General features: G+C 40.0%; 5 protein-coding genes and 1 pseudogene across 6 annotated transcripts; 1 reads left to right on the forward strand and 5 right to left on the reverse strand.

Annotated features, from left to right (window-relative positions):
- Positions 1-471: 471 nt before the first annotated feature.
- Positions 472-16,522, reverse strand: C17H8orf89 (chromosome 17 C8orf89 homolog). Its single transcript, XM_065895715.1, has 4 exons — positions 16,396-16,522; positions 14,664-14,817; positions 10,908-10,963; positions 472-611 (listed from the first exon to the last, which is right to left on the reverse strand). Exons 1-4 carry the CDS (start codon positions 16,520-16,522, stop codon positions 472-474), a joined length of 477 nt encoding a protein of 158 aa, XP_065751787.1.
- Positions 16,523-40,588: 24,066 nt separating this feature from the next.
- On the reverse strand, positions 40,589-43,733 carry RPL7 (ribosomal protein L7). The gene is made up of 7 exons (XM_065895220.1): positions 43,707-43,733; positions 42,806-42,914; positions 42,364-42,530; positions 41,669-41,806; positions 41,467-41,576; positions 40,926-41,135; positions 40,589-40,632 (listed from the first exon to the last, which is right to left on the reverse strand). The coding sequence occupies exons 1-6, from the start codon at positions 43,718-43,720 to the stop codon at positions 40,927-40,929; spliced, it is 747 nt and encodes a 248-aa protein (XP_065751292.1). The 5' UTR covers positions 43,721-43,733; the 3' UTR covers positions 40,589-40,632; position 40,926.
- A 1,603-nt stretch (positions 43,734-45,336) lies between these two features.
- RDH10 (retinol dehydrogenase 10) lies at positions 45,337-72,498 on the forward strand. Its single transcript, XM_065895508.1, has 6 exons — positions 45,337-45,736; positions 47,390-47,625; positions 67,655-67,753; positions 68,966-69,111; positions 70,863-70,994; positions 71,101-72,498. The coding sequence occupies exons 1-6, from the start codon at positions 45,448-45,450 to the stop codon at positions 71,222-71,224; spliced, it is 1,026 nt and encodes a 341-aa protein (XP_065751580.1). The 5' UTR covers positions 45,337-45,447; the 3' UTR covers positions 71,225-72,498.
- Positions 72,499-155,597: 83,099 nt separating this feature from the next.
- STAU2 (staufen double-stranded RNA binding protein 2) lies at positions 155,598-464,910 on the reverse strand. Of its 2 annotated transcripts, XM_065895762.1 has the most exons (13): positions 464,795-464,910; positions 456,158-456,223; positions 422,042-422,201; positions 413,516-413,651; positions 353,289-353,448; positions 351,933-352,040; positions 349,676-349,888; positions 341,881-342,018; positions 333,262-333,393; positions 319,201-319,261; positions 288,600-288,907; positions 157,837-157,925; positions 155,598-156,700 (listed from the first exon to the last, which is right to left on the reverse strand). In XM_065895762.1, exons 2-13 carry the CDS (start codon positions 456,173-456,175, stop codon positions 156,607-156,609), a joined length of 1,617 nt encoding a protein of 538 aa, XP_065751834.1. In that variant the 5' UTR covers positions 456,176-456,223; positions 464,795-464,910; the 3' UTR covers positions 155,598-156,606. The 2 variants fall into 2 exon arrangements, with proteins under 2 accessions (XP_065751834.1, XP_065751833.1); XM_065895761.1 differs by lacking the exons at positions 456,158-456,223; positions 464,795-464,910 and adding an exon at positions 432,604-432,717 and having other exon boundaries at positions 156,607-156,700.
- LOC136137394 (U6 spliceosomal RNA) lies at positions 442,920-443,012 on the reverse strand (annotated as a pseudogene).
- A 42,169-nt stretch (positions 464,911-507,079) lies between the features above and the next one.
- On the reverse strand, positions 507,080-538,747 carry UBE2W (ubiquitin conjugating enzyme E2 W). The gene is made up of 5 exons (XM_065895258.1): positions 538,662-538,747; positions 530,770-530,872; positions 521,076-521,231; positions 517,791-517,866; positions 507,080-508,536 (listed from the first exon to the last, which is right to left on the reverse strand). Exons 1-5 carry the CDS (start codon positions 538,700-538,702, stop codon positions 508,523-508,525), a joined length of 390 nt encoding a protein of 129 aa, XP_065751330.1. The 5' UTR covers positions 538,703-538,747; the 3' UTR covers positions 507,080-508,522.
- Positions 538,748-576,716: the final 37,969 nt, after the last annotated feature.

Here is a 576,716-nt window from a genome sequence, read left to right on the forward strand (position 1 = left end):
CAAAACTAATATTTTCATTTTCATCTGCTTGAATACTTATCTCACAACTGCTTTCAAGCTCGAGCAGGGAAAAGAGGGGGTTCTCATGGGGAGCCTTCTAACCCTAACAGTGAGGACTCATTCTTGAATCTTCTGCAGCTCCTAGCAAACGTCATTGTACAGATACTCAAAAAACATTTATCAAATTGAATCAAAAGATATAACCAATGTGCATAAAATTCATAGAATATGATTTTTCTTAGGCTTATGTCCCCATACATAAACTGTATAAATAATAACTTAAATGTCTGTAAGATTAACAAAATACAACATATGCCGTATGTAACAGAAAATATTTGTTTCCTATTTACATTTCCATTGTATGTAAATCATTGCACATCATATCATATATCGAAAAAAGGAAAAGAAAGGAAAAAGACAAACCTTAGAAGTCAGTGAAGAAAGCATCACACGAAAGTATAATCAGCGGTCTCAAAGCTCTTGTTTCTTGCTCTTTTTAAATTTTCTGGTTGTTTCTTGACGAATGGTATCATACTCCAAAATGGCCATTTTAGAAAGTCTCTGTAAGTACTGAGATGGCGCTCCAGTGAGAGGATCGCTGAAGCCAGAACCTGTAAAGAAAAAAACCTAAAACTGTTATTACAGTTAAATTAAGCACACATGAATGATATTCTCTAAAAGAGCATACACCAAATATCTGTTCCTCAAATCACCATTAAACACCACTAGCTCTTCATATAACACATTCTCTGAAGTAGAAATGAAAGCTACTTAACTTTCTAAAGTGACTGGGATGGCAAGTCCTCTCAAAAAATATTTAACTAAAAAATGCTTAATGTTTATATTTAATGATAAAAAACTAACTCTGAGTCTGTCATGTGCTTCTTAAAACATGGGATGGCTGTGGAATTTATTCCAAAATAAAAGGCATGATCTCCATAAATGACTCGTTTCATACCTTACATGCTTATCAAGTTACTGTCTCCAAACAAAACGATTTCTCATAAACGTTGAGGCGAAAGAGTAAAATTACAAAGTAAAAGAAGTCACTCACTAACTGAAACAGCGTTAATCAAGCTTCTGTTTTGAAGGATAGTAATAACAATAATAACAGATAACAAGTATTGAATGATCTCTCTATTCAAGTATTTTTCATCTATACATCCACACAACAGTACTATGAAGTAGGTAACTAGTACTATCTTGGATCAGAGATTTAAAAAAGAGTTTAGACATTGTTAGAGGCAGGATTTAAACCCAGATGCATCAATTCGGAGTTCCCATGTAATCACAAATATTGCCCTAAATATGTAATATGTATAAATACTTTTATTTAGAAGCGTACAAGGCTTTGAAAATAATACACTGATCCATATTGCTTTAAAATACTATTGTTTAACTTCAGTTTCAAGTGCCAAAAATAAAAATTGACCTCAATTCTCCAATGTGGTTGGTATTTTTGTTTGTTTTGTTTTATTTGGGTGTGTAATGAGGGTGGGAATTTCAGACAGAGAGTAGAAGGGAAGAATCGATCAGGATTCCAGTTCTTAGCAGTAAGATGGACTTGACACTTAGACTTTCTGGCTACAAAATAACTAGATTCTGAGCATTAAGCAAACCTCAAAAAACTTTAAAGAATTGGTATCATACAGACCAATACAATTAAGTTGGAAGTTGTTAATAATAAGTCTTAAAATTCTCAAATATTTAGAAATGTATACACACATTTTAAATTATTCATCCATCAAAAAAAGAAATTGTAATAAACATTAAAAATACTTGTAACTAAATGATAAAGAAAATATTACAAAACTTGTGTGATGCAACAAAAGTTGAACATAGAGGGGTTTATACCCTAAAATTCCTGTGTTAGAAAAGAAGACTGAAAATTAGTAAGCTAGGTATAAGATATACGTTAGGAAAAGAATAACCCAAAGAACATGGAAGACAATACAGGAAAGAGGAGAAATCAATGAAGTAGAAAACAAACTTACAATTAGAAAGATTTTTTAAAAAGATAAGAGTTCTTCACTGAAAAGACTGTTAATAAAGGAAAACTTCCAGTTAGATTAATTTAAAAAAAGACAAAAGGCCCAAATAAATAATATGAGGAGAAGTATAGGTAGAGCAAAGACTAAACTTTATGCCAATAAATTTGAAAACTTAGACAAAATGTAAAATATTCTAGAAGATATAACTTACCAAAATTGATGGAAGGAGAATTAGAATGCCTTAAGAGTCCTAAAATTAAAATAACTGAATTAACATTAAAAGATTCCTCCAAAGAAAACAAATGATCCAAATGATTTTACAAATGAACTCTATCAGACTTTCAAGGGAGAGATCATTCCAATTTTAGGTCATATCCTTCAGAGAATAGGAAAAGCAGAATACTCCCCAGTTCATTCCATGAGGCCATTACAGTCTTGACACTGAATCCAGATAAGGAGAGGACAGAAAGGAAAATTAGTGGTAAGCTCACTCATAAACATAGATTTTAAAACCCAATAAAATATGAGCATATTAAATATGGCAGTACACAAAAAAAGATAATACATCATGCCTTCAATGGGGGTATCCAAGGAATGTAAGAGTGGCTTAACATTACAAAATCTACAAAAGTTATTGTCCACATTAGAAAATTAAACAGGGGACTTTCCTGGTGGTCCAGTGGCTAAGACTCCGCGCTCCCAATGCAGGGGGACTGGATTCGATCCCTGGTCAGGGAACTACAGCCCACATGCTGCAGCTAAGAGTTCGCATGCCACAACTAAAAAGATCCCGCATGCTGCAACTAAGACCCTGCACAGCCAAATAAATATTTTTAAAAATATGAGAAATTTATTTTAAAAAATTAAACAGGGCTTCCCTGGTGGCGCAGTGGTTGAGAGTCCGCCTGCCGATGCAGGGGACACGGGTTCGTGCCCCGGTCCGGGAAGATCCCACATGCCGCGGAGCGGCTGGGCCCATGAGCCATGGCTGCTGAGCCTGTGCCTCCGGAGCCTGAGCTCCATAACGGGAGAGGCCACAACAGTGAGAGGCCCGCGTACCGCAAAAAAAAAAAAAAAAAAACAAAACAAAAATTAAACAGAAAATCACATTCAGAAAAATGTTTGATAAAATTAAACTTTCATTTATATTTAAAAAAAACAAAAAAAACAAAAAACAAAACTCTCAGCAAATTAAAGTCAAAGGGAACTTCTTTACCTTGATAAAGGATATCTACCCAAAACATACATCAAACATCATTCTTTATGAGCAGACATTAAAAGCATTTCCTTTAAAATCAGAAACAAGTCAAAGATGCCGACTTTTCATTTCTCTTCACTATTGTATTGGTGGTTCTAGCCAGCTTAGAAAAATCAGAAAAATAAAGGCATAGGATTTGGAAAGAAAGAATAACACTGACATTATTCACATATGATTATGATAATCTATGTAGAGAACTCAAAAATTTATATATATCATATATAATATGTATGTATACACAGTATAAAATGTATAATATATATCAAGAAATAATAAGGGACTTTAGCAATGTGGATCAAATTGCAAAAATTAACTATATTTCCAAATATCTGCAATAGAATGTTAGAAATTTTAATTATAAAAGAATTATGGGGCTTCCCTGGTGGCGCAGTGGTTGAGAGTCCGCCTGCCGATGCAGGGGACGCGGGTTCGTGCCCCGGTCTGGGAGGATCCCACATGCCGCGGAGCGACTGGGCCCGTGAGCCATGGCCGCTGAGCCTGCGCGTCCGGAGCCTGCGCTCCGCAAAGGGAGAGGCCACAACAGTGAGAGGCCTGCGTACCGCAAAAAAAAAAAATTATGGCAGACTACTAATGATCTTTTCGAAACTTTTTACTCCTTCTTCCAAAACAGGATTTTACTGAGCGCAAGATCATCCAGGTAGAGATTACATTTCTCAGCTTGCTTCAGAGCTAAGTAGAGCTTTGTTAATAAGTATGAACCAATAAGATATGAGCAAATGTGCAAGTTTGTGGTCATCTTTAAATTATAATCCTCTTACCCTAGATTTCTGGGCTTTTTTGTTTTTGTTGGGATGTTTTTGATAACTGCTTCAATCTCCTCATTAGCTATAGGTCTGTTCAGTTTTTTATTTGTTCATGGTTTAATCTTGGTAGGTTGTATATTTCTATACATTTATCCATTTTTTTCTAGGTTACCCAATTTGTTGACATATAATTGTTCACAGTAGCCTCTTATAATCCTTTTTATTTCTGTGATTAGTTATAATGTCTCCTCTTTCATTCCCAATTTTAGCTATCTGAGTCTTCTCTGCTTTTTTTCTTAGTCTAACCAAGGAATTGTCAACTTTGCTGATCTTTTCTAAAAACTAAATCTTCTTTCTGTTGATTTGTTTTCTGTTCTCTATTTCATTTATCTCTTCTCTAATCTTATTATTTCCTTCCTTCTTGTAAGTTTGGGCTTAGTTTATTCTTCTTTCTAGTTCCTTGAGGTATAAGTTTATGTTGTTCATTCAAAATCTTTTTCCTTTTTTTATGTGTTTACCATAAATTTCCCTCTTAGCACTGCTTTTGCTGTAATCTATAGGTATGTTATATTTCTGTTTTCATTTGTCCCCAGATATTTTCTAAATGCCCTTGTGATTTCTTCTTTGACCCATTAATTGTTTAAGAGTATACTGTTTACTGTAGGAGTTTAAAAAAAGATAATCTGTATCAAATTAGGAAAGTTCCCTTCTCAGTTTGCTAAAAATATTTTTAATCATGAATATAGAATTTCATTAAAATATCTTTTGCAATTATTAAAGTGAACATATGAGATTTCTCCTTTATTCTATTAATAAGATGAATGACACCGATTGCTTTTCTAACGTTAAATCAATCTCGCATGTCTTAGGTAAATCTGATATGATTGTGTTGCATTATCCTTCTTATATATCGCTGAATTTGAATTGGTAGTGTCTTGTTTAGAATTTTTACTTCTATTTTATAGGAAAAATTGGTCTATAATTTTACTTTCTTATAATGTCAAAGGTAGGTTTTAGAATCAAGGTTAGAGATCTCATAAAATGGGTCTTTAAGTGTTCCCTCTTTTCCTATTTTCTGGAATAATTTACGTAACATTGTTTTTTTTTTAATGTTGGAAGAATTCACCAGTGTCAATTCTGTGTCAATTCTAAGTTGTGTTTTCTCTTTTCTTATATAATATTGGTAATTTCTCTCTCTCTCTGTCTCTTTCTCTCTGTCTCTCTCTCATCAGACTTGCTACACATTTATCAATTTTATTCACATTTTCAAAAAACTAACTTTTGGCTCTGTTGATTTTCTCTACTGAATATTTGTTTTCTACTTCATTGATTTCTGCTCTTTATTATTTGTTCCTTTTATTTTCTACATTTTAATTTGCATTTCCCTGATGACAAGTGATGTTATGCATCTTTTCCTGTATCTACTACCATTTGTATGTCTTCTTTGGAAAAATGTCTACTTAGGTCCTTTGCCCACTTTTAAATTGGGTTATTTGGTTTTTTGCTGTTGAGTTGTAGGAGTTCCTTATATATTTTGGATATTAACTCCTTATAAAATACATGGTTTGCAAATATTTTCTCCCATTCCATATGCTGCCTTTTCATTTTGTTAATTGTTTCCTTTTGCTGTGCAAAAGCCTGTAGGTTTGATATACCCGACTTGTTTATTTTGCTTTTGTTGCCCATGCCCTATCATCTGTTAAATCTAATCTATTTTTGTATTTTTCAGCTCAATAATTTCTATTTATTTTTTATAGATTCTAATTCTCTGATATAATTTTTCATCATTTTCTCTATTATCTTGAATATATTAAATATAGTTTTTTAAATCCCTGTCAAATAATGTCTATTTGGATCTTTTGTAGGTCTGCTGATATTGTCTATTTCTTCTCTTGGTTTTTGTCATTCTTTTATGCCTGATAAGTTGTACTTTTTAAAATTTATTTATTTATTTACTTATTTATGGCTGCATTGGGTCTTCATTGCTGCATGTGGGCTTTCTCTAGTTGTGGCGAGTGGTGGCTGCTCTTCGTTGCGGTGTGTAGCCTTCTCATTTCAGTGGCTTCTCCTGTTGTGGAGCACAGGCTCTAGGTGCGCAGGCTTCAGTAATTGTGGCATGCAGGCTCAATATTTGTGGTACACGGGCTTAGTGGTTTTGCAGCATGTGGGATCTTCCCAGACCAGGGCTCAAACCCGTGTCTCCCACATTGGCAGATGGATTTTTAACCACCGCGCCACCAGGGAAGTCCAAGGTATATTTCTTTTAATGTCTGGTAAGTTTTGATTGAATGCTTGAGACTGTGTACACAAACCTGTAAGGCTCTGGTTTATCTTACAGTTTTCCAAAGAAAATTTAATTTTCTTCTGGTAGGCATATCACTTTAATCCAGTCAAAACTGGTTTTAACACAATAAATAGAAAGTGTAAAAGGATGAGCTAAAGATGAAATAAATAGCATGCCAAATGTCAAAAAAAATGGGGTTTTAGGCTTTTTTAAAAGCTAGTCTATTGTATGCCGTTATTACAGCGTGTAGCTCTTCAACAGTTTCAACTGAAAGCTTGTCTTTGCCAAGGGCTTTCCATCTTGGCAAGCCTTAAACTCCCTTCAACTCCCACCTCTGTCTCCCCGGCAAATGCTAAGTTACTGAAATCTCTGCTCAGTCCTTTAGCCTCCAAGAAGCTATTTTCTGCTTCATGTCCTAAAATATTACCCAGCATACATGTCACTTAGAAACAGGCAAACACCTGTTGGGGAATTTGCTCACAGATATTCGGGCTCAGTTCTCTGCAGTTATTCCTTCAGAATCTCAGCCTTCTGAGTTGGAAATGATTGCTCTTGACAACTTAAAACATTGTTTTTTAAATACTTTTATTACTTTATATTTTTAAAAAAATGTTTTTACTGTATATTAATATATATGTAATATATTACTTTTATAGTTATTTTATATATCATAAAATATATTTAAATTATTATTTTTATTTATTTATTTATTTTTTGCAGTACGCGGGTCTCTCTCTGTTGTGGCCTCTCCCGCTGCGGAGCACAGGCTCCGGACGCACAGGCTCAGCGGCCATGGCTCATGGGCCCAGCCGCTCTGCGGCATGTGGGATCCTCCTGGACCGGAGCACGAACCCGCATCCCCTGCATCGGCAGGCGGACTCTCAACCACTGCACCACCAGGAAAGCCCTAAATTATTTTTTATGATTAGCTCTTATGCGAATTCTTGGTAGTAAAGTTGGTCTGATATAAGTTATTCCATCATAATCAGAGATGGAAGTTCTCTGGGCCATTTTTTTGAAAGGTGTGACCACATGATCCTTTCAAAATTTAAGTCAGATCACATTAAAATCATTCTTCTGTTAAAATCATGTAATGGCTCCTCATTTCAATCAAAGTTAAATATAAAGTCCCTTTCAGGGCCCCACAAGGTCAGATACTCCATTACCTCTCTTACCTCATCTTCCACCCTCTGAGATTAGCCATACTTGACTCCTGATGTTTTTTTCCCCAACAGGTCAGGTACCATCCCACCTTGGGACCTTTGCTGGCCCCAAGAGAATAACATTTTCCCAGAGTTTAACTCTCTCACCTCTTTCAAATCTTTGCCCAAATATTACTGCCAACCACCCTATTTAAAATTGTAAATCATCCTTCTCTCCCCAGATCTCCTGATCTACCTTACCCTGTTCTATTTTTTGTTGTTGTTTCTACTGCACTTCCACCTTTTAAAATACTATGTATTGGGCTTCCCTGGTGGCACAGTGTTTAAGGATCCGCCTGCCAATGCAGGGGACATGGGTTCGGTCCCTGGTCCGGGAAGATCCCACATGCCGTGGAGCAACTAAGCCCATGTGCCACAATTACTGAGCCTGCGCTCTAGAGCCCGCGAGCCACAACTACTGAGCCTGCATGCTGCAACTACTGAAGCCCATGCACCTAGAGCCCGTGCTCCTCAACAAGAGAAGCCACTGCAATGAGAAGCCCGTGCACTGCAACGAAGAGTAGCTCCCCACTCATCGCAAGTGGAGAAAGCCTGCGCACAGGAACAAAGACCCAACACAGCCAGAAATAATAAAAATAAAATAAAATAAAAAATTTTAAAATAAGTTAAAAAAATACTATGTATTTTAATATACTGTGTGATGGATTTGTTTATTATATTTAATGTTTGTTGGCTGTATTCTCTCACTAGAATGTAAGCTCCACAAGGGCAGGGATCTTTGTTTTGTTGAGAGACGTACTCTAAGCCTAAGAACTAGAACAATGAATGGCACAGAGTAGATGCTAAATTCATGTTTGGTGAATGAATGAATGAACTGCCTTCTTATATGACTCTGAAGGAAAAGCAACAAGTATTGATATTTACTGAAGACTCCATATGTTGTAGGATTGGTACAGGCACTACAGAGATACAAAGGTGAATAAGACATAGTACCCAGCCCAGAAGAACCATAAAGTTGGCCTACTGGAAAATAGGCAGGCAAATATTCATTTGGGCCAAGATACAAAACAAATGTCTTTTGTTCTAATTAACATTTATATTTTTATTTCATGTTACCTGTTGATTACAGAAGTTGTTTATAGCTGATGGAAATTCAGATAAGGGAAATATCCAAGAAGTTTATGAACTTCCACAGGCTAAACTTACAAAGCTGCTAACAAATCAATCTGACTGCCACTGACAATCTCAATATAAGTCTTGCTTAGTAATTTTCATTTTTGTTGTTTGTTTGGAGGTGCTCTATTAACTCCATTACTCCATAAGTGCAAAATCATGGAAGTGATAAATGCACTATAAGAAGACAACTATGATTATGACAAAAATTAAAAATAAGTAAGGTTTAAAACATGTTATGCTGGTAAGGAAATAACTGTTGTGCACAGGTGAAGGATGAAACACTTGATAGTCTGAAGGACAAGTAACAGGTAACATATAATGTTGAAGATGTAATGCTTAAAACAGTGGTTCTCAGTTGAGGGTGATTTTGCCACCCCAAAGAAATTGGGCAATATCTGGAGACATTTTTGGTTACCACACCTTGGGAGGTCCTAGTGGCATCTAGTGAGTAAAGGTCATGGATGCTGTTAAACATCCTACAATGCACAGGACAGACCCCCACAGCAGAATTATCCAGTCCAAAATGTTAATACTGTCACTGTTGAAAAATCCTATTTAGATAATAATCAACAGAAGGCAAGAAAATATAATGACAAAATGAAAAATGTTTGACTGTACAGCTCAAGAATCTTCACCACTGACTTTGGGTAAAATCACTTCAGGAAATGGCTAAGAATTTATTGGAGAACATAAATGCTAGACATATGCACTGTGTCATATGCCATAAATGGTTCCTTTAGTATGTTGCCCCATGAATCTGTAACACGTGAAGCAAGGAGTGAGGCAGTAAGTGTAGATACCAGAGCTGCCAGGAAATTCTCCAAAATCTTGTAGGCATCATTAAAAGTGTAACTAACTGACTCAACAGTGTCTGTTTTTGAAAAACAAAATTCTGATTAAATGTATCAGAAAGGTGGAAGTGAGAATGTCTGATTTTAAAGCTTCAAAGGACAAACTCATACTCCAAATAGGTGGAAATGCTCCTTGGTGCTGTCTTAGTCACCATGGAGTAGTTTTATGTAACCTAAACTGTTGGCATATAGATAGGTTTTTGTAGTTGGATGTTATAGGTACACAGGTTCATGAAAAAATTAATTAGAAGATAAGGCTAGAAAGGAAAGTTAGGGGAAGAGAGTAAAGAGTTCAAGGCCAAGCTAAGGAGTTCATACTTTAGTCTGTAGGTAACAAGTTGGTTTTTTTTTTGTTTTTGTTTTTGTTTTTTGCAGTACGCGGGCCTCTCACTGTCGTGGCCTCTCCCGTCACGGAGCACAGGCTCCAGATGCACAGGCTCAGCGGCCATGGCTCACGGGCCCAGCCGCTCTGTGGCACGTGGGATCTTCCCGGACCGGGGCAAGAACCCGTATCCCCTGCATCGGCAGGCGGACCCTCAACCACTGCGCCACCAGGGAAACCCAACAAGTTGTTTTTGAAGAAGGGAGTGATGTGATTAGAGGCCAAGTTTTAGGCTTTTGTTGCAGTGTTAAAGGACTTCCAAGGTCAGAAACTCTAAAGCAAGACCATTTTGCAGGTTATGCAACGGTCCACATGAGAGATGATGAGGGCCTATCCCAGGGTCCTGAGAGGTATGCCTGTTAGCATAACTGATGCCATCTTGGGTCCACACAGTTTCTCCTGTCTTCCCACTGACCTTACCCGGGACTGTACTGTGCAATCACTTCTCTGTTGTTAAGGGCTTTGTAGTTAATAGATATTGCTTAATAATCATTAGGACCAGGTGACCTCTATGCCCTGTTAGCCTCCAAACAATGCTGAAGACCTCCCTGACATATTCCTGGCGTCCATGAGAGTAGTTACCCATTCATAAATCTTGACTTAGGAATACACTTCCTGTTTTCAAGCACACACTCCCCATGCCCTAGGTTAACTATAAAGTTGTCCCAGTGGCCCCTCGGCAGTGTGGAATGTGACTACACATGTTTCCAGATGGTTGTCCGCTCAATCCCATCCTGTGAGTAAGTTACCATATAATAAGCTGATCCATTGATTATATGGAGCTGCTTGCCTCGGTTTTTGGTCTCAAGATGCCTTCTCAGTTCGGTAGGCACTTTTTGTTCCCTCCATCCTCCAACATGAGATAATAATGGTATGTATATATTGAACACAACATCCACTAAGTTTATAAACAAAGCTTAAAAGAAACATTAACAAAACAAAGACAATTAAGTCAATGGAAAGAAAGGAAGTTTTAAAAAGATAAGTATGGAATAGTTAATAAGACATGTGGTAGGAGAAAAAGATGATCCAGCCTACCTTTTGATTTCTCCTGAAGTGGTGCCACAGTACATGTTGGCTTAGTCTTCTTTAACCTAAAATTATATATTATCATAAATTCACTCTTACATAAATCCAGGGTACATTAATTTTTTAAAATACAGTAAGAGATAAGAAGCTTGCTTTCAGTGAAATTCACTTGTTGAAGGACATCATATGAAAATTAAATCAACGTTAAAGAAAGGAAACTCCTTCTATCAAGGAAACTCCATCTATCACAAATAATCCAATCAGAAGCAGATATGAACCAACTCAGTATCTCGATTTTTGTTAATAAATTTTACCAGTGGATGAGTGTTAGGTCTGACTTTTCCCACCTTTATCTTATCACTAATCATGATTCAGGAAATGCTAGAGGAAGGGACTCAAGATTAGATGAACAGGGTATCTAGATATGCCAGATACCAATTATCAGTTATTTGTGCCCTTTTTACCTATTGATTACCACAATCTGAGTTTTGTCATAATTAACTTTTGTTCCTATTGGAATAGATCTAGATAATGAGTAGGTTATTAGAGGAAATATGTCACGATTGAATCTGCTGTGGGCGAGATAACCCATAAGAATTCCAAATTTCTTGTAACTTCATTAAACTTTAGAAGTCAGCTATAACTTTTTTTTTTGTTCTCTATTCAATCAAAACATATTAGTTCTCAATCCATGTGATACAGTTTAATGAAGTCAGCTTACACGGCTGCTTGGAGGTATCCTAGCAACTTATTACCACGGCAACATCACACTTCCTAGTTGTCAAATATGGGTACAGTCAAGATGAGCCGACCTAGTATTCACACTGAGGTTTGGAACTCAAGACCAGCCTTAATGATTGTTATGTGATAAGGTTTTAGTGGTCCCTACGGACACTCCTCAGATTCTCTTCCACCTACTGACTGATAACTGAAATTCTATGATTCATCTCCTTAGCGTGAAGGGCTTTATGTCCTTCGAAAAACATAGAACATCCATTTTTTTAAAACAGTGTCCAATATCAGAACAAATATCTTTGTGTATTGGCTGCATGGAACTTTTAAACATAACACTGGTGAGTTGAGAGGTCATATTGCTTCCGTTTCATAATATTAATTTAAGGTAATTAAACTCACAAATCATCGTTTCAGGTCTGCTAGCCTGCCAGCTAGAGGCAGTTTGTCATACCGCAGGATAGCTGTAATTTTTAAATGCACTTCACCTCTAAGACTATTTTCAGTTATATTACCAAAGTATGCCTTGAGATTCACTGAAAAATTTTATCACTTAAGAAATTTTAAAACACATTAAACTTTTATCAAAGTTTTTAAATTACATATCCACATATGGAGATTTTTTTTAAAAAGGATATGGGGTTATATACAAGATAGACAAAAATTAGTACTTCCCTGCTTTGCCAAGACTGTTCTTTCACAAGGCGTTGTTCAATATGCAGAGAATAAAATACTTGTAGGCAACCCAACATGTTCTCAGTAGAATGGCTAAAATAAAGACACAGGGAAAAGAACCAACATTTACGTTCGCCAAGCAGTTCATAAGCAGTGTGACACTTAGCCACCACTCTTCCACTTTGTGTCTGAAGAACACTTGTCATAACACGAATATAATATAGTCACATTATTCTTCATTAAATTAAGTAAATTCACGCTCAAGTCAACATAAAATATTAAGGGATCATTTCACAAACAGCCAAATTGCAAACGAAAAAAATAATGAACTGAAATCGGATGAAAAAGGAAGCAAATTGAAGACTTAAAATCTAGAGGCCCAATGGGTTAATTGTTGGTGCTTTCTGGGTTTCCAGTTTCTTTAAGATGATCATATGCATTGAAAGACTGGTCTGTACTGAGACAAGTCCATGGCCATAGGCAGCCCTACATACGTTTGCCCAGAGGTCAAGAGTGAGCTGAGTGTCAGGGATACAGGTGTCTTGGTAACAGTGGAAACTCACTGCCCTTAAGTAGGTTTCATATTCATGTTTCCAATGGTGTCTCTTCTTTCTACATCCCTGCCATCCCTCCTCTTTAACTGCTACCATCTACTCCACTAGCAACTCACAATCTCTCTTCTACCATCTCTGATTCTGCCTTATTTCACCATAACCTCACTTCAGAAAGAGTAATTTTGCTTTTTATATTTTTATAGCTTGACAATCTGTCCTCGAATGATATTAAAAATGATGGGGGGGGGGGATTCCCTGGTGGCGCAGTGGTTGAGAGTCCGCCTGCCGATTCAGGGGACACGAGTTCGTGCCCCGGTCCGGGAAGATCCCACATGCCGCGGAGCGGCTGGGCCTGTGAGCCATGGCTGCTGGGCCTGCGCGTCCAGAGCCTGTGCTCCGCAACAGGAGAGACCACAACAATGAGAGGCCCGCGTACCGCCAAAAAAAAAAAAAAAAAAAAAAAATGATGGGAAAAGCTTTATGTATGTTATTGTTCATTATGGTGTTATCTGCAAAATCAAAAAAATGTCAAAGCAACTTGAAAGTCCAACAATAGGGAAATTAAATAAAATTAAATAAACTATGGCTCTAACAATGAAATATAATGTGGCCAGTAAAGACTGTTTGAAGATTATGTCATAACATGAAAAAAATGCATGCGTGTAATATTAAGTAAAAAAGGGCAGAATAAAAAATTGTAAGTACACTAAAATCACAACTCCAATAAAAATCCAAAATGAAGGAGGGTAGAAGAGAACCTCCAACAATAAAAATGGGTATGTTAGGATGGATAAATTATCAAATAATTATTTTTATTTTTTCCCCAAATTTTCTACAAAGTTCTTATTTATTTTCATAATTTAGATATAAACTATCCACAACTTTTCATTTTCAGTATATTCTAATTCTTTATTTATATTACCAAAATTTGTTTCCAGAGTAATTAACAAGACCAATAATACTAGTGGAAAACTCAAGAAATATATTCTGAAATTCCAATATGTGTGTGCTGTGTATAACTAGATGACTTCAAAGCACACTATGGCAGGAGATAATATGAAAATATACATCCTCCCCTAAAGAGAGCTACAACTCAGACTGCTGTAAATGCTTCATCTTTTTTTAGGCTGGCAAAATGAATTAGTACTAGGCATTCAATAAATACTTGATGAATAAATAAATAAATCAAAGCAGAAACCAAATAGGATATGAGACTGTCTTACTAACTTACAGGTCCCTTTGGAGAAAGAAGTTTTCTTTTAATGCTATGTCAGGCAATCTGATTTATAGTAGGAAAGGTGTTTTATCATAATGTGTTTAAATGCCAGTATTCAAAGTCAGTGGGACTTTTCTGGCTGACAAATTCATTTCATCTGATAGCAATGCAAGGTCTTCATTAGGCTGACATCTCATTCAGGATCTCCCCTCACACCACTTCAGTCAAACTAGAAATGAAACACAAGGTTCTCTATTCAGGGTACAGAAACCTGTTAATATTGCAGAGTTCATTTATTTATATTGCTAAAAATTCCAATATTCTCATGAGCAATCTATGCTAAAGCAATAACGATTTTTTTAGGTAAGTCCTTAAATTCCTTCTGGCAATGTCACTTGAAAACAGAAAAAAGTACCTACTGGTCAAACTGAATAAAATCGCTAATTGAGATATTTTTAAATTAAATCCTTTATGCAAAAAATAGTAGGCAAGGAAGAATTAGATTCACTAGCCAGAAAAACCTCTACATTCAGCAGTGTTACTATAAATAAATATTCAACGAAAGAGAATCGAAAAGAAATGACCTACCTGACAGGAGGCATCTCGGTATCAGCATGCAGGAGTCTTTTATGAACCTCTAGTGGAGTGGAACTTACACTTTTTTGGCAATTTTGCAATCCTGGTAAATGTGGCATTTTGACACATTCTTTGAATTCTTCTAGACCAAATGCTGTAGTGTATTCTAATTAAAGATAGTATAATAACCATCTGTATTACTTCTTAATTAAATGTATATAATTTTTTTACTATCTACTAAAATGTATAATAAATATACCAAATAAATTTGGTATAATAAATATACCAAATCAGTCATTAAGAAAATAAAATTAAGCTACTGTAATTGAGCTAGCATCTTTCCCAAGAGAATACCTTTCAATTCCGAGGATAGGGACTTAATCAGCAAGAGCTGATTAAGGGGGTAAGAACCATTAGAAGAAGGAAGGAGGGCAGCTTCACAGATCTCCCATAGTCCTCACTGTTCTTCATTATTTTATTTAATCAGAATTCCCAGAACATTAGATACATTCACATTGAAAGATAGATTAAAAGCACTTTCAAGAATCTTGTAATATCTGCTACTTTAAATCCTTTCACCTTCCTGCTTTTGTGTAGAAATCAAGAGGTACAAATACATGATTATCGGAGCTAGCAGTGAGAGAGAAAAGAATTCCATTTCAGGCATTGATTTTAACTTTCACTCTGCAAAATCCCACAACAAATCTATAAACAGCAACATCTGAAGCATCAGGAGGGCTTCTTCTACTGACCTCAGGTATCACTGGTATAAGACGTTGTTCAAATTATTCTTTTTTAAAAAAAAACTTCAAAATGAAGACAGTAAATGGAAAAAGATTAAGTGATTAAAGGTTTGGATGATTTTTAAACATAGAGAATTGTTTTCGAAGCTTTCTCTACTAAGTAAATCTAGCATAGCAATAGAAATAGTATTTAATGGGACTAGAGTAATATTAAATGCTCAAAATGCTATTTTTCAACCTTTGATTATTCTTTTTTGGAAAAAATAGTTTCTCTTGATCAAAATCATGTAGAGTTTCTTTTCAGTAATTAGATTTGGAGGTAGGAGAACAGATAAACTGGTGTATTTTTAATAGGAATCTAGTAAAAATGTCAAAAAAATACAGTAACACACTCAAAACCAGGAGTGATTAAATAGCTGGGGAGTTTGAATTTTGCTGTTTTCAAGAATTCTATCTCCATTAATAAAGCCAAAGGCAAAATTCAGTATAAACAAGAAATACAATTATAATTTGAAATTAAGGGGGAAAGTTATTACACTCGTATACAAGTCAAAAGTTCTGAAATTAGTCTTTATTGAGCAACTATAAGATATAATATACTTTCCACATAGCTCACTCAAAAAATAAAGTTTGCGTTAGAATTATTAATACAAAAAGGTGCTGTTAAAGATTTGGGTTTCTTAAAATATAAATACCAACTTGAGGTATTTTAAAACAAACATGACTTACAAAAAGAAGTATGATCCAACAGAGGTAGCACTACACTGATATCAAGAGTAGTTCTTTAGAATTTGTTTTTTATCATGAGTTATAGAATTACCTTAAGTAAATTATTCCTAATCTGCTTCCATTTTTCTTTTCCATAAGCCTACGGTATTATCCTTCTTACCTAAATGTTACAAAAATTATTTAATGTCTCTTGACTGATTAAAAAAGTACATGTAAATTCAAGGTACTACTTCTATATTTTTGTAAGTAAAATAAGAATAAAATGAAGTTACCTTTCCTCATCTTTTGTGTTTCTAAAACTGCTTTCCTCCAACTCCTCTCAAAAAGAAAACAACTGTCAAGGGAATTTCTGGTGACATTAGAAGGTTCAAATTTGATTTCAGGAGGCAGCATTGGCATTTTTTCTTCTTTTTTCAACAGTGCTGATGAAAGTAAGATGCTGCACCAGATTCAGGATACAAAATACAGAAAAACAAATTGTTTTCCATCATACAAATTAAATACTAACATAGATTTAAATGAAAAGTTTACTTATAACATGTAAATACATATTCTTGGGATTTTAAAGCAAGAGGCCTTTAAGAACATAGCTAAAATAAGTTGTAAGACTTTTTTCTTTTAAATATTTTATATTTTAATGAATTCTTTCAAATTTGAGGTTACAGATATTTGGCAATATAAAAACATCTAAGGTTCAACAGCAAATTATCATGTGCATGACAATGTAATGCTTAGGATTCTCTCAAAAATATTACCATTATGCACCATGACCAAGTGAGATTTATCTCTGGGATGCAAGGATGGTTCAACATACAAAAATTAGTTAATATGATATACCACATTACAGAATGAAAGATTAAAAAATCACATGCTCATCTCAATAGATGCAGAAAAAGCTTTTGGTAAAATTCAACACACTTTCATAATAAAAACTTTCAACAAACTAGGAACTGAGAGAAATTATCTCAACATAAAAAAGGCTACATATGAAAAGCCCATAGCTAACATAATCAAAGGTAAAAATTGAAAGCATTCCTCTAAGATCAGGAGCCAGGCAAGGATGCCCACTCTCACAACTTCCATTCAACATAGTATTGGCAGTCCTAGCCAGAGCAATTAGAAAGAAAAGGCATCTAGATTGGAAAGAAAAAAGTAAAACTGTCACTGTTTTCAAATGGCATAATCTTATATATATCGAAAACTCTAGACTCCACACAAAAAATGTTAGAATAATAAAGGAATTCAGGAAAGCTGAGGGATACAAAATTAACAAACAAAAGTCACTTGCATTTCTATACACTAACAACAAACTATCTGAAAAGGATATTAGGAAAACAATCCGATTTATAATAGCATCGAAAAGAGTAAACTACTTAGGAATAAGCTTAACTAAGGGAGTAAAAGATTTGTATGCTGAAAAACTATAAAACATTGATAAAAGAAATTAAAGAAGACGCATACAAATGGAAAGACATCCCATGCTCATGGATTGGAAAACTTAATATTGTCAAAATATCCACATTACCCAAAATGATCTACAGAGATTCAATGCAATCCTTATCAAAATGCCAATGTAGGGCTTCCCTGGTGGCACAGTGGTTGAGAGTCCGCCTGCCGATGCAGGGGACATGGGTTCGTGCCCCGGTCCAGGAAGATCCCACATGCCGCGGAGTGGCTGGGCCCGTGAGCCATGGGCGCTGAGCCTGCGCGTCTGGAGCCTGTACTCCGCAACGGGAGAGGCCACAACAGTGAGAAGCCCCAACAGTGAGAGGCCCGCGTACAGCAAAAAAAAAAAAAAAAGAAAAAAAAAGAAAAATGCCAACGTAAAAGAATTAAAAATTTTACTAAAAACAATTAAAACATTCATATGGAATGTAAATCAATGAATTTAGAACATTCCCTCACACCCACCATACACAAAAATAAACTCAAAATGGCTTAAAGACTTAAATATAAGACATGACACCATAAAACTCCTAGAAGAGAACATTGGTAAAACATTCTCTGATATAAATTGTAGGAGTGTTTTCTTAGATCAGTCTCCCAAGGCAATAGAAATAAAAGCAAAAGTAAACAAATGGGACCTAATCAAACTTATAAACTTTTGCACAGCAAGGGAAACCATAAACAAAACAAAAAGACAACCTACAGATTGGGAGAAAATATTTGCAAATGATGCAACCGACAAGGCTTAATTTCCAAAATACACAAACAGCTCAACATCAAAAAAACAAACAATCTGATTAAAAACTGGGCAGAAGACCTAAGTAGACATTTCTCCAAAGAAGACATACAGATGGCCAACAGGCACACGAAAAGATGCTCAACATCCCTAATTATTAGAGAAATGCAAATCAAAACTACAATGAGGTATCACCTCACACCAGTCAGAATGGCCATTGTAAAACAAGTCTACAAATAATAAATGCTGGAGAGGGTATGGAGAAAAGGGAACCCTCCTACACACTGTTGGTGGGAATGTAAATTGGTGCGGTCACTATGGAAAACAGTATGGAGGCTCCTTAAAAAACTAAAAATAGAGGTACCATGTGATCCAGCAATCCCACTCCTGGGCATATATCCAGAGAAAACTCTAATTAGAAAAGATACAGGCACTGCAATGTTCATAGCAGCACTATATACAATAGCCAAGACATGGAAGCAACCTAAATGTCCATTGACAGATGAATGGATAAAGAAAATGTGGTAAATATATATACAATGGAATATTACTCAGCCATAAAAAAGAATGAAATAATGCCATTTGCAGCAACATGTATGGACCTAGAGATTATCATACTAAGTGAAGTAAGTCAGACAAAGACAAATATTATACCATATCACATATGTGGAATCTAAAAAAAAGTACAGATGAACTCATTTACAAAACAGAAACAGACTCACAGACATAAAAAACAAACATATGGTTACCAAAGGGGAAGAGGGGGGAGGGATAAATTGGGAGTATGGGATTAACAGATGCCCACTACCATATATAAAATAGATAAACAACAAAGATTTACTGTATAGCACAGGGAACTATGTTCAATATCTTGTAATAAACTATAATGGAAATGAATTGAAAAAAAAAGAATACAGATATATACATTTACATGTATAACTAAGTCACTCTGCTGTACACCTGAAACTAATGCAGTATTGTAAATCAACTATACCTCAATTTAAATAAATAAATAAATAAAAATTAATATGGATCCCAAAGGACCCCAGATAACCAAAATAATCTTGAAAAAGATGAAAGTTGGAGGCATCAAACTTTTTGATTTCAAAATATGTCACAAAGCTAAAATAATTAAAACAATATAATACTGGCATAAGGACAGACATATAGGTCAATGGAACAGAATAGACTCCAGAAATAAATCCATACATATACAGTAAACAGATTTTTGACGAGAGTGCCAAGAATACACAATAGGGGAAGGATAGTCCCTTTAACAAATGGTGTTGGAAAAACTGGATATCCACATGCAAAAGAATGAAGTTGAACCCTTATCTTACACCATACAAAAAAATCAACTCAAAATGAATTAAAGACATAAACCTAGGACCTGAAAGTGTAGAACTCCTTTAGAAAACACAGGGATTAAAGAAGGTGTGGCCAAGATGGTGAAGTAAGAAGATCCTGAGCTCAACCCCTCCCACTGACACACCAAAATCACAACTATTTACAGAGCAACTATGGATGAGAAAGACCAGAAGATTAGCAAAAAAAGATCTACAACTAAAGATATAAAGAAGGAACCACAAGGCAGGTAGGAGGGGCAGAGATGTGGTACAGTTGAGACCACATAACACCAGGTGGGCGACCCACAAATAGGAGGATAATTACAGTTTGCAGAGGTTCTCCCCAGGGAGTGAGGAATCTGAGCCCCACATTGGGATCCTCAGTGTGGAGGTCCTACACCAGGAAGATGAGCTCCCAGAATGTTTGGCTTTGAAGGCCAGTAGGGCTTAAGTTCAGGAGAACCAGAGGGCTGTGGGAAATAGAGACACCACTCTTAAAAATCTACACAAAATCTCACACATCCAGGACCCAGGGCAGAAGCAGTAATTTGAAAAGAGCCTGGGTCAGACACACCTACTTATCTTGGAGAACCTTCTAGAGAGGCAGGAGTCCCCTGGAGCTCACCCTGGGGACATAACTGATGGGAGCCATTCAGGGACTCTCGTTCTACCAAAAGGACAGTGGTGCTGGCAAGTGCCCTTTTGGAGTCCTTCCTCTAGTTCATTAGCGCTGGGAACCAGCCCTGCCCATCAGCCTTTTGACATCACTACTGGGACGCCTCAGGCCAAGCAACTGGCCAGGCAGGGAGGCAACCTCACCCATCAGCAGGCTGGCTGCCTTAAGAACCCCTGAGCCCACAGCTGCCCCAGGACCTGGCTGCACACAGCAGTGTACCAGCATTAGCCCTGGGACCAGCCTCACCCACCAGTGGGCAGGCAACAGCCCCAGGACCCCAGGGCCCTGGTCCAACCCACCAGCGGGCCAACACACCAACCCTGGGACACGCAAGGTCCTACAGCCAGAGACCCCAGGATCCAGCTCTGCCCACCAGTGGGCCAGAACTAGGCCTAGGACCCAGACTCACCCACCAGTGGGTGGGCACGAGCCCCAGGATCCTGTGGGCCCCAGCCTGGCCCACCAATAATTCTAAAATGTATATGGAAGCACAAAAGGTCCAAAATAGCCAAAACAATCTTGAGAAAGAAGAACAAAGCTGGAGGTATCATGCTCTGACTTCAGATTATACTACAAAGCTACAGTAATCAAAGAAGTACGGTACTGGCACAAAAACAGACATATAGCTCAATGGACCAGAACAGAGAGGCCAGAAATGAGCCCACACTTATATGGGCAATATGCTATAAACATGTAGGTGAAAAGCCCAGAAGGCTGCTATTTTTTTTTTTTTTTTTTTTTTGCGGTACGTGGGCCTCTCACTGCTGTGCCCTCTCCCGTTGCGGAGCACAGGCTCCGGACACACAGGCTCTGCGGCCATGGCTCACAGGGCCAGCCGCTCCATGGCACGTGGGATCTTCCTGGACTGGGGCACGAACCCATGTCGCCTGCATCGGCCGGCAGACTCTCAACCACTGCATCACCAGGGAAGTCCCAGAAGGCTGCTTTTTAAAAAGACGATTCTTACCTCTTCACATATCTCTATTCGCCTGGAGAACAGAAGGGGGAGCAGAAGAGCTAAAACCTTTCAGCCAGCTCTTGCCTCAGTTAGTATCACTATAGAGTGGACAAGCAGCCTTCTGGGCTTTTCGGCTACATGTTAATAGCATCCTGTCATTCTCTTCACAGCACTTATCATAGTTTATAATAATGTATTTATATGTTATTATTTATTGTCTGTCTCTGACACAGGTATTTGAATAAAACTCCAAACTCTATTTTGCCAGCTCTTTCGTTTTGCAAACAGAATCCCCTAGGATCTGTTCCCGACCTACCTTTGCAATCTTGTCACTAGACAGTTCCCCCTCTCCCATACTCTAATTCAGGGGTCAGCAAACTGTCCCCAGGTCAAATCCAGCCTGCTACCTGTTTTAGTAAGTACCTTCGCATTGGAACACAGAAACAAATGTCCATTTGTACATATTTTCTATAGCTTCCTTTGGCCTACAAGAGCAGAGTTAAGTAGTTGCAAATGAGACTCTATGGCCCACAGAGTCTAAAATACTTACTGTACATATTTTACTAAAGTTTGCCAGCCCCGGCTCTAATTCATTCAACAAGCATCTACTGAGTACTTAGTAGGTGTTATGCTAGATGAAATTTCTGAACTTTAAAATATATATGTTACAGGAATTCTACTTTCTTTTTCAATGGATCATACCTTGAGGTTCATGCATCCTAGTTTAGAGGCCACAGCTATAAACAGTGGGAGCTGGTGAAGGACTAGACCTAAGATTTTAAAATATTGCTTTAACTTTGGCAATATTAGAAGACAGATGGGAATGAGAAGGCCAATTAGGAAACTATTACAATTGTTTAGGTGAATGGTAGTGAGGGCCCAAACCAAGGAAAAAGCAGACTGAGACACAAGCTGGATAGAGTTTAATGTGGTAGCATCTAGAGGACCTGGGAACTGTATATGACTGGCACCATTCACGATGTTAAGAGTTAGGGATGAGGAACCAGCTTGAATGAGAAGCGAAATTCAGCTGTGGATAAAATGAGCTCAAGGTACATGTGGTCCAGAGGTGGGAGTGGGTTTAGCCAAGAGATACAGATTTAGTAGTCATCAGCATAGTTAAAGTTCTGAGAACAGATAAGGCTGTCTAGGGCTAGTGGAGGGTATAAGTGAAAAGTTAAGAGTAAGAGCAAGTCCAAGGGCACCAATATTTGAGGGACAGGCAAAGAATAGGTTGACCACAAAGGAGACGGAAAAGGAATGGTTAAAGAGACAGAAGAACCAAGATGGGGTGCCGATAAAAATCAAAGGCAAAGAGAGTTTTAAGAAAAAGGAAGCAGTGAGCAATTTCATTAGAGAATGACAATGTCTAAAGAGCTATATTTAAACATGAGAGACTCTTGAGCATGGGTATAGTATTTTGAGGATGAAGACAATTAAAAAAGAGACACTGAAAACACAGAAGTTGAAAATAATTGATTAAGCATTTTCCTGGGGGAGATGAAAGAGTAAGGACCAAGAACATCTGCTTTTTAAAATCCAAGATAAAAAATAAAATGTCGGGCTTCCCTGGTGGCGCAGTGGTTGAGAGTCCGCCTGCCGATGCAGGGGACACGGGTTCATGCCCCGGTCCGGGAGGATCCCACATGCCGCGGAGCTGCTGGGTCCAGGAGCCATGGCCGCTGGGCCTGCGCATCCAGAGCCTGTGCTCCGCAGAGGGAGATACCACGGTGGTGAGAGGCCCGCGTACCGCAAAAAAAAAAAAAAAAAAGAGGGAGGGGATATGGAGACATATGTGTGCATATGGCTGATTCGCTTTGTTGTACAACAGAAACTAACACGGTATGGTGAAGTAATTATACTCCAATAAAGATCTATAAAAAAAAATAAAATGTCATCATTAAACAATAGCAGACAGAATAAGGAAACAGAACCAAGAAAACAATAAATATATATTACTTTGTTAGGGCTACAATAACAAAGTACCACAGGGTGGCTTAAAAAACCAGAAATTTATTGTCTTATATTTCTGGAGGCTAGAAGTTCAAAATCAAGGCATCGACAGGGTTGTTTCCTTCTAAGGGCTGTGAGTGAAGGATCTGTTCCAGGCCTCTCTCCTTCATTTGCAGATGACTCCCTTCCCCCTGTGTCTTCACACTGTCTTCCCTCTGTACATATTTCTGTGTCCAAATTTCCCCTATTTATAAGGACACTGGTCATACTATATTAGGGCCCACTCTAATGACTTCATATTAATTTGATTACCTCTGTAAAGACCCTATCTCCAAATAAGGTTACATTCCAAGGTTGGGGTTAGGGCTTCAACATATGAATTTGGGGGGCGGGGGCAGAGGGGTACAATTTAACACATAACACATCACAGCCAATATAAAATATGTGTTAGAGACAATTAAGAAAAAAAACGCTACTTAAACAAGCAGACATAGGGAATTCCCTGGCAGTGCAGTGGTTAGGATGTAGTACTTTCACTGCCAGGGCCCGAGTTCAATCCCTGGTTGGGGAACTAAGATCCTGCAAGCCACGTGGCACAGCCAAAAAAAAAACAAAAAAAAACAAGCAGACATAAGAATGTATTCACTCCTACCAAACCAATTTCTAAAGAAAAAAAAAGAAAGGATAATATAGCTATAATTGGGACCTTCACAATTCTACAGTACAATAATGGCTACTGATATTCATAGCAACGTGAAGGAAAGATTCTTAGAGGTCTTTATCGATGAGAAGGCTAAGTTCAGTAATATTTTAGTGTTACATGCATTTACTATACATGAATCCTTTAAAAATTGGAAATCCATGGTAGCTCCTGTATTATTATATTTTTTCTTAACAGCTTCATTGTGATATAAATCACATACCATACAATTCACCCATTTAAAGTGTACAATTCAGTGGTTTTTAGTATATTCACAGATGTGTACAACCATCACAATTTTATTTTATATTTTTGTTTTTTTTAACATCTTTATTGGAGTATAATTGCTTTACAATGTTGTATTAGTTTCTGCTGTATAACAAAGTGAGTCACCTATACATATACATATATCCCCATATCCCCTCCCTCTTGCATCTCCCTCCCACCCTCCCTATCCCACCCCTCTATAGCTTCTGTATTATTTAGCATCAAATGACAGAAAATCCAAAACAAGTGGCTTAAACAAGAAGATTTTCCCTTAAATAATAGCCTAGACAGACCCCCCTCTCCCCCCACAGGGATGGCGCCAAGGTATCAGGGACCCAGGCTCCTTTTATCTTATGGCTCCACCACCCTGAACATACAGTATCTACCTTCAGAGTTCAAGATGGCTGTTTGAATAAATGAAAATTCATATCAGTGCTGATGGGAACAAGTATTATCGTGTGGAACAAAAAGATACAGATCTAACATCAATATGATAAGTTAAAAACCCCAAAGTCCACAAATATATTAAATGTTTATAATGATACTTTAAGAAAACAACAACACCTCACTCATCATCTTCAGAGGGCACTAAAGAATCAACTTGATTTGAAACCCGGGTCATATAAGAGAAGAATCAAGCATTTATCCACATGAATGATGATAGGGAAGTTTCTCTTCACAGAGTATCCCAGCTACTAAATGAAGAAATGATAGCATTACAGTGTTATAGTCTTGCAAACCTTAATTAATTAACGGATCTTGGCAATTGTGATGGTTAATTTTATGTGCCAACTTGGTTAGGCTCTAGAACCCAGCTATTGAATTAAACACTAATCTAGGTGTTGCTATGAAGGTATTTTGTAGATGTGGGGAACACCTACAGCCAGTTGATTTTAAGTAAAGGAGATTACCCTCAAAAACCTAGGTGGACCTTGTCTAACCAGTTGAAGGCTTTAAAACAAAACTGAGTTTTCCCTGAGGAAGGAAATTCTACCTCAAAACTGCAATATTAATTCCTGGCTGAGAGTTTCCAGCCAGTCTGCCCCTATAATCCCATAAGCCAGTTCCTTGAAATTCCTCTCTCTCTCTGTCTATATATATATATAGACATATATATATATATATATATATATATATATATATATATATATATACACACACACACACACACACACGTATGTGTGTGTGTGTATATTTCCGGACAGATACAGCAATGTTTATCAAAGGCAGTTCTTGCCAAAACAAACAAACATGACACGGACCAAGATTTTAGATCTAACTATCAATTTAGAAAAAAATATAGAGCACAAAGGAACATATTAAATGGCATCACAGGGATGCAATCAGCAATAACAGTTTGTGGAGTTTCGACTTGTGATGAATAATCTTGTTCTTTCAACCAATAAATTGTTATAAATAAATAGAGAGATGGGAGGGATAATATATAGATTAACAGAGACGAGACATAGCAAACAGTTGCAATATATGGACTTCATCTGGATAAACTGTTAAAAAAAAAAAGATACTTTATGAGACCATCATGGAAATCTGAGCACTGACTGGATCTTTGGTAACATTAAGGGATTACAATTAATGTTTTAAGGTGTAAGAGTGGGTTTTGTTTTGAAAATAGTGGTTTGCGTTTTTAAAAGAATTCTTATCTTTAGAAAGACGTACTGAAATATTTATGGATAAAAGGATAAAATGTTTGCGATTTGCTTCAATACAATGGGTGTGAGAGGGCGACGGTGGTGGTGAGAGTAGAGATGAAAGAAGGTCAGCCATGAGCTGCTAACTGTCACAGCTCAGGGGCTGGGACACTGGATTTTATTATCCACCACCTTCTACCTTTGGATACGCTGGGCACTCTCCACGGTTAAAAAAATACCAAACTGAGCTCCAGCTTACAGAGAGAAGGAAGGGAAGAGAGAGAGGCATTCTCTCTCTTTAAAGTCACTTCTTGGAAGTCATACACGCAATTCTGCTTACATCCCATTGGTCAGAACGTAGTCACGTGGCCACAGCGAGGTGTACAAGGAAGTGATAAAATATCCATTCTGGGCATCATGTACCCAGCTGAAAAATCAGGGCTCCTTTTACTAGAAAGACGAGGCAACAGGCGCTGTGAGAAAACTTTAGCAGTCCTGCCACACTGGCTAAGGCAAAATATCTATTTAAACATGTGAACGTGTCCTTCCATGTGTGATAACATAATACAGGACCTATTTAATAATTGGTCCAGCAGAATTTGAGCAAATGGTATCAGAGTATGACAGATTTTGGGTCATTATGTCACAACTCTTTAAAAACAGACAATAAGTCGTTGCTCTCCTAAAATATAAAACCAAGATGAAAACTTATCAGTTAACTATAGGTCAAATACTACTACAATAACCCACATTGTAACCATAGTCTCTGTTATAATAGAGAATTTTTCCAAGCCCAGTAGAAAAATTTGAATAATCGATACAGTAGAATCTATATTGATGGTAAGTAGTGGCAAAGCCACAACATCCCCCTCCATTAATGTGGGCCACAGACTCTTCCAGGGACCCTGTCACATGATAAATTCAGCCATCCATCAGACCTTTCCGAGCACTTAATATGTGTAAGTAGATTTAAAGAATGATCTACTAAGCGTTCCTCTGGACTCTGCCCACATGTACTACTGGCTCTTTCAATGATGCAACATCAACAACCCAGCTCATTAAGGACCACATGATACAACCACTTAATACAGCACCTGGAACGGAGCAAGCATCAAAAAGCTTTAGCTTTTACTGGACTATTCTTTTAAGATCAGCACTACTCAGCATTTTAAACATACTGCTTTTTTTAAAAATTAAAAATGTATTATATTTTATTTATTGATTGATTGGCCACACCACACAACACGCAGGATCTTAGCTCCCCAATCAGAGATCGAACCCATGCCCTGTGCTTTGGAAGCTCAGAGTCTTAACGACTGGACTGCCAGGGAAGTCCCTTAAGCATATTGCTTTTAAAAGCAGAATCCTTAGCCAAAATGTTTTTTGTTTTGTTTTGTTTTATTTTGTTTTGCGGTACGCGGGCCTCTCACTCTTGTGGCCTCTCCCGTTGCGGAGCACAGGCTCCAGACGCGCAGGCTCAGCAGCCATGGCTCACGGGCCCAGCCGCTCCGCGGAATGCGGGATCCTCCCGGACCGGACCGGGGCACGAACCCGTGTCCCCTGCATCAGCAGGCGGACTCTCAACCACTGCGCCACCAGGGAAGCCCACAAAATGTTTTAAATGTAATAAAAGGTGGCTTCAACAGAAATCTGGTTAGATCTATCTTTTAGTTTTGAAAGTACTAAGAAGGTAAGAGGTACCTGTTAACAGAGACTGAACACACTGAAGTAACACTAGCATGTTAATGAAAAGTTGCTGAGGTTAATATAGGAACTTTCATTAAGAACCTATAGTATCAAGAAAATCTTTAATTTCATAGTGACGGAGAATAAAATTGTTCAGTGAAATGAAAAACAACTATTTAAAACCTCTGTTTTTAAAAACAGCCTGGGTTGGGAATTCCCTGGCAGTCCAGTGGTTAGGACTCTGCGCTCTCACTGCCTGAGGGCCCGGGGAAGATCGCACAAGGCACGGAGTACAGCCTAAGTAAATAAACAAACAGAGAGAGAAAAAAATAAAAACAGCCTCGGTCATTGCAGTAAAAATTCATTCTTATAGAAGAATTCCTGGAATTAGAATTGTCCATACTCCCACATCCACAAGCCAAAATCTAAAGATGAGGAAGGAGATAAGTGAAAGTCATTGGAAATTTAGTAGGGTAAGCATAGGTTTTCAGTCAGGTCTATACATCTGTATAAAAAGAATATCTTACTGCTGTCTGAACTGCAATTCTTACTTGAAAATTAAGGACTGGTTCAACAGAAATCACTGATTTACAGACCAGTAAGAGACCTAATCTTCTAATTTTTGAATTAAACAACTGAGGTTTGGGAGAGTTAAATGCTTTTCCAAATGTGCATATAGCAAGGAACAAAAAAAATAACTATTAATTTTATCAAATTCTTGCTTTTTTTTTTTTTAGGAGGGAGGAGAGATGGACAAGGGAAAACAATTTAAAAAGTATTAAGATTAAGCTCTAGCAAAATTAAAAATAAGAAGCATGCAAAATACTAGGGAAAGTAACTGCTAAAACTGTATGCAAACTTCTTATCTGGACACAAGTATTTCCCATTTCCCAAAATTCATAAGCAGTTAATTAGCCCATTTGTGTTTAAATATTCAACTCACCGGAAGAGTTACTTAAGCATTCTCTAAGTTAAGAACACACTAGCCTGTGATTTAAGAAGTGAAGAAATAGGGACTTCCCTGGGAGTGCAGTGGTTAAGAATCCGCCTGCCAATGCAGGAGACATGGGTTCGATCCCTGGTCTGGGAAGATCCCACATGCCGCAGAGCAACTAAGCCCATGCACCACAACTACTGAGCCTGCGCTCTAGAGCCCGCGAGCCACAACTACTGAAGCCCGCGCGCCTAGAGCCCGTGCTCCACAACAAGAGAAGCCACTGCAATGAGAAGCCCGCGCACCACAATGAAGACTAGCCCCTGCTCGCCACAACTAGAGAACGCCCGTGCGCAGCAACGAAGACCCAAAGCAGCCCAATTAAAAAAAAAAAAAAAAAATGAAGAAATAAAGAAGCAATAGCTTCTACAATATATCCACACCCACCTATACACCCTAAAGCCCTCTGCTCCTTCCCCATGCCTGTCACCCAATCCTGGATGGAAAAAACCCACTTATTTTCTTGTTAACCTTTCTGTGCCTCAGTCTCCCTACCTAGGGAATAATCATCTGCCTTACAGAGTTTCTGTGAAGTTTAAAGGGAATTTAAGAAAAGCACCTAGCTAAATGCCCAGTCCACTGCTCTAATTCTCAAAGAAGAATCTTCAGTTCAGGCCACAGTAAGGTATTTTTATACATAGAAATGAACGACAGCTGCTATTATTATCATAGTCATCATGACTGTTATTGTTATAGGACAAGAGTCAACTAATACCTGGGGTCCAGGAGGTACTGGTTGACTCAGTGCTGCTTCTTTCCCTGTCAGGGTAAATATGCAGCCCTAGATGTCTCCTGTTCTTACTCATACTGTCCCATTCTTGCCTTACGGTTTCCATTCCTTCCTCTCTTTGAATAATATAAAATTTTTTTCCAAGATGTCTATTATTTTTAGTTTTCCCATTTGCTGCATTCACCAAATCTCCTTCCTTGTGGTTCCATTTCCTTATATGATTTGTAATCTTTGACTGCGAGCTCATCTTTAGAGAGATTGCTATCTACAGGAGTCCAGTGTTCCCTGAGTTGTGGAAACTGTGCTATACATCTCTCTGTATGCTTCCCATTGGTCTCTGCCTGGCCCTGGGTTTCAGAGGTGTCAGGCCAGTTAATATGCCAATTTCTTAGACTGTGGTCCCTGAGTTATATAGTAATGTGAATTTAGACCTCAGACTTGAGCTGGTGCAGGGTATGATGCTCTAATGTCTAGCAGCTGACTCTTTCCTACCATAGTTCAAGTGGATGGCAAGCTTCCTTACAGCCTCCCCAGGCCAATGAGGGGTATTTTTCTAGTTATCATCTCTGTGTCAAGGTACTTGTGGCAGGTTGTATTTTCCAAAGAAGGATGCACTAATACATATCATCTCTGCAAGTTCTTCCTTCAATGTGACATTGACACTCCTCCATCAGGAGGTGAGAGGTCTGTGTTCCTTTCTCTGAAACTAACTTCCTTAGTCAATGAAATGCAGTAGAATTGACACTGTGATGTTCAAGGCTAGGTCATAAAAGATGATACGATTTCCACTAGCTAGCTGTCTCAGGACACTCACCTTTGAAACCCGGCCACCATTTTGTGAGGAAGCTAAGTGATAGGAAGGGGCCACCGTAGAAAGGTTCCATCTGACATCCACAGCTAAGGTCTCAGTCCACAGCCAGGATCAGCCACCAGACATAGGAGTGAGCGAGCCTGCAGGTGATTCCAGCCCCGAGCCTTCAAATCTTCCATCTGAGGCCCCAGACATGGTGAAACAGAGCCAAGCTGTCCCTGCCGTTCACTGTCCAAATTCCTGCGCTGTCCCACAGAATCCATGAGCACAATAAAGGGTTGTTTTGCACCACTAAGTTTTGGAGAAGTTTGTGATGCATCCATGGTAACTGGAACAGTACTCCTTTGTGACTCCCAGCTCTCAGCAGATGCTCAACGCTGCCTTCCTGTGTGAGCATTCCCTCATTTCTGCCACCTGGGGGTTTCCTCCTGTTGGTTCCTAGCTCAGCCGCATGGCCATAAATGATCTTACTATACTTTACCCCGCATTTGAAATATATGGAAGCAGTATGGGGTTTCTTCACGTTGCCTTCCTCTGCCACACTGACCAGGAGTTCCCAGAATAGCTTTTCAAACGATGACATAAAGAACTGAAGAATTTAATTTCTCTTGTATGTAAAGATACTTAAAAATCAATAGGAAAGTGGACCCCAAGACAGTGTGTTTATTAAAGAACAGATAACCCATTACAGAAAAAAATGGTCAATAAAAGTTTGCCCTCACTAATACTCAAAAAAAAGCAAAATAATACAATGAGCTACAACTTTTGCCCTGAAAATAGTAAAAAAAATTTTCTCTACTACTAGACAGTGTAAGATGGTGTTCAAGGAAACAGCTACTCTCATAAGGTTTCAGTGGAAGTATTAGTATATTTCCAGAGAGCAATCTAGCAATACATATGTCCTTATAATTTTATATACTTTTGACTCGGCAATTTCACTTCCAGGAGTTTATCCTAAAGGAACAATCAATGATACATCCAAATATTTACCTTCAAGGATGTCAAATCCTACATTTTTTATAATAGAAAAGCAAAAAGGCTGAAAATAGCCCAACATCAAAGAGCAGATGGTAAGATTATTTTTAGCTTTGATTAAACCAAAATAATCATCAAGTGAACATAAAGAAAGGCAAGTTGTAGATTCATTGAGAAAGCTAGTTATTTATATATTTGCAATGCCAGTCATTGTGCTAGGAGGTGAAATACAAAAATGATTAGGATGCAAAAGCGTACAGTCTACTGGGGGAACAAAGTAACCAAACAATTACACTTCACTATGATACCGATTGATGATAAATCTGTGTTTAGATTTTGTGGGACAACAGGGCCTTTGCTGACCTAACCAGACTGGGGAAGAAGGAGAGTTTTGCTGTTGTTTATGGGCAAGGCTTGTTCAAGCCAAGTCCCACGGGTTTTGATAAGTAGACATGGACTGTGGCAGAGAAGACTGGATGCCCAAAATTCTGGTTCCTCCGGAGAATACAGTTGTTCCTAGAAAGTGGTTACCTCCTTGTGGTTGGAATGGGAGTGAAGGCAACGTGTGATACTTTGTGCAAGAAACTTCAGAAGCAGGTCTGCTTTTTTTTTTTTTTTTTCTTTTTTTGAGGTCACGCAGCTTGTGGGATTTTAGTTCCCCGACCAGGGACTGAACCCAGGCCCTACAACAGTGAGAGTCAGGATGCTAACCACTGGACCGCCAGGAAATTCCCCCAGGCCTGCTTTCTCCATACTTCCTCCTTCCCATCCTGCTGGACGCAGTTAGCCGATAGTGAAGCTAATGAATGGCAGAGCCTGGGTCCTACTATCAATGGGAAGAAAGCTGCCTGCCGACCAGGAACACCTGCCTTGGAACTGTTATGTGAGCAAGAACTAAAGTTCTGTATCCTAAATCACGAAAATGTTGGGGACTGTTTGTCGTTATAGCTATCAATACCCTAATACATGCAATTTTTTATTCCCAAGGGTGAATATATTAGCTCACTTACTCAAATATATTCACTAAGCATATACTATCTGCAAGTCTATGTGCCATGTTCATGACAAATACAAAGGCGAACTAGAGATTCTGCCTTCAAGATTTTCCAGTCCAAAAGGAAGAACTGTAGCTACTCATACAACTATAGTATAAGGCAAAGTGTCACATTACAGCCTTAGGGGAGCTAGATGGACAGATATACAGTATCTCACATCTGAGGAATTCAAAGGAGGGAGATATAACTTTCACAAGGGGGTTCAAAAAAGACTCAGAAGAAACTAGAAAATGACATTTAGATAGAAATGTGGGTAGAGACCCTGCTGGAAAAGGTAAAGCTGTGAAAGTTGCCCTGGAGAGTGGAGGAGGGGTTCAGCACTGAGGCAGGACCACAGACACATTTGAACGCCGGCCAAAGTGGCTTGTACTTTCTTTTTTAGCAATGAGAAGGCATGAGGGTTTTCGAACAGAGGTGTGGCATATTCACAGTCATGCTTTAGGAAGATTAAGATGGCAGAGACTGGAGCCAGGTTAAGAGACTACATATAATAGTTCAGAGTGCTTAAATTAGAGTAGTAGAGAGAATTTGACAACACTGACAATTGATTGAATATTGGAGGTTCAGGAAAGGAAAAAAAGAGTCAAAGAGGACTGAGGCTGTGAACTAGGGTGACCAAAAGAATTATGGAACCATGAATTAAATTCAGAGAAAGTGCGAGTCTGGGGGTGGAGGGCAACAAGCAGCTCAGTTTTAGATAAAATTAGTCTAGGACATTCAGGTGGAGATATATAACCTGGATCTAAGCTATAGGAATATTGAAGACGATAGGTTTGGTTGGGAGATGAAGCTTTTAAGAGATCAATTTACTGGTGAGTATTAAGGCCAGAGATTGGATAAAGTTGGCAAAGGAGATTTTCCAGGGAGAAGAAAACCAGATTCCCTTAAAATATATGCAAGCCAGGAAGATAAAGAAAAGGCAGAAAAGTAACTGGAAAGGCAAATGATCCTGAGGAACCAGAATCGTAGGAAGAACCGGACCATGTCCAATTCTACAGGAGTTAGTAGAGAAAGGAACCACATATTAATAATACTGTAACACCAAACGCGTGATCTCATTTAATCCTCAAACAACCCAATGAAACACAATGCCCAGTCAATTACTGACCAGGAATTCAGATCCGACAAAGAACATAAGCATTGCAATTAAATGAACCAGGATTCTAATCTTGGCTCTGCACTTCAATAGCTGCATAACCATGGGGTCATGAAGAAAATAATAGTGCCTCTGACTCTCATAGGGTTAGTGAGGATTAAATTTTAAAATGCATGCAGGATTTTGTGGCTTTGAAAATTACCACAAAAATTAAAAATGCTACTTTTGAAGTTAAAAAAATAAAATAAATAAATAAAATGCATGCAGGGGCTTCCCTGGTGGTGCAGTGGTTAAGAATCCGCCTGCCAATGCAGGGGACACAGGTTCGAGCCCTGGTCCAGGAAGATCCCACATGCCGCGGAGCAACTAAGCCCGTGCACCACAACTACTGAGCCTGCGCTCTAGAGCCCGCGAGCCGCAACTACCGAGCCCGCGAGCCACAACTACTGAAGCCCACGCGCCTGGAGCCTGTGCTCCACAACAAGAGAAGCCACCATTATGAGAAGTCCGCGCACCGCAACGAAGAGTAGCCCCTGCTCGCGGCAACTAGAGAAAGCCTGTGCGCAGCAACAAAGACACAACACAGCCAAAAATAAATAAATTAAATAAATTTATAAAAGAAAAATAAAAGTAAAATGCATGCAAAATGTTCAGCACAGTGCTAGGCATGTAATAAACACTCAATTAGTGGGAGATATTGATTTGTTTTCTAGATGATAATAAACACAGGTTTTTTTCACCACAGCCTGTTGATGGACATGTTAATCAGTAAAGACTTTTTGGAAGGCAAGATCCCACCAAAAGTTTTTAACGTACATACATCTGACCCAGCAATTCTGCTTCAAGGAATTCACTTTATAGAACTGTTCCCATGTGTAAGAATGTTCACTGTTGCATTGTTTGTAATAAGGAAACATTGGAACCGATCTTCAGGAGAAATGGTTACATAAATTATGATACATCTATACCATATAATCATACATCTATGTGACACATCTATGAAATATTCAATGAAGACCTAAGTAAACTGCTGTGAAAGGTATTCTCCACATCTTAAGTAAAAAAAGCAATTTCTCAAAAGAATCCATATATTCCACTGATGACCAAAAACAAATGAAAAGAGAATAAATACTAAATTAAGTGTAAGAAGTGTTAGAAAGTAAAGAAAGGACTAGAAACTAAAGAGGGCTTTCACCTCTTAAGTCTATATACTCCTGCACCCGAGCCGCCCGAAGCCTCCCCGTCAGGTCCTCAGCCCCGGCCTCCCCGCCAGCCCCCCTCCAAGAGCACCACAAGGATCCTTGGGGCGACCCGTGTGCGTTACTAGGATAGATGCCCTTCTTGGGAGGGGGCCGAGCCAGCTGACCTCAGGGACTCACCTCCCTTCCAGGCCTGACCCGGCCACCCCTCCCCCCCGCCCCCGTCCCCTCCACCCCCGGCACGCCCCTGGCCGGGGTTCCCCGGGACCGGTCGCACTCACTGTCCCCGCAGCTCCGCCGTGGAGGGGAGGGGCTTCTTCTCCGGCCTGGCCCGCAGTGGCGGCGCCCAGGTCTGGGGCGGGGACACCGGGCAGCGCGGGAGCCATTGGCGGCCCGGAGCTGAGCCGAACCACCGGCCCAGACCTGCAGAGCCGCTGGGCTGACTGCGGCGGCGGGGCGGGGCGGGGCGGGCGGCCGCGCTCGCTCGGGCACCGCTCTAGGGACGATCACACTCGGCGGCCTGCAGCCCGACGACGCGCTCGGGAGCGCGGCGCACCCCCGCCCCGCCCGGCGAGAGGCTGCTGCGGCCGCCACCCCGCCAGCCCGATGCGCGCCCGTTGCTAGGCGCCCGGAGCTTCCGGGATGCCTTCCGGGCGGTCACCGGGCGCCGTCCCGCAGGACTCTGGGCGGCAAGTCAGGTTGCCGCGCCAGGATGGTGCCTGGGCGTTGGGGAGACCGCTAGGACTCACTGGACTACTGTAGGGGGCCGCCGCAGTCGGAGTCACGGCTGCAGGGGGTGGGGTGGCAGGAGGCTGCGGAAATGAGCCTCAGTCGTGACACCAGGTCAGTGCGGCACGAAAGTGGCGCCACTCACTGTAGACAGGGTGGGTAGTGGGCAGTAGGACAAGGTTGGTGAGGTTCAGTTCTCTGGGTTGCATTTTTAAGATTCAAACTAACCAGGCTCTCCAGAGTAGTGCTGAGAGTGGACCAGCAGTACCTGACTAGAGCAATCTTCGGCAAGTGACGTAGCCTTCCCGAGTTCCCTCATCGTGCGCTCCCGGATTCCGCGTTCTACGCCTCCACTGTCGAGGTTCTTTGGTGAAAGCCTCGGCGCACGTATCCTCCCTAGCTGGGAAGCCTAGCGACCTAAGACAGTGGCTTAGCCTATGTATATATACTCTTGCCAAGTTGTTCCAAACCCTGTCTTCATTTCTTGACCCCTCCACTAGGGCTGCAAACTTAGTCCTGGTAAGATGGTTTCGGCTCCCACAGAACTCCTGAAACTGCTCTCAGCACACCACTTTTGTTTTCGTTAAGTTTGATACTAACCTTTCCTAGCTCCTCTGGTTAAGAAAACCAACTCACATTAGGCCTGGAACCTAACCATTTAGTTGTGTGACCCTGGAAGATGGGAAAGTTAGCCCCTCGTCTAAAAAATGGGGACAGTGGTATACTTCCCTAATAGAATAGGCTGCACGTTAAAAATCACATGGTTCCTTAAAAAACTACAAATAGAACTACCATATGACCCAGCCATCCCACTACTGGGTATATACCCTGAGAAAACCATAATTCAAAAATAGTCATGTACCAAAGTGTTCATTGCAGCTCTATTTACAATAGCCCGGAGATGGAAACAACCTAAGTGTCCATCATCGGATGAATGGATAAAGAAGATGTGCCACATATATACAATGGAATATTACTCAGCCATAAAAAGAAACGAAATTGAGCTATTTGTAATGAGGTGGATAGACCTAGAGTCTGTCATACAGAGTGAAGTAAGTCAGAAAGAGAGAGACAAATACCGTATGCTAACACATATATATGGAATTTAAGGAAAAAAATGTCATGAAGAACCTAGGCGTACAACAGGAATAAAGACACAGACCTACTCGAGAATGGACTTGAGGATATGGGGAGGGGGAAGGGTGAACTGTGACAAAGCGAGAGAGAGGCATGGACATATATACCCTAACAAACGTAAGGTAGATAGCTAGTGGGAAGCAGCCGCATAGCACAGGGAGATCAGCTCGGTGCTTTGTGACTGCCTGGAGGGGTGGGATAGGGAGGGTGGGAGGGAGGGAGACGCAAGCAGGAAGAGATATGGGAACATATGTATATATATAACTGATTCATTTTGTTGTGAAGCAGAAATTAACACACCATTGTAAAGCAATTATACTCCAATAAAGATGTTAAAAAAAAAATCACATGGAGACTTTAAAGGGAAAAAGCCTGGGCCCATCCCCAAACCAATGAAGAATTCAGTTCTGGAGTTGCACTCACGGTGGAGAACCACCCACCCAGGATAAGGTGGATTAAGTGTACACTAGCCCTCAATATATGACCAAATGTTTATTAAATGGGTCTGTTTTGAGTTTGCTGTCCCCTCCTCTTGGCTACCACACCCCTCACTGACACCTACCCAACTCTCTGCCCTGGCTCATGCTGTTCTACCAACAGGTGCCCAAATTCGACCTCCTCTGTGAAACTTCCTAATCCTCACAGCAGGAACCATCTCCTGTATTCCTCTAACATATTTTCACATACTATTACCCCTACACGATAAAACTCATTTTCCCAAGTCCTCCTGAGTAAAACAATATCTATCTAATCTCCATAAGCTTCCACTCCTCCTCTCACCATTCCCCACCCAAATACCCAAGGACTAAAATGTGCTAACACTGGAGATGCAAAATTTTAAATGGCTATTGTCCATAAAAGGCTTGATTCACTCAATCAAAAAAGCAAAGGACCTGCAATGCACTAGGCATTGTTCTCTAACTGCTGGAATAGAGGAGGCTAAGACTCAAACCTGATACTCAAATCTTGAGTGGCTGGGAAAAGTAACAGATAACAAGTAAATGGAAAATTGATTTCTGATAGTAAAAGATACTATAAAAAAAACAAAAAACAAGGTTACATGAAGAGATGTCAGAGATCTTTATCCAGAATGAAAAAGCCAAGTACACAGACCTCCTCAGGGCTGAGTGTTCCAGACACAAGATTTCAAGTGCCAAGACCGTACATTAGAAGCTTTTCATTTTTGAGGAACAAGAAAAAATATAGCTGGGAGCCATAAATTAAAGATCAAAGAATGGCCCTCTCAAATATCTCCCTGCCCTAATTTCTAGAACCTGTGAATATGCTACCTTATGTAGACTTTGCAGATGTACTTATATTCAGTATTAAGGAATTTGAGATGGGGAATTATCCTGGATTATCTGGGTGGCCCAACATAATCACGAAAGTCCATAAAAGAGGGAGGCAGGAGGATCAGAGCCAGAGATGATGGAAGGATGGAAACAGAGGTTACACTTTGAAGATGGAGAAGAGGCCACAAGCCAAGAATTGTAAGCAGCTTCTAGAAACTGGAAACTGCAAGGAAACGGATTCTCCCCTAGAGGCTCTGGAAGGCAGGAAGGCCTGCTGACACCTTGATTTAGCCCAGTGAAACTGATTTCGAACTTCTGACCTTCAAAGCTGTTAAGACAAGAAACTTGTGTTTTAAGTCACCTAAGTTTGTGGTAATTTGTGACAGCAGTGATAGAAAACAAATACTTAGTGCCTACTATAAGTTATGTCAGGTACTGGTTGGGATGAAAAAGAGCCCACCTTAAAAAGTTAACTGCTGAAGAGAAGGGAGCACTTGAATGAGAGGCACGTGTATGTTTTGGCTAGTTTGATACCAAATCTGTAAAGGAAAACAGTGGGAACAGAAAGTTGTCAATCTCCCCCTGCAGGTGGTCCCCAATGACACTTCAAGAATCTGTCCCATCCCAGACATCCTTGTGTAGCACTTACATTTGTGTTAAGTCTATCTTGCCCATTAACACAAGAAAGCAGAGGCTATTTTCCTTTGTACACCCCTGCTAAGTGCTCAAGTTACACAGCAGACAGCATTTACTTAGCACTTTGGGCCAGGCACTGCCCTAAGCATTTTCCATGACCTGACATATTTAGTCTTCACTAAAATCCTATGAAATTAGGTACTATTATTTCCCCCATTTTGCTGGTAAGGAACCAGAGATGAAGTAATTTAATGGCTCAAACTATTAAGTGGAAGCTGGATATGAATTCATGCAGTTTGGCTCCAGAGCCAGCATTCTTAATCCACTTTACCACAAAGGAAACTTCAAAGGTAAGCAAGACCAGGAAACACCGGGAACAGACAACTAAACTAGGGGAGCTAGGGGAAGACCTAATAAAGCTGGAACTTTGAAGGGTACAAAAAGGCAATGTACTTATGTGAAGTGAATCTTTGTATAAGTAGAACCTGGGTGGCCCAGACTTTCATCAGAGGTTGGTTAGCCTTCTAGTGGATGTGGATGATCTCTTGTAGAAAGTGACACCACTTTCAGGGGAGATTTTTAAGTAAAATAAGATATTAAGGTGCATTTCAACAGGTTCTAACAGTTCACAAAATATTCTCATGTTCAGTTTTAATCCTTACAATCCTGTGAAGGCAAATGATTATCCCAATTTACTCCCTAGCAATCTGACAGCTGTAACTGTCACCTGACAGCATGTTTTTGTTTATTCCCATTGCTTTAGTTATCTACCATATTCCCAGATGTCCACCCCACTTCCAAACTTTCTCATACATCTCCCTATCCTCTGGTCCTCTAGCCGCATTCGGAAACTATGTGGACAGTGAATTTCCAGGACTGAAAACGTGTGTCTGCAGAGGACATGTACAGCCCAAACACTGTTTCTTTGCCCTCCATATACCTACAGATCTTCCTATCCCCCTCACCAGCTTCACCAGTATTTGCTATTTTGGGTAATGATGTGTCAACATCCATGGACTGCAAAAAATGTGCCACTCAATGTTGAGAGTGGGGGAGACGGGCTGTTTAGGGGCAGGAGGGTATAATGGAACTCCGTACTTTCCACTCAGCTTTGCTGTGAACCTAAAACTGCTCTTAAAAAGTTAACTCTTTTGAAAAAAACATTATTAAATACCACCATCTGATATAGAGAATGCCATTTCTATTACTATTCCAAATCCTACATGCCTAGGTAGTTAGCAATATGCCACCTGGACAACTTTATTACAGTAATTACATGTTTTCTTCTGAGCCACTCCTACCGTTCAGAATACTGGTTGTGCAGACTCGTGGGCTATACTGTGTAGTTACCTACCAAAGCAGTAAAACAAAATAGGTAATTTCAAAACTTAAAGACTTTTAGGCTCCACCAAGAGATTAATGTATGATCTTGTTATACATTGATCCAACTGTTTACCAAGATATTAAATTTCTTGCAAAACACTATAGACATGTATACATGTAACATTGGTTTTATAAACTAATAACCTTGATTTCCCTCCAGGATTCACTGACCCTAAACTCACTAATCCAAATAGCTTCCAACACCCAAGAATTTAAATGTATCTGTCTAGCAACTTTCAAATACTAAAAAGTGATGATTCTGGTGCAAGAAAATCAAAAGAATAGGGCATCTATTTCACACGGCATCATACCCTTGGCACGATCAGTGAGAATCATAAACCTTTTTACTTTTATTTTATGTACTTCCCGTTACACTACACTTAAAACTTTCAGGTTTGCTAGCCTAGGTGAGATGATACATAAAAATATACTGGGAATGTTATTTATAAGAGCCTTTCTATTTCAAGTTTTTGCTCACTAGTATTCTCATGAGTTCTTTAGGTGCTCCAAATAAATTGCATCCATGGGCACATTTCATTTCTTCCTTCTTGATATACACAATATGTAGTGGAATTATTAGGAACTCACGTAAGTATGGGTAGAAGATGCAAAGCAAAAACATAAAAGTGAAATACAAAAAGAAAATGACACGTTTACTCACTACTTTACAGGCAAGCCAAAGCCTGAGAAAATGGAATTTCAGCAACGGATTTTTATTTGTAAACTGAACCTTTAGTCATGCACAAAGGCCTGTGAAATGGGCTTTCTTAGAATAGACCCATTTTGGCCAACTCAAAAGTGAAAAATCAGGACTTCATACAGGAAAATCTTCAATAAACCCCAGGAATGTTTTTCACAAGATACAAACTGGACCCTAAGTTTTACACACAACAGGCTGTTGATCTGACTTAACTGTGTCACACCAAGATTTGCCACAATAGTTAGGGGACGGCTGAGAAAAGATAACAAAAAGTCACCAAGACAACAATACATTTCAATTTGAGCAGTCACTGTTTATTAACTGACCGGATTACAAAAATAATCATGGTAGATACCTGAAAGGAAGGGAAAAAACCCATTAAACACCTTAATAACTAAGAATTAACATAAACCAGGAAGTTATAAGAAACACCAATTCAGTTTCCACTATTAAGTAAGAAGAAAAAAAGGCTTTTTCTTCTCTCCATAAATGTCCTCAAAAGGAGAAACCAAACCAACTGCGATCATATATGATGGTTGATCCCCCCCACCCCACTAAATACTGCTTAGAACTCAAACCAAACCCTTACCAGAATAGTCATTTTTCCTCCAGTATTAAGTAAACTTCTTTCAAGATGTAGCTGCTCACCTTAGTTCATCCTTCTTATAAGTCTGTTGATCTGGTCTTCCCTGTTGCCAGCATCTCCACCTTCTACAAAATGGGTAGTCTTTTTCTTCATTCCACCTCGTGGAGAAGACAATTTGAAGGGCCACAGGAAGTTGTTTGCTTCTTTGAAACGTTTTCCAACAGTATAGATCTCATGAATCAGATCCTCCATGCAGATAATACCGTATTTGCCTGAACATAAATCATCAAGATGATTTAAAGTTACTAAAACTGTTTGAGACTATTAAATTTTTAAGGCATTAAGACAGGCTGTGACATAAAGAATTAGAAGTAAATCAAGAGTAAAGTAACAAAGAAGGAAATACATGACTTTATTTACAAAGATACAGCTCAAGCCAACAAAATCATACCTTCCATTTTTCATAAATATTGTAGGGAATAAAGGAAGATGCATAATAGTGAGAAAAATCAGGCCACAAGATGCCAAAAAATATCATTTTGTCTGATACAATAGCTTTTATAATTAATAATAATAATTTTTCCCCAAAGAGGCAGAACCTACCAAGAGATCGAGCAATCAACACGTTATCCGTCAGGGCAATTCGCTTCTTGTTGATTTTGCCATAACCACGCTTGTAGATCAATTCATTTACTGACTTCAGGTTTGGGTACCTAAATATGGAAATACAGATATAAATGACCCAATAAGACTATCACTGTCAAAACACCTGCCAGTTTACCAAACAGAAATCAAAGACACCTACCCCCATGCAATGTATGGTTCCACAATTCTCAGCATGTTAATTGAAGCCTTGTTGAGCTTCACAAAGGTGCCATTGAAAATCTGACGGAGGCGAAGAAGCTGCAACACCTTTCGAACCTTTGGGCTCACACCATTGATACTGCAATGAAAAAATACAAAATATTCATCAGAATTTTTACTAGTAAAAGACGAGAATTTATCAGAATTTATCAGAATTTTTACTAGTAAAAGACGAGAAACTAACTGTTACAATTTTGGGCAACACGTGTCACACCTAAATAAGAATCCTCTCATGTTACAAAGACCACTTTTCCCTTTAGTTAGTATATTCTATTACCTCTGCCAGCTTGCCTCCCCTGCAAGTACACTGTCTTTTGACACATACCTTTCACGTTTACAACTTTCCCTAACACTCTTATTACTTCTAGTTTTGCATACATCTTTGTCACAGCACTTACGAGGCTCCAATTTAACTGCTTTTGAAGTTAATCTCCAGGACACTGAACTCAAGCGCTCAATTCGAGAATGGATAGATGCTTTGGGCACAGGGCTTACAATCACTGAATTACTCTCCTCACCATCCAAATATTTTCATTCCAATGTTTCACAGCCAAGGTCCCCACAAGTACTGTGAAATTTTACTGGGATTGTGTAGCTTTCCCTCGAACACCAGAATGCAGTAAAAACTGAACTTACCCTCTGATCCTGATGACAAATGCCAACTTGGGTTCCGCGGGTACGTAGAAGTTGCCAGCTTTCCTGGCCATCCTAGCCATTCGAATCTCAGTTCTGTACATCTGCCGGTACTCCTTGTGGTAGTGCTTAGCTTTTTCATAGATGAGCTTCCTCCTTGCCTTTCGAAGCTGAAAACCAACATCAGTTGTTCATCTGCTTTTTAGCTCCCAGACACAACGAGCAGTATCAGTTCTTTCCAAGAAAACCCTTCCCTTGAAGCTTTCTCACCACAATGAGAGTTAACATCGCAAGACGGAGATAACTAACTTCATTTGGAAAGGTCGTTCTAAGCTAACCACGCTCACTGGTACAGCAGCTGAAGTAAACAAGCCTCGTTAAAAACATTCACCTCATTTTCAATCGTGGGGCCTTTTAACTTGGTGCCTCAAAAAAGTTTACTTACCATCTTCTGGGCAAATTTCTTTCTCAGGCGCTTGATCTTAAGCTCTGCGAAATTCTTTCGCTTCTTCTTAAGGGTTTCTGGCACAGCAGGAACCTTCTTTTTCTTCTCCCTAACATTAGCAGACAAAGCGTTAATTCAGAAAGCTCACAGCACTGCCAGCACTCCCATTCTGTACTGAGCGCTCTCTCATAACACTACTGTCACCACTGACTTCAAACGCACCTTTCTTTAACCGCTGTAGCGTGCTACGGTGTAAGATGCAGATTTTAGGAAATTCCTATGCCAGTAATATTTACCTTTAACACGGACCACTTTCTTTAAACGAGTCACAAAAATAACAAATTCACATTTAATCTACCATCACTCCCGGGGTCCCACGACAACAAAAATGCCGAGAGCAAACCGTGCGGAGTAAAAGGCTGCCGCAAGACACTGATCCCTAGACTATTAGTGAGTGTGAGTCTAAGAGGACTTAAGAGTCTCAAGGAGAAAAAAAAAAAAAAAAAAAACCTCAAACAAACCCCCAACGACAACCCTGGTTCAAGCCTCAAGCTCCATATGCTGTAAGCAGACACCTGATGGCAGGGACGCTTCGGACAAATGCCAGCTAAGGAAAAAGAACCCCATTCAGAGATTCTGAGCCTCCTTCAAAAGACGAGAGACTGGACAACCTGTCGGCTCCGCACATATTCAGCTCTCACACCTCGTTCCCGGTAACTCCAAAACCTCCGCCCCAAGGCCTCCTGAAGCCCATTTCAGCCTAAGACCAGCAGGAGTGTCACACAAACACACAGGTAAGTCGACAAACAGACAGGTTACAGATGGAACGAGAAAGAGTGAGACAAAAGCCTCTGGTTTCGGGGATGGAGGAGGATTCTCGAGAGGACGAGGAGAAACTTACTCAGCGCCTTCCATGGTTCCAGCCGGGAAAGAGGAAGTTCGCGCATGCGCGCTGTCCCACTTAAAGACGGCGAGCGTGAAGCCCCAAGACTCATAGGTGTCCCAGGATAAGCCAGAAAAAAAAAACTCAGAACTGAGAACTCGTATTGCAGAAGCAGAATTAAGAACTGCCTGATTCAGCCTCTTACGATCAAGTTTCAAGTAAAATCTGTATGGGAAAAATTAATGCATTGGTTAGACTCTTTAACCAATATGATGAGAGCAAAGAGTGCCGATACCTTGACTACTCGGGGTCCTAATCCCTGGGCTGCGTTGACAGGATACGGCTCGAATTCTACCCAGTAATATATGCAAATGACGCGCGACCGGGGCGCGAACTACAAATCCCGGCATGCATCACTTTCACGGCCCGCCTGGCGGGAGGGCAACGCTTGACCGGGTCGGTAGGGAAGCACGGCGGTGGTGATTCCAGCCGGGGAAATTGAGAGCCTTTGAGCCTACGTTCCAAAGCCTACGATTCGAAGTTGCCGGCTTTTGACCGCCTTCTCGGCTCCTTGCCAACCCCAGTAGAAGACCGGCACGCCCGTTGCCGCGCTGCCGAGGTCCTTCTCTTCGTTCCTCCAGCCTGCAGGGCTGTCTTCCGCAGCGCCTGATCGCAGGCGGGGCCACCCAGAGCCCGCTGGTTAACGAAAGTAACGAGACGGGGACAAGCGAGGAGCGGACGGCCAAAGGAAGATGGCCGGGGCACTGCCGACTGTCCGGTCTGGCAGGCGGAGGCCGGGACACCCCACGGCAGGGGGCGTGAACCGCGAAGGGAGGTGCGAGGAGGGCTGGAGGCTGCGGCCACGGCCATGTGAGAGGGGCTGCCCCGCCGCGGTTCGGCGGACGGCGAGCGGGCGGCGAGCGGGCGGGGGGCTGGGCCGGGGGCGGGGTGCGCCCGGGGGCGGGGAGGGCCGAGCCGAGGGAGGGCCGATGCCGCCGCCGGCTCTTCCCGGTCGCGGGTTATATAGCGCGGAGTGTGGAGCCTTCTCAGAGGCGGTCGGGAGCGCTCCGAGTTGCAAGCGGCGCTGCGGTTCGGAGCCCGGTTCCCGAGTGACAGCCGCGGGGAGTGCAGGGCAGGGGGACACGAGACCGCGGAGGCAGCTGCAAGACGTCGGGGAGCGCTCTCCTGCACCGAGCGAGTCACCCCTTCCTGGCGTTCCCGCTGCCCCGCACCCCACTCTTCCACCCTCTCGCAACTTGGATCAAGTTGACAACTCCCGCGGCGGCCGGCCGGCCCGTGCCGTCTCCGCTGCGCGCCCCTCCCCCGGAGTGAGAGGGAGCCGCCGCGCCGGCTCCGGGGACGCTCGGGCGGCGGCGGCGGCGGCGGCGGCTTGGCCATGAGAGCAGCGCGCGCCGCCTAACTCGCGGCTGTCACCGCCGCTGCAGCGGGACCGGCCTGCGGCGCGGGCGCTCCGGGACAGGCGGGCGGCAGCCGGCAGGAGGCGTCGAGCCGGGCGGCTGCCGCGGCGGGCACAGCCCGGGGCCACCGCGCCGAGCCCGGGCGGGAGTGGCCCCGCGCAAGCGGGGAGCGGCGCTGCGCACTCCATCCCGGCGGGCACCTCGGGGGCGGGCGCGGGGCGCAGCCTTCTGGTCCCAGCAGCTCTGACAAGCGCCCCCGGGCATCTCGGGGGCTGCGGGGCGCGGGGTGGGCGCGGACGCGGGCGCGGGCGCTGGGCTCGTGCGGGGCCCCGGACGTCGCGATGAACATCGTGGTGGAGTTCTTCGTGGTCACTTTTAAAGTGCTCTGGGCGTTCGTGCTGGCCGCGGCGCGCTGGCTGGTGCGGCCCAAGGAAAAGAGCGTGGCTGGCCAGGTGTGCCTCATTACGGGCGCCGGCAGCGGCCTGGGCCGCCTCTTCGCGCTCGAGTTCGCCCGGCGCCGGGCCCTGCTGGTGCTCTGGGACATCAACACTCAGAGCAACGAGGAGACGGCGGGCATGGTGCGCCACATCTACCGCGACCTGGAGGCGGCGGACGCCGCGGCGCTGCAAGGTAACTGGGACCTGCACCCGAGCATTGTTGGGTCAAGCCTCTTCCCACCCCCGCGCCCTACCCTGGAGGGCCCCGAAACCCCACTGTCACGGTCAACCCTGCTCTCGAGGAAGAGAACCCCTCACCCCCACCCCAGCCCGATCCTCTGCGAGTAGAATTTGTCCCCTAATAAAGGAACACGATCACCTCTGTATTAGAAGGGAGAAAGTGCGCCAAAGCCTTGTCTTAACGGAGGTCCTGTCCCTTGGAGCACGACTGTGGGGTTTCCCAAGCCCTCGGAGGCTAAGGAAGGCGAGGGAACTTGTTACCACCGGTTTGAATCCTAAAGAAATGTCTCCGTCTCGTTTGCGAACGGGAAACTAGTGTCTTTGGGAAGTTGTTCTCAGACTCTACTGATGCATGTGTATATGTTACTGCGGTCTGAACCGCTGAGACTAGGGCAGCATTGATGATTTCACTATAACTTTAGCCACGGGAAAATAATTAACATTGTTTCACCAGAGACAAGTCAGTACTTTAGTTACATACTCAGCCTGATTGAAAGGTAACCTTCTCTCTTAAGGGAAAACGCTTGAAGGATTCAAGCCCTATTGTAAAATTCATTCCATGTTTTTGATAACCTTAGGAAATCTGCATTTCTGGATATTTATTAACTAACCTGAATCTGAGATTTTTTTTTTTTTTTAAAGCCAAAGCGGAGACCGTAACTGACCATAAGTTTGGGTCTGGGAGATTTGGTAATGGCTCTTGCTTTTTTGACAATTTTTTCGTTTCCAGGGAAAACACTGAACTATATCTGGAAGATTAACTTGGGCACCACCCCTCCCCCATATTGATCATTTGTCACCAAAATTATTGGCACTTGCCTTTTAGGTCAGAAAATCGAAAGTCAAAACTAGTATGTTTTCACCATTGGTAAGAGGGTAGCAAATAGAGATTTTTGTGCTCCCTGCCCAAACCTAAAAGGGAACAGTCGTTGTTTTCCAGGGAAGGTTTTTTTGGTTTTTAAATTGAGTTCTTATATGGTAAAATTGCATATTTACCTGTAAACTTGGTTTATATAAGAATGCTTCTTTGGGGAGTTCAGCTACTCCAGTTAGACCAAACCAGTGTGAGTCCCACTTTTTTATCAGAAACTTGGTTGATTTCTTGGCTTTGGATGAATTCAGATCATTAATTACAATTTTGATTTGTGAACCTTGAGATGAGTTTCCATTTTGAGGGTGCACATACTAAAGAGTAAGAGCTGTTTCTGGCCACTGTTCCCCCAAAAAGAGGAGTGTGTAGTGCATGTGTTTGGGAGGAGGGGGTGTTACTCTCTGGGCTGAGATCAGTTCATTCCAGGTGTCTTTAGCTCCGGGAAGCCGATCCCATGAGGTCTGACTTGTATTGGGCTTGTCACAATTACATGATTTTCCCCTAAGCAGAGTTATCCAGTAAATTGCTGTAATTCCCAAAGACTTTTGGGGGAGGAAGGCAGCTGTAAGCTCCGTCATTGGCAAGGCTTACGGTGTTAGAAATTTGAAGCTCACTGTAGTGATTTTTGTTTTGTGTGATCTTTGTCCTGCTGATGGCCACGTGACTCATGTTTTGCACCCCCCCCATCCCTTCTCTGTTCCATTTTTTTTTCTTCATCTGGACTTCTGAGGACAGCTGGGAATGGTGAGGAAGAAATTCTGCCCCACTGTAACCTGCAGGTTTTTACCTACACCTGTGATGTGGGAAAGAGAGAGAATGTCTACCTGACAGCGGAGAGGGTCCGCAAGGAGGTTGGCGAGGTCTCAGTCCTGGTCAATAATGCTGGCGTGGTCTCTGGGCATCACCTTCTGGAATGTCCTGATGAGCTCATTGAGAGAACCATGATGGTCAATTGCCACGCACACTTCTGGGTAAATATAAACATGCTTGTTTTTATTACCGGGCCCTACTCAGCAGGAAGGCTGGGAGGGAGGGAGACTTCGGGACCAGCCTGAAAGCCACCTGCACTCTTTCACCACAAAGCTTACTTCCACTTCACTCCTCCCCCGGTGAATTACAATGTATGCCGGTTACTATTAAATCGTTGTTTTCTTTTTTTTTCCCCCTCCAATTCAGTATTTCTGGAGAGAGTAGAGGACTGAACATTTTGAACTAGTTTGGAAGATTGCCATAAAAATAACAAGAGGGAGCATAAAACCCTGGGTTTGTTTATTTTACTTTCTGTTGAGTTTGTAAAACTTTGGTTGTTCTTATGAATTCCTAAAGTCAGAGTTTAGGCTTCCAAATTACTGCTCAGCCACATTTTAGAAAGTGCCAGAGATTCTGAGACCAGCATTTGTGGTCCCATGGGAGTGGTCAGGCCACCCTGGCAGTTGCTTTACCATCCACTGACTGTCCCCAGGGTCTGTGACATTGTCCTGTTGGGGTATATCTCAGCACTTTCTCAGCTTAGAGGATGCGTCTCTTCGGAGAACAGAAGTCACCCTGATAGGACCACAGAGTCCCTATGTAGAGGGCAGGGGTGTTGTGAGACCTGGCAAACCGGGGACATGCACCATGTCGGCTTCTAATCATCAGAGCTGTTACATCATCTAAATAGATGAGAGGGGAGGGCCTTCTGCTCTGGGGGCAAAACTAACCCCAGTTTTGCAACTAAATTTATCTTCAGTAATGGTAGGTGTGAAATTCTCCCCTATAACTGTACACTCTTGACCCACTTTCTGCTTTTCTTCCCCCATAGTATTTCCCCTTTTCTTTTGTAGGCAGGTAGGATCCAATAAAGAAAGGGTAAGGAAATAGGTTTGTTGTTTTTCTTTTTTTTTCTCTCCCATAGGCGGCTTAGCCTTCTAACAGAACACAACAAAGAACTGTTTCTCCTAAATAGGTCACATTAAACCTCATTAATTTTTTAGCAACTGTTTTAAAAACTTAATCTAGCTATAGAAGTACTTATTCAAATGTTGCTCCTTGAACATTAAACCATTTCTCTGCCCCTGGAAGAAGCTTATTTTAATGTTGTATTTTTAAACGTGAGCTTTATTTAATTCATTTCCAAAGCTCTAGAAATGAACATTTAAATGACATGAGCTAACTCATATCTATGTTTTAAACGCATAGGAGGTTACCAAATACAGTTTGGAGGGCTTTGAGTGTGCGTGTGTGTGTGTGCACCGGGGGTGGGGAACTGAATATAAGTCCTTGCTGCCGTGGGGTCCGCAGGAACAGGCGGCAAGTGACAAAGGAGTGGATCAGGTGAGTAAAAGCCAGCACAACAGGATAAACTTGGCAATACAGTGTATCAAGAATCTTGTGTGTTTAAAATTCTGAGTAAAACAAACAGCCACCACTTGAAATAAAAGATGCACATAAATTGCAAGTAGACTGTAGTTTTCATATTTAAAGCCTGGTAAGGATGAGGCTGCCAGAGAAACTCCAGCTGATTTCCGTCAGGTTGTCATGCTTAAACAGATATCCAGCCGTCGGTCAGCTAGTTATGAACCACCAACACCAGGATTGTTTTTTTCCAATAACCTTTGACTGAGATGACGTATGGTTTCCAAAATACGAACTTTTACCTACACAAAATACTCTGAAGTTTAACCATCTTGCCTACCTTCTCTGCATGAATATTTTGCTGAATTGTACAATTTCAAACATAACAAGATTTTTTTTTTTAATTTATTTTTGGCTGCGTTAGGTCTTCGTTGCCGCGAGCGGGCTTTCTCTAGTTGCGGCGAGCGGCGGGCTACCCTCTTTGTTGCGGTGCGCGGGCTTCTTATCGTGGTTGCTTCTCTTGTTGCGGAGCGCGGGCTCTAGGTGCGTGGGCTTCAGTAGTTGTGGCACGTGGGCTCAGTAGTTGTGGCTCGTGGGCTCTAGAGTGCAAGCTCAGTAGTTGTGGCACACGGGCCTAGTTGCTCCTCAGCATGTGGGATCTTCCTGGACCAGGGATCAAACCTGTGTCCCCTGCATTGGCAGGTGGATTCTTAACCACTGTGCCACCAGGGAAGTCCCAAACATAACGAGATTTTTAAAGAAACTCCATACAAACTCCATACAATTGCTCTTACAAGCAGTTAGGTACTTGTAAGAGAAAAGAAGCTTCTTTTTGCTAGACATCCTATAAAAAGAGAGCTTATTAGAGTGTCTTAAGCATAGAAAATCCATTGCTTTCGCTTTGAAAATGCACATCAGTTGATATACTTCTAAGTAGAAAATTAAATCAAATTTCCAACGAAAAAAACGACTGTGGACCTGAATCTCTGTACCAAGGAGGAACATACCACCTTCTCAGAGTCCTTACTTTGCTTAGAGATGTTGCTTAACGTCTCTTAACATCAATTTAGGGAGTTCTTGGAAGCTTTGACAGTAATGACGTCACTTCATATTAAAATATGGGAGGCTCCTGAATTCTCCAGCTGTTTTTCCCCTAAGCATCTAAACTTAAGAATTTATTTTCTAAATTGAGTCAAAAAATTCATTTTAGAGTTGGAATTCCTGGCTTCTTGCCAAGACTTACAGACCTTTGAAGAAGAGCTCTAGCAACCAAAATTTAAAAGAAGACTTACTATAATTTTATAGTGATTTATTTTGTGTGTTTTGAGGGGCGAGGTTTAAGTGGTACAAGTTAGCACCTGGATTCAGCTTCCCTTCCAGTAGTCCCCTTAGGTGAAAATGTTCGTGGTAACTGTTCCCAGATGTATTGGCGTGTGCTTTTTCCCTTCCAGAAAAAATAACCAGCATGTCTTTTTACTGCATCTGGGTGGGGAAAAGAAGTTGCCCCATACATTTTAAAGAGTGGATCAGCTGAGCAAAGACTTGTTCGTCATTTGAACAGATCATCTTTAACCAGCCTTTTAAGTAGCAGTTGGTGTCTGTGTTCATAACATAATAAAGAGCGTGTTGATCCTGACCCAGAGGTAAAGTCATAGGCGATGAACTAGAAACCATGCGGACGTTCACTGAAGAGCTATGGGGGCTCCTCCTTTGAACCATGCCTCGTGCCACTCCCCCAGCCTGGAAGGCCCACTTCTCCGCTACGCATATCTTTTGAGGCCTGGCTCAAGTTCTTCATATAACCTCCATCCCCACTCCAGCCCTTTCCTGGCATTTTTGCTTATCAGAGCCGCAGGGATCCTTAGAGACCATCTTGTGCAACCCGTTGTTTTCTGACGAAGCTGCCGTTAAATGACTTGCCTCTTCTTTCCCTTGATCCCTCGCAGTGTTTGTTGTCTCCCCCATCCTTTGTGCATAGTATGTGCTCTTTGGTGTAACTTTTGATTCGTTGTGCCGTGAGATCCCCAAGTAGATGGCAAGCTGTCTGTAGGCAGTTTGTTATGGCCAACTGTTTGTTTTCCCCTGCCAGGAACAAAACTCTACTCCTAGTCACTCAGTAAATGTTTGATAGTATAGGCTAAGCTTCTGCTTAAACATTTAGAAGGTAACCGATTCAGAGAATGCTCCCATGGGTCTGGCTTCTGAAGTTTCAAAGGGTAAGCCTTATGTTGCATAAGATTGACGGGATCTCAAAGTGAGGCTGTCTCACATTCGTTACTGTGTCTTGTCTCCTTTTGTTTTCCTCCACAACTTTTCCATTCTCCCTGCCCTACCTGTAAGCTTGTTTTTTACGATAGTACATTGACTCCGCTCATTGGTGCGAGGCTAGCGACTTTGAGAAGGCTGGTGCTGATAGACCAATTTGAATCAGCTCAATTTGACTCTATGGCAGCCATTCATATTTGCCAGTGGCCGAGCCTCAAGGAGAGGACTCCTGCTGCAGTTCTTTCCTTGCTTCTTAACCTCAAACCTATTTGCATACACATTAGAAGCTTTTGCAGTACTCGGCATTATTCTGCACAGCCCCCCAGTCTGCTGTGATACTTTATCATCCAGTGTTCTCCTATCACCAGCAGCTCTCCTAGGAACCTTCTCTTGGTCAGCAGTCAAGAAGCGACAGATTTGAGGTAGGTTCTAATCAGCGTAATCTGTTGTGCAACATTCACAGTTAGGACAAGAACGTGAGAACGTGTACAATATAGTGCACTTGAATTTTGGCATAAGCCACAGAAACAGTCCACTCAGGTTCTCTCTGTATCTGGGTGAGATGCAAAAGCTTGAAAATACCTCTCTAGTATCCTTTGAAATCTGGAGAGTTGGCCTCCATATAGCAACTGCAAACACATGTTTCCCCCAAAACATTAAGTATTGCTTCATTTGTTATTTTTTAAGAGGAATCTTAAAAAAAAATCATTGCTTGCCATTTTTAAAAGACAAAGTTTATCTGTAGATCCTTTTTGACCAAAGAGCTGCACTTGACATTTATACGAGAGCAGCAAATTGATCCCCGATTAACCAAAAGGGGGAAGCAAAAGCATTTAACTCCAGGCCTTTTATGTTCTGAAGAAGTTTTGCATGGTAAAGGACTAAATCTGTCAAATCGCTAGTCGGTAATTTACTTCTATTGATATGATAGTCAGACAAGATAATTGGTAGTTAATTAATAGACCACTTAACTTAAAAGGTTTCACAGTTTTAAAATACTAATTACTGAATTAGGCATTTATCTATATCCAAGTGTCTAAAGTCTATTTAGTTAAAATCCATCCAGGAAAAGTAAAAGCCCACCAGCTAGATCTGAGTAATGTAGCACTTAAAGACATTAGTACTATGGTTGTACCTAATATCTCATGAATGGTCCCTAATCATTAACGTTTAAGTTCTTATGTGATTTACTGGTTTTTAATCTCAAATACTATATTCCTCTGTTCTCTGGTTAGAGAAATCTAGTTGTGGTCAAGGCTTCTTAGATTTAGAATTTAAAAAAAAAAAATTTCTATTCTTTTTTTTTTTTTTTTTTTTTGTGGTACGCGGGCCTCTCACTGTTGTGGCCTCTCCCGTTGCGGAGCACAGGCTCTGGACGCACAGGCTCAGCTGCCATGGCTCACGGGCCCAGCTGCTCTGCGGCATGTGGGATCTTCCCGGACCGGGGCACGAACCCGTGTCCCCTGCATCACAGGCGGACTCTCAACCACTGCGCCACCAGGGAAGCCCAACATTTCTATTCTTATAAAATTATTTGACTGATGCTTCCCCCTCCGAAGCATAATATTAAGAATTCTATAGAGTATTGTTTTCCCTACTAAAAACTTGAAATTCTTGGTGTATTTTCAAGTCTGTACTAGAGCTGGCTTTTGTTATTAAATGAATTCACATGCATAAAAATCAAATGTTTGAGCTTCAGAAATAAACTTTTTATGTCTTGAACCAAACTGTAAATTGACGTAGGGTCAGCATACTTTATCTTATTAATTCTCACAGTCACAGTTAAAAACTGAGTAAAACATCTCTTTAGATAGCAACTGCGTGGATACTTGGAGCTCTGTACCTATCAGGGTCATCTCACAGCCTCCTTTCCTAACGTAAAATAAGATCACATGCTCACTGAGCTTTAAGTTTCTATATTTGATATATTACATGCTGGACCCAAATCTAGGGCTACTAGAAATAAACATCTATGACATGATAAACTGTCACTTTACATAACTGGTGTGAGCAGGGAACCATCCTATAAAAATCTTCCCAACACCTTTGATAAATGTTGTAATCTGTGTCTGGTTATCTGAGTTGGTTAGAAAATATTGCTAAGTAACCAGTGTCATATGAAAAAATAGCAGGGGCTTGCTTAATGGCCAAATCTAATGTGTGACGTGACCTTTCTACAGAACGTGAGCCTGTTGACCATCTCTTTGGAACGCTGGTGCTCTAGCTTCCACGATAAGCCCCCTTTCTCCTGCTTCTCTTCCTGTCTTCCCAATCCTCTTAGCCTCCCTACCTCCGAGATACAATGGCTGTTTAGTACGGCATGCGCAGACCTCTTCTCATTGTGCACCCCTAGTTGAGTAATCTGTTTACTTCGGTGGCTTCAACTGTGATTTTAAGAGTTCCCAAGTTCATACAACTGTCTCAGCTCTCCAACCCAGGGTGATCTAAGCAGATTTGAGTTTGTTATATGCCTGCTTAAAGATGATGCTGACTAGAACCTACCCCAAGCCCTGTGTGACCATATTGTTCACAGCGTGAAGTCCAGGCTTGTGAGCATGGCAGCTTAGGCCTTCCAACGCTGCTTTCCACCTGCCTTCCAAGCTCATCACCTATTACACCCCCTGGTAGACTGTAAACACCAGCCGGGCTGGACATCACACTGGGCCTGAAGGGGCCCGGCACACGCAGCTCTTCTGCCATTTGGGTCCTGTCTTACTGGGAGACAAAAGTTGAATAGTTCAGACAAAATGTATCACTAGTCCTGAGAAAGAAAAACGAATACATTCAAAATCTTTTCATGTTGACTTCATAGTGTCTTTATATATTAAGGGGGCAGTCCTTGTAGAATAGTGTCAAGTTCCTGGTTCAGGGAATGGGCCTCTCTTGTTTGATTATGTGCTGTTTATCTTGATTCCTGGAAGCAAACTTGGTATTCTTTTCTCCTTCATTATTTCTACATCCAGGGCTTTATCCAGTATCTGCCCAGGTAGAAATTAATCTATACGGCATGTCAAAGTGGAAGCATCCGTTAACCTGCGCTAAGGCTAACACTGCTGGAACAGCTTTTTCAGAAAGACTGAGTGGAGAATGCCCGGCAGAGCCCTCAGCCACTGGATCCAATGCGTGATCGGGTCACTGCGGCCCCGAGGAGGGCTACGGACCCTATGGTTAAATGCTTAACTGCTCACATTCTCAACTTATTCTTTTTCTTTACGTTTGTTTTTACCCTAACCATTTTTCAGATTTTTCAAGATCTTTGGCAAATTCTAGTGAACTGAGTAACTTGAACATACCTAAGATGTGACAATCAGAAAACACTTTCCAAGCAGTTTAATAACCTCACTGGGAAGGTGGAATGATTTTTTTAAAGTAGGAAACCCCTTTCTATTTAAGTTTTTTTTCTTGAGTTGAGGAATATTAATAGCAGATTCATCTAAAATTTCTGTTCTAGTTCTTTCAGAAACTAAAATTAAAGCCTATTTCAATTAAGATAAGTAGGCAACTTGCCTCTGTCTAACCCCGCTGTCTGCCTGCGTGGCTGGATGCAGAGAGGACGTGTGCGATTTGCTAGCTTGTGTTGGAGCGCTCAGGGAAGGAGGCTTCTGACCTTGGCGCAGCTACAGACACTGCGCTTGGAAAAGTGCACTTGAGCCTGTGTGAAGTCCTAAATCCCCGGGATGGTTTTGGACCCCCAAGTTGTACTATGCTGAAATTCCACTAGGGGGTGTGCTGGCAGGGTGGATTTGTATCTTATTTCCTTCCGCACACAGCCAGCAATTGTCCCAAGATAAAGGACCTTTTGTCGTTGATCTCTGGAGTATGACAAACTGATAGTCCTTAAGAAATAGGGACCTATTCCCTGCCTCAACTGAATGGGTTAAACCCAATGTTTTGAGCCTGTTACTCTAGGAATCAGATTAAAATGTGTGAATCTCTCTTGGTTTAATTAGGTGATTTCTTATCTCGGAAGTTACTATCAGTAGTTAGCTATTCAAAGAACTAACCCCTTCTTATACTTCTATTAACTGAGCTAAAAACTCCTTTTAGGCGGAGATCCCTTGTAAGCATAACCAGAAAATAACTTGGAGGATGGAGTCTTTTAATTCATTCTTTGAAAATATATGGTAGACAGGTAAAGCATACAGCTGGGCCCCGTAATAGGGCCGCCTTAGAGAACCTCCCTGTATTGTGACCTAACCCTGTTCAGACACCACTGTTTAGAGTACGGGTTGTCAGCGTACGGCCTTAGGACCTAATCTCGTTTACCCTGACGCACTTGGCCAGCCGCTTCCCGTCACCTGGACCTCTGGGTTTACGCAGGCTTATACCATCACAGCACTGGCAGGCGTGCCTTCCAACAGAAGGATGCCAACATCTCTTACTTGCTCTTACCCAGCATGGCCCGTTCTTGAGTTTCTTTCTTTTTTACTTTATTTGTCAATTCCCTCAAAACTCAAGTTCACACCTGTCAGGGACCATTTTCCTAAATGCTCTGAAGCTAAAATTAAGTGAACCACAGGGAAAAAAAAAAGAATATCCTCTCATAATGATGATAAAACTTTCAACACCGCAGCAAGTGCTGCTAGAATATTTAACAAGGAAGGGCAATTACTGCTGCAACCTTGAGTGCTGTCAAATGAGCCCAACTGACAAGCCACTTACAGTGAATTCACATTCGGAAACACAACGTGACTTGGTCTGTGAAACTTTCAAAGATCGCGCAAAGATGTGTGAAAGGTGACAACGGTGTTAACATCGTGAACATTGGCGTTTGGGGGGTTTGGGGAAACCACAGTGTTTCTCATTTGCTGCTTGCACAAAAATGTGAATTTCTTGCCTTTCCTTCAAATGGCTTAGTACTGGAATTTCTGAATATTAACACGGTTCAGCTTCTTAGTGTTATTCTAAACAATGGGGCTCAAAATAACACTTCCAAATCAGTGTAACTGGGAAAATATTTGTGGTGTAACTTATGTAAGCACACAGGTATTTTGAGGACAAGTGCAACTTAGAATTCAAAGCCTGAATTTTTTTCCCACCTGCAAATTGTAATTAACATACTGCCCCCTGCTGATTTCTCAAGGATTTTTTTAAAATGGGGATAGTTCTACAATCTCTTGGGAAAGAGAAACATCAGGTGTAATAAATTATTTTTAAATAGTTCTGTACTAACTTTTAGTATTTTTGCATTTGCTGGACTCTTCTCCGTCAAGCAGTGTAACTTGTATTTTTAAGCGTTGATTTTCTGACCCCAGTAGAACTAAAGAAAAGGATTCGAGAAGTGGTGTTACTGGAAAGTGTCGGTTGTTTCCCAGCATCTCCCAGGATTCCGGAGGAAGGGGGCAGGCAGCTGAAGCGGCTGTTAGCCCTGTGTTTGTGAGGCTGCTTCTAGTGGTCGGGTCCTGGGTTTTTGCCGGAAGTGTGGTCTGACACTACGTGGAGGGCAGGGAGGCTTGCGAGCCGTACATAGTAAGAACCAGGAATTGCAGGAACTTGAAGAAACGACATAACCAAAAATAGATAGCACTTCTCACCCAAATAACCTATAAATATATGCTTAATTAGCCTTGGGTACATTTACTCTACTTTTACATAGCACTTAAATTTTACAAAGCCCTTTCATAAACACTTTTCTCTCATTTGCTCCTCATGGCAACTCTGAATTAAGTAGAGCCAATATCCCCATTTTTATGGATGAGGAAACAAACCGAGAGAGGTTATGGGACTTGCCTAAGGTCACCACTGGGGAAGGAAGAAGCTAGGACCCAGACCCTCAGCCTAGGACTTAGTTTAGAAGCTCTAAAAATACTTATCTGGGCCACATGTTCAAAGCTCCTGGTAGATTCTCCTAGGAGTCACTTATGCTTGTGCCCTGTGGTATAATGTAAGAATCCACCTTCAAATGTTGATTTTTTTTTTATTAGCACGGTTAGTTTAGCAATGACTAATTAATCCTAGCTTAATATCCCCGGAAAGTTTGCTCCATAAATTAGACAAACATGTAAAATTCTAAAGACCCAATACCACACTAGAATTTTATTACCAAAGCCCAATTCATGTGTTCTTCTGTCCCTTTTCTGTAATTTTCCATGGTCTGTGTCTGAGATGGTTACTTCATTGACGAGAGTGTGGTGTATCCTTGGTCACTCAGCTTCCTTCTCTTCCTAGTTTGCATGTCGACATTGACAGGACAGACATAAAAAGTAATGAATAAAAAGGGCTCTTCTACAAAGACTGGCTGAACAAAGTTCTATAAATACTTGGAACTGAAATGGCAATAACAGTGTGGTTTTAGTTTAGGCTTTTGTTTGTTTTAAGCTTATCTCCTGGAAAATATAAAACCTTTATTCTGTTACATAATATTCTTTTGAGAGCAGAATTCCAGGTAACTGCACGAGATTTGCTTTGGAAATGCTAATCATGGATTCTCAAAATTGGGCAGTTTTGGCCAGCTGATGGTGTCCAAACTTGTGGCCCAAGTATCTGACTTTTAAAGGGGTAACTTTTTCCTAGGTAGGGTTTTCTCACAGGCTTACCAAAGCGTGAAAACTTCAGAAAGGTAAATGTGGAAAATTTAAAAGGTAAATAAATGCTGAGGCTAAAAGGGTCTAAATTCCGTGTCCTGAAAGCTAAGCCCTCAAAGCCTCTGTGAGTAAGGGGGAAGGATTTTGAAATCTTCTAGGTCTCTTTTTGAGAGCTTGTTCTAATGGGGTCAGGGGTGTCTTAGTCCATTTGGGCAGCTCTAGCAGATTACCATGGACTGAGTGGCTTATAAACTACAGGAATTTATTGCTCACAATTCTGGAGGCTGAAAGTTGAAGGTCAAGGCTCCAGGAGATGTGGTGTCTGGTGAGGACCCACTCCCTGGTTTGTAGACAGCCGTCTTTGCTGTAACCTCATGCGGTGGAAGGGGGTGAGGGATCTCTCTGGGGTCTCTTTTATAAGGGCACTTATCCCACTCATGAGGGCTCCACCCTCCTGACCTAACAACATCACATTGGGCATTAGGTTTCAACATGAATTTTGGAGGGACACAAACATTCAAACCACAGCAGAGGGGCTTGCTAGTGCTAAAAATGGATCCAAGGCAAATATACATACAGTCAGTCTGTAAACTCCCATAGTTGCCCATACAAAGCTCCCAGGGATCTTGGCATCGATTTGAACTGGCATTTGTCTGATAAACATTACTGGGGAAAGGATGTGGGAAGTGGAGAATGGGGCCTCTCAACCCCTAATAAATACTGTGGTTCAGAGAACACAGGTAGGATAGAGGGCAGAGAAATTAGTCTGCCTTTACTTGCTGAATTTCTAGGAGAAATTGATCTGAAGCCACTTGAGGTTTACAGTAGACATGACCTGGCTCAGGCTACAACCTTAGGCTCAGCCTGTGGTCCAGAATGGCAGCAACAGCATCACCCCATCAGGCTGCATGTTAGAAAAGCAAGCTCTCAGGCCCTCTCCTCTCCCAGACCTACTGGATCAGAGTCTGCATTTGATTCAGATCCCAGGTAATCCTTGTGCACATCAAAGTTTGAGGAGAAATGGCTCTTGAGCACGTATTTCCCTTCCCACTTTCTCAATATTCTCTGCTTTTTTTTTTTATTATTATTTTATTCCCTGAGCTAATTAGCCCTTGAGGGATTTTGTAGACTAGGAAAATACTAGACCATGCACTCTAGGGTCCGCCTTGTCTAGGTGTTGTTTTTGGTTTTTTATTTGGGTTCCAGGCCATTGTTAAAGGAGGAGCCCAGGTGCTCTCTTGCTCACTATCCCCCTTGGTTGCTGTGCCCAGGATGGAGTTTCCAAAGCCATAAACATCATGGTACAGAGTCAAGGCTGTGCACTGAAGAGAGATGTTCTTCCTGCCCAGGACCAAACAGCTGTCTGGAAATAAGTTGCAGGAGGGCAGAGACCTTGCCTCTTGTGCACCCTGCTTCTCTGCTCCTAGCCCCTGCAGATTGTCAGCATTATCTCCCTTCAGTGGTATTTCTGAATTTAGTGGTAGAGCGGTGGTTTGAAGGTATTGGCGTGTAAACTACAATGGGCTTTTGAGTCCGTATTTAAGATGTGAAATTTTTTCAAGCCTAGAATGTCTTGCAAAGCTAGAAAATGTCATTACAATATGAGACTTAGAGCTTAGAAAAAATCATCGCGGGACTATATGGAACTTGATTTGCTAATGTTCACGTTCCTTCCAAAGAGTGGTTCTCATGGGGTTCTTTTCCCCTCGGGCATTTGGCCACATCTGAAGACATTTCCCCTTGTCAGAACTAGTGTGGTTATTACTGGCATCTAGTGGGTAGAGTCCAGGGATGCTGCTAAACACTGTACAACGCACAGGACAGTCCCCACAATGTAAAATTACCCAGCCATGGGGCTGAGGCTGAGATGCTCTCCTCTAGAACACTGGCTCTCAAACATGGCTGCATAGTCAAGTCACCTGGGGAGTGTCGCCTTCCCCGGCCAGATTCCCTCCCGGGTATGCCTGGGCCTCCGAAGGAGCACCTCCCCCAGATAATTCCAACGTGTAGCATAGTTTGAGAACTGATTTCTAGAAAAGGTGGCTTTTTACAATCCTTAAGTGTCTTTAAGAGGTTTGCAAAGTTTTTGTTCGTTTGTTTTGTTTTTTTAACAACGCCTAGCACAATCCAGGTATCTCGTAGACCCCCTTACACAGCAAGTTCCAAGTTACAGTGCATGCTTAAGAATAAAGTCAGTTTTCAGGGGTAACCTCTTGATTTTATGTATCTGGAGTTCAGGTAAAGATTTAATTTTCTATAAAGCCTCCACAGTAAGCACCCTGGAAAGTAGAGAAGAATTTGAACCCTTTGCACAGATGAAATACGAAGGGTGACGGAAGGGGATCACGGCGGCCTTGCTGGGCTGGGTCCTGCCACTTCAGATGGCCTAAGCAGTGGCTGAGCTCACATGCACGTGGTTATGCCTCATGGAAGTAGTTGCCAGTCACTCGAGCAGAACCGAAGCCTCTGCCCTGTGGAAGGTCTGTTTTCATTACAGTTTCGGCGATGTGATTTGAGTTTGGGGCAAAGCAGGGGGATTAATGACAACCTGTTGTTTAGCAGACTATTTGGCTGCAATTCTGTGGGCTATTTTCACTATTCTGTAAAGAGTTACTAAATCGGGTCAGGGGCTTGGGGAACACTCCTTTGATCATCTAGGACTCAGCCAGGGGGAGGGTCAGGGAAAGCAGCCTTTCAGAACCAGTGTGCAGCATTCATCGTTCCTTTTAAAACATTGAGCTTCCATGGACTCAAGTAAAAGACAGAAAAACGATGATTGTAGTTTTTTTTAACATGTAAGAGGCATGGATTCACATTGCATTATTTTAAAAGGCACAGCCATGACAACATATAAATGTTGAATGAGTAGATATTTACTGCTCACCAGTCGCTGGGAACTGCACTGATGGAGTTGATACCTTACTGAGTCATTTATGCAAGTCTTAGGCAACTCATACCTCTGTGTTACGACTTGTGTATCGAACACGTGGTAAGAAAGAACGAATTATTGGATATAAGCCGTCGTAACATTTTTGAGCTAAGAAACCTCGGAGATCTCCTTTTTGTCTCACAAATGAGTTAAGCCAAGAGAGGTCAAGTAACAAGGAAGGTTAAGTGATTGACAGTCAGGACCATGTGGTTTCTGGACTCTAAAGGCCAGTGTACTTTCCAGACAGATTGAGTTTTAAGTCCCCTCCTCTCTGGTATTTCTGCACAGGGAACTCCGAAGTGTCAGGGAGTGTTGATATCTGAGTTGCTGCCTTGGGGTAGATTCATCCCATGTTTTAACAGTGGGAAGGCAAGGTAATGAAGCATTTATTTTTGCTGAATGACTAATGGTGTCATCATCTAGGTGTTCATTTGAAAAGCCTCGCTCTTTTATTAGCTTCTTGGTTGCAGGGCAGCTGTAGGAGTATACTCGCGCACGTGCGTTAAGTATTCACTGCTGATGCCTCTAAACATTAAACCAATCCCTGTGGCCTCACAATGACAAAAAGGACAGTAGCTGTAACATTGATATGGATTTGATGTTTATGACAAATTCTTCCTTATAGCTAAAGAGAGAACATTTTGTGTCAAGCAGGTAGAGATTTTCATGAACATTTTGTTAAGTCTGAGAGTCGTTCCGGGTTTCAGTATCTTGGGGCTCTGTTGCACAATTTGTCCGGAGACCTTTCTTGTCTCTACGAACGCACCCAAATAGGAAAGAAAAAAAAAAAAAAGCCGTCATCGAATTACATGAATTTCAGAATTTGTGCTGCCAACTGCAACTAAAGTATTTAAAGTCAGTTTATTGCTAACAAATACAGATTTGGGTTACATCCTAGTTGAAGACAGTTTTGTAATGAAAAATTTCAAGTTACACTTTGTGTGGTCAAAGTGAAGTTTCTAGAGTTTGGTGCTCAGTACGTTGATTAAGCAGATACCTGTAAATCTACTGGATTAAGAATACTTAGCCATGGGTGCCTTTCCCAGATTAGCTTGGGAGTACGTCACCCTTTCTTTAATCTTTGAGCACACTAATGATTAACCCTATTAAATAGCCTTTTAAGCCCAGTTCCCTGTATTTTCAGCACCATCAATAGTTTGTACTCTTGAATCATCGTTTTCCAGGAGAAGTGACTGAATTTTCATAGAAGAGTGCCACCAGATGTCATTTTAGCCTTGTAAATAAGCAGTACGTTCCTCTGTGATTCCGACAAAGATAAGTTACTCTCACAGCAGCAGGCGGAAACAGCAAAACACCAAGGAGAGTCGCTGAACCGTTTGGAGGGGTACCATAGGAATGTCCAGTTAAACGTTCTTTGTTCAATGGAGTCTTGCTCGTATTTTTTCCAGATCATATATATTGCTGCTATTTGGAGATTCTGAAAATCCTTAAACATAAATACATCAGAAAACTGTACTGTACATGTGCTCATGGTGTTAAGCCTTTTCCCATTGTAATATGATTTTTGGTCCCCTTTAGAAATGAAAGTTTTCTGTTTCTTGGACATTCAAATGAGAGAAACACTTCGAGATGATTCTTTTAAAAAGATACCTTTTCTTGAATTGACCACAGGACAGTCATGCCAATGCACAAAAATAGAGCTTGAGGCCTTTTTCCAACTGTGAGGAATTAACTTTGCTTTTCCCTTAGTATCCATTATCCTTGAATAGCTTGCAAATATGGAAAACATTCTGAGTGTTCTACCTATACCTTTAAAATGTCGTCAGTCTTGAAATTTCAAAAGTCGGCCTTTGCCGGATACCACATTTCTTCACGTTCTCTTTTGTTTAACTTTAGGTTAATTTGTCCTGACAGTGCAGCTGTGGGCTCTGCATTGCAGTCTGTCATTAAGAGCACCAAGAATGATCTGGAGGGTTGGAACTGTTGGGAGTTAATTTGGCGTAAACCTAACATTCAAAGATTTCTCAAGATATGACATGTCATGTCTGTGTCCAGTCACACTTCTGTTTAAGAAGTTCTTGTTTATATTATAAATATGACCTTTACAGTTATCTTTCAAAGTGCCCAGTGCTTTGAAGAGGAACCCCGAGGAGCTATGGAGATATTAAACTTGTGAAGCATGTTTCATAGGAATGTCAGTGTCTGTCTGAATATCCTCTTCCTTCCTCCCTTCCTTCCTTCCTTCCTTCCTTCCTTCCTTCCTTCCTTCCTTCCTTTTTTTTCTTTGTAGTCACTTAGCAACCCTGTCAGCTTGGCAGCTTATGGTATTGGATATGGTCTTGTGATAAAATTAATCACAGGTGATCAAAGGTCTATCATCATACTTTTTAGCCAGGATCCATTACTGAAAGAGTTTTCTCTTTTGCAGATAAAATAATCCCTGGGTCCCTTCCAATTCTAAATTGTCTCACTGAACATACAAATTGGTTGCTGACTCTGAGACTCCCCCGCCCCCAGGTCAAGAGTCGACCACATTTTCCTCATGACGATCTAGATGTCCTCCCCTGTGTCTCAGACATTTGAATAAGAGGACAGAGCTCAGAGTGCGGTTCTCTTAGACTAAACATCTAGCTAACCTTGCCACCCACTGTTGGGACCAGCTAACCCTGGTGACTGATCCAATGTACTTCCTTTAGCCATCCCTTTGCCAGCTGGTAACTCCCGATCTGGATAATTCGTCCTTACAGTAAGAGAACACGACGGTCCCGGTGTCCGGCGGAGCTGCCCCTCTCGGGTTCACTGTCGGCAGCACGTGCGTGAGTTTACGCTCAAGCCGTTCGGGTGTGTGCCGCAGATTTGCTCGTTCTTCTCACGAGTCTCAGACAAAGATCACGAACCTGAGCTTGAACTGACTGGTGTCATGGCAACTAGCACTTCACCTCTTGCTGGTCCCCGTTTCATACGTGCTACAATATTTGTTCACATTAATAATTCATCACACAGCGCCAGATTTCTTTGTGCTGTCAAACGGTGTCAAGGACAGACGGTGCTGTGCTCGCTCAGATGTCACCCACCAGACTGTTGAGGGCAAGAGTAATCAGAAAAGAACACTCGTCGGGTTACTCGGGAAAGTTCCCGAGAGCGTGACGCTTTCTCACCACCCGTTTACAGCACTTTTTCTCATAACGTAAGGACTAGACTTCGTGTTGATCAAAGTTTATTTGGTAATGTGCCCCAGACACAAGGCAGGGCTTTCGTTGTGGAAAGAAGGCCCGGGCGGTAATTGCTCACCTCCACTCAGGCAGCAAAGGAAATGATTAACAGCCTCAGTGCTCAGCCACACGGATCAGGCTCCAGCCTGAGCCCTGCAAGCTCGGGTTTAAAAGGAAACCTGAGTGTCCCTGGTATGAACGCTCTTCCCCCAGGCTTGCCTTCACCCAGCATCCAGTAGGAGCTGAGTGGTGGCCACCAGCTTTGGAAGACAACCAGTCTGGGTCCCAAGGCCTCCTGGCCCTTGGATGGCTTTCCTCCCCTCCCAGTTTCCCCAGCACCTTGTCTGGTGTTTCCGACATTGCTAGTAGTTGTAATAACTATAGTAGTAGACGTGTAAGTGGTGAGCCTTTCTAAATAAAGAGCATAGGCCTTTGTCTTGGCATGTAGAAAGCACAGTGGCACGCTGGATTTTGTTTCTACAGAAGGTCCCGGATGAGGCAGGAGGCACAGATTTTATAAGAAGTGTTGACCTGCCACAGCCCTTTTTTAAAAAAAATCAACCCCTTCCTCTTAAAAGAAAGCTTCATACTAAAACAGACAGACCTGTGCCACACTTTACTAGCAGCTTAAAGTGAAGCCTATTTCCCTAAAAAATATGTTTACAACCCACAGTTGGAAAAGACTTTAGTCACATAGCTATATTTGGATTCTTTTGTTTCTCTCTTTTTTCTTATTTCCTTTAAGTGCAAAACCAGTAGCTTAAATGTCCCTCCAAACTACTTTGGTGGGGGGGTGAAGGGAGGGAAGCAGGCCCAAATCACAGAGTTTTTTTGTGTTTTTTTGTTTGTTTGTTTGTTTGTGTTTTGTTTTTTTTGTGGTATGCGGGCCTCCCGTTGTGGAGTACAGGCTCCGGATGCGCAGGCTCAGCGGCCATGGCTCACGGGCCCCGCCGCTCCGCAGCATGTGGGATCCTCCCGGACCGGGGCACGAACCCGTGTCCCCTGCATCGGCAGGCGGACTCTCAACCACTGCACCACCAGGGAAGCCCCCCAAATCACAGTTTTTAGCATATGTAGCTATAGCACCCTGCTTTTGTAAAGGATAAACTAAAACTTGTATGTTTGATGTACTGATGTGACACAGTTAGATGCTGGTGAGGATACATTCTGCTTAGAGACAGGAATGAGACCTGCTGCATGTTACCTGTCATCGCTCGGCCAGATCATAATACAAGACCTGCATGTAGTAGGTGTTCAGGAAATACTTGTTGAGTGAATAAGCTAATTCTGCCAGGTCAGGAGGGGACATGAATCCGTTTCAGAACTTTGCAAGAAATTAAACTCAAAAACAGGAGGGACTTCCCTGGAGGTCCTGTGGTTGAGACTTTGCCTTCCAATGCAGGGGGTGCGGGTTCGATCCCTGGTCCGGGAGCTAAGATCCCACGTGCCTTGCAGCCAAAAGACCAAAACATAAAACAGAAGCAATATTGTAACAAATTCAATGAAGGCTTAAAAAAATAAAATCAGAACAGTGAGGAATTTGGTAATCTTCTGTCACCTACCTTCATATGTGCTGGGGATCTGGATTAGTCATTTAACACCTGCAGGCACCAACATGGAACACGAACATGGAGAAGTCATTAGAGCCCGCCCACTGGGTGTCTGGGTTTCTAGTCAGGCCTGGCCACCGGGTAGAGTTAGCGTGGAAACAGGCTGGGAATGAGCACAGTCAGCGATTCGGATTTGTCAGGTAACCAAGTAGAAAATTGCTACTGGTATTCTGTACTGTGTGTACTTTCTTAGGATGTACTCTTGAGTCCCTCTACTTACTTAACTTAAAAATAAGACCTTCATACTAAATCTATCCCTCTCTTTCAAGACTAGAGCAAACTTTTAAAACTTAGACGTGGTCTCTGGATAATGTCAAGACTAAATTTTATATCTTTTAGCTAATTGAGGAACAATTAATTATAATCAGATATCTAAAATAAGACTTATAGGCCTGATTACTTAAGGATGTGTTTTGTAGTTTAGATTGGAATAGATAAGCTTCCTTGTGATGTTACTATATTGAAATTCTGTCCCCATATATAAGCTATAAAGCCTGAAGTTTCCGGGTGCTGTAGACTGAAAGGACAAAACAAAACAAAGCACCACAGAACATAATTATATGTTACAGTGAATGATGCTGATTATATGTTTTAAAGAAATATGGACAAAGTCAAGGTGAATAGGATAATATTAGATAAAGGCTTAATACCATAACTACCTGTGATAGAGAATTATTGAGAGACTCTGGTGACATAATTAACATAAAGCACTTTGAAAAGCATGAGAGGCCATGTAAATATGTGATGAATATTACACTTTGAATTATATAGCAGGGCATCGGGGTAGATGGTCAGAGAAGAGTTGAGATCATGGGTAAAACCTTACAGGTGAGAATAAGCGTGATACAGGTAACAGCAGTGAGGAGGCCCAGACACATGGATATAAGTGGGGACCAGGGGGTTATGTGATGATCAGGAGTCAGACTGGGGAAGACCTTGGGGTATTTCACAAAGATTCGTCTGGCAACTGAATGCATCATGGATTGGGACATGGAAAAAGTTCAAAACTAATGGAATGACTGTTTGATCTTGTACATGCAGAAGCTATCAAAACAAATAAACTATGTATGCAAAAATTCAGCGATCTCTTAGCTGAGACGTCCTCTGAGAAGGGAATGCAACTCTCCTTTAAGTCCACTGGTCAGTGTTTGGGTTTCTTTAACTTCATAAATCATGGGAAGCTGTGTTGGCAGTGGGATATAACTCAGCAGTGGACAGATTGCTCTTTGCTGCTTTCTTTTAAGAAGCAGGTTATAAAACTGTTGGGAGCCTGGTGCAGTAGTTAATGGATCATGATAAGCAATTTGAAGTAATTAAAAAAAAAAATACAACCTTGCACCTGGAAGGCATGAAAGCTAGAGAGAAAAGAGAAGTTCAGTGAATGAGAAATCGATGGCGCCTTTTGGGTCCACTGCCCTGGAGCTTCTTCCACGTGCTCTGCCCCCTGAGTGGCCAGTCACCTGCCTCCGTGGGGAAGTCAGCCCCCAGTATACCCCACAGTGGAGTGTGGTCATTCAAATGCTATAAATTATCACAGCAGAGTTGGCGTTAGGACACGTTTTTCATTAAAATGATTCTGTACTTTATCCTCCTTTTTTTACCCCTAAAATACTTTACCTCCTGTGAGCATACTTTGATAATACAGCTTGGATGCTGGAAGATGCTTCTGGAATATCTCTTCATTCATGGGTCTGTGGTAAACATTACACGAGGCTTCTATTCGTGGGTAAGCGGGAGGTCCCTCACAGACCATGAGATGCTGCACTGAAGTGTCAGAGCATGAAAGGATCTCTGACCTGGGAGTAGTTTAGATTAGCAGATAACTATCACTTGAAAGGTGATAAAGAGCCTTCTCCTAATGGCTTTCTTTTCATCTCTGGACATTGTCCCCGAAAGCTCTTGTGTTACAGTCTTGTTGGTCACGGCTTATAACAGGCCTGCCATGCCGATGATACGGGGCTGAGTGAACCAGACGCCTAAAGGATCTTCTCTTTTTGATAAATGTAAAATATTTTCAAACAGATTGGGAAATGTAACATTATGTGGGTAAAACTTTGTTTCGTGATCTTGGGTTTGTGGGGCTTCTGTTTGTTTTCTGTTGCTGTTGTTTTTTAGGTGAAACCCATAATGTCAGTTCTAAAGCTTGAATCCTCCTTTTCTTTCAGACCACTAAGGCTTTTCTTCCTACCATGCTGGAGATTAATCATGGTCATATTGTGACAGTTGCAAGTTCCCTGGGATTGTTCAGTACTGCTGGAGTTGAGGTTTGTCATTATAAAGCATGTCCTTCTTTCAGTCGGTTTATCTCGTGAAGAATACACCAAAGTCCTAGGAAGGGTACCTGCTGCCCGCATGTTCCTGAAAGGCCATGAAAGCACGCTACCTGTGTGCTGCTTGTGGAACGCTCCCCAGCAACCCACGTGGCTCTACGTCTTCTGCCATAAAGTCACTTACGCTAGTTTGACAAAGCAGCAGCAGCAGCAGAAGTGGGTGGGCCCATCCTCAGCATGGCCCCATTTTCATTAGCAGTTGTGCTTGACAATACTGGGAAGGCACAGGGTCAGGATGAAACTGGAGGGCAGTGGCAGTGCCACAGGGAACAGATAAATGAGGCCAAAGGTTGACATTCTGTTTTGGTCAACTTGCCAAAAGCGAGCTGTCTTGTGTTAGCTCATCGGATGAGATGGTTAGGGCTGATGTGAGGTGTGTGCCTCCTGAGTCTGTAAAGCTGGGCTTCATCAGACCCTGTTCTTCACCAAATTCAAGTTACAAAGCGTGTATATGTATATTGCTCTGTGTGCTGTTCGTCCCATGGGTGCCTGTAGCGGAAAACTGAAAACATCATCCCATGCAAATATGCAAAAGGATGCAGAAGAGACAGCTTCTACATTCTACATTTCAACTCCTAATTTTAAAGTTGGGTAATGGAGAAGAACTTTCTTTCTATACCGTGAGTCCTTAGGTTAAGTTCTAGTTTAACTTTACAAGGTAGAGTTATCATTTCCATTTTCACTTGGCCCTAAAAAGAAAACTGGATCATAACAGCTTATAACCCCAGCTAAACTCGCCTTTGTTCTCCTAGCATTAATTTAAACAAACTGGTTTTTCAGTCTCCTTTACTGAACAAGAGACCATTTGTAAATTTTCCAGACACTTCAAAGTGAGCCTCTCTCCATTTTTAACTCCAGCTTGTTAGCTTTCATAGAGTCCTTTGTGGTAACTTCCCCAAAGTAACCTGATACTTCGTTGATGTGGCAGAAAGTGTTCATCTGTTTCTGCGGTTACTTTGAAAATATTATTTCTGCACCAAACCACATCAGATATCTGTCTTTTAAAATGCTCTCCTTTTCTTTGCTTACCCACCTGTAACCTTTTATATCAAACATGTACCCGGAGTCACGGGACCAGGGCAGCTTGGGATTGGTCAGGGATGTGAACATGTACTGAGGATTTCTGCTCTTTCCCCTCTGCCTCAGGATTACTGCGCCAGTAAATTTGGAGTCGTGGGTTTTCATGAATCCCTGAGCCATGAGTTAAAGGCTGCGGAGAAGGATGGAATTAAAACCACGCTGGTTTGCCCTTACCTTGTAGACACTGGCATGTTCAGGGGCTGCCGAATCAGGTCAGTAGGGACCCGCCTTAATACTGACCAGAAGCGGTTCTAACAAATCCTCTTTCCATCCCGGGAGAATATGTGGAATGAGTCAGATCTCCAGCCGTAACCCGCCTCGCACTTCAGTATCTGTCATTTGGCAGCTCACTTGTAGCTTTCGTTGGTCAAGGTCTGTAAAGTTGAGGTGTGTACGATTGATAAGCAAGGACTGGTATTAGCTCACAGAAGGTAGCCTACGAGCACCAGTAGGAAACGGCTTCTCTGCACCTTCAAGTAGCAAATACTCAGGATTTGCCTTAGAAGCTACTTCTTTTTTTTTTTTTTTTTTTTGCGGTACGCGGACCTCTCACCATTGCGGCTTCTCCCGCCGCGGAGCACAGGCCCCGGACGCGCAGGCCCAGCGGCCACAGCCCACGGGCCCAGCCGCTACACGGCACGTGGGATCACCCCGGACCGGGGCACGAACCCGCGTCCCCCGCATCGGCAGGCGGACTCCCAACCACTGCGCCACCAGGGAAGCCCAGAAGCTACTTCTTTAGGAGTGATTTTCTTTCTTTAATATTAATGTTAGTACATCAATGCGACTTTGGTTTGGATACAAAACAATGTCACTGCCATAGAAGAGGGTGGTCTTTCTTCCAAAAAGACCCTTGAATGAGACACCCCAGGTTTGGGAACTTCCTTTTTGCAGAGAGTGTATGTAGCTAGATTCACTCTGACAGAATGAGAAGAAACGTTGAGATTTTCTAAACATGAAATGAAATACCACCACACTTTGGAAGGAGGAGGCACGTGGGAATAGCCATATCAAGTCACATCTGACTTGAGCTACGCGGAGTAAACAAAGCCGTGACTCATCAAGAGGACACTTGTAAAGACATGCTGACTGTGTGAGATCTTTGCTTGGACGAATTTGACAGGCAAAGGTCAGGGCCGATCTGGACACATCCTGAGTCTGGCCACGCTCTGAACAGGTGGAGGTGATTTGAGTCATTTCCATTTCAGGCTGACTCCAAGTCTGGACCAGGAACAGACTCAGCCCTGCCTCTTTCCCGCGTGTGGGCGGGGTGTGTGTTGCTTTGCTTTTTGCCTCTTAGGACACTGCTGGTCTGAGGAGCTTAGACTGTTTAGCATCCTGTTTAGCATCACAGCAGGTGTCCAGAGCTGGTGGGGGAGGACGATGAAAAGTCAAAAGAATAAATTAAGTTATTTCAGTGGGTGCCTGGATGAATTCAGCTGAAGGTAGGATGTCTCTGTACACTTCATTTCAGAGACCTCCGGAGAAAATGCCACGGCTTTCCCTCTCCAGGCACCCGGGAAAGCACACAGCTGACTTATATTTCACTCAGAAAGGTTATGTTGGTGTTTACACACCATCATTTGAACTGCACTTAAAAGTTTGGCATCTTGTTTGGGTTTAGTGTCTGTTATGCCAGACACCCTCTCCTTTTTCAATTGAAAGAGAAAAAAAAAGTAATTTGAAATACATTTCAAGGCATTTTGAAAACACGACTTTCTCACTTTACAGAAAAGCAGACCAATTCTACTTTTTTTTTTAACTTGTTTTCCAGACTATGCAAATAAAATGTGTTCATAGTAGGAAAATTTAGAAAATACAGAAAAAGCACAACGAAGTAAACAAAACGAATTCCAAATCCTGTTGCTCAGATAACGTCATCCTTCATGTTTTGATGTGTATTTCCAGTCTTCCCTATTTTGTGTTAATTCTTAATTTCGTCTTTTGAATGTGTAACTCTCAGGAAAGAAATTGAGCCTTTCCTGCCCCCTCTGAAGCCCGATTACTGCGTGAAGCAGGCTATGAAGGCCATCCTCACGGACCAGCCCATGATCTGCACCCCCCGCCTCATGTACATCGTGACTTTCATGAAGAGGTAAGTGTGAGGGGGCTCCCTCCTCGGCAGGTCTTCCCCTGTCCGCCCCGTAACGTAAGGAACACACCACGCCTCACGGTGGCTAACTGTGACTTTTCCTTTTCAGCATCCTCCCTTTCGAAGCAGTTGTGTGTATGTATCGGTTCCTAGGAGCGGACAAGTGTATGTACCCTTTTATCGCTCAGAGAAAACAAGCCACAAACAATAACGAAGCAAAAAACGGAATCTAAGGATCTTTTTTGTATGGAATATCATTTCTACCAGAAGACGATCAAGATATCTCAGTCCGACCCACATCAGCATGACTGATACTCTCTGGATTTTAAATCCGCGTTGACTTTTTTTTTTTTTTTTTTCCAAATCAACTTTTTAAAAAAATAAAGTGTAAATTAACCGACTAGAGTGCTTGGAAAATGTGATCAGCGTAAATGAGCTTAAGCTGTTGCCAATGGGGTCCTTTTCCGGCAGAACCCTAAAACCAGTTTTATCTTTTAGACAAGCGCTGTGTGATGTCTCCAGGCTACCATTATTTTTTCTGAATGAGCAGGGAGTCTCGAGACGATAACGACAGTGTGTTTCATGTGTGTGGTTTTTCTTAATTCCCATAGAGTTTATTAATTCTTGTAATTAATCTCTAGCCAATCGACACCCTTGCAACATCAAGGACTGATCGTGCTATGTTTTCTCATGTTTTCGAAGTTTCAGTTTTGCAAAGCCTGTGTGGCTCTTTCATTGTGTTTGTACGTACAGCTCTTTGAAAATGGCATTTTGAAATCTCTTATCAATTGGAAGTAGATGATGATATCTGATTGTTACAGTAAAGGTGATCAGGTCTCTTTGTTAAACTCATATAACAACTACAGTGTTGGTCGAATTTTAAAATGAGTCTCTGAGGTCTTTCCTTGAGTATCTATTCCCCTGGAGACCTATTGATCCAAAAAAAGATCATACATTTTCTACCTATGAATTTTGCTGCATATAGAAAGTGCCCTTTCCTCAGGAAGTTGCTGTGTTTCATTTCTTTGGATGGACTTTGATCTAGAATACATAGCAGCTCTGCAAAGAAACAGTTTCTAAAAACGGGAACTTCTGCATTTCAAAACGTCCCCATTTTTGTGCCAACTATGATTAGCAAGGGGGAAAAAATCTTATACTGTGGAGTACATATGGAAGGGTGTAAAGATTCTTTTGAAAGTTTTATTCACATTGTAGAACAGCAAATGACATTTTTACAGTATTTTTTTGTAAAGCAAACTATTTTGTGCCTTGAATTTGGTAAATGTGTATTAGTGAAACGTTGTAAAAGTGAACTTCTACCTCTGTATCTAAATGTATACCGTCCACTTGTAAATTACTATAAACTATTATGTGATTGCTTTTTTTTTTTTTAGAATGTCCTGTTTAAATAGTGACCAATGTTTTAGGCTATTCAAATAAGCCATCTTTTACTAATTAATTGGGAAATTTTATAAAGGACTGATTAAATTTAAAGAAAACTTACATACAAATGACTGTGTGATTATTAGTTCTCAGCGATGTTGCAGGGACATTGTGTTCTTTTTTTTCTCCATGCCATCTCACACCTCAAAGAGAAATGTTTGAACCAGATAGTGTTCAGCTTTGGTTCAGCTTTGGTTGCCCTACACTCAAATTTCCCATGTTACCATCTTCTTAGATTAGAGGCTTTATCAGGAGCTTGTTGATAGTGAAAGTGAGAGGACAGAAAGAATCCCAGTGCCTGTGTGCTGTCTGGCTGCACCACAGCTCAAATCTGCACTGTGTCCACGTACGGGATAGTGCTGGCTCACTGCTAGCGTCCCCAACACTGGTCTTAAGGAACAGCTTCATTCTGTGTTTGAATTTCTTTTTATAAATGACAACTAAACCTGAAGCCATTATAACACTCGAGGCACTGGCCGCCTCTTATTTTCCATTTTGGATTTTAAGAACAGTTGACCCTTGAACAACACGGGGGTTAGAGCCCTGACTTCCGTGTAGTCAAAAATCCACGTGTAACTTACAGTCAGCCCTCCGTATCCGTGGTTCCTCCTTAACCGCAATTCCCCATCGGCTGATTCAACCAACCTTGGATTGTCTAGTACTCCAGCATTCACTACTGAAAAAAATTCATGTACATGTGGACCTGTGCATTTCAAACCTGTGTTGTTCAAGGCCAACTGTACTTTGAAGTAACCTCATAACAATGTGGGGTGGAGACTTATTTTCAGGGGTTCTCTGGGTCTGCCCATCAGTAAACCCCTAGCACCCTCCAACCATCCTACAGAGATCCGTTCTACTTTAACAACCCACCTAACAATCTTAAGACTAAGGAAAGTCTTCTTTACATTTAATTTTATTCTCATGTGTTATAACTTAAACCTATTTCTATTCTTGTTTGTTGCTGCCCTTATAAGGTTGTCCATCTCTAAATTCAATAAACCAAATTCATTTAACTTTTTGGTAGAAGTCTTCAATTCCCGTGTCCCAGCCTTAGTTGAATTACCTCTGTGGCTCTCCCTTGAATGTTGTCCAAATTCTCTTTCCCATCTTTAGCCGTGGAGTTTGGAAGGGGACCCAGTTAATGCAAATTTAGGACTGCAGGATTCCTACGTGTTATGTAGCTTCATACCAGTCTCCTGTTCGTAGCCTAAAGCTATATTGATGATGTAGTTTTCCCCAAATGCGAACTCTCTTCTAGTCAAGACTGCACACTTGTGTTGATCATTTAAGTAATTACCAGTGTTCCTTTTCTTGCCGATTATTTATCGACACCCCCGACCCCACCTTGAGATTAATGCTGACTTTGAATATGTTCCCTTTTTCTGTCAGTTGGCCCTTTTAGGCGATGCTCAGGACCACTGGGCTCAGGGCTGACCCCCTAAAGAGGCCACTTCTGTTCCCCAGCTAGAACTGGCTCTCTCTCATCTTGGGGCCCAGGAATCAAAAGTTTTGAAGGCAGCAAAGATAAATTCCAACTATTGTTTTCCCCCTTGATCTACCAGGTCTGTTGCTTTGTCACAAAAGATTAGATTAGCTTGACAGGATTGAACTACATAAAGCCAGGCTGGTGTTTTTTTGTTTTTTTCTTTAAAGTATCCTGTTTCCTTGAAAGGCTATAGCTTTCAAATTTTTTCCCAAGTTGAAAAAAGAAAAGTCACATGTATTTTTCAAAGTTTTCTCTTCCAACTGGCAGAAATAATTCGAAATTGGTATTGACTTGAATCTTGGAAATTTGCTTTTGCCTCCAACAGAACATAAAATTAGTGAGGGTTGAGGGAGGAGGGCAGTTCCTCCTGTGTCAAATTTATTGCCTGTGTCTGATTAAAAAGAGGAGAGGACTCCCCTGGTGACGCAGTGGTTAAGAATCCGCCTGCCAATGCAGGGGACAAGGGTTCGAGCCCTGCTCCGGGAGGATCCCACACGCCGCAGAGCAACTGAGCCCGTGCGCCACAACTACTGAGCCCATGCACCGCAGCTACTGAAGACCACGAGCCTAGAGCCCGTGCTCCGCAACAAGAGAAGCCACCGCAATGAGAAGCCCGTGCACCGCAACAAAGAGTAGCCCCTGCTCACCTAAACTAGAGAAAGCCCGCACGCAGCAACAAAGACCCAATGCAGCCAAAAAATAAATAAATAAAAAATTTTAAAAAGGAGGAGACAAAGCAAGGCTGTGATGGGCCAGAAGTGGCTGGGACATGGGGCCAGGGAGAGTGGAGTCAGCCTTTGCCCACACTCAGTTTGATACACCAGGCATCTACTGGGCCCAGGGACTCAAGTAGCGTGCAAGTCACAAGTTCAAATACAAGTACCTTTCTGTGCATATACCACAGGTGAGGCCTCAGAAGTGTGATGAGGTTTCAGCAAGGTGGGGAGGCAACTGAGATAAGCCTTGAAGGTTGGTGATGAAACAGATGGAGATGAGGATGAGAGCTTGGGCATTGCAAAGAATGGATTATCAGGAAAGGCCCAGGGACTTCCCTGGTGGTCCAGTGGTTAAAACTCCATGCTTCCACTGCAGGGGGCACAGGTTCGATCCCTGGTCGGGGAACTAAGATCCCACATGCGGTGCAGTGTGGCGGGAAGAAAAAGAGGGAAGGCCCAGAGGTTGAAAAAGGACGATGATAGTCATCGTGCCTGCAACAGAACACGCGAAGGGAATGCCATGCCTCCCCGACAAAAGGCCCGTTTTGAAAAGAGCCTTCATTCCAGGAGGAGGAATGCGTGCTTCACGTGATGGAGAAGAGGGGCGCCCTGGGAGGTTTCTTAGCAGGAAAGCGACAGGAGCACAGAGTTGCGAAGTTAAGAGCACCAATCAAGCTGCCGTAAGAATTTTGAGTCGCCGCGAGCCAGAGAGCGGTCAGGAGGGAAGCTCTTGCTGCCGAGCATTGACAGCCCTGTGAGCCAGCCTGGTGGTGAGACAGGAAAAGAAGACAGTGAGAATTTAGGAGGGAGAAGAACCCTGCAAGGCCGAACAGCTGATTGCCCATGAGATCTAACTTAAGCTTGAGCGACTGAAGCCTCACTCGTCACGGGCCAGGTCGTTAAGGGTTTTGTTTTTTTTTAACTTAAAGTGTTTTAATTGAAGTATAGTTGATTTACAGTGTTGTGTTAGTTTCAGGCGTACAGCACGGTGATTCCGTTATACATACCTATATCTATTCTTTTTCGTGTTCTTTTCCATTATAGTTTATTACAAGATAGTGAATATAGGACCTAGAGATTATCATACTAAGTGAAGTAAGTCAGGCAGAGAGAGCCAGGTCGTTTCTAAGGGAGCCGCAGAACGAACAGTGACTGTAAGAAATGTTGCATTCGAGGTGATGATCAATCCCCGGCAGACGTGGGATCATTAGACCTGGCCCTCAGGAGAGAGGTGGGTGCTAGGATTCTGGACTCAAGGAAACTGGGAGCGGGGACGTGCAGAATGCGAAGGTCCAGTGCTCAAAACCTGGGGAACAGGAGGGAGCAGCTGAAGGGAAATTCATAACGGGTGACGTCTCAGCGAAGTTCGGAGGGGAACTTCCTCCTCCCGAGGAAAAACCAGACTAGAAACAATTACCTCCTCTGGCTGGGCCTAATCTCCAGTCTGAGTCACATGTAAGAGACCTCAGTCTGGCCCAAGAAAAAGAGTCTGTGTGGCCAGCCCTGGGGCAGAGGCCCAAAAGGTGAAGGGTAGTGTCAGCAGATAGCCCAAGGGGTCTATCTACCCGGGCACCCGGGTTCCTAGTAACTGAAGCCATTGTTAAAATAACCAAAGTAGAATTTCTTCCTAAGTGAAGCCTGGAGACTTCAACATTTGACAGTGTTTTTTGCTTGGCCTCAAAAGCATGACTTGCTTAAATGTTGGAGGCCATGCTTCATGAGAACCCTGGGGAAAACCAAATGCTTTTCAAGTGTCACCAGATGGATACATGTTAGCTCAGATGAACTCCTTTTGACGTGCCAGAAAGATGGGACAGAACCAGCTTCTATCAGTCTGCTCAACGAGACAGGCTCCTATCTGGTTCCCGCAAGCACTAAACTCTCAACCAAGAACTGCTCCAGGCAGATCCCCAGGTCAAGATGGACATCCAAGCACTCCCCAGCTCTCCCAGGAAATGGCAAGGCAGAGCCGTGTGGGACCACAGTCCTAGGTACTGTTTATTATGACCCTTCCTGGGCCTCACAGTTCCTACAATACGATAGCACTTAACACATTTTCCCTGCGCTCTCTTTGGGCAAGCATTGAGAATGTGCAGTCGTGAATCCTACTCGCTAGGTAATTATTTCTCATTTAACTTGCTCCGTTTCTGTAGAGTATTTCCAAGATGTCTTCCAGGAGCTTCTAACAAGCTTTTCAGCTGTCAAGTGTTGAAACCTTTCTAACCACTAGCCAAAAGCAAGAGAATTGATTAGCAAGAAAAACAAAGCATCTTCAGCCCAGACTCTAAGTTTGAGGTTTTCCTGTCCAGGTGATTTAAACCATGCTGCAGGGAGAGATGTGTGGTCATAGCAGCCATGAAAAATGCCCCCTTGCCTTGCCCACACGTCCTGGGTGGTCCACCTGGACTGCACTTGGGAGGTCTCCCCTCCCCCGCAGAGGAGGAGCCTGGCCCCTCCCTCCCAGCCCTCTGCTGTCACCCCAGCTAGCCTGGCTCTGTGCGTAGGGCGTGCGAGGTCCAGGAGGCCAATGGGCATGTTGGGATCCTGGCCCCAACACAGGCACACAGCATCCTGAAGCCATAGATTTCCCATCTGACCCCAACATTTTGGGTCAAAATGTGTCCCTCCCCTCCCGAAAAGATAATGTCCTGAAGTCCTAACCCCCAGATCCTGTAAATGTGACGGTATTTGGAAATAGGGACTTCACAGATGTAGTCATGATAAGGTCATATTGCATGGGGGGTGGGGGACCCTAAGCCCAATCACTGGAGTCCTTAAAAGAAAGATGGAAACAGGCAGGGAGTAAACCATGTGATGACAGAGGCAAAGAGGGGAGGGATGCAGCTATAAGCCAGGGAGTGTCAAGGATTGCCAGCAAGGACAGCAGCTAGGAAGAGGCCAGGAGCAGATTCTCCCTCAGAGCCTCCAAAAAGGAATCAACCCTGTTGACACCTTGATTTCTGATTTTTAGCCTCTGGAACTGTGAGAGAATACATTTATCAAAAAACTATATATAGGGCTTCCCTGGTGGCGCAGTGGTTGAGAGTCCGCCTGCCGATGCAGGGGACACGGGTTCGTGCCCCGGTCCGGGAGGACCCCACATGCCGCGGATCGGCTGGGCCCGTGAGCCATGGCCGCTGAGCCTGCGCGTCCGGAGCCTGTGCTCCGCAACGGGAGAGGCCACAGCAGTGAGAGGCCCGCGTACCACAAAAAAAACCCCCAAAAAACTCTATATAGCTTCTTTTATCTTATGATTTAATATAGAATATAAACCTCGTGATCAAAAATGCACAAAAAATCACTTTGTATATGTATTAGCTTCACCGCATTGTATATTTTTTCATTTCGTACACAAAGAAATGTACCCATCATAGGTTTATTCTTTTAACGTGAACTATATTCAAATTTACTCTGGCTCCTAAGATTAAATTTAAAAAGCGTCCAGTTTGTGATACTCTGTTAAGGCAGTCCTAGGAGAGGAACGCAGAGTCTACTGACGCACGGCCTCAGCTCAAACCCAGCTCTGCCCCTCCCTAGCCATTTATCCTCAGCCTTTTTCTTAACTTCTGGAAGTCTCAGTCTCCTCATGTATAAACTGGGAATAATGGCAGTACCTATCTCAAGAGTACTGTAAAGAATATTCAAGAGGACACACCTAAAGCACTTGGTACTGTGCCTACTGTCAATTATAAATGCTGAAGAAAAGGCATTAGGTTGAATTATGTGAACTCGCTGTGACTCAATTAGCTTTGACCTACATACAGCAAAAGGCAATTTCATAGGGTCCAGCCTAACAGTAACGATAGTGATGGTGGCGGTGGTGAGAACAGAGACCTTGTTTATAATACCGTTTGGTTTTTCCAACAACAGTTCTCACTCTCTGACCCCAACCGGGTGTCCTACAGTTCAATGTCAGTGCTGACACCATTCAGCATTAGCACAGACCCCACAGGTTAAGGGCTCAGTCTCACAGGACTGCACCCACTTCAGATGCCAGCTGCAAGTGGGGGCCCCAGACTACCCACACATCTGTCCAGCTGACTCCAAATTGGGGGGTTCCCACAATGCCGCCTCAGGTTTGCTAATCCTCTAGAACAGCTCAGAACGTGGGTAAACCCTGTACTTAAGATTACGGTTCATTATAAAGGGTACGAATCAACAGCCAAATGAAGAGATACACAGATCAAGGAGGGGACGGGGAAGGTGGCATAGGGCTTCTGCGCCCTCTCCAGACACATTACCCTCCCAGCGCCTCAATGTATGCACCCACCTGAAGACTCTCCAAATCTCATAGTTCAAGAATTTTTATGGTGGTTTGAAGAATTCCTTGGCAGTCCAGTGGTTAGGACTCTATGCTTCCACTGCATGGGGCACGGGTTCTATCCTGGTCAGGGAACTATAAGATCCCTCAGGATGCGAGGCGTGGGCAAAGGAAAAAAAAATTTTTTTTATGATGGTTTTATTATATAGGCAAGATTGACTAAATCATGGGCCACTGATGAATGAACCCAATCTCCATCCCCTCTTCCTACCCTAGAGGTTGGAAGTGGGAGGTGACAGATGGTAGTTGAAAATTCCAATCCTCTAAGCAAGGCCAGGCCCCTCCTGGAAACTATCTAACTGCCAACCTCTGTCACCTCATTAGCATAAACTCAGGTTCGGTTGAAAGGGGCTTGTTATGAACAACAAAAGACACTTCCTTCACTCTTGAAATTCCAAGGGTTTTGGGAACTCTATGCCAGGAACTGGGGGCAAAGGACAAATATACATATTATCTTTTTATTATACCACAAATTGTTTTGCAATTATTTGTACATCTGAGGACAAGAGTCCTGTTTATTCTTCTCAACCATCCTAGTCCTTGCACCTCAAATAGAGTCAAGCATACAGTTAGATGCTCAATTAATGTTGACCTGAATGACCTTTGTGCTTTTCACATATTACCTGGTGGCCGTCTCATCTGTGAAATAAAAAGGAACTTTCCCAAGTCTTCTGTGCACTAAAGGAATTTTTTTTCTGCTCTGCTTCTAAAGGCACTATAAGGACAAAGGAATTTTCTATTCACATGCCCTTGTTGACTTTATTCCAATCAACCTCACCGGTATGCAAAGCACCTACAGATGCTGCTCCACAGATGCTGGCCCTTCCAACCCCTCTGAGTATCTCACCAGTCTTGGAAAGTCAAGAGAGAAAAACAAAAGTTAGCCACATTTTGAAAAAGACAAGCATTGACACAGACACAGAGAAGTTGAATCGGACTCCTAATACACCATTTCTTCTGGCTTGAAGTGACAATGGAAAGCTTATCCTTTGAGGAAAAGAAGAAGAAGAAGAAAAAGAAAAAAAAGAATAACTAGAAGCTTCTATCGTCCAGACGCTGGCTTTCATTTTCTACTTGCTTTGCTGTGACTTCGGCAATGGCATTGTCAGATTTTCTGGGCTTTACAGCAGGATGGATGCTAAAGGATCTTTGCAACATCCCCGGGAGGGGACCTAAAGATGCTTTTCTCATGACAGCCTCTGGAGCCCAACCCGCTGCCCTCAACATTCCTGAAGCAGAGGGAGGCCCTCCAGCGCTGCGATCAGGGAAACTCGGAACCTGGCCAGGGAGTGAAGAAATGAATCCGGCTGTCACGGAAAGAACTAGATGGAGCAAAACCTGCGGCCCTGGGGGAGATTCCCTAACCACAGTTCCTCCAGCTGCTCCGACTTCCTGCTCCACCACCACCTGGACTCTGTCCCTGAAGACCTTCCCGCAGCCAGCTGAAAGCCCAGGAACCATCCCTCCTCACCTGCTCCAGATGCAACACGGCACATTCTGGAGAGGACAGACTGGCCCAATTCCCCTCTCTGGGACAGATCTTTGGGGAATGAGTTTCATTCGCACCTCTAGGTTTTAGCTCAGTGAGCCACAGAATAAAAAGTGTGTGCAATTTGGGTACTTCTGGCCTGTTCTCAATGAATAAATGTCCATTTGAAATGATTTGTCTTAGAAGAGAAGAAGTAGTATTTTATGGATGGAAGAAAAAAATCGAGTAACTTCAAAGATCAGTTAAGTGTCACCTAAAGAGGGAACAGTGAAGTTACGACGGACTAGAGAAAAATGCACACAACTGCGGATCCCCCAGGCCAGTCTACTTGGCTCCTCTGGCAGTGGAGGCTCATAGGCTGAGATAGATTCCTTAATCAGCCTTAGGGTTTCTAGTATTTTCTCATTGCATCAGACCCCTAAAATCAGATCATCTGCAGTCGAACCAGTTACAATTTGGGAGGCAGGAAGATGAAAAAGGAAAGGAGAAGAAAAAGTTTCTGTGTCCAATTTCAACAGACAGCTATTTAAAGAACACACTTCAGTCTTAGAAGAGCAGCTGTTTCAAAAGACGGAACCCTTGTGTGCTGTTGGTAGGAATGTAAAATGGTGCGGCCACTATGGAAGACATACGGTGGTCCCTCAGAAAATTAAAAATAGAATTTTCATGTAATCCAGCAATTCTACTTCTGGCTCTATATCCAAAACAATTAAAAGCAGGGTCCTAAAGAGGTATTTGTAACCCATGTTCGTAGCATCACTTATTCACGATAGCCAAAAGGTGGAGGACACCCACACGTCCACTGACAGATGAATGGATAAACAAAATGTGGTACAGACATACAATGAAATAGTATTCAGCCTTGGAAAGAAAAGAAATCCCGAGACATACTACAACAGGGATGAACCTTGAGATCGTGGTGCTAAGTGAAATCAACCAGTCACAAAAGGACAAATACTGTATGATTCCACTCAAATGAGGTACCTAGGGTAGTCAAATTCACAGCAACAGGAAAGTAGAATGGCGGTTGTCAGGGGCTGGTTGAGGGGCCAGGAGTGGGGACGGGAAATGGGGAATTATTGTTTAATGGGTACAGAGTTTCAGTTTTGCAAGACGGAAAAGTTCTAGAGATTGATTGCACAGCAATGTGAATATACTTAACCCTATTGAAGTGTAAACTTCCAACGGTCAAAATGGTAAATTGTACGTGTATTTTACTATGATTAAAAACAAAACAAACAAACCAACAAGTGAAAAAAAACACTATGATTAAAAACAAAACAAACAAACCAACAAGTGAAAAAAACACTTGAATGGCCTGGCCTTTGGGGCCACTATTGAGAAGGCAACATTCCATCCATAAGTAGCCATAGCAGATGGTCTCCTTACCTTGCCTGTGACAAGACAGGGCGAACACTCTCTCAGCGTTTCAAATCACAGGGCGAACGCTACAAGCTGATGCCACATGCTGGACACTTAGGATGCAGAGGTGACCAGGACACACATCCTCAGGGGATCGAAGGCCGGACATTCAGATGGAGTGATTTCCCTAGGAGCATTGCAAAAACTGTTGCCACGTGTACTTTCTAAATGACCAGCACTGCTGCTGGCTCTGGCTTTCTGCGGCTTCTCCAGCTCCCAGGCTGCACCCCACTCATAATGTCAAGCACGCCCACGGGAAATACAGCACCATTTCCCCGCAAGTCTCCTGAGATGCTCCTAGAAAAGCGCTCCGCTGCCAGAGACTGTTCCCAGCGCACCGTGGACACCCCTCAGTCCTGAGGGGTAGCCGCTTCTCAGCAACCCTGGGAATAGGGCTGCTGTTCACACCTCTGTGTGTTTGATCCTGGCTGGACCAGTGCTCTCCGCGAATCAGGCTTGAATCTTGGTTTCCTCTGAGTGTTCGGCAACCAGTAGGCCTTCAGGGCACATGAGCTATTGCTTTTCACACTTGTTTTCCTTCCCAAACTGAGGAAAGAGTTTACCCAGTTGGGAGCCAGCTCTCTGACTGGCCTGGGGTGGAAAGTAATGGGAGCCACAACGACTTTTCCCAAGAGTTCACCTCAGTTGGAAATGACCTGAGGCAGGACCAGAAGCCACGAGGCTAAGGCCCTGGTGGGGAGCCGACAGCCCGCGGGCAGCCTACAGAGCCAGCCATGGGCTCAGACAATCCGAGTGAGGACCCCAAGGGCAGGGGGCAGGCCACCAGTTGTCCCAGGCTCTGCAGAGTGGTCCAGGTGCTAACGTAGATGTCACCTAATAGGAAACAGGACACCTCTGGGCTCCAAGGTCTTCAGGCCGACTTTTCTCAGCCACACTCACGCACCTGAGTAATAGAGGCCACACCACAAACTGGTACAACTGCTCTGTTGCTGCATCTAGGAGACAGTTCCTGGCAGGTATCTACTGAGGTTCTGGGCCCTTAAAATCCTCAGATGAAACTTCCCATTCACATCGTTGCTGTTGTTACTCTGCCAGCTTTCTCTCGTCAATTCTTAATTGTGTATCATCTCATTCATGCATCCGCCCCACACCTGTTTTCCCCCGCCTCCATTCCCAACATTCTCCTGGATTTACCGTCTCCCTAGGGCTCTTTAAGCTTTGGCCACAGGCCATTCCTACTATTTTCCCACTTCCAACATGGGGTCCCAGGCTTACTCCTTCCACAAGGCCCCAAAATTGCTCCACCAGAAGTGCAGTCTCCCTCCCTCTGCTGAACTCTCAGAGTGCCAGGTCTGTGCTAGGGGAACTCACTGTTCGCATCTCTGCTGAAAGCAATGAAAAGGCAAGGATCTTGGGGCTTCCCTGGTGGCACAGTGGTTGAGAGCCCGCCTGCCGATGCAGGGTACACGGGTTCGTGCCCCGGTCCGGGAGGATCCCACATGCCGCAGAGCAGCTGGGCCCGTGAGCCATGGCCGCTGAGCCTGCGCGTCCGGAGCCTCTGCTCCGCAGCGGGAGAGGCCACGGCAGTGAGAGGCCCGCGTACCGCAAAAAAAAAAAGGCAGGGATCTTACCATATTCATCTTTGCATTTCTCCTCCCAAATGCCATTACCCATGTGTCGTACACAATTCGTGCTCAGAAAATGTTTATGGAAGGGCTTCCCTGGCAGTCCAGTGGTTAAGACTCCACGCTTCTACTGCAGGGGGAATGGGTTCGATCTCTGATCGGGGAAAGAAATTCCGCATGCCGCACGGCGCAACCAAAAAAAAAGTTTGGAAAGAATACATGGAACTCAATAGTAAAAAACCAAACAGCCCAATTAAAACATGAGCAAAGAACTTGAATAGACATTTCTCCAAAGAAGATCTACAGATGACCAAACAAGCACATGAGAAGATGTTCAATGTCATTAGTCATTAGAGAAACGCCAATCAAAACTGTAAGAAGATACCACTCCACATCCCCTATTATAATTATCATAATAATTAAAAAACAACAACAACAACAGAAAATGAATGTTGGCGAGGATGTGGGAAAACTGGTACACTCGTACATTGCTGGTGGGAATGTAAAATTTTGCAACTGCTGTGGAAAACAGTTTGGTAGATCCTCAAAAAGTTAAACACAGAACTACCATATGACCCATCAATTCCACTCCTAGGTATATACCACCAAGAATTAGAAATAGGTATTTAAACAAAAGCTTACACATGAATGTTCATCACAGCACTGTTCACAATAGTCACGAGGTGGAAACAATATAAATCTCGATTAACAGATGAATGTACTATACGTGTTACGACATGAATGAGCCTTGAAAACATTACGCTAAGTGAAAGAAGCCGGTCATGAAAGATGACACATTACTGTGTCATTCCATTGTATGAAATGTCCAGAACAGGCAAATCTGTAGGGACAGGAAGTAGATCGGTAGTTGCTTACAGCTGGAATGGAGATGGGGGTTGGGGAGGGATGGCTGAAACGTATGGGGTTTTTCTTTGGGGTGATAAAAATACTCTAAATGGACTGTGATGATGGTTGCGCAACTCTGTGTATAGACCCGTAACCACTGAATTGTACACTTTATTTATTTGTTTTGGCCCTGCCTCGCAGCTTTGCGCGATCTTAATTCCCCAACCAGGGATTGAACCAGGGCCATGGCAGCGAAGGTGCCAAGTCCTAACCACTGCACTGCCAGGGAATTCCTTGAATTGTACACTTTAATTTATTTTATTTTTTATTTTTTTGCGGTACGCAGGCCTCTCACTGCTGTGGCCTCTCCCGTTGCAGAGCACAGGCTCCAGACGCGCAGGCTCAGCGGCCATGGCTCACGGGCCCAGCCACTCCGCGGCATGTGGGATCCTCCCGGACCGGGGCACGAACCCATGTCCCCTGCATCGGCAGGCGGGCTTTCAACCACTGTGCCACCAGGGAAGCCCCAAGATCCCTGCCTTTTCATTGCTTTCAGCAGAGATGCGAACAGTGAGTTCCCCTAGCACAGACCTGGCACTCTGAGAGTTCAGCAGAGGGAGGGAGACTGCACTTCTGGTGGAGGAATTTTGGGGCCCTGTGGAAGGAGTAAGCCTGGGACCCCATGTTGGAAGTGGGAAAATAGTAGGAATGGCCTGTGGCCACCAGGGAAGCCCTGAATTGTACACTTTAAATGAGTGAATTGTATGGTACGTAAAATATATTTCAATGAAACTCTTTTTAAAGAATAAATAAATGTATTTAATAAAATTTTACCATTCAAGTTTTCGCATTCTTGCCTTTGAATACTCATGCCATATACTGAAGACAACATGCCATCATTTAAAATTTGCCGGGGCCCAATTTGAATTCCACAAGTCAAGAAGCTAACATTCTTGAGGGAGTTCTTGGGCCAAGTGAGGAGACCAGATGCCAGCATTAATGGCTTTTGTACATTAAGATAGAAGAGAAGTGATTGAAATTCTAATACCACTTTGTTTCTTTGTGAAAAAAAAAAGAAAAACGGCCCCACTCAGTGAGGAGGGGAGTCATAAAACCAATAGGTATAAAAAAGTGATGTTATTCACTGATTAGAATTCCATGAAAGTCTTTGCACTTCCCCAGAAAACACTGAGCGTCTAGTGTGTTTAGAATCCTGGCTTTTAGAGAGGAGAGGAAGCTACCACAAATCTGGAGGCAGTGTGTCCAGATTTGCAGTGCTTATTCCACACAGGTGACTCCAACCTGGAATTGATAACCAAACAAAACTCACTGGCTAGAGATGAAGACCTTTCCATACAGGTACCATGCCTTCAGAGCCAAGGATATCCCAGAACCTCATCTACGACTCCGGGTCAATTATGGGCAATCAGGAGAGAGAAGCTTTGCTGGAGGGGGAAGTGCAGGGGTGATAAAAAAAAAGATAGGCAGACAACAGGGTGGCTGTGGTGGATGGAACCTCCTCCAGGCGAGGCAACCACTGTATATTTATAGAATAACAAAACAAAATTCATCCTTTGGGGCTTCCCTGGTGGTGCAGTGGTCGGGAGTCTGCCTGCCAATGCAGGGGACACGGGTTCAAGCCCTGGTCTGGGAAGATCCCACATGCCGCGGAGCAACTAGGCCCGTGAGCCACAATTACTGAGCCTGCGCGTCTGGAGCCTGTGCTCCGCAACAAGAGAGGCTGCGACAGTGAGAGGCCTGCGTACCGCGATGAAGAGTGACCCCCACTCACCGCAGCTAGAGAAAGCCCTCGCACAGAAACAAAGACCCAACACAGCCAAAAATAAATAAATAAATTAAAAAAAAAACAGTTAAAAAAAAAATTCATCCTTTGTATGGTTGTTGAAGCTATTAGTTCCTTCCCACCCTTGTGTCTGTCCCCCACCTTAAAACAGCTGGGCTGTCCCTTGCTCTTGGCCACAGGAGAAGAAAACCTCACAGTCAAGGATCTGTAATCAGATCTCACTGTTAATCAGGGAAATGGGATTTAAAACCACAAAGAGATATCATTTCATGCCTAACACCACTGGCAAAAGAGAAACAAGTCTAAAGTACATTGTCCAGGATGTGGAGCAACAGGAACTCATAATTGCTGGAGAGAGTGTACAAGCTTTGACATCTCCAGAAAAATTCAAGTGGCACAGACAGCAGGACCCTGCAACCCCACCCTAGATAAAAAGTCTAGAGAAATCCTCACACTCTTGCACGAGAGGATGTGAGTAAGAGCAACCAGTGTATTACGTTTGTATAAACAGACTGAAAATGACCAAAAGGTCCATCAGGAGAAGAACGGATACATTATGATATGTTCATTCAATAGATTATCGTAAAGCAGTGAAAAAAGGAATGAACTATTGCTGTAGGCGTCAACATGTATAAGTCTCAAAATGTGTTGTTGAATACAAGAAGTACATTGCAGAAAGATGCACTATGTTATTTATTTACAGTTCAGAAATGTGTAAAACTATTTTATTTTTTTAAATAGCAGGATTATTCACATCCTACCAATTTTTAAAATATTTTCTTTATTTGGCTGCATCGGGTCTCAGTTGCGGCACACGAGGTCTCTCGTTGTGGCACGCGGGCTCCAGAGCACAGAGGCTCTGCAGCTGTGGCGCGTGGCAAAACTATTTTATGCTTAGTTATGCATGCACATAGTAAATATAAGTATAAAAGTATACACAAAATGCTAAGTACCAAACTCCAGATAGTGCTATCCTCAGGGGAGAGAAGAGGATCAGATGAGCACTGAGTATGCAAGGGCTTCAACTGTACAATGTTTTTCATATTTTTCCTATATATATACATACAGATATATGTATCTCTGAGGGAAATATGGAAAAATGCCAAACTCTAACATACTGGGTAGTAAATACGTATGCTGGTATTCTTTTTTTTTTTTTTTGGCTGCGTTGAATCTTCGTTGCTGCACGCGGGCTTTCTCTAGCTGCCGTGAGCGGGGGCTGCTCTTTGTTGTGGTGCGTGGGCTTCTCATTGTGGTGGCTTCTCTTGTTGTGGAGCACGGCCTCTAGGCACACGGGCTCAGTAGTTGTGGCGCGTGGGCTTAGTTGCTCCACAGCATGCGGGATCTTCCTGGACCAGGGCTCGAACCCGTGTCCCCTGCATTGGCAGGCGGATTCTTAACCGCTGCACCACCAGGGAAGCCCTATGTTAGTATTCTTTATATTAACTTTTATTCTTTTTTTGCATGCTTGAAATACTTCATAGTTTCCTAAAAGTCAAAAGATAAAGAAAAGAAATCCGGGAATCTCTTTCTGCATTTGTCTTCTAAAAATTTAGGAATTTAAAACATTCCTTAGAGGAAAGAAGAGATGTACACAGGGTATTTGGGATCAGGGGGTTTAAGAAGAGTTAAGTGATCCCACTCACCTTTTTTTGTTTTGGCCGTGCCATGGGGCAGGCAGGATTTTAGTTCCCCAACCTGGGGTCAAACCCTTGCCCCCTGCAGTGGAAGGTGCAGAGTCTTAACCACTGGATGGCCAGGGAAGTCCCCCACTCACCTTTACTCCATGGAAATACTCCTAGGGCTGAGGGACTCACAGGGGAAAAATGGTCAAGAGGCCATGAAAGAGAATATAGATTCTGTGGTCCATGGATAAAGAGCCTTCCGCCCCTCCCTCATGCTGAGACGTGAGGAGGTGACAAGGGCCAAGACAGCTTTGGGGGATTTGAGTTAGAAAAGACCTGTGCCCTATCCCAGGGACATGGTTGGGCAATCTGCTACCTTAGTGTGTCACAGAGACAGTACAGTAAGTGGGTTCAGAGCCCCAATATGACTTTTGTGATCCCGAGTGTGGAGCTACACAAAGCCACTAGGGAAACAGAATCCAAGTGTGTATCATTAAATAGCCATGAGAGCTGTGGTCCTACTAGACAGGAAGAATATATGGGAGTGGGGGGATTCTGAACAGAATTGGGCAATAAATAAATAAGATAAAGCAACCTTGGTGCAGAGAGTTGCAGACTCAGACCAGATGGGAGACTTGGGCTATAAATACCTTCAACGCCAGAGATTCCAAACCCCTCTACAAGGCAAGAGTTCAACTCAACCTGTCTGTGGGTCATGAGGAAAACTGGAGTCTGTGTCCACAGCAAAATCTCTGTTTGCTGTAACACCTCAGTCCGCTGAGATGGAAACTACAACTTGCTTGGTTCAACTTTACTGTTTCCTCCATGAGTAAGTGTCTTTTGACCTTGGAAAGCGTTCAAATTAAGTATTAATACTTTCCGATTAGATTTTGCAATGCTTTGTGTATATTGGGCATTTTGAGTGTTTGTAATGTTTAAGAGGAGCTGGCATTAAGGAATCTAGTATATTATCTTCATGATTGCAATTTAAAATGTATAACTGAGTAATTGTTTAGATTTGTGATTTTACTAGGTTTATAAACAATATTGGAATGTTTATGAGAACTTGAGATGCACTGGATTTTTAAGTTTAATTTATTATACTTAATAGAATTGTTTTAGTATTGGGGAATGTTCTGATTTTTAGGTATTTGAAGTGTTTATAAATAAAACCAAATATGCTACATATATAAATCTGATTTAAAATATATACGGGGATTTAATTAACAAAATGTAAAAAGCCCCTTTAAGAATGATTGTTAAAATTTACTGGATTTGTAAATAAAATAATGAGAGCTGTCAGTTGAACTTAAAAGCGTAAGGAAAATTAGGGGGTTTTCCTCTCAGAGTATTATTTAAATAAATTGAGTAGAAAATTTTTTAAAGTAACCACAAATAGTGTCTCTTCTACACACAGAGCTCCCCTCCAGGACATTACATAAGTCACTGGCCATCGCACTTTACAGAAGTGGCAGAGGGCCTGCCCAGGGACCCACATGTGGGAAGGGAGGACAGGCAGGGGCACCACTACGGGCTCATGTCTGGGGCCAGATGTTCCTCTCCCTGATCCTTGCCACTGTGTAAACAAAGAAGCTCCATGGAATCTTTTTTCCACCTTTTTATTATGAAAATTTTCAAACGTACAAAAAATTGAAAAACGTACAGTACAATGAACACCCATACACCTACCCCCTAGATTCAACAGTTGTAAACTTTGTCATACTGATTTTATTTACATCTATCATTTAGCTATCTATCTATCTTACAGAGCCATTATAAAGCAATTTGCTGATATCATGACACTTTACCTCAAAATGCTTCAGTAGAAATCTCCTAAAAGTGAGGCTGTTCTTTTATAGAACCATAATACCATATCACACCTGACAATGTGAACAGTGGTTAGGACTCCGAGATTTCACTACCAATGGTGCAGGTTCAGTCTCTGGTCGGGGAGCAAGCCAGTTAGCACAGCCAAATTAAAAAAACAAAACAGGGCTTCCCTGGTGGCGCAGTGGTTGAGAGTCCACCTGCCGATGCAGGGGACGCGGGTTCGTGCCCCGGTCCGGGAAGATCCCACATGCCGTGGAGCGACTGGGCCCGTGAGCCGTGGCTGCTGAGCCTGCGCGTCCGGAGCCTGCGCTCCGCAACGGGAGAGGCCACAACAGTGAGACGCCTGCGTACAGCAAAAAAAAAAAAACAAAAACCACAAAAAACCCCCAAGGATTTCCTAACGTCATTTAAATTCTCAGGCCATATTCAAATGTTCTCAAATGTATGTCCAACTGATTTTTTTTTCTTTTGGGTCTGATTTATTAATTCACATTATGTTTTTGAGATACATTTATGTAGTGTGATGCAGTAGTGCATTAATATATACTTAAATTGAATATTGTACAATGTATTGTACTGCTACAACATATACCATTATAATATGTATATACGTTTATATATCCATTCAACTGGTTATAAGTGTTATCTTTTCTAGTTTTTGCCTATCCAAATGATGCTTTCTTACACTACACTCCAAGCAAGAATCATGCATTGCATGTCTCTTTATATTATTTTAATCTGGAACAATCCTTCAACTTCATCATTAATTTCATGAAGGAATGTTCTTCCAGGGTCAGTTGTCTTGAAAAATGTCCCAAATTCTGAATTTGTCTCTTTTTTTTAATGACAGTATTTAATCTCTGGTTTTTCTAGACAGTATTTTCTCTATCTCTGGTTTTCCTATAAACTGGAAGTTAGGCCAAAAGGCTCATTTAGGTTCAAGTTAAATATTTTTGGCAAGAATGCTTCACAGGTGATACTGTGTACTAAATATTGTATCATATCAGGAGACTCATAATATTAGATTGTCCCACTATAACTTGGTTAAGATGGCAGTGTGCTTGGTAAGTACTGGAACACAGCAAACACAAAACAAATATTGTCCATTATTAACCCCATTTTATAGATGAGGAAACTGAGACTCCTATGTTTTCAGCAAACTTTCTTCAGGTAACCTAGCTTATGAGTGACAGAGCTAGTACTCAATCCCAGGCCCTCTGATTCCAAATGCAGTCTTCTTTCCCTTCATGATCCAATTCCCAGCTTCTTAGAGCTAAAAGGTACCTTACAAGTCATTCAGTCACTTATTAGTTCATTCGGCAAATAAGTAGTGCAAGCTTACTATGAGATGTGCAGGCCCTGTCTCAGGCACAGGGGATACGTCAGTGATAAAACAAGTCCACAGGGAGCTTGTGTTGTAGTGGTGTGAGATGGACAGTAAACATAAGCAATAAGTAAAATTATAGAAGATGTTACATGATTTGGAGGAAAATAAAGGAGCCTCAGGGGAATGGGGTGGGTCTCACTGAGAAGGTGAATTTTGAGCAAAGACTTACAGGAGATCAGAGAGTGAGCCATGTAGAAATCTTGGGGGAGAGGGCTCTAAGCAAAGGAAACAGCCAGGAGAAGGCGCTGAGGCAGAAGCAGGGAGGGCAGGTATATTTGAGGAATATGGAGAATAGACCGTCCTGTCCCCAGCCCTGAGCCTATCCAGCATAGGTGCCCCATTACAGCCGTTCAGTGCACAGATATGTAGATATATGGACATATTCCTTTGCCTCTGTAATCGTCGGTGTATGAGTCCCCATTCAAGTACCTGCAGATGCAGTTCTGTGTCCCCCTTGCCAACCTGCTCATCTCTGACCTCTACCACCAGGCCCAATCACCGTGTCATTCTCCCATAGGATGATCAAAGAGGAAAGGAAGGAAGCTCACACCATGGGACAGCAGGGCAAAGGAGATGGGCACAGCTTTGGAGGTTGAAAGGTCATAGCTTTGGGGCCAATGGCCTCTCTCTGAGGCTTCTACCCACATTAGCCCTCAGCCTCTCATAGGTCACCATTGCAGACAACGCGAGAAGAGCGGTGACTGACAGGACAAACAATCCACGAATCTAAATCAATATGTAATTTGAGGTGAGGCCTAATAGAGGAACTTGAATTTGAAGCTGTGGAAAACTTGGGTTTCCAGATTTCTGCAGCCCCACCCCTGATTCACCAAACTGGAGATGGGTGGACACAGCTGCGCATCCCGGAAGAAGTTCTGCAGCGCCGCACAGAGTAGAGTAGGGAACCACGTGTCAGTCTTGGGCCTGCCCTGGGAAGGCCAAGATGCGTCTTCACGGGTACCCAACGAGTTAAGAGCCCGGGCTGCCCTCTCTGGGTCAGTTGTTAGAAAAGTCTGAGCTCGAAGAGCTCATGAAGCTGATCAGAACCGGCGCGGTACCGTGCTGGTCACAGAACGCATTCATTCACCCACTACGCAGATGAGGACCCACAGCCAGGATTTGGACCAAAGCCCTAGAGTTCCTGCCGCTGGATGAAAGCACTATCCCGGAGTGGTCGACCTGTCCCACCGTGAGCATGAACGGCTCCAACCAAGAACCCCAGATGCACCCCTTAGCCCAGAACTGGTGATGCTGCCATGGGCAGCCCTCCCGCCCTCACACTCACACCCCGTTCGGTACCCAGCTTCCTGTCCTGGCCAGAATGTTTCCCACCATCTAAAACACTTTTTGCTCCCTGAGGCTGGAAAACAGGCTGTGTCGTGAATAGTTAAAGGAAACATTCAAAGTGACTTTCTTCTCCTCCTCAAAGTAAGAGATTCCCTGCCTAAGATTTTCAAGACCTGAAGTGAGGGCGTGAGAGAATCAGGGTAGCTGAAGGAACCGCAGATGTGGCAGAGGAAGCCATTCTTAGGAAAGGTTCCAGGTGGAGTTCCCCAGAAGGATTTTCTACAACATTGGGTTTAGGTTGGCCAAGTCTCAGGCCAAGGGGACTGAAGTTCTAGTGCAGAACAAGGCAGGATCCAGAGACGGTGTCAGGAGGCCCAAGTCGGAAGGAGAAGCAGGTTTTCCTTTCTGTCTGCAGTGCCCATGCAGCTGTGGTCTGGGGGACTAAACTGGCCTTTCACATTCTAATTCTTCCATTCTCTGTTCCTGGCCCCGTGTCTGATGATCAGAGATGCACAGTTTTAAAAGAGTTTCATCAAAGTCTTGCTTAGACACGAGAGGAGCTATTAACTGAAACCACAATCTTTTCGCTTTGAAGACAGACAAACAACAGATAAGAGAGTCTTTATGTAGTTCAAATGGAAAACGGTCCATAAAGAACTCGGAGGACCTGGCTGGGGAGCAGAGCAGAACAGACATGAGTTTGATGGGCCGTGTCCAGCTGAAGCCGAAGTACAGAATGCCGGGGATAATAATAGCAGACTCTGACTGAGTGCTGGCTTTCATATAGTAACTCATCTAATCTTCACAACAACCCCGTGAGGCAGTTACTATTATTAAGCTCAGTTACAGAAAAAACAGAGGCACAGAGACAGACATTGACTCATTCAGCCCAAGGTCATATAGGTGATGCAGAGTCAGGTTTAGAAAACCCGTAATCTGGTTTCGGAGTCTGCACCCAGCTACTCCTGTTTCTCACTTGCCCTCCCTCTAAGTCGGTGGCTGACGTCCCTGTTTAACAAAGGAGGTTGGGCTCCAATTCCTCCACCACACATGGAAGTGAAACAGGACCCAGAAAGCCAATCCCACACCCTGATGATGAAGGGAAAACCAAGGGGAAGAATCGCATTCTCCAGACGCGTTTGCCTGTGAAGTACAACCTCACGCGCGGAAATTGAGCCAAGTCCTGCCTCTGGTTCAACAACACACAGTAAAGGAAAAGATGCTCAATACCATTAATCATTAGGAAGACGCAACTCAAAACCACAGAGGGATACCACCTCATACCCGGTAGGATGGCTATCATCAAAGAGTCAGAAAATAAGAGTTGGTGAGGATGCAGAGAAATTGGAACCCTCATACATTGCCGTAAAATGGTGCAGCCGCATTGGAAGATGGTCTGGCCGTCTCTCAAAAAGTTAAATATAGGGTTACCATGTGACCTAGCAATTCCACTCCTAGATATATTCCTCAGAGAATTGAAAACAGGGATTCAAACAGATTGTTGTACACAAACGTTCATAGATAGCCAAAAGGTAGAAACAACCCAAATGTCCATCAACGGATGAAGGGCAAAAACAAAATGTGGTGTACCCTTTCAATGGAATATTATTTGGCCATAAAAAGGAGTAAAGTATATCAGCACATGCTACAATGTGGATGAACCTCAGAAACATTACGCTAAGTGAAAGAAGCCAGGTACAAAAGGTTATCTATTCTATGATTCCATTTATATGAAATCTTATCCCGAAGAGGTAAGCCCCTAGAAACAGAAAATAGATGAGTGGTTTCCTTCCAAGGTCTGGAAGGAGAGAGGTCTGGGGAGTGATTACTTAATAGACACAAGGTTTCCTTTCAGAATGATGAAAACGTTTTGAAACTATAGAGTTAAGGGCTGTACGACATTGTGAACGTACCAAATGCCCTGAAGCGCGCACGTCAAAATGGTTAACTTTATGTTGTTTGAATTTACCTCCACTTTTTTAAAAAAAGCAAAAATGAAACGTAAAGTGTAGACGAGGGGAGAGATGTAGTTTGGCACCCATTTTTCTGAAAACCTGTCTTTTGGTGAGTGTGGCTGAGTGTGAACCATGGACTCCATGATAATGATGACGTACCTCCTCTGCCCACGCGCTGCCCTAGGGCCTCACACCATTGACCGATCCACTCCTCAAAACACCCTGAAGGCGAGGTCCAGGGAACATACAGTCGGCTGTACAGGTAGAAAAAGGCAGAGCTGGGATTTGAACCCAGGCACTCTAGAGATCGTGGCCTAACCCAAATAACTCTGCTTTTCTGTAGTAATAGGGACAATGGGGAGAGGCACACGAGCCAACACTCAATGGGGTGTGCTCTTAGTAGGTGCTAAGAAGTTTGTTCCCATGGTCATTCCACAGATACTTATCGAGCACCTACTCTGTACCGGTTGCTCTTCTAGGTGACAGACCAGGTCCCTGTGCTCCGGCAGCTTACCTTTTAGGAGGGAGAGACAACACAAGAATAGATGTGAATCTTACACCAGGTAAGGGCTAATCAAGAAAAAGAAGGTAGGGGATAGGGAGTGACAGGTGGGCTGGAGGGAAACAAGTTGAGTGGGGAGATCCGGGGAGACTGCTCCGAGGAGGTGACACTGAGCAGATGTGATGAAGGGAGGGAGAAAGATTGGCAAAGACCTCGGGGAAGAAAAGCTCGGCCAAGGAAAGAGCGAGCGCACAGACTCCAAGATGAAAGCCGGCTTGAGGGGCAGCAGGAGGCCTGTGCGGCTGGGATGGAGGGATGGGCAGGAGCGGGGAGAAGAGTAGTCATCAGATTCCTGCACAGAAGTCAGAGCACAAGGGGACTCACAGAGAAATACGAAAGTTATTCTGTCTCATGAGAAGTCATATACTATCTCAATGAACTCTCACAAACAACCCTAGGAGGCACGTCCTATTATTATTATAATCATCCTTGCTTTTTTGGTTTTTTTTTGCGGTACGCGGGCCTCTCACTGTTGTGGCCTCTCCCATTGCGGAGCACAGGCTCCGGACGCGCAGGCTCAGCGGCCATGGCTCACGGGCGCAGCCGCTCCGCGGCATGTGGGATCTTCCCGGACGGGGGTATGAACCCGCGTCCCCTGCATCGGCAGGCGGACTCTCAACCACTGCGCCACCAGGGAAGCCCAATCATCCCTGTTTTATAGGGAAAGAATCTGAAGCTCAGAGTGGTTAGGTAACAAATTCAAGATTCCACAGCCACTAAGTCTGGAGCTGGGGTTTGACCCAGGTCCCGTGATCCCAGAGCCCCAAAACCTTAAATAAACGAAAATCTCACCTAACAGATCTTTTAATAACACAAGCTCAGCCTCAGGCTGAGCTAGTTCAAGCCCCCGGTAGAAGTGCACACGCTCTGCCTACAACCTGCATTTGAGGCAGAACTTGAGAGGCTAGGAGATGACCAGAGAGAAAGGATGGTATTGTTAGCCCTGAGCCCACACTATCTCAGCTCCATCCACTCCCAGCCTTGGAGCTTGGCAGGATTAAAGCCTGAATTTAGCAGTGAAGAAAAATGAGACACAGACAGGTCTTTACATTGCCACGTGTGCTAAGGGGGTCAGGTGGCAGCGCTGGAACTTGGACCCAGACAGTTTCAGACCAGAGGCAAGGAGTTTACCCACAGACCGATGTTACTTTTATCATGGGTCCCTGATGGCATTAGATCCATGAACTTCAAATGGCATTGCCTCCCCGCTCCTGGATGCCTACCCCTGAGGGAGGGCAGAGGACCATCCAGCCACCCTGCTTCTCCTCCCACACCCCTCTTCCCAGTCGCCCTACATCCTCAGAGCTTTCTTCCCTCCCCGCCTGTCATCAAATCCTACCAGGCTGCCTTGAACCTGCTCATTCCCTCTTCTCCACACCCAGTGCCCCGTGACTCTGTCACTCACAAATTGGGAATGCAAAGATGACCAGACATAACCCCACCCTCAAGGAGCTTACTGTCATGCAGGGAGAAACCGATGAGTAGACAATTCATATACGGTGACTAAGTCCATGGGAAAGGAAGGCACAGGGTCACGCCTACAAGTGTAGGGGTGCGGGGGATAAGGGTGGACATCTAGGTAACCTGAGGAAGTCAGGGAAGGCTTCCTGGAGGAGGTGATACCTGAATTCAGCCTTGCTGGACAGTAGGGACAAGAGGCACAGGCCAGCTCACGATCCCCCAAGAATCCTGTGCTCTGCACACTCTCTAACCTACAACTTTTGTTCAAACAGTCATTGGAAGAGTACGAAGAAATGTTAACAGACCTGGGTTCAAATCCCCATTCTGACACAACCCAGCAGCCTTAAGTGGGTTGTTTCATCTTGCTAAGCCCTTCTTTCCTCAGCTGTGAAATAGAATAGTACCCACTGTGTGCAGCTATTGGAAGAATTGGCAATAACATATGTCCCAACCTGGCACAGGGCCGTTATTTAATAAGTGGTTTCTCCTGATAGACTGTTTGTTCTGCCTGAAATACCTTTCCCCTCAAACCTCAATTTCTTTAAGAAATCATCTGAGATCCAAGAGTTAAAATTAGTTATTTCCTCTTCCAGACGCATTTCACTGCTCTTAGCGCACATCTCAGAGTCTGCCTTGCATTAGTGACGTATGGCGTGTCTGACTCTCCTAATAGAGGCTCAGCTCTGAGAAGTAAAGTTGTGTTTCATTCATTTTTAACCCCTCAGTACTCAGCTCAGCCCAGGCGTATCACCAGTGTTTATAAGATTGAAATATGGACCAGATCCTGTCCTGAGGGATGTCTGGGGCCATTGGGGGTGGGGTGGGCTGGGGGTCATTCTGACCATGGGTCACAGCAGGGACAGGCCAGGGGACAGGGACCCAATGTTGAATGTGCAATGAGGGGGGAAGGGGGTGGGAACCACATAGGTCAGATCCAGAAATGGCGGAAAATACAGGAAAGAGAAGGTGGGCATTAATAAAACTAGAATACTTTGAATTGCCTGACCCTATAAAATGGACATTAAAAAGCTTCACATTAAAAAAGCTTCCACAAATAGGCAATCCCCAAAAGAAGAGATTTAAAGAGACATTCATCATAGGAAAAAATGGCCAAACTCACTAGAATTAAAAAAATGAAAATTAATACAAGACACAAGAGCTCAGAGCGGTAGAGACAGAAGCTATGTGTCCCACCAGTGACCCTCTCACCCATCCCTGGCCAGATGTAAACTGATCCAACATTAAAGTGTGCATACCCTTTAATTCTATAATCTTACTTCTGCCAACTTCTCTTAAGGAAATTATCAAAAAAGAGTGTGATGGACTTCCCTCGTGGTCGAGTGGTTAAGAATCTGCCTTCCAATGCAGGGGATGTGGGTTTGATCCCTGGTGGGGGGACTAAGATCCCACACACCGCGGGGCAACTAAGCCCACGTGCTCTAGAGCCCGCGTGCCACAACTAGAGAGACTACGTGCTGGAAGGAAGATCCTGCGTGCCGCAACTAAGACCCATTGCAGCCAAATAAATAAATAAATATTTTTTTTAAATGGAGCAATGTGAAAAATAAAAAAAAAAGTGTGATAGTACATATTCAATACAAAAAGGTTTTACTACAGCATTGTCTTATAATAACAGCAAAAAAATGGCAAACAATGAAATACCCAGTGATAGGATGCTATTAAATAAATCATGGCACAATGTTATGTAACTGTTAAAAATAATGTGGCGAATCTGTATTTCTTAACATTGAAAGATTTCATGATATGGTAAAAGTTAAAAAAGCAGGTTACAAAATGATAATATCCTATTTTTGTATTTGTATACTTATATACATAGAGAGAGAGAGAGAGAGAGAATTTAAAAACTCTCCTGTGTACAGTGGTCACATATACATACTTTCTAATTTTTCTGCAATTAAATAAAATAAATTTTGCATTCTATGTGGGCTATAAGTGACCTGGCCCTCAGGTAAAGCAGGTAGCCTCCTCCTGTACGGTGAACACCTGGTGGTGTTCACTGCACCCGAGATCCCAGGTACTTGGTCCCCATCAGGACATGAGTCTAAAGCCACCAGCAGAGAAACTCTTCCCAGACCAGAGCAGGTCAGACTGTCTTGCCCATGAAAGCAGAAGGGGGAGTCTGTTGGCAGATGGACAGATTTGTGAGGACAGTGGTGGGGCTGCCCCCAGCAGCTCTGCTCTGGAATTAGGGGTTGCAAACTCACATGGGCAGTCGGACAGCCCAAGGTCCTACCCTACAAAGCAGGGGTGTGCCATCGTGGGGAAGGAAAGTGAGACCCTCTTCCCCAGGAGGTCACCAAATCAAGACCTCATTGTCACAGCCAGTCATTACAATGTCAGGTTTCTCCAAGCTCAGATAAGAGAAGTCTGATATTTGATATCAACCGATTGCCAGCCAGTGTGAGAACTTCTCCCCGCTCTAGGCACATCTCGGAGCAGAGGGGTCCCCAGGAAGCTGACTCCAGGCACCAGAATATGTTTGAAGTAAATCCTTGGGCTTGAACTTGCTCCAGGCTGCAGGAAGCTGAGACCTCTCTGGGTGAATAGAGAAGCAAACAGGATGGAGTTGAGAAGAAAAGCAGGAAGGTGGTCCCTAGAGATAGGTCCTACTTCCTCTAAGAGTCCCCCAGAACTTTTCCTTCTATTATTCATTGACATTGAACACTTCCTGCTTGGTACTATTGTCTTTTCAGGCACTTCATAGCTTATCTCCTTTATTAGATTGACTATGCCCCGAAGGAAGGGCTAGTTTCACTGGTCTTTTTATCTCCCCGCCCCCTACCTCTTCAGTACCAAGCATGGCGCCTCGTGCAATAGGAGCATTTCTTCAACACGTACTTACTGAGGTCCTACTCTGTGCCAAACGCTGCTGGAGAGTCTGTAGTGAACAGGGCAGACAGGCTTTCAAACTCATTGAATACACATTCTAGTAGATGAACACCAGACCATATACAAATAAATAAATGAGAGAATAGGACACTTAAACACTTATTTGATTTACATAATTCTAACTACATTTGTTCAGCAATTCTCAGTAACACTGAGAATAATAGAAATAACAATGACATAAGGCAAGCAATTCCACCTGCCACCGCATTCAGTGAGTCCACATCCAGAGAAAGAAGGAGATGGAAGAAGGAGACCTGTTGTCCTGTCCTGAGCATTTCACCATGCTGAATAGGACTCTGAGGTTCATGTAGTTTTTTCATAAAGCTTCACTCTTAAATAAAAACCATCTGGTGTTTAACCAAAGGAAACAGTGATCTGTTCCAACTTGGAGGGCAAACAATTCTGTTAAACTTACTGAGAGATGGTCTGTGGTTTTTCAATATGGTGTCTCCCTTGGGGGGGGACGGGGGAGGGTTTTAAGGGTTATATTGATTACATGTCATTTCCACAGTACATGTAGACTTTAGACCTAATCCCTGATGAAGTTTGACTCCCCTGCATCTATGCTATCTGCTAATTCTCCTAACTCAATAGCTGGTATCTATTAATAACTCCATACCATTTTTTATGAAGTCCTTATTATGTGTCAGTACCTATTCTAAACAATGAAACTAGAGATGAATCCAAAGAAGTCCCGCTCTCAGAGTGTGAACAATGTCTTCTATTTGCATGGTGTCTTCTATCTACAAAGTATTTTTGTAATGCTGCCCTAATGGTTTTTCTGCCCAGCATCTCTCCTCTTTTTCTAGGAATTGTACCCCCTTGCACCCATACTTTTACGAAATGCTCCTTCTCAAGCTACAACCCTGAGTTTTGAATGGGAGCTACCACTGTTTTCCAGTATCTCATCCCTTGTTCTTCAGTGGAATAGTACCCTGCACCAGCCTGGTCAAAAGTTCCAGGGTTTGTCCAAGTGGAACTAAAAGCAGAGCTGCAGGCATTTCCGGTGGGGAAGCGCTGAGAGCCGATGTGGCAGTAGCAGCTGGCCATGCTTCGGTGCCACGTGGAGAAATGGGAGCAGAAATGAGTGAGATGGGGAGGCAGCCTCCCAGCAGCATGCATTCCCGCCGCCCAGAGGCTTCCCCGGAAACATGAGATTTCCTATCGATTCTTCTTTTGCCTGAGCCAGTTCGAGTTGGCGTTCGGTCACTTACAACCAGAGCGTCTGAGATATGCGTTTTTAGATATCTTATCATTTGTTCTTCAACTTGAGGAAGGAGCTCAGAGAGGTTTTAAGTGAGCAGACACAGAGAGAGCGGCAAGAGTTTAAACCGTGCTTCGCATCCTTGACCCTTCAAAGGGGTTTCCCCGCTTCTCATGTCACCCCCCTCCCGCGTGCGTTCTGCGTACTCTGGTCTGCGTCTTTTTCACCGCGCAAAGCTGCGCTGGGCACGTCTGGGTCCCAGTCCTCCAGGGACTCAGTCCCAGCAGAGCCTCCTCCGCAGTCCTCCTGTCCACCTTTCCAGCCCGCACTTCCTCCCTCAGCTCGTGTGTGCCCCCTGCAACTCCCAAGCCCTGGTGAGTCATGCGCTCAGGCTCTGTGGGTGCGCTGCCCCACCCCTCCCAGGACCCGTCTCCCGCCTGCCCACCTCAGAGGCCTGGAACGTTCCTCCAGTCCCCAAGCAACCGGTAACGTCGCTGCCACCTGCCACCCCAGGCAGGACCACGCCTCCTTCCTTTGCGCCTTCCTCGGATCTGCCCCTAACAAGGCACTCGTCTCCTTGTTTCTCGTCCTCATCCTCTGCCTTCTAGAATCCAGGTTCATGGGGGACAGGGATAGGGATGTCATCTATCGCTAGGCCCTGGCCCAAGGCCTGGCACGTGTAGGTATTCACTCCATGTTTGCAGAGGGGACGAGCAAGGGGATGAGGACTATGGAGGTCGATGCAGATATCAAGCATTCATACTTCATTAAGAACCAGCATCAGTCTGGGGGTCGACTGACGTGATGCTCTGAAGCCAGTGAGAGCTGAACAGGCAAATCTGAAACACCTTTTCAGAGCTTCATCTTCACCGTGTATACCCAATTAATGCGGGACCATTAGTCCTTTCTGAAGCCGCCAGCATCTATTAAGCCATTTAACTTACCCTCAGGCATTTCAGGATCAGTCCCAAGGGCATTTTTTTCAGGCCTGGGCAGCCAAAGCCTAACTGACTTAAATGGTGAGCTTTCTATCACTCCCACTGGGAACCCATCCACCAAAGCAGCTTTAATGGATCTAAAGCACTGTGAAGCAGGAAATCGCCTACGGCTCAGGCTGGAATCTGCCTCAACCCTTAAAGAAATACTGGTCTGGTGCCCTTCCTAAGGGCTGGCTCTCTGAGTAACTGGAACAGGAAACCACCCTCTGTAGAGTGATTGGAACGGTCCCAGGAAAGTCCCCAGGCCTAAAGCATGTTATGTCCCTCAGCCATTCACTACAGTGCCTGAAATTCCCTCCGTTAATCACTTAACAAATATTTACTGAGCACCTACTAGGTGCCAGGCACTTGGGGATTCTGACACGAATCGTTACACGTTTGCTATTTTGAGCTAAGTGAGGACTTTATGCTGAGCTCAAAAGCACGTGTCCCTTAGAGGGTGATCTACTAAGCATTATCAGTCATTAATACCATCCTGCCAAGGAGGCTACTGGGGCAGGAGACAGCTGCATGGTGGGGTCTTAGGACAGGTAGGGATGCAAGTTGCTGGGGAACCAGAAAAGGTGTGAGCCTACAAGCTAACTCCAAGCGTAGCGAGTGACCACCGTGGTCAAGGTTAGCCCTCTCCGTGTCCCCCCCACACCTCACCTTCAGCACTCTGGAGTTGGTAGGTCAGAGAAGCAAGCAGAGTGGACATGTCAAATATACCTTGTTTATGGGATTAGCCTGTATTCCACGGCTCGGTCCCACTTTTAATTCCATCGAGAAACACCCCAGGTTTGCATTTGGAGTGTGGAAGCATGTCTAAGCTTCCTAGTTTGGGCATTCAGTTTAGCCCCTGTGAACAAAACTAATGTCAGGGTCGACTCTAAACTGCAGTCATAATTATAATACAACAATTACAGCTATCATTTATCAAGCACCTACTAGGTGGCAGCCACTTTACCAGATGCTCTATTTAACCCATTTTTCACAGTGATGTCGAGGGTGTTGCATTTTTAAGAAACCAAGTCTGAGAGGGGCTGTTTGCTCAAGGTCACACAATTGGTTGACATCTGAGGTAGGGATGCTAGCGCAGTCTCTGTGCGGCTCCAGAACCCATTTTCTTTACTGTTAGGCTACAGAAATCACGGGTAAAGTTAATTTTTAGTACCATCCTTGTCTAGACCCGGAAGGGGCAACATGAGTAATCCTAACAGAACTCAGGAAGGGGAAATGGGTTTGCCCTCTCAGACCTGATATAAAATAAAATAACAAGGGAAAGTTCCTCTAAGGAGATGGAATGGCTCAACCATGACCTGATTAAAGATATGGAGAAAGGAAGAGGGTTAGGTGGCCAGGAGGGGACTCCTACAACAGGTGAAATCAGGGGCACACATGTCTATGTTTCTGGCCCTGTTCTCTTAATACCAGAAAGGAAGTCCTGGGCAGCTCTTGGGGCAGTTTTCCCTCTGGTGGAGACAGATGTATCGGAAAGTATCCCAGCCCGATGAAACCAGCCACCGCCATCTTCTCCCACTGGGTGTTGGTTCCCCATAACATGCTGTTCAGTGGTCACGGATATCTGATCCTTGATGGTTCAGCTCGTTGTAAATGAACAAACTGAAATTGGGATTATTCATTCTATTTCATGAACTTAGGGCCTAGTACCTCCAGATATACCAAGAACAGCCCAGAATCCAGACCCTGGGGCCCACCAGTGAGGTCGGTCTGAATGCTGAGCTGGCGGGTCCCAGGCAGAGCCCCTAGCTGGGCCTCAGGCCTTCTTAGATGGTTACAGGTCCTACCAACCCTCCTTCCCACCTTAGGAATCTGGTGCCTTTGAGCTGGCCCTGGTCCAGCTGCACTCTTCACGGGAAACCCAGGAACAACCTGGTACCCACAGGGGTGGGTGTGCATCTTGCCAGACTTCTTTCCCATTTTCTTTGGACTCTGCCTTCTAAGATGTCATGCACCTTCACCTGATAAACCAATCCACATGTTACCTTTCCCCGGCATTGAAAATAAAAATAGCTTCTGAAGCATTAAAAAATCATTATCATTTTTATTATAGAAAATATATCATATATTTCTAATGTATTATTAAATATCTAATGTATTATTAGATATTAAATGTATATTAAATATTGTATACAATATTTATAAATATTTTATAAATAAATATTAGTTATAATTAAATTCTAGAACTTTTCAACATACAAAAAGCAGAGAGAAGAATATGATGAACTCCTACATCCTCATCATCTAGTTTCATAATAATCAACATTTTTGTCAATCTGGTTTCATCCATCCCCCACACGTTTTTGCTCTGAGCATTTTTAAAGGAAATACCAGAGGACGTATGATTTTACCCACAAAAACTTGGGTATGTGCCCTTAACAGATAAGCATATTTTAAAAAACATAACCATAATGCCATTATCACCTTTAACAAAATAAACAATAAACCCTTAATATGATCTGATACTCAATCCCACTATTCAAATTTCCCAGATTGTTTCAAAAATGTCTTATTATAACTAGTTATTCATACTTCTCTGAAGACAGATATAACAACCAAATTCAGCTATGAACCTTGCTTACTTTGTAGGTGTTGTCATAGATTACCTATTTTAAAATTCCCTGTCAACCTTTCACTAGATAGTTTTAGCATCCATTGATGATCATTTCTAAATCCATTATCTTATTAGGGGCTGCAAAAGTCATGATTTTCTAATTCTATTATTCCTTATTATTAGGGAGAATTTTGTCGTAAAGATGAACTTTACCGTACCAGCTCTTTGGCTACTCTGAGATACCGTTCGTGCAGGAAAGGTGGGATATTCTTATTTCTATCAGTTTTCAGAGTGTTGAGTTGGTACCCAAACAACCTCTAAGAGTGACCAATAAGGAGTCTTTTTTTTTTTTTTTAAATCATTATGAACTTTGAGTTTTCTGTATTTTCCAGCTTTCAATACATTGTAGTCATTATTCTTTTTGATGCTAAAAATGTCCCATCTTTGGCCAGTAGAACTCTCCATCTGGCTCCCGGGCCAGCTTTTGATAGCTTCCCTGCTTTCTGGCACAATCGTGGAGGCTCATCTTGGACATTTCCTGCCCTAATCAGAAATCAGCTATTTTTCCAAGGAGCTCTGGTTCCTTTCAGTGTTCCAAGCATCTTTCCAGGATTCCCCTTGGGATGATAACATACCCTAGAAGAACTGAATAAAATTGGGAATTGAAAGCACCAAGCTGAGTAAATAGGACAAAGGTTTTCTTCTTTGGGGATGGAGAAGGGTAGCATGAGGGGAGAGAGGAAGATTTCAGAGGCCATCACACAGTTCTCCCTGCCCTGCTCATCCCTTTCTCTGAATCTCTGCTCCCCATACCCTCTATTCTTAGGACTAGAACTTTCCATTGCCATTAAGTGCAGGTGAAAGGCAGTCAACTCAGAGCCCGGGGCCCCACCTGACCTCCCTTTTCAAAGAGCCCAGAGCCTCTTATTCAGTGTTGCATCACTTCCCACCCAGCCCTTCCTGAGCCAACTCCCTGATGTCTCTGGGAGAACACAGTCGGCCTCATCCCAGTGACATCAGGGAAACTCCTGTTTCCAACGGTTTCTCCTTCAGCTGCAAAAATGTGCAGCGGTAGACAGGGTGTGGGTTTTTGAAGTCTCTGCAGGAAGCAGAGTTGTTTTCTCAGCACCACCTCTGAGCGCATCTTCTGTGAGAGCTGTGGTTGCTCAGCTGATGTGGAGTCCTTGCATCCCCTCACCCGGTACCACCACGCCCACGTGGGTCAGGGAAGGCAGACCTCACACCACGAGGAGGGTGTTAAGGACGACGGAGGACCAGCACAGAGGAGCAAAATATAACAGAGGCGGGCAAGGGGGATGCCTGATACCCCTGCTGGTTTTCCTGAGTGTTCTTTGTTTCTTCCACTCGTTGCTCAAAGAGACAATAAATATCACTGCACCTAAACTTACATCAGCTTAAAAGAGTCTGAAGGTCTGCCACACTCCACCAGTATTCATGAATCTAGAATGGCCATCTCATATGGTTACCACGGTCCCCTGCTACTGCCAGCTAGAAATGTTGTTTATCGGGACTTCCCTGTTGGTCTAGTGGGTAAGATTCCAAACTCCCCATGCAGGGGGCCTGGGTTCGATCCCTGGTCAGGGAACTAGATCCTGCAGGCATGCCGCAACTAAGAATCCACATGCTGCAACGAAGATCCCACGTGCCGCAACGAAGACCCGGCGCAGCCAAAATAAATGAATAAATTTTTTTTTAATTCTAAACAAAAATTTTGTTTATCATCACAACTTCCTCACTGTGCCCCTAATCCCTGAAGTCAAGGAAAGAAGAAGTCCCGGCTTAATATCACTCAGATGCTGGCTAGGCCTGGCACACAGCTCAAAGGACCTACCGCGTGCCTGGGGCACTTTCCCATGTGTCGTGTTTGCTCCTTCCAGCAGGTCTGTGGACAGATATTGTTATCCCCATTGTACAGCTGGAGAAGTTGAGGATCCCTAGAGGTTAAGTCATTGGCCCAAGATCCCACGGTTGGCTCAGGTCAGGCCTCAATGTCCTGAGCCCCTCTGCTCCCCTCTGTTTCTGCTTTCCAAACTCGGCAGTGAACTCTTGTACTTGGGACTAGAAAACCTGTAATATTTTTCCTTTTAGGAGCAAGAAGTTGGATAATTATCGCTATTACAGTATTAAAACCACCATACCCTGGGTGATGACCACATCTGGACTTGCACTGCAGGTCACACTGGCCACCATTGGGCATGGCTACCTTCCCTCAACCAGGCACTTTGTGTTTATTATCTCATTTCATCTTTGCCCCACTTTATAAAGTGGCTTTTAATATGCCCTCTTTACATATGAAGAACTTTGTCTAATGCCACCAAGATTTGTAACTAGACGTGACTCCAAAGCTCATACCTTTTCCAATTAGCTGCCCTGCCTGTCAAAAGTAGGTCATCTCTCCATCTTTCCCAACCCTCAATTTCTAGATCTGTGGCACATAAAATGCATAAAAATGCAAATAGACACTGCAGTGCTTCGATGTCTGAATGGTATTCAGCCTCTGTTAACCTTATTATTATTTTTTTTTTTTGGCCCCCTGGCTTGGATCGAACCCAGGCCCCAGCAATGAAAGCACAGAGTCCTAACCACTGGCCCGCCAGGGAATTCCTGAGCCTTTGTTAACCTTAGAAGACACTGGAATTTGGGACCCCATCCAGCCCAGTGTTCATCAAAGTATGCCACTCTTTAGGACTCCAGAGCATTTTAGCTGATATTCAATTTTTTTAATTTTAATATACTTTATAAAAAATACAACCAGCACACCAAACCTATTATTTAAGATATTAATTCGGATGAAGCTATGTTGTAAAAAGTCATTAAAACTAGTAAGATAAGGGGAATTCCCTGGCAGGCCAGTGGTTAGGACTCCACGCGTCCACTGCAGGGGTCCCGGATTCGATCCCTGGTCGGGGAACTAAGATCCCATAAGCTACGCAGTAAGGCAAAAAAATTTTTTAAAAAATAGTAGGAACTAATGTTGCAAAGGGTTCATGGAAGTGGCAAAAATGAAGACTGTAAATGACAAGTATGAGAAACGTGTACACTTCAATGTGTGATGAGCAAACGGCTCTCCTGTCTCTGGGGATCCCCACAACTACACTGACTTTTTAGCAAGTTAATGGTAAGGACTGTAAAGCAGCATGGGGTTCGCTGGAATTGTCTATTGCTGGCTTTTATCACTAAATGAAAATGGAGCTATGGATTCTTAGTCACCGCACAGAAATAGAAAACATAAAATAAAGAACATCTTTCCCGCTTCATGTAGACGTCTCATGAGAGTTACTGAAAAACGACCTTGAAGGTTACGAGAGTTTATGGGACATAATAATCTGTCCCAAGAATAAAGAGTAAATGGAATGATGATTTTCTAGGAAGTGCTAAGTCTGGCTGTGGAAGCAGCAGCAACGAGCCCAGAGAGGTTTTTTAGCAGCACGCAAGGGCCTTGGACAACCGTGAACTCTGATTAAGAAAGCACTCATCCCTTTATCTCCGTGGGAGTCGGGGAGCGCCTTCTGTGAGGCATGAGGGTGTCCGTCATATCTGGGGATTTCGTTTGGCATTACAGAAAATGATTCAGGGGTGCCTCCATTGCCCAGAAGGAGAGGCATGAGGCGGGCCAGGGGAGACACTCTGTGGAGTCCAGATTCTCACTGACGTTCCTCAGCAGCGCTGTTCAAATGATTCATCCGCTGTCTGGCATGGCTTGGAGGACAGCTCCAAGCTGGGTTTCTAAGACTCAGTAAAAGCCATAGTAAGAAAGCACAGTCGTTCACGGAATCTCTTTTAAAAACAAGGCCGTTCTGTACGCAGAAATGTTCATCATAGCACTACGGGCAACAGCAAAAAGTTGGAAGCAACTGTGTCCATGAGTGGGAGACTGATTTAGTATATTGTGGTATGTCTGGTATGTCGTGTGATGAAATACAGTGAAACTATTTTTGAAAGATGAGAGCAGATCTATGTGAATTGACAGTGAAAGACATCCAATATGTTTAAATGGAAAAGATAAGCCACTGAACCAGTAGTAGAGGGTTATCCAATCTCCGTGCATGGGGGAGAAAATTTGCCTGAAGATGGGGTGGGCAGAGCTCCTTGATGAACTTGGTGAGAATTGGGTCCCATGATGCTGGATGCTGCCTCTTCTTTCATGATTAGCTGTTCGATGAGAGGAAGACAGACTTCTTTTTAATAGCTATCTTTTAAAATATATTTATTTATTTATTTATTTTGGCTGCGCCGGGTCGTGCAGGATCTTTTAGTTGCGACACGTGGACTATTAGTTGCGGCATGCCTGCAGGATCTAGTTCCCTGACCAGGGATCAAATCCGGGCCTCCTGCGTTGGGAGCGTGGAGTCTTACCCCCTGGACCACCAGGGAAGTCCCGGAAGAGAGACTTCTGACAATCTGAGAGGACAGATGAGCGTGTAACTGAGCTTGTTCCCAGGACCCTTTTGGGGAAAACTGAACCCTTTTCTGGAACTGGGAAGAACCGCCAGTGGGCTCCATCCATTGTCTGTGGAGGTAATCAGACTCACAGGGTCCTGAGGACCAGCCAGCCCAGGGCGACATTGAAGAGGTTGGGGCCTATTCCACCCCTGGGACAGGACCACTTCCTCTTCCCTCTTCCACAGTATTCATGGTCCCTGTCCTATACCTGAATTACCCAGGGCCCACCTCTCTTCCTCGGTCATTTCCCTAAACTCAAGGTCTTCCCCCTTTTTTTTTTTTTTTTTTGACGGTACGCGGGCCTCTCACTGTTGTGGCCTCTCCCGTTACGGAGCACAGGCTCCGGACACGCAGGTTCACTGGCCCAGCCGCTCCACGGCATGTGGGATCTTCCCGGACCGGGGCACAAACCCGTGTCCCCTGCATCGGCAGGCGGACTCTCAACCACTGCGCCACCAGGGAAGCCCTTCCCTTTATCCTTTAATCCTATCAAGTCATCCTTCAAAACCCCTGGAAGGAAATCAATAAATTCGAGGTGGATCTGCCAGGCAACACGTTTGCATATTAACTGGGATTTTCTGGGAAAAGCTCCTTACCCAAAACAAATCCACCCATTCTTTCAACATGCACTTGGTGAGCACCTTGATCTAGGCCAGGTACTGGGAGTAAAGAGTGAGCCCTGCCTTTATGGTAGGATGTCCTCCAGCCCTGCCAGGTGGAGGACATCCTGCAGGGCCGGAGTCCGACACAGGCTGGGAGAAGGGATTTCAGACAAGAGGGCAGCAAAAGATGTTTTGGGAGAAGTGAGCTTTGTCAGGGTGATCAAACAGACCAAGTAGGCACTGCCCCAGCATTTGTGGGAAACTATGAGTCAATTTAGGGATAGGAGAGCTGGCTCCAAATCTTGTGTCCATCACCTACCCCCAAATCTTGTGTCCACTTGGGTAACCTTGTGCAAATCAAGTCACTCAAACCTACAATCTCCTCATGAGTAGAATAGGGATAAAAGCAGTGCCTGCATCCTAACCCATGAGATTCTAGTCATACTAACTGAGATGTGTTGTACTTTACGCTCCACATCACAGCGTCTCAGATGAGTGTCGCTGAGGTGCTACTAGCTCTTTCAAATGGCGCAGCGTGACCTTAGGGGGCTGGGTTCACGACACAGCACGTTGACACAGTGGTCAGGGGCCAAGCAGCAGTGCCAACAGTGGTCAGATGCACAGACTCCAAGGCCAGGTGTCCTGGTCCAACTCTGTGGCCTTGGGCAGGTGACATAAATTCTCAGGACCACAGTGTTCTCATTTTAAAATGGAGACAATAATACAACTCAGTACATTGCCCTGTTGAGAGGGTTAAATTCTTGCGAAAGCAACATAGATGGTAAGCTACTTGACATCAATCTTGGTGATGGATTTTTTGGATTTGACACCAAAAGCAAAGGCAACAAAAGCAAAAATAAACAACTGGGACTATATCAGACTAAAAAGCTTCTGCACAGCAAAGGAAACCGTCAACAAAATGAAAAGGCAACCTACTGATGGGAGAAAATATTTGAAAATCATATATCTGATAAGGGGTTAATATCCAAAATATATGATGAACATATACAACTTAGTAGCAAAAAACCAAACAATCCAATTTTTAAAATGGGCAGAGGGGGCTTCCCTGGTGGCGCAGTGGTTGAGAGTCCGTCTGCCGATGCAGGGGACACGGGTTCGTGCCCCGGTCCGGGAAGATCCCACGTGCCGCGGAGCGGCTGGGCCCGTGAGCGATGGCCGCTGAGCCTGCGCATCCGGAGCCTGTGCTCCGCAACGGGAGAGGCCACAGAGAAATGCAAATCAAAACCACAATGGTATCACCTCACCCCTGTTAGAATGGCTACTATCAAAAGGTAAGAGAGAAATGTTCGTGAGAATGTGGAGACAAGGGAACCCTTGTGCGCTGTTGGTGGGAATGTAAACTGGTGCAGCCAGCATGGAAACAGTATGGAGGTTCCTCAAGAAACTAAAAATGGAACGACTATATGATCCAACAATTCCTCTTCCGGGTATTTATCCAAACAAAACCCCTAAAACACTAACTCAAAAATATATCTGCCTCACCATTTATTGCTGCTTTATTTACAATAGCCAAGATGTGGAAACAACCTAAGTGTCCATTGGTAAATGAGTGGCTAAAGAAAATTTTATATATATGTAAAGTATATACTTTGTAGATATAATATATATATTATATATATAATATATACTTTATAGATAAAAATATAAATTATATATATATATTATATATATATATGAGTATTATTCAGCCATACAAAGAAGGGAACCTTGCTATTTGTGACAAAATGAATGGACCTTGAGGGCATTACACAAAGTGAAATAAGCCAGAGAAAGACAAAATCTATATAGTCTCACTTACATGTTGAATCTAAAAAACCCCAAAACCGAATACCAAAAACAAAAAAAACCCTCCTGAATTCATAGATATAGAAACAGATCTGTAGTCGCCAGAGGCAGTGGGTAGGGGGGCATGGGTGAAATGGGTGAAGGGGGTCAAAAGGGACAGACTTCCAGTTATAAAATAAGTCAGTCCTGAGGATATAATGTACAGCATGGTGAGTATAGCTAATAATACCGTATATTTGAAAATTGCTGAGAGAGTAGATCTGAAATGAATTAAATTTCTGAAGCTGTTGAATTCTGAGGAGTGTCTTCCTGTTGATCTGGGGGATTCCAGGAACACCGGGGGCTTCAGGTGTCATTCAAGCGGCACTGACCTCACACCCCGTCATGCTCACATCCAGATGGGAGATACAGGGAGACAAGACATTGCATCATCTGTCTTCCAGCATCAGCGGTGAGGTGTGTGCTAAGTGCTGGTGGGCAGCATAGCAATAAAGCCTTTGGGATTTCAGAGGAAGGCTTGAGTTTTGAGGCCTGGAATGAGTAGGGAAGGATTCAAGGGGGGGTGGGCTCTGAGTCAGACAGGATGATGAAAAAGGCTTCGTCCTAGAGAAACTCTTTGGTACCAAAAAAGGATCCATTTTAAGACTCTTCAAATTTGGTATGAGAGGGACTAGAAAGGAAAGAAAAGGAGAATTTTAGGGATTAGTATGGCAGAGGATCTGTGGGCAAGGGTCTCTTGGACGAAGTAAAACCACAATCTGTCCACTGGCATAAGCTTCCTGGGGACCTGGAGACCTCAAGCCTCAGACCATCAATGCACCTTTAGACCAGACCTCAGTTAATTTTCTAAAAATATTTTTTCAAGGATTTCTCTGGCGGTCCAATGGTTAGGGCTTCGCGCTTCCACCGCAGGGGTACAGGTTCGATCCCTGGTCGGGGAACTAAGATCTCGCAAGCTGAGTGGCACGGCCAAAAAAAATTAATTAATTAAAATTTTAAATTTTAAAAAAAAGAGAGAGAGGAGAGGACCACGTGAAGATAAAGGCAGAGGTTGGAGTGATGCATCTATGAACCAAGGGACATCAAGGATCACCAGCAGCTCCAGAAGTTGCACAATGCAAGGTATCCTCCCCTATAGCCTTCAATGGAGCCCAGCCTGAAGATACCTAGATTTTGGACTCTGGCCTCCAGTACTCTGAGAGAATACATTTCTGTTTTCTTCAGCCACTCAGTTTGAGGTAATTTGTTACCAGCAGCCTCAAGAAACTAATGCAAAACCCTTGAATTTTCTTTATATGGCACTTAACAGAAGATGTTGATTCAAAAGGGGTTCTTCTGTTTTTATTTTTTTTATTTTTTTATTTTTTGGTTCTTCTGTTTTTAAAGGGAGCCCTCTCCCCACACTAAAAAAATTTTTTTAAGTCTTTATTGAATTTGTTACCATATTGCTTCTGTTTTATATTTTGGTTTTTTGTCTGTGAGGCATGTGGGATCTTAGCTCCCCGACCAGGGATCGAACCCACAACCCCTGCACTGGAAGGTGAAGTTTTAACCACTGGACTGCCAGGGAAGTCCCTCCGCCCACTAAAATTGACCAGGGAGCATCATTCAGAGCAGAGGAGGGAGCAGAATAGAAAGAGTCTGGCCCCAGAATTGACTCCCAAGATGTGCCCCTGGAGGAGTCAAGACATGTCTCTCCCTCATCTGTCAAATAAGGATATTATGGAGAAGAGCAAATAGATAAATCATGGGGACACATCATGTCCACATAAAGGGTTGACTGCCCCCTCTTCCATCTCTCTCACCTTCAGGTTTCCTACTAGGAAGAGCCCCCTTGTTGAAGTTGTAGATCCAATGGCTGTTCCCTTACAGAACTGGTGGAGAGAACACAGAGTGTGAGCTCTACAGTCGGACTGCCTGGGATCCCAAGTCTTACAGCTCTGTGACCTGGGCAAGTTCCTCCCCCAAGCCTCCACTCCTTATCCATACAGCAAAAATAATAACAAAAATATCTAGCCAATTGCATTGATCTTAGGTTGGACGTAAAGATTGAGGAACTTAATACATGGAAGGTGGTTGATTAGCGTAAGGCTTGGCCCATGGTCAGCTCTCAGAACATTTGCCTGCCCTCATCAGCACCATTATTCAGCTCTGATGATGATGAAGGGTCCAAGCATATGGCCCCATGGAATGAAGCCATCCGCCTCAACCTCAGGCCCCCCGGGTCCCCTTGCTTTCCCTTCTTCCCACCCGCAGAACTTGCCTGTTCTGAATGCAAATACCATCACCTGGATGAGGTAAAAGTGATAATCCAACTAACAAGAAGCTTTATTGCTGAGAAGGAGGGGAAGCCAGGAGGCAGAGGAAGACGCCCGCCTGGCACTCAGCACAGGGTTTCTCTCGCTGCAGCCAAAGTTGAGAAACACGATCAACAAATCATAAGAGGTCCAACATATTCACTGTCCTCACTAATGAAGAGGACGTTTTTCAGAGTTAATATTTTTGTTGTGAAGAATCACTTATCTGAAGTTTAGCAATACCTTCGATTACTTTTTTTTCTGTTAAATTCAAGAAAAGTTGAATGTTTAACTTAAGACACCCATGTATTAAATAATCTCATCTTTGTCAAATTTATCTGACCCCTATGGTTCTGTAAGTCTATACGCACACAAAGACGTCGGGGAAGATGTTCATCAAATGTTGACAACGGTACGTTATGATATAATTTTCCTTTGTACATTTCTGTGTTCCTTGGGCGTGTATAAAAAAATATGTATTATTTTCACAAGAAAAACAAAGTTATTTCTAAAACCTTATCTGTTGGTACCTAGAATAGGCAAATTCATAGAGAGAGAAAGTAGATTAGAGCTTACCAGGGGTTGGGGGGAGTGGGGAATGGGAAATTATTGTTTAATGGGTACAGAGTTTCTGTTTGGGTTGATGAAAAATTTCTGGAAATGGGTAGTGGTGATGGTTACACAACACTGTGAATGTGTTTAGCGCCACTGAATTGTACACTGGAAAATGGTTAAAATGGTAAATTTTATTATACAAACACACACATCTATACTATATACATACATGTATATATGTGTGTACAGATATATACATACATATACACATACATGTATATATGTGTGTGTATACATATATGTGTGTGCATAGATATACACACATATACATATATACACACAGACACTATATATATATTTAACCATTAATGAAAAAAAAAAAGCTTACCTCTTGTGTTTCCCGTCCCTCGGGCACTCTGACAGTAAATGCCTAGGCAATGGGCTGGCTTCTCCTGTTCAGTATTTGCATAAATGAACCTTAATGATTTAACCTCAGGAGGATACTAAAGTAGGGATTTGAGGATCTTAGGCAGGGCCCAAGGGCGAAAAACCTGCTAAATAACTTTGAATGGAAGAGGAGTAGAGTTGAAGAGAACCTTCCCTGTTGCCCTTGAAAGCCCGCAGGTGCGTGGGAGGTTTCTTTTCCTTTTCCTTTGCAAAACTGACCAAGAAGTTCTGAGCTCTGAGCTGCTGTTGGATCCCTGTGCTCTGTACCTTCTCACTCATCTAAGTTTCCCATGTTGGGCCGAGTGATCCAATAACCAATTCCAAGTTTACGTCTGTGCGTCTGGCCTGGAGCCTGTCATCTTCTCAGGAAGTGTAATCCTGGACTTCGTGCTCTCTCTCTGAGGATGACAGATGGATCAGCAAATCGTGGGCTGGAGAAGGGAACTCAGGCCCCACCTCTGGCCTGTCTATTCCAAGCCCCTCAGAACCTCTGTTGTAGGTTGCTGCCATGGCAACTGCTGGGGAAAACACCTGGCCGAGAGGGAGCCTGCCAAAGCCCACTGTAGCAACAGCAAGAGACTAGGAAGAGGGTATTTCCAGGACAGTCAGTGAGCAATTAGAGATGAGGGGCCAGAAGTGAGCCAGCCAACCTGAACAATCTGGAAGTGTTTGACCCAGAGTTTAAACCACAGAGGCTACAAATATAACTTTTTTAAAAATCAATATAATTGCTTCTGTAAGTGCTAAATACCGAAGGATTCTTTGTAAGTTCCTTTCGCAGTCTCTGTTTTGGGGCATGATGACCAATAAGAAGGCTGGCTTCCATTCCTGGCCCTTCATGGGGTTTATAATTATGGCAGATCCGCAGAGAGCTCACAAACACCCCGGCGGGCCAGGCGGACACCAGCTGTGCGCACACAGACCTTGAAGACAGAGATGCCTGCAGACAGTAAAACACGTTCTCATATTAGCGTCTTGCTAGGAGCACTGCTCCCCTACACTGTTAAGGTAAGTCACAGGAGGCAAAGTGGCTTCCCTGTGTGTGTTTCTCCTCTCCACTCCCCCTCCCCCCGCCCTTTTTTTTTAAAAACACCGAGTTTTAAATTTCAGGTTCTGTGATCTAACTTCCCATTTCCCACTCACAAACAAATGACATCTGGCCACTCTCAACAATAAACTTGGAAAGATGAGACATTTCCTGTTAGTTCTCCTTGTAACCCCTGCTTAAACTTTCAAATTCCTGAAAGAATTGCCTGAAAAATAAATGGATCATTAAAAAGTGCGGAAAAGGTGGGGAGTTGGGATGGCAGAACCTGTCACATGGGCCCTTTGACAGTTAACGCTGATAAGCTCTCACCAGTACTTCAGCCTTTTTTTTTTTTAACCATGTCACGGCACCAAAAGATCAAAACAGATTTTTGTTATTCTCCACAACCGCGCTGTGGAAATAGCAATTGGAAAAACCTTCCACCAGGCTGCTGAATCCCCCATCATGACTAAGTGCCCAATTCCTTTCAGCGGTGGCAGAAAATATTATTTTAAAGTACTCATCTGTTTTTTAGCACCCTGCTTATCTAGCCATTCCTGACAAATGGCATATGGCCTCACAACCTCAACAGTTACGCAACGCTCTTCACTCCTTTCAGATCTGCATTTCCAAACCTGAGCTTTATTGTCTCATCTTCAACCGGCAGTAGGACATCAGGGCATTTCTTCTTGGAGGCCCGCCTTTATCTCATAATCAGCATGACTAAGACTGCTTACTCCTTACCAGCTTCCCAAAGCCAGCTCCTTTTTGCACACTTCCCGTTTCTCTCGATGATTCTAACTTTTTCCAAGACGCAGGCTTAAGCTGTGACATCACTAAGGAGGACCTGGGCTCTTCCCCACCTAAGCCCATGGAGACTGTTCCATCCTATCACATCACATATGCCCCCTCTTCCCATTTCTACAACCACCAACCTTCTCTGTGCTTGACAAGTCCACTGATTTCCTAATAGGTATTCTCTGCCACTTCCTGTCCCCACCCACCGAGGAAGCACCCGTGGCGAGTCCTTCTAACCCATCAATTTAATCCGACATTTTCCTGCTCACGATTTCTCCGTGCCCTCTCAACACTTACACAGCTTGGGGGCTTCCTGGGGGTGCCACTGGGTGGTCACACCGCACCCCACGTGGGCTCAAGAGGGCACTGCACTTGGTTCAATACTCTGTTGCACCGTCTTGGAACTTACAAGGGACCCTGAATTTTCATTTTGCACTAGGCCCTGCAAATGAGGTAACCGGTCTTGCTTCTGCTTTAAGTCCAGACTCCTTAGCTTGGCATTAAGAACTCTCACAATTTGGCTGGCCCCTCCCTCTAGCCTAATGATTAGATCTTGACCTCAACCTTCCACTGCAGCCATCACACTGATGGTCTATTGTAACTGGAACACGCCATGCTCATTCCTGATTCGACTTCTTTGTTCATCCAGTTCCTCTCCCCAGCCATACCTCCTCTCCATAATCTCTCCCCCCTTCTCACACTTTTCTTTTTGGCTGCACCACGGGGCTTGTGGGATCTTAGCTCCCCGACAAGGGATCGAAACTCAGCAGTGAAAGCGCAGAGTCCTAACCACCGGACGGCCAGGGAATTCCCTCTCGCTCACTTCAGTACTACTTATATTTCAATATTCCCGTCCTCCATAATCTCACCCTACACTCTACTCCTCTGACAATAATGATCAGCCTCATTTGGCTCTTACACAGTTATTTTTCTTATTTTCTCCTTTTACCCCCCAAGCCTTGTCCTCCCAGCTAGTAAATACTGGGTTCTGGGAGTATGTCTTCTGTGTCAGTGTGGTCCCTACCATGCCTTGTAGGGTGCATGGCTGATAACCAATGGATGAGCTATTTCTCTCGTCTCTAGTGAGGGTGTTAGAATGTCTCCACTTTATAGATGAGTAACATACACAAAGTGGGTTAAAATGTACTCAAACAACTTGTAGAAAATATTCATTGAGCACCTCTATACATTAGTTCAATAAATATTTATTGAATGCCTACTTTGTGCCAGGCACTGTTCTTCTCTAAGCTATTAGAGAGGCAGCAGATTGGGTGGTTGCCAGCTATTTGGGTGTCCCCTACAGCCCCAGGGATGTTCTGTGGCTGGGTCCACAGAGGCAGGTGGTCCCCATTCAGTGCTGCCCTCGGGCTCATGGACAACATCCTTCAACTCCTGGGTGAGGCTGTCACAGCCATGTCTGCTCTGGGATCTTGGTACCCAGTTCCTCCTGGGCTCAGTCAGATCTCTGGTCTCATCTATCTCAGGTTCCTCAAGCATACCTGAAGTTTGTGCTGTCAGCTCTCTACTTGGGATGTGGCTTATAGGAATGCTGGGGGAGAAAGGGTGGGGTGCCCATCCTTCCCCCCTATCCTTACTTCTCCACTTTTTCTCCACTAACTCAGGAAATCTAGTTCATAAGGCATTTGTCCAAATCAATGGTTTCTGCCCCACATTCCCTCAAAAATCCCCAAGTCCCATCTTTCCAATCGTACCTTCCCTGAGGCAATGAATGCATCTCTGTGGTGGTCTGTCTCGGGGTGGAGCAAAGGTTATGGGGTAGAAAGAAATATTGGGGAGCAAATAAGTTAATCTTTTAAAATTATGTAACACCTCACACTCCTCCATTTAACAGATATTAATGGAGCATCCCTTCCACATGACAGGCCCTGCACCAATCACATAAACAGAAAATAGCAACAGCCCCTGCCCCTGGTGCTCATAACATACTGCTTTTTCCAATCTAGAGGGAAGGAATTACAGATCTTCCAGCACTAAGGAAACTCTTAGTCAGCTCTTCTGAAAACTGCTGTCCCAAAAGGAAATGACTTCTTAGACACAGAGCAGGAGGGGCTATTAGACTTTTTCTTTTTTCTTTGAATTTTATTTTATTCACTTTTTTTATACAGCAGGTTCTTATTACTCATCCATTTTATACAATCAGTGTATACATGTCAATCCCAATCGCCTAATTCATCACACCACTTCCCCCACCCTTTCCCCCCTTGGTGTCCATACGTTTGTTCTCTACATCTGTGTCTCAATTTGTGCCCTGCAAACCGGTTCATCTGTACCATTTTTCTAGGTTCCACATATATGCGTTAATATACGATATTTGATTTTCTCTTTCTGACTTACTTCACTCCGTATGACAATCTCTAGATCCATCTAGACTTTTTCTTATAAATACAGATAAAAAGAACAGACAGCTCCTGGTGGGAACAAAAGCGCTGTGTGGGACACACACACACACACTGATATATGTTAAATAAAATACTGCGATTTCTTTGAGCAGTGACATTCCTCTTCCTAAAATCGCCTCCGTCAGAGTTCATTACGCTTCCAGCTTTGGAAAGGAATGTGGGCAATTTTTCTTCCCTTAGGTCCTTTCTGGAAGTAAAGGGATGGAGGCCAGGGTGTTCCTGGTGGCCTCGCACAGGCAGGTGTGCTTGGGATCCTAGGTTTCCCATCGTGTGGTGACTGGCTGTGAACTCTGAGAGGAAGAGAAGGTTGAGCCAGAAAGGAGAGAGGGGCCAAGCCTGCAGCGCTGGGGTGTTCGGCTGGGAAGCTGCTTTTGTGGTGAATGGAAACGGTGCCTCATTCCCTCCTCAGATGGTGCTAAGGAAAACGCTGCTCCGAAACATCCTCACAGGGAAGTGGAGGCGATGTCCCACAACCACAGGAGGCCAGCTACGTTCTGAGAAGAGCGGAAAAGAGAATTGTGAAACTCCCTGATGACCCAATCCAGAAGAGTGGGATTTGCTTCTCGAATGCCACAGAATTGCTTCCGGAAAATACTCATTTTTAATTCAGATGTATTCGTGATCACAAAGGAAAGGCATGCTGATTTCTTGTTCTCCGGCAAAGTGTTTCTCACGGTGGGATTTTTTTAAAAAGATAAATAGGTCATTTATTAAGCCACTCATAGGAAACAAAATTTTTTTCATGCTTCTTTGAAAAAGATTGCATTTTTTTCTCAAGAAGTTCTTACCGAACCAAAATCAGAACCCAGCCACAGAGGAAGGCAAAGGCATTTTTACCTTCCTCGGTGTTCGTTGAGTCCACGCGGGGAGGGCCCTGGGCATCGCTTGGTGCTGAGGATGAACGCAGGTAAGACAGAGGCTGGGTCCTCAAGGAACTCGCAGCCCACAGCGGGGGAGAGAGAGGAATGCTCAGATGGAGAGTGAGGAAGGAAAGAAAGAAGCGTGTGAAGAAGAGATGGCTAAATTCCTGGAATAGCTCACATAATTCGATCGATCAAACTCTGCAATGGCTCCCTTTTTTTTTTTTTTTTTTTTTTTTTGCGGTACTCAGGTTTCTCACTGTTGTGGCCTCTCCCGTCGCGGAGCACAGCCTCCGGACGCGCAGGCTCAGCGGCCATGGCTCACGGGCCCAGCCGTTCCGCGGCATGTGGGATCTTCCCGGACTGGGGCACGAACCACTGCGCCCCAACAGCTCCCATTTTGTCGTGAGTTAAAGCCAAGTTTCGACGCCATCTGCCCTGGTCCCTTGCTCTCTGGCTTCATCTCCTCTCTCACTGTTCCTCCCCAGACTCGCCAGCCTAGGGGCTTTCAACTTGCTGTTCTCTCTGCCCGAAACGCTCTCTCCAGAGGTCTGCCCAGGGTGGCTTCCTCCTTCAGGCCTTAACTCAGCTATCACCTCTGTGAGGCTCTCCCCCCACCCTGCATCACAGACTTCCCAAAGGCAAATGGTGAACCCTCGGGGACCCATGGGCCCCACTTTGAGAACTGCTGCATTCAGACTCCACGAGAGGCTCATTAATACCCAGCTTCCCAGCCCGTCCCCCGAGAGATGCTGTTTTAGTGGCTCCAGAGAAAAGCCTGGAACTCTGCATTTTATAAAGCAGCTCAAGGGACTCTAGTGATGTGGTGCAAGGTCACCCTTTGCAAAAATAATGGGAAGCCATTGAAAAGTTTCAAATTGGGAGTGACAAGATTAGATCAGGTCTACAGGGAGGCCTGGGGGGCGGGCACAGTTCTAATCTTTAAGAGATCACGGGGGTCCAAGTCGAGGGTCAGCTAACCACATCCCGTGGGTGAAATCTGGCCCTCCACCTGTATGTGTAAATAAGGCTTTATCGGAACACAACTATATCCATTCTTTTACTTAATTGCCTATGGTTGCTTTTGTGCTAGAACGGCAGGGTTGAGTAGCTGTGACAGAGACTATAAGGTTGGCAAAGCAAAAAATATTGATGATCTGGGCCTTTTCAGAAAAAGTTTGCCAATCCCTGATCTAAAGCAAGGGTTGGAAGGCAGAGAGAAAAAGTGACCAATATTTGGAGACAAGACCAGATGAATAGATGGGGTGAGGTTATAGCAGGGAAGAGCCAATTTTGACTCCATGTTGGATCTGCTTCTTTGACTTTAGCCTTTGCTGTTCATTGCTTTCATTATTATAATCATACATAATGGCTTGCCTCAGGGAACCCTACCCACCTGTGGATGGCTGCAAGAAAGAAGAAATTAACACATCCCCTCCCCACTGGCTGGCTATTCCAGGAGATGTTTTGCAAGACTGATGGCCCTTTTTACTTTACTTCCTCCCTGCCTCTCCCTCACTATGTTGCCTTTTTACTCTACTTCCCTTCTGATTCTATAAAAAAAACTGGCATCCAGACCCCGATAAGATGGTATTTTGGGGACCCTAGTACGCCATCTTCTCGGGCTGCGGGCTTTCCGAATAAAGTCACCTTCCTTGCCTCAGCACCTCGTCTCCCGATTTATTGGCCTGTCACGTGGGGAGCAGAGTGAGCTTGGACTTGGTAACAAGGTGGGAGTGGGGAGGGAGAAGCTGAGTTCCAAGGGTGAGCCCCGGGTCTCAAGCTCAGCCCACTGGGTGAAAGTGGTACCACCAGATAGCATTTATGTTGCTGGAAGAAACCCAGAGTTTTCATGACGATGGTAACTATATGTTTTGGAACACACATTTTCCAGGTGTAACATACAGTTTCATTAAGATTTTCTGTAGTTCATCCCTATCAGGTTGGTATTTGCCTCTCAGAAGTAAGACTAACAGTTTTATCAGAGGACTAATCTAAAGTGCGTTACCTCATTTATCCTCATCACCCAATGAAAAGGTAGTTATTTCCATTTAACAGATTAGAAAAAACGAGGCTTACAGGTTAAATAATGTGCCCAAGGACAGATCTGTCAGATTCCAGAGTTTTTAACTTTGTCCTTTGCAAAACTGAAGATGTACTTCGTACATTGTATGGTTTGCAAAAGTGGTTTTTAAAAGACCACTTCCGATGACAGGTAATAGAGGATTCTGTTGTCTGTGCTTTTCTGCCCAGAGCTTGTCTTATCCTTTGCTTCCTGCTTCTAAGTCAGTTTCTGATCCATAACAAACATTACACTTAATCCCATCTTTGGTAACAGAATATTTTTACTAGCAGTTGTGGAGACTGGCCAAGGCTTCTGATAGGCTAAATAAATTACATCCATTGACAATTTGCTCACACTGATAGATACCTTCAGACCTGGAATAGGTGATCCGGGGTGAGATCCATGGTGCCTCCTATAGCCTGAGGGAAGAGGCTGTGTGTCCCCAAACTGACGATGGGCCCACTGACTTTTAGCACAAACTCTACTTTTGTCACATTAAAGCTAAGTTCATTTCACAGCCAAGAGAAAGGAAAGTGAAGCCTTTACTCACTCTATTTTACCCCCTCAGGTTAAGAGCCCAGCAAAGCTGCTACCACACAGTCCAAAAAGAAGAGAACTGAGTTTATTCACCACTTTACTTCAAGAAAAACAATACAGTAATCTCTTGCTAACCTGGGATTACTTTCCTACAAAAGACTGAGAGTGAAGAGGAAGGAGGGGGTAGCAACAGGAAAAACAGTAAAATGATATTAGTTCTACTCTGTGCTTCCAATGTAGGGGACACAGGTTCGGTCCCTGGCTGGGGAACTAAGATCCCACATGCTGTGCGGCCAAAAAAAAAAAAAAAAAGGAACTCGGAGGAAAAGGAGGCAAGGAAATTATTCTAACAAAGAGTGGATTGTTTCAGGGAAGGTCACTTTCCTTTGAGGGAGGGTAGGGGTCTATCAGGCAGATTACCTCACTACTGCTGACCAGGTAATTCCAGATTGACTGGTTAAAGATCACATTCCTGGGAGAGGCTGAAACTGAAAATAGGTTGGGAGAGGCTGAAACTGAAAATAGGTTAGATATAACATTAAGTCTTGGTTTGCTCATGTGGGGCTTAGCACGAGTGACTCCATTTTGGGCCCGTTGTTTCTTTTTTAAACAATTTCCCCTTTTGATCAAACTCTCAGCTTAACTGAGAGATATGACCAAAATTTAAGGCGTGAGTGCTACAACCAGCTACCACTCAGAAGTTCTCAGTGTTTGTTGAACTTGGAATTCACAGGTAATGACTTTTGATTCACATTTTTTAAGTCGGTCATTCTCGTCATTCCCTTTCTTATGTTCCAGTCTTAGGGAGAGCATTTGCTTGGTGGTCAGTGACTGCAAACATGCATGTAGAGCTTTTGAGAGAACACAGTGCACCAGGGAGACTATTACAATTATTATAAGTCTGGAGTGCACTTCAGGGCCACGGCCCCTGAGACCCAAACAAATCAAAATCAAGTTAGTCAAGGAAAGACCCTGGTGAAGGAACCACTTTCTGAAGCCAGTTTTCTCAAATAATCAAGAACTTGATGACAATCTTTGTTTTCTAGGCAGATTACTGTAGAAGATAAAGAAAAACCTCTTACAATCTCTTATCAAGAGCTGACCAACAGTCTAAGAAAATTTTGTCCTTTTAACAGAGAGAAAACCAAAATTTAATTTTGCACCAGCTTACTTTTGATATAAAAACTCTGTTTTTGGGCTTCCCTGGTGGCACAGTGGTTAAGAATCTGCCTGCTAGTGCAGGGGACATGGGTTCGAGCCCTCGTCCGGGAAGGTGCCGCAGAGCAGCTAAGCCCGTGTGCCACAACTGCTGAGCCCATGTGCTACAACTGCTGAAGCCCGCATGCCTAGAGCCCACGCTCTGCAACAAGAGAAGCCACCACAATGAGAAGCCTGTGCACTGCAAAGAAGAGTAGCCCCTGCTCACCGCAACTAGAGAAAGCCCGCGCACAGCAATGAATACCCAACACAGCCAAAAATAAATAAATTTTTCAAAAAACTCTTTTTTTCTCTCAAATAAAGTCATTTTAACCTTAGCCAGCTTGGTCACACATAAAATTCCTTTCCAAAAATTCTTTTTCCACATACTTTCTACAACTTTATTCTTTACATTCAGGTTTTATCCTGTTTTACTTCTCTCTCATTCTGAAATAACCAGCCTCAGTTTAGAACAAAATTACCTTCTTTTCCCTCAACAAATTGCATCTCTATTCCACATACCATGTTTTACCAAAAATACTTTCTATTTCCTTGCATACAGATATGTTTCCCCTATTATTTCTAGTAGTTTTAATCACATATACAGTTGACCCTTGAACAATGTGGGGATTGGTGTGCTAAAGCCCCCTGCCCCAATGCAGTAGAAAATCCATGTATAACTTTTAAGATGGACCTTTGTATCCACAGTTCCATATCCTCAGATTCAACCAACTGTGGATAGTGTAGTACTATAGTACACATTTATTGAAAAAATATATAAGTAGACCTACATAGTTCAAAGCCATGTTGCTTAAGAGCTAACTGCACTAGAATTTTTAAATGCTCAAAAACCTTAATTTTTAGTGAAAGAAGTAAACAATTATGAACTGCCTTTTACATTACTACAACTGAATTCTGAATATTTTCCCAGATCACATGAACCTGAAAAGTATTTGAGTTAGTTTCTATTATATTTTTGAGAATTTTAGGAATACTTAATTCATACAAGCATTTCATTTTCTTTAAACCAATTAAATGGAGCTCTTTTACAAATGAATTTTGGTACTTCCATCTAGAGGGAGAAAAGTACCACACATCCACAACATGTATATATGTACATATGTAAACAGAGATCTTACAGCTTCTGTTCTAAGATTTTTTTTTTTGTGGTATGCGGGCCTCTCACTGTTGTGGCCTCTCCCGTTGCGGAGCACAGGCTCTGGACGCGCCGGCCCAGCGGCCATGGCCCGCGGGACCCTCCTGGACCGGGGCACGAACCCGCGTCCCCCGCATTGGCAGGCGGACCCCCACCCACTATGCCATCAGGGAAGCCCTGTGCTAAGATTTTAGCTATAAATCAGGTACAATGATACAAAAGTCACTATTTATAAAATAAGTTGTGTTCAAATTGTGTTTTTAGCAGATGAAATAAGATTCCCTGCTCAGGCAAAGCTTTTGCTAATATTTGTGGAGAAGACAGAGATTGTTCATTTGCCTAAATCTCAAATAATATTTCCCCCTTTTGTTTTCCTTCTGCTAAGAGTTACCTACCTGAAGTTTTCATTTCAAAGAGGTGACCTAGATAAGAGTTCCTGGAGAAGACCAGGTAGAATATTTATATCTCAAAAGCACAGAGAAAGAACAAAAGTTCCCCCAAGAAGGACTTTTTGTTCCCTAAGGCCAGAGTTTTTACAATATCTACAAACCTTTTGTGATGAACAGGTGAGGTTAATTGTTTAAAAGGGTAGGTGGAATTGTTTTGAGAGCTGCATTTCTGGTCTTGCAAAGATTTGTAGGATAAAGATAGTTGCTTCTAATTCTTCCAAGAATTGGGTTGTAGCCTAAATGATAACAAGGGGCTGAACTGCTCATCCAACTACATTATTCTTAATTTGCTTCTTTAAGTCAGGGAGAAGATTTCCAACTAAGGGGGAAAAATCAAAAGAATTAGAGCTTTATCTTTGGAATGTTTTTCTTTCCCTCTGGGTACATTTAATTTAGGGGAGAAAGCCTAAAAAAAATTCCTATCAGGCATTTTCAAAAATCCTTTAAATATCTTGTGACAACCCTATGGACTCAAGAGGTATCCCCAAAGAGGGTGCAAAAGATATTTTATTTTTCTCTCTTTACCGGGTACTACACGCAGAGATTTGGGAGAGCCAACTTTGGTAAGAATTCCCACCCTTAGCTGACTTCTACCAGTTTTCCCAGGACCCCCCTCTGTAGGCTTTGGCATCTACCAGAATTTGGCAATGTTTTCCATTAGTTTTCATTTTAGTTTCCCTTGGCTGTTTAAGGGAATAATGTCGCAGTTTACTAGAAAATCCCTCAGAGATTCATCAACTCACAGAGGGGGCCATATGGGAGGCCCCTCCCATAGGGTAAATATGGGGGCGCCTCCAAAGTCCTCTCAAAGTGCTCAGCTCTGGTCATGGGTTCACTCAAACCAGTGGCCACGCATCCTGTTTTCTGCCTTTTTATGAATTCACTTATCTCAGGAGATTATCCATTTACAAAATATTTTGAGGATCCTTCCTGAGTTTAGGAAATTCTTTAACTATGGTCCTTTGTTCAGCCTTTGACCAAAGAGTAAAAGGTACCTGAAGAGGATAGCTTGTATCCTCCAGCGGTCTTATTTTAAAAAGGTAACTGTTTGATAATATCTTCAGAGTAGAAAGGCAATTCAGACAGAGACTTACTAGAATGAGTGCTCAAATAAAGGAGGTTAGAGGACAGCAGTAGGAGTTATGTCAGTCTTATAGTCTTTGGTTTTAGGTACCTCTTACATCTTTAATTTTTCATTAGCTTTTGCAATAAATCTTTCAATGAAGCTATTTTGGAGTTTTGAAGTCTTTTGGAGTCTTCTGCATGCCAATTAAAATAGGTATCCTTTTCAGTTCGTTTAATTTGGGAACCCTCGCTTTCAAGTGAACTTGTTAAATGAGCCATTCTGTTTAATTGGAACATTCCCCATAATGGCCATTGTAGTTCTAGGTTGTCTTAGTAAAATTTTGACATTTGTTAGATACTTACAGCTACCAGGACCACAGTTCTTAGGTGTAAAATAAGCAAAAGGTGGCATGCTCAACTCTTTGGAATTTAAGGAAAATATTTTTTAATCAATCAATCAATTAATTAGCTAAGCCTTTGAGTCTCTTGGGGCCAAACTAATTCTTTTTTTTTTTTTTTTTTTGCGGTACGCGGGCCTCTCACTGTTGTGGCCTCTCCCGTTGCGGAGCACAGGCTCCGGACCGCAGGCTCAGCGGCCATGGCTCACGGGCCCAGCCGCTTCATGGCATGTGGGATCTTCCTGGACTGGGGCACGAACCCGTGTCCCCTGCATCGGCAGGCGGACTCTCAACCACTGCGCCACCAGGGAAGCCCCAAACTAATTCTTAAGGGGGATTTGTCACTGAGTTGGAGACTGTGTGGTGTTTTACAGTGTACCTTGTTGCATGGAAATTTTCTTAAGGTTGACAGGCGATCTCATGTCAATCTAACCTATTTCATGACCAGCTTATTCCAACACGGCTGTCTTAGACTTACATGGTGAGCACTCTAACAGCTTTCACATGCTAGATCTATGCCCACCAATTTTGCAGCTTTTTGGCTTCCGAGATTTCCATTAGCAATAGCCTTTCCTCACGTGTACATTAATAGAAACCAACAGTAACTGAAGAAAGAGGACTGTGGACACCAGCATTAAACAAAGAGATATCACTGTGGAGTGGCCAGTAGAAGGTCTTGTGCACACCACCAGCAATTTCCAACATGGAATTGGGGATTGGGGAAAGAATTAAACCAGCAGACTCCAAAGAATGGGGATGGCAGACTGAATCCAAACAAATGGGGAACTGCAGGTGCCACCAGCTGTTCCCAGTGTGGAATCTGGGACAGAAGCAAGGGCTGGGGTTTCCTATAACGTGGGAAATTATGGACTGAAGTACCAGCCGTTCCCAGCGTGGAACTTGGGACTGAACCAGCAGACCTTAACAAATGGAGCTGCAGACCTACACCAAGAGCTACGACGGCGGTTCTGGGTGGAACCGTTTGCCCGCTCAAGCTGTCCTGCCCTGGCCTGGAAAGAGAATGAGATCAGGAGGTAGATGTGGAAACAGTGGAGCTCAGAATTGAGAGGAAGTAAACCCACAGTCCTCAGAAATGGCAAGAAACACAGAGAACTCAAAGTGTCCTTGGGTACAAATGCCTGGGTTTCTCCTTGTCCTATCACCCTGCTAGGTGACAAAAACATGAAAAATTTCACTACCTCAAAACAAAGGATTCTCCACAACAAAAGACATCATTAACAACGTTAAAATATTAGCAACACAGTGAGAAATTTGCAACATATGTAGCAAGCAAAGGATTAGTAAAAAGAATATAAAGAATGCTTATGAATCAATAAGAAAAAACAAATAAATTAATTTAAAAATGGTTAAAGAATATAAAGTTTTTAAAAGAGAAAATACAAATGGCCAATAAACATATAAGGAGTTAGTCGCTTTAGAATGCAGGGAAACATAAATTAAAACAATGAGGCCCTAGTTCACACCTATGGGATTGGCAATATTTAAGTTTGATAATATCAGTGCTGGTAAAGATGTAGGGAAAGGGAAACCTCAGAGGGCTTTATTAGATTCGTGGGTTCGTATCACCTTAGGGGCAACTATTTAACATATCTATTACAATATTGCAACTCAGATTTCCTACTCCATGACCAACTGTTAGACGTCAAGGTAGCTTCTCTGGAGAAACACCTGTACCTCAGTATAAGGGGGCACCTGCAATACCATCAATGCAGCATTGCTTGTAAATGTGAAAGTTATAGATATGTATCACATGGGGAAATGCCTAAATAGAACAATGCATGGTACCTTCAGAGAAATGAATCACATCTATATGGATCAATAGAGATAACCCTCAAAACATATTGCTAAGTGATAAAAGCCATGCTCACATTATATGTACAGTATGATAGCAATTTGTATAAAAACACCCACATGAAATAATACTATCTATTTTCTGGGTGTGCGTATAAATGTATGTAAGGTGTTAAAAGTGATCTGGATGGGGCTTCCCTGGTGGCGCAGTGGTTGAGGGTCCGCCTGCCGATGCAGGGGATGCGCGTTCGTGCCCCGGTCCGGGAAGATCCCACGTGCCGCGGAGCGGCTGGGCCCGTGAGCCATGGCCGCTGAGCCTGCGCGTCCGGAGCCTGTGCTCCGCAACGGGAGAGGCCACAACAGTGAGAGGGCCGCGTATCGCAAAAAAAAAAAAAAGTGATCTGGATATATATCCACCAATTCATAACCGTGGTTTCTTCTGGAAAGAGGAGAAGGTGGTGAGATTGGGGAAAGGTGGCTGAGGACGATGTTAGCTGTCTGCAGTTCCCATTCTGCTCCCAATGCTGATCAGTGAGTGTGCTCCCCAACATCAAATAATTAATTCAATTCAATTCGGACACTAGGTACATGGAGATAGTGTCAGATCCCACAGGTTAAGTGTGCAGTCCTACAAAACTGCCACCCCCAGCTTCAGAGGCCAATGGCAAGTCCAGGTCCTTCCCGGTGCTTCTGACAATTGGGATCAGAGGTTCCAACAACCCCCCTCCTTGGGTTCAATTAATTTGCTAGAGCGGCTCACAGAACTCAGGCAAATATTTACTTACGATATCTCCAGTTTATTATTAAAGGATATAACTCAGGATCAACCAGCCGGAAGAGATGTACAGGGCAGGGTATGTGGGGAGAGACACAGAGATTCTGTGCTGAGCGTACCACTCTCCCCAAATCTCCACATGTTCACAGCTTGGAAGCTCTCTGAACCCTGTCCTTTTGGGGTTTTATGGAGGCTTCATTACAGACAGACACATGATTGATTAAATCATTGCCTAATGGTGATTGCACTCAGTCTTTAGACCTCTCCCTTCCCCAAAGGTCAAGGGTGGGACTTAAAGTTCCAACCCTCTAATCACATGCTCGGTTCCCCTGGGAAGCAGCCCCCATCCTTAGGTTACCTAACGGCTTTCCAAAAGTCACCTTATTAATGTAACAGACACCTTTATCACTCTCATCACTTAGTATATTCCAAGGGTTTTAGGAGCTCTGTGCCGGAACCAAAGATGAAGACCAAATATATATCTTTTATTATAAACTACAATATCACAGCAGTGCTCTGAGTTTTTGGAAGAATGTGTTCATCTATCTCTTGTGTAACTGAAACAAGTTTTTAAATGATTTTTATTTTAGAAAATAAACTGTTCTCCAAACGTATGGGCACCAAGGGGGGAAGGCGGCGGGGGCAGGGTGGTGGTGGGATGAACTGGGAGATTGGGATTGACGTATATACACTAATATGTATAAAATAGATAACTAGTAAGAACCTGCTGTGTAAAAAATAAATTAAATAAAACTCAAAATTCAAAAAAGAAAAGAAAAGAAACTGTTTTCCAAGAGTTAGGTACAGAAATTGACAGTAAGCCATCAGAAAATTTTATAGCAATTTGACATTGCCCCAACATCCAAGCTCATGATCAGTGGGCACATCTCAGTAAAGAGAATGTAGGCCGGTTATCGATCTCGGTGAAAGTTTCCTCCAACCGTTGGCAGAAGAGGAAGGCAGAATGATTCCACGTGAGAAAGATTTAAGATTTTCTGGTGTGAGGTGGAGGGGACCACCTATGAAGGAATAGGAGTGGCCTCTAGAAGCTGAGGGCAGGTCCTGACAGACCTCCAGCAAGAAAACGGGAACTTCAGTCTTACAACCACAGGAGCTGAATTCTGCCAATAACCTGAATGAGCTGCGAAGCAACTTTCTTCCTGAGCCTCAAGATAAGTCAAGCCAACATTTGGAGTTCACCATGAGTGCTATTTGAAAAACAGCAACAACAACAACTTGGATCTAATGCCAGGGTCAAGGATGTATTTTCCTGGGATTGGTCTTCTGTCTATATATTGGAAAGGTGGTACCCACTGCTCTGTTTTTCTTTTGTTTAGGGCTGTGGTTCTTAGCTAGGGGCAGGGAGTGGAGTGCTTTCTTCCCAGGGGACAGTGTAAATGTTTGCAGGGGAAAAAAAATCTACAGGCATTTGAGATTGTCACAATGACTAGGAGTCTCTCTTGCCACTTACTGTGAGCATTGAAGATGCTAAACACTAAACATCCTATAATGCAAGTCCCCATGAACATGCAGCAGCTCCATGCACTGTCCTGCCAGATGAGAAATATCGGCCTTAACAGGACCAAACTGAACCTCATATATGTAAAAAGGTCTAAGATACACTTTTTTTAATCTATAAATTTAAAATTAGTTGGTGAAAGATTATTACACATTTCCATTTCCATGAAGGCTGCTTTTCTGTGCAGATAGGACCTCGTCACCATCTAATAAGGCTCACTGATGGCTGAGCCAAGAATACATATCACAGGGCTTCCCTGGTGGCACAGTGGTTCAGAGTCCGCCTGCCGATGCAGGGGACACGGGTTCGTGACCCGGTCCGGGAAGATCCCCCATGCCGCGGAGCGGCTGTGCCCGTGAGCCATGGCCGCTGAGCCTGCGCATCCGGAGCCTGTGCTCCGCAACGGGAGAGGCCACAGCAGTGAGGGGCCCGCGTACCGCAAAAAAAAATAAAGAAAGAAAGAATACGTATCACCCAAAATCAACAGGTAGGAAGAGGGTAGGAGGAGGAGGCCAATATCACACCCAAATTGCAGTCTTGTTGATTTCTAAGTCTGTGCAAATTTATGAGGAAGGCCACAGGCAGGGCATAAAACAATGGGCTTGCTGCTTCTGGTGTAATAGATTCGATGCTGAATACATGTTATTGGGAATGGAAACTGGAGTCTGGAGAAGGCACCACGAATGACATCCTGGGGTGCAGGGCAGTGTGTGTTGGCAGCTTAAACTCGGCCCCGCAATAACTCAGCCTTCACAGGCAGTTGGGCCAGAGAGATTTATGGACCCCAAGGAACGCGTGCGACCAAGGCTGCTCAAAGGAGGCCATACATTGTGAGATTCTGACTGTCAAATAACATGTTGGGGTTTCTTCAGTGGTCCCAAGACTTAGAGATTACATCTTTAACACATCAATAACTTAGCCTCTGGTTAGCAGGGTTCACTGGGGCATGACTAATAAGCGGATGAAAGTGTCTTTGTGGGGATTAACTTTAATGAAAAGAAAAGGAATAGTTATTTGGGGAGTTTGAAATCTTCCATAAATCAAAGCGAACACTGACAAAGCAGGTTCATAAGGTAAGAATGAAGCCATTGTGGGGAAAATTAAGGAACAGCTACTTTTTATATAAATCACAGATCAGGGCTACATTGGTTGAGGATTCCATGGGAACAGGACCGTTTAACTTCTTCAGGTGTAAAGGAGTGATATTTGGGGGAAGCTCCACTCTCCTTAAGGGAAACCAGATGTCCTGTGTCATTAACCCTTTTCCACCGACTTGCAAAACAGTCTGGCAATGGGCTCATTGAATCTTTGAGCGAGTGATCTCCACTTATTCCAAATCCAGCTTCCAAGGAACATCCTGAACCCATCCCTTACCTAAGGGCCCTGTAATTCAGAGTCTATCCTGGAAACCATGGGAATGACTCCATGTAGGCCACCAATCACTTAAGAAAGATGACTCTGTCCCACTGAGGGCTTAGGCAGTAGATTTATAAGAATAAGCTGGACTCCACTGTAATCAAGTGATTAACGTTTACTCCTCTAGTAATAGGTAAAACTGGCCCATACCTCCTGACACAATGCACTGAGAAGGATGCTGCATCACCAATGTTCATTCCTGCCAAACACGTGTAACCTGAGTCTAATCAGGAGGAAACTACCAGATAAACCAAGGTTGAGGGAAATTCTACTAAACGACCAGCCAGTTCTCTTTAAAAAAAAAAAAAAAAAAATCAATTTTGTAAAAGACAAAGAAATTCTGAGCAACCATTCCAGAATAAAGAAGATTAAAGAGATATGACAACTAAACCAATGTGTCATCTTGGACCAGACTCTCCTCAAGACAAAAGTCACCATTAACAACATAAGGATATTTGTGAAATGTGCATATGACCCATGTCTTAGTAATAGTACTGAGCCAATGTTAACTTTCCTGATTTTCATAATTAAATAGTAGTTATATAAGAGACTATCCTAGTTTCTGAGGGATACATGTAGAAATATTTTGATGTTAAAGTTCAAGATGTCTGCAACTTATTCTCAAAGGGTTCAGAAAAAATTACACATGTTATATATATAGATATCTATATCTTTATCTATATCTATCTACAACTATATCTATATTTATCTCTCTATCTATCTATCTATCTATAGAGAGAGAGAGAGAGGGAGAGAAATAGAGACAGAGACAGAGAGAGGAAGAGAGAAATGTAGCAAAACATTAACAATTGGTGAACCTAGATGAAAAGTACATAGGAGTCTATTGTATTCTTACAATTTTTGTGGAGGTTTAAACTTTTTTCAAAAGAAAAAAAAATAAATGAATCAGACACATTTTAAGAATAGTAAATGCAGGGAGAAATTCACATAATCTTTAAAAATTTTTTCTAGCTGAATTCTGGTTGGTGGAGTCAGTGACAGTCTATTGGAATATGTGTGGTATGAAAGAAATGGTTAATAGTGTCAGTTAGGAATGCTTTTGACTTTAAGTTTCATAAACCCAACTTATACAAATATGAATCTTTTTCTCACATCAGTTATTCTGGAACTGGTGAGGAGATTCCCAGGCTCCTATCCTTTCACTCTGCATTTTAAGTGTATTGGCTTTGTGTCTCATTGATACAAGATGGCTGCAGCACTTCCAGCCATCATGTCTTCTTTCCAGAAGGAAAGAAGGTGGAAGAAGAAAGAAGAGGTTGCATCTGTTTAGAAGAGCAAAAGTTTTTCCAGAAGCTTCCAGAGGGCAGTTATAGGTAAATATACTCAGAACATGTCTGTTCTCTAGTTATCCCTTCTCTTGACCATGAAATTATATATTACCAAATTTTAGAGAAAGAGTGGTAAGTAGGAGCCTGAAGAATGGGTTCAGTCCTGGTTCTGCTTTTCATTCTATATGTGACTTTAAGCAAGTCGGTCAATCTTTCTGGACCTCCATTTCCTCATTTTTAAAATGAGAGCTTTAAACTTGTTTATCTCAGGTTCTCTTCCAACAATAATAATCTATGATTGTATATTTCCTAGTGTTTAAGGGTGCTTTTGGCTGAAGTGCACACAACTCTGACTCAAAGTGGCTTAAATAATTAGGAAATTTACTATCTCACAGAAGAAGTTTGGGTAGACCTGGATTCAGGTTATTTGATTTAACGGCTTGATAGCACCACCAATTAGCATCACAGGCTCTTTCCATCTCTCTGCTCTGCCCCTGCTCGACTGGCTTCATCTTTGCGCTGTTGATGCAGCTCTTTCAGGTGGTGTATCCAGACAAGACCATGTGCATTAGAAGAAGAAATAGTATCTAGTCCCACAGTTTTCTCACAGCAGAGATGAAACTTACACAGCAGCCTCCTAGAATTCCTCTTATGTTTCACTAGACAGAATTGGCTTGTGTGTGGGTCCTGAGCCATCACTGAAAGAATAGAATTACATAGTTGGTTTAGACTAACAGGCTTAGGCTAATTACTTGGGGTCAAACAGATTTTAGGTAGTCAACCATAATGTGTGTGTATTAGTCAGTGTTCTCCAGAGAAACAGAACCAATAGGAAATTAGATAATAGATGATAGATAGATAGATAGATAGGTAGATAGATAGATTAGATTTATTACAAGAATTGGCTCACATGGTCAGGATGCTGAGACAGCCCACAATCTGGTGTCTGTAAAGCCAGTGGTATAATTCAGTCCGAGTCCAAAGCCCTGAGAACCAGGAACTGCAATGTCCAAGGGCAGGGAATTCGCCCTTCCTTTCCCTTCTTGTGGACTGGATGAGGACCACCCACACTGGCGAGGGCAACCTCTACACAGTCTACTGACTCACACGTGACATCTCGCCCAGGAACACCTTCACAGACACATCCAGAAATAATGCTGTACCAGTTATCTGGGCATCCCTTAGCCCTGTCAAGTTGACACATAAAATTAACCACCACAGTGTTATTTACCTATAATGGGGAACTATTTTGGAAACTAATTTTTCTTCCAGATGCCACAGGAGGGTTCATACACATCAAAGGTTCACATATATTTGTTCATCCCCCTAAATCAACATTGGCCACTTTCACTTTAACCAGTGAAATATCTCCTTAACTGACTGCTCTAAGAAACAGTCCAAAATAAAGTACCCACAAGGGCCTGGAGGGGAGTGAATGTCTCTAGAGTTTGCTCATTTTAAGTATATGTCAATTCATTCACGTACATATATTCATTGAACAGATATTTACTGAACACCCATTATATTCCAGGCACTGATGAAAAGCTATAGTCTCCGCTCTTAGAGAACTTGTACCTTGGTGGTGAAACAGACACCTTAACAAATTATTAATGGTGAGAGTCAGCAGGAAAGAATACCTAAAGACTTGGGTGACATTGCAAAGGAACACTGAAACTACCTCAGATACCTGAGATTCCCATGATACTAATTATGCTATAAAATATAAGCAAGATGTTCGTGTGTATGTGTGTGTGTGTTGTGTGAGGCTACAAAAGGTGGCCTCCTTTCGTTTCTTTTATCTGAGATATTTTTTAAAAACCCTATGTGTGGGCTTCCCTGGTGGCGCAGTGGTTGAGAGTCCAGCTGCCGATGCAGGGGACACGGGTTCATGCCCCGGTCCGGGAAGATCCCACGTGTCGTGGAGCGGCTGGGCCCGTGAGCCATGGCTGCTGAGCCTGTGCGTCCAGAGCCTGTGCTCCTCAACGGGAGAGACCACAACAGTGAGAGGCTTGCGTACTGCAAAAAAACAAAACAAAACAAAAAAACAACCCTATGTGTATTCACACTTCACAGAAGACTACGCCTTTCAAATAAAAAGTTGTGTTGGTTTCAGCTCTGACACTTTCTTCTCTAAGAATTATCAGAACACAGAAACTTATTTTTGACTATGCCTGTAGATTTTCTCCATCCAATTCCACTGGCCACTCTTAATAGTTAAAAGGGAGAGATTCTTTAGGCTCGGTTATTAATGAGCTAACCTAATATTACATGCCAGACACTAAGTGTTAACAGATATTGCTCATTTATTCCTCTCAGCAACTTTATGATATAGAGTGAGGAAACGGAGCCATAAAGGATGAAATAACTTACTCAAGGCCACAGAGCCAGTAAATGATAGAGATGGGATTCAAAAATGTTGACCTGGCTTCAGAGTCCATGATCACAGCTGCTCAGCTGTGCTGCCTCTCACAGTGACCTCTAGCATTAGAAAATGGACCTCAAGACAGAACTGGTTTCAGTCACACACTCTGTTGCTCACTTAATTCCTTCCTACAACATCTTGCGTCAAGTAGGTATGAAGGCAAAATTCAGGTTATTTATAAAACATTGTGAGTCAACAAAGAGATCACAGGGAAGTAAAAATTAGAGCTGAAGCAAACTGGAAAAACATACCATAGCAAAATTTTGATTTCAGCTAAAGCATGCTGAGAGGGTAATTTATAGCTTTGAGCACTTATATTGAAAAGGAAAAAAAAAACCTAGAGTCAGTCATTTAATTTTCCCTCCCAAAAAGCTAGAAAAAAATTTATACCGAAAGTAACTACAATGTAGGAAATAATTAAGGTCAGAATAGAAATGAACGAATAGAAAAGAGAAACATCATAGAAGAAATCAAGGAAACCAAAAGTTAGTTTTTCAAAAAGATCCACAAATTTGATGTCTTTAATTAAACTGACGAAGGGGAAAAAAAGACAGAGAAGGCACAAAATACCAAAATCAGAAATGAAATTGGTATCATACCTAAAGACCCTACAGAAATTAAAAGTTTTTTAAGGGAATATTATAAACAACTTTGTACAAGCAAATCAGACAATTTAGACAAAGTAGTCAAACTCCTGAATGACATAAATTACTAAAACAGATTCAAGAAGAAATTTTCAAAATCTTAACAGAATTATAAAAGGAAATTATAAAAATTGAAATTATAATTTCAATTATAAAGAAATTGAATCAGCAATTAAAATCCTCCCACAAAGTAAAGCTCATTGCCGAAATGGCTTTTATTAGTAAGCTTTAATAAACATTTAATAAAGAAATAATATCAATTCTACACAAATCCTTCAGAAAATATAGACGGAGGAAACAATTACTAACTAATTAATTGAGGGCAGTATTAACCTAATACCAAAGCCAGATAAAGACATCACAAGAAAAAAAGAGCTATAGACCAATATCCCTTATGAATAGGTGTAAAAATATTTGGCATAATATTAGATAACTGAATCCAGGAACATATTAAAAGAATTATGCACCATGAGCAAGTAAGATTTATCCCAGGAATACAAGATTTGTTTAACATCCTAAAGTCAAATAATCAATACAATAATAATAATAGAAGGGATAAAACCACATGAACATTTCAACAGATGCAGAAAGAGCATTTGACAAAATCCAATGCCCATTTATGATGAAAATGCTCAAGAAACTAAATATAGAAAGTAATATCCTCAAGCCAATAAAGGGCATCAACAAAAACTACAGCTAACTTTATATTTAGTGACAAAAATTGAATGTCTTCCTCCTAAAATTGGGAATAGTACAAGAATGTCTGCTCTCACCATTTCTATTCAACCAAAAATTCTAGCCAGTGCAATAAGACATGACAAATAAAAGAATACAGACTGGAAAGGAAGAGATAAAACTCTCTTTCTTTGCAGACAGTCATATAAAATGCAAAGGTCTTAAAGTAGACAAAGTAAATTTGAAAATTTCAAAAGCTTGCCATGAAGCTTAATTTTTAAAATTATCATATGAAAGCTACAGTAATGAAGGCTATGTGGTACTGGCATAAGGATGGACATGTAGGTCAATGGCATAAAAAAGAAAGTCTGTAAATAAACCCTTACATTTATGGTCAATTGATTTTCCAAAGGTGTCAAAACAATTCAGTGGGAGAAAGGTTAGGCTTTCCAAGAATTGGTGCTGGGACAATTGAATATCTAAGTGAAAAAGATGAATTTAGACCCTTACATCATACACTAAATTTAACTCAAAGTAGATGATAGATCTAAACGTAAGAGCTAAATCTATAGAACTTCCAGTAGAGAACATATGACCCTGGGTTTGGAAAACATTTCCTAAAAGTGACACCAAAAATATGATCAAGACGTTATAAAAAATAAAATAAAAATAAATAACATGAAAGGAAAATATTGATAAATTAGGCTAAATCCAGAATATATAAAGAAATCTTAAAATTCAACAATAAGAAACAACTCGAGTGTCCAAAAGTGAAAGAATGGGTAAACAAAATGTGATATATAAAGTGAATTATTCTTCAGCCTTAAAAAGGAAGGAAATTCTGACACATGTCACAACATGAATAACCTTGAAAACATCATGGTAAGTGAAATAAGCCACTCACAAAAGGACAAGTATTGTATGATTCCACAAATAGTGTAAGATTCTAGAGTAGTCAAATTCATAGAGACGGAAAGTAGACTGGTGGTTTCCAGGTTCTGGGGAGAAGGTGATTGAGGAGTTGGTGTTTAATGGTTACAGAACTTCAGCTGGGGAAGATGGAAAAATTTTGGAGATGAATGATGGTGATGGTTACACAACAATGTGGATATACTAATGACAGAACTGTATAGTTAAAATGGTAAATTTTATGTTATATATATTTTACCACAATTTTTAAACTGAAGAAAAAAAACCCTCAATAATAAGAGAACAAACAACCCAATTTAAAAATGGTCAAAGCATTAACAAAGATAATCACAGAAGAGAAATGACTAATAGGAACAGGAAAAGATGCTGAATTTGATCAGCCTTTATGGAAATGCAAATTAAAACCACAGTGAGATACCAATACACACTTACTATAATGGCTATAATTCAAAAGATTAACAAAACCAAGTGTTGGTACGTATGTGGAGAAACTGGAATTTTCACACATTGCTAATGGAAATATAGAATTATATAGTCAAACTTTGGAAAAAATTTTGACAATTTTTAAAAATTTAAATATATACTTATTCTATAACCCAGCAATTTCACTACTAGATATCTACCCAAGAAAAAACGTGTCCACATGAACTTGTGTAAGCAACAACATTCATAATAGCCCCAAACTAAAAACAATCCAAATGTTCATAAACAGGTGAATGGATAAACAATATGTGGTGTATCCATATAATAAAATAATAATTAGTAATAAAGCCAAATGGACTACTGATATATGGAATGTCAAGTAGGAATACCAGCTATCACTCCCAAGTGAGGATTCCCACCACATGCAGGACAAGGAAGAGCGTGATAACGCCAATCACCAGAAGTAGGAGCACACAGACCTCGCCCACTGCATCACCTATGGGTTCAGAGTTGCCAAGGGGGACTCAACACGCAAGGCACTGATTGAAACAACTCTTTACTCACAGAAAGGAGAAAAGATGCAGCGAGGTCAGCATCTCTAGTGTGTGACAGTGTCCCACGGCCAGCAGGTCCCTCCCGATAACTGACACAGGGCAATAGACTGCATATGACCCCTCATGCTGCAGGTGGAGACCTGCTTCTCTTCCCATGGTGGGTAAGTGTGGGTGAGTGGACAGATATACTAGTGGGGCTGGCCGGCTGCCATATGATGCACACGCTTGCAGCACGAGGAAGTTCACTACATACTCAGAACAGAGGAAGATCCCTCCTAATAAGGAAGAAGAATCTGGGGCCAGGCAACAGCTGGGTAGCTGGCCTCCATATAAGGAAGTGTTCTAGGCACACTGATTGCACAATCTGGGGGAAGGGTGACCGGTTGCATGATGGCTGCTTCCCTAACATGCAACAACCTGGACGGTCTTCAAACACATTATAGTAGGTAAGAGAAGCCAGACAAAAAAGACTACGTATTACATTTATGTGAAATTTCTAGAAACAGCAAATCTATGGAGATGCAAAGCAGATCAGTGGTTGCCTGGGACTGGGAGTGGGAGCACAGGTTGGCTAAAAGAGTCATGAAGGAACTTTTCGGGGTGATGGAAGTGTTCTAAGACTCGGTTGTGATGATGATCGCAGTACTACATAGATTTATATACATCAAAATGTATACTTACAATGGATGAATTTAATGGCATGTAAAATATTCCTCAATAAAACTGTTAAGAAATGAAAGAGGGCTTCCCTGGTGGCGCAGTGGTTGAGAGTCTGCCTGCCGATGCAGGGGACGCGGGTTCGTGCCCCGGTCCGGGAAGATCCCACATGCCGCGGAGCGGCTGGGCCCGTGAGTAATGGCCGCTGAGCCTGCGCGTCCGGAGCCTGCGCTCCGCAACGGGAGAGGCCACGACAGTGAGAGGCCCGCGTACCGCAAAAAAACCCCCAAAAAACGCTGACTTGCAGAGTAGTTCTAAGCCCTAAGTGCATCCATGGTAGGAAACATTAAAAAAAAAAAAAAAAAAAAAAGATCCAGATATCAGACTCTCTGGGAGGGGGACCCAGACGTCAGTATTTTTAAAAGCTTCCCAGGTGATTCCAATGTACAGCCAAGCTTAAGAGCATTAACCAGGGACAGTGGGAGGAATATTTGGGTCTTTTTCTTTTTAGTTTATTGATTCTATGTCATTTACAACTTTAAAAACTCAGATCAAATATAGATACATTATAGACTAGAATGAAAAATCTATATGAATTTTCAAAGACATTTTCCATTTGCAATGAACTGCTTACTGCTTTAGCTTACATCCTGCTACCAAGGGAAGCCATAATTTATGTGAAAGCATCTTGCATCTTCCAAGAAGCCAAGATTGAGCTGTATCATTCTAGGCAATCTTTGTCTAAATCCCTCGATTTGCATGTTGATGCAGCCAATGGATAGGATTTCCAGGGTAACTCCTGCTGCAACCAACTGAATTTACTTTCTCCAGAATGCACCCGTATCTATTTTTTTCCTCCACCAACCAACCCACCATCATGTCTCCCCTACCACCGGCAATGGCTTCCTAATGAGACCTCTGGCCATATTCCCTGCATTCCTTACCAATAACAAGATTGGTTTTATGAAATGTAAGTCTGATTGTGTATCCCTCTGGCCCCAAACCTTCAATGGTTACAATTGCACCCAGAATAAAATTTAAACTCTTTACTTGGTTTACAAGCCCTGTCCACTGCTCACCTCCCCAACTTTGTCCCGCTGCCTTCTCTCCCAAACATCTTTGACAGCAGGCTTCTCTCAGCTCCTGAAAGAAACGATTCCCCATCTAAGGCCTTTTATCCACCTCAAAAATTTTCCCCAAATCTCCTCATCCTTCAGCACTTAGCTTAAAAATGTCACCCCAGACAGCCTTCCCCACCAGCTTGTCTAGGCCAGGCTCCCCAGCCCCCAACCATGCTCTATTGTACCTTCTCTTTCATCTAGGCCCTTTAGAACAGTTATCACGGTTTGTGATTACTGTTTTCTTCCTTCCTTCCTTTCCTTTCCTCCCTTCCTTCCTCCCTTTCTTTTCTTTTCTCTTTCTTTCTTTCTTTCTTTCTTTCTTTCTTTCTTTCTTTCTTTCTCTCTCTCTCTCTCTCTCTCTCTCTTTCTTTCTCTTTTTTTTTCTTTCTCTATCCCTCTAGAATCTAAGTTCCTTTAGAAAAGGGATTAAGTCATTTGTTTTCCACTGTGTTCCCAGGACCAAACACACTGGGTAGGTGCTCAGTCAATATTTATCACATCAATGTTAGTTTAGTGTTGCCATCAGCCAACTGTGACTTTTCTCTTGTCCACACAAGTGACATGATATGCATGGATTGGCGTGCCCCAGCCCATAGGGTGAGCTGTGGGACGGGAGTGAAGGAGGCCCACTGAGCTGAGGGGGCAGCTGCCACTCATTCCTGCCAACTGTCACCACACAGGCCCTTGGTTGCTGGATCTTCCAACATTTCAAGAGATGCAGACAATCCAGATCTTATGTGATTTAAATATCTTGGCAACTAAACTAAACTTAAAACAACAAAACAAAACCCAGCCCTCTGGGAGGCTAAACGAAACACATAACACATCTAACACATCGGTGGGCTGGATCCAGCCGGAGGGCTGCCAGTTTGCAACCTCTGCTGAAATCCAGCTGGATGAAATCCATGACTCTGCTCTGATCTACCAGCCCAGTCACCCTATCAAAGGGAGGAATGAGGTTAGATATGGTTTGGATTATCAGTGTTTCCTAAGAAAAGATAGTCCTTTGAACCATGAATTCGACTCTGGATTTCAAGGGCTGTTGGCCCAGGGATGGGGCGAGCCCAACAGCCTGCCATCCACTAAACATTTCTTTGTACCCAGTGAGTGCCAAGGAGGGTGCAGCCCTTGGGGCAGTGGCTGGAGCTCCCAGCCTTGAGCCAGGCTGCTCCAGCCAGCTCCTTCCTCATTCCACCCTCCCCACCCCGCCCTCTTGAAGCTCCAGCTTCACTCCTCCCTTCTGCTCCCCTCCTGGCTCCCTAGAAACCCGCTGGTCCCCAACCCCACCTCCTCCCCAGAGCCCTGTCAGAGGAGGCGTTCATCCTTCCAGCTCCCCTTCCCCAGCAGAGGCAGCGGCTAAAGGCGATGGTTTGGGTGATGACAAACCCCGGCTGTTTTGCTGCATTTTATCTTACTATGTTTGTTTCATCGCGTATCTATCCATCCAGCCCTCTCTCCATTCGTCAATACATGTTCTTTTCTGACGCATTTCAAAGTAAATTGTACACATCAGTACATTTCCCCTCTTCAACCTGCACTTTTTTTTTGGCCCTGAGGCATGGCATGTGGGATCTTAATTCCCTGACAAAGGATTGAACCCATACCCCCTGCAGTGGAAGGGTGGAGTCTCAATCACTGGACCTCCAGGGAAGTCCCAACGTGCACATTATTAATATTCAATATTTGTTAATGTTTTTTAATTTGAGATAAAAATGTACCTTCGATGAAATGCACAGATCTGAAGTATTTAGTTTGGAGCTCTGACAAATGCATATACCCAGAACATTACCATCACCCCAGAGAGTTCCCTCATTCCCCTTTCCCAGTCAATCCCCTACCCTGTCCCCCAGTACTGCCCTCATAGCTCTCATTACAGATGAGTTTCCCTGTTCCAAAACTTTATATAAATGAAGTCGTTTAGCATGGATTCTTGTGCAAGGCTTCACTCCGTATAATGCATTTGAGATTCATCCAAATGATGAATTTGTATGACCCTTCATATGTTTATCTAATTTCCTACTGAGGGGCATGTGGGCTGTTCACAGTTAGGGGTTATTAAGAATAAAGTTGCTGTGAGCATTCTTGGACAGGCATTTTGGTCTTCATTTCTCTTGGGTAAATCCTTACGTCATATGTCACTGGGTTTTGATTGGAGTTTCCATTTGATCAAATGATATCAGCAATCACATCTGAGTTTCTCCTCTGGGCCAGATCTGGCTGGATGTGTCCAGAAAGTAACAGACAGAACTTGCCTTCAGAGAGCTTGGAGTTCAGTGAGGGGGACGGGCATGCACACGTAGCCACTTAAATGACAACACGTGGGACCTGGAGCTTACCATCTGCTAAGGAGAGAATGAATAAGGCAGCCCATGCGTTTGAGCAGACAGAGGCTGGAGAATCCCAGAGGGCTTCACACAGGAGGAGGAGGACTTGAGCTGGAAAGGAGGGTGAGGAGGGAAGGGGGAGGGGCAGACATGTTAGTAAGGAGGAGGTGAGGAAAACACAGGTGCAGGACGGAAGATGAAGAGAGGACAAGTTGGCCTGGCCTAGACGGGTCTGGAGAGGCTGCAGAAAATCAGGCTGCAGAATGGGGCTCAGATCATTGACAATCAGGTTCCAGACCTACAGGTTTTGAAAGGTTCTCTTCCTTCTTCTTCTGGGGCTCAGTGAGTTGGGTGATCAGTAATTTTAGTCCCCAAACAAAACTCTCAAAATCCAGAGACTACTGTGGAATTTTCAAGTTCGTTAGAATTTCCGGTTGCAGAAAATTATGTTATTTCGGCGCTGTCCTAGTGATGTTCCAACTTTTTAGTTTTTCAGGTAAGTGGATAAGCTTCACAAGAACTGCACACAGCAGGAAGTCTCTCATCCTAGGATCAAGTGGTCACTGTCACTGTGCCTTAAATGCCACCCTTTGTGACTCTGGGTGCCCTGCTCTCCGCCCCGTGCTGCTGGCAGTCCTGGAGTGGGGGGAAGCAGGATTGGGGCCACAGTAGTTAAAAGAGGACACCTGGGATGCCCCTGTTCCATCCTCAGTGGCCTGGCCCACGAACGAGGCGCTTCAGATGGGCCGACAGGGCTCCCACATGACAAAGAGCCTGTGCTTCTTGCGTTTTGCATTCTTTCCTGGTAGGACATACCATCTCCTGACAAAAACAAATGTCTCCACTCCTTAGAATCTGTGTATCTTTTCCAGACTTAGTAAGGGCACTACCCTTGACGAAGCTTAGGTCTCTGACTCAGAATCCTATAAAGATGCTCAGGTGGCCTCAGGCAGGAGAAAATCTGTTGACCAGCTCTTGCAGTTCTTGCAACACGCTTGGGTTGCTAAGGCTCCAAACTGGCCTATGTGTGAGATTACAGAATAGGCTGCCCGGGGAGATGTGCCCTCCGAGAGGCGATGGAGAACCCCAGTGAGAATAACCTAGACTCTTGGCATATGATTTCATTTTCTTTAGCATTAGGAGACATCGCTTGCTGAAAGGGCTCCAGCAAGTGGAGTCCAGGGTTACAAATCTCAGACCTTGTTGTGATGGATGGTGGCGAGAACAATGGCCTGGAGTTCCTGGGGCGGCAGGACCGCCCACGGCTAGAGGGCAGCTGTTTGCAATTGCAGGGACTTCTCCGGCTCCCAGAGGATGGATGCTGGCAGAGCAGGGCACCAACTATCCCTATTTGTTTGGTGTTTCTGGTTTTAGCATGAAAAATCCCAGGTCCCGGGAGACTCCTGTCCTGGGCAAACCGAGAGGGTTAGTCACCCCGTAAATGGCAACAGTCCTATGGAGCACTTTCCTCTGAATAAAGTTTGGGTTCCTCTACAGCCTCAGAGGTATATGATGACAGCTCCCAGTGCAAACCCAGAGCCACCTCTCCGCCCAACAAGGGTGGCCAAGTGGAGGGCAGCAAACGATCCTCTTCCAGCCACGCTGGCTGTGAGAACGGGACACGGGGTCTTGGACACAGAGGAGAAGTCAGGGCCATGGGTTCAGCTGCAAAGATGGTTTCTGGATTAATTTCCACCATTTCTGATGAAGCAACAGATTTTAAACAGCTGTTTTATTTGCAAATTTCAGAGGGAGCTAAGTCTATACGGGCATTGAGATCGGCTCTCTGACCCGGGGGTTGGAGATCAGGTCACTGTCAGCTTTCAGAGGGCTTGGTTCTGGGCTGGGTTAGTAGAATTTGTCCCCTTTCCCACCCAGAGGACAGAGGGCACAGCTTCGGAGCATTGTTCTTTGTTACACCGCACAGAGTCAAAAGGAGACACCTCGGCTATGCAGGTTTTATTTCTAGAGGTTCATTCTCTTGTAAGTGTGTTCCTCTCTACTAGAGTTGAAGGATCTGAGATTCTTGCCCCAAGGAAGCCATTTTTGTCCTCCAAATACGTGAGGGCTGCCCCTCCAAAGGCGATCACGGAAGCTGTTGCTCTGTGATTGGGTTCTGCACCGTTGGTTTCTTGAGCCACTGTCTTTCTGAGATGCCATAGAAGTCTGGGGTGCCCCATTTCTCTATAGGTGTTTTGCCAAACTGTCTGAAAGAGATCTCATTAGTGTGACCACGCCACGTCAGGCTCAGTGTTCTAGGGATCCCTTCCTGTCTCTGTCTGCCCCTCACCCCCAGCCCTGACATTGCAACAATGCTCTGATGACAATATCACCGATTGTCCCTTGAGGACGTGAGGCTGAGCTCAGTGCTGGCGGCTTTCAGACAACTGTGGGCATCTGTCTTCCACCAGCCACCCTAGCCAAGACATACAATGTGTTCTTCGTTATGGGCTACACAGGGGGTCTGAATTACAAGGACATAATTCAATTTAGCAGGCTAGGGTGAAATTGCCAACCAAAAGAACAATTTATGAGATCATCCAAACCTGGATGTGAAATTAATTCCATACACGATAACTCACCACAGACCACCTTACTTAACTTTGTTTTTTCCTCCTAATAGGATTTTCCTGCTATCATTTATGTTCCAGACAATATGAAAACGATACAACCATCATGTTAGAAATTACGCTAAACCTGAAATACAAAAAGTTATAACAGTAGTGTGAGCTTTAAGCAAATTGGGCCTTTTATAAATGAATTCATTTGAGTTGACCAGTCAAAGGATGCTTTTTAATAATATTGCAACCTCGTAAGAAAAGTGAGATTTTGGCCAGCGTAGCTGAACCAGAACTTTCTGAGGCACTCTTGTTTCAAGCTCAAGCCCTGGTCCACAGGCCACACTCTCCTAGTGAACTGGTATTGACTCTGGATTCCCATGAGGCAAGAAAGAGCGGGCTTCAGCCTTGTGTCATCCTTTCCTGATCTGCCCAGCAAGCATTCAGAATCCAAAACGAGTCATTGTCGCTGTCCTTGAGGAGCTTACGGATGAGATACTGAGGAAAAGTTAATACAGACAGAGCAACAGTAAAGACCACAAGATAGCACATCATGGTGGCCTGGAGCTTAATGGCGGCCAGAGGGTTTGGAGTAGCTGCAGGGCTGAGCAGGGCTCACAGCGGACCCAGGGCTGGGAGGCTTGAATCAACGATGCTGACTGAAGCCACAAACACATAGTGATTGCGATCGTGTCGTAGCACGTAACTAAAATTAGCCTTCAATGCAAGAAAGAATGGGAACTTAGCCATCTGGGCTCACCTAGTCTTGGCATCTGACAAAAAAAAGAAATTAGTGCTGTGTTCAACCACCTGTGTGAAAATGGCTTCAGCCCCAAGTGGCTCTGCTCACTCATTTGGAGAAGGCCCCCCTCTTCTCCAGTTCACTCAACAAGGAGACAGAGGGAGTGAAAGAGAACTCCAACCCTGTTTTGATACTTATAGGGAATTGTGGGAAGGATTCTGTACAGCAGAGACGGAAGCCAAAGGGTGATTTAAGGTTTGCCTTCGCCAGTTTACTCCAGCATTTGGGTTCAGACCTATAGATAATATGAATGAAACTGTCCAGTTACCTACAGCTGCATAACAAATCATCCCCAAACAATCCTCAAAGATGGAGAGGTATAATTTCTCACAATTCTGTGGACTGACTAGACAGCTGGGTGGCACCTCTTCTCCACACGATGGTGGCAGGGGAGTGTGGTCATCTGAGGCTTTATTGGGCTGGAGCCTCCAAGATGGCCCGCTCACATGGCTGCCAGCTGTTGCTGGATGTTGAACTGGAGCTCAACTAAGGGTATTGACCAATGTGTCTATGTGTGGTTATGGCCTATTCCCTGTGGCTTGGGCTTCTCACAGCATGGTGGCTGGGTTCCAAGAGTGAGAGGCAGAAGAGTGACCCAACAGGGAAGAAGCAGGAGGCTAGACCTGCAAAGTTAGGTCTGGAACTGGCACGACATCACTTCTACCAGATTCTGTTGATTTAGCAATTACAGGGCCAGCCCGGACTCAAGGGGAGGGGAAAGAAACTCAATGGAGAGAGTGACCATTTACAGCCATTGTTAGTCCACCATCATTCAAGCTTAATGATCACATTTCCATATAAGTCAATGTGTCCCAGTCTGTGCCCGCACAAGCCCCATCCTCTCAACCTGAGTTCCCTGCACAACTCTTGCCAAGGACCCTCACACCAGGCTGACTTCCGAAGGAGTCTAAACCAGTACCCTCTTCGTGGCTCTTCTCTCGAAGTAGAAGCAGAGTTAAGACTGCAAGCCCACCAGAATGAAGGACAACTTCCTGCCAAGTGGGAAGGAGCTTCCAGCTGGGAGCACCTCGGAGGGGCAGCACCCACAGGCTGGGCACTTCATGCCCATCTATCCGCCATTACCCCATCTTCAGACGCAGCCAACACCCCGCACCAGTCACAGGTCACTGGGGAGCCCTCAGATCTGAATGACGCTCGCTCATTTGCAAGTTCCCATGGGCATGGCCCCAAGCGGGCGAGTGGGCAGAGGTACTGACAGCAGCATCCTTTCTTCCCCAAGTATGTGGACACACATTGCCAAATCGTCCTCCAGAAAGCTGGACCCATTTACAGTCCTTATGTCTAGTGCACGAGTATATCAAGTAGCTAGAAGACAAGGGACTTAGACTTGGCGTGAGGAGCTGTCTAGCCCCTCAAAAGGAGAGTCAGCCTGCCCCTCCTTGCATCCTGCTCCCGCTTCCTGAACAGGTCTGACAAAGGTCGTCCATGTGCCAGATCTTAGGGGCTCTTTTCCTGTCTTTTTCTTCCTCTCTGCGGCAGTTGGCGCCCTGGACCATCCCGTCCTCCCCTGGCCATCGTTTTCTTACCACGTCCATTCCTTCTCAGACTCCTGTATGAGCTTCTATTTCTCAGTCTGTGTCTTCAATGTTGGTGCTTCCCAAGCTTTGGCCCTTGGCCTTTTGCTCTTCTCTTACTCTACAGGATCCATCTGGAGAATCTTCTTGAGTCACATGTCACTGGTTACCACCCATGTGCTTATTGCTCACAAATCTCTTCTCTTAAACTTTGATGTCTCTCCTGATCTTTGATAGTATCTCCTCAGTTACCAACTGAAGATCCTTCTCTGGATGCCCCGCAGGCACGTCAGACTCGACAAGTCCAGAATTGAACTCATTACCAACTTGCTCTTCCCCTGTATTTCCTATCTTAGTGAATGGTACAGCCACTTACCCGGCTCCCCAAGCCAGGGCCCGGGAGCCAGCCTAGAATGGCCCCCCTCAGCCCACCCCTACATCCAGCTGGTGATTAGGCCTGTCCAACCTAAACTTTTTTTTTTTTTTTTGCGGTACGCAGGCCTCTCACTGCTATGGCCTCTCCCGTTGCGGAGCACAGGCTCCGGACGTGCAGGCTCAGCGGCCATGGCTCGCGGGCCCAGCTGCTCCACGGCATGTGGGATCCTCCCGGACCGGGACACGAACCCGTGTCCCCTGCATCAGCAGGCGGACTCTCAACCACTGTGCCACCAGGGAAGCCCCCAACCTACCTTTTTATGCTTCCTATTCTCCCTCCTCTTGCTGCTGCCCTCATTTGGACCCTCATTATCTCCACTCCATTGTAAATAACCACTTTATTACCCACTTCCTGTGCCTCTACTTCTCCTTCTCAGGATGGTATACTGAGAAACAAAGGAAAAAGACCCTGGTAGTGATGGCATATTTGTAACCAGGTAGGACAGAGGGATTAAGCTGCCTTTTCCATACTGGCCATGGGGACAGGGCTATTTACAGTTCTTTCTCTTTACCACCAAGAAACTTACCAACAGATGCCAAGACCAGCCCGGGTGTGACACCTCAGAGTCACCTCACCAGCCTTGGTTTCCTGACTTGCAACATTGTGTGTGCCTCTCTGGGTCACTGGTAGGCCTCTTCTTCCATCTTCCCCTAGTTCCCTGAGGAGTCTAGGGCAAAAAGTGCAGCATGAAGTGTGTGGGGAACATGTAATCCCTTTGTCAGAAATAATTCTCTGACCTGTGGGTCATTCTCACCAAATGAGTCCCAAGAGGCATTAGGCGCCCCAGATATTTGGCTTTGTGGAGAAGGCATCTCAAAGATGATGATCCTATTGTCTGAGTGGCCCACGGGGGCTTCCTGTAGATGCTCCCTGGCCCAGGTCTCTGGAGAACATTCAGAGTAATATTAATTTGTGTGCATGTTTTATAATTGCCTTTAAGAAACCAAAATTCCCTAATGTAAAACAAGGCTGTGACTTATTCACCTCAGCCTCTTTCTCTTCTCAGCACCTATCATATCTGGCACACAGGAATCGATCCATAATTATTGATTAATTCACAGATTGGCATTTGGTCAACAATAACTCATGTTTATCAAGTACTTGCTCTGTGCCACACACAGTTCAAAATACTTCACGTCTTAACTCGTAAAACTCATTTATTTAACCCACAGAACAGCACTGCCACCCTCACTTTATTTTTATTATTTTTATTTTTTATTTTTTTGCTGTACGTGGGCCTCTCACTGTTGTGGCCTCTCCCATTGCGGAGCACAGGCTCCGGACGCGCAGGCTCAGCGGCCATGGCTCACAGGCCCAGCTGCTCCACGGCATGTGGGATCTTCCCAGACCGGGGCACTAACCCGCATCCCCTGCACCGGCAGGCGGACTCTCAACCGCTGCGCCACCAGGGAAGCCCCACCCTCACTTTATAGCTGAAGAAAGTGAGGCTTGGAAAAGTTAAGGGAACTTAACCTAGAAATATACAGGGAGTTAGTGGAAAAGCCAGGTTGAACCTAGGCAGTCTGACTCTTGATTCCCAACTCTTAACTGTATCCAACACTGCTTTCTTGGTAAAACGTGGATCAAGATTATACACCCGTAGTTGGGAAGGTTGTTGGTGGTGGTGGAAGTTGTGGTTGTGGAGGGGATGGTGGCTCATAAAGCCTCAGTTATCACGGGGACTTACCCCAGAAAAAGTAAACATGCAAACTGTATTCCTACAGCACCTTAGTTGAAGGTTGGCTGGTCCAGGTCACCTAATCTGGAAAGCAGCAATCCAGGGTAGACGTTCTTTTCAATATCAAAACCTGGGTCACTGGCCTCTGTTTCCCCACGATGCTTCTCATAATCACCGTGGAAGCAGGAGAAACTGAAATCATTTCCTAATGAAGTGTATCTATTTGTCTTCTTGCATTTTTTTTCCTGTGCGTATGGTTGCCATTTCATCTTCCCAGTTGGACTGGAAGTGCTCTTTTCTGCGCTGGGTCTTCATTGCTGCGTGCAGGCTTTCTCTAGTTTTGGCGAGCGGGGGCTACTGTTTATTGTGGTGCGCGGGCTTCTCATTGCGGTGGCTTCCCTTGTTGCGGAGCACGGGCTCTAGGTGCGTGGGCTTCAGTAGTTGCGGCTCGTGGGCTCAGTTGTCGTGGCACATGGGCTTAGTTCCTCTGCGGCATGTGGGATCTTCCCGGATCAGGGCTCGAACCCGTGTTCCCTGAACTGGCAGGCGGATTCTTAACCACTGCGCCAGCAGGGAAGTCTGGACTGGAAGCTCTTTGAGGGTAGAGACATTACTTGAAGCTTCAGGTGGTTCCCCACAATGACTAATTCTAGGATGGAGACTCAATCCATATTGCTGATTGATGAATAGATTAGAATTTGGTTAAGGTTGGAAACTAGAAGGGAAGATATGTTTAGCCAGACGTTTCCAGGCTAGTGGTGTCTTCTCCTCCTAAGACAGAGGAAGTGGCTGTAGCGGGGATGAACGCTTGAAGAGCTGTTGTGCATTATGTTGTGGTGACTGTGGAAGCTACTCTGGTTCCAGGCCAAAGAAAAAGAGTCCTGACCTTCTCTGATATCAGAGATAACCCCATCAGCTAAATTCCCCTCGGAGTTCACATCCAAGCCTGATCTTTGCCAAAACTGGGGGCTTGATAATGATCTCAACTTGGTGAAGAAGGATCTAGTTCCCCCCGCCCCACGCGCTCTGGGAATAAGGAAACCCAAGTGGCCAAACATCTTTCTGGAAAATGATGGCCCGTGTAGATCTAGGGGCAGGTTCAAGAGGAAACAGAAGATGTGGACTGCTCATCCCTGATGCTGAGGTGAAAGCATTCACAGACTTACCTGCAGGGAACACTGAGTCTGTTCCCATCGTAGATGCCTTCTCCAGAACTTTTCACTTCCCCATTTTTCTCCAATGCCACTTGGCTTTCTCACCCACCTTACTTTTGAATCCAAATTTCTGATACTTTCTATTGTCTGCTTCCTCCCACCCACTTAAACAACCAAGTCTCCTCCCTTCTTTGAGCTCCCTTGAAAACTTAGAAGTGTTTTTCAAAAATATTTATTTATTTGGCTGCACTGGGTCTTAGTTGTGGCACACAGGATCTTTAGCTGCAGCACTCGGGCTCTTTAGTTGCGGCATGCGGGATCTAGTTCCCTGACCGGGGGTCAAACCAAGGTCCCCTGCATTGGGAGCACGGAGTCTTAACCGCTGGACCAGCTGGGAAGTCCCCGTAAGAGTAAAGTTTGAATGAAAATTAGACCAAGATGACCTCCATCTCTACTCACCTCAGTTGTAAGAATCAGAAATGCCCTGACATTTAAGATGCCCTCAGGATAACGAAAGCAGGGATGTGGCCGCTGATCTTCTGGTTCTGTAATCACTGAGGAAGGATGACGACTCTACTGCCTAATTATCTCATTATTCGTGCTGAAGGAAAGGAGGCTTTTAAAAATACACTAATTTGGGATCACTGGGAAGTTTTCTTTTTTTTTCTCCTAGGTAGTTTTGTGACTCACTCAGGGTAGCTTTGTGGTTCATCAGACCCTTGAAAGTAAAGACTGAAAGGATGAAAGAAAACTAAACAGAACAGTACAGCCTTCACAAATCTCTGACCAATCTATGACTTTTGGGAGAGTTACTTACTTAAGCTTCACTGTTTACATCGAAAGGAAGAACTAGTACATGATTATAATGCGCGTTGTCCCCTGGGAGGTAGTTGAGGCAGAGGCACCTACTGGGTTTTCTCCCCGAGCTCCCTTCTCTGATGACTACTCTGCCCTATTCCGGAGGGGCAGAGTTGGGGCAGCCATATTTGTACGAGTGGGTCAGGGGTGAAACAATCAGGTTCAAGATGAGCCAATTGGTCCAAGGTGAGCCAGTCAGGAGTTCCTTCCTACAACCTCGGGAATGAAATCCAGAGAGAGATTCAGTGCTCCTCCAGGTGGCTGTAAACTTGTGCTACCGGTAGCCACGTTCTCTGGTATGTGTACTTGAGAGGCAGGAGCTGGTGTGGACAGAGGAATGATTCACACATTCAGAGGGAGGTGGGGAATTGAGAGAGAGGGAGAAGGAAAGCTTCCTGGTTTCCCCACAGCTTTGTACTTCCTGGCTCCAGTTAATTTCTGCATTTCTGCCCTGAGCTTCTCTAAAATGCCCCTGTAGCTTTAGAACACATTTTCCATTGCTGGTTTGAATAGGTTTTTATAAGTCACAGCCAAAGAATCCTAACTGATATGAGTAGTATTTTTCCTTGCAGGTATTTGATTTTAAAAATTCACATATTAGAGGCAAAATTTGAATTCAAGCATACCACTAGTAATAGAGGAATTATCGGTAAAATAAATTTAGAGCTGTAATGCTCTTAGAGGCTGTCATTTTATAGATGTGGAAACTGAGGCCCAGGAAGGCTAACTCCCTTGCCAAGGTCACCTCTGTGTCTGACCCAGGACTTTAGACTCTTGACTCCTAGACCATGGCTCTTTCCCTCACACCCTCTAACTCTGAAATATTGAATCTACATTCATAACTTGTACACTTTAAAGAATAGACCGTCTACTTCTGCATCTTCTTATTCCTGCTGTCTTGGATGAGAAGTTGAAACTCGAAGATGTTAAATGACTTCAAAAAGACTATATATTAACAGAAGTAGAACTGGAAGTTTACTCCCAGGCAGGAGGCTCCATCCAATAGGCCAGGCTTCTCTGTCCATCCAGGTCACCAGTGATCTGCTTAGGCTGGCAAATCCACCATGGCAGGGCTTTTAGGGTCATTCACCTACTCAACAAACATTTATTGAGTACTTACCATATTAAGGTGGGCACCATTGCACACCAGGAGATACAACGAGAGGTACATTCAGTTGGTCAGCCTTGAGTGTAGGTGAGCTTCAAGACCTTCACCTGGTATATGTATATTTGGGGCTGGGGGTGGGTCCGGTCAGTAGACATGTGGGTTGTGTGGAGGTGAGATAAGATAATACTACTAGAGTTCAAGCATGGTGGCTTTTTGACAGTGTCACCAGAATACAGCATGGTGCCCAAAGCGTAGTGAGATGAGTGAGGGGAGGAATAACGACTCAGAGACACAAACAACGAGCTATAATGCAGGGGTTCTGAGTAAAACACGCTCATCTCTCATGCTCATTTCCTGGTCTGCCTTTCCCTCAAGCTAGAATGTGCATTCCTGAGAGGGAAGTAGTTTCATTTGTTTATTTATTTTCTTCATTCCCAGCATACATCAGAGTGTGCTGGGCACCCAGTCAAGGGAGCTTTTAGTTATGTTAAGAGGTTAGGACGTAAGAGGAAAGTCATCCCAACAAGGCAATTTATCAATGAGTCTCGGCAAGGTGAGCTGGAACTTGGGTGTTGTCTGCCAGAAATCAACAGCTGGGTTTGACTCAGTCTAAGAAATCTTTGCTTTGAGCCAGATATTACAATGCCCCTCCTTGTGAGACACATAGGTGTGATGGTGGAAATACAGGAACGTATCTGGGGGTGAGGATTGGAATTGAATCTTCTGGCCTGGGGAAGGGATATACATGCAAAAATGGGAAGATGGGAGGCAGGATGGTGGGTCTTCATGGGTCCAAAGTCCTCTGAAATGAGGGTTTTTTTGACTCGCTATGTTTTTGGTTAAGAAACGCCAGAGTGCCCCTGAGGTTGAAGGTACCATAATCTTATCAACAGTAATGCCATATATTATCATGAGTGCCTATCTCTGTGTCAGGTTAAGCAGTGAGATTTCAAATTTATGTCTTCAGCAGGTTTCTCTATCGTTTTGATAGATCATTCATTTGTCCACTTATTCATTTATTTGATGTATCCATTTATCAGGTACCTATATCATGGTGGGGTAGGTCGGGGGTTACTCAGAGACAAATTCACATGGGATCTTGCCATTAATGACTTCTTCGCTCCGTGTGCAAAACTGTTAGGTTTTCTACCACCCTTGCCGTAATGATAACAAGTGGCCTTTGGAAATTGAAAGGTACAGAACAAACCCTGGGCAGGTGCACTGAAAACTCAACGGCAGCAGGATTTAAACACCAATCAATTGGTCTGGACCACATTTCCAAGGTCACTGGGAGTCCCGAAAACCTCTGTATAATAAGGTAAGTTTCTCATTAATCTATTTTTATTTTATGGTACAGGAAATTGGTTGAAGCTGTCAAAAAAAAAATCACCATTGAGAACGTTTGCTGGGCAGAAGAATACTAGGGCAACTCAGAGAGGTCACCCCGGGAAAGTGGAGGAGGGTCCTTGTCACAGCCTGAAGGGTGGTGTCTCACCACTGATCTTCGGCAAGTTGTGCTGGAAAGGGCTGGTCAGAGTTCCAAAGCACAATATTATATTTCCAATTAAAATGCAAAACCCAACCTTTTTCATAAAACACACTGGCCTCAGCACTGGGAAGTGACTACAAAGCCTAGTGCTGACTGAGAAAAGCTGAAAGCAGACACTGTAATTGATAAAGGAGATAAGTCAACCTGTGTCCTTTAGAGAATAACGAGTTGCATTTTTCATCAAAAAGATCTCCTTGTGTTGAAGAAACATTCTTTCAATAAATCTACTTAATGGTTTCCCCCCAATGATATATAACATGGCAAGGGATGGCAGGCCACCCATCATTTGCATTGCTAATTCAACCCAAAGAAAACCCAAACGGTTCCCAGGAAGGGCTGCTAGCAAACTCTCTAAAGGGAAAATATCTAAAACCCTCCCCGGGCTCTTCAAGCAGGTAGATGGGTGGGATTCTGAATAAATATCCTCTCACTACACTTGAGATCCGATGCAAAGGTCCATCCCCTACCCCCACCCCCCACCCCCACCCCCGTGGCCACTCTGGTACGCTCAGCTCTGAGGGTGACTCCGTCAGATAGCTCCACAGGCCAATGCCTCAGATACTTGGGTTGTGAGAACTGATCAGCTTTGTCTGTGCCCTGAGCTCATCCCTCTCCCACGACGGCCCTGACGGCCTTGGTGTTTTGGGGACCGTGGGCCGTGAGAGGTGGTCGGCGTTTACGGCGTTTGGGAAACTGAAGATGCGTTTTAAAGATCCTGCCTGAAGTGGCGCTGCTGACCGAGGGCCGGAGCCTCAGGTGCTGAAGGCGCAGGGGGAGGAAAGGGCCTGCCCCCTTCCGAGGGGATGATTTAGGGCCCTCTGCGCGGGGTGCCGGGCAGCAGACTTATTGTTCAACCCGGCTGATCTCCGTGAACCCCAACTTTACAAATGGGCTGTTATGTCCACGAGGGCCCAGCTTTATGGAGCAAAACCTATTTCCTCCGAGGGCACCCGGCCCTGTCGATGCTGGTGGACTTCCCCCACATGGGAGTCATTTAAAAACAACCCTAGAGTGGTTTCCTTCTGTTGCTGTTTGTTTATCGTCCAGTCGCGTGTGAGTCAGCCAGATCATGATTTGTGTTGGTTTTGCTCGTGAAATCTTACGGGAACAATGAGACGACGTTGGCCAGTCAGGAACCCGGTTCCGAGTCACCCGGGAGGCGGCCCTGCGGTTTCGCAGAGACGGCCGGTGGCACGAGAACCCCGCTAGTGTCACCGCCGTGCAGGGTGACGGGGGCCGGGTGGGCAATGGCCTTTGAGATGGGTTACGCTGGGGTGATGTTTCAGAGAGGAGAACGAGGCAAGGAAAGAACAACACTGACCACACTTCACACAGACACCGACCACATTTTTACTGCATTGGCTCCACGCTGGATTCCAACATGCTGGTCCAGAGCGTGGCTGGCTACAAGCTGGCAGGACCTCTATGGCTCCTCCCGCAGCCACAGGCTTTCCCTTCCCCGCCATGAACGCTATTTCTCTTGATCCCACTCACTGCCCCAAGTGCAGAGGCAGTTATCAGAAAACACTTTGGATGCAAACAGTGAGTGGCTTACAACACACGGATGGGGTGGGTGCAATGTCCACTGTGAACGTGGAATCCACAGAAATGGCTGGAGAGGCAAGACGCCTCCTTCGTGGCTAATAGGATGATGGCATTCAAGACCCACAAGTGGTTTTTGTTTTCTTTTTGAATTCCTGGAGTCTATTGAAACTAATTGTTCCTAACATTATTTCATATTTGTAATCAAATGTCTGACCTGATTTCAACCATGTTTGTTGGCATACATCTTTGAGTGGTGTGCCTCGAAGTTATTCAGACTGATAATAGGATGAAGATTACAAATATCTGCATAAAAAGAGAAACTGTGTGACTCTATATGAAGACAACGACCGTCACATTCCACAGCACATCATTGGTTAATCTTTGAATCGTCAGGCATTATTTAAAATGAGAGAGAATATAAGTGAACACAAGCGCCACGACAAAACAATCATAACAACAGAACCAAACCCAATTTCTCTATTAATCATTTGAGAATTGTACCTCTGTTTCTAACACTTTTCATTAATTGTTATTTTAAGCTCCAGTAGCAGGATCAGATTTCTGCTGCCTCTGGGCAAATGAGTTATGATCTGATCTCAAGTTCCAAGGGAAATGCTCAAAGTTTTATTTTCCCCCAGTTGAATAAACAGTACTATGTCTATTATCTCTGGTGTTAGAATAGTGCTGTCTTCACATAAGACTCAAATCATGGCATTAGTCATTCATTTCCTTGAACACAGACACCCTCATGCGTGCTGACAGGTTTATAAGGATGCGGTGGCAGCCGTAGCTCTGGGAGCTGCTAGATGACCGACCTTGATTTCTTGCAGTCCTGAGCGATGGAGCCCGGGTGTGTCTGGTTATTGTCTGCTTTCTCTCCCAGATGCTGGGCTTGTCTGGAAGATTAATACATTAACAAGAGCTGAAGGTCCGGGGTCGCACATCTTCAGACATGTTTATTAGCAGATGGCACACAGGATTCAAAGGTCACCACAAAAGTGACATTTTAAAGTGAAACAACAATATTTATGTTCAGATAGTCTACTGATGAGATCATGTGGAAATGGTTTTGATTAAATTAGCTTATAAATGGTTGCCAATCTATAGACAACTTAAAATGCCACGTCTGTTTACCAAATGTTTTTTTCTCACGCTCTCACCTTTTAAATATTAATGACCAAATGCTGTGTTTTTTTTTGGGGGGGTTAAGATTATTTAACTGAAGGATTAGTATATTTGGTTTTGACTTCCTAGGTTATCCAATTTTTTTCATTCTAAAGATGTTATCTCCTGTGTGAGTTCTGAAATCTCACCTGCAATTATTTCTGCTTTGAAAGAATTTGGATTTCACTGTTGTAAATACAATGGCTTGCAATTTCTCTTTGGGTCGCTGGAGAGACTTTAAGTTCAATCTCTCAGATCAAACCTTATGTTCAATATCATAAAAGAGGTATGAGCTGGATTTCAGAAATTATTAAATCTGCCTTTTGGCCTCTGTAGCCCTCGGGAGCCACACTTTTGTGACAACGTGCGCTTGTGTTTCATACAACAGTGTGAAAAACAAAATGCAGCCAAGGGGAAGGAACCCTTCTCTCAGCTTCTTCCCGCCCCCCCCCCCCCCCCCCGCCCCGCTCCGTTGTGCCTACTACCTAGCAGGAATGTGAATGAAAATATTTACCTCAGAAAATGGTTTAGTCAGAGAATGCCCAACAGTCTGAAATGAGAATTCACCTTTTGCAAGTCTTGCAAATCTCCGTGGTCAGCAAAACCCACAGAAATATTTCCATCAAAGGCATTAAAATGCAGAAATAATGATCAACCAGTAGATTAAAACTTTCACAGACATATTTACAAGAAACAAATATGACCATATAGACTGTCTCTCATTTATTTGCATTGAATTGTATTAGGAATAATTTTGTAGGGTATAGATATTATTGTCTCGAGTTTTTCACCTTATTATTATGTCTATCTTATTTTTCATACAGTTACAAAATTACAAATGTAAAAATACAACAGAAGATGTACTCACTTTTCAAGAGAACCTTTCTCAATATTCATTGCTCCTTCCATTGGATCCAGTCCTTGTTCAGAAAATTGTTTCAAGGCACTTAAAGCTGCCTAAAAACAAAAACAAACACACAGACAAGGAGATCCAGTTACTGACTTTCATGTAATAAATAGGTACGTAATGGTAAAAGAAAGCTTTGATACATAGTAAAGGCTATCATTTTCATTAGTCTAAATAAATGCTTTTCTGTATCATTTAACAAAACTACATTTAAGAGGCTGTATTATGATGGAGCAATGCATATACTATGAAGGCTTTAGTTTTGTGTGTCTGGGGGAAGAGGTGGAGGGAGGAGTCTCCATAAATCTCATGCCTTATCCATAATTTTGTAAAATCACAATGTTTTATCCGCAAATGTAGAAAACGCCTAGTAGAAGCCTGTCATTCTTTGATGATGAGTTTTGCATCATTTCTCCTCACATTACTGAAACTACACATTGTCCTCCTCCAGATGTGAGAACATCAGATTTTTTTCCAGCTTTCCAAAGTTAGCATAAATGTATCGTTCAATTTTATAGACATGTAGCCTCAAGCAAGTCACAGAATGTGAGTCCAGAAATGGACCAAATACACCCTTGCATACCGAGGGGATGGTATGATGGTATCCTGTGAGGAGAGAGAAAATTTGCGCTCCATGGGGCCCCGGGAAGGCAGGCCTGGCCGCGGCAGAGCCTCCTGTGGTGTGGATATGCCGGGGATGCGGGATGCATGCGGATCCGTGGGATGCTGAAGGGTGTTGACAGGCTGGTGGAGCCTCGCTGAATAGCTGGGAGGCACCAAAAAATGTGATGCTGATAAGATCTGCATAAGTTATTGACACTCTAGTGCGAGGTCCAAATTGTTATTTCTTTGAATAAGAATTTGGTTCTTCTTCCCCTCCCCAAACCCCACCACTTCTCAGGTCAATTAGAAGAGCTTTGTTGTGTCTGAGATAGGCGTGAGCGGCCAAAGTTGTTTGCATCTTGGAGATCCTGCTGGGTCACACTTTGGTCATCTGTATCTTCTCAACTGCCTCTGACAAACAGCTAACTCTGCCAGTTGCTCAAACTTTTATCTGCCAGGGGCCCCTTTTGGGTAGCTGAGTGCATGATCTCTTCTACATCTCTTTGCGTGAAATATATCTTTTTGGTTTTGGTTTTTCAGTTAATAGGCTTTATTTTTTTTTAGGGCAGTTTTAAGTTTGCAGAAAAAATGGAGCAGGGAGAGTTCCCATATACCCTCTCCCACTCCACCTTCTACACTGTTTCCCCTATTATTAACATCCTGCATTCCCGAGGTACGTTTGTTACAACTGATGAAATAGCGATATATTATCATTAACTGAAGTCCAGAGTCTACAACTCTTGTGTTGTACATTCTATGGATTTTGACAAACGTATAATATCACGTGTCCACCATTACAGTATCATACGGAATAATTTTATTGCCCTAAAAATCCACTGTGCTTCAGCTGTTCACCCCTCCTCCCCTTCCCCCCAAGCCCCGGCAACCCCTAGTAATTTTTTTTAAAAATCTCTATAGTTTTGTCTTTTTCGAAATTCATACAGCTGGAATCACACAGTATGTAGCACTTTCAAATTGGCTTCTTTCACTAAGCAATATGCATTTAAAGTTCCTCTATCCTCTATGTCTTTTCATCTCATCTCTTTTTCACTGCTGAATATACTCCATTGCATGGATGTACCAAGTTTCTTTATTCTTTTATACCTATTGAGGGACATCCTGGTTGCTTCCAGTTTTTGGCGATTATGAATAAAACTGCTATCAACATCTGTGTGCAGATTTTTGTGTAATATTTGTAATATTTTTCCTCTCTTCTCTCTCTGTCATTCCGTCTTTTAAATCTCAACCCCTATATTCAACCAAAAAGGAAAAATATATCCTTTCCTTTTTTTTTAGGCTCCTTCTTCCTTTCAGGTCTCTAAGCTGGTCTCCCCAGTTCAGACGTGCTAATTTGAATTCTCACTCACGCCTGCAGCCCCAGCCTGGGTGGGCAGGGGGAGGCCGTGCTTGGGCTCTCTGTTTCTTCATTACCTCTTTGAACCCGGAGTCCTGTGGGGATGTCAGCGCCCTACCCCACTACCCCTGATCTTGGTACAGGCTCCTACTATACAGCAGCTGGTGTAGGCTGTAGTGGCAGGTAAGCACTAACAGCGGTTGTGTAAGGAGCAACGTGGCCATCTCACTGGGCACTGTTATTGGTTGAATTGTGTCCACCCCCCATATCCATATGTCGAAGTCCTAAACCCCCATACTCAGAATATGGCCTTATTTGGAAATAGGGTGACTGCTGATATAATTAAGATGAGGTCATGCTAGATTAGGGTGTGGCCTGATCCATTATGACCAATGTCCTTATAAAAAGGGGAAATTCAGAAACAGAAACCCACACAGGGAGAACACCGTGTGAAGAAGATGGCGGAGATTGGAGTGACGCGACACACGCCAAGGAATGCCAAAGACTGCCAGCAAACCACCAGAAACTGGGAGAGAGGCATGGAACAGATTCCTCCCTCATAGCCCTCGGAAGGCACCAACCCTGCCAACACTTTGATCTTGGACTTCTAACTTCCAGAACTGTGAGACAATAAATTCCTGTTGAATTTATTGTTGGTGGTCCTTTGTTACGGAGGCCCTAGCAAATGAGCACGGGTACATCTTCATTCCTCTTTAAGGACAGTAGAACCTCTTTCTCCTCTCTCTGATGTTTCCTTATATTATCTTTTGATTATAAAAATCGTTTTTCATTACAGAAAAATCATAATAGGTAGGCAAGCAAAAAGAATGTGAAAATATTCACAGTCTTACCCACCACTCACAACTTGGTGTACATCTTTCCATATCCTTTTCTATCCCCTCCCCATATGTACACTCTCTAACCTGGGTCGTATCCTAACACTGTTTTAGAACCTGCTCTTGTCATGGAACGTGAGCAGTTTTCCACCTCAACAGAAACATTTCAGCAGCATCACTTTGCAGGACTGCACAGTATCTCACAGACTTTACGTGCCTTTCTGTATTTAGCCAATCCCTAGTGTTGGACATGGAGGCCACACCCACTTTTTAAGCTGTTATTAACACTGCACTAAGCTTCTTAAGGTTAAAAATCTTTGAGTACGTTCTCAATAATTTCCTTGTGATAAATTCCTAGAAACTGAATTTCTGGGCCAAAGGGTGTGCACATTTGTAAAGATCTGATATAAACTTCCCCTGCCCTCAGGGGGGTTGTACCCAGCAGGACTCCGAGGAACATCTGCTTCTCTAGGTGCTTTTGTAATCACCTCTCAGAACCGCTTTGTGGATCACTGGAGCGAACCCGTTTTGTCATTTTACAGCCCCACTTTATTTTTCATTTGTCCATCCCTACCATTTACCTCATTCCCTAGACTTGGCTTTGAGTGAAGTTTGGCTGCTTTCAAAAGTTAAATTCACCCTCAAAAGATGCAGATTTGGACAAGTTTCCGCCTAAAAGAAAGTAATTCGCAGAGATATTTGATTCTTATTAAATTCAATTAGATGACCTCTGAGGTCCTTTCAAGTCCTGAAACGCTGAGGGAGCTGGGCAGCCTTCCCGGCTGACTCTGCTGAGAATGGTCCCGTGGGTGTGCACATCCTTATGGGCTCGTCACGTGAACCTGAGCTCTGCAGTCCCGCCTTCTGTGCGTGCACGGAGGTAGGAGCCCGGCCCGCTCGCTACCAACCTGTTAAGACCAGTCCGAGGCGGACCTCTCCAGATAGCCCCGCTTCGTGGGGTGGGCGAATGAACAGACAGTTCTTTGTATGTGCAACAATTTTGAACAAATGAACAACTATTTTGTTCTGATCCGTTAATATGTGAATTATTGGTAGGAATGCTGATTTTTATCAATTTCTTCCCAAATGGATTATTATAGACGGCTATTTCAGTGCCTTCTATAATAGTCTATCCGCAATGTGGTTGGTACTGCTGAATGAGACTTTTGAGAGCTCCAGGGCTTCTTGGTCCTGTTTTATTCCCAATAAGGCCAAAACGACAACCAAGACGAAATCGTTTTTTGAAAATCACTTATAGGCTAATTGGAGCCCAGTTTCACTAGCTGCTTTGGAAATACTTGTTGCCTGAATACCAGGAACCAAATGTCTTACTTCACTGAGTCCAGGACCCAGTGACACCTGTTCGCATCCACCCAAAAAGAGATGCACATATGAGATGAAGGCGAGGTCTCAGGGAGCAGGTTGGGTGTTTCAGCTCTTGCAAAATCTCCTGGATGATTTAATCAACGTGACAGGCAGGTCCCCAAGCACTGTCAGGATGATTGTCATTTGCTCCAAGAATGTCCTACCAGCTGGAATGGCGGAGCGCTCTTTCACTCGATGCCATGAAGCATTTTCAGAATTCTTGTGTGACTGCTTCCCTCCAAAGGTATGTTTAAAAGCTTCCAAATAACATTCCCTTAACTGTCTTCAGCCTTCATTACTGTCTGATGAGATCATTCAGCCCACATCTTATCGATAACCCTGAATACAATTGCTTATAAATCTGAGAGGACTTCTTTCTACCTTATAAAAGGCGATGAAGACACTTTATCTTCTCTGTAAACAGCTGCCATTTCATGAGCATCCCTCTGCCACAGCCATGAGACCGGGTCCCTTACCTGCGTGACCTCCAGTGTTACCACAGCCCTGCAAGGTAGGTCCTTCCCATGAGGAATTCAGCAGCCTACTCGAGGTCACACGGCTAGTAAGTGGCAGAGCACAGAGAGATGTGAACCCAGCCCACATCCTTGGTCACATCACTTTATTTCCTTCGAACATATAAACTGCTCACATTCAGCCTAGGCAACTTCAGCACAACTCCTTTCAATATCATTATTTCAAAACCACTCCTATAACCTCCTCTATGCCCACTCTACTGATTATTTCCCATGATAATGAATTGAGGTAAGCTCATGAAATGATCTCCATTTGCTAGAGAAGGGCTTTATTACCTTGTGGGGAATCACACAGTTTCCAGTCTCCAGCTTTTTTGGGGTCCCTGGGTTGACTTCTGCGACCTTATCTGGCACTTCTATAACACTCGCAGTCTGGTTAAAACTAAATTGCTATAGCAATTATTTCATCACTTAGAATGACCCAAAGGCCACAATTCCTTGCCTTCCCTCTCGTCGCTCTCCGAAGAGTTCCTCTGTCACCTTCCTGTGGTGGCTGGGAGGAGGGAGAAACGAGGTGCTGTGTCTGCCTGGGATTGTGGGGTGGAGGCTATCCAGTGAGAGGAGGTGCTGGGACTGCAAACGTGAAACGGAGAGAGAAAGAGGGCTCGGCTGTGCTTTAGAGGGAGAGATAAGCCAAACGGTTCAGGAAAGTCGAGATGGGCAGGGGCTGCCAACCAGGCACTGTTCTGACAGGTACTAATACAGCCCTGGCCCCACTGCTTCCTCCCAGCTCCTCATGAGCTCCATGAGGAATCGGGCTCTCCTTCCACTCCCAACCCCACTCATCACCCACTACTTCCCCTGAAAGGACACTTTAGCGGGTAAGAAAGCCCACGGAGTGAGATGGGTTTGCTTCGCCTTCTACAGCAAAACGCCCGCAACAACAGAATAATGCAGCAACCCCCAAAATAGCCACATAACATTTAGCATGACCCCAATATCGGTCTTTTCAAAGAACAACGTACAACGGAGTAGCATTTCGAACAAAAACTAAAATGGAACAGTCCACAAAAATGTTTTACTGTGTTCGTCCAAATCTGTCCAGAAGACGGTAAACAAAATTCTTATGTTTAAACTACCTGAGCTGAATAAATTGTTACTTGCTAGAGGCCAGTTGCTTTACAAAACATTAAGAACATGTTATAAATATGTGACGTAATATTAAAGGACACTTTGGAATGAGCGAAAAATCAAATAGCCTTCATTTGGGGAGACATAGTTGAAGTCCGATTAGAAGCAAGTGCAAGTTCATACACACACACACACACACACACACACACACACACACACTGGAATATTACTCAGCCGTAAAAAAGAATGGAATAATGCCATTTGCAGCAACGTGGATGGACCTAGAGATGATCATACTAAGTGAAGTAAGTCAGAAAGAGAAAGACAAATATCATATGATATCACTTATATGTGGAATCTAAAAAAAATGATACAAATGAACTTATTTACAAAACAGAAACAGACTCACAGACACAGCAAACAAATTTACGGTTACAAAAGGAGACAGTGTGTGGTGGTGGGGGGAGATGAATTAGGAGTCTGGGATTAACATACACATACTACATAAAATAGGTAAATGACAAGGACCTACTGCATAGCCCAGGGAACTGTACTCAATAACTTATAATGGAAAAGAATCTGAAAAAGAATATATATATACATATATGTATGTATAACTGAATCACTTTGCCGTACACTTGAAACGAACATAACATTGTAAATTAACTATACTTAAATAAAACATTTTTAAAAAGAAGCAATTTCTACCTTGTCCATTACTGAGATGGTAAAGAGATAAAAGATGTTCAGCTCCTGCTGCCTGCAGGTCACCCTCTCAGCACGGACAATTTGCCGTGTGATAAATGTAAACTAACCTTGGGGAGTCGCGGGGAGGAGGTAAATCTGGGTTCCTTAATGAACAACATCCTGAATGATGCTTAAACCCAAGTTGTATAACTTCCCACACACTGTGGATTCGAGAATTTCAAAGATACACTAACATAAGTACCCAGAACCCTCCATATGGCTTTGACCATAAACAAACAGACAACTATATGATTTCATTTCCAAGGTCAGAAAATGTTTTCCTAGCAAATCAAAACAAACTCACTCAGCATCCTTTTGTATGTTACCACAGTCTACCAACTGGAATCTTAAACTTTAGCTTTATGATAATTTATATGTTCTGGGACTTTTTTTTTTTTTTTTAAGGTATATCCAGGGCAATAGATGTAGCTTTGTTTGAAAGGAGAAAAATTTTTAAAGTGTTTTAAAGAAGCGGATGACATTTCCTTTTCTTATTCTTGTCTTTTCAGCTCAACACTTGTATCCATTTGTGTGTGTGTGTTTCCCTTAGAGGAGGGCATCTGCAGAGACACATAGAAATATTTTTGTCCCCAAAAGATTTTACAACTGTTTTGGGAATAAAGCCCCACAGGTTCTAAAACAGATGTCGCTGCCATTTCGTGTATCGCTTGTTTTGTGCGTAGTTATAGCAATGCCAGAAACATGATGCCAATAAGATACTTTCCATGCCTGTTTGTTGGTCTTGGTTCACACGTGTGTGTGTGTGTGTGTGTGTCCACAGGATGGGGGTGAGCCTTTCCAGCCATTTCTGTAATTTCTAACTTTTCTCTTGTCGATCAGCAAACTGTGGAAACCAGTGCCTGTTCTTCTTGCTTCCTTCTGCAGGGCCTAAAGAGTTTGTAATGACAACACAGCAGCGTTAAGTCATTCTCTGAGAGACAACAATGGTTCATTAGCAAAATGTGAATTTTAACTCATCCCCTCATGACACGCAGTTCTTTTCGGAGTCTTTGAACAGGATGCCCAATGGATCCTTTTATTTCTTTTTTTTTCCATTTCACACTTTTCCCACCGATTTCACATCCTGAATCCCAGGAACAGACAGGCTGTTCCCATTAAAGTCAATGGTAACCATACATGTCCGAATGTGGCCTTCATTTTGAAGGAAGTGCTCAAGGTTTGTTTTGTTTTGCCTTTTCCCCCTAAAGTGCTTGTTCATATGGAACTCTTCCTGGGAGCAGGTCTAACTGCTGGATTCATTTCAGAACACACGCATTGGACATATATGCAGCTCGTTAAATCAGTCTCCTTTAATGAGAAAATGATAGGAAATGCAAACATCTTCATTTGCAGCTGAGGACTCCCCTCACTTCTCTTCCCAACAATCTTTGAGACCGACTCTCCGTGAAGTCATTCAAATATGACTGGAAAGGGCTTCCCTGGTGGCGCAGTGGTTGAGAGTCCGCCTGCCGATGCAGGGGACACGGGTTCGTGCCCCGGTCCGGGAAGATCCCACATGCCGTGCAGTGGCTGGGCCCGTGAGCCATGGCCGCTGAGCCTGCGCGTCCGGAGCCTGTGCTCCGCAGCGGGAAGGGCCGCAACGGTGAGAGGCCCGCGTACCGCAAAAAAATAAAAATAAAAATGACTGAAAAACCAGAAGGTCTTTTCTTCAGTAGGCTTGAAGTCTTATTGTCCAAAGAATGTGAATTTTAACGTTTCTAAGTTATCATTTTCTTACTTTGAATGGTCTATAACAAAATGCCAAGTCTCTCTTTATATAAAATAAAAGAAACCCCAAAGAGAACATCGTATTTCTAAATTTTATCACATTATGATAGGAGCCTCAGTCTATTCCTTTTCAGATGAATCAATGGTAGGACTTTAAAAATAAAATAAAAAGTTGATTACACTGAGCTTTAATTAAACTGCTGGCTGCCCTGCTTTCTAACAACTTCATTATAGTCCGCACTTTCATTTATGCTTACACAATCCCCTTGGTTCAGGTAATTTCCACAAAATTGGTACCTTATAAAAAAGCTCTTACTGTTGGAACAAAGGGATGTCAGTTAAGGTGATGGCTACTCACTGTGTAAAAAAAAAAAAAGAGGTGTGGGTGGTCGGGAGACTAAGGCGTGCCTTCGACGGTCTCCTAAGGCAAAGAATAGGAATTTTGGCTCCAGAATTTGGGGAATTAGTACAAAATTGGGCACTTATACTGTAGACTTAGCCATCACCTTTATTTCAGCAATCAGGCACTTACTGTTGGGTAATCCACGTAGTTGCCAGCCTTGACAATAATACAGAGTCGGATTTGAAGCAGGATTAACTGTGCTAAGGAATGTTTTCAGCGTTTAGGACAAACTTGAGTAGCGACATCCATGCTGCCATGGCTTCCTCCAATCACACTGTTTCTGTTTTACCAATAGCATTCCTTTTAAATTCGTGTGTTGTCTTTCATTTAATTATTTTTGCTTCAACAAAAACTCCCCTTGGTGACGGTGTTTACTGAAACATGGTGTTGGGCACAAAGGCGAGTGTCCGTCTCTCTCTGAACTTGGCAGGATAATCACCCACAAAGGTGTCCTACCCCCCAGAATCTGAATATGGCAGAAGTGATCTTGCAGATGGCACTGAGGCATGAACACTGAGATGGAGAGGTTATCCCGGCTGATGCACATGGGTCCAATCTAATCACATGTCTCCTTAAAACCACAGAACCTCTCCCGGCTTTAGACGTGGCCGGGAAAACATGCTCAACAAAATGCAACGTTGTTAGTTTTGAAGATGGAGGAAGTCAAGGGAGGTGTGTGGCCTCTATAAGCTGGAAAAGGCAAGGAGACCAGTTCAGCCTTAGAGCCCCCAAAAGGAACTGCCGACACCTTGATTTCAGCTCAGTGAGACTCCTGTCTGACTTCTGACCTACAGAGCTCTAAGACGACAAACACGTTTGTGTTGGGCTAAGCCACTCGGCCTGTTCATTTGTTACAGCAGCAAGAGGAAACTAATACACTCTTCCAGTCGTCTGGACAAGGAAGTGAATGGGCATGGCATCTGGAGTCTGTCGGGCCTAGATTAAAATGTCAGCTCCACTGCAGACCAGCCGGGTGTCTTTATGCAAGTGACTGTATGTCTCAGAGCCTCGTTTTCAGCATCCGTAAACTGGAAACTACAACACCTACCACGTCGAATTGTTTGAGAGGTTAATGCCTGGGCTATAGTGGTGTTTTATCAATGAAGGCCTTTAGTACACAACTTTCTCTGTTGAGCTCAACATTCAGTCATAAAATCCTTTATGCTCTCTGTCTCCATGTTAATTTATGTCCAGTTTCCTGTATATTTCTATCAACTTTTTCCAGCACATTGCTCATCTGTCTCTCTTCTAAGAGAACCCTATCATTATGCCACCCCCTTCATCAACAGCCATTAATAACTCCCAGCCCCAGAATAACATCCTATATTCTTGGCCTGGCATTCAGGGCCCTCCATCAGCTGACACCATTCTACCCCACAACCTCACTTGCTGCAGTTTCACTAGTGTGTTTTCTAGGGTGTGATTTCCCCCAAACAGCAGACCAGTCACCAGCCTCAGGAACACCTGGCAGGTGTCAGTGCTATCAACAAGCTCCCTGGCCTATTGGCCTAAAGACACACCAATATTTCAGAAGTCTTGCCCGCATGGATCTTCCGCCCTGGTCAGATTGATCTACCTCTTGTCTGGGAAGACATCGGGGCTTTCTACCTCCACGCCTTTGTTCCTGCAGGCTTTCTGACTTCTCAGCGTGGTGGATTCCCAGCCTGTGTCCCACCTATGAATTTCTGACAGCCCCGGCCATTTACCTCCCTGAACTGTGAGTCACCTTTAACGTGTTTACATCCCGTCTCCCAGGTAGTTGGTCTGTTGGGGCCATTTTCCTGTTTGAAATCGTCACAGTGTGTTTACAGAACATCTTCAAGGAATACTCTTTGATAGATTATCCTTCGGCTTCCATGTGAAGCTCACCCAGACAGGCAAGTGCTTGCAGACACGTTTCTTCTTCCTGTTTTCTCTTTATTCTCCTATTCATCTTGCCCTCCCTTGCTTTCCTCCCCCTGCAGGGCCTCCTCCAAAACTTCTCTCCATGGAGGTTCTTTCTCCTCCCCGTCTGCACCCTTCCACCCCTACCCGCAGGCTCTGCAGCCAGGGCACCATGGGATAGACCATCCCAGGAAAGCAGGGCTGGGTTGCAGCTATCCGTGTGAGAGAAGGTTCTCCTTCCCCACAACTTGCCTCCAAAGAATACAGAGGATAGTTACTGTCTTTTCCAAACGTCAATCATGGGCTGAAACCAGCGCTCAAAACTCAAGCCTTCCTGGAGTCCTGTGAGGCTACAGAGGAAGTGCCTGGGAAACCCTCCCTGGGAGGACCCCACAAAGGGGGCTTTGCCTGAGACCCTCGAGATGGGGACATCCTGAAACAGAGGACCAGAGGGGAGCCTCCTCCGCCCAAGGAGGCCTGGCTCTACGGGGCAATCGTGGCCGAATTCTGCCTCGGCAGCCCTCCCGTCTGCTGCCCCAAAGGTTCATTTGGGATTTCTTGGTCCTTTGAGATTCTCCTCCGAAGAGAATGAGGAACATTCCCGCTGAGGATGGGCACACACTGCTCTGTCTCTTCAGGAATTTCATTTGGGTTTGAGTATGTGATTGATAAAAACTTACATTATAGTTGTTTCACAATTTTTACTGCCCTTAATGTATTCTTGGATTGCCTGGTGGGGAAGGATGGGTGGGAACAGAGGATGATGGTCAAACAATATAACGTATAAAGTTCTGTTTAATTCTGAACCTTTGGTTGTACTGCAATAGAGTCGTAGGCGGTAAAGGCAGGTGGCCTGCAGACCTTGTTGATTCTCTCAATGGGTGAGGCCCACGGAAGTCTGACTTTTTCCTGGGGCATTTGGTGGCCATCCTAGTGGTCAGATTGCAGGAGGGAGGGGCCGGAATAGACCTTCACCTCCATCCCAAATGCCTCCTTAGCCTCCTACTGACACCTGATTAAGGTCCAAGCATGCACAAAAGTACAAAGAATAGTACACTGGACCCTCACAGGCTTATCATTCAGATCAAGAATTATCAGTATTTTACCAATCTTGTTTCATGTATCTTCATGTTTTTCCTGTAGTATTCCAAATCACGTATCAGGTAAAGATACATGCCATCATCAGATCTAACAAAATTAACAGTACATCCTTTCTATCATCTAAATACCCAGGTCATGTTAAAATTTCCCTGATGGTCCCAATAATGTCCATTAAAGTTGGTTTTCAAATCTATATCCCGATCAGTTCACGAGTTGTATTTGATCGACCTTTTAAGATCTAGGAGTCTTGTGGTAGCAGAATAATGCCTCTCATAGATGTCTGAGCCCTAATCCCAGAGACCTGTGAATGTTACCTTACCAGGGACTTTGCAGATGGGATAAACTGAGGGTCTGGAGATGCAATGATTAGTCTGGAGTCCAATCTGATCCAATCTGAGAAAGCCTTCTTCACGGAGGCGAACAGGGAGAGTAGAGCGATGCTGGCAGGGGGAGCTGCTCTTGCCAAGGGGCTGGAGCTGGGAGGGAAGGAGGGGTTGGGGACACGATCACTAAACTGAGGGTCTGGAGATGCAATGATTAGTCTGGAGTCCAATCTGATCTCAAAATTAGAGAACCCCTCCCAGCATTGGTCAGAGAGAGACATGATGACGGAAGAGGGGTCAGAGGCATGTGACGTTGTTGGCTTTGAATGTGGAGGAAGGGGCCAGGAACCAAGGAATGCAGGAAGCTTACAGAAGCTGGAAAAAGCAAGGAAACATTCTCCCCCTGAGCCTCCAGAGAGGAGCACAACCCTGCTGGCACCTGGATTTCAGCCCTGTGAGACCATGGCTGACTTCTGATGACAGAGCTGTCAGATAATAAACTTGTGTTGTTCTAAAGCACCATTCCTTTAACAGGGGGACTGAAGCCACACGGAGGTGTAAACTCTGACACCAGGTTCTTTCCCGAGAGAGACCAGGCTGGTGTTGGGCCCGAAACGGAGGCCCGAGGGCCTGCCTGAGACGTTGGGGGAAAGGGGAGGCTGGGGGCCTGAGAAGTGGGACCGGCTGAGCTGCAGGCCTAATCAGGCCAGAACCGAAGAGCTCCCCACCCCTCTCAAAAGTGGGCCTCACCCTAAGATCAAGGCACCTAAACCCTTCTAGGACCTCCCTCTGCCCTCGGGGGTCCAGGCACCTTCGCTCCTGCACTGTGCCCGCCGCCTCCTTTCTGTTCCTTGACTGTGACAAGCTCACCCCCATCTCAGGGACTCATGCTGGCCAGTCCCTCAAGCCACCCCCTCCTCAAGACCGGTTGCTTGTCAAGGCTTCAGATCTCAGGCCAGGCAGGCCTCCCTGACCGCTCCAAAAACTCACACAACTGTGTTCATTATCCTTATAACGCTTGCCACTGCCTGTGATTATTTCCTAGGGGAAGGGGTCCGGTCTGTCTGAGTCACGACTGGGTACCGTCCTTCATTCCACAAAGAGTCATTGCGAACCGGGTGCCGCACTGGGCACCAGGAAACTAAGCTCCGCGGACACACTCCCTGCCTGTTCGTGGCATGCCTCCCAGCAGGAAGGAAAGCGTGCAGACCACGCCAGGCTAGCGGATGATGCTGTAGAGACAGCACATACAACGGCAGCCTCGAGAAGGGTGCCCAGGGCTCCCCGGAGAAACCTGTGTCACAGAGAGGGCACATTTGGGGTGAGACTTAGGGTGAGAAAGCCTTCTTCACGGAGGCGAACAGGGAGAGTAGAGCGATGCTGGCAGGGGGAGCTGCTCTTGCCAAGGGGCTGGAGCTGGGAGGGAAGGAGGGGTTGGGGACACGATCAGGTTTCAAGCTGTGGTGTAGAAAAGGGAGGCGCCGCCTTCTGGGAAAGCCTGAACCAAGCCCAAGGGGCGGAAGCCACAGGCGGAGAGATTTGGTCTCAGAACAGGAAGGAACCTTGTGTCCGCGGAGCACAAGCTGGACTCTGAGGAAGGACAGGCCGGCTGTCAGGTAGGAGGCCGTGCCCGGAGCAGGTGGCTGTGAGGTCCCTCGTGTCTCAGGCTCTCTGATGCTTTGAGTCAGGACAAGGCCACGTAGGGGAAGAACACCGGCACATCTGCGGGGTGGGAAGGGTTGTTGGAGAGGTGACATGTAGAGCTGTGTCACCTGTGATGAGTGTGGTTTGCAGGGGAAAGCTGAGTCTTCCTTGATAGGGGTAAAAATTGGACCTGAGCTTCACGGTGGGTCACGTGAGAAAGTGTCTCTCCCTTGTCGTTCCTCAGCATCTCCATTTAGAAGACTGAGTCGGTAAAACCGTCCTATTACAGGGATTAACTGATGGACATGTCCTGGAGGTGTCTGCCACATACCGTCCTATGTGGTAAATGTTTTTGTTTTTTTAATATCTTACTTTTTAAAATTTATTTATTTTTGGCTGCGTTGGGTCTTCGTTGCTGCGCGCGGGCTTTCTCTAGTTGCGGCGAGCAGGGGCTACCCTTCATCATGGTGCACAGGCTTCTCATTGCGGTGGCTTCTCTTGTTGCAGAGCACGGGCTCTAGGCGCATGGGCTTCACTAGTTGTGGCATGCAGGCTCAGTAGTTGTGGCACGTGGGCTCATTAGTTGTGGCTCGCGGGCTCTAGAGTGCAGGCTCAGTAGTTGTGGCGCACGGGCTTAGTTGCTCCGTGGCATGTGGGATTTTCCCGGACCAGGGATCGAACCCATGTCCCCTGCGTTGGCAGGTGGATTCTTAACCACTGAACCACCAGGGAAGCCCCTGCAGTAAATGTTTAACAACTGACTTTCTGGGGGGAAAAAATCCCTAACTGGCACCACCTCCAGCTCCCTGCTTACTGCTCGGAGGCAGGGCAGCAACATGGTGAAGAGCCCGGCTTACCGACTGGCTCCACCACCTCTCAGCCATACGACTCTGGGGAGGTAAATATCTCAACTCTTTTTTTTTTTTTTTTAATTTTATTTATTTTTCTATTTATTTTATTTATTTATTTTTTTGGCTGTGTTGGGTCTTCGTTTCTGTGCGAGGGCTTTCTCTAGTTGCGGCGAGCGGGGGCCACTCTTCATCGCGGTGCGAGGGCCTCTCACTATCGCGGCCTCTCTTGTCGCGGAGCACAGACTCCAGACGCGCAGGCTCAGTAGTTGTGGCTCACGGTCCTAGTTGCTCCGCGGCATGTGGGATCCTCCCAGACCAGGGCTCAAACCCGTGTCCCCTGCATCGGCAGGCAGACTCTCAACCACTGCGCCACCAGGGAAGCCCAATCTCAGCTCTTAAATGGCATTCCGTGCTCATGACGCTCACTTTGTTCCAAGAACGTTCCATTGCTAACTCATTTATCTTCACAGTCACCACAAGGAGTCTTGACTCTCATCCCCAGTTTAAGAGGACAGGGGGACAGAGATGAAGTAATTTATGCAAGACCGACATGATTTGATCTTGATGGATCTGAAATCTGGACAAAGATGACCTGGCTCTGGAGCCAGATTCTTAACTACTATATCGTACCACCTCTCAACCCAGTGATAGGATGCACCACCATTCGGGCACTCAAGACACGGCTCGAGCCAGACCAAGGCGTGGAGCCCTGTGAGAGCGAGGGTCTGGGTGCAGACTCTGAGGACGTGGGGCTCCCTCTTTGATCATCCCCTTACTTCCTCTTATGCTCTCCTGAGCTGTGGTCTTTGGGGGCATGAAGGGCGGTGGGGGTGAGAATTGAGAAGGAGCAAAGCTGGCAGCAAAGGCAGCTGGACTTCGTCTGGGAAGGAGGGTGAGTGGCGACCCCGGCTGGACTCAGAGCAGGCAGGACTGACCTCACCAGGGGGACCATTTAGGCGGGGGGCCCAGATTTGGAGCTGGGTTAATTCAGGATGACTGTCAAGGCTGGAACCCAGATGGGCTGGCACCAGATACTCACTGGGCTAACCAGAACCTAAATGAAAGCACGTCAATCAGCAACTTGGTGTGTTTTCCTAATATTAAAGGGCAACATTTCCCTCGGTTTCCAGGATCTCCAGTCCGCTTACTGTTTCTCTTACATCACCAGGCACCGCTTCTCAGTCTTCTGCCGGCTTTTCCTTCGTCTTGATCCTTAGTCCATCCTTGGACCTCTTATCTTCTCTCTGGATAGTCTCCCCCTAGATGATTTCATTGAGGCCTATGGCTTAAATCCCTTATAAATGCTGATGGCCCCAAATTCCCATCTTCAGCCTACCCGTCTGCCCTACAGTTCACACACATAGCCGCCTGGCGGGTTCTCCACTTAGGGGTCTAAAAAGCATTGCAAACCTGCCCAAATCCGAACTCTTGATTATCATCGTCAGACATCACCTCTGGCAGGAAAGGGAACCCCCGTTCAACCAGTGGCTCAGGCAAAACCCCTAGGAATCAGCCTCACTTGCTTCCTTTCTCTCTCACCTCCCACATCTGACCTATTATCGAGGTCTGCCGGTTCTTCTTTGAAATGCAGCCAGAATCGAACTACTTCTTACCACCTGCTCTGCCCCAGCCTCACCCAAGCCACCATCACCTCCCAGCAAGACTCATGATGTAGCTTCCTAACCTCTCTCCCTGTGTCTGACTCTGCCCACCTAAAGCCCATCCTTCGAACATATCTGGAAAGACAGATGTGAAAGGTCAATGAGAACAGGTCACGACCCTGCTCAAAGCCCTCCAGGGGCTTCTAGTTTCTCTTAGAACGAAACCCCAATTTCTGACTTGGGCCCGAAGCCCTCCGTGACCTTCGCCATCTTCAGCTCAGTCTCATTAACCTCATTACCACGCTCTTCCAAACCACAGAGCTCCAGCCACACCAGCCCCTCTGCTCTTCCCAGGGCACCCTGAGTTCAGTGCTGTCTCTAGGACCTTCACGTGCTCCTCCCTAGACCTGGGGCTCTCCTCGCAGGTCTCCACAGGGCTCTGTCCCTCACCTCAGCCATTGCTCTCCTCAACTGTCACCCCTCGAGACCAGGGGCCCTTCAGGGGCCACACACTCCACTCCCAGCCTGGCGTTCTCGCATCTCCTCACACTGCCTAATTTTTAGTGCTTACTGGCCCTAAATTTTTATTTATCTATTTAACCATTTCCTTGTTTATTGTCCACGTCCCCATTAGAATGCAAGTTCCGTGAGGGCAGAGATTTGCCTGTTTTGTTCATTGTTAAATACTCAGCACCTAGAATAATAGGCACTCGATACTTATTAGCTGAATGACTGAACGAATGGTTAAAAACAGTGACCAAGTTCAAGAATATCTAGCCACCTCATATATACAGTATAGTTTTAATAATTTTCAGAAGCTCCCTATGGAAATTAGGGAGTAGCTCATTTCCTCCATTGATTGAAACCCAGAAGTAAGCATTCATTTGACGTTTATTCAGCTGAAGTGAGTAGCTGCTACATGTTGGTCTTTCAAATGCAGAGATTTAAGTAGCGTGATAGGTCTCCAGTGTGGGTATTCTCACACATCGTAAACTTATTTTACGCCAATTACATCATTGCAGCTTTGGAAGAAACGTTATTGGAATTAACTTTAGTTTTTTTCTAGAAAGTCTTCCTTTTTTTAAGCTAAATGTACTCATTGTAAAGTTCAAGAAGTAAATTTTATCTTCTTTTTCTAGGTACCACTGAAAGAAAAGCCCATCGCTAATATCACACTTGGTTTGGTAATTTTTAGAAACTCCATTAAAAGTAATTGTTAAAGTTTATAATTAAATAAGCATCTCAAAGGAAAAACTAGTATCCTGGTTTCCTAAAAACATCTTCATTAAGACAATATAATCAAACAAAGAGATTTACTTCGTGTTTAAATAATTATGATCACAAATGGTCCCCTTCCCCCACCTCCACACCCAAATGAGAAGTACTTTAGTATACTTTTGGGGATATGGTTTCGGTCTGCCAAATACTTAAGCACAAAATTCTCCTAAGTTGTTTCAGGAAACTGCTAGTACTCTAAGAGGGTTGACATTCTAATATATCCAAACACAGGTTTTGGTTTTTTTTTCCTAATTGTTTGGCTGCAGAAGAAGAGGTAAGGTTATAAGAATTTATGCAGTGATCAGTGATGGAATCCTAATCCATCTTAAACTGTCAGCGTGACAACTGGCAGTTCCCAATGTGTATTAAGAGATAGCGATTTTTTTTTTTTGGCCTGAGGGTACATTCCCTTTCAAAAGCAGAATATTTTTCTTCTTTTGCTTTCTAAAGATGTCATGTTAAACTCCATTCTTAATGGTTAATCTTTTAAGGAGGCAAGATGAATTGGAGAGAAAATGTGAGAGATTTATAAATTTGGGGAAAATGCAACATGAGTCATTCCAATAAGCAATTTCAAATCAAAACCTTAACTTGGGCAAGGGACATTATATCAACCAACAGCATTCTTTAGAAATGCCTGACATTCAGTTGGATAGAATTATATATTGAAATAGCTTGTAGGCATATTGGGGATGTTTTCCCTCAAGCATCTGGTAGTATCAAAGCCCAGGGGGAAGAGTAGGTCACCGTGCCAGAATTTAAAAGCTGCCTTTTAGATAAATATGTGGAAAGGATAGGAATTAAGTTATCAAAAGGCTAGAAGAATTTGCTGAAAGGGAGGAGGGTGCTAAAAGCAATAAGCTATTTGGAATTCAATAGCACGCAACTTTAGGGCCTTGTAGAGCTAGTATTGTTAGCCAAATAAGGGTAAAGTGATGGTTCAAAAGGGGAAAATTAATGAATAAGTACAAACATAAAAAGCAACAAGGCAATACCCTGATCTGTGAAAGTAAGAAGTACTTATAGAATCTCTGAGGCAATGTGGGATAAGTAGGAAATCAGGTACCTCTTCTGTGAAGCCTCCTCTATATTTGGAAAAGAATAGTGACTGGTGATTTCTGTGCCCTGTATTAGTCAAGGTAAACTAACTGCTAAACAGTCACCCCAGAGACTCAGTGGTCATGGAAAGACCAATTGGGTATTGCTGGGCAGTGGACCCTGGTCAATCAAGGTCCCACACCCCTTCCATCTTGTGACTCTGCCCTCCTCTAGGCTTGCATTATGGTCTTCTACATTCGGCCAGTGGAAGAGAAAATAAAATGGAAGATAGTACATAGGAGGATTTTATGAAAGAGAACTCAAAGCCCTCATGCTCCAGAACGTAGTGACATGACCATACCTAACTCCATGACTACAACCAACTCCAGGTTGGGTAACTAAGTCTGGCTGTAAGCCGAGGAGAAGAGGAGGCAGGTGCGGTAATTAGCCTCAATTAGTACTCACAAGTGGTACCATGTCATTGCACTCATTTGCTGAGGTATCTGCAAGCCTCTTCGTGCTAAAATGTTAAGTCCCTAGAATAGGGCAGAGTTGGCTGTTATCTGTTTTGTAGCTATAGCACCAACACTGGCATGGAATTAACACTCAACTTGTAGTCAGGGGACGTGTGCTGCCTGGTTCAAAAAGCCCAGCAGGGTGACCTGGAGATGTTAAGACTGGTTGTCTATACACAAATATTGCCAAGAAATGCCCAGATTTTTCTCCCTTCCTCAAGATGGCCTCTCTGTGAAGATATTTCCAGAGGGCAAAGGGACCACATGCCAACAGTGGGCAAGGGGCACTTACTTTGTTAATTCTCATTGTGTCTTCATGCAAGAAGCCTTCCCAGGGTCTCTACACCTCTTAGGAGGTTCTTCAGTGGGGGAGGGAGAGGTTGGGTTTCTGAATGACAAAGAATGGGGTAGAGAGCTTCTAGTGAACCCCAACCTTGGGAATAAAAACAGAAACAAAATCTTTATCAAGGGTAAACCAGACTTCCTTATCAACTGAGAATGAAGTCAGAAGTTATAGGTGAATAAGTAGGACTATAGACCTTAACCAATATCTAGAACCTTATTCTGTCTCCACTTGGTTTCATACAAAGTGGTAACAGCTCCTGTGTGACTGACAGAGTACTAGTATCTAGAATATATAAGTAAAAAACAAACAATCTAATTAGAAGATGGGCAAAGGACACGAAGAGAAGGTTCACCAAAGAGGATTTACAAACGGCAAATAAACATGTGAAAAGATGCTCAACATTACTAGCCAATAAGACTACGGTATCATTACAAACCTATTAAAACAGCTAAAACAAACAGTAGTGACCACACCAAATGATGGAGAGGGTCCAGAGAAACTGGATCTCTTATACATTTGAGATGGGACTACAAAATGGGCCAGCCACTCTGGAAGATAGTTTTCCAGTTTTATAAAAAACTAAATATAAACTTACTATACAACCCAGCAAACATATTTTGGGGTATTTGTCCCAAAGAAGTGAAAATTTACATCCACACAAAAACCTGTACACAAAGGTTCACAGCAGTTTTACCTATAATAGTCCAAAATAGGAAACAATCAAAATATCCCACAATAGATGAACTATTAAACAAACTGTGGTAATCCGTACCATGGGATAGTACTCAGCAACATACCGGAATGAACTACTGGTACACACAACAGTTTGCACGGCTCTCAAGGGCATTAGGCTGAGTGAAAAAAGCCAATCCCCAAAGGTCACATACTATATGATTCCATGTATATAACACTCTTGAAATGACAGAAGTATAGAGACGGAGAACAGATCAGTGGTTGCCAAGGGTTAGTGATGGGGGTGGGAGGAGGAGTGGGCAGAAGGTGAGACCATAAAGGGATAGCACCAGGGAGATCTTTGTGGTGATGGAAGAGCTCTGTATCTTGATTGTGGTGGTGGTTACATGAATCTACCTATGTGATAAACTGGCCATAGACCTACAATACACACATGTCACTAGCGTCGATGATATCTTGGTTTGGATATCGTATAGGTGAATAAAATAGAACCATTGGGGGAAACTGAGTAGTACCGAGTACACTGGACCTTTCTGTACTATCTTTGCAACTTCTTGTGAATCTGTACTTATTTCAGAACAAAAATTAAAGACAAAATTAGAACGGTGCTTTTTGTAAAACTAGTATTTTTAATTAAAAAATGAATAATTCTCATTGTAAAACTTTGAAAAATACTTAAATGTTAAGGAGAAGTCCCCCAGATTGTTTTACCCTTCAATTAACTCCAAGCCCACACCCTGAAGTAGCCGCTAATTAACAGTTTGGTGTGCATTTTTCCAGGTATTTTATTTGATATATCCTTATATATATATATATATATATATGTGAACTCTTTGTTTTTTCCTCAAATGGAATCACTATGCTTCTTCTTCTGCAACTTGCTTTTTCATGTAGTAATAAGACACCTTGGACATCTTTTCATGTCACCAAAAACAACCCTATCTCATTCTTCTTAATAACAGCATAGAATTCTACTGTATGGCTGTACCATAATTTATTTAATCAGCCCCTATACTAGACATTTCAATTGTTTCTGGCTCTTACAAATAATGCTGCAATGGATATTCCTTGTACGTACCTTTTGTGCAAATACATCTATAAGATAAATTTAAATTTCTGATATTGTCAAATTGCTTTCTGAAGGAGTTGTAACAAGTTATGGGTAACCTCTACTTTAAAGAGAACAGGAAGTCAGGCTGAGTGGCCAGGGTCTGGAAGGGAGGTGATCACGGGAGCTGCCCCCGGTGGCGGAGGTGGGCCTCCTGAAATAACAGATCTGCCTCCCCCTCCATTCACAGGGAAGCCACATTTATTGGAAGTTAGCATCGTTTTCAGGTTTCCTCCCTCCTCCAGGTGGCTAGGGGACACTTCATCCCTATGTAGGAATGAAGTGGGAGGGTGTAGGGCTGGTCTTCCCTCTTAAGACTCACTGTGACATTCCCTTGAGCTGGGTAGGGGACATCTAGCAGTGGGATTATCAGCCAACACCATCCCAACTTCTCGTCATCAAATTAGTTATTAAAAATTCAATTCCCTCTTTAAAGCCATTGGACATCTCAGAGAACTTTCCAGTTAACACTGGCTTCTGGATTTAGAGGAATACATTTAAGGAATTCATTTATGATGTTAAAATGTTTCATTTAATGAAGGCAACACTCATGGAATGCTATGATCATTGTACAAACCAGTGAAAACGTCATTTTTCCACGATTACTCTAAGGAAATACCCAGTTTGATCACCCACTCTCTCTAACATGAGCGTCTCCAGGCTCTTCACTGTCAGCTGACCACGTGAGCGTGGCAATATGGCTCCCGATGGCTTCACCACAATGGACCTCTCCAAGTTTAACTTCTGCTACCCCCCTTCTCCCAGTTATTTCCTTTTTTGTAGCTTCAACTTGCACGTAGTTTACCTACATGCATAATGTTCTTTCTTACCTCCCTGCCTTTCTCCTCTGCTGTCTCTGCTTAGAACAAATGGACTCCCCACCTGTCTTAACCTAGCTGACTTTTGCTCTCAGATCTAATGTAGACATCTTCCCTCCAGGAAACTGGCTAAGGGCTTTCACTGGGACCAAACATCTGTCCTGTGCAGACACCTAATACTTTCTACCTAATACTAGAATTATCTATTTGTCTGTCTACCCCGGTAGGCTAGGAGCTCCTCAGAACTACAGGCATGTCTTCTTACCTGTGTTTTTACACCCAGTACCTAGCAGAGCAGGAGCTTAACGCGTGTCTGTGCAGCTCCGCTGAATCATCCCCACAATGCACCGGGGTCTGACTTGAGGTGAGTAACTAAGGATTCCTTCTCTCTCCCCCTCAACCTGTATTTGTGTGAACACTGAGCCTGGGCTAACTTTTGGCCAAGGGCAACAGATGCGAGAAATCTGGAATCCTTGGCCGGCCTCCTCCCCTTATAGCAGAAGGGGTATTAGAATGAATATTTTTGTTGGTACAACAAGTGGTACTCAAGACAAGTGGTATGTTTAAAATGATATGGGACCACCTCCCTTGCATTACTGAAGAATAAGGATTGGCAAGTCCAGCAGCCTGATTCCTTCTCGGTAGCCCTTGAGGTCTAGAGCTCCACTGTCCCCACCTCCTTCGGGGGTGTGGTCACCTGACCCACCTGTATGGTTGGCAGGTCTTGTTGACAGGACATTGATGTATCCGCTCTGTCTGAACCTGCTGGAGCACCTGAGGCCAGGGACAGGTTTCCCTGCATTTACCAGAACAGGCTGGCTAAAAAATTTTTGCCCCTGTTAATTAAAAAACACATTGTAGTGCTTCCCTGGTGGCACAGTGGTTGAGAGTCCGCCTGCCGATGCAGGGGACGCAGGTTCGTGCCCCGGTCCAGGAGGATCTCGCATGCCGCAAAGCGGCTGGGCCCGTGGGCCATGGCCGCTGAGCCTGCGCGTCCGGAGCCTGTGCTCCGCAACGGGAGAGGCCACAGCAGCGAGAGGCCCGCGTACCGCAAAAAAAAAAATTAAAGCAATCATTAGACCAAATTCTCCAAACACACAATGTGTTTTTTGTTTTTGTTTTTGTTTTTTACCGTACGCGGGCCTCTCACTGTTGTGGCCACTCCCTTTGCGGAGCACAGGCTCTGGATGCGCAGGCTCAGCGGCCATGGCTCACGGGCCCAGCCGCTCCGCGGCATGCGGGATCCTCCCGGACCAGGGAATGAACCCGCGTCCCCTGCATCGGCAGGCGGACTCTCAACCACTGTGCCACCAGGGAAGCCCTGATAATTGAGTATTTTGATACTTGATTTCAATAGAATTTTTAAAAATCTTACGTATTTTCAGGGTTAGGATTAGCGAATATTCTTCTGTGCAAAGGTCCGCAGGTTTCACCAGATTGCCGTGGCTCAAAAGAGGTTGCAAACCCCTGCTTAACCAAGGCCGCGGATGACGTGAGCTAGAGTCCAAAGAGAGCAAACTAAATGCCCATTTTACCCTCTAATAATAGGACATTTGGGGACCAGGACTTCAGAAAACTGAAGCTGTTCCTGAGCAACTAGAAAGTTCAGGGCTTCAAAATGTAATACAGATCAAGACTAGAAAGGTGTTCCTTGATGACAACTGTTCTGAGCTCTTCCTTTTCCTTTTGCACACAAAGCACAAGTCTGAAAACGGAGAGACCGTTTGTAAAGCGCTGATCGTTGCCAGGTCACCTCTGCCTTCTGCCTTGGATGTGTTTATTTAAAAGCTACCAGTGTGCGCCAGACCAGGGGGAGGTGACAGAGTGAGGGGTTTTGCTAAAATCACACCAGTAAGTGTGTGTTCGGTCTTTGCTCCAAGCTGACTAGAAGCTTCTGTTGTTCTGTACGGAGACACCACGGGGTGTGGTGGCCTGGGGACTCTATCACCACCCCGAGAGAGGACAGCAGGCAAGGAGGTGCCGGCTCGTGCAGTTGCCCACCACCCTCTCGCTCCTCTGAAACGTCTGTGTGTGACACGTCCAAACACCGGCACACAGGGTGTGCAGACCAGGCCCAGGAGGAACCGTCTGTGAAAACGCCAAAAGGCCCAGTGGTCCATATGCTGGTGCTACATGCTGCCGGGCCAGACACGCAGCTGGCGGGCATCTTGCTGCATGCCTCTCCCTAAGCAACCGGGTAAATGGAATCCTTCAACAGGACGCTCTCCTCCCCAGCCGCTCTCTCCTAATTCCAGGCTTTCTACTTTTGAGATGTTGTCTGTGTTCATCCCACTTGAACCTACAGCCGTCAGCCCCTTTAATAGGGGTGTCTATAAAGAGCTGCCCTAAAATATGCTTTTCCAGAGCACTTAACGTCTTTCCAATTAAATCCAGATGTGAAAAGCTGAAGGAACAGTTCTCAGGACTGAACAAGATGACATCAATCTTGCAGCTGACAAGAGATCCCACTGAGCTCGGTTGGGGAAACTCACAGAGAACTTGTTTGGGGCCAGGAGAGCGGCTGGGTATAAAGACAGATGTGTACACTCGGATGCAAAAAAATATGTTAAGAGAGAGAAAACACTCTTCTAACCCAGTGCCTGCAAACAGGACTGCAGGCACGAAGCAGGTTGGTCGAACTCCCCTCCCACACTCCGCTACATCAAAGGAGGTGATTGAAAAGGCTTTGCTAGAAAAGAGACCAACCCAGCGATGCTTCCTGGTCCCCTTAATTGCTCTTCTCAGGGAGAGGAAGGTGGGCACTCCTGACAGACCTTTGCTGGAAGAGAACAAGGGATGTTTGTGCAGCTGAGTTTGGCTTTTATTTTGTTAATTATCAGGTTTTGTACACTTTCCAGAAAGTTCCTTTTAAAAATAGTATATTCTTCCTCCTCTTCTCCAGATGCTAGGAAGTACAGGTTCAACCCAAACCGTGTCTATTTCAAAGGGACACAAAACCCAGAGCTGGAGTTCAAGGAGTTTGGTGGCATGCTGCCCAAGGACTGAAGCCTTGGGTTTTCTCTTACCCTCCCGGTAATTTTGTTTTTAAAGCTTGGAACACAGATTCCCCTGGAGGATGGGCTGCTGCAGGATGCAGTGTGGAGAAGGGCAGGGCAGGCGGTGGAAACCAGCAGCCGGGTGCAGGGAATGAGCCCAGGCCAGAGTCGAGGCAGTCATGCTGACCGACAGGTGTCGGGTGAACAACCGGCTCCCCGCTGCATCCGGAAGGGTCGCTTTCTAGAGTTTCAGGAGCTCAGGACAGCAGTGTGGGCTTTTCCCCCTCAGGAGCCTCCCCAGTTATCCCCTGCTTCTCCTCTCACCCCTCTCCTGCCCCATCGTGGCAGCAGCTCAGAGGACAGAGGACAGAGGGGCAGCGACAGAGGACAGAGGGGCTGACACTTGCTCACGAGGCCCCCTGGCAGGGCTGTAAGGAACCCTCGGTCCCCTCAGCGGAGACGTCTCGTTTTTTCCTGCCATGCCTCCCACGGAAAGCCCTGACGAGAGTGCATTTCATTGACAGTTTTATGACCCTGACCATCCCCCCTGTAACCGTATCTTTAAAATGGCTCCTTGTGTTCAGGTGGGTGAGAGCAGGGCTGTGCTCTTCTTTCTACTTCCTGCTGCTAAGACGTCTCTGCCTGAAACAGTGGGACTAAAGTATTAGAAAGTGAGTTCTGGATCACAGAGCTGAGCACATAACTTTGACCACTTTTATTTTCCATCTTGAGATAAAAGCCAAAACATGTTTTTTAAATTTATGTTTTACATCTCTTCGTTGGGTATTGTTTTTCTGAGCGAAAATTCGAAGTATTGTAAAGATGTCTTCAAAGATAGACAACTTCAGCTGGAAAGAAATGAATGCAAATTACAGTGTATCCCGGTGACATGCTAATTTATAGCACCGTAAAGGTACAGTTCAAAGCTCGAATGAGCCAGAAGGAAGTTGGTGGATTGATGGTTTGCAGTAAGAAAGGTTTAGAAACAATAAAATGTAACCAGGATTTTAGCTTGAAAATGAGCTAAAGGGTCCATTTGTTCCAAGTTACTGAGTTTTTAATTTAGATCTGCTGTTAAAACCTAATGCATTTTGTATCTGTGGTTAGTAAATGACTCTAACCCGGTGTCTTTAGGAAAAACTGCAAAAGAGCAGGAATAATTCTCAAAGATAAGACTCACAGCTGCAGGTTTCCTAGCAAAAATGTAATCTCTATATCTCACTTTTAAAATGAGATTACAAAGCACAAAAGCTTAAAAAAAAAAAAAGACACACCTGTGCTTTTCGTTTTTTTAGAGGTTAGCAATTATTGTAAAAGGGAAAGCACATTTCCATACAGGCCAAATTCACCTGTAATAGCATATAAAATATTGTATATTCATGAACCATTGCTGGTAATTATTTACTCCAAACATGTGAACCTGAACAAGAATGCAAAAGCTATCATTCGACATATAAATACGTATATAAACACGTATTCCCATTTCTTTGCTCACTATTCACGTCATTTACACTCTACATCTACGCTTAAGGTGGAAATGTATTCAGAAAACATATTCTTTAGATTCCAAGAGCTGTCTGGGAAAAACTGAGAGGCACTTTGCTACCCAAATCAAGCTGATGAAAATCGGCATAGGGGCTTGTCACAGCCTGAGTGCTTTGAGGCTGGAGTAGATCAACCAGTTTGAAACTGGATAGCTCTTTTGAGAAATCAGAAGGAGAAACTTTTTTTTTTTTTCTTTTAAGAGGCAATGAATTCTTAGGATAGGTAGATTTTATTTTTCATTTTATACTAAAGAGAAATATAACCTCTGGTTTGGTAACACAAATAACATCTCTTTCTAAAAGACACAAAGCTATTGAATTAGGCATGTCTTTTTTTTTTTTTTAGGAAGGCAAATGTCCTAGGTGTGGGTCAGAGCAGCCAAGCCACTCTCCCCATTGGGGTGCCTGTCCCCTGAACAGATGACTTGCCCCAGCGACCACTCTGTTCCAGAGGACACGGCTGCGTGCCTTCACTTGGGTGCACGTCTGCATGGCCAGAAAACAAATGGGAACTTTCACTGAACGCTGTCTTCCTTTTACTCAAGACCATCTGATTCTAAGTATGTTTCTTAGAAGAAAAAAAAGACAACAACCAGAATATTAGACTATTTAAAAATGAGTTATCCTTAATAAACAAATTATCTATAAAATAGAGGTTATTAAATTTGCGAGCCGTAAAACAGGAATTCCGTTTGCCAGTCCAAATTAGCAGCTACAAGTTCTGCACTTTAGGTTGCATGTTTGTTTTTAAAAATGCCACACATTCATAAAGTTGATTTTTACTACACATGCCAAAACATTAAACAGTAACTATAACACCCACTGGACAAATTTACAATTTGCAGGACCCTAAAGAATAATATTTCGTCTTGGATTAGCTGGTTGCCTATTTCATTTGCAGATTTGAGCTAATTAAAAAAATATTAAGTGGATCTACCTTCAACCCACATACTTACTTATACCTTTTTTTTTTTAACCCATTTCGCCCCTGCCTCCCTGCCCCCGACTGCCATCACCCCCCCAACCGCCGCCCCTGCTTCTGGCAACCACCAGTCTCTTCTCTGTATCTATGAGTTTGGTTTTTTCTTTTTATTTCACACATACTGAGATCATACAGTATATATCTTTCTCTGATTTATTTCACTTAGCAAATGCCCTCAAGTTCCATCGATGTGGTCACCAATGGCAGGCTTCCTTTTTTATGGCTGAATAATATTCATATATATATATATATATATATATATATATATACACACCACATTTTCTCCATCCATTTGTCTATTAATGGACACTTAGGCTGTTTCTATGTCTTGGCTATTGTAAATCACGCTGCAACGAACATGGAAGGGCATATATGTTTTCTGTTTTTGTTTTCTTTAGATAAATACCCAGGAGTGAAATTGCTGGATCATATGAAGGTTCTATTTTTAATTTTTTGAGAAACCTCTATACTGTTTTCCACAGTGGTTGCACCAGTTTACATTCCCACCCATAGTATACAAGGATTCCCTTTTCTTCTTATAATCCTTATGCTATCTACATATGCTTCTTGATAATGGCACCATAAAAATGGATTTAAAAGACTTCTTCATGTGACTTTTGTTTACACCTGTATTGAGGGATATCATTCTAAACCCTAGCTCAGTGGTAGCAACAGAGAAGGAAAGTGAAGATTAGATGCACAGGAATGGGCCCTTGGGGCCCTTTTCCCAAGAGTACCATTTACCTATCCACTCTCTTCTTCAACATAACAAAAGTAATAACAGTCCATGGTGAAGTCTTACATTTGAATGGCGTTTGCCATTTAACCATTTTTAAAGACAGCAGGCTAAGAGTAAGAGACCAGGAAAAGACGAATGGGGACATTCTTTCAAAGGCAATTCAATATCATCTCAGCGTACTGGGCTGTAGATGTTCTAGAGCAGCGATCCCCAACCTTTTTGGCACCAGGGACCGGTTTCGTGGAAGACAATTTTTCCACGGACCGGGGCTGGGCGGGGGGGCGGGGGGCGCAGGTTGGTTCAAGCTGTACCGCGAGCAATAGGGAGGCCGGTTCAGGTGATAATGGGAGCGATGGGGAGTGGCAGATGAAGCTTAGCTCGCCTGACACTCACCTCCTGCTATGCGGCCCGGTTTCTAACAGGCCACGGACCAGTACCGGTCGGCAGCCCGGGGGTTGGGACCCCTGTTCTAGATGGATGGCCTGTAGATGTATACTGATGCCCACAGAAGATTGCTTCGATGACTTTACAATAAGGCCAGCAGTGAGACTGGCCTCTCATGTTGCGTGATGAGAGGGGAGACGTACAGGTCTGTCCTTGCTGGGGCTGGTGGGTGGGTGGCTGTGAAGAAGGCAGACTACTTTGGTGGGGAGGACTGGGTCCTCTCCAGGCTAGAAGAGGAGTGATTTGGGCAGTTCTTCCAAGTCAGCTCAGGCCTCAGGATAGGATTCAGCCTTGAGCAGAGATGGAAGTACTTAGCCTGGTCATCCTCTTCAGTGCTTGAAGCATGATACTGGAATTCTCCCATGTGCAAACCCACCAAACACATGCCTTGCTGCAGGCAGAAGGGCCACCTGAATCCCATCTCTTTGTACAGGTCAGGAAGCCCACTGCCTGCTCCGCTCCGGCTGGGGCAGGGACTCACTGCCATCTAATGGTGGGGATGTTTCCTCCAGGAATTGTTCTCAAAGGAGAGGCCACAATGATTTGGAGAACTTGAGGGCTTTGGTCTCTGGTCAAACTATTTCTCTCTCAGGCTGTGAGGCTGAGGTGGAGGGTCCAGGAACCAGGAGCCCCGGTCAGGGGTCAGAAGCCAACACGCTCCGGAGGCTCACTCCAGCCACGGCAAAGTCCGAAGTCTCCGACCAGATCTCTCTTGACCTGGGAAGGGTGTGGGAAATGTTCCCAAGGGGCTCTGGGGCGGCCACAAGTCGGGGCAGGAATGGAAGAGTGTCCTCACAGCCCCCAGAAAGAGGCCCAGCGGGTGCTCCGTGGCTTTGATTGGGCCGTTCTCTCTGCCTAGAGGGCCCTTCCTGCCTGCCTTCCCATGAAAAACCACTACTCGTTATTTAAGATTCAGCTAAACTGTCATTTCCTCCCTAAAACACTCCCCAAATTCCCCAAGAATGAGCCGTGCTGCTTTTTGTACTCCAGAATGCTTTGCCCATATACCCATTATAGAATTTTATCACACTGATGATACACAAGACTACACATCTTTGTACCCACCAGGTCATGAGCTACTGAAGGTGTTGTATTTATCTCTGTAGCCCCAACACAAAACCCAGAATATAGTACATGTTCAATAAATATGGATGGATGGATGGATGGATGGATGAGAAGCTGAGGCCTTGTGTCTGAGGGTGTCAGCCACATCAAAGGTCACTGGCTATTTTTAGAGTCTAAAAAGATGGGTTCAATGTCAAGGTCCAAGTGAAAAAGGAATCCACTTACTGGCACAAATTAATTGTGAAGATGTACTCTCTCTGGTGGGCAGGATCAGGCTTAGCAGTAAGACAAACACTCTTACAATATTCAGATCTGGGAGCAGATGCATTTCAGTCTTGTTGCCACCGAGCATTGTTGAATTAAAAGTTAAACAGGGCATGATTACTGCATGAGATTAAGCACAAAAGGACAATCTAAAATATACAGCGAGGTCTACTTAGATTCCAGTTGGTGGTGTGGAGGAATTTAAACAGGACCTGTTTAAAATAGGTGAGCCTAAATTAATCCAGGGTGAGAAAGGGAGCCTCTCGGCTTGCATTACATGGAGAAAGAATAACTGAAGTCTGTCCAGAGTTATCAATCATTCATTCAGTCAGGTATCTTCTGAATACTTCCTAAGTGCACAGCACTGTCTGTGCTTCAAGGAGGGTGTAAAGAAATAGGCAGTGTGCACATGAAAGGAAGAATTTGTCAAGTGGGAGTGAGAGGGAGCAGGTGTTCCTCAAGGCAGGAGGGGGAGGGGCCAAACAGCCGAGATATGAGGCAGGAATGAGCAGAGGGCCCAGAGCTGGAGGTCCTGGCGAGGTTCCACTCCACTCCATCTTACCAGATAATTCTTCTCTTCCTACCACTCAAATGTGGGTCACCTGGGCTGATCCAATTCTATACTTTTAGAGGCATGGACATTTTCTCTAGGACAACACTTATATTTTTCAAATATGGAAAATGTATACACAAACACATTTGGGCATCCATTCAAAAAGGGAAACAGTACGGGGACTGCTGAATTCAAATCTGAGGAGTATTAGAGAAAGTTCTTATTTTGTAGTGAATCACACACAGTGTATTGAATAACCGTTAACAGGGAAGAGCAAGCTCTGACTCCATGTTGGTTCTGTTTCTTTTACTTTAACCTTTGCTTTTCATTGCTTTTGTCACTATAATCACTAAAAGGATGCTGTCCAGGGCTGTAAGCATAGATAATGGCCTGCCTCAGGGAACCCTGCCCTTCTGCCTGAATGTTAAACTAAAGTGCCTTTGTTCAGCTGACAGGGAGACACTGTGACCCTGCCCACCTGTGAATGGCTGCAGAGAAGAAGAAATTAACATATTTGCTCCCGGAGGCTGGCCAAGCCAGGAGATTTTTGCAAGACTTATGGCCTTTTTACTTCCTCATCCCCTCCCCCTCTCTGTTCTATAAAAGAAACTAGCATTCAGACCCCACCCCCCAAATAAGATGCTATTCTGGGACGCTAGTCCGCCATCTTCTCAGATGCCCAGCCTTCCGAATAAAGTCGCTATTCCTTGCCTCAACACCTCATCTCCTGATTATTGGCCTGTTGTGTGGACCAAGCAGACCGAGCTTGGATTTGGTAACATAACCACATTTACCAACTGAAACCAAGGTCCTTTTCTTTCCCCCAAATCTCTAATACTCTGATTTGATAAATGCATCGACACTTGAATTTGCTAATGACATTCTTTTAGCCCTGACATCTTTCTTTAATTTGCATTGGGCACTCGTTGAAATGCTATGATTTTTCCTCGAGGGCGCTTTATATCCATGAATTGAGATGTTGTTCATAATTCTCTCTGGTCTTTTCTTGCTAATCCAAGGCACCGAAAGGTACAAAAATGACCGTTTCCCAGTGGAAAGAGGCGAGGACATTACAGACCTAATCAAGCGTAGAAATAAATACACAGAAAGAAACGTCAAGAACCCAAAGAGCACTTCCCTTCTGATGTCAGCATCTCAATGCCAGTCAATAACACAATAGCCTGCAGGTTGGTGTCCAAGTGCAGGCCCTTGGCGGCTGCAGGACCGACGAGCCTGCACCAGGCGACCCCACAGCCTCCGCTCTTACACATGCGGTTGGGTCTTCATCTCAAATGAACCGTTCATACTTAGGCACCCTCTCATGTTTCCATTTGTAATGTTGTCATAAAGAAATCTCATTTTAGACTTTCCAGACTAATGATTCGGTACAAAAAAGATACGCTGCCAAAATAAGAGAATGGGGGAGGGAAAGAGTTCTCGCAGACATTTGTGAATCAACAAAGCAACAGGCCGAGAGAAACTATACAGTGACTTGCATCTTCTCCCACGTCCCAGTGACTCCAAGGCTTCGTGCACAATCTATTTAATCTGGCCTTTAAATACCTCTCTTAGTTTCCTCTTTGGTGTCATATTTGTATCCGTCTGACTTTCCCTTCTACTGAGATTGTCTTATTTGAGCTGTTTTAATTTATATGATTTCCACCAGGACAGGTATGCTATATGCAAAGTACTGAATGTCAGCTTAACTTGGTTAAGAAGTTCACCTGGGCACTGACCAAGCAGAGCTGACTGCTGCCCTGGGCTGGGGCAGGGTCTTAGACACCCCGTTTTCACTGGGTGTTACTCCTTTGGTAGCTGGGTCTTGGGGAGATGAAGTGCGGAGGATCTCAGAGAGGGGCCTGGGCAGCCACGGGCTTGGTGGCAGGCACTGAGGACTTGAGGCCACAGCTATTACCAATGGGTACAGAAGTATTTTGATATTTTAACAACCAGTACGGGCATACTAACGTCCATCTGACGAATATCATCTCCATTACGATCTAGTTTAAGGGCTTCCCTGGTGGCGCAGTGGTTGGGAATCCGCCTGCCGATGCAGGGGACACGGGGTCGAGCCCTGGTCCGGGAGGATCCCACATGCCGTAGAACAGCTGGGCCCGTGTGCCACTACTGAGCCTGTGCTCTAGAGCCCGCAAGCCACAACTACTGTGCCCACGTGCCGCAACTACCGAAGCCCGCGCGCCTAGAACCCGTGCTCCCCAACAAGAGAAGCCACCGCAACGAGAAGCCCGCGCACCACAACGAAGAGTTGCCCCCACTCTCCGCAACTGGAGAAGACATGCACGCAGCTACGAAGACCCAGTGCAGCCAAAAATTAAAAAAAAAAAAAACTATTTTAAAATTTCATTCCTTAATCTGATTTTTAAATTTCCTTACCAGGAACCTCACGGGAGGAACTACTATTTAATTCAAATTCTCAGCTTTAGTTCCATAAAATAAAATTGGCCCTAGAATTGATTTGGAATTTTGGTTTTCACAATTATGGTTTTTCTGATTTGACAATTCAGCTTCATGATAATGTATCTGGATCCCATGGTTTCTATTCTAACCCCAATTCAATATTCTAAGATATTCAGGAATATTACTTTTACTCCTGCTTTCATTTTAATGCACAAATACCTTTTTACTTTATCAGTTCTTTGGACTTAATCCTGTCTAGGAAGTTCATAGAAACAACAAAGAGAGAGAAAAAAGAGCCTGCTGTTTCATTAGCAGTTGCCAGACATCCCTCCCAATACTTGTCCAGCAAAGCTCAAGGAAGAAGCTTAAAAACTGAGAACAACAACAAAAAATACCAACAAAAAAGTCGATATAGCATGTTCTTTTTTGAAAAAAAAAATCTTTACTCACTTGAATACCATCTCTGACTGTAATAAAAATGCTGGCTCTTTCTGAACCCCTTTAACAAAGATATAAGAAAGTTTCTCTTGTTACACGACCCGATTTTTATCATGTGTATTCTCAAAAGGGAAACCAGCATTTTATCCTGATGTGTTCAGAACCAAAGTGGTGTAAACCAAGCTCTGAATACAGAAAGAATAGGAGGAAGCTGAGGCTGGTCAATGGGCGGATGGCACTGGAGAAGGGCAGTAACACTTGACGTTAATTATACATCTACCCACCCAGTCCTAGGCAGGGTATTTGCCAAGAAGTTCTTACATTCCTGTGGCCAGGGAACAGGGCCACACTAAAGTTCCATGGAAAACGACAGTGCCTTATAAAACATTTTAATCATTCCAGCTCCCCGCGATGACTAAATAATCTAACAAAAATTTTCATTGAATGGAAGCCTACTTTTGTGAAAGTAATCAAATTTGGACTTGGAAGTTTTTTGTTTTTTTCTTTAAAGAGGTTTCCTTTCTTCATTTTTCTCTCATGACCAACAACTGCTGATTTAATGTTAACTTGCCAAGGTTTTTATACTACAAAGATAGATGGCAGATATAATTTACAAAACAAAAGCCAAAAATCAAAAAACAAAATCAAAGAAAGGGCGCTCTTATTTTGAGTGTATAGTCACAGAAGAGAAGCAGAGATGCTTCTCACCTAGCATGAAACAAATTAATTTCCAACAAACACAGAGAATAGGAACCATTTCAGATAGGCTTTATCATTATATTTGTACAAAAGAGGCATAATTTTCCAGGCTATCGAAATAGCTTTAGAGAATACCTTTTCCGTACCGAAATCAGAAATTCCTAAATCTGTTCTGAGAGCCCACTGCATGTCCAGGCTTTATTATAGAGGACAACTATTTTTGTTTAACTTTTTATTTTATATTGGAGTAGAGTCGATTAACAATGTTGTGATAGTTTCAGGTGTACAGCAAAGTGATTCAGTTATCTATATACATGTATCTATTCTTTTTCAAATTCTTTTCTTATACAGGTTATTACAGAATATTGAGCAGAATTCCCCGTGCTACACACTCCGTCCGGTTGGTTATCTATTTTGAATATAGCAGTGTGTACATGTCGATCCCAAACTACAGGGACAAGTGTAAACAGCTGCGAGGCACTCTAGTTTATGGAGCTGCATTTTTACCCTTCTCCTTGCCAGGAAGTGGAGGCTCCTACACGAAGTCTGTTCTCATTAAGGTGATTCCCCGCCACAGAGTCCACAAACAGGGGTCCTAGCATGTGCAGGGCTCCCACTGAAATCAAAACCCATCCCTGACTCATGCAGCTCTGTCCCCAGATATGGCTGCATCCCACACGCGCTGCTGTCCTCACACCCACGCTGTTGTCACAGCACCCGCCGGACTGTTACTAAGGGCCCTGGTATGCTGCCCAATACATGCACTGAAGAGGAATTTCAAAACATATTTCAGGAATCCTTGTCCTTGGTTCCATGTCTTCATGTGCTCAATGTGGCCACTGTCTCTGGAGGAGCGGCTGCTCTCGGGCATGGTTCCCTGTGACTCTGGAGGCCTCGTGGTCCCCAGCTCCGGTCGTGAATATACAATGGAGATCAGAGGAATGCTGCAGGAGGAATCTAGGGCAGAGTCGAACTGGCTCGTTCTCCTCCTATTAGACCATTCATACAGGTCAGCACAGCTCACTTCACCCTCGTCCTCTCCTCAATAATGGCTGCCAACCAGAGCTCCAACTCAATCCCAGTTTTGTATCCTTATCTTCTTAAGAGTCTCAGTGTCTTAGCCTGGGGTACCCGACGAGTTATGTGTCTGGCAAATACTCCCCCCACCCCACCCCCTTGGGTGTTGTGGAGTAGCTGTTGTCTGTATATTGATGCAAGCAAGAACTGGAAGAAAAGGGCATTGTTGTTGTTGTTTTGATTAAGGTGGTTTGGGGAAGGCCATCTGTTCCAACTGAGAAAAGGGGCGTGATTTGACAGACAGCACAAAAGACTAAATCAATACGTGGGTCTCTTAATTCTTGTTAAACGTGTAGGCTAAATTCCTATAGGGGATGAGAAGTTTTGAACAAGTTTCAACATATGTGATGATATTTAGCTTGGGAACTCCTTTCCAACCTTTCCTAGAAATTGACATGAGTAAACCAACAGAGGGAAAGGTTGGCTAAATGGTAATTACAAAGGGCTTTTGAGGAAAATGCTTAAGTGAGAGGGATGGTTCCTGTCCTCTGCTAAGGCTCTGAGGACTCTTAGACCCACGGTCTTCTAGACTGGAGGTGTCCGTCTGGTGGTATTCCCGAGTTGCTTTGGAGGGCACGGCTTTGGTGACACAGAAGCATCCGTTGCTTCCAGGATGAGAGTCACAATGATTTAGTGCCAGACTCTGCACATAGCTTTGTTTTCAGATTCTTCACACCGATGCCATAAGGAGCTCTAAGATTGTCCTAGCGCACTTAGGACATGTCGGTCACATTCCACAGATTTCCAGTATGCTTCTGAGAGCAGTTCATTCCAAATGGTTTAGCTGTTCACACTAGCATCAGCTTTGCACTGGGAGTCTGAACTACGGCTCTGAGCTTTAGTTTTTGGGGTGCACCTCTTCCCCTCCCCATCTTCCCCCAACTCTTTTCCTTCTTTCATTTGAGTTCAACAAACACTGAATAACTGTGTGGCGGGTTCTTTGGTATGTAGTAGGTGATTATATGGGCTGGGAGTCAGACCAGCCTGGCCTGGAATCTGGCTGGGAGACTTTGGGGAAATTGCTTCACCTCTCTGAGTCTCAGTTTCTTCAATGAGTGTCCTCAGATGAGTTCGTGCACACAAAGTGTTTCCCGCAGTGCCTGGCACAAGGGAGATGTGCGGTATATAGTAGCTCTCACTATCACACAGATGTACGTGATGGAACACAAACAGCTCACGGGCTAGCGGAGAAGGAAAACACTCAACAGGCCATTGCAATACTTCTGGGAAGTGCTGGTTTTCAAGGAGTAATAACGTATCCCAGCCTTAGTTAGTAATTCGGTGGAAGGTGAGGCTCAAGGGAGGAATACAAGAATTGAGACCTGAGCTATATCTTATTGGATAAGTAGGGGAATGTCCCAGCCTCTCTCTTTGGTTTGAAAGAAAATCAGAAACCATGTGGAAGCCTAACTAATTTGGTATACATGGGGTGCCATTGGAGGTGACACACGATTTCTTCTGCGTATTTGCAAATGCGTCTATATGCGAAGGACAAGGATGCCGCTTACATCGTGTCATCCTGGTGGCAGCCCAAGAAGTCAACAGATAGCGTAAGGATGGCAGCCCGTGGGAGGAGGATGGAGACTGTGTAGGAGGGGGAAAATGAGGTGGAGAGAAGCAGAGGTCAGGCAGGGACCCAGCCACAGGCTTTCACCCATCTGTGGAATGTAGGGGAACTCTTAAACTTGGAGCCTGCAGGGATGGAACTGGCCCAGTCCCCTGGGACTTCAGGCTTGGGTCCCTGCCTGGCTGCGGTGCCACACCTAGAGTTCCAGCTCTATTGTTCCCAGCAGCTCTACTCCCAGCCTTCTCCTTGGCCAATCCAACCTCCCTGCTTCTTTGTCTAGTTAGATTACCTACCCCAAGCCCATCACATCACCTTCTCTGTCAATCTTTTAACCACTACCCCCCACTTATAACATTTTGTCCACATCTACTAATAACAGAACACTTTAAACCTAAAAACTATGTAAGAGATTTTCCTTATTCCTGCTGTATCCATGAACTTCAAGTGTCACCTACATTGTGATTTGCCAAAATGCGTTTTTAGTCAATTTAGTGTCTTTATGATACCTACTATGTAAAAAAACATGCACCTCATTTGAGTGCTTTTGGAATGCACACAATCAATCAGGCGATAAAGACTCTGGGATTCCAAAGTGTGTAGCCAACGATGCGGAAGGAACTTCTCTGAACATTGTTTGCATGTTAGATAATTAGCTTGAAGGCAGTCATATTAGGAGGTAATGAGAAGGTTTCTTTTTCTTCCTTCAGGTCTGCCTGTCTGCCTACTTTCTGCTTACCTACCAGCATTCACTGAGCCAAAATGGAAAAGGGGGGTATAACAGACCTGGCTTTGACTCCTGGCTGTGTGACCATGGACAAGTTAATTAGTCATTATGACACTTGCTAGAGAGTGATAAGACTAATACTGTCTAGTTTTATCTTACTTTATACCTTATCGAAGCAATATGCTGGCCTTTGAAAGTGAAAATGGCCCATAGATTTTTCTGTACGGCAAAGTACATGGGCTGGACTTGTACTGGTTCATTTGTACTCTTTCCTGACCTACTTTGAACCAGCGAGATATACAAAATAAAAATGGCTTTTATAACAACGTTGTCCAGAAAAATTGTAATCCTCATATCTATTTCTAGTGCACCAGTTCTGAAGGGTATGTATGCTTTGTGCATGAATTTCTGAGTACTTGATTGTTTTTTTTTGTTTGTTTTTTGTGGTACGTGGGCCTCTCACTGTTGCGGCCTCTCCCGTTGAGAAGCACAGGCTCCGGACGCGCAGGCTCAGCGGCCATGGCTCACAGGCCCAGCCGCTCCGTGGCATGTGGGATCTTCCCAGACCGGGGCACGAACCCGTGTCCCCTGCATTGGCAGGCGGACTCTCAACCACTGCGCCACCAGGGAAGCCCTGAGTACTTGACTGTAAAGGGTATTGCTTCATAAGAAAGACTGTAGAAAAATAAATCACCGTAATTATTATGTAAGCTGATGACATATAACAAATGTTCACAGTTCAGGTTCCTAAATCTTTCTAAGTGGTCAAGGCCTTAATCTGCTACTCTTCCCACGACTTTGCTAAAAGTTTATTTATTGATGTATAATCCACGATTCAGACCTTCCTTTTACAGAAAGCATATTCACGCAGAGGAGTGGAACTATCTACTCCATTTGTGAAGGAGACTTTCAAGAAGGTAATTTCCTTTGGTTCTGATTTATCCCATATCTGGAGTGAACCAAAGTTTGATTTCTGCAAAATGATTTCTGATCAGTGAGCAGCTGCAAGGAACATCCGCAAGCTGCAGGATGCAGAGCAAGAGAAGGAAAGGACCTTACGGCTCATGGAATTGACTTGGAGTATTTTTCATTGGAACCTTGCCAGTGAGCAGGTTTACTCATCTTGGATGTGCACAGACCAGGGAGTGGGGGCCGGTGGCTACGAAGTCAAGACATGAAGACATGAAGATGGTGCATTGGGATTCTTTCTACTGAAGGCCAGATTCATTATGAAACTTTTTTTTTTTTTTTTTTTTTTTTTTGCGGTACGCGGGCCTCTCACTGTCATGGCCTCTCCCATTGCGGAGCACAGGGTCCGGACGCACAGGCTCAGCGGCCATGGCTCACGGGCCCAGCCGCTCTGCGGCATGTGGGGTCTTCCTGGACTGGGGCACGAACCCGTGTCCCCTGCATCGGCAGGCAGACCCTCAACCACTGCGCCACCAGGGAAGCCCTATGGAACATTTTTACTCCACGAATTTTTTTGCTTTGAATAGAGAGTCGGGATTTTTGAAACAATGCTTCCCAAGTTGCCTGAAAATTCGTAACAATTTCTAGCTTTTGAATGAAACTTTTCTGGGATATGGCCTGAAACAGCAGGCCCTAGTTTTGTTTGTTTGTTTGTTTCAACACAAGAAACAGGCTGGCAGATAGACCAGGCAGAGCCCTGTTTCCAAAGGCTACTCAATCTTCTAAGCTCACGCTGAGTATAAAGTTGGTTCTCAGAGTCTCCATTTTCTCTCCGAATCCTCTCTGAATGAAGGTCCTTGCAGCTGCTCACTGTTCTTTTGGAGGGTGACACCTACTTTCTATTCTCCTTCACTTTGAATATCAATTTTCAAGCTTTCTGGGAAGCGCCATTACACTTCTATGAAGAGACTCCAACTGCCAATCTTTGAAACCAGTAACACCAGGTGCTGTGTTCAAGAAGGAAAGGAAGCAGCTCCGTAGAATGTACAATACAACATTTGTTCGCAGGGAGCATTGGATTTAAACACACACACACACACACACACACACAACTGCAGCCTAAATAACTCAATGTTTCTCTTGAAACACTCTAAGGGTTTCAGGAAATGCAAGGAAACTTTTAAAAACAGAGCATTAAAAAAATGGAAACAGAAGAATCAAAGGAAACATTAAAAAAAGGAATCCAAGTTGAACAGGGCTTGTAATAACATGCTTAAAAGAACAGAAGTTGGGAAGATAGATGAAGTTATATCATCAACCTGCAAATAAGAATAATCTCTTTCAGCATGAGAAAAGATCTACTCTTTGTAAGCAGTTTTAGAGGGGGTGGATTTGTTTCTGTGATATCATTTTAGGAAGATACAGTCAAATGAGCTCACAGCCTGTTGGAGGATACTGCTATTTTCTCAGCATAATTTATGTATGGAACCAAAGTAAATGGAAGAATAAACATCAACACGATGTTTTCTATGCTTGCCAAGAAACTATTATTTCGTCTTGAAGTTTTATACAGCCTTGCTCTTCAAAGAGCAGAGACCTGCAAAGGAGGAAATTCAGGTGGCAGAGAGCTGACCCCCAGTCCCTCCACTGGGGGGACCCGTGTGGGTCGGTGTGTGTGTCAGCCCACACGCACCGACAGCTTGGGTCTGGCCCAATTTCCTGGTCACTCGGGCAGCGTGGCCAAACAGTGCTGGGGTATCTGATTCAATGCTCAACGGTTTAAAGACATGATAAACATTTCAGATCTTTTTGGAGGCATAGTTTATGTTTTCCAGCACTTGTGATAATATCTTATTAAGTATTTGATGGCAGTCTTTTAAATCACAGTTCCTTTATGATATCCTAGAATACAGCCTAGCCTCCTTCCTTAGTTTCTACATTTAGTAGGAATGTATTTGACTGGAAAATGTGCTAGACCCATCTTCTTTGTTAGTGGAGGTATTAGGGTGACTCATTTTTTAGTTCTCTTTTAAAAAATATTTATTTACTTGGCTGCATCAGGTCTTAGTTGCAGCATGTGGGCTCTTTGTTGCAGCATGCAGGCATCTCTCTAGCTGTGGCACACAGGCTCCAGAGCACGTGGGTTCAGTAGTTGCGGCGAGTGGGCTTAGTTGCCCCATGGCATGTGGGATCTTAGTTCCCCGACCAGGGATCGAACCTGCATCCCCTGCATTGGAAGGCAGATTCTTAACCACTGGACCACCAGGCAAGTCCCTACTTTTCATTTCTTAATTATTTCTTCACACTAATTATCTCTTTTAAACCAAGCTTAGGTAGCTGTATATATGTATTAAGGGAGGTGATTAACTTCTCTTCCCGCTAATGGTTTAAAACTCTCCTTCTCCTAAACTTTCCCAGGAACGGCCACTTTAGATTTGTTGCGACTGACATTGAACGTGAATAGTTCCGTATGTCCATCATAGTCTTAGTTGTCATCCTTTAAACACATGTGTGCGTACACAGGTATATGTGTGTACACGTATTGCTTAGTTATACCACAATGGCACTTAATATCCCTTGTTCTCCGTTGCCTTTTGTGTCTTCATTGTTCTGGTTTTCTGACCCCTGAGTTTAAAGGCAGTATATGCTATGGTAGGGTTATGCCCAAATGTTTTCATCTTCACCTTTTGACCAGTTCATCAAATGCCAGGGAAGCGCTTTTGCGTTTTAGAATAGCATACCTGTAGATCTCACAAACCCGAACGGCTGTCCCTAAATTGCATTGCTTTAATGAGAAACACCATGGGGTAATCCCATAGCTGTTTTTCATGAATTTACTCCATCATCTTTACTATTTGTATGTTCTTTTCATTTTTAATGTGGCCAAAAGATGTGAGTCCTTCTTTCTTTACACTGTAGCTCTGGGGGTTAAAAAAATAATAATTTTGCCAGCTATTATTTCCCCAGTCTTTGTAATAAAATTCCTGTAGAGGAGAGGTGAAAGGGCTTGAGCAACACCTTCCAGCCTCTGGCTTGTTAGAGAGGATGAAGGATTTCTAAGCAGGCTGAAAGAAATAATCCAGGAAGGAAGCCAGGAAGAAAAGGGGGTCGAGGGAAACCTAAGCCAGTGTCAAGAGGCTGGTAAGTAGAAGAATGTGGCACAGAAGAGCAAAACGAGAGATGCGACTCGGAGAAACCTCACCATCCAGCCTCGAAGGCCGGTTTCAAAGGCTTCTTCTCTGGGGAGCCACCTCTGCCCCCCTCACCCTCACACTCTCTCACCACTGGTGTCCCGGGACATGGTATCTGCATCTCCCTCACAGTCCCTGACAATGTCTACTTTGAATTATAGGTATTTGTGTGATTTCCTGTAAGCCCTCCATTCGTTCAATACAATAAACAATGACTGAGCTCCACCTCCCTTGATACCAGGTGCTTTGCTAGATGCCGGGGGTACAAAGATAACTGGGACATCATCCCTGCCCTCAACAGGCTAACGGTGGCCCAGTCCTTGTCTACAATACCAGGCCTGTTCCCTGCTGAGACCCATCATCTTGTTTCTGTGTCATTTCTCTGTCAGTGCAGTCTCTCTGGCCTGAAATGTCCGTTTCTCCTTTTCCTTTGTCAAGGCTCAGGCATAAACTCCTCAGGAAGGTTCTTCTGAACTGCCAGACCGGGTTCCCATATCATATGCACACTTTTCTTTCCCATAAATCAAGACTTTCTGTTTACAAGACTATCTCCTCCGGTGGATTCAGTGTGCCTTCTAATCTTCGATTTTTCCAAGATCAAGGACTATGCCTGGTCATAATGTCCCTCTAAGGTAAGGTGGGAAAGATATCATTTATCCCTTTTTACGGATAGGAAAACAAAGGACAGTGCTGGGGACTGACTCCCCTGCCCAGATTCATAGGTTGAAGCCTAATCCCCAACGTGATGGTATTTGGAGATAAGGCCTTTGGGAGATAATTAGGTCATGAGGTTAGAGCCCTCATGAATGGGATTAGCACCCTTACAAGAAGAAACACCAGGAGAGAGAAGATCTCTCTCTTTGCCAGGTTGAGGGCACAGCAAGAAGACGGCCACCTGCAAACCAGTAAGAGGGCCCCTCCCAGAAACAGACCATGATGGCACCCTGATCTTGGATTTCTCAGCCCCTAGAACTATGAGAAATATATTTCTGTTACTTAATCCACCTAGTCTCTGGTATTTTGTGAAAGCAGCCCAAACGAAGACAAACGGAGAGGATAAGTGACCCAGCCCCAGATTTAAATGATGGTAGGGTTGGGCAAGAAGCCACGTCTTCTGCTCTATCCACCAGACTACCAGATTTCCTATTAGAAAAAGGTGTACCTGTTTCTTCTGTGTCATCTTAGAAAGAACGTTTGGATAGAAGACTGAGTAGAAGGATTGGGAGATACAAAGATTCTGGGACAGACATGGTAGGATGCCTATTTGACAAAACAGGGAAATAAGTGAAACACTATTTTTTTTTTTTTTTTTTTTTTTTTGCGGTACGCGGGCCTCTCACTGTTGTGGCCTCTCCCGTTGCGGAGCACAGGCTCCGGACGCGCAGGCTCCGGACGCGCAGGCTCCGGACGCGCAGGCTCAGCGGCCATGGCTCACAGGCCCAGCCACTCCGCGGCATGTGGGATCTTCCCCGACAAGGGCACGAACCCGTGTCCCCTGCATCGGCAGGCGGACTCTCAACCACTGCGCCACCAGGGAAGCCCTGAAACACTATTTTCTGTAGTCTCTGAAGTAGACAGGTTCTTCTTCAGGAGAGGGCTAGTGCTGTTGCATGGATTCTATCCATGTCAATTCAAGAAAGGAAAAAATAATGTGGGTCAAAGGAAACAGGGTGAAAAGTAGATTAGCAAGTGACTACTTCTGCTAGGCAAGAACACACATGAAAAAATATCCAGACAGAGGGCACCTGGGAAGAATCAGATTAAAGCTAGAGTTAAAGCAAAGCTGCATGGAGAACCAAGCTGCAATCCAGGAAAAATGGGGAAAAGCTGAACAGATTTATGAGCGAATATCTAATGGATGTGACTTTTAAATGTGCTGATATATTTTATTTTTATGGAAGGGTGAAAAACAGGCAGCACAAAGCAGTGGAAGGGGCCTGACTGTCCCATTGTAATTCAGAAGCTCTGGTTTTAGGTCTCTCTCTTAAAGCTCACAGGCTCTGTCTCTTCCGGCAAGCAACTTAGCTTCTCTGAATCTTAGTTTCTTCTTAAGATGATATCATGCTATACTTTTATAGGGTCGTTGTAAGGATTGACTCTTCATTAAGAAGTCCAGATTTGTTTTTCAAATTACTACATTCAGGGTTGGATTAGGCTGTTAGCCAGTTTTCTCAAAAGCTTGTAAGCAGATACCCCTTTATGTCTTGATGGCAAATTTCAGTTACATGGCCACCCCCAGCTGCAAGGGAGTCTGGGAAAAGAACTACCAGTCTTGCTTTGGTGGGGTTTGTTTGTTCGTTTTTGTCTCTATAAAGAGAAGAATTTCAGGCAGAAGGGAGTTAGGGAAGGTTTTTGGATCCGTCAACCCGTGCTTCAACACCCCATGCCCAGCTGCGATAACACCTGCGTAAGTGGACAGAAGAACCGGACCATGGGACAAGCAAGCTATGCCGTGGGCTTGGGATAATGAATCTAATTAAATAGTGCATTAAAAGTAATAGAGGCAGTGCGTGGAGTAGCCCATTAAGATGAACTGCTGAAGCAGTGCCACCACGAGTTTCCAGGAATAATACGTAGGCATGCTTCCAATAAAACTGAGTAGGAGATCAGGCTGCTTTCTTTTAGAGTCTCCCTTTTTTCACTTCTCTCTCCTACCCGCCCCCAGCCCTAATGGTTTTTAGTTCTCCTAAATCAGCACTCCAGAATGCCATTTTAGGGTGGGCCCCATTTCCCAGAATTTTCTGTTTCTCTGTCTTCTCCCCAGTAACTCAACTATCTTATGTTTCATTTTTCTCAGACTCCAGTTCTTGGTTAATTGCCTCTGCAACTGAAAAAGAAAGAAAAGAATGAAGAAAGGAATGAGCGAAAGGAGGAAGGGAGGGAGGGAGGAGGTAAGGGGGGGGGAGAGAGAGAGGAAGGAGAGAAGGAAGGAAGGGAGAAATTCAAGCTAAGGTGAGGTGGGTTAGCCCTCTCTTAAAATATTTACATTTTCATAGTAGCCGTTAATGTCAGAATGCAAAGTACTGCAACAGGGAACACAGGTATGATTTGGGGCATTGTGCAATAGGATAAGACGAGTGGAAAAGAGATTTTCAGATTAGGGGACCTCGCCTTAACTTTGTCAAATAGCACATCCCCACATTGGTTAAGCCAAAGGCCAACCCCGTTAACACCATGTGGGAGCAGAGATGCAGGAAGGGAATGCAGAATGGACTTGCCTCTAATCAGTGTGTGGGGTGATAGGACAGGGTGGTGGAGTACTACAACTGGGTGGGGAAGGACAGATCTGTCCAAACATGAGAAGGAAAACTGATGTGCTAAGGAGGGATGACACTGGGTTTAAAATAAAGCTTCACAAAAAGCTACACAGTTGGGTAACACCCAATCAAAACGCTGCTGCTAATGGACTATTAACATGGAGATAAAACTGTGAATTACACATGGTAACCACGGGGGGAGGGGTGGGTATAGGGAGACAGGACTGGTGGAGGGCATAGTGAAGGTAAATGAAAGTTAGCCTCACACTAAAGCAACCCCAGGCAAAATGAAAATGTCTTTGCTTATTCTTCAGTAGAATGAATTTTTTATCCTGTGTGTTTAGCTACAAGTGTGTCCTATTAGAAAACCATCAGTAAAATAATATATACAGACAAATTAGGGAATGATTACTCACAATATAATTACTGGCTTTACCACAAGAATTCTCCTTGAGTTTTCCTTAAGTGCCATTTATAATACTACTCAAGTTACCAAAGATCTTTTTTTTTTTTTTTAATGTACAGTACAGCTTTTAAGAATTCTATTTTGTAAGGTAATTCCATGTAATAGAGAGAGAAAGGTTTTGGTCAATTGAATTCGGCATAAAAAAAGAAACATACACTGCTAATAGAGAAAGGAGATAGAAAAATGCAACCCACCTTCAGCTGTAATAAGGGGTCATTTTATATGCTGTGCCAGTAAGCTCCTGTTTCACCAAGAAGAATTCATTAAGTTAGAAAGTCAATAAAAGTGAGCTTTATTAAAAAAGAACTGATGTAATTAAAGGTACTGGTGAAAACTAGCTCAGTTACGAAGGGGAAATGACTCAGCGGCACGTTTAAGAAATGAAACAATGGACCACAGAATCTTCTCCCAGTTTAAGTTATTTCAGAAAAAAAAAAAATGGTACTCTACATAATCTGTAATAGCCAAGGTGAATGCCAGCATGATGGAGGAAGAAGTGCTTCCATAAAACTGTCATTCTTCAAATAATGGTGAATTATAGTATCGACAGTGCTCGCAGCCCAAGAAAATCTGTTCGCGGAGGTGATCAGAAAGCCCCCGCACGACTCAGGCTGGAAGCTTAAGGTGGGTAGAAGCGGTGTTCAGCTGTACCGTTCTGTACGTTACCATCTAAATGAGAATACTCAGTCTCTGGGATACGTAAAGCTACAGACTGGGGAAAATAGGCTTAATACTCTCTGAAAATCCCAGATCAAATGATGTTTCTGTGGAAACAAATGTATAGGCTAGTCAAATGAAAGAACATGTACACATTAAAGGGCGGCAGAGCGCCCGTGCAGTATGGTGTTTAAAAAGCATCATCCCATCCAAGCTTATGTGGTCTGAGTCACGTGGTTGGAATATAGGGCAAAAATCCACACGCCTCAGGACCAAGTAATGTGTACGCTGGGCATTTTTGCAGACCTCAGATACAGGGATATGCAAAGAAGCCAGAAGAACCCTGTGAGTGACTACCACCTTTTCCCCCTTGGGGCCTGCAGCTTAACGTTTTCTAGTGATCTGAACGCTGGCCTGGGAGACGGAGAAACAGCCCGAGGCCTGGATTTGCCAGTGATGCCATATGACAAGCTGCTGCCGAGTCTAACACCTTCTAATATAACACCATCCAAAGGATTAAGTGCTCACTGGCTAGAAAATACAATGAAAAGGTGACCAGAAGATGCTCCAAGCAATAGAAAGCGTAGTGCAGCATTCCACCGGCTGCCTCACCCCTATGTAGAAGGGAAAATAACAAGGGGTATTGTGAGAAGAAGAGAGAAGGGGAAGTTTGGAAATTGCCAGTTACAAAAATAATAAATAACCTATAATAAAATCAGTTGCAAACGGATGGCACTTTCCAAATTGGAATAGAACATTTTCATATGCTCTGTGATCCACACAACCTTTCTCGTCTACCCCCAGAGAGTTGCCAAGACAATCAAATGAAATATTTTCTGCAAGAATGATTTATCAACTATAAATCCTTTAAGAATTTATGGTGGCGAGTGGTCTAAATGGTTAAAAAAAACAAAACAAACCCCCAAATACCTCAGCAAGCTCGAAGAGGAGTGTCTGAAAATGGTTAGACCTTCATCATATTCCTAGAGTCTGCAGGTGTTTCTCTCTTGAAATGCCTGCCCACATACATCAGAACTGCATAGTCTGGGGCAGTAAAAGGGAGACCGTCTAATATAGCATAAATGAAAGTTGGGTGACCAGGTTTGGGGGATGGATTATTTCATGATCTAATTACTGTCAACTTACCATGATATGTAAGGGAAAAACATTAGAAAAAAGTTTTGGTGAATCTGAAACTTTAAGTTTACCCTACCTAAGCTTTTTCTACCCACAGATTGCTGCTCTGTTAACGAAAGCAAAACCAAAAACTACCACCTTCTGTCTCTAAGTATTGTAGGACTGCGTGTTCCTCAGCTTTGCTCTATTTGCCCCTCCTCATGCACAGGATGTGTGTCCCATTTACCTCCCATCTTAATGGGTGCGTCTGTTGGGGAGAGAAGAGAAAAAAAAGTAGGCTGGTTTGAGCTAAAAGTAATTCATGCCTTTTGATATATTATAAAGCTAATTTCTACCCAACCTTCCAACAGATCAATAGTCCATATGCCAGTGTGTCACAGAAGGCTACATTTAAAAATGGAGCAGTCTCCCCATTGGAAGTGGGTACGTATGTTCTCCAAAAGATATAAAAGAAGGTACGTAACAATATTCATAACAGCCAAAAACCGAAAAGGATAAACTGTGGGTAGTCCAGTCACGGGATATTAAACAGCAACGACAATGAACGACCTGCAATTACACTCAACACTATATAGAAATATAAAATTGAGTGGAAGAAATCACAAAAGAGTATCTACAGCAAGATTCCATTTATGCAAGGTACAAAAACAAGCACAATTGAATGATGTCGTTGGGACCTTTGGGGAAGGGGGTGTGACTGAAAGGGACACAGTGGGGGCTTCTGGGATGTCGGTGTGTTTCTTGATCAGGCTACTGGTTAAATAGATGTGTTCAATTTCTGAAAATACATCAAGTGTATACTTATGGACCTTTCCCCGTGGTATGTTTTACTTCAGTAAGACATTTTCAAAAAGTGAAGCAGCCTCTAAGTTGGGGGGATTCAGTTAGATTTGTTCCGACCAGTACTGTGATACCACCTGTTTCCAAACTTCCTAGCTTCCCGTGGATCAGGCAGCAACTGATAACAGAAATTTGGTTTCTGAGGCTTAAAATTGAGACACAGAATATATAAATAAGTACTTTTACTGTAAATCATGGATTCAGTAAAAGCATCTGTAAATTCAGTGGGTCATGGATTTATTTATTTATTTTTTAGTTATTTCTGAGATATACACTTTTAAAGTAATAACTAGAATTATGACTTGTAACGTTACACCAGAACATGTAAGATTTTTAGAAATTTCATGTGATGTCTGAAACATTTATATTAACATATTTCCATACAAATAAGCCAAAGAAAGTTTAGCATTAGTTGTTTTTTTGGTTTGTTTGTTTGTCTTTTTATACTGCAGGTTCTTATTAGTCATCAGTTTTATACACATCAGTCTATACATGTCAATCCCAATCGCCCAATTCGTCACACCATCATCCCCACCCCACCACGGTTTTCCCCCCTTGGTGTCCATATGTTTGTTCTCTACATCTGTGTCTCAAATTCTGCCCTGCAAACCAGTTCATCTGGACCATTTTTCTAGGTTCCACATACATGCGTTAATATACGATATTTGTTTTTCTCTTTCTGACTTACTTCACTCCGTATGACAGTCTCTGGATCCATCCACATCTCAACAAATGACTCGATTTCATTCCTTTTTATGGCTGAGTACTATTCCATTGTATATATGTACCACAACTTCTTTATCCATTCGTCTGTCGATGGGCATTTAGGTTGCTTCCATGGGTCATGGATTTAGAGATCCATGGATAGATACTCTGAATTCAGCAGATGATATTTTGGTTACATGGATTTTGTTCTACTTTTGAGATGTCTTAAAAACCTTGGAGATGCCATATCCTCTATATGACAGAAATCTAAATGGTAAATCAAAACTATCTACTGAATTTCTTTAAATTGACAAAGGGTTTTCCCATTGATATATGATCAGGGTCTCATTTAATGCTAATTTAGAATCATTGAAGATCCCTTTGCAAATGATCATGGTATGATTTTTAACACCCCCATTTTACAGATCAAGAACCCGAGACCCAGAGAGGTTAAATGATATGCCTGTGGCCAGACAGATATTCAAAAGCAGGATATGGACCAAAATTCAGGTTCCCTAACTACTAAACCAATTCACTTTCACTCTAGCTTTCTGGCTTCCATTTTATTGTTGATTCAGGGAATCATGAACAACTAAAAAGAGATGGTATGAAATGAAGTTCTAATGGGCCAACACTAAAATTTTAATTTACTGTGATATTTACACATTCTAAAGAGCAAGGCCAAGAAAGTATGTGTTCCTAAGTGATTACTGATTTTTAGAAACTGGATAATATCAGTTTAGGAACTCATATGTTACTTCTATCTTTTAAAAAAATACTAATATATTGGAAATTATGATTATTTTTACCAATGGGAGCTGTGCTGGCTCTTTTATTTTCTTGTTGAAGAACACATATTGTTGGAAGAGCACTAAATGTCCTCAGACCAGCCAGAACAGAATTTATCAGACCCTCCTCCATACATCTGAACACATATATCTGAGACAGATTTGATGTTATCTATAACTTCTTAGCTTCAGGCTACTGGTCACACAGATGTATTCAACTTTTAAAAAAACATATCAAGTGTACACTTATGCACACTTGGGCTATTTTTACCTTACAATGGCCTTTCAAGGACTATTTACCTGCTGTGGGTCATTACTATTGGTAAATAGTAATAATTACCTGAAGTTGAAACCATTTACAGTGTTCATTCCGTTTCCCAGGACGCGTATGGCTCTGACTCACTAACTGTAGAGCAAAGTAATTTCATTATTTTTTAACCGATTTACCTTCTGGCTTTGTATTATGGGTAATGTTCTGTGACTTGGCACTGTGACCCTTATTCAGATTAAAAATATAAGTTTCCTTGATCACGGCTGTGTAGCATTATAGTCTGATCCAGTACACTTCTAATAATAGGAATTGCTAGATGAAACTAGGTTAAAAGGAACCAGCGAACAAATGCATTAACGACATAAAATTCTGTGGCAGACGTTAGCATCTGAATGCATTCTCACGCTAAGGCTCTCAGATGACTGGGTATAAACTGCACTTCCCTCTCATTTCCTGAAGAAATGGTAACATCTCTCATGGCCCTTGTACCCACGATGGACCCGTTGGCCATAGGCTCAGTGGACACACAGAGACAGATGCTCACAAGTGGGTTCTAAGCACTGTAGAAATTCGAGCATAGAGAAAATATTAATTACAGACCATTCTAGTCCTAAGCAACAACTGGGGGTGGGCATGATATGAGATCAATGCATCCAACAAATACTTCTTGAGCACCTATTCTGGCAACTGGAGCTTAAATGAGATAATCCATGTGAAGGGTTTAGCACAGTGACTGGTATATGTTAAACACTTATAAATGTTATAAGTAACACTTCCTAAAAGGAGTGACATTGAAGCTGTCACAGGAAGGACGGGAAGAGTTAACCAGGCAGACGGGAAAGTTGTCAAAGACAAAAGAGGACAGCACCACTCTGGGACTGTCAGGGGTTCAGGAAAGCTGGGACACGATGTGGCAGAGGCAAGGCTTGGGGCTACAGAGATGAGCAGGTGGCAGGGTATGAAGAGCCCCATCATCCTCGTTACAGAGGTTGGTTTTTATCCTTGTGCAGTAAGAATCACAAAAAGCAGTGCTTTTCACACTGTAGGATCTCATCTATTAGTTAGCTCTGAGATCATTTTCATGGGTTTCAACCAGCATTACTTTCGCAACAAAAAGAGATCAAAACAGAATAGGACAGGACAGAATAAAAAACATAAAACTTGTTTATATATTTATGTGTGTACTGGGTCGTGATGTTAAATTTATTTCTTATTGTAAGCCACAGCCCAAAAGTTTAAAGGCCACTTCTTTGAAGTACTTAAGTGGACAAATGATACAAACAGCCTTGCACTTTGGAAAATCAATTTGGCTGCCACGTAGAAAGAACTGGAGGGGGACAGACATAAGAACAGGGAGGACAATTGCCACAGTCAGGCTACAGATGACAGTGTTCAGCAGAAGGCAGGTCTCATGAGGACGGACAGAAGTTCTGCAGACGGCTACTGGTATGCTGAGGAGGATGAGAGTGAGGTGGGAAGGTGTCAGAAATGCAGCCTGGGTTGCCCAAGTTTCTAAGGCAACAGGTTGGGCAACCGATGAGTGTTGCTGCCCTCCTCTGGGGCAAGAAACATCAGAGCCAAAGCGGTTTTGGAGGCATAAGAAAATTATTAGGTCTGGACATGCTGAGGCACAAGGTTGAAAATATGAAGGGGCTTCCCAGGTGGCACAGTGGTTGAGAATCCGCCTGCCGATGCAGGGGACACGGGTTCGAGCCCTGGTCCGGGAAGATCCCACATGCCGCGGAGCAACTGAGCCCGTGCGCCACAACTACTGAGCCTGCGCTCTAGAGCCCACAAGCCACAACTACTGAGCCCGCGTGCCACAATTACTGAAGCCTGTGCACCTAGAGCCCGTGCTCCGCGACAAGAGAGGCCACCGCAATAAGAAGCCCATACAACCGCAACGAAGAGTAGCCCCCGCTCGTTGCAACTAGAGAAAAGCCCACGAGCAGCAGCGAAGACCCAACACAGCCAAAAATAAAATAAATTAAATAAATTTTTAAAAAGAGAAAATATGAAGAACAAGCACCATTTAGATAACTTTCTCTATAGAAGAATTTCTACAAACCAATCATTATCAAGTGTCTATTGTCTGATGCTAAAAGTTAGCTCAAATGTTGGTACTAATGTGAGCAATACATGTGCGTGTGTAGGAGTGTGTGTGTATTTTTTTTTTTTTGTAGTAAGGAAATAAAGTACATAAGGGAATTGCAAGTGCCCAGACTTTAGGAACAAGTAGGAAAAAAATAAAGATACCTTCTAAAGTAAATGCAATTAAGAATCCTTATTAACAGAATAAGGTTAAAGGTTAAGGACAATGTATATGAGTATTAGCATAATACTTGACACGTAGTAGATGCTCTATAAATGTTAGTTTTTCTTTCCCTCCACTTTCTTATACCTTGTCAACAGGTCTCAAGATACAGCAATATAAACTATTTACATGAGTATATTTCAAGTCACCTGATAACTAGATTTACCAGATGATGCTATAATTCACAAAACTGATCATGTTCTTTGTTTTACAAGGGCTGCCAAGAAGTTAATGGGCAAATCCATGATGCATCTCTAGTAAATGTACAGAAACCCAATGTGTGCATTTTGTATATCTCACCCCAGTCTTATTTTTAAGGCTTTTTCTTAGTTCCTCAATTCCTCCCCTTAAACAATGTCACTGAGAAGTTTTTAAAGTCACTTTAAATCTTTTTTGAAATAAGTCAAAGCCTGTAGACGGATAGATGGACAAATAGATTAGACAGACAGATGGCTGAAATTCATGGATGGCTGCATATCTGATTATTAATCAAAGACCTATGAGCCTGAGTAGTTGAATTAGTTCACTGATTTCACTTGTTTCTTTCTTTTCCTAAAAAAATTTACACGTATACAGAAGTAGATAGAATAGTATAACGAACCCCCATGAACCCATGCCCCAGTTTCAACAACTGCCAACTCATGGCCAATCTTGTTTCATCTAAACCCCCATCCAACTTCCTAACTCCTGGATTAATTTAAAGCAAATCTCAACCACTATATCACTGCATTGGTAAATGTTTTAGTATAAATCTCCAAAAGATAAGGACTCTTTAAAAACATAACCACAGGGCTTCCCTGGTGGCGCAGTGGTTAAGAATCCACCTGCCATTGCAGGGGACACTGGTTTGATCCCTGGTCCGGGAAGATCCCAAATGCCATGGAGCAACTAAGCCCCTGCGTCATAACTACTGAGCCTGCGCTCTAGAGCCCATGAGCCACAACTACCGAAGCCCGCGCGCCTAGAGCCCGTGCTCCGCAACAAGAGAAGCCACTGCCGTAAGAAGCCTGCGCACTGCAAAGAAGAGTAGTCCCCGGGGCTTCCCTGGTGGCGCTGTGGTTGAGAGTCTGCCTGCCGATGCAGGGGACACGGGTTCGTCTCCCACATGCCGCGGCGCGGCTGGGCCGGTGAGCCATGGGCACTGGGCCTGTGCGTCCGGAGCCTGTGCTCCGCAACGGGAGAGGCCACAACAGTGAGAGGCCCGCGTATCGCAAAATAAATAAATAAAATTTAAAAAGTAAAAACATAACCATAACACCATTATCATACCTAAAAAAGGTTAACAATTCCTTAATACCAAAAAACATCAGCCAGTGTTCAAATTTCCCCCAATTGTGTCTGAATTTCTTTTTAACAGATTGAATTTTAGACACTGATTATTTCTGGATCAACTTACAAACAGTTCCTCAGTAAGTTAAATTTAGGATCAGAATGGAAACTTACCAAGGAACCTTCCTGCGTGGCCTGAGGCTGGATTCCTCCAGCTCTTCCTTAAGCTCTTTTTTCCTCTTCCTATAGTCCTCCCATCTTGCCTCATCTTCTTTATCCACAACTTGAGTTCATGAGTGCATGTGCACACACACGTACACACACAATGGGGGAAGCTTTGAAACTTGCTGTTGTGTAAAAACGAATGCGTGATATAAAAATGAAAATTGTAATACAGCAGAGAAATGGGCTAAACGAGTCCTTAAGAAAACTACTGCTAAGAATTATAAAATGTATAACTAATGACAACTATGAACGCTTTGAGCAGGATTATTTTCTAATACAGATATATTTAAACACGATCTACACGTATGTGTATGCATATATATCTACATACATATGTAGATATTTGTATATGTGTGTGGAGGCTGAAAAAGAACACTTTACTGTGCATATTTGAAATAGATTATCTTATTCCAAAGTTTCTGAAAAATTTTACATCCCTCTCAAAATGCCTTTAGGAACACAGATATATTAAAGTGAACGGCTTCAGGAAAAAAAACCCCAAAAAACACAGAGTCAATGTGCCTTTCCTTCTACTGCTCTAGTCAGCCTCCTTACTGGTTTCCCTGACCCTAATCTTTCTCCCATGTCACCAAACACACAGGTGCTGACAGAGCTAGTTTTCTAAAACACAGATCCAACATGTCACGTCTTGAACATCATCTGTTGTTAACGATCATCTACAGAATCAAGTTCAAATTTCTACAAGTGGCAATCCAGGATTATTACAATCCACCCCCAGCCTACTCTTCCAGCCTCTACCCCACTACACTTTCCCACACCAGTCCCTCTGGCTATGCGGCAATCGTTCTATGCCCTCACGTCTCCTTCAGGCCTCTGTGGTTTTGTTCATGCTGTTCCCTCTGCCCAAAATACAATATTTATTTACCCAGCATGATCTTGCAATGAGGAAATAAAGATAAGGAATAAGGCATGATCATTGCTCTCTGAGGAGCTCACAACCTGATGGGCAGCACTGATAAGTAAATACGTATCAATAGAAGTGTGATGAGTACAGATGTATTAATGTGTACTAGGTTGGGTGGTGACATAAAAGAAGGGAGGGGCTTCCCTGGTGGCGCAGTGGTTGAGAGTCCGCCTGCTGATGCAGGGGACACGGGTTCGTGCCCCGGTCCGGGAAGATCCCACATGCTGTGGAGCGGCTGGGCCCGTGAGCCATGGCCGCTGAGCCTGCGTGTCCGGAGCCTGTGCTCCGCAATGCGAGAGGCCACAACGGTGAGAGGCCCGCATACCGCAAAAAAAAAAAAAGAAGAGAGGACTTAATTGTGTTATGGATATGAGACTCTCAGTCCACATGCAGAAATAAAACATGCACAAAACACATGCAGAAAGGAGGTCCAATCTATGATTTAAGCACCTCCCAAATTAAATATGTAGAAATAATATGTGGCCATGGGATGGCTATACTCAAGAGCCCAATCTAAAAGCATTTGCAGTTTATTACAGGTAATGCTTAGGACAGATTGTAATCACAAACTCAAATATAACTGGTTTACTTTAAGAAGTCTTTGTTACCAAATAAACACAAAATCTGTGGGAACCAAACTAGAAGTGGAGGATAGCAAAGAGATGCCAAGCACTGTGACTTACACACAGAGACTGAAGCAATTCCTTCCAACAGATTACAAAGTGTACTAAAATACACACTCATATAATTCTTGTAGTTCAACGTGACACTGAGAAGTAAAGCTACCACCGTAAATTTGAGTACGCCATTCTTGCGGCTACATTCACTCTGATGTTAATTACTTAAAATATTTTTAAAAATTCTCGTTACAGGGGCTTCCTTGGTGGCACAGTGGTTAAGAATCCGCCTGCCAATGCAGGGGACACGGGTTCGAGACCTGGTCCGGGAAGATCCCACATGCCGCAGGGCAACTAAGCCCGTGCACCACAACCACTGAGCCTGTGCTCTAGAGCCCGCGGTCCACAACTACTGAAGCCCACGTGCCTAGAGCCCATGCTCCGCAACAAAAGAAGCCACTGCAATGAGAAGCCCGCACACTGCAGCAAAGAGTAGCCCCCGCTTGCCGCAACTACAGAAAGCCCGCATGCAGCAACGAAGACCCAACGCAGCCAAAACTAAAGAAAATAAAATAAAAATAAATTTTTAAAATTCTCGTTATGAAAAGTATAATACAAAGAGTGCATATATACAAATTTACTTTAAAAAAAATCAACAAACATCCATGTACCCACGTCTCAGGATAACAAACAGCACACGACTAGTATCTTGAAAAAGCCCTAAAATCTCCTTCCCCAGTTGCCTCCTACTCCCTTCCTGTGAGTGACCATTATCTTGTTTTTTGTGCTAACATTCTTTGGTTTTTCTTTATAACTTTACCATCTATATCCTACCTCCTAAACAACACTTGGGTTTAGTTTTGGAAAACCTCACAGCAGGCACAGACCTAGCGGTTTAAAGAAATTCGAGCAATATCGCTGTTACTAGATGGAAGGTCAGGAGAAGGCAGACTCAACAGGGGCCTAGCCTGGTTCAGGTTCTTTGAGGATTTGCAAGAGCGTCTACTGCAGAAGTCAGAGGGCAGCTGAGTGAGCCCTGAGAGACAGAGGTCTCACCACCTCTAGGCCAAGGTCACAGCCACAGTGCCGACCAAGAACCGGACATCTGGCAGGACTGTGTCAGGTGTAGGCTGCTATCTTCTGTATTTTTTGTGTGTGTGTGCCAAAATGCACATAACATAAAATTTACCATTTTAACCATTTTAAAGTGGACAGTACGAATTATTAGAGGAATGCAAATCAAAACTACAATGAGATACCACCTCACACTGGTCAGAATGGGCATCATCAAGAAATCTACAAACAGTAGATGCTGGAGAGGGTGTGGAGAAAAGGGAACCCTCTTGCACTGTTGGTGGGAATATAAATTGATACAGCCACTATGGAGAACGGTATGGAGGTTCCTTAAAAAACTAAAAATAGAACTACCATACAACCCAGCAATCCCACTACTGGGCATATACCCTGAGAAAACCATAATTCAAAAGGACACACGTACCCCAATGTTCATTGCAGCATTATTTACAATAGCCAGGACATGGAAGCAACCTAAGTGTCCAATTACAAACGAATGGATAAAGAAGATGTGGTACATATATACAGTGGAATATTACTCAGCCATAAAAGGAAAAAAAATTGGCTCATTTGTAGAGATGTGGATGGACCTAGAGTCTGTCATACGGAGTGAAGTAAACCAGAAGAAGAAAAATATCATATAGTAACACACATATGTGGAATCTAGAAAAATGGTACAGATGAATCTGTTTGCAGGGCAAGAATAGAGACATAGACATAGAGAATGGACATGTGGATGCAGGGGTGGAAGGGGAGGGTGGGACGAATTGGGAGATTAGGATTGACGTATGTACACTACCATGCATAAAACTGATAGCTAGCGGGAACATGCTATAAACCACAGGAAGCTCAGTTCGGTGCTCTGTGACGACCCAGATGGGTGGGATGGGGGCGGGCAGTGGGAGGGAGGTCCAAGAGGGAGGGGCTATAGGTATACATACAGCTGATTCACTTCATCGTACAGCAGAAACTAACACAATATTGTAAAGCAATTATACTCCCCCCCCCAAAAAAGGAAACCAACCAAGTAAATAAATAAATAAGTGGACAGTGCAGTGGCATTAACATTCAACTACTGTGCAACTATCACCACCATCCATCTCCAGAACTTCTTCATCTTCCCCAACTGAAACTCTGTACTCCCAACCCCTAGCAACCACCATTCTACTTTGTCTTTATGAAGACAGGTACCTCCTGTAAGTGGAATTCTACAGTATTTGTCTTTTTCTGACTGGCTTATCTCACTTAGCAAAATGTCCTCAACTGTAGCAAGTGTCAGAATTTCCTTCCTTTTTAAGATTGAATCATATCCCATTATATGTATATACCACATTCTATTTATCAGTTCATCTGTTGATGGACACGGGCTGCTTCCACATTCTGGTTATTATGAATAATGCTGTGTGGGTGTACAAATAACCCTTTGGGTCCCTGCTTTTAATTCTTTTGGGTATATACCCAGAAGGGGAATTGCTGGCTCATATAGTAATCCTATGTTTAAATTTTTGAGGAACTGCTACACTGTTTTCTACAGCAGCTGCATCATTCATTTTTACATTCTCTTCAACGGTGCACAACGGTTCTAATTCCTCCACATCCTTGCCAACACTTATTTTCTGTGTTTTTGACAGTAGCCATCCTTATGAGTAGGAAGTAGTAGTACCTTACTGCAGTTTTTTTCTTTTCCCGGTACGCGGGCCTCTCACTGCTGTGGCCTCTCCCGTTGCGGAGCACAGGCTCCAGACGTACAGGCTCAGCGGCCATGGCCCACGGGCCCAGCCGCTCCATGGCACGTGGGATCTTCCCGGACTGGGGCACGAACCCGTGTCCCCTGCATCAGCAGGCGGACTCTCAACCACTGCGCCACCTGGGAAGCCCCTTACTGCAGTTTTTACTTTCATTTCCCTAACATAAGTGATGCTGAATATCTATTCATGTGCTTATTGGCCCTTTGAATACCTTCTTTGAAGAAAAGTCTACTTAAGTCCTTGGCCCATTGAAATAGGCTGTTTGGTTTTTTGTGGTTTGTATCCTCTGATTTTTAAACTCACCATGTTCTACCTCCACCTCGCAGGAGAATATATTGGCGGAAGTGAATTAAGTGTCCTCAGACGATCAGGAAACAGGACATGGGGAGGAAGGTAGGAACTTCATTAATACATGATTAAGGGAAAAAAAAATACAGAAAAGGATCTGGGCCAGGTTCACCTGGCATAAGGTCTTCAGGTTAAAAAGACTGTACACTTCCAGTAATGATCACAACAGTCAAGGTGTCTAGCTCTTGAATCATATCGTTCCACTCCGCATTATACATGATGTATCCTGGGATCACCCTTCATGCTCCCCGTGGACATGGCCTCTGCCCTGTTTCTGTATCAGAGCTCCTGTGTCCTATCTTGTTCTTCCTCTCACTTTGAGGGGGCATATTTTCAAGGAGGTTTTTGAGAAAGGGGACACTGAGACTTTGCATGTCTGAATCTATCTTTATTTGGTTCACTCATTATTGATGGATAGTTTGAGTTGGTAGAGAATTCTAGTTGGTGACTCTTTTCCTTCAGAATTCTGAAGGAAATTAGAATTTCCTTTGTTGAAACTTTGTTTCAGTGTCCCCTTCCTGCTCTGCTTTTCGGAAACCCAAAGCCATTATGATTTCTGAGCCTTTACATGTGATCTCTAGAAGCTTGTAGCTCTTCTTGTCCTCAATGTTGTGAAGTTTCACAATGATATGCTTTAGTGGGGAGCGATTTTCACCCATTTCATCATGCACTCTGGGTTTTTTCAATATGGAAACTCTCTTCCTTCTTCTCTGTACTGTACTCTAGTTTTTGAGACTCATAATATTTGGATGTTGGACCTCTTTTGTTTTCCTACTTTTATTTTCCATCTCTTTGTCTTTTTGTTCTGCTTTTTGGAAATGTTCCTCAACTTTATTTTCTAATCCTCTTATTAGCAAACAAAAGCATATTTCTGGGAAGTAGCATCATCATATTTGTACGCCACATGGCAATAAAGAAAAGGGAACACCTTCTGAGCAAGAGTTTTAGGCCAAGTATAAAAGGAAAACAGGGCGAAATGCTAACAAGAGCAGCTGTAGCTGTAAGACCAGGTGAAGTTTTTATTAGCGCAGTGTGTGGCAAGGGCTATTGTATTTCTTTGGGTCTACTGAATAGTCAGCTTTACCCAATTGTTCTCTGCTCAGGGGACTTGTTACAAAATTTCTCCCCCTGGGAATTCCCTGGCAGTCCAGTGGTTAGGACTCAGCGCTTTCACTGTCAGAGGCCCGGGTTCAATCCCTGGTCAGGAAACTAAGATCCCACCAGCCATGTGCCCAAAACAATTTCTTCCTCAAAGACCCCACATTCCAACATAAGAACAGAAATTTCTATCAGTAGTAACATCTTGGAATGTTTTTGTCTTTCAAAGAATTTGTTCCTTTCATATAAATTATTGAATTTATTGCCATAAAGCTGTGCATAATATTTCTTTATTATCCTTTTAATGATTGTAAAATCTGCAGTAATGTTACCCCTCATCCCTGAGAGTGGAAATTTGTGTCTTTTCTCTTTTTGTCCTGACCTCTACTCTGGCCAGGGGTTTATCAATTTTATTGATCTTCAAAAACCAGGTTTTGGTTTCACTGATTTCCTTTTTTCTTTTTGTTTACCATTTCACTGAGTTCTCCTCTCATCTTTGTTATTTCATTTATTCTACTTTGGGCCTATTTGCTGTCCTTCTTTTAATCTCTGGAGGTGAAAGCTGAGGCCATTGATCTGAGACCTTTTTTTTCTAATATAGTCACTTAGTGCTATAAATTTCCCTATAATTACTGCTTTAACTATGCTGACAAATTTTAATGAGTTGTATTCTTGTTTTCATTCAATTCAAAATACGATCTAATTTCCCTTGTGATCTCTTCTTTGACCCATCCATTATTTAAAAGTGTGCTTTTTAGCTTCCAAATATAGGAAAATTTCAATATATTTTTCCTTTATTAATTTTGAATTTAATCCTATTGTAGTAGAGAACATAGTTTGTGATTTGAATCCCTTTAAATTTATTGAGGCTTGTGTTATGGCCCAGAATATGGTTTGTAGAGGTGAATGTTCCATGTGTACTTGCAAATAATGTGTATAGTGTTCAGTGGAGTGTTCTGTAAATGTCAGTTGGGTCAAGTTGGTTGATAGTATTTACGTTTTCTATACCCTTACTGATTTTCTGTCTACTTGTTCTCTCAGTTATTGAGCAAGGGGTGTTGAAGTCTCTGACTACAATTGTAGATTTGTCTATTTCTCCTTGCAGTTCTATCAGTTTTTGCTTCATAAATTTTGAAGCTCTGTTAATAAGTGCATAAGCATTTAGGATTGTGTCCTCTTGATGAACTGGTCTCCTTATTAACATGAAATGATCTTTTTTTTTTTTTAGTTGGAAAACCCATTTTATTTAACATCTTTATTGGAGTATAATTGCTTTACAATGGTGTGTTAGTTTCTGCTGTATAACAAAGTGAATCAGCTATACATATATTCCCATATCTCCTCCCTCTTGCATCTTCCTCCCACCCTCCCTATCCCACCCCTCTAGGTGGTCACAAAGCACCGAGCTGATCTCCCTGTGCTATGCAGCTGCTTCCCACTAGCTATCTATTTTACATGAAATGATCATCTTTATCTTTGGTAATAATCTTTGTTCTAAATTCTACTCATCTCATATTAATATAGCCATTTCAGCTTTCTTTTGATCTTCTTTGAATATCTTTGAGTGCAGAGAACAGACGGCCATGTATACAGAACAATCATCTCTATAAAATATCTGACAAAAGTCATAACATCAATATATTAACAAGTTCTGTGTGGTTGAAAAGATGACATTTAGAGCAGGGCAGTGTGATTCCCCAGACTGGCAGTATCAGCACCACTTGGGAACTCGATAGAAAGCAAATTCTCCGGCTCCACTCCAGACCTACTGAATCATGATTTCTGGAATAGGACCCAGAAATCCGTGTTCTAACAAGTGTACCTGGGAATTTCAAGGCTTGCCAAAGTTTGAGAGTCATTGCCTAGAGTCCGCTCTCACTTCTGATTCTAGGAATAAGTATCTGGATGAAAATACTTATTGGTGGTAGGGAGGTGAACCCAAAAAACATTTCTCAAGCTAGAAGGGTATTTCTGCAACCTTACATTTATATAATGTTGCCCCAACCAAAGGCCTGTTTTTGAATTAGTTATATAATAATACTCCTGATTAAAGTGTAATAACAGAATAAATAACTACAGAAAGAACATTTGTTTTAAATAGGATCATATTTCAGGAATATGGGGAAACATTCATTGCTTTGAGTTTTCAGCTATGATTTTTTTTTTTTTTTTTTTTGCGGTACGCAGGCCTCTCACTGTTGTGGCCTCTCCCGTTGCGGAGCACAGGCTCCGGACGCGCAGGCTCAGCGGCCATGGCTCACGGGCCCAGCCATTCTGCGGCATGTGGGATCTTCCCGGACCGGGTCACGAACCCGCGTCCCCTGCATCGGCACGCGGACTCTCAACCACTGCGCCACCAGGGAAGCCCTCAGCTATGATTTTTAAAGGTAGGAAATGCTGCTTGTGGTAACATCATAATGAATTTTCACTGCATGTGACTACCGAGTCTTGGGGATGAATCAAAGTGCAGGATGACTCAAGAATTCCCTCCTCGACACAAGAGGGAAGAGATATGGGAACATATGTATATGTATACCTGATTCACTTTGTTATAAAGCAGAAACTAACACACCACTGTAAAGCAGTTATACTCCAATAAAGATGTAAAAAAAAAAAAAATTCTCTCCTCTTCAAACAACTCTACAGGGCAGAACTTTTGTTTTCCTTAAGGTCTAGTACAGAAGGTAGGTCATTTTCTCAGTGAAGTTTCCTTACTCTGCAATTGGTCTGTGTATATATAGCCTTTTGAGTGCTATCCCACACAGGTGGGATTGTTCTTCCTTTTATATAAATGTACTTTTTTACCCGGAGAACTGCTTTTTGCTGCTGCTGCTAGTCTATACCATGTATAAAGCTCCTCTCAGGTGTAGGGCTGCACTCGGTTCTTTATACACATGATCTCATCTAATGCCCACTATCACTCTGCCAGGCAGGTACTACATTCCTCATTACTGACAGGTAGAGCGGCTGGCCTGTGCTCGTACTGCCGGGGAATCTAGGTGAGGTGGCAGATTTCTCCCTGAATCCAAATCCAAGAGAATTCCCACTGGGGCCACCACAGCTACTAGTTATAACTTCAAAACATAAAGAACAAAGGAAAAAGACTCATGATCTAAAAAAACCTCTTTTTTTTTTTTGAGTTCAAAAATGTAATACACATTTGAATGGTAAACAAGTTGGTTTATTTCAGCATACATGACATATTTCTAGGTATGAAAGGAATCCAAAGGAAAGAGAAGAAAGTCCTGGCCTTGGCACTTTGTAAACTTACCACATGCAAACACACACCCTCACGCAAACACCCTAAGCCAAAAAAGTTCTTTTACGAAACAGTAGCAGAAGTCATTTCAGTATATAACCTTTCATTTAATGTGATCTAGACTACGTATTTGCATGAAATGTACTCAGTTTTATTTTTAACAGAAGTCTTTTATTTAGGTTACAAGCTATATATACTACTTAATTTTTTCATAGAAAGATCAAGACTCGTTAACTGCGGTATAGAAATTTTATCATATAGCAATAATTGAGGACTGCAATATTTTTATGTATAGTTAATTGATTTGAACCACTCATTAAACAAAACTTAAGAACTTCATTTTCAGGATCACACAAAGAATTGGGTTCAGATTAAATGGTGCTATTTAGCCAACTGGGACGGCTTAATTGGTGGTTTTCTCGACAAAGAATGGTAAACAGAGCTCCCATATTTTTCTAATTTCCTTGTATCAGAACCAAAAATAATATTTAATATTTGCTTTGTACCTTACACAAGAAACTTTTTAAAAAGCTCCATGCACAGAGTGGTCAGTGGTCAGCGGTCAGCAGAAGAATTTAAAAGCCTAAAACAAGAAACAATTTCGGAGGATAGAGTGGTTGGTCTTCCCTTTTTGGCATCTATTCCTAGTAGCATAAAAATGGAGTTACAGAAAAAGTGTTTCAACATGCTGATAAAAGATTAAAAAGAATCACTTGGCTTGAAGGAATTTTAACAACATAACATTAAGAGGAGAGGAGGCTGTAAAATAAAACCAAGAAGCATGTCCACAAGAACTTGAAGAAATCAGGGAAAAAAAAAAAAAAAAAACCAACCCTCACAACTTGTCTAGACAATCGTGAACAATCATTGACTTGGTTTGTTATAATTTCAAATTCACTTCTCTTAAAATATGATTTATATGTGACCATTTACACAGCTCTTATCTATAATTTCAAAGGTGATCAGTTCAAACTTTAATGAATTTTCTTGATACTGAATTTTTAAACCTTTGAAATCTTATATTTCAGTAATTTACTATTAACTTAACATTTAAGCCAAGCTGTATGATCTAGAGAAAATGCAATCTCTTCTGATGATTACATTTCAGTAATTGAACATAAAAACACTTGGAACAAGAAGGACTGTATAAATGAACTGTCAGCATATATTACAACATTACAGGGTTGCTTAGGTAAGAAAATGCTCCTTGAAGAAGTTGGCACAATAAGCAGCCGCTTGGAAAAACAGAGGAAGTGAGCTATCACTGCAAAAACGAGGAGGAATTCCATTTAAGGCTCCAGGCCAGGTATGTGAAGGAGGTGTGATTGATATGCGGGACTCAGAGATTCACTGTGTGGGACATTCTGAGGCCATGCCTACATGCACCGAACGTAACGCTGTATTTGGTATCAGAGTCTGACTGAAGCGGCGTTTACAGAGTCACTGCTCTTGCTCTTTACTTTTAAATGCTAAGGGTTTTGTTTCAGCCATGCCGTCAGCAAGGGAGCAGTTTTTGCGAGGAAAAGAAAAATACAGTCATGTCCAGAGTTAGTCTCATATTAAGATGTGATTAGTGTTCACTTTTAGTGTCAACGACAATTTAAAAGGCTACATTTCATACAAAGTCAGGGATGACAATGACCATGAGCTCATCAAGTCCCCATGTTCCTATCAGTAGGTCCCTTTGGATATTACTAATAAATGGTAAGATTTTAGAAGCCAGCATAATGACATGATAGAAAAACAAATTTAAAAAATTTGATATTTATGAGTACAGGAGTATGGAAGAAGTCATTGTTTTGAAGCTGCTTCTAGAATTGCTACAGAGCATTGGAATTTAGTTCAAGTTAACGTAACTTCCTTGAAATGTTAAAAGGCAAAGGTTAGTTCCAAATCTATATTTCTAGTGTAAGTGATCATACAATGGAATAGAGGTCAGCTGGATGGATTTGAATATTTTCGGTCTTTAAAACATTCTTTCTGGAATACAAGTGAAATCTAGCACAGTAGAACCTTGTTAATGTATGACTTTTTATTACATGAACTCTGATATAGGGACGGCTAAATACTGTTTTACCAAACCCACCTATTACTTAGAGTAAAAGGATGTATGATACCTTAGTTTTTAAGGTGGACGTTAGTCCCATTTACCAACACCCAAGTTATAGAGAAAAGGTTCTGCTTTTCTGTCTCCTGCTATGCACAGAAGAGGGAAGCAGCCTGGGACCCCTAGTTCTGCTACTAGCTCATTGTGTGACCCAGTTAAGGCAGTCAGCTCTCAATGGCAATTAAAAAGGCAAAAACTACGCATGCTGGAGGTTAGTTTAAGGTTCCCTACAAAGTTTTCTCCAATAAAATAAGGTTTGACAACTGGCTCTGACAGAAGTAGAAGACATAACCTTAAGGTATTTGCTTTTTCCATACCCTGTTAATTATTTAGTAATTTTACATCATAATTGTACTTCATCCTTCTTCCAAGACCAAATTCAGATGGACACGTCCTGAATCCCATGGGCAAAAGCAGCAGCATGGCAGCCAGCACTGCCAGAACAGTCCCTGTTATGTGAATTCATGACGCCATCCTCAACACCAGCAACTGGCATTACAGGCAGTTTCTAAAATGTTGCTCTGTTTTGCTTTTTAGAGAACTACATCCCTACACTTTTAAAATAATAATTTGTTCTAAAATGATTAATCAGTTTAATATGATATATAGCCATTGACTCTCTTCTCCGCACCATTCCGTGGACTTAGGAGACGATCCTCAGCCCTCGAGGAGTTTACAATCCAATGACCAGGTGGCTCCAGGAGAGAGGTGAAAAGTGCATGGAGGTTCAGGAAGGGAGGGCTCTGAACCAGCCTAGAGAATTAAGAAACATGTTTCTGGATAACGGTGACCTCTGCAATGGGATTTCAAGAACCAATATAACTATGAAAGGAAAAGCAAGAACAAAATGAAGAGTCAGGAAAGCCCAAGGAAAATTAGGTGGTCTGGCCAAAGCCGGAGTGTCTGTGGGATAGTTGGGAGGAGAGGCTGGTAAGGAAGTTTGGGGTATACCGTTTAGGATCTTTGATTCTTCTGATAAGGAGTCCAGACAGGGAGGAAAAAAATGGAGGCCAGGCCTCTCTCCACGGACAACTAAACTGAAACTGCATCGACTAAGTACATGACACACTGTCATTCCGTTTATTGACTGTGTGCTCTCAGTGAGAACAGGAATCTTGTGTGCTGGCTCCTGAATCTCCAGGGCCTGCCCCTAACAAATACCTAAATTTTTGTTGAATAAATAAGTAAACGAACAAATAACTAAATCTATTAATTAAAGGTAAATGTGAAGTTTTAAATTTTACTATTAGTATATCTCTTCGTGCAAATAAATTTCTATGTGATTTATTTCAAGTAAATGAGCACCTGAATAATTCAATGGCGTTTTCTTTCCTTCACATTACCTCCTTTCTAGGTTACTCAAAACATTATATAAATAGAGAAAAATTAACAAATTTTATGTGCAAGGAGTTGAAGTCGTAAGCTTGTACTAGAGACTGGTTTTGCATATTATTAACTATCTATTTGTATTAAAAGCAAAATAATTATTTTACCAAACATGACCTCTAATAACAGAAAATGCTCTCTCGGTTTCTCCTGAAAAATATCTATTCTCCATATCTGCTTTTAAAAGGTTGTTTTAAGCTAGAAATCCAAGAAAATCTCTTATAATGGTCACAGAAAACCGTATCTAATATTTCAGAATTTCCCTCTCTCATTGGCCATTGACTCTTGAAATTGGTGGCACTGACAAATGTAATACGCTCTTTCCCCCCAACCTGTGGCATCGTTCAAGCAAGGAAGTATTTTAATGGAGCCACAGCTTAAGAACTCTCCTGTCCATCAAGCTGACAATGCTATCCATACGGCAGTTAGGGAAATGATGCAAAGAACTTCCTTTTGAAAGAATTCTCCAGAACTTACTTCTGGGAAGGACCTTGGGACTCAGTGCCTGCTATTAACTCTGGTGGGTGGTGGGAGTGGAGGTTGGTTGTATTGATAGAAGAGAGGAACCCTGGTGTTTCCTCCCCAAACTGAAAACCGCTGTCACTGGAAATTAATAAAGAGGTGACCAGACGACTTATGAATTTTCTGTAATAATAGAGGGGGCTCCCAAACACGGCAGTGATTATGGATGAAGAATGTACTTTTCTCTCCTTTCCCGTAAACACCCTGGAGTGCCCTTCTATTTGATAAAGAGGGTGACAGGGGATCTGATTTGTTTGTTTGTTTAATGTCCCACTCTTGCCTGTTCCTGCCGCACTCTGCAACATGAAAAAGAACACTTTTCTTGCCAACTGCACATGTAAAGCATCTTGGCGCATCTTAAGAGCTTTAAATATATCTGTACAAGGCAATATTGTGGCATTATTATCAATGTTGAACAGTGGTTTAAATAATCCTAGACCAAATTAGCTTGATTCAGATTAACAACTGATACAGCAAGAGAAAACCAACATTTGGCAACTAAGAAAGGAGAGATTAAAGTTACTTAAAAACCAGAATATAAATTTTCATTAGGTACAACCTATATATAACATAAAAATGAATTCATGCTTTATAATGAATCACAACTTATATTAACTGTGATGAAGTATTTGGGAGAATCAGTGATTCTGAAATGTAAATTTTCTTATCTAATTTGGGGAAAAAATCAGTTTACTATAAAGAAAAAACATTTTGTGTGATGCAAATATTTAATCCAGGCAAAAACAGTTTCAGTTTTGTGGCACAAAGTTTGTACTCAGTAAATTTTAAGGAATATATGGGTGAAAGAATGAAAATTTTACCATAAACACTTTTTGTCCTTTAAAAGAACAACGGGGTGATGTAAGTGTACTCTTATACAGAGTATACATTTTTAAATTACCTTTATATACAAACATAATTTAAAATTCCAAATAAAAAGATGGGACTGAAGTCAGAAAACAACATATATATTTTTTATATTTTTACTGTGCTATTGACATCATGTTTGCATCCAGTTGTGAATGTTCAAAGGTTAAAAAAATATGTACCAGTTTCCTATTTAGTAGACGGAATTCATCATAAAATAGCTTTTGATTACAAAGAATCCAGCGTTTATGTCTCTGCTAGTCCAAGGAAATAAAGTTGTAATAAAGGAAATAAAGCAGTAATAAATTCCTCCAAAGCAAAGGTAAATCGACCACTCAAGCCATATCTCTAAAAATCACCTTGAGGTTAAATTGGGAAGAAATATGAGGAAACGGGAAATTAAAGATCAGTCTTTTAAATTTGAGGTCTCCTCATTGACAATGAAAGATTCAGTTACTTAAACTGTTTTTCGCTTTTTCATTTATGAGTTGCTTTTAACAATATTTCATTCCTCAACAGAGGAAATAAGGAATGCTCTTAAAAGAGAAAAAAGCTATACCAGGCTATTAAAATCTTCGCTAAGAAAAACAAACAAATCAAGATTGATCTCTTGGGTTTCTCAGGAGTTCACCAATTCCAAATCTTCACATAAGTTTCAAAAGGGAAGAAAACGATAAAGCTTCGCTATAATACAATGCTTAGTAACTCGGGGGGGGGGGGGCGGGTTGCAGGGGTTACTAACAGTGGCAATTTGTAAAATGCATTTGACTATAATTAAAGTAAGTACAAGTTGAAATGAAAATCCAAGTTTCTATCCCCCAGTACTGAGAAGTATGGGTCAATTTTTTCTACCAATTCTTCAGAGATTTTCTAGAATAGTTTTTAAGAAAAGATTGTGCTCTTAGCAATACTTTGGCAGAAGGGATTGTGGGATGGGGAGGGTGGGAGGGAGGCTCGGGGGGAGGGGGCATGGGGATGTATGTGTGCACGTGGCTGATTCACTTTGTTGTACGACAGAGACTAACACAGTATTGTGAAGCAATTATACTCCAATAAAGATCTATTAAAAAAAATTAAAAAAGAACAGCAATGTAACTATTAAATATGTCTACAGAGCAAATGCAAGGGGGACCTCTTCTACATGTAAGCACACTGGCAAGTTGCTTCTTTTTCAGGAGGTCTTCAGTGTTAGTGACTGATAGACCAAATGAAAAAGATGAAAAATATTAATCACCTTGCTGAAAAAAGACTGGTTATTTCCCCTTGTTTTAAAATTCTCTCCTTGCTTCTTTTAAAATCCACCAAAAAGACACAGTTTGCTATAAATGTCACACAAACGGAATGGATAAATAGTTCAGTACAACCGAAGGAGGTCTTAATCTAATGTACCGTTGTTGTCTGTCAGCTAATCTCTCCTGGTTTAACAATCTGAGTTTAACTGCTTCATGATGAATGAGACAGGGTGCAAATGACCTGAGTGTTTCAGCCCATAAAACAGGCTTAGGGAAATAAAACTTGCAAATTTGATCACCAGCCTTAGATTGGCCATCACTGGCAATACAGTTAGGGTTTCAACAGAGGCGAACAGTTTTAAAGAAATTATCTAAGTGTAATATTGGGTAATGAAATGCCAATAATTTACATTTAAAGTACCATTTACCCCAAAGCAGCCTCCTATCGGCAAGATTTGCCGTTAGGTAACTGAAGTTCGGCAGCTCTGAACTGAAAGGCAGTGAGCTTGATGGTCGGAGGACCCAATGAGGCTGAGAGCTCTGTAGACTCAGTTTTCAGAAAGTTTCTCGGGAGCATTAACATGTAGCCGCATTAAGCAAAAAAGACTCCAGTTGTTAACAGCAGTAGGTCTATTGTTCTAGAAGAAATACATTTCAGGAGGTTCATTATCAAAGAAAGAGGATGGGGGAATCTTTTTTGGCATTCTGCATATAAAATCTTCTCAAAAAGACATCTGCAGTTTAAAAAAATTCCACCTACTTTTACTACTACAACCCTTGTTAATTTTCTACAGTTCTCTGCTCTGACTTAAAAGTCATTTCCTTAAGAAAACAGATGACAGACAACTTGAGTGACTGATTATATTGTGCCATCACTTTGTTTTTCTCCGAGGCCTTGGTTTAAGAGGATGGATGTTAGTGTAAATGACAGAAAGGGGAGCTTTGCATAAGATTTCACTTCTGTTCAAAGACAAGCTAATGTAACCTCACTGCGGTGCAATCGACTTGACAAATGGACACCGTGCAGCCCTCTGCCTCCCACTGAAACCCGAGAGCCTGATTTACACAATGTTCTCCCTGTAGATGGAAAAAGACTTCATGCTGCTCGGCTGTAGAATGGGTTGATCTGATAATTCTCTGCATGTCATGAAATTTGATAATATGGAAGTGAAATGCATCTCAAAGAATGAAGCAAGTTAATGAACTTATAAAACTACACTTAAGTCTTTTAAAGCCAGAATAAACAGAAAAAGGGACTTAGCTCAAACCAAAGCGAGAAAATGTAGCAGTTCTCATGCCTAACTCTGCCGTCAATGAAGGACATATGGACAGATCCCAGCTCTACAGAGCACAGTTCTATTTAAACAATTCAATATAATCTGTAGACCTTGGTGCATCTTATCTTTACCATCAGATTTTGCCAGCCCTCAGTTCTTTACCTCAAGAATTTTACATTACTTTATCCTGTTAAATTATGTCCCTGGAAACTTAATATTTTTCCTTTTCAAGTGGGAAATTTCCGAAAGAGTTTATAAATACTACCATACTTTACTACTGTGTTTTACAATGACACTACTATAATTTGCAAACTTAACAAATAGTTCATCTGGAGATTTAAACATATCCTAAAGCAGTTATGGACACACACACACACACAAATCAGGGCTTCATAAGAAATATAAACTTTTGCTTTAGAGACACAGTATAAATTCTTACTTATTCAAAGCATGAATGTTTAGATAAATTACTTTGAAAAGAAAACGCTCTGTAATAAAACTGTCTGTTGGTATTAATGCTTGCAAATAAATACCACGAATGTAAACTGCAATCAGAAGCAGTTTTAACACATGTACATGTTGAATGAGGTAGAATTTTAGTCTCCTGTTTACTTTGCTGTTGTCACAAATAAAAAAAGCACTTATGAAAACATTTCATGCTGAAGTGAATGGATTTCAACAGCTGCTGATTTGGTGACATGGAGAACCCCAGTGGAGACATCCTGCTGAATTAACGTTTTGGAAATGTTAAAAAGAAACTTCAAACAGACCTCGTTTAGCAGGCGGTCAAAGATTTTGCTCAGTGGGGATCATGTGAAGGCTAGCAGAGCAGTCACTCAGCCATGAATCAGACTTGTCAATAGTTGCCCATTTTCTCGACAGGTGATTCGAAAAGGCACACAGTCTATTTCCCCTAACATTTCTGTGTGTGCTTGCACGAAAAAAAGTTATCCTAGGCTTCAGCTCTGACATTATTTAGGAAGGCACAGCATGCACAGTTGGGGAAATTGTAGTTTAAGGGATTTAAACACATTAAAAAATTTTTTGTACTTATGTTCTTTTCTAACCCAAAATATTTAGCTAAGCTATATTTAAAATCTACTGCTTTTCAAACAAACTTTTATGCTAAGTTAGAAATCTAGAACAGATTCGATCAAAGAATTATAGAACAGCAAGGGATCTTGGAGAGAACAAAGATCAGGCCCCTAGTTTTACAGATGAGGAAACTGAGGCCTACAAAGATTTAGCAGAGATTTAAGTAATTTGTCAGAGATCACATATGTGTTTCTTGATGTCTTAGAATGTCCATCTGCTGACGTCCCAGCTCAACATTCATTATACTTACCCTTAAGAAATAAATCAGATTTAAGCTTCATTTAGCAATGTAAAAATACTTAAGGAAAGAAACTGTTAAGCTGGGCAAGATCTCATAGTTCAGTGTTTTCCTGATGTGGCATGTTTTGATTTTTTTTTTTTCTTTAAACTGGCCACAAAGAGAGTTAATGGAAAATTCCTTCCCCACATCACCAAGAAGTCGGGGTGGAGCGGGGTGGGGGGGGGGTGGTGTGTGAAAAGAGGGCCCGTACCAAGCTTTGTTTCCAACTCTCAACATTTAAGAGTTTAGTCCAAATATAGAGTACAAAAATAATAAAGCATTTCATTGTTACTGATTCAGATTGGCGTTGTAAACTGCAATACAAGCTACTATTATGTCAGAAAATTACCAGGTATCCATTAAATGAGCCCAGACTATTTTCTATTGTTCAAGGATGTTTTTGTTGTTTTTGAGAGCCGAAGTACAGAGTTCAGTGAAAGTTCTCAGAGGTGACTCCACTGTCAAGCGATGCTCACCAGCTTAGTCAATCTCACCTACTGCTCCCATCAATACACAGTCATTACCAACAAAAGCGAAAATAGAACCTGAGGCTTAGTTAACCACCTCATATTGGCAAGAGGTACCCTGTTGGAAAATACTTTCCACATAATTCAGAGACAAAAATTAGGAGGAATCATAAGTAAATGACAATCCCATAAACAGACACACACAACCAGAGGGCCCAAGTTCACTAATTCTTGTTATCAAAATTTACCTTTTAGAAGTTTAACTCCTCATATGGTAAGAGGAAACAGGTACTCTAATACTAAGGTGGATGGGAGTATAACAGACAGATTGGGTTTATATATCAAAATGAAAAACGTCCTCATCCTTTGACCCAGAATTCCCACATACAGAAATTAACCTTGAAAGGAGATAATTCAACAAGCAGGGAAAGATATATGTGCAAGGATTTTCGTAGCAGTTATTTTTTCTGGTAGTACAAAGTTGGAGATTAAGTTAAATTACAATTTTAAATTAAAAATTGGCAAGAAAATAAAGGTACATACGTACAACAGCATATATGCAGCTGTTACACGTGGGCATTCACTTAATATAAAGCTACAATAAAGCTATTAAAAATCACCATTCATTTAATATAAAGTACAGTAATATTAGCATATAGACTGACGAATTGATTCATGGAATGGAATAGAGAGCCCAGAAATAGACCCACACTTATTTGGTCACTTGATTTTCAACAAAACATCAAAGTAATCCAACTCTGTTAGGATTCCCTAACTGAACACGACATGTAAACAGACAAACCAACAAACAAAACCTTGACTTCTTCTCTCACCACACACAAAAATTAACTTTAGATCTATCTTAGACCTAAATGTAAAAGCTAAAACTATAAAGCTCTTAGATGAAACAAAGGAGAATATCTTCACAAATCAGGACCAGGCAAAGGTTTCTTAAAGCAGAGATAAATAATCATAATGTAAAACTTTAAGGAATGCGTCAAAATTAAAAACTTGTGCTCATGAAAATACACTGATAAGAAGATGAATAAGGAAGCCAAAGACTGAGGAAAAAATATTTGCAAAGCACACATGACAAAGAATTGGTATCTAGCATACCAATAAAGAACTCCTATAACTTAATAAAAAGACAAACAACCTATTTTAAAATGGGCAAAAACTTGAACAGACTCTTCACAAAGAAAAATATATGAATGACCAATTAAACACATGCAGAAGTATGCAACATCATTAGTCATCAGGGAACAACAAATTAAAACCATAATGAGATATCATTACACACCCACCATTATGGATAAAATGAAAAGGACACGCCCAATGTTGGCAAAGATGTGCAGCAACTGAACTCTGCACGCGGTTGCTGGGAGCATCTAACGGTGTCTTATATAAAATGTACGCCTGCCCTATGACCCAGCAATTCCACTGTTAGGGATTGATCCAAGAGAAATGAAAACATATCCATAAAAGACTTCTACAAGAATGTTCATAGCAGCTGTACTCAGGGTAGTTAAGAACTGGAAACAGCTCAGATGTCTATCAAAAGTAGAATGAATAAACAAACTGTGGCCTATTCCTACAATAAAATACTAAACTATTTGGCAGTAAAAAAAAAACAACAGAAAACCATGGATACACGCAACAACATGGATAAATCCCCAAAATGTTTTGCTGAGTAAAAGCAGCATTACACAAATGAGTGTACACTATATGAGTTCATTTATATAAAGTTCTGCAACAGGCAAAACTAATATATCATGGAATAATACCAGAACAACGGTTGCCTTTGATGGTGGCGAGGGCTGGGATTTACTGAAAAGGGACCTGAGGGAACTTCTTGTGGTGATGGTAATGTTTTATATCTTGATAGGGGTTTGAGTTGCACAGGCATATGGTCAGAACTTGTCAACTGGTACACTTCAGGATTTGTGCGTTTTATTGTACGTAAATTTTACCTCAAAAGGAAACAGAGGAACCATAAACAAATACTGAACTCAAGTTAATGACATGCGTGCTAAATTATTGGGGGGGGAGAGTATAGGAATGTCTGCTCCTTCGAAAGGCATCCCCCTGAAGACAGATTAATAGAGAGATGCTTAGGGCTTCCCTGGTGGCGCAGTGGTTGAGAGTCCGCCTGTGATGCAGGGGACACGGGTTCGTGCCCCGGTCCGGGAAGATCCCACATGCCGCAGAGCAGCTGGGCCCGTGAGCCATGGCAGCTGAGCCTGTGCGTCCAGAGCCTGTGCTCCGCAATGGGAGAGGCCACAACAGTGAGAGGCCCGCGTACCACAAAAAAAAAAAAAAAAAAAAAAAGAGAGAGATGCTTAAATAGAGACATACATGATGAAGCAAGTATAGCAGTCACAACTGCAAGTGATTTACAATGAGCACGTACAATTTTTCAAAATAACATTTTTCCAAACTGACATTTTACCTCTACGAATAGATACTTCTTTCATCTTTGTATACAATGAAGTCTGATGACTGAATGATTTTCAAGTCCATCTATGGCAAATGTCAAAAGAAGATATAAAATAAAGCTAGCTCAGTCTGATCAGTGGGTCTGAATGTTGAAGTTTGTCACATTTTCGAACAATATGAAAATGCAGCAGTGGTTGTATGACCTTCTATTAAAAATCTATGACCTGGCTCAGAGGAAAGACTCTTCTAAAACCATCTGTGTTATCAACAAACTGTAAGCCGCTTGCACTGCAATTAGTATCTAAAAATTATTAAGAAAAGTTAACTTAAATTTTAATGTAAAGTTTTGTTAACAAGTAACATTTAAAATTTTACAGATTACTGACTTATACGCATACAGAAGGAAAAACAACATTTTTCCAATTGTGTCGTGTCAATAAAATGGAGATAAACAAATCACAAGACACTGTAGAATGCCCAGGGTCAAGTATAATAACATTTTATTATAATCTCAAAGTTCCTTTATCATCTATTTAGAATAAAAACCTTAAGTCTGTTCCCATTTCTAAATTAATATATTCTATTGATAAAAGGAAGAGTTTTTACTCTTATTTGTTGGGTATGATTTTTTATTTGCAATTGAAACAATAAATCTACTTTAGATCACATGCTGGGATGGTTGGCTATAACCCAAAATACCCATGTAAGGAAACTGATCTGTTCAAATTAGAAGTGGACTGGTCCCTTTAGGTATTCTAAGCACTAAGTATATTACTATATATAAAATTTAATGAAATATAGAGGAATATGTTTATTCCTCTATGAAATATAGAGTAATAAATTATTGAATTGTAAATTCAATAATTTACAGATATTATATCAAGTATGTTACTTCGTATCATAAAAACCATACCACATAACAGGCCTCAGAAGGATTTCTTCATTGTGGTCGGTGATATACTTTCTGCTCTCAGTTATACAATTACTTAGCATCACATGTAAATAAAGTAAAAGTCTCTGCCATTTAATTGGAAATGAGAGGGTTTTTTTTTTTTCTTTTTTACTGGTTAATGAGTATAAGAAATGGTTAAAATTTTAAAAAGAAGTTTATTTTAAACATTTACATTTTTCTAACAACTTATTTTAAAAAACACATATCAGTTACTTTACCAAATGATTTCATTACTTATTTAGTGTCTCCTCTATTTAATGTAATATTATAGAGTCTTCCAGTTATTAAACAAAATGCCAATAAAAAGTCATGCTTTTTTTTATTACTTAATTTACCTACATTACCAACATTACCCACATTTAAAGACAGGGGCCCTTAAAATAAATCATAAACTACTAGTAGGCATAAAATAAATCATAAACTACTAGTAGGAATAACTCACAAAGCTTAATATATATAATATATATGTGTATAGTTAACATTAGTTCTTGGGTTTATCTCATGAAAAATGTGACTATAAAATAACAATGATTAAAATATATCAGAAATTATGTATTCAAATGAGCACTGTCTTATTAATATTCATCTAGGGAAACAACAATTAATGCAGTTGGAGAATTCCATTTTGGAATTGTCTTTCACAAGACTGTCTACCTCAAGTGTATGTGTTCTCGCTCTCTCTCCCCGACACAAACACACACACATACACAGGTACACACATACACACATATGAAGCTGCCTTCTTTTATGATCACACTTTCAGATAACAATAATATTACTTAGCCAACATCTCCAAATAATTTGTAGTTATTTCTAAAAATCAAAGCCACAACAAAAAGTAATAAAATTGCTACCAAAAATGTTTGGAAAATTCTGAAGACATTTCTGAAAGTGGAAACTTACATGTATCACTAAAATAAACAAACATACACTGCCTCCCAAGATGCTAAGATGACCACTTTGGAGGAGTCAACACTTACTGAGATGTATACGCTCTGGAATGTGTGTTTGTGTGTGTGTGTGTGTGTGTGTGTGTGTGTGTGTGTGTGTGTGTGTTTTAACTGCCACATCTGAAGGAAGTGTCAGAATGGAAAGAGCTGGGTCAGATATCAGAAAGCCTGGGTTTGAGTCTCAGCTCTGCCACTTATAAGCTGTGCAAGATTGGGTAAGTCCCTTCACTTCTTTGGGTTTCGAGTTCCTCATCTTTAAAATAAGAGTTTATCTAGACCAGCACAGTCCAACAGAAATATAACATGAGCTACATATGTAATTTTTATAGCCACATTTAAAAAGTAAAAAGAAACAGCTGAAATTAATTTTAATAATATATTTTTATTTAACCTGATATATCCAAAATACTATCATTTCAATATTTAATCCATTAAAAAGTCATTAATGAGATCTTATACATTTATTTTTGGTACTAGATCTTTGAAGTCCTTACGGCACACATCCCAGGTGGACGAGCCACATTTTCAATGCTCAGTAGCCACATGGGCTAATGATTAACATACTGGACAGCACAGATCTAAACGGTCGCTAACAGTTCTTTCCATTTCAAAAACCTACTATTACTTTGTTGTCAAAATTAATATATTAACAACAGAATTAGTATAAAATTCAGCACAAGCGTATGAAAACCATAGATTTCATGCTTCCATGGAGCGTCTACTTTCATCAGGAGAGGTTCATTCATTTCCTATTTTATCTGGCATTTTTTAAACTCCAGATGCTTCTTCCCAACACTGAGCGATCATTAAGAAGTAAAGAACTGGCAATTATCTTCTGGGCTCAACGCCACAGAGAGTGGGTTACTTAATCTATTAAATTGGCTTAGGTCTCTTAGTAATTGCCAAGTCCCCATTTCATACTATATGAGGTAGATTCGGCCTTAATCTGAAGCTTAGATCTTTATGTAATCATAAAAATCGCAAGACTGTTTCTCAAGTGAATAAACATCCAAAATTACTACTACAGCGATAAAGCCTATTTAATTTCTGCTTTGTTTCATTTAGTCTAAATTACTACGGCTATCAGGGTTTTATATTAGTGAACCACAGCCCAAGTGAATCAATGTTCAATAGTAGACATCATTGTTAATTCTTGGGAGCTTATTACTGGGAAAGGCCATGTGCATTAAAACAGGTAATAAGGGCTTCCCTGGTGGCGCAGTGGTTGGGAGTCCGCCTGCCGATGCAGGGGACGCGGGTTCGTGCCCCAGTCCGGGAAGATCCCACGTGCCATGGAGCGGCTGGGCCCGTGAGCCATGGCTGCTGAGCCTGCACGTCCGGAGCCTGTGCTCCGCAACGGGAGAGGCCACAACAGTGAGAGGCCCGCATACCGCAAAAACAAACAAAAACAAAGATACAGATAATAATATTCAGTTATATTTTCTTAATGATAATTGAGAAAAATGTATAAACCATTAGCTACGTAGTATCATTCGTCATTTAGTAATTTAACAGCTGGAGTAGAATCTAGTTGCACTACAGGACAACTTTTCAATTATCAATTATACCTGCAACAGACCCCTACACATTATTTCTCTCCAGGTACAACTGTACATCATCTCAATTAGCTTATGAGTTTGTTATACCAAACTTTACAACAATTATACAGATGTACTCTCTGGCATTACTATAATCTTTTGAACCTTCTCTTTCCTCCTCAAATTTATAATAGAATACTAATAGTACACTCAAGTGTTTCTGTATCATTATAAACCATTGTATAACAGAATTCTTATTTTTTAATAAGTTGCTAATAAAACATTCCACGTGCTTCGTCAAAATATAAAGGTGTTTCTGCAAATCTCTAAAATGTATTTCAGCATTATATATAGTGAAAGCTGGTGACATTAATTCACATTTATAGGTGGCAACATAACAACATATCGATCCCTTTAGTAATTAGCATAACATATATTGTGTTTGTAAATGTCCCTATAGGATAGAATCACGTCATTAAGTCAACTTTCTACATGATTTATATTATTTAAGGAGTATTCAGCAGAGCCAAACTGATACATAATATTGTCATTTCTGGAGGAAAGAAGGTAAGCGTTATTGCTAACCTGCAGTCACCTATAATTAATTTCTCCAGACAATTATCTTTCACATGTCGGAGGCCAGTGAAGAAAGGAATAAAGGCAGAATCAGGAAACTCTTAATGTTGTGTGGCCCATGCCTAGTGGACAGCCTGGCACTTTGGGGATGTGTAATGTTTGTTGTATGAATGGCCACACAGCATATACACTATACAGTATATATGTGTGTAAACACTGTGGCTTGCATTCATTCTATCTATAAAGAAACACACATACACACACAGTACATGTACTGTGTAGGCACGTTTCCTTTTTTTTATTACTAGAGAAATTTGTTGTTAAGAACGGTTAATCTGATCCTGAAGTCTGCATCTCAGCTCTCCATGTGGGTGACATCAAAACACGAGTCTTTTTCCCGCTTTCACTCATTATGCCCTCCATTCATTCATATTTACATAACTGGCATATGATAGGCATGGGGCTGATACAAAAAGACTAAGTTTACCATGAAGACAAACAGACCAATCATTATTGTTTTGTAAACGAAGGAACTGCTATTTGGGGAGATCAAGAAATTTGCCCAAGGTAACCCAACCTGTGAGTGCAAGAACCAACTGTCAAATCTCGATCTGTGCGTCTTCCAACTATCCCTAGAGCTGAAACGTACTGAGACATGGTAAACGGAACATGATGGTTAATTTTACGTGTCGGCTTGGCTACGCTCCGGTGTCCAGTTGCTTTATCACACACTAGTTTAGATGTTGCTGTGATAGTATTTTGTAGATGTAATTAATATTTATAAGCAATTGATTTTAAGTAAAGGAGATTATCCTCTATAGTGTGGGTGGGGCTCATCCAATCAGTTGAAGATCTTAACAGCAAAATCAGGTTTTCAAAGAAGGAATTCTGCCTCAACCCTATAACAGAATTTCCATCCTGCCAGCCTGCCCTACAGATTTCAGACTCAAGACTGCAACATCGACTCTGTTTCCAGCTTTCTGACCTGCACTACAGACTCTGAACTTGACAGCCCCCAAAACTGCATGAGCCGACTATTTAAAATGTCTCTCTCTCTACGTATACATACTACTGGTTCTGTTTCTCTGGAGAACCCTCATTGATACAAGGAGTCACAGCTAAATACGGAGGCTGGGAAAACATCAAAATGTGGATGATAACGCAAGTCATGGAAGCGGACAGGACACAAAAGGAACCAAGGAAGCATGGGTAAAAAAACTTGGGTACAGCAGCACTTAAGGGGCCAGTAAAAGATAAGGAGTCAAAAGGAAGAGGTAAGTCAAGGGAAAAGAGGGTTTCATGAAGGAGGGAAGCAATCCTGCGGAAAGGTCAAATAGGATGAGGGCTGAGTATAGGCCCCAGTATTTATTTGGCAATTGGTAGGACTATGGTGACCATGGCCAGGGCACTTGTAATGGTGGTTGGGATGGAAATCATACTGTATTCACTGATTGCCTACCAGTAAATAAAAGGGTGATAAAGTGCAAAGAGTCTGGCAATTGAGGAAAGGAAGAAAATAATATTAAAGCTCAAAAAGGAAGGTATAGTGGAGGGGGAAGATTGTTTTTAAATGAGGGAGATACTTGCAAGTTGATGGAAAGAAGCCACTGGAGAAGATAAAGGTAACTGTTGGGAAACCAAGTCCCAGAGGACATAGAAAATCCTAGAATATGGGCTCTAGACATCAGGGGTAGGGAATGACTCTGATCAGAAGTGCAACAGCTCTTTGTCTAAGACAAGCAGTGTATAGATAAGAGATCAGTGCTCTCATGGATTGCTCTGGAGCTGGGGCTCCATGCCTTTATTTTATTTATCCTTTTTTTTCTCAGGGAAATTCAGAGGTGAGGTTATCATTGAGAGTCTCTATTAAATTATATATGTGTCTAGTACTATAAAGGATTCAAAAAAGCATGAGGGGGCTTCCCTGGTGGCACAGTGGTTGAGAGTCCGCCTGCCGATGCAGGGGACGCGGGTTCGTGCCCCGGTCCGGGAGTATACCACATGCTGCGGAGCGGCTGGGCCCATGAGCCATGGCCGCTGAGCCTGTGCTCCGCAACGGGAGAGGCCACAGCAGTGAGAGGCCCGCATACCGCAAAAAAAAAAAAAGCATGAGACCTATTCGCTACCAATCTACTTGTCCACCTAATATGGCCTAGTATGTATTTAGTCACTAAACAGACAAAAAGTTTTAACCATTCCTAGAGTTAAATTATAACTAGTATTGGGTTACACAGTATATTGTGAGAAACCTTTAGCAAAATACACTCATTTCTGCCAGTAATTAGTAAAAGTTACTATTGGTCCTCTGCTTTTCCTCATTTGTACAAATTTTTAAATAGAAGCTAGAAAGTAAGATTTCCGATACATGGTTTAGTTACAATTCCAATGATACAGTAACTATATGATCTTAGTGTCCACAAGACCACTATTACAATATATGAGCATGATAAAATAGCACAGCACAGTTTAATTTTATTATGTTCAATTGTTTAGAAGACTACACTTGAGACTAGTGATCAATAAGTCTTCTCTTTTATTATTTTCTTAGCTGTGGATATAAAGTGATTAGACAAATAATATGTAACAATTTTTTTCCTTAAAATATAAAGGGATTTACACAGTTTTCTCACATTCTATTAAACTAGGAGATGGGTGGTTAGAGGCTAAAATCTTTAGGTTCTCCAGTGATGCATTAACTAAACCAAAAGGGCAACTTTACTCATTTCAAAATGTTTTATTGTAACAGTAATCTTCGAAGGCAAACACAAAAGATTCTACCATGCTTCGATTTTAAAACATAAATAACCAATTTAATGCATCACTAATGGTGTACAATAGATGTCTTCTTGTAGTACCAATTCAAATAAGAGACTGATGTAATCTGCCAGATACTTCAAAGTAACTAATTTGGTAATAAGAAAACACTTCTATTGTGTAAACTTTCCTACTAAAAAAAATTGCAGAAACCTTCCCAGTTGGATATTTACTAAATAGAAGTGTTGAACTCTCATTAAAATGAAAACTAGAATTAAGGAATTTACGTCTTAAAAATTTATCTTGAATAACATTAGGCTTTTAAATGGAAATATATCTCTAAACAAAGAAAATAGATATTAATGGCAAAGTATGACCTATTTTGGAATTGTATGTTTATATTCAATGTATTTAATTTCATATCTTAAAATTTTAAGTATCTATTACATTTGTTGCTATTATGTTATACACCCTATATACACATACTCCAGATGCCTTATCTATGAAATAAATATAGTAGTACATTTGACTTTTCTATAAATCTTCCCCAGCAGGAATAAGTAAAACATTTCCCAGATTCTAAACTTCTGAAGCTAAAGGCTTAGGTCAGTTTCCTGATCATATTGTATTATAATGTTTAACATATTTTTCCAGAGAAAGAACCTTAGACTTCCCTCTGTCTTTCTTCTCCCTTACCTATCATGAAATCCATAATTTCAGCCTTAATAGAAAAAAAGAAGTATGAAATTCAACAAGTATTTCCAAAGCATGTTTAATAAGATTATTGTTTGTTGACCAAGGCCATTTGTAATTTGTCTTTTGGCCCACAAATGTCAAGCAAAATATAAATGTAAATTAAGACATTTTCAATTATCAGTTGTTTCTTCTCCAGGAGCAGCTAATCCTGGGAAAGTACCTATTATTCCACAAAGGGACAAGAGAGAAGGAGTTTCCATTTCTACAGCCACTGAAAGGGGGGTGTCCAGAAGTGGCACACAGGAGATTATTCTTAGGGCTGTTTTCAATGGTATTCAAAAGACCCAAGATCTAATTACCTAATATTTTTTATGGCTAACGATAGAGGGGCAGAAGTAACACCCATGATGTTACAGTAGGACTTTACTGCATAATATTTTAGGATATTTGCTCTCAATTAAAGAAAAAAACTAAATGATTTGAACCATGTAATAACAAATTATATTATCAAGAGGGCACTCTATTATTTATTCCACAGAATTTTAGAGCTAGAAAAAAAAAGTTATTTCTTGAATTAATTTGCTAAATTATTTGTTGCTTAATATTAATTGTTGTATATGTCCTATGCCAGTGAATGAGCCACGACTGCTTTGCACGCTTGCATATTTTCATGGCTTCTTATGACCTGCTGGATGAGATCCAAATTCTTTGTCCTGGTGTCCAAGACACTTCACGGTCTGATCTCTATCTCTCATTCTAGCCCTTGTTCCCACTAGGATCTGAAGACCAATGCTACACTTTAACCAAAGTGTCCCGTCCCCTACATAAGCCCCACCCCCGCTACCCACCAGTGCCTGGGCTCATGCTAGCCCAGCTGCCAGACCAAATACCTTTTACTAAATGCCTTTTTTCTCTATCGTTTAGAGGGAAATCTGGTTCATCCTTCTCCTTCTCTAGAGAAGGTCACCTTCTGCATAAAATTTTCTTAGTCAAAATCCTTCCTGTCCCACAAGTTTCTTCAACATTTTGCTTCTATTTCTCACAGGCCAGTTATCTCTAATTTGCATCACAGGCTTTCTTCTAATCACGGTGATCAATCTTCAGGAGCAGCATCCATTTCTTATATACACCTTGAGACACATATCATCACACTGCCCTGTATGCAGCAGACATTCACTAAAGGTTTATTGAGTGAATTAACTTTTATGTAATCATAACGTTTTATTCTGGATTTATTCTTACGTGAGCAGTCACTGTAGAAACCAGCGGCAAAACCATTACTGCCTATAATCTCCTCTCAAAAGCAAATAAGAGAAATGATTAATCTCTCAATTACAAATTCAGTTGAAGGTGAGACTAGAGATCAGCCTCATTCATAAAATGAGACAGTAGAAGCCCATAACAATACTGATCCAGGGACTACGCAAGAGGCCCTGAATGATAGGTTTCCTTGTAACTATGAAAAAGATATACTGCATATCAAAGCGTGCATGGGACACATCGTTTGGCGTAAAATAGGAATGAATACATGGTACAGTGAAGTGCTTTATAATGAAGTTTTGTGGAATATATTCTTTCCTACTCTATTGAAGTGGTCAAATTTTAAAACCTCCAAATCAATGAGGCTTAAAGTAATAGCAAGGCTCATTTCCTGGGATGATACATGATTCTCTGTTCAGAGTTCTGTCATCTACATAAATTGAAAAGCCTGTAATGGAAGAATTAATAAAATAGGGTTTCCTTTCATGGAACTGACCTAAACAGTGAATCACAATTTGAAAGTTACTCATTTAAAACAACAACAAAACACCCAAGCACCTTGCCTCTGCTTCAAAAGGCAACAGTGTTTTGTTTTGTTTTCATTTTGGCACATAGAGATACTGAATAAATATTTGTTGAATGGATGAATAAATGGCTGCTTAAAAAAAAAAATCAGAGTATTAAATAAGAACACTGTGACAAGTGATGCAATGCTAATATCTGAGCGTGCACTTTAGGCGAAGAAACTAAAAATTTGTCTCTTGGCTGAGATTTGAGAAATGTCCCCCCAACTTTATACTATTTCTGGTTGTGCAGGACTACAGTTCCGGGGAAACTCCACTGCTCTCTGGTGATTCTGGCCTGAGCTTACAAACTTTACTGGGGGAGTCAGTTTCTGTTAGAATAAAACTGTTGCCTTTTCAAAGACATCTGGGGACAAAAGGACACAGGAAAACATATATAAAAAGAAAGAAAAAATACCTAAGAGAAGGGAAATCACTAGCAATGTTAATATTGAAAATAAAAGTGGACCGTTATTTGGTGACCCTAACAAAAAAAATCTTTGAATAGCATACTTTAAACATGCTCTTTTGTCTCAGGCTATCCTGAAGCATATTCCCAGTCCTGCGTAATTAATGAGCCCTCCAGAAACTTTTTATATTCATGCAACTCAAGAGAAGAAAGCAACCTACAATAATAGATATTGGTTTAAAGAGGACTTCTGAGAGCTTCCAACTAGCTACCACCAGCTACAGCAGCTTGCTTAAAACAGAGTTGATCGTTTAGCTCAGAATTCTTCAATAGTTAGTATTTCCCAAGGACTCTTGGGACAAAATTGTGAATGACCACAGTCATTTTCTCTTTAGGATTTTATGTAAATGTTTTAGTACTTTACGTGGTGTCCCAAAACATTCATAACTGTTTGCAACCCAAACTCAACACAAGGTATATCTTGACCCTTCCTTCTTCTACTTCACAGGAAACTTTAGGATTATACAGACTATGTATGTCAAATGTAGAGAGTGTTTGAATGTTCCAAAATGACGGTTTTAAGGACACATCGCTTAGGAAGAAGTGACAAAGCAGGGTGTAGGAGCCCTGCTGTTCTCTCTCCCTCCGGCAGCTTACTTTTGCCACCTAGTGGGAGGCAGTTTCACAGTTACGTCTGTGTTTTGCTCGAGGACTGTCTCCTTCCTTTAAGATCTAAGAGCAAAGGTCAGCTTCTAAATAGAATATGATCAAACACTTTTCTTTCACATTGGGGGTTTTAGATAGTTTGGGGATAACCTTAAGTAATTTCTCCAAACGGGTCTGTTCCACATCTATTGGGTTTTTTTCAAGCAGTGAGTTTTCACTACAATGATTAACCTAGAGGATTCAAGGTAAAATAAAATCTTCTTACATATATTTCTAACTCGTAACTCTTAAAAAAAAACCCTGGACTTTTCCTGGCTTCCGATGATTCTCTAGCCCTTTACCTTGTAGGACTTCACAAAGTCTATGTTTTAGCTCATTCCTGTTTTTTACACTTATGTGAAGACCAAATCTATATCTTAACCCCTAATTTCTCATTGTGGTTCTAATCTCAGATTTTCAGTTATCTACTGAATATCATCCCTGGAACTGACATTGAGCATGTCAAAAACCTAAGTCAACATCCTCCCAAAGAATCAAAGAATGGGCTTTTCTTTTGAGGCAGTGTGGCAGGCTTAATCAGAGCTAGACTGCAGTCCAGGGTTAAAAATGGCAGAGAAAAAAAATTTTTTTTATGTATCTAAGAATTAATGAAACAAGTTAAGCAAAGGGAACAATCAGAAGCCAGGCTCAGTTTACTGGGCTGGGTGGGAGGAAACACGATGATCAAGAGTTTGGGTGGAGCAATAATAATGAACAGGAAGTGAGGTCGGGAACATAGGAAATTTGAGGCAGGTCACAAAGCTGAAAACAAAGAATATTGGAAATAAGAGGCCAGAGAGTTTGGAGAAAGTGTCATAGCTCAAGTCCTCAGGCTTAGGTACATGCAAGGATTAATGGGGTGAGGACGAGCAGATTCGTGGAGTCTTGGGCCTGGAAGAGCACGGTGATACCTAGTTCGCAGTCCACCTCTGTCCAAACAGGAACCTCCCCTCCCGTGCCCCGACCCCCAATCCCCATGAGGTCTGCTGGAGACTTTCTTGAGTTCCTGACCCAAATAAATTATTGCTTATCAAAACTGCCGTGATCGGGCTTCCCTTGTGGCTCACTGGTTGGGAGTCCGCCTGCCGATGCAGGGGACACAGGTTCGTGCCCCGGTCCGGGAGGATCCCACATGCCGCGGAGCGGCTGGGCCCGTGAGCCATGGCCGCTGGGCCTGTGCATCCGGAGCCTGTGCTCCGCAACGGGAGAGGCCACAACAGTGAGAGGCCCACGTACCGCAAAAACTGCCATGATCATAAATGGCCCTATAATCCTCTCCGAGGCTTCTAAGCTTTTTTTTAACACAAAGGTAAATTGAGGTATAATTTATATACCATAAAGTTCATCTTGTGTGAGGAGTTTCAGTAAATTTAGGACGTTGTAGAAACATCACCACAGTCTAATCTTAGAACATTTTAATCACTGCAAACAATTTCCCTGTGCCCATCTGCAGTCAGCTACCATTCCCAGCCCAAGGCAACCCATGATCAGTTTTCTGTCTCTACAGATTATTTGCCTTTTTGGGAAATCTGATATAAATAGAATCATACAATATGTCATCTCTTGTGTCTGGTGTCTTTCACATGGCATGTTTTTGAGGTTTGTCTTTGCTATAGCGTGTATCAGTTCATCCCTCTTTATTGCTAAATAGTATTCCATTGTATGGCTTTATAGCACTTTGTTTATCCTTTCACCAGTGGTGGACATTCAAATTGTTCCCAGTTTGGGGCCATTATGAATACTGCTGCTATGAATATTCACATACACATCTTTGTGTAAAGATACGTTAATTTTTCTTGGGTAGATGTAGGAGTGCAATTGCTGGATCCTGGAGTAAATTTAACTTTTTACAAAACTGCCAAATTGTCTTCCTAAGTGGCTGCGCAATTTTCCATTCCCATCAGCAATCTGTGAAGGTCTCAGTTTCCCCATATCCTTGCCAACATTTGTAACTGTCTGCCTTTTTTAGTAAAATCATCTTAGTGGGTATGAAGTGGTATCTCACTGTGGTCTTACTTTGCATTCCCCCAATGGCTAATGACATTGAGTATCTTCTCAGGTGTTTGTTAGTCAGCTGTATATTTTCTTTGATGAACTGTCTATACGTATCATTTAACTTTTTTTTTGGCCATGCTGCACAGCATGTGGGATCTTACTTCCCTGACCAGGGATCGAACCCATGCCCCCTGCAGTGGAAGCGTGGAGCCCTAACTATTGGACAGCTAGGGAATTCCCATCATGTATCAATTTTAATTGAGTTGGCTTCTTATTACGTTATAAGAGCTCTTTGTATATCCTAGATACAAGTCACATTTCAGATATATAATTTGTTAATATTTTCTTCTAGTTGGTGGCTTTTCTTTTCATTTTCTTTTTTTTTTTTTTTCTTTTCATTTTCTTAACGGTGTCTTTTTAAAAATTTTTATGTTTTTGGCTGAACCACGCAGGATGTGGGATCTTAGTTCTCTGACCAGGGATCAAACCTGTACCACCCCCGCAGTGGAAGCGCGGAGTCTTAAGCACTGGACCGCCAAGGAAGTCCCCTTAATGGTGCCTTTTGAAGCACAAAAGTTTTAAGCTTTGATAAAGTCCAATTTACCAATTTCTTCTTTTATGGATTGTGCTTTTGATGCTGAATCTAAGAAGTCTTGGCCTAACCCAAGCTCATGAAAATTTCTCCTGTGAGTTTTTCAGAAGTTTTACAGTTTCAGGCTTTACATTTAAGTCTATTCAGCCATTTAAATTTTTTTTTTTTTTTTTTTGCGGTACGTGGGCCTCTCACTGTCGTGGCCTCTCCCGTTGCGGAGCACAGGCTCCGGACGCGCAGGCCCAGCGGCCATGGCTCGCGGGCCTAGCCGCTCCGCGGCATGTGGAATCCTCCTGGACCGGGGCACGAACCCGTGTCCCCTGCATTGGCAGGCAGACTCTCAACCACTGCGCCACCAGGGAAGCCCCAGCCCTTTAATTTCTGTAGACAGCTGAGGTAAGAGTCTAAATTCTTTTTTTTTTTTTATATGGATATTTAACTTTTCCAGTACCATTGGTTGAAAAGACTATCCTTTCTCCATTTAATTTCCTTGGCACTTTTGTTTAAAATTGATTGAACATAAATTATAAAGGTTCATTTCTGGACTATTCCATTTGATTCTGTTCCATTAATCTACATGTCTATCCTTATGCCACTAACTTGAATAATGTAGCTTTATCGTTAAATGTGAAACTGAGTAGTGTAAGTCTTCCAATTTTTTATTTCTGTTTCAAAAATGTTTTAGCTATTCTGGGTTCTTTGCACATCTACATAAATTTTAGGATCAGCTTGTCAACTTCTACTAAAAAAAAAAGCCTTCTGGAATTTTGTTAGTGACTGCATTGAATCTATAGGTCAATCTGGGGAATTTCCAACTTAACAATAATGTCTTCTAATCCATGAAAATTTAATGTCTCTCACATATTTAAATCTGCTCTAATTTCTTTCAGCAATGTTCTATAGTGTACAAGTCAACATCTCTTTGGTTAAAAGCTACTGTGAATAGGGCTTCCCTGGTGGCGCAGTGGTTGAGAGTCCGCCTGCCGATGCAGGGGACACAGGTTCGTGCCCCGGTACGGGAAGATCCCACATGCCGCGGAGCGGCTGGGCCCGTGAGCCATGGCCGCTGGGCCTGCGCGTCCGGAGCCTGTGCTCCGCAACGGGAGAGGCCACAGCAGCAAGAGGCCCACGTACCGCAAAAAAAAAAAAAAAAAGCTACTGTGAATAAAATAGTCAATTTTATTTTTGGAGTATTTGTTTCTAGTATGTAGAAATACAACTGACTTTTGTGTATTGATTTATATCCTGTAACTTTACTGAACTTGCTTTAAGTCCTAATAGGGCTTTTGTTTGTTTGGTTGATTGGTTGTATTTTTCTTAGGATTTTCCACACACAGGATCATGTCATCTGCAAATAAAGGTAGTTTTGTTTCTTCCTTTCCAAACCGCATGTCTTTTGTTTTTTTCTCTTTCTCTTCCCTTCTCCCCTGCTCCCCATATTGAACTGGCTGCAATCTCTACAACAATGTTGAGTAGAAGTGGTGAAATCAGGCTTTGTTCCCAAACTCAGGGAGAAAGTATTTAGTCTTTCACCATTAGGATGACATTAGCTGTAGGTTCTTCGTAGACGACCTTTATCAAGTTAAGGAAGTTCCCTCCTGTTCCTAGATTGTTCAGAGTTTTTAATCAGAAATGGGTGTCGGCTAAGCTAAATAAAAATGACTCACATCTATGAGTTCTACTCTTTAAAAAAAGAAAAGAAAAGAAAAGGGTGTTGGATTTTGTCAAATGTTTTTTCTTTGTCTACAGAGATTATCACGTGCTTTTCCTCCTTTATTAATATGATGTAAACAGCAACTGATTTTCAGATATTAAATCAACCTTGATAATGGTGTTTAATCCTTTTTATATGTTGCTTGATGTTGTCCAACAGTTTATGAGGCTCTGTTAATTTTTGTATTCTTTCTCTGTTATTCAGAGTAGATAATTTCTTTTGATCTGTCTTGAAACCATCTCTTTTGGTTCTTTCTTCTGCCATCTCAAATCTATTGTTGAATTCAATCCCTTTACTGAATTTTTCATTTCAGTAATTACTTTTAACCTGTGGAATTTCTATTTGGCCTTAAAATTTTTTTCTCTTTATTGAGAGTCTCTATTTGTTGACTCATTGTCACTATGTTTTCCTTTAATTCTTTTTTTTTTATTAATTAATTTATTTATGGCTGTGTTGGGTCTTCGTTTCTGTGGGAGGGCTTTTTCTAGTTGTGGCAAGCGGGGTCCACTCTTCATCGCCGTGCGTGGGCCTCTCACTATCGTTGCCTCTCTTCTCTGTGGAGCACAGGCTCCAGACGCGCAGGCTCAGTAATTGTGGCTCACGGGCCCAGTTGCTCCGCGGCATGCGGGATCTTCCCAGACCAGGGCTCGAACCCGTGTCCCCTGCATTCGCAGGCAGATTCTCAACCACTGCGCCACCAGGGAAGCCCCCTTTAATTCTTTAAACATGGCTTCCTTTACTTCCTTGAACGTATTTATTATACCACCTTTGGAGTCTTTGTCTGCTGAGTCCAACATCTGGGCCCACAGCTTTTTTCCAGGGAATACTGGTTACCCTTTCCTTTCTTTGTATACCTTGTAATTTTTTGTTGAAAACTAAAAATTTAGATACTATATTGTAGTTACTCTGGGTTTTAATGTTTCTCCTCAGGATTGCTGTTGTTGCTGTGGTTTTCTTGCTTATTAATCTGCCTAGATTAAATCTGTGCAATCCATTCCCCTCACAGCATGTGGCTGCTTGTGTCTCTTCTCAGTTTTTTAAAAAATTATTTTCTTTTTTAATTTTTAAACCCAGTTTCCTAGGAGTAACCCTTGTGTCTGTATAGCTTAGTGGTCAGTCAATGATTGGACAGGTGGTTGTGCTTAAATATCCTATGCCAATAAAGCTTTTACTCCCTGGCCAATGAATCTGTGTTTGGGTTGGAGACCACATTCAAAGGACAGGCAGTTCTCAAGTCTACCTTGGCTTTTACTTGCTGCTAGGCCCTCTTGTATTCCCTTTTAAACTCAGCCTGGGATGTGTAGATAGCTTGAGCCCTCTCTGTTCTCTCCTGCATGTGTATGAAGTCTTCTGGTCAGCTGTGTTGACTTTAATGAGGACCCTTATCACTATATCATTTTCTGAGTCTCCCTGATAAATTTCTGACTAGTCTGTTGGTCCAATGTTGACCCCAACCAAGACTGTAAGCTCAAGTTCACTGAGCTGCTAGCTAGCCTTTCCTGTTTGTTTGCTACTAAGATGTTTACTGTCATTCACAATGCCACTGGCATGGGTTTTTCACATTCCACTTCAAATCAAGTAAGGCCACTCCTCCAGTGAAACTGCTGTTTTCCATGGCTTTCCTTGCTCTTGCATAACTAATGTGCTGACTGAGCCTGGAGGTGGGGAATGAGATCAGCTCCAGGCAGGAACACCACAGAATTCTACCTTTCACCTGAAGTTCAGTAGTTTTTCCATCAATAAACATTTCTCAATTTTGTGAATGCCTCTGATCCTAAAATTGATGTTTTTCACAATTTTGTACAGTTTTATTGTTGCTTTTTGGAAGGAAGATTTGCCCAGCTCTCATTCTGCCATATTGGTAGTCTGCCTTTAAAGCTATTTTTAATTGCTCCGTTTCTTTCCACCATACCCAGCTGGTCACCAAGGCCTGCTGCTTCTTTCTCTGCAATGCTGTTTTCTTTGCCATTTTTAGAGTCACACCCATCAAGGTCATCAGCACCCATTCATTCCTGAATTACAATGACAGAAGCCTTCATCACAGTCAGTCCTGCATCCGGTTACTAGACTGACCTTATGGACACCAGTATAATCATATCCCTTGCTCCTGACCGAAGCATGGTTCTTTGCTGCAAAGAACATAAAACTCATACTGCTCCATCTAGATGTCAAGAATGTACTCAACTGTCTTGATCTTATGCAACAACATTTATTCCTGGAGCTTCCGGCAGGTTGAGTTTTTCTTCCCCCACATATTCCTCGCCAACTTCCATGCTCCTATTTTTTTCTCATGTTGTTTCCCCTATATGGAAAGCCCTTATAATCTTTCATTTCACAGTCCATCAACTCCTAAAAGAAGCTTAATCAGGTAAATTCTTCTGCTCTTGATTATTTCCATATGCTACAGTAGATTTCAAAATTCATATATGCATAAATGGATTTAAAAACATTTCTGACACTAAATCATGTTGCTTTGCAATCAGTCCTCAGTTGTTTCTGAATATGTTTTGTTGTTTCTCCAACTTTTTTTTCCTTTTAAATACTTTATTTTTTAGAGCAGTTTTAGATTCACAGTAAAATGCAGCAAAAAGCACAGAGAGTTCCCATATACCCTGTCTCTAACTTTTAATTACAGTCAATTTGAGGGCTTTCCTTATTTACACAATAGTAAATACTTCTTCAGCATCTAGTAGAGTAGTAGAGATACAGCTGGCGCTGAGTACATGACGGCTGAATGAATAAACTAAAATGTTCCTTGATTTCCTATGGACACTTTCAAAAATCTTTTAAGAAAAAGGATCACTTTAGAATGTCTTCCCTACCTCCCTGCCCCCTTGAAGAACTTAACTCTTTCATATAGCTCTGAAAGCAGAGATGATACGAAAAATATTTAATAATTTGTGTGGCATGGACACCAACCAAAAGAATCAGACAACAAAACTAGCTGGCCCGAGAAACAGACAACAAAACTAGCTGGCCCAAGAAATGATCCATTAGTTCCTAGATTGTGGAGAGATCCCAGATGTCCCAGACATGAGACCATGATGACAGAGGATGAAACATGGGGCAGAAACTATCTGCCAAGTGGCAGGAAAGTATTTAGACATTTTAACAACTGGTACAACCATATCGGGGGCACAGGCTGAATACCAGTTCTGCCAACAAGTAAATTATATCCAGATTTTATAATGACTGTAGACTATAATATCAATAAAATGGACCTCTTGTCAATCATGAACAGTTTCCGATTTGGAGAGCAATATGAGAAAAATGAGTGTCATGCAAGATGCAGATAAGAACAGAAGACAGTCAGAAACCAATCTCAAGGGTTGGTTAGGCAGTACAAGATCAGAGAGAACAAAAGTACTAGCAGGCCGAGACAAACAAACAGGGCAGACCCTAGGTAAGTAACCAGGAGTCAGAGTTCAAGGTAAGGTAGGTTCAGTCAGGCAGATAGTAAGGAAATAACTAGATAAAGACTGCAGCAAACAGTTGTCTGGAAGCAGAAATGTATCAGCAACAAGGAGCTGGCAGACAGACGACTCTGTCCCTGAGCTGGAGATTTTCTTACTCTGTGCTCCCTACTACGGCAAGAACCTCCGTAGAGGCAGGACCTGTCTCTGCATGTGAGGTTAGGTGAGCCAGCTATAAGGCCTGTCAGCATATCAGCCTTTTAGAGTGAGAAACGTTAAGTGTGGGTCTTGGTAGAGTGATGACACTTCTTACCAAAATGTACCAGGTTTGCTGGTAGCACATCACTGTACAGCCTATGAAGGGCAATAGAGACATTTTAAAATCACTACGTTGGCCCTTATTATTAAATTTCATACATGTTAAATATTTGGGGTTTAAAAAAATGTCTTTATATTCCTTCCATCAGAGGATGCAAAAAAGAAACCAATTCACTAAAGAGTATTTAAAAAATATGTGACCTGAAGAGGCATTAGCTGCTAACTTAGAAACAAAGAGACCAGGTCAAATAACTATTAGCAATGAAAGAATAAAATTGAAAATTCTGAAAAATAACCTGTAACTGGTTAGTCTAAAAAGTAGTTTTGGAAATGGGGAGAGGCATGACCTAATTGAAGGTATACTGCTAAGAGAGAGAAGGTTACTGTTTTTCAGTTTTAAATAGTGTAATAAATCATACACAACACTGTAATTTGAGTTTATGAGGAAGGTAATACTCTTTAGGTTATAAAAGTGACCTCCAGTGGGCAATAATGCTCTCAAATCTGTGGCCTAGGGAACTATATTCTATTGATCAACACTTTTAAAAAGTCTATATAGGCAACAGTTTTCCACTATAACTTTCACATCCATTTAGCCAATTATATACATATGGTATTTATTGGCTCAATAATGTATCTGGTTATGATCCATTAGCATGAACTGTTAACAGAAAGGTTTTTAGGATATTTCCCCAACGACCTTCAAATCAACATCAAATATCTAGACCTAGAGAATAGTAGGAATATTAAATCTTTACTTAAATAATTTGAAATTAGAATACCAAATTTAAAATTAAGGAACTACTGGGACTTCCCTGATGGCACAGTGGTTATGAATCTGCCTGCCAATGCAGGGGGCATGGGTTTGATCCCTGGTCCGGGAAGATCCCACATGCTGTGGAGCAACTAAGCCCGTGAGCCACAACTACTGAGCCCGTGAACCACAACTACTGAAGTCTGTGCACCTAAAGCCCAGGCTCTGCAACAAGAGAAGCCACCACAATGAGAACCGCATTGCGCTCACTACAACGAAGAGTAGCTCCCACTTGCTGCAACTAGAGAAAGCCTGCATGCAGCAACAAAGACCCAACACAGCCAAAAATAAATAAAATAAAATAAATTAATAATAAAAAAATTAAGGAACTACTAACATGGAGTATGTATACAGGTCTAAAACTGAACAAAACTTATAGGGAGAAAATCTAGGAAGCACTTTTGGACTCTATTTGTCTCCTATGAGATCATGAACATGAAATTATCTTCAAAGAGATAATCTGTTGTGAAACACTGAGCTACAGGTAAGGTGAGGTACAGAGCAAATAACCATGGTGAAAATCATTTTTAGTGCAGTTGGGGAAAAGTCATGTTTTTTAATACCTAAAAGTTCAACTTTTTGTTGATTAGCTGTTATTCATCACTTCAGGAAAAAAAAGCAAGAGAAGGAAAGCAATAAGGTAAATTTGTGGGTCTTGACTATAGTCCAAAATTATTTTATAGGTTAAGTTAAGCAAGTCACTTGTGTGCACAATATCACTGGATACATATAACCTTTTAGAAATGTGGTCATGCTGTACTAAGGATAAATGAAATTATGAGTCAGTTGTAAAATACGTAATATTCAATCTTCCCACTACCTTCCCCTATAACTCACTGTTGGTTCTGGAAACTGCTTATATATCTGAAATGAAAAAAGATCACTATGGAAACAACAGAATATTCCTTATTACTTAAAATAAAAATGCAGCTACGAAGCTTTTCTAAGTGGGATTTCAAAAAGGAGACAAAAGTAACCTTTGCTACCAGCAAACTTTCTTTCAATGCTCTGATAAATACTGATGAAGAAAGATAATTAATTTTTCCCTTAGAGAATAAAATTGGTTTCTACTGTAGAGTAAATAAATCCAAAATTCACAACCAAATAAATCTAACTGTGCTATAATACAGGCAATATTTCCAGAAGATTAGCTCCTTTCTGAAAGAGAATGAACTCTGAGTGACCATGTTTAGAATAACATTTGATACAAAATTCAAAAAGTGCATGCCTAATGTTTCTTCCTTCTAGTTCGGGGATTAGATCAGCAAACTTTTTCTGTAAAGGGGCAGATAGTAAATATTGTAGGTGTTGCAGGCAATACGGTTTCTGTCGTAATTACTCATTTCTGCTGTTGTAGTGAAAGTGGCCACAGACAATACCTGAACACGTGGGCATGAGTGTGTTCCAATAAAACTTTCTTTACGGATACTAAAATTTGAATTCCATATAATTTTCACATCTCATGAAATATTATTCTTCTTTAGATCTCTTTCCAACCATTTCAAAATCTAAAAGCCGTCCTTAGTTCAGGTGGTAAGCTGGATTTGGCCCATGGGCTGTGGTTTGCTGATTCCTGTCCCAGTCCATTGAGTAATAACTATCCAGTGGTGAGAAGCTGTTCCTGGTGACCTTCCCTCCTGAAACATTTTTTGAAGATATGACTGAATTTGTAACTATGTGTGGTGATGGACGTTTACTAAATTTGTGGTAACCATTTTGCAGTATATACATATATCAAATCATTATGTTGTGCGCCTAAAACGAATACAATGTTATATTTCAATTCTATCTCAATTAAAAAAAAACAGCTAAAAAACAAAAACAAATGTTACAGAAAAAGGTTTTAACAAAATTCAACAACCATCATGATAAAAACTCTCCAGAAAGTAGGAATAGAGGGAACCTATCGCAACATAATAAAGGCCATATATGACAAACCCACAGCCAACATCATTCTCAATGATGAAAAACTGAAACCCTTTCCTCTAAGATCAGGAACAAGACAAGGTTGCCCACTCTCACCACTATTACTCAACATAGTTTTGGAAGTTTTAGCCACAGCAATCAGGGAAGAAAAAGAAATAAAAGGAATCCAAGTTGGAAAAAAAGAAGTAAAACTGTCACTGTCTGCAGATGACATGATACTACACATAGAGAATCCTAAAGATGCTACCAGAAAACTACTAGAGCTAATCAATGAATTTGGTAGAGTAGCAGGATACAAAATTAATGTGCAGAAATCTCTTGCATTCCTATACATTAATGATGAAAAATCTGAAAGAGAAATTAAGGAAACACTCCCATTTACCACTGCAACAAAAAGAATAAAATACCTAGGTATAAACCTACCTAAGGAGACAAAAGACCTGTATGCAGAAAACTATAAGACACATATGAAAGAAATTAAAGACGATACAAACAGATGGAGAGATATACCATGTTCTTGGATTGGAAGAATCAACATTGTGAAAATGACTCTACTACCCAAAGCAATCTACAGATTCAATGCAATCCCTATCAAACTACCAATAGCATTTTTCACAAAACTAGAACAAAAAACTGCACAATTTGTACAGAAACGCAAAAGATCCCAAATAGCCAGAGCAATCTTGAGAAAGAAAAACGGAGCTGGAAGAATCAGGCTCCCTGACTTCAGACTATACTACAAAGCTACAGTAATCAAGACAGTATGACTGGCACAAAAACAGAAATATAGATCAATGGAACAGGATAGAAAGTCCAGAGATAAATCCACGCACATATGGTCACCTTATCTTTGATAAAGGAGGCAAGAGTATACAATGGAGAAGAGAGCCTCTTCAGTAAGTAGTGCTGGGAAAACTAGACAGCTACATGTAAAAGAATGAAATTAGAACACTCCCTAACACCATACACAAAAATAAACTCAAAATCGATTAAAGACCTAAATGTAAGGCCAGATACTATAAAACTCTTAGAGGAAAACACAGGCATAACACTCTATGACATAAATCACAGCAAGATCCTTTTTGACCCACCTCCCAGAGAAATGGAAATAAAAATAAACAAATGGGACCTAATGAAACTTAAAAGCTTTTGCACAGCAAAGGAAACCATAAATAAGACGAAAGAGACAACCCTCAGAATGGGACCAAATATTTGCAAACGAAGCAACTGACAAAGGATTAACCTCCAAAATATACAAGCAGCTCATGCAGCTCAACATCAAAAAAACAAATAACCCAATCCAAAAATGGGCAGAAGATCTAAACAGACATTTCTCCAAAGAAGACATACAGATGGCCAACAAACACATGAAAAAATGCTGAACATCACTAATCATTAGAGAAATGCAAATCAAAACTACAATGAGATATCATCTCACACTGGTCAGAATGGCCATCATCAAAAAATCTACAAACAATAAATGCTGGAGAGGGTGTGGAGAAAAGGGAACCCTCTTGCACTGCTGGTGGGAATGTAAATTGATACAGCCACTATGGAGAACAGTATGGAGGCTCCTTAAAAAACTAAAAATAGGACTACCATACGACCCAGCAATCCCACTACTGGGCATATACCCTGAGAAAACCATAATTCAAAAAGAGTCATGTACCACAATGTTCATTGCAGCTCTATTTACAGTAGCCAGAGGGCTTCCCTGGTGGCACGGTGGTTGAGAGTCTGCCTGCCGATGCAGGGGACACGGGTTTGTGCCCCGGTCTGGGAGGATCCCACATGCCGCGGAGCAGCTGGGCCTGTGGGCCATGGCTGCTGAGCCTGCGCGTCCGGAGCCTGTGCTCCACAACGAGAGAGGCCGCAGTGGTGAGAGGCCCGAGTACCGCAAAAAAAAAAAAAAAAAAAAAAAAGACAGTAGCCAGGACATGGAAGCAACCTAAGTGTCCATCAACAGATGAATGGATAAAGAAGATGTGACATATCTATACAATGGAATATTACTCAGTCATAAAAAGAAACGAAATTGAGTTATTTGTAGTAAGGTGGATGGACCTAGAGTCTGTCATACAGAATGAAGTAAATCAGAAAGAGAAAAAGAAATACCATATGCTAACACATATATATGGAATCTAAAACAAAAAACAGTTCTGATGAACCTAGGGGCAGGACAGGAATAAAGACACAGACATAGAAAATGGACTTGAGGATGTGGGGAGGGAAAAGGGTAAGCTGGGATGAAGTGAGAGAGTAACATTGACATATATACACTACCAAATGTAAAACAGATGGCTAGTGAGAAGCAGCTGCATAGCACAGGGAGATCAGCTCGGTGCTTTGTGACCACCTAGAGGGGTGGGATAGGGAGGTAAGAGGGAGGAGATATGGGGATATATGTATACGTATAGCTGATTTCCTTTGTTTTACAGCAGAAACTAACACAACATTGTAAAGCAATTATATCCCAATAAAGATGTTAAAAAAAAAAAAGGTTATTTGAACTACTGGACTAGTTAGTGAAATACAAAATGTAAAGAAAAATGATATGATTGAATTCCTTAACTATAAGATATATTTGTGTAAAATGGGAATTTTATATAATAAATGAAAAGCCAGGGGAAGAAATTTTAGTCCTATAATCATGGGATAAGTTTCAGATAGGAGAATATTTTAAAATAAAAAAATCAACAAATATGAAAGCACTTTCCCCAAACAAACATTTTGATGTACCTTTTTAGTATCTCTCTCAGCATCCTATTTCATAAAAAGTAAACAAAAATCAAGTTATGTGTTGAATTGTGGCAGCTCCAGAACTTCCTAGAAGCTGACAATGGCAGTGATTATACCCTCTCTTTCAAAACTCTATGGCCCTCAGCACTGTGGCTTGATAGTGGAGCAGATGGAACAGTGAAGTTCAAAACTTATACTGAACCTATGTAATACAAAGAATGCCACAACCCTATCGCAGGTACCTCTAGGATAATGCAGTGAGGGCTGTTGTTATGCAACGTCACTCCTAAGTGTCCCTTATATTAATAAAAAGCTGCTTTATTTGTCTTGGGAAATTGTTGCTCAAACCTATGAAGTTTGTGCCTCTTTATGTTCTGAGGGATGCAGTCCCAAATGACACTATGCAGTGAATACTGACTTGTATATTACACTGTGAAATGCTAGAAACAGGAGGCAGCTCTGGAACTTGAGAAAAGTAATTTAGGCACTGAGAAGGATGTACTCATATGCATGACAGGTTAGAAAAATTCAGTTACAAACAGATCAGTAGAGAAATGAACGGAGATATATGATGGATTCCTGACGACAGTTACGTGGATTCAGAGTATGTAAATGCTCTGAGGTCACATATGGAGGGCGTCAGGATGCTTTCACAAAAAATGTGCCTATAAAGCCACCACCAGAGAAAGCATCCTGGCCAAACATTCCATTTCTCTCACCAATTCTATCAAATGAACCCTACCAAATCCAAGTCATTCTCATTTTTCTTAGAAACTCAATTCATTTCCATCCTATAAATATGTATGGAGTTACTCCTAAGTGCCAGAGCATAGACATGGAGAATACTAAGGCAAAGAATGCACCGCTCTGGACCTCACTGAAGTCCCTGCCCAGTGGGGTAGACCAATGTGGAAACAAATAATGGGAAAACAGTTTGATAAAGGTAATGGTGGGATGATGTAAAAAGTAGGTGTGGGGAAGGCTTATTGACTGGAGTGACATGTTGGCTGCACCTGATGGATAAAACAAAGTTTCTCTTATGAGCAAGGAGAGAACGGTCCAGACAGAGGGAACAGTGCCAATAAAGACAGATGCAAGAGAGCAGGAGACGTGGTAACTCAATATGGCCAGGGTATAAAAGCATGCGTACAAGTTAGGCACAGGGTGAATAGTCAAGGATAAGACTGGAGACATAGGCAGGGACTGAGTCATAATGCCCTTGGATTTCATCCTGTCCAACACACATGTGGCTACTGACCACCTGAAATGTGGCTAGTCCAAAGTGAGATGTATAAAAGAGCACAAAATATCTCAGTAATTTAAAAAGTTGATTACAGTTTGAAATGATACTTTAGATATATTGGGCTAAATAAAATATATTATTAAGATTAAACTTAACAGTTTCTTTTTAGTTTTTAAATGGGTCTACTAGAAAATTTTAAATTACTCATGTGGTATTTTATCCCTCCTGTAGTAGTCCTTGTGGTTGATTCCTCAATAACCCTTTCACCCCAAGCATTTAAACTAATAGTGGTCTCTTTTCTCTTGCCAGTGACTGGTTTAGACATGGGCATGTCACCGACCCAATGCAGGCCTGAGCTACGAAGGAAAGATAGCTGGGGGAGTTCCAGATACACATGTCTTTGCCCCTAAAAGAAGAAAGAAGATGATCAGATCTCGTGTTTTCCTTTGGATATGGCTATGTGGCCAGTGACACAGAGAACCACTGTGGCCATCTTTCCATGACACAGAGGATAAAGCAGAGGATGGCAGAGTTAAGAAATGAAATAACCCAATTCCCTGCTGACATCACTGAGCTGCTTTATCAACCAACCTTGGAGTTCACCCTTCCTCTGAACTTCCTGTTATGTGAGATAACAAGATTCCTTATTATTTAAGCCCAAATGAGTCAGTTTTTCTGTTACTTGTAGCCAAAAGCATCTAGCTGATACACTCCATTAGACTAAAGGGTAAGGTAGTAGATGTACTATCATTTAAGACCTTCTAGCACTACAAAAGTTCTGTACATAGTCTACAATCAATCAATGTACTATTGCTATGATAGTATATACTTAGATATGAGAGAAGGCTTTTTCTCTTTTAGTTTTAAATTACTATACAACTGTAAGACATTATGACACAATTACTCAGGCAAAGAGACTTGTAATTAATCAGAAAAAGAACTTTGAGCAGAATTTAATTAATCAAAAGTAGAAGAGAATACCCATAAGATTTGTAAATTGTTACACTTAATGGTTGCTCTTTGAGAAGTCTGCCTTGGATTCTAGTCAAAGCACACAGGTTGACTGATGTTACTAATCTGGACATAAACCCTTAAAGGCAATGTAGCAGATGAAGCAAATAATCAAATGGTACAGCTTCTACCTCACAGTTACCATGAGAATTAAGCAAAATAATGTATGTCGAGCCTAGCTCAATATATATAGTAGTACACGGTAAACACATTATACATAAATCCGGTTCTTGTTCAAACTAGTAGTTACCAATGGGGAGGGGGAAGGGAGGAGAGGCAAGATGGAGGTAGGGGATAAAGAGGTACAAACTACTATGTGTAAAATAAATAAGCTACAAGGATATATCGTACACCACAGGGAGTATAGCCAATGTTTTACAAAAACTATCAATGGAGTATAACCTTTAAAAATTGTGAATCACTATGTTGTGTACCTGAAAGCTGTATAATATTGTAAGTCAACTATACCTCAATAATAAAAAAAAAAAAAAGAAAAGAAATTTGGTTGTTTCTTTTCTCTTGTAAAATTGTTGATTTTTCAAATTCTAAGTAATGTGCCAAGTATGCACTGTCAGTTACTCTATACAATAACCTCACTTTGTGATGACTAGGGTCAGATTACAGCAAATACTAATAGACATGTTATACTTCACTGGCTAGTTAGTACTTGATTAGGTGGTTGATTTATTAGTTCATTCTTTTATTTATACGAAGCAGGTGAGTTCCAGAGCTAACCTGAACAAAATAAGGTAGGGAGTAACAACGCTATTAACCAGGAATTAAGCTATAGTATTCTGACTAACCTATGCCTGCTTACCTAGTATTTGTGAAATGGTGAGATTAGGAATTCAGTCTGAATGAGATGAATAAAAAGAAAATACAGGGCTTCCCTGGTGGCGCAGTGGTTGAGGGTCCGCCTGCCGATGCAGGGGACACGGGTTCGTGCCCCGGTCCGGGAAGATCCCACATGCCGCGGAGCGGCTGGGCCCGTGAGCCATGGCCGCTGAGACTGCGCGTCCGGAGCCTGTGCTCCGCAACGGGAGAGGCCACAACAGTGAGAGGCCAGCGTACCGCAAAAAAAAAAAAAGAAAAACAAACAGAAAACAAGAAAATATAAAGACAAGGAAGGAAGTTTATGACTCTGAGGCTGTAACAGAAGGTGACTGGTGTAATTAAAAGAGACAGAGAGGGAGAGGTACTCAGTAACATTTAAGAATGATGAAGAAAAGAAAAAAAAGAGGTACTGATAGAAAGGGTATCGGGCCAGGAGAGAGTACCCATAGTATCTGCTGAGTTATACCAAGACAGGATATTCTAAAATCCTTTCTGCAGTACTACAAACAATTTTGCTTTACTAATATACACTATACAATATAAATTTAATTTCCAAATAGGATATACTGAAAAATACTCAACAAAACCCTCACTAGCTCAATCTTAACAAATAAGTGTGTCTTTTTAAATTCAATTTATGAATAAGGATGATGGCTCTTCATTGAAACCATATGATCTATAAATTTTAAATTTCACAAGATGATTGGTTCAGCAGGCTCTAAGAAGTTATTTATCTAGCTTATTACAAGGATTGTCAGTCAGTTATCTTTGGATGCTCTAGAATCTAGTGCAGGATTCCCACGTAGTTGTTCAGTTAACAAATGTGTCTAAAAAAATCAACATCTAGGGCTTCCCTGGTGGCGCAGTGGTTGGGAGTCCGCCTGCCGATGCGGGGGACACGGGTTCGTGCCCCGGTCCGGGAGGATCCTGCATGCCGCGGTGCGGCTGGGCCCGTGAGCCATGGCCGCTGGGCCTGCGCGTCCGGAGCCTGTGCTCCGCGACGGGAGAGGCCACGGCAGTGAGAGGCCCACATACCACAAAAAAAAAAAAAAAAAAAAAATCAACATCTATAAACTTAAACTACATTTATATTCTGGACAACTAAACATTCTAAACTAATGTGAATTTATAATATCACATTTACTGTGATGAATAAGGCAAACACCTGTAGAACATTCTCACCCAAACACGTGGGGACCTCCAGGCAGACACCGCCCTGAATGACTGTCCACTGCTTGGATGAGAATTCAGAGTTCCCAAACAGGAAACACTGGCCGACAGACCCTTTCCCTAAAGTCAGACAGTGGCAGGCTGAGACCAGTCTTTGGAGACGAATAATTATTCTAGGAGGTCTGAAGGCAAGCCTTAACTAGCCACTGGTATTCGAAGGAGCTCTAAACCAGGCTATTAGTTAAATATAGTGTGTTTCCCAGGTGGACCCAACACACAGCGAATACAGGAAAGGGGACGCCATCGTTCCACATTTCCTTGGGATCAATACCACATGAGTGGCTGATAAAAGAATGAGTTCGGCTTTTTGTAAAGTTAGGCTTATTGAGGTAGAATCTTCAAACAGTAAGATTTACCCCTTTTAGTGTCCAGTTCTGTGGGTTTGATAAATGCATACAGTTGTGTTTCTACCGCCACAATCAAGATACAGTACATTTCCATCATCCCCCAAAACTCTGTCCTGACACTTTAGGGTCAATCCCTCCCCATCCCCTGGCAACCACCGATCCATCTAGAGTTTTGCCTTTTCCAGAATGTCATACACATCAAACCTACCGCAGTCTTTTGAGTCTGGTTTCTTTCATCCATTACAATGTAACTGGCAACAAGGCCAGTGAGACTGGGAGGGAGTGAAAAGGAGAATGGCAGGAATTGAAATTGGAGAGGTGGAGGGGGCCAAACCACACAGGAACTTGTATGCCATAACAAAAGTTTTGGATTTATAATAGGTGTGATGAGAAGCCACTGGAAGTTTCTAAGTCGCTGGGTAACGTGACTGAATGATTGTCTTAAAAATAATTTTGGCTACTGGGTGGCAGACAGCCCATAGCGGAACAAAAATAGAAAAAGGAAGCCAGTTTAGAGACTACTGCAGTGGTCTGGATTAAAAGTGCTAGTGACTTAAACTAGAATGGTAACCCTGGAGGTGGTGACAAGTGGTCAGATCAGAGATGTAATTTAGAGGAAGAGATGCTAGGACCAGATGTGGCACGTGAAGGGGAGAGAGGAGGCGAAGATGCTTCAAGGGGGCTTGGCCCCAGCAACAAGGTAGATGGTCGTTTACCGGGATGGATAAAAGAAAAAGGAGATAAAAGATAAAAGCAAGGAAAAGCAGGTTTGGGAGGGGAGCAAGGGAGAATTAAGAGCTCCATACATTTCGACATCACCAGCATATAGATACTGAATCTCTTCCCCAACCATTTTGCATATCTATATTGACCTTGATAGAGAAATTTCACTTAATGGTCCCTGTCCTATACAGTGAGGGAATGCACTGGTAATACGTTCAGTCTCCACTTCATTGGGTTCCTAGCGCTGAACATATTTTTAATTAAGAAGCTGTAAACTCTATTCAATACTCTGTAATGACCCATATGGGAATCGAATCTGAAAAAGACTGGATATACGCATATGTATAACTGATTCACTTTGCTGTACATCTGAAACTAACACAACACTGTAAATCAACTATACTCCAATAAAAATTAATTTGAAAAAATTAAAAAATATCACAGTGAGGGAAGACTGTACTAACATACGTGGCGATGCCAACAATGTTAACCTAAAATAAACATTGGGAGCTCCAACACCAAAAAAAAAAGTAAGATAAGCTGTAAAGGTTCAAGGCTAGAGAGTTCTTCCATTTCTCACCTCCATTTTCTATACAGATAAGAACACCCTGAGTTTCATAGGAAGGATTGCCTCTACATTTTACATATCCTTTTTTTTTTCAGAATACTTATTCTCTTGTTCAACTGCAGTGGCTCAAATAATGTCTTTTAAATAACAGTAATTTTTCTTGCTTTAAAGTGCTTTCCTGTTTTCCAGTATTTACAAATTAACAGGTGAGAAAGCATTCAGTGGCCCATCTTTTCCAACTTACGAGGTCAAATTTATGCTTTTGGTATGGTGAAGGAGTAACTCTTGCTTAGACAGACCCTTCGTTTTTCTACATTTTCAACACAATGTAGAAAAGCCAGAGGATGTGGAGTAGAGGTTTACTCTGTGTCTGCTCTCCTCAGGGAGCCCAATGATCCAAGCACAAGGGAGGTGCACGGATCACACCACCACCCCCACTTTGCACCTCTGAGGCCACCAAAGTAGAGTGTTTGATATACAGGACAGTCGTTCTAGTCATGGCTCCATTCATCCATCCCTCTATCCATCCACCCATTTGACCACTATCGACACATTTCCTGGAAGTCTCTTTCTTTCATCTTAAAATTTCATGCAAATTTGTCATCTATAATGCAGTTGTATTTACTTTATATAAAAATGTCTTTATTTACTTACCATTGAGTAATTGACACTCCAGATAGATGCAGAATAAGACCATTTTGTACGGTTGTGCAGGTTGTGCACTGCACACCTTGATGGGGAGGGCATTCACACCGTAGTGACTGGATTTATCTATTATGACAATTTTCTGTTGGACAGCAGTAAAATGTTTTGAGGAAGAGGTACCTTTTTTTCTAATTTAAGTGCCATATGGGCTAACTGTAGCCCTGGACTTTGAGTGCCTTGGCATATGGTCTGGGCACATGCCTGAACAGTCTCATTATTTTACTCATGAAGAAGCCAAGTTCCAAGAGGTGAAGAGACAAGGTCCCACGGCTAGTTCCTGGCAACTCTGGGTTCGAGCCCCGTCTCCATTCCCAGTCCAGTGCTCTTTCATAACAATAAACTACCTCCACTAACAGTGAGTTGCTCTTCTCAGGTATGTGGGTTTCTGAGAATGATTTCATTGCTTTGCCTAAGGAGAGACCTTTGCAGGATGGCTGTCTCATGCCGCTCTTGCCATTTGTTTCTGCCATCCGTGGATACAGAGTTAGATACAGCAGCAGCTAGACTTCTTGCCAATTATTCAAAGGTGCTGGAGTGTAAGCTCCGTAGGAGCAGGAACCATGTCTAACATTCTTACCATGTCCTCGGCACCTGGCAAGTAGCTCATTTATAGTTTTATACAGGGAAACGTAATACTTCCTGTTAGCTAGTTTAGCCCCTGTTCCTCAGAGCCCTGCTATACCCTCTTCTGCAGCTGGAGCACACATCAGCGCAAAACCCTGAGAAGCACTGGAGAGACGTCTAAGCTGCCTCCCAGATCGACATGCTACTAACTGTTTATTACTGGTTGGGCTCATTCAACCAAGAGAAGGAAGATCCGTTATAGAATCATAAAATGGTAGCACTGGAATGAATCTTGTAGGTCAACTAACTCAACTCCCTCATGTAGCATCCTAGGAAACAGAGTCCTGAAGAGATGATAGCATCCACCCAGGTAGCTGTCTGTAGGAGCTTACATATGCTGTGGTTACTTCCTAAAACTCAGATGTTTTGACCAATTAGTTGTTCTTTCCGGAACACCACAATACCTTGCCACCAATCAAATGATGATTGGAAACCCATAATGGCAGGGACATCATGAATTAGAGAGGTATGCCCTTAAGACTGTTTTCCTGTCTGGGCTGGACAATAAACTATGTATTTGAGAAGTTACACTATTAGGCTCTTTTATTCTCTCCATGCAAGGGCACTATTCAGATAGAAAGAAAAAAAGAATCAGGCAAGACTATTGGGAGTTCTCAAATTTACTGGGAAAAGGATATGAAAGTGGGTTATGATTGTTCTGTATGTAAATTAAATGGTTAATTTAAAAAGCACAGCTGGTTAGTCATACAGTAAACTGTGTATGTCTATTAATTTTGACTCCAAACTAGAAATTCTATGACCTAGGTCACTAGTTTAGTCGAATCTGATGATTATTTTAATTGAAAATATGTATTATAAACAGGATGTATTCTCAAGCTGTTATCTAAACAATCAAAGGAATTTGTTTATTAAGAAAATATACTTTTCAGATTTTTAGCTTTATCTCAGAAACAGAACTTTAAAAGTAAAAACAACACTGGAACTTCATTTTAATAATATCCCAAGTTATAGGATGTATCATAGTGAGACTCCAGTGTTATCTACATTGTTTTGCTGACCCTTCTTTCCATATAAAATTATTAAAAATAAAAATAACACAGGGCAATTACCTCTTCCTTATAAGAGAATTCTATATTTAAATTAATAATGAACCACTAACGAGAAGTCTAAACTAATTTAAATCTCCTAAGGTATCGGTTTCCCAACACGCACACACAAAATCTTGATTTCTCAAAGGTCTAGCAAATGGCACTAGTGGCTAACGTATTAGGGAAAGCAAAGCTGTATGTGTGCACGTAGCTTCCATTCTGATGGTCTCTGATTTCTTAGCTGGGCCATAATGCAGCAAAATGGCAGTGGCATATTATACCTGGTCATGGCTGGCTTCAATGGAGCTTCCAATAGCATGGAAAGTCATCTGCACAGGGGCTAATGTCAGACAGGTCACACACTCTGTGCCACTTTGTCTATCACAGTAGTGAACCTATAACAGAACACATGCAAATCTGCTGAACACCACTTGTAAGAGGGAGCCAGATGCAACAGGTCCTTTTCAAAGGTTCTAGCTTTCAAGAAAAATTTCAAATAATTTATGTAGAACGCAATTCAAATATTTAAAACCTTATTGGGACTTGAAGATCTATGGAAAATCTATTAATTCCATTTTAAGTACTTGCGAAGTTTTAAGAGAGTTTAGGAAATGCTTTGCAGAGTGCTCTACATTAGTATAGCCGGTAGAAAAACTCACAACTAAATGCTACACCCATCTTTTTTTTTTTTTCTTTTTCCAGTACACGGGCCTCTCACTGTTGTGGCCTCTCCCGTTGCGGACGCGCAGGCTCAGTGGCCATGGCTCACGGGACCAGCCACTCCGCGGCATATGGGATCTTCCCGGACTGGGGCACGAACCCGTGTCCCCTGCATCGGCAGGCGGACTCTCAACCACTGCGCCACCAGGGAAGCCCTACACCCATCTTTTTTGTCCAACTTTTCATAATGTATAAAGGACTCGGGGTAAGCATAAGTCAAGTTCATTTGAGTCTCATGAAATTTTGTCAACCTGAATTTTCCTCATCTTTGACTCTATGTGTGTGTGATTGCCACCTGATTGGTAGTGACATTCTTCTATTCTACACTATAGTCCCTATAAAGTCACTGTTGAATACACACACACACACACACACACACACACACACACACACACCTCTCACTACCTCATGCTCTGCTTGAAATTTTGACAGTATAATCAAATTGAATAAAACTGAAATGATTTGAAATGTGCAGATGAAAATAAAGTTACTATAATATCATTTTTCTTTTAGTTACATACAACCAACCATTATTAAAACCACGTGTAAGACACTCTATCAGAGGTAGGGTATGGGGGGCGGGTGGTGGGGGAAGTATGAGTCCATCTGCCCATTGGGAAAATTTCCATCCTTCCCTTTATCTACTTTCAAAAAAGTTCTTTCAAGCAGTGTTTACTTTAATTCTAAGCTAATAAAGTAAAAATAGCGTTGCTTTTGTAATAAATTAATAAAAATACGCCTACAGATGTACATATATACATATAATATGGATCTGACAGAAAACGACGATATAAATCCTAGTCTAATGGTTTAATAATTCAACATTTTTAAACCAGTAAGGTCGTTAAGATTGGCCATCAGTATCCATGAAGGTGGGGAAACTTCCTGGAATCTATAAAAAGTAGTTTAGAGTTCAAATCAAGCCAACATACAAAGCTCTGCTTCCAAAGTACTTTAAAGATTTTGTTATAAAAATATTTCTTCCAAATTAACTTCGGGGTAAAAGATTTGACAACAGTTTGAATTCACTGTACCTCCTGAGCAAATTAAAAGGTCACGGTGTGTATGAGTTCAAGAATGTGGACCTGTTGTTCACTATGCAGCAGTGAAATATGATGGGGGAAAATGAAACTTAACACGTAACAGGTTTATGCAAAAGCCAATCAGTGGTGACACTGTAATAGATACAGTTCACAACCATTTATGGTACAGTTAAAATATTATGTCTGATATAGTGCTATCATAAAACATGCTTTTTAGAATAAAATATAATCACCCTTTGACATCAAATGAAAGTCTATATGAAAGACACGACACTCTCCTAAATATCCAAATTGACAGCGAACACACTCATACATCAGCCAACTTACTGCAGCTTTATTTTTTCTTCTAGAGAAACGAAAATTAGGAAGGACAAAAATAGCACAAGACAGTCCCAGTCAAAAAATAAATTTCAAACTTCATTTCCATCAGTGGCTTGGATACTGTGACTGAAAGAGTTGACTTTTCTCCTAATTCACTGTGAGCCTGCAATACCCTAGAGAATATTATATATCCTGCAGGCATTAAATATTACTGTACATGTAGAACTCATACATACAAGGTAAATACCAAGGTGCAAGTTTCCACACAGCTCCAAAGAAAATGTCACAGCACCCAGCAAATGTGACAGAGATTGCTAACTGTCCTCCAATATTTTTCCACAGTAATTCTTAGCTGGGCACAGAGTAAAGATACTTCCCAGGTTCCCTTGTAGCTATGCTTAGTAGCTGTGACTGAGGAGAATGTAGATGAAAATTCTGCGGTAGCTTTCTGGAAACTTTTCAGAGATTTCAGGTGTGTGCCTTTGGCTCTTCTTCACCTGTTCTGCTGCTTGGAAATGTGGACATGACCATCTTTGACCATGAGGACAAGGGCCGAAACTTAGAAATGGCAGAGTGGTGAGCTGCAGGGAGCGTGGGTCCCTGAAGAGCTTCATGGACCAGAAGCATGACACTGGCCCTAGACTGCAAGCTGATGGACCTTTATGTGAGGGAAGAATATACATCTCTGTTGTTTAAGTCGCTGGGCTTTTTCTTACTCACAGAAGAACCTGATCCCACTGAGATTTTTCCTATTGCTCCCAAACTGACACCAGGACCCACAGCCAACAACAAAAGGAGCTCTAGGGAGCTGCCGACATCTAGGGCCAGGTCTTATTCTCTCTTCCCACCTGCTTGTTAATAGTCAGCAGAACTGGTCCAACCATAAAGAATACAAAGAGGCACTAGGAAAAGGCAGGTGAGTGGGAGGGGATCATTTGGCTGTCGGCCTTATGAGGAATACGATATTTCCTGTGAGTGGGGCAGCTCTAAGGAAACAGCTGACGGAGATGAGGAGTACCTATATGAAAGGGAGACAAATTTCGTCCCCTGGCAGTAGGTTTGCTGAGAATTGAACCTATAGGTCCTCACCGAAAAGAAATCTTTTTTTTTTTTTTGCGGTACGCGGGCCTCTCACCGTTGTGGCCTCTCCCCTTGCACAGGCTCCGGACGCGCAGGCTCAGCGGCCATGGCTCACGGGCCCAGCCGCTCCGCGGCATGTGGGATCTTCCTAGACCGGGGCACAAACCCGTGTCCCCTGCATCGGCAGGCGGACTCCCAACCACTGCGCCACCAGGGAAGCCCCGAAAAGAAATCTTGACCGAGTCTGATGTATGTCCCTAGCCATTTGGAAGCAGATGAAAATATAGAGACTGAGTTTGGAGATATCTGAGAGCTTGCTGAAGGAGCCCTAGGCACACAGTATCCCTGAAAACAAAAAAGGATGAAGGAAGATGCTCACGTAGATCCCCATGGCCCTTGGAGGGAATGAAAAAGTGTCTCAGCAGAAGCCAAGGGGCTACTCAGGCCAAGCAAAGTGACACCTACCAACAGCAGGGCCAGGGGCATGCACCACTGGTAACGCCCGAAGGAAACATGGCTGCCCTTCAGGAACAGAGGGAATTGGGAGAAACTAAACACTGCGTCAAGAAAATCAGATGGAGTATAAACCTTAGAGATTGTGAATCACTATATTGTACACCTGTAACTTACATAACATTGCACAGCAACTATACTTCAATAAAGAAAAAAGAAGAAAAAAAAAGATGAACGTCATCTATGTGGAAGCCAGCAATGGATGAAACCAGGCTAAGGGTGGCACCCTCCCCTCTCCTAGTCCACCTCTCAGGCTTCCAACATCAGAGTAACTAGGTCATGAAACAGAGGTAGAGTGTGGAGGAAGCTGTCTCAGAAGCAGATCAAGCTCCTACCCCACTAACCACAAATATTCAAAGGTGCTGGCGTGAGAGGATAACCAAAAGAAATCACCGTATACCCTCCTTCCCGTACGTGTCTTGAACCAAAACAACTGGCTGGCAATGGGGGGACATGAGCTTGGAGTTTTACGGTGAACTGGACTAGATTTTGTAAAGCTAAAGGTAACTAGAAAACTATGGGATTGGCCAAAGATATAAAGAAACATGAACGGGAGAGTTGACACAGCATGGGGGAAAGTGGTGACTAGAGAAATAGTCATTCCATGTTTATCCCCTCACTGCACTGAGACTGTACCCCTCAAACAGATAAAAATATGTAAAAAATATAGAGGACACAATTTCAAATTAAACAAAAATTAATAATATATAGGTAAAAAGCCTTAAGAAAGAATCATACTTTACACAATCAATCCCTCATAAAAACAAGTTTGATATGGCTCCTCAGTTATTTATTTTCTTCTTGGACATAAAAACATTAGAGTTCATAAAATTGTGAATTTCAAAAAAAAAAAGAAATGTGTGGGGCTTCCCTGGTGGCGCACTGGTCGAGAGTCCGCCTGCCGATGCAGGGGACACGGGTTCGTGACCCGGTCCGGGAATATCCCACGTGCCGCGGAGTGGCTGGGCCCGTGAGCCATGGCCGCTGAGCCTGCACGTCCGGAGCCTGTGCTCCGCAACAGGAGAGGCCACAGCAGTGAGAGGCCCGCGTATCGCAAAAAAAAAAAAAGAAATGTGTGAATGACATTTTAGAATTCATCCTTCCAAATCGAAAAATGCTTCCTATGATTCAAAGCATCAGCAGAAGCCAGGAATCTTAGAACTCTAGGCTAAAACAATTAGGGTAATAAAACTCCATTACACTCTATAAAGCACAAATCTTCAGGATTGATGGGTGAAATGTTTCTGCTACAACAAAGCACTGTTTCTACAAACATGGCCCTAAAATTTCCAATATACAATGTCATGGGCCTTGATTTTGATGAAAGATAATTTTAGAAGATTACAAAAGTCATCTCCTATGTTGATTTTAAGATTTATTGTTTATGAATCATATCATTTTGCTATCTTTCATACTCTAAAATGTAAGCAACTAATCTTGATTTTTTACACTGTTGCAGCACTTGCTCTGGATTTAAAACACCATCAACCACAGCAAATTGACATTTCGTTTCTTTCTCATGGACTTACAAAAATTATTCCACTGAAAGATGGGTCAGAAATTTCAATATATGTAAATTAAATAATGTGGCTTCCTTTGAAATTTGAAAATCTATAATAATTCTTATTTTAAAATAAGTTCCCTAGTTTGATTTGTAATCATATAAACCCAGATGAGATGCTATAATTGAGCATTCTGATGATGATTTTGCCTGTCTAGTAGAGATTTCTTCTTCTTGAAAGGAGAGATACAAATCACTTCAACTATTCAGATAACTTACAAAATAAAGAATTCAAAGCTACTCAATTTGTGATGTTTTGTTTAAATGGCAAATCTTGACTTGATTTGAATAAATAATCCCATTCCTTAAAAAAAAAGAAAAGAAATAAAGAAAAATGCTATAAGCTTTAAAATAATTTACATGAAAAGCTATGTATGCAAACTTTTTTCATGCCCATCTGAAAACATGAGGGGGGCATTCAAATGAAAATTTAAATTTCCTTCCCCCTACCTCCCAAAAAAGTTGAATCAAATTGTTTCCTGCAGGGCTGAGAAATTCCCTGATGTTGTAGGACTACTAAATATTTTACTAATCTCATCAGGGAACTGGTTAACTGCTTGTCTGTTAGATGTTTTTAACGGCCACCCCCCGTGGGACAAAAATGAAGAGGTGTGAAAAAGATCCACGTTCAAAGAAAGCTGCTCATTAGATCATTAAGGAAAGATAAAGGCCTGTACGTTCACATGTGAGAACACAATCACTATCAAGAAAACATGCTTGATTAGCACACCTCGGGTTCACGGGTTTACTCCAAAGCAGCAGGCAGGGATCACACTGCTGCAGGTATGCATAGAAGCCCTGCAAGGAGGGGTAAAGACAGCAAGGAGCTAAAGGGCAACAGTTCGGTACCAGATCTTACGACACTCAAAACATGCTTGATTCTTGTAGAGCCTGCACACTAGCTATACAAAAGACCTAAATCTTTATTAACACGAAAATCAGCATATTCTTGGCAAAGCACTAAAACAACACTGCGTGACAAATATTACACTAGTTAAGTAGGGTAAACTGGTATTAAACATTTCTTACCTACTTTTTTAGATGACTTGAGAACATGTAAACCATCTTACTTATTTGGGTTAACTACAGGCAACAGTACAAATCTATGTTATTATCTATTTATAATTATCGAATTCATTTTAAAGTAATAAATAAAAATAAAAAAATAAAAGGAGTTTCTCCATGAAAAGCACTTAGAACAATGCCTGGCTTATGGTTAGCATTAAAATAAATATTAGTCTTATTATTAGAATAACACATCCCATGATAATACAATAAAAGATATGACATGATGTATAATTATGAAGAATAATATTACATTAGGATAATGTCTGTCACTGACTTTCCCTAAAGCTTCTTTCCCCAATCCTTTTCATAACTAAAGGCAAGTCCTTTGTAACTAAAATGTAAACATATATTTAACATGTTCAGTCATGTATTGAGTGTTTTAACTGTATGAGTAATCTGTTTTACTCTGCATGCAATATGCTTGTCACATTAATGCCTCGAAAGGGACAAGTGAATGAATGAAATCACATTATACAGACTGAGACTCAACTTGTAATTATCTTTTCTCTCTTTTGGAAATTCTATGCTCAGGAAAAGCTTTGAAAATTACATGCCTATATTTGGTGTACAAAATCTACCAGTGATGTACTGATTTATTTCTAGTATAAGTCACAGATAAAAACTAACAAATGCAACAACAGATGTGCTGTCAGGATTGTTAAGGAAGATAACTGCATTCTTTTTTTTTTTTGGCGGTACGTGGGCCTCTCACTGTTGTGGCCTCTCACATTGCGGAGCACAGGCTCCGGACGCGCAGGCTCAGCGGCCATGGTTCACGGGCCCAGCCGCTCCGCGGCATGTGGGATCTTCCCGGACCGGGGCACAAAGCCGCGTCCCCTGCATTGGCAGGCGGACTCACAACCACTGCGCCACCAGGGAAGCCCCTGCATTCTTACTTTAAGTGATGAGTTTGTACATGACACAGATCCTAAATTTTTGTTCACTGCTTTTCTGTTTCCATTGACTATGCCAGTGAAGGTCTAATGAGGCAGCTAATTAAGATGTAAATTATATATATACACACACACACAAATATAGTTATTTTAGTTTTACACTTCCCTCAAAAGAAAACACTAGGTGATTTTTAAGTCGATTACACATCTACCAGAAAAAGAGCCTCCCTCTTTTATATAGTATGTACTCATGCTTTGATATACTCACACACATCCATTTACAAGCTGCATTAAAATCTACAGGCTTGGGACTTCCTTGGTGGTCCAGTGGTTAAGAATCCACCTTCTAATGCAGGGGACATGGGTTTGATCCCTGATTGGGGAACTAAGATCCTACATGCCACGGGGCAACTAAGCCCACGCCCTGCAACTACTGAGCACACAAGCGAGTCACAACTACAGAGTCCATGTGCTCTGGAGCCGGCACACCACAACTAGAGAGAAGCCCTTGCACTGCAACGAAAGATCCCTCACGCCGCACTGAAGATCCCACGTGCCACAACTAAGACCCGACACACCCCAAACTAAAATAAATAAATAAATTTTTTTTTTTTAAAAATCATTAAAATCTACAGGCTTTGCAAATAAATAACTTTTTTTTTCCTGTTGGAATGTGTTTTTGTAACATCTTTATTGGAGTATAATTGCTTTACAATGGTGTGTTAGTTTCTGCTTTATTACAAAGTGAATCAGTTATACATATACATATATCCCCATATCTCCTCCTTCTTGTGTCTCCCCCCCAACCTCCCTACCCACCCCTCTAGGTGGTCACAAAGCACCAAGCTGATCTCCCTGTGCTATGCAGCTGCTTCCCACTAGCTATCTATTTTATATTTCGTAGTGTATATATGGCCATGCCACTCTCTAACTTCCTCCCAGCTTACCCTTCCCCCACCCCATGTCCTCAAGTCCATTCTCTAGTAGGTCTGCGTCTTTATTCCTGTCCTGCCCCTAGGTTTTTCAGAACTGTTTTTTTTTTTTTAGATTCCATATACATATGTGTTAGCATACGGTATTTGTTTTTCTCTTTCTGACTTACTTCACTCTGTATGACAGGCTTTAGGTCCATCCACCTTGCTACAAGTAACTCAATCAATTTCGTTTCTTTTTATGGCTGAGTAATATTCCATTGTAATATATGTGCCACATCTTCTTTATCTATTCATCTGTTGATGGACACTTGGGTTGCTTCCATGTCCTGGCTTTTGTAAATAGAGCTGCAGTGAACATTGTGGGGTGGTACATGACTATTTCTGAATTATGGTTTTCTCAGGGTATATGCCCAGTAGTGGGATTGCTGGGTCATACGGTAGTTCTATTTTTAGTTTTTTAAGGAACCTCCATACTGTTCTCCATAGTGGCTGTATCAATTTACATTCCCACCAACAGTGCAAGAGGGTTCCCTTTTCTCCACACCCTCTCCAGCATTTATTGTTTGTAGATTTTTTGATGATGGCCATTCTAACTGGTATGAGGTGATACCTGATTGTAGTTTTGATTTGCATTTCTCTAATGATTAGTGATGTTCAGCATTTTTCCATGTTTTTGTTGGCAATCTGTATACCTTCTTTGGAGAAATGTCTATGCAGGTCTTCTGCCTAAAGAAGTTGTTTGTTTTGATACTGAGCTGCTTGTAAATTTTGGAGATTAATCCTTTGCAGCTGCTTCATTTGCAAATATTTTCTCCCATTCTGAGGGTTGCCTTTTCATCTTGTTTTTATTTTCCTTTGCTGTGCAAAAGCTTTTAAGAGAAATAACTTTTTAACAAGGAAATCTTTTTCCAAGGTCAAAGGAAAATTACAGTTATACAGGCACTCAGTGTACCACCAAAGTCAAACATGAAAAATCTTCTCCCAAGAAGGCCAAACAATTCTACTACTTTTCATGCATTAAAATTCTGCTGTATTTACTATCACTTCAAAAAGTGGGTATCAAAGACCTTACAAATCTTTTCATTACATACTGGTTTAGTTCATAATGGCATTTAATTTTTTTTTTACAAAAATATTGGAATATATTCTTCCTACTCAGGAATTACAGCTTTTAGAAACATACTATATTTGTTTTTAAAATATAATGAAATTCATGATGAAAAGACCATTTATGACTTCTGCTTCCAAACAAGATGGAATAGATTTACTTTTCCCTATTCTTTCTGCTAAGCATAAGTAAAATCCCTTGATATATACATAAAACAAACATAAGAGGACTCAGAAAGGTACAGAGAAAGAGGAAGACCCTGTAGGGATTTCATGGCCCAAGGAACAACACAGTGGTGAATTCCTGGTTTTTCTTTTTGTCTTATTTATCCTGGACTGGGTGCTAGAATAGTTAGCACCCTGTAAATGTCAGTGGGTATAGGAAAAGAAGCCGCAAGAAAGCCTGCTCTCTCTAACCAAAGGGCCAGAAAACGAATAACGTAAGCAAGAGAGAAAATGTTTAGACAATAATGGCCCTCCTCCAGTCAAACACCACTAAAAAGTGGCACACCCCCGCATCCTCAGCCCCATCAGCAAACGTCAACTGGGGAGCCTAGACTTCCACTCTTGCCAGACTGGAATGAGGTAACCCAATCGCCTACTAAGGCGATGACACGACACAGAAGGCTGAATGAGGAGTCAAGACTTTCGTACCTGCTGTTTTCCCAGGCTTTCCAACTTTATCTGGTAATGTTGGGCACCCTACCCCTTCTCACTGGAGCGGTATCAGGGGGGCACGGTGGAGGGTCAGGACTTCCGCACCATCCATCTGTAACAAGTCCCCTTCCTCGCACCAGGCTGTCAACAGAGGCTAAGTGGGGAAAATGAACTTCTACCCATACCTGGTAATAAAAAGACAGCACTCCAATACCCAACTTGGCATACTGCCAGAGGAGGCTTACTGAAACAGAATATTTAAATAAGATACAGAGACTTATTATACCCATAATGTCCGGGATTCAACAGAAAATCATTCATTATATCAAGAACCAGAATAATCTCAACTTGAATAAGAAAAGACAATCATGAGATGCCAACACCAAGACAGCATATTTGTTAAACTTATCTGACAAGTGTTTTAAAGCAGCTATCATAAAAATGCTTCAAAAAGCAACGACAGGGGCTTCCCTGGTGGCGCAGTGGTTGAGAGTCCGCCTGCCGATGCAGGGAACACAGGTTCGTGCCCCGGTCCGGGAAGATCCCACATGCCGCGGAGTGGCTAGGCCCGTGAGCCATGGCCGCTGAGCCTGCGCGTCCGGAGCCTGTGCTCCGCAATGGGAGAGGCCACAACAGTGAGAGGCCCGCATAACGCAAAAAAAAAAAAAAAAAAAAAAAAAAAAGCAATGACACACATACCTGAAACAAATGAAAAACATGTATAATCTCACCAAAGAAACAGAGATATAAGAAGAACAAAATAGAAGTTTTAGAACCTAAAAACCAAAATTAACTCAATGGATGGGCTTAACAACAGAAGGGAGAGAACAGAGGAAAGAATCAGTGAACTTGAAGATAGAAAAATAGAAATTCCTCAATCTGGACAACAGAGAAAACAGACTGAGAAAAAATGAACAGAGCCTCAAAAACATGTGGGACCACAGCAAAAGATCTAATATTTGTGTCATCAGAGTCCCAGAAGGAGAACAGATAGTGACTGCAGCTAAAAAAGAATTTGAAGAAATAATGGCTGAAATTTTACCAAATTTGGGTAAAAGATATAATACACCTACAGCTTCAAGAAGCTGAACAAACTCCAAATGTGATAAACACAGAGAAACCCATGCCAAGACACATCATAATCAAACTTTTAAAACTTAAACTGCTATCCTGGAAGCAGTGACCTATAGAGGTAAAACAATTCGACAGTAATTTCTCAACAGAAACCATGGAGGCCAGAGGAATTGCAACAACATTTTTTAAGCACTAAAAAAACTGTCAACCCATCATTTTATATCCAGCAAATATATCCTTAAACAATGAAAGGGAATCTAAAACATTCTCGAATGGAAACTGAGAGTATGTTACCAGCATACCTACCCTAAAAGAATGGCTAAAGTAAGTTTTTGAAACAGAAGGGAAATGATAAAAGCAGGAATCTTGGAACTCCATTGGGAAGAAAGAAAGAACACAGAAAGGGGTAAAAATGTTGGTAAACACAATAGACTTTCTTTTCCTGAATTTTCTAGGTTATGTTTGATATTTGAAGCTAAAATTACAACACTGTCTGATGTAGTTCTTATATATGTAGAGGAAATATTTAAGACAATTATAAACTGAGCAAATAAGGCACTGAGAAGGGCATATCACTTCTGTGGTATTCTTACCAAAATGCACGACCTCAATCAAACAATGAGAAAATATCAGAAAAACCCAAATTCAAGAACAGTCTACGAAATAAGTGGCCAATATTATTCAAAATTGTCAAAATCATGAAAGACTAAAGAACTGTTATTGATTGGAAGAGACTTAAGAAGCATCACAACTAAATGCAGTGTGGGATCTTGGACTGGATCCTGGACCAGAAAAATGGCATTAGTAGGAAAACTGACAAAATCTGAATAAGAGCTGTAGATTGGTTAATAGTATTATGTCATCATTAATTCCCTAGTACTGACAAATTTATTTTATGGTTATATAATTGTTAACATCAAACTCTGTAGTATTTTTCTGCTTTTCTCTAAGTCTAGAATTATTTTTTAGAGGCCATTTATAGTAGAAGAGAAAACCTTTAGTGCTTCAGAATAAAGGAGACTTGAAAGAAGCCAAGAGGCTATTAGAGGAGGTAATAAACAAATTTTTCTATGCATATCAGAATTTTATACTAAAAGAATCTTCAAACACAAGAGAAGGGAATCAGTGGAGACTAAATTATCTCTTAATTAGAAAAATTAAGTCACTGAGCAATGTGGTACTTTCTATCTCTGATATGGGAAGTAAAAAGGTTGCAGAAAAAAATTTTCCAAGCATAAAAGCCTAGAAAATTATAATATCCAAAGCATCATGAAAAAGAGAAGTTAAAGGTTCCTCTTTAAGTTAGAGTTTTAGGGAGAAAAAATGTGTAATATAGGCCTATGCCTGGGAAGCCTACCAATGGGGACCAAGAAACTTGAACCGAGAAATATCAATAAATGCTACTGATCTGCAAAAGGTAAGAGGAAATAAGTTGCTGCTTAAACTGCAAATCCAAATTGGTAGCAAACACCACCTATGAGATTATTTTTTAGCTATTTCTATTTTAACCCTAGGAAAGTACTGCTATTACCAACTCAACGCCCCCCACACCCCACATTCACTTTATTATAGAAAGTTTCCACTGAAACTCTTCTAACAGGGAGCAGTAACCACCTAAAAGCCAATTCTGTTAGGTTCTTCTTTGACAGAGAAGTTATGGAAAACTAAGAGAGGCTACTATCCCAGAAGCCAAAAGAAGAGAAAGTTCAGTATGAGACAAAGTTTGGAGTCTGAGTCCATCCAGGTTAAGGGCCTCAGAAAACAAAACTCAAAGTATGCAGAGGAATGTAACAGAACCCAGTCTCTATAATGTACCATTAACAACAGTCAAGATGCAATCCAAAATTACTTGATCTAGAATAAATAGGAAAACCTGACACACAATTAAGTGAAAAGGCAATTAATTAATTAAGACGGAATCCAATATATCTGATGTTGAAATGAACATAAAAGGTGTTTAGAGAACCTATTATAACTATTTTCAAGGATGTAAAGGAAAATATGTCTAAAATAAATGAATGAATAGGTAGTATCAGCAGAGAAACAGAAACTAAAAAGAACCATATGGAAAGTCTAGAAATGAAAATACAATACCCAAAGTAAGAAAAAAAAAAATCACTGGATGAAAGAGATATAGAACTTATAGATACACAGAAATAATACAATCTGAAATTCAGAAAAAATTTTAATGAATAAAGCCTCAGGATTCTCTGAGACAGTATAAAAAATGCATGCAAATGGAGGGAGAGGAGAGAGAAAAGGTAGCAAAAAATTTATTTGAAGAAAATATGGCCAAAACTTTCCCAAATTTGCTGAAAGCAATAAATATACCAATTTAAGAAAGCAATAAATATGCAGTGAGTTCAACAGTGGCCCCCAAAAGATATGTTCAAGTCCTAATTTCTAGTACCTTTAAATGTGACCTTATTTGAAATAGGATATTTGCAGATATAATTAAGTTGGGATCATCCTGGATTTAGAGTGGGCCCTAAATCCAATGACAAGTATCCTTGCAGCTTTCCCATATTTTGAATTATTTGCTTAGGAAAGATGTCAAGATGGCCAGTTAGTAATTAAGTGATTAATTAATTAATGGGTATATTCAGTGGTATTTAAGAACAACTGGTTGTGTTCCAGTTTCTGGTAATGGAAGTATAAATTCACCAGACAAAGCCTCTCACAGATAACAATACACGATGTCGACAAAATAAAACATCTGAAGACAGTGGAATGTGATCAAAAGCAGGAAGATATCAGGGCAGAGTTTTCCCTTAAAAGACCAAAACTATATGGAGTAAGAATTGTGAGTTTATGGCTTTTTCTTGCCTGAGGGCATTCCTCGCTTCCTGTAGTTCTATTGGTAGAAAACTGCAGTCTTACCAGCTGGAGAGAGCAGTGGAAAGAGCTTAGGGGTGGCAGATGAGCTGGTCATCGAGGGAAGAAATTCTAGAAATGAGGTAGCAGTAGACGTGGTGAAACACTAAAGCTGAATATAAACTCTACACAAACCCCTGCTAACTACAAAACTTTACATGTACAGGAAAGACACTAGAAGACCTGACGTAGAAATAGGCAGGAACCAGTGAGAAGTCCGTTAAGATCTAAAAGTCTGACACTTTTTTGTTTGAGTGCAGCCCCTCAAGTGCACACAGCTCAAAAGATAGAAAGCTAAAGCTTTACTGGCCTGAAGTATCAGAGGACATGGGCTGGCAGATCAGCTGAAAATTGGGGGTTGGGAGAGGGAATGCTAGAAGCTAGGAAATGCAAAGGGTGAGCTCCAAAATCTGAGCCTAAATGTGCCCAAATAATTAGGTAGGCACAGAAAGACTGCAAAAGGAAAGGCTGCAGCTGGAAGCTGAAGAAACTAAGTGGAAATATCAGCTGAGGGATATCACCACGGTGAAGGCAAAGCTTGAAGTTTTAGTCCAGGCAACTTAACTGAGTACTAGACCAAAAACAAAAAGAAAAACAATAATCTACAAAAGAAAAGACGATCCAGAGTTGCTATAACATATGATAATATGTCCACAATGTCCATTTTTCAAACAAAAATTACAGACATGCAGAGAAATCGAAATGAAGCATATTCATAAATAAGGTGGTCAAGAGGAAACTGACTCCTAATGGGCCCAGATGTTGGGTTTAGATGACAAAGACTTCAAAGAAGCTATTATAAAGATGTTCAAATAATTTTTAAAAATGTGTTCTCAATGACTATACAGGTATGGAATCACAACAAAGAAACAGAAAAAAAAAAGAAGAAGAACCAAATAGAAACATTAGATTAAAAAAATACAATAACTGAAGTGAAAAATTTATTACATGGGCTCCACAGCAAATTGGAGAGGACAGAGAAAGTAGTCAGTAAATCTGAAAATAGATCAACGGAAGTTACACAATCCAAAGATGGAGAAAAATAAACAGAGTCTCGAATACCTGAAGGACAACATCAAGAGGACCAACATATATGTAATTAGAGTCCCAAAAGGAGAGGAAAGAGAAAAGGGCAAAAAAATCTTTTGAAAAAACTAGCCAAAATCTTTTCAAAACTAGTGAGAAACATTATCTTAATCTAAAAAGCTAAATGAATCCCAAGCAGGATTAAAAATAATCCTAGACATGGTACAGCCAAACTGGTGAAACAAAGGTGAACAGAATATCTTAATAGCAGCTAGAGTGAAACAACACATTACACATATGGTGCAGAAACAACTGGTTATCCTATGGGAAAAACAGGCTTCAAGTCTCACCCATACCATACCCCCAAAATTAAATAGATATCAGCATTAAACATAAAAGCACAAACTACAAAATGTCTAGAAAAAAATCAGAGAAAATCTCTGCAACCTTGGGGTAGTCAAAAATTCCTTAGATAGGACCAAAAAGGCACAGTTTATGGGGAAAAAAATGTAAACTTGAACTTCATCAAAACTGAAAACTTCTTTTCCACTTTTCAAAAGATGCCATTAAGATAATGAAAAGACAAGTCAGAGGCACAGGCAGGGAGATAATATCTGCAACAGAAAGGGCTTGTATCCAGAATGTATAAAGAACTCTGATGACGCAATAATTTTAAAAAATCGCAACCAGAAACTGGGAAAAAGATGTGGAAATTTCACAAAGATATATAATTGGCCAACAAGCACAAGTAAAGAAGTGCATATTATTGGTCATCAGGGAAATACAAATTAAAATACCAGTGAGATACCACTGTACCCTTCACAGAATAAGACTGATCATATCAATGTATGGAACCCTCATACAGCGCTGGTAGGAATGTAATATGATACAACACACTGAAAAAGAATCTGATAGTTTCTTGTAAGCATACTTACCATGTGACCCAGGAATTTCACTCTGAGGTATTTTTCCAAGAGAACTGGAAACATGTCTGCACAAAATCTTGTACATGAATGTTCACAAACAGCTTTACTCATAATAGCCCCAAACTGGAAACAACTCGAATGTCCATCAACAGATAAACTGATATATAATTTGTGGTGTACATCATACAATGGACTAGTACTTAGCAATACAAAGGAACAAACTACTGATATACACAACATGGACAATCTCAGAAACATTACAGCCAGTGAAAGAGGCCAGAAACAAAACTGTTCAGGCTGGATGATTCAATTTTTATGAAATTTTAGGCACAACTAATCTTTGTGACAAAAAAGATATCCTGGTTGCCCAGAGCCACAGAGAGGTGAGGAAAACAGGCTACAAAGAGGCACCGGGGAATATTTTACAGTAATAGAAATATTCCCATCTTGATTGTGGTTGTAGTTACAGGGTGGTATACATTTTTCAAAACTCATCGAACTGTATAACTAAAATGGGTGTGCTTTATTGTATGTAAATTGTACCTCAATAAGGTTGATCAAAACATTTCAAAAGCATAGTTATCTGATACAACACTAAGTCATTGCTCACACTTCTCACAAATAATCATAATTAATCTCCCAATTAATTTCCAAGTAATTGTTACCTTAGGAGACTAACCATTTGAATTTATCACATGTTCAGATGTGACTGTCTGTCCTTCCACTTCCCCCTTTCTCCTGGCCACACTCCACATCCCACCCCCAACAATCCCATCCTAATGTCAGCTTCATGAGGGCAGAACCCTTGACTGTCATTTATGCTATATCCTCAGTGCAAAAAGTGCACCTGGCCCATGGCAGGTGCTCAATATACTTTGGTTGATGCAATGAATGAATGAATCCCTCACATTGTTGGTATTCATCAGGAATCTCTTCCTAGGCCTTTACCCACTTTCCCTGGTCAATCTTTACTACTTTTTTTTTTTTTTTTTTTTTTTTTTTGCGGTACGCGAGCCTCTCGCTGCTGCGGCCTCTCCCGTTGCGGAGCACAGGCTCCGGACGCGCAGGCTCAGCGGCCATGGCTCACGGGCCCAGCCGCTCCACGGCTTGTGGGATCTTCCGGGACCGGGGCAAAAAACCGGGTCCCCTGCATCGGCAGGTGGACTCTCAACCACTGCGCCACCAGGGAAGCCCTTTACTACTTTTATGGCTTCAATTGCATCTGTACATCGATCACTCCCCAATCTCTGTGTCCTATGCTCTCTTGCTGATCACCAGACCCACTGATGAATGCCTACTGGACTGCTGCCTTTGAAAGTCCCACAGGAAACTCAAATTCGCCATGTTTAAAATGGAACTCATTAACCTCCTGTAAGTTTATTCATCACGTTCGTACTAAAAATAAAACCTTTCCTAAAACATTCGTATTACCTTCCTACTTTACTTCATTCTCAAATTCTTGAAATGAATGGTCAATTCATCCTCAAAGAGTCTCTAATTACTCTACAATGCCCCCTAAATGTAGCTTCCATCCTGACCAGGACAGTGAAAGCATCCTCACAGAAGTTAGCAGCCAAGATCATTGAATTCTCTCAACTGTACCGTGGATGCCTGTACCTCAGCCCCACTCCTCTACGACCATTAGCTTTGCTTCATTCAATCTTTGCTATTTCTCTACTGGATTCATACAAAGTCACTCTAATTGGTCTTTCTGCTACCAATCTTTTTGTCTAGTTCCTCCTCCACATGCTTACAGAATTATCTTTCTGAAATACAAAACCAATGTCACCACCCTTTAAAAAAGAAGTTGGTGGTCTCTGGCTAACAGCTAAATTCAAATTCTCAGCAGCACACGTCTTTTCAGCCTACTTGCCAACCACTTCCACTTTGAACTCTTAAGCATTTTCTAAAACATCATGCCCTTTTGTCTTTAGGAGTCAGCTGTTTCTGCCTGCAATTTCTTTTCTTCTTATTCACCTTAAAAGTCTATGTACTTCTTAAAGCTCATTCAAATGTCCCTCAGCTATGAATTCTTAATTCCTTCAGTCTGAGCTCTTCATTCCCATCCATGATTCTTGACATGGCTAATCATACCTCAAGGGATGACACTTACTATGCGGGGCAGGCATTACCTACGTTATTTCCTGCAGCATGCTACAAATATTTAATTTTTTTTAAATTAAATTTTTGTGTAATGTTCAAACACTGATCCCCGGAGACCAGACTCAATTGTGATAGCGGCCACTCTTCTGTATATTGGTTTTATTTTCCTGTCTGTCTGTCTCCAACTTGACCATAACTCTTCCTGTACCCACTGTCTGGTATGCTACCTGGCACGTGTAGGTATGTATTAAGTATCGGCCCAGAGTGAATAAACAAACGTTCCAGTTCCTGTTGTTCAGCTAAATCAATTCCAGTATTCAATGAGATGATACTATATACCCAGATTAACTTCATATCCATCCAGTTCTTCACATATATACTGAAATGACTGAAAACTATTCTTAATGCACTATTTTTCTCTTAATAAGAGTTTCTGAAGCTGTGAACTGTGTATCCTTTTCCAGCTGTACTCCTTGTTTTCTCAAATGTTCCACTACAGGATTTGATTCTGAACTTTTCTTATACTTAAAAAAATGACAATACTACAGATAAAAAACATTTTAAAAGTTTTTCAACTATCTCTTATCTCTCACAGTTATATCTGCTTTTTGATGTGACCGTGTCAAGACGCCAGAACTTTCCTGAACCTAAAATCTGTAAGGGTTTAAAATTAACTAATAATTCTCTATGTGGAAATGAGTAAACTGCATTACTAATAGGATGCTTTACTTCTGTAGTCCCTCAAATGTGTATTTACATCATAAAGTTGTATCTTTGAATAAAAACTGAAGTTCCTTCCAGCTCAAAAGAGAATTCTTAAATAACTCAGACTCAGTTGTGTACCTAGTGGAGGGCATAAATAAATTTATTAATGAAAGCTATGACTAAACCAAAACGATATCCAGAAGACCATGGACTACCATGAACACTAGTCCTACCTTCAGGGATCAGGCTTCAAACACTATACAACAGCTGGATTTAAAATCAAACGAAGATTTGTAAGCAAGAAGCAGAAATGTACCAGGCACTTCTGCTGTGTCATAAAATAAAGTAGGTAATGCCTCCTTCACTATCTGATACATAACGAGGCAGTCAATAAACGTTAGTTTCGTTTCCCTGTTTACTCATATATCTCCTAATGCCCCTGGTATGTCAGAGTAGTTTTTTTCCGTGTGCAGAAATCTTTTACACTCAGTATTCCACATACTGTTCTCTTTCTCAAGAGTTGTCCCGGGTGAGAAGAGAACAATATATCTGAAATTTTAGATGCTGTCATTCACGAAAAAAAAATCTCAGCCATAGCTGAATGCTGGAGAGAGGGAAATAGATAATTTCAACATGACTTAGAATGAACATAGGTATATAGATACCAGCCTGACATGCACTGACATGTACCTGATGGGTACTACAATAAATCTTACATTACTAAGTAAAAAATCACATCATTGCCAACCTTTTCTAGCAAAAGGAAATGAAATTCACCTTTAGATGAAAAATAATTTCCTTTTCTTCAAATTGATTGAAGAAATAATTGATTATTGGTTTTCAAATAATTCCAAATAGAATTCTCATGCTGACTTGAAATCTCTTCCGGTACAAACAGAAAAGGCTACAGTTATTTCTACTTGGGGATGACACATAACGGCAACTATTTTTTTCTGCACCTCAGTGGCTCATTTCAAAGTCACTGTGCCAGGACAGCTCTTTTGTGTTTGTATATTACTCTTTCTTTGAAATATGTGTCTTACTATGTATGTGCTGGCATATCAAGGCTCAAAATGAGTACCTTTGTCTTTCTGATTACATTCTGCAGTGATTCAGGGTGGAGTCAGTTAGTCCTGAATAGTTTATGCAGTAATGGTAGACTGTTTACTTGAAGCCTGATTGATTCTTATTTGTGTTACTGTTACTCATCACAGTATGTTTTTATATGGATCAGGATTTCTTTCTTCAAATGTAATATTTTTCTCTAAAGGGTTGGAAATTTCAGCAAAGTAAGGTGACCTATCATTTTACTGGTTTTTATGAAGTATGGTTATGTGATATGTAGTCTGCATACCCTTAAGGGCTTGGCCAAGTATATCAAGGCCTAAAGAAACCAGACAATAAGTCAGTTTGCATGAATGTAGGCTGCCCACTTGAAGAACAAACCTGAGTTTTAGGGTCCCTACAGGAAAACCAAGCCTTCAGGAGAATTCTTCCAATTTCTCCAAGGTCTTTGAAAAGCAGCAGAGGCTAAATCCAAGAGGGCTTTTTAAGAAGTGACTGTGAATCAGAGCAGAATCTCTTGACCCCATGCTAAACCCATATATGTTTTGCTCCTTGTACTCTGAGTAATTTCTCATCACTTTATACATTTGTTTAACAGTGTAGATGAAAATTTGGGCTCAGAAGTGACACGGTGAGTTATGTTTCAAGGACAAGCTAGAAACGGGGGAAAAACATATTCCTAAGTGGAAGAGTATATGTATATGCATGATTTCTTTCTCCATATTTTCCTATTAGGAATCTACAAAAGTTTACTGAAACTGGTCTTTAAAAAAAAATGGATCCCTTACTCTTTAAAAAAACAAGTTGCAAATAGCTACTCTGATTATAAATATGTGGATTACAAAAAGTGAGGTACAGGGAAATAAGAAAAAAGAGAAAGGAAAAAGGTTGATTCTCAAATTGGCCAAGCCCCACTCCCCATGTCCCAGCTCAGTGTAATCTGTACTAAGGTCGTATTGTTAAAATATGCTATGTGTCATACATGTCAAAAATAAATATTTAAAAGAAGCTCATAACCATAAAAGAAGTCTGCTATAATCATACTAAACTTCAAAAAAGGAGATATATTATTATAGTTGAAATGTATTATGTTTGAATTGTATTTGAAAAGAAAGTTTTTAGTTAAATAGATATTTCTAAGCCTTCTACTGACATTCTCATCTTGCTAAAAATGGCACCAGCATCATAAACTCACAATAATGAACAGCCCCCCTACAAAACACTCCTTGATTTTTATAAAATAAACTAATTACGGTTTAACTAAGACACCAACTAAGTGCTTCTTTGCATTCTTTATGTGAGAAAAACAAATCTAGTTTATCAAATTTTACTCTCAAGGTTTTAAAAACAACACTCTTCAGTGGATGATAGTCACAAGGAAGGGTACAGACTAAAAGATTAAAATTAAATCCATCTATCAAGGAGAATTTACTAAAAGATTAAAATTAAATCCATCTATCAAGGAGAATTTACTAAAACAACTCATTTAAATTTCCAATCTAATCATGTTCTAATGACTCATTTAAACAATGAAACGGCTTATAGTTAATTATTCAGAGAGATTTTTAATCTAATGTATGGAAAAGCATATTAAAGATGGAAAAACTCAGAATAATGTAAATTATAACACAACAAAACAGTCTTCTGCTTCAGCTCAAAAGCAGAGCATTTCAAAAATGTCTCCATAACAATCTTCTTTAAAAAGCTGAATGATTTTGAAATATTTTGGCATTGTAATTAAAGGGTATCAAGGTACGCACCAAGGAACCCTGAACACTACGGTATAACTACATTTCAAATGGAATTTTTATGAAATGCATAGAAGTTATAGAAGCATGCTAACTGGGCTGAACAAAGTCTGAGGTTCACAGAACTACTGATATAAAACTTTTTTCTGCTAAAAAATAATAAATCAATAAGAACATTCAGGCTTTAAAAGAAGATAATAAAAATGTACTCGATAAAAATTCAAAAAATAAATATTCACTTATGATAGAGATCCAAAGGCTTGCATCTAAAATGTGATTAAAAACTTTAGGTGAGCCCAAGAAAGGATAAAAGAATTACTGAGAATGTGCAAGTGTTCAGTCATATTCTGACCTATGAAGTCAGCTTTATTAATAATAACTTTAATTGTATAATAAATTATTCTGTAGATTTAAGCAAAAGGATGTGAGTTTAATACCTACGTTCCGGTGAGCAAATAAGCTTTTTGTAACTTATAATTTCAATTAAGGAAAAAAACTTAAAAGTTAAAACAACGTCGTTTTCAGTACACTAATATATTTTTTTACTTTGTAATACAATATAGCTGTCACATACAATGGCTCTGGTAGGCTTAAATCAAATGTCAGTGGGCACAGAGGGCCAGAGAAGGGTTTATATACAATATTCAATAAGCAATAATATCTATTCAGTGTACGGTAACAAAATTTTAAAAGTACGAACCTAGAAACACAGAAAAAGAATTTATTGTTTTTAAATTCCAGAAATGAAAATAACATAACAGCATGTCATCCATAACAAGCTGGCCCTATAATTTCTAAACTACAGTCCAATTAAAACATTTAAGAAATAGAAACAATCTACATGTTTTTCTACCAGGTAAATGTACCTGAGAAAGTTACCTATGAAGCAAGAGGCTTTAAAACTCTTAACCACAAAGACTCTTCTACCGTGACATTATGAGGACGTGCCGGGCACCTGACAGGGAAGGGAAGCCATTTCCCACAGTCTGTTCACCACACACTGCAGGCTGCAGCCCGTCAGCAAAACAATATTTCATCGCAACACCGAGCTCATTTGACCAAAGCAGCACAGTAACGTTTTAAAACCATGTTTATCTTCATTAGTATGTAAAAATCACCATACACAAATTTGGAAATGTTTAACGTGTCCATAAGTAAGAGTGTATTATCTCAGCATAAGCTTTAAAAAAAAAAAAAGGTCCGAGTACTCAGCCCAAATATAGGAGAAACAGATTCTACATTTTGACTAAAGTAAAGGTATTTTAAAATTATAGTTGTTGTCATTGCTAAGAATTAACAAATAAATACAAATTTAAGTAGTTCTTCTGGCAGCAAAATTACGTCTATCAGAGGAACATCTCCAACCAAAAAATCAATTCAGAGCTTGAGTGCGATTTGTGCTTTGTTTCTATCAAAATGCAAATGCAGTGTTACTTTCACACATTTCTAAATGACTAGACTTGTAAATAAACAGTGAATTCCTTTTCATCACAGTTTATTTCTAGTCACCTTATGCAGATTATAGATAGAACTAAAAATTGCTTAGTTTTTCTTTTCCAGTACTTTAACTGTGTGAATCAAGGTCCTTTTATTTTAAACAGTGATTTATTGTTATTCTTAAGGTAAACAACGAAAACAAGTTCTAAATTTTAATTTTTAAGTTAAGTGTTTAAAATTTCAGATGACAGAGCCCAAAACTGGTAACAGCTTTTTAGATTTCAGATTAATAGTCTAAGTAAAAACACTCAACGACTACCTGGCAATAGATGTGAAAGAATCAGGTTTCGGTGACGAGAAACAAAAAAAAGACATGCAAAATACCCCCTTGGTAAAACACATGATCTTCTCTCTTATATCTAAATTTGTAAAATTTTTATAAATACATGGTCATTCTACACAATACAGATCTTCTAGAAGATTTCTAAAGGAAATTACAGTTTTTGGTCTTAAGGAGTAAGACTAAGACGGAAAGGGGGGTGAATATAATGAAATCTGAGGGAGCAGTCCACTCTTTCTACACACAAGCACGCTGCTGTTCACCCAGTCAAGTGAGCGATTACAGCTCAGTACAGGATTTTCAAGGCAACTAAGAAGTCAGAACACAGGTATTTCCTCTTCCTAGAGTTAACGATTCTTTAAAAAGTTCTACTCATAAAGGATTGTTGGGTTTTTTTTCAAAAGGGAACACTGACTAAACGGGGGGTGGGGGGGAAGGTTTCCAGCCCCAAATTCATATACACAACAAGTGGACTATAAGCTAGATTTAGACTGCCCGGGGAAATAGACTTGTTGGTACCGTCTAAGGTAGGCGCTACCCTAGATGGTTCAAAACACGATCTAGTAAAACGATACATGTTTTTATGCCTCAGACAACTAGAAAGCATTACTGTTCTAATACCATGTTTAACTAACTCCTAAGATAATAGACTTCTAGGATGTTGTACCTTAGTGGTATACCTGAATCATTACTAGCCATAGAATGTCAAATTCAAAACTGCTATGAAAGTCAAATCAGCATTAGAAAAAAACCTTACTGTAAAATGAGGGAGGACTTAGTGCTAAATACTAATACCAAATGTACGAAGGCAGAATTTTTGTTTGGGGAGGAGAGTGAGGGAATAGATGCACCCAAGCAGAACACAGAACAGAGAATGAAAAATGCTTAAAAAAAAACAAATCAAAAACAAAAACAGAAGAAGAAGGAATATGGAGGAGAGCCAGGAGGCAAAAGAATTACTGGAGAGCATGAAAAATCTTTAAAATCAGGCGTGGGCACATGACTCGTTTTTCTGTCCTCTGTGTTCCTAATAATTTACAATGTAAGTGGCATAGAAGTCACGCTAGCAGGCAAGAACGAGCTTTCTGATGGACAGAGATGAAGGATTTGGGGCTAATGGACTGTTTTGTTTTCTTGTTTTTGTTTTTGCTTTTAATTCATACCTGAAAGCCTTGAATCCTTGCTAAATATTCCAGCTGTTTTGAAGGTTGTACTGGAGAACAAGGGGGAGGAGGAGAACTTCCTTTTAAACCTATGGCTTCAGCTGTAGGAGATGTTCCATTCATAAGGAGTTCCCTGGCAATTGTAGCTGAACTACTCGAGGTGGGAGATATACTGAAGAAAGAGCTTGAGGGTTGGTTCATATCTTTGGGTGACAAATAGCCTAGAGCTGTGCCAGAGATTACTTTGTGGCGGCTGGCTTCCATCTCTTGATAAACATCAGGAGACAAATGAAGAATTCCTTTTGGAGCTACAAGTAAAATAAAGGAACACTGTTATTACACGTAAAATAAGTGGAACAGAAACATGTTATAGCATTATTAACTCAAGGATTTCACTTGACACAGTGACTGAGCAGTGAGAAACGCTGTAAGCAAGCACCTTCCCCACGCTTGCAGAGGCAACGGCAGTCTCCTGTTTGGAGGCGAATAACGCATGTTTCAATATTCCTAAAATCATTAGTATAAACAAGCCACCGAAGTGACTTCAGGGGAAAGTGTACGTGGTAGGGAAGCTGTGGAGGAACACGGGTAACTGATGTGTGGAAGTGCAACATGGGATAAGATCAGGAATGTGCAGGGTCTTCACCCTGCAACTTAATATTTTATGATCTCATAAAAGAGATCCCTAACATGGATTTTGCTGCAAAATCCCTAACATATGCAGCAACTGAGACACAGTGGGTCAGTCCAAACCATCGGAGGAACAAACTCCTATATCCGACGGCCTACTGGTGTTCTCCTATGTCCCACCGTCAACTCTATCTCATGAACATGTCAAAAAGCGACAGAGCATCTTCTCCCCCAAACTGTCTCCTATCTGGCTTACCTCATCATGACACCACCATCCACCTGCTCAGCTGCCCAACCTAGACCCCTGGCAACCACCTCTGAGTCACCCCCTGGCAACCATCTCTGAGTCACCCCCTGGCAACCATCTCTGAGTCACCCACGTGCATTAGTTCAAGCCAGGCCACACACAGGTTCTAATATCAAGAGGAGTGAGCCTGGGGCTGTGTCATCAGTTGGCAGGGTTGTAAACATATAAAAACAGCACTTTCCTGTGACTACCATTTGTCTCAGAGAGGTTTCAAACCACACTTCACACTGCTTGTTCTAATATCTTTGGGTCAGATTTTAACGACTCTCAAATCATGATATTATCTTTTAAAATTACTGATAAATCACCACTTTTGGAGGATGTGCTCTGAGAGACACAACTTCATTCCCTTGGTCCTGCCTCCCCCTTTCCGACCGCCAACCTCCTGATACAGGCCCTCAGTGTTTCTGGCCAGGGTTACTGTAACAACCGCTAAAAGTTTCACCGCTGCTAGTCTCCCCAGTGTCCATTTCCCAAAATGTGTTCTATAACACAGTCCCCCAATATAAGGGTTCCATGATAAATAAATTGGGGAAATAATGAAAATTGTATCACACACAGACGTCCTTTTGGAGGATTAAAAACGCACATGAGCACAGTAAAGACTGAGAAGTCCAGAAGAACGGAAATCTATTCAACTTGGTTTAACCCAGGATTTCCCAAATTTATTTTATATCCAGGCTTTTCACATAATATTAATAATATCTAACACTCGGGGAAATGCTAAGACCAGCCACCCTCTTACTTTAAAGTCTTCACTGGCTCCCTCACTTACACGATAAAATCTAAACTTCTTAGGACGACGTATGAAGCCCTCAGTGACCTGGCCCCTCCTCACCTCTCCATCCTACCAAAATACTCATGCGGAACCCATGCTCCCATCATGCAAATATATTCACACTTCTTCCAATACTCTGGCTTGTTTGATCCCATCATATCTGTATTTCTACTGTACACACACACACACACACACACATACACCAGTTAAGCTCCGACTACTAGGTTCCAGGCACTGTGCTAACCAATACTGTCCTGACCTCAAGTCACCCTCAGTCTCTCAGGAGAGGAAAATGAAAGGCATAAATAACATAGGGTGGTAAGTGCCTCTGGAGAGGTGGGTTAGGGAGCGGTAGGAGCTCAGCAAAGGCTTCCTGGAGGTGGTACTGACGGCACATTTCAATGGATGAGGAGAACTGGGCCAGGGAGGAAGAGGGCTGAAGGCAGATGGCAGCATGAGCAAACGCGGGCACTAGCAGAGTAAGCCCAGGAAAGCAAGAAGGGGGAGGTGCGGGGGATGCCCTGGTGGCGCAGTGGTTGAGAGTCTGCCGCCAATGCAAGGGACACGGGTTCGAGCCCCCGTCTGGGAAGATCCCACATGCCGGGGAGCAACTAGGCCCGTGAGCCACGACTACTGAGCCTGCGCGTCTGGAGCCTGTGCTCCACAAGAAGCGAGGCCGCGACGGTGAGAGGCCCGCGCACCGCGATGAAGAGTGGCCCCCGCTTGCCGCACCTAGAGAAAGCCCTTGCACAGAAATGAGGACCCAACACAGCCAAAGATAAATAAATAAATAAATTTTTAAAAAAAGAAGGGGGAGGTGCGAACTGCAACGGGGGAAGGAGGAGGCAGGAAGGGGCGAAGCTCCAGGAGACTTCATCCTGACGGCATTAAACATAAAGGAGTTGCTTTTAAAAATAAATGGGACTTCCCTGGCGGTCCAGTTGCTTAGGGCTCGGTGCTTCCACCGCAGGGGCTTGGCTTCGAACCCTGGTCCGGGAACTAAGATCCCGCACGTCGCACGGCGCAGCCAAAAAAATAAGTGATTTATATAGCTTAAAATAACATATCAATCCCATTTGATGGATTTACTTTATGCCTTTGTGTTTGTTAGCTTTATATCCAGGAAAAATTGCAACAAAAAAATTTAAAAAGAAAACATATGCGTTGGAAAAAATACAGATGAATCTCACTAGCCAGAGGAAACTACTTTTACATTTGGCTTTAAAAATATACTTTTAGTCTTGTTTCCTATATACCTTTTTGTTAACTTGAAAAAATAAGTTAAAACATAAAAATACCACATGAGGGCTTCCCTGGTGGTGCAGTGGTTGGGAGTGCGCCTGCCGATGCAGGGGACGTGGGTTCGTGCCCCGGTCCGGGAAGATCCCACATGCCAGGGAGCAGCTCGGGCCCGTGCGCCATGGCCGCTCAGCCTGCGCGTCCGGAGCCTGTGCTCCGCAGCGGGAGAGGCCACAGCAGTGAGAGGCCCGTGTACCGAAAAAAAAAAAAAACAACAACAAAAAACCACATGATCCTTTTGTTGTTTACAAAACAATATACTTTCATTAATAATTTTAAGGCTTAAATTTTCATTATATGAATTGTTTCCTTAAACAATTCCGCATTGTTGGACATCTAATTTATCTCCTTTTCATGCAATTAAAACAATAGAGTGAAACATATTTTTGCAATTACATCCTTATTCACATGAAGATTGATTTCCTTCACTTAGAAGCAGAATTGCTAGTTCGAAGAATATGCATTTCAGTTTTTCTGACACTAACAAACTGCTCCAAGTCGGTACAACTCCAACAGCAGTGCCAATTTCACGCTTCCATACTAATATATGCAAGTTTCTCTTTCCTACTTTGGTACTGGACATTATTATTAAAAAATCCTTGCCACTGTTCTCTGTTAGTGCCGTTAAGTGGCAAAGATTTTTTTAATAATATCTAATACCAAAATAGGAAAAAAAGGTACTTTTAGCCCCACCACCTGACATCTGGGGAGGTGAGAGGAGCTGGAGATTGGAGTTCAATCATCAGTGGTCAGCATTTTAATCAGTCATGCCTACATAATGGAACCACCACAAAACCCCTAAATGAGGAGGTCTGGGAACCTTCTGAGTTTTGAACACATCCACATGCCGGGAGGATCGGGCTCCCCAACTCCATGGGGACAGAAGCTTCTGTGCTCTAGAGCTTTTCGAACCTCATCCTGTGTACCTCTTCATCTGGCTTTTTGTTTTAAATTCCTTTATAATAAACCAATGATAGTATCTTCCCAAGTTCTGTGAGCTATTCTAGCAAATTATCGAAGTTGAGAAGGGAGTTGTGGGAACCCCTTGAATTTATAGCCAGTTGGTTAGGAGTACCGGTGGCAACATGGGACTTGTGACTGGCCGAAGTGGGGCATCTTGTGTGGCGGAGCCCTTAATCTGCGGAGTCTGTGCTAATTCCGGGGAATGTCAGAACTGAACTGTAGGACACCCTGTTAGTGCCTGGAAAATTGGAAAATGGGTTGGTATGGGGAAAAAAATGCCTATACATTTGGTATCAGAAGTGTAGCAAAAACAGTCATATGTCAACACTGATCAAACTGTACACATGTGTACAGTTTATTATACTTCAATTTTATCTCAACAAAGTAAAAATATTTGCCAATTTGATTAAGTGCTATGTCATATTATTAATTTTTTATATTTTCACTAGCTGCACAAACACCATATGTAATTCTTAAAGAATAACTCAATGTATGACTCTAAATTCTATACTCAATTTAAGAAATCAGGAAACTAACAGCATTATCTCAGTACTGCTATTATACAGCAGTAATGGGCTTGCCAACAGCAATATTATAAAGCAACGAAAATGCTCTCCCAACACTCGAGAGGCATTACATCACAGTATAAGAACTCATGCAGAGTACAGGCTCCCTTATTCTACAGTAAAGCCTGAATCGACTTTTCTTCATGCATAAAGAAGATTCCTTTCTGCAGAGCTCAAGTGATGTAACAGCCATTGAAAGACTGTAAAGGCACTTGTGGATTTATGCAGTCAACTACCGAATGATTTTCAACATGAATATTAGTAACAGTGTTTGGATCAGTCACAATTCATTTAGGTTCTTCCTGTTGTAAATTTAAGTCACTTTTCAGTAGGGTAAAGACCGAAAAGCAGATTCAAAAAGTTCAGATATACATGTTTAAGGACTTTCAACTGTCTCCTGAAAAACGATATCCATTTATTCTTCTATTAGCAATGGGTGACTAAAACCTGATTTCCTACACGCCTGTCAAAACAGGTTTTAGTTATTCTAAATAATTACTGCCACTCTACAACATTCATTGTTATATTAATTTACATTTATTTGATTACTGCACAGATAAACTTTCTCTCACGTGACCACCTCACAGGCCCAAGCCTTTTTTCCTGTTGGCTTTGACCTCGGTTTTGCTCATGGCCTTGGAAGGTATTCCCTTGCTCAGGCTTGTTATATCTGTTATATTTACCCTCTATCTGCAGATGTCCTGAACCCGTTCTCCCATCATCTATCGTCCTCCCCGATTTTGCCTTTAATACTCCCAACTTTTTTTATTTTATTTTTTTTTTGCGGTACGCGGGCCTCTCACTGCTGTGGCCTCTCCCGTTGCGGAGCACAGGCCCCGGAAGTGCAGGCTCAGCGGCCATGGCTCACGGGCCCAGCTGCTCCGCGGCACGTGGGATCCTCCCAGACCGGGGCACGAACCCGCGTCCCCTGCATCCGCAGGCGGACTCCCAACCACCGCGCCACCAGAGAAGCCCCAATACTCCCATCTCAATACTGTCGATCTGAAACCACTGTACGTGGCTACACCGCAGATACAACACTGGCACTATTCTAGCTCTTTACACGCATTATCTCATTTAAACCCCACAACAACCATATGAAATGGATTTTTATTTCTCTATATTATAGATGAAAAAACTGAAGCACAGAGAAGTCACAAAACACAGCCAAAGTCGTATGGATGATTAGCAATGCTAGACTTTAACTCCAGGTAGTCTGTCACTAGAGCTTGGATACTTAAACATTACATTAAACGGCCCCCTGAAAGAACAAGAAGAGCACAAAATGCAATGTCCAGCCAGTTCCAAACACCTAGGTTTAATCCAGGAAGTAAACTCCAAGACTGAGGTTTACCCAGATTGGTTCCATGGTTGACCAATGTCATCATGGTTGTTCTTAGATGTTCCAGAGATTGCCTCACCAAAATCTCCCTAGATTATACAATGTTCACACAGGATTTTAAAAGCCCCAACTTGCCAGGGACTGCGACATCTTACAGATAAGGAATGCCAGGCCATGGTGCCCTTTTTACTTGTTTTCCCCATTAGGTTTACGTTTCTCTCAAATAGGTGTGTAAACCCTCCAGCACGCAAAGCCTCCTGCAGCATTTTCCTGGAGCTCCAGTTCTTACTGGAAGAGCTGAAGAGGACATTTTGAATTGAGATCTCTTAAAAGGTCTTATCATATGTATAGATAAACAAACTTAGCAGAACCTGGCCTTTTGATGTTCACTAACATCATAACTCTTCCAGAGGCTGAAGAACAGTGGTATCAGGGGTATCAGAACAACAGGGCAAGTCAACGGAGCAAGAAAGATAGTGTCACTTCACTGGTACAAGTGGTTAATATTAGTCTATAAAGAGGGATTTCTCTGCAAGTCTGTGGAATGAACACATAGCTATTGCTTAATAAAATGAACTTGTCACTTTTTTTTTTTTTTTTGCGGTACACAGGCCTCTCACTGTTGTGGCCTCTCCCGTTGTGGAGCACAGGCTCCGGACGCGCAGGCTCAGCGGCCATGGCTCACGGGCCCAGCCGCTCCGCGGCATGTGGGATCTTCCCAGACCGGGGCACGAACCCGTGTCCCCTGCATCGGCAGGCGGACTCTCAACCACTGCGCCACCAGAGACGCCCTGAACTTGTCACTTTTTATACCAAAGCTCTGAGAGAGAAATCTTACTGCTTGTTTCCATAAATTACCTTGAATTCTTGCCACAATACTGTTGGACTCCATGTTCTGTTTATAAATATTCAAATACCCAAGAGTACTCAGGTCTACTCTGTCACAGTGAGTTTTTCATAACAAAAAGTTATAATTCACACAGAGGTAAAATACTTTCGTAAATGAAAGAAAGAGCAGAAACGGTGGTGGGTCCTTCGGACTGAGATTTAACACGTGTGGGTAGACTCTGCTCCTATGTAGACACCATCAAGGATGACTCACCACATTTTAAGAAGAAAGTCAATTATTTGTATGTGTTTTGAAAGCTGATGCCTCAGAATTTTGTTCCTTCTCCAATCAGACGTTTTGTTTAGTACTACCTCAGAAGACAAGAGTCCTGCTTCCTGAATGGCATCAATTATCTTAAAACACACCCCAGGTTTTGAGGGTGTGTGCCTGCCAATTTAGAACTGGCCATCTCAAAAGTTACTTGGTTGCTACTGGCAAAATAGATTCTTAATGAGTTTTATTTTAATCTTCTCTTGTCCAAAGTTTCAAGTGGCAGTCAGGTATAAATACATTATGTGACTGGTTTTCCTGTTGTAAAAGTAAAGTCCACCTCTCCTAGCATTTGCTACTCACTGAATTTCCCTTGTGTGTCCTGATGGTGGCAAAATTTCATCATTCTAATCTGTTTAAACAACCTTAAGTTTAAAGTTTCAAAAAATTATAATTGAAAAATTCCTAAAACCTGGAAAATAAACTGCTGGTTCAAAACAGGAAATCTGAGAAAAGAATGAGCAAAAACAGCAAGATTTATCAGTTTGACAGTGATTTTAAAAAGACATTTATATGAAAACTGACAAAATCCAGGTAAGGTCTGTAGTCTAGTTCATTGTATCATACCTGTGTCAATTTCCTCGTTTCGATAATGTACTATAATTACATAAGATGTCACCACTGGGAGAAGCTGAGTGATGGGTACACACAACCTCTCTGTACCATTTTTACAACTTTAAAAAGTTTTAAAAACCCAACTACATGAAAGCATTGTTATGCTTCTCTGGGCATCTCCCAGAACAGAGGTCCTAGAACAAAGCAGTGCTGAGACCTCAAGGTAGAGAGGACCTTGAGGGCTCCAGCTTTGACCACTGATGTGCCTGATGTGCAGCCCTGGCTCCCCAGGCTCTGGCTGCTTGACCTCTCGTTCCATGAGAGTAAGAGAGAACCTGATGGGGGTGTGGGCCCCATGGCTGGGATTCTGGTTCTTTGCCAGAGAAGCTTGAGGTCATTTATTAGGTGAGAGTACATGCGACCCAAGAAAGAACCTACTGGACCACCATGGCCATCCTCATGGAGTAGAGGGTTAGACAATCCATCCTCTGCATGATCTTTAAGCTGCTAGGCTGTCTGGAACTTAGAAATCCCTCCTTCCCATGGCCCTGCTGTTGAGATGAATGAAACGTGGATGTTTTGGTGGGACCCCACTTCTCTCTTCCCACACAGCTCGTTATCGAGCTGGTCTTCCAGTGGAGGGCCTTGGGTCCCTAGTTCTGCCTGATTCTTAAGCAACTATTTAAATGGAGACAAATATTAATAATGCAAAATTTGAGGGAAACTTCTGAAAATTAAACTAAGAAAGGAAATGCTGGATAAAAGCAATACAATGAAAAAGTAAAACGAACAGGTAAATAATTTGTTAGAAGTTCCTTTTTTAAGGTCAGTTTCAGAATCACCTTGGAAGGTGAAGTCTCAACTAGCGAAAATCTGGTCACATCTTATGGTATAGATGAGATTAAACCTATCTGGATTAAAAGAAACAGCTACATTTAAAAAAAAGAGTCATTATTGAATGAATGAACAAAATGATGTACTTTAATGTACTCAAAAAGCATAACTTAAATCAGTGGTGAAAATTAACCTGGCTTGGGCTTCCCTGGTGGCGCAGTGGTTGAGAGTCCACCTGCCGATGCAGGGGACACGGGTTCGTGCCCCGGTCCGGGAAGATCCCACATGCTGTGGAGCGGCTGGGCCCGTGAGCCATGGCCGCTGAGCCTGCGCGTCCGGAGCCTGTGCTCTGCAACGGGAGAGGCCACGGCAGTGAGAGGCCCGCGTACCGCAAAAAAAAAAAAAAAAAAAAAATTAACCTGGCTCTTGCCCTTGAGTTGGATGAAAGCACTGATTTTGTTAATTTGTGTATTTTATTGGTCTTATTTTTTTTGCTCCATTGAACATGATGTATGTGAAAAGTTATTAATTTGGTGAATGCTTATGAATGAAACTACTGACAAAGAACTTTTCGGAAGATATGCAAGTCTTGTGGTGAGCACAGTGCCAAGAAGGAAAAGTGCTCAGTCCATTCCTGATGCACAGAGGTGGAACTCCAGGGCAGAGGCCTGACAGGACAGCACGATGCAGCCGCCAGCACACCTGAAAGAGCCTGTGCCTTGACGGTATCAGTTGTGCAATTCGGGGGGGCGGGAACGAAATGGTAAATGATACATTTTCTTTAATGAAACAAAAACAACAGTAACAGCAGCAAAAGTTTTTTTGAATATTCATCTTTTCGTTTTTTAAGAAAACAATTTGAAATGAACTGGGCAATGCCTTTGGAAAGCCAGTTCTATCACACAAATGTACACTAGCTTAGCCAAAGAAAGGGGCCAGTCAGAGTTTTCAAACCCACGGCTGAATTGTTATTTTTTCTTTAAAAGAGAAAAATAAAAAGTACATAATTACGAAGGGCAGCACCCTGAGTATGGTGAATAAACTCACATTCATCTTAATAGTAAAGAAGGTCTCACTTAGTTGGCTTATGTAGCAGAAATGTGTTCGAGGTTCAACATTTTCCATAAAGATACAACTGTGAATATTTCTACTGAGTAGGACAAAACTTCTGCGGTGATAAGGAAGTGTGAGAGCAGCTTGTGAAGACAATGAGTTGTGTTCAATTATTAAGTTTATTCAAACCGGGTAAAAACATTGCTGGTAAAATAAAGATCATCCTCACTAGTTATCTTTCTTCACAGGAAAAAATCCATTAGTGACTATTTCCCTAAGACCGTAAAGAAGACTAAAAAACAGATTATGTATATTGCCACGTGACACAAATGACCAATCCCTCAGCAGGAAGAAACACATACTGAAATGCCTAACACAGCAGCCCCAACAGTACCCTTCTGCTAGCGTCCTGAGCCTCTGTCACAGAGAGCTCACAAAACAGTCATAATTATAGCTAAAACGCATGCGGTCCTTACTAGATAGCAGGCTTTGCATATATTAGCTCAGTAATCCTCACAATGACCCTATGAAGCAGGGATTATGATCCCACCCCACGGTCTCAGTGAAGACCACCCAGGGAGCCTGGACTTCTACCCCAATCTGGCAGTAACGAGTGGTGTCAGAAGAGGAAGAGTGGAGAGTCAGGACTTTAATCATCACCTAGCGGTAACAAGGTTATCCCCGCTGTGGTGTCAGTGAAGGCCATGCAGGGACCAGAATTCCTACTCCATCCAGCAATAACAAGGAGTCCCCCACCCTGGGCACCAAAGGAATCAGAGTGTGGAAACTGAACTAGAATTCTAAAAAGTGATCAAGTAACCCACAGAGAGTAAGAAAAAGAAAACAGAAGAATAGAGTGAGTAAATAGGGACTTTCCTGGTGGCACAGTGGTTAAGAATCTGCCTGCCAATGCAGGAGACACAGGTTCGAGCCCTGGTCCGGGAAGATCCCACATGCTGCGGAGCAACTAAGTCTGTGTGACACGCCAAAGAGTACAGCCCCTGTCTGCCAGAACTAGAGAAAGCCCGCCCGCAGCAACGAAGACCCAATGCAGCCAAAAATAAATAAATAAATAAAAAATTTTAAAAACCCTACTTAAAAAAAAAAAGTAAATAAGATGTCAGGCTTAAGTCCTAACATATCAATTATATTAAATATAAATGATCTAAATATACCAATTAAAAGGAGATTGTCAGAGTAGATTAAAAATATGACCCAACTACATGCTGCCTAAAAGAAATTCACTTCAAATATAATTATATAGGTAAGCTGAGAGTAAAAGGATGAGGAAAAAAGACATATCTTATAAATATTAATTCAAAGAAAGCAGGACATTCTATTTCCAAATGATGACATGTGGAGATCTACGGACCCACCCCAACAAACAGCCAAAACTAAAGAATATTCATTTTAAAATATTTTTAAGTCCCTGGAAATTGAATATAAGGGCATATAACAAATAAAACATTCTCCCATGTAATAAAGAATTTGGCTGGACTTTGTCCCCACTTCCTGGGAGACAGCCTCTAAATCCTTAGAATTTCATGAGTGACAGGAGTGTCTTTGTTATTCATGGGGCACCCCTTGGACCATGTCAGAGTTTACGCCAACAAGATGACTCAGAATGGCGGATGGTTATGTCAGAAAAGCCAACTATGTGATTAGAGGGTTGGAGCTTTGAATCCCATGGTAGCAGCCCAACCTCTGAGGAGGGGGAGGAGGGTTGGAGATTGTTATCAACCTCATGGCCAATGACTCAATCAGTTATGCCTGTGAAATAAATGCCCACAAAAATTACACAACTCTGGAAACTGAGTGCTTAGCAGGCAATACTCTGTGCATATTACACATCACTGGGTAGGGAGTGACACATTCCTGACTCCATGGGAAAAGGACATCAAAAAAAGTATACCAGAAGCTTTGTGTTTGGGACCCTCCAGATCTTACCCTATGTGTCTCTTTCTTTTAGCTGGTTCTGACTTGAATCATTTTTGCTATAACAATACTGTAATCATAAGTAAAAGACTTTCCTAAGTTCTGTGAGTCATTCTAGTGAATTATCAAATCTAAAGGCTAGTGGGAAGCCTTGAATTTATAGCCAGTTGGTCAGAAGTGAGGGTGGCTTTGGAAATCCTCCCAGTAGTGGCTGTTGTCTGAAGTGAAGCAGTCTTGTAGAGGACTATGCCCTCAACCTGTGACACCTAGCCTAGCTCCTGGTTTTGCATCAGAAATCACTGCACATTTATTCAGGAAAATCTAACAAATCTCAATAAGAATAAAAGTCTTTGGCACTTGAGCCATGACCCATTCCGTCCACCACATGCAGCTACAAAGATGGGGCTCTTTTTCTCCTCAACCGCCTATAAGTAACATGGTATCTCACCAGAACGGCAGGCCACCAGAATTTCTCACTTCCCCCAGCTCCAAGCTTCAAAAGTTAAATTCCTCATGTATACAGACAAAAAGTCAGGCAATCCCTTCTTCCACCCAGCCACCACTCATACAGTGAAAGCTCCACACAGGCACAGCAGGCTGAGAACACTTGAGAACTGACTGCTCTCTCCTCAGCTTGCTCATAGGATGGAAGTTCATGTCAGAAAAGGCAAACCAAGAACACCAGAGATTACCTCCCCTGGCCAAAGCAGGGGTGTCCCTCTCAGAGAAGTGGGCCACTGTCCCCATTCCCACTCCAGAACAGGGACTCAGAGTTCTGCCCAGGGAGGAGGTAGTCCATAAGAATAGAGCTCTGAAGCATTCCCAGAGGAAGTGACTTTATTTTAAATGGAAGGTAGGGAAGTTCAAGCCTAAGGGCACTCTTGAAAACACTGGAGATTTGGGTGCTACGCAATTCACAGGAGTCCAGCAGCTTCATGAAAGCAGCAGCAAGTACCGACGTGAACCAGCTGATTTCCCAGAAGGAACCAGGGAAAGAGACAGCTAAGAAGAATGCCCAAAGGGACAGAACAAAGCTGAAATACTGGCCTCAAAAACTCTCCTGAGGGGCTTCCCTGGCGGCACAGTGGTTGAGAATCTGCCTGCCAATGCAGGGGACACGGGTTCGAGCCCCCGTCTGGGAAGATCCCACATGCCGCGGAGCAGCTAGGCCCGTGAGCCACAATTACAGAGCCTGCGCGTCTGGAGCCTGTGCTCCGCAACAAGAGAGGCCGCGATAGTGAGAGGCCCGCGCACCGCGATGAAGAGCGGCCCCCGCTTGCCGCAACTAGAGAAAGCCCTGGCACAGAAACAAAGACCCAACACAGCCATACATAAATAAATAAAGTAAGAGTCAGATCACTGGAAGACAACGGATACTTTAAAAAAAAAAAAAAAAAAAAAAAACTCTCCTGAAAAGGGACCAAATTTAATTGTATCAGAATGAGAGCAATTTATGTTCTAAGAAAACAATAGGGTTATATGCTGCAATTAGTGGAGCCTAACAGCCGAGTGTTATATCATAATAGAGGCAAAAAGCTTAACAGATCAGAAAGAGAACAAAAGAGAGCCCTACAAAGTCTGTCATTCCATGTGACCATGAGCATGCTAAAGATGCTCCCTCTGAGAGCTGACAACCAGAGGCTTCATTCCGCAAGAGAAATAAACTTCATAAAAATAGTCCATAGGAGAAATTAAGGAAACAATATTTATGAAGGACAAATTCTGAAAAATAAAAATTTGGGGTCAGAGTGAATACATTAAAAAAAATAGCCCAGCTTTTCCTCTAAAATCAGGAACAAGGCAAGAATCCCCATTTCTGACACTTTTATTCAACAAATACTGGAATTTCTAACCAGAGGAATTAGACAAGAAAAAGAAATAAAAAGCATGCAAACTGGAAAAGAAGAAGTAAAATTATCTCTATTTGTAGATTATATAATCTTATATATAGAAAACACGAAAGATTCCACACAAAAAAACCTGCTAGAACTAATAAATGAATTCAGCAAAGTAGCAATACATAAAGTCAACAGACAAAAATCAGTTGTTTTTCTATACACTAACAATAAACAATCTGAAAAGGAAATTACAAAAACAATTACATTTACAATAGCATCAAAAAGAATAAAATATTTAGGAATTTTCTTAACCAAGAAGGTAAAAACTTATAAACTGAAAATTATAAAATACTGCTGAAAGAAATTAAAGAACACACAAATAAATGAAAAGAGATCCTGTGTTCATGGATTGTGAAATGTAATATTATTAAAATGTCCATACTACCAAAACAATCTACTGATTCAATGCCATTCCTATCTAAATCCCAGTGGCATTTTTTTTACAGAAATATTTTAAAATCCTAAATTTCATATGGAACTACAAAAGACCTTGAAAAGCCAAATCAATCTTGAGAAAGAAGAAAAAAGCTGGAGGCATCACACTTACTGATTTAAAAATATATTAGAAAGCTACAGTAATCAAAACACTAGAATACTGGCATAAATACAGACACACAGACCAATGGAACAGATTAGAGAACCTAGAAATAATACACATATATGGTCAACTGATCTTCAACCATGGTGCCAAGACTACATAATGAGGAAAGAACAGTTTCTTTAACAAACGGGGAAACTGGATATCCACATGCAAAAGGATGAAATTGGATCCCTATTTTATACCATACACAAAAATCAACTCAAAATGGATTAAAGACTTAAACATAAGACCCAAAACTATAATACTCCTAGAAGAAAACACAGGGGAAAAGTTTTATAACATTGGTCTAGGCAATGATTTCTTAGATTTGATACCAAAAGCACAGGCCAAAAAATGCAAAAATAGACCAAGTGGAATGATGTCAAACTAAAATGCTTCTGCACAGAAAAGGAAACAATGAACAGTGTGAAAAGGCAATTTATGGAATGACAGAAAATACCTGCAAACCATCTATCTTATAATGAGTTAATATCCAAAATATATAAGGAACTCCTGCAATTTAATAGAAAGAAGACTAATAACCTGGTTAAAAATGTGCAAAGGAAGAACTTGAACAGACACTTCTTCAAAGAAGACATACAAATGGTCAACAGACATGAAAAGATGCCCAACATCACTGATGATTAGAGAAATGCAAATGCAAAACCACAATGAAGTATGACTTCACACCTGGTAGGATGGCCATTATTTTAACAAAAAGGAAATAAGTGTTGACAAAGGTATGGAGAAACTGGAACCCTTGTGCGCTGTTGGTGGGAATATAAAATGGTGTAGCCACTATGGATGGAGCTACCTCAAAAAATTACAAAAAGAACTACCACATGAAACAGCAATCCCGCTTGCGGGTATTTATCCGAAAGAACTTGAAAACAAGTTCTCAAAGAGATATGTGCACTCTAGTGTTCACTGCAGCATTATTCACAACAGTCGGGAAGTGGAAATAATCTAAATGCCTATCAATGGTTGAATGGATAAAGAAAGTGTGGTTGATAAACAGCATAGAATATTATTCAGTCATAAAAAAGAATGAAATCCCATCATATGCAACAGCACGAATGAACCTTGAGGAGCTGATGCTAAGTGACATAAGCCACATAGATGAGGTACATCAAGTGGTCACACTCACAGAAGCCGGAAGCAGAATGACACGGGGGAAATGGAGAGTTGCCATTCAATGAGTACCGCGTTTCAGTCATGCAAGATGAAGAAGTTCTAGAGATCTGCTGTACAACACTGTGCTCACAGTTAACGCTCCTGTACTATACACTTAAAAACTGCTAAGAGAAAATGCAACAGATGAACCGGTTTGCGCGGCAGAAACAGAGACACAGGTGTAGAGAACACATACATGGACACCAAGGGGGGAAAGTCAGGGGTGGGGGAGTGGCGGTGGTGGGATGAATTGGGAGACTGGGATTGACATATACTAATATGTATAAAATAGATAACTAATAAGAACCTGCTGTATAAAAAAATAAAATTCAAAAGTTCAAAAAACTAAATAAATAAAACAAAATTATGGATAGTAAATATCTTATATATCAACAATGAACAAGTGTAATTTAAAATTAAAAACACAATACCATTTATATTAGCACCTCCCAAAAATGTGATACTTAGGTATAAATGTAACAAAATATATACAGATCTGTATGAAGAAAACTACAGAACTCTGATGAACAAAATCAAGAATCAATAAATGAAGAGATATTCCATGTTCATGGATAAAAAGACTCAATATTGTCAAGATGTCAGTTACTCCTAAATTGACCTATAGATTCAATGCAATCCCAATCAAAATCCCAGCAAGTTATTTTATGGATATCAACAAACTGATTCTAAAGTTTATATAGAGAGGCAAAAATCCTGTAATAGCCAAGCCTGTACTGAAGGTGAACAACAAATCTGGAGGACTGATGCTACCCAACTTCAAGACTTACGACAAAGCTAGAGTAATCAAGATAATGTGGTACGGGTGAAAGAACAGACAGACAGATCAGTGGAACAGAAGAGAGAGCCCAGAAATGGACCCCCATAAACACAGTCAATTGATCTTTGACAAAGGAGCAGAGGCAATACAATGGAGCAAAAACAGTCTCTTCAACAAATGATGCTGGAAAAACTGGACATCCACATGTAAAAAAATTAATCTAGACACAGACCTTACTTACATCCTTCACAAAACTCATAGTGATATATGTAAAATGCAAAACTATAAAACTCCTAGAAGATAACATAGGACAAAATCTAGATGACCTTGGGTATGGTAATGCCTTTTCAGATATAACACCAAAGACAAGATCCATGAAAAAAATAATTGATAAGCTGGACTTCATTAAAATTAAAAACTTCTGCTCTGTAAAAGATATTATCAAGAGAATTAGAAGTCACAGACTGGGAGAAAATATGTGCAAAAGATACATTTAATAGGGGCTTCCCTGGTGGCGCAGTGGTTGAGAGTCCGCCTGCCGATGCAGGGGACACGGGTTCGTGTCCCGGTCCAGTAGGATCCCACATGCCGCACAGTGGCTGGGCCCGTGAGCCATGGCCGCTGGGCCTGCGCGTCCGGAGCCTGTGCTCCGCAACGGGAGAGGCCACAGCAGTGAGAGGCCCACATACCGCAAAAAAAAAAAAAAACCAGATATCACTACACACCTATTAGAATGGCCAAAGTCTGAAACACTGACATCACCACCAAATGTTGGTCAGGAGTTAAAGCAACTCCAACTCACTGTCGATAGGAATGCACAATGGTACAGCCACTCTGGAAGGTAGTTTGGTGGTTTCTTACAAAAGTAAACATACTCTTACCAGCAACCATGTTTCCTGGTATCTATTCAAAGAAGTTAAAAACTTATGTCCGTGTAAAAATCTGCATACAGATGTTTGTAACAGCCTTATTCATAATTGCCAAAACTTAGAAGCAACCAAGATGTCCCTTAGTAGGTGAATAAACTGTGATACACCCAGACAATGAAATATCACTCAGAGTTAAAAAGAAATGAGTTATCAATCATGAAAAGACATGGAGGAATATTATATGCTTATCACCATGTGCAAGAAGCCAGTCTTAAAAGGTTACAGATCTGTGATTACCAACTACATGAGATCCTGGAAAAGGCGAAACTATGGAGACAATAAGAAAAACAGTGGTTGTCAGGGGTGAAGGGAGGTAGGGAGAGAGAAAAAGACAAAGTACAAAAGATTTTTAGGGCAGTGAAAATATTCTGTATGATATTGTAATGATGGATATATATCATTACACATTTGCCCAAACCTATAAAATGTACCTAAGGTTCACTATGGACTTCGAGTGATGATATGTCAATGTAGGTTCACCCTTTGTAAAAAAAGAAAAAAAAAAAATGTACCACCTAGTGAGTTATGTTGATAATGTGAAAGGTTATGCATATATGGGGACAGGGTTTATATGAGAAATCTCTGAATCTCCCTCTCAATTTTGTTGTAAACCTAGAACTGCTCTTAAAAACTAAAATTGTTTTTAGAGTAGCAAAAAAAATATATGTATCAGCACAAAATGTAACAAAGAAAAGATGACACAGTTCAGTGGTAAATGTGCTCCACTGAAGCCTTAGCTATCAGAGTTCAAGTTGCAGATTGTCTCTTTACCTTGTTTCCTTCAACTGTAAAATGAATTAGACTAGAACCTGAAAATCTAAAAGTCTATGAATCGTCTTAACACAAACCAGAAAGCTTGGAATAAAACAATACACTTGAATAACATCACCCCAAAAGCCTGAGAGTGTTTTTAAAAACAGACTATTCGTAAATTTTTTAAGTCTTAAGAAAAGTCATGTAAAGCAGATGGCTGTTCCACTGTTAAAACAAACACTGCACATGCTTCCTCAGCCACTTTAGTGTTTTTACATGATCCACCCAAATATCAAACTGGTATCTGAAACAATAGTTTGGACATTTTCCACGTTATGAAACATCCTAAATGTTTTTTTTAAAAGATTCTGGTACCTGATATATGAAACATTCTTTCAAGAAAATGCATACTTAATTTTAGTGGAATTTCTTTAAGAAAACATTATTCAAAAGTTCCTTAATTATCAGCAAGTGATATATATAGAAATAAATATGTTGTCATATTGTAGTGACAAATGCAGACCTCAGAATCAGAAGACACAAGTTCAAGTTTTCACTACCTCTAACTGAGTGTCCTCAGGCAAGTTATAAAATCACCTGAGCCTCAATTTTCCTATTTGTAAAATAAGGGATTGGATGTTCTCCAACCTTTCCACACTTAGGACTTTTGTCTTCTTTTTTGTTCTACGCATACCATGTTTCAAGGATCTATCTTTCAGACAGACTGCATTTCTTTAGTAATAAATCATCTTCCTGCTCCTTCTACCAAACAGTGCCAATCTGAGATTCAGAACTGAGATATGAATTCAGACATACATTGTTCTAACCCAAAGCAAAGCAATCTTCTAAGAATGAATGCATTATTTCCATTAGGTTGTTGTAATACCAATAATGACACCTATTATTATATCAAGTGCAGCAACACCGAGCTGAGAACCACAAGTCTAGATGATATCCAAGACCATTAATACAGTGGGGAAAAAGTGAAAACACTTGTTTTTCGTTTGTCCAAATATTAAACAGTGACAATTTCAGGTACTGCACTATATGGTTTTATTGTTAAATAAAAAACAATAGATTTTTTTTCAAATTACACTTTTCATTTTTTAAAAGTTCCCCCTCCTTTTCTAATGGGGGGAAGGGGAGTAGTTAACCACATTTATATTACAGATTGACTAGCTTTTCAAGAAGCAATTTCAACTTTTCAAAACTTCGTTGAAATCACCAATAAAACAAAAAGTAGTACAATGCAGTCTATAAATACTTTCTGAATGAATGAATGAATGCTACACTGATCATACATAGACGTTTTAGGGAGACTGTCGCCACTGCCTTTCTGAACCTAACTGCCTTCAACCACACAGTTCCCTGCTGCTTCTTTTAGTGCTTTTAATTGGTGCTTTGACTACCCTTGCTCCTCTCATTTCTCATGTCAAGGAGATTTTTATCTTCTCAATTACTTATAATGCATGTAGTATGTGCAGAAAGATCATAGACCAAGCATAACTTCTTTCACATTTGTTTTAAACAAAGTTTAAGTTTACTCATGTTAAACCCAAATACTCAATGATTAAAACTGCTGCATAAATAGTCAAATGAACAGAAGAGAATAGAAGGTCCAGAATAACACCAAATGCATACAGAATCTTAGTATAACAGTCAAGTCTCAGTGCAATGGGGATTAAAGTTGGATCCAACTTTCAGTATAAATCCCAGAGGGATCAAAGATTTAAGGACAAAAAATAAAACTATAAAAGTTCCAGAAAGTAACTTAAAAGGATTTTATATAATCTCAGATGGGGAAGGCATTATTAACTATGTTAAGATTACAAATACTATAAAAGATTATAAAAGAAAGGCCATTCAAATACATTAAAAAGAAAACCAAACTTTAAAAGAAAATTCCAGTGGGATAGGGAGGGTGGGAGGGAGATGCAAGAGGGAGGAGATACGGGGATATATATGTATGTAGAGCTGACTCACTTTGTTATAAAGCAGAAACTAACACACCACTGTAAAGCAATTATACTCCAATAAAGATGTTTAAAAAAATGAAAAATATAAAAAAAAAGAAAATTCCACCATAAACAAAGAGAACAAGAAAACATTAGCAAGTCATATTATAAAAGCACACACACAAACACACACACACACACACACACACGCTCTTTTCAAGTAAGGAAAAAAAAAGACCAACAATCTAATTTTAAAATGAGCAACAGATATAACTATACCATTGACATAAATAGTGTAGAAGTGAAAAAAAGTATAGAAATGACTCATAAATGTACAAAAAATATACTCAATCCCACTCACAGAAGGAAAAATGCAAAATAAAACTACACAGAATACCATAGTTTAGCTATCAGATTGGCAAATGTCCAGAAGTTTGAGAGCACCCTGTTACTGAAGCTGTGGGGAAACAGGAAATCCCATAAACTGCTAGTAGGAATGTAAGCTGGGAAATCTCTATTGAGCATAATCTGGCATCATTTATCAAAATTATAAGTGCACATATTCTTTGACTTAGTATTTCCACTTGTAAGAATTTATCCAACAAATACACTAGCACACATTTAAAAGGATGTATGTACGAGGTTTTATGCAGCAGTATTATTTATAATATAAAAATACAATAAACAACTCAAATGCCCATCAGTTCAAAACTAGTTAAATAATAAAGTCCTACACATTATCAATATGGAAGGATCTTCAGGACATATTGTTGAGTGAAAATAAAATTATATAACAGTGTGTCTACAATGCTAGAGGATAAAATAATACATATTTGAATTTGCTTCTAGATGTATAAAAAGATTCTAGAGTAATATTAAAGAAACTAATCAAAAATTACTTGTTTGGGAGACAGGGTGGAAACTGTGCTAATGGGGACAAAAGCACAGGGAGATTTCTCACCTTTTCTGCATTTAAAATTTTTATCCACTCCAAAGACTAAGTAAAAATAGAAGAGTAAAATAAATAAGATTAACAATATAGTGGAATTTGAACTGAAGTCCAATTAAACTCATCATTAAAATGAATTCAGAGGTACAAAAGTGATTTTAAAATGTTTCTACTTCTACTAGATATTTTGAAGGGCTCTCCACTCTTCCACTACAAAGCAAACAGCATTTCCTGTAAATCTGAACGTACACATACCCTATAATTCATAGATTCCACTCCTAGGTATGTTCCCAGAAACTCTTACATATGTATACCAGGAAACATGCTCAAAAATGTTCACAGTAATATTGTTTATAATAACAAAATCCTGAAAATATTCCAAGTGGATTAATAGGAGAATAGATAAATCAATTATAGAATATGCACACAGTGGATGAAATAACTATATGTTAACAAAATAATCTTAAATTATAATTTGAAATGGGAGAAAATATTCCAGAAAGTATACAGTATAATGTCATTTTTTCTGAAGTTAAAAAAGCAAAACTAAACAAATACTGTTAAGGACTCATACTTATTTGATAAAACTATATGAAATAAAGGGTGGGGTGACTATATATAAAATCCAGAGAGTGGTTACCTCAGGTGGGGAGAAGCAAGGTAGGCCAAGGAACAAGAAAGTGGTGAAGGTAACAACATTGGTAACGTTCTGGTCCTCAAATGCAGTAGTGGATTCGCAAGTGCTCATTTTATCATCATGCTTCATAACTTGTATGTGTTAAATTCATTATGTATCAAGTATTACCTATATTTTTTCTTTAAAAATAATACTCGTTTAACATTTCTTGGTAAGTCATAATATATTATATGGGAGTTATAAACCTCCATCTTTCTAGACAAGCTGATGAATGAGTACTTACAAGAATTACCCTTATTTCATCCTATGTTTATTGTAGAATTTCTTTGATAACACAGAAAATAATTTAGTAGTTCTTAATACTTCAACTTTCAGTCTCTGGGAGACTTTCATCTGTGTGTCACTGCTCTGCTCTGTTTTGGTTATAAGAATACTAGTTTTAAACACCTTTGATCCTCGCAGGGCTCTGAGAATAAGGAGCACATATTTCAGATTTCCAAAACAAATTTCAGAAACTGAAATTTCATTCAAACTTTAGAAAACTACTCATTTTCTCCTCTTAAAAAAAGTCATAAAAGTCTCCCCAGGTGGACTTAGGTATTCAGTAACTACCTCCGTAGCTGTTTAATATACACCATTTGTTCAAATTCAGCCAGATGGTGCAATTCAGGCCAAAGTTGGTTGTATCTGTCAGTGTTTTAAATATACTTCAATTTTTTTCTGATTATAAACCTGTGTATGTTTATTATGGAAAAAACATTCTCTTATATTTTTCCATATCTTTTAGTTAAGCTTTAGAAAAAAATGGGCCTAAGCTTTGTATTCTTGTTTCTTCAGAAAGGCAGTGCTAATTCACAATCTTCTCAGCAGTGAGTACCTGTTTCTTCAATGGCTAGAATCATCATTTTTAAAGTCTTGTCAATCATATAGATGTGAAATTATATAACATTTATTTCTAATCTGGACTTTCCTGATTGCTGAACAGTTTTCATTATTTAATTTCTGGTTTTTTTTAAATGACTCCCTAAGTCCTTCGGCCATTTTTCTATTGGGAAGTTACTTAACCTGTAGGTGTCCTTTGGGTATATTTAACCTGGTGCTTACATATGCTGCAAGTTATGCTTTCTGTTTGTCATTTGCCTTTTTATTTTCTTATGCTGTTCCCTGAATTCATTTTTAGTTTTTATGTATCTAAACCCATCTCTTTTTAAGTTATGATTTCATCCTTTGCTCTTATGCTTAAAAACACTCTCATACTGTAATCAATAAATGTATCCTAAAATGGTTCATATGGTTTCATTTTTTTAAAAAACATGTATCTGTAATCTTTTTGTATGTGAAAATGTAAGTCAAACAAGTTTTTTAAATCATGAAAAATTTTTAATTCATTCAATCTTTCCTGAGAATATTTTACAAAGATACACTGTGTTAATCTGATTACAGGGACTTCCCTGGTGGTCCAGTGGCAAAGAATCCGCCTTGCAATGCAGGGGACACAGATTCAATCCCTGGTCAGAGAACTAAGATCCCACATGCCACGGGGTAACTAAGCCCGTGCGCCACAACTACTGAGCTTGTGCACATCAACTAGAGAGTCTGCATGCTGCAAACTACAGAGCCCACGCACTCTGGAGCCCGCACACCATAACTAGAGAGAAGCCCGAGTGCCACAATGAAGAGCCTGTGTGCCTGCAACTAAGCCCCGATGCAACCTAAATAAATAAATTAAATAAATAAATATTTTTAAAAATCTGATTAAAGACTTTCCTTCTAGTTTCAGATTATTTTTCCTTAAATGAATGGGCCCTTAACTACAAACTCAACTGGTATGCCTAAAACAAAAGCAAGCTTAACACTGTCTCTCATTCCCCTATTGAAATACCAATGGAATAAATCTAAACAAAGAAGGTAAAATACCATACTCAGAAAACTGTAAGACACTGATGAAAGAAAATGAAGACAACACAGATGCAAAGATATACATGTTCATGGATTAATTAATATTGTTAAAATGACCATACTACCCAAGGCAATCTACAGATCCAGTGAAATCCCTATCCAAGTGCCAATGGCATTTTTCACAGAACTAGAACAAATAATTCTAAAATCTGTATGGAAACACAAAAGACCCTGAATAGCTAAAACAACGCTGACAAAGAAGAACATGTGCCCTAATTTAAAACTACATTACAAAGCTACAGTAATCAAAACAGTATGGTGGTACCAGCACAAAAGCAGAAACAAAGACCAATGGAACAGAATAGACAGCCCAGAAATAAACCCACATACTTCTGGTCAATTAATCTATGACAAAGGAGGCAAGAATATACAATGGAGAAAAGAGAGTCTCTTCAATAAGTGGTGCTGGGAAAACTGGACACATACATGTAAAAGAATGAAATCAGAACATTCTCTAACACCATATACAAAAATAAACTCAAATGAACTAAAGACCTAAATCTAAGAATGGAAACCATAAAAATTCTAGAAGAAAACATAGGTGGAATACTCTTTGACATAAATTGTAGCAACATATTTTTGGATCTGTCTCCTAAAGCAAAGGAAATAAAAGCAAAAATAAACAAATGGGATCTGATTAAACTTAAAAGCTTTTGTGCAGTGAAGGAAACCATTGACAAAATGAAAATACAAGCTATGGAATGGGAGAAAATATTTGAAAATGATATGACCGATAAGGGGTTAATATCCAAAGTATATAAACAGCTCATACAACTCAACATCAAAAAATAAACTCCATTAAAAAATGGGCAGAAGACCTGAAGACATTTTTCCAAAGAAGACATACAGATGGCCAATAGCCATATGAAAAGATACTCAACATTGCTAATCATCAGAAAAATGCAAATTAAAAAAAAATGAGATATCACCTCACACCTGTCAGAATGACTATCATCAAAAAGACCACAAATAACAAATGTTGCTGAGGGTGTGGAGAAAAGGGAACCCTCCTGCACTGATGGTGGGAATGTAAATTGTTGTAGCCACTATGGAAAACAGTATGGAGGTTTCTCAAAAAAACTAAAAATAGAGCTACCATATGATCCAGGAATTTCACTCCTGGGGATTTATGTGAAAAATCTGAAAACACTAATTTGAAAAGATACATGCACCCTAATGTTCACAGCAGCACTGTTTATAACCATCAAGATATGGAAGTAATCTAAATGTCCATTAATAGATGAATGGATAAAGAAGATGTGGTATAGATGTACAAAGGAACACTACTCAGTTATAAAAAAACATAAAATTTTGCCATCTGCAACAATGTGGATGGACGTGGAGGGTATTATGCTAAGTGAAATGAGTCAGAAAGAGAAACACAAATACTGTACGATATCACTTACATGTGGAATCTATAAAAATAAAACAAACTAGTGAATACAGCAAAAAGAAACAGACTCACAGATGCAGAGAATAAACTAGTGCTTACCAATGGGGAGAGGCAAGATAAGGGTAGGGGATTGAGAGGTAAAAACTACTATGTATAATAAATAAATAAGCTACAAGGATATACTGTACAACATAGAATACAGCCAATGTTTTATAACTATAAATGGAATATAACCTTTAAAAATTGTGAATCACCTGTACATCTGAAACTTATGTAATATTGTACATCAACTATACTTCAATTTTTAAAAAAGACAACAAATAACAAGTGTTGGCAAGGATGTGGAGAAAAGAGAACTATTATGCACTGCTGGTGGGAATATAAATTGGTGCAGTCACTATGGAAAACAGTACAGAGATTCCTCAAAAAATTAAAAACAGAACTATGATGCAGCAATTCCACTCCTCGGTATTTATCTGAAGAAAATGAAAACACTAACTAGGAAAAAATGTATGTTCACCAATGTCTTTCAGTTTTCCGAGTACAGGTCTTTTACCTCCTTGGTTAGATTTATTCCTAGGTATTTTACTTTCTTTGATGCAACTGTAAATGGGATTGTTTTTCCAATTTCTTTTTGTGACAGTTCATTGTTAGTGTACAGAAAAGCAACAGAATTTTGTACCCTGAAGACAATTTAACCTGGCACAGCTAGCACCTAACTGTAAGTAGACAAAAAAAGTTAAAGTATATGTGCATTTAATTTTTGAAGTGGAAGATATTTTTTAAAATATTACAGTCATAAGAAACTGCTAACAGTTACAACTAAAAAACAGTTTAAATGGTTTTGCAAGTGACTGTGACTGCAGAGCCTGGTTCCTGACTTGACTGCCTGCAGATCTAAAACGTGGACCTAATTTTTGCCTGCTTCCCAGGCTTTCTTCATTGTACTGGATTGCACTGAATCCGTAGATTGACTTGATACATACAATGGAATATTACTCAGCCCTAAAAAACAATGAAATCTTCCCATTTTCAACAACACGGACAAACCTAGAGGGTATCTAAGTGAAACAAACCAGACAGAGAACGACAAATCCTGTATGACTTCACTTACATGTGGAAGTTAAAAACAAAACAAATGAACAAACATAACAAAAGAGTTATAGATACAGAGAACCAACAGGTAGTTGCTAGAGGGGGTTGGGGGAGGAAAGAAATAAATGAGGGAGATTAGGATGGTACAGACTTCCAGTTGCAAAATAAATGTGTCATGGGTATGAAATGTACCGTGTGGGGAATATAATCAATAACTATGTAATATGTCTGTATGGTGAAGTCATAACTAGACTTACTGTGGTGCTCATTTTGAAATTTATAGAAATATTTAATGACTATGTTGTGTAACAGGAACTAACACAGTGTTGTAGGTCAATTATACTTCAAAAACAAACAAACAAACTCATAGAAAAAGAGATCAGATATGTGGCTACTAGAGGTGGGAGGTAAGGAAGGGGGAACTGGATGAAGGCAGTCAAAAGGTACAAACTTCCAGTTATAAGTACTAGGCATGTAATGTGCAATATGATACATAGAAATAACACTGCTGGATGTTACAGATGAAAGTTGATGAGAGCAAATATTAGGATTTCTCATCATAAGGAAAAATATTTTTTTCTACTTCTTTACTTTTGTATGAGACGATAGATGTTCACTAAAATTACTGTGATAATCATTTCATGATGTAAGTCAAATCATTATGCCTGTACATCTTAAACTTATACAGTGCTATATGTCAGTTATATCTCACTGAAACTGGAAGGAGAAAAAATAAAATAGACTGCTACAGGTCAGCTACACTCTTAGATTTCCAACACAGTATTTATATGTCTAAATAAATAATTAAGTTGAATCATTTGGCTCTGTATTTAAATCCTACTGGCTCCAACTAATTTAACTGTCATTACGAAGTGGCTTCTGTTATGGGAGCCCCAAAAGGGAACTGTTCAGGGAATTCTCCCAAAACACGTGAAGAATCTATTCATCTATTCTCTTAAAAGTACAGACTTAACCCACCCTCCCCCCTCCAAAATGTAGAGGTTCTAAATACAGCACACAGCATAGGGGAAACAAGCATGCAATCTCTCTAATGTCATGTCACCAGGATGGTTTATCTTCCTGGTTTCAGGATGTACAGAGTTTAATAATACATGGATATAACATAAAAGTGACAAAAATTTCGATAAGTCAACTTCAATACTAAAAAGGTTATTAAGAATTCTTTCCCATCCCAAAAGTATTTGTCTTGGGTCATCTCTAATGAACCTTAAAAGAGCCAGCGTATTTCACAGGGGCTAAATAAAACTTTTTAAAAGGTTAACGGAAAAATATTTATGTGAAAAATGCCTCCGAACAATCTTTTAGTGGGTGGATTCGGCACATACCAGTGAATGCTTTTGAGCTTAGTCCAATTTCGAATTAAGCTAGAGTTTACCTTTAAGAAACAATGAACCTGCTTTTAAGTAAAACCCTGTGTTAATAAGACACATGGAATGTGAATACAAAAAAAAAAAAAGATTTTATCAACTGAACTGTATCTAAAAATTTTACAAAGTTTTCCATGAGCCGTCAGTAAGTCTTTAAAATGCATGATCTTTTAAAAAACTTGTTAGTCATTCATCTGTAAAAATCTAGCTTCTTATGTGTATGCCAAGCATAAAATTGCCCCATGCTAAATTTAACACAAACCTCACATCACAGAGTTATGTGTTCTTGCACTTCAACATGACTATGACAGTGATTCACAGGGTGAAAATACACTGAGAATAGTCTACATTCTGCAATTCAGTGCAATGAAGAAAGCCCGGGAAGCATGCAAAAATTAGGTCCATATTTAAAATCTGCAGGCCATCAAGCCAGGAGCCAGGCTCTGAAATCACAATCACTTGCAAAACCATTTAAACTATTTTTTTGTTGTAACTGTTAGCAGTTTCTTATGACTGTAATCTTTTAAAAAAATATCTTCCACTTCAAAGATTAAATGCACGTGTACATTAACTTTTTTGGTCTACTTACAGTTAGGTGCTAGCTGTGCCAGGTTAAAATTGTCTTCTTCCCCCTTTCCAATTCTGTATTCTCTTCTTTTAATTTTTTTTTGGAAGATTTAAATTTTTTTTATTTTTGGCTGCGTTGGGTCTTCATTGCTGCATGCGGGCTTTCTCTAGTTGTGGTGAGCGGGGGCTACTCTTCGTTGCAGTGCGTGGGCTACGCATTACGGTGTCTTCTCTTGTTGCGGAGCACGGGCTCTAGGCACGTGGGCTTCAGTAGTTGCAGCACACGGACTCAGTCGTTGTGGCACGTGGTCTCAGCAGTTGTAGCTCATGGGCTCTAGAGCGCAGGCTCAGTAGTTGTGGCACACGGGCTTAGTTGCTCCGCAGCATGTGGGATCTTCCCAGACCAGGGATCGAACCCGTGTCCCCTGCACTGGCAGGCGGATTCTTATCCACTGTGCCACCAGGGAAGTCCTCTTCTTTTAATTTTTGTACACTGTGGTTCCAAGTTAATTTCATAATATTTATCCAAATAATTGTTGGCTAAAAATTTGTTCTTTTTAACTACAACTTGTGAAGTAACGTAAAGTTTAATCAAAAAAAAAAATGAAGAGTCACTTTATGATGACATTCTGTTTTCTACAAAGTAATGTTACCTTTTCATATGTTATTCAAGGATGATTAATCATTTTACAAATGCTAGAAAATTAAAGATACTCAATACTATAAATTGATATGTGTAACTCTTAACGGAGCACATTGAAAAATAAGATGTAAACTGAGTTGCTCAAGGTCAGACAATATGGCAGTGAGGCAGGCAGCTCTGGCAGTCTCTCAAATTCCTGTCTTCCCACATGTGCCATACTGAGACCCCTGCTCTATCCCCTGCCTGCAAAACACTAACACAGGTATTGTCCACAGGACAGGAACCACCTAGGGCAGAATTTCAAACTTAAGGAATTGATTAAGTAGAAGGGAATTTAACCTAAACGTTATCATAATATATGAATTCAAATTATTTTTTAGGTAATGGAGTCATCAGAGCAACCAACTTTTTCCTAACGTTGTATTTAAGTAGCTATGAGCTGGCTCCAGAGGACCTGGGGGCTCCACTAGAGAGAACTAGCTCTGGGGAAGAGAAAGAGTTAATTTTCAGAGCGGGGCTGCCCTCATTGTCTGTGGTAACCTGCAGGCCACTCACAGAAGAACCTTGTATCAGCTTTCTCACCTCCTCACACTGGGAAGGGGTGACGGATCATCCTGTCAAATTCTCAGTTTGAGCTACTCTACTGCAGACCAGAGGAAGTCCTAGAGTGTTAACAGTTTGGTTAAATTTTGAGGGGGCTTCAAATCGCTTTATCACTTCTAACATTACATTTGAAGCAAATCTTTTATGCATTTCTTATACATTTCTCATCACTGAAACTCACTGGCCTCTTTGTGATATTTCTTCCCCTACTTGCAAAGGAGTTCCAAATCCCTTAGCAAATTATGAAAAAAATCAACAGACATAAAGATGAGGGTCAAAATATCACTGTTTAATGATGGGAGTTTGCAGGCTATCTACAATGTGCTTTCATGTTAAAACTATCAAGTTAACAACTATCTGACTTCCATATTCAAATATATAATGTTCATGTTCTTTGAAAAAATATCTAATGCCAAAAGTAACTATTCAAATATAAACCATACATATTCTTTGGTTCACATGTACATGCAAAAACTCTGACAGATAAAAAGTATAAGAATGGAATTTTTGGCGAGCTTACACAGAATTATAGAATTTTTATTAAAAAAGCGAGAGAAGGCATGGAAGGAAATTAACATTCATTATGTGCTTACTAAGAAAGAGATACCGTGCTAAGTACTTTACATAAAACTGAGATCAACTGAATGTTTCTTACATTCCTTGACCAAGTAATTATAATCGTATATATTCAAACATCAAAGGAATTAAAAACAAACTCTCTGAGAATCCTGAACTGATTCCATTTTTTCTTTGGGCAATGTGCTAAGCCTATCACATTCATCATCCTTACATACAGAGACAAAAGGCCCAGAGGCATATTACATTATTTAAATTATTCCCAGAAAGTAACTCATGAATACTATTACCTCACTGAAATAGTCTTTCCAAGAGGCTAGTTTTGATAATCCAAGAATTCAATTCTCATAAGTATGCTTTGATAAGAGTTTGTTACAAATTTCATTATACATCAAGAGATGAGCTGCTAACATGGAAGAATACTCTTCACTATGACGATTTACATATTTAAGCTAATTCAGCTTCTGCAGGTTATGAAGAAGAGAACTAGGGTTAGAAATGAGAGAGATCTGACTTCACTCGGGCCTTCACTTCGACGAGGTCTTCACTGGCTGGCTGTGCTGTTTTACTGATTGACAGTAAAACAGTCACTTCAGTGACAACAGATGCTTTTTGGGAAAGGTGGGGAGGAACTCAAGCAAAATATCTACGCTTCCAATGCATAACAGCTTGATCATGTACCTCTGAAAAAAGAAATAACCTGAAGTGGATTTTTAAATGTCTGATATACTATATTTGGAATAAAATTGTAAGCAATTTTGTTCTTACATTTCTGATATTTCAATTAGTGACTTTAATAAAATATCAAAAATTCTAATGACTCAGCACAACCTGAAAAATGTGGGTATTACAATGTTAAATGAAACCCAGTACAAACTTTCGTCTATATTATAATTATGTAAAAGTGTGTGTGTGTGTGTGTGTGTGTGTGTGTGTGTACCTAAAAAGTAGAACTGTGAAAAGAGTTGATGTTGGGTTACGATGGGCTGATAGATAATTGTTTTTCTTTCTTGATTCTTTTCTATTGTAATAATGTCACAACAAAAACAACTTATAAAATAAGAACATCACTGCTTTATGGATAAAATAGTACTCCGTCTGCAATGACTGAACCACGTTAAAGATATGAGTACCTGTGTCTTCTGTCAGTTCCAGGAAAGCAAACACCACAACTTCCGTGCATCCCCCATAACACTTAACGTCTCATCTCAGGTCCAAACAGACCCAGTAAATACCCAATGAGGGACAAGTCACTGAACCACTGATGAACACCAAGTATAGTTAATATAAAAATAGAAACTTACTGTTATTTGTTGGTTCAGGAAACCCAGCCTTTGGACCACTCCATCCTTTGTTTTCCCCTGTCTGAAAAATTAAACCAATTGTTTAAGTCCAGGGAAAGAGACTCAAATTCAAAAAGAAAAAAGTTGACTAGTCAATTAAGCAAGGGCAAAGGTTATTCTGCTCGTTCTCTCCACCTCTGACCCCAGAACCATGGACACAAGAATAACCAACATGAACGGTACCATCTATCCCTTTTCTACATTCGAATCTGTTTCTTATGTCTCCTGCTTTTATCTGTTTATTTAAATTTATAATTTAAGTCATCAATAAAGCCCCATATTTAGTATATGTATTATATTTATACAACATGGGCTCTACCAAGGTGGTGAAAAAGTAAATAATTCTTTTTCAAACAGTAGACAATAATCATCACAAGTACTAAAGTGACTAAAAGGGCTTCTTTACCACTTCTGAAGTCAAATTAACAATAGAAATATTACTATCTCTGTACTGGAAAAGTCCTGACAAGGGTCACTGAATATTGCTAATGACATGGGCAAAAAACCTGAAAACTAAACCCTAACTTTAAGTGAAATCTGGAATATCCTGTCTTTTCCCAGATGATCTGGTCAATGTCTAGTGTAAAATACACTCTGAGCTCAGGTATTTTGAAGTAGTAAGTATTTTAATCACATTATAAGTGACTTTAACTGGTTACATTCTCTTTTTTGTGGAGCTGGTGTTATTAAGTACTCCAGGAGGGGAAAAGGCCTATTTCCTATTATAAGCAGTATTTATGTTATCAGATGTCAAAGACCAAATGGACAAATTAAATCCATATATAAACACAAACTACGTTTCCAGCAAATAGTGTACAACTGTGAAAGGATGGAGGAGAAAACGTGTGTAAGTGCAGATACACATGGACGGGAAGGCCTGAGGAGACTCCCACTCACAAGTTCTCTGTGAAGCACAAAACAGGATCACAGAATGAGAGGAGAGCTGACGGAGGGGGTTATAAATCTGAGGAAAGTGTACACTGCAAGGATTAAGTCACTTCAGGGAAAGAAAGAGCTGGCTGGTTAGATGAATACAGATCCTCAGGCACCTGAGTGCCCAGTCGAAGTTGGTAATAATACATTTAGCACTTCATTTCTCCCTTTCTCTCCTTCTACTAATAACCAAAGTTACTTCAGTATTAGATTTTATTCCCTAAGCCTAATTTTTCACCTTCAACTGACTCGCAAGCCTGCTGCTCTCTGATTTCTACCCCAACACTCTAATGAAACTGCTTTTGTAAGGTTTCTGCTTAAACATGACACAGTGACCACAAAGAGTAATCTCTTCTCTCTCCCCAAACAACTCTAAATTGATAATCCAATAAGCCATAAACTCTCTCTTGCCCTCTGCCCCTACCCTCCCCAGAATATGAAAGGAAGCAACAGCAGAAGAGGTAAGTCAAAGTTGGTAACCTGGAAAGCAGATTAGCTGCAACTAACTTAGCAGATGTGAGCTGGCTGAAACCTCACCTGCAGAGCAAGAAGCCAGCAAAGAGCTAACACAGAGTAAATCAATTTGTGCTCCAGGACTCCAGAAAGCCTCGGGAATCAGAAGCACACCTGGTACTTCTAAAGATGAATCCTGGAAGAGCCTGAAAACAGAAAGATTGTTTGGAGCTCTTTCAAAATGCTATGAGACTTCCAGGTTACCTCTTTGACCCCAAGGAGACAGATTTCCTAAAAGGTTTCCTCTTCAGAAAGGCCTAAAACAGAGAGACTCTGGACACCAAGTACAGCTGAGGATGGGATGGATCTATACGCCACACTGCAAGTAAGGAGATGGAGTCCAAAGCTACATCCTTACATTCTGGAAGATAAGGTTCCCCAGCTCCCTTCCTCACTGGGCCTCAGAAGACAACACCCAGCCTACCGATCCACAAGGATGGTGAGGGCAACACAGGGAACAGAATAAAACTTCAAAAAAAAAGATTAAAAAAAAAAGTTCTCGGAGAGAAAGAAAGAGAGAGAAATATTACACCCATTAAACAAGAACAGGAGGTTATAAAGAGGAATATCCTGAGAATGAGAAAGAGCTCTGGGAAATAAAAAAAATACAATAGCTGAAGCAAACTACTTCAAAGAACGACTGGAAGACAAAATTGAAGAAATCTCCTAGAAAACAGAACATAAAGAAAAAGAGATAGAAATAGAAAATAAAGAAAGAATCAGAAGATCATCCATTAGACTAACAGGTAACCTAGAAAGAAACATTAGCAAAAATGGAAGGAAAGAAATTATCAAAGAAAAAATATAAGAAGTTTCCCACTTTTAAAGTATATGAATTTCTGGACTGAAACCCAAACACCTAACACAATTTATAAAAGAATGTACCAATCAAGTCAATCACCCATGAATTTTCCAAACTCCTGAGAAAAGAAGTTAGAAAAGCATCAAGAGGGAGATGAAACATAAAGGTTTCATAACAGGCTGAAGAAGCAGAAGGCTTTGGAGTTTCAACAGTAATGCTGAGAGGTAGAAAACATTGGTGCAATGCCTTCAAAACTCTGTGAAAAAAGTATTTGTAATTTAGAATTATGTCTCAGAAAAACTATCAAATGTGTGGGAAACATAAAGATGTATCAGACCTATAAGATCTCAAAAAAATTTACTCCCCCTGTATCCTCTATCAAGAAGCTACTAGAGCATGTACTCCATCAACACAAGGAAATAACTGAAGAAAAAGGGAAACTGTCCAGAAAACAGGCAACTCAACAAGGGAGAGAGGCAAAAGCAATTTTCAGTGAAATGGTGAAGAAAAGAACCAAAACAGTGGGTCTTTAGCAGATCCATCAAACAAACAATCCAAAGTAGAAGAGGAGGATAAAGAGTTCCAAGAAAGAAAAACCAAGAAACTAAAAAAGTACATGATGTGTTTACTTGGCAGAGAGTTTGGGGTTAAATTAGACAGACATAGAAAAGTATACATGTGGAGTATGAATAAGAGAACTAAATCTTCATTTTCCATAGCAGGAACTCAGATAATAACCTAAAAAGAAAAAAAAAAAAAAAAAACACCAAGAAATCTCAGTATAAGCTACTGACAATAGAAAATAACAGAACAACTAAAATGGGTAGTGAGTGGTTGCCTTTGGAAAAAGGGAAACAGAAATTGTCAGTTGCAGTGCAGGATAGCATGGTTTTTTATTATAAAACTTGAGTCTTTATACCATTAATCTTGAATAAATCTTGACTTCTTATACATATATGAGTACTACGTATATTACTCTGACCAATATATAATAAACAAATATAAAATGAATAAAGCACATGCCAGTTATGTCTTGATGTAGAACAAATTCCAAGTTATAAGTGAAACCACGACATGTAAGTGAAAAAAAAAAATCAAGGTACAAGTTCAGTATATTTTTTTAAAGGTAGAGTGTTCCACTCTTCCTCAGAATGTAGAAATGTAACAATGAGAAAGAGCCAGACAATGTAAAAAATCCTAACTTTCCTTGAACCCATCAGAGATCTGAGATTGTAAAGCAAACAAATGACATGAATTCTAGAGAGTGACAAACCCCTCTGAGGAGAGGCTGGGCTCACAAAATATTTCAACATTGGCAGAGCAAGGAAGGAAGAGATGAATACCAAAAATGCTGGTTAGAAGAAGGCAGATGAAACATTAGTAAATTCTGAAAGACTGCATGTGGGTTAGCACAACAGTTTAGAAAAACTAGGAACTCCAGAGAGAAGTGCTTTTCCACGGGCTTCCTCTGGGAACTCAGGACAACTGGAGGTACATCAGGAAACCGGATAGAGCCTCACTTGGTGGTACAGGTATGAATCAGGTGAATGTCTGTCACGGAGAGAAAAGCAAAGAACTTTGCACACTCCTCTAGTCTTCTCTCATACAAAGACAAAAGCTCAAGCCACTAAGAAAGGAGAGAAACAAATCCTATCTGCCTCTGGGGTAGAGGTAGGAAATTTTATTAACCCGAAAGCTCAGGCAAAGACTCATTGCTTCTGGGTAAAGAGTAGAAGCAAAAGCTATCTACTCCCAGAAAAAAAAAAGGGAGGGTAGAAAACCCTCTTGAGAGAAAGACCCTGCGCCAATATAAAGCAGATGTCTGAAAATGCTGGGAAAGGGGCTGGAAAACTCTACTGCACCCAACACAACCTACAGATCCAAAGTAAAGTTTAGCTACCATGGGGAAGGAGGTAGAAGTAGTAGGAAAAACCCACCTCTGAGCCCCAGGCCCATAAAGTCTGTCTGAGAATGAGGTTGGACAAGAAAATCAAGAACTATGCTCCCTGGCTATTGTAAATAGAGCTGCAATGAACATTGTGGTACATGACTCTTTTTTGAATTATGGTTTTCTCAGGGTATATGCCCAGTAGTGGGACTGCTGGGTCGGAAGGTAGTTCTATTTTTAGTTTTTTAAGGAACCTCTATACTGTTCTCCATAGTGGCTGTATCAATTTACATTCTCACCAACAGTGCAAGAGGGTTCCCTTTTCTCCACACCCCCTCCAGCATTTTTTGTTTGTAGATTTTTTGATGATGGCCATTCTGACCGGTGTGAGGTGGTATCTCATTGTAGTTTTGATTTGCATTTCTCTAATGATTAACGATGTTGAGCATTTTTTCATGTGTTTGTTGGCAATCTGTATATCTTCCTTGGAGAAATGTCTAATTAGGTCTTCTGCCCATTTTTGGATTGGGTTGTTGGTTTTTTTGATATTGAGCTGCATGAGCTGCTTGTAAATTTTGGAGATTAATCCTTTGTCAGCTGCTTCATTGGCAAATATTCTCTCCCACTCTGAGGGTTTGGAAGCAACCTAAGTGTCCATCGACAGATGAATGGATAAAGAAGATGTGGCACATATATACAATGGAATATTACTCAGTCATAAAAAGAAACGAAATTGAGTTATTTGTAGTGAGGTGGATGGACCTAGAGTCTGTCATACAGAGTGAAGTAAGTCAGAAATATACTGTATGCTAACACATATATATGGAATCTAAAAGAAAAAAAAGGTCACGAAGAACCTAGGGGCAGGACAGGAATAAAGATGCAGACCTACTAGAGAATGGACTTGACGACACGGGGAGGGGGAAGGGTAAGCTGGGACAAAGTGAGAGTGGCATGGACATATATACACTACCAAATGTAAAACTGATAGATTTTGGGAAGCAGCCGCGTAGCACAGGGAGATCAGCTCGGTGCTTTGTGACCACCTAGAGGGGTGGGATAAGGGATGGTGGGAGGGAGGGAGATGCAAGAGGGAAGAGATATGGGGGTATATGTACATGTAGAGCTGATTCACTTTGTTATAAAGCAGAAACTAACACACCATTGTAAAGCACTTATACTCCAATAAAGATGTTAAAAAAAAAAATTATGCTCCCTTACCCAACACAATCCTATGATCAAATAATAAGTAGAAGCAGTTGACTACAAAGCATAGAGATACCCCTCACCTCATGGCAGAGCAAAGAAAGGACTGCTGCAACCTGAGGATGGAGCAGAAATATTGAGGAAAAACCCTCCCCAAACCTTACCCCAAACAAAACACAGATAACAGCAAACCACTGCTAAACGAACTTGAAGTTAACAGACTGTGGCAACAACAAAACCCAAAACAAGCCCAACTACTGACTAGATTGATGCCACCTTCCATAGTAACAGTCTGACAGAAGAAGAGATTTGCCTATTTCTCAACATAAATGCTATTTAACTCAGCCTCTAATGTTTCTCAATACACAATGTCCAACATTCATCCAAACATTATGAGACACCCAAAACTGCAAAAAGAAATAACCCTTTGTCAAAAGAGGAAGAAGTCAACAAAACAGAACCCAGATGACCCAGATGCTAGAACTCTAAGAAATAAATTTTACAATACCTATGATTAATAGGTTAAAAGATCTAATGTAAAAGGCAAACAACATGCATGAACATTTGGAGAATTTCAGGAGAAAAACAGAAATTATAGTAGAACAAAAGCAGATGGAAATCCTAGGGAGATAAATACCACAGAAGAAAATTAATATTGATGTCATTATTAACAGATGAACATAGCTGGAGAATAATCAGTAATATTGTAGATAAATCAATAGAAATTCCTCAAACTGAGAAACAGGAAAAAAAAAAAGGAGCGAAAAATAAAAAGGAACAGAAGATTCTGGATCTATTAAGACAACACCAATGGACTAACAAATGTGTAACTGGAAACTCCCAAGGAGAGAGAAAACAAGGAAGAAGAAATATTTTAAAAGATGATACCTGAGTATTTGACAAAATAACTGAATGACAACAAATCCCAGATCCAATGTGTTCAGAGACCACTAAGCAGGAAAAATACAAAAAGGAGAAAGGAAGGAGGTAGAGGAAGAAAAGGAGGCAAAAGGGAGAAATGAAAGAGGAAGGAGGGAGAAGAGGGAAGAAGAGAAGGAGGAAGAAAGGAAAGAATCAAATTTAGACACATCAGAGTCAAACTGCTGAGAACTAATGAAAACGGAAAATTTTGAAGGCCTTCAGAGGGGAAAAAAAAAGCACACCAAGGGGGGAAAAAAAGGCAGATAAGAATTACAACAGACGTCACATAAAAAACTATGCAAGTCAGTGGAACAAGATCTTTTAAAGTGCTGAAAGAAACACAAAAACCCAGAATGCCATACCCAGACAAAAATAACTTTTAAAATGAAGACGAAATAACAAATTTCTCATCAAACAAAAGCTGATGGAAATCACTGCCAGCAGACCTGCTAATACAAGTAGTATTAAAGGAAGTTCTACAAGCAAGAGTATAATACCATAAAGAAATTTAGATCTACACAAATGAATGAAGAATTCTGAAAATGGTAAAAAATGAAACTAAATGTAAGATACTTTTCCTGATTTTAACCACATAAAAAGACTGACTATATAAAGCAAAATTAGTAACAACAAACTGTGGGTTTTATACTATACAGAGAGAAGTAAAATGTATGACCACATCGAAGGTGAAAGAGAAAAAAGTGAACAAAGAGTAAATGGAAAAAACAGAAACAACTAATAAGATGGTAGATTTAAATCCAACCACATCAACAGCTATAATAAGTACAAATGGTCTGATCACCCCCAACTAAAAGGCAGAGATTGTCAAATTATATTTTAAAAAGCAAGACCCTATTATATGCTTTCTAAAAGAAACCAATTTGAACATAAAGACACAGATAGGCTAAAAGTAAAATGATGGGGTGGGGGGAATATCCCACACAAACACTAATCAGAATAAAACTGGAGTGACTATATTAACATCAGACAAAGAAGAATTCAGAACAAGGAATATTACCAGGGAGAGAGAAAAAAATCACATAATAATAAAGTGGCCAAGTCATCATAAAGGCATAACAATCCTAAAGGTATATGTATGTAACAACATAGCTTCAAAGTACATAAAACAAAATTGATAAAACTTAAAGTAGATAAATCCAAATTTCTAGCTGGAGACATTAACACTTGATAAAAGAAGTAAACAGAAAATCAGAAGAGACACAGGACTTGAAAGAAGAAATCAAAGGGAAATTAGAACAAATTTTGAAATGAATAAAAATAAAAACTCAACTAGTCAAAATCTGTGGGACAGAGCTAAACCAGTGCTTAAAGAGAAATACATATCATTAAATTCTTATATTAGAAAAGAAGAAAGTTCTCAGATCCACAATCGAAGCTTCTAGCTTACAAAACTAGGAAAAGAACGGAAAATTAAATCCAAAGCGAGTGAAGGAAGGATAAAATAAAGAGCAGAAATCAATAAATTGAAAACAGAAAAATAGAGAAAAACCAATGAAACCATAACCTGGTTGTTTGAAAAGGACAAAAATAATTGATAAACCCCTAGCCAGATTGATCAGGAGAAAAAAAGAGAACAAATTATCAATATCAGAAATGAGAGAGAAAATAACACTACAGATGCTGTAGCCATTAAAAGAATGATAAGGCAGTGTTATGAACAATTTTATACCATTAAACTCAAGTTAGACGAAATGGACAAATTCCTTGAAAGATTCGAACTGCCAAAGCTCACTCAAGCAGAAGTAGATAATCTGAGTAGTCTTATATCTATTTTTTAAACTCAATTTATACTTAAAACCTTCCTACAGAAAAAATTCTAAACCCAGATGACTCCACTGGTAAATTCTACCCAACAATTAAGGAAGAAAGAATACCAAACTCTTTGAGACTATGAAAGAGGAGGAGATACATCCAAACTCACTATAAGAGGCCAGCACTACCCTGACAGTGACACTAAAACCAGTATTTCTACTTGGGATGATGAAAACATTCTGGCAGTGGATAGTGGTAATAGTTGCACAACACGGTAATTGTACTTAATGCCACTGAAATGTACACCTAAAAATGGTTAAAACGGTAATCTTTGTTATGTATGTATATATAGCTATCCCCCACCTTTTTTCAAAGTTTACTTTATGCCACTTGCTTTTATGAAAGACCTGCACTAGTACCTGTTATTGCTGACCAAAAGAAATCCAAACAGGGTTTGCACTTCTATGAAAAACCAAAAATACCATTCAGCGTTTATTTTGCAGGTAACCATCACTGAGGCAGCGCACACCAAGAGTGGCAACTACATTCAGCATCTCAGCATCCAGCCGCCATAGCTTTGAACTGCGTCTGAAGATCTGTGCTTTATCTGGATTTATGTTGTGCATCCGTTACCAAGATGTGTCCTAAGGTAAACACTTCTTCATTTTAGGCCATTCTGGCTTACAAAATGTTTCACAGGAATGCTATATACTTTCAGATAGTGGGGGAAAACTGTATCACATAAATTTTTAAAAATCCATCAATAAAAAAATTCATCATATCCACAAACTAAACAGAAAAGTCATATGAGTATCCCAACAGATGCACAGAAAGCATTTGGCAAAGTTCAACATTCACTGATAATTAAGGGGAAAAAAAACTTCTCAACAATATATATTCTCTCAATATAGAGCATATATAAAAACCCTACAGGGGCTTCCCTGGTGGCACAGTGGTTGAGAGTCTGCCTGCTGATTCAGGGGACACAGGTTTGTGCCCCAGTCCGGGAAGATCCCACATGCCGCGGAGCGGCTAGGCCTGTGAGCCATGGCCACTGAGCCTGCGCATCCGGAGCCTGTGCTCCGCAACGGGAGAGACCACAAGAGTGAGAGGCCCGCATACCGCCAAAAAAAAAAAAAAAAAAGCCTACAAGCATCACAGTATATAATGGTGAAAGACAATGATTTCCTCGTAGGATCAGAAACAAGGTAAAGTTATCTGCTTTCCTATTCAACCATCAATTGCTTCTATTCAACACTGTTCTGGATGTTCTACTCAGGGCAATAAAGCAAGACAAATAAATAAAAAGCATACAGATTAGAAAGGGAAAAAAACTGTCTTTATTCACAGACGACACATCATCGATGCAGAAAATCACACAAAAATCTACAAAATAAGCTAATCTAACTGATCAGTCAGTTTAGCAAGGTCACAGGATACAAGGTCAATATATAAAAGACAATTGTATTTCTATATGGTAGAAAAGAATTGGAAATTAAAATTAAAAACCAATACCATTAACAATAGCATCCACAAACATGAAACGCTTAGGGATAAACATTAAAAATGTACAAGATATTTCCATGAAAAAGTACAAAACACTGCTGGGATCTATTTCCAAAAACCTAAATAAACAGGGAGCTAGATCTTGTTCATGCGCTGGAAGACTCAATATTCTTAAGATATCAATTTATGCAAAACTGATCTATATAGTCAACACAACCCCAAAGAAAAATCCCAACTGGATATTTTTTGGTAGAAATTGACTCTACAGTTTATTATGAAAATGCAAAGACTCTAGATTAGCCAAAAAGATTTTTAAAAAGCAGAACAAAGATGGAGTTCTTTATCTGATTTGAAACCGTAGCAAAAAAGCTACACCCTATATACAGTTGTGATAGCTAAAGAACAGACATACAGATTAATGGAACAGAATAGAGAATCTAGAAACAGACCCATACATATGGGGTCAATTGATTTTCAACAAAGGTGCTAAGGAATTCAATGGAGAAAGCACTCATCTTTTAAACAAATGTGGTGCCTGAACGTACATAAAAAAAGGAGAGAAGGCAGGACGGGAGGAGAGGGGAGTCCTTCATCTGACAGAGGACTGGCACACAAAATATATAAAGAACTTTTACAACCCAATAATAAGGAAGCAAAACATCCAGTTTTTTAAAAGACAAAAATTTTGAACAAAAACTTCATGGAAGAGATATGAATGGTAAATAAACACATGATAAACTACTCAGCATTATTAATTAGGGAAAATGCAATTAAAATCCAAAGAGATAATGTTATACACCTACTAGCATGATCAAAGCTAAATGACAAGAACAAGAGCAGGAAAAGATGTGGAGTAATTGGAAATCTCAAACACTGCTTGTGGAAATGCAAAATGGTACAGCCTCTCTGGAAAACATCTTCAGTTTCTTGTAAAGTGACATGGTACTTATTATTTAACTGTGTACCTATAGGATATACTAGAGAATATGTACAATCAAGATTTTTACATGAATATTTGTAACCACTTTAGTTGTAATAGCCTCGAACTACAAACAACCTAAATGCTGGTGAAGAATAAAATAGTGACAAACAATAAAACAGAACAAATGAATGATAAATGCAACAACGTGCATGAATCTCAGCAATAAGAAGCCAGACACGGGACTTCCCTAGTGGCACAGTGGTTAAGAATTGCCTGCCATTGCAGGGGACACGGGTTCGATCCCTGGTCCAGGAAGATCCCACATGCCACAGAGCAACTAAGCCTATGGGCCACAACTACTAAGCCTGTGCTCTAGAGCCTGCGAGCCACAACTACTGAAGCCCTCACGCCTAGAGCCCGTGCTCCGCAACAAGAGAAGCCACCACAATGAGAAGTGCATGCAGCAAAACAAAGAGTAGCAGGGGGCTCGCCGCAACTAGAGAAAGCCCGTGCGCAGCAATGAAGACCCAATGCAGCCAAAAATAAATAAACTAAATAAATTTATTTAAAAAAAAAAAAGAAGCCAGACACTAAAGGCTACATAATGCACAATTCAATTTGTACAACATTTTGGAAAAGGCAAAATTATAGAGACAGAAATCAGACCAGTGCTTGGCAGGGTCTGAGGAAAGGGGAAGACATTTACTATAAATGGGCATTAAGGAACTGTTTGGGGTAATAGAAATGTTATAAATCTTAATTGTGATGGTGGTCAGTGCATGTACACACACACACACACACACACACACACACACACAGACACACGTCGAAATTTATTGAACTACAACTCGATAAATCTGAATATTTTTAAAGGGGGTATGTTAGTGCATACACATAGAATATCTCTGTAAGGATATTTATTTCATCTTTATTTATCAAATCCTTACATAAGATTCACTATATTTCAGACACTATTCTACACGATGTACAAATATTAACTCACTGTGGGAGATAACATTTTAGGAAGAGAGACCAAGAGACCGAGGGTCTCAGGGTGAAGTGAGACTAACATTTTTTTTTCACTGCTTACTCTTTTGTGCTATTTAAATTCTTTTAATCACGTACATATCTTGCTTATTTTTTTTTTAAAAAGCCAACTTTTAAAAAACTGCTTTTACAGGGTTTTTTTAAATTGCTTTTGCTACATTCTCCAAAGATCTTCTTATTGACAAATCATCATATTCACTCCTTCTCTTATTCGATCTCTGCAGCACACGACTGCCACCTTCTTTTAAAAATCATTCTCTACTGCCCCTTTTGCAGGTATTCTTTCCTCCACCTTCTTCCTGTACCCCTACGCACATTATCTGCTACTGAGATCTCATCATGTACACCTCAGAATGACTGCTGGTGTCTTTCCCCTTTCCTCTCTACCACCACTGCCTTAGTTCAGATTCTCAGCATCTTTCACCTGAACAATCCTGCTAGCACGGGCCTCCCTGCCTTCAGTCCTGTCCTGCCCAAATCCATTCACTACATTACTTACAGGACTGTCTTTTGAAGAAAGCAAACCAGATCATGTCACTTTCAAGTTCAAATCTCAAATTAATAATTCAAAAGCTTTTACTTCACATAAAAACAGTGGTCTCGGCTATTCCTGACTTTCCAGATTCATCTTCACATATCTAGAATTTTAATTATACTATAATTTTTGCTGTATGATTAAAGCTCCTCACCCCTAACACTTACTGGTCAGTTCTTGTGTGCAGGGACAAAATTCCAGTCATCCCGGTATCTTCAATTTTAAGTGTTTGGCATTTAGTGGGGGTGGTGGTTAATTTTATGTGTCAACTTGTCTGGGCTACAGTTCTCAGACATTTGGTCAAATGTTATTCTGGGTGTTTCTGTGAGCGTGTTTTTGGAAGAGATTTACATTTAAATCACTGAACTTTGAGTAAAGCACATGGCTCTCTATAATGTGGGTGGGCCTCGACAGTTGAAGTCCTGCCTAGAAAAAGGCTGACCTTCCCTGGAGCGAGAGGCAGCTCTCTAGCCAATCGCCTCTGGACTCTGCAGCTCTTTCCTGAGTCTCCAGCCTGCCAGCCTCCCCAGCAAATTTTGGACTAGCCAAGCTTCCAAAATTGCATGGGCCAATTCCTTAAAAAAATCTCCGTGTGATACACACACGCACACGCACATGCACGCACACACACACACACACACACACACACACTCACTCTCTCTCTCTCTCTCTCTGTTGGGCTCTGTTCCTCTGGAGAACCCTAACTAATAACACAGTGGGTAAGCAAAAAACGTTTTTCAAATTAATGAAATTAATGCCAGTTTTTTGTTCTATTTTATTTTCACGTAACTTACAAATAAATGTTTATGAGATTTATTTTGACATATTTTTATAAATCACCTATCAATTTTAAGTCAATATAAATGTGTTAAGTTAAAACAACATATACACAATATAGGAACTACAGAAACTTGAACACATGTTAGGTTTCATGTTACAAATACTTTTAAAAGAAGAAAAAGCATTCATTAGCCAGGTTATAAAAACAGAATTGAAATCTCCAGTGATATCACACAGACAAATAATTTTTAATCACTCAAAATAACTTTCTAGGTATTCGTAGTACCTTGAAAAGCATATCTAAATATTTTTTAACAGATGATTTCATTTCTACTCTAAGCTTCAGAAAGGTGTTCCTACAGAAACTGAAAATATCCCTGAAACAGAATCCTTATGTGAGAAAATGGCATGGAAAAAAGCATATTGTTTATGATAGAAATAATTATTATGCCTGTTTTGTGACTGTTCATACAAATAAAATACTTAATAAAAGTAATTTATACATATGTATAGAAAAAATGATAATTTAATACAAAGTGAAATGAAGCCAGTTCCTGCCTAGTTATCTGCCAAGTCCTGAATTCAAGGTTCTCAGCTTCTTACAACAGAGGTAGCTGTTAATGATGTCATTACCTGCTGCAGAAGAAATAGGGGACCATGAACACAAGTCTTGGCAGAAAATAAACACCCTCTGAGTTTACCTTTAATTTAAAGTAAACAGAAAAATTAGTTTATAGAGTGTCTGTCCTACATAGCTCCTGCCCTAAAGGTGTAATCAGGATCTTTATTTCTAGTGTTTTCAGCTGTATTCCAGAAATAAAGGCTAACAACCTCTATTCTTAAAAAAGCACGAATTAAAACTGTGTACATAAGGCAAAAATCATCAGTCAGTAAGCTAAAAATTATTACATTGCTATTATATAAGATATGTATAATGATACAATGAACTCTTAGTATTTTCTAATTGTAAGATTATAATATTTTATCTTGAACCCTAAACAGCTGTTATTTTATACCTGGAGAATCTATCTTTAAAGAGATGAAGATAGAGTACCACCTTAGAAAATTTAAAACTTGACATCTACTTTAACACCAGTTAAGACAGTACTTAGAGTCAAGGAACACTGGGACAGAATTTGCTCATCACTTTTGTACCCTGACAGGATAGAACTTGTCCATGTAAATTTAACTCTCACCTTGTCAAGTTGATCTTGAAGACTAGTGGATGCTTTATAACCAAGCTGTAACAGCATTGCTTCTGCAGCATTTTTTTTGGCTATCTTTTTATTAGGTCCTGTTCCAGTAGCAACTTCATTGCCTACCTTGACCTGGTAAGATTAAAGTAAGAAATTAATGATAGCTGCTTTGGTAACAAACCTTAACACCATAAAGCAATGTGTTCTGCTCTCTAGCATTCAAAAATATAAAGTTCAGTCCATAATAAAAATGGCAATTAAGATCCCTTTTATGTAAAATATATATGAATAGATACATGGAGAAAAGTATGGAAACATGGCCCTCAAAATGTCAGTGGGGGTTATCTCAGGATGACAGAATCTTAGAAGATTTTTAGTTCCTTACATATTTCTATATTATTTGATTTTTAAACAATAAACTTGTATTATTGATATAAGCATAAAAATAAAATTCACATTGTAGAGAGTTGATTACGACTACATTTAGTATTCTTTACTTAATAAACTGAAAAGGCTGAAATTCATGCTGCTGCCACTTAAAATAATATAAAATGGGCAGAGGACCTGAATAGACATTTCTCCAAAGAGGACGTGGAGATGGCCAAGAGGCACATGAAAAGATGCTCAATATCGCTAATCATGGGGGAAATGGAAATCAAAACCACAATGAGCTATCACCTCACACCTGTCAGAATGGCTATCATCAAAAGAACACAAATAACTAATGTTGGCGAGGATGTGGAAAAAAGGGAACCCTACTGCACTGTTGGTGGGAATGTAAATTGGTGCGGCCGCTGTGGAAAACAGTGTGGAGGCTTTCTCAAAAAAACTAAAAACAGAATGGGGGAAAGGGATAAACTGGGAGACTAGGATTGAGATAGACACACTACTATACAAAAAATAGATAACTAATAAGGACCTACTGTATAGCACAGGGAACTCTACTCAAAACTCTGTAATAACCTATATGGGAAAAGAACCTAAAAAAGAGTGAATATATGTATATGTGTAACTGATTCACTTTGCTGTACCCTAAAACTAACACAACATTGTAAATCAACTATACTCCAATAAAAATTACTAAAAAAAAAAAAAAAAAAGAAGAACTACCATATGTCCCAGCAATTCCACTCCTGGGTATATATCTGAAAAAAACAAAAACACTAATTCAAAAAGATACATGTACCCCAATGTTCATAGTAGCATTGTTTATGACTGCCAAGATATGGAAGCAACCTAAGTGTCCATCAACAGATGAATGGATAAAGAAGATGTGGTATATACACACAATGGGATACTACTCAACCATAAAAAGAATGAAATTCTGCCATTTGCAACAACTTAGATGGACTTGGAGGGTATTATGCTAAGTGAAATAAGCCAGACAGAGAAATACAAATACTGTATGATGTCACTTATATGTGGAATCTAAAAAATACAACTAGTAAATATAACAAAAAAAGAAACAGACTTACAGAAAACAAACTAGGGGGGAGAGGGAGGAGGGGAGAGGCAATATAGGGGTAGGAGATTAAGATGTACAAGCTACTATGTATAAAATAAGCTACAAGGACATACTGTACAACACAGGGAATATAACCAATACTTTATAATAACTAAAATTGTGAATTATTGTATTGTACACCCGTAACTTACATAATATTGTACAATAACTATACGTCAATAAAAGTCTTTAATCCAAAAAATAAATTTTAAAAATGATATCGTCTACAAAGGTTTACATTAAATAGTTCCTGAAGACAATTAATATATAAAGGTTAGTACAATACTGTGGTTAAGAACAAAGACTTCCAAGTCAGATTTAGTTGAAACCCAACTCTTATTACTTCCTAGCTGCATGAACTGATTCAAATTATTTACCATCTCTAAGCCTCAGTTTTTTCATCAGTAAAAGAGGGATAATACAATGACCTAATAGTGTTGCTTTGAAAATTAAACACAAAAATGTATGTAAACTACAGTGTATGTTACAGTATGTGAGTATAACTGCTCAATAAATGGTAGCTTTTTATCATTAGAACTATTCCACAGTTACCTTTTGTGAACACTTGATGTACACATGCATATATGTACATCAACATATTTAAATATACATCAGTCATTTTATATCCACGTGTACACTTCCTGAGTTGGGTAATGATTTTTTAGACTTGCATGTACTGAGATAATACAAATATAAAAAGTAAATTAGAAAACAAAAAAAGAAAGAATTACAAGGAGAAATAGAAAATACACAATGAGAGTGGAATTTGTTTTCATACGTTGTTCTCAGTAAGTGAGAGAAGCAGACAAGAAGATAATCACAATTTTGGAAATTAAACAATCTAAATAATCTATGGGCAAAGAAGAAATCTCACTGGAAATAAGAAAATATTTTAATAATAAAGGAAATACAATATATCCAAACTTGAAGGATGTAGCTAAAAGAGTGTCTAGAAGAAAATAAGTAAGCCATAAAAGCTTACAGAGGGCTTCCCTGGTGGCACAGTGGTTGAGAGTCCACCTGCCAATGCAGGGGACACGGGTTCGTGCCCCGGTCCGGGAAGATCCCACATGTCGCGGAGCGGCTGGGCCCGTGAGCCATGGCCGCTGAGCCTGCGCGTCTGGAGCCTGTGCTCCGCAACGGGAGAGGCCACAACAGTGAGAGGCCCGCGTACCGCAAAAAAAAAAAAAAAAAGGCTTAGAGAAAGGCAGAAAAGTAATAAGCTAACCATCCATCTCAAGAAGTGATTAACAGCAAAATAAACCCAAAGAAAATAGAAAAATAGAGACGAGCAGAAATTAAGGAAATATAAAACAAAGTACAAGAGAGAAGTTAAAAAAGCTTAAAGTTGGTTCCCTGAAAAGACTAATAAAATGATAAACCAAAGGTAATACTGATCACGAAAAAATAAGATACAAATAAGAATGAAAATGGGAGATTACTATAGCTTCTGTAGCATTACAAAATAATAAAGGATACTGAATATTTCAGCTAACATTTTTTGACTATTTACATAAAATGGAAAAATTCCTAGACAATACAAATTACCAAAACTGGCAGAGAATAAACTCTTAGCTATATAGATCTGTAACTACTAAAGAAATTAAAACCACGATTAAAAACTTTTCCACAAAGAAAACTTCTGAGAGCTTCTCCAGCAAGTTCCACTCAACATTTAAGGAAGAATAATGCTAATCTTACAAAAATTCATCCAAGAATAAAAAAAGAGGAATCAGTCCCCAATTATTCAGTGAGGCATCACTTTGGTTCCAAAATCCAACAAGTATAAGAAAAAAATTTTACAGACCAGTTTCACTCACGAACATAAATGCTAGTTTAAACCATATAATAGTACATTGAACAAAGCAATATTAAAAAGAAGAAAAATTGTGACTAAGTTAGGTTTATTCCAAAAATGCAAGATAAGTCTAACATTCGAAACTCAAACAAAATCAATGGAATCTGCTATATTAATCAGTTGAGGAGACAAATCATATGATCACCCTAATAAATGAAGCAAAAGCATTTGCTAAAACTCAACATTCATTCATGATAAAAACTCTTAGCAACTAGGGAAGGAAGAGAACTCAAACCTCAGCAAAAATTATACTTAATGTTGAAGTTCTGAAATTAGAAACAAGACAAAAATGCCCTCCATTTTTACTAGTATTTAACATTTTACTGCAAACCCTGGACATAGCAATAAGGCAAGCGAAATAAAAGGTTTAAGAATTAGAAGTGTAAGAACAAACTGTCATTACTTACAGAAATAATATTTACAGAGGAAATCCAAGAAAATGTATGGGTAAACTATAAGAATTTGTGAAAGTACAAGTTCTTGTATAAAAGACAGTATACAAAAGCCAACCGCCCTTGTATAGTCCATCAACAATTAAGTAGAAAATGAAAAATATTAAAAGATACAATTTCTATTAAACAAAAATCAAATATCTATGATGTTTAAAATCTTTACACATAAAACAATATACATTATTGAGAAATATTAAGATAAACCTAAAAGAGGTATGCCATTCTCATGCATTGAAGACTCATAATATCAATTTTTTCAAATTGACCTATAAATTCAATAAATTCCCATCAAAATCCCACACGTATTTTCACAATATTTGACAAGCTGATTCCAAAATTTACATGGAAATGCAAGGTGCAAAGAACAGCCAAGATCCTTTTGAGGAAGAACAAGGTGGGGGCATTATTCTTCGGGATGGCTAGACTTATTATAAAATTAACATCAGGGAAAAGAGAGATAAACTTGACTGCCTTAAAATGAATGACTTCTATTCCTCAAAAAGTATCATTAAAAAAGGAAGAGTCAAGTCACAGCACAAGAGAAGATATTTGAAATGCCATATAACTGCAAAAGGTTCACATTTCCAGAATATATAGTAGATTCCTATAAATCAATTTTTAAAAAAAAAAAAACAGCTGAAAAATGAGCAAGAAAGCTGAACAGGCAATCTATATCTGAAATTTTGAATTGTTTTATCAAATGTCACTGCAATTTGTTTAAAAAAAGTTAGAAAACTTCAATAGCTTCATGTCACTTTAATAAAATTTCACAACCACACCTATACTGGGTACTAGCAATGAATGGCTATGTGATACAACTAAAACTAGTTTTCAGATACAATGTATGATAATTCTACACATATTTTTCTTTTTTGGCTTTTGTGTGTAATCATTACATTTGTTATTTCACTTGTGTCAGAACATATAGATTTCCATCTGGTATCCACACATGTGTACTGTTTGTCATTTATTCTTACACCATTATTGAGATTTTTATCTGTATTACTATTTCCATCACTACTTTTAAGCTTCAGTGAACCAGCTCCTTCTAAGGAATTAGGGATATGCAACACAGTGCTTAAAAAAAAAACTTAACAATTATAAATAATGTCCAAATTATATGACAAAGCACTGCACTTTCTAAACAGAGTATAACTCAAGATGAACTAAATGACATACTTCTTGCAGTATATGACACACTGAAAATGTACTCATTATAGAACCTCTGTAACAACTATCACAAATCTTATAGTTCAGATCTGTGCAATGTTTTTGAAACATGTCATTGCTTCTTCTCCTGAAACCAGAAACCACTACATTATGACAAATCAGCAAGTAGTCTATGGACCCCATTCAGAAGCACTGATCTAGTGCTGTTCACGGCATATCCTTGGAGCTGGGCGAACACACACACCTCCCACATCTGTTGGCCTGCACCTGACCCGATGTATCAAGGCTCTGTGTGTCCTTGAGTCCCGGGCTAGAGCCAGCCTCTGCTACCTGTTGTTTTTTCCAGGGCTTGGTTTGTTCCCCAGCCTCACCAGACCCTGTGTTGTTGCTGGAATGCATGCTGGCTAAAAGATTAGGCCAGCTACGTCAGAAGCTTCCTCTACTGCTCTGAGGGTCACAAGACTTGCCAAAGTAAATGGCAGCAAAAGATAACTGAGCAGCAAAAGATGTTTCATCTGTTTTCACAAGCTATATACGTCTTGTCATTCTCATTCAAATCTTCTGCTGCTTCATCCCTAAATCTCATTTACCTGCCCAGGCCTGTGGCCCTCTGGCTCCAGGCTCCTGCTCTTGGGCCATGGGGTTCCCATCACAGCATTCACCTTAAATCTATGTCGGCTGGCTTTCCGTCTGACCTACTCTGACACCTCAAGACTTATTTCCAGAACAGGTGCTTCCAGATTCATTTTTCCCATTCACCCACCCCTTGTCTGACACAGTTTTTACAGTTGCATGGCTCAACAGCTTGTGAGTATTTGGTTACCCCAGAGTTATTTGTTACTATTGAAAAAGACCACTGTGCTAAAGGACTTTGATTCCCTGCCAGCACTCACAGTGGTCACTCAAAAAAAAAAAAAAAAAAAAAAATCACTGCATTATAAAAGTCAAGTAAGTATGTAAGTAAACTTCCAAAAGTCATCTTCCTACAAAGCTCACAAATTTTATAACCATTCTAAGACTTTTACATTAAAATGTTAATTTTTCTGCAAAGAAGCTCAATTATTTTGCTATGCAATAAATTTAAGACAGATTTTTTTGTCTTTAAACAAATCATTTAAATTAATCAAGTCATCTGGACTTCCTGGCAGTCCAGTGGTTAAGACTCCACACTTCCATTGCAGGGGGCACGGGTTTGATCCCTGGTCAGGGAACTAAGATCCCACATGCCACACAGCACAAAAAAAAAAAAAAAAAAAAAAAAAACCCCAAGATACTATTTAAAAAAATTTTTTTTTAATTAATCAAGTCCTCAAAAAACCAACAAAAAAATTCTAAAACAGCATTTACCAAAAACTTAATTATCTTTCACTGAGTCACAAATGAAATTTCCTTTACATATATTTTTTAAAATCTGGAGATCTTAATCACAGGTAGAAAAATTAACATCATGCAACACATAATAACAGAACGTGCTGATATACAATTTAGTTATCGTTATTTTCTCTTGAAAAATTAAAATATGCCTCCCTCCCCAAAAAAAGAAAAAAACTTTAAGAAATTTTCTCTGGACCTAAATACCCAAAAAATGTCATCAGAGATTTTCCTTTACCTAGTAATCAATACAAGTAACTACATCCATTTTATAACACACATTTGTTTGTGGGGATTTTCTGGTGATAGATAAATATGAGCGCATTATCTTTAGAGAGTTCACTTCCACATTCAATTGTAACGAATGTTAACATTGTTTAAGTAGCTTATACAAAAGCCTTTACTTCGATGAAGTTGCTGCAGTGCTGTAACGAATCCACTGGGGCTTTCAGAAGAAGGAAAAAACAGTATGAATTCAGTGTGAAAACATTTACAAGTACAGCCAAATGTTCCTGTTTGACTAGAATGTGTATGAATACCCATAAAATGGAAGCTCGCCTAAGATATTCTAAATTCCTCTTTCAAAAGGAGTACTCAATATACTCCACAGGAGAGGAATTGTTTAATAAAGTCAAAGCCAGCTTTTTATTCCTGACACAGGTCTAAAATGTAGGGGATTTTTTTTTCCCCTCAAGTTTTGGAGTTCAAAGAATATTTTCTATAATTCTTTAAAGTCAAGAATGTAAAAAGAAAAACGGTGCACATGTTTAACAAAGTGAAAATACTGGAACCACACTGTTGCGGGTCCCAGTGACATCCAGACAATAATGTGTTCACAAACCACAGAAGAATTCCCCCTCCCTGGATATCTAAGTTCCCAACCGTGGTTTACCTGTAACTACATCATAAGTTTATATCGCCCACAAAAGCCTAACATACTAGCTCTCAATCAGGCAGGCAGCAAATATACCTCACATGTTTATGAAGGTCCTACTACATACATACCGCCATATTGGGTACTGTGAGATAAAGAAACGTGGGGATTACAAATTAGGAAGGAAGGTAAAATTTAGACATGCATGAAAGTTAATCAACATGAGATACACTATCTGAGTCCAGAACGTTTGCCATGGGTCAGCACTTAATTAACATCTGTTGATTGTAACTGGGTTTTATTACAAATGAGAGCCACAGGTTTGACTGGAAAAAGGTTCTCTGACAAGCCTATTATAACAGAAACAGTTGGGACAATGAGAATTTAAACACAGACTGGGCGTGAGATGATTCTAATGAACCATGCCTAATGTAAGAAAATGTAAGAAAAACTTCCATATGTTTTAGAGATACACACCAAGTACGTAGGCTAAAATGACATGTGGTTAGAAAGTAGCTTTAAAATACTTCAGGAAAAGAAGGAAAGGAGGGTGGGAGGAAGGGAGGAAAGAAAAACTGATGGCCAAAGCCAAGTACAGCAGAAATCATAATTGTTGGCTTTGGATGATGGGCATTTTCCCTAAGATTCCATTATACTCTTCCATTATACTATTTTTTAAAGCATACTATTAAATATATCCACCTTTGGCTATGTTTGAAATTTTCATAACAAAAATGGAAAGTTTCTGTGATACCGGGGCTTGACTTGGCAAATGAAGGTGGACAGGTATAGGATTTAAAACGAAGGAGGGCATTTTAGGCCTTCTCCCTCATTCTCAGTCCCCACCCATCGACCAATACACCAGCAACCATTCTTCAATTTTCTTGGCTTCACAACGCAGCAGTTAAGTCTCTCAGCAATTCCGAGTTCCTCAGTCCTCACCACAGTTAGGTAGCCGGCTAGCTCCCTTTTCCTAATTTACCTAATAACCCAAAAGTCCGTGCTCTTGGCCCTGTTCCACATACTACGTCCACCCTTCTAAATTTTGTTTCTAATTCCATCTGTCTTTTATTCCCAGTAGTTAATAGACTCCAGCTGCAAATTGCAACACATTAAGTTACAGATAGGCATTCCCAGTGATGAACTCTGTGTGAGCTCACAGCCCCTTAGAAACGCATACTATCTATTCTAACACGTCCTTGACACTTGAATGTTTCAACCAAGTGGGTAGATGGGCCTGGAGGGAATGAACACTTTAAATGTAAACAGTTTTATTACCTTCTACTATTAATTCCTAGTTTTCGTTTCCACCATATCTCTATTCCAGCTTCAGGATTTCTAAATTTTTTCAATAGTTAAAAAAATCTTTTAATATAAAAGTTAGAAATACCTGCATCACAAATTCCCGACGTCGAGGCATTCCTCTTTCTGAAAGCAAAACGTAATCTGGTTCCTTTTCCTTTTTGGCCTGTTGAATTTGAGCCAGGCGGCTAATGGGGTTCATTCCTTGACCATATTCTGGTCCAGCCTAAAAAAATTTAAGAAAAATTTTCAAAACATAAGACCTGCTTTTAAAACTTGTTATTAGATCCTTAAAGAAACCATGGTTCTCATCTCCTCCCCTGCACCCCAAAACTCTGTCTGAAATAAATGAAAATTTATAAAGGAAAATTAGAAAATGGATCTGAAACTAGGCTTCTATAGGATTTAGGGCTCAGAAGTATTATTGATAAGTTGGTCAACTATCCTTTTAAACTCTTTAATACAGTAGGAGTTGCTTCACAACTTCTATTCATCAAAAAACACCAAAAAGAATGTAAGAAGACAAGCCATGAACTGGGAAGAGATATTTGAAACACATGTAAGTTAAAAAAAGATATACCCAGTATCCAAAATATGTTTTTAAAAACTCCTAAAAAGTATTAAGAAAAAGACCATCTAAAATAAAAATGGGGAACTCCCTGGTGGTCCAGTGGTTAGGACTCTGCTTTCACTGCCAAGGGCCTAGGTTCTATCCCTGGTGGGGGAACTAAGATCCCACAAGCCATGAGGTGTGGCCAAAAAAAAAAAAAGTGTTAAAATAAAAATGGGCAGGACTTCCCTGGTGGTCCAGTGGTAAAAGATCCACCTGCCAATGCAGGGGACGTGCACTCGATCCCTGGCCGGGGAATTAAGATCCCACATGCCATGGGTCAACTAAGCCCGCACGCCACAACTACTGAGCTTGCACGCCTCAACTAGAGAGCTCGTGTGCGGCAAACTCTAGAGCCCACTCGCTCTGGAGCCCATGCACTCTGGAGCCCACACACCACAACTAGAGCAGCCCAGGCCCACAACTAGAGAGAAGCCCACGTGCCACAACAAAGAGCCCACGCACTGCAATGAAAGATCCTGCATGCCTCAAAGAAGATCCCACCTGCCGCGACTAAGAGCCAATGCAGCCAAAAATAAATAAATAAATACTTTTAAAAATAAAAGAAAAATGGGCAAATGAGATGAACAGATACTTAACAGAAGAAAAAAAAAACATAAAAAGATAATCCATCTCATTAAGACTCAGAAAATGCATATTAAAACCACAGTGAGACACTATTTCATACCTATCAATTTAGCAAAAGAAGTCCAACAGCCTCAACTGGTGAAGGTGGGGAGTAACAAAAACTTACACAGTGCTGATCATAATATAAACTGGAAAACAATTTGGCAATGTCTAGTAAAGTCAATAAATAACCCACTCCTCAGTAGCCTCTTCAACTAGAAAACTGTTACCCAAATGTGCTAGCTCATTTGTATGGGAATATCCACAGCTGCATTATTTGAAATAGCAAAAAAAGAAAAACTGGAAATAACCTAAACATTCATCTGTAAAAGAAAAAATAAATTATGGCATGTTCATACAATGGAACAGCATATAAGAGTGAAAATGAATTAAGTGTTGCTACATACATCAAGATGGATGAATTTAAGAAAAACATGTTAAGTGAGAAAAGCAAGCACAGAAGAATATATAAAGTATGATATAATTTATATAAAGCCCATTAAAACTACAAAACACTGGTGAAATTAAATAAGATCTCAGTAAGTGGACAGACACACATGTTAATGGATCAGCAGACTCAATATTCTTAAAATGTTGATTCTCTTCAAACTGATCTATCAATCAAATCTATCAAATCAATCAAAATCAATCTATCAACCCCAATCAAAACCCCGGCATGTGCTTTTGGGTAATAATTAATAAGCCAATACTTAAAATTCATATGGAAATGCAAAGGACAAATAACCAAAACAACCTTGAAAAAAGAACAAAGTTGGAGGAATCAGACTACCTGATTTCAAGATTTATTATAATGCTATAGTAATCAAGATAGTATGTGTGGTACCGGCAGAAAGACAGACAAAGAGATCAATGAAACAGAACAGCATCCAGAAGCACATCCACACGTATATGGTCAACGAAGGTGCAAAAGTCATTCAGTGGAGAAAGGGTGGTCTTTTCAACCAATGGTACTGGAACAATCGGATATTCACATGTAGAAAAGAACCAAAACTTCAATCCATACCTCACACAAAAGTTAACTCAAAATGGTTCATAGGCTTAAGTGTAATATCTAAAACTAAAACTTCCAGAAGAAAATATAGGGGAAATTTTTCTGGTTTGGTTAGGTAACAATTTCTTAGATACAACACCAAAATCACATTCAATAATAATAACGATAATAAATTGAACTTCGTCAAAATTAGTAACTTCTGTTCTTTAAAAAGGACAAGCCACAGGCTTGGAGAAATATTTGCAAACCACATATCTGATGAAAAAAAAACTTGTACTCAGAATGTATAAAGACCTCTCAAAATTCCGTAATAAATTTATATTTTAAATGTATTACTTGCTATTATTTAAATTATTACTTAAAACTTTTTAAGCGAGCAAAGGATCTGAACAACACTTCACCAAGTTTCATGTGCTACTGTATATACAAAAAAACGCTCTATCATTAGTCACTAGAGGAATCTGAACCAAAATGAGATATCAATATGCATGTATTTGAACAACTGAAATTTAACTATACTATGTGTTAGAAAGGATGTGCAGATACTAGAATTCTCACACATGGCTGCTGAGAATACAAAATGGTTCAATCACTTTGAAAAACTATTGGCAGTGTCTTAAAATGTCGTATACCTACTAAATGACCACACCACTCTACCCCTAAGTATTTACTCAAGAGAAAAAAAAGCATATGCCCAGAAGACTTAGACACAAATGTTCACAGCAGCTTTATTTTTAATAGCCCCAAATTAGAAGCATCCCAAATATCCAACGAAGAGTGAATGGATAAACAAATTATGGTATATCCATTCAATACAATACTACTTAGCAACAAAACAGAACCAACAATTAATAGCTGTAACAACATGGATGAATTTCTAAATTATTATACCAAGTGAACGAAGCCAGTCAAAAAAAGAGTGTTGCTTGGGAATTGAAGGTGGGGGGATTCCAAAGGGGAACGAGGAAACTTTGGGGAGCAATGGATAGGTTCATTGTCTTGATTGCCGTCATGGTTTCACAAGTGTATACATATATCAAATCATATCAAATAGTATGCTTTAAATTATGTACAGTTCACTGTATGTCAATTACACCCCAATAAAGCTATCTTAGAAACCAACCAAATACCATTTTCCAGAAAAACAAACATGTAGTAAAACTTTTAAGATTAGGAAACATTAAACACAAAACTAATGATGGCAGGTTACCTAAGGGAGGTGGTATCAGGATGTGACAGAAGAGGGTATACAGATAGCTTCAACCTTACCGAGAAATGTTCCATATTCAAGCTGGGTGGTAGGTCTTACTTGCTCTTACTTAGTGTGCTTTTTAACTTACATACACATCCTATATAAACCTTTTAGAAGGCACTCTATTTTTAACTTTATATGAAGTAATGTTTATGAATAAAACTTGATAAAAGCTTTTTTTTTAAGTTTATGTATAGCCTTTTTAGTGGCTTCTAAAAGGGTTAAAAACAAACAAAAAATAAACCTTTGCAAATCAAATATGTTTTTCTGCATGCAAACTAACTTTCTTCATATGTTATTCCTAGAAATGAAGGTTTGCATGTCATATGGTCAGCACTTTATATCCACCTGTGAAAATTTACTCTAAAACAGGTATTAGAGACAAGGGTAATCCCTAAGTTACAGTTTATATGTGTTACACTAAGCTCACAGAAGAGCCACTATGTAGTCTTAGCTTTTCCTGTAGTTGTTGAGTCTCGACCATAGCTAGCCTGGTGCTGCAGGTTCAGCCTCTAAGTCAGATCCTGCAAGGTCCTTTAAATTATGTTTTGGGGATTTGGGGTTTTACCCAAAGAACAATGAGAAATTACTAAAAGATTTTAAGTAGAGGCATGACATGATCTGATCAGTATTTCTAAAAGACAACACTTTTAGAAAGATCTTTTGATGTCAAAAGTACTTGTAGGAAGAAGGCCAATTAAAAACCTACTGTAGTAGTTCTGGCAAGGCATGACTGTGAGTTGGATCAAAAGGGTGGCAGGGAATGGAAAGAAATGGACCAACTTAGGAAATATTTAAGTGATGCAATCAACAGGGCTTGATGATTGACTCTATACAAGGAGGTGGAGAGATGTTAAAAATGACTCCCAGGATTCTGTTTCAGCAGCTGGATGGGGATGCCAGTCACCAATGGTAAGGAATATGCAGGAGGAGGAAGAGGTTCAGAAGGGAACGCGATGAGTTTTGGACAGAGCTTCAGGGGCCTGTGAACTATTAAGTGAGAGGCCCAACAGGCAGTGTCGAGCACAGAAGAATATTTGGGAATCATCTATATAAGGACTGAATTGAAGCCCTAGAAGTATGAAGAGCAGCCTAGGAGAGAATAAGAGAGGGAAAAGACTGAGAACTTCAATACTGCAATAGTTGGGTAGAGGGGGAGAAAAAAGAAAAGGAAAATTTTAGCTTTTGATAAAATATTGGTTTCTACTTCTACTTACATACCAAGAAAATGAAAAAAACACATATTGTAATATATGTGTAATATATATAGAAGGACTGATGAGAAAAGACAAAATACAGATAATAACCCGTAAGTCTAAGATTGAAATGCCAGTGAAAAGGTAAAGGGAAGCTCTTGGTTCTCGCACTAGAAGATGTCCATGAAGATGGTCACATAAACATGTACTTCCAACGGTATGTTGTCTTTATTCCTGTTTAATTTGCCTATTTTATAAGAATGTCTGTAGGTTCGAAAGACGTTGTTGATACAGATTCCAATGACAAAGAACCAGATGCATAAATCCAATCAGAGAATAATGGAGTTCTGAGAACATTAAGAATGGCTGGTTTCTTCCCTTGGCTGAAATTAACTACTAGCATCCTTGAAAATGAAGTTATTCCTTGGATAGCAAGTCTTAGATTATCATTCTACAAACCAGTAAGGACAGTCTTAGTCAGAAAACTTTATCTCCAACATCAGAAAACCTTCTTTGAGGCCTCATCTTATAGAAGAGAAGCTACATTAAAGAACAGAATCTAAACCCAAAGACACCATCAGGGCAGTATTACATTTTAACAAGGTGACTCTGTAGAGTAAACTAAAATCCAAAAGGAGTTCACAACCAACCAGTTTCAAATGGGCACTGGCATCAGATGTGACTGGACCTGAAACCTGACTCTGCTCTGTGACCTTAGGGAAGTTTCTTAAACACCAAGAACCTCATCTGTAAAATGGGGATAATATCTACAGCACAGAGTGATTAAGAGGATCAAATGAGACAATGTGATAATTTCATTATTCTAAATAAAATCAAGGTAAATCATCAACAGCTATTTTCTCTACTTCTATTGCATAATAAGGAATGGTAGACCCTAGATGTAGAAGACATTTAGGGAAGAGACTAAAATGCTAAAAACCAAGACACCATCCAAGCTGATCCACTTACTGGCCCAGTAAGTGGAAGGTCTGATCATACTCAAAATTCTGTAGATTCCAACTCATTGTATGCATGCTGCTTTCTCAGAATAACCTTACATTTCAGAGAATATCTACAGACTTTAACATAAGACAGATATGGTACAAGAAACTCCAAGCGTGATGCATGTGAGGAAAATCGCAGGGGGCGAACCAAATCTGGGACTGGGGGAGGATCAGAGAAGGCATCCCTGAAGAAGTCAAGTTTAAGCTGAGATCTAAATGGTGGATAGGAAGAAAGTTCTAGAATAACATGCTTATATACTGGAGGTAGCAGCAAATTATTTTTAAAATTCAAAACGTCTCTCCCCCCCTTTGTGGAATAACATTTAAACAATACTCTTGCTTTTAATGGCTATGGTTAAAAGTAACAAGAGTTATATTTATATTCTACTATAAAAAGTGATAGATCTTTTCTAGACTAAAGGCTTATTATTCTTAATTTATTAAGATTAGATTTAGTTTAATAGATTAGGCGGAGGTTAATGTGACCAGTTTTGCACTGCCATTCTGATGCAGAGCACTGTTCTTCCATCATGGAGAAGCTATAGATTTTATTATGTATAAAGATTTAGGAAAACAGACCACGGATACATTCATGCACATATAAAATGTGAACAGAATTAGATACAAAATAACAATAGCTAATATTTATTGAGTACTTATTATCTGTATTGTTAATAAATATTTAATAATAATGACTAATGCATTCTACGTATTATTTCAAGTAACACATAACAATCGTGTGAAGCAAGTTCAATTATTGTTCCTACTTTATAAATAGAGAAGTGAAAGATTAGAAAAGTTAGGTAACTTGCTCAGGTCACAAGGATTCACACTCTAAGGTCATTTTCTGACTGTGATGGCCATTTTCTTAACAACCATATCCTACTCCCTGACCATGTGGTTAGAGCATATAAATGAAAGCCAGTCCTCAAAACCACTATGACTCATGATGAGTGGATCTATTTGGCGTTTATTTTTAGTCTACCTTGCAGCACAACGTAGAATGCTATTTCAGGAAATGCATAATCTACAGCCTCTCAGTGAAGTAATGACAGTATTCAGTAAAAAGAACAAGTATTTATGTAGTTGTTTATACAGGTATTTATGTATTTATGTAAATATGCCTGCATGTATTTTTAAATAAAGCAAAGGTACAAAAATCTAAAACCTACAGAAATATTTCAATTGTACCACTGCAGGATCTAAACAAAAGAAATCCATCAAAGAGAAAATGTACTTCACTCCTGTCACCCTTGACGCTCTGAAGAAGTCTGCTAAATACGCGAGGCTGAGCTAGCCGCTCATGCGCTGGCGGTTCAAGGCTTTCTCTGGGAGCAGAACTCTCGCTCCATTCACGTCACACACGCTGAGTGTCTGCAGGCACCGTTCTGTGCTAAGTGCTAATTCATCTCATTCCTCTGACCTCTGCCTTTTATTTTACTTGTTTTTTGGTTAACGTAAATAAAATCTGATTCAGTAAAAGAAAGAGTTACAACACCTTGAAAAGCTGTGTGCTCTCTTTGACACGGTATTCATGCCTGAAAGAATAGAAACCAAATCGCCCCGCTGACCTCCTAGGGCTGCTATGGGGATTAAATGAGATAAAGCATGTGAAGTGCTGGGACCGTGTCTGGCGCACTGAGTGCTTTATATTTACTGGCTGCTTCTGCTGTCATCAGTGTGAGGATTACTCATGTATTATTACTCTGCATCCAACCCCCATGTCCTGAAATCCTAAGCAGTCACCATACAGCAGTGTGGTCTGCAGAAAGAACACTGCATTACAGATCAGTAATTCAGGCTGCTGCACACAACAGGTGAATACAAGTGAGCAAATTCTTTGAATATGTCTCATAAAACCTTATTTGTAAAATGAGGGGTAACACCTGCCTTACAGAATCATGATGAGAATTTTACCAAAGGTAATCATGAATGGGAAAGTATTTTTTAAACCATAAAAAAGTATAACTATTTAAGGTATTATTATTTCATGAACAAACACAGGTATACAAGTGTCTAAAAGCAAAACAGAATTGTTATTCATTTATAGACACATGTCCAACCCTGATTTTGGGACTGTTTATAACCCACAGGTTTAAGTGCCTGGCCTATGAAAAAACTTTTAGCTACAGATACTATAACGTTTACATAGTAAAACTAGCGTTCACAACCATATACTTACCTTTACTATTGTTTTAGGGCGTTTTTTAAAAAACAGTTTTGGCTTTTCAACCACAGGAAGAGGTGGAAGTTTCTTAAGCTCCTGCAGGACAGTGGTTGCAGCACGTTTCTTGGATAGTTTTTTGCTATTTCCCTCTCCTTCTGCAGAGAACTCTCCCACTGACACCCGAGTAACAAAGCTTTTCATATGTGGTGGTCCACTTTCTTTAATAACCTATTGAATGTAAGTAAAATATTCAGTACAGGCACTTAAGATGTGTTCTTGTGGCATGAATCTTTCTTAATGTTCGTATCATAATCAAGATTGAAATTTTTAAGAATTATGCCAAAATCATAGATTCCTTCAATAAGGCTATTACGAAGTCATTATACAGGGGCTATTCATTGATGATACTTACAATGCCTAAAGGAACTGAATTTGAGAAAACAGAAATCTAAATAAACACATTCAATTCATGGTCAAAACTGTGTTTTACTAGCTTAAAACAGGCAATTCTAATTATGGTTACCCTGTTTCTTATGGAACAGAAAATTAAGAACATTATACATTAGGTACACAGGCCATCCAGAATGATAATTTGCATATAACTGTGTACATATCTTTCTCCTCTGTAAGAGTAAGTTACTGGAGTGCCAGGAGTTTTATAACCCATAAAGCATCCTGCATGTGGAAGCCTCTCAAAAACAGGTTATGTGTGAAAAATAATCTAATTTTGATGGAGACCTCAAAGGCTGATTACAAAAAGGAATGTTTACGCTCTGTGACATGACCTTAAATAGATAAGTAGATATGCCATAGAAATACCTAACTTTCTAGAGTAACGGATTATGAATCTGTCTGCTACAAATGTTCCTAAATCCTGAATTAATGTGCTCTTTTTAAACTATACCAGTTTTTGGAGGAAAAATGCCTTCCAAAACCTGAGTGCTTTATAGTCTCCTTCAAAAGTCTGACCTAAAAAAAACAAAAATACCCTATTTAAATAGTTTACCATTGACCATTATATTAAAAATCTGTCTTCTAATATTGGACACCAATTAGGAGAACATACAATATCTCAATAATCCAATATTACTGGGGATAAGGAATTTGTGATAAGCATACTTTCCAAGTAATTTAAGTTTACAAGTTGAAACACCAAAACTGTTTAACCACTTTGATGGACATCTTCCTCAATTAAAATATATACATATATACTTTACTGACTAAATATTTAACTTTTATTGTTCACATTAGATCATCATTATGAACATCAGATATTCTATACTATACTATATTGATGTCTCTAAGGACATCTAAGACTTCTAAAACTGTTCCTCTTCACTGTAGCCTTTAAAAGGCCCCATCTTCCAATGACTTTTGAGTTACATGCAATTACTTTTGATAGGTTTTCCATATTTTCCCTATCATTTCTTGCTGGGACCAACAGGCCCTCAAGTACATTCTCTTCCTGCTTTCCTCATTTTGCTGCCTTTAATCTCTATGGACTGAGAAATCAGATAACCCAACTTGTTAGGACTGTGTCTAAGAAAGCTAACAGATTCCCAGTCGAGGTAAGGAGATCCTGCCAGTGAGAGTAAAATGTGGGAGCTTTCTAGTTGGTGAACATCACATAATTTGAAGGAAGATAGATACCCATCAACTGTTTCAGCTTATTTCCTGGGTTTGGCCTATTTTCTAGATATTTGAGTTGCAAAATTAGTGACCTCTTAATAAAGGAGATATTATAACAATTTAAGATTTTTCTCTTTTAAATGTCACACAATTTTAAAAATATTTTGTGACATTTATCTAGCTGTAAACTAAAGAGCTGCTTAATTACTTCTTGGTGACTTATTAGTAAAGGTTAAATTTAAACATATTTTGGCCTCCATAAATTTAAAAGAAATTAGATATTAATATATACATGTCACTAAATATTAACTATACTGAATATTTTCAATGTGATCTTATCAAAAACACCAAGTCTTATAGGTTCCTACAAATTATCTTAAACTCAGCAAATAAATTTTATGATGAAACGTGAAATATCATGTACACAAATGGCTTAATACAGAAAAGGCAAAGAGAATCAGCAGGAATCCGTAAGTTCTATTTTCTCAGGGCTTGTATCATTTCATGATAGAGAGTTCAAACGTAAGAAGCACATTAATTCTTTCAGGATACTAAAATTTTATTTGTCAATCTTATTTGTTTGTTTATTTAAAATAATAAGGAGCAAGGAGGGAAAAATGGGAGATCTCTGCTCAACACATACCTCAAAACTGACGGGCATATTTCGCTTCAGAGCAATTTCAAACACTAAGCTGATCTCAGACTTATTTGCATCTTTGTCATCATCCATTTCTTTTCCTGATTCACCATTCTAAATCACAAAAAATAGGATGACATTGAATCTTCACTTTGTAACAAACTTTACATGTATTTAACAATCAAGAGAACCTATCTAAAATACAATAGGAAACAGGAAACCAGAAACTGGATCTTGTGGATTTCTATGTAACCACTGTAGTCGAGGGCTCTGCTGTGAGGCTTCTTGTGATTTGGTTTTAGTTTTTTTCCTCAAAGTAGAAGGATAAATGCTGAGTGTGGAAATCTCTTACTCAACCATTCACTAATTTGAGTTTATCCTATATCCTCAGACCCAGTTCTCTTTAGAGACCTCCATTACACACACACACACACACACACACACACACACACACACACACACAACCTCCACTGGTATATGATATTTAATCTTCTATGGAGACTAAGTTGCAGAAAGAGTGCAGGATGCAAACCAGGATTTCGGAGCTCTGTGCCAATTTACTTATTCACCTATTTAACACTTCTGGAGGGCCTCACATATACTGAACACAGTATAAGCATTAAAGAGATCAAGAGACAGTATTCCTGCTGTCAAGAAGCTTATGAAAACAGATAAGCAAACAGATCAGGGTCATAATGAAAGTGTACAAGGACAAAAATTCTAAGTCTGCCATTAACTAAGATAAATCTCGAAGGGGGAAGAACAACAGGCTTGAGGAAAGGGAAACTGTACAGGTTGAACCGCACAGTTTCAAATAACTAAGTGCAGAACTCCCTAAGAAGGTGACTTATTAGACACACCCGGGCTGGAGATACTATTTTGAAGTCAACAGAGAAAGTAGCTGAAGCCATGGGAACGAGTGAAATTACTGAAGATCAGCCTCAATAACCTCTCTGGTAAAATAAAGTAGGACTAGAAAGTTCATAAAGATCTCCTCCACTTTAAACTCCTTGATTCTAGATTAATTAATACAATGTAATCCATGCTCAATAAACCGTAGCATTCGATGCAAGGTAAATGAATATTATTTCTCATCCTTGCTCACATTCCCAAATCCTCCCTTGCCTGGAAACTCCACAGGGTGAACCAAAGTGCTCAAAGGTAAGGTCATCCCAGCAGGAACACAAGAGTCTAATATAGCACACAGGTTAGCTGAGGAGCAAATCACAGCAGATCGCTACTCTGGTGGTCCTTCCTATCAGCAGAGATTTCCCTTATTTGTAAAAAAGCATTTGTTTGTCTTCTCAGTAATCTCCCTAGGCAACTATAAGAAACAGGCTGCCACATGCAGCAGTGACCCACCTGAGCTGACTTTTCCGGAATAGGTTCATTCTGCAGTGCTTGAAGGGCTTTCATTGCGGCATTGTGTCTAGCAGCTTGTCGAGTCTTTCCTTCCCCAAAAAATTCATTATTTCCTACAGTCAGCTGAACATAAAAGATCTTGGGCATTGGGCAATGATACCTAAAGTAAGAAAATAAAAATATTACTGTTAGCTCAATAAAATCACTCTGTAGGGACTTCCCTGGTAGCTCAGTGGTTAAGAATCCACCTGCCAATGCAGGGGACATGGGTTCAATTCCTGGTCTGGGAAGATCACACATGCTGTGGAGCAACTAAGCCCTGAGCCCGCGCCCTAGGGCCCGCGAGCCCGTGCTCGGCAAGAAGAGAAGCCACCGCGATGAGAAGCCAGCGCACTGCAACGAAGAGTAGCCCCTGCTCAACGCAACTAGAGAAAGCCCATGCACAGCAACAAAGCCCCAAAGCAGCCAAAAAAAAAAAAAAAAATCACTCTATAATCATTAGTAAGATTTATTTTCTTTAAAATGACACCAACCATAGAATGCACTATACCCTCTTATTAACCCCAATAAAATTTTTTTTGTTCGTTTATTTACTTATTTGGTTGCTCAGGGTCTTAGTTGCGGCAGGCGGGCTTCTCAGTTGTGGCTGGTAGGCTCCTTAGCTGCGGCATGCATGTGGGATCTAGTTCCCTGACCAGGGATTGAACCCGGGCTCCCTGCACTGGGAGCTCAAGAGTCTTAACCACTGCGCCACCAGGGAAGTCCCCCCAATAAAGTTTTAACCTCATGAATGTATTTACAAAAGATAAAATGTGAGTCAATATATCTATCGATAATAAAGAATGTATGCTGATCTCCACGAAAAACATATTTTAGAAAACAACATTAAACATAAATACTTTAAAAATTATATCACAGAAGACTTCCTGGCAAGAAGTTTTCAGTCGCATTTTGACAGAAGTGACGCAAATGGTCTGGTGCTGAAGGACTGGGACCTGCCACAGAGGTGAGAGACAAGCAAGACCATTTAGGTGACAACACGCAGATTACTGTGCTTTTAGCAGAAGATAATTATGATTAGACATGGGAAGAACAGTAGTAGGATGGAGCTCCTACTGCAAAGTAATAAGTATTTTGCAAAGTAATAAGGAGATCAGAGTCAACATAAGAAAGAGTGGAGACTTTAAGCCAATTCTTAAGCAGAAAGAATCACAAAAAAATGTATTTACGGTGAAAATTTTTAGCAGGTTTGTGTTTAATGCGACTGAGGTGAGGATGCGTGACCAGAAAGCTGCAATGATGCAGACATGAGGGGATAAAGGGGGCTGTAAGAAGAAAGAACAAACCTAGGAGAAATTAAGAGGATAGGCAGTAAAATCCATTAATTTAACAATTATTTATGGAGCACCTTCTTATGAAGGGGGAATAGCACAGTGAACAAAAACACACATTAGAGTGGAGAAGACAGACAATAAATAAGATAAATATGTAGAATATCTAGTATGTTAGAAGTACATGTTGAATAGAAAAAGAAGGAAAGGTTCAGAAATGTCAGGTGGGGTGGGACAGGGAGGGGGGGGTTAGACAGAGTGGCCAGTGAGTGTCTCATTGAGAAGATGACAATTGTGTAAAGGCCTGATATAAATGAGGAAGGAAACCACACAGATAACGTGTTCAAGTAATTCTGAGGATTCCCACCTGGTTAGCATCAAGGGAGTAAAGGAAGGAAAGCTAAGAGATGGGAAGAGGTGGCCAGATTCCACAGGGCCTTCCTTAGAAATTACTGTAAGGATCTGACTTTTACCCGGAATGAAATGGCCAGATTTTTTTTTTTTTTTGCAGTGCGCGGGCCTCTCACCGCTGTGGCCTCTCCCGTCGCGGAGCACAGGATCTGGACGCGCAGGCTCAGCGGCCATGGCCCACGGGCCCAGCCACTCCGCGGCATGTGGGATCTTCCCAGACCGGGGCACGAACCCGTGTCCCCTGCATCGGCAGGCGGACTCTCAACCACTGCGCCACCAGGGAAGCCCCAAATGGCCAGATTTTAAAGAGAGAAGCAACATAATCTGACTTCCATTGATTGGAAGGATCATCTGACTATTATGTCGAAAACAGACTGTAGGGGAATGATGACAGGAGCAAGGAGATCTGTTAAGAGGCTACTGCAATAATACAGAAACCTGAACTAGGGTAGCAGCTTCGCAAGTAATGAGAAGTACTTGGATTCTGGATGAATTTCAAAAGTGGAGAAGATGGGTTTACCCAAGGACTAGCCATGGAATATGAGAGAGGCGTCGAGGAAGACCCCAGGGTTTCTGACATGAGCAACTAGACGGTGGAGCACCCGTGCGTTGAGTTGGTGAAGACCGCGAAAGGAATGGGTTTGTTGGGATCAACAGCTCTGGGGTGGAGATGTTAAATTATTCAGTCTGTTAGACATCCAAATGAAGATGTCAAAGAAGACAGTCAGATTCATAAGTCTGGACTCCAGGAAAGAGGTCCAAGGTGGAGATAGAATTTGGGTATCATCAATACGTCGGTGAAATTTAAAGCCACAAGACAGTGAGAACTCTGTGGGAGGGCGTGACTGACAGGAGGAAAACCAAGCAAGCAGAGTGCCCTTCCTGAAAGCCAAACGGGAGAAGTATATCTAGCAGGAGGGAGGAGTCAGTCGTGTCAGATGCTGCTCACACGTCCAGTGAAACGCTGACTGAGAACTGTGACCACTGGACTGGGCGAGTTAGCAAAACTAACAGATTCGATTTTGATGGAATGTTGGGTGCATAACTGCAACACTAAACAATTAAGTTAAAAATCACTCCTGTGCTGCAAAGCGTCTCTTTTCAAGCAAAGAGAAGCCAATCGAGGTCTTACTAAAGTTGTAGATGATTATTGGACCTCCAGGTGGCAGAGCTCCATGTTCAACCTGAGATAAACTGCATAGAGCCCACTCTGTAAGAATTCACAGGCAGATGGGACTAATCAGTGAAGGTTTACGGAAGGCGAAGGACTAGAAATGTACATTGGTACTGAAGATGCAGATTTGGGAGGTAATAATTGAAACCACGTTGAGTGGATGAGCACCTGGAAAGGGTAAGTGTAAAAGAACCAAAAAAGACAGCCTAAGGCTGGGATCTGACTAATGCCCACAATCAAAAGGCAGGGGAAATAATAGACAGCAGCGAAGGAGATGAAAGAGGGTCAGAGTTAGAAAAGAAATTACAACATAATGTCAGGGGAAGGGATAATCAACAATGTCAAATGTTGTGGAGAAATCCAGAGTGAGTATGAGAAAAAAGAAAAAGTCACTGTTTTAAATTTTTAAAGTCAATTTTCTTGGCCCACAGTTTTCTATTAAGATAAAATACTTTAAACGTGTTTTTACTGTATGTCATATGTTCTCATTTTTAATTGGCAAATATAAAGAAGTTAAAGGAAGAAAAAAAATCACTTATAGTAAAAGATATTTTTAACGTGCAGACTAAAAAGCATTAAAACCACAATCTTTTTTGCTCTTTGACTGCAGTAACTAGTGATGCACTGAAGTACACAACTTCCTATTACCTATTTTATTTTAGATCCCTTTAATGCAGAAATTTTGACAGACTAATATCATCAATGCAGGTTATTTTCATTTTGTCTCCCACAAAATTCAGTTTTCCCACCTCCACAGAACTTTATGCCTATTTTTAACTGGTTTCACTCTAAAACTTCAAAACAGACAACCTGAATCAGAAATTTACTTCTGGACTGAAATCCCACATGGCAAGCTTTCCCCACAGAGCAAATGTTTACAATTAATTATACACTTCTGAAAATAGAGGTCCACAACTGGAATGCTAACAGACCTTTAACTATGGTGGAGGGAGTGGGCGCCACTATAATCACTAAGGCCTGCTGATAATTACAAAACTCATTTCGGTTTGCCACAGAGACAAACAAAATTTCTGTTCATTATAACTTTACTGGAATATGATGTCATAACACATAACCATACTGAAACAATCTGCTGATTTTCAGACCAAAATATTAATTGCACCCTAAAGAGCCCTTGGGGCCTCTTCCTTTTTGGGCATCAAATATGGCTCTATGTATGTGCACGTCCCTGATGTGGATACGTATGTACATATATATTATACTGTATAAATATCAGAGGGGAAATCAGGTATGTTGCATTTTTAACATAAAAAGTAAAATATTCTAGCACTAACAGCAGGAAATACCAAGACCCGACGCCTGACTTGTTTCATTCCAGTTTCATTCCATCCTCTTACTTAACAATGATTCTTAATAATCTACCCCACGTGGTTTGAATACCTTATATATCACATCTCCTCATATCATCATGACAATTAAGATTAACCAGAGCACTCTCATTAATGGCTCCCAGATTGAATTACAGGAGAGAAGATGAAGAATTCTTTTCGTGTTAGGTCCTGGTCTCTAAGTATTCATTTCCCTTGGTAAAGAAGCTCAAAGTTTACTAACTTGAAAGGTTGATAGGCTCTATTTAATGGAGTTCCTTTTTCTATTTTTATTTATTTCTGGTAAAATGCTTCTAATAAGTGATGCACTTATTTCCACAAATTAGCACATACATACTTACCTAATCTTACACTGCTGTTCTTGAATGATTTTCCTCAATTAGAATTTTATGATCAGTGCTTAGATCCCTATCTTTTACTGTTAAAAGATGAGCCATAGGGCTTCCCTGGTGGTGCAGTGGTTGAGAGTCCGCCTGCCGAGGCAGGGGACACAGGTTCGTGCCCTGGTCCGGGAAGATCCCACATGCCACAGAGCGGCTGGGCCTGTGAGCCATGGCCGCTGAGCCTGCGCGTCCGGAGCCTGTGCTCTGCAACGGGAGAGGCCACGGCAGTGAGAGGCCCGCGTAGCGCAAAAAAAAAAAAAAAAAAAAAAAAAAAGATGAGCCATGAAAACTCACCCATCCAGGCTATTAAAGTTTCAAGGTCAAACGGCTTCTACCCTCAGCCTCCGAAGTATATTTTATAAAGTGTGATCCCGATTTCATAGGAATCATCTCTAGGGCCTGTTACAAATGCAGATTCCTGTGTTCTAACCCTGACCTGCTGAATCAGCCTCTGAGGATGGAACAAGAGTCTTCAGTTGCACAGGTTTTATTGGTGGGTCTGCACACTAAAGGCTGAGACACCTGCTCCTCAGGTCAGCACAGCCTACAATGTGGCTGATGCGACTTGATGACTGTTTCACACCCCATGCAAGCAAAGGACTGCACACATTCCTTATAGCACCACGGTTAGGTTTCTTACATCTCTTTCTCATTTAATCCTCATGGCAGCCTGGTGAGACACATGCCCCCATGGTCACCTTGAGAGGTAGCAAATCTCCCCAGCAAAGTTGCTGGGCGTCAAACTCAAGTCTGCCTAACTTCAGAGCTTAGGAAACTCTTAAGTAGTTTCCTGAAAATCTGCTTTATCTTCTTCTATTTTTCTTCATATACGTTTATTAAACTAGCTATGTCCTTGGCGGGCCAGAGAAGCTAATGCAAGGGTTCTTTCTAACCTAATAAGGTCCATGAACAGACTTCAGAGGTGCCTTACCGCGTAGGTGCTGAACAAACAGACCTCCACAGTGAAATTCTATGTTTTTAGGGTACATCAAGCCAAGCAGGGACACAAACAGGCAGGAGCAAAAGGTCAGAAAAATGGGCTCATGTGCCACACTGCCTGACAGTGTAAGTTTTATAAAGGCTGTTTGTGAAGACCGCTTTTTTTTCCCCGTTCCTCTTGTCCTCTTTTTTCCCCAAGCCCTCTGTCCACCGGAACTTTTATAAAAAACAAAACAAAATTTCAAATAAAAGAAAATAAAAGTTTCCCTTTCTTTAGATCTCAAAAGAGTCTTTAGATTTGGCCTGTCTTCAAGACTTCACAAGTCACTACAAGAATAAAGAAAGAATGATATTTGGCTCCTTTGAATTAATACTTGACATTCCTTATACAGTTTTGTTTTGGTTTTTGAGCAAAGGGAAGATTTTACATTCTTCCACAGTATTCCTACAAGAATATGGGTATTCTTATTCTTTTATTTGACTGTCAGTTATAACAACTTTCCATACCATAGATCCTTGCCATTCTCCCTAAATCTACCTCATTAATGCCCTCTCTGTGGACTCATTTTGTGTTTATCTTTCTAAACAACTAAAATCCTCCCTACCATTCTGTGACTGCCTTCTCCATCATCTCCACCTTCCTAAGTATCATTTTTACAAGGTGAGAAAGACATATTCCAAATAACATTAGAACTTTTAAAAATTGAAAAATAATTGCCTCATTTCATTTGATAGCATTATCATAAACCTCAGTCCAGCTTAAGCGCTCATGTCTCCTCTACAGGTTTACGTCTTAAATATACGAACGTGTTATCTTCTGATCTAATAAGGAGAGGCTGTGGATTTCTGTGTTTACTTCTAACATTGACTGAAAACAGAAATGTCACTTAATCTTTCTATCTCAGTTTACTTATCTGTAAAATATTTGCAGAATTTATGTTTAAAGAACTATAAAGTCCAAAACTTAGAAATCAAGTGCCCTGCTGATTATTTTGACTCTTTGTACACGTTTTGGCACAGCTAAGCGTTCTTTTTCTTGCTATTGAAAAATAATAGGTTTTATCATAAAGCTATAAAATAGTCCTTGGCACATTTTCAAGCTTGTATGTATATAAAACGTCTAGATAGGAGAGAGTTCTTTCTCTATTCACATCTATAAATTTTGAAGCTCTATCTTTTACGGGATCTGAATGTTTAGTCTTGAGAAATTTCAAAAATTAGGATCTATCAGAAAAGATTCACAGGACGGCTGAAAATAAGCTTTAAAAGAGATGTAAGGATATTCTATTCTATTTGTAGAATTATAATTATGTTTAAGATGCATAAGGGAAAATATAGAAAGATATGCACTAAAGGCTGGGATAGGGTGTTTTGAAGTGATGGAATTATAAACGATATATTCTTTCATAATTTCAAAATTTTAAAAATAATATGGTTATACTGGTATATAAACAAAAGAAAATATTTTATTGAAGTCAGTCTAGTCCCTGTCCAAACAAAAGTAAACCTGCGCTCAAAATGTAAATTTGATGAATTAGTGGAATGACTTGTGGAACACAGACTACGAGCCACAAGAGTCAATGGTTTGTACTGTGTCACTGACGCCAGTATCACAACAGGACTATGGAAATCAGAGCATGCCATCAACGAGCACCACGTTATAAACACACAATTACCACCCTCGATCCCAAACTTGGATCCAGCATAAAACTATTCTTGCCCCTTCCCTAAATGGATATCTAGATAAATCATCATCACCACCACCACCATCATCCTGATTACAGCCGACACACAGAACTCACCATGTGCCAGCCACGATCTGAAGCTCTGTGCATACTCATCTCTTTCAGCCACAGTAACAACCTCAACTTCACTCCACACGCATGGAAATGAGGAACAGAGATGTTCACTTATTTGTCCAAGGCCACCCCACTTGAGCCAGCGTCTGAACCGAACAGTCTCACTGCAGAGGCTATGGGCTTAACCTCTACTCTACGCTGCGTCTGAATGAACTGGATAAGTGAGCACTTTAAACGCAGAGCTACTAACTGTAAACTTTGGAGAGGTCATGATAGACTTGGAACATCAAGGCAATTTAAGCCAGACTTAGATCAGTGGTCACATCAGTTCCAAAGAGAAAGCTGGGGCACTGTAAGCCCAGGAGACCGAGCTGTTGGCAGCACCACTTGCTCTCTCTCACTGCCTCCTCTAGTAACCCACCTTTCGGGAACCCGTGCTTAAACGCTAACGTTCCCATGAGGGAACTGCAAGTCAAAACCACAATGACACACCACTGCACACCCACGAGGATGCTTACAGCTGTGCAGCCGCTGCTGTTCCTTAAAAGTTAAACACAGAATTACCATCTGACCCAGCAAAACTGAAGAGAAAGTTTTGAAGGCGTGGAAACAAAAATGGGCACACAAGTGTTCACAGCAGCATTATTCGTCACAGCCAGAAAGGAGAGATAACCCAAAGGGCCACCCAACTGATGAATCAAGAAACAAAATGTAGTATAGCCAAACAATGGAGTACTGAAGAGCCGTACAAAGGAATGAAGCGCTGATCCATGATACAACGTGCGCGAACTCTGAAAACATTACACTAAGTGAAAGCTAGACACAAAGTCTACATACCGTACGATTGCATTCAGATGAAATGTCCGGAATGGCCAACTCCACCAGACAGAAAGTAGATTAGTGGTTGCCACGGGCTGGGAAGAGGGAAAGTGGGGACTAACTGTTCAGGGGTAGGGGGATTCTTACGGGCATGATGAAATGTTCTGGAATTAGATAGTGGTGATGGTTGTACAACACGGTGAATGTGTAGTAATTCAGTGTACCGAACTGTACACTTTAAAGTAGTTAAAATGGTGAATTTTATGTGACTGTGAGTTTTACCTCAATAAAAACCAATTTAAAAAAAAAATGTTCATACTCCCTAAGGTTCAAACTTCTGTTTCTCATAGACAAGACAGTCTTCCTAGGTGATGTCACCTGTTCCTATTTACATTCTTGGCAGACTCCCAGAAATTAGCCTGCCAAATTGGGGGAGTGCAAGGGAGAGGGAATAAAAGTCATCCCTCCCTTCTGAACACTCAGAAATTAATAACCTCGTCTTCTTCCTGCCCTTGTTTGATTGCCAGGGGCGGGGGTTGGTGGGCGTATGTGGATTAAATTATTTATTCAAAAAATATTTATTAAAGACCTAATTCATGCCAGGGACTGCTTTAATCCCTAGGGATGGTAGACAGGCCTCAGGAGACAATCAATCAACCAATCAATCGAACAGTATCAAGTAGTAAGATGGGCTAGGAAGAAAAGTAAAGCAGAACAGAGAACCTCTTTTAGGATGTGACATTTGAATAAAGAGGTAGTTGGAGTAAGAATTCTAGGTATGGGGATGCCTGGAGGAAGAAGTGTTCCTAGCAAATGAGATAGCAAGTACAAAGGCCCTGGGGTGGTAACATATGGGGCATTTTTTGAGAAACATCAAGTGTTCTTATACCTGGAAGAAATGAGTCAAGGGGTGAGGGGCAGAAAACTAGTCACAACTTAATCCCACATGTGATGGAAGCCATCGGAGGGCTTTAAGCAGGGAAGTGACACAGTCGGACTTATTACTTAAAAGTCTCTCACTACTGTTTGCCCAAAGAAAGGCAAGAAGAAGGGGGCTGGCAGGCCACTGCATAGTCTAGACAAGTCATCTGTGAACACAGGAAACTGAATTGCCCAGAAGAATACAGGGGACTGCCGGCAGTGCTGAAAGCCACCTAAGGGCTGCGTTCATTATTTCAAGATGGGACCAGTCAGCACAGTTACGTTTTTCTGTAGCTTCCTGGGTACCAGTACAGAGTCAGAGGAGCTGGACTTAACCAGTTACACTTCTGCTAAGGATGAGTGATTATTCAAGCAGGGAAGCACTGGAAAGCACAGGAATTAAGTGACTGGCTATAGGACTGCTGTGAAGAGAGTGATGAACTCCAGGGAAATGCAGCCCTGCAGAACTTGGCAAGTTAGTAAAGGCTGCAACCGCCCTGAACCTCTGCTCAGTGTTTTCCCTAAGCACAGGTAACAGAGGACACCCCTATTTCCTGCCACCCCACTGGACGGCGGGCGTGTAGCAGGAGCAGCCAGGCGTGCCTCTCACGTGGTGGCCGACGCCCAGTGCTAGAACTTGTGACAGTGAAGAAGGGTCCCCGGCAGAGGAAGCTGGGGGCTCTCTTGCCAGGGTATGCTGTCGCTGTGTCCCTCCAGGTACCGCAGCAAACCGTCTGAGACAGGTAAATGGCTGGCACCACAGGCAGCCCAGTGAGGAGTGACAGTACAGGAATGGGGGTGGGGTCCTCAGGGCAGCATGTCTCAGAGTGTGGGTCCCACACAAAAACCATCAGAGTCCTCCTGGAGGGGTCCAGGAACACCTGTGAAAACGCAGAGTCAAGGCTGACAATCAGACTCTTTGGGCGAGTCCAGGAATCAACATGATTACCAAACAGCCTTGGTGATTTTTATGGACGCTGAAGACAGAGAGCACCTCCTTACAGGGGTCTCCTTCCCTTCCCTTGCTTGTGAATACGAAGACTTTTCATTGCTGAATGTTAACTTGGTCCCATCTGCCTTACTGAATTCTCCTGCCTGCCTCTACAAGTTCTTAGTTCTCTTGCAATTTTCCAGGTAATCACAACTGATGCGCAAAAAAATGATACTTCTTCCTATTTCCTTCCACATTTCATTCCTTTTATTTTCCCTAATTGTGTGGGTTCATACCTCCAACTGAATACCAAACAGCAGTTGATAATGGATGGTCCTGTTTTTTACTTTAATGGGAATGTAGCTAGTGTGCCCTCATTAAGCATAACACTGGCTGTTGAGGTGGGTTAAGATGGGATGGGATGGGACTTCCCTGGCGGTCCAGTGGGTAAGACTCCATGCTTCCACTGCAGAGGACGTGGGCCCGATCCCTGGTCGGGGAACTAAGATCCCACATGCCTCGTGGTGCGGTCAAAAAAAAAACAAAAAAAGAAGGGATGGTCGTGTGTGTGTGTGAGAGACAGGGAGAGAGTATGTGTGGGTGCACCTACAGAGTACACAGTTTACAGTGTTAAAGTAATATTCAGTTATTCATAATGTATTGGATTTTCTAAGTTGAGAATGGATTTTTTATGTCTTTTCAGCATCTGTGTAGTTGACAATTTTTACTTTTCATCTCTTAATAAGGTGAATTTTATTAACACATTTTCTAATCGTGAAACAATTTTACATTCCTAGGGTAAATCCCACTTGGTTACAGTGGTTCTTCTTTCAATGTACCGCCAAATTCTGTCTGCCAATATTTCAATTATGATTTTTCCTTTGATATTCTACAAATAATATTGATCTGAAGCTCTATCCTTTGTTGTTATCTCAAACTCGCATTGCTGAGCTAGACACCAAGGTTATTTTTGGTTGCCCAGAATAATCTGTTTCCAGTTTTCCGAAGGTTCAGTAAGATTCCCCTGTGAAACCACCGAGGTCGGGTGCTTTTCCTTCAGGGTGCTGGGCGAGGGGTGGCAGTTAGCTATTCCAATACTTATCCTTTTACATCTAGGGCAACCGGTTCTTTATTTTCTCCTTTTGAGGTCAGTTTTGATCATTTATATGTTTTCCTACAAAAGCATCCCATCCATCCAAGGTTCTGAAATCGTCTTCCATGAGTTAAACAAAGTAGTCCTTTATGAGAATCTTCATTTCTTGTGCATCTGCAGTGTTCCCCCATCTCAGACCATGTTTTGCACATCTGTGCTTTAAACTCAGAATTGCATGCCTTGATTAGGCTACATATTTAAATATTTTATTGGTTCTAAAAACAAGATATTGGATTCTGCATATTTTTCTATTATTTTTCTGTTTTCTAATTAATCTCTTTCTACATTCATTTTCCTTCTTCAGACTTTAGTCATCCCTTTTCTAACTTCTCACAGTGGATATATAATTAATTTGCAAGGTATCTATTAACATAGCTTTAAGGTCAATGAACCTGCCTTCTCATAGGCTTTATGTTGTCTGAACTGTCCCGTCTTCAAGAGGGAAAAACACTATACAGTGTTTCCTAAATATTTTTGGTAATGAAACCCCCTTTGTCGCGAACTCACATGTGTATTCTACAAAACACACTTGGAGACATGCTGCCTTAGTTAAGAGTCTGTGTATTCCCGCAGGTTATTGTTTAATCTGCTAAAAGCTTTTTATCTTGAATATAATAAAGATTACTTAACATTTTAAGAAATACAATTAAAAATGTTTATCAAGTACTTTTACAAGCTTGATAAACTTAAATAAACACTCAGAGAGTGAACAGAGGAAAAGATCTTTAGATTACATTAAGATCAATTGGATTTAAGCTCCATCTACTCAATCTATAAGCTGTTTGGGTAAGAGGACTTATTTTCTCTAAGACTCATCAGTAATATGAAAGATTTTGTCTGTATCAACTTTCTCAATCTGATTCAAGTGGCAAATAAGGGGGAAATTATAGTATTTTTCATGAAATATCATAACATATCTGTGCCTTTACTTAGGAGCAATTTTCAAATATATATGTGTATGTGCACTTGGAGTGCACTTTGCACTTCAAAAGCTTTTGTAAAATGTTTTAAAGGAATACAATTAAAAATTTTAATACGTACTCACTAAATACTGCATGCTAGTAGTCTAACAGCAGATCCTTAGCTTAAGAAAATTATGGCTTATTATTTGAGTTGTAAGAAGATTCTCATTATTCAATTCCATCAACAGATCATCTTTGATTAAGAGCTGTCTGAGAATGTTCTTTCAAGACCACTGGTGAAGAAAATCTCTCAAGTCCTTCCCAGCAACAAAATGGTTCCTGAGACTGGTTCTAGAAAATATTTTAAATGTTTCTGTTTCTTCATTAGCTTAAGCCCCAAAGTAGATGGTTTTGAGAAGTTTGAATTTTTATAAAAATACAAACATAACAAATCATTATTTTAGAAGGGGTTTCACACCCTGTGCGGATAAACTAATTTGGTAATGTCTAGAATAAGAGATTCAAATAAATGCATGATGGAGTTTGCACCGGAATCTTCCAAGAGCTTTAGAAATTGCTTGCTTTGTTACAATGTCCAACCCAGACGTCTACTCTAGTTAGCCTTTGCTGATCAGAATTAACTATCAACTTTGGATGCTTGCCCACTTCAAATACTCCCAGAAGCAACATGGAGACATTACATCAGCAGTATTGCAGAAAGATTAATGTGCTTTGTTTGGAGATGCAAACAGTAATTATACGCACTGCATACTTCTAGTACTTTATCTTTTTTACCCAAATCTAAGTGAATCTACTTGTACATTTGCATATAGTTTAATGACAACAATAATGTGTAGTTAACAGATATTCACTGGAATATAAAAAATTTACTTGGTATTTTCCCAGCTAATTGTTTTTACAGCTTGACTTCACTTATGCATTAGCTGCATTCATAAAAAGGTTTACATAAAGCAAATATTTTCATACTGAATCCCATTTTCCACTGTTGCCCAGTATTAGATCTTGAGCTGTATTTCTACAGGAAAATGTTGGCTCCGACACATAAAAATTATAATTAAACATCTAATGATGTATGCCAAGAAATAGGTACATTTAATCAAGTATTTTATAAAGTACATTTTGTCCTCTCACCTGCAATAAAGATTAATCAAGTGAATAACCATTCTGTTTCATATTCCCACGATCGTTAGAAGAGCATATACATTAAAGCTCCACCAACAACAACAAATGCGGAGTTTGGGTGACTTCATAGCAACTGAAAGTAGAAATATAATTTATTAGCTGAAATTGCCACATGGAGGTATGCTGTCAGGTAGATTCAGGCAATGCAAGTAGTCTCAGATTATTGACAATAATCATTGAAAAGTCTTAGAAATTTCTTCTGGTTATTGGTAATACACTTGGCGTTTTATTATAATCCATACCAGATGATTTACTGGAATTATACCGATCGTTGGAGCCAATAGCACCCTCCAACTCAAAGATTACTTTTCAAAGAAATGGAAAAAAGGACTTTCTCAACTACCTGGATCCTTTTACAGTATAAGAAGTGTAAAAAGCACCTTTTGCTAAAATAGAAGAGTACCTGGGACCTTTAGAAAACTCTCCCACTTTTAACTACAAATACTCTGAGGTAATGCAAAGCAACTGAATTTTCAGTCATTTTAAATTAACTGTTTAACTTTTCTGCTCAAATCCTCCCAGGAGTACTATGTGGAATGCAGTTCTCTATGCTCTCCTTTCCCCGTATCGCTGCCGATGACCTCGGTATGCTTTTCATCATCATACTATAGTATGAGTTGTGCCTTATTCCAGGACGCGCACTAAGCTGAGAATCACCAAATCTTCTTCAGCTCTGCCATGAACCCTGAGGCAAAAACACGGCATGGCAACAAATCAGACGATATCGGTAAAGCTGCGACACTGGTATTCAGTCTGACCACCACACACGGGAAAAGGCTAATACTGAGAACTTGACAAGGCTAACAGTTCCGACCTCTGATTATGATGGTTTATTCCTGCTGACAATATGGATACGAAATTGCATTTCAGTCATGCTGCAAATTCTCTTGTGTGTGCAAAGCAGCTTTTGAGGTTACTGTTGAGTAAGTGTGCCACGATATCCTAATGTTCCAAAAGAGGCGGCGTTTACATGCGTTAGCATAATGCAGCAGAACACACATGCGCTCTGAAGAACCCAGTCCTGGGTTGGAGGCCAGCTTGGTCCTCTACTGGCCTGTAACCCTGGGCAAGTTACACTCTGTGCCAGAACACGGCAGGAAACTATAGTTGTTTGTCCTTCTTCTTTCTTGGCTACTAACCCATCGTCCTTCTCAGACATGCCACAGTGTTTCTATGATACTTCAGCCCCTCTCATGTATTTTTTTTTTTTTATTCCCCATAAATAACCTAGGGGCCTTGCCACCAGCTCCACGTTACTATGCCTGCTGCGGCAGGCCCAGGAAGGGCCGCAGTGATGCTGGCAGGCCTCTAGGCTTTCACTTCACATGCTGGATGGCACCCCTGTCAGGGCTCCCACCATACCGGGGAGAAGAGCATCCCGTGTCTCCCTAGGAACACTGCCCATTGGTTCATCAGTCATTCGAGATGCCAGTGCGCTTCAAAATATCAGGTAGTGTTCAGAAGACACACTGACATGTCCAGATATTATGAAAACCAGGAAAAACCAACTAAATAAATATTCAGATGAATCTAATGTAATGATTAGATTACATTTTACCACATGTAAATGAATATTACTTTTACCACAACTTTTAAAATTCTCTGTTTTGTGTCTTAAGGGACATCTATTTACATGTTTGGGTTATTGTTCTATCCATATAAACTATTCTGTGACCTGTCAGTCAACCACAGTGTAGGAGTCTAGTAACTCATTTATCTTTGAAGAAGTGCATCTTGACCAGAGACTGTGAGAATGCCAACAAATAATGAGAAAATAAAGAAAGCGAGAGGGTCAAGGCTCAGATAACTGAAGCCAAGAAAAAGCCTGGGAAATGAATGAGTAATAAGCTCCCAGGAAACCTAAACTGAGAAAAGCAGTAAGCCATCATGAGAATAATACCTGAGATAATTAAATATATAGTCCAAACAGTAGCCTAAGATCCTAAACCTGACCCAGAGGTAAAAGACAACAGCTAAACAGGTGAAGGTGCTCATTTTCATCTCGATGAGGGAGACAAGGGATGAGGAAAAGAGAAAGAAAAAGCACGCAATCAGGGACAACCCTGGTGGGGCAGTGGTGAAGAATCCGCCTGCCAGTGCAGGGGACACGGGTTCAAGCCCTGGTCCGGGAAGACCCCACATGCCGGGGAGCAACTAAGCCCATGCGCCACAACTAATGAGCCTGCGAGCCACAACTACTGAAGCCCTCGTGCCTAGAGCCCGTGCTCGGCAACAAGAGAAGCCACTGCAATGAGAAGCCCGCGCACTGCAACGAAGAGTAGCCCCCGCTCGCCGCAACCAGAGAAAAGCCCACGTGCAGCAACAAAGACCCAATGCAGCCATAAATAAATGAATAAATTTACAGGAAAAGAAAAAGCACACAAGCAATGAGAGTGGAAAATACCTGGTGATATTAGGTATAATATCAGTTTATTATATTCCATTAGAAATACAGACTATTGAAACTCAACATAAAAAACTTACTGGATTTAGGAAAGATCAGAACATGAGATAGTTTTATTTTCGTTTTAAAATGTGATATGTAGACAACTAAACAGTTCAATACAGTAAAAAACGTCTTGCTGCCTTTACTGATTTGGAGAAAGCCTTCCATATGTTCTTAAAAACACAGGATGTCAAGCAAAACCAATGGGTCATTCAAACCCCAGTGTGTATAAGGTTCCAGAAGTATGTGAGGAAGCAACATAGAGAATTCTGAAAATCTGAGGCCTACAGAGGAGTAAAATCAGAATGCATCTTGAGCAAATTCTATTTATTTTTGTTATTCTCTTTTACTTACTTTTATTATTCTCCTGAAAAGTTCACTCAGGAGGACAAAAGGCTCGCAAAAAGGACTACACAGTCTTATTTGCAGAGGGTGACAGTTCTTGTGAGACAAGGAGAGAAATCTACAACGTAATCTGAGATTGTAAAACTGGAAACTCCTAAGCCCTAGAGGCATCAAGACTGACAAGTGCATGAGCGCTGTGATCCCCCAGGGAGCGAAATCACCCAGATACGCACGGGAAACCCTGGCCAGAAACTGAATACTTCAGAGCTTGGTGAACTTACAATGAAGTCAACTAGATGAAGAGCTCATGTTATCATCCTGGTTGGCATCTGACTCTTGTTTTATCAAAAATGTAATTCTAATAACATCAAGATAAGTATATTCTTTTACTTCTCAGATTTAAGAAGGCAAGGACTCCCCTGAAATGCTTGTGAACCCTGTAACAGACCGTAAAACTTCTTCAATAAAGGAAATGCTTAGAGTGAATGATTCACATACTATTCTGGGGGTGATGTTCTAGGAGGGCTATAAAGGGACTGATTTCTGTTCAGACACAGGGAAAAGGGGAGTCTTATTCACTGTAGTCCTAGCGTCTCGTATCTGGCATGACACCTAGCACTTAAAAGGAGTCTTTGTTAACTGAGTGAGTGATCACAGCTAACGTTTACTGAGCCGTTCACCCTCTGCCAGCATTGTGCATAAGGTAACCCGTCTAATCCGCACAACAGCCCTATGAGGTAAATACTATTATCACTTCTATTTTAGAGCTGAGGAAACCGAAGAACAGAGAAGCTGAATAACTTGGCCTGGGGGAGCCAGGTTTCAAAGGCAGGCAGGCTGGCTCCGCAGCCCCTTCACCGCTCCACCACACACGGCAGTCCCCCCAGCGGGAGAGTGAATGGCTGTGGGCAGCAAACTGGCCTAACAAGGGCCAGGGTCTAAGCTGCGTGGGAGTAAAGCAAACCGGGACCGCCACCGGCTGAGTTCTAAGTAAAAGGATGCCTGTAGGGTCCGGCTGGGAAAGGCGCCAGGAGTGGATGCACCTGCTTGTGACGGTGGACTCTGAGTGCTTCCCAACGCTGGGTGTGATCAGTGACCTCGAGGCAGAGGCCTGATACATCGATGAGGACAGGCTGGATCTGCAGTTTTCATCCTGGGCTCTACACGGAAATCACCTGACTTACAAATCAGCAAGAAAAAAGACCAGTAGATCAACAGAAACACAAGCAAAGGTTATAAACTCAGTGTTCACAGAAAAGGAAATATAAATAACTCTTACACATGAGAAGATGCTCAACTTCACTGATAAAGAAAGTCAAATTAAAATGCCAAAAACGTATGACCTTTCCCCAAATTAGGTTGGCAAAACCCCCAAAAGATTCAAAAGAGCCTCATTTCTAGTCTGGATTATTGTAATAACCTCCTCCTCTTAGTTGCCAAAGACATCCTTTCAAAACATAAGTCAGATCACGTCACTATTTTGCTCAAAACCCTGCAATGGTTCTACAGCTCACTCAGAGCAAAGCCCACATCCTTCCAGTATTGACAAGGCCTTACATCCATCTGCCTCCAAGTCCTATCACTGACTGCCACTCACAGCGCTCAGCACTCCACTCACTCCACTCCTACCGCACTGGCCTCCTTCCCGCTGCTCCAACTCACCAGACAGGCTTTCACCTTCAGGCCTTTGCGATGTCTGATCTCTTGCTTCTCCCCCAGAGCATCCTCAAAGCTCACTCTCTCTCTCCTCCTCAAAGCCTTTGCTCACATCTCACCGTCTCAATAAGACCTCTGTATTTAAAATTGTAATCCTCATCCCTTTGCTCTGCTCTAACCTTTCATTTTCTAGCCTACTATAGAATATCCTTACTGCATTTAATTTTTATTGCCCACCTCCCCTAACTAGAATGTAAGCTTCAACAGGGCAGGAATGTCTATTTTATTTAATGATGTACCCAAAGTACCTATGCACGTGGCTAAAACGTATGCACAAAGATATCTGTACTACAACATTGCTACAGCAAAACAACTGTCCATGAATACAAAATTAGTTAAATAAATTATAGAACAATCACACAGTGGAATGCTAACAGTTTATAAAATAAATGAAGCAGTAGTCCTGTTTCCAGTATGGCCAAGTAAGCTCTGACTGGACCAATCCTCCTGCATTAAACTATAAACTGAACAAAATATGAAAAACGGAAGAGTGAACAAAACAGGCAATACTGGAGTGGGGTTAACATCTGGAAAAAAGGAACAGCACAGGATGAGTTTCTCTCTTTTTTTGTTTTAACAGCTTAAACCTGAGGGCAGGTCCCAGGCTGTTGCACGTGAGGCAGCTAAAATGCCAACAGAGAACACACAGTCTTATTGGCTTGAAGAGCCAGAGATAAAAAGGGTTCAGCGCAAGTATAGTCACTGAAAATGACTGTCTCCTTCGACTAGAAAATAAGGGGGAAATCCTAAAAATAGCAGATCTAGAGAAAGGGAACCCCAAATTCTGTGTATAAAACTCTGCCCAAATCTCTACTGACCCCTGAGCCACACTGGCATGGGACAGACTCAAAGCAGCAGAGCTAACAGGTTGAAATTTGAGCTGCTGCTCAATCAGAAAACAATCTTGTCAGTAGACTTCAGCCCAATTAAGTGCCCGCTTTAAAAAATTACTACACTTCAGAGGGACGCAACAGAACCTAGTTTCCACAACATGTAACTCAAAAAGTCCAGAATACAATCCAAAATTTCTCAACATGTGAAGAAGCAGGAAAAAATTATCTGTTCTCATAATAAAAGACAATCAACAAAAAACAAGCCTGAAATAACCCAGATGTTAGAATCAGCAGTTATACTATGCTCAAAGATATAAAAAGAAAATGTGATTTTAATGGATAAATGCATGGGACATCTCAGCAGAGAACTATTAAAAAATACAAATGGAAATTCTAGAACTGAAAATATAATAATTCAAATTTCAAATTCACTAGATAGGCATAGTAACAGAAAGGATATGGCAGAGTCAAGATTAATCAACAGAAATTATACAATCTAAAAACAGAGAGGAAAAATTATTGGAAAAAAGTGAACAGAGCCTTAGGAACCTGTGAGACAATATTAAAAGTTCTACCAGAGGAAAGGAGTGAAAAAAGACGGCAGAAAAATATTAAAAGACATAAGAGCCAAAAACATCTCTTGGTGAAAGACATATTTACACAGCCAACAAGTTCAGTGAGCTAGAATAATGTAAAGGAAACCACACAAGACGTATATCTGAATTACTAAAAACTAAAACGACATATTACATACAGGGAACAATCATTCAAATGATGGCTGACTTCCTTTTTTATCAGTTAAGGCAAATACATTTGTGTGTTTGTTTTTGAATGGCTGACTTCTCATGAGAAAAAAACTGAGGCCAGAAGACAGTGGAACAACATCTTTAAAGTGTTGAAAATAAAAAAGCTGTCAACTCAAAATTCTATATTCATTGAAAATATGTTTCAAAAATGAAGGCAAAATAAAGACATTTTCAGTTACTAAAAATTAAGGGAATTCATTGCCAGAAAACCTGAGGGGCTATAAGAAATGCTAAAGAAAATTCGAGGCTGAAGTGAAGCCAGATGGAAACCTGGATCTTGAGAAAGGAATGAACAGCACGAGAATGGTCAACTTGTGAGAAAATGTGAAAGGCTATTTTTTTCCTTTTAATTTCTTTAAAATATGTAGACTATTTAAATCCCAAATTATAACATTGTGGGGTTCATAGAGTATGCAGATGTAATACAAATGACAACCACAGTGTAACAGATGTGCTGAGAGGTTAAATAGACCCATATGGTTATAAGTTTCTAAAATCTTCATACTAAAGTTACAAAAAATGATGCAACTCCTTATGTAGTAATATAGAATAATCTTTAAGGTGTATCTCAAATTTTAAAAGGATTCGGAATATTGTTATAGAATGATGCTTTCTTAAAGTAAATATACACATATGGCCAGAGGATATCCTGAAAGGATAAGCACGAAACTGGCAAGGGCAGATTGAGTACCGGAACACAGGGGTGGTACAATGTTTACACTAATATTCAAATTTTTAAAACTTAGTACTATATAAAAGTAATACAGGGACTTCCCTGGTGGTGCAGTGGTTAAGAGTCTGCCTGCCAATGCAGGGAACACCGGTTCGAGCCCTGGTCCAGGAAGATCCCACATGCCGTGCTGCAACTAAGCCCATGCGCCACAACTACTGAGCCTGTGCTCTAGAGCCCGTGAGCCACAACTACTGAGCCCGTGTGCCACAACTACTGAGCCCGCACGCCTAGAGCTGGTGCTCCACAACAAGGGAAGCCACCACAATGAGAAGCCCGCGCACTGCAACAAAGAGTAGCCCCCGCTCATCTCAACTAGAGAGAGCCCGCGTGCAGCAACGAAGACCCAACGCAGCCAACAATAAATAAATAAATTTATTTTTAAAAAAGTAATACAAAAAAATTTTGGAATAACATACACAAAAAAATAACAGCTCTGAGAAGCTGCACAATAAGAAATGTTTAAACTGTTCTTGATTCATTTCCCAAACCTATATGACTAAAGGAAAACCACTCTCCTCCCTTTTCTTAAATAACAGTTATTCTATCTCAAAAGAGACAAGTATTGTAGGTACTGATTTTTTTTTTTTTAAATCACTCTTTGATTAATTGAGCCAACCAAATATAGTAAGAAAACTACTCGGGTCATTTGAAATACTATTTAAAAAAAGACTTAGACCAGTGGTCTGCAACCTTTTTGGCACCAGGGACCAGTTTTGTGGAAGACAATTTTTCCACAGGGCTGGGGGGGATGGTTCAGGCAGTGATGCGAGCAATGGGGAGCGACGGGGAGCGGCAGAAGAAGCTTCACTTACTTGCCCGCTGCTCACCTCCTGCTGTGCAGGCCGGTTCTTAACAGGCCACGGACCGGACCGGTACCGACATAGACCACCCAAGTAACTCTAATTATAATTGCAATTTCACTGGCAGTTTAACGAAGTTGCATCCACTAAAATTCTAAACTGAATATCTTCCAAGATACGCTTAAAAGCAGTCACTATCCCACGGCTTATTTATTTTAAAGAGTCTTTTTTGGGTATCTCTGACATTCCTGGCCAAACTGAATGAAATTAACTATCTCTGAAAACACACAAAAACTATTTGTTGAACATACAAATAGTTTCCATTAAAAATGTCACAATATATTTTTTACTTCCTAAAGATTGATATGAATTATAACCATTATTTTGGTGTAAACATGAAAAAATTAAAGTTTAATATTATTAGAAGGCATCCATCTTGGTGTTGTAGATTAATATGTAATCTTTCCATGTGATGATACACTCATTTTACTAGTTCTTTGGGTTCTGGGCTCCTTTGGATTTTTAAATCCACTCGTCAATCTTCTTTAATAGTGTATTTTACCCAATTTATCTTTGTACCTATACCAACAAAGGAATAAGACCACAGCTTGTGAATACTCAATCTGCCATAATCCTCTTTAATCAGGAGATTGTATATAATGTTTCTATGCTATTTGAAGGGAGGACATCATCCTAGTTTCATCTGTGCTAACAAGAAGAATTTATTATGAAAAGATCTGGGAAAGGGATGAGGTGCTAAGATGAAAGACATAGACGCCTACTATATTCAGCTGGTTTTCTTCTTCATAAATGAAGTGTTAATAGTGAGATGTTAATGACCCACACTTGATACCTATTCTCTACAACCCTCTCAGATGACTCAGAATGAAAATAAGTTTCTGTATTACAACTCAAACTAAAAATTATACTGAAAAGGACATGTTTAAGCACTTTAGAGATATGTACATATTTCAAGCTTATTCTTAAAAACTTCATGTTTTAGGTAACTTTGAACAAGACAGACATAATTTCATTATTCTTGTTCTGGGTTGATATTGTTTTTGCTTCTCCCAAACCATAAAATTTACAGGAGAAAAAAATTCATCTGTAAAAGTGTTCACATATTTGGAAACAAAAATTAAATCAACCCTCTACAGAGCCAAGAAGAGAGTTATCAAACAGAATACATAATAGAAACTTAAAATTATACAAAATTAAACTAGTAGCAACACTTATATCAAAGGGGTGAAGTAGTTTAAGAATATTTACTCTGGGCTTCCCTGGTGGCACAGTGGTTGAGAGTCCGCCTGCCGATGCAGGGGACACGGGTTCGTGCCCCGGTCCGGGAAGATCCCACATGCCTCGGAGCAGATGAGCCCATGAGCCATGGCCGCTAAGCCTGCGCGTCCGGAGCCTGTGCTCCGCAACGGGAGAGGCCACGACAGTGAGAGGCCCGCGTACCGCAAAAAAAAAAAAAAAAAAAATTTACTCTGGCTACATTAGGAGGAAAAGTCACTTATTGATTCACTGGGCCAGCGAAATCCAATACGAATGCTATTCTGCTGCTTATAAGATCATTTGAAATAATTACTTTTTAAAAAGACTTAGTCTATCAATGTCAACTTCAAATATAACAGAGTTTTTCCCATAAACCAAGTAAATGGGGAAAATATAGAATTATTCCAAATTTCTGTTTATCCTACAAAGAAATACTTCCCAAACCCAAGTGCTTCCTATCACAATATATGACATTATATACTGTTTACTGATCAATAGGAAAAAGGAAAATGTTAATTGAAATTAAAATAAAACATACATCTTCTACCATAAAAAAAAGAGAAGAATAGAACCAACAGGGGTCAAATAAATGGAAATTATTAGAATTGGTTATATATAAAAAATAGTTCCCTATATTTCACATACTTAGAGTTATAAAATAACCCCATAAACCTTATTGCTCATTAATCTAGATCAGGGATCAGAAAACTTTTCCTGCAAAGAGCCAGACAGTAAATATTTCAGGCTTTGCAGGCCATACAGTTTGTATCCACCTACTCAGCACTGTGGTTGGAGTGTGAAAGCAGCCACAGACAACACATCAATGAATGAGCATGGCTGTGATCCAATAAAACTTTATGTATAGTCACTGAAATCTGAATTTCATATAATTTTCACACATCACAAAATATTCTTCTGATTTTTTTCAGTGATTTTTAAAAGCACAACCTTAGATTATGGACCATAATGAACAGGCAGCATGCTGGATTTGGCCTATGGGCTAAGGTTTGCCAACCCCTGATCTAGAAATACATGAAAAGTAGGTGCTAGTAATACTTTCCAAACATTCTTTTTAATAATAGAATATAAATATTGTTGCATTTTTACTCTACCATTATTTTTCCAATATATGAAGTTCTAAAACAGCATTATCTGCCAAAATAACAACTGACCCAAAACTAAGAAAGTTAAATGAAGAATTCTTAATATTTCAAAGCCACGAAAAAGAACTAACACAAAAACAGAAAAGTGTTATTTCATTACACATTCCTAGGTCATAAATTTCACATGGAATTAAACTGATTCTATATAATGTTTGCCCACTGAACTATCATGGAGTTTTAGTTATTTTTATGCCAAATCTAGAATTTCATTCACCCCACATGTAAAATAGTATTAAAGTGCGGCCACAAGAATTCTGGCATTTTCATAGTTAATGCTATTCTGTATGGTAATAGTGAAATGTCTTAGGAAAAAAAAAATCACAGGACACAGTCACGGAAACTGTACTGCAGTTGTAGCTTACCTATAACTAGTTAAGATCTTAAGCAAATCATGTAAGGCAGCATTTCCTAAAGTCTGTTCTGTATCCACAGATGATTCATTAACATAAGAGGATCCACGGCCAAATGAGTTTGGGAAATGTTATACATTAGACACATTTCTAGAAGATTTATAATGTACATAAGCATATCATAAGTTCTGAGAAGTTGTGCAATAAAGAAATCCTTTGGTTTAATCCAGACTCTCCAAATGTACCCAGTTTGAGCAGTGCTTATTAACATCCCGCAAAACTAAAATTCCTTAAAACAACATACTTGGAAAATTTTCTCATCAGTAGAGATGAGAAAAATATCCCTTCAGGTTCTAAACTTTAAAATTCTGTGAGATTATTTGTGAACGCTGCTCAAATATTTAATTCAAATTTACAAACCTGAACCCTCTGGACCAAATATACTCTTTATGCTCTCACAACACTGTGACCTTCCTCTTTCAGAGCACTTATCTTTGGATTGAAATCATCTCTCTAACCATCTAGACTCACCTCCTTAACTGGGAGAGGGAATCATGCTCCATCATTCTTGTTTCTTTAACACTTACCAGAGTGCACGGATCATTAAATGTTTTGCTTTTTGTTTTTGTCTTTATTCTAACACAACAAACTCCTATTTGATTGCCCCACAACCATACCTACCCTTCTCCTATTGCTTCTCTATGCACCTATGGTCACGTTTCCTCCTCCTTAAAAACATTCATCTCCCATTCCTCTTAAGATGGAGACCAAATGCCATAAGATAGCCCCAGAGGATCTAAACTGCTTTACCTCATATCATATCATATCATTGTTCCTCTCTGCTTTATACATTTTAGTCACACAAAGGTAGTACAGATGATATAGTAAACGGCACAGAGAAAAAAGCAGGACAGGGGACTGGGAATGTCAGGGTGGAGTCAGGTGGGTGGCCACGAATGGCATGACTAAAGAGGTTCCATTAGTGAGAGGGAACAGAAAATAAACACCTCTAAACTGAGTCTGGATGACTGGTTTGGAAAATGCAGCAGGTGTGGCTAGAGTGGCATTGGCACGGTGGAGAGCAGTACATGAGGTCAGAGAGGTAATGGGAGGCCTGGGAGACCAGGGCCTTCTAGGGCACTGTGTATGCAGTCAGCTCCCGTGATGACCTCTCTAATCTAGATCCCGCCTCTGAAGTCGTCTCCTATATCAAACTGTACTTGACAACTCCCCCTGGATGTCTTAATGGAACGTTTAGCTGAGGTCTTAATCCCTGCTTCAAATCTGTTTCTCCTCCATTCTTCCCCGTCTCAGTAAATGGCAGTAACCTCTACATATTGGCCAAAGCCAGAAACCTGAAAGTGCCTCCCACTGAACTGAGAATAGACACAGAAGTCTCCATGCTAGGTAGCCATATCCTTTGATTAGCATAGTAAAGTTGGTGAAAAGCCTAATCCCATATACGTAGCACTCCAATGAGTATTGCTTCCCAGGCATTTATTACACACATACCTGCATCTAATTCCCATGTGAGGGAATTAACATTCCTGTGGGGGCAGATGCTGGGTGAAGTGGGACATTAAACCTGGGTGTCCCCTGAAATGCCAAATGTCCATCTAAGACAAAAATGGTACAGGACTTCCCTGGCGGTCCAGTGGTTGGGACTCCGAGCTTCCACCGCAGGGGGCACAGGTTTGATCCCTGGTCGGGGAATTGGGATCCCACATGCCGCGTGCTACATGACTCACCCACAAAAATAACAAATAAATAAATAAAAAATAAAAACAGTTCTTAAAAAAAAAGGTACCTGCACCTAGAGTTCAGTCCTAACAGTAGCTTCAGGCTAGGAGGCAGCAAGCATAGAGGAAAAGGTCCCTACAGCCTTTCACAGTGTAAGTCTAAAAGTGAGAGATCCAGTGAACCCTATCAAGTAGGACCAATGCCCCAAATTGCTTTATTTTTACACTCTCTAAAAAGAAATGGAAGCCACAGACTAGGAACTACTGCTCTGCTTGAAAATTTCTGGGACCCTTGTAACTTCCCCATGATGATTATTTGTGCTACTGTTACTTCATGGTGACTAGCAAGAAACTCCACACAAAAATAACAATAAATTATGGTGCATTGCTACAGTGAATACTAAGCAAATTTATTAAGTAGGGGGATAGTTACATGGAAAGCTTCACAAGTGAAAGGGGGTTATATATGATTTCCATACAAAATGTTAGTAGCAGCACCTCTCAAAGGTGAGACTACAGATTTTAAATCAAAGGTTTGTATGTGCTTGTCCTAGAAGGTAACAAGAAAATGAGGAGTTAAGAAGGCAGAATGCAAAATTAGACATGGATTTTGAAAAGTACATTTTATGAGACTTGCTGTGGTCTTTTACCAGCAAAAGATTCTGACACCTACCTTCCTTTCTACTTTTGGTAGTCCTATTATTCAAAACTCTTTAGTGAAAAGTTTTCTAGCAATACAAACTTCTATCTTTATTGAAACATCAAATTAGCTATAATATGATGCTTTATTCCTAAAGTCTAATAAAATTTATACACATAAAAGGAAATAAGGGGTTCCAGGAGAAGGTGGAGTAGATGTACTTCTTTTCTTTCCTCATGCTAAGTACAACTAAAACTCCAGGTCATTACATGTACCATAAACTTAAGAAAATTCTGAAGGCTGGAAGAAGGGAAGCTGGCTAGAGAACGTGGAACCAGATGAACAACATATCAGGATTTCTTTTTGCCTAATATATCCTGAACTGGGTGCTAAGAAGCCAGCAATCTTAAAATGTCAGTGTGTACAGACGAAGCACACACACACACACGCGCGCGCGCACACACACACGCACACACACACACACACACACACACACACAAAGAAAGGCTTATTCTCTCTAGCCAAAGGACCAAGAAAAGGGCAATCATGCAGGACAGAAAGATTTTAGACAATAATTGCTATACTCCAGCAATGAAAAAGCTGCAACCCTATCTCATCTCCGCCAGCAAGAGTTACATAAGGAGCCTAGATTTCCATCCTCCCCAGCTATAATGAGGAGTTCTTTTTCCCCTGCTGGAATGGTGTCAGAGAAAGCCAAGTGAAGTTGGAACTTTCATCCCTACCCAGAGGTAATGAGCCTCCTTCTCCCCTATGAGGTATCAATGACGCTAAGTAGGGAACCTGTATTTCCATCCAGACCTGGCAATAACATGAGAAACTCCTCAGTTTCCTGCTGGTCCAGTGTCAGAAAAAGCCTCCTAAAAAGAAGATTTAAATAAGCTCCACAATCTCATAACATAATACCCAAAATGTCCAGATTCTAGCAAGATCAGTCATCAAACCAAGAACCAGGAAAATCTCAACTTTAATGAGAAAAGACAATCACCAGACACCAAATTAAGACAACACAGATGTTGGACTCAACTGACAAGTATTTTCAGTCATCATAAAAATACTTCAATAAACAATTACAAACATACTTGACACACACCAAAAAACAAAGAAAGTCTCAGCCTCCAGAAAAACAAAACAAAAACCAGAAGATATAAAGAACCAAGTTGAGATTTAAGGACTGAAAAAACAGAGTAACCAAAATGAAAAATTCACTGGAAAGGCTCAACAGCAGAACAAAGATGACAGAAATTAGAATCAGTGAATGTGAAGATAGAACATGAATTTCTCAACCTGAATAACAGAGAGAAAACAGACTGGGGTGAAAAATGAACAAAGGCTCAGAGAACTGCAGGGCTATCACAAACGATCTAACATCTGTGCAACTGGTGTCTCAGGAGAAGAAAAGAAAAAGTATATAGGGTTAGAAAATAATTCCTCTGCAAAAATGGCTGGAAAATTCCCAAATTTGTCAAAAGATGTAAACTTACAGATTCAAGAATCTGAACAAACTCCAAACAAGATAAACCCAAAGAAAACTATGCCAAGACAAATTCCTGAAAGCTAAAATCAAAGAAAAATTGTAAAAGCCACAAGAGAGAAATGATATCGTATCACATCTTATCAGTAAAGGAAAATCAATTTGAATTACAGTGGATATCATATCAGAAACCATGGAGGCCAGAAGAAAGTGACACAGCATTTATCACGTACTGAAAAAAAACTGTCAACACGAAATTCACCATCCAGTAGGCTAATCCTTCAGGAATGAAGGAGAAATCAAGGCATTTTCAGATGAAGTTAAACTAAAAAAATTTGTTGCCAGTGGACCTATCGTAAAAGACTAACAACAGAAAGATCTTAAAATGGAAAGAAAATGCTAGGATCTTGGAACATCCAAAAGGAAAAAAGAACAAGAGAATAATTATAGATAAACAGAGGAGTTTTTTTTCTCCTCCTGTGGTTTCTATACTATATTTAATGCTTGAAGCAAAAACTACCATTGTCTGATATGATTCTCAAAGTCCGTATTTAAAACAGTATTACAAATGAAAGACCGTAAAGGGACTTATAGGGAAGCTAAGGTTTCTAACTTTACTCACATTGGTAAAATGCAGACACCACTAGGCTCTGGTAAGTTATATATGTATAACATAATACCTGGAGCAAGCATTTAAAAATCTATACAAAGGGATACACCCTGAGACACTAGATAAATAAAAATGGAATACTTAAGGCACAAGCAACCCATAGGAAGGCAGGAAAAAGTAAACAGACAAATGAAAAACAGAAATTAATAAACTGATGAAATGAAAAACAGAAATGAAATGAAATAAAAAATAAAATAAAATTGTAGATTTAGGCCCTAACATACCAATAATTACATTAAACATAAATGGTCAAACTATTCCAACTAAAAGACAGAAATTGGTCGAGTGAATTTAAAAACATTATCCAACTACATGCTGTCTGTAAGAAACTCACTTAGAATATAAGACTATAATTAGGTTGAGAGTAAAGTGATAGATAAGGTGTATCATACAAATATTAGTCAAAATAAAGCAGTACTATTTTAATATCAGAGCAGATTTCAAAGCAAAGAAAATTACCAGAAACAAAAAGGGACACTTCATAAGGATAAAAGGGTCAAATCCACTGAGAAGATACAGCAATCTTAAATGACAGAGCTGCAAAATATGTGAAGCAAAAACTGACACAACTGAAAGAGAAATGGATAAATCCCCAATTTTATTTGGAAACTTCAATAAACTTCTCACAATTGATAGAACAACCAGACAGAAAATCAGTGAAGATACAAACTTAACAACACTTTTAACCAATATGGCCCAATCAATATTTATAGAACACTCTACCAACAACAGCAGAATATATATTCCTTTCAAGTGCCCATGAAATATATACCAAGATAGACAATATACTGAGCCATAAAACAAATCTCAACAAATTTAAAAGAAGTGAAATCATACAGAGTGTACTCTCTGACCACAATGGAATCAAACTAAACATAAGTGAACAGAAAGGTAACAGGAAAAATCTCCAAACATTTGGAAACAGAACAACACATTTCTAAAATAATCCTTGAGTAAAAGAAGAAGTATCAAGGGAAATAAGTATATACATACTGAACTGAATGTAAATGAAATACAACATATCAAAATTTGTGAGCTGAAGCTCAGAAGTGCTAAGAGAAATTTATAGCACTAAATGTGTACATTAGAAAAGAGAAGAACTCTCAAATTAATCATCTAAGCTTCCATCTAAAGAACAAAGAAGGCAGGAGCTTCGAAATGGCAGAAGAGTAAGATGCGAAGATCACCTTCCTCCCCACCAATACATCAGAAATACATCTACATGTGGAACAACTCCTACAGAACACCTACTGAACGCCGGCAGAAGACCTCAGACCTCTCGAAAGACGAGAAACTCCCCACGTACCGGGGCAGGGCCAAAAAACAAAAAGAAACAACAGAGACAAAGAATAGGGACGGGACTTGCACCTCGGGGAGGGAGCTGTGAAAGAGGAAAGGTCTCCACACACTAGGAAGCCCCTTCGCGGGCGGAGACTGCGGGTGGCGGAAGGGGGAGCTTCGAAGCCGCGGAGGAGAGCGCAGCAACAGGGGTGCGGACGGCAAAGCGGAGAGATTCCCGTACAGAGGATCGGTGCCGACCGGCACTCACCAGCCCCAGAGGCTTGTCTGCTCCCCCCCCCCCCCCCCGGGGCGGGCGGGGCTGCGAGCTGAGGCTCGGGCTTCGGTTGGATCCCAGGGAGAGGACTGGGGTTGGCAGCGTGAACACAGCCTGAGGGGGTTAGTGCACCACGGCTGCCAGGAGGGAGTCCGGGCCGGAGAGGCAAGAGACTTTTTCTTACCTCTTTGTCTCCTGGTGCGCGAGGGGAGGGGATTAAGAGCGCCGCTTAAAGGAGCTCCAGAGACGGGCGCGAGCCGCGGCTAAAAGCGCGAACCCCAGAGACGGGCGTGAGACGCTAAGGCTGCTGCTGCCGCCGCCGCCACCAGGAAGCCTGTGTGCGAGCACAGGTCACTATCCACACCCCCCTTCCGGGGAGCCTGTGCAGCCCGCCACTGCCAGGGTCCCGGGATCCAGGGACAACTTCCCCGGGAGAACGCACTGCGCACCTCAGGCTGGTGCAACGTCATGCCGGCCTCTGCCGCCTCAGGCTTGCCCCGCACTCCGTACCCCTCCCTCCCCCTGGCCTGAGTGAGCCAGAGCCCCCGAATCAGCGGCTCCTTTAACCCCGTCCTATCTGAGCAAAGAACAGACGCCCTCCAGCGACCTACACGCAGAGGCAGGGCCAAATCCAAAGCTGAGCCCCTGGGAGCTGTGAGAACAAAGAAGAGAAAGGGAAATCTCTCCCAGCAGCCTCAGGAGCAGCGGATTAAAGCTCCACAATCAACTTGATGTACCTGCCTCTGTGGAATACCTGAATAGACAACGAATCATCCCAAATTGAGCAGGTGGACTTTGGGAGCAACCACATATATATTTTTTTCCCTTTCTCTTTTTGTGAGTGTGTAGGTGTATGCTTCTGTGTGTGATTTTGTCTGTATAGCTTAGCTTTTACCATTTGTCCTAGGGTTCTCTGTCCGTTTTTGTTGTTGTTGTTTTTTAATTAAAAAAATTTTTTTTCTCCTTAATAATTATTTTTTATTTTAATAACTTTATTTTACTTTATTTTATCTCCTTCCTCCCTCCCTCCCTCTCTCTCTCTCTCTCTCTCTCTCTCTCTTTTTCTTTCTTTCTTTTCTCCCTTTTATTGTGAGCCACGTGGAGGACAGGCTCTTGGTGCTCCAGCCAGGAGTCAGTGCTGTGCCTCTGAGGTGGAAGAGCCAACTTCAGGACACTGGTCCACAAGAGACCTCCCAGATCCACGTAATATCAAACAGCGAAAATCTCCCAGAGATCTCCATCTCAACGCCAAGACCCAGCTCCACTCAACGACTCAGCTACAGTGCAGGGCACCCTATGCCAGAAAACTAGCAAGAGAGGAAAACAACCCCATCCATTAGCACAGAGGCTGCCTAAAATCATAATAAGGCCACAGACACCCCAAAACACACCACCAGACATGGAACTGCCCACCAGAGAGACAAGATCCAGCCTCATCCACCAGAACACAGGCACTAGTCCCCTCCACCAGGAAGCCTACACAACCCTCTGAACCAACCACAGTCACTGGGGACAGACACCAAAAACAATGGAAACTATGAACCTGCAGCCTGCGAAAAGGAGACCCCAAACACAGTAAGATAAGCAAAATGAGAAAGACAGAGAAAAACACAGCACATGAAGGAGCAAGATAAACACCCACCAGACCTAACAAATGAAGAGGAAATAGGCAGTCTACCTGAAAAAGAATTCAGAATGATAGTAAAGATGATCCAAAATCTTGGAAATAGAATGGAGAAAATATAAGAAACGTTTAACAAGGACCTAGAAGAACTAAAGAGCAAACAAACAGTGATGAACAACCCAATAAATGAAATTTAAAATTCTATAGATGGGATCAATAGCAGAGTAACTGAGGCAGAAGAACGGATAAGTGAGCTGGAAGATAAAATAGTAGAAATAACTACTGCAGAGCAGAATAAAGAAAAAAGAATGAAACGAATTGAGGACAGTCTCAGAGACCTCTAGGACAACATTAAACGCACCAACATTTGAATTACAGCAGTCCCAGAGAAGAAGAGAAAAAGGAACTGAGAAAATATTTGAAGAGATTATAGTTGAAAACTTCCCTAATATGGGAAAGGAAATAGTTAATCAAGTCCAGGAAGCACAGAGAGTCCCATAATCCAAGGATATGGATATATTTATCCAAGGATAAATATATTTATCCAAGGATAAATCCAAGGAGAAACATGCCAAGACACACATTAATCAAGCTATCAAAACTTAAATACAAAGAACAAATATTAAAAGCAGCAAGGGAAAAACAACAAATAACACATAAGTGAATCCCCATAAGGTTAACAGCTGATCTTTCAGCAGAAACTCTGCAAGCCAGAAGGGAGTGGCAGGACATATTTAAAGTGATGAAGGAGAAAAACCTACAACCAAGATTAATCTACCCAGCAAGGATCTCATTCAGATTTGACGGAGAAATTAAAACCTTTACAGACAAGCAAAAGCTAAGAGAATTCAGCACCCCCAAACCAGCTTTACAACAAATGTTAAAGGAACTTCTCTAGGCAGGAAACACAAGAGAAGTCAAAGACCTACAATAATAAACCCAAAACAATTAAGAAAATGGAAACAGGAACATATATATCGATAATCACCTTAAACGTGAACAGATTAAATGCTCCAACCAAAAGACACAGACTGGCTGAATGGATACAAAAACAAGACCCATATATATGCTGTCTACAAGAGAGCCACTTCAGACCTAGAGACACATACAGACTGAAAGTGAGGGGATGGAAAAAGATATTCCCTGCAAATGGAAACCAAAAGAAAGCTGGAGTAGCAATTCTCATATCAGACAAAATAGACTTTAAAATAAAGACTATTAGAAGAGACAAAGAAGGACACTACATAATGATCAAGGGATCGATCCAAGAAGAAGATACAACAATTGTAAATATTCATGCACCCAACATAGGAGCACCTCAATAGATAAGGCAAATACTAACAGCCATAAAAGGGGAAATCGACAGTAACACATTCATAGTAGGGGACTTTTAACACCCCACTTTCACCAATGGACAGATCATCCAAAATGAAAATAAATAAGGAAACACAAGCTTTAAATGAAACAAGATGGACTTAATTGACATTTATAGGACATTCCATCCAAAAACAAAAGAATACTCATTTTTCTCAAGCGCTCATGGAACATTCTCTAAGATCAAGAGAACATAATAGAAAACCCAGAAACAGACATAGGACTTAGTGAAGCAGTTTTAGATGAGAAAACAAAGCACATTTGCAAAAGAAAATAACTGACTAACTGAACTTCATCAAAGTTTAAAACTTTTGCTTGGTGAAAGCCCCTGTTAAGAGGATGAAAAGACAAACTACAGACAGGAAGAAAAGGTTTGCAAACAAAGGATTCATATCTAGATTACATGACAAACTCAAAACTCAACAGTAAAAAAACAAACAATCCAACAGAAAATGGGCAAAGGACATGAAGAGACATTTTACCAAGGAAGACATATGATGGCAAAAAAACAAGACGCTCAACATCCCTAGCCATCAGAGAAACGTAAATTAAGACCATGATGATACATCATTACTCACCCATCAGAAAGACTAAAACTTAAAAGAGTAACAAAAACAAATGCTGGTGAGGATGAGGAGAAACTGAATCTCTCACATGTTCCTAGTTATGATGCAAAACGGCTCAGCTACTCTGGGAAAGAGTTTGGCACGTTTCCTAGAAAACTAAGCACATATTTAACCAAACGACCCAGCTATCACACTTCTGGGCATTTATCCCAGAGAAATGAAAACTTATGTCCATACAAAAACTATGCATAATGTTCATAGCAGCTTTATTTGTAGTAGCTGAAAATTGGAGGCAACCAAAACATCCTTCGATAGGTGAATAGTTAAACAAACTGTGATGTATCCATACCACAGAATACTGATCAGCAGTAGAGAGGAATGAACTATTGACGTACAAAAAAAAAACGTGGATGGATCTCAAGGGCATTAGGCTGAGTGAATAAAAGCCAATCTCAAAAAGTCACATACTGTATGATCCCATTTATATAACATTTTGAGATAACAAAATTACACAGATGGAAAACAGATTAGTAGGTGCCAAGGGTTAGGGATGCTGAGAAGCAGGGGTGAGGGTGAGACTATAAAGGGATAGCAGGAGAGAAATCCATGCAGTGATGGGAAGAGTCCTGTATCTTGATTACAACAGTGGTTACACAAATCTGCACATGTGATAAACTGGCACAGACCTACAATACACACCTTGTACCAATGTCAACATCCTAGGTTAGGACTGTACTGTAGGTATGTAAAATGTAACCACTGGGGAGACTCGGCGCAGAGTACATGGGATCTCTCTGCACTATTTTTATAACTTCCTGTAAATCTAAAATTATTTCCAAAAAAATAAAAAAAGGATTTTTTAAAGAAGGAAACAAGGTAGAAAGAATAAAATAATTAAATTATTTTAAATTTTCCTTATATGTATCTTGAAAATTTACAACCTACATGCACTTCCATTCCTAATATTTATTTTCTTGAATGACTTAAGTTCATGGTGACTTTTACTCCAGGAAAAAAAAAAAATTTTGAAATGAGACTCATGATTTTCCTTCACAATATCCAAAATACTCAATAACAAAATTATTTTATGGAATGAGTTTTGGAGTCAGACAGAAATAGGTTTAAACCCCAATATTATAACTTACTACGTATATGGCCTAAATCAAATTAAACTTGAATTTCAGTTTTCCTATAGATAATATGAGGACAAAAATACAAACCTTAGAGAATTATCACGTCAATGTGCAGAGAAGCTGGTAGGGCTGTACACATTCTAAACATCACAGTAACTTTTACTGCTACTATCTTATCTCCCTGAATGGGACAGATATTCCTCAAAAGTGGGGGCAATTTCATATATTTCTTTTGAATCACCCTACTGCTCTCAGCAGAGTGATAGGTATACAATAAATACACAATATGCATTGAATTCTCTTTGAACTTTCAACTTCTGCCTTTAAAAATTACCATTATTTCCTTACTGTAAATGATAATACTCTTTGGGAAACGGGTTGGGTTCTGTTTTTTTTTTTAACTAAGAGTTTTTTTGATGAATGTAATATATAGTTGCTAAAGGCATCAAACCAACAAAGAACAGTTCAACTGGTGTAATAGTTTCAAGATGCAAAACACAGAACAAGATTTCCAAATATTCTACATATCCTGTATTTTTTTTAATAAAAGTATCAAATCACTGTTATACATCTGAAATTAATATAATATTTTATGTCAATTACAACTCAGTAAAAAAAATTATAAAGGGGAAAAAGAAAAATGTCTTGGTCCTCCCTTGTAATAACCTGTGTTGAAAGGTTATGTCTTGTTCTTTGCTAACTCTTTTTTGCCGATTCTCCATTTCCTGCTAAGCTAACAGCAGTCCTCATCGTCTCTTGGTACAACTCAGAGAAATGCCCAAGAGTCACGAGCTCAGGAAAAGCTGTTAGAAAATCAGACCATTTCCCACATATCTTCTATTCTTGTTTCCAACTTTGCCAGTTAAAAATATATTTTTAAAAATTTTTACTGAGGTATAGTTGGTTTACAATGTTGTGTTAGTTTCAGGTGTACAGCAAAGTGGATCTGTTATACATATGTCCACTCTTTTTTTAGATTCCTTTATTTTTTAATGGCCAATGAGTGGCACCTTCCAATGCCTCATCACTTCATGATAATTTTTTTGCTTCAAATGTTCACATAAAGAATCCTATTTTCATTTAGACTGGCTAACCCTGTTCCCTATGACCCCTTTCTCAACATACAACTCCAAGCTGCTGACCCTGATCTTTCATAACTTTCTAGAGATTATTTCTATACTCACATATTCCTCATTATATAGTATCTTATTTTTTCTATCACAATGGGAACTGTTAAAAAAAAAAAAAAAGCCCCTGACCTCACTCCCCAATTTAAAATCTTCTTCAAACAATTTATCTTACTAATTTGTCTCTTAGTCCTAAACTCCCAAAAAGAACTATCAGGCTACTATCGAGTAGGATTATCAAACTCCACTTTAATACAAATTACTGATTAGTTTCTTTCTCTAACTCCTAAGAACCATAGTAAAAACTTACTGCTGGGAACAGTGATTTAATAATGTATTATCAATATACCACAATAAAAACTTGTAAACAAAACAAAAGCTAAGGTTTGGGATATCGCTTTTGAGAGCACATTACTCAAAGATGCTCTTCTATATTTTAACTTCTACTTTGGAATAATATTACATACATTAAAAAGATGCAAACATAGTACAAAGAGTTCCCATATACCCTTCACATAACTTTCCTTAATGTTAGCGTCTTATATAACCACAGTACACTGGTCAAAACTAAAAATTAAACATTGGTACAACAATATTAACTAAACCACAAATTTTACTTGTAGCATCTATACTTTTTCAGTAAATGATGACACCTCTGAGGTAGCTGGACATCCAGATGTCTTAAAAAATGTCTAATTATCCTCTTTTAACTTGGTCCCCAGCTGTTCTATGATGAACTTTGATTCTCTATAAGAATATGGATTCATAGTAACATAGAATCTTGGTGTTGGAAGAAATCTTAGAAGTCATCTAAATTAGTGTTTTTCAAAGTACAAATGATGACCCATCAACAAGTCATGAAATAAATTTAATGAATCACAACTAGCATTTTTAATAAAACAAAATAGAAAATATTAGACTACAACACACGTTAGGGTATTACTGCTTCATAAATCTTCAGTTTTAGTTGTACATGTGTATGCATACATAAATATGTACTAGGTCACACTACTGAAAAAAATATTCCTTTCCACAGGTTAGTCGAAAAAGTTTTAAGTCACTCATCTACATCAAGCCATAAAAGGAAACCTCTCTTGGATATCCTTGTCAGATGATAAGGTCACCTCCATTTAAATATCATTAAAGGGACTTCCCTGGTGGTGCAGGGGTTAAGAATCTGCCTGCCAATGCAGGGGACACAGGTTCGATCCCTGGTCTGGGAAGATCCCACATGCCGTGGAGCAGCTAAGCCCGTGCACCACAACTACTGGGCCTGCGCTCTAGAGCCCGTGAGCCACAACTACTGAGCCTGCGCGCCACAACTACTGAAGCCCGCACACTCTATAGCCTGTGCTCTGCGACAAGAGAACCCACCGCAATGAAAAGCCCACGCACAGCAACAAAGAGCAGTCCCCGCTCGCCGCAACTAGAGAAAGCCCACGTGCAGCCAAAAATAAAAATAATAAAATTAAAAATTTTTTAAATAGTAAAATAAATAAATATCATTCAAGGTAGGATATTTACTATTTATACTTCAGACAATAATGTCAGGAAATAATTTATATGGAACCAACATCCATCTCTGTTGACTTCAGATCCACAAGTCGCAGAAAAAGGCTTTTTTCTTCCAAAGAAAAATATCCTGCAGTCCTGTTTCTTTTTCTTCTTTTTTTTTTTTAAATCAGTGAACAGAGATGGTTACATTATAAAAGAAAGGTCGTTTTTTTGTTCTGTTTTTTTTTTCTTTTTGGTTCCTAAGAAGAGACTGTGGAGACAAAGGGCAATAAAGGAACAGAAAAAGGTACATAAGGATGCTAGATTGGAGAAAAGATGCAATACCAAATAAAAAGGTCAAGTCAATAAAGGAATATCTTTGTAGCGATGACATGAAAAAAATTATCAAACTCTGCAGACAATTTCATAAGAGTACACATTATTTACTAGCAAATTTCATTTTGGAAACGAGACTTTTTAATTTATTTTTTTCACACACACATTCACAGAGAGAGAAAAGAAAGAACTCCTAAACTCAAACGAAAGGGGAGGGCTCCCCTGGTGGCACAGTGGATAATAATCCGCCTGCCAATGCAGGCGACACAGGTTCGAGTCCTGGTCCTGGAAGATCCCACATGCCGCGGAGCAACTAAGCCCATGTGCCACAACTACTGAGCCTGTGCTGTAGAGCCCATGAGCCACAACTACTGAGCCCGCATGCCACAACTACTGAAGCCCACGGCCTAGAGCCCGTGCTCTGCAACAAGAGAAGCCACCGCAGTGACAAGCCCGCGCACTGCAATGAAAAGTAGCCCCCACTTACCGCGAATAGAGAAAGCCCACGTGCAGCAACAAAGACCCAACACAGTCAAAAATAAATAAATAAAATAATAAAAAGAAAAAGAAGGGGGAAAAAATCATACACAAATGAAACCTTCTCCATTACATATGAGAAAGTCATTATATGAAATTTATCAAAGCAACTGTTATTTCTGCCCAATCCCAAAGTACTTCATGTCATTAAATAAAATATATATAAATATTTTGTAAATATATAATTCTCCAAATCTGTATTCAGTTAACTGGCAACTTCATTCTACCTAAAATGCAGAAGAAGCTCAAAATGTATAAAGTGAAAAGTAAATTCTGACATCAAAAACTCCAAGAACTAAATAAAGCTCAGGTACTTCTCACTTATAGGAGCACCACAGGGCCCAATTCGAAACCTTGTTACTCTTACTCTGCTCCCAATTCTAACTATAACATCGGTTTCTAGGGCAACAGCAGTTTAAGATCATTAAATTAGCAGGCGGGGGCAAGCACTGTATACAAATCTGCACTGAGACGCAACAAGAAATAAGATGACAACCTGAACGCACAGGATGATTTAGAAAATAACAAAGCAGACTGGTGCTCAAGAAACTGATGTCTAGCGTAAGAACAAACCACAATCTCAGGAGGCTTACAGTAATAGTTGTCGTTTATATGGCTGACACTGAGTCAGCATGTGAGATTCTTTATGTTCATAACTGTAGCATTTTTAACATGAAAAATGTATGCTATAACCGTTAGAAAATTTTCTCTCAATTACTGAAATACAAAAAGTTTTAGTTTTCAAAAAGGGGTAAAATCCTCAGCAATTTGGAACACTTGGCAGTCCAGAACAATTGATTGCCTGAGGACTGTGGTTAACGGTAATTTTCACCTTCTATTTTAACTCCTTCAAAAGTTCTATGACTACTTAAATCAACATATCATAAAGTAATCTTTGATGTTAATAGAGGGTAACGTGTGTTTGGGTTAGTATTCCAATGACTGCACATTAGAATCACCAGGGGAATGTTTTAAAACACTGGTGTCCAAATTCCCCAACCAGAAATTCTGATTTAATTACTCTCCACAGAGCCTGCCATCAGACATGTTACAGCTTTCCAGGAGAGCCTGATATTCACTCAGGGTTGGGAACCAGTCAGACAAATAATTTTCTGCACGACATCTTTAAGAATCTTTAAGGAATCTTCAGAGGGATATAGTAAGCAGCATTTCCCAAATTTGTCTTCAAATCCATTTTTCACGGAGCACCTTAGAATTCTAACTTTGGTAATTCATCAGCTAAAAATCAAAGTAAATATTAAATTTAGAATAAAAGTGAGCAACTTTCCAAATTTATAAAAGCTCTAATGTACTTGCAAAGGACAGGGGAAGTGAGAGAAGAAAGTAAAAAAGGGTTTACTTTTATACGGCTATTGTTTTTTTTAATATATTACAAAAATTCCAAACGAAAGATTTCAATTTTAACTAAGAAACTTCACACTTTATTTAAATGATGCTTACATCAAGTCTGTGACTCAAAAGCATTCATACATTGTGAAAGCTAATTCCAAAGATAAATTCATGCTGCCCTCGAATGGGTCAAGATAAATATTTTTACCTGGACTACACCAAAAATACTGATGATGGATACAATTTTATTATTTCATAAATAGGAGAATTATATTAAATACCATAGAAAGAAAATAAGATTTCACTTTTGAGTGTTACTGAGCTCAAAAGGCCAACTATGACTGTATGTTCATGTTCAAGACTTTTTAAATAATCAGTCCATTTTCATCAAGCTGCCATATTTGCCTATGCATGTGAAAATCAAGATAAAAATGTACACACCTCTGCGCCTTCTGCCATGGCCATCTCTAATTCAGTTTTGCTTCAAATAAGTCCATGGCAGTGGCCTTCAAACTTAATGCTCATACCTCGTAAAAGAACTCTTGTACATTTTTTATTACGTTGGATATTAACTTAAATTTTTAGAAGTTTGTATTTCCTGTGATCATATGCATGAACGATAAAAAAAATTTTTTGTGGAATGAACCACTATTGTAATTATTATTAGCAGATAAGTAATGGACATAAATATTACAAATTTTGATAAGTAATTCTTTAAAAAAAAACAGTAAAATCTTAGTGGGCATGCTTCTCCGTGAGATAGATAGGGCTTTTTAAAACAATGTATATTACAGGTTCTCAATTTTATTCTTATTTCACAGTTTTCTAGGTATAATCACTGATAAAATGTTATTCACATTAAGAAGTAAATCACCCCCAAGTTTTGTTATAGCAAAATTTTTTTCTGTGTCACAACTTACACTGTGATCTACCATGAAAAATTATGTTTAACAATGTGGCAACTGACAATTTGACTGGGTACTCTTACAATTTACTGAAAGCAAAGAACTAGAAACTACCTGGCTTACGTTAGGATGTATTACACGTTTAACAATTATTCAGTATTCCAGTCCTAGGAAGTATTCCAAAAAGGCATTACTAAGACTTATTAAATAAGTATTAATTATATCTGTTATTCTTTCACCTAGCAGCACCTTCTTTAATTTGGTATACTCACAAAGGGTAGAAAATTTAAATATTGTTAATTACAATACTCTTCTGCTGATACAATATTTATTTCATAAAATGTTTTTATCTTATCATGCACTTCAAATACATTTTCACTAAAACCTTAGAGCAGCAGACTTAGCTCACTTAATTTATGGTAAACACCCACCCAACAGTACACACTGTCAACCAATCCCAAATCAGATTATCCAAAACAAGTCTTTGTTTCTCAAGTCAAATATGTTTTGGGCTTAAAAGGAAAAGATTTTTAATTTGTCTCACAAAGCAAGATTCAACTATATGCTATATACAAGAGACATGACAAAAACAGAGAAAGGCTAAAAAAAAAAGGATAGACAAAGGCATACTAGATTAATGGAAATAAAAAGAACACAGCAATTATTCTCCTGTTATCAGACAAAGTAGAATGTCAGCTAAAGATGCACTAATGTCAAAGGACATCTTTTAATGCTAAAATCTTCAATTTTCAATAATATATGAACATCAATGTGCCAAATAGTGCAGCAACAACCTTATGAAACAAGAACTGCAGGAGATGTAAGGAAACATGGGTAGAGGCACACAAATACTAAGACATTTTAACATAACACTCTTGGTACATCACAGATCAAACGGGGAAAACATACATTAAGATATACTAGAAGACCTAAACAACAAAATCTTATACAAGATATACACACACACACTATATACATACATATATATGTGTATATATATATCAAACTTCACATCTTTTATACTTCCTCTCAAGTGCATTTGCAATATTCACACTGATACTACATTACATCTCAAGAAAGCATGAGTAAGAGTCTACAAAAAGACATATTATAAAAAACAGTCAGGAATCACAATATAATAAACTAAAAATTAGTAACGAAATTTTAAAAAGAAGAAGACCCTTCTACTCTGAAATTGAACCTTTATTAAACAACTGTAACAAGAAAGGGAAAATACAAACTGGAACTACAGAATTACTAACAAAAATGATAATGAAAATACTATATAACAAATCTATAGAACACATGTAAAGCAATGATTCCACTTTCCCCTTTATCTTTGTCTAGTCAATATAACATTAAAAACTATCTGGTCTGACAACTTGGTAGATAAAATTCCCCTGTGAAACCACATGGGCCTGTTGCTTTTTTATGGGCTTATTAACTTTCTCTACCTTTTCCCAATGGATACTGATGCATTTAAGCTTTCTATTTCTATTTCTGATGGGTCAACTTTGGTGCACAGTATTTTCCTAGGAAGTTATCTATACCACCTACGTTTTCAGATATATTTATACAGAAGTCTGCAAAGTAGTCTCTTGTAATCTGTTGAAATTTTTCTCGGTTCCAATAGTGATATTCCTCCTTGTCTTTTTGTTTTGTTTTGTTTTGTTTTGTGTGTGCTTTCTCCCTTTTCTCTCCTTGATAGTTAGCTAGTGGTTTGTCTATTTTGTTAATTTTAAAAATTACAGTTTTGACTTATCAATTAGATCTTTTTTCTATTCTTTACTTCATTCATTTCTGTTTTAATTTTCACTACTTCTCTGTACTTTCATTTATTTTTTGAACTAGCTTTTATGATGTTGAGCCAGCCTATCCAACACCAAAAATATCTTTTCATTCACTGAGGTTTACTTTTATGTCTTTCAAGAGTACTCTAAAGTTTTCCTCATGCATTTTTGCATATTTCTTTTTAAGTTTATTCCTCATTATTTTCTCCTTTGTTGTTATTATAAGTGGAGTTTTCTCTATCATTATATACTCTACCTATAATTCCTTGTACACTTGAAGGCTACTAGATTCTAGATTTTAATTTTACACCATGCTACCCTGCTGAATTCTTTTGATTCAGTTTTTTTCTAAAACTTGTGCCCCTAAATTGCTCTCTCTCTCTCCTCTAACTGCACTGACTAATGCCTCTAGGACAATGCTGAATAGTTTTGGAGATGGTATGCCTTATTCCTGATCTTGATGATAAGTAAGTTAAAAACGCTCTAGTATACTTTCGAGGTGCCTGTAGTAATCACCATCATGTCATTTACCATTCTGAATTATAATCGTCTATCCTCTCCCACCAGGCTATAAGCTCATGAGTAAAGATGATGTCATCTTCATGTTCACCAGCATCTTGCTGATCAAGAACTCTCACTGACTGACACTGACATACTGAATGAACCAATCTAGTAATAAATATATTCCTAGTGTCAATGAATCAGAGAAAAAACATGTCCCCAGACAAGAATCAGGAACTGAGATGTGGTGTTAAAATTGGTGGGATCACTTCACACCCATTAGGATGACTTTTACCAAAAAAACAGAAAACAACAAGTGTTGAGAATGTGGAGAAATCAGAACCCGTGTACAAAAGCAAATTTGGATGATGTGGATTTTATTTTATAAAGTAGAAATTTCCCTGCAAAATATGGGAATTGTTTTTGTTCTAGCATGCCATTCCCACTCCTTAACAACTTCACGTTGCACTGAACATTAGATTCCGTACTACTGCTATAAGGCTTATCTTACCCACAATGCCCTGGACTAAGTCAATCCGTTTATCACTTTTTCATCTTCAGTTGCCTTTCTGTTGCTTCTAAATCTGGTTATTCAGCCCACTCCTGTCTGAAAGCCTTCTCTTAAAGCATGCCCAACCTTAAGGCACTTCTTTGGGCTGACTAAACCTGCTTCCATTAATAAACAATTTGAAATTAAAGCTGTAGAGGAGGAAACTCCCTCTTTCCATCACCCCTTCCTTTCTTTTCTACTCCTGCCATTGTCAGACTTGCAAGAGGCTCACTGCTATTGATCAGGTGGCATCAAGGGGAAAAGGTTCCCTGGAAGCCAAAGTTAGAAATATTTACAAGGTACACTGTTCACTGTAATTAAAATGAGATTTTATAGGCTATCTTGGGAACTTTGCCGCCATTTATTACAATCTTTCTATGAGAAAATACATTCTAAGTTTCCAGTAACCAACACAGAAACAAACTTTGGAACATGGCCTATTTTGATGATCACCCAAATCTTGCCCAGAATTTATTAGACACAATATTCTATTTCCAAGAAATTCTATTATTACAGAAACTTCTATAAACATGCAACATAAACTCTCATTATTAAAAGTCACAGCACTTGCATTAAAAACTGTATTTAAATTCCTTTCTAAATCCAATTAACATTAAAAACTTCACAAACTCTTCACTAAAAATCAATAGTTGAAGGAAATACATAAAAAGTGATTGGATATTAAGGAGAAACACCTGGTAGATAACACTGTTTCTCAATTCATGAAGGAACTCTCCAAAACAAAAGAAAAAAAGATTCAGAATTTCTCAGAGCTAATATGAGCAACCTATATAAATTTTCTTTGCACAATTCTAAAAACTGAAAGCCCACTCATCTACCTGTGACTTGCCACTTTAAAAAGAGCTTCATAAATTGAACCGTCATTTTGCCCAGATATTTCCTTAAAACACAAGTTAATCAATAAGCATTGCTAAAGCAAGATTTTGCTCAAGTGAACAAAAAGATAAAGACATCTGTGAGACAGTACTGCTTCAAACACAAAGGGAACTAACTATTGTGCTTGGTTTTCAGAGCTTGAACAATAGATTAATAAAATTAGTCTCAGATAAATGAATAGAGGATGTGGTTTATTTCCCCTAACCTAGGATAAAAATTGTTTAAATTTTTAAAACAAATTTAGGACTAGAAAGACAGATCAATTCTTGTAAAAAAAAATCATAAATTTAGCATTTATCACATCTAAGTCATGGCTGCACTTTCCTAAAGAATCATGATAAACTTGAGGGGAAAAAAAGATATAATTATTCTTTTGATGCTAATTTCCTTATATTCACCTTTATGGAAAATAACGCATAAACTTTTAGTATAAAGAACTCAAAATGGATCTCAAGAGCATTTTTTTAAAAAAATGACTAAACAAAACTCAAAGGTCAAGCCAGAATTTAAGAAGTAATTTTTTAATTTAAGAACTGGCTTTGTTTACTTTCTGCTTTTGTTTTGTGGGGGTTTTTTTGGGGGGGGAGGGTATAAAAAATGTTAAACTTGTGTGGCATGAAAATATTTTTTATGTAATAAACATACCAGATATTTTAAACACTCTCTAATCCAAAGTTCAGTGGTGAGCCTTGGGCCTGCCTGCCTGCCTTCAACAACAGAACAAAGGAGTATGAAGTTCTGAACTTGTAACATGGGAAATTTATTACCAAGTTATTAGTACTTGAATACAAACTCAGTGGCAAGAAAACAAAGGCTAGCCATTCTTTGGGAATGAAAGTGAGAAAGCTGAAAGATCAAAGGTAAAATGGATGGCTATAAAGCTATGACAAGGCAGAAGAGGTATGTGTATAAAACGCTGCAAACAATTACATAAAAGGCACAGATTTTCTGAGGCTTGCGTTTAAATCCTAAGTTAATAACTGCCGAAGTACACAGTAGTTTTCCAAAGGAAAAATGACTCTCTGGGCTGCAAGGGCAGTATTATTCCAATGTCAACTGAATTCCAACAAAAGGCCAAAAGTATGCATATTTGTGTTACAAAATCAGTCACCCCTTCTCTAAAGTATATACTCAGAAATAATAATAGAAAAATAGTCTAATTTTTTTTAATTGGGCAGAAGTGAAATTTTTTAAATCTCTCAAAATAATAATGTCCTAGTACAAATACACTGTTATTTAAATTATTTTTAAGGAACTAAAAACACTATGGCAATGGGCCATGTGTGGTCACGGAATTGTTGTATTTTATCCTGAAAACTACACTATGAGGAAGCATAATTTATTTTCTCCAACTTACAGGTGAGTTAACTGAGAATCAGAATGCTTGAGTAACCTGCTCAAATCCACACAGCTACCATTTCAACTCCAGAGGCTGCACTTGCAACTAGGCTGTTTTACCTACAGTATAATAACAGCTAACAATCAAACCACGTTCACTGAGGAAAGGCAGAAGCTAAGCAATTTACAGACGCACCTTACCCTCAAACTCTATGAGGTAAATGTTATTTTAGCCCCTAGTAAGACATTTACAGTGGTTTTAGCCAAATGCTTGGGAGGCAAAAACGAGACGCTTTCTGAGAAACTGCTTTAGCGTCGAAGAAAATTGAGAATTACAAAATGTACTTTTAAGTCAACTTTATTGAGATAAATTTTACATACAATGAAATGGGACTACTTTAAGCTCATAAGTAATGAGTTTTGATACACATCCATATAACAATCACAAAAATCAAGATATAGAACATTTCCATCACCCAGAAGAAAGTGTTGATATCTTATAGAAGAAATCCCCACCTTTCTGTCACAATGGATTAGTTTCGTCTGTTCTAAAATGTCACAAAACTAGAATCTTATAGTATATACCCTATGTATCTGGCTTCTTTTGTCCAGCATAATGTTTTGGGGATTCATCCATACTGTGGCTTGGATCAGAAGTGTTACTACTGAGTAGTATTCCATGGCATAGTTATGATACAATTTGTTTAACCACTTACCTGGTGGTGGATATGACCAGTTCAGGGCTATTACAAAGAAAAATGCTACAAACACTCAAGTACAAGTCTTTGAATAGCCACATATTTTCATTTCTCTTAGGTAAATACCAGGAGTGGAATTGCTGGGTGGCGTGGTTAAGTGTATGTTTAACTAGAGAGTGACAAACCATGACAGCATGATCGTACCATTAATATTCCCAACAGTAGTGTACGAGAGTTCCAGTAGCCCCACCCTGTCACTTGGTATTATCAGCCTTTTTAAATTTTCGCTATGGTTTTAAGCCACATTTCCCTGATAACTAATGATTTCAAGCATCTTTTCATGTGCTTATTAGCCATTCTTATCTCTTCATCATTAAAGTGTCTAGTCAAATATTTCGTTCATACTTGTCTTACTGAGTTGTAGGTGTTCATTTATATCATCCTGGATGCAAATCCTCTGGCAGCATAAGTACTGCAAATGTTTTCTTCCAGTATATGTCCTGCTTTTTCACTTTTAAAAGTGATTTTCAGGTACTAGAAGTTTTAAATTTTGATGAAGTTCAAGTTCTCAACTTTTTCTTCTATGATTTGTGTTCTCTGTGTTCTAAGAAATCTTTGCCTATATCCAAAGTAACAAAAATTTTTCTTCTAGAAAGTTTACAACTTTTTAAATGTAGATCTATGATCCATTTCTAATTAATTTTTGTCTATGGTGTGAGGTAAGTGTTGAGGATCATTTTTTCCCATCTGGGTATGCAACTGTTTTATCACTGCTGTTGGAAAGAGTAGCCTTTGCCTATTAACACCTTTGCTGAAATTAATTTTGAAAAAAACAAAGTGACCCTATGTGGGTTTTTTATTTCTTGACTCTATATTCCAGGGATCAGCAAACTTCTTCTATAAAGGGCTAGATAGTAAATATTTGGGGCTCTGCAAGCCACAACATTTCTGTCAAACCTACTCAAACTCTGCTGCTGTAGCATGACAGCAGCTACAGACAAAACATAAACAAATGATCATGGCTGTGTTCCAATAAAATTTCACTGACAGACACAAATTTCAATTTCATCTAAATTTTATATGTTATGAAATATCATTCTTTGATTTTTCCCTCAACCATTTTTAAATGTAAAAAACATTCTTAGCTTGCAGGCCATACAAAAAGAGGCAGGCCAGATTTGGTCCATGGGTCATAGTTTGCCAACCTCTGTTCTATTCTGTTCCAATGATCTATATAGTTGGCCATCCGTATCTGTGGGTTACGCATCCATGGATTCAACCAACCGTGGGTAGGAAATAGAAAAAAATATTCCAGAAAGTCCCAAAAAGTAAAACTTGAATTTTCCACATGCCCTGCCAACTGTTTTATAGCACTTATGTTGTATTAAGTATTATAAGTAATCTAGAGATGATTTAAAGTATACCAGAGAATGTGCATAGATTATATGCAAATACTAAACCATTTTACATTAAGGGACTTGAGCAATGTCAGATTATGATATCTGCAGGGGTTGGGAGTGAGGTTCTGGAACTAATCCCTCCATGAATACCTGGGTATGAGGGTATATTATTCCCCATGCCAATATTCCACTGTCTTACTTACTGTAGCTTTATAGCAAATCTTGAAGTCAGGTAGTGTGAGCTCTCCAAATTTGCTCATCCTTTTCTAAACCGTTTTGGCTACTGCAGAACCTTTGCATCTCCACACTATGTTAATTTTATTTTATCAATTTTACCAAAAAAAAAAAAAACCTGTTAGGATTTTGATTGAGATTGCATTGTATCTTCATGTTAACTTTAGGAAAACTGGCATTTTAATAATAGCAAGTGTTCTTTAATTTGTCCGAGCAATATTTTCTCACTTTCAGTATACAGGTTATGCACATATTTTGTTATATCTAACGGTGAGTATATGCATTTATGCTTTTTAAATTTTCCGGTTGTCACACTATTAAACAGAAATACTGTTGATTTTTGGTATACTGACCTTGTAACCTGTGATCTGGCTCAACTCATCTACTTAGTAGCTTTTTAGTTGTGATTTCTTATAATTTTCTACATACAGGATCATGTCACTTGCAAATAAAGACAGCTTTATTTCTACTTTTTCCAATATTTTCCCCCATTTATTTCCTCTTCTTCCTGCACTTGCGAGAACTCAAGTACAATGTCGAATAGAAGTGATTATGGTGTACATCATTGCCTTGTTCTCATCGTACAAGTGCTCAGTCTCTCACTAAAAAACATAATGTTAGCTAGAAGTTGTTTAGGGAAGTCCTTTATCAGATTAAGCAAGTTCTCTTACATTCCTAGTTTGATGAGTCTATATCATGAATGAGTGCTGACTTTCAACAAATGCTTCTTCTGTGTCTAATCAGATGAGCGGGACTTCCCTGGGGGCGCAGTGGTTAAGAATCCGCCTGCCAATGAGGGGGACATGGGTTCGAGCCCTGGTCCGGGAGGATCCCACACGCCGTGGAGCAACTAAGCCCGTGCGCCACAACTACTGAGCCTGCACTCTAGAGCCCGCGAGCCACAACTACTGATGTCTGCGCGCCCTAGAGCCCGTTCTCCACAACAAGAGAAGCCACCGCAATGAGAAGCCCACGCACCGCAACGCAGAGTAGCCCCCACTCCCCGCAACTAGAGAAAGTCCGCGTGCAGCAACAAAGACCCAACGCAGCCAAAAATAAATAAATTTTTTTTTAAAATGCTCATATGGTTTTTCTCCTTTATTCTATTAATATGGTTAATGCTTTCCTAAGATAAATTCCATTTAATCATGTGTATTAAATTATTTAAATGTTGCTGAATTTAAACTGCTAATATTTTTTTTTTTTTTTTTTTGAGGTACGCGGGCCTCTCACTGTCGTGGCCTCTCCCACTGCGGAGCACTGGCTCCGAACGCGCAGGCTCAGTGGCCATGGCTCACGGGCCCAGCCGCTCCGCGGCATGTGGGATCTTCCCGGACCGGGGCACGAACCCGTGTCCCCTGCATCGGCAGGCAGACTCTCAACCACTGCGCCACCAGGGAAGCCCAAATTGCTAATATTTTGTTAAGGGTTTTTATATCTATGATGATGATGGATACTGATCAAAAGTTTTAAGTTTTTTGTCTGGTTTTGGTACAAGATAATGCTGGCCTCATAAAATGAGTTGGGAACTGAGAGTGCCCTGGTGGCCTAGTGGTTAGGATTCTGGGCTTTCACTGCTGTGGCCCTGGGTTCAATCCCTGGTCAGGGAACTGAGATCCTGCAAGCTGTGCAGCCAATAAATAAATAAATAAATAAGTGGACATGGCTATGTTCCAATAAAACTGCAGGCAACGAGCCTGCAGGTCACAGTTTGCCAATCAACGATCTAAGTTATCAAATTTATAAACAAAGTCATTCATGAAGTTCCCTTATAATTTTTTTAATGTTAGTAGAATTCCTTCTTTTATTCTGATGCTGGTAATAAATATATCTTCACCTTCTCTCTTCTATCAGTCTAGCTAGAAACTTATCAATTTTATATATCTTTTCCCAGAAGCACCTTTTGATTTCATTGATTTCACTGATTTTTTCAATTGTTTGTCCACTTCCAATTTCATTGGTTTCTGCTCCTATCTTTATCATTTCCTTCTCTGTATTTTGATTTTTAATGTGCTCTTCTTTTTCTAGCTTCTTAAGGTAGAGGCCTAAAGCATTAATTTTGGATCTTTTTTTTTCTCACGTAAGCATTTAAAAACATACAATCCCCTCCAACCACTACTTTCACTGTACCCACATATTTCAATGTTTCATTTTCACCTTCATTTAGTTCAAAATATTTTTCTAATATTCTTTGTGATTTCTCCTTTGACCCATGCATTACTTAGAAATGTCTTGATAAATTTCCAAATATTTACCAGATATTTACCAGAACTTACCAGATATTTTTATGTTATTTATTTCTAACTTAATCCCTCTGTGATCAGATGACATAGTTTATATTATTTCAATTCTCTTAAATTTATTGAAAACTGTCTCACAGCACAGCATATCACCTGTCTTGCTGAATGTTCCACGTGCACTTGAAAAGAATGCATATTCTGTTGTTATTGAATGGAGAGTTTCATAACACTGGATGACAGTGTTATTGAATTCTATCAATGTCTTAGCTTAAGCTGTGACACTTAACAGATTACCATAGACTGAGAGGCTTAAACAGAAATTAAATTTCTCACAGTTGTGGAGGCTAGACATCCAAGATCAAGGTGCTAGCATGGTCAGTTTCTGATGAAAGAGCTCTCTTCCTGTCTTGTAGACATCGAACTTCTTATGTCCTCACGTAGGGGCAGAGGGGAGGAGCAGAATAGGGAGCTAGCTATCTGGTGTCTGTTCTTATAAGGGCACTAATTCCACATTGAGGGCCCAACCCTCAAAATCTATCTAAGCCTAATTACTTCCCAAAGATCCTATCTCCAGGGACTTCCCCAGTGGCACAGTGGTTAAGATGCCGCACTCCCAATGCAGGGGGCCCAGGTTCGATCCCTGGCCAGGGAACTAGATCCCACATGCATGCCGCAACTAAGAGTCTGCATGCCACAACTAAGGAGCCCATCTACCACAACTAAGACCAAGCACAACCAAATAAATTAACTAATTAATTAATTAAATTAAAAAAAAATCCTATCTCCAAATACCATTGCATTGGGGGATAGGGATTCAACATATGAATTTTGGGGGGGGGGGTACACAATTCAGTCCATAGCAGCAGCCTTACTGCTTTTCTGTTTACTTATTCTAAGCTTGTTACTAGGTGCATGTATATTTAGAACAGTTAGGCCTTCTTGATGATTTTACCCTTTTATTATTGGTAATTTTATCCCTGATAATATTTCTTGTTCTGAAGTCTACTTTGATATAAATATAGCCACTCCAGCTTTATTCTGATTAACGTTTGCAAAGAACATCATTTTCCACCCTTTTAGCCAATCTGTCTTTATATTTAAGGTGAATTTCTTTACTTATCATATAGGTGTCTCTCCTGCTCTCTTATATAGTCTGACATTCTCTACCTTTTAACTATAGTGTTTTAGACCATTTACATTTAACATAGTTATCAACATAACTAGGTTTAAATCTATCACATTAGTCTTTGTTTTCTATTTACCCCATGTGTTCATTACTCTTCTTTTCTACCTCTCTCTGCCTTCTTTTAGATTACAAGTTTTTTATGATTCCATTTTATCTCCACTATTGTATTCTTAGCTATTCTTTTTTTTTTTTTTGCTATGCATCAGTATACATCTTTAACTTACCACAACTTCTCTTCACATCACATTGTATCAGTTCATGTATAATATAAAAACCTTACCCAAGTTTTCTAGATGTTTATGGTGAGAAGGTAAATCTAGTCCTAGTTATTTCATCACAGCCAGAAACATAAGCCTCCAAAATGTTTTCTTTAATAATTTGATTTTTATCTAATATTTGGGGGAAACATACGTTGGGGGACCCTCTTCATATTATACTTCAAAGAAAAAAGCTATATTTCTATTTCATAAAATGAAGAGTGTCACATCTGGTCTAACCAAGCAGTGAATTTTGTTTTAAAGGGTTACAATGCCCACTAGTTCCTTTTTTTTTCTTCTTTCAGTTACTAGTTCCTATTCTTAATTTTAAACACAACCTGCCTAAGACAAGAGCTTCTGACCCAGAATAATCCTTCCTTTACCTTGAAATCATCTCCCTGGCTCTCTGATTCCTGGCTTCATTGAATTCCAGTTCATTCTCCCTCATCTTTGCTTTGGTAACCTATTCAAATTCTCTACTCTGGCTTATGAAAGTTTTAAAAGACAATATATTTTAATGTTTCTCTATTATGGGTTTAGACGTATTTCCCCCAAATGAAAAACATTACTAATTTAATTAATATAATTCTATGTAAAAATATGAGGAAATATTAAAAGTTTTGTCTTGTAGCCTTTCAGTTCTACATCTATTCTATATAGTGATATCCTCATAAAGAAATATTGGGGGTTTTTTTTGCGGTACACGGGCCTCTCACTGTTGTGGCCTCTCCCATTGCGGAGCACAGGCTCCGGACGCACAGGCTCCGTGGCATGTGGGATCTTCCCGGACCGGGGCACGAACCCGTGGCCCCTGCATTGGCAGGCGGGCTCTCAACCACTGCGCCACCAGGGAAGCCCAGAAATATCACTTTTAAAAGAAGTATCATTTTGGGCTTCCCTGGTGGCACAGTGATTGGGAGCCCACCTGCCAATGCAGGGGACACAGGATCGAGCCCTGGTCCGGGAGGATCCCACATGCCGCGGAGCAGCTGGGCCTGTGCGCCACGGCCGCTGAGCCTGCGCTCTGGAGCCTGCGAGTCGCAACTACTGAGCTCACGTGCCACAACTGTGGAGGCCTGCGTGCCTGGAGCCTGTGCTCTGCAGCGAGAGGGGCCACCGCAATGGGAGGCCTGCGCACCGCAACGAAGAGTGGCCCCCGCTTGCTGCAACTAGAGAGGGCTCACAAGCACCGGTGACGACCCGGTGCAGCCAAGAATGAATAGATAAAATAAATAAATTTTTTTTTTTTTAAAAAGTATCATTTTGAAAAGTTCCGACATCCATTCCATGAATAAAGCATATGATTAAAGAGAAAGAATATATCTCCCAAACCAAGAATGTAATACACAGAAGGTAAAATTATATATAGAACGGATTCCTGATTTTCACCACTTCATATTTATTTCACTTATCCAAGAGGCTTTAGAGTTGTGTACTTGGCCGAATTTTTCCTATTAGGTTGAACCACATGAAACTGGAATATTTACAGGTCAAAGGAAGGTCAAATACTGGTGATTTCATACGATTTAACCTCTCACTAATCAATTAAACACAGACCTCGGAGTACTAACCAAAGTGAATATGCGCAGTCTGTATGCTGTTTTAACAGTACACAAGCACCATCTTGTGGCAGAAAGCAAAATTGTAGCTCTATACTTGGTATTGCTACAAATATATTCAAAGTTTCTCAACTGTTTCCAACATGCTTTTGAAAGGGCATTACAAACTGGTGAAGAACACTTAGATTGATAGTTTGAACAAGCTCAAAACAAATGGCACACCAACATCATGATAATTAGCAGCTAGTCATCAGCCTATACAACATAAACTTTGAAATAAGCTATTTCATAAATTAAAATCTTGACTATTTCTAGTTTTACTGATAATTAACATATTGAAATAAAATCAGTTCAGATACTTCAGAAAACTTTTCACCTATCAAATTTCTACTCATAGCCATAGCTGTCCATAAAGTTCCAAGTCTCATAGGCTTATTTAACCAGGGGAACTGGAGGTGGGGGGAAGAGATTATGACGCCTCAAGTAGGTACCTGGATCTGCCTATAAGAACAAGTAACTTTTTGGCAAAACAGTCCAAATGCCTTCCTTATTTAACTTGCTGTGACTCATACTACACATGGTAAGAGAAAACTACTTTACTAACCTAGCTACAAGTAACTGGACCAGGAACTGGACACATTAGCCAAAGGCAACCAAATACTGTTTTGACATAGAACACACCAACCATACCTGAGGACAAGAGGCACTTGGCATGGGCGCATGCCATAAAATTGTTCCAGATTGAATGATGGCATCTAATATAACCAAATCCTTTTGGGAAAGAAGTATCAATACTAGATGAATGAAGAATAGATGTGTCACTCAAACTTAGGTTGTATCCTAAACAATGCCATTTTCTCCAAGATACATTACACATCCCTGTTCTGAAAGCTCTAGACCCTAAAGTTCCTCCTCCCGTAAGTACCTCCAGAAAACCCTCAAAGCCAAAGATAATCTTCGAATGCCCTTCAGTGAGGCTTTAAAGAATGATAAAATGGACTCCTCCTAAATATCTCCCAGGCAATTTAAACCCAACACAGTCAAAACCAAATCCCTCATCTTTCCAAAGATCTACTCCAACTCCTCTCATTGTGAACACTATTACCAGTGACCCAGATATGTGAAAGTCATCCTTAATACCCTCTATCAACCAATGCCTACAAATGAACCTATTTACAAAACAGGATAGTCACAGAAATGTATGGCTACCAAGGGGAGTGGGGGGTGGGAGGAATAAACTGGGAGATTGGGATTGACACATACATACTACTATATATAAAACAGATAACAATAGCACAGGGAACTCAATACACTCTAATGACGTATCTGGGAACAGAATCTTAAAAAGTGTATATATGTATATGTATAACTGATTTACTTTGCTGTACAGCAGAAACGTAACATTATAAATCAACCATACTGCAATAAAAATTAACTATAAAAAAAATTTTTTAAATCAATCCCCAAGTCTACCTCCTAAATATCTAGACACTGTCCCCTCCTCTCCATCCCCACTATTCCAGGCTCTCATCACATTAGGCCTGAGTTACAGCACCCTCGTAATACATCTTTCTCCCTTGAATTTTCAGCCTATCCAAACTATTTTCCAACATACTGTGAAAGCAATATTCCTAAAACAGACATACAATTATTTTATCCCTCAGCTTAAAATCCTTCGAAGGCTTCCAATCGGCCTCAGGATAAAATCTAAACCTCTTGGCATGTCACTTGAGGACATCCACATTATCGACCTGCCTGAACTTCAGCCTTTTCATTCCACTCAAACCAAATTGCCTGCAAGTCCATGAATGAACTACACTTCTCAGGATTCCCTGCCATTGTTCCCAAAATCTAGATTGCTTCTTCTTACCTTCTTCACCTGGCTTATGCCTCATTAACCTTGAAGATTCAGTTCAGGTGTCAATTCCTTCTGGGAGGCTTCTTTAATTCCCCAAACTGAGTGCCCTACTTGTTCTCAATGTTTCCATAGCATTCAATGGACGCATCTATCACTGTGTTAGTTTCTTTTCATTGTCTTCCTCTTCTAGCAGACTAGAGTCTATCAGATTGTCTTTCATCGAAGTATCTAACACAACACATGGCAAAGGGTAGGCATTAGGTAAATGTTTGCTGAATGAGTGCAGTCTTGCTGAAGTCCTTTCACTTGGTATTATCATCTCTAGTTAGCAAATGAGGAAACTAAGGGAGGCCCAGGGTCTTGTCTGAGATCACATAACCGAAAGCATCAGAACCAGGATTTGAACCAAATGTTCTGACTGTAATGGAAATGATTTTCTCTCTGAATCTTTGCCTTCAGGGAACCACCGTATAAAATAATTGTGCTCTGCAGAGCAGTCTGGATGGGACTAAACCCTGTTTCTCCAGGCTGGGCACAAACCCAAGCTTAGTCAATTAAAGTATCCCCTCATCCCAAATGTGGTCTGAATGAATTCTGGGATCTCCAAATTCTGGGATGAACAGGCTACTCGGAACTTTTCTAAGAACTATCCAAAAACAAAACAAAAATGTGTTCCTCCTCCAGTACAAGTCTAAGGACTGTGTAGCGTATAAGGTACAGCAAAGGGAAGAGAGTGTCTTTAAAAATAAAGTCAAGCACAGGAAAAATGAGACAAGAGCTAGAAGCCTGAAGACTTCCCCAAGAGACCTCCCAGTTACATACAGCGGAAATTCCCATTCTCATATAATATAGTTTGGGTTGTGGCCCTTTGGCAATCCGCATCTGTAGGTCAGAGGGCTTTCCGGCCATTAGCCATGCAATAATGCTTTTTTAATCTGTGAATACAAAAAATTGATAAATTATTTGTCGGAGGCCTACTCCTTGAGATAATGTATGTAAGTTTTTATAACAAAGGTGGGAGAACAAAAGCATCAAATTGTTCTCCAATCTTTATATCTTGTGCTCTGTCATTAGTGAACAGTGCCCCAAATGAGAAAGAAAAAGACTTCTGGACATATTCATTTTCAAACATCTTGGATGCAGCAAAGGGAGACACAGGTATTTTAGAATCCGAGCTGTATCCACAGAGTTTGCTCATGGATAAATCTTTTTTCTCCAGCCGTCATAAAATGGGGTGGAGGGAGACCTTTTTATGAGTTCCTCCTTAGGCCTCTGAATAAGTTCTAGTGGAGACACCTCATCAGAAAAGAACAGATTAAAAGCATGGGTAATATCTAATTAATTGATATTATTTTAAATGGAAAATGAAAAGACCTTTTCAAAGATCCCTCTAAATGCTACTTGCTTCTTAGACTTGTTAACCTTTCAGTCCCTGCCTTATTAAGAAGCTACTGATTCATCTGGAGTCTGACAAGGAGAAGAATGTCTCCTCTGACCTTTGGCTCCAAATTCCCTGTAAAGCATTCAGGTGTTGCCATCTGCAAATTAAGGTCATATGTGAAACCATCATTTTAGCAGCCTCATGAGTAATGGGTAGGTTTGACCTTTTGTGAGCAGAGAGCTTTTAAGTTGAAACATGGTTTTCGGCAGCTTACCAGTACTTCCTTATTTTCTTTTTACCCTTTGTGATCTAAAGACTCTGCAAAATTCTGAAGGGAAAGTCCACTTGATCCATTAAATGGGAATGGCCTAAGGCACAACCCTCTAGAGAAGTCATTAAAAAATTCTTGCAGCCCTCATGACATCCATGGAATCAGATCCTGAAACTAGAAATTGCCAACAAAGGAAAAATGACAACAATCTTAACAGAAAATCTAAAACAGAAAAAAAAAAAAAAAAAATCAAACCAAACCACCAGACCCCTGTCACATTCTCACATCCGAACTCCTCTCCCCCAGGTCCACTCTGTTCCAGCCACACTGGCGTCCTGGTGGTGGCATCAACGCGCCAGGCACATGCCTACTTCAGGGGCTCTGCGCTGCTGTCTCTTCTGCCTGAACGTTCTCCCCTCTCTCACGACACCCACACTGCTTATTCCCCCTGCTCCTTTAGGTCTTCATCAAAATTGTCACCTTACCCAGGACAGAGATTACTGTCTGATTTTTCACTGTTTTAGAACTAGATTTCTTTCATTTAAAAATAATAAGTTCATTAATCAAAACTTTACTTCAAATAACGGACTACAGATATCAAAATACAATAAGCATTTAAATATAATACCCTCATGAGTCTTCATTATAGTACATTAAAAGTAAAATATCTTTCAAGTATAAAACAGACAAGGTGTTCCTATCTCAGGTGATCCCACCTATCTGTTGTACTCAAGTAGGCAAATAGTTTTATTTATATTAGGTAACCTCAGACTGATGAGAAAGACAGTGGTTATGTAACAGAAAAAAGAGAAATAAAGCGACTATAAGAGAAACAGTGTATCCCTCTTGCCTCCCGTGCAGGGTGGACACCAAGTTGAGAGCTGGTAAGCCTGCCAGTGGATGTTCCAGAGTTAGACGGAAGAGGGTGAGAATGGAACAACATCCAAAGGAGCCAAGGAGAGCTAAGAGTTGAGGCCAAGACAGCAAGGGGAAGATGGTAAATACTCTCTGACAGCATTACCGGGGGGAAAAGACGGACTACAAGTCACCAACTGCAGGTTTCAGCAGGGCAGGCAAGAGAGGTATCAGCTACCTGGTGGACAAGAGACATTACCACAAAGACGAGAGGAGCCCGCACCCTCCCTTCCCACCAGGACAATACAGAAAATTCCCCCCAGACACATTGGGGAGGAAGAGGGGAGAGGCAGAAGGTTTTCTTAGAGAACTCGAACAATATTTAAACGAACCATTTACAATTTGAATAGGACTAGATCTTAAATGGCAATTTTTCCACTACCAAGCAAGACTCCAAAAAGTATTAGATTGTCTGTTGATTAGATAAGTAACTTCTCCTAATATCTGAATTGTAATAATTGGTCGGTAAACATACAAAATGATTTTAAAAGCATCAGCATCCCAACACTAAGAGAAATGATATGTGACTGGATAGAGGTTATCAGCTAACACTACAATGGCAATCCTACTGCAATACAAATGCATCAAATCAATATATTGTATACCTTAAAACTTACACAATGTCATGTCAATTATGCCTCAATTAAAAAGAAAAAATGTTTAAGCACCAGCAAATATCTGATCACACATGAGAAAGAATTACTTAGGCATAGAAGCAGTGGGAGAAATCACACCAAAAAATTTAATAGATTAGACCATATAACATTTAAAACTGTAGTACATTAAAAACAAACACAAAACTAAAAGCCAATTTTTTAAAAGCAGGAAAATCAAACAAATAGAATAGACTTAATGCTAATACCCTCAACACATAAACATTTGAAGACTGATCAAGCAATGCAATAAAAATTAGCAAATTAAAATAGACAAATCAAACTGGACAAGTAACTAATATATTTGAAAAACTGTTGAGCCTCGTAAGTTATCAATAAAAGCAAAAAACATTAAACATACCACTTTTTAACTATCAAACAAGACAATGTGTTTTAAACTCAATGTTGTCAGAATAGTACAAAACATACTATAAGAAATTAGTATACGCTTTAATGTAATCAGGTAATATCAATAAATTACTCTTCTTAACCCAATATTCCCCTTATAGTAATATATCTTAAGGAAATAATCAGTGATGTGAACAAAAACTTGTATATAATTTTTACTGCAACATTATTTATAATTGTCAAAAAAAGGGGAGGGGCTTCCCTGGTGGCACAGTGGTTGAGAGTCCGCCTGCCGACGCAAGGGACGCGGGTTCATGCCCCGGTCTGGGAAGATCCCACATGCCGCGGAGCAGCTGGGCCCGTGAGCCATGGCCGCTGAGGCTACGCGTCCGGAGCCTGTGCTCCGCAACGGCAGAGGCCACAGCAGTGAGAGGCCCGGGTACCGCAAAAAAAAAAGTGGGGGAGGAACAATGTAGATGATCAAAAACAGGTATTTTTTTTATATACTTATCAAGTATTCATTGTTTATACCTGTTTAAATACTGGTAGAGTACACCCTAGCCATATGAAGCATTATATAACCATCAAAAATATTTTTCAAAGGCTACTTAAAGATATGAAAAATGCTATCTGTATAAAGTGAAAAGAGGGCACAATACTGCATATTCAAAATGAACAAATGATGACATATTCATACAAAGAAACATTATTCAGCAACAAAAACTGGATGAATCTCAAAAAATGCAACATGGATGAATCTCAAAAAAACAAAAACAAAACAAAAAAACCATTATATGAAGTGAAAAAAGCCAGACACAAAAGAATAAATACTGAATGAGTCTATTTATAGAAGTTCAAGGGCAGGCAAAACTAACCTATGGTGATAGAACAGTGGTTACTTCTGGGAGGAGGTGTATCAAGTGCAAATAAGTCTGAGGAAATTCTCAGGGTGATGCAAATGTTCTGGAGTTTGATGGGGTGGTGACCACAGGAGGATATAAATATGTTAAAAAGTCATCAAATAAACTATAAATACATATATACATAAATGAAATAATAAAATAAAGTCGTCAAGATGCACATTTAAGATCTGTGCATTTTACTGTTCATATATTATACCTCCATAAAGTAATACAGAAATTGCATATAAAGGATAATTTCCATTTGGTTAAATATATTTATATGCAAAGAATAAAAAGAATGTAAAGTACAACAAAATATTAAAGGTGTTTAATTCTGGGATTGCAAATTATTTGTATTTTTAACTTTCTGCATTTCCACATTCTCAACAATGAGTTACATGACTTTTATAAATGATCAGGGGAAAAAAACCCTGAACTTTTTAAAAGAATTCTGCCATGCTTGCAAAAGAAAATTCTGTTACACTTATAACTATCACAAAATTATTCAATGTGCAGAAATACTTAGTAAATCCTTCTAACAACTTTCCTATAAGTTATAAAGTCATACTTGCAAGGTATGCGGAAAAATTAAGAAAAGCACTAATTAAGCTAAGCATCTGCTTGGTGACTAAATGAGCAAGATAACTGGAAAGCCCACACCACACTGTGGAATGATTTTAAAACATGGTCCTGCGTGCAGCAAACACAGGGCTCTTATGACTCAGCAACAACTAGCTCCTGGAAAAGTTAATTTTCTTTATTTATTACTTTAAGTATTCCTGATAAGCTTGATGTATCTAAATTCCATGCAAAATGCCCCAAGTGAATTTTCTTTACAACAAAAATACCTTTTGAGTTTCAGAAACTTTTACAATATGCGTAAAATAATAAATAAGAACAAAACCAAAGAAGACATACAAACCTCTGATTGTACATGCCCCGAAAGTTGTAATTAGCTCTATAATTTGGGAAAGGCTTTGGATCTAACGGCCTGTAGATGGCAGGCTCTCCCCTTTTCATAGCAAGCCCATTCAGTTCCACAGTTGGTGTTATACTACCTGTTTAAAAGAAATATTAAAGGCACACAAGTGAAATATTTCCATAATAAATCATGCAGTCCATATTTATTTTACATATAATTACAATGGAAGACGGTGGCAGTGGATGCCCTTCTGCCTGATTTTCTAAGGGGGTGCATAAACAAGCTACATAAACAGGAAAATCGTTTCTAGTGAAATCTCTTTGGGGTTGCTGCAACATTTTCTGTACATTAATGACCAAAAATTCAACTTTATAGTCCCACTGTTTCAAAACAAGGAAAACAGAAGATTCACAGATGGCTTCGTTTGGATATTATAAAGCAACTACTGAATCTCAAAGTTCCTTACTCCAGAAAGCTTACAACTACTTAATCATTAAAAGCATTATCATCTGTGAATATTTTAAGTTATATTTTGGTTATCAAGCAACTAGAATTAGCAATATGTACAGGGTCATCAGTAACTCTTGGACTTATCTGATGAAAATAAATTTTGAGTTTTTTCTATAACCAACAACAGGACAAAACAGTAAATACAAGTAATGCTTTCTGTGGATAATCTTAAAAGATACATGCTGAAGCATTTATGGATGAAGTGATATGTCTGAGATTTGTTTCAAAATAATTCAGAGGACAGAGAGATGAGAAACAAGATGGGATGTGTGAGTACCTGTTGTGCCTGACAACAGGTACAGGGATGTTCAATAGCTTATCTTTTCTACTTTTGTACAAGTTTGAAAAATCCCATAAAATGTAACACACAATGTACAGTTATTATGTCAAGTTATTTTCAGTGCCAAAAAAAGTTATTTAGTAAATACGCATATATGTTCCAAGTAACAAATCACAAAAATGAATCTAAAGCTTTAATAGAGAGTAAAATTTATTTCTAATGTAAATTCTGTATTATTTCATTTGAATTATGCCTTTTGCACCATACATTTAAGACTCCCCTTCATCGTGAACAAAAATGGATCCACTTACTGCAGCAGAGAAACTGGGGCACAAAGTACTAGCTGAGGGGTGGTGGAGCCTGACACAAATGCACAACTGGCTGCTAGGTCACAAGCAAGCCATCAAGAGTCATAAGCTGCTCATTTTATGTCTCATCTCTAAAGAACTCACATGAAACCGCTGAAGAGCATAATAAGAACAGGAACTAAACCAAGGTTAAGAAAAAGGAAAAAATAAAGGAGGCGGGAGGACAAAGGAGAAAGCAGAAAAGAAAAAGGTAAGGATAAGAAAACAGCAAAGAAAAGCTAACATGTTAAGTAGTAAGTCGAATTAGTCCAAACCCCAAATTTAACACAAACACTCAGGGCAGAGGAAGAGTAAGTCAAGCACAAAGGGATTCTTTCTTTGTTTCTTACAGCATTTTACCGAGGGATAAGTAAAATGTACAAACCTTAAGCATACAGCTCCATGAGTTACTATACAACCACCATTCAGATCAAGATCTGAACATTTCCATCACCCAGAAATACCCAGTCAATACCCACCTCCCCATGTTATCCATTCTGACTTCTGTCATCATAGATTGGTTTTGCCTGTTCTTCACATCTAAATGTGTATTAGTTTGCCTTGCTTCTTTCACTCAGCATAATGCTTTGTTGAATATCACTTTCAAACTTTCCCACTGAAAAGCATTCCACTCAGTTTATCTAATCTGCCCTTGATGGGACATCTGGGTTGTTTTCAGTTGGAGGCTATTAAGTATCAAGCCACCTTGAACACTCTTCAGAAGTCTCTCAGCAGACCTATACACTCTTTTCACTTGGGTATACACCTAGTAGTGGAATTGCTAGGTCAGAGGGTAGGTTCATGTTTAACAATAAAGTTAAAACTACCTAACAGTTCTCCAAAGATAATTTTTAACACCGAAGAGCCATCCACGCCTTAAGAAGTTTCCATTTTTCTTATTCCATAAAGATTTCAGTTTACTAATTAACAGATTAATCAGTTGTACAACTTATGTCATTATGAATTCTACTTTGCAACAATCATACAGGCACAAATAGCATAAAGTTCAAATGGGAAAACTAGAAAAGAAAAAAAAAAGCTTGAAAGACCTCATCCTTTAAGTATGGCAATAAACAGGAAAGTAATGTGTTTGAAAATGAACAGTGAGATGATTTTAATGCACTGGTAGGATATACTATGTCTGCCGTCCACACCAAAATTGCATTTTAAACTAGGTAAAAGTACTGTATTCATATTATTTAAATAAAGAAATAATCTCATACAAATTCCTCATCTGAAAGGAAGGCTACAGTACATTTTCTTCATAGAAATGCCAGCAACTGGTGTTGTGAAGGAGAGTAGAAGAGAAGCAGAAAAGCACAAACCACACAGAAAAGGTTTCAACTCCTTTGAGTGAAGTACTCCATCTGTTTCCTACAGAATGAGACTGACATCTCCACATGTGCATACCTCTCGTTACTTACATAGTAACGCTCTCACAGAAAACATTTAAAGAATAACTTCAAACTATGAGCTGTCTCTAGGAAATGCTAAGTACCATTGTTTTCAACATGTGACGGTTAGACCCAGGTAGCATAAAGATAATCATTGCATAGGTATCCTCATGTATTTTATGGCTATAGAGTTGACACTGTAAACACATAATCAGTTTTTAGTGGTTTTTAGATACATTAAAGGAAATTTCTATATTTACCAATGATAAAAAAAGACTAATTAATTAGATACACAAACGTATATAACAACAATTGTGGACTCCTATCATCTGACAGATTAAAAACAAGATGCCACAACTAGTTTTCAAGGAGCCATGTATTACTAACACTTAAAGAAACAACTTTGTAGGAAGTTAGAAAAGTCCCTGGAACATAGTAGTCACTCAATAAATATCTGTTGAAAGAATGAATTGATTAATCCATAAATCAGGGCTCTTGGAGAAATTATTGGAGTCAGGGCAGGGAAAACACAAGATGACCCAGGAACATCTTATCGTGCCAGAAAGAAATGCCCAAAGAATGATGAGGAAAGTATCTGAAGGACACAGGAGTCAACCTGAAGTGGTCATACCACTGGCCAAATCTGGGACAATTTGAGCATCAAAATAAATAATGACGATTGTAGATCCTAAACCTGTAGGTAAAACAGAAATCCAAACGTCTATAGTGATATAAATAAACAAACAAAAAAAAATGACAGGGACAAGAAAGCTCTTGGGTAGAATGCCAACTAATAAATCGAAAAAGAATATGGAATTAAAAATCACCCTTTGGCAACCTTCAGAGTAGTCATGGATTCAGACAAGAGTCATCAATCATCAGTCTTTCATGTAGGTGAAAGAAAGTTTGACAAGGAACAGAATGTTTATGTAGTCTCAAAGTACCTCCTCAGAAAATAATTGTTCAGGACTTCTCTGGTCGCACAGTGGTTAAGAATCTGCCTGCCAATGCAGGGGACAGGGGTTCAAGCCCTGGTCTGGGAAGATCCCACATGCCACAGAGCAACTAAGCCTATTCGTCACAACTACTGAGCCTGCGCTCTAGAGCCCGCGAGCCACAACTACTGAGCCCGTTTGCCACAACTACTGAAGCCCATGCGCCTAAGAGCCCGTGCTCCACAACAAGAGAAGCCACCGCAATAAGAAGCCCGCGCACCGCAATGAAGAGTAGCCTCCGCTACTCTCCGCTACTCAACTAGAGAAAGCCCGCGTGCAGCAATGAAGACCCAACACAGCCAAAAATAAACAATAAATAAATAAATTCATTTTAAAATATATTTGTTAATTATATTATTTAATAATAAAACATACTTAAAATTAGTTAACTTTACAATACAGAAGCCTGGCAGACATACTCTTCACCAAGAAACAAAAGACATCACTAATGGGACAAATCAGTATCGTGTGTCTCCTGATATGAAACACTGAGATGAGTCCAGGTCACTTCTGTGATATTCATGCTAAAAGTGCATAAATCATGAGGAAACACCAGACAAACTCCAGCGAGGGGCATTCTACAAATGATGTGTAGAAATGTCAAGGTCATAAAAAACAGGAAAGACTGAGGAACTGTTTCAGACTGAAGTGGAATGAAGAGAAACAGTAAGCCCTTGATGCTGATTAGATGCTGGTCTTACAAAGGACATAACTGGGACCATCAGTGAAGTGTGACTGGAGTCTGTGGAGTACACGGTGATACCAAACCGATGTTAACTTCCTGATAGGACAGTGTCTGTGTACTTAAGAAATAATGGGTAATGGGACACCATGTCCATAACTTATTCTCAAAAGGTTCAGAAATGTTAACCATTTCTGAGTGATGGGTACCTGGGAGCTCTATGTACTCTTTCTACAAAATTTATATGTATAAGAAATTATTGCTAAAAAAAGTTTTAAAAAATCAGAGGAAGGAGAAAGCAAAGTAGTTCTATGATATCCTTCCTCCTCATTAACAGCAGATTACCCATGCGGTACTAAATTTAACTCCTCTCTGGGACATAACTACTATTTAAGGTCCATCTACTTCCTGTGAATTCAGGACTGGATCTCCCCTCCTCTGCAGTGCAGACAGGAATGGATTGTCTTTTCAAGAAAAGTGCTAAGTTATATATTAAAAGGAAGAAAAAAATCTTGACTCCTACTTCACCTCATACATAAACCTCAATTCCTGACAGACTGTAGATCTAAATTTAAAAGATAAAATAATAAAACTTCTAAAAATAATATGAAGTTATCGTCACAATTCTGTGGGAGATAAAGATGTCTTAAATAGCACAAAAAAAGCACCACACCATTCCAGCAATTCCACTTCTGGGCATTTATCCCGAAAAAACAAAAACACTAACTTGAAAATATATATACACCCCCACGTTCATGGAAGCAAGCTAAGTGTCCACTGATGGATGAATGGATAAAGAAGAGGTGATGATACACATATACAATAGACTATTATACAGCAATAAAAAAAAATTTTGCCATTTGTGACAACATGGATGGCTCTTGAAGGCATTATGCTAAATGAAATAAGTCAGACAGAGAATGACAAATACCATATGACCTCACTTATATGTGGAATCTAAAAAAAAGAAAACACAAAAAAACAGAACTCATAGATACAGAGAAGAGATTGGTGGCTGCCAGAGGTGGGAAGTGGGGGGAGGTGTAATAGGTGAAGGGGGTCAAAAAGGTACAACCTTCCAGTTATAAAATAAATAAATCATGGGGATGTAATATACAGCATGGTGATTATAGTTAATCATACTGTATTTTATATTTGAAAATTGCTAAGAGAGTATATCTAAAGCTTTCTCATCATGAGAAAGAAAATATTTTAATAACTATGTATGGTGACAGATGTTAATGAGATATTCTGGTGATTTCACAACATATACAAATATCAAATCATTATGTCGTACAGTTGAAACTAATATAATGCTATGTGTCAGTTAGACTTCAATTTTTAAAAAGCACTAACCATAAGGGAAAAGACTAATAAATTAGACTTCATTAATATAAAAATTTATGTTCATCAAAATGCACCATTAGGAATATGGAGATATTTGCCATACACATATCTGACAAAGTATATTAATCCAGAATATGTAAGAACCCTATAAGTCAATAAAAAATTGAAAAAATTTAAAAACTGACAAGGCAGTTTCTTAACAGGAAAAATATATCAACAGCAGAGAAGATCCTAATGGCAACAGGCATATGAAAAGGTGATCACTTTAATTATTAGGAAAATGCAAATTAAAACCACAATGAAATACTATCATATCCCCAGAAGAACAGGTAGAAATTTTAAGATACCCTATATTGACAAGGATGTGGAAAACTCTCATATACTGCTAGTGGGAGTGAAATGTGATAAGTTTGACATTATGTATTAACACTGAAAACATGCAAAACCTACGACCCAACAATTCCAATCCTAGCTACACAGCCAACAAAAATGTATACATACAAGAATATTCATAGCAATCTTACTTCTAACAGCCCCAAACTAGAAGCAACCCAAATGTCCACCATTAGTATAATGAATAAGTAAATTGTGGTATATCCATGCAGTGGGATACTACATAGCAAAGAAATACCAGACTGGTAACACACAACACAATGAATCTCACAAACATGACATTGAGAAAAACAAGCTATCACAAAAAAGTATGAGGCATGATTCCAAAGCAGGCACAACAAATCTAGGATGACAGAGAGAAGAGTGGTTCCTTTGGAGATGTTTTAACCACTAAAAGAGGGCATGAGGGAGGCTTCTGAGGCACTGGTAAAGCCTGCAAAGTGCAAAACGCCATCAAGGCTCAACGACCATAATTTGTGCACTTGCCAGAACATAATATTAGGCTTTATTTTAAAATTTTACCTCAACAATGAATAAACGTGTAAAATGTCATACCAAAAAAATAAAAATAAATAAAATTAGAATTTACCCCCCAAAATCTACTCATTCTGTCAGCGCACTGCAACATTCCACGGTGGAAACTCTTATCTCCACTGGTCTGAAAGGCCAGGGAGCCAGACTCTCTCCTGTTTCCTTCCTCTGACTCCTTTGCTAGTTTACCTCCAGCTACAACCCTTGGAAGTGGACCTGACCCAAAGCTCAGCACACAACACAAATGGACACTTGTCCTTCTGTCCATGCCAACTGCCGTGCCAATATTCCAGCAGAGGAGGGGGCAACAGCATTCCATGCACGTGTGTTTCTTTTCTTTCTTCACCCGTAAACTATGCCAGTGGTTTCCTAACTGATTTTGCTTTTGGTATTTTCCACCTTCCATTCACATGCCAAACTCAACTTCCTAAACTGCTCTTTTAAACACATCATCCACCTGCTCGTGAAAATTAATCCAAACTATGGATAAAATTTATCTCCTAAAGCTGCAGTCAAGTCCATCACTACCTACTTTCTAACTACAACTCTCGTCTTGTCTCTTACTAGCCACTTAACCTGCTCTAATTAAAAATCGTCTACAAAAAAATTTTTTTTTGCAAAACCCATCATCCAGATTCCTGTTCCAATGTCTTTCCTCATCGTATTCCCTCAGCCTGGAATATTCTTTTCTCTCCTCTATACGTACGTGCCTACTCTCTATTCATGACCTAATATCTCACCTCAACTACTTCAGTCCATGTTTATCATTACTTATAATACCGATGCCTATTATTACTCACTTGGTACTTATTCTTTACCACTGAGAGTTACATGTTTTATGTAAATGACTAAAATCCTCACAGCAAAGGACAATGGTTTATAACTCTTAGATATATTAAAACAAATGCTTAATAGAGGCAGTGGTGGTGTGGTGCTAATGATCAACCAGTAATCTGAAGAGAGTTTTAAAAGTTAAGAAAGTAGACAGTCTGTTACCAGCTTCAAGCTGAATTGGTTTTTTTTATTATAATAATATTTTTGCTTATTTACCCATACTTAATAAATACTGGAATCAGCTGAACAGATGCAAAAGGACTACTACTAGGAAAGTCATGGAGTTCTGGAAAAGGCAGTCCTTGCAAGAGGAGACTGTCTACCTAACACGTGCCATGTGGGAAAGAAGTGTCTGACCTGACTCTGACCATAAGCGTGTGAACTATAATTAAACAGACTACAGAGTCGCTGCCGGCAGGCAAGTGTCTTTTTTCACTCCGTCACAAAAGTACTCCATCTAAAGCAGTATCGGTCAGAAGGTAGCCACTTGCATTAATAGGTTAACAGATGAGTAAATGGACATCGGGCTGGCACTAAACTTACGGAACTTCATTAATTTGAGGCTACCAATTCATGCACTGTGTCTGATACAGGTTTACGCTTCCCAAGAGATAACTGGACACATAATGTTTTTGGTACTGCATGCAATTAGAACAACTTTTCAAAATTATTCTTAGGAGATTAAAATTAGAACACGCATTTACTTAGCAGTATATTACACACAGGTGGGTTTTTCGGATTTGTGGGTTTCTTAAACTCCATATGAATGTTCTAAATGTAAATGGCAACCATTTCTACATGAACAAATAAAATAAGATGCTTAGGGCTAATTTTATAATTTTCTATTAAACTAAAATAAAGAATAACTATTTTTAATTATTAAATTATACATTATACATTTAGAAAGAGAAATTGATCATTTCTATCTTTGCTTTAGAAAAAAAACTCAGTCCTATTTTCTGTTCTTTGTATCCAAATGTCTTTTTATCACACATAAAAAGTAAATAATGCACCTTTAGAGTATCCACTAAAGCAAATTTTTAAAATAATTACAATTACCGTCTTCATTCTCTCACCTTCAGTTATTATTTGGCTGTCTTTACCAGCTGTGCTGTCAATACCTGTTGACTATGCAATGGGCCTGTATGAAGGAAAATACAGAGAACAGCACATGCAGAAGATGACAACAGGAGGAAACGAGTCAGGGCCATACCTGGGTTATTGTTAACACTGCTTTTGGGCGGCTTCTGAACTGGTTTGGGAAGCGTAGATTCAGTCAAAGCCTTGTTAGCGACAGCCTGCTGGGCCTTCTTTATACTGCTCCCTTCGGATTCCCATGTCTGCTCCCCAAGACTCAGCTGCACTGAGAACATCTTGGAAAAACATACAGAGACAAAGAAAACATTGAAATTTTTCAGGAAATAAAGTGTGCTGTCTGAGAGAAAAACAGATACAGCACAGAATCAAAATTTTAGAGCTAGAGTTGAGCTTACAGATCATTTGCAACAAAAATCTTATTCTAACTAGTGAACGAATTTTAAGAGATTGTGCCAAATTCTGTTCTATCCAAAGGCTTAACGGCAGCTCTAAGTGTACATGTTGGGTAGAATGTACCAAGAGGAAATCGCTTCCCTAAATGGAATCATACTGTTAATGTCAGTCAGTCTTCAAAAAAGTACAATAAGAACAAAGAGTAAGAGAAACTATACGAGAATCCAAAAGGTCCTGTCTCTGTAACTTTTACAAAATCTAATTCCTTAAACTTTATATCTAGCACAGTCTACTCAGTGAGTCAGGAAATCCTATTAAATATTCTGTCATCAAGGAACTCTCAATCCTCCACAACCAACCTTTAACCAGTCACCAAATTCAATCAATTTTAACCTCATGAATATTTCTCAAATCTCCTTCCTCTCTCTGCCAGTGACACTGCTACACTAGATGTATCTTAGCTTAGATATAATAACCTCCCAACTGACTGCTGTTAAATCGAACTATCTTTTGCAAACTCAAATCCAACTGCATCACTCCAAACACCACCAGGTTAAAAACCTCCGATTGTTCCCCTTGTAACATGACACAAAGGAGCTACCTGTCCATCTTCATTTCACACCCACCCCTCCCCTTGCACATCCTAACATTCCATTTACACTGGATTTCCATATGCATCCAAAAACCTATTGTTCACCTTTAAAATTTAGGATCATGTTACAGGATACACATACAATCTGCTGTTTTACTCCACAGACAGCTTACTACTTTGTAGGAATACAAGGTATGAACCTCAAAATACTTATTAATTATGAAGAAGTAAATGTCTTTGCAGGAAAGAAATCAGGTAGAAAATACCTTTAACAACAGAGTGATTAAAGTTAGCATCATCAATAATCATTCAAAGGGACATCGTGTGCCTCCTGGTTTGATCCAATGAGAAGTATGTAGCATTCTTGGCTAAAAATGTTTACCCTGAATCTAATCATAGAGAAACAATCAGGCAGATCTGGGTTATGGTATATTCTATAAGACAACTGACCTAAACTCTTCAAAACTGTCAATATTATGAAAGAAAAAACCAAACAAAAGAATGCATGGGGGCTGTCCTAGTTTAAAGGATGCTGAAGAGACATGATGAGGTGTAATAAAGTACAATGTATGAATCCTGACTGGATTCGTACTGGGAAGAAAAGTATAAAGGGCATTTAGAGAACAACCAGGGAAATTTGACTACAGACTATAATATACTAAACAAACTCAGTCAAGTTTAAATTTCTTGAGTGATTATAGTACTATGGTTATGAAGAAGAATGTTTTTGGTCTTACAAGATAGATATACAAGTATTTAAGGATAAAATGTCATGATGGTTGAAATTTATTTTCAAATTGTTCAAGGAAAAAGTATGTATTTATACAGAAGGAGCAAGAAAAGAAGTAAATGTAGCAATGCAGTAAATAACTGAATGATTAATAAATCTGAAAGATCCATTATACTGCTCTTTCAATTTTTCCTGTAGGTTTTCAATTTTTCAAAATACAGAGTTGAAAGTATTTATAAGCATTTGAAATTCAAAATATGTACATAACTATTAAAAGTGAGTAATTTTTCTTTTATTCTGATTCAGTTTAAAATTTTTACCTAAAACATATCTTTAATTCATTGACCCTCGATTTTAAAATGATTTTTCAATGACTAGGTCTTTTGGCTTTCAACTTACAGTATATAACAAAGAACTCTGCCACAAAATGTGACATTTTTAGTCACATTATCTCTCCCATTCTCCTCCAAATCAGTTCATGCTCCAGAATGTTCCATCCATTATTCTTCCATTAATTCAGGTTCAAAACCTCAATAGCTTCTTTGTTTATCCTTGTTTTCCTAAGACTTATTTAACAACACCTCAAAACTGTTCTTTGCTATTTCTGTTGTCACCACCTTAGTCTAAAGCCCCTATAAACTCAGATTTCCTGCCTCCTAATCTTCCAGATGTCATCACTTTCCCAGTCTCACTGGCCAGACACCTTTGAATGGTCTTCCTTGCCTGCTCCATTTCTCTCTGTATTCTCCCCTGCATCCAGTTGATTCAACTTCAAAAATATTTTTCAGATCTGGCCTTTCTTTGTAACGTTTGCCAATATCTTAGTGAAGAGTATCAATGTATCCCTCTCCTAAATTACTGTAAGACCATCCTAATATCACTCCTTTAACATAAGACTTTCCCATTCAAACTATCCTTCTTAGGAATTCCCTAGTGGTCCAGTGGTTAGTACTCCGTACTTTCACTGCCAAGGCCTGGGTTCGATCCCCAGTTGGGGAACTAAGATCCCACAAACCGCGCCATCACCAACATGAACACTCTATAAAATGCAAATGCATCCAAGTCAATCCTCTGCTTTTCTGAAACCTCTTAAGAATCCTGCTACATTGTACACCTAAAACTAATACAACATTTTATGTCAATTATATCTCAATAAAACTGGAGAGAGAAAAAAGAGTCCCACTACAATAAAAATTTTATAATTTTGAGTAGGACTCCTGGGACATACTGTTTATGAGCTGAAGTCACAATCCACCATTTACTATGCGTAACATTAGGGAAGTTAATTCTTTCCCTCTGTTTTCTTACTTCTTTAGTGAAAGTGGGGTAATAAGAACACAGAGAATGGTTATGAAAATTAAAACAAAATTGTGTAAATGCCCCCATGTGAAATGTAGAGATTGTCAAACTGGATTAAAAAAAAAAAATCCAACTGTATGCTACCCTAAACTATAAAGACACATGGTTTAAAAGCAATGGGATAGAAAAAACTTTATCATGATAACATAAAGCAATGAAAGGTCAGAACGGTTATATAAATATCAGACAAAGTAGATTCCAGAGCAAAGACTACTACCAGTGATAACAAAGGTCATTTCATAACGATAAAGGGGCCAGTTAATCAAGAAGAGGATTAACAATCCTAAACACTTGGGCTACTAATAACAGAGTTTCAAAATACATGAAGCAAAAACTAACAGAACTGCAAAGAGAAATAAAGAATCCACAATTAAAGTCAGAGATTCAACACCTCTCTCCCAATAATTGATACAACAATGACCAAGCAGACAATCAGGAAGAATACAGTAGACCTGAACAACACTATCAACCAACATAACCTGACTGCAATGTTTTTAAAGCATCTACCCAAGAAGAACAAATATACATTTGTTCTCAATTTCTCACAAAAAATTTACCAAGACAGACAAGATTCTGGACCATAAAACAAGTCACAACAAATTCTAAGGAGTCAAGTGATGAACAGTACGCTCTCTGAACACAATGGAATTAAATTAGAAAATAAGAACAGAAAGATCTCTGGAAAATCTCCAAATATTTGGAAACTACATAACACATTTCTAAATAACCTATGGGTAAAAGAAGAAACCAAGGGGAAAATAGAAAGCATTTTAAACTGAATGAAAGTGAAAACTCTACATTTCAAAAGATGACACTGCTAAAACAGTACTAAAGGGAAATTTCTAGCACTAAATGCCTACACTAGAGAAGAAGTAAGGTCTCAAATAAGTTAACTTCAGCTTTAATCTGAAGAAACCAGAAAAAGAGTAACTCGAACCTGAAGTAAATAGTTAAAAACGTAATAAACATAAAAGCAAACGTAAGAAAATAAATATAGAAAAATAATAGAGAAAAAAAATCAATAAAACCAGAAGCTGGTACTTCTCAAAGATCAATAAAATTTGTAAACCTCTGTGCAGACTCATCATGAAAAAAAGATAAGACACAAATTACCAGTATCAGGAATGAGAGAGGTGACATCACTACAGATTCTTAAAATATTAAAAAGAAACAAGGGAATATTTTTTTAACAACTTTATGCCAATAAACTCAACAACATAAGTTCTTAAAAGCCACAGTTACTAAAGCTCATTCAAGAAGAAACAGGTAACCTGAACAGCATTATACATGTTAAGGAAATTCAATCTGTAATTAAAATCTTTCCACAAAGAAAACTCCAGGCCCAGATGGTTTGGATGATAAATTCTACCAAACATTTAAGGAAGAAATCATGCCAATTTACAAAAACTCTTCCCAAAACTTGAATCAGAAGGAACACCTCTCAACTTATTCTACGAAGCTAGCATTACCTTGATACCGAAACCAGAATAAGATACTACCAGGGAAAACAAAATAAAACTACACACCGATACCTCTCATAAAGATAAACATAAAAATCCTTAACAAAATATTAACAAATAGAATCTATCAATATAGAAATGAGATAATACTTTATAACCAAGCATTTTATCCCAGGAAGGCAAGGGTTTATTCTACGTTTCAGAGTCAGTCAATGTAACTCACAATACTAAGAGATTAAAAATGGAAAAAATTTTTTTTAAAAAATGGAAAAATCATATGACCATCTCAATCAATGTAGAAGAACCATATGACAAAAACCAACATCTATTCATGTTAAAACTCTCAGCAAAAAAATAATAATAATAAAATAAAATAAAGAAGAATTTCCTCAATCTGATTAAAGGCATCTACAGAAAAAGCTACATCTAACATCAAAATTAATGAAGAAAAACTGAATGACTGCCCATCAAGTCAAGTTAAGAGATATCTGCTCTCACTACTTTTATTCAACATTGCACTGTAAGTTCTAGACAATGCAATTAGGCAAGAGAAATAAATAAAAGACATTCAGATTAGAAAGTAAGATTTAAAACTGTCTTTATTTACAAATAGCTTGTGGGACACCGACCAGAATCTTAAAAAAAAAAAAAGAAAGAAAAAGGCTACTAGAACTAGTAAGTGAGTTTAGCAAGACTGCAAAATGCTAGATCAATATAGAAAAATCAGTGTATTTTTGAAGCAGACTCACAGATAGAGAAAACAAACTAGTGGTTACCAGTAGAGAGGGGGGTAGGGGTAATGTAAGGATGGAGAAGTGGAAGGTACAAACTACTGGGTGTAAGATAGGCTCAAGGATGTATTGTACAACATGGGGAATATAGCCAATATTCTGTAATAACTGTAAATGGAAGTAACCTTTAAAATTGTATTAAAAATTTTTAGAAAAAAAATTTTAATGTAATATAAAAGTAATCTGATATATTTCTCTCTCCTAAATTCTTAGGCACTATGCAGATTCCCTATATTAGAGAGGCAGTTATTTTTAGCACTATTTCACAGTATCAAATAAAGTTAACCTACAATGGAAAAAGTAGGAATTTTCTGATTTCTGTATTTGCACTTTTATTCTACATACTCATATGTGTATATTTATACACAAATGTTATACATATATTTCAATGCTTTAATATGTATAAAATAAAATATATAAAACATAAAAATATCAGTGTATTTTTATATACTAGCAATTCTTAATAAGAATTATAAATTGAAATTTGAAAAATATCACTTAAAATAGCATCAAAAATATGAAATAGAGATAAACCTAAAGATGAGAAATACCTGTCCACTGAAAACTACAAAATATTGTTGACAGAAATTAAAGAATATCTAAATAAATAAGAGATACTCTGTTCATAGGTTAGAAGACTCAGTTTTTCTAACATGTTAATTTCCCCCAAATTGAGCTATAAATTAATTGCAATTCTATTCAAAATCCCAGCAAGGTGCTTTATAGAATGGACAAGCTGACTTTAAAATTCATATGAAAATGCAAAGGATGTTGAATAGCCAAAACAACTCTGAAAATGAAGAACAAAATTAGAGGGCTGGTACTACCAGATTATAAAGCTACAGTAATGAAAACAGCATAGTATTTGCATAAAGATAGGAAAATAGACCAACAGAACAGAACAGAGTCCAGAAATAAACAAACATATATATGGACAGCTGATTTTTGACAAAGGTGCCAAGGCAATGCAGTAAGAAAAGCAAAATCTCTTCAACAACTGGACATCCATATGTAAAAATATATATATATATATATCTTGCTCCATAACTCATCATATACAAAAATTAACTCAAACTGGCAATTAGACCTAAATATAAGATCCAAATGTAAAAACTTAAACTATATAACATCCAGAAGAAAGCACAGAAGAAAATCTTACGACCTTTAATGGGGCAAAGATTTCTTAGATATAATACCAAAAGCAAAATCTGTAAGAGAACAAATGGATAAACTGGAGTTCATCAAAATTAACAATTACTGCTCTTCAAAAGACAATGTTAAAAAAAGATAAGCCACAAAGAAGCAGAAATAATTGCAAAGCACATATCTAATAAAGGACTTGAATCCAGAGTATACAAAGAGAGGCATCGCAGAAAACAGCAGAGTAGAAAGCTCCAATAAGGAACAGTGTCTGTCATATTATAAATATTCAATAGACATTTTACCAAGGATTTTTTAATCCTATATACAACTAACATGCAATGAGACAATTATCTGGGTACCTCCATCATCAACATAATTGCTGAAAATTTACAAATCATCATTCCATTATACTACACTAGAATAGGTATCATAGTTCTCAAATTACAGATGAGAAAGCTGAGATTCTAAATTAGTTTTTCAAGGCCACACAAGCTGGATAATGCAGGGCAAAGATCACGCTTGGGAAATCTAGCAAGAATTTTTTAAAAAAAACAAGAAAAACAAAACACTTCACTTCAAGGCCACTGGGTAATACTGCCTCCCTCAGTGATATCTATTCCAAAGTAAACGTTCTCAAAGTGTCAGTACGAGAGCAGCTTTCTTAACACTTAGCCGTGCACATACACAACTCATCAAAATAGGGAAATAAAGTAAAAAAAGAAAATACCACTTTATGTTATTCATGGCTCTCTTCCTTATACTCTATAATAACCTTCTGAGATTTGAGAAAATCAAAACAATTCATAGGAAAAATAAAGAACTGGATTTAGGTACTTAAGAGATACAGCAATGTCATAGTAATTCACGTTAATACAAGGTATAACAAATTACTTCAGAGTTCCATTAAAAAGTGAGTATAAAAACAAAAGGGGACAAGGCAAACATTAAAATATTTTTTATTTAGGGCTTCCCTGGTGGCGAATTGGATAAGAATCTGCCTGCCAATGCAGGGGACACAGGTTCGATCCCTGGTCCGGGAAGATCCCACATGCCGCGGAGCAACTAAACACATGCACCACAAATATTGAGTCTACACTCTAGAGCCCGCGAGCCACAACTACTGAAGCTCACGTGCCACAGCTACTGAAGCCCGCATGTCTAGACCCGGTGCTCCGCAACTAGAGAAGCCACAGCAATGAGAGGCCCGAGCACCACAACAAAGAGTAGCCCCCGCTCACCGCAACTAGAAAAAGCCTGTGCGCAGTAACGAAGACCCAATGCAGTCAAAAATAAATAAATAAATAATTTCTTAAATATATATATATCTTTTATTTAATAGTCACACATCAAAAGTTGTACAAGTTGTTCACATTCTGTAAGACTCAATGGAGGAAAGAGGAAAGCATGTAGATAGATCACTACCTCCCATGAAGTATGTATAAGAAGACAATTCTATACCACCCTGAAGACATTAATCTCTATCCTGTGTTTCTCAACTCTGGATGCACATCTGGGTCATTTGAGAGCTTTAAAAAAATCCTGATGTCTAGGCTTCATCCAAAACCAATTAAATTAGAATTTCTGGGAGTGAGACTCAGGCGTAAGTATTTTTTAAAGCTCCCTTGGTGATTCCAATGAATAGCCAAGGCTGAAAACCACTACTCTAAGTGTGTGTGTATGTGTGTGTGTGTGTGTGTGTGTGTGTATGTATAAAATATATATGTGTATATATGGAAATTGCCATATAACTGGTTAATGTCCCAAGAAAATTAATGAGTTGGGCCTAGGTTTAAATTTTTCATGCCAGAGATAATCATTTATTTCATTAAAATACAGTTTATATCTCACTTAAAACCACTGGTAGACATGCATAAATGCAAAGGACTTTGCTTCCCACAAAAAGGATCCAGACCTAGCCAATTAATATTAACAATAATTATTAATTAATATTACTTAGACTCATTAAATACTATCTTTCATTCAAGAATATGCTAATTATTCTAGTACTCACTCTTTAAAAATGAGCAACAGGCTAAATGGTGTGGTCTATGACCAAAACACCCAGAGCAGTAGGTGTAGGTTGGCAAAGGGATCTCTAGATCTCCTTAAAACCCAAAGGAATCTGGGACTGTCTAGAAAAAAGAATGTGGACCACAACAAACCTGGTGCATTAGAAGGGGAATTTAATGACACAGAAGAAACTTAAGGGAGGGGAGGGGAGAGAAAGCTGGAGGAATGACCTTGAAAAGGTGAGAAGGGTTGGGATTTAGTACAGAAATAGAGGGGTTGGCCTCTACAAGTCGTTCATCCGTAACTCAGAAGGGAAGCAGAGTTGGGATTTGGGTTGGGATTTTGCTAAGCATGTACTAACCAAGGGGGGAAGAGAGTTGAGGGTACATACAAAGCATATGGAATTTAAGCTAGATAAACATGTGAGGACTGAGGGAAGTAAGAAATAGTAAAACGGTGGTGGAATCAATGGATCCGTGGTGTGAAAGGACTATTGAAGTCAGACTACTAGAGGGAATGAAGTAGGTGTCAGAGACGAATGAATGCTTGAGATTATAATTATGGAGGCTCTTGCAGTTATTGGTAATGAAAAAAATCAAGAATGTGATCACAGGAATGAGTGGCTGAAGGAGAGTGGAAGACAACATAATTGAAGACATGCAAGAAACTGAAATGTCAGCATGTTGGAACAACCATCATTTAGACAATGATATCATCAAAAATTAAAACAGGATGAGTATTGTAGAGAGTGAAAGTGAGCCGTGAGAAATGTGATGGAATCACCCAGAGGTCAGCAAATGACTACCGTGATGTTACACTGGGGGTCAGTCTATTAACATGAAATTCAAACCTGGGGGTCTATCTCAAGGAAGAACACCTGGAATTGGCCATGAGAAGCAAAGAGGACACATACTACAGGAACCATGAGCTGTAGAAGAATAAAATATTTCTTACCCTAAATAAGCTCAGTCTCATACAATAATAATGACCGACAAATACCATGGTACCACAGCACAGTAATGACTACAACTAAGAAAGTCGGAACCTGCTGGAGGCCCAGCGGAAGGAGAAGAGAAGTTTCACAAAGGTTTGAAAGATGTGAAATGTGTGTTCAAACCTGACAGATGTGAAAAAACATAAGATATTATAAGAAATGAAAACAGTTCAACATGATTAAGGACAGAAAGAATGAGTATGAAATAGATATGATTAACGGGAATGGAAGAGGATCAGGGTATAAGACTAGACAGGTAGACCAAGGCCACTACCTTTTTCTCTGAACAAAAAATATTATGAACAAATTAAAGTGCTGCCCAGAAATCCTTCATAAAAGCCTCTAATATGGAATAAAATTGATGGATTTCAGTTTCATCTTATTTTCCTTACTTTGAAGGAGATGCTAGAAATAATAATCCTGTGCTTTATGAAGATTAACCAACTTTTAGAGAATCAATTGCTTCCACACTGTACACAAAAATTTATAATCATTATCATAATCTCCAATATCCAAGATTAAAAATGTGCCAAGGAAATTTGTGCACAACTGAGTTTTTAAAAACAGATTAATAGAGCTCAAACATAAATGCATCAGTCATAGATTTCTTTGCAACATGTATACGTAAAAACATATATGTATGAGGCTATATAAAAATATAAATCAATTTTCCATTTAAAAGAATATTATAACTGAATACATAGATAACAACAAAACTGGTATATACAAGTTTTATAAATGGTGAATCTTAAAATTAAAAATCATATTGGAAAAGACATCTCACTAAGTAACGTTGTTGTATTTTACTCTGTATCCATTTTTCTGTTAGCAGTTACTACGTAATGGAAAAAGCACAGTATTTGGGAGCCACAGAATACATGTTCAAGTGCTGGCACTGGCACTCATGAACTATAAAGCAAGTTACTAAACTTTTCTGTGCCTGAGTTTCTTAAAAGGAAATCAAAAATCCATGTCTCATGTGGTTTCATTAAGGTTTTTATGAAGTATTGTCTGAAAGAGCTCTGTAAACCATAATGAGCTAAAAAATTGTTTAGTTACAGAGTGCAAAATATTTTTAATAGAGAACTAAGAGCCTTTACGCCATCCACTACCCCCTCCCCCCAAAAAAGCACAATTAAAACCTGAGATGATAAATCTGATAGACTTTGATAAGCATGTCTCACCACCTCTCTTCAAAACCTTACCTTCGAATGAGCAGGCCCTCTTTCTTTCAGAAGTTTATACTGGGGTTGGACTCTATTGAAACGGGCTAACTCATTTACCAGACACATTGGAGTTTTCTCTTTGGGGTTTGCCATTTTATCTTGGAGAGAAGCTGTAAATAAAAAGGCTGTAAAGTTTTTGTGAAGAACGACTTTACAAAATGGAAGAAAAACTAGTTTTGAATTTTTTAGATTGAAATCAGATTGTATATTTGGATTAAATTATTTTCATGAATTTTATACAAAAATTTCAAATCACCTAAAGTCTTCCATTACATGCAACAGAAACATGTATCACATTTTAAACAATAAATTAAGGTAACTTTTTTCCTAAGTACCTAAATTGCTCTCTATACATATATATGATAACAGCATGCTTAAAGATTTAAAACAATATAAGATATAATAATTTTTAATAGATCCTGTAACTTTCCTTTCCTCTCAAGAAATTTTAGCATAAACACATAATTCTTATTCTTATTGCTATGAAACTAAATTTTATCTGCTTTTTCATCATTGGATCTTTCTTTTTTTCCTTCTCATTCTGAAGGAACATATTAATTGAAAAAGCTCTAGACTTGGGAATCAAGTCCTAAGTTTAATTACTAGCTCTCCCAACTATGGTGTTTTAGTAACTTTTTCTTTTTTTAATGAAACTTTGAAAAGAAATAGAAAGAATAATTTAACAAATGACCATGCCCTTATCACCCAGAACTGAAATTAACACTTTCTATGTTTGCTTTGTCTTACTTTAAAAAAAAAACAAAAAAAAGAAAAAACAGTATTACATTCCAGTTAAGTTCCCTTTATCGTTTCCAGAAACTACCACTATGTGAATTTAAAATATATCCCTCCAGGATATCCTAAAATACATTTATATGAATGCATGCATATCCATGAAAAAATACACAGTCTTGATATATGTAGTTTTAGAGTTCACATAAATAGAAATATAATAAACATATCATTTTCACTATTTTCTTCACTCTTCATTATGTTTTAGAGTTAACTTACATAGATCCAGTGCATTACTTTTAACTGCTGTATAATTTCCATCACAATATTTTATCATAAATTTTTTAATCTTCTCCCTACTGATAGTAGACATTTAGGTTGTTTCCAATTCTTCACTCTTACAAATTAAAACACGCTAGCAAACAGCACTCAGAAGGAATGTACCAAATTAGCTTCCCCTGGCAGCATGAGAATTACCATTTCCCTTCAACCTTGAAAACATGCAGTATAGTCAGATATTTTAATCTCTGACAATCTGATATTTGACAAAACTTTGTTTTTGATCATTTGGGTTTCCTCTTCTGGGAACGGCTTCTGTCCTTTTTTCTACTGATTATTTTATGCATAATATCAATCTTTTATGGTCTGGGCCTTTTCTGCCTCAAGAAATCCTTCCCTAACCTGAAATGTCTTAATAATTTTTACTTAAATTTACTAAGCCTACTATTCTTTATCTATAAAATAAGGGTAATAATCTATCCTACTTAACTAACTCACAGATTGTTATAAGGTTAAGATTTTTAAATGCATGGTACTTTAAATTCTACCACAATTTTTATTACAGCTTCAGAATATTTTCCTAAGACTACAGTATTTTATCCTATATTTTTCCTTCATTTCATTTACAGACGTATTTAACTGCTTTTTAGTTTTTCTTTCATCTCCCATTAATCAATGTTAAAAAACACTTTAAAACCCAAGCATAAAACATGCAAATGGATTACTTCCTGCTCAATTAAACTGTAGTCACAATATATAGGGAATACATTAATAAATGGAAATAGCTGATTTTAGGAACTTCATCTATAAACTTTCTATGGCAAGATTTAATGTAGAAAATAGTAATCTTTTTAATACTTTTAATTAACTTTTTAATACCCTCTACAGGACTAATAATTTGGTACAATAACTTGATCACAATCATTATGATTAAGAAATTATTTTATAACAATACTACACAAATACCTAATAAGGCATAAGTTTAAAAAAGAAAATCTAAGCAATCAACTGTAGGACCAATACAGCTGACAGCTAATTCTACAATTAAACCATTCCAAGTGGCTTACAAACCAAAAATAAATAAATAAATAAACCTAGTAATTATTACTTCTTGGAACAGCACAAAAAAGGCAAAGAATATTAGTCAAGAGAGGTTGAAGAAATCTGCATTTTACTTATTCCATTGTATATCATTCAAATAAACATTTTATAAACTGTACCAGAAAGTCAGTCATTACATAAAATATAAGGTGACCTGGTACTATAATCAATTTTGGTCCTTGCATACTATGGCATTAAATACTCAAGTACAGTAGACAACACAGCTACCTGAATATCAAAAAGCAAAAGAAGAATGAAAATGAGAAAATACTGAAGTCTAGTAAAAATGAGTCAATTTTGCATAACACTAAAATAGCATTTATACTGCTACTATAACAATTTTCATAACTTAGTAATGCTGCATATTCATCTATTATGATGGAAAAAATATTAGGAGCATAGCAAGAACAATGTGACATAAAATATAACAATTTTATATTTTACAGTATAAAAATTAATAGCCTAGGATTTAAATATGTTTAAATGTCATTAAATTAAAATGATAAGTTTATAGCTCTGTAAACTTGGTAAGAAAATCTGATCTAAATTCTTTAAAGGAAAGTGCTAATAACACGGTATTCAACTTATATTCCATTAATTCTAACTTTCTGCTTCATAAAAATAACATGAATCCAATAATGGACTCATGGAATCGATTAAGGAAATCCCACAATGGATTTAACGTGTGATTTAAGTTTTGGTGTGAAAGGTGTGCAAAATACATGTAAGATCTCACTTTGATAAAACTTTATAACTAAAACCCAAACATTTAAACTTGGTAAATTTAAAAATAATTAGTTCTAGTTCATGTTTTATTTTACAAAATGATTAAAATTTTATTTTCCATAGTTGTTCCTCTATTCAATCTGAAATCTTATTAACTACTTGACAGAGATCAATGGTAGAGCAGTAATATCAAAATTAAACCAAAATTTTGACAAAATATCCACAAAATTACAAAACAAATTGGTCTATAAAAATTGGGATCTATCGGGCTTCCCTGGTGGCGCAGTGGTTGAGAGTCCGCCTGCCGATGCAGGGGACACGGGTTCGTGCCCCGGTCTGGGAAGATCCCACGTGCCGCGGAGCGGCTAGGTCCGTGAGCCATGGCCGCTGAGCTTGCGCGTCCGGAGCCTGCGCTCCGCAACGGGAGAAGCCACAACAGTGAGAGGCCCGCGTACGGCAAAAAAAAAAAAAAAAAAAAAAAAAAAGAAGTTGGGATCTATCAACTTAATTTATATATTACTTTTTAGAAAAGTCAACAAGTACAAAAAGTGAGAAATATGTACACTGTTGCATAAGTATACATTGTCAAGAGACTTAAGAATGTCCTCAATGAAGCTATTTTGAAACAGGCTTCAAGTCAATTTGGTGGCTGGAATAATAGATACCTACTTAGAAGTAAATAAAATTAATGATAATGAATTTCACAATTCTAAAACTTTGCTTTTGAGAGAACAAATGCCATCTATTTAAGAACCTGTTTTGGATCTCTCTGCCACTGATTGATATCTACGTAACCTTGAGAAAGTACTCAAATCTCACTTTCCTGGACAGTAAAACAGAAACAATAGTTGTTTTTATATTAGTGGACTATGGTATTGGTTGAATGAAATGACATAAGATACTGTTAACAATAAGAATGCATTATTATTCTGCTTATAAGTAATCTGTTAAAGCACACTATCATCAAATATGCATACAGAGATACTTTATAAACTTTTTTCATGGCTTCCTAAGTTAAAATATTCTGAGTTAAAATGTTCGTTAGGATACGTTGATTTTATTCATACAAATATACTTCTTTAATGTATTTATTATTTTTTCGACTTACTATAACATATTAAGTTTGTTTCCACTGAAAAATCCCCAAGTGTGATATAAATTACATTTAAGATTTCTCATGTTTTTGTTAGGGAATATTCTACCTTTGTTGATATAAAATTTGTTTACATGTAACTCTCCCTAACTTTGATACGTAACACTGGTAAAATAGCTTTTCATAATAACAGGATCTGTACCCTCAGCAAAACAGAGACATAAATCTTTTCAGATAGATTGTTTTTATATCTTTATAAAATGTCCTGGACTCTGTGGGACTTGAATCTTCAAAATATACCAAGATAATACAGTTCACAGTTTTCAATTAACAGGCAAAATCCCTGTTCCAAAGGAGCTCAGAGTCTGGTTGAAAAACAGACACATACAAGAAACAAATACGCTAAACTACAACATGAAAAGTTCTATAGTAAGGCTGTTAGAAGGGACTCCTTAGGTGAACGGGGTGTTGCAAGGTACGTTTCAAGAGGTGCTGATTAGATTAGTTAAGGAAAGTAGGCATTCACCAAGTTAGCAAGGAAGAAAGAGAGAAAGACAGTCCAGGCTTTTCCAGAGCACACATGCAGGAGAAAGCGCAATAAACACATCACATTCTGGCAAATTCAAGTAGATCATTAGCAGACTATAAATGCAGAATAGGATACAGCAGAAAAAACTGTGTGACCAGAATCCACCAAAACACCAAGTTTCCTAAGCCAGAACTTAGAGTAGCAACATTTTTAAGGTAGTTAAATCATGGCCAGAGCTGTTGCTAGTATATCATAGTCTACCTCACCTGCCGAGCCAAGTATCTCCACAGAAGAATCCGTTTCCATCCCTGGTCACAGAAAATGACTTGGACACAGTTTCTATGTCTCTTTGCTGGCTCCCCTTTCCCTATTCCCTGCTATTGGAAGGGACTCTTCCTAATTCCCAAGTAAAATAAAAAGAAAGAAAACAGAGTCAAAAAAGCAAGGAATTTACCTTCCACAGGTTCTTGCCTTCTAGCAGAAATATAACTGTCTGTCCATAGCTGTAACTAAAACAACCCTTATAACTTCAAATTAGACCATAACCTAAGGTGGTCCAAGCAAAATCACCACCCAAGGATCAAACTGCTCTATTATAATTGTGTTAATTAAGAAAAATTAAAGTTCCTATCTCATATAGATACAAAAATAAATTCCAAAAGTATTCAAATGCAGAATATAAAAATATGACAAAAGCACAAGAAAACTTGGCTAAATATTTGTCATAATCCTGTAACATAGAAGGCTTTTCTAGATAAGAAACCTAAAAGACATAATGGGATAAACTGACAGATTTAACAACACAAAAAATGTAAAACCTCTATAGAGCAGAACACACCATGAATGACACTAAAAAACAGTCAACAAACTAGGGAAGAAATACTTGTAACGTGAAGAAAAACTGAAGAGGATAAAAATAAAATCCATAAAATATGAAGATGACATAAATCAATTTTTTTAAAAAATCCAACAGAAAAAAATGCACAATCAATTCATATAATGTATTGAGTAAACACATCTGTTCAAAAAGCTAGTGTTTAAAGAAATAAAAATTTGAATTCCAATGAGATATAATTTACCCCATAAGACTGATAAAATGAAAAAAAATCATATAAGTACTGACAAGGATGTGTGAAAATGGGTGCAAATTCTATCGATACAAACATAAATAAGTACACATTTTTGGCAGGCAATCTGGGAATATTGATTAAAGTTTTTCAATTGCATCTATCTTTAAAACAGAAATTGTACGTCTAGGTAATTCATACTGCAGGAAGACTAGCATAAGATAAACAATGACAACCTACATAGCAAGACTAATTGCAAGAGCTATAAACAACCTAAATATTTATCCATCAATAATTGACTGGCTACCTAAGCTACAATGGACTATGCAGCTTTGAAAAAAGAATGATGTAGTGACATGGGAAAACATTACAAAATGTTGAATGAAAAAAGCTGTAACAGCTCATTGTCTAATCTTATTTTTATTTTCTTTAAATCAAACGTGCATGTATTAAAGAAGCAGGACTGGCAGCAGGGGGGTGTTCACTTTCTGCTTTGAAGTACTGCATTGTTTCACCTTTTTGTTTTTACTTTTTTTGAATATGCATAACTTTTATACCTAAAATATTATTCTACAAAGCCATACCAAATGCTGTAAACAGTTTACAGTGTTAAGTCTTAGACTCTTAATTACTGTTGTCCTTTCTAAAGTATGTACCAAGGTTCTGACAGAAAGATGCCCAAGGACTTGATTCAAAGCAGACCATAGTGTCATGCCTACAATCTCTGACTTTTCCAAGTGAAGCCACCTTGGGATTTAAACACTGCTAAAACATAGTATGGCCTTACCAACATTTGGTACGGTCAGTCTCCTTAACTCTAGCCATTCTAATAGGTGTGCAATGGTATCTCATTGTGGTTTTAATTAGCATTTCAGTCAAAACTAATAACGTTGAGCATCTTTTCATTTGTTTATATGTTATCTACATTATATACATATATATATATATGAAGTACAGTGTCTATCTGAATATTTTTAATTAGGTCATTTCTTTTTCTTATTGTTTTATCTGAAATTCTTTGTATATTCTAAATACAAGTCATTAATCAGAAATATGCTTAGCAAAAAATTTTTCCCAGTATGTGGTGTCTCTTTTCTTTTTTTTTAACATATTTATTGGAGTATAATTGCTTTACAGCAGTGTGTTAGTTTCTGCTTTATAACAGAGTGAATCAGTTATACATATACATATGTTCCCATATCTCTTCCCTCTTGCATCTCCCTCCCTCCCTATCCCACCCCTCCAGGAGGTCACAAAGCACCGAGCTGATCTCCCTGTGCTATGCAGCTGCTTCCCACTAGCTGTCTACCTTACGTTTGGTAGTGTATATATGTCCATGTCTCTCTCTCCCTCTCCCTCCCTCCCTCCCTCCCTCCCTCTCTCTCTCTCTCTCACTCTCTCTAGCTTTGTCACAGCTTACCCTTCCCCCCACCCATATCCTCAAATCCATTCTCTAGTAGGTGTGGCGTCTCTTTTCATTCTCTTACCAAGTCTTTCAAAGAGCAGACTTTAATTTTAATAATGTCTAATGTATCCATTTGTTCAGTTATAGATTGTGCTTTTGGTGTTGTATCTAAGAAATCATTACCTACCTGAGGTCTCAAAGATTTTCTCCTGTGTTTTCTTCTAGAAGCTTTAGGTTGCAAAGTTAGGTCTCTGAACCATTTTGAATTAATTTTTCTACATGGTGCAAAGTATGGATTAAATTTCAGTTTTTGTATATTGATATCCAATGTTCAAGCACTATTGGTGGAAAAGGCTATATTTTTCCCACTGTATTGCTTTTGTGGTTTTGTCAAAAATCAGTTATCTATATGTAAGTATGTTTATTTCTGGACTACCTATTCTGCTTCATTGATCTGTTTGTCCATTTTTATGCAAATGCAATTTTTACCATAGCTTTAGAAAAATTCTTGAAATTAGGCAGTGTTGGCTCCCCAGTACTGTTCTTTTTCAAAGTTGTTTTAGATATTCTAAGTTCTTGCAATTCCATGTGAAATTATTTTAGGCAAAAATGCCTTCAAGGATTAGAATAGAATTCCCCTGAATTTACAGATTAATGTGGTGAAATTATAACAAAGTTGAGCCTTCCAACTTGCGTACATGACATGGAGTCAATTCTCATTATTGGGATGATGATATCTCAATGATAGCTATGTTTTTTAATGTTCCTGCAAACAGTGAACTATCAAATACTGAATCACTGCTTCTGAGGAAATAAAAGGTTAGGTTCCTGTAAGCCCTTGGTCATAACATTTTTGTTAGTCAATTAATAAATAACACTGTTTTATGTGTGTTTCTGGCTAAAATCCCTTATTTAATATATACTGTTGAATCACTAATATTGAACTCACAACAGTAACTCCTGCATGAATGAAGTTTATCTAAACACATACATCTTACCCCTAAGGCATATTACAGCCTTCCTGTGCTTAGGGACACTACAAAGCACTTAGCACTATGCCTGGGGGCCATTTTAAACAGCCAAATCACCAACAAAAAGCACAAAAATGTGAAAAATGTGGCACTAAATAAACCGAAAAAAGGACGCTTGCTTATTGCAGGAGAACTGAAACAAGAAAGGAGAGTGTCACCTTGTCACCTTGTTCAGCCTCAGTTCAGATTGCGCATAAAGGGCAACTGAAATTTTTCACCACTCTGCAGGTGTCAGCAAATAATCACAAAAGCGTTCCAAGTATTATTTTGGGGTTACATATAAATTTTATCAATAGACCAATTCACAAATACAGAATACATGAATAATGAGGATCAAATGGATCTCTCAATTTACTTAGGTATCCTTTCATTTCAGCAGTATTTTATATTACTGAACATATTCTTTTAACTTACTTTGTTGTATTTATCCATATATATATTTCATATTTTTGATACTGTTGTAAATGGGTTTTTTTTCAGATTGTTCCCGAATGTATAGAAGTACAACCAATTTTTGCATATTGATCTTGTATCCTTCAATCTTACTATACTTATTCATTAGGTCTAGTAGAAGTCCATCAAATTTTCTCCATAGAAAATCAGGTAATCTGTGAATTAGGACAGTTTTATTCCTTTCTTTGCAACGTGAATACCATGTATTTCCTTTTCTTGCCCTACTGCACTAGCTACAACCTCCAGGACAAAGCTGAATAGGACTAATGAAAGTAGACATCTCTAACTTGTTTCTAATTTTAGAAAAAAAGTGTTCAATCTTTCCACCAGTAAGTACATTATCAGCCAACAAAGCTTGTCATGGATGCCCAATTTTCATACTGAGGAAGTTCATTTCTATTCCTGGTTTACTGAAGGCTTTTTTAAAAATCAGGGATGGTTACTGGATTAGTCAAAATGATTTTTCTGCATCTATTGAAATGACTGTGTGCTTTTTACTGTTTACTTTATTAATGTGGGGAATTACATACATTATTTGATTTTTTTGAATGTTAAACCAACCTTACATTCCTGGGATAAACCGCACATGGTCATGACATAATATCCTTTTAAAATTTTGTTGAATTTGATTTGCTAAAATTCTATTTAGATTTTGTACATCTATGTTTGTGAGTAGTATTGTTCTGTAGTTTCCTTGGAATGTCTTTGTCTCCTTCTGGTATCCCAGTAATGCTGACATCAAAGTCTTTGGAAAACATTCCCTCCGCTTCAAATATTTTTGAAAAGTTTGTGTAGAATCGATATTCTCTCTTCCTATAGTATTTAGTACAATTCACCAGTGAAACTATCTGAACCTGGAGTTTTCTTTGTGAGAACATTTTTTAAGTACAAATTTCAGTATCTTTACTACATATAGCGTTATTCAGATTATCTCTTATTTTCTTCTGCTTCCTTTGGGATCTGTTCTTTTCTACGTTATTAAGGTGGAAATTAAAGTCATTTATTTGAGACCTTTCTTCCTTTCTAGTATAGATATTTAGAGCTACAGATTTCCCACTGAGTACTGTTTTCACAGCATCTTCTAATATGTTGTGCTTCTGTTCTTACTCAATTTAAAATACTTTATAATTTCCCTTTTGATTTCTTCTTTTAACCATGAATTACTTATAAGTATGCTATTTAATTTCCAAATATTGGGGATTTTCCAAGGATCTTTCTATTAATGATTTCTAATTTAACTGCACTGTGATCTGAGAAGATTCTTTGTATGAGTTGAATCCTTTTGAATTTATTGAGACTTGTTTTATGACCCAGAATATAGTCTATCTTGGTAAATGTTCTGTGTGAACTTCTGAACAAATGTGTATTCTGCTCTTCTTGAGTAAAGTGGTCTGTAAATGCAGCCAGGTCACGTTGACAGTGTTACTCAAGTTAACTATATCTTTGTAATTTTTCTGTCCATTTGTTATATCAGTTATTGAGAGGGGTTACTGAAATCTCTGACTATAATTGTGAATGTTTCCTTGAATTTCTATTAGTTTTTGCTTCATTTGTTTTGAGCTTAGGTACATAAATATTTAGCATTGGTATGTCCTCTTAATTAACTGATCCCTTTATTGTTATGAAATGATCTTATTTTTACCAGGTAATAAATATTCCTTGCTCTCAAATCTATTTTGATATTAATAAAACCAAGTTTTATTAAAGAAACTCCAAGTTTCTTTCAACTAAGTTAGCATGTTATGTCTTTTTCATTATTTTATTTTTAACCTATTTGTGTTTATGGTTACTATTCCTTACAGGCAAATATATGGTTGGGTCTTGCTTTTTAATCCAATTTCAGCCTTTAAATTGGGATGTTTAGACTATTTACTTTTTTAAAAATATCAAATGCTACACAAATTTATGTGTCATATTTGTACATCTTCTCTGTATCATTCCAATTTTAATATATGTGCTGCTGAAGCAACACTAGACTATCTACATTTTATGTGATTATACATATCATTAGGTTTGAGCCTATCATCCTGCTATTTATTTTATATTTTTCCCATCTGGTCTTTGTTCCCTTCATCTTTTCGTGGTTTCTGCTGAATTATTTTGTATATGCAATTCTATCTACTGTTTTTGGCTTATTAGTTATAACTTTTTGTTTTGCTCTTTTGCTGGCTGCTTTAGAGTTTATTATATACACCTTTAAATTATCATAGTCTACCTTTATATTATACCACCTAATCAAGGGCATTAGAATCTTTAATAACATCCTTCCCTTTCTCCCTCAACCTTCAAGCTACTGTTATTATGCATTGTAATTTTATGTAAAAGCCACACAGTACCTTAATATTTTTGCTTTAAACAATAAATTACCTTTTAGAAAGATTAAACCAATAAAAAAAAACTTAGACATTTACCCAAGTAATTTCCATTTCTGCTTTTTTCATCGTTTTTATTTTCCTGCTGCCTGAAGGACATTCTTTTTTTTTTGTTTTGTTTTGTTTTTGTTTTTGTTTTTTGCTGTACGCGGGCCTCTCACTGTTGTGGCCTCTCCCGTTGCAGAGCACAGGCTCCAGACGCACATGCTCAGCGGCCATGGCTCACGGGCCCAGCCACTCCGCGGCATGTGGGATCTTCCCGGACCGGGGCACGAATCCGTGTCCCCTGCATCGTCAGGCAGACTCTCAACCACTGTGCCACCAGGGAAGCCCCTGAAGGACATTCTTTATAATTTTTCTTGTAGTGGGGGAGTGCTGAGTAAGGAATTTGCATAGACATTTCTCCAATAATGATATACAAACAGCCGACAAGCATATGAAAAGATATTAAAATCACTAGTATCAAAGCAATGCAAATGAAAACCATAAGATACCACTTCACACCTAGTAAGATGGCCATTACCAAAAAAAGAAAGGAAGGAAGGGAGGGAGGAAAAAAATAAGTATTGGTGAGGATGTGGGGAACTTGGAACCCTTGTTCATTATTAGTGGGAATGTGAAATTGTGTAGCCACTATGGAAAACAGTAATTAAACACAGAATTCCCATAGGATCCAGCAATTTCACTCCAGGAAAAATAGACCCAGAATAACAGAAGCAGGGACTTGAACAGATATATGTACTCCCATGTTCAATGCAGCATTATTCACAACAGCCAAAAGGTGGAAGCACCCCAAATGTCTACCAATGGATGAGTGAATAAATAAAATGTGGTATATATATAAAATGGAATATTATTCAGCCTTAAAAAGGAAATTGTGACACATGCTATAACATGAATGAACTTTGAAGACATTATGCTAAGTAAAATAAGCCAGTCACAAAAGGACTTGTACAATTCCACTTATACGAGATATCGAGAGCAGTCAAACTCATCAAGACAGAAAGTAGAATGGTGGTTGACAGGGGCTGGTGGATTGGAGAACAGGGAGTTAGTGTTTTAATGGGTACAGAGCTTCAGTTTGGGAATATCAATAAGTTCTGCAGATGGGTGTTCGTGATGGTGATGGTTATACAACACTGTTCAGCTACTTAGTGCCACCATACACTTAAAAATGGTTAAAATGGGGGGACTTCTCTGGTGGCGCAGTGCTTGGGAATCCACCTGCCAACGCAGAGGGCACACTTTCCAGCCCTGGTCTGGGAAGATCTCACGTGCCACAGAGCAACTAAGCCCATGCACCACAACTACTGAGCCTGTGCTCTAGAGCCCACGCGCCACAACTACTGAAGCCTGTGTGCCTAAAGCCCGTGCTCTGCAACGAGAGAAGCCACAGCAACGAGAAGCCCACACACCACGATGAAAAGTAGCCCCCGCTCACCGCAAATAGAGAGAAAGCCTGCATGAAGCAACGAAGACCCAATGCAGCCAAAAAAAAACAAATTAGTTTTTAAAAAGATGGTTAAAATGGTAAATTTTATGTTAAATATATTTTACCACAATTAAAAATTTAAAAACAAAACAAAAAAAGTCACTTTTTTGTTTCCTCTGAAATTTTTATTTTATTGAAGTATAGTTGATTTACAATGTTGTGTTAGTTTCAGGTGCACAGCAAAGTGATTTAGTTATATATATTTTTTCAGATTCTTTTCCATTATAGGTTATTACAAGATATAGAATATAGTTCCCTATGCTATACAGTGGGTCTTTGTTGTTTATTTTATATATAGTAGTGTGTATCTGTTATTCTCAAACTCCTAATGTATCCCTCCCCTGCCTTTCCCCTTTGCTAACCATAAATTTGTTTTCTATGTCTGTGAGTCTAGTTCTGTTTTGTAAATAAGTTTCATTGTATGACAAGTCACTTCTTTTCGGAAAGCATTTTCAGTGGGAACAGAATCCAAAGTTGACAAGTATTTTATAGTCTTTTAAAAATGTCACTCCACTCTTTTCTGGCTTGCAGTGTCCAACAAAAACTCTGTCATTCTTGTCTCTATTTCTCTGTTCATGTCTTTTTTTCCTCTGACTACTTTTAAGATTTCCTTTCACTATCACTGATTTTCAGTCATTTGATTATGATGTGCCTTAGTGTGGGTTTTTAAATGTTTCTTTCAAATCAGATTCATTGAGCTTTACAGATCTATGGAGTTTATAGTTTTTTGTTTTGGGGGGTTTTTTTTAGTTCACTAAACACAGAAAATATTCAGTCATTATTTGTTCTAATATTTTCCTGTTCCTCCTCCCTTCTCCTGAGAATCGAATTCATTTATCTTAGACTATATATTATCCAACAGCTCACAGATGCTGTTCATTTTATTTTCAGTTTTTTCACTCTGTGCTTCATTTTGGATAGTTGTTATTCCTACGTATTCAAGCTCACTTATCTTTTCTTCTACAGTGTCTTAGCTGCTATTAATTCCACCAAGTATCTTTTTCTTTCAGGTACTACATTCTTCATTTCTAGAATTTCCATTTAAGCATATTTTTGTATCTTTTATTTCTATTCTCTTCATTTTCCTATTTTCTTCTCCCTTCCTGAACACTGACAGCATACTAGTAGCAACTCTTTTGACAGCTTTGTCTGCTAAGTCAATCATCATTGTCATTTCTGGGTCTCTTTCTATTGATTGATCTTTTTTTACCCTAGTTATGGGTCAAATTTTCATGCTTCTTTGCAAGCATTTTAATTTTCTAATTGAAAGGAAATTGACATAACATCAAATTAACCATTTCCAAGTGAAGACATCAGTAGCATTTAGTACAGTCACAATGTTGTGCAACCACCTCTACCGAGTTCCAAAACATTTTTATCACACCAAAATAAACTCGGTACCCACCAGGCAGTTACTCCCCTTTTCTCCTTACCCCCAGGACCTGACGACAACCAACCTGTGCTCTGTCTCTACAGATTTACTTATTCTAGATACTTCATATAAATGGAATCAGACAATAGGTGACCCTGGTGTCTGCTTCTTTCACTTTGCAAAATGTTTTTGAGCTTCACCACATTGTACTATGTATCAGTACATCATCTCTTCTTACAGCTAAATAATATTCTATGGTGTGTTTGTATCACAATTCGTTTACCCTGTCACCTATCCATTTGGGCTGCTTCTACCAACTGGCCATTGGAAATAGTGTTACTATGAACATGTGTGTACCTATATTTGAGTACCTGTTTTCAATTCTTTTGGGTATACACCTAGAGTGGAATTGCATGGTAATTGTATGTTTAACTTTTTAAAGAGCTGCCAAACTGTTTTCCACAGAAGCTGAAACACTTCACGTTCCCACCAGCACTGTACAGGTGTTCTGATTTCTCCACATCATCACCAACACTTGTTATTGTTGGTCTCTTTGAATCTAACCATCCTAGTGAGCCTGAAGGGGTACTAACTGTGGTTTTCATTTGCATTTCCCTAATTACTAATGAGGTTGAGTATTTGTTCATGTGCACGTTGGCCATATGTACATCTTCTTTGGAGAACTGTCTATTCAAGTTCTTTACCCATTTTTAGTTGGGTTGTCTTTTTTTTTTTTAATATTTATTCATTTATTTTTGGCTGCATCGGATCTTAGTTGCGGCACGCAGGATCTTCTGTTGCAGCACGTGGGCTCTTCATTGCAGCATGCAGGCTTCTCCCTAGTTGTGGTGTGTGGGCTTCTCTCTGGTTGTGGCATGTGGGCTCCAGAGCACACAGGCTCTCTAGTTGTGGCACACAGGCTCCAGAGCACATGGGCTCTGCAGTTGCAGCATGCAGGCTCAGCAGTTGTGGTGCACAGGGGCTTAGTTGCCCCACAGCATCTGGGATCTTAGTTCCCCGACCAGGGATCGAATACGCATCCCCTGCATTGGAAGGCAGATTCTTAACCACAGGACCACCAGAAAAGTCCCTGACTTGCCTTTTTATTGTTGAGTTATAAGAGTTATAGTTCTTATATTTAGGTCTTTGATCCATCTTGAGTTCATTTTTGTATGTGGTGTGAGGTAGGGATCCAGGTTTATTCTTTTGCATGTGGATATCCAGTTGTCCCAGAACTATCTGTTGAAGATATTATTCTTTCCTGCATTGAGTGGTCTTGGCAATCTTGTCAAAAATCAGTTGGCTATATACGTATTAGTTTATTTCTAGCCTCTCAATTCTATTCCATTGGTCTATACCTCTTTCCTTACGCCAGAACCACACTGTTTTGATTACTGTAGTTTTACAATATGATTTGAAATGGGGGAGGTATGGACCCTCCAACTGTGTTCTCTTTCAAGACTGTTTTGGCTATTTAGGCCCACTGAAATTCCATAAGTTGAAGATCAGCTTTTCAAGTTCTGCAAAAAAGGTCACTGGAATTTTGATAGACATCATATTGAATATGTACACTGTTTTGCATAGTATTGCCATCTTAATGTTAAGTCTTCAAATCCATAAACACAAAATATCTTTCCATTTATTTAGGTCTTCTTCAATATCTTTCAACAGTGTTGCACAGTTTTCAGAGTACAGGTCTTTCAATTCCTGTATGCTTTTAGATGCTAGTATGAATGGAACTGTTTTCTTAATTTCCTTTTTGGATTCTATACCACTGGTATACAGAAACACAATTGTATTTTGTGTGATCTTGTACTTACAACTTTTCTGAATTCATTTGTTAGCTCTATTTGGTTTTTTGTAGATTCTTTGGGATTTTCTATATATCAATACATGGTAACATGTCATCTACAAATAAAAATAGTTTTACCTATTCCTTCCAATTTGGATGTCTTTTATTCCTTTTTCTTGTCTAACTGCTCTGGCTATAACTTCCAGTACAATGTTGAATAGCAGTGGTGAGGATAGGCATCCTTGCCTTGTCCCTGAACATAAGCAGAAAGTTTTTAGTCTTTCACCATCGAACTGGATGTTAGCTGTGAGTTTTTCATAAATGCCCTTTATCATGCTGAAGAAGTGTCCTCCTATTCCTAGTTTTTGAGTGTTTCTATTATGAACAGGTGTTGGATTTTGTCAAATGCTTTCTGTATCAACTGATACAGAAAGGTGATCATGTGAGGGTTTCTTTCCATTGTTCTATTAATGCAGTGTATTACACTGGTTGATTTTCCTATGTTGAACCACTCTTGCATTCCTGGAGTAAATCCCATTTGGTCATGGTGTATAATCCTTTATATATATTGTTGGATTCAGTTTGTTAGTATTTTGTTGAGGGGTTTTGCATCATATTCATAAGGAATATTGATCTGTAGTTTGTTTTTTTTTTCCCCTGGTGTCTTTGTTTGGCTTTGGTATCAGAGTAGTACTGGCCTCATACAATGAATTAGGAAGTATTGCCTCCTCTCCTATGTTTTGGAAGAGTTTGAGAAGGACTGGTGCTAATTCTTCTTTAAATGTTTGGTAGAATTCATCAGTGAAGCCATCTGGTCCTGGACTTTTCCTTGTTTGGGAGGGATTTTTTTAAAATAAATTTGTTTGTTTATGGCTGCAACAGGTCTTCGTTGCTGCACGCGGGCTTTCTCTAAGTTGCGGCGAGCGGGGGCTCCTCTTCGTTGAGGCATGTGCGGGTGTATCATTGCAGTGGCTTCTCTTGTTGTAGAGCACAGGCTCTAGGTGCACGCGCTTCAATAGTTGTGGCTTGTGGGTTCAGTAGTTGTGGCTCGTGGACTCTACAGCCCAGGCTCAGTAGTTGTGGCATATGGGCTTAGTTGCTCTGTGGCATGTGGGATCTTCCCAGACCAGGGCTCGAATCCGTGTCCCCTGCATTGGCAGGAGGATTCTTAACCACTGTGCCACCAGGCAAGTCCCGGGATTTTTTTTTTTTCTGATTCAATCTGTTTACTTCTTATAGGGCTGTTGATATTTTCTATTTCTCTTAAGTCAGTTTTGGTAATCTGTGTTTCTAGAAATTTGTCCATTTCATGTAGGTTATCCAAATTGTTGTTCACAGTACTCTCTCATAATCTTTTTAATTTCTTTAAGGTCATGGTAATGTAACTACCTTCGTTTCTGATTTTAGTTATATTCGTCTTTGCTCTTTTTGTCAGTCTAGCTAAAGATCTGTCAATTTAGTTATCTTTTCAAAGAACCAACTTTTAGTTTTGCTGATTCCCTATACTGTTTCCCATTCTCTATTTTGTTTATCTCCACTTTAATCTTTATCATTTTCTTTCTTCGGCTAGCTTTGGGTTTAATTTTGCTCTTTTTCTAGTTCTTTTAAGGTGAAAAGTTAGGTTATTTGTTTGAGATCATTCTTTTTAAATGTAGGTGTTTAATGCTATAAATTTCCCTCTGAGCACTGCTTTCACTGCATCCCATACATTATCGTATATTGTGTTTTCATTTTCATTTGTCTTTAATTATTTTCTAACTTCCCCTATGATTTCTTCTTTGACCTCTTGGTTATTTAACAGTGTACTGTTTAAGTTCCACATATTGTTGAGGCTTTTGGTACTCTTTCTGTCACTGATTTCTAGCTTCATTCCACTGTGAACAGAGAAGATACTTTGTATGAGTTCAATCTTTCAAAACATATTGAGACTTGTTTTGTGGCCTAACATATGGCCTATTCCTGGAGAATGCTTTATGTCTACTTAATAGGAATTTGTATGTTGCTGTTGCTGAATGCTTTGTATGTATCTGTTAGGTCTAATTAGCTTAAAGTGTTGTTCAAGTCCTCTATTTCCTTACTGATCTTCTGTCTAGATGCTCTATCCCTTATTCAAGGTGAGGCAAGCATTTTAATTTTGAATTGGATGACAAACACTAGGAATTTTACATTGTTGGGTTCTGAATTGTGTTGTATTCCTCTATACAGTGTTGGACTTTGTTCTGGTGCACAGTTAAATTACTTGGGATAACTTGGAGCCTTCTGAAGACTCTTTCCAATGCCCTATGTATTACAAGGTATTTACACTCTAGATAATGGAGACACAAACTATTCCCAGTTTTGTGTGAGCTCCAGAAACTGTTTTCTTACTGCTTTCCAGTAGTTCTTTCTCGGACTTTGAGTAGGTCCTGCCATGCATCTACAGATCAGAACTGAGCCAAAGACTCAAGAAGAACCCTCTGCAGCTCTCCAGAATGCCATGTGCTTGAGTGTACTCCTTAACGTATATTCGCCACTCTCCCCCAAAGCTCCCTTCTCTCCAGTACTCTGACCTACAATTCTAACCACCACCTTGGCTTTCCTAAACTCTTATCTCTGTTTCCTAATCCCAACAAAATTGGGCTCTGTTTTGATTCCTCCTCGCACCACAGCCTGTAAACAACTTCCAGGCTCTACTGTAAACTGGTGCAATAGAAGGGCTTTACCTCATTTGTTTCTATTCTCTCAGGCATCACAGCCTGCTGCCATCTGTCATCCAATGTCTAAAAACCACTAATCACATATTTAATATGTTCTCAAGTTATTTAAGGAGAAAGAGAATATTACTGCTGCATAACACATTACCCCCAACTTAATGGCTTAAAAAATAAGCATTTATTTTTTTCACATGGTTTCTAAGGTTCAGCAATCAAGGAGCAGCTTGGCTGGGTGGTTCTGACTCAGAATCTCTCAAGGGGTTGCAGTCAAGATGTTGATGGAGAGCAGTCTAGGTAGGGCTGGAAGCTTGACAAGGGCTGGAGGATCTGCTTTCAAGAAGGCTCAGTCACACAGTTAGCTAAAGGTCTTGGTTCCTTGTTAGGAGGCCTCAATTTCTCACCATGTGGGCCTCTCCAGTGGGCTATTCACAACACGGCAGCTAACTACTCTCAGAGTCAGCAATGCAGGGTGACACTGAGGGAGAGAGAGGACGATGGAGAAGGCACAATGTCTTTCATAACCTATCCTTGGAAACGATCCATCACTTCTACCATATTCTATTGGCCACACAAACATGTGCGAGAGGATTACACAATGGTGTAAATACCAGGAGGCAGAGATCACTGGGGGCCATCTTGGAAGCTGGCTACAAAGAGGATAAATCTTGTTACGCCAACATGGCAGAAAGCCAACATCCTTCTTAAACGTTTTAACCTCCTTGTGTTTACTACTTTTTTAATCCAGTAACTGTACACTAAATCCTATGACTTCAAGAGAGATAGGCAGATTGTAAATAGATCCTACTCCAAAGCCAGACTTGGAGAAAAACTAAGAGTAAGTATCAGCAGCTTTTAAAAGCGAAAAGGATAGAGTTTCCAGTGCATATGGCAGGAAAGAGAAGGAGAGCACTTGAAGCTGACCTGGGCTTGAGACACGTCCAAAGTGCTTCACTCCCCACAACAACTACTCTAATGACCAACTTAAATGTTTGCCCTCCTTTCTCATCAATCTCCAGAGCAACAATAGCAATAATACCAGTCATAGTAATATCAACAGCAGTAGCAAGAGTACTAGAACCAACACTAAGCATTTGGCCTTTGTTATCTCAATTACTCCTCACAACAAACCTGTAGGATAGTATCATTATCCCTTAAACTCTAAGGTTTCTGTTTCTTAATGACCAAACCCTGGCTTTACACTTTACAGTACACCTTGATACAACTTTATTCTTTCTGTATAACACCTGGCTCCCTCTTGCCCTATAGGATTCTCTGCTCTTCTGGCACTGAAATTGCTCTGTCCTCCCTGTTCTCCTACTCCACTTGATTCAGGCCTTAAAGCTTCCCCTTAGGGCTTCCCTGGTGGCACAGTGATTAAAATCTGCCAGCCAATGCAGGGGACACGGGTTCGAGCCCTGGACCGGGAAGATACCACATGCCGCGGAGCAGCTAAGCCTGTGCGCCACAACTACTGAGCCTGCGCTCTAGAGCCCGCGAGCCACAACTACTGAAGCCTGCGCACCTAGAGCCTGTGCTCTGCAGCAAGAGAAGCCACAGCAATAAGAAGCCCATGCAACGCAACAAAGGGTAGCCCCCGCTCGCGGCAACTAGAGAAAGCCCACGCACAGCAATGAAGACCCAACACAGCCAAAATTAAATAAAATAAATACATTTATATTTTAAAAAAAAGCTCCCCCTTAGCTTCTGTGTTCCTAACGGCTGATTACCAAACCTCTTTAAAAGGAACCACTACTTAAACCTCTGTTAATCCCTGGCTGCTGGGCTCTCCCAAGGCTACAGCTGCCTAACATAGACTTCCCAACACCTTAGGACACACTGCCCGGTCAAGTGTGCCTCACCAACTAATCCCAAAACATTTTCCCTATTTTGGTCACTAATTTTTAAATAGTATTTCACAGCACATGGGCCTTCTCAATTTATATTTGCTACAGCTCAATGTTCAAATGAGCTTCCTTTCCCTAGGGGCTTGTAATTAATCATCAGGGAGAAAGGTCAAAATACACCAAACTCTTACTTAGTGGTATCCTGGAAACAGGCTACCATTAGTTACTTGTTGAATATGAATGAAAAAACTACAAACTAATGATTATAAACTCTCAAGGGGATATAATCCAAAGAACTTTTACAAATAAAAGGTAAAGATGACAGTGGACACAATTCACAAAAGACAAAACACAAAAGAACAAATATAAGCAAATCATAGAAATGCAAATTAAAATATCACTTTTTGTCAGACAGATTAATGGAGATTGAAAATTTGTCACGGAAATAAGGAAACAGCCATTCTGATAACCTTTTTTTCTTTTTTTTTTTTTTTTTTTTTGCGGTACACGGGCCTCTCACTGTTGTGGCCTCTCCCGTTGCGGAGCACAGGCTCCGGACACACAGGCTCAGCAGCCATGGCTCACGGGCCCAGCCGCTCTGCGGCATGTGGGATCTTCCCGGACCGGGGCATGAACCCGTGTCCCCTGCATCGGCAGGCGGACTCTCAACCACTGCGCCACCAGGGAAGCCCCTGATAAACTTCTAATAGATGTAATTTTGTATTTTTGGTATTTATGCATCAAATATCTTTAAAATCTGCATACTCCTTTGACTAGTATTTCCATTTCTAATAATTAATTGCAAGAAAATAATGGACAAAGAAACACAGGCATATGTAAAAAAAAAATACTAACTGTGGCACTAACTAGAACACAAAATCTATCCAACAATAAGGATTTGATTAAATAACTCTTAGTACTTCCAAATTATGGATTAAGTCACTTCAGATATTATGTATTACCTAATCCCACTTTTTTAAAATAACATATATTCACATAAAAACATACCTGCATAGAAAAAAAATCTAGAAGTATACACCCCAAAATGTTAGCAGTGATTGTTTCTGTAAAAGAATAGTGGAATTACTTGTGGTTTTTTTTCCTTTTTACTTATCTATACCACCTAATTTTTCTACATGAATTGTACATGGATAAAAGCACACACTCTTAAAAGGCAAAAGTAAACCTGAGGAGCACAATTTAAAGGCAGATGTGTCATTATGGTAGCCGAACATGGAACATTCCTATGTTCCCTAATAATAATGTCAGGCAGAATTAATATCACAAAGGATACCAAGTAACTTAGTATTCAATAGCCTAGTTTTTAATTAGTTCTAGGAACATATATGGAATAATTTGCTAGTACTATTCAGGCATTTTAACAAAAGACCTCCCCAAATTTATTTATTAATCCTAAAGACAGTATTGAAAATTATGCAGTAAAAATCTCAACTGCTTCAAGATGAGTGTCAGCTTCAATTGCCTTTTCATGCCTTTTCACATTTACCTTGAGAAACCTCTAATGGGAAAGCAGTCACTGTGAACATAATAAAACAGAAAAATCACTCATATGTTTAAGAATTCAATGTGACTTTTAAGTCTGGATGAAAACAAAGTCTTCTCTGTAAGTTCTACTATTCCAAATTAGGTTAGCTTTTCCCCTCAGACTTGAAAAGTTTTGAAAACTTAGTCAAGAGAGGGTCCTAAAGCAAGCAAGCCAAGGAACACGTATCTGTTACAAGCAAAGCATGCATATCTCCAGGCACTGTGGACACTTTCTAGCCAAAGCCCAGGGAGCTGCTGTGGCCACGCAGAACACTGCCTAGGAGTTGTTTGCAATGCCTGGTTCAACACAACCAGTAGCACAGATGGTTTGTAAATCCTCATTAGGACTAATCTATCAACTATAATTTTCAGTGATGTTGCCTGACATAAAATGATCATTTCCATCTGTCTATAGTAGAATAACTGTACCCATATAATTAATGGCAGGTATCTGTACAGTCACTTGGGGGGAACTTCACACCTACAGCACAGTTTGTATGTCACATCTCATAAAGCTCCATCAATGCATCTAATGGGACTTGACAGCAACCATGAAGGCACAGGAAGCACTAAGCACAGTATGATTCCTTTTAGCCCATGTTAGTAACGTCACTGATGAAAGCAATACTTGTGGCACAAGAAAATTGTCTAGTTCAAGGAGAAAATCAAAGACTGTGCATAAGGGAGAGATTTTACATTAATGGCATTTGTGTAAAGCAGCATCATATAATACCAAAACGGACAACACAATTATGTGGTTACTGCTGACAAGGATGGAGATCTCCTTGCTTTAGTGACAACCCTGGCACCATTCATCCACTCGTTCAGCAAATACATGAAAATCATATACAACAAGAACTATTCTAGGCCCTGGGGATATAGGAGTACACAAGCAAAGTCACTCCCTTCACGGAGCACAACATCTAACAAGGAAGGCAGACGTTAAATAATATTACACATTTTAATACAACTTTGAATGTCAGGATGTCATTAAATAGAAAGGCAGGGTGCTATGAGGCAAATCCTGGGCCTGGGAGTCAAGTGAACCAAGCACAGGGTGGGTGAAAAGAGGTCAAGCTGGAGCGACCTGGCTCAACCTCAGACCTGAAAGAGTCTAGTGTGACTGAAGCATTTAGATTGTTTCCTGGGCACACGTTAAGTCTGAGGTGCATAAAGACATCCAAGTTTAGAGATCAAGTTGGTAACTGCTACCTAAGTCTGGAGCTCAGAAAAGAAGTCTAGACCAGGTATAAACTGAGAAGTCATTTGCTTAGAGATGGTGTGTGATACACAGGAACTGGAGATTTCTTAGGCCAAGTGAGCTGGATGGGGCGGGGGCTGGGAGGGGTCATGTATTACTTCCTCAAATCACAAAAGAATTAACTACTTCTTGCAATCAAATTACTTTCTTCTCTCTTGATTTGCAAATGTGAAATAAATCAAAGTGCTTTCTAATATTATAGTTATGATACAATGCCCTTTTTGTGCAGAAAGGATAAGATTAAATGTATAAAGTTCTTGGAGAAATGTCAAGACCTAAGAAAAATATTTCTACAGTGAGTCTAAGGCATTGTATGCTATAGTTTATTTAGCAGACCACTTTCTTCCAGCCTTTTCCAGTGCCCTAGAAAAGGACTCTTTTTTTAACACACTGATACAACCACTTCGCAAGATGTGTCACTAGAAATGCTTTCGGTCGGCAGAACTGCCACCTACTGAAGTTAGATCATAACTGTAAGCATTCTGAACACATCAACAAGTCCTGGAGATGTGACATCAAAAAGAACAGAAAAACCTTCTGCTCTGCACACTTAAAACTTAACTTTCAGGACTATCGCTATAATCCTTACACAACCTGCCCTGCAGTCTTCCTATGATGAATATATAGCATGTAACTGCTCTATAAAGCAGTGGGCAGGTTATGGTTATAGAAAAGCTGAGTTAAAATGCTCCACGATTTATGGCCCAAGCACCATATAAGTGTGACATGCCTTAACACAAACTCACCTGATTTATTTGAAGCATGTTAAAACAATATTGACCAAACTGCTGTATCCCTCACGGCTCCAAAAACTAGAAAATGAAAATGAAGAAATAAGTTCAACTTAGTTGGTAATCGCAATGATTAGCACTTTAAACACATGCCCGTGACCAAAATCAAATACAAAAAATAGAGTAGATCGAAATCAGCGTAGAACTTTCTATGATGACAAACATGTTCTATATCTTTGCTGTCCAAACCGGTAGCCACTAGACACATGTGGCTACTGAGCGCTTGAAATCTGGCTAGAACAACTGAGAAAGTAAATTTTAAATTTTCTTTAATGTTATTTAGAGTTGAATAGCCACCCTGTGGCTAGTGACCACCACACTGGACAGTGCAGATCTAGGCGGCACAACGTCCCTTCTGGTTCTAGTGTTCTACGACAATTTCAGCAAAAGTGAAGCTGTTAAAACAATGTCAAAGCTTCAGATTAATATTTGATATATACTTCCCTTGCTCCAGTAACGTTTTAAACAGCTTTCTTCCCCTCCTCTGTAAGATAAATTAAGCCTAAAGAAGATGTAACACACACATATTCTCTTAGGTAGTATGGAAAAGAGCACATAGTGAGATTACCTAGTTGCATTTTTTTTCCTGTTTCTGATTTTATTATCATCATTATAAAAATAGCATGCATATCAAATTTTTACATAAAATTTTCGAAAAGAAAATTATCATCCTGACACATCCCACTGTTACATTTGGATTTGTTTCCCTATGGGTCTAACCTCCTCGCCATGGTTGTATTTCTTTTCATATAGCAAATGTCTTCTACACTTAATTTAAAAATAGATATCAAAGAAGGGCAGGGGCCTTCCCTGGTGGCGCACTGGTTGAGAGTCCGCCTGCCGATGCAGGGGACGTGGGTTCGTGCCCTGGTCCAGGAGGATGCCACATGCCGCGGAGCGCCCAGGCTTGTGAGCCATGGCCACTGAGCCTGCGCATCTGGAGCCTGTGCTCCGCAATGGGAGAGGCCACAACAGTGAGAGGCCCACGTACCGCAAAAAAAAAAAAAAAAAAGGGCAGGAAAACCCAAATAAATCAATAAATAATGGGATTTTGTAATGGGAAAAGTTACATTAAAAATTATGTACAGTCCCCCCCAAAAAAATTATCTAAAAAGCAACAACACAATTTTGACATATACCAAAAGAGCTAAATCCAATCACTTGTGTAGAAATTTTTATGCTATAAAATTTTTAATACTGAACTTTCCCTCAGAAGCAAAGGTTCTGGAAATACATATATACACACAGATACCGTATGAATATACATGTGTGTGTGTGTGTATATATATATATATATATATATATATATGGCTACAATTTTTTCAAAATGACAAACTAGAGTCAATTCAAAATGACTTTCAAAATTTTCAATTATTTGTTTTTAAAAATATTTATTTATTTATTTTTGGCTGCATTGGGTCTTCGTTGCTGCACGTGGGCTTTCTCTAGTTGCGGCGAGCAGGGGCTACTCTTCGTTGTGCCATGTGGGCTTCTCATTTTGGTGGCTTCTCTTGTTGCGGAACATGGGCTCTAGGAGCTCGGTCTTCAGTAGTTTGGCACGCGGACTCAGTAGTTTGGCTCGCGGGCCGTAGAGAGTGCAGGCTCAGTAGTTGCCGCACGTGGGCTTAGTTGCTCCACGGCATGTGGGATCTTCCTGGACCAGGGCTCAAACCCGTGTCTCCTGAATTGGGAGGATTCTTAACCACCGCGCCATGAGGGAAGCTCCTCAATTATTTCTTACAATAGTGACCTCACCATCTGTACCAGTTTTTGTATTTTCCAAGAGAATCGCATTTGTAGAAATAGCACAAGACCTGAGCACCAGTGAATTTAAGTTTTAGTCCAAGCTCTTCAGATTACCTTTTTTATATATAAATTTATTTATTCATTTATCTAATTTTTGGCTGCATTGGGTCCTCGCTACTGCACACGGGCTCTCTCTAGTTGCTGAGAGTGGGGGCTGCTCTGTTATGGTGCACGGGGCTCTCACTGCAGTGGCTTCTCTTGTTGTGGAGCACGGGCGCAGGCTTCAGAAGTTGTGGCACACGGGCTTCAGTAGTTGTGGCTCATGGGCTCTAGAGTGCAGGCTCAGTAGTTGTGATGTGCATGGGCTTCAGAAGTTGTGGCACATGGGCTTCAGTAGTTGTGGCGCGCAGGCTCAGTAGTTGTGACGTGCACGGGCTTAAGTTGCTCCATGGCAGGTGGGATCTTCCCAGACCAGGACTCGAACCTGTGTCCCCCGCATTAGCAGGCAGATTCTTAACCACTGTGCCACCAGGGAAACCCCTTCAGGAGATTACCTTTTGAGCTTTGGTAAATTGCTTTATGTATCTTTGAGTTCGTTCTCTTGCTTCTATTTTCTTCCTTTTTTTTTTTTTTTTTAATCTTTAAAAAGTAAATGTAAGTCCTTTGGTAGGCAAACAACAAATAAAATACAGCAAAAATAATGAGCTACCACTTCCAAGACTGGGTTATAAAAAGACCATCATTTCCCTCCTGGGTGTCACCTGCTCTTGTTCTCTCACCTGTTTGGTCTGCGGGAAGCTGGCTGTCATATTGTGAGCTGCCCTGTGGTCAGACCTACGTGACAAAGAACTGAGGGACACCTTGGACCAACAGCCCAACAGAAACTGGGGCTTTCTGTCCAGTGCCCCCCAAGGAACTGAATCCTGCCAAGAGTCACATGAATGACTCAGAAGCAGATCTTCCCCCAGTCAAGCTTTCAGATGAGACTACAGCCCCAAAGACAGCTTACCTGCAACCTCCTAAGAGACCCTGAACCACAGGCACCCAGATAAGCTGCACCCAGATTTCTAACCCACAGAAACTGAGATAATAAATATTTGTTTTAAGTTCTTAATTTCTGGGGTAATTTGTAACAATAAATAAGATACTTCCATTCAACTCAAATTCTATAATTCTATGGTATTAATTAATATATTTAGGTAGACCAAAAAAAGTCAATTCCCTGTTCAACACAAGCAAAAGAGTAACAGAATTTGAAAGGAGTAAATTATGAAACTTAAACATTTACACTCTATTCAAAAGATGACATCATTAAAAAGTGTAGCATTAATCAAATGGTATTAAAATACACTATCTACAACTAAAACTACAAACCTAACCAGTTTTCTTTTTTTTAATTGAAAACAATTCATTTGGACATTAGAACATGAACAAACCACTAAAAGCATCTCAGCGATCTAATGTCCCTTATTTTCCAGAATTTAACATTATTTAGTAAGAATTTACCAAATTTGAGAAATCTCATTTTGTTTTTTATTTTATGTAAGCCTCTAAAAATTACAAATCCTTGTCTATAGACCTGTACGTGTTTCTTCAGTATTAGATTCTGGTAATACTAGTGGCTGATCCTGAGAAGTAGGCACAATAAGATATAGGGGTACATTTTTTAAAGTTCTGATCTTCTGGTATACATAAAGCAGTTTTATGAAAAAGCACAAATGAAAGCACGTATTCACTCAAAACTGACCATACAATTTTAAATATTCCGTAAGCCTTTCCTTCACAATTATAAAAATCTGTATACGTTAAAACATGAAACTAATATGTCTGTAACAGTACTCTGTAAGGTAACTGGATAAAAATTCTGAACATATTATTTTCCACAAACAAGTTGTATTAGATCTATATCAATATAAAGATTATAACTATACCACAGGCAATTTGGAATGCCCACAGTGGCACAACTCTTCAACATTTCATGTCTTACTTAAAGACATGCCAGGTCTACTGTCCTATATTTAAAAGAATTTGATAAAATATCAAGTCATATCAATAAAATGCAGAGCATTTTATACTACCCACGGTTTCATAAAATCCACCTCTTCCTCTTCTGTCAAAAGTTTCCAGCTACCATTTATTCCAATTACAACTGTGTACTTTTAGAAAAACCTATTCACATGTCCCAAAAATGCCCTACAGTGATATCCAGTCAGGCACATTAGAACATGCAGTTCCAGATTCCAAGCTACTAAATGAAAACAGGCAGGGCAGTTTATGGAGAGAAGGCACTGCTCACTGGAGAAGACTTGCCACTCATGAAGAATTAAAGGTCCTACAGGTATCTGAAATGTACTGCTGATATCACTCACTGCTTTTATTATGAATTAAAATTTGCTCATCTGATTAATTGAAAGCTGTGCAAAATTAAATCTATAAAATCCTCAACAATTAAATCCTGCTTTATAAAATGGCATTATTAAATTAACATATCTATAACTTTTATATTGGCATCCAACCCACGACTGACAGGCAATCCTCTCTTAAATGTCTTACCTGACAATATGAAAAGCAAAAACATTTACTATCCCCATTCTTACACTCCAAACTACTACAAAACTAAATACCAACTCAAAGCTTCTTACTCTAAAAAATTCATGGGCTCCTTAAAAAGTGTTTTAAAAAAAGCTTTTCATTTTAATTTCTTTTTAAAAGTAGGTACCCCCCAAAATTATTTTTATGTAAGAAAATCAAAACTATTTAGTATGAATTTTACTATCTCCTAAGAGCCTATGAAATATTCTAAGTATATAGAAGTCTCACTCCATGAACCACTCCAGTGAAAAACCCCACATAATACCAGCTAACAAAAAAAGGAAAACATTTACCAGACACCAATTTTATATATACCAGGTGCCATATTTTGTCATTTTTATATTAGCTCATTTAATCCTCATCACCTTGGGATGCAGGTGTTATCCCCATTTTTCTAGAAGTTGGGTTACTTCCCCAGTCACACTGCTAGGATTAAAACTCAGTTTTGTCTGGTTCAAAGTCCCCTTCTTTCCATTATATGTTAAACTATAAATAAAAGCTCGACTCCTTAAAAATGTTCCTTAACAAAGGGCTTGACCTCTAAAACAACATAATGGCAAGGATTCTATATAGAACTTCAGGGATTTCTTCAAAATCAATCATACACAAATATAAATTATAATTACTATGGATTCTAGACACTCATCTAATATTTTCTTGAGTATCTAGAAGAAGCACAAGTATATCTATACATGATTTGATTATACTAAGCCTGTCTCCCACTATTCAGTCTAATATTAACAAAATCCAATTTTGCAGTATCTAGACTTTTCCCCTTTCTTTATTATGATCTGCATACATAAATGATCAGATACCCAGTGCTCAAAGTATACAAAAGAAAAGAAAACAGAGTAATACAAGTAAAGAGGAGGTTAACTACAAGGAAAAAACCCCAACACACCGGCCAATTGTATCTTCCAGAACCTGATCCTAACACAGGAAAACCACTCAGTCTCAATTCCTATATTATTTATATACTAATAATGGTGATGAACACCTTTGATATTTTTGATATTCTTATTCTTTGTTGAAAATCAGACCAAGCCACTCCTTCCTAGAATTTCATTCCAGGCAAGCCAAGTAAGCTAAAATGTTTAATTTATATGGTTTTCCATGCTTAAGTAAGTAGGAGTAGAGACGATGATGTATATAACTGACCCTCGAATGATCCAGGAAAAAAATATTATGTGTGTGTGACAGAGAGAAAGCAAATGATAAATTGGTGACTCTGAGTTAAGGTTACATGAGTATCCTTTGTATTATTCTTATTCTTGGTACTCTACTGTAAACTTGAAGTTACTTCCAAATAAAAACTGAAACTTAAAAATTACATGGCAGGGACTTCCCTGGTGGCGCAGTGGATTAAGAATCTGCCTGACAATCCAGGAGACATGGGTTCCATCCCTGGTCTGGGAAGATCCCACATGCCGCGGAGCAACTAAGCCCGTGTGCCACAACTACTGAGCCTGTGCTCTAGAGCCCGCGAACCACAACTATTGAGCCCGCGTGCCACAACTACTGAAGCCCGTGTGCCTAGAGCCCGTGTGCCTAGAGCCCGTGCTCCGCAATGAGAAGCCACCGCAATGAGAAGCCCACGCACCGCAACGAAGAGTAGCCCACACTCGCCGCCAACTACAGAAAGCCAACACGCAGCAACAAAGACCCAACGCAGCCAAAAAATAAATAAAATTAAATCTTTAAAAAAAAGAAATTACGTGGCAGTATATCTAAAGTTAACAGTACATACTTGGATTATACAGCAACATTTTTACAAATATAAAACACAGGTTTTTAAGGAAAAATTTAGTGATGTGTGAGGAAATCTGCACTATATCCTACCAACTAATGATCACTTAGGAATAAACTTCAACTACACTGCCATGCAATGGAACGTGGCAATGGTGCCCTGGACTGAAAACATAGCAGGACAAAAAAAAAAAACAGACATCACATAGTTTGGCGTTTAAGTGTTTCACAAATCTAATACAGGCCTGCTGCAAACGGCAGCAAATCTACAGTTCAAGTGGTATGTGTTATCTCTGTTTTGCAGTAAAACATAGGCAAAGTGAAAAATGAAAAACTTGCCATTTTACAAAACAATCGAGATGCAAAATGTCTGGGTTTTGATGGCTTTATTAAAAAAGATTTTTTTTTTCCTACTACAGCTCAATTCACAACAGAATGTGTGAATCATGTTAAGAAAGCAAGGACGGAGAAGAAATAGCCACCAGGAACAATGCTGCAATCTTTTCTCCTACAAGGTTACTATTAACCCGCCTGCCCATCACAATTTTGATTTCAAATGTTCATCATGCTCCCTTAAATCACAAGGATGCATCAGAAGAGAAGTAATGCTCAGAAGAAGTTCAAATTTCAAAATTGTGAAATCAAACATTAAAAATAAAGGTTTTCAGCTAACAGTGAAACACCTTTAAAAGATCGTCTCTATCCTTTCTGGAGGAACCACCCAATTTAAAATCCTTCAGTACATTTCCCTAAGTGAACGGTCCTTCTCTACCCAAGTAGTTCTAAACCTTCTGGGGAAGGGGCGGCGGGACGTCACGCCAAGGAAAGACCCTTTCCGAAGAAAATTCTCCGCAAGTGCAAAATTCTGCACATATTTCCAGGGACTTCCAGAACCCAAGGCCATTATCCCTGCCCCCCTCCCCGAAGAATCCCAGCTCAGCGTCTCCTCAGTTGCCTCCGCGGAACACCCGCCTCGACACAATCCCCACACAGTCCCCGGCCCGCCCCGCGAGGGGCTGGAGGCTCTGCCCTCGCACAGCGGATTCTGTAACTGATCTTTGTCTCTTCGCCCAACTGCCTTCACCTCGGCAAGGTCATTAACTGCCAACCACCCCTTTAAGCCGAGCCCTCACCGTGGTAGCTCGTAAGAGCCACGGCCGAACTTGCCTGTCATAGGATATATTTTGCCCCCTCTGCCCCACCTACCTTCCCCATTTCGGCGCGTTACGTATTTATCACTTGCCCATTATACAGAAATAGCCACCACCACCAGCCCCGGGCGCGCCCCCGCCCCGCCATTCCCCCTGCGCCCCCAGGCCCATGGCCCGCAGACCCTTCAGGGATGGGCCTCCCGCCATCTCCCCTCCTCTGACCCCCTCCCCTCCCCAGGGACCCTCCCCCTCCCTCTCCGGCACCGTCGCTCCACCCGCGGTCCCCTCTTCCGGCCGTTCCCACCGCGGCCACAACGACCCCACCTCCCAGGTCCGTGCCGCCCCCCCCCACCGCCAGCCCTCCACCCCTCCACCCTCCGTCTGTGCCGGCATCCTCGCCTTCCTCCCGGCTCCTCCCCTCTGGACACCTGTGTCGTCCCACCCCCTCCACACACGCCCCCCCCCCCAATTCATTCGTCTCCTCCCCGGCTCCCCAGCCCCCGCCGTCCTCCTCCCCTCCCCCTCCCGCCCGGAGAGAGCCCGAGGAGGGAGGGAAGGCGCGGGGGAGGGAAGGCCGCGAAGGGGCCGCTCTTCTCGGGGTTCGCCGCGCGCCGCGGACCCGCAGGGCTCCCCAGCGCCCTCTGTCTCCCCCACCAGCGGGGCGGAAGTCGGGGCCTTCCGGACGCCCCCCACAAGGGTATTTACCTTCTCGCCGGGGACACTTTGCAGACGACTCCAACATTGGCAAACACTACAGAGAACTGACCCCGCTCGGCCGCCGCCGCCGCCGCTGCCGGCTTCCACCCCTCGGGCTCCCCGCCCCCCGCCTCCTCCCCCCGCCTCCGCCCGCCTCCCCTGCGCTCCCGCCGCGCCCTCCCGGGCCCGCGCCGCGCGCCCCCGCCGACGCAGCCGCTCTCGCTCCCCAGCCTGCCCGGCGCGCGCGCCCCCGGCCCCCGCAGACCCGCGCCGCGTGCCGGCGCCGGCCCTCCCTCCCTTCTTCCTTTCGCAGGTCCGCGGCCGAGCGCGGCCATTGTTCGCGGCGCCGCTCCCGCCCCCTGGCGGCCAGCCGGCCGCCGCAGCGGCGGCCGCTACAGGCGCTGCGGTGTTGGCGCCGGCAGGCCGAGCCCCGGGGCGAGGGGCCATCCCCCGGGGCCTTGGGAAGGAGGGCGAGGGAACGCCCAAGGACTGCGCCCCGTCCGCAGTCTCCGGGTTTCCGGCCCGGCTCCCCGCCCCCTCGGCTGCAAAGGGTGGGCCTGGGGCAGCTTCTTCCACACCTGCACTCGGCAAATGCCTCCCCCGCCCAATTGAACCTCTGCTCTTTCCAGGTGGTGTCCGCACCCCGATTCCCCGCCCGTACCTTCCCCAGGCTCTCTCGCTGCCCCCCTTTGCTCTGCTGGGGGCGCGCGACCATCCCGCGTCTGCTCCGGCCGCCACTGTGCGAAGCACGGTTTAGCGGATCCTGCACCTTTCCAGCCTGGGAGGAGGAGGGGGAAGGGGGGGAAAGGGGAGGGGGTTAGCGCCACTGTCTCGCCCGGAAAACACTAGTGATCAGTAATCACCTGCACTCCAAGATCCGCAGCGTGGCCAGACAGCCTCCTCAGCCAAAAAAATCATAAAAAAGAAACCCTTCGAACCAAAAAGGAGGATCATCTTAGAACAGTGCCCTAGATTCTAGATTGTTGAGGCAGGAGTGCCAGAAAACTCGAATTACTTCTTGAGTCGTCCTGGTTTTGATGTGGGTTACTGATGTCTGGATAACTTCAACCCAGTTAAGCCCAGTGAAATTCAACACTCCATTTAGTAAATGGCATCATAAATAATGTGGCAATAAAGTAAGTGTAGAAATAGAATTATTACTGTGTTTTCACAAATTTATCCATTCGCATTATTATTCCCAGGGTTGCTTCCCAGTATCGATTCTCCGCCTGAGAAATGTCTACCAGGCCTGTGATTTCAGTCATCATGTAAAACCGATAGTTCTCCTGAACAGCTGGGAAGACAGTATAGCACAGTGGTTAAAAGCAAGGGCGTTCGAATTAGATAACCAGGCCAGGTTATCCACTTACTAAGTAGGAGACCATGGACATGTTACTTACCCAATGAGTCAGTTTATTCTTTTGTTCAACAGGAGATAACATGTGATAACATGTATTTACATGTGATAGTATGTATAAAGCCCTTTAAGTAGGACCTGGCATGCGCTAAATCTCCCATGGAAAGAGATCAGCTACCTGCTACATTTTCCTCCTGGAACTCTTTCCTATGCTCCTTCCCTCTTTTCACCTCTGCCAATTCCCTCAAACTTAACGTGGTGCATCCTCCCTAAATCTGCATCAGTCCTTGATTAATGACTTCTAGCTCAAGCCTAGCATTCAAATACTTGTTGAATGAAAGAGTACATGCCCTTCACACCAGCGGTATCAAAGGACAAGCCTCCCACATCTGTGCCCTGCATTCCATCCTCCTTTCACCCAATGAGCAAGTCGTCCTTCAGATCATTCCGAAATCACCTCCTTGAAAGCATTCTCTACCTCCTCTGAGCAGGTCAGTGCTGTTCTGCTCTCTCTTCTGACATAGTAGGTACATTAGAGTGTTTTTGAGCCTGATTCCACATGCCAAACAGTACATTCTTTAAGGCCAGGCTCTGTAGCTCATTCATCTTTGTAGTCCCAGCATCCAAGAGCTAGGGGGTGGAAGTAAATGCTTTTGGAATAAATAGATGAGTTTATGCTTTTAGAAATGACTCTCAAGTGTTCAGAAATGTCATTCCCTCTTATTCAGGTCATTAAAGTTAATTGAAAACTTTATCTCCACTGTAACTTTTCTTATAACGGATTTTAAGTTTCTGGTTATCCACTTGTTAACTAGGAGACCATGGGCGTGTTACATTTAAACCCCAAATAGAATGAATTTTTATTTTTTTTTTATTTTTTTTCCAGCTGACCTGCCTGGGCGCCCCCAGCCCTGGGGCCACAGCGTCCCAGCCCACCCACCAACCCTTAGAATGAATTTTTATTTTTTTAATTTTTGAATTTTATTTATTTATTTTGGCTGCATTGGGTCTTCATTGCTGCATGCGGGCTTTTCTCTAGTTGTGGCGAGCAGGGGCTACTCTTCGTTGCGGTGCGCGGGCATGGGCTTCAGTAGTTGCAGCACACGGGCCCTAGAGTGCTCGGGCTTCAGTAGTTGTGGTTCTCGGGCTCTAGAGAGCAGGCTCAGTAGTTGTGGCGCACCGGCTTAGTTTCTCCTCGGCATGTGGGGTCTTCCTGGACCAGGGATCTAACCCGTGTCCCCTGCATTGGCAGGTGGATTCTTAACCACTGCGCCACCAGGGAAGTCTCTAGAATGAATTTTTAGAAGCCATAATTATCAGAGAGAAAATTGTTTTGGAGCTTGAATCAGCACTTTCAATTGCTCAAGGTGTGTACATAGCATCAGGACATGAAATCACCTGAGTGGCATGGAAATCCACATGTCAATCTATGATCTTGGGATTTAACTTTAAAATGAGATGTTTGTGTAGGAGTTGAAAAAAATAGATATTTAAAGAGGTGTGGTCCTATTAGAAGCTGATTAAAACAAAGCAACAGATTTATCCACGTGTCTTTACCAGGAACCATTGAAGTCAAATATTCAACCATCAGAAAAGGATAATGCTGTCAAAGTCATCAGGGTCAGGTTTGAGCAATTTGAATAGGACAGATTCTAGAACCACAAAACATGATTTCTCTTCCAGCTATGTCCTCTCTTTTCTTATAACAACCCCTTCTTGACATCTATTTTCCTGTAAAATTCATCTCGTCCCCCAGCACCCACTGTATGTTATTCTCTTTTATATATATCTAAACATATTTTTATCACTACACATTATTTGTTTCTTCCAGTATACCTCAGCTCCTTGAAGACAAGAACAAAGATTTCCCCCATCTTTTCCTCTCCAGCATCTAGCACAGTGCCTGTGGTGATCAACAAATGCTGGCTGAATGAATGGATTAGTGAATTTGACAAACATTTACTGAGTACCTACTATATACCAAGTACTAGTCACAGCCCAGGGATATATAGCAATGAAAATAATCAGCAAAGTCTTCGTCCCCATGAAACTTACAGGGAAATGAGTGAATAGACAAATGTGTGATAAAAAACACTTCCCTGTCCTTTACCTATATTAGAATACCATTCCGGAAATTTCCAGTGTATCTGCCTGCTCACTAATAAATCAGTTGCTTGGGACTCAATTTTTTTTTCATAATAATGAGGTCAAAATAGTTACTAGAGTATCAGCTACCTAAACACTGTACTAAAAAGCAGTAGAAGTAAGTTACATTGCAAATATAATCATTAAGAGTAAGGAAACAAAATTTTATTTAATAAAGTGTACAGAGGTTCTTCTAAGTCTTATCAAACATACTGCTCAATAAATATTTTGAATAATCAATAAAGTATTGATTTTTTAACTAATTTAGATACAACAGCTGGTTCTCTAATGCCATCTTTACCAAATTTATCATTGCAATATTAGAAGTTGGAGGCAAAAGAGGAATCAACTCCTCCTATCCCCCAAAAAAGAAATGGTTATGCAATTCCTGATGAGTATAAGTTTCTTGAAAATGGTGAAAATTTTTTGCTATGTGGGCAAAATTTTGATATGTGGCACAGAATCTGGGTTAGATGATTTGGTGAAATATAAGGATTGGGCATGTGATGGAACATTTAAATATAGTCCAGATATGTGCTATCAGTTATATACCTTACATATATTAATAACAAATGGCAGCATCCCTCATCTGTTCGTTTTACTTCCAGGGAAAGCTGAAGAGACTTACAGCAGATTTTAATGAATCTATGTCCCACATTAGATCCTGAATCCTCAATGACCGAATTTGAGAAAGCAAGTATCATCGCTTTCTCTACCATATACCTGAATACAACTATAACTGGCCGTTCATTTCGTATGGCAAAAAACATTTACCACAAAATCATTGATATTGGAGAAAAGTTGCACTATGAAACAGGTGCCGAATTTAACACAAAAATTAAATGCACTAAGTGTTCGCATTTCTTCCAGTCAGTGACGTTATCGATGGTTTTATCGAGCTGACAGGTGACAACGATTTGCCCCAAGAGTTGACTTTTTATTTTGAAACACACTATATTGGAGAAGAAAGAGGCCGAGGGCCCCAAAGGTGCAGAGTTGAACTCACATTTCTCTCAGAACTTTGGAACATCTGTCAACGGACATGTGACAACACGCCAAGAACACACAACAGTGTAGAAGACTTTCACAACACAAATATGCACTGACAAACATGCGTCCTATGACTTCCCTGGTGGCGCAGTGGTTAAGAATCCGCTTGTCAGTGCAGGGGACACGGGTTCAAGCCCTGGTCTGGGAAGATCCCACGTGCGGCAGAGCAACTAAGCCTGCACGTGCTGCCAACACTGAAGTCCGTGCGCCTAGAGCCCGTGCTCCGCAGCAAGAGAAGCCACCACAGATGAGAAGCCCGCGCGCAGCAATGAAGACCCAACGCAGCCTAAATAAATAAATAAATTTTTAAAAAATCTAATGTAATCTTGGCATGCGTGAATAAAAGTTGATTTAAAAAAAAACAAATATGCATCCTAGTATTTGGAAACTGATACCTCTCTTTTTTTTTTGTTTTTTTGTTTTTTTGTTTTTGTTTTTGTTTTTTTTTTTGATACCTCTCTTAATGAAGGAAGAAATATTAGCAAAAAGGAAGATGCAATGCTGAACAAGGAGACAAATCAAGAAGAAAAAAATAGTATAAAATACTCTGAACAAAACACTTGGAAGGCAAGTGCTTAGGTACAACCTAGAAAATAAAATCAGTTATTTGTGAAGTATTGCCATGCATCTACACACGTTTTAAATACAACTACTTTGTATTTTGCAATAAAGTCTTTTTCATTTTGTTATTCATTTCTCATGTTTGATGTTTATGTCCTCTTTGATGTCCCATTTTATTTTTCATGATTTTATGTTTTATGGCAAATTTGCCTTATGGCCAACTAGTTGTGCCGTAAAAACGTTTGCAACAAAGATGCTTATGGTGACAATACCAGACCCAGAGAAATCCATACACCTGGTATTAGAAATGTTGGTATGAATAGTAAAGAAAAACAGTTTTCTCATTACGTTGGTGTCCAGAGAACCAGAGAATTGGTTGATAGTGTGGGGAAAATTTCAGAGAAGGAATTTATAATTTGGCTTTATTCCACCATTGTTACCCTAAATTTCTGATACTTTTCTTTGTGCCCTGTTTATAATTATTTAAATTTCCTTGCAATGGAATTAGTGTGTAACATCTCTGAACACAGGGGGTGGGGGGGGGTGGCAGGTGTTGCTTCTTAAATAAGTTCAACCCTTTCTTCCAACACTTATTTTGTGTCTGATTTGAAAGACCTCCTTTAGCAATCACCTTGTCGTCTGTCTTTCCTTATTGTCACCCCCATCCCCTTTTCAAAAGACTTCATTATTCTTTCTCCCTTCCCATTTATAAAGGAAGACAAAAACTGAACATTCCAGCTATTTATACCTTCTCATTCTTTCATCTCTTTGGTAACTGTTGATGACATTCTGAATTAGTAGTATGTTGTAGTTATAATAAACCATCCCCACAGAATTCCCTGGCAGTCTAGTGGTTTGGACTTGGTGCTTTCACTGCCCTGTCCTGGATTCAATCCCTGGTCGGGGGAACTAAGAATCCCACAAGCAGTGCAGCATGTAAATAAGTGAATCAATAAACATCCCCCAAATTAGTGGTTTAAAACAGCAGTGGTTTATTTAGTTCAGGCACTTTGGGCAAGGCTCAATGACTTGTCCTTACTCCCTGCAGTATCCACTAGGGCAGCTCACAGGCTGGGAGCCCGAATCACGTAAGGACGCACTCACTCACACCTGTGGTTGATGCTGGCCATCTACTGGGACCTCGTCTGGGGCTGTCAGCCAGAACACCTACCTGTGGCCTGTGGAGCTTCTTGGCTTCCTCAAAGCATGGTGGCTGGGTTCCAAACAACAGGAAGTCAAGGACACTATTAAGGCCTGGGCCCAGAAGCAGGCGCAGATGTGCTGCAAATTCTGCCATATTCTGTTGGTCAAATAGTCACAGGGCCCACATTCAAGGCAAGACCTGACTCCGACCCTCCGTGGCAGGCATGTCAAAGAACTTTAGGGTCACATTTAAAACTCCGCACATTCACTGAAATACATTACCTTGTCTTTTCACTCTATTGCTCTTGCGTTAAAATAAAGGTGACATTGAAAATTTCCTTCCGTGAACACCTGGGTCTGCGTGAATCAAGGCAGCTTCTTCACCCATCAAACGCCTCCCTCAACTACTGAAGACAGCTGCACACCTGAATGATGGAGATCACAGAAACCAGGTTCCAGAGGACTTCATACACTTTTCTAGTCCACTCTCCTCCCTAGGTCAAGGGGGAGGCTTCGAGCAACTTAGGCAGTCAGCAGCTGCAGCAGCAGAAGAGAGGAAGGGGTAGGTTGGACGCTGGAGGAGAGGCCCAGGCAGTAACATGCGATTGTACATTTAGTCACACTGTGTTTCTATGCAGTTGGCAGTGCGCCACGCTGCCAGGGAGGGACCAGCAGAAGGCCAGACAAGGTCAGGCCGACAATGTCAGGAGTGCACATCACCCAGGGCACAGGCTGTTCCTTCCTCTCCCAGCCCCACCCCTGTATCACCGGCAGACGCAAGTCACTTGTTCATTTACTAATTCAATGTACATGTCTGTGACCGGGGCTACCCCAAAATATGGAAGCTTGGCATATTGAATATTTTAAGCTGAAGGAACTTGAAAAACAGCACGTACAAGACTTTCTGACCTTCCCCTGAAACAGGTCATATGTGAGATGTGTCCTCCCTCTATACCCAGAGGGAAGGAGTATCCTTATCTCACAAAGATGGAAGGACACAGAGAGGAATCCGCAGGAACAGGCCTTGCTGAGTTTCAGCCGGTTTATTCCACTGACCTCATAACCTCTGTCCCATCACATCTTTCCCCGACTTTCCACTCTTCATCAAAACTAGCTTAAAAGCACACAAGTTTAATTGTTTCTTTGGGTCCTCATTTCCTTATGAAGACTTCTGTGTCACATAAAGTTTGCCTCAGATAAATTTGCTTTTCTCTTGTTAATCTGTCTTTTATTAGAGGCGTCCCAGTTGAGAACTTAGAAGGGTAGAGGGAAAAGATTTATTTCCTCCCCTCCACCTGCCAGTGACAGTGACATCTGTTGGGGTGTTAAGATTGTCTGGTGCCACTCTGGACCCCCGCTGCTGTGTAGGGCCAGAGGATTTGTCTGCGTCATCAGCCCAAGTTCCAGTATGGTTCCCTCTGATGCTGAAAACTTGGCCTCTGTGCACCAGTGCCAAATCGAATCTCAGAGACAGGGTTTTGGGTGAAGTCGAAAAGAATAGCTTCATTGCTTTGCCAGGCAAAGGGAGGCATAGCAGGCTTGTGCCCTCAAAAATTGTGTGTTCCAACCCAGGGGGAATATGGTGAGGAGTTTTATAACAATGGTTCGAGGGTGGGGTTGCTGATAAGGATCAGACTGTGTGCAGGGGCCTGTGCTCCTTTAATCTGGCCTCAGGTGGTCTCCTGATGAGTTTCTGTGGTTCTCAAGGTTATCAAACTGTGACCTTCTCTGGAATGAAGAATGCTTCATCAAGTAGTTAACATCTTCCATTTGTTGGGGCTTTTAGGAATGTAGAAGAGCTTAAAGATATTGTCATGTGTATCCCTTGAGGACAAGGACCCTGCCCCAAGGCTGCATTATTGTTTCTTTTGAGTGTTCCTCCCTTGTCTCCACATCTCCTCCCTTCCGTGTTAGCAAGTTTTTGAACCTTTGGAACTCAGGAAAGTTCATGGAGGCTAAAGCCTATCCCCTACAAACAAGAAACGGGAGACAGAGAAAGGCTTCCATGCCCAGGATCCCCACAAGGTTCTGCTGGGTTTAACCTCCATCCTGCCACCTGCCCTCCAATACACACACACACACACACACACACATACCCCATTTCTTAAGACCTGATACATGACTTCTATCCAGTACCTTCTAGCCTCTAAGCCCAGGGATGCACCTGCCCTGCATCCTCATCTCTCCAGATGTCTTCCCTTAGGGCAGTCCCAGCTGTCCGTGGATAATAAATCACTGTGACCTCAAAGCCTGGCTGCTCCAACCTCCTCATCCCAACTTTGACCACCAAACTTTACTGAGTTTGAATGGCGTTTTCCATTCCTCCTCAGAGCCATTCCAACCTTCTGGGACCCTATGCTTCTAGCTCCCTAATTTGCCTGCAATTGCACTGAGGAGGGTGCCCTTGACCTTCCAAGAGTCACACTGGCAGGACCACCACTAGACCAAACATTGTGGAAGGTAAAGGAGACACAACTTCTTTACATAAACCCACTTAAACATTCCAATCATCAGGGACTACCCTGGTGGTCCAGTAGTTAACACTCCACGCTGCTCCCAATGCAACGGGCCCAGGTTCGATCCCTGGTCAGGGAAATAGATCCCTCACGCTGCAACTAAAAATCCTGCTTGCCGCAACTGAAAAAACAAAATCCCACATGCCACAACTAACACCCGGCACAGTCAAATAAATAAAGAAATATTTTAAAAAACCAAAAAAACAGGGACTTTGCTGGTGACGCAGTGGTTAAGAATCCACCTGCCAATGCAGGGGACACGGGTTCGAGCCCTGGTCCAGGAAGATCCCGCATGCCACAGAGCAACTAAGCCCGTGTCCCACAACTGCTGAGCCTGCACTCTAGAGCCCGTGAGCCACAACTAATGAGCTCGTGTGCCACAACTACTGAAGCCCACGTGCCTAAAGCCCGTGCTCTGCAACAAGAGAAGCCACCACGATGAGAAGCCCGCGCACCGCAACAATGAGTAGCCCCCGCTCGCCACAACTAGAGAAAGCCCGTGCGCAGCAACCAAGACCCCACACAGCCAAAAAAACAGCAATCACATTTCTTCATTCTCTCCATCTAAGTGGCCCAAGCGGCAGGGTTTCACCAATATGGTTGGGGCTCAGTGCATGGGGCTCCCATATCAAGGACTTGGAAACTTCTTCTGCATCCTCTGACCATATTTTACCACTCTTGTGTGTACGGCTTTGGGTTCCCAGCAAAGGGAGTTGAACCAAGGGACCTTGACCCTTTTGTCAATCTTTATCTTAACTAATCTGACTATTGCCCCAAGGGGCTGCAGGTCAGGTTTCTCATTGTAAACTTTGCTTTCCAGTTTTTAAAATGTCTCCAAACTTGGATAAATAAAGCTGACTTGTTTGGGAGTCCCATTGGCCTGCCCAACCTTTGACAGTGCAGTGGTAAGATCTGTTTTAACCCCATCAATGTCAGTTTTATGCGACCCATTTTTAAATAACCATCTAAATCTTTCCACCCTACTGGGATGAGTTCCATGACTCTTTCGTCTCTTTGTTTCACCCCATCAATATTTCCTTTATTCACCTTATTTCTTAATAACAACTTTAAAGTTTTCATCTTCCTAACACCAGTCCCTTGACTCTCCCCTCTGCCTCTCCCCATTCTCTTGTTAATTAACCTAACGCTTTTATAGGCATCTGTAAGACCCGTGAGGAGAAGCTAAGGTAGCAAATTCCAGACTGTTGCTCGATTATGCAACACTAAGGTTACATGAGGTGCCAAGGCAAAAGGGGCCCCCTCAACCACAACATTCACCATGACTCAGGTGACGGGCATAGTCAGCAGGTGAGTATACTATAATGAAGCCAGTCCCACGTGGTTTGCAGATGAAGCATATCGGCTGCTTCATCTGGAGTGTTCCACTGGTGTTTTCAGAGGGAGTTAGGCCGTCTCCCTTCTCAGGGTAAACAGATATTGTAGTGGCTATTATCCAGTTCACAAGGCTGGCTGTTCCCTCAAAAACAACCTGCTTTGTGTCTAGGTCAAGTATAGTTATCTGTCCTTGTTCTGTTGATTAAAACAATGCACACCCTAAAAGTTGAGAATTACGTTTTATTTGACGGACTTGCTGAGGACTTAAGCCTGGAAGACAGCCTCTCAGATGACTGAGGGACTGCCCTGAAGAGGTGAGGCAGGAGCCAGGATATAGAGGAGTTTTTGCAAGAAACCAGGTAGTGGGAACGTCAAAAGATTACTGTTAATTAAAGAAAAACAGGGACTTCCCTGGTGGTCCAGTGGTTCAGGAAGATGCAAGAGTCTGAGTTCATTTAAATTATTCCTTGAATACGGACCTTATCAATGAAAAAAATGTTGCCTGCCATTTCGGTAAACAAAGGATGTTGCAGCCATCAAGCCATCACATGACAGTTGCCTGATGGTGAGCCCTGAGGGAACTCAGGATGGAAATAGGATGCCTGCCATCCAACACTGCAGCCACCACCAACCCCCCCATAGTGCACCCTGAGGAGACTCAGGGTGAGAAAACACAGGATACTGGCCCCAGAGAGCTGAGGTGCACATCAAAGGAACGATTTCAGTGAGCCCGGACTCGCATCTTCCCATATATAGAAAAGCATTCCTTAACTTGAGGTATCTGGTTTTCTTTCATTAACAGTAATCTTTTGATGTTCTGACTACCTGGTCTTTGTTCCAAAAACTCCTATATATTCTGGCTCCCCCCTTACCTCTTCAGAACAGTCTCCCAGAGCTATCTGAGATACTGTGTCCTGGGCTTAAGTCCTCAGTTTTGTCTGCCAAATAAAACACAATTCTCAGCTTTTAGGTTGTGCTTTTTTTTTTTTCAGTCGACAGGTTTAACTATCTAGGGACAGTATCCCGCTTTTGTCATCCTGAATCCCGTGGGAGGGTGGGGCGGATGGCTGCAGTGGCTGAGGACTTGCTTGATGGCCAGAATATCCTTTGTTTACTATGGCAGGTGACCTTCTTCGTCCACAGTTCAATAGTGAGCTCTGGGTCCTGGCTGAACCCAAACAGGCTCTTCCCTCTGCCTCCTTCAAAACCAGACATTCCCCCTAAATTACTCTCACACTCCATTCTAGTAAAGGATCTTCAAGAAGCTGTGGATACCGATCTACAAGATGAGATTTTGTCACATTGTACTGCCTGCTTGCAGTAGCTTCTTGGCTGTACCCTCCCCAACATGGAGGTGGGAGTATGAGGCTGAAAGTTCTAAACCTTTAGCCAAGACTTGGTTTTTCTGGTGACCGACCTACCTCCTGTAGTTATCTAGGGGCCCCAGCTACTAGTCATCTCATTAACAGACAAAAAAACCCCAAAAAAGACACACACTTCACTCAGGAGATTCCAAGGAACTTAGTAGCTCTTGTGTCAGGAAAGACTAAATGGTATAATAAAAGATGATCCTACACCCCTATCATTCAGGAAATAACAAGGATTTTAGGAGCTCTGTGTCAGAAACTTGGGGCCAAGACCAAATATATATTTCTTATTATGTTACAAGTTCCTTTATGAGAATGTTTTAAATGTACCCCTCTGGGTGGACACAGTTCCGTAAGCACAAGTGTTACTAAGGAGACATCACCCTTGTGCCCAGAAAAGAGTGAGCAGAAGAGGCACTGGATCTCCAGACCTACTGAGCCCTCAGCTAGGGCTTTGTGAATGGGCAGCCTGAAACGTAACCACTCTGTCTCTAGGCTGCGGGCTCAGTCAATTGCCTGAAGCCAGCTGCTTGCTTACTTAACACCCTTAGGTCAGAAATGATCTAAGCCCTCCAATCCCACTCCCAAGTTAGTGCCATTTTTCCACTTTTATCCAGTGAGTAAGCATCTGTGTCTCCCCCTTATAGAACAAAAGGAATTAAAACACTCATCACTGGATCCTATCAGGTGAGTTTTTCCAGCACTTCTTTTAGCAGCAGGCTCAATGGATACTGTCAGAATTATACTTGGATCCCCTAAATTCAGAATACAAAGCCAGAACCAGTCGAAAACAGGATTAACAATAACGAGTATGGTATCTTTTGACCAAATTCCAGACCATAAATAGGACTGATCCAGAAAGCATGTACTATAATTCCATGGAATCATTTCAACAGACATTAATAGATGTCATGTGAGGAATGGATTCTTTGATTAAATGTCTAAGAAGCTGTGAGTTCAACAGAGTTAAAGAAGCTTCTTCAGTGAAGACTTTCTCAGAGGCTTTCTTCTGTCAATATAGATGAAGTCTCCAAGAAGGGATAGGTTATGCTCTGTTTCCCAAACTTATTTGACTCTAAGACCTTTTTGGCAGGGAGCACATCCATGGAGCACATTTGGGGAAACATTTAGGCATGGTTGAAATTCACACGGAGGGACTCTGCCTGTAGGTGGAGCTAAAGCCTCCAGTTCCCAGCTAGGAACTGGAAGACTACAGGTAAAATAAGAAAGGCTAGTGGGAAGCAGCCGCATGGCACAGGGAGATCAGCACGGTGCTTTGCGACCACCTAGAGGGGTGGGAGGGAGGGACACGCAAGAGGGAAGAGGTATGGGGACATATGTATATGTATAACTGATTCACTTTGTTATAAAGCAGAAACTAACGCACCATTGTAAAGCAATTATACTCCAATAAAGATGTTAAAAAAAATCTCAAAAAAAATAAAAAAGAAAGGCCATTACATTGCTAATTCCTGCCGCCCCCATCTTTAATCATCAGTGGACAATTTTTAAAAATAAACTTTACTTTTTAGAGCAGTTTTAGATTCACAGCAAAACTGAGCAGAAGGTACAGAGGTTTCCCATGTACCCCTGCCCCCCACACGCACAGCCTCACCACTGTCCACACCCTCCACCTGAACCAACACCCTGTTTACATTTGTGACAGCTGATGGAGCCGCACCGACACAGCATTACCACTCAGAGTCCGTACTTTACATGAGGGTTCACTGTTGTGTTCTACTTTCTACGGGTTTGGTCAAAGGTATAATGACATACATTCCACCAACTGACCCTATTTTTGTAGGTCTTTCTCTCCAGTCTCTCGTACTCCATTTTCTTAATTCTAAGATCTAAAACGTCATCTTGAAAGGACTATTGACAGCCCAATGTCTAAAAATTATGTTCAATGCTTTAAAGCAGGGTTAGCAAACTATAGCCTATGGGTCAAAAATGGCCTGCTGCCTGTTTTTGTAAATAAAGTTTCTCTAAAATACAGTCACTCACTTTCATTTACATATTGTCTACGGCTGCCTATTTTTCTTTTTTTTACATCTTTATTGGAATATAATTGCTTTACAATGGTGTGTTAGTTTCTGCTTTATAACAAAGTGAATCAGTTATACATATACATATGTTCCCACATCTCTTCCCTCTTGCATCTCCCTCCCTCCCACCCTCCCTATCCCACCCCTCTAGGTGGTCACAAAGCACCAAGCTGATCTCCCTGTGCTATGCGGCTGCTTCCCACTAGCTATCTATTTTACATTTGGTAGTGTATATATGTCCATGCTACTCTCTCGCTTTGTCACAGCTTACCCTTCCCCCTCCCCATATCCTCAAGTCCATTCTCTAGGAGGTCTGTATCTTTATTCCTGTCTTACACCTAGGTTCTTCATGATATTTTTTTTTCCTTAAATTCCATATATATGTGTTAGCATACGGTATTTGTCTTTCTCTTTCTGACTTACTTCACACTGTATGACAGACTCTAGGTCCATCCACCTCATTACAAATAGCTCAATTTCATTTCTTTTTACGGCTGAGTAATATTCCATTGTATATATGTGCCACATCTTCTTTATCCATTCATCTGATGATGGACACTTAGGTTGCTTCCATGTCCTGGCTATTGTAAATAGAGCTGCAATGAACATTTTGGTACATGACTCTTTTTGGTACATGACTCTTTTTGGTACATGACTCTCAGGGTATATGCCCTGAGAAACCCAGTGGGATTGCTGGGTCATATGGTAGTTCTATTTGTAGTTTTTTAAGGAACCTCCATACTGTTCTCCATAGTGGCTGTACCAATTCACATTCCCACCAACAGTGCAAGAGGGTTCCCTTTTCTCCACACCTTCTCCAGCATTTGTTGTTTGTAGATTTTCTGATGATGCCCATTCTAACTGGTGTGAGGTGACACCTCACTGAAGTTTTGATTTGCATTTCTCTAATAATTAGTGATGTTGAGCAGCTTTTCATGTGCTTCTTGGCCATCTGCATGTCTTCTTTGGACAAATGTCTATTTAGGTCTTCTGCCCATTTTTTGATTGGGTTGTTTGTTTTTTTAATATTGAGCTGCATGAGCTGTTTATAAATTTTGGAGATTAATCCTTTGTCCATTGATTCGTTTGCAAATATTTTCTCCCATTCTGAGGGTTGTCCTTTCGTCTTGTTTATGGTTTCCTTTGCTGTGCGAAAGCTTTGAAGTTTCATTAGGTCCCATTTGTTTATTTTTGTTTTTATTTCCACCACTCTAGGAGGTGGATCAAAAAAGATCTTGCTGTGATTATGTCAAAGACTGTTCTTCCCATGTTTTCCTCTATGAGTTTTATAGTGTCTGGTCTTACATTTAGGTCTCTAATCCATTTTGAGTTTATTTTTGTGTATGATGTTAGGGAATGTTCTAATTTCATTCTTTTACATGTAGCTGTCCAGTTTTCCCAGCACCACTTATTGAAGAGACTGTCTTTTTCTCCATTGTATATCCTTTCCTCCTTTGTCATAGATTAGTTGACCATAGGTATGTGGGTTTACCTCTGGACTTTCTATCTTGTTCCACTGATCTATATTCCTGTTTTTGTGCCAGTACCATATTGTCTTGATTACTGTAGCTTTGTAATATAGTCTGAAGTCAGGGAGTCTGATTCTTCCAGCTCTGCTTTTTTCCCTCAAGACTGCTTTGGCTATTCGGGGTCTTTTGTGTCTCTATACAATTTTAAGATTTTTTGTTCTAGTTCTGTAAAAAATGCCATTGGGGGCTTCCCTAGTGGCGCAGTGGTTGAGAGTCCGCCTGCCGATGCAGGGGACACGGGTTCGTGCCCCGGTCCGGGAAGATCCCACGTGCCGCGGAGCGGCTGGGCCCGTGAGCCATGGCCACTGAGCCCGCGCGTCCGGAGCCTGTGCTCTGCAACGGGAGAGGCCACAACAGTGAGAGGCCCACGTACCGCAAAAAAAAAAAAAAAAAAAAAATGCCATTGGTAATTTCATAGGGATTGCATTGAATCTGTAGACTGCTTTGGGTAGTATAGTCATTTTCACAATATTGATTCTTCCAATCCAAGAACATGGTATATCTCTCCATCTGTTGGTATCATCTTTAATTTCTTTCATCAGTGTTTTATAGTTTTCTGCATACAGGTCTTTCGTCTCCCTGGGTAGATTTATTCCCAGGTATTTTATTCTTTTTGTTGCAATGGTAAATGGGAGCGTTTCCTTAATTTCTCTTTCAGATTTTTCATCATTAGTGTATAGGAATGCAAGAGATTTCTGTGCATTAATTTTGTATCCTTCAACTTTACCAAACTCATTGATTAGCTCTAGGAGTTTTCTGGGGGCATCTTTAGGATTCTCTATGTATAGTATCATGTCATCTGCAAACAGTGACACTTTTATTTCTTCTTTTCCAATTTGTATTCCTTTTATTTCTTTATCTTCTCTGATTGCTGTGGCTGGGACTTCCAAAACTATGTTGAATAACAGTGGTGAGAGTAGACATCCTAGTCTTGTTCCTGATCTTAGAGGAAATGCTTTCAGTTTTTCACCATTGAGAATGATGTTTGCTGTGGGTTTGTCATATATGGTCTTTATTATGTTGAGGTAGGTTCCCTCTATGCCCACTTCCTGGAGAGTTTTCATCATAAATGGATGTTGAATTTTGTCAAAAGCTTATTCTGCATCTATTGAGATGATCATATGGTTTTTATTCTTCAGTTTGTTAATATGGTTTATCACATTGATTGATTTGCGTATATTGAAGAATCCCTGCATTCCTGGGATAAATTCCACTTGATCATGGTGTATGATCCTTTTAATGTGTTGTTGGATTCTGTTTGCTAGTATTTTGTTGAAGATTTTTGCATCTATATTCATCAATGATATTGGTCTGTAATTTTCTTTTTTGTAGTATCTTTGTCTGGTTTTGGTACCAGGGTGATGGTGGCCTCACAGAATGAATTTGGGAGTGTTCTTTCCTCTGCAATTTTTTGGAAGACTTTGAGAAGGATGGGTGTTAGCTCTTCTCTAAATGTTTGATAGAATTCACCTGTGAAGCCATCTGGTCCTGGACTTTTGTTTGTTGGAAGATTTTTAATCACAGTTTCAATTTCATTACTTGTGTTGGGTCTGTTCATATTTTCTATTTCTTCCTAGTTCAGTCTTGGAAGGTTATATCTTTCTAAGAATTTGGTCATTTCTTCCAGGTTGTCCATTTTATTGGCATAGAGTTCCTATAGTAGTCTCTTAGGATGCTTTGTATTTCTGTGGTGTCTGTTGTAACTTCTCCTTTTTCATTTCTAATTTTATTGATTTGAGTCCTCCCCCTCTTTTTCTTCATGAGTCTGGCTAATGGTTTATCAATTTTGTTTATCTTCTCAAAGAAACAGTTTTTAGTTTTATTGATCTTTGCTACTGTTTTGTTTCTATTTCATTTATTTCTGCTCTGATCTTTATGATTTCTTTCCTTCTGCTAGCTTTGGGTTTTATTTTTCCTTCTTTCTGTAGTTCTTTTAGGTGTAAGGTTAGATTTTTTATTTGAGATTTTTTCTTGTTTCTTGAGGTAGGCTTGTATAGCTATAAACTTCCCTCTTAGAACTGCTTTTGTTGCATCCCATAGGTTTTGGATCGTCGTGTTTTCATTGTCATTTGTCTCTAGGTATTTTTTGATTTCTTCTTCGATTTCTTCAGTGATACCTCGATTATTTAGTAACGTATTGTTTAGCCTACATGTGTTTGTGTTTTTTACATTTTTTTCCCCTATAATTCATTTTTAATCTCATAGTGTTGTGGTCACAAACGATGCTTGATATGGTTTCAATTTTCTTAAATTTACTGAGGCTTGATTTGTGACCCAAGATGTGATCTATCCTGGAGAATGTTCCGTGTGCACTTGAGAAGAAAGTGTAATCTGCTGTTTTTGGATGGAATGTCCTATAAATATCAATTAAATCTATCTGGTCTATTGTGTCATTTAAAGCTTCTGTTTCCTTATTTATTTTCATTTTCGATGATCTGTCCATTGGTGTAAGTGAGGTGTTAATGTTCCCCACTATTATTGTGTTACTGTCGATTTCCTCTTTTATAGCTGTTAGCAGTTGCCTTATGTATTGAGGTGCTCCTATGTTGGGTGCATATATATTTATAATTGTTATATCTTCTCCTTGGATTGATCCCTTGATCATTATGTAGTGTCCTTCCTTGTCTCTTGTAACATTCTTTATTTTAAAGTCTATTTTATCTGATATGAGTACTGCTACTCCAGCTTTCTTTTGATTTTCATTTGCATGGAATATCTTTTTCCATCCCCTCACTTTCAGTCTGTATGTGTCCCTAGGTCTGAAGTGGGTCTCTTGTAGACTGCATATATATGGGTCTTGTTTTTGTATCCATTCGGCAAGCCTGTGTCTTTTGGTTGGAGCATTTAATGCATTCACGTTTAAGGTAATTATCAATATGTACATTCCTACGACCATTTTCTGAATTGTTTTGGGTTTGTTTTTGTAGGTCTTTTTCTTCTCTGTGTTTCCCACTTAGAGAAGTTCCTTTAGCATTTGTTGTAGAGCTGGTTTGGTGGTGCTGAATTCTCTTAGCTTTTGCTTGTCTGTAAAGCTTTTGATTTCTCCATCGAATCTGAATGAGATCCTTGCTGGGTAGAGTAATGTTGGTTGCAGGTTCTTCCCTTTCATCACTTTAAGTATATTATGCCACTCCCTTCTGGCTTGTAGAGTTTCTGCTGAGAAATCAGCTGTTAACCTTATGGGAGTTCCCTTGTATGTTATTTGTTGTTTTTCCCTTGCTGCTTTCAATGATTTTTCTTTGTCTTTAATTTTTGCCAGTTTGATTACTATGTGTCTCAGTGTGTTTCTCCTTGGGTTTTTCCTGTATGGGACTCTCTGAGCTTCCTGGACTTGGGTGGCTATTTCCTTTCCCATGTTAGGGAAGTTCTCGACTATAATCTCTTCCAATATTTTCTTGGGTCTTTTCTCTCTCTCTTCTCCTTCTGGGACCCCTATAATGTGAATGTTTTTGCACTTAATGTTGTCCCAGAGGTCTCTTAGGCTGTCTTCATTTCTTTTCATTCTTTTTTCTTTATTCTGTTCTGCAGCAGTGAATTCCACCATTCTGTCTTCCAGGTCACTTATCCGTTCTTCTGCCTCAGTTCTTCTGCTATTGATTCCTTCTAGTGTAGTTTTCATTTCAGTTATTGTATTGCTCATCTCTGTTTGTTTGTTCTTTAATTCTTCTAGGTCTTTGTTAAACATTTCTTGCATCTTCTCAATCTTTGCCTCCATTCTTTTTCTGAGGTCCTAGTTCATCTTCACTCTCATTATTCTGAATTCTTTTTCTGGAAGGTTGCCTAGCTCCACTTCATTTAGTTGTTTTTCTGGGGTTTTATCTTGTTCCTTCATCTAGTACTTAGCCCTCTGCCTTTTCATCCTGTCTATCTTTCTGTGAATGTGGTTTTTGTTCCACAGGCTGCAGGATTGTAGTTCTTCTTGCTTCTACCCCATGTTCCATTTTTGAATTAAAGAAAAGAAGTAGCAAATTCCACAGCACTGTATATAGCATTTGGTGCTATACATTAGAGAGTGGGCCCAGGCTGTGTGTATATATTTACATAGTAAAAGGGTAGAAAAGTAGCTAAAAACATAGGGACCAGACTGTTTATATTCATTACCCTCAAGGGCTGGGAGAAAAGGGACAGGAAGGGAGAAACTTTTACCTTAGTTCATTCATTCACTCATTCATTTGAAAAGTATGTACTGAGGAACAATTATATTCCAGGTGGGAGGAAAACAATGACAAGTAATAAGCAAGTAGACAAAGAACTTGAAAAGAAAGGAAGGAATATGTAAAATCAGAAGGAAGAAGGAAGAGAGGGAAGGAGAATGGAGGGGAAATAAAAACAAGTTCTAGGGCTTCCCTGGTGGCGGAGTGGTTGAGAGTCCGCCTGCCGATGCAGGGGACACGGGTTCGTGCCCTGGTCCGGGAGGATCCCACATGCCGCGGAGCGGCTGGGCCCGTGAGCCATGGCCGCTGAGCCTGCGCGTCCGGAGCCTGTGCTCCGCAACGGGAGAAGCCACAACAGTGAGAGGCCCGCGTACCGCAAAAAAAAAAAAAAAAAAACAAGTTCTAGCACAGCATAAGGGTAGTATTTTGTCCTGTCTATTAGAGGGTGAGCTCAGGTTATATGTGTATATGGAGAACAGGAGGGAATGGAGGGGTGGGGCGGGGGAGGAAGAAGGTGAACTTCAGACGACTAGAAACAAAGGCAATGAAAGGAATAAAAAGGTGACTGGGAATGAGACTGGGACCAGGGCAGTGGTGCTGGTTTAGACAACAATGTCAGAGAAATGACATTGAAGCTGAGGAAACAACGCTGAGAAGAGATATGCAGAGAGCTTCAAGAAGTGTGGTTTGTGTACCAAAACATAGACACCTCTTCAACATCTTCAGCAAGCACCTACCACTCTTGAAAAAAAATTTTTAAACCAGTAAAACATTTCAAATACTTTTTAAAAAATTAAGAAAATGTTTACTTGTAGAAATTCTTTGGCCTATGAAATGTCAATCTCATTCCCTCAGGGAAACAATATGCTAAGTGGTGTTGGGTTCCTACACAAGACGGCAAAAGGCTATTGCAGCCCACTTTGCCATGCGTAGTGGACTGATGGTGGCTGCTGAAAAGACATGTCTTTGTCCTAATCCCTAAAGAGTGAATATTATCTTTTATAACAAAAGATGTGATGGAGGTAAGGATCTTGAAAGGAGGAACTTATCCTGGATTATCAGGGTGGGCCCTAAATGCAATTATAAGGGTTGGGGGAGTTTGGGAACAGACACACTGAAGACAGTATACAGAAGCGAAGGAACACTTGGGACATTGCCCCGCCCTCCACCCCAAGAGGTGGAAGAGGCAAGGAAGCGTTCTCCCCTGGAGCCACCAGAGGGACAATGGTCCTGCCAACACCTTGATTTTGGACTTCTGACTTCAGAACTGTAAGATAATAAATTTCTGTTGTTTTAAGCCACCAAGTTTGTGATAATTTGTTACAGCAGCCACAGGAAATTCATACACGATGATTACAGTAAAGTTAAAATACCAAAACTTAAAACAGAATACTATAAAATTGAATGAGAACTCTTTAACGCATCTTAATGAGGAAGGAGCAGGTTGAATTAATAATGACTGACATTTATAGATAATTTACTAGAAGCACTTTAATGTATTAGCTGATTTAAGTCTTATAACAATGCTCTAAAGTAAGTAATTATTATCCTTTCTTAGTACAGAGGTACAGAGGTACTAAGCCCACGCACCACAACGAAGAGTAGTCCCCGCTCTCTGCAACTAGAGAAAGCCCACGGGCAGCGACGAAGACCTAACGCAGCCAAAAATAAATTAATTTTAAAAAATAATGCTAAAAAAATACATAAACAACAAGGACCCACTGTATAGCACAGGGAACTATATTCTATATTTTGTAATAACCTGTAATGGAAAAGAAGCTGAAAAAGAATATATGTGTGTGTGTGTGTGTGTGTGTGTGTGTGTGTGTGTGTGTATATAAAACCGAATTACTTTGCTGTACACCTGAAACTAACACAATATTGTACATCAACTATACTTCAATAAAAATTTTTTTAAAAATCTGCTCTAAACATTCAAGAGCAGGTTTTTGTGTGGACATAAGTTTTCAACTTCTTTGCATAAACACCAAGAAGAGTGATTGCTGGATCATATGGTAAGATGTTATTTAGTTTGTAAGAAACCACCAAACTGCCTTCCAAAGTGGCTGTATCATTTTGTATTCCCACTAGCAATAAATGAGAGTTCCTATTGTTCCACAGCTTGTCAGCATTTGGTGTTGTCAGTGCTTTGGATTTTAGCTAATTCTAATTAAGTGGTGCATAGTGGTATTAATATCACATTGTTGTCTCTCTTTTTCTTTTGGCTGCACCAGGTCTTAGCTGCAATATGTGGACTTCTTTGTTGCGGCACGCGAACTCTTAGTTGTGGCATGCATGCGGGATCAAGTTCCCTGACAAGGATTGAACTGAGGCCCCCTGCATTGGGAGCGCAGGGTCTTACCCACTGTACCACCAGGGAAGTCCCTCACTGTTGTCTTCATGTGACATTCTCCTATGACCTAAGATGCTGAATCATACTGCTTTTTTATGCTTGATTTCAATCCAAGGCTAAAGTTATCTCTGAGAAGTGGAATTATGGGTGGTTTTATTATCTTTACAATTATTTGCACTTTACTTTCCTGCACCTGTAGCAGTTTGCCAACTGTATTAAAAGTTATAAGAGAAAAAATTATTTTTAAGACTTGGAATTTATGACTTTTCTAACTGGTCTGTTACCTTCTTTCTTTTTTTTTCCTTTTTTTTCCTTCTTTCTTTTTAAAAGTTAATACTAATCTAGTTGATATGCTGAATTATTTATTTTATGAATCACTGTAAATCATCTGATTTATTAATTAAGGATCCTAAATATTGACGCCAAGATAAAAGCTTTAGAGTTTCAAGTTATCCATTTTTATAGTTGAGCACGACATCTCAAAATCAGATGATTAGGAACGTCTTCTAATAATCACCTGGTGCTCACTACAGTGAGCTTCTGTTTTTGTGACTTTTCTAATACGTACAGAATCACTTTCTTCTAGTAATATATTTTATTTTATTTTATTATTTATTTTTTTGGCCACGCTGTGTGGCTTGCGGGATCTCAGTACCCTGACCAGGGATTGAACCCGGGCCATGGCAGTGAAAGCCTGGACTCCTAACCTCTAGGCCACCAGGGAACTTCCCCTTCTAGTATTTTATTTTATTATTATTATTTTTTTACCATGCTGCGCAGCATGTGGGATCTTACTTCCCTGACCGGGGGTCAAACCCGTGCCCCCTGCATTGGAAGTTCGGAGTCTTAACCACTGGACCACCAGGGAAGTCCCCCACTATATTGCTATGTGAAGATAATGATGCATAATTTATATAATCTCAATTATCATAAGTTGAATTTTGAAAATTACTTCTAGGTTACTAATTCTAGCACAAATCCTGTCATTCTCAATTGTACTCCTCAAGTAATATATTGTCTAGTGTCTATCATAGAGCTATATTTTATGTAAGCTCTAGGATATTTAGCACAGTTTTAATAATTTATAAGATTCAATTAGCATCCTATATTTAACCTATCTTGTCTAAGATTTATTATAAAACAGTAAAAACTTGAAAATGTGCTTGAATTAGCATTTAGTAGTATCTTTGCTGGTTTTACTGAAGTGTTGAATAACAGGTCACCTCCAGCCCTTTGTCTTTGAATTGTCAGATCCTTGAAATAAATCCATTGTAAGTGACACGTCATTCTATGCAAGCTCATAATTAGTTTTCTATTTTAACATATTACATACAGGAACTTTATATGTCATACCATTTTTACCTTCAAATCTATTGCTTGAATGGAACTTAAATCATTATGCAACTTAATATATCATTTATATCCCATAATGGTAATCATAAATGTGTTTGTGTATTAGACACCTAACCATTCTCTTTTTTTTTTTTTTTTTTTTGGCCTCACCACACAGCATGCGGGATCCTAGCTCCCCTGACCAGGGATCAAAACCACACCCCTCCTGCACTGGAAGCGTGGAGTCCCAACCACTGGACAGCCAGGGACGTCCCATATCCATCGCTTTAAATAGTAGAATTCAAGTGAATTGAGGACAAATACATATAATTTACGTCTAAAATATACAATGAATTTCTCTATGAAACATCTCTTATCAATACCTCTTATGATGTCTCTTATCAATATCTTTCAAACATTCCTCAATAGAAAATACAATTGATGATAAAATATAGGTTAATACTGACTTTGTTAACAAAATGCCAGAGAGCAGGTTTTACTCTGTCAAGTTGAGTAGATTGAGTCCCAACAAACATAATAAAAGAAAAAAATTAACTTTCCATCACCATTCAAGCATCACTTAGCAAATATTTATTTTCTTTCCAATAGTGAAAAAATGCTCATATAAGGTACAAAAGGCCTAGGGGAAGTGTAGAAATGTGGGAAAAGTGGGCTAAAGAAAATGTGGTATATATACATATACACAATGGAATATTATTGAACCATAAAAAAGAAGGAAGCCTTGCCATTTGTGACAACATGGATGGAACTTGAGGGCGTTATGCTAAGTGAAATAAGCGAGAAATACCATGTAATTTCACTTATATTTGAAGTCTAAAAAAGGAAACGAAAAAAAATTCCCAAACTCAGACAGAGAACAGATTGGTGATTGCCCGGGGGCAGGGAGGAGGTGGGGTAGGTGAAATGGGTGAAGGGGGAGTCCAAAGGTACAAACCTCCAGTTATAAAATGAGTCCTGGGGATGTAATGTACGATATAGTGACTATAGTTAATAATACTGTGCTGTATATTGGAAAGCTGCTAAAAGAGTAAATCTTAAAATTTCTCATCACAAGAAAAATAATTTGTAAATATGTGCGCTGATGGATATTAACCAGACTTTTTGTGTTTATCATTTTGGAATATATAAAATATATACAAATATCGAACCGTATATTGTACACTTGAAACTAATATAATATGTCAATTATACCTGGAAAAAAAAAAAAAAGCTTAGACATAAGCCACTGAAACCTGGATGGCAGGGCTTTCCTCAGCTGCTACGTCTCTCCCCACTCGCCAGATATTTCATATTCATACACAACCTCACAGGTTGGAATATTTTAGATAAGTACACACACAAATGGCAATCTGCTATCTGCCATTTGGGCAATACGAACATCCTGCAGTGGACCGTTGTAGGTAGATGTCTTCTGCCCATTCAATACCCCAACCTCATTCTCATTGTGCTGGGATACTCCTTGCCAATTTCACGTGGTCCTGATGGGGCTGTAAACTCACTGCCACAGGGGCAGCCAGGAGACCCAGACTTGTCAAAGTACCCGGTACCCCCAGGCTCAGTGATGACTGAGGGGTGTTGCAGACATAAGATCCAAAAAAGAACAAGCAGAGTCCACTTTAAGATGGCTTTACAAACACTGGGAAAGGGTTTTCTTGGGGCTGCGAAGCTGGGAAGTATAGCTGTCAGTGACCTTCTTGCTCACCATTTGGGGAGAATTTGTAGAATAAAAGCCAAGCAGAGCTGGGAGGGGAAGACAGAGCCCTGACTACCACCACCTTTGAGCCCTGTTTCCAGCTTTTCTGAAGCCAGTGCCACCTCTGACTCTCTGGTTTTATAAACCAACTAATCCCTTTTAGCTTAAGTTAGTTTTACTTGCAAACAGAAATAGCCCTAATACAAAGCCCGGGTCTAGCTCGAAACATGGAGAAATGGGAAGGATGTTTGCAAACATTAAAAATTATCTGAATTGCTTCTCAGACTTTTGGCTAAGATCAAGTGTAAAAATAATCTGAAATTCCTTTTTGATGACTGGGGAGATTTGTCACTGATCTCAAAACAATTCTAACTATAATCCCATATTTATTCTAAATAGGAATTGTATTTCCTCTTAATTTTTAGTTAGCAGTTTAAATGACTTCCTCTCTTTCTGCAAGAGAATTAAAGTTTGTACATATTGTTGTTGTTCCCTTGTTGTATTATTCTCCCAGACAAGTATTTACACTCCTGATACCGAGTTACAGCTGAAAATTACTTTGTCTCTGTCCTTCTGGAAAAGAAGGAGAAATAACATCGCTCGTAACCTAAGAAACTTGGAAATGCATTAAACCACTCATCCTCAGATGATTCTGGCTCTGCGTCAGAATCGTCTGGGAGAGCTTTATTCCCCTAAAATATGAATTCTGGCTCCATTCCAAATCTTACTGGAAGGAGACTGAGTTGAATTGATTTAACACTCAGCAATGCTATAGTGAAAGAAGTTATAATTTTTTCTTAAAGAGACAGAGATATTATCTCTTCCGTCTCTGGGCAGCATCCACGAGCTCATGAAAATCTGTTCAGCTTTGTGAATAGAGGAAGACTGAGCTACAGATGTAATTCCGGGAGCATCAAAATGAGAATAATGAGAATACACACATATATATTTCTACAAATATTCTACGGCTTTGTTCTGTAATGCAATGAAGTTGCTTGGAAAGAGTTTGATCCTCTTGACACTTGCCTTTTGGGCTTTTTGTGGTGGGCACAGAGTTTGGGATTCATTTTTCCTCACTACTTAGGCTCTCTTGAATATTCCACCCTATGCCCAGGAATTACAGGGTTTTCCACTCTGGCTGGTGAGAACACAAACTCTTCCCAGCTTTTCATGATCTCTGGGAGTTGCTCTTTTTGGGCCGTTGCTTCCCCAGCCCCAGATGGGTTCCTCACACGCTGAGGACTTGCTGGCTGCCACCAGCAAGTGGTACTGGAGCTCTCTCCACGGCGCTTCTGCTCCCCAGAGCTTGGACCTGACAACTCTCGTCACCCTGGGCCTCCCTTGTCTTCCAGCTTTGTCTCCTCACATCAGGAGGCGGCTGGGCTCCACCTGGTTCCCCTCTCTGCACAGCAGCCTGGAAACACTCGCCAGGCAGAAAGCTGTGCTGAGTGTAGGGTTTGCCACATCCGTTTCCCTTCTCTCAGGACCACGTCCTTTCTTGCCTGAGAGTCCATGTTTTGGAAACCGTTGTTTCATATATTTCATCTAGCTTTTTAGTTCTTTCCATTCTTTTCTGTTCTTTTACTTCTTTAAATTGATCCTGGCTACTTCATCTTGGCTGAAGAAGTTTGTGACTTTTAAAAAAGACATTCTACTTTGGCAAACTGGTGGGGGATGGTAGCAGGGGCTTCCTCTTGTGCTTACCCAATATGGTGGCTTTGACCGCACCCCTCCTGATGGACTCGTATAAGGTTTACTTCAACTGCCATCTAAGTCAATCCCAGGTATACATCCAGGTATGGGGGAGTAACCACAGAGCAGGGTCACAGACCCAGTGGACCCACTGTAAACTAGAAGTTGCCAAGGACCCTATTTATTTCCTGACCCCCCCATGTATGACCTCTCTGATAGGGGAGCCATGATGATATTTCAGGCTTCTTCTGTCCAGCAGTCCAAGAAATGTCTGGGTATCCTCCTTTCCTCACTGTATAATCACCTGACTAACTAACTGTAGGTAACTTCGGTGAAGAACTGGGGGCATCGTTATAGTAGCTACTTGACATGGTGTTGCAGGTTTCTTCCTCTGGGGGCTGGAACCAGCCTTACAGTCCATGGGTCCTGGGTCTAAATAGTATTTCTTGTCTGAAAACATGGCAAGTCATGTAATTTTATCGAGCTGACCACATTTAATCGAGCTCAGCCTCCTGTTCAACCATTCTTGCATTTATTTATGACAAATAAAATGTTATATATTTAAGGTGTACAACGTGATGTTCTGATACATTGATATGTATACACTGTGAAATGATTACCACAACCAAACGAATTAACATATCTATAACCTCCCATAGTTACCATTTGTATGTGTGTGTGTGTGTGTGTCTGTGTGTGTGAGAGACACTTGAGATTTACACTTAGCAAATTTCAAGTACATAATTATTTTTAACTATAGTCACTATGCTGTACATCAGGTTTACTCTCGCTTTCATTTAATGATATATAATGAGCAATATCCTCATTGGTTGCTTCTGTTTTACTCCTTTGGGGCTCTATGTTCTAACCATCTCCAGAATTCTCTGAAGTTCAAGCCCCTTCAGCTGCAAATCTAGACCGTTATTACAATAATTAAGACTCCTTAGGACGTAGACAGAAGGGAGTCCATGGACACTGGTGGGGGAAATGTCAATTGGGGCAGCTACTGTGGAAAACAGTATGGAGCTTCCTCAAAAAGCTGAAAGTAGAACTACCATATGACCCAGAAATTCCACTCCTGGGTATATATCTCTAATTAGAAAAGATACATGCACCCCAATGTTCACAGCAGCATTATTTACAATAGCCAAGATATGGAAGCAGACTAAGTGTCCATATACAGATGGATGGATAAAGAAGATGTCACACACAACACACACACACAAAATGGAATACTACTCAATCATAAAAAAGAATGAAATTTTGCCATTTGCAACAACATGGATGAATTTGGAGGGTATTATGCTTAGTGAGGTAAGTCGGAGAAAGGCAAATACTGTATGCTATCACTTATGAGGAATCTAAATAATAAACTAGTGAATATAACAAAATAAGCAGCAGACTTACAGATGAAGAGAACAAACTAAAGGAGAGAGGGAGGGGGAGGGGCAAGATATGGGTAGGGTATTATTAAGAATAATATGCCAACAAATTGAATAAACTAGGAGAAATGGTTAAATTCCTAGAAACATATAACCTGCCAAGACTTGAATCATGAAGGAACAGAAAATCTGAGCAGATCAATAATGAGTAAGGAGATTGGTTCAGTAACCAAAGTCTCCCAACTAAAAAAAAAAAAAAACCTGGGACCAAATGGTTTCTTTGGTGAATTCTACTAAATATTTAAAGAAGAATTAATGCTGATCCTCTCAAACTCTTCCAAAAATTGAAGACGGAATACTCCCAAACTCAATTTTACGGGGCCGGCATTACCCTGATACTAAAGCCAGATAAGGACACTACAACATATAAAGCTACAGGCCAACATCACTGATGAATACAGATATAAATATCCTCAAGAAAGGGCTTCCCTGGTGGCACAGTGGTTAAGAATCTGCCTGCCAACGCAGGGGACACAGGTTCGAGCCCTGGTCCAGGAAGATCCCACATGCCATGGAGCAACTAAGCCTGTGTGCCACAACTACTGAGGCTGTGTGCCACAACTACTGAAGCCTGCACGCCTAGAGCCTATGCTCTGCAACGAGAAGCCACTGCAATGAGTAGCCCCCGCTCACTGCAACTAGAGAAAGACCACGTGCAGCAACAAAGACCCAGCACAGCAAAAAATAAATAAATAAAAAATAAATATATTTATTTAAAAAATAAGATAAAAAATAGAATTACCACATGATCCAACAATTCCACTTCTGGGTATACATCCAAAGGAAATTAAATCAGGATCTCGAGGAGATATCTGCACTCCCATGATCACTGTAGCATTATTCACAATCACCAAGACGTGGAAACAACATAAATGTCCCTCTATAGATGAATGGACAAAGAAATTGTGAGATTTTATATATATATATTATAAAATGGAATCTTTTCCACCCAAAACAAAAAAGGAAATCTTGCCATTTGCTTCAACAGGGATGGACCTTGAGGGCATTATGCTAAATGAAATAAGTCAGACAGAAAAAAACAAATACTGTATATGATATCACTCAAATGTAGAATATAAAAAAGCTGAACTCATAGAAACAGAGCAGAATGTTGGTGGTTACTAGGGGCTGGAGGTAGGGGAAATGGGGAGATTTTAGTCAAAGAGTGCAAACTTCCAGTAAGATGAATAAGTTCTGGGGATCTAAATGTACAGCATGATTACTGTTAATAATACCATATTATAGGGAGTTCCCTGGTGGCCTAATGATTAGGATTCTGGGTTTTCACTGCCATGGCCCAGGTTCAATCCCTGGTCGGGGAACTGAGATCTCACAGGCTGTGCGGCTCAGCCCAAAAAAAAAAAAAAAAAAAAAAATATATATATATATATATTATATTGAATATATATTCAATAATTATATATATTAAAATATATATAAAGTTGCTAAGAGAGTAGATCTTAAATATTCTCAGAGCTCTCTCTGTCTCTCTGTGAGCTCATGAAGACGAGATCATGTGAGCAGAGGATGGCAGCTGCCTACCAGAAGAGGCTTCAGAATGAAATCCACTTTGCCAACACCTTGATCTTAGAGTTCCCAGCCTCCAACACTGTGAGAAACTAATTTCTGTTGTTTCATCCACTCATCTATGGGATTTTGTTATGGCAGCCCAAACTGACCAAGACAGAGGTCAACACAATCTATTAACAACCAGCCAATTCCATTGTCCTTATATTCATTGTTCTCTCATATTTTCCAAAGGCTTGAACCATTGTACTGTACAAGGCAGTCTCCTCCAGTGGAACATTCTTCCAAGTCACCACCTCACTGTCAGGGCGAGTGAGTGACCGGGTCGCAAAACTCCATCTTATCATCTTCTTGACAACACCCAGTGCCAACTCTGCTGATTCCGGTTGTGCAGGAAGCAGACACTGAGTTACGGGTGTGAGAGGTTTGTTGAGGGGAGGGGGTTGTGTAATGCTTGAAAGATAAAGACGGATGGCGCTGGGAAAACCAAGCCATGATGCAGATCTGAAACCTGTGAAGGGAAAGGGAGTAGGAAGCAGACTTGGGTAGGGAGAGCATGAGATGCAGAGGGGCAGATCTGACAAAGTCTCACCACCCTAATGGGAAGACCTAGAGCAAGGATTACTTATTAGAGAAGTCCCACTTTGAGCTGAAGGGGCCAGGCCTCCACATGCTCAGTTACTGGCTGGCGGATGCTTGGGAAAAGGGTGACTGGCTCTAAAAACAGAGGCAGATTATCCCTGAAGGGCTACAGTTGGTGGATACCAGCTAACTGCACTGCTTGCACCTGACCAGCAAGTTATTTCACAAAGGGAGATGGGAGCAGTTCACCCCCGTGGTGACACACTCACCTTTTGGTTACTCGAGATACATTTTTTAGAGTGGAATGTATACATTTCAATAGATCAGAAATTGCCTGGCAATATGTAGAATTTAGTAATTCAAATAGAAACCAAAGGACTGATCATTTTGAACCAGCATAAGCTCACCAAAAACAAGTTGCACCAGAAAACCGGCATCTCCTTTCTTTGATAAAGCTAGACAGAAATATGGTCTGAGTGGTGATAGTTTAATGTGTGACAGAAAAGTATTAGATAGCAGTTTAAAGAATACACTGAGCTACAGATACTAAATAGGATTCTGTAAGCTGCTGTCCTCTGCTTGTTTAAACATCGAAAGAGGTAGAACAAATGCTTCAAGGTGATACCGAAAAGGAGGCAGAAAGTATGTTGCAAGATGGAGAAAGAAAACAAAAAACACAAGGCTCAATAGAATGGCAGGACTAAACAAGATGAAGCCTTACACGAATAAATAACATACTTTACTTGGGACCAAACAATAATAATAATTTTTTTTAAAAAAACCTATACAGATATAAGCAAAATGAAAAACATAGCTTTACCGATCAAAATCACGTGTGATGTGGCTGCCCAAAAAAGTGAGTTCAATCACAGGTGTTACTCAAAGCAGTGTCTAAACCAGTGTTTTCCAAATTTGCTCTAAACAGCAAACCCTTTCTCCTAACGCAAACATATGCAGAACATCAATATGAAATACATTCAAGTGTGTCCCTGAGGTACCTCCAAGGAATTCCTAGAGCTGTGAGAAACAGCTTAAAATTCTCTGACCTAAACCGGAGAGTAAATTCCATTCTCTTTGTCTATCAGAGTATTTGAAGGAGTAAGATCAATTCTGGTTACCACACTTTAAAGCATCCTTGAAAATCTTGACCCTACAAAAGAATGACAAAAGGATATGAAAATGTGTCATGTAAAATGCCAGTGGGGGAGATGTTTTCCTGAAAGAGAAATATGTTCTCAAAACATTTGGAAACATCTGGAGAAGGGACTAGGATTAAGTCTATGTGTCTCCAGATGGCAGAACTAGAAAAAAGAGATGAGCAGTGTGTATTAGTTTCTTAGGGCTGCTGTAACAAATGACCACAAACTGGATGGTGTTTATTCTGTCACCGTTTTGGAGCTACAAGTCCAACATCAGCTGTCAGCAGGATTGTGCTCTCTCCACAGGCCCTAGGGAAGACTCCTTCCCTGCCTCTTCCACCTTCTGGTGGTTCCCGGCAATCCTTGGTGTTCTCCCCGTGTGTGTCTCTGCTCCAATCGTAGAACACCACCACTCATATCGGATTAAGGTCCACTCTACGCCAGTATTATCTCACCGACTAATTGTATCTGCAACCACTCTATTTCCAAATACAGTCACATTCTGAAGTACTGGGAGTAAAGACTTCAACACAAATCAGTCCAACATGGAGACAGATTTCAGTTCAGAAGAAATAACTTGTTAATAATAAGGTTTATTCAAAAGTGCAATAATTGTCTGAGTTAGGTTAATTCCCATCAGTGAAGGTAGTCAGGAGTGATCGCTTCAAAGACGTTGAGAAATAATTCATTTGGTTAGCTTACTGGACTAGAAAATATTAAATTCCTTTCCAGCTTTTTGACAATAGGCAATAATAGCTCATGAACTAAGAAAATATCACACTAAATATTTCATTATCATTGTCACCTAAAAACTTCAGCTTGCATCTCCTCTCAGTAATTGACTATATAAGCTACCATACTTGGTGCTATGGGGAATATAAACATATCTCCTCTCCCAAATCTGCTTCTCCTCCTTGTGTTTCGGTGAAGGTCACAGCTCTCCACTCAGTTGTCCAACCCAAGAATATGGGGGCGGGGGTCATTCGAAGTATAAGCATATTGACTGAGGGCATGAAAATTTTGGAGTCAGTCACTCAGGTTTAAGTTCAAGCTCTATCACTTTTCAGCTGTGATTCTGAGCAAGTTGATTACAGTTAAATTTGTCTATGTTCTCATACTCTATTTTAGGCCATCATCATCCTTTATCTTTTATTTGAAAGCCTCATAATTCTGTTTAATTGAGGTAAGATGTTCAATGAACTAAAATTATTTAAAGTGTCTAATGTAGAACAAAAGAAAAAAGTGTGTAATGAGTTTATATACACATACACACACGTATACATACATACGTATGTGTGTATATATATAATTATATACATGCACATCTGTGAAATCAAGACAATCAAGATAAAGAACATATCCATCACCTCTGAAAGTTTATTCATGCCTGTTCCCACTGCTCCATATCCTTTGGCAAACACTTATCTGATTTTTTTATTGAGGTTTAGCTGATTTACAACAGTATGTAAGTTTCAGGTGTACAACATATTAATTCACAATTTTTAAAGACTATGCTCCATTTGTAGTTATTAAAAAATATTGGCTATATTCCCTGTGCCATACAATTTGTAGCTTATTTTATACATAGTAGTATCTTTTAATCCCGTATCCACATCTTGCCCCTTTCCCCTTCCCTCTCCCCACTGGTAACCAATAGTTTGTTCTCTGTATCTGTAAGTCTGTTCTCTTTTGTTATATTCACCAGTCTTATTTATTAGATTCCACATATAAGTGATAACATACAGTATTTGTGTTACTGTCTGACTTATTCCACTTATAAAACCCTCCAAGTCTGTTCATGTTGTTGCAAATGGCAAAATTTCATTCTTTTTTATGGTGGAGTAGTATCCCATTGTGTATATATATACACCACATCTTCTGCATCCATCCATCCCTCCCCCCACCCTCTCCCCTTTGGTAACCATAAGTTTGTTTTCTATGTCTGTCTATGAGTCTGTTTCTGTTTTGTAAATTTCACTTGTATATTTTAGATTCCATGTAAATGCTATCATATATTTGTCTTCCTCTGTCTTACTTCACTTAGTATGATAATCTCCAGGTCCATCCATGTTGCTGCAAATGGCATTATTTCATTCTTTTTGATGGCTGAGTAATATTCCACTGTGGTGTGTGTTTGTGTGTGTGTGTGTGTGTGTGTGTGTGTAAACACTACATATTCTTTATCCAGTCCTCGGTCAATGGACATTTAGGTTGCTTTCATTTCTTGGCTATTGTAAACAGTGGGGCTATGAACACTGCGGTGCACGTATCTTTTTGAATTAGTTTTCTCTGGATATATGCCCAGGAGTGGGATTGCTGAGTCATATGGTAACTCTATTTTTACTTTTTTAAGGAACCTCCATACTGTTTTCCATAGTGACTGTATCAATTTACATTCCCACCAACGGTGTAGGAGGATTCCCTTTTCTCCACACCCTCTCCAGCATTTTTACTGTTTGTGGACTTTTTAGTGATGGCATTCTGACTGGTGTGGGGTGATACCTCACTGTAGTTTTGATTTGCATTTCTCTGGTAATTAGCGATGTTGAGCATCTTCTTTTATCAATTGTTTTCAATAATTTGCGTCATACTTAAGAAATCTTTGCCAAATTCAAGATGTCAGATTTTCTCGTTTTCTTAAAGCAGTTTCACAGTTTTTACTCTTAATTTAGGTCTATGATTCATCTGGAGTTAATGTTTGTATATGGTATGAGGTGGGATTTTTCTTTTTTGCAAGTGGCTCTTCAAATGTTCTAGTACGACGTGTTGAATATTCTTTTCTTCTAAAAGTGCCCTGGAATCTCTGTTGAAAATCAACTGACCCTACCTTTGGACTCTCCCTTCTGTTCCATTGATGTGTATGTCTATATTTATGCCAATACTTTGCAATCGATTCACGTCAGCATCATCTGTTGTCTGGATTAAGCCTCTTGTTTTCTCTGCCAGTTTTGTGACCTTTCCAAACACACACTCCAACCTGTGGCCAAGGTTAATTTTTCTGAAGTGCAAATCTGTCAGTCACTAATGCCCATAAGATAAAATCAAAACTCTATAACCTGGTCTCTCATGTTCTAGCTCTAGTTTTATCTCTTGACTTATTTCCACCACTCCCTCATCCAAATTGAATGCTACAAACACTGTTCTCTCTCACCCTGGGTTTTTGCATTTGCTGTGTGATTTATCTCATACGCCTGGCAAATACTCTCCACTTCCGCTGGAATTCTTTCCAGACTCCCTTAGTCAGCTTTGATTGTTCCTGGTTTTTGTTTTTTTAGTTAATTTTTATTGGAATATAGTTGATCTACAATGTAAATCATTTGTTTCTGCTGTACATATGTATATATATATACATATATATTCTTTTTTTAGATTCTTTTCCTGTATAGGTCGTTACAAAGTATTGAGTAGAGTTCCTGTGCTATACAGTAGGTTTTTTTTTTTTTTTTTGGTACGCGGGCTTCTCACTGTTGTGGCCCTTCCCGTTGCGGAGCACAGGCTCCGGACGCGCAGGCTCTGTGGCCATGGCTCATGGGCCCAGCTGCTCTGCGGCATGTGGGATCTTCCCGGACCGGGGCACGAACCCGTGTCCCCTGCATTGGCAGGCGGACTCTCAACCACTGCGCCACCAGGGGAGCCCCCAGTAGGTTCTTATTAGTTATCTACTTTGTGATTGGTCCTGCTGTGATGCTCACTCAGCATTCTCTTATTACCCTATGACACCACTGTCCTTCCCTGCCAGATCATAAGCTCCTCGGGACCCAGGAGGCACTCAATATTTGAATGAGTATAAAGTGGAACAAGACAGGTTCTTGTTCTTGAGAAACTCCCAACACAGTGTGGCATGCAGAGCAGTAAACCACGTCAGACTGTGTCACTCCCTACCGCATACCTCCAATGCTTTCTAAGTCTGCTGTTTCTGTTTTTTTATCACGATGTCCTGTTTCCCAGATAGTCCTTGTGTACTGATCACTGTATTGAAATAAATCACTTGGAGGAATAATTTGAGTCCTACAAAGAGAATAGCTTTCTCCAGAGAGGAGTTTCAGTTGCTTCTGATCACCTCCTGAGGACACAGCCGGTCACGGACCTCTTCTTAATCTAGGTCCACAGCCTGACATTCCCCAAACCACTCCAGGGTGCAAGTCTGAATCAGGGCTGTTTCCTCAAGTGACCTTTACTCTGGGAGTAGAATTCTACCGGGTTGTGGCTTTTAGTTTTTTTTTTTTGCTGGAGGACTAGCCCGGCCAGCTGGGCTCCCAGGAAACTGGGCCCACCCTCTTTAAGTTAGTTTTGATGGGTGGGATGTTGGTATAGTGACTCAGACTCATTTGGGGCATACCCTGGGCTTTGTTTTCTGGGCAAACTTCCCTGTGATATTGCCCACACAATGGCTCAGTTTCCTAATTCCCTCCCAACTGACAAATGCCCTGAGTACAGAGGCATCTCTGAGTGCTAGGCTCATCTCTTTGTTTAGTGAAAACTGAAAAATCAATTTCAATCTTACCCTGACTCGTAAAGCCCTCTATCATTTGGCCTTTGGCTTCTGCTCCCCCAGTCTCTGAACCAGACACATCATCCTCTGGGCTGACCTTGATACAAGTCTTGTCCTAGAGCTTTGAAAGTACTTTGTTACCTTTGTGCTTGCCTAGAACCCATCCACAAAGTTTGTATTTTTCAAGTCATGACAACAGTTTTTGCAAACAACGTGCTCCTCTGATTACCAGAAACTGCCATTTATCTGTACCCCTTCAGGCTCATCACTGTTGCATTATCTATTTCTTATCGCCCTTATCGTAGGCCTTTGGAAGATATATGCTTCCTCTTATCTGCCATCCTTCTTGGTATAGGAGAGGTCATCACTAAGTGCTTAATGTCCATTTTTAACCTTAGTGAGTGTCAGGTTTACCTTTATTGATCTCAGAGTCCCTTAGATATATTTAGTTTAAAACAATTATATTCTTAATTTGTGAATACATTCAAGCAATTTTCCTCAGAGATAAAGCATTTTATAAAAGAAAGCAAAACCTATTAAGAATGACAAATGACTTACTTTAAAGCAATTTTTTTCAAATTCTCTGGGACAGGAGGGGTAGAGTGTTCTGCTATAACATTTCACACAGATGGTGGTTTGGTTTAGATGTTATGTTTCAAAATTGCTAGTGCCTAAGTTTCTTTTAAAAAGCTAGGATAGAAATACAAGCACAATCAGGTTAATTCAACTAACATTTATTAAAAGCTTATGTGGCAACTAAGACCCAACACACCCAAATAAATAAATAAATATTTTTTTAAAAAGCTTATGTACTGTGTACCACATGCTGGATACACAAACACAACTGAGACATTATCCCAGTGTAAGAGTTCCAGATAGAAGACTGGTAGGGGGTAAAGAGGGAAGGACAAAGACGGTAACTTTGTAACTACATCTGAACTGGACCTTGCAGGTAGAAAAGCAGAAAATGAACACTCTAGGAACAGGGGAGAAGAGCAGCAAAGTACAGGTGGTCTTGTGTTACTTACAGAACAAGGTATGTGGAGGGCTGAAGAGCAGCCAGGGAACATCGGGACCAGGCAGTGATGTCATAATGACAAGGGGACTGGAGAAAAGGGAAAGAAATTCCAGAGATGGTTTGAACGTAGGCTCAACAGGACGGAAAAATGTCTGAGAGGACTAGTAAATAGTGTTAGATTCTTCATTTTGATAACTAAGTTGGATAGGAATGCAATTAACTATAACAGAAAAAGACATATGGATGGCCAAGAAGCACATGAAAAGATGCTCAACATCACTAATTACTAGAGAAAGGGAGATCAGAACTATAACGAGGTATCACCTCACACCAGTCAGAATGGCCGTCATCAAAAAATCTATAAATAATAAACGCTGGAGAGGTTGTGGAGAAAAGGGAACCCTCTTGCACTGTTGGTGGGAATGTAAATTGATACAGCCACTATGGAGAACAGTATGGAGGTTCCTTAAAAAACTAAAAACTGAACTACCATATAACCTAGCAATCCCACTACTGGGCATATACCCTGAGAAAACCATAATTCAGAAAGATACATGCACCCCAATGTTCACTGCAGCACTATTTACAACAGCCAGGTCGTGGAAGCAACCCAAATGTCCATCAACAGAGGAATGGATAAAGAAGATGTGGCACACACACACACACACACACACACACACACACACACATACATACATACACACAATGGAATATTACTCAGCCATAAAAGGGAACGAAATTGGGTCATTTGTACAGACGTGGATGGACCTAGAGACTGTCATATAGAGTGAAGTAAGCCAGAAAGAGAAAAACAAATATCGTATATTAACGCATATATGTGGAATCTATAAAAAATGGTACGGATGAACCCATTTGCAAAGCAGAAATAGAGACATAGATGTAGAGAACAAACATGTGGACACCAGCGGGGGAAGAAGGGGTGGGATGAATTGGGAGATTGGGATTGACATATATGCGCCACTGGGTATGAAACAGACAACTAGTGGACCTGCTGTAATAGCATGGGGAACTCTACTCGGTGCTCTGTGGTGACCTGGGTGGGACGGGATATGTGTATACATATGGCTGGTTTACTTCGCTGTACAGCAGGAGCTAGCACAACACTGTAAAGCAACTATACCCCAATAAAAAAAGTTTAAAAAACCCCACCATATAAAAGAGGGCTTCCCTGGTGGCGCGGTGGTTGAGAGTCCGCCTGCCGATGCAGGGTATATGGGTTCGTGCCCCGGTCCGGGAAGATCCCACATGCCGTGGATCGGCTGGGCCCGTGAGCTATGGCCGCTGAGCCTGCGCGTCTGGAGCCTATGCTCCGCAACGGGAGAGGCCACAACAGTGAGAGGCCCGCGTACCGCAAAAAAAAAGATAAAAGAAAGGCATTTGGGGGGCTGAGAGTGGAGATAAGAAATTTTTCACGTTAAGTTGCCTTTTCTGCAGGATATAGCCAACCACATTAGGGTCTTGCCTGATGATATATATCTACCCACATTAGGTCCTTGATCAACTACATGTATGAGAAGATATTCTCCACCGTACTTCCTTATTTCAGCTTTCCTTATTTGGCCCTTTTATTCAGTTCATGTTTAATTTTACCATGTATTACGGTAGTATGTAAAGTACTGTGGAATATAGGGAGGGTTTCAACAAAACCACTTACCCACAGTAGCTTAAACTAGTGAAGAAAAGTTATACCTTCTGTCGGAGGTAGAAATTATTTTACGGATTATAATAAAAGGAGAGAGTGCCATCAAAGTACAAAGAAAGATGAACCTTGCATCTATCTAACCAGCTACTAATCTAGTTGTTTAGGGCTGCAGAAACAGCTTGTTGGGCTAAGAGAGCTTTATGGTAGTACAGCTGCCCCAGTGAGGAGTACAGCGCTCCTGGGTAAGTAGATCCCTTGTGAAAAGAAAACTTAGAATGGCAGCAGGACATACTGAATCTCTTCCTGCCAGGAATAACTGAGATGTGGAGATATCCCCTTCTGCTTACCTCCTTCTCTCTTCTCATAGCTTCAGGAGTCAGTCATTCATGTAAGCTAGTTGATCTGTTTGTATACTTGGGAAAGCATGTCCTCATGAATCGTACAACTTGAAGCTCAGAAGCATCAGAGTCATGGTAACTCCGAGCAAGTGCTCCAGTCTCAATTCCATCTTTTCTGAAAATGCCCAGTCTTTTATCAGGACTCAGTTAAAGCACGAAGAACCACTAAAATACACTAGGTTACACTACTAAGCAAAGATGATCTTTAAATAAAAAAACAAGTGGCTTTAGTGACTATCTTCATTCTGTTGTATTCATTTTGGAAATGGACATGTTACTATTTCCATAATCCTTTCAAGATCACAGTCTTTTATAAAGAGGAACTATTATATAAATTTTCACATTATCATAAACTACAAAAAGGTTTAATATCTATCCAATTTAGCATTGAAGTCTACAGAAAAAGAAATCAATGACAACTGCTTTATTATTAAAAGTTACTGAATTCCATAAAGCACACAATGTAGTTTGTATTCAACTAACAAAAGTTTGATACATGTATTTAAAAATATATAATATATAGATTTATCTGTCAACATTTATATTCTATTTAAAAAGCAGTAGCTTTACATATTGTACAACTTGATTTTATAAAATACATACATCCGCCCTATGCAAATCTTCAAGCATGAGCTTCCATTCCTATTAATAAAATGCACAATCTGTATTTCTGAATATTCAGAGAAAAATGGTACCAACTAAAAATAACATATCCATTATGACTTGAACATGCACCTAATTCTTGGCTACTAGATAACTGACCTAATAATCTATTCAAATAACTATGTTCCTTGAGCCTGACAATCAGTTTGCATTATGTAAACAATCTGTGATTAACTATGAAGAGACTTGCATTTCCAGGGTTATCTGACACAATCTACTAAGTTCTTTATTCGTCCTGTTTCAGGTTTTTAATTAGAGAGGCAAGATTATTCAGTAATTTGATGCGTCAGGAAATCTGACAAGTGAAGTCACATCTAACAAGCCACAGCCCGGTGAGTTTTGAAGCCGTGCTTTTGCCTTTGAGAAAAGAGCTCTGAGAATTACTGTGGGAGCAAACTTTTCTCAAAACCCTGATGGTGTACGTGCCAAGAAATAGAACAAGAACTATTTCTCCTTTCCCAATCAACTGCGCTCAACTTGCAAAACTCGAGTTCTTTAGGTTTGTGAAGACGTACTGGCTTCTATTCAGACATTCCTTCCACATATTCAAAATGGCTTCAGATATCACAGTTTTATTAACAACAAACTTTTCATAAGAAAGATATTCATGTAATAATTTTGGAGATTCATCCCCAACCATAAGTCCCAATGCTAACATTTGAGAATTAAAGTCACAATAAACACCTCAATTATCAGGACCATAGTCAGAACCAGAACTTCAACTTGAAGGACAGAGATCTGAGTTTGAAGTACATGTTTAGATTCCACGGGCCTCTAATGATAATGATGTATATAAATCTGTCTTTAATTTATGCTGAGAAAGTAAAAGTCTCCCACAAATTATTATTTTTAAAACATAGCTCCAAGTCTCAAAATGGTTTAGAAACTTAAATGGAAAAACACTTTCACCAAAATAAGTAATTTAATTCATTTGGGCAATAATTAGGCTTTGAGAGAGTCACATCCAAAAAGTAAATGAAATTCCCTCAGTATCACTATTTAAGAACTAAGTTATAGCTAACAACAGCTTATTTATCAAGTAGTCAATTATTCAACAAATTTAGCCATCTACTGATGGACTAAGATTAGGTATCATAAATTATTTTATTTGTAGGATGGAATCTTTTTATTAAAATTTTTTTCTGATATAATTTTAATAATCCTCCTTCTCTAGATTTCCTAACCTCAAGAAAGGGAAAGGGAGAGGAAAGGGAAGGAAGGAAAGAAGGGAGGGAAGAGGGGAGAAAATCTGAGAGGTCAGAGGGACACTGAAGACTGATCACTGGTATCTGTGAGGAGGCAGGAAGGAAGAAGAATAAAGGTGGAATAAAAATAAAGACTGTAAAGAGGATTAGGGCCAGGAGGTGCAGATGAAAAGATACCTTGTTCACAGATCTTAATCATGCAAAGGCATTAGCATAACAGAATAGTGCAGTAGCTGATTCTGATAACAATGAATCCTCAGAAAAGACTCATATGGTCAAGCCTCAGCTCTTTTTGAAAATAAACTTATGTACACAATCACAAATCTTAAGCATTCAGCTAAAATATGTACAAAAAAACAAAATAAAAGTGAGATTGAGAAATGTAGGCAGCAGTAACCATAAAGGCTTAGAACTAGTGACACTGAATTCTTTATTTAAAAAAAATTCTTTTTAAACACACAGTACCTGCTCTTCTCTTCTATTTTTAGGAAGAAGCTTTAACAAGTTTTTAAATACCTCAATTCTCAAAAACAATAGGCTTTTTAAAAAATAAGAGTCGACTACCAGAAACAAGTAATATGTGGTTACATACCATTTTCATATCATTACTCATTTCATTTCATCTTTGATGCAATCTGGGAACAATTAAGCAGTCGCTAGATACCTGTTTTAGAATCTGAAGAAATGATTATCTACCACAGGAATCTAATGATATATATTTTTGCATATAGTTAAAATTTCTGAAGGGAAAAAGTAGTAAACTATTCTAGATACTTTATACGAAATATTTACATACCTAGTCAAAACAATAAGTATTAAGATCTTTCTCCAGATGAACTCTATATAAAAGCTATTTTTAGCATTTTCTTCTGGGGATTAAAAAAAAGCCTTATTTCCCTGCTAGCTAAAAAGGAGGAATTTGTACATTACAAGTAAGTCCTTTAGAGATGAATATTAAATTCCTTAAGAGAACAGCCATAAAATTTATTTTTAAAAATTTATCTTAAAAAACTGAAAACCGTTTCTCTCTTTAAAATCTATGGCATTAATTACCTACTTGACTTAATTTTTTTCTTTTTCTTTTTTTTTGGAAAGGGCACCAAGTTCATGATCTAAACATGCAAAATAAGGAACTGAATGTACTACTGCCGTAACAGAATTTGGCAAACCAGAATGGCCTTAAAATAAATAAATAAATAAATAAAAAAGAAGAGAGTACATATTGTCCTAAATCTGAAGGTATAATTCTGTAGACCTATGCAGCAGATAGCCTCATAGAGGGAATGCAGGGAAGAGGGAAGTACCATGTTCCTATGTACATTTTCTTAGTTATTCTGGCTGACATTCAACAACGCAATACAGAGAAATATTCTTTTTATTATTACAAAGCCGTTAATTGCCCTCTCTTGAGCAATGACTCAGGTAAACATCTTATGCTTTTAATAATGTAACTTATATTTAAAATTAACTTAATTAAATCTAAGTGCACAGGAGTTTTCAATGATTCCTAAATTCAAGGAAGTAATGCATAAGGTGTTACCAGATTGCAAATTTTGAATGGTCTATATTTCAAGATATTTCATTCTATCATCTTCTCCTTAAACCATAAAATGTACCAAAATTATTTGGTTTTCCTTTGCTTTCCTCTGTGTCATTTTAATTTATTGTACGGTATCTCTATGTAGAGAGAGAGGTATGTTAAAATACTATTATTTGTATTAAAAAACTCAATTGAGGCTATATATGACCTATTAATCTATACGATAGCATTGTTAACCTTTGACCTGGTATATTAATTCCTTTGGTGAATAAATGTCACAGGTCATTTCTTTATAAAAGGATTTTAGTAAGAGGACCAGCAGTATGGAGAGAGACCCTCACCCCACCCCAGAGAATGATCAAGTGAATCAGTAGTTTAGAGCAGTTACGTAAAATATGAAAAATACATAATTTACAGCTGCAATTTTCATATTAAAAAGCAGTTAAAAACTAAGAGTAGTTCAAAGCATTCCAAAAAACATTTTTTTGTCTTGGTTAAATCGGCCAACTAATAAGACTGATAGAGACTACTGTGAGAATTTGTGTACATCTCTAGTCAAGAACAAAAATGCTTTTAAGTTTAAACACTGGTAGTTGCTAACCAGCAGTATAAACGGTGTCCACAATTTGGTGGCTGGCCATAGTTTAAACTTTTTTTTCAAGTTATTTCTACAGCAGACATATTTTAGAAGTCTACCCACCCCTGAGTTCAACAATTATACTTTTAGAGTGTAAAATTATATGCCCTTAATTAACAACATGTACAAAGCTACAAAATGTCATCTATACAGAGATTAAAAACAATTTTTAAAATATTCTTTGCCAATTATTGATTGGATGGTTTTGCTGGGGTACATATTTCAAACCTTTTAGCCAACTGGCTTTCACTTTTAAGCCCAAACTGATTCATTATATTCACTGCAGGATATGTCAAAAAGAGTGCAACAATAGGCATTAGTAAAAATAACATTGTAGTAGAAACAGATTTTGCATATGTGAAAAGGTAATTTATAAAATACATTAATTGCTTTTTAAAAAGAGAACCTAGTTGCAGTATCTTTAACTTACATGGTACTGAGAGTTGGACCTTTCAAACAATTTTTTTTTCTATAGAAAAATGTTATCTAGCTGTAAGCAAAGTCTTAAATAACAACAAAACAAAACAAATCCCTCCAGAACAAAACTGTATGGTTGTGTGAAACAAATAAGCAAACATACCATTCTATAGTGTACTTCTGCCTAAATTTTAAAATAAAAATGTCCACACTCTTTTGTTAAAACATTAAGCCTCTGTCAAAAATGTATTTCTTATTTTAGGGTACAGGATTGAAGGACAAGATGATACTTACAAGTAAAGAAAATTTACAAGAAAAAACTTGACCAAAGTTTTTCAATTAAAGTACTGTAACATTCAAACTTGACTTAACATAACAAAAGAAACAAAACTGCAAACAAAAATGTTTATGGATTTTCCAAACACAAATAAATGAAATAGTGTCGAGGCAGCAGGGCTCATGCTGACGGCTAGCGGGAAGTAGCAGAGTGTCATCTGCTGGGGAAAATCGTTAACGTACAAACAACAAGCCCAACTCATGGACTGCAGCAGTTTACTCGTCACTGCCATTTTTCTTACTTCCAAAATAAAGCCCTGATTAAACCATTCATACCCTATATTACTCACACCTTTACTTCAGAGACTGAGGAACTATATACAACAAATGAATTCATTTTCACCATAGGGATAACATATTGTACCTCTCTGCCAATGTCACTTGAAAACTATCCATGTCAAAACAATTTGACAGCAGATATAAACAATTCAATAAATACGCAATGATCTTTCATTACAGTCCTTTAAAGACGCATGTTAATTCATGCTGTTAACCTTAGGTTCACAGTGCATAGAATCCAAATATAAGCAGTTGGGGTGACTTTCAAAGTAATGTTGGATCCCTCACTTTATTTATAATCCCACTCTAACTGATAATGATAAGTTCATTTCATAGGCCCTATCATGCATTAATCATTGGGTGGCAGGAGTTAATGAAAATTTGTCCTGTTACAACGTCCATTGCCGGCAATGAACGTCCCAAAACCGCCAAGGAAGTCATTGTTATTGCACAATACATGAGGACCTGGAACTTTTCCAAAAGCTTAAAAAAATAAAAATAAAAAATGGAATTATATTTGACATTTCCTGACACCTGCATTAATACTGTATGACTAATAAAAGCATGTCAGTTGCCTGGACTGAACCAGCGATCAACATGCGCCCAGAATGCACACGAGTAAAAATGCAGTAAAAGGAAGTAGTCTTCATTGCCTATAGGTCACTTCCAGTCAAAGGTTAAAGTTCAAAGACTGAATGATCAAAGTGCTCATTTTCTCAGTAGGACTATCTTCTGCTAGGAGGATGATAACAGTGGCATCAACAAGTATCATCTTTAAGAAAAGGAGAAAAAAGATAATTAAAATAGTCAAGCATGCATAAGTAAAATCTGCAAGTTAGTCTAATACAGAAATAATTTCAAGTAGCAAGAAGAACATGGTTTACATTTCTGACTTGTCTCCCCCAATCCCTGCAAATAAAAAAGTCCATTTTGTGTTCGAGTATATAGTGACAAGCAAATCAAGCTGTATTCTTTCAGGGAAATGGTAGTTTACACAAATCTTAAAATGATATTATTATCAGTATGTTAGTTCTATTTCAAATAATAAATTGATATATGTTAGCACATATTCATGATTTACCAATCATAAGAGAATTCTTTTACGGGCAACAATTTAAAACTGTAATGAGACAGGAAGTAAACTCCTGACCAACACTGTTATGCTACTTAGCACAGAATAATACAAGTTACGTCACTGAAAGAAGGAACTTCACATATGAGTTACAATCTCTAAATCAATCAGTAGTAAATGTTATTAATTTCTCTTCAGAAAATAAATTTTTCAGCAAGTATACATATACACGCAAAGGAGGTCATTTAAAAAAAAACAATCCCACAGGTATAGTAACACCTTCTGATAGCCTCAACACATTTATGTAACACATATAAATTCTGGGGAGTAGATGACTTATTTTACAAAATTTACTTCACAAAACCTATTTGAAGGATTTTGAGGACTGGTTATTCTTCAGAAAGAATCTCTAGAAAGAAGTAAGACTAGTGGCAACTACCCAAAAGTTGTGAAAGCTCTCAAGAAGAAAATTCTAAACAACTGGCCAAAATATTTTACACAAACCATCCCATGTTAGGATTGATATATTGCTAATAAAATTCTCATTCATAAAGACTCAATGAGAGCTAAAAAGCAGTAAATCTGATTTCTATGCTGGGCAAATTAGTGAAACATTCTATGATCCTATACGTTAAGGGTAATCTAAAGGGTGAAACAGACTAAATTTTAAAAATAAACTGTATCTAAATCATTAGAATCCTTTAAATAAATAAGAACATCTTTAAGAAGAGAACAAGTAGATAGTTTACAGCCTCTAACTGTCACATTAAAGTAGCTCTTAAATGACTGTGGATCTTGGAATAAAGAGGATATATTTGTCATGGATCAGAATAAGCTTAAGAATATGAGGAGGTTCCTTAAAACATCACTTCTCCAATAGAGTATTCTATAACACTAGGGTCTCTTGAAATTAATACTAAAACATTTAAATCTCTAAGCTAAAAGATGGCACTAAACTCTACCTAGTATAGTATGTCAAACTACTGGGGATGAAGTTTAGTAACGTACCACGTAACAATGTTTACAATAAGAAAAGTGACAGATAAAATCCAACTTAAACATAAAGTTATCTAGTTAACTAGATAGCTTTTATCTCCAAAGACATATCATCTTTGATAGGTGGAACCATAAATGTATCTTTATCAGATTGTTAACTCTGAAAGTTTTTCAGTATAGTAGGCTGTTGTACGAATGTGCTACCAACCATCAAAATGATTAGGAGATCTATGAGAAGCCATTCTCCCAATCCCAACCCCCATCCCCATCTCGGGCCAGATGTTAAAAGAAGTTTAGAACTAACATGATACTACTTGCTTTGAATCCTCTATCTTTGGAGAAATAAGCTTATTAAATAAGTTCTGAAGATGGATTTCAATTATTTCTGACAGCTGGACCCAAAGGGACTACAACATTACATATCCATGATGCCTATATGTAATAAGTAATCTATGAGTAAAAGTTCAGTATGAAGACAGGTTATGAGCCAAACCCATGTCTACCTTTTCCCTAAATAAGATGGGAATCACTAAGAAGCAAAACACTCATTTGTTAACAGGAGGAACATAGTTTCCCAGCTATATGAAAAGGATTATTGGATACTAGGACTGGCTTCCAAAAAAAAAAGTTGGTAGAGTAAACCTATCTTGGATCAAGACAAATACAGGTCTATAAAAGGTGGTGAAAGAACACAATAGGTTTAACCTCTTGGCTAAAGTATTTGTGGCAAAATTATGGCCTGAAAAAAAAAATCTCATAATAAACCACTTAAATTTTTTCTGGAACTACAGAAGAACCTACTAAAATTATACCCTCAAATATAATACATAAAATACCAGTTCCAGAGAGGTGACACCTACCATGGCTAACTTCACTGGGCTTCTGGGAAATGTGAATGAGAGAACTATATTAGAAGGTGGTCATTCAATTTTCCCCAAAGTATAAAAACAATCACATTATATTGGAAACCATCTCCCTGGATATTCCCAGGGAAAGAAGACTAGAAGAAAAGGAACCTAGTAAGAGGTCAGTAGATAGGGATGCTACCTCCAAGAAACACAAAAATAAATCTTTACAGTTAAGTTTGTGTCTCAACAGTTTGGGAATTAAAAGTTTTCTTTCGATAAACTGATTCAAGAAAGATTACACAGTAGACAATAGAGTTGTTATCCCGCAGGAAACAAAGGGCAAAGACTTAGACTAGAGTGAAAGTTTGGACTCAGGAATTTAGAAAGTGGTTTTGTAACCCTAAAAGGTAGTACAAATAAAAAGGTTCAAAACTAACATAGGTAAACCTATGGATAGTTATTAGGCAGGGAGAAAAGGAGTTGGTTAATACTAGTCTGAGACAATTTTGTGTTCCTATCTCCTCATATTCCTACAAGGAAATGTTCCAGCTGAATGGAACCAGAATGTAGTGTACAGTTTTATAAAAAATATTGCTCTACTCCTCCCCAAATTACCATCTCAGTCTACTGGACATAGTATTGAAACATTATGCCAATTTAGTTCTTATAAGCCTAGTTTTTCTGCAGCCCATACTCAGCAGCCGTCTTAAACTATATTGTTCAATTATCTATCACCTTAAGGAAACTGCTTCAGGAACCACAGATCTGTACTCCCAACTGTGAAAAGCAACCATTCAAGAAACTAAGTCATATACGTTTAATATTGATCCCAGGAAACTGATGGGTATCATGAATGGACTCTAGTTGGCTATCTCACTGAAGTATTCTTATGATCTCATAAAAAGATACTTTTCACCTTTTTTAAGAACAATTATGTGTTTTACGATACAGAACTCTGAAGCTCAAGCATTAATTTGTGCACTGAACTGGGTACAGATCTGTTTTCTAAGGAAGATTCTATACCTGAATCATTGGTGAATTCTTCAGCCTTTTGTATGCGGAGATGAGCTGTCTTATTCAAATACCTATTCTGGTTAGGCCTCTTGACTTTAACCCTATTCTCAGCTCAACTGATTTTCAAAGCATATGGACCCCCACCTTAATCAGCAACACAGAATATCTGCATTCCAGTGCAGGAATGATCTTAATTCCTTAGTGAACAGAAACTATGAGAGCTCTGGACAACAGGTTGATAGTCAACTTCAAGTAATTAACAACAAGGAATATGTATTCACCTACCAATGACTTTTTACACTTTAACAAGTTATTGCGTTCTAGAGAAGAATCTCAAAAGAAATGCAATATAAGGTGTGATGTGTACAAAGACATTAACAGTGGGGTAGTGTGACTGGCCTAATTTTCAAGGTATACTAACAATGGGGAAGATCACAAATTTATGCTCAGAGAGGCTTTCTTTCAAGAATCCAACACTGGTATCTGGCAGCTCAATTTTGGTGTGTCAGCTGAGTCCTTCTCTTCTAAAACCAGGAGATCAACTCAATTTCAGATTTGTTGTTCTTCATTAATAATGCCACCATCCTACGTCCTGGAAGCCCCCTCTGAGGTACACAGATGTCACTCACTATCTGAACCAAAACCTCTCTTGCCTCTTTGATTACACCTAACAAACACTCTGACCCATGCTGACCCAAGTATGTCGGTCAGCACCACACAAAGGGGCTGTGGAGCTTGACATGAGGCCTACAATTCTGCTTGGTTTCTAGAAACTGAAATGTTAAGTGTTTCAGTGAGTTCTTCCAACTCCAAGCAAGTCTTTGTTCAGTCTCTGATCTTTTTGTTTAGCACTGCAGGTCACATCAGGACGCTACTCTGATCTTGTAATCCTTTCAGAATTAGATGATGGTAAGAAAATAACCAGAGTCCGTATTTCTTGGTAACTGGCATTAGTTATAAGGAGAACATAATCAATGAAGATCTTCTGGAACTAAAGCAGCTAAGCAGAAAAACATAAGCTGAAACTTCAAAAGTTCCAAAACAAAGCTAATGTGCTTCTGCTTAAATGAGTATGATTACCTTTTTTGATAAGATTTTCCAAATTCAACTATAACACCAAGGTGGGCTATTTTTCATATTGTTTATAACTGTTATTGTGAAATGTATAAAGGAGAAGACAATATACACTACACAGCTGCAATGCTTTAGCTTTGTAAAGGTAAAGGAAGAGTGCAAGGAAGAGTCCCTGTACCCAAGCACCTGTATGACAGAGCGGGCGCTCCATCATCTCAAAGTATAACGAACACTACCCTTCTTTGATTTCGTATGACACTCACTCATGGAGCAAAACCTTCCATTTAAGGGAGAATGCAGGAGAGGAATGATTCAGGCATATAGGATTCAAGCAGGAGCCAAAAACACAGTGAGATAAGAACGGTCACTGTAAGGCAATGAACTGAGGAGGTTTTAAACAGGATTATCTGTAAACAAAAAAAATTTACCTGTACCTGGGACAGGAAACTAGAAAAGGATAGTCATGATTCAGTTGAATTACAATCAGGTGCCTTTTTAAAACAGCTAATTTGTATTAAGGGGGATACTTTTAATCTGTTTACTGGGAAAATGAATTCCTATACAAACCCTGTACCATTTTACATTATGTAAGAGGTTAATTTAGTTTGAAAAGCCTCTTTTCTTAGTACTTCTTGGCTAACTTGGGAGATGATCCACCTTTAAACTGTTAAAAGACTTCTACTTTAGTTATAAAAGTATGGCTTTCACAAGTAATAGATAAAAGCCATTAACTATGAAAAATAACTTCTACTATGAAGTATATTTTATTTTAAAGAATTTTTATATTTCCAGTTTTACTATGCAAGTTTTCTTATTCAAAAGCAGGCAATAAGGGACTTCGCTGGTGGTCCAGTGGTTAAAAATCCACCTTCCAATGCAGGGGATGGAGGTTTGATCCCTGGTTGGGGAACTAAGATCCCACATGCCGTGGGGCAACTAAGCTCACACACCACAAATGGAGAGAAGCCCACCTGATGCAATGAAGATCCCGTGCGCCAAAACTAAGACCCGACACAGCCAAAAATAAAAATAAATAAGTAAATAAATATTAAAAAAAAAAAAAGCAAGCAATAAGAAATTCTGGAAGTATTCTTAAGTAAAGGCCTTCTGATAAGTCTTTTTGACTATACAAGGCAGCATTAGAGGGCTTAAGAGATGATTATCTTTTTGAAATTTCCCTACCAGGGAATAAGGAAAGGAAAAATGGGAATATACTAACAATGGGGTGGGATAGAGTGGCAAAGAGAACTGTACTTTCAAAATATACATATTTTAGGGGCTTCCCTGGTGGCGCAGTGGTTGAGGGTCTGCCTGCCAATGCAGGAGACGCGGGTTCGAACCCTGGTCTGGGAGGATCCCACATGCCACGGAGCAACTAGGCCCGTGAGCCACAACTACTGAGCCTGCACGTCTGGAGCCTGTGCTCTGCAACAAGAGAGGCTGCGATAGTGAGAGGCCCGCGCACCACGACGAAGGGTGGCCCCTGCTTGCCACAACTAGAGAAAGCCCTCGCACAGAAACGAAGACCCAACGCAGCCATAAATAAATAAATAAATTTAAAAAGAGTAACAACCCGGGCTTCCCTGGTGGCGCGGTGGTTGGGAGTCCGCCTGCTGATGCAGGGGACGCGGCTTCGTGCCCTGGTCCGGGAGGATCCCACGTGCCGCGTAGCGGCTGGGCCAGTGAGCCATGGCCGCTGGGCATGCGCGTCCGGAGCCTGTGCTCCGCGATGGGGGAGGCCACAGCGGTGAGAGGCCCGTGTACCGCAAAAAAAAAAAAAAAAAAAAAAAAAAAAGCAAACAAAAAGAATAACAACCCAAGCCAAGCTGTAGGATGTTATTTAAAAAAAAAAAAATACATATTTAAAAAATTCCATCACTCTAAGACAATTTCTTCTCAAGTTTAACAAAAAGACTTAAAAATGGTTTAAAAACACTGTGGAAAAGACAATGGGGGAATTTTTCTATTATTAGTGAGGTTGGGTCTGAAATAGAATGACTACTATCTTGGCAACTTTGACATTTTTTTAAATGTTTGATTTAGTTGTATTTGTCAACATTCTTGCTTGACTAATCTTAATTTTTGATGAATTTAAGAACTTATGCAAAGGTAAAGGGGACTGTGACACTCAAGGAATGTTTTTTTCTTTTTGAAAAGGTTCTTTGTAAAGGCACAGAGGGAAGAGACAGCTTAGTATTTAGTCCTAAAAGGCAAGATGATGTGCAAGAATGAGAAGCCAGAAATGTAAACTGAAGGAAATGGCCAATTAATTCAAGTAGGATCTTGTTTAGTTTCAGTGGACCTTCAGTATTCAGAAAGAATTCCCATGGGAAACCTGTCCTTTTATATTTAAGAATCCCTGAAACAGTAGTTATCAAGTGACCAGCTATATTAGAATTATTGGGGATATCTTAAAAAGTAAAACAAAACCAGCATTCTGGTACAGTAATAAAGTTGATCAGATTCCTTAAAGGAGGGAGTAATCAACAAGGTTTGGTGAAAGAGTTCCCAAGAAGAGTGGAAGGAGTCCTTCCAGGCAAATAGCACAAGTGGAAACAACAGAGGATAAGGAATAGAGTGCCTATCATAAATAATGCTCCGTGGAACATTTCATGCATCAAACATCTTTTGTGTTAAAGATGATTTTCCAAGGATGGATTCTCAGAAGTTTAGCAACTGAGACAAATGGTTCAGTCTTGAACTTCAAGCTTGTTAAATATCGCTGAACTGCTAAATACTGCTGAACTGCTGTTTCCTTAAAGGATTACACTAACTTGCTACACCACCAGCAAATATGAAAACAGTTTTTTGTCTTTTGTTTTGTTTTGTTTTTTGCCATGGGGCATGCAGAGATCTTAGTTCCCTGACCAGAGATCGAACCCGTGTCCCCTGCAGTAGAAGCACGGAACCTTAACCACTGGACCATGGGGGATGTCCCCTGAAAACAGTTTTATTCTACCCTTTATTCTCCTCCTCCAACACTGCATTCATTTTATAAAACTCTGCCAATTCAATAAGTTTCAAAATATTAAATTTGTCATTATTTTACTGTGTTGAACTTTTTTGCCCACGCTTGTAATTAATTTATTCTTAAGCAACTATTATAAATGGTCTTTATTTTTAATCAAGCTACGTCTTTCACAATTTTATTTTTTTAACTTTATATCGACTGGGATTTGAGGTTTCTCCGTGCTTTTTTTCTTTTAATTAATTAATTTTATTTATTTAGTTTTGGCTGCATTGGGTCTTCGTTGCTGCACGCGGGCTTTCTCTAGTTGCGGCGAGCGGGGGCTACTCTTCGTTGCGGTGCGCGTGCTTCTCACTGCGGTGGCTTCTCTTGTTGCAGAACACGGGGTCTAGGCGCGCGGGCTCTACAGCGCAGGCTCAGTAGTTGTGGCACACGGGCTTAGCTGCTCCATGGCATGTGGGATCTTCCAGACCAGGGCTTGAACCCATATCCCCTGCATTGGCAGGCGGATTCTTAACCACTGTGGCACCAGGGAAGCCCTCCATGCTTTTATATAAGATATAAATTTTCATATATCTAAATGTTTAATTTGTGATTCCTTTTAAGTTCAGAAATTCTTTTTTCCTTCCTCCAGAGTTGATACCTAACTTTTTAAAAAATACTTTTTCTATTGTTGTATTTTTTAAATGCTTATTAATTCAATCCAAAGGAAATATTTTCTCTATGAGGTTAAAAGGATTACTTACTACTAAATAATATTTCCCCTTCTTATTGATTTGTGACACACTATTTATCACATATTCAAATCTAACATACAGAAAGGCCTAGAAAAGAGTAATTCTAATTAATTAATTTATTGGTTTATTTTTGGCTGTGTTGGGTCTTTGTTGTTGTGCATGGGCTTCCTCTACTTGTGGCGAGCAGGGGCTACTCTTTGATGCGGTGCGCGGGCTTTTCACTGAGGTGGCTTCTCTTGTTGCGGACCATGGGCTCTAGGCACGCTGGCTTCAGTACTTGTGGCACATGGGCTCAGTAGTTGTGGCTCACAGGCTGCTCTAGAGCACAGGCTCAGTAGTTGTGGCATACAGGCTTCACTGCTCCGTGGCATGTGGAACCTTCCCGGACCAGGGCTTGAACCCATGTCTCCTGCGTTGGCAAGTGGATTCTTAACCACTGCGCCACCAGGGAAGCCCGAAAAGAGTAATTCTATTTCAATGTCTATTCTTGCATTATTATCTTTTGGTGTTTGGTAGACATATCCTCCTTCATTATCCTTTAATTCAAAATTCAAACTGCTCTTCTCATCTTTCTTCCAAACCTTAAAAGCACCCACTCTATCATTCTACTGAATTACATTAAACCAATAATTTGTAAAGCATATACATTTTTATAATACTTTAAAAATAATTTTTATAAATAATTTTATGGTTTCTCATGAATGTAAACCTTCTGTTCCTAATTTCAAATACCTCTTTGAGGAAGCAGTAGTCAGCTTAGAAAAGATGCTAGCAGCCTTCAATTATTAAGCTACCATTACCCAACAGAAACAATAGAAATTAAATTATTAAACATATGTATTCATAAAGCAACAATCAGTAGAACCTCAAATTTTTTCAGGAATAACTATTAGAATAGGAAGAGCTTTCTTTAAGTTAACGGGCCATCTCTAACAATGTGATCCTCCACCCTAACAACAGTACCATAACTAAATGAGTACACAAGGCGTCATAACTTCTGTATCAAGTAACAGGTTTCCCAATAGGCCAGTTCTAATTTGACTTAATATTATTAAGGACTTCTGTTCTGCAATACAATGGTAGAGCAGAATGTTAAAGCGATTTTAGATTTTACTTGTATGATGGCCATGATTTTATGTGACCCATTAAAAATCTAGTCTAACTTATCCATAAAATATCTTAAACTAGTTTAAAGATTCATCTGCATATTACAAAAGTACATCAGTTATATAATCTCTCTTTTTCCCAAGCAAGCATATATATAATCTTTCAAACCAAAATACTGAGAAGTTATCATTCTAAAATAAAACTCCTTACCATGATACCACCATTTTGTTTTCTTTGGATTCTTGTTACATGTTCGAACATAAAAAGAATTATCTGGTGGTCGTCTCTGAAACCAAAAAGAATTTAAATAGATAAGAAGTTGTAAAACAGGAAGACATAAGGGGGAGATAGTTTTAATAAAAGCTCTAGCAAAAATATTACAGAATGCATAAGAAACAAAATAAATGCGGATGTCATAACTGAAAAAATAATATATTCCAGGCAATGTAACCTCTTGACACTGATATTGTTAAAAAAAAAAAAAAAAAAAAAAAGGTGTGCATATGTGGTTTGGGTTAGGTTCCAATGGGATTACTAGACAATGACATCAACCTAAAGTGGCAGCATTAGGTTGTAAAGAATTTTGGTTTCATTTATCTTATCTCCCTAGAAATAATTTAATAATTACTTTTGTGAGCTAATCAAAACTCTACCTAACTAGGTTTGTCTGAGAAACCCTATCAACTTATAATCCTCCACAAGGGATTATTGTTTTCCTGTAAACAAGTATCATCAAGGAGAGACCAAAGGATTCGGTTTCCAAAATGTATGTAAGAGGCAAAGGGGGGAAAAGACACATTAGCATTTCTGCAATACATACGCCCTGACGAGAACAATATTAGAAGCATATGGCAGCTCTGCAAGGAGTTACATCAGAAATAGCCGTAACTACAACTAACAACACTGAAGACAGGTTATGAAAGAATTTTCTTGAAAACTGTTGGATGTTGATCAGACACAAGAAATATGTGCTTCTCTACAAAGATTTGGAAACATGTCAAATTTGTGTTAACGCCACTGAGGGCAGGTTAGTAGATAATATGATAGGTCCAACCAAATAGCAATGGTGAACAGGACTACCTAGGTAGCAGGAAGGAAAACTGACAGTCCGCTTGGCACTTCTAAAATTCATATACATAACTATGATCTAACTCTTATGAGATAATAATGACAGTAATTTAACAGAAAGGAAGAGAAGAACATAAGACACTAAACAACTATACCAAGATTACCCTGTTTATACAGTTAGAGAAAATTCCTGAAAAATTATTATCATGAAATTATATGTCTACTTTAAAGAACAGACGATCTGCTATTGTTTGTCCTGTAAAGTCATAAACTGTGTTCGTGTGGAATACACCGCTACTACTGTTAACAGACAATTAACTCATCTACTTATCAGAACCCAATCTTCAAAAAACAAGTTTCTTTTTGTGAAAAAAGAAACGGGAACGAAAGAGTTATGACTAAAAAATGCCCACAGTTAAATTAAAATTTGTATTCAGGGAGTTGACTACTCTCTGAATACAACGGAAAGTGAAACTCACGGAACCATGTCCGCCACAGAATAAAATTCACCTGTTTTAATAGAACAGCTTTCAGTGAATATTTAAAAGACTTTTTAAAGCCTATTTGGTGCTAGATTCCCCTCAGTGCCAAAACACGTTTCCTCTTCTTCTTAGTAATCTAGTACTTAGCACAGTAATAACAGCACATAGCAGGTACTTAATAATGTCTGAATTTTATCATTTTCCACAAAACTAATGCTGCCAGAATTCTGACTTCTAGATTATCGTTTTGGTTGAATAAATTATAATTACATTTATATTATATAATATAGTTTATCAATAATTTAAATGGAATGATTAGTCTTATACCAACTACGCAAGAAACACTAACAGCAGACAACTAGAATGTGAGGGGAAAGATGAGGGTTAGAAAAGGATGGAGTTAGAGAACGTAATAATTTTCTAGCTTTTAACAGGAAATCATTACCTTTAAATGTAAACAAAGCTAGTAATCAAAAGGCACATGTAAGGGCTATGCGCAGACACCACTCGTGTTAATCTTAACTTCTCTTATTAAACCCTAGAGTTACTGCCTCATCTTTCCATAGACGTTAACATTAAGAGAAGCCCCTGTTATTGGAAACTGCTCTGTACCACACCTGAAGGTTCAGAGCCTGTATGTGCGGTGGAGGTGGAGATAGGGAGAGGAGAAAACATGGAAGCAATAAATGAATGAAACTTGTTTCCAAGCCCTTGGGATTAACAAAAGCTCAAGTGTAGCCTAAAATGCAGCTCAGAAAAGCTAACAACAGGGAGGAAGCTCAAGTTAAAAGGTGATACTAACATTAGATAATAGGTACCCTATTTCATCTATTCTAAGATGTACACTTTTTTCTTAATATTCCTAAATGGGGATACATGTCTTTCAACTAATGGTGTATCACAGTTTAACTGCCAGAAGTTTCATTCTTCCTCTTGTACATAACATTGCATATTAAGGGCTCTTATGCTACAGTTAAAAAATACATATACAATTTAACCTATTATTTCCCATTCTTATTTGAACAAAAAAAATTTTTTTTAAACCTAACACCAAGAAACCTCTTATGGAACTAACATTCCAAGAAACTTACTTTGCAAACAAGTGGCTTAGAGTGTTTCAAAATCTAGATAACCTACCATTTAAAAATGAAATACTATCTAAATGTTTTCTAAATATTAATTTAATAAAAATGACAGTTGAATTTGGAGAAGAAAAAAAACCTGCTAAAATAAATGAATAACCCCACAGCTCCCTAATCTCTAAGGTAAATTCGGTTTTTCCTTTAAAGAGAATACAAAAGGAAACCCCCATGGAGAAGAGATGCTTTAAAACCTCTCAAGCAGGAATGACAAGACACTAACCCTCAAGCAGGAATGACAAGAGGGCCAGAAACACAGAGAGGATTTAGATACTTTAAAAGGGTATTCTAAATTTAACTCACATGGTTTTTCTTTCTGGTCTTTTCCTCCCTTTCTCCATCAGACACAGAATCTGTAGATTAGTAAAGGAGATTAAGAGGAAAAGTCCTGAAAACTCTACTGGTAATCTAGTCCTCCTTCAACCTAGGCTTTATGATAGGAGAGCTCTGGTTCCTGGGAAATCCCCTAAAAGAGACTGATAGGGTGGAAGCCAGCAGAGGGGAGAAGGGAGCCAGCCATAATGCTTATTCCTGGGTCTTTCCACTGTGAAATCTAGAAACAATAATTTCTTGTACACTTTTGCCCTGTGCATGCTTACAGAAATAAAATTCAGATTATTTAAGAACATCTGCAGAATGTCTGACTTCTATTATCAAATTATTTGCCAATCTATTACTAAAACGTTCCCTATAACTTCATAATAGAAAGCATTAAGTCACTTCTTCAAATAAATTATATATTGAAATAGCTTCTCTACACAAACTAAAAGAAGAACTATACCTGGAATAAATCTGAAAAGTCCTACCTTTTCTTTGCAGCTGGAAAGCATGCTAATAATGCTAAGACAAACTGATTGGACTGAGAGCGCTGGGGACCAGTCTTCTGTTAGAATGGATAAACAGATATGACCATTGCTATAAACATGAGGATGAACAGGAATATTTTCACCAGTAAACATGACCTAAGAAAGAACAAAATTCCATTAATACTCAAATATTCTATATTACCAAAAAATAAAATATTCTCCAGGTAAGTTAATATTTTAAAAACCAAATTAAAAACAAATAAAATCAATGCCAGGAACAAGATAAACAACTGCTTTATTCTTACCAATTCAATAAGTACTGGTTTCACTATTATGAATGACCATGTAGTAGGAAAAAAATCCAGATTACCTATTTTATATTTCAGATATTTTTCACAAATTCCTTTAAAAATTTTCTAAATTACCATGTATTTTTAGACTAGTGAAAGACAACTATATTTACAAGAATCGTTTTTCAAATTACTCATTGTTCTCTGCATACAGAAATCAAATACACTAAAATTTCAAACGAAAGTATTCAACTTTAGGACAATATGAATTACATGCGGTAGGAACACCACTTCCACCTATAACAATGTTATTATCCAAGGTGCTATATGCAAAAGGAAATGACTGCTACATCTTCCACCTCATCTAACTTCACACTTCCATTATGATGGGCACAAGCTACCACTTACTAATCAGCAAATATCTATGTGCTTAGATGAAAAAACAAAGGTTGAATGAGTCTCCCAATTACTTGCTGTTTTGTCTCTGCCTTTTCTTTTACTCAGTTCTTCCACGTTTTGCCCTTTCTCCATGTTGCCTCAGCACTGATTTGAAAGGTAATATTTCCTTCCTTTGCCCTAATAATTCAATGTCTCAATAATACTGTTTCTTAAACATATCTACCTAAGCATCTGAATAGGCAGGAGAGTAAATTCATACATCCTGAGGAATCTGTAAGCATAGCCCATAATAGGTCAAAGTAAAAGTCTCATATTTAAGAATGCTTAGATATATGTTAGTTCATAATAAATTATTTATTCTGATATAAAAATTAATCTGTCAATCTTTTAAGTGAATTTTATACTGCAGTATAATATATAATTTTTATTGTTGCTTAGGAGTAATTCCTATTTCCTTATCTGGCCCTTAAAAAAAAAGAAAATCACCTGGAGAGCTGGTTAAAAATACAAATTCAAGAGCCCCACTTTCCCAGATTCTGATTCACTAGGTATGATGGCATTTTTATAAAACTCATCAAATATAAACCAATAGTTCCCAAACTAGGCTTACAGTAAGTATGTCTCAGCCCTGCAAATTACCTCATACTCAGATATAGCGGAATCTTAGTAAGGAGAAACCCTACCTTAAGTGATGACAAACTGATGAAATATATTGCTCTAGGACTAAGCCCTCTTTTTTCCTTTACAGAGCAGAAGACAGCCAGTGAAATAAGGGTGGCCAGAATAAGGTATGCCATATTTTAATATGTGATACGCTACGGGAAATTACCAGAAGCTAGGTTTTGCTTTTATTTTTAAATTTCTACCTACATATCTGGTTTTATTACAATTTTACAAATATTTACATTTAACAAAGCACTCTTTCATATAAGTAGGAGTTCTCAAATATTTCAAATATACTGCTAACATATGGGCCTCATTTCCTTGGCTGAAGCTAATATAAGACAGGAAGAGGAATTTTTTCTCAAAGGAATGACTTCATATACTTGTGTTTCTTTCTTTCTTTTTTTTTCTTTAAATTTTGGTGATCCACCCTCCATTCCCATGAAAAAAGAGCTAAAGTAAAGCTGAAAATTAAAAGTAAAGTCTTAAAACAAGAGATATCAAGTGATTTGTCCTGCCCAATTGTAGAAGACCCCCTGAAAGACTTGGGCACAGCTCTGTTTGAAGTACCATTTATCTCAATTATATCTATCAGAATTAGTGCCTTTTTCATCACTTTTTGCTCAAAAAGTGCTGCTCTGCAAAGGGAAATGACTGCTTAAAGCTCTTGCAGCTCCATGAGTCCATCCACAATTATTTTTAATTTTTTAATAAATGTGAACTACAGTTTATTATATTATATGCATTTGATATTCCCACAATGTGTTGTGGATGTCTAGAGTGGGAGTTTACAAATCTCACAGAATATGCATCTGCTTTGGGGTGTTCTTTTTTTTTTTTTTTTTTTTTGCGGTACGCGGGCCTCTCCCGTTGCGGAGCGCAGGCTCAGCAGCCATGGCTCACGGGCCCAGCCGCTCCTCGGCACGTGGGATCCTCCCGGACCGGGGCACGAACCCGTGTCCCCTGCATCGGCAGGCGGACTCTCAACCACTGCGTCACCAGGGAAGCCCTGGGGTGTTCATTCTGCCACAAAATGCCATTTGACTAATAGGATATTTTCATGAAGAACACAGCAGTGCCCATTACTCCCTGGCCACAATTATTTTTAAAGGTTATTTCTTTTCCAGTAAGGTCTTTTTGAAAACAAGTCATGTAGAACAGTGCTCTGGTACCAAAAAAGTAAGAACTGCCAAGTTATTTCCTTTGGCACAAATGAAGCAATGTATCAACAACCATCAAGGAAAATACACAGACAGCCAACCAAAAGGTTATCACGAGGTGCTTTGGCTAGCCAATTCACAAAGCAGAAGGAAAGCAGTATTCTTTTTGGAGAGAAATGATTATAAACTAAATCACTCGGTCTGAGAGCCAAGAAGTGTGCATGAATCAAAAGTAAAGGAGGAGAGAAGAGAAAGAAAGGGGATGGGGAGCAGTGGAAGACACCTACGGCACAAGCAGCAGACATTCTATAAGCAGAGAGCCAGAAATCAAGGAGAAAGAAACAGTTTTGAAGTTTGAGGGGACTGAAATAAAAATAAATTAGACCTTACTAATACTTAAAATAAATTATATCTTAATAATGCTTAAAAAAAAAAAAAAAGAAAAAGCAGGGGCTTTTAAACCTGCTGCATTCAGGGCAAATGCAACCAGCCTAAAACTTCTAGCAACCAAAAACAGGGGAACTAACTTGTTGTACATGGTACAGGTAACCCCTAGAACCCAACCTGGCAGATAGAGAATTTTAGAAGTTTGTCTAAACATGGACAGGCTCCATCCAGGATTTCCTGAATTCCATTCAGGAATTCAGATGAATTCCTGAAATATAAAAAAAACCTTGTTTCAACAGTTTATTCATGTAAAAGACTGGTAAGTAGTCTGCACAGACAGTTTTGATGCAAACTTTGCTATTCTGGTTCTCTGCATGTGACAGAAGAGTAACCAACGCTGAATTTCTTCAAGACTACACCCTTTTTTTAAAAAAAATTAATTTATTTATTTCTTTTTGTCTGTGTTGGGTCTTTGTTGTCGCACACAGGCTTCCTCTAGTTGCAGCAAGCCAGGGCTATTCTTTGTTGTGGTGTGTGGGCTTCTCATTGAGGTGGCTTCTCTTGTTGCGGAGCACGGGCTTCAGTAGTTGTGGCACGCGGGCTCAGTAGCTGTGTCTCGTGGGCTCTAGAATGCAGGCTCAGTAGTTGTGGCGCACGGGCTTAGTTGCTCCACGGCATGTGGGGTCTTCCTAGACCAGGGCTCGAACCCGTGTCCCCTGCATCGGCAGGCAGATTCTTAACCACTGCGCCACCAGGGGAGTCCCAAGACCACACTCTGAACTATCCTTGTTTATTTAATATGCAGTACAAGCCAGAGGAGGGAATGCACATTTCAGGTTTTTTAATACAGCCAAGTAGGCTCTGAAAACTTAAAAGACTTTAAGCTGTTTCCAGAGTTCAAAAACCTTTCTGGGGGGGAATCGCAAATAGCTGATAAACTATCTAAAACAGATATGACAATATAACTGAATACGATGAATTTGAAACCAAAAGGAATAATTTTGCTAATTAATTTTTTAAACAATTTATTCAGATTCAAAGTAGTCACATAGATTGAACAGCGACCGGAGACTGCACACATTCCCCACTGCATAAACCATACTGAGTAAAATGGAATTACAGGTTTTTAATAACAAGCTATTAAATGGAAAAAAAGTCACAATTTTAGAAAGGATGTTAATTGTAACGCATGTGAACCACATCTGAGGTTCTGAGTCTGCATTAGAAGAAGTCCTCATGTGTCTGTAAATTTCCAAATATCCCCCACCCGTGTGGCTCAAATTCAAGAGCAGGTGAGATGGGAGAAAGAACTCTGCTCAGGATCCATATGATTTTGGAGGTAAGTTCGCACATCCCACATCCAACCTAAAATTTTAAGCAAGCCAACCTCTGGGTAACCTTTGGGTACTAAAAAATCTAAACTGAAAGCCACCAACAGTGACAATATAAAGGATGGATATTAGCTGTTTCTAACGTGAAATTCATGGTAATCATACCTGAGGACTTCCAAAGCCTTCAGGCTCAATACTGTATGACCTCACAGTATTGGGATCTTACCACAAGGAAGGCATACTAATGTGTTCAGACTAGTGCTCTGGAAGTGATGAGAAAGTCAGACACCTAATATGGTATATCAAGCTAGGTGAAAATACAATATACACAGAATGAGCAATACAAAACAGGCTATAATTATAAAGCCAATCTACAGTACAGATACCAAGGTTTCTACGGGGACAATATGAGGGGATGTTTTCTCTGATTAAAGTTGTCAGTAGATGACAATATTTAAAGGGCAACTATAAAAACTGAACATACAAGCAGAGAGTTTAATAAACTAAATCAAATATCTAATTATGAATAATATATATGACATAGGTAGTATAGCATAAATGAATGATAAATATTTGACAAAAGTGACTGGGGATAAGAATTTTAGCATAGTTTTCAATTCAGTTCTCCCCTTTTAGTCATCTAATACGTATCAGCAGCATGAATATTGATAGCTTTCCCAAAGCAGGGAGAATCAGACCACGAGCAAAAGGATGAGGACACTATGAATATAAGTTCTGGATCACTGCAATGAGGGAATTTGAAGCAACACAACAAAAGGGTTCGTGTTAAAGGGGCATGAATAGGAGGGGGAATAGGAGTGAGGGGAAAGTGATTACTTTTTTGCCCCAGTGTTTCTAAAGCTTTATGATCAAGGCAAGTATATTTTTAGCATCTTTAAAATAAGTCCAAAATATTGCCACCTTCCACAACCTCCACTGCTACCCTTCTGTTACAAATCACCATCACCTCTCACCCGGATCACTGCAACAGGGGTACCCTTGTGCCTCCAGAAGTCAATGTGCCACATAACAGCCAAGTTTCTCCTTTTAATTTTAAGCAGGAGCGTGTCGTTCCTCTGCTCAGCATCTTCAACGGCTTCCTACCTCATTGAGAGTAAAAGTCAAAATTCTTACGATGGGCTATAAATGTCCTATCCAATTTCTGATGGACCTTCCAGCCCCAATTCTCTCTCTGACCTAGGCCCTACTCTCCTCTTCTTGATTATACAACACTCCAGGGACCCACCTGGCATGCTCCAGATGCAGGACCATTGCATTTTGTCTTCACCTGCCCTTCCTCTCACCCCTTTGATGTGGCTTACGCACTCACCTCTTTCAGATCTCTGCCCCAATGTCACCTTCTCATGAAATCTTTCCTGATCACTCTACCCAATGCTGAACACCCTGAGTCCTCTTTTCTATGTTTTTTCACCATCTTCCATACTTTATATATTTTGCTTTTTGTTTACTGTCCTTCCCTTTCTACAAGAATGCAAACTCCACCTAAGGAGGGTTTTTGGAGGGCCACTTTGTTCACCACAGAATTGCCAGCACCTAGGAAAGTGTTTGTCTTATGATACATGCTCAGTAAATACTTACAGAATGAATGAATAAATGTCTATCTCTCCAAATACTAAACAGATTATCGGCTTTTTAAAGTCAGGCCCAATTCCTTTTTAATTTCTGTGCTCTTTGCCATCTCTAAAGTACACAGTTCATGCTCAATACATGTTAAATTAACCAACCATTTACCTGTATCCTAGCATAAGGAAACAGAATACACTATATAGAAAGAATTTTATTTTCTGTATGGCTGTTGGTAAGTGCACATTACTAGAAAACAGTGATGAAAAGGTACTTCATCTCTGCTCCCATTTTAACTGAGAAAGTTTTTTATTCCTGTTATTGTTTCTTTTAAAGCAAATGATTGGGCCAAACACCATGTTTTACATAGGTAGCCTTTTCACTGTAAAGTGAGATACATGTGAAATTAATTATAACTAGTAGAAGAAAATAACACAGCCTATAAATTTTATGTATAGTCTTACAGATCTCATTTACAGGCAAAGATCTCACTGACACAAAAGTAATAATTTCACAATGAGATGTTTATTCTACGGATATGTCCTCAAATTCTACTCTTGTAAGTAGTGGTAAATTTAGTACTGCTTATAGCATAGGAAAATGAAAGACTAATTACCTAACAAGAGCCAATGCTTCCACATCTGAACAAATAAAATCTTTGGGGAATGGGGAATTTTACTGCCCTTATCCAGAGCAATGCAATGGACCTTTGGAAAGTTTTAGTTATCAGAAAAATCTTGAAATCTATATGTACATCAAGCTTTGATTACTGGACATGTTATAATTATTTTATAATCATACAGATGATGTGATTAATAGAATTTTAAAATAATTTAAAAGTATTACTGGACTCAGAGTGGTCTGTTATTTTCTCAATCATGGATATTAGAATATTATATATATATACAAATTAACTGATGTTAAAAGGGAATCCTCATATTCCAAAAGATTGGGAACAACTGCCCTAGGGTTTCCACATCATTCTATGTGTAATCTTTCACTTTCAGAGATAACATTACTTAATGGTTACATTAATAAAGTATGATGCAAGTATTACTACACAGTAGAAGGCATGGAGGTAATGTGTGGCTAAAATGCTTCAGGTCAGACCCAACCATAAAGGGACTGGACTGCTAAGCTTGATTTGACTCCACAGGAAATAAGAACCATCACAGGATCTACCAACAAGGGTGGGGATGGTGGTGGTGGATGTATGTGCGAAAACCAATGAGGTAACTGCACCTTCAAATAAACCTAACAGCACTTTGAAAGGACGGCTAGGAGTGGAAACAACTAGAGGCTATTTTGTAATAGTCCAGATAAAAGCTGAACACTTGGACCACACAGCGCTGACGATAAGGTAAGAAAAATGGTGGACTGCCTTAAGTCTGTGAAAGGATCTGAAAAACTGCATTTAAGAGTGAGGGAAAGGAAATAAATTTAACATGAGAAGATAGGTGGACAGAAACCCAAGAAAAAATTCTTTTTTTATTTTATTTTGTTATTAGAAAAAACTGAGTTTAGCTGTGTTAAATTTGGACATCTGGAGGTGTTCAAGTAGAGAAGTCCAACAAGGGTGTGAAATTAAACCTCAGAAAGAGATTGTACACAGAGTTGGAGATCTGGGAGTTAGTGGCTTAAGATGGTTAAAGACTTTAAAAAGTGAGAAGAAAAAGGGAGCGCTGAATAAAGAACCTGGAGGACGGGACTTCCCTGGTGGTCCGGTGGTTAAGAATCCGCCTTCCAACACAGGGGACATGGGTTTGATCCCTGGTTGGGAACTAAGATCCCACATGCTGTGGGGCAACTAAGCCCACGTGCCGCAACTACTGAGTCCACGCTCGTCACAACTAGAGAGAAGGCCACATGCTGCAACGAAGAGCCCACCTGCCACAACTAAGACCCGACGTAGCCAAAGATAAATAATTAATTTTTAAAATAATAATAATAATAATAATGTCAAAAAAAAAAAGAACCTGGAGGACACCAAAATCAGACCAGCAAGCAGGAGTAAAACCAGGGAAGGAGGATAAAAGGAATATGAGATAAAATGATAGAATTTATTACAATGGTTCTTACGGAAATATTAAAGATGGAATTCAACTGATGGTTAAGTTTGATATTTGATTTAGAATTAAAAACTGAGAGTTTAGAGAACACTTTTCACTTGGTTTCATGTTTACAGAAATATTATTTCCCTCTGATGAAAAATTTGTGAGTTCCCAGAGTAAGCCTTCTCCAATAGTCCCCTAGGCAAAGTTTCTGAGCTGGTGAGTGTATTCTTCCCTCACATACCTTCAACGAACTTAGGTTGAAGGTGACAAGTGGATACCTCACTGCCTTCAAGCAATAACAGTAAGATGATGCTGATAAGCTGAAAGCCAACAACAGAAAATGAAGATCATTTTCTGGAAAGAAGGAATACATCTGCTTTGGTTTTTGATTACAGTCTACACATGGTTATTATAGAAGCCTAGAGGTCATGACAATACATACGTCTTTGCCTTATTTTTATGATAAAGATAAAAAGGAGCCCCCAACCTCTTAATTTTCTGCTCACATGGAAACTTTAGAACTCAAGGAGTCCATTTCCATTTAATTCTATGCCTTAAAACAATCATCTCTTTATTTATAGCACAATACAATAACTGACTTCCATCTATACTCTTACATGGCTAAGAGAATTGATTAAGCTGTTTGGTATATTCTATTTAAAGTAGCAATGAAATACGATTTTCCTCAAAAATAGCATATTTTAGCACCTCACATGTGGAATTTCAAGTTATTTGGGAAATTTCACTATCCACAACACCTCATTACCTAGCAATGCTACACAGAGTTGGGCACCTGTCTTATCATTTTGCTACCAGTAATTCATTACCCATCTTACCAAGCCAGAAATCTGGAGTTCATCCTAGAGTCTCCTTTTCTCTAACCTCCAAGGATTAATCATTCACCACAGTTAAGCAGCTCTCAAAATTTTTTCTCTACCCCCATTATCCCTTGTCCAAGTTTTAAGACATTAACTAAACTGACTGTGCCTCAAATTATAATGATCAGATTTGGGGCTGAGGTCTAGATATTTAACATCTTGTAATAATATATTTTGCCCGTGCAATACTAAAAGGCTGCAAAGACAGCATGCCCATGCGAAATCAAAGACGTGCTCCTTCCCAAAAAGCACCTGCCTCTTAACGATGTCATCCTATCATCATCTTATCTAGGAAGACGTGCCTCCAGTTATTCCAAATGCTAAGTTCTCCCACAACCCATGGGCCTGTGTTAGATTTCCATCCCTTTTTTCTGCTTAACATGAATGGATAAGAAACAGTCTTGGGGCTTCCCTGGTGGCGCAGTGGTTGAGAATCTGCCTGCCAATGCAGGGGACACGGGTTCGAGCCCTGGTCTGGGAAGATCCCATATGCCGCGGAGCAACTAGGCCCGTGAGCCGCAACTACTGAGCCTGCGCATCTGGAGCCTGTGCTCCGCAACAAGAGAGGCCACGACAGTGAGAGGCCCGCGCACCACGATGAAGAGTGGCCCCCGCTTGCCGCAACTAGAGAAAGCCCTCGCACAGAAACGAAGACCCAACACAGCCAAAAATAAATAAATAAATAAAAATTTAAAAAAAAAAAAAAAAAAAAAAAAAGAAACAGTCTTAAGTTTTCAGAAGCACAAAAGCAGCAAAGCCCTAATCTCAATAAGGTAAAATGTTCATATGATCTTGATTATATTATAAATAAGATAAAGGAACAAATCTATTCACATAATTATAATGAATTTCTTTTATAAGTTTTTACTTAGTCAAAAACCGCTAATTTAGCATTTTGCTATAATCCAAAAATACAATAAAAATTTAAAAAGCAAAACATTTTGTTACCTGAGGAGAGTCAAAAGGATATCGACTACTAAACTTAAATAGAAGTTGAAATTTTTCCCCTTCATATAAGGTACCTGGTGCACCTTCCATATCTACAATCCACCTAGAATAGAAAAAAAAAAAAAATTAAACTTCAGTTATAAAGGATTGGGGTGAGAAGGAGAAAAGAGAACACCGAGTATTCCTCTATGCCAGGCACTGGGACGAGAGTCATTCGTGTATAACAACACACTTCGTCCTCCCAACAATTACAGGAGTAGGTATTTATACCCCTGGCCCTGTTTCCTTCTCTGACACTGCAGTTAAAGAGCCAGATCAAGGTGAGACAGCTAACAAAGGACAGAGCCAAATTTTAACCCAGGTCCGGAAAAAACAACAAAATAAAACTCAGCTTAGGTGTGCTGACACCAAAGCCTGCACTCTTCCTACTCAATTTATGTTACCTTATTTTTTCAGACTATCTTTACAATTATGGAAAAGATTTTATAGATAACATCAAACTAATCAATTGCCTTTCTGATATCAATTATTTTAGAAGCTAAGAGAGAAATCAGTATCAGCAATGACTACAGAGAAGTGTAGCTATCAGACCAATTTTCTCATCAGCATTCTACAGAAGGCTAAACAGGAAAAAGGAAGCTAACTTGACATCGGTACACTTACTCTGATAGCTAGTTAAGGCTCTAGAAGGCCCTTCCTTTGTCTCTCACTATGTTTCAATTGTTTAATAAAACCCCAAATAGATTTCTGTGGCATCTATGTAAGCTTACTTTGTTTTCATATATAACAATCATGAATATAAATCTGTTTATAATTATATTCTTATAACAAGAACTATCTTTTGTTCTTCAAAAAGAAAAAAAGTGCGGGTAGAGAAATAGAGATTATTATGACAAAGATGACGGGGCAGAATTTAGAAGCAAAATGAGTTCCTAATTATATCCATGCTACTTATAATTATTGTACACCTGGTCAATTCCTTTAATCTTATACTTTTCGGGTATAAAAACTTTTTATTTTAAATACAGGGAAACAAAAGGAAGATTGAGGATATACTGTTGGGGTTCTGTTGAGCACCTCACATATTATGGACTTAGAAATATGTAAAATAATAAATGTGCCTACTCTCTGAAAGCAATCAGGCTGGAACACATATAAACCCTTAAGAACATGGCCATTCATTTTCACAATGCACGCTAAATACCTTATATGGTAATAAAAGATGCAACCACAGACCCAAGAGGCAATATTTTACAGTAAAATTAGACAGATCTGCCCCTTAATTAGCTGTGGGGCCCTGAGTAAGCTGTTTTACCTCTCCTGTTTTAACTACTGCAATTGTAAAATAGGTATTTTAAAAAATTAACTGCTAGAGTTAAAAAAAAAGTCACCTCGAGTATTGTTGGAAAGATACATCACGTTACATATGCAAAAAACCTAGTACATTCCTGACATCAGAACCAGTACACAGTAAATAAAATATAATGCAAAAGCTGCATTAAAAAAACAAAAACAAAAAACCTATTCTCTTTAAAACTAGGTCTTTCCTCCTAATCAACTTATAAGCTTTTGCACAGCACAGGAAACCATCAACAAAATGAAAAGACAGCCTACAAACTGGGAGAAAATATTTGCAAACAATGCGACGGACGAGGGCTTAATTTCCAAAATATGCAAACAATGCGATGGACGAGGGCTTAATTTCCAAAATATACAAACAGCTTATACAACTAAATATCAAAAAACCAAGCAACCCAATCAAAAAATAAGCAGAAGACCTAAACAGACATTTCTCCAAAGACGACATACAGATGGCCAACAGGCACATGAAAAGATGCTCCAAATCGCCAATTATTAGAGGAATACAAATCAAAATTACAATGAGGTATCACCTCACACAAGTCAGAATGGCCATCATCAAAAAGTCTACAAATAATAAATGCTGGAGAGGGTGTGGAGAAAAGGGAACTCTCCTACACTGTTGGTGGGAATGTAAATTGGTGCAGCCGCTAAGGAAAACAGTATGGAGGTTCCTTAAAAAACTAAAAATAGAATTACCATATGATCCAGAAACCTCACTCCTGGGCATATACCCAGACAAAACTATAATTCAAACTATAGTTCATATATATGAACTATATATGTTCATAGCACTGTTCACAACAGCCAAACATGGAAACAACCTAAATGTCCATTGACAGATGAATGGATAAAGATGTGGTACATATACACAGTGGAATACTACTGAGCCATAAAAAACAACGAAATAAGGCCATTTGCAGCAACATGGATGCAACTAGAGATTATCATACTAAGTGAAGTAAGTCAGACAGAGAAAGACAAATACCATATGGTATCACTTACATGTGGAATCTAAACTATGGCACAAATGAACCTATCTACAAAACAGAAACAGACTCACAGAGAACAGACTTGTGGTTGCCAAGGGGGAAGGGGGAGAGAGAGGGATGGACTGGGAGTTTGGGGTTGGTAGCTGCAAACTATTACATTTAGAATGGATAAACAACAAGGTCCTAATGTATAGCACAGGGAACTACATTCAATATCTTGTGATAAACCATAATGGAAAAGAATATAAAAAAAAGAATGTATATCTGTGTATAACTGAGTCACTCTGCTGTACAGCAGAGATAGGTACAAAATTGTAAATCTACTATATTTATATATATATATATATATATATATATATAAAACCAAAAACAAAAAGATGTACATATATACAATGGAATATTACTCAGCTACGAAGAAGAATGAAATATTGCCATTTGCAGCAACATGGATGGACCTAAAAATTATCATAGTAAGTGAAGTAAGTCAGACAGAGAAAGACAAATATTATATGATACTTCTTATATGTGGAATCTAAAAAAATAATACAAATCAACTTACTTACAAAACAGAAACAGACTCACAGACATAAGAAACAAACTTATGGTTACCAAAGGGGAAAGGGGAGGGGAAGGGATAAATTAGGAGTATGGGATTAATAGATACACACCACTATATATAAAATAGATAAACAACAAGGATTTACTGTGTATAATAGCACAGGGACCTATATTCAGTATCTTATAACCTATAATGGAAAAGAATCTGAAGCTGTACACCTGAAACTAACACAACATTGTAAATCAACTAAAGTTAAATTTAAAACAAACAAACAGGGACTTCCCTGGTGGTCCAGTGGTTAAGACTCCATGCTGCCACTGCAGGGGGCACAGGTTCGATCCCTGGTCAGGGAAGTAAGATCCCGCATGCCATGGTGCAGCCAAAAAACCAACCAACAACAACAAAAAAACCCCCACCGCCAACCAAAAAAAACCCCACCAAACTAGGTCCTTCCTAGCCATGAACATTCCTTTTTAGCCCCACTGCCCAGTCCCACCTACTATGCTGGGACAGTCCAAGAAAAAAAATCACAGGACTTCTCGGTGCCCTTTCGTTCTGTTTATAAGGCAATTCTTAGGACACATAATATACCATAAATTGACATGTGACCTATCCAAGCGTAGCTCTTAAGGTCTTAAAGACACCTTGCAATATATGGGTGAGATAGGTCAAAGAAGGCATACTTCTCAACATCATGCAGGATAATTTAAAACAACGTTTTCCTAATTTAAAAAGTAACATATGTTCGCTACAGAAAATTTACATAAGCATAAATAAAACAAAAATCACCCAAAGATAATCACTGTTAAAGTTTTTAGGGTACATTTCATTCTAGTCATTTTGCAGTTTCTATATCAATGGACTCCAAGTCCAGTAGAGCTGCATTAGGTGTACACTTAAATTACATTACATTCAAATCATCAATGTTCACAATTCCAGTCACAAGCACACACGTCCCAGAGTAAGGATGATGGGAGAAGTCTCACTTCTTAACCTCCTGTGAATACCCATTGTTCTGTGATTCTAATGTTTAAAACAGGTATTTTTCACACATTCATGGCTCCTAATCAAAGAAACAGCCATCTATGCCTCTCTGAAGGAAGAACTAGCTTTGTTGGATATATTAATACAGGATATATACCAATACAGCCTCTCTCAAGGGATGGTCAAAGGCAATTATGACTACACAAAATTTTTGCCTTACACGATGTGATGGCTGTGGACTGTAACTCAAGGGGTGCCATTTTACTTTACTACATTGAGAAACCAGTTCCCAACTTAATTAGTTCTAAGTCAATCTTTCTGTATCTCTGTTCCTTCCTTAGGACAGCGTATAGGTTATTAGGTCAAAGGATATGATACACATTATTTTTTAAGGTCTACATGCTACCAAACTGTCTTCCAAAAAGCTTAACGTGCTTTCATCATCTTCATTTACCCATATACCCCATCCCATATAATCCCACTTAAACAACAATTTTTTTTTCTTTATTTTGGCCACACTGCACGGCTTACAGGAGTTTAGTTCCCAGACCAGGGACTGAACCTGGGATGTGGTGGTGAGAGTGCCGAATCCTAACCACTGGACTGTCAGGGAATTCCCCAAGTAATAAATAATTTTTTCAAAATAGGTCAGTAGTTACATCAAAACATTGTTTTTTTGCCCTATCTCTGATTGCTCTGATGTCTATCTTTTGCTTCAGCTTCTGCCGTCGCCTGATTAAAGAAACTAAAGAACTGAATAGGAAAAGGTATATATACAACAGTATTTTAAAATCAGTGTTTATTTCCTGTTAACTATATGCGTCTCTTTCAACTAGATTAATATTTGGTTTGGATTTTCCTGGTGGTGCAGTGGTTAAGAATCCGCCTGCTAATGCAGGAGACACGGGTTCAAGCCCTGGTCCAGGAAGATCCCACATGCCATGGAGCAACTAAGGCCCGTGCATCACAACTACTCAGCCCGCGAGCCACAACTACTGAAGCCCGCATGCCTGGAGCCCGTGCTCTGCAACAAAGAGAAGCCACCGCAATGAGAAGCCCGCACACCCCAACGAAGAGTAGCCCCCACTCACCGCAACTAGAGAAAGCCCGCGTGCAGCAACAGAGACCCAATGCAGCCAAAAATAAAATAAATTAAAAAAACTTATTAAAAAAAAATTTGATTTGTAATTCTTCCACTTTGGAGATAATGCTTCAGTGGAAGGGGAGTCCTAAACACTAGACTGCCAGGGAATTCCCAAGATCTAATTTTTATAAGTCTATTTTCATACCCTGGAAGATGGTCCAAAGATAATAAAACTTTTGTGGTTCATTTACAGTAAATTATTTTAAAAGAAAAATTCTTGCCTGACAAACATCTCTAAGTGACAGGTTTATTCTGTAGCAAAGATGCTGTTTATTTTGGTAGTTACACTTTCGGCTGCATTGGGTCTTCATTGCTGCGTGAGCAGGGCTACTCTTTGTTGTGGAGCACAGGCTCTAGGCCCTCGGGCTTCAGTAGTTGTGGCACGTGGTTTCAGTAGTTGTGGCGCATGGGCTTACTTGCTCCTCAGTATGTGGGATCTTCCCGGACCAGGGCTCGAACCCATGTCCCCTGCACTGGCAGGCAGATTCTTAACCATGGCACCACCAGGGAAGTCCCAGTAGTTATAATTTGTGGTAGAAATATCTATACAAATATTTCAATTTTAAAAACATAAGATGGTCCTTTAACTTTTTTTTTTTTTTTTTTTTTTTTTTGCGGTATGCGGGCCTCTCACTGTTGTGGCCTCTCCCGTTGCGGAGCACAGGCTCCGGACGCGCAGGCTCAGCGGCCATGGCTCACGGGCCCAGCCGCTCCGCGGCATGTGGGATCTTCCCGGACTGGGGCACGAACCCGCATCCCCTGCATCGGCAGGCGGACTCTCAACCACTGCGCCACCAGGGAAGCCCGGTCCTTTAACTTTTTATAAATCATTGTGCTGTGTAGTTCCTCCCCACCCCCAAAAAAATAAAGGTTGAAAGTGGAAACGATTGGTACCTACTTCCTTGAAAACTATAGGGCTAGCTCTTATAGGATATTCTGAGGCAGGTTAACAAAGGTAAAGAGGGAAAAGATGAAAATGGAGTATAATCCACCTGTTTAATGATATAGAACAAAAAACAGTCACTTGTTTAATCATATAGAACAAATGCTTTATACTCTAAATGTGTGCTCCATTTTAAATTCCGTTTGAGATAAATGAAAAGTCAATTGAGAGCCATGAAAAGACATGGAAGAACCTTAAATGAATATTACTAAGTGAAAGAAGCCAGTCTGAAAAGGTTACACACTGTGTGATTCTAACTATATGACACTCTGGAAAAGGGAAAACTATGGAGACAGTAAAAAGATCACTGGTTGCCAGGGGTTGCTGGGAGGGGACAGAAGGATGAATAGATGAGGCACAGAGGATTTTTAGGGCAGTGTAAGTGCTGTATGATACCATGATGATGATACATGTCGCTATACATTTGTCCAAATCCATAGAATGTATCAAGAGTGAACTGTAATGTAAACTACAGACTTTGAGTGATTATGACATGTCAGTGTAGGGTCATCAGTTCTAACAAATGTGCCACTCTGGTGGGGGATGCTGATAAATTAGAGAGGCTATGGCATGTGTGGAAGCAGAGGGTCCATGGGAAATCTCTGTACCTTCCACTCACTTGGCAGTGAATCTAAAACTGCTCAGTCAACTGAGAACCCAGCAACGTTTCAAAGAGATCATTATAGAGCTAGATACTCTATAGTATCTATAGTATGTAGTAATATACACTACATTTTCTTTTTTTCCTTTTTTTCTTTTTTTTGGCTGTGCTGTACAGCATGGGGGATCTTAGTTCCCAGACCAGGGATCGAACCCATACCCCCTGCAGTGGAAGCATGGAATTCTAACCACTGGACCACCAGGGAAGTCCCCCATACTACATTTTCAAACATCAGTATATCCATTCAAACATCAACATACCCTTTCTTCATATTCCTGTTCTTAAAGCTTGGCTCCTGTCTTAAGTACTGACTCAAATGTCAAAGTCAAAGGTAACCAAAATTGTTTCTTCTGAAAATAAATATGTCCCTGTTGTGTGAGCTTTGGTCACTTTTGCTCTTTGGACCCAGAATATCACTAAATATTTGAATTGTTCAATTTGTCCTACAAGTTGGTCTATAGTAAACTTTTTCTTGTTGGCTTCTACCCCTTTTACATTTTTGGAGGTTTTTTTTAAGGCGAGAGTCAATTGCTTAAAAATTTCCCATTTTAGAACATTTACCCTTGTCTAACAGAACTGTTAAATCAAAGGAGTGGTAAGGATAGACCACGCTGGGTTGTGAAATCTTAGGATGATACTCTTGAAAACACTTTAATTCAAATGCTCATTTTTAACAGAGGGGACCCATATCTCTACTCTTCTTGGCACATACCTGGGAAGAGACTTCTGCTCCACTCCCACGGAAGGAGCTAAATTAGAGAATACTTCTATGTCCTCCTTCTACCCTTCACTTTTTCATCCTCATGGAAAAGTTTCTTATTATTAAATGAGAATGCTAAGAGTCTGACATTCATTTAGCTACCCTTCTGTAAAGAAAGCAACTACGTAGTATGTTCAGGGGACAGGGATAGAGATACCTCTTGACTGTCATTCTCTTCAGAGCCTTAAATGTTTTTGAAAAGTCTGATAAATAACCTCATACCAAACTGCTCTATTACAGGTGAAAAACATTTCATAACAAAGTCAGACCAAAGTTTTTAAACGCTGCCTCATTAGCAGGAAACTTTTATAAAATACAATTGTATATATAAATGCACAGAATAAGATCTGTTTACTGTACTTACCTCTTGGTGGAAGAGAATGGGATGAAATAAGAAAATAATTCTGTATTTTTAAAACGAGTATATATTCATACATTACATTGATAACAAAAGAAAAACAAACAAGTACTTTAAAACTTAAACACTTACTGTGTAATTGAATTTTGAACACTCTTTTCATTTAAAGTCATTCCGGGAGGTGGGTCATTTTGCAAAGCCAACAGTTCTTTCTGTAGTCGTTTCTAGAAAAGAATATCAATAATAACTTGTACATTTTTTCCTTACAACATAATATACTTCTATTCACACAGTCTGAAATCCTTGATTAAACTTCGTCCAAATGCTCATGCCTTTTCCTTTACAAGCCCCTTACAAGAATTAGGCATATTTTACATGCCTAATTCTCAAATTTTTAATTGCCTGTCCTATAACTCACAATCTATGGTCAAAATATTTCTAAATATATTTGTAAACTTAGATGTTGTAAAGTGGTTATGAAAAGCAGCCAGCTACCTATAAAACTTCAAAACTACTCCATTAAAGTTATAAGGTTATAAATGCTTAAAAGTTTTAGCAGGGTTTCCTTTACTGCTTTTCAATTATAAAAACCACAGTTCTCCATAATCCTTAAAGAAAGCATCATTTCAGACAGACAGGCTTTCGAGAAGAACTATATTAAGTTAAAAAGTCTTTTGAAGAAGTTTAAAATAATTTTAATTTACAATTTACAGCCCCTGTTTATTTTCTTAAAATAGGATCATTCACATATAATTTAATCTTTCAACACCAGAATATAACATACCAGGGCCTGAGATACATAAAGTTATTTTTTCACATACTAGATGCCCCCAAATGGCTATGTATTTGCATTCTTGTTTGTACAGCTTTTATTGTTCAGTTCTTCCCTTGTTATCATCAGTGGACATTCTTTTTCAGTATACAATAATGCAAAACAAAAACCACAGCAGCCCATAATTTACAGGTTTAAAAACAAAATAACCAATGTTATTAGAAGTGCATGTAACATTATAAAAATTCTTAATGAACATCTTTTCTTGGATTAAAGCACACAAGCATGGACTTCTGTTCAGAATTCCAAACAACTCTCTACTTAAAAGCTAGCTTCTGATTTTTCTAGACAATGAAATATTACTATCAATACAGCAATGTTTCTAGATCTTTTCAATTCATAACGCCTTTAAATAAGCTTACCACCATCTAACAACACTACAGAATAGAAAACTCCTCCCTTCTTTGCTGAGAATCAAATTGCCAAAAGTGAAAACTCTTCCTCAGATGGTGCAACATCATAACTGCTAGTAATATGGAAAATAAGATACCAACTAATTGCAACTTCTGACCTCAGCTGCCTTCTAAAATGCAAAAATTACAAATTGAAAATTAGTTTAGAAAATTTTAATTATCCAAAATGTAGAAATAAAGCTGCATAAACAATTTGTTTTGAATAAAGGAGGATTATATTTGTGATAAGTGTCTATGTTAGAAGAGGGTTTTTGATTTATTCTACTTCTGTCAACAAATGTGGGTTCTGTGATCAAGTAAATTTTCAGAAACACTGGGCTCAACAACAAAAAGAAAAAAGGATTTTTTTTTAAAGCAGGAATTCTCAGAGACTTCTGATATACGAACTTGCACAATGATTCTCTAAGGGGAGGAAGACAACATACAGGCTTCCAAAAGTACTGGAATCCTCTCAGTGTAGCGCATCTTGGAAAAGTCTCCTTTCAATGACTACATTTTGGGAAACACTGCTGTGGAAATCCTCCAGATCTTGAAGACTTTACTAAGACAAGGAAGACAGCCCTTGTTATTGAATTAAGATATAAAGGAAGGTCGATTTGCATAGCTACCAACTGAAACAGGATATAAAGGCAAGTTAAGAAGAATCGTGTTGGTGTAATTATTCCTTGGTCTCCTGAAGATAACGGTGAAGAGCACTGTGGAAAAAGAAAAGTTTTCCCCACCCTGACACTACTTATTATAGGTCTACAAAGAAAGGGGCCTGTGGTATAGCCAAACTCCAAGACAATCTCCAAGTAACTGCCTCCTGGTCTTCCCATCCTAGTGTAGTTCCCTCCCACACTGTACCAGAGTTGGTCTGTGTAACCGATAGAATACAGCAGAAATGATGGTATATCACTCCCAAGATGAGGTTATGAAAGATTATGATTTACATCTGGGTCATTCTCTCTAGAATCACTTGCCATATTGTGAACAGTCCAATTCAGAGGCCTACGCGGTAAGGTTAGGGCCGCCTGCCAATAACCATGGATGATTTGGAAGAATCTCCCATCTGGAATCTCCAATTCCAGCCAAGATTTCAGATGACCACAGCTGGGGCCAGTATACTGCCTGCAAACTCAAGCCAGAATCCAACTCTCTGCTTCAAGACCCTTCGAATTACATGGGATTATAAATGCTTGTTCTTTCAAATCACTAAATTTGGGGGTAACGTGTCACACAGCGAAAGATGATTAATACAGAACCTCTGCTCCAACCTCTCCCATTTAGAAGGGGCTATCATCCACTTCATCATTTCAATTTCAGTATCACAGGTCAGAATCCAAGACATTCACTGGAGCATGTTTTTTAATTGAGGGGTGGAGTCACTACATTAAAAAGACAATTCATGCCAGTCCCTTACTGTCTCTGCTATCAGGCAATAAACTACCTTGCACATCCACATCCTCTGCAATGAAGAGACAGAGCAGGACGAACATTTGGGGGGTTAATGAGTACTTACTAAGCACACTAATAAAACTAATGATTTACCAGTGTACTAATAAAACTTACCGGGAAAAAAAAAAAAAGAATAGAAGGTCAAACAGTGTGTCTGGCAGGCTCATAGAAACAGGGAATTCACTCTTAGGGATCCTTCCCGGAACAATAATCATTAAAGAGGGCAGGAAGTGTCTTTAAGTAAGCAAACAGGTCCCTCAAGGGTCCTCTGGCTCTGCTAAGAACCCTGAATATGAACACAGAAGCTAAAAAAGAAGGACTTAAAAGAGTTCAATGTAAAAATAAAGGAAAATTCATACTCACTTGAAAATGTGAAGAACTAGCGTAACTGTTTAGAGATCATACCATGTAGCATCTATCAACAGAAAGCTATCATCACATGAGGAAGCATTCACCTCCTAACTCTGAAGACAAAGTCTCAGCAAAAGTAGATGAGAAACACGTGCATTAGAACACTAGCAAAAGCAGTGATACCACCAGATTATTAGACCATCAGGGCAACATTGGCTGCTTTCCTAGACAGTGGTGAAAATGAGAGCCTAGAATTGAGATAACTGGAAAATAACGTGCAGAAGGTAACTAAGTAAAGAAGCAGAACTACTTACAAACTACTGGGAGCTAAGGGGGCTGAAAAATTAACAGTTCCAAAGGTTCATAGCCAAATGCTACCCTGTCTGTCCCTAAATCGGAGAGGTATGGGAAAATTAATTACATATATTACAAACGTACCATGGTTCTCTGAATCTTCGACAATCAATCATAAGACGCACTATTATTTTATGTAATACTAGGAAAGGAAAACTGCTACCAATTAAACAATTACACACCACTGATTAGACATATCTTGATTTCAGATATGTTAAAGTAGGGGAAAAATTGTGCATTAAAAAAATATGTGATATATGTTATTAATAAAAGTGTGACTTTCCTGGGGACTTCCCTGGTGGCACAGTGGTTAAGACTCCGCGCTCCCAATGCAGGGGGCCCAGGTTCGATCCCTGGTCAGGGAACTAGATCCCACATGCATGCCACAACTAAGAGTTCACATGCCACAACTAAGGAGCTGGCGAGCTGCAACTAAGGAGCCCGCCTGTCGCAACTAAGACCTGATGCAACCAAATAAACTAAATATTTTTTTTAAAAAGTGGCTAGAGTAGACAACCCACTTAAAAAAAAAAGTTTGATTTTCCTAACTTTAAGTACTAGAACCACCTGAAAAATAAAAATTAATTTTCTGAGTAAATTTAATATGCCTAAAATGATTGTTCTCTCAATATTTAACACGTACCTGGCGATACGTGATCTCAATCTATAAATATGCACTTTATTCCCAGACTGTGTACAGCAGTACATCTGTCTTCCAAGGCAAAAAGGCCAGGCCCAGAACCTAAATGTTTTAAAGCACCCCAGGCAAAAAGGCCAGGCCCAGAATCTAAATGTTTTAAAGCATCCCAAATCTAGAGTAAACCTAAAAATTCTATCTAGCCCTCATCTTGCATTGGCTCAAGTCTGGAAAACGCACAGGAATTTGAGCTCTTCTAAGAGATCCAAGTGGGTTTATATACTCAGTAAAAAAAGATCCTGATATACCTAAATACCATGGAAAAAAAAGATTTAACACTTTCAGAACTGGCTTGGCTTTTCAGTGGCTCTATAGTCCAGCCAGCACCTCCCTTTCTCTCCTTCCTTATGAATGCAAATGAATCTAAGTGATATGAATCCACTGAAATTTACTACTTTTGGGGGTAAGAAAACCACTGACAAATTTTGCAGTTAACTATTATCAACAAGATGTTGGGAAACAACACAAAACTGAATGGCATTCCTGTACGTCATCATACGATGGCTGAGTCTCTAGACCACTACAACATCCTAGGATGTGTGACCCTGCACTTAAGAGTGACACAAGTTCAGTGCCTAAAACTTTTTCCCCCTTCAGTACACATAAGGGATTATTCTTGAGATTTCCTCTTCCCTATGACTGGTGCTTACTATAGGGGTCGAGGAGAGTATTTATGTAACATGAAAAGGCTGCCCAGGAGCTTAACGTTTCCTCTTCTCCACTACCACTTCTCCAAGAATCACTAGAGTAGCTGCTTCACAGCAAAGGTGAAGTGTGGGGACATAAAAAGGCCAACAGAATAAAACAGACACATATATTATTACTCTTAGCCTTCTGAGATTTAAAGTCCTTGGAAAGCTCAAGATACAGTTTGGTTTTTTTTTTGTGGTACGCGGGCCTCTCACTATTGTGGCCTCTCCCGTTGCAGAGCACAGGTTCTGGACGCACAGGCTCAGCGGCCATGGCTCACGGGCCCAGCCGCTCCGCGGCATGTGGGATCTTCCCGGACCGGGACACGAACCCGTGTCCCCTGCATCAGCAGGCGGACTCTTAACCACTGCGCCACCAGGGAAGCCCAAGATACAGTTTTTATACAAAAGAGTAAAAGCAATTTAAAGATCACTTTAAAAACTGTAACCACTATGGGAATTCCCTGGCGGTCCAGTAGTTAGCACTCCACACTTCCACTGCAGGGGGCACAGGTCTGATCCCTGGTCAGGGGACCAAGATCCCGCATGCCATGTGGGACAGCCAAAAAAGAAAAACAAAAACAAAAACACGTAATCACTATGTTCTAATCAGTCCTGTTCCATTTCCCCCAACTGATAATATCAGTGCCTGTCCCAACAAAGACCCATAATGTTAAACCAAGTTTGAATGTGTTGGCATGATCAGGAAATGAGATAAAATGAAGACTAACACTTTTAAATATCAAAAAAATTTTAAGTCAACATGGTAAAACTCTGAACTCTAATACAGATCATTGACATTATGTGTATTGTACATAATTTAGTCTGTTAATAATGATTACTCGCAATTATACTCCAATAAAGATGTAAAAAGTTTTTTTAAAAAAATGATTATTGTGACATCCTCAGACAACAGTGAGGTCTACAAGCCCACATGATCCTTCAGTATATAGTTCTGATAGCTTGATAGCCCCAGTTTTCACTTTTTTAACTGTCATCTGCTCTTTGACTATCAATAACTTGTCATAATATCTAACCTCTAGTCACTGACATTCTCTTTCTTTCTCCTCTTTTCTTTCTCTTTTATTTGCTGTTTCCCCCTCCCTAGCCCCACCATACATTACCAAGCAAAAGGGTTTACTTATTCTGGTGAATATATCACATTATTTTCGCGTAACAAATCCTAACCAATCTTCAGTGCTGGCACTTAACGCTGGCTAACACTTATTGCTTCATTTGCTCTTAAACCATACTATACTCCCCCACTGAAATTAACAGGAGAAATTAGGTACAATTTTTCCAAGTCCTCATAAAATGAAAAGCACAGCCCAGTAAGAGGCCCACAGACCACACTATGTGCAGCACAGTGCTGAAACGTGGTGTTTCATCCCGATGACGCCGTCTTTACCTCTTCGGCTTCCGATCATTGTCATCAAAGCTCATGCTTACATATTAGTTCAAGTTTTGCTTTTTCAGACAGCCGAGGATGATGGGTATGACTGTATAAAAAAGTACTACTGCAGTTGTATGACAGAGAACATTAGTGTTTAATGAAGAATACCACGCTCAATGCAATGTTATTAATTAAAAAAAGAAAAATAGACTAAGTATTTAAAAAAATTTTTTTTTAATTTATTTTAATTTTTGGCTGCATTGGGTCTTCGCTGCTGCACGTGGGCTTTCTCTAGTTGCAGTGAGCGGGGCACAGGCTTCTTTGTTGCGGGGTGCAGGCTTCTCATTGTGGTGGCTTCTCTTGTTGCAGAGCACAGGCTCTAGGCGTGTGGGCTTCAGTAGTTGTGGCACACGGGCTTCAGTAGTTGTGGCTCGCAGGCTCTAGAGCGCAGGCTCAGTAGTTGTGGCGCATGGGCCTAGCTGCTCCGCGGCATGTGGGATCTTCCCGGACCAGGGCTCGAACCCATGTCCCCTGCATTGGCAGGCGAATTCTTAACCACTGCGCCACCAGGGAAGCCCCTGGACTAAGTATTTTAAATAGCATCCTAGAAAGCTCATTCATATATAAAACAGTTCAGCTTCTAAATAATGTATTTGTGTAAGTATCATCCCACACTAATATATGTTGAAACCAAGCCACAAAATATTTAAATGATACTCTTATGGTTATGAATCAAAACCAGGCGAGAATATAGCCCTCTTAGATACTAATAATGGCAGTACATCAATGGACAAACTGACAAGATTCCTGGCCCTGTAAAGCTTAAACTCTAGTGAGAGAAGAGAGTTAATAAATAATAACAAAAACAAATAAGTGTATGGTATATTAAAATGATGATGAAAAATGGAGCAAGTTAAGGAGTTGGAGAGTTAGGCCTCACATCTTGCAAAATTTTATTTAAAACTGACACTTTGAGAAACTATTCTAAAGGGTAGAAATCCTTATTTAGGGTAGGAAGAAATATAAACAAGAGTGGGGAAAACATTAAAAATGTAGAGCTATATAACAATGATTGCTAATGCAACTGTACATAAAATGTCCAACATGTTTTCTCTAATTTCATCTAACAATCAACTAAAGGTGGAAGGTTAACAATAGGAGGATGTGATAGAAAAAATAATAAGAATACCATATACATTAACATCATTTCACTAATAAATTACTACTTTCCCCCCAACAACATTAAACAATTACAACATTTTTCTTCTTTCAGGGTGAGATGACACGGCACTGAAATGATTTTACCTTATTTTAAAATAAGGTAGAATTTGATTCATGCAAATTAAGAAAAAATACTTTTTTCCTAAGTATACTTCTATAGCCCTTAATTCTAACATTTATTTATTGAAACTTTTCCCCCTTTTAGGAAATGGAAAGCCTTCAACAAATCAAGGCGTTCATTCTTATTTTAAGCTAACATTTTGGGGAATTCCCCGGTGGCCCAGTGGTTAGGACTCGGCACTTTCACTGCTGGGGGCCTGGCAGTGACCTGGATCAGTGGTCGGGGAACTAAGATCCTACAAGCTGCTCAGCATGGCCAAAAGAATAAAAAATTTAAAATTAAACTAACATTTTCAAAAATCAGACTGGGATGCAAAAAAATGACAAGACTAAATGAGTCCTGTCTGTGAAGAGCCCACAGTCTAAAAAGAGACAAATATGTAAATAATCTCTACATGCTTTCAGGGTACAGCAGTGTTCAAAAAGAGAGTGATCAAAGGGGAGAAAAACCAGGACCGTGGTATACTGAAAGCTAAAGGAAGAATGCATTTAAAGACTAAACAAAATTTTATTTCCTGCACAATGTAGATACTCTGAACAATTCCACAGAAAACAAAAACAAAGTGAACACACGAACTTTGAAATATTCAAAGGATCAGGGTTGGATTTCACTTTGGGGTTTTCTACGAAACCCAAGGGGGGTACCAAACCCAAGGGGGACAAGACCAAAAAGTGAGGAATCTCTCGGAAGACCTGCATAAAACTATGACCCCTCAGTGTAATAGTGAATAAGATAAACGGCACAGAAAGAGATAACAATGAAATTTACCTGCTTAGAACTTAGCAATGGGTATAGGAAGAAAAAACGTCTCCCATGAAATGTCAAAATCTCAAGCAGACACCCACATGGGTCTGAGTCTGAATTCCTGCTGAGAACCTTAGGCAAGAATTTAATCAAGTGGTCAAGGAAGAAATGCCCCAGGCAACACACAGAAGCAAAAAAAAAAAAAAAAAAAAAAAAAAAATCCTGGGGAATATAACTTCTATCCACTGAGGCAACAATTTGTCTTTTCAGAATCTAGAAAAATACTTAAAAAAGTAGTAAGAACCAAATGAGAAATTATTCAGAAGACAATAGCATAAAATACCTGATGCAATAAAAATCTATCTTCCTAGCTGGAAAAGCACCAGTTCCCCAATTAATTTACTTAATGTTCTTGTAGCATTTATATAACTGTGAGCAACCTAAGGCAGAGATTATGGTCTACTTATCTTTGTAATCCTAGCATTCAAAACTGTGCCTGACAAATGCTTTTCCTCGGTAAATGCTTTTTTAAAAAATTAATAAGGATGTTGACTGCTTCACTGTATGCGAAATCCAGAAACAATATATGTGTTTGTCAATAATTATACAAATTATGGCCTATTGAAATAAGGCTACACAGCCATTAAGAATGATGTGGATCTCTGTGTACTAACAACAACAGAAGAATCCTAAAACATACTGAAATGGAAAAAAAAAAAGGCCTCAAAAATACATATAATTCCTTTATATTAAAACAAAAGCAAGAGGTTTATACAAACGTCATATAAACGCATATGGGAGAGAGAAGCACATCCAGCTATTTTATAGTAGTTCTCTCCTAGCAGCATAAATGGAGGAGAAAGAGGACACCCCTGTTTACACCATATACTTTCATATTATGACTCTTTTACAACAAGAATGTAGAAGTATATTTCTTATATAATTAGATTTAAAGGCTCAATGGATGAAGAAAACATATCCACATAAAAACATGAACACAAATGTTCAAAACAGCATTAATCATAACAGAAAAAAATAGAGGCTACCCAAATGTCTATTAACTGATGAACAGGTAAACAAAATCTGTTGTATTCATACAATGGAATGTTATTTGGCCATAAAAAAAAAAAAAAAAAGAATGAAGTACTGATACATGCTGCAACATGGAGTAACCTCAGAAACATTATGGTAAGTAAAAGTGGTCAGTCACAGAAGACCACATATAGGTTGATACCATTTATATGAAATGCCCAGAAGAGGCAAATCTATAGACATAAAAATTAGACTGGTGTCTGCCAGCAGATGGGAAGAAGATGGAGAGTGAATGTTTATGGGTACAAGGTTTTCTTCTGGGGATGATGAAAATTTTCTATTAGATAATGGGGACAGTTGCACAACTGGGTACATATACTAAAAAAAAAAAAAAAAATCACTGATTGTACACTTTAAGTGGATGAATTCTATGGCATGTGAAATGTATCTAAATAAAAAAAAAAAAAAACCTTTTTAAACTCAGTGGATAGGTTAAACACAGGTGAAGAGAGAATTAACAGCTAGGAAGATGTCTGAAGAATTTTTCCAGTATGTAACAGAGAAACAGAGGTGAAAACATGAGACAAAGAGAATACAAGAGAATAGGAGGCAACATTTGAAGAGATAATGCATGAGAATTCCCCAGAATTGTTCAAGACATCAATCCTCAAGTCCAAGTCCAGGATGAATTCCAAACAGCATAAATAAAAAGAATCCCAAACTCACACACATCACTGTGAAAGTACAGAACACCAACTGAAAAAAGAGCTAATCTTAAAACTAGAGATAAAAGATTACCTACCTACAAAGATACGTCGTTGTAAAATTAGAATCATGGCTATCATTTTAAGAGCAATAATTGAAGTCAGATAATACTAGGATTTAGAAAACAAGTGGAACTTTATCTTTCATCTAAGTGAAAATAATTGACAATTGTAACTCCTACACCTAGCAAAACTAGATACAGTTTCAAGAACACAGGTGAAAAGAAGGTATTTTCAGATAGAACAGAGTTTACCACCAACAGTAAGCAGCTAAACAATAAATCTTAATTTCCTTCTGGAAAATAATCCTAAATGACAGGTGAAAGATGCAAGAAGACATAGGAAGCAAAAATATGTAAATATGTAAGTAAATCTAAACAGTGACTGTATAAAACAACACAGGCTCACAATTCCTTATGTAAAAATTCCTGGGGCCAGATGTTTCAAAATTAAGAATTTTCTGGATTTTATAAAAATAATAACAATGCATCCCGCCAAACTAATTAGTATTTAGCACTGAAATATGTGAATGTTTATAGCATATGAAATTTTAAAAAACACTACACAATCTCATACCCACTCATTTCAGGTTTCACAAGAAAAATTTGTAGTCAACTTCCAAAAAGTTTTGATTTCTAAGCCATTTTAAATTTCTTTTTTCCACTTTATTTTTTCTTAAAGTACTTTTTGTTTTTTTAATTCAGGTATAGTTGTTTTACAAAGTTGTGTTAGTTTCTACTGTACAGTGGAGTTCCCTGTGCTACAGCAGGTTCTCATTAGTTATCTATCTTATACATATTAGTGCATATATGTCAATCCCAATCTCCGATTTCATCCCACCTCCCCCTTCCCCCCTTGGTGTCTGTATGTTTGTTCTCTACCTCTGTCTATTTCTGCCTTGCAAACTGGTTCATCTGTACCATTTTTCTAGATTCCACATATATGTTAATATATGATATTTGTTTTTCTCTGACTTACTTCACTGTGTATGACAGTTTCTAGGTCCATCCACGTCTCTACAAATGACCTGATTTCATTCCTTTTTTATGGTTGAGTAATATTCCATTGTATATATGTACCACATCTTCTTTATCCATTCATCTGTGTATGGGCATTTAGCTTGCTTCCATGTCCTGGCTATTGTAAATAGTGCTGCAATGAACACTGGGGTGCATGTGTCTTTTTTTTTTTTTGCGGTACACGGGCCTCTCACTGCTGTGGCCTCTCCCGTTGCGGAGCACAGGCTCCGGACGCGCAGGCTCAGCGGCCATGGCTCACGGGCCCAGCCGCTCCACGGCATGTGGGATCCTCCCGGACCCGGGCACAAACCCGCGTCCCCTGCATTGGCAGGCAGACTCTCAACCACTGCGCCACCAGGGAAGCCCTGCATGTGTCTTTTTGAATTAAGGTTTTCTCTGGGTATATGCCCAGTAGTGGGATTGCTGGGTCATATGCTAATTCTATTTTTAGTTTTTTGTTTTTTGCGGTACGCAGGCCTCTCACTGTTATGGCCTCTCCCGTTGCGGAGCTCAGGCTCCGGATGCGCAGGCTCAGCGGCCATGGCTCACAGGCCTAGCCGTTCTGCAGTATGTGGGGTCTTCTCAGACCGGGTCATGAACCCATGTCCCCTGCACTGGCAGGCAGACTCCCAACCACTGTGCCACCAGGGAAGCCCCCTATGTTTAGTGTTTTTTAAGGAACCTCCATACTGTTCTCCATAGTGGCTGTATCAATTTACATTCCCAGCAACAGTGTAAGAGGGATCCCTTTTCTCCACACCCTCTCCAGCATTTATTGTTTGTAGATTTTCTGATGATGCCCATTCTAACTGGTGTGAAGTGATACCTCACTGTAGTTTTGATTTGCATTTCTCTAATAATTAGTGATGTTGAACATCTTTTCATGTGCCTCTTGGCTGTCTGTATGTCTTCTTTGGAGAAATGTCTATTTAGGTCTTCCGCCCATTTTTAAATTGGGTTGTTTGGTTTTTTGATATTGAGCTGCATGAGTTGTGTATATATTTTGGAGATTAATCCTTTGTCCGTTGATTCATTTGTGAATATTTTCTTCCATTTTGAAGGTTGTCTTTTCATCTTGTTTATGGTCTCCTTTGCTGTGCAAAAGCTTTATTTATTTATTTGGCTGTGTTGGGTCTTCATTTCTGTGCGAGGGCTTTCTCTAGGGGGCCACTCTTCATCGCGGTGTGCAGGCCTCTCACCATCGCGGCCTCTCTTGTTGCGGAGCACAGGCTCCAGACGCGCAGGCTCAGTAGTTGTGGCTCACAGGCCTAGTTGCTCCGCGGCATGTGGGATCTTCCCAGACCAGGGCTCGAACCCGTGTCCCCTGCATCGGCAGGCGGACTCTCAACCACTGCGCCACCAGGGAAGACCTGCGAAAGCTTTTTAAATTTTATTAGGTCCCATTTGTTTATTTTTGTTTTCATTACTCTAGGAGGTGGGTCAAAAAAGATCTTGCTGTGATTTATGTCAGTGTTCTTCCTATGCTTTTTTTAATAAAAATATTTATGTACTTATTTATTTGGCTGCGCCAGGTCTTAGTTGCCACATGCAGGATCTTTAGTTGCAGTATGCGGGCTCTTAGTTGTGGTATGCAGGATCTAGTTCCCGGACCAGGGTTTGAATCTGGGCCCCCTGCACTGGGATCACGGAGTCTTAACCACAGAACCACCAGGGAAGTCCTCTTTCATTTTTTAAATTGAAGTATAGTTGATGTAAAATATTATATAAGTTACAGGTGCACAATATAGTGATTCACAATTTTAACAGTTATACTCCATTTATAGTTATTATAAAATATTGGCTATATTCCCTATGTTGTACAATATAACTTTGTAGCTTTTTTTATACGTAATAGTTTGTGCCTCTTATCTCACCCCTGCCCCCTTTCCTCTCCCCACTGGTAACCACTGATTTGTTCTCTATATCTGTGAGTCTAAGCCTTTTTTTAGATTTTGGATTTGCAATGAAGTATATTAGCCAGAAATGCCTAATGTGTAAGATTAGGGCAATCAACATATAAACTGGTAGGCACATGATGGGAGTTAAACCCTTCCAAGGTCATTTTATATTTTGAAAAGAGTGCAAACATACTGATAAAACTTTAGATTTTGATAACTATGTATTTAAATTAGCTATCACAATTCCTGCAAATTAATTTTTAAAAAAAGACAAACTGAACGGAAAAATTGGTGAGAAACTAGAACACATGATTGACAGAAAGCATCTTAATGACCAATAAATATAGGAAAAAAGGGTCAACCTCAGTGGGGAACAGAAAAATGCAAATTAAAGCCATATTACAATAGTGACATATATCTACCAAAATGGCTAACATTAAAAACTGACAAGACCAAGTTGACAAGTATATTATGTTCAAGAAATGGAACTCTCATACACAGCTGGATGAAGTGTAAATTGGCAAACAATTTGGTGCTACTTTGTAAACCTGAATATAATAAACATATGCTCTGACCCACCAATTTCATTCTAAGGTATATACCCAACATACGTATGTTCGACAAAACACACGTAGAAGAATATTTATAGGAGCATTATTCATGACAGGCCCAAACCAGAAATAACTCAAATGCCTGTCAACAGTAAATTGGGTAATCTGTGATATATTCATACACTGCAATAAAAATGAATCTGTTCTACACAGAACATGGATCCCATAAACTGATGTTGAGCAAAAGAAATCAAACAAAACATTTAAAAAAACCTGTATCATATAATTTCATTTACATAAAGCTCACAAAAAGGCAAAAGCAACCTATGGCATTAGAAGTCAAGACAGTGGTTACCTTTGGGAAAAGGAAGCAGTCATCAGGAGTGGTCATAAGACAGGCTCCTGGGGTATGAGTATTATTCTATTTCATGTGGTGGTTACAAGGATGCATTCACTTTGTGAATATGTGAACTCTATATTTAGATTTGTGTACTTTTCTGTATATTACACATACTTTAGTAAAAACGTTTATTAAACTGTCCTAAAATTGACTGTGGTGACCAACTCTGAATAATAAAAGCCATTAGCCTGTATACTTTGAATGATCATGGTATGTGCGTTATTTCTTAATAAGACTTAACAACAACAAAAAATGTTTATTAAACAAAAAAATAAATGAAAGAAAAACTAAATACAAAAAATGTTAATTGTTGAATCTAAATAAAGACTAGAGATGTTGTACTTTTTTCTACTTTGCCTCATGATTAAAATTTTCGTAACTAAAAGTATGAAATAAAAACTAGAATGATAACAGCAAAATAAATGCAAAAATAACTACGGTAACCTGTAAAAGAATAGGAGTGTATAAGTTCCAAATGTGGAGAGGTGGAAAAAGCAAAATGAGAAAAAGGAAGAAGAAATCAATCCACACTAAGACACAGATACAAAAAAAAGATAAATGAAAATCATACAAAATGAAAGAAATTCCATTATATCAGTTAGTCAGTAAAAAAATGAAAGTTCTTTAATTAAAAGATAAATAGATGGTGACAATATACAGTTTATGTGATTTTTAAAAGATAAGGGCACCGAAAGGTTCAAAATCAAAGGACAGAAAAGATACCAGGCCAAATAAAGTTGACAAAGTTACACTAATATCAAGTAAAACCGACTTTAAGACCAAAAATACTAACAGAGATTTTAAAAAAACAAACTATATAATGATAAAAGGTTCAGTTCATCAAAAGCATAGAACTTGTATACACCCCGCTAATATGTATAAAATAGATAGCTAATAAGAACCTGCTATGTAAAAAAATAAATTTAAATGATAAAAAACAGCCTTGTATATACGCAACTTACCTTTGAAAATAGACAAGCAAAGGAAAATTAACAAATCTACCTTCATAGTAGGACATTTTATTAAGATCTCTCAAAGTAATGGATAGATCAAGCAGACAAAAAAGCCCGTAAACTATTTCTGTCAGACTCCCCTGTCTTCCATTCTGCCAACAGAAGGTACTGGGGGGAAAAAAAGTAGAAGAAAAATGCCATTCCCCCTCCCACTTTATTCCTGGTTCTGAAACACCTCCAACAGAAGGTGTCTCCTATTGAAGTCAAGAGCTGGCAGCTGTAGATTCCAGAAAAATCAGCAAAAGTTGAGCTCCTGGGTTCTCGCTGAGTTGCAGCAGTGTGTATGGTTCTACCAAGTAGCAGTAACTTGTACCAGTGCACCAGCAGCTTAGTAGCAAGTGCAGGCTCTTTGGTTCCAGCCATAGGTAGTAACAACTCCCAGATCCTTAGACAACCTCTCTCTTCCTCTCAAATCCTCTCTACCCTTTTTGCTGCTCTAGTCCTAACCATACCCTTGTAACCTATTACCTGTATGAAATCTCTCTCTGCCTAAAAGTATCTAGAGTATTTACTATTTTCCTACCTGCTCACTGATGAATAGAGCATTTTAAAAACACTGCCACTAACTAGAGAAAAAAATCTTTTCAAGCACTTACAAAGCATTTATTAAAACTGGTGTGAAGCCATAGAGTCTACCTCAACAAATTTCAAAGAACTGTGATACAAATCGCATCCTCTGACCACAATGCAGTAAATTAGAAATCAACAGCAAAAAGAACTGGAAAAAACCCACATACATTTGGAAATTTTAAAACACACCTTCGAACAACTCAATGATCAAAGAAGGAAACTAGAACATATTCAGAAATGAATTATCATGGGAATTCTCTGGCGGTCCAGTGGTTTGAACTCCGTACTCTCACTGGCAAGGGCCCAGGTTCAATCCCTGGTGGAGGAACTAAGATCCCACAAGCCCCACAGCACAGCCAAAACAAAACAAAACAAACAAAAAAGGAATTATCACAAAAACATTACCTATCAAAAGGTGTGGAATATAGCTAAAAGTGTACTTAACAAAGTATACATTAAGAATTTTAAATGTTTACTTTAGAGCAACAGGTCTTAAACTTTTTGGTCTCAGGAGCCTTTTACACTTATAAATTTTTGAGTAACCCAAAAACCTTTTGCTTATAGGGGGAAAATATAGATATACTGCTATTTACTGCAATAGAAATTACAACTGTGAAAATTTAAATGTTGTTAATTTATTTAAAAATAAATTCATCATTTATTAACAGACACTGTTTTATGAAAATAACTGTTTCCAATACAAAATGTATTATATATGAAGACTGGCATTATCACAGCAATCAGATAAGAAAAAGAAACAAAAGAAACCCAAATTGGAAAGGAAGAAGTAAAACCATTACTGTTTAGAGATGACATGATACTAAACATAGAAAACCCTACAGAGAGGCCACCAAAAAAACTATTCAAATTAGTAAATTAATTTAGTAAAGTTGAAGGATACAAAAGTAATATACAGAAATCTGTTGTTTCGGGCTTCCCTGGTGGCTCAGTGGTTGAGAGTCCGCCTGCAATGCAGAGGACTCGGGTTCGTGCCCCGGTCCGGGAAGATCCCACATGCCGCGGAGCGGCTGGGCCCGTGAGCCATGGCCGCTGAGCCTGCGTGTCCGGGGCAAAAAAAAAAAAAAAAAGAAATCTGTTGTTTCTATACATGAACAAGAAACTATCAGAAAGTAAAATTAAGAAAACATTCCCATTTACAATTGTATCAAAAATTAAATACCTAGAAAGAAATCTAACCGAGGAGGTTAAAGACCTTTACTCGGAAAACTATATTGATGAAAGAAAGTGAAGACGACACAAACAAATGTAAAAATACACCATTCTCATGGATTAGAAGCATTAATATTTCTAAAATGACCATACTCCCTAAAGAAATCTACAGATTCAATGCAACCCCTATCAAAATACCAATGTATTTTTCATAGAACTAGAACAAATCTAAAATCTGTATGGAAACACTAAACTCCAAATAGCCAAAACAAACTTGAGAAAGAAAAACAAAGCTGGAGGCAACACACTTGCTGATTTCAACTTATACTACTAGGATAAGGGAATCAAAACAATATGGTACTGACACAAAAAAAGACACATAAGTCAACAGAACAGAAAAGAGAGCCCAGAGAGAAACTCACGCTTACATGGTCAATTAATCCGCAAGGAAGGATGGAAGAATATACAATGGGGAAAAGACAACCTCTTCAATAAACAGTGTTGGGAAAATTGGACAGCTACATGCAAAAGAATCAAAATGGACTACTATCTCATGCCAGGCACAAAAATAAACTATAAATGGATTAAAGACTTAAATGTAAGACCTGAAACCAAAAAACTTGTAGAAGAAAACTTAACAAGTACACTCTTTGACATCAGTCTTAGTAATATTTTGGGGGATGCTGCTGCAGTCAAGGGAAACAAAAGCAAAAAGAATAAATAAGAAATGGGTCTACATCAAACTAAATATGAAGCTTTTGCACAGCAAAGGAAACTGACAACAAAGCAAAAAGGCTGCCTACTGAATGGGAGAAGATATTTGCAAACAGTGTTATCTGATAAGGGATTAATATCCAAAATATACAAAGAACTCATACAACTCAACATCAAAAAAACAAACAGCCTGATTTAAAAATGTGCAGAGGGGGACTTCCCTGGTGGCACAGTGGTTAAGAATCCACCTGCCAATGCAGGGGACACAGGTTCGAGCCCTGGTCTAGGAAGATCCCACATGCCGTGGAGCAACTAAGCCCATGCGCCACAACTAACGAGCCTGTGCTCTACAGCCCGTGCTCCACAACAAGAGAAGCCACCACAATGAGAAGCCCTCACACCACAACAAGAGTAGCTCCCGCTCGCTACAACTAGAGAAAGCCTGCACACAGCAACAAAGACCCAACACAACCAAAAACTAAATTAATTAATTAATTAATTTTTAAAAAATGGGTAGAGGACCTGAACAGACATTTTTCCAAAAAAGACATACAGATGTCCAACAGGCACATTAAAAGATGATCAACATCACTAATCATCAGGGAAATGCAAATCAAAATCACAATGAGATATCACCTCACACCTGTCAGAATGGCTATTATCAAAAAGACAAGAAATAACAAATGTTGGGGAGGGTTTGAAGAAAAGGGAACCCTCATGCAGTGTTGGTGGGAATGTAAATTGGTGCAGCCACTATGGAAAACGGCATGGTGATTCCTCAAAAAACTAAAAATAGAACTATCATATGATCCAGCAACTCCACTTACAGGTATTTTCCCGAAGAAAACAAAGAGTAATTTGTAAAGATATATGTATCCTTATGTTCACTGCAGCATTATTTACAATAGCCAAGACATGGAAGCAACCTATGCGTCCATCGAAAGGTGAAAAGATAAAGATGTGGTATATATACACAACAGAATATTACTCAGCCATAAAAAAGAATGAAATCTTGCCATCTGTGACAACATGGATGGACTTCGAGGGTATTATGTTAAGTGAAACAAGTCAGACAGAGGAAGACAAATACTATATGACTTCACTTATATGTGGAATTTAAAAAGCAAAACAAATGAACAAGAAACAGAAACAGATTCATAGATATAGAGAACAAAGAGGTGGCTGCCAGACAGCAGGTGGGTGGGGGAACGAGAAATAGGTGAAGGAGATTAAGAGGTACAAACTTCCAGTTACAAAATGAATGAGTCAGAGCAATGAAATGTACAACATCGGGAATATAGTCAATAATACTGTAATAATTGTATGGTGACAAATGGTAATTAGACTTACCATTATCATTCTGTAGTGTATAGAAATATTAAATGCTGTGCTAACATAGTACTGTACGTCAATTATACTTCAATAAAAAACAAAATGAGAAGCATAAGCTCTTAAAAATAAAGGTAAACATATGATATACAAACATATGTAAACATACTCTGATCAGGAAAGGCAAAGTTAAGTGAAATATAAAACTCCTTTCAATTATTCATTTTTTTTAAGTAGCTTTATCTTACATTTTTGCTAATTTCTTTTAACATCTGGCTTGTTTCAAAAAAGACATCTAGATTTGAAAGGCAGCAGGATTAGCCCTGGTAGGCATCAAGATTTCATCATATACACCACTGTAAAGCAATTATACCCCAAAAAAGATGTTTAAAAAAAAAATTTCATCATAAACTCAAATATGGACACATACAGGTCAAATGGGACAGACGAGATAACCCAGATGATGCAGACCCACACATATCTGGAAACTTGACTGTTGACCAAATAGGAAAGCTTCTTAGTAAATGGGGCTAAGACAAATTGTGTATTCATTAAAAGAAAAAAAAAGAAGAAATTGGATCCCTAACTCAACCCATAAGGGATTAAAGATTTAAATGTGAAAGACTAAACTGCAAGACTTTTAGAAGACAACAGTTTAGGACAAAATTTTAGAAAAATTTCATGAGCTCACAGTAGAAAAGGATTTCTTAAAACAGAGAAAGTACAAACCAAAAAGGAAAAAGACTGATAAATTCTCTTTGCAGTTCATCAAGACACTGAAAGTGAAAAATCAAATCTTAAACTGAGAAAAGAATTTAGTCATACAAAAGAACCCCTGGGCTTCCCCGGTGGCCCAGTGGTTGAGAGTCCGCCTGCCAATGCAGGGGACAAGAGTTCGTGCCCCGGTCCGGGAAGATCCCACATGCCACGGAGCGGCTAAGCCCGTGAGCCATGGCCGCTGAGCCTGTGCGTCCAGAACCTGTGCTCCACAACGTGAGAGGCCATGACAGTGAGAGGCCTGCGTACTGCCAAAAACAAAACAAAACAAAACAAAAAAACACAAAAAAAGAACTCCTATAAAAATCAATAAAGGATAACCAAACTGAAAAACAGTCAATAGGCATTCCATAGAAGAAACACAAATGGCCCATAACAAATAAAAACGATATCTGACCTCTTTATCAATCAAGGAAATGTGAAATAGAAATGCAATGAGATGTCTTTCACAAAAATTAAGTCAGACAATACTAAGTGCTGGGGAGTATGTGGTATCCCTGGAACTCCTGTACTATCGGCATGAACATAAACTTATATAACCACTTTTGATATTAGCTGGTAAAACTGAACAAAGACATAGTACAACCCAGCAAGTCCACTCCTAAATATATATACATACCCCAGAGAAAATCATGCACATGTGCATCAGGAAAGATGTGTTAGAATATTTAAAGCAGCTATGTTCACAATAAATTAGGAGTAAAATAAACAATTATAAAAGACTTTGTAGGGCTTCCCTGGTGGTGCAGTGGTTGAGAGTCTGCCTGCCGACGCAGAGGACACGGGTTCGTGCCCCGATCCGGGAAGATCCCACATGCCGTGGAGCGGCTGGGCCCGTGAGCCATGGCCACTGGGCCTGCGCGTCCGGAGCCTGTGCTCCGCAGCGGGAGAGGCCACAACAGTGAGAGGCCTGCGTACGGCAAAAAAAAAAAAAAAAAAAAAAAGACTTTGTAACATGGAATAGTACTTAGTCTAAAAAATGTACTGTTACATCCATCAAGATGGATTAATCTTAAAAGGTTAAACAAAAGTCAGAAAAAAGTAAAGAAAAATAGGGGATGATAAACAAAATCCAGGAGAGCAATTTACTCTGGGAAGGAATAGGTACAGTTAGAAGAGGTACAGAGGTGGCTTCAAAAGTAACGGTAACTTTTATCTCTTAAGCTAGACGAATATTCTTTATTATTTTATTAATATTCCTTAAAATAGTCACTTATGATTTTGAAATTCTTTTTTATGCATCATACCCTTTTTTTTTTTAAGGCCACTTCAAAAAGCTTGGTTGTGAAAGGACGGAGAAGAAACTTTAGCATAAGTAAATATTTATGAGACGAATCAAAAAAAAAAGAGGAAAGGGGAGTGATAACTGATATGTGAAATATCTGTGAGGAGATGTTTAGGATTAGGGACTGACTTTACAAGGGAATTATTTTTTCAATGTTAAATGCCATGTTTATAAGGAAAAGATAGAAACCAAACTATTTAAAAATTAACCCCTTAATCTCATCATCCATTGATCTTCTCAGGGTAGTGATTTTTCTTTTTACTAATCTGTAGTTTTCTAACATTTCAACAATGAACATACATAAAAATTTAATAAAATGAATGATAACTGACAACGGTGTGGCAGATGTACTGGAGGAGTTAAGACAGAATGAAGGCCAGGAAGCCATACTGAAAACTACTTAGAAAAATAAAGAGGTGGGACATTACTAGAGAACAATCGAGATACAAAAGACTGGATTCAATAGTAAATGATGGGGGGAGTAAGAAAGAAAAAATGAGAATGACTCCAGGATGTTAGCTTGAGTAATGGTGGTACTATTAATCTGAAACAAATACAGGAGGAGGAATAGGTAGTCAGCCAGTCTCTGTCTATGTGGCGTTGGAGGCAGCTGAGATTTGGACCTGTGGATTCAAGCTTCTCGTGAATATTCAGATAGATAAAAATAACTGAATCAACCAGAGGTGAAGCCTGGCCTTCTATTTTATTTTTATTTGTTTATTTATTTATTTGGTTGCGCCAGGTCTTAGCTGCAGCAGGCGGGCTCCTTAGTTGCAGTGTGCATGTAGGATCTAGTTCCCTGACCGGGATCGAACCCGGGGGCCCCTGCACTGGGAGCACAGAGTCTTATCTGCTGCGCCACCAGGGAAGTCCCCTGGCCTTTTAAAACTCTAGGCTGGGTATGCTCTCTACCATGAACCTAATGGATCCATCATGCGTACTTTTTAAACTACCTCAGCTCCAGGAGGCAATGAGTTCACAACCCGAACTTCTCAAGCTAGTTCAGAAGTTATCTGTCCAGTGTTTTGGAAATTAACATTCCAAATACAATATCAAACCCAAATTTCTCAAGCTAGTTCAGAAGTTTTCTGTCCAGTGTTTTGGAAATTAATGCTCCAAATAAAATATCAAACCCAAATTTCTCAAGCTAGTTCAGAAGTTATCTGTTCAGTGTTTTGGAAATTAATGCTCCAAATAAATTATTTAAGTTACCCAGAAACCTTGACTCTGAATGAAATAAAATACAGTTCTGAGTCTACTGTTCTGCCCTTGTGATCACTACATTTCATGCTATAGGTAAAAAGCAGTAATTAGCACTAAGCCTGATGAGAGTTGAGGTCTCATTTTAGCTAACCTTTTCTGACACTGGAAGAATATTTAAATGCGGTGGGTTTTTTCCTTGTAAAGGTACAATTACAAATTTTTTATTATACCTTCCAGATTTGGTTACGCTGGGCTACATTCAGAGGCTTTAATAAGTATTAATAAAGTTGCTGAAACAAATATAATGTCATAAAGCATAAAACATGCTATGTAGTAGAAAATGTAGACTACAGCCAGGGTTTGGCACACATCAAGCCTTAAATAAATATGCTGAGTGCAAAGTTTGGTTTGACCTACAAATCAAACTGCAGATCTATCACAAAAGACAAGAATTAGGATTTAGGATAATAGGATCTGTCACTTATTTGTTAAAAATGTAAGTAAAATTCAAGCCTTAGGAATATAAGTGCATGGGAATTCCCAAGCAATCCAATGGTTAGGACTCCACGCTTCCACTGTCAGAGGCCCGGGTTCAATCCCTGGTGGGGGAACTAAGACCCTGCAAGCCACGTGGTGCAGCCCCCCAAAAAAGAAAGAATACAAGTGCTATAAAGGATATATTCAATTGGCAAATTCAACACCTGCTTTCCAGGAGTGTATAGTATGTGTGACTTTGGATAAATAATAATCTGTAGCTTAATTTCTACATAATTAAATATCTATCTCAGATTGTCAGAATGAGATGGGTCAGCAAATTTAACAATATTTTGAAATTTTTAAAAATATTTTGAAGCTCATGAAAATATGTATCAACTTCATTTGTTTGGAGGAATTTTTTTTTTTTTTTTTTAAACCTGGGACCTTGGCAGTGAAAGCAAAGAGTCCTAACCACTGGACTACCAAGGAATTCCCTGGGGTAATATTTTAAATAATAAACTTCAGCTTTCTTTCAGGTCAAATCTATAAACTGTGTCACAAATATTCTCCAAAATTCATTAATGAAAAGCTTCCTTCTAAGTAAAAATACTAAATATGCAACTGCCAACTTGTTTCCCTATTTTTAGCCAATAACTAAAAGAAAAATAAATAAAAATCACACCACCCCTAAAGTCAATCTCTGGTCCTTCACTTAACTCCCAGAGAAAGAAAATTCTCTCCCCTTCTTGAAACCCTCCCACCTCTCTCTCTGGATCTCATGCCTTATCAACTCATCCAGGATATTGTTCTCAGGGTTAATAATCTGGTTTCTAATAACTTCATTCTTTCCCAGTCCATAACCCCTTCCCCTCAGTCATCATTTGGGTCTCTCCTAGCTTTAAAACAGTCATCATTTATCTTCTCTGTCCATTCCTTCCTTTCCTTTCACTGTCCAACTCCATGTTTTCGGTCAACACCCACTGCCTCTACTTCCCCTCTAATACATTCACTTAAACTTCAATCCCTGCAAGCTTCTCAGAGTTCAAGCCACTTGCTTATTAAACCTACTGGAGGTCTAATTTCACAGACATCACTTACAATCTTCCATGTGAAGACCTTTCCCCCTTTGATTCTATTGTACCAAACTTGGCTCTCTTCCTATTTCTGCGATACTTATCACATTTTACTCACAAGGCCCTCTTTTTGTAGGCACCCCCAGAGCAAAGTTTTCTGGCATTTTTGGTGTGCTCCTTCACAACTTTCAATTCACTATCAAGTATTTCGAGAGCTAGAAAATACCAATTCTATGACTTAGTAACAGCATTCTTGAAAACTTACCCTAAAGAATAACACAAAACTGGGTGTGGGGGGAGAGGGAGCAGCACACATGCAGCTTACAATGGTAAAAAAGTGGAAACAGGAATACTGCTAATTAGATCATGACATACTGTTAGAACAAATACTGATGCTCAACACTCTATACCAAAAGGCAGCTTCCACAACTTTTATCTTTAAAGTTTTGTGACTTAAAAAGATTTTATAAGGTTCTTCTTAAGCTGTAAAAATAGATGGATCTTAGTTACATAGATTTATCCTTCCTCTAGATTTAGTCTCAAAGGAACACACATCTGGTTACTGTTAGAATACTCTTCTAACAAATATGTATTCTTAAAGATGTACTGCATTTGCACTGCAAATTTTACTATTCCACGTTCAACATTTTTCAGTGAACATAAAACCTGGTTTTGCAATGGCACTCATCTTGGATAAATAAAATTGATACTATAAATAATTTGAGAACATTTTTATTCTGTCAGGTAGATTTATCTGAAAAGTACAAATTACAAATACTTTAAATTAGGGAGGCCACTTCTTGAATTGCAGGTACACCTTAAGTATCATAAACCTACGCAAGTTACCTAACTTCTGGGTCCATTTTTTCATTAAAAAAAAAAGATTAACTTAAATTATCTAAAGTTCTTTTTTAAAAATAAATTTATTTATTTATTTTTGGCTGCGTTGGGTCTTTGTCGCTGCGCACGGGCTTTTCTCTAGATGCAGCGAGCGGGGGCTACTCTCCTCCTTGCAGTGCACGGGCTTCTCATTGCGGTGGCTTCTCTTGTTGCAGAGCACGGGATCTAGGCACGCGGGCCTCAGTAGTTGTAGCACGCAGGCTCAGTAGTTGTGGTTTGCAGGCTTAGTTTCTCCATGGCATGTGGGACCTTCCCGGACCAGGGCTTGAACCCGTGTCCCCTGCATTGGCAGGCATATTCTTAACCACTGCACCACCAGGGAAGTCCCTCTCTAGAGTTCTTTTAGTTCAAAAATTCCACAACCCAGGTTCTACTTAATTTTCACAAGTTAAAGCTTCCTCCACATACTGTCAGCCTAATTCAGTCATATATACCTATAATTACTTTTCTGTAATTTTACAAGTGATATACATATTCTCATTATGGTTCTAAGCACTTCTCAATATTATCTCATATAAATCTTGTGTGATATTATAATAACCTCAGCTAATGTGAGTAGTGTTATTTATATATATTCATATCCCTACATAACTATAATGGTTTAAAAATGTTCCAAAAAACTATAAAGCTGTTTTTAGCACAAACTTTTTGTTAACCAAATTACCACTATAAAACCAAATATGTTCATAACTCATGTTATCATTACCTTGTATCTTATCTAAGGCAAATAAATTTCCAGTTTTAATTAAAAATAGTATTGGGGAAAAAAAAAAATAGTATTGGGGAAAAGCTAGTCAGTATAAAATATTTTCCAGGGCTTCCCTGGTGGCGCAGTGGTTGAGAGTCCGCCTGCCGAGGCAGGGGACACAGGTTCGTGCCCCGGTCCGGGAAGATCCCACATGCCGCAGAGCAGCTAAGCCCGTGCGTGTGCCACAACTACTGAGCCTGCACTCTAGAGCCCAGGAGCCACAACTACTGAGCCCACATGCCACAACTACAGAAGCCCGTGCGCCTAGAGCCCGTTCTCCACAACAAGAGAAACCACTGCAATGAGAAGCCTACGCATCACAACGAAGAGTAGACCCCACTCACCACAACTAGAGAAAGCCCGTGTGCAGTAACAAAGACCCAACATAGCCAAAAATAAATAAATAAAATAATTTATAAAATGAACTACTAACCTTAACATTCCAGGTTAGTTACCTCACAAAACCCATATATCCACCTAATGAAAAGACAGCTTCGGCAACTTTTTTTATTACATTCAATGTATATAGCCATTTGTTCTTCCTCAGTATGTGTATGCTTGGTTATGCTATGCTGTGATTTTAGGGATTTCCTCCACCAGTATTTTCTCTTGATAATGTGGGTGGAAACTTTTATAATACTAGTTAGACTCATTAACTTTAGAAAGTAAGAAAAAAGAATCACATTTAATGCTGAAGGGAAGATTTTTTTAACATAAGGAATACAGCAATATGCTTAAGAACTGGTGTTTAAGGTAGACAGCAGAATATCTCATACGTATGTAAGTGACCAAAATAAAACTGATTTTCTTCAGAAGTTTCAATTTGTGTTTTATAAAAGACAATAACAATGTGTTATTAAAAAGCTACACAAGGGCTTCCCTGGTGGCGCAAAGGTTAAGAATCTGCCTGCCAATGCAGGGGACATGGGTTCGAGCCCTGGTCCAGGAAGATCCCACATGCCGCAGAGCAACTAAGCCCGTGCGCTACAACTACTGAGCCTGCGCTCCAGAGCCCTCGAGCCACAACTACTGAAGCCCACACGCTTAGAGCCTGTGCTCCGCAACAAGAGAAGCCACTGCAGTAAGAAGCCCACGCACCACAATGAAGAGTAGCCCCCACTCACCGCAACTAGAGAAAGCTTGCACGCAGCAACGAAGACCCAATGCAGCCAAAAATAAATAAATAAATTTATTTTTTTAAAAAAGCTACACAGTATAAACACCACTATTTTAAATAAAGACCAATTCAAATCTCTAAGTCTTCTTTAAAACAATTTTTGCTTACAAATTTACACAGTCAAAAATAGCAACAGTATGATTCTGAGATTCTCAGAAAGAATACCTTTAGTATGTTTCTTTCACTCTATGCAAACTCAGAAGTCAACAACTTCTTTAACATTAATATGTAAAATCTCTGGAAATACAAGGCCATTAGGATTTAAATATTTTTTTTAAAAACCAACAACTCGCTTTTTTCGGACAGCAACGCAAAACTCAGTTTATTAAAACAATAAAGAGAACATAAAATGTATTTATACCAAGTTTCATTCTGATAAAGAATGAAGAAATATGAAAGTATAAATGATTGACTTATAAAATCACAAGCTTCCCTGGTGGCGCAGTGGTTGGGAGTCCGCCTGCGGATGCAGGGGACACGGGTTTTGTGCCCGGGTCTGGGAGGATCCCACATGCCATGGAGCGGCTGGGCCCGTGAGCCATGGCCGCTGAGCCTGCGCGTCCGGAGCCTGTGCTCCGCAACGGAAGAGGCCACAACTGTGAGAGGCCTGTGTACCGCAAAAAAAAAAAAAAAAAAAAAAAAAAAAATCAATTTTGGCATCCTATGTTGTCAGTTTAAGAAATTATCAATTTACCTTTCAATTGTTTTTTTCAATTACAAAAACAAGGGCTGCTGAATTTTTAAAAATTTAGTCTTAATTTTTGCCAGTTTATGAGGATCTAAAATAAGATAATAAAAAACATTAATGGGGGAGTTCCCTGGTGGCCTAGTGGTTAGGATTCCGGGCTTTCACTGTGGTGGTCTGGGTTCAATCCCACAAGCCAGAAAAAAAAAAAAAGAAAATTCAATGTATCTTAAATAGAAAAATCTGGTTTCAGTCACAATCAGATACAACAGTCAATTTTAGAATAGTTGCTGAGAAAAAAAGGAAAAAGTAACACCTATTCACACCACTTTTGCTATTCAGGATCATAGATAATCCTTTCCAAGCCATCACCATTAACTTGTCTTAGCTTCCTCTGGTACTTCAATCACTGTCATCAAATTTATGAAAACTAGAGGCTTGCAAGGATTAAGCCAGACATCTATATCCTTGTAGGGGTTGTTTTTTATGCTTTTTGGTAGAAGTATTCCAAATTGACCAATTTCTTCCATTATAATTTAAATTGAAAAAATCTGAAGTAAAGCTCTGTCACTTTGAAAAAACTGTCACTACCACAGATAAAGAACAAAGAGTGCTTGTTGCTTACCACCCAGTTCTACAAGAGTTAAGTAGTAACCCACTGCAGGTGCCCACCAACAGTACAACCTGAGAGGAATTCAGAGTGAAAAACAGGATAAGGAACTCTGAGCTCTGGATAAACAGGCCCTTAAATAGTTAGATGCATATCTCAGGAAGAATTTCAATGATCCCAGATGCTTGTATCTTCCCCATACACAGAAAAGCACTAAAATCATTCACTTGAGATATCTGTTCTCGGTGATTAACAGTAATCTTTTACCAAGATGTATGCTTGACTGCATGTATTTCCTAGCCAAAAATCATATATAAACTGGCTTCTCCCCTGCCTCTTTCGAGCAGTTTCCTCAGAGCTAACTGAGTGGCTATGTCCTGGGCTACAGTCCTCAGTGAGACCCTGAATAAAATTTAAACTCATAACTCTTATGTTTTATGGCTTTCTTTAAGTCAATACTATGTTTATGGGTAATAACGCTTATCAGTAAGCCCAGTCTACACTTCACAGACCATCAACAGATGTTCTGTCCTCTGCTACATCTGAAAGAATCAATCACAAACTCCCTATACCAAAACCCCTCCACCCAATAAAACCTCATACCTCCTCCTCCCACATGCACAAACAGATCCACACCCAGACACACCCTAGGAATAAAACATTTAGAAAAGGAATACAATTTCAGGAATGAGAAGTATCCTGAGACACAACATATTTGGACTTAGGGAGAGAGCAATCACACAATTTTAGTCTCAATGAAGCAAGACCTAAAATTATTTGCTGTCAAAATAAGCGTTGTAGACTCGAAGCTTAAGGAAAAAACCTACCATAAGGAAAAAAAAAAAAAAAAAGACTTCCATTGAAGCATTATGTCCAAAGTGAAAGAATTACAAACCAAATATTAATCTAGTTGAAAGAGATGTATATAATTAACAGGAAATGAACATTAATTTTAAAATACTATATACTTTTTCCTATTCGATTCAATTCTTTAGTTTCTTTAATCGGGCCAGGGCAGAAGCTGAAGCAAAAGACGGACATCAAAGGAATCAGAGATAGGGCAAAAAAGCAATGTTTTGATATCACTTCTGACCTATTTTGAAAAAAGTATTTACTTGAGTTGCTGTTCTATTTATTTACTCAGAAAACACCTGAGTGCTTACTACTAGTAGCACACTGCCCTTAGTGACTTAAAAATCTAATAAAGTACCTTTAGAGTAAGTACAGGCAGAAGTGAAAAATCCTATGAAAGAGGTAAAAGGTGCTGTGAGGGCACACAAGGTAAGAAAAAGTGTGTACAGCTGTGAGACTGAGGCTAAGTTTGGTGGATTCATGATGCCAGATATAAAGATTTAAAGAACTAATGGGGATTTCGAGTAAAATCTGAATTCAAAAAGTACAGGGACTTCCCTGGTGGCACAGTGGTTGGGAGTCCGCCTGCCAATGCAGGGGACACGGGTTCGACCCCTGGACCGGGAAGATCCCACATGCCGTGGCGCAACTAAGCCTGTGCACCACAACTACTGGGCCTGCACTCTAGAGCCTGCGTGCCACACCTACTGAGACTTCATGCCACACCATTAAAGCCCGAGCACCTGGAGCCCATGCTCCGCAACAAGAGAAGCCACCACCATGAGAAGCCCGCACACCCCAACGAAGAGTAGACCCCGCTTGCGGCAACTAGAGAAAGCCTGCGCACAGCAACAAAGACCCAACACAGCCAAAAATTATTAAAAATAAATAAACAAGAAGACAGACAAAGAGTAGAAGGACTAACTAGGTAAGTTAGCTAGATAAGTTAAAAAAAAAATCTCAGAAACAATGAAAAGACAAGACTGAGAACTGTGAAAATACCCAGAATTCAAAGTGGAAGCTCACTATTAAAAAGTGAGTAAAAAGATTAAGTATTCATAACAGGGAATAGCTACTGACAGAATCTACAAATTTGCAGTAATGTCCAGTTCAGCCTAAAGACAGGAAAGATAGACCCAGGACCCAGAATCATAAACAGCCTGATCCTCAGTGATTTTAACAGACTGACAAAAAGCTCTCAGCATAGGCCGAAAATGGGAGCTGCATGGGGTAACAACAATAACGGCCAAAAGACTAAAAGCAAGACTAACATTCCAAGGGCTATTCACATTTTAATACAGGCCTCCTAAGATTATTTAAAACAATCAAAAACAACCAAACCAAACTAAAACAAAAAAACTCTTAAGACTGTAATTATTCATATTCAACTCCAAAGATTTCTGATATAAAATGTGTAAGTTTGTCTAGGTAGACAACTGGCACAGAAGAATCACTAAGCTCATAACTAAGCCTAGAAGACCACCCAGCAGCAGCATATTAATGTACTTTGTTTACTAATCCTCCTCCACAAAGAACTCTCAGGGCAGATACGTTCATTGTATAAAATGGCCACCAAACAAGAGATTTCACAAAAATTGAAAAGGCAGTCAACATTTGCTCTGATATGTACAGAAAATGGATGTTCTCTGATAGAACTGTGATCATGTAAACAGCCAGAAACAAACATTTTCATAGTCTCAAATTTGGTTTTTAAAAAGATCTCTCCAGAAGTATCAACTTTGAAATAAATGTCTACCATCTCCTGAAACCTAAATCTGGAGATTTATTATATCTTATCCAATTTACATAATTTGCACAGCTAAATTCTCCCATTGTAGCTGAGTTCTTAACTTTGGTTGCAGATCAGACTTAGCAAGGAGCTGAGAAAAATTCCAATACCCAAGATGCTGCCAGACCAATTAATCAATCTCCGGGGATAGTTGTTGTTTTTAAAGCTCACCAGGTGTCTTCAATATAATGCCAACATTGAAAACCACTAACTTGGATTGTGTGGGTAACTCAAGAAAAAAACTGGGGGACGGTACTTATCTACAGTAGAAAATGGAAAAAGGCAAACAAGGAACCTGAATGTAGTAACATTACATTTTGCCAGTTTTAACCTGGCTTCAGTACATTTCAAATCAAAGGTGGACTGAAATTTAAATCAAAATACAGTCAATTCTCATTATTCACAGTAGTTACATTCTGTAAAGTCACAGCAAATACTTAATTAGCAAACAGTGAAACACTGTTCCTAGGGGAAATACAGGGTTAGGTTTCTGTGATCCTCCACTCACATGCATACATTCAACCTTAATTTGTGTGCGTTCCTGTTTAGAGTTCTTAATATATATTGTTTATTCAGTAACACTGAACCCAAGGGCAACAGTACATGCCTGAATGAAGGTTATCTAACACACATATTTTCTACACAAGACACATCAGTCTTCTTGCAACTAGGAACACCGAATAGTACTCCGGTACTATGCTTGGGGGCCACTTTAAACAGTGAAATCACTAAAAGCACAAAAATGTGAAAGAAAGTGGCACTAAACAGATCCAAGAAAGGACACTTGTTTACTGTATGACAGCTGCAAAGTTGCCCTGTTTTACCTGAGCTGCAACATGCACGTCAGCAACTCAAATCTTCCCACTCCGCACATGTGTACAAATCACCACAAAACCACCATGAAATCGATTTTAGGGTTACAAATAAATTTTACAAGTAGGTGGATTCACAAATACAGAATTCATGAATAATGTGGACAGACTGTAGAAATATCAAATCAAGTAGCTCAAACTAACTGTTATAAAGATAGGAATTTGAGGTTTTCAGCAACATAAAGAGCAAAGATGGCACCAATATGCCCAGCTACATAATTTTCTCCACTAAAATCCTTAAATTGGTTTTCCTATTTAAGGAAATATAACAATTTTTCTCATATCAAATCTATATACTAAAAAAACTGTATATCAATTTGCTCAATACAGCTTCCTTTCATGCAGTAGAAAAGTAATCATTTTATCAACTAGCTCTAATCACAAAACGCAGCAAAGATTTAAAGGTACGATGGTTGGACTAGATGACCTCTAAAATGCCCAATGGCTCAACGCTTTTTGCAAGTCTAAAAACCAAAGTTCGTGTGACTATTTCAATTATAATAAAAGCCAATATATGAATACATAAATATTCTCAGTAACAGTTTATCAGGATTATAATCACATTTTTTAGTAGTAGGGCTGCAATATAAATTCTTATCTGAAAAAGAGCTAAAAGCTCCACTCACCAAGAGAAATAAGTTAAATCCAGCAGGATATTATCAAACCTGATGGACTCTCATCTTGGACCTATACAACTTCAAAAAGAAAACAACCTGCCATATTAATGCTATAAAAGCTAAATATGCCTCAGACCATATACAAAAGTTAACTCAAAATGAATCAGACATAAATGTAAGAGCTAAAACTATAACACTCTCAGAAGAAGAGAGGTATAATAAAGTATGTCTTCATGACCTTGAATTAAGTAATGATTTCTTAGATATGAAAACAAAAGTACAAATGACCAAAGAATAAACTGGACTCCATCATAATTAAAAATACTTATGCTTTAAAGGATACCATGAAGAACGTGCAAACACAGCTCACACAGGAGAATATCTGCAAATCTCATGTCTGATAAATTCAGAATATATAAAGAACTCTTACAACTCAACAATAAAAGGATAACTTATCTTTTTAAATGGCGAAGGATTTAAATAGACATTTCTCCAAGAAATGTACCAATAAGCACAAGAAAAGATGTCCAACATTAGTCATTAGGGAAATGCAAATCAAAACCACAATGAGATAGCACTTCACGCCCACTAAGATGGCTATAATTTTTTAAATGGACAACAAATATTAGCCAGAATATGTAGAAACTGGGACCTCTGCACACTGCTCGTGGGAATGTAAAATAGTGTAGCTGCCATGGAAACATCTGGCAGTTTCTTAAAAAATTAAACATAAGAGTTACCAAATGACTCAGCAATTCCACTCCTAGGTATATACCTAAGACAAGTAAAACATGTCCATACAAAAACATGTTCATAAATACCCAGAGCAGCATTATTCAAAAAAAAGAAAAGCAGAAATAATACAAACAGTCAATTAACAGATGGGAACAGGAAACAAACCAAATGTCAATTAATTGACGGATAAACTGTGGTATGTATAACCATAAAATGGACTATTACTCAAATAGTACTGAATGAAAATGAATGAAGTACTGATACAAGCTACAATATAGACGAACCTCAAAAACATTATGCTGAGTGAAAGAAGCCAGTCCCAAAGACCACATACTGTATGATTCCATTTATATGAAATGCCCCAAATAGACACATCTATAAAGATAGAAAACAAATTAGGGACTTCCAAGGGTGGAGGTGGGGATGTGGGAGACAGGATAACATGATACACTGGGAACAGACTGACTGCTAATGGGTAAGGGGTTTCTTTTGGGGGTGACTTTGTGAGTATATTCTTTTAGTGACAATGGCTGTGAATGTATTTTGAAAACCACTGAATTTTATACTTTTTAAAAAAGGTTGTTTTATGATATGTGAGTTATATTTCAATTAACAAAAGAAAAAAATTGGGACTTTTCTGGCGGTCCAGTGGTTGGGACTCTGTGCTTCCACTGCAGGGGGCATGGGTTCCACCCCGGTCAGGGAACTAAGATCCAGCATGGCATGTGGCACGGACAAAAAAAAAAAACAAAACTGAACATGCCATGTAAAACTGATGTAAGAGGCTCAAAATTTTACTTGGCTAACTCTCAAATTCTGAAGAAGATTGGCAAAGAATACATGCTAATTAGAAATCATACTTCCTCTCTCCTTCCTGTGGTGTGTAAATACAAGGAGAGGCTTCATATAAAGGAAATTTGTTTTTTTCCATTGGTAGCCAACACAGGACCAGGAATCAAAATTTTTTTAAAGTGAGTAATTGACAGAGGTAGTTTAAAGTTAAGAGGCCTATAGAATTACAAGATCTAACTCACAAACAATTCCAAAGGTCTATAACATGAAGTAATTTGTAATTTTACCCCATAGGATGGGTTAAAAAAAGGTTACACAGATATTAAATGGCAAAGCTAGAATTCAAACCAAGTTTATCTGAATCCAAAAGCTGTGCTTATTCCATTGACATTTTCTGAGGCCCTACTACATGCCAGGCACTGGGGTATGTCCAGGAGAAATAGTAATATTAATTAACAGTATGTTAGGGATATGAAGATGAAATTTAGCAGGGAAAGGGGCACTGCAAGCGCCACAGTGGAAGGACTGTTTTGTACTGGGTGATCAAGGAAGGCTTCTCTGAGAAAACTACATTTGAACAATGATCTGAGATTTTAAAAAAAGGAAGTGAGCCATCAGATATGTGGAGAAGAGCACTCCAAGCAGAGGAAATAACAGGGGCAAAGATAGCAAGGAGGCCCATAAGGCTGTAGAGAAGTGAGGAGGGTGGGGCAATGGTCAATAACAGGGATTTTGGATTATATTCTGAGTAAAATAGGGAAGCCACAGTAAGGATGTGAGTGAAGTGACATTTGACTTTTGTTTTGAAAGAATCTGATGAGTTGAGAAAAGACTGTAAGGGAACAAGGGCAGAAGCAGAGAAACCAGTTAGGAAGCTGTTGATATAATACAGATGACAGATGATGATGATGATTTACATCAGGTAATGATGCAGAAGAGCGGAGAGTTGGATTCTGGATTTATTCTGAAGGTAGAGCTGGATAGAATTTGCTGATGGTTTGACTACGGAGTGGGATGAAACCGAGGTTTCTGACTGAACAACTGGAAGAACAAAGTTGCCATGTACCACATGGGGAATACTATAGAAAGAACAAGTTTGGGAAGGGAAACCAAGAAAGGAGTTTTACAAATGTTTACCTCTCTGTTAATCTACTTTTGTCTTAACCACTTCACTACACTGACTTTTGTGCAACACAACTGTTGTGTAGTGAAACAGAACCTGAATCCAGGTCTTTTGATTCCAGATCTTGAGCACGTTTTTCTAATGAAGTTTTACAAAAGCAACTGAATGAAACTACAGTTTTTCTCAGAATAAAGTAACTCAAAGGTATGCACCATTTGTTGGTACTCCAAAAACTGCATTCCCAAATAAAGGCTATCAAATGAAGACATTCTTAAAACACCTGACAAACATGAAAAAGTATTATGTAGGTAAAATAATGAAGCAGACAGTAATATAAAGATGCAATAAAATTCACCTAACACATGCTCAATTTAGATAAATACTATGCAGAAGTATATTTTCAGAAAAATGCCAGATCACCCCTTTAAAAATTCTCCTTAATAAAGATTATCTTTGAACAGTAAAGATTTGCCATTATAATTTTACTCAGTGCACAAGTATATGCATAAAGAACCTTTGTAAAAATTTTGATAGTGACTTTATATTTTAAAGTATAAGGAATATTTTCCTCTCATTTTCTTAACTATAGAAGCTATAAAATATTTTTTAGTAAATGCTAAATTCTTGACTGAAGATTTAAATAATTATCCAAATGATTTCTCAACAATACCAAACTTGTTAATATGTTCATTACCTCCAACTTAACAGCATCAGTAGATTTTAGAGCTTGGTTTCCAATTCAGCTTCACTACTCAGTTGCTATGAAATTTGGGGTAAGTCACTTCCCAAGTAGGTGATTACTTATCAAAAGTCACTCTTTCTCTCTAATAGAATGAAATGGGATTATCTGACTTCCCATTTTACAAGGTTGGAATAAGAATCCAGAGAGGAAGAAAATGAAAATACTTTGAAAAACATAAAGTTATGGCAAACACATATATCAAGAAAATAAGCAAACTTTGGAGGGAATACACATGTAATTATAAACATGAATTTTGTTATTCCTTTATAGGTATTCAACCTTACTATGAGAAAATTGCTTACTAGATTTCTCTAGGAGGTGGGTCAGAAAGGATCTTGCTGTGATTTATGTCTTCGAGTGTTCTGCCTATGTTTTCCTCTAAGAGTTTGATAGTGTCTGGCCTTACATTTAGGTCTTTAATCCATTTTGAGTTTATTTTTGTATACAGTGTTAGGGAGTGTTCTAATTTCATTCTTTTACATGTAGCTGTCCAGTTTTCCCAGCACCACTTATTGAAGAGGCTGTCTTTTCTCCATTGTATATTCTTGCCTCCTTTATCAAAGAGAAGGTGACCGTATGTGCATGGGTTTTTCACTGGGCTTTCTATCCTGTTCCACTGATCTATATTTCTATTTCTGTGCCAGTACCATACTGTCTAGATTACTGTAGCTTTGTAGTATAGTCTGAAGTCAGGGAGCCTGATTCCTCCAGCTCCGTTTTTCTTTCTCAAGATTGCTTTGGCTATTCGGGATCGTTTGTGTTTCCAAACAAATTGTGAAATTTTTTGGATTTCTCTAAAATAGAACTAAATTAATTCTCTAAACAGAATTTGCTATGTCAAATGACTGACAAGCATTTACTGTAGTCACTATGTGCACATTTAAGGAACAGTGAGAAAGGATTTTTTTTTTCCTATTCTAATGGAATCTATGGCCCAGAGGAGTGGAAGAGACCTAAAAAGTTAAATGAAAGACTCAAACCAACACTTTAGGACAAAAATAGAAGGCATCTTGTAAAGTAGTAGTTGATTAATAGAAAAATACCACAATGACTGCTTTAAGAATTAAGATGATGACCCCAACTTTATGCTTTTGTTCACAATGTAGTCTACTATCTACTTATGTTTCTCATTCACACAGAACACCGTCAATTCTACTCTATGCTGTTCCCCTTTTCCTTCAGCACTTGCTCCAACAGCTCTCTGTCAGCCCCATTCCTAGCCAGAGTAACTAGCCAACCTTCTCAGATACTGTAATTCTAGCTATACACCCCAAGTCTCCAGTGCTCAGTAAGCCTCAGGGTCCATGATGACAGTCAGTTTTCTAACTTTTAATTATGCTGTAACCCTTCATAATGATGTCAACAGTCATATGAAATCTGATTGTCAAGGTAACATGACTACAATAATAATGTCAGCAAGAGGCCATACTCTACCTCTCTCAATCACTACACCAATTATTTGAGTAAACAGCAATGCAGAGTTGTGAATAATCCAAAACAATTTATTATTTCTTACTCATCTAAGAAAAAACACACATTCATAATCCATCTCCTGTTACTAAATCTCAATCTCCTTCCATCTAGTCAAGTCAACAGTCAATAGTCTAAGACCCAATTAAGTAAGAGAGAGGAAGATAATGCAGAAAATCTGCAAGAGTAATTCAACTGACCATTTCTTTCAATTATATCACTATTTCTGGAATTGACAAATATCAACTACTATACACTGACTTTCTAAGATCTTAAGACATAAGGTAAAAGTAGTTCATTACCTAAAATCAGTAAACCTAGATGGTTAAATTAGAAAAGCATACCAGGTATACTTAAAAACTTCTAACATAAAGGCTGAATCAAACAGCTAAATTCTAAAATCAGAAATATCCAGGAGGCAATATTAATTATTTTATAATATGAAATGAGCCAATAGGGAAAAAAAAGATTAGATACAAAATGAAAAAAGAAACATAACACAAAAAATACTATTTTATGGTTTAGGTGAAAACAGAATACCCTAATGTTGCTACACTTTTAAGAAATGTTTTGAATCACATAAAAATTCACTTTAATAATGCTTTTGTAGTTTGGGGATAGAAAATTTGTACCAAATTATCTAAGTCCCGAAAATGCTAAATCTAAAAATTTGTTATCAACAACTTTCCACATAATATTTTAAGAATTCTAGAATCATCAAAATTAAACGTAAATCTATTTCTTTACTCTAACTCCCGCCAATTTTAAGTATCACCATGAACCCACCATTCTCAAAGAATGGTTTCTTAAAACATAATCTAATCATATCTTACTTGGTGATTTGTGACTTTGTTCTAGGAAGAAAAAAGAAAAAGAAAAAAATGGGAAAGAACATCTCAAAGGGCTCATATAAATCTGAAAACCACAATCTTGAACTATATATTGAAGAACAACTCTAGCAAAACCACAGAGCAGAGCTTCCCCAGCATTACAGGTGTACCAGAATACTGATCCTCATCCCCAGTGTTTCACTCTGAGCTGCTTGGCCAGGTGCTTCTAGCCTCCAACAATCACCCTGGTGTGCAATTCAAAACGTATTTTCTGTGTGTGCCACAGCCTAAAAAAAGGCTGAGAGGCACTGATAGAGTATACTGCAGTACTTACAACATCAACTTTAAAATACATACTCTCCGAAAAGAATCTAAAAAAGAACAGATATATATATATATATATATATATATATAAATGTATAACTGAATCATTGTGCTGTACACCTGAAATTAACACACTGTAAATAAACTATACTTCAATAAAATTATTTTTAAAAAGACAAAACAACATACTCTCCAAAGAAGAAATTCAAAGTCTACCTTTACTTGATATCCTGATGATCCTAAAGGCTAATTTGTTTTATTCATTTATTTATTTTTATCAATGTAAGTAATCAAGTCTTATGTTACATTTGTATAACATGCATGTTTTTAAAATACAGTTCCTCTTACAGCTTAAGTAACCTCCTCATCAGCAATAATATCCTGGTGCGGGTTA

The sequence above is a fragment of the Phocoena phocoena genome, chromosome 17, assembly GCF_963924675.1.
Source record: "Phocoena phocoena chromosome 17, mPhoPho1.1, whole genome shotgun sequence".
Classification (NCBI taxonomy): Eukaryota; Metazoa; Chordata; class Mammalia; order Artiodactyla; family Phocoenidae; genus Phocoena; species Phocoena phocoena.

What these genes read in the sequence shown, in the direction of transcription:
- C17H8orf89 (XM_065895715.1), bottom strand. Translation starts at nt 16,522, where the DNA reads ATGCCAATGCTGCCTCCTGAAATCAAATTTGAACCTTCTAATGTCACC. An exon ending in ACCGAGATGCCTCCTGTCAG is followed by an intron (nt 10,964 to 14,663) that starts GTAGGTCATTTC and finishes ATATAATTTTAG; the next exon opens with GTTAAAGAAGACTAAGCCAA. An exon ending in ACTTCAGGAGAAATCAAAAG is followed by an intron (nt 612 to 10,907) that starts GTAGGCTGGATC and finishes TTTTCTTTACAG; the next exon opens with GTTCTGGCTTCAGCGATCCT.
- RPL7 (XM_065895220.1), bottom strand. An exon ending in TTTGTCATCAGGATCAGAGG is followed by an intron (nt 41,807 to 42,363) that starts GTAAGTTCAGTT and finishes TTTTCATTGCAG; the next exon opens with TATCAATGGTGTGAGCCCAA. An exon ending in GTTGATTGCTCGATCTCTTG is followed by an intron (nt 41,136 to 41,466) that starts GTAGGTTCTGCC and finishes ATTTATGTTCAG; the next exon opens with GCAAATACGGTATTATCTGC.
- RDH10 (XM_065895508.1), top strand. Translation starts at nt 45,448, where the DNA reads ATGAACATCGTGGTGGAGTTCTTCGTGGTCACTTTTAAAGTGCTCTGG. An exon ending in GGACGCCGCGGCGCTGCAAG is followed by an intron (nt 45,737 to 47,389) that starts GTAACTGGGACC and finishes TTCTGAGGACAG; the next exon opens with CTGGGAATGGTGAGGAAGAA. An exon ending in ATCGTGACTTTCATGAAGAG is followed by an intron (nt 70,995 to 71,100) that starts GTAAGTGTGAGG and finishes TTTCCTTTTCAG; the next exon opens with CATCCTCCCTTTCGAAGCAG.
- STAU2 (XM_065895761.1), bottom strand. Translation starts at nt 432,717, where the DNA reads ATGGCAAACCCCAAAGAGAAAACTCCAATGTGTCTGGTAAATGAGTTA. An exon ending in TTCAAGATCAACTTGACAAG is followed by an intron (nt 319,262 to 333,261) that starts GTGAGAGTTAAA and finishes TTAATTTTTCAG; the next exon opens with ACAGGGGAAAACAAAGGATG. An exon ending in TCCTGAACCAACAAATAACA is followed by an intron (nt 288,908 to 319,200) that starts GTAAGTTTCTAT and finishes TTTTACTTGTAG; the next exon opens with CTCCAAAAGGAATTCTTCAT.
- UBE2W (XM_065895258.1), bottom strand. Translation starts at nt 538,702, where the DNA reads ATGACTTTAAATGAAAAGAGTGTTCAAAATTCAATTACACA. An exon ending in ATCCTTTTGACTCTCCTCAG is followed by an intron (nt 521,232 to 530,769) that starts GTAACAAAATGT and finishes GTTCTTTCTTAG; the next exon opens with GTCATGTTTACTGGTGAAAA. An exon ending in TTTCCAGCTGCAAAGAAAAG is followed by an intron (nt 517,867 to 521,075) that starts GTAGGACTTTTC and finishes TTTTGGTTTCAG; the next exon opens with AGACGACCACCAGATAATTC.